Source organism: Megascapheus bottae, chromosome 17 (genome assembly GCF_031878675.1).
Source record: "Megascapheus bottae isolate mThoBot1 chromosome 17, mThoBot2.hap1, whole genome shotgun sequence".
Taxonomy (NCBI): domain Eukaryota; kingdom Metazoa; phylum Chordata; class Mammalia; order Rodentia; family Geomyidae; genus Megascapheus; species Megascapheus bottae.
Genome location: NC_143525.1, coordinates 4,814,997 through 5,333,791, shown reverse-complemented (window position 1 = coordinate 5,333,791; position 518,795 = coordinate 4,814,997). Strand labels below are relative to the sequence as shown.

Here is a 518,795-nt window from a genome sequence, read left to right as displayed (position 1 = left end):
GTCATTCTGAAAGCTCCTACTGAGTTTTTCCAGCAACGGGACCATGAGCAGAATCATTGTGAAGAATTAAAAATTCTTAAATAAAACTTATAGTGAAAAACCTAACTTTCAGTAACATTGTCTATGCAGAAGGTGAGTGAGTGGCATTAAGACTGGATTACACTAAAACTTACCTCTCTCAGGGTTACACTTAATGGAACTAGCTGGGGAGTAAATATTAAACGAGCTTGTATAGAAAATGGGGCCAGAGGCTGGTAACAGGTTGAAGCTCACCTGGGCAGAAAAGTGTGCAAGACTCCATTTCCCAAAATAAACAGCAAAAAGGCTGGAAGCGCAAGTGTAGAGCACCAGCCAAGCAAGCAGAGGCACTGAGTTCAAACCCTGGTACAGAAAGATGGAAAGAAATTTTCATCTGCAGAGTATAAAATACTAGTTTCAGTATAAGTTCTAAGGATTTGGGCCCTAGGGTTGTTTGTTTGTTTGTTTTTAAATCAAGATCCAAACAAATCATTATTTTTCTGTGAGAAACTCAAGCATTACTGGAATACAATATGGTTGTGTAGTCTCTAGTTTATTATGAAAAGATTGTTACAATACTTACATAATGAACCAAAATCTTCACACACCACCTCCAAAGGCATTCCCTTCATGGAATCTAGAAAACTGACTATTCGCAAGGCAGGGTAACACCCATCTGTGTATCTTATATTTACATATTTTGAAACAGTGTGATGAAACTCTTAAAGCAGCATAGCAGCCTACTAAGTCACCTGACCAGACCCCCCATGGCTAAAAAAGGATTCTCATAACAATAAAAAAGCTAGGACTATGATCCAGGTCAGTGGTTCTATTATATTCTCAGCACAAGTGGGAGTCACTGCAAGGCTACAGTTGCAGGGACTTGCTCTCAGTAAAAGGTCTAGAGTACCTGGATTTCTTTACAGTTCTTCAAAGAAGGTCTCAGATGACTGTTGAGACTTCAATAGAAAAGGAAGTTGAATGTTCACATAGCACGGAGAAGGCAAGAGGTTACATCCTTCTTTCCCTCATCATGACTAAATTCTGGTTTTAGGTGTTTGTATTAACAGGTAGGTATTGTACTTTCAACTGCCTAATTCTCCCCCCCCCCCCCAACTTTATGCTGGCTGCTGATGGCCCACTAAGGAATTACTTCTCTCTTAATGCTTTAAGTCCCACACTGTGTACTGTGCTTCATGAAACAGACTATCAGAGGAAAACTCACCAAACTCCTCTTCTGCCATGAGAACATGTAGCTCTGGTCAGCCAGATATTGCTACAGTAAGAGATGGGCAGCCAATCAGTAGACAGAATCTTACAGAACAGATGGCCAGGTATAGTGATTGTCCCTCGCCCCAAGGGAACCCTGGTACATCTTAACCTATAATTATATTCAGGCTGGCAGAGACAGCACCTAATCACAGTATTATAGGAAACAATGGTCCTTAGAGGTCATAATCAGTCGAGGGTGAACATTGGTTTTCCTTTGAAAACATGAGTGGCAATGTATACAACTTTTCCTTCACCAAGTTGAACTATTTCCCTTGGGTTACTAGAAATTCCCCCTTCCCTACAACAAAATGAACTTTTTGCTTGTTAAAATTAAGTCAAAAGTCTACTTTTTTCTTGACAGCTCAGCCAATTCTTCCCTGATGTGCTGTACAGAAACCTCATCCCTTTTCAGCTCTGCTTGCTTCAGTGCTTCCTGGTAGATCTCTTTTGCTTGTGTGTATCGTTCTAAAATAGCCCAAAGAAAAGGGAGAAGAGGAAAACTTGTTTTCAAAGTGATTCTAAAGAGAAAGCACTAATGTGGACATGGATTAACTCACTGTGTGCTAATAAGCGAGTGATGCTGTCTAGTTGCATCTCTACTTGACCAGCTAAGAGAAGCTAGGCATTAGCTTATGGATAAAACTCAAAACTACCAAGTGCTGTGGAGTTCTTAACCGCCCTTTTCAAATATACTTTGAGGGGATTATCATTACAACTTCATACAGTTCAACTGGCTAACACAGAAATACACAAGTATCATGAGTTAGGCAACAACTTGCCAACTAATACATGCTGGTTTTGTCCTTACTCAGCCTTTTAATGTAGAAATGTCCTCGCCCCATCTAAATACCATTTCACAAATGTATAAACCCAGTGGCATGTTTTCCCCAAAAGCAAGCCACTCAAGTTTTCACTGCTACATACCTCTGTGCGTCAGAATCGCAGCTAGATTGCTGAGCACCATGTGCAGCTCAGGATGATTTATTTCTCTTGCCAGGTCTGATGCTCTCTGCATATAAAGGTAGGCTTCCTCAAAGTGGCCCTGTGCATCCAATGTAGTAGCAAGGTCACTCATCAGCACAATCGTCTAGAAAGAAGAGAAAGCCCTTCCTTAAAAAAATAAACACAGGCTGGGAGTTTGGCCTGGTGATGGAGTGTTTGCCTAGCATGCACAAAGACCAGGGTTCGATTCCTTGGTACCACATACATAGAAAAAAGCTTGAAGTGGTGCTGAAGTGGTAGAGCTCTAGCCTTGAGCAAGTCCAAGGACAGTGTACAGGTCCTGAGCTCAAGCCCAGGACTGGCAAAAAAAAAAAAAACAAAAACACTATCAGGGGCTGGGAATGTGGCCTGGTGGTAGAGTGCTCGCCTAGCATGCACAAAGACCTGAGTTCGAGTCCTTGGTATCACATACACAGGAAAGGCTAGAGGTGGCTCAAGTGGTTGAGTACTACCTTTAAGAAAGCTCAAGGACAGTGCCCAAGCCCTGAGTTCAAGCCCCAGGACTAGCAAAAATAACTCAAATGTTAATTTGGAGTTTATTAAACTGTGAAAATACAAAGATCCCAACTTCATCATCCCATTAAAGGTCACAATATTATTTCAAGACTATGACAACTGTACTCATTCCATTTTCTAATTTCTAGATTTAATCAACCAAATTATCAAATTCCAAGTACCAAGTAAGAAAAATAACAGCAAAAAGAAGCTACAGTATAGTTCTAGTGAAGGCTCAACCATTTTGAGAAGTCAGACTTAGGGTATTATATTGTTCCATCCAATGATCATGAGTCTCATAAAAAGCAGAATCTTTCTGGGTGCTGATGGCTCACACCTATAATCTTACCTACTCAGGAAGCTAAGGTCTGAACATTGTGGTTGAAAGGCAGCTCATGCAGGAAACCTATTAGACTCATCTCTAATTAACCACCAAAAAAAAAAAAAAAAAAAAGTGCTAGAGTGAAAAAAAGCAGTACTGAGCACAAAAGTTCCACAATAGCATTCAAGCTGTTAACTTCAAGCCTTAGAACAAGCCTGAAGACTGCCAACAAAACATTGTACAAGTCTCAGATTCCTTCCTTAGACAATTCATATCTCAGATTCTCTTATCAAGCAGTCACAAAACCACGCCATACCTCTATTTTGAGGAGAAATAAGATATTTCAATTCATTGTGTTTAATAGCATTCTAACACAAAGCTTTGCATATTCTACTTAAATTCTGTAACAATCAGTTACAGAATCTAAAAGTTTTTATTCTAAATGAAGTCTCCTCGGTTCCCCGAGAAAGGACAAGGGAGGTAAAGAAACTCTGTTTCTTGTAAATTTAATGGCGTGAGGATGTCTGCAGACTCGATTCTGAAATACCAGGCTATAGAATCTGAAGCCACAGAAGCACAATTGGTTAGTTAGAATTCCGAAAAGATCTATTAGCTGTACAAAAGGGGACTTATGAAAAAGGTTCTAGGCAGACCCAGTGACTTAGTTTCTTGTAGTGGTAAGAAATGGAATGAGTGAGGAATGCAAGGACTAAGAACATCCCTGATTCTGCTTCTCTGTGAGGGTCAGACTTCGTTTTCTTTTGGGCAATACTAGGGTTTGAAAGGGCCTCACACTTGCTCGACAGGCACTTCAGTCATATTCCCCAACTCTTTTTTTTTTTTAAAACTTATTTTTCAGATAAGGTCTCTGTTTTTTTGTTTGTTTTTAGAGCCTGTCTGTCTTCAGCATGACTAGAAGACTGCATGCTACCATACCAAGCTTGGCTGATACTTGGTCTCACTAACTTACTTGGTTGGGGGTGGAGGGGGGGGATCTAGTTCACTCCTAATCTCTACCTACCAAGTATATGATTTACAGAAATGAGCTTCAATGCCCAACACATTATTTTTGGAAGACTATGTATTTTCCTCCATTACCTGTGGGTGTCTTTCTCCTTGTATTTCTTGAGAGATTTGCAGGGCTCTTTCATACATTCTCTGTGCCTGTGATGGTTTTTTGGAGAACAGCAGGTAGCGTGCACAGGAGTCTAAGCACATGCCCAGGAGGAGGCGTGTGTTGGCTTTTTCTTCCACTAATAGTAAAGTAAGCATTTTAGGCATGTAACAAGTACATAACAGAAAGTGAGACAGTTAACCAACCTACCCCATCATTTGGTTATCAGGACCCACTGAACGCATAAGGCCACTTTGATGTACGCTTAGCTTTACACTGAAAGGAGGCCGTTAGGTGGATTAGCATCCAATAAGGTAACATGCCAGACTGGCTGCAATCATGGAACTTCCCCTACATTTTAAGTAGATTAATAAAGAATCATAATGAGTACATAGGTATATTTCAATTTGAAACATAATTTTTGGAAGAAACAGATGAAGATAAACCCTAAAGTAAAATGTCTGGGGGCCAGGGCTAGGAGTATAGCCTCATGGTAGAGTGCTCGGTTAGCATGCATAAAACCCTGGGTTCGATTTCTTGATACCACATACACAGAAAAAGCCAAAAAGCTAGGCTCACACTTGTAATCCCAGCTGCTCAGGAAAGCTGAGATCTGAGAATGGCAGTTCAAAGCCAGTCGAGGCACTAAAGTCTGACATGGAAAAGGCTCTTAGTAGATCCTCAATGAATGATTTAAAAGAATGAACAGAGGGAGCTGGGAGTTTGACCTAGTGGTAAAGGGCTTGCCTAGCATACACAAAGACCTGGGTTGGATTCCTGGCACCACATATGTAGAAAAAGCCAGAAGAGGTGCTGTGGCTCAAGTGGTAGAGCTCTAGCCTTGAGAAAGCTCAAGGACAGTGCCTAGGCCTTGAGTTCAAGTCCCAGGACTGGCAAAAAAAAATTAAAAATGAATAAATTTAAAACTATCATGAATCAAAGCCTAGATAACATCGACCCTTTGGTAAGGGATATTGACAAATCTTGTCCTGATTTACTGTTGTAAAACATGCGGAGAGGCTAGAAGAAGCTGGTTGTGGTGAGACATATAAAAAGATGTCTCCATCAACTCACTTTCCCCACTCTATGGCTTATGTATACAGTGCTGTGAATGGATGTAGTCAGGGTTGGCTAGAGGGATTTGTGTGGGGGGGTCATGGGGCACTGTCCCTGAGCTCTTCAGCTCAAGGCTACTGCCCTACCCCTTGAGACAAGCCCCACTTCACATTTTCTAGAGGTTAATTGGAGATAAGAGTCTCAGGTCCTTTTGTGGCCAGGCTGGCTTTGAGTCTTGATCCTCAGATCTCAGCCTCCTGAGTAGCTAGGGTTACAGGCAGGAGCCACCTTACCTAGCAAGGGATGTGTTTTTGTTTGCTTTATTTACATGGATTCCGAGGTGGCCCTTTGAATTTGTGTTAAGCTTGTTTGCTTGGCTGGTTCTTTTATCACTTAAGCCACACCTCCAACTCTATTTTGTGTTTGTTTGTGCTCGCGAATGCGTGCGTAAGTGCATACACACATGTATGCACTGGTCCTAAGGCTTGAACTCAGGGCCTGGGCACTGTCCCTGAGCTGCTTTTGGTCAAGGCTGGCACTCTTACCACATGAGCCACAGCTCCATTTCAGCTTTTTTTTTTTTTTCCTGGTTGTAGGGCTTGAACTCTGTGCCTGAGTGCTGTCCCTAAGCATTTCACCTCAAGTTTAGCACTACCACTTTGAGCTCAGCGCCACTTCTAATTTTCTGGTGGTTAACTGGAGATAAGAGTCTCACAGACTTTCGTGTGCAGGCAGGCTTTAAACTGTAATCCTCAGAGCTCAGCTTCCTGAATAGCTAGGATTACAGGGTGAACCACTGGCACCCTGGTTCAGCTTTTCTTGATAGTCTAGTGGAAATAAAACTTTCCTACCCAGGCTGGATTTGAACTACAATCCTCAAATTTAAGCCTCTTGTGTAGCTAGCTCACAGATGTAAGCCACTTGCCCTGGCCTTTCCACACTCTTTTATGGTGATCCAACAGCACTGGTTATGAGCAGTTGAGCAACTGTTTAGAATATCCTCTCTAGCCAAGTCTGATTCACCTAGATGGGCCCAAGCTTGACTGAGAAATGAGAACAGTAAGCAAACATTAACTCTCTCCTAGTAAATTGTGACTTTTTCCTTTTTCTTTTGGCCAGTCCTAGGGCTTGAACTCAGGGCCTGAGCACTGTTCCCGGGCTTTCCTCAAGGCTGGAGCTCTGCCACTTGAGCCATAGCATCACTTCCAGCCTTTTCTATGTATGTGGTATCAAGGAACTGAACCCAGGTCTTAGTGCATGCTAGGCAAGCACTCTACCACTAGGCCAAACTCCTGGCCCCAGCCTTCTCCTTTCAAGAACTTGTAACTACTTTTTTGTTGTTGTTGATCACAGGGCTTGAACTTTGGGCCTGGGTGCTGTCCCTGAATTCTTCAGCTCAAGGTTAGCTCTACCACTTGATCACAGCACCACTTTCAGTTTTGTGGAGTCTCGTGGACTTTTGTGCCTGGGCTGGCTTTGCTCCTTGATCCTCAGATCTCAGCCTCCTGAGTAGCTAGGATTACATGCTTGAGCCACCAGAGCCCGGCTCTAGTTAAGTATTTTCTTGACTAGGGGAATGGCTCAAGATGTAGAGAATCTGTTTGGCAAGCACTAAAATTCAAGCCCCAGCATGGCCAATTTTTTTTAATAATTCTTTAAAAAACAACAACAACAAAAAATCTTCCTAGGTAAATTAAAAGGCCAAATATAAAATGAGAAATATTTAGACTATCTTTCTACAATTAGAAAACAAGAAGATTTAATTAAATGACACATAAAGTACAACTATCAAGGCTTTTGCTAATTTTTTTTTCTTTTTTTTTTCCCTTTTTGCCAGTCTGAGGGCTTGAACTCAGGGCCTGAGCACTGTTCCTGGGCTTTCCTCAAGGCTAGAGCACTACCACCCGAGTCACAGCACCACTTCCAGCTTTTTCTATGTATGTGGTACCAAGGAATTGAACCAGGGTCTTCGTGCATGCTAGGCAAGCACTCTTACTCACTAGGCCACACTCCAGGCCCTCCTCCCTTTTTAAAATGCTGGTACTGGGGCTAGAACTCAGGATCTCCTGCTCCCTCTACTTTTCACTCAAGGCTGGCAATCTATCACTTCAGCCATACCTCCATTTCTGGCTTTTTTTGCTGGTTAGTAAGAGGTAGGAGTTCTAGGATTTGTCTTGCTGATTTCAAACTTTGATCCTCAAATCTCCTGAGTAGCTAGAATGATAGGCATGAGCCCATCCCCTAATTTTTTAACTGTTAAGTACTCAAATGAAAAGACAACCTACAAAAAAACATAGAATCCACAAAAATACGAGCTACTCAAACACATAAAGAAAACTTTTATATGCCACTAATAAAAAGATATCCCTAAACAATGAATAAAGGACACTGAAGACAGGTGCCTAGCATGAGGGTCCAGGGTTCCATCTCCAGCACCACCAAATGTACAATAGACTATTTCAGAACAAGAAATCTCAAAAGCCAATACATATGTGAAGGAGATATTTCATTGGAAATAAAACATACTGAGCTACAATGACATTTTTTTTTCACTTTCACCAGACTATCAAAATATTTTATATCTAGCTGGGCACCCATGACTCATACATGTAATCCTAGTTACCTGGGAGGCTGAGATGGAAGAGGGAGGTTGAGATGGGAGAGGATTATGATTTGAGGCCAGCTGACCAAGAAAGTTCTTGAGCCCCTCCCTTTTCAACACAGAGGTATGACAGCGGATAGGGATACACCTGGTACCTGAGCTGTGAAAGGAAGCCTGAAATAGGTGGACCGTGACACATGCCCCTGCTTTCAGGGGCAGGAAGTGAGAAACATTTCAGAAATAACCAGTTCAGAAAAAGGTTGGGAGTGTGGCTCTGCAATGGACTGTGCACCTAGCAAGCATAAGGCCCTCAGTTCAAATCCCAGTATCTCCATAAGAAAAAAAAAGTCCAACAAAAAGAGCAACAAGGGCCAGGAGTTTGGCCTAGTGGTAGAGTGCTTGCCTAGCATGCACGAAGACCCAGGTTCCATTCCTCAGCACCGCATACATAGAAAAGGCTCAAAGTAGTGCTGTGGCTCAACTGGTAGAGCACTAGCCCTGAGAAAGCCCAAGGACAGTGCTCAGGCCACCAGTTCAAACCCTGGAACTATTCCCCAGTCCCCGCTCCCTCCCACCCCCAGAAAAAAAACAAAACAAAAAAAACAGCAACAGGAATGCTGAAATACTCCAAGTGAAGATGTATACTGGTAAAACTGCTTTGGTAATCTACAGTACAAGCACCCTAGCAATTCTGCTCAGGAAGATCCCCTGAGGAATACCTTGCATGTGTTCACAGAATTGGGCTCTAAGAATATTCAATGAAGGGCCGGGAGTTTGGCCTAGTGGTTAAAGTGCTTGCCTAGCATGCATGAAGACCCGGGTTCAATTCCTCGGTACCACATACATAGAAAAAAAGCCGGAAGTGGTGCTGAGGCTCAAGTGTAGAGCTCTAGCCTTGAGAAAGTCCAAGGACAGTGCTCAAGCCCTGAGCTCAAGCCCAGGACTGGCAAAAAAAAAAAAAAAAAAAGAATATTCAATGAAGAACCACTATCATTATAAATTATAAAACCACCACTTTCAGTGTCCATCAACAAAACTATGGTTTCACACCATGGGTAGCTACATGCAGGTACAGTATCTGAACCAGTCAGAGCCACTTCTAATCCTTGTGAGAACAATAAAAAGACAACACCTATACTCCTCACCCCTACCAACCAGTAGAATGATTACAGATGCAACTGGGCATATATGCATGCACTTCAGCAAGCTTTCATGTTAAGGAGACTGCTTCAGAATCAACATGGTTGAATCTCAGTAACATAATGCTAAGTGGAAATACAACGCAACTTAAAACTTATTTAAAAAAAAGAAAAGACAAGGTATAGATCAAGGTCCATCTCTGAGTACCACCTCCTAAGAGTGGCAAATGTAGCAGTTAAACCATCTAGTAAATTTCATTTTTATATTAACATTACATAAAATTCTTACATAGTAGGTGGGCATGGTGGCTCACACCAATAATCCTAGCTACTCAGGAGGCTGAGATCTGAGGTTCACAGTTCAAAGCCAGCCTGGGCACTGAAGTCTGTGAGATTTTCAATTCCTATTAACCACCAGAAAACCAGAAGTGGTGCTGTTTCAAGGAGTAGAGTTATAGAGCTCTCTTCAGCTCAATAGCTCAGGGAAAGCATCCAAGCCCAGAGTTCAAACCCCACAACCAAAAAAAAAAAAAAAAATTCTTACATAGTGTTGTGTCACAGTGTCAGGGTTTAATTCTGATAATAATCCAATAAGGAAGTTTCTATTATTAATGTACTGATATGGAAATTGAGAACAGAGGAGTTAAAACAACTTATCCATAATGACAGTAACAATGGTACGTAGTGGCAGCTCCTGGATTCAAACCTGGGTTCCAGACTTCAAGCACTCATGTTATTTTAATTATTACAATACAAAAATGAACAAAATGAGCCAGGCATGGTGACTCACGCCTGTAACCCTAGCTACTCAGAGGGCTGTGATTTGAGGATCAAGGTTCAAAACCAGCCTAGCCACAAAAGGACCTAAGACTCTTATCTCCAATTAACCTCTAGAAAATGAGAAGTGGGGCTTGGCACAAGGGTAGGGCAGTAGCCTTGAGCTGAAGAGCTCTGGGACAGGGCTCAGGCCAGAGTTCAAGCCCCATGACCCCCACATATACACACAAAAAAATGTTCCAGAGGAAGAGGAGAAAAGAATGCAAAAATCTTTTACTAATTTAAAGAAATCCACAAACTAAAAACTGGAAAAGGAATGTAATCTCATATACTCAAAACATATTGTATATTATGGTCTTTTGGGTGTTTCTGGTCAAATTGCAGGGCTTGAATTCAGGGTCTGGGTGCTGTCCCTGAGCCTCCTTATGCTCAAGGCTAGCATCCCACCACAGTGACACTTCCAGTTTTCTGGTGGTTAATTGAAGATAACAGTTTCATGGACTTTCCTGCCTGGGCTGGCTTCAAATCATGATCTTCAGATCTCAGCCTCCTGAGAAGCTAGGATTATAGTCATGAGTCACTGCACCCAGCTCAAATATATTATGCCTAAAAATACAATGCCATAGCCTCCCATAATTGCTCATATCTATCATCTTATCACTTGGGAAGGCCAAGTTTGCCTGGACTACACAAGGCAACAGTCTCAAATTTTAAAAATTAGAATAGGGCCCGGGAGTTTGGCTTAGTAGTAGAGTGCTTGCCTTGCATGCACAAAGACCCAGGTTCGATTCCTCAGTACCACATACATAGAAAAAGCTGGAAGTGTTGCTGTGGCTAAAGTGGTAGAGCTTTAGCCTTGAGAAAGCCCAAGGACAGTGCTCAGGCCCTGAGCTCAAGCCCCAGGACTGGCAAAAAAGTAAAAATAAAAATTAGAAAAATATACAAGTTTTTCCTATGAAAATAACATCTCATGAAATACAGGAATTCCTCTTGTAACAATACAATACTGTTATGACAAGAGAAACTATGAATCTCGTATCAGAAATAAACCTCTACAAACTATCAACAGTAAATATTACCAAGCAACCTTCAAGCAAGCCTCATCTGCTCTAGATAACAGCAATGAATTAATAGTTTGGTGCCTAATAAATTAGACATAGGACTTTTGCTTTCTGTGCTGCTTCTCAAATCTTCAAACAAGACCTGACATAAAACAGCCACTCAAATATTTATTCAAGATTAATAATAAATAAATGTAAGTGAATTTTTATCTAATCCTAACACTAAGTCTCATGAAGTCAACATCCTTCCAATCTCAGCCTTTCAAGTAGCTAGGAATACAGGCATGAGTTAGCAACTGGCTCTGTTCTCATAACTCTTAACACTCTACAACAACTCTTACTTCCACAATCCCTTTCTGTTAAACAACAACAAAAAAAAATCACCGGGCAAGGTGGCTCCTACCTGTAATCCTAGATACTCATGAGGCTGAGATCTGAGGATCGTGGTTTAAAGCCAGCCCAGGAACTAAAGAACGTGAGACTCTTATCTCCAATTAATCACTAGAAAAAGGGAAATTAAGCTGTGGTTCAAGGGGTAAGGCAGTAGTAGCCTTGAGCTGAAGAACTCAGGGACAGCACCCAGGCCCAGAGTTCAAGCCCCATGACCCGCAAAAAAAAGAAAAAAAAAAATCACTTTCGTAGTTACAAATAAAGGGAGGGGAACCCACAGGCTGATAGCCTTAAATGAAGGACAAATAATAAGCTTCTCTCACTGACTATCACCAAAAAAACAAACAAACAAACAAGCAAGAGTAACACAAGATATTGTCATATAACAAAGCTGAAGAAGCTTATAAAAAGTAATCAACAAGGCCAGAGTTTGGCCTAGTGGTAGAGTGCTTGCCTAGCATACACGAAGACCTGGGTTTGATTCCTCAGCACCACATACGTAGAAAAAAGCCGAAAGTGGTGCTGAAGCTCAAGTGGTAGAGCTCTAGCCTTGGGAAAAGTCCAAGGACAGTGCTCAGGTCCTGAGTTCAAGCCCAGGACTGGCAAAAAAGTAGTCAACAAAAACTAATAGTTAACACTTTCTGAGAAGATACTATGTTATCAAACATTATTCTAAGTGCTTTAAGTAAATTAATTCAATCCCTCTAAATATAGAATAAGATTATTCTTAGTCCCACAAGAGATCAAAAGCAATTAGATATTAACTCATTTGACTCAAGTCATGAAGTAGCAAAAATCAGAAAATGTAAATAAAAAGTCCTTTCAAGTGCAATCTGGCAACATCCATCAATGGTTCAATGTGCTTTTTGTTTTGGTTTTAGGTTTTGCCAGGGTCTCATCATACGCAGCTCAGGCTGGTCTCAAACTTATGATCCTCTGTCTCAGTCTTCTGAGTACTTCTGAATACTAGGATTAGGAGCTAAAATGTGCTACATTTTTTGTTTGGGGGGGATGGGTTGGCTGTGGGGCATGATCTCAGGGACAGCTGGAGTGCTGTCCTTGAGCCTTTATGCTATAGGCTAGTGCTCTACCACTTAAGTCACAGTGCCTCTTCTGGTTTTTGAGTGGTTAATTGGAGGTAAAGAGTTTCATAGGGACTTTTTCTGCCTCTGCCATCACTGAGCTGTGATCCTCTGCCTCTCGAGGTTATAGGAGCCACTGGTGCCCAGCTAACAATGTGCTAATTTTTTTTTTTTTTTTGCCAGTCCTGGGTTTGAGCACAGGGCCTGAGCACTGTCCTTGGACTTTTCTCAAGGCTAGAGCTCTACCACTTGAGCCTCAGCACCACTTCTGGCTTTTTTCTATGTATGTGGTACCAAGGAATAGAACCTGGGTCTTCGTTTATGCTAGGCAAGCACTCTACCACTAGGCCAAACTCCCGGTCCACAATGTGCTAATTTTAATAAAAGAAATTCAGTGCCAAGAACATACTTTGAACCACCCCAGATTTCAAGGCTACCTTGATGTCCACTAACAGAAGCCTGAACTTCAATGCAAATTTACTCTTCTGGATTGAGCCATATTATTCACCTCTACTCCTTCCCAAATACACTTACAATGAAAGCTAAAGGATAAAAAAAGATATAACTCTATTAAGATAATAAAACATAAAATACAATCAAGGGAGGTAAGAGATGGTAAAAAATAAAATAAAATAAAATTGTGAAGCCAAGCACCAGTGCCTTATGCCTGTAATCCTAGCTACTGAGAGGATGAGACCTAAGGATCTCTGTTCAAAGCCAGACCAGCCAAGAAAGTCTGTGACTCTTATCTCCACTAAACTACCAAAAAAACCTAGAAGTGGAGCTGTGGATCACGTGATAGAGCACTAGCCCTGAGCAGTAAAAGCTCAGGGATAGCACCAAAGCCCTGGGTTCAAGCCCTACAACCTACCTGCCCCCCGCCAAAAAAATTGTGGGAGATTCAAAGCAAAGGAAAAAGCATGAAGTGACTAAACACATAAAAGGGAGATGAATGAATGCTGGTAGCCAGATATACTCATGAGAAGCAACAAGTGCCCTAGAACACCAGGAAAGCTTAGAAAAAAAAAGGCCAGACACAAAAGCTCACACCTGAAATTTCAGCTACTAGTGAGGCAGAGACAGGGAAGATTGAGGCTCAAGACCAGCCTGATCAAAAAAATTTGTGACACTCCATCTCAAGCAGTAAAAAGCTGAGCATAGTGGATGGGTTTGTTATCTTATTTGATAAGGTAAATAGGATCATAGACCAAGCCAGATACAGCAAAAACACAGAATCCTATTTTTAAAATAAGAAAAGCAGAATAGACTAAGGGGCTCTCTAACAGGTTCAAGGCCTGAGCTCAAACCCTAGCACTCAAAAAAATAAAGTTCTATGGTGAAATGAAGAGCCTGTCACATAAACACCATGCAAACAAAAAAGTGAGTTAATTTCAGTGAAAAGATTTCATATAGAATTAGAAAATGTAACTATACAGGTTTGTTGGAACAGTAGTTAACATTATTTATATATTCATAATGCAGACAAACAAAAACTAAGCTCAATGTTCATACTTTCCTAAGTCAATAGTTTCCAAAAACACTGAACCAATAAATAGCAATTTTACTATTTTCTTTAAATATTAAAATTAGATAAATGGGTTGCCAGGCATCGGTGGCTCACACCCATAATCCTAGCTACTCAGGAGGCTGAGATCTGAGGATCACAGTCCAAAGATATCCTGGACAGGCAAGTCTGTAAGACTCTTTTTTTTTTTTTTAAATTGTAATTAGTAAAAGGGTTACATGATATTTGCCAGATAGAAGGTGCATTAATTCACGTACATTGATACCCTTTCACATGTCTTGGTACCCATTTTGTAAGACTCTTATCTCTAATCAATCAGCAAAAAGCCAGAAGGGAAGCTGTTGGCTCAAGAGAATGCTAGTTATAAATAACTTTTAAAAAAAAGGTCAGGAACACAGGAACAGCATCCAGGCCAAGTTCAAGCCCTAGGACTAGCACAAAAATAAATGGATGGATGGATGGATGGTGTGGCAAAGAAAGTTATCCTAAGTCTTATAATGCAATTGTGTATGTGTATGTATATGTGTGTGTTTGTCAGTGGTCAGGTTTGAATTCAACACCTAAGCACTGTCCCCAAACTTCTTTGCTCAAAGCTAGCACTCTACGACTTGAGCTCTACTTTCAACTTTTTGGGTAGTTAACTGCAGATAAGAGTCTCAAAATCTTTCCTGTCTGGGCTAGCTTCTAACCATGACCTTCAGATCCCAACCTCCTGATTAGCTAGGAACTACAGGCTAAGCCACCAGTGCCCAGCACCATTTCATGCTTGGGGGCTGGAGGGGCAGTCCTGGAGCTTAACTCAGGGCCTGAGCACTGTCTTTGGGTTTTCTCAAGGCTAGAGCTCTACCACTTAAACTATAGCACCACTTCTGGCTTTTTCTATCTATGTGGTACCAAGGAATCAAACCCAGGTCTTCATGCATGCTAAGCAAACAATCTACTACTAGGTCAAACTCCTGGCCCCACAATTTCATTTTTTTATATACTATGTATTTAACGGCAGAAATTAAAAAGAAAAATTAGCTCCTAGTGAAAAACTGCCAGAGACTGATGGCAATTTTTTCTAATTTATTCTTTGAAATGTAAATAGCATACAGAAAAGGGAAGCCTAAAAAGATACACGTAAAAAAGTAACAGCAGCTCTTTCTTACTAGTAAGATTATGGGCAATCTTAATACCTTTTAAAAACTATGTTGCTGCTGGTGGCTCAGATTATGGGTTATCTTAATACCTTTTAAAAACTTACTGTTGCTGCTGGGTGCTGGTGGCTCACGTCGTAATCCTAGCTACTCAGGAGGCTGAGATCTAAGGATCCTGGTTCAAAGCCAGCCCAGGCAGAAAAAAATCCCGAGACTCTTATCTCTAACTGACCACTCAAAAAACCGAACTGAAGCCAGAGTGAGACTCTTATCTCCAATTAACCACTCAAAAACTCGAACTGGAGCCAGATGGGGTGGTTCACGCCTATAATCCTAGTTACTCAGGAGGATGAGATCTGAGGATCCCAGTTCAAAGCCAGCTGGGGGCACTAAAGTCCAATTAACCACTAGAAAACTGGAAGTAGTGCTGTGGCTCCAGGGGTAGGGTGGTAGCCTGAGCTCAGGGACAGTGCCCAGACCCAGAGTTCAAGCTTCACGACCGACTACAAAAAAAGAAAAACTAGTATCAATGCTTGAAAGGACAGAGAGGATGTGAGTGCTTCACATTTCACATGCCCAGGAGCTAGACCTTTCCACAGATTTCCCCCTTGACGTCCACATTGCACTGATTTCCACATGCCTTTACTTTTTTGTCTTTACTGAGGCTTTTCTTCATTCTTTTAGAAATTACTGAGCTCATTTAGTTTTTTTTTTCTGCCAGTCATGGGACTTGAACTCAGGGCCTGAGCACTCTCCTTGGGTTTTCTCAAGGCTAAAGCTCTACCACTTGAGCCACAGCACCATTTCCAGCTTTTTTCGATGTATATGGCACCAAGGAATGGAACCTGGGTCTTTATGCATGCTATACAAGCACTTTACCATTAGACCAAACTCCCAGTCTCAGCTCATTCCTTTTACTCAGTAATTACTAAAGTTTAACATAAGCCTACCATGGGTATAGGTATTAAGGACTTAGTAATGAGCAAAACAGATGACATCTTGACCGTTTTTTGATAAGGGAAAGTCACAAAATCAAGAGGTCCATTTTGGATAAAGATGTTAGAGAGGAATCATTCCCTTAAGTCTACTTAAATGTAGGTTCGGCTGAAGGTGTAAATCTAATAATTAAAGGTAAGGGACAATGTGTCAACTCCCAGGGCAAGAGAACAGAGAAACAAGAGTACCGAAGCTAGCCCAAGGCTAGCTTGGACTTGGTATCAGGGAAGGAAGAGACCAGGCTTTTTAGAGAACACAAAAGCCAAGGGGAAATAGGAGATGGTGATTTAAAGCTACTAATAATGATTCAGAAATAACTACGAGGTTTTGTGTCTTTGATAAAAGGTGGGCTCAGCTGGGCGCTAGTGGTTCACACCTATGATCCTAAACTATTCAGGAGTCTGAAGTGTAAGGCATTGAGGTTTGAAGCCAGCAGGATCTCAGCCTCTTGAGTAGCCAGTATTACACCTTTCTTAAAGTATAATGATACAGACCTTGGCACAGAAAACATAATGTCCCTAAGAGTCAGGTTTCCTACCTGGCATAACGTCTTCTGATAATTCCTTTTCTCTTTCAATTTTTTCCTCCAGAGTTGAAATGCAGAATTCATATCCAGCAAGAGCAAACTCTTGTCTGTGAAGCGAGTATCAATAATCAGCTGTCTTACCCTTATTTTCTTGGCACAGGCTTAAACATTAAGAGAAGAAATGCTGCCACATGTCTTTCTGAGATGCCATTTCTCACAAGTTGGAGTTTTGGGGATTTTTTTGGAAAAGAAGTTGAACTCAGGCCTTTGAGCACTCTGCCACTTGAGGCACATCCTTAGTGCTTGCTTTAACTATTATTTTCCTACCTTAGTTCCTAAGCAGGATTAAAGATGTGTGAGATCACACCCAGCTGTTCTTTCAAAGGTCTAATCTTTTTCCCATGCTATTCATAACCTTCAATCCTCCCATCTCAACCTCCAATAGAACTAGGATCACAGACATATACCACCATACCCAGTCCTCAGAAACTTTTGTTTTTAGGTCATCAAAGATAAATTAAGATATAAAAAGCTAGAAACACTGTCAAAAGTTCTGTAACTTACATAGTCAGCAGTCCCTCATCATCTCTCACTAACAAGTTTCAAGTGAATGCTTAGGCTCAGGAACCCCTGTACTGCAGCTTTCAAGTTCTAACAGGAACCTCGAGGAAGCTTTGATAGCTCAATACTTCTCCCAAACTGTAGGTCTTTAATGTTTCTTTCACAGGAATGACTAATAGTTTTAAGCCTGAAAAGGCATTTACTTATTAAGTGAAGAAGCTACTGATTAGGGCAGCAGTGAACAGTGTCAGGGTCTCTGACCTCAAGGAGCACCTTTGGTATAATGATGCCCAGCCTGATGTCACCCCAAACCTCTGGAACCAACCTCTGTAGTCATTAAAAATCAAAGCAGGGCTGGGAGTGTGGCCTAATGGTAGAGTGTTTGCCTAGCATGCACAAAGCCCTGGGTTCGAATCCTCAATACCACATACATAGAAAAAGCTCATATGGTACAGTGCTAGCCTTGAGCCAAAGAAGCTCAGGGACAGTGCCCAGGCCCAGGCGCAGGATGGTAGCCTTGAGCTGAAGAGCTCAGGGACAGCACCCAGGCCGAGTTCAAGCCCCATGACTCCCTCCCCTCAAAAAAGTAAAGGCCTGATAATTGCAGAAATGGTATACAACTGTTTGAATATTAACAATCCAGTTTTTTTTGAAGATCCAGATGACTCAAACTCAGAATCAGGGTGTTCTGCCCACACTACTTCCTGCCCACTGCCATACCTAGATCAGACTAGACGTACCTATTCTGAGCAGCATAGATACTGGCCAGCTTCAGGGAGATTTCAATGATTGCATTGTCTTCCTGTTGCGAAAAAGCAGCAAAAAAAAAAAAAAAAAAAAGATATTTTGTCATGATATAATTCGATCAACTTCTGATTTGGCCTCATAGCCATAATCCTTACTTATTTACAAGAATCAAAAATTGTGATTTTTTGACTTAGAAAAATATTGAGCATTTTTATATGAGTTTAGGAGGAAAAAAAACGAAAATTCCAAAAGTTGGCTTTTTTTTTTTTTCTCTCACATGCTGGAGGCTGCAGGGAGTTTCAGAAATAAAACTATTTTGCAAACTTTCTGTAAGAAGACAATACTGTATTAACCTGGGAGTCTTAGCTGCCAAACTGTTTTTGTAAAAATGTTTAACCTAGCTTGGCACAGTGACTCACCCCTGTAATCCTAGCTACTCAGGAGGCTGAGATCTGAGGAGCAAAGTTCAAAGCCAGCCTGGGCACTAAAGACTGTGAAGCTCTTCAATTAACCACTAGAAAACTGGAAGTGGCACTGTGGCTGTAGGGGAAGGGCAATAACCTTGGGCTGAAGAGCTCAGGGACAGCACCCAGGCCCAGAGTCCAAGCCCCATCACCGACTCCTAACCCCCCCTCAAAAAAAAAAGCTTAACCTGCTCAACTACCTGTAAGTGGTTACAACCACGTGCATGTGGTTTCATCCTTATGGGTGTTGACTATAGGCATGGTAAGATGATATCATATGGTGACTACCACCTGAGTTTTTTTATTTATCTTTAAAAGCTCAGCCCCAGTGAAGGTTGGGAATTTTCTCCATCAGCCAAAAGGTGGAGAGTAGTTACTGTGCTGTTATTAAACTGACTCCTAGCTCCGTTCACTGAGTGCTGGTGCCTGTATGTGTGGGGGGTTCAGCTGTCCACAAATGGCTGGGATATTACAAGTGTGCGGCTATGTCCTTACCTGCTTCATGCCCCCTCCAAGCAGGTAATTCATAGTTGCTTTAAAAAGTTGTTCTGCCTAAAAGCATAACAAAAGATTTTTTATTTGGGCCCAACTATCTATGAAATCCTAGACTTTACATACTTTTAAAACTGAGTCTCACTATCTAATTCAGAGTGGTCACAAACTCACTTCCCCCTGCCTCTACCTCCCTACTCCTGGATTAAATGAACATGGCTACCATGCCCAGCTTGAGTCTGAATTCTAAGTACCACTCTATCAGTCTTCAAGAATATACTGGGAATTGGGCCGGGAGTTTGGCGTAGTGGTAGAGTGCTTGCCTAGCATGCACGAAGACCAGGGTTCAATTCCTCGGTACTACATACATAGAAGAAAGTCAGAGGTGGTGCTGAGGCTCAAGTGGTAGAGCTCTAGCCTTGAGAAAGTCCAAGGACAGTGCTCAGGCCCCGAGCTCAAGCCCAGGACTGGCAAAAAAAAAAAAAAAAATACACACAACACACACACACTGGGAAAACTACCCTTGTGAAGAATGAACAAAAATATCCTGTGTACCTCACTCTACGGTGAGTAGAAGGTGTAGATACTAATTTCTCATCTAAACTGCTGTGGCTGAAACTACAAATTGACCCCTAATATTCACGCAATCTTTTTTTTTAAAGAAACCCTCATTTTTAGTTAATATGCCTTCCTTACAGCTGTGTGGTCACATGATCAAGCTCTCATTGAGAGCTGGCTGTGTCTCATTACAATCATTCTAATCTCCAATTCCTGAGTAACCAGGATTGCAAATGAGAGCCATTATAACAGGACTTATGCCATATTTCGTGTAGTATAGTACTCTTGTTCTCTTTCCTCCAAGCTGGAGGTGCATCACCTTTTATATATGCACATGAGGACTTAGCTCAGAGGAACCTGGACTTTTGAACCAGGCAGAAATGCCTACCTGACATATATTCAAGAGCTTAGCCTAGGGGTCAGAGTTTGGCCTAGTGGTTAAAGTGCTTGCCTAGCATACATGAAGACCCGGGTTTGATTCCTCGGTATCACATATATAGAAAAAAAGCCAGAAGTGGTGCTGAGGCTCAAGTGGTAGAACTCTAGCGTAGAGAAAGTCCAAGGACAGTGCTCAGGCCCTGAGCTCAAGCCCAGGACTGGCAAAAAAAAAAAAAAAAAAAGAGAGAGAGCTTAGTCTACCTACAAGCTAATGCATTAAAGAGAAACATTTCTATCTTGTTTGAGGACTCTTGAGATATTACTTACATTCTCAAGCTGACCTCGAATAAATGCTAGGTTGGCCATCTGAAAACAAAGCATAAATTGTTGTTTAGTCTGAAATACAAACTTATAAACCTTTACAGTAACATTCCTTTTGCTTTCACCCTCTATAGAAATAGTTCAAAGCAGAGAAAATATGCTACCAGTTAACCTCCATGCAAAGATAAGAACAGTAAATACTTTGTTGCATATAGTCTATTGGTAACAAGCCAAAAGGTCTATAAATCACTAGAGAAACAAATATAATACTTCTTTTGGCTCTAGACTGAAATGTAAGCTACTCTAGGGGGGAGCATGTTAAAAAAATGAAAACAAGGGAAGAATTGTTCTACTTCCTAATCTATATTTCTTACCTTCCCTAGTATTCACCCTTTATCAGCAGCTTAGATGGCTTAAAAGAATTACCAAACCTTGCCGTGCTGGGTGCAGGCGACTCATGCCAGTAATCCTAGCTACTCAGGAGGCTGAGATGTGAGGGTTCAAAAGCCAGCTCTAAAGTCGGAGAACCTTATCTCCAATTAACCACCAGAAAACCAATAGTAGAACTGTGACTCAAGTGGTAGAGAGGTAGCCTTGAGCTGAAGAGCTCAGAGACAGCGCCCAGGCCCAGAGTTCAAGCCCCACAACCAAAAACAAAACAAAGATTTACCAAATCATAAGTGTAAGTGATGGCCTTCTTGTTATCACTCTGATAGGCCAGGCGGAGTGCATCATGCAAAAGTAGCTCAGCCTCTTCTGGTTCATCTTTCATGATGCTTAACTAAAAAACAAAGACGAAGAAATAACGCTAAATGAAACATATGGAAAGCACATTACATGTTACCAGATACAGATATCACTGTATCAGTACAGAGAGAAGCTTTTCACGGGCTGGAGGCAAGATGGTTCAAGTGGTAGCACCTGACCAGCAAGGACAAAACTCCATACCACAAAGGAAGGAGGGAAGGGAGAAAGTAAAGAGGAGGGGAGGAAATACTTCTTACTTTATCAACCATCTATTGAATCTCTACTATGCCCCAAGCATTATGTGAGTCTAGCCTCACTGGGAGCTAGGTGTGGCCATATAACACTTTTGACCCACCAATGCAGGAAAGAGGACTATAAGCAATCTTTGAATCTTATAAGAGAGCTGTTTACCCTCCATTCTCTTCCTGCAAGCTGAAGATGACTATGTAGGACAAATAAGCTTGATTACAACTCATGAGAAGAACTTTAAAGAAAACAATAAAAGGAGTGATATCAGCAGTTAGGAAGCTTCCCAATTAGTGAGAGTTAAACTGAGGCTGGAAGGATAGGAAAGAGTCAAAGGAAGAACTTCCAAAAGGGCACTTTCAGAAGAAATGTAAGGAAAAGATATGTGAAGAGGTGATGGTGAACCAGAGGGTCACTGACAAATGAGTGGGTAAGGTTGGGTAGTTGTGCAGACCAAGGCAATAAAGGAGTTTGGATTTATCATAAATGCAATGGGAAATCATTCAATTTTCAGGCAAGGAAGAGATACAATTTTTGTTGTTTTTAGACTCTGTGTCACTATGCAATCCTAAACTGGTCTCCAACTCATCATCCTCTTGCCTCACCCTCTAGAGTGCTAGGATTACCAGAATGTACCACCACACTCAATCTGATTTATATTTTCTAAAACATCACCCGGGGTTGCTAAGTGGAGAATGGACAGTAGGAGGGGGGCAAAAAAGACAGTACACACTACTGCAGCAGATGAGAAATATTTTGGATGTAGTGGCAACAAGGTGCTAGTTCTGTGTATTTTGATCAGTAGTAAGGTACAAGTTAAAAAAATAACTATGAGGTTTTTAGGCTGAGATAGTAAAGAGAAGAAAGTAAAGGTGGAAGTTGGGTGGTGGAATCCTAGCTACTAAGGAGGCTGAGATCTGAGGACCCATGGGTCAAAGCCAACTGGAGTAGGAAGGTCGTCTGTGAGAACCTTACCTCCAATTAACCACCCCCCAAAAGCCTGCAGTGGAAGTGTGGCTCAAGTGGTACAGTGTTATCTTATTTTTTTTTTAAAGTTAATTCCCCTTTATTTATTTAGCCAGTCCCGGGCTTGAGCTCAAGGCTAGAGCTTTTCCACTTGAGCCTCAGCACCACTTCGGGCTTTTTTCTATGTATGTGGTACCAAGGAATCGAACCTGGGTCTTCGTGCATGCTAGGCAAGCACTTTAACCAATAGGCCAAACTCCCGGCCCTACAGTGTTATCTTTGACCAAAAAAGCTAAAGGACAGTACCTAGACCCCCAGCTTCAGACTCCAGTACTGGTGCATGCCCACACCCACGCCCGCCCCCAAAGTGAATATAGCGAATATAGAGTTTGGGATCTGTTAAGCCTGAGTGGCAGAGGGCCTTACAGCGACACAGAGCAGACCTTGAATACAAATCTAGACACTGCGGACATTAAGTCTAAGGAATTTAACCTAATGGAACAGATGAGCTACACTGGAAAGAAAACTTGTATTAAGGACGTGAAGAAAAAACGAACTTAGAAGAGAACCAAAACTAAATTGCATTTCAGGACGCCATAAGTTAAGCGTACAAAAATACCACTTCAGCTAGGTTTCTTTCTTTTCTTTTTTTTTTTTTTTAAGGCAAAACAGTCTTAATAATGCGTTTGGGGAAGAGATGCCAGGTGCTGTCCCGATCGGTTTTGCTGCGGGTCTTTGCAGACCAGCCTGAATGTAGCCCCTAATTCTAGGTAATTTTTTCCCTCGTAGGCTCCATCCTGGGTGCGGCAAGCGGGAGAAGGAACGAGCGCCTCAGCGAAGCAAGGCCGCCCCGACCAGACGCACGCCCGCGAGCCACCTCACCTTGGCTCGCTTCAGCAGCTGAATGATCTCGGCCTCCGCCTCGTCCGCCGCGTCCTCGGCGGCAGCCCCGCCCGCGCCCGGCGGCCGCTCCTCCTCTTCCGCAGCGGGCCTTGAGAACCAGGCGAGCGCTGCGGGAAGGGGCTCTGAGGTCACCGGGCCCGGCCCGCGCCCCTGCCCCCGCCCGCCTGGCCCCGCCCGGCCCCGCCCGGCCCGCGCCCCTCACCTGCTACCAGCGGCAGCAGGCCCGGGCCCCGGCGGTGCAGCGCGACTCTGGGCGGCAGCACCTTCGCTTCGGGTCTTGGCCCTCCAGCCAGCTCCGGGAGCAGTCGTGAGGAGCAGCCCCAGCACCACCTCCTCCTCCCCGCGGCCCGCAGGAGGCCTCGGCCCAAGCCGCGGCAGAAGAACCTGTACATGCTCTCTCCGCGTCCTCTGCGCACTGCAGGCCGGGTCAGTCGGATGCCCCGCCCCCAGCACGAAGCGCTCTCCGGATTGGCCTTGGGGTGACGTCGAGGTGCGTCACCGTCGCGGGTCTCTCATGCGCGGTGACGCAAGCCAACGTCATTCCGTCTCGCTCCGCCCTGGCGGTCGGCGGGAATTTTCCACAGGTCGTTCCAGCGTTGCCTTCGCGCTTGCCGAAGAGCGCGCACCCCGCGGCGGCATGGCCGTCGTGCTGCCGGAAGTGGTGGAAGAGCTCCTAAGCGAGATGGTCGCGGCGGTGCGGGAGAGCGCGCGAAGTATGGGGCCGCAGGGCGTGGCGGGAGGGCGTGGGCCTCGGCGCCCCAGGCCTAGGGTTTGCGGTCCCCTCCACCTTCCCTGCATCCCATGTAATTCTGTCTCTAAAACCCACAGTTGTAAAACAGTGATCGCAGTCAGTAATTAGCGAATTAGTAATTACTGACATTTGGCTGATGGCTTGGAGTTGTGGCCTGTGCCAGGTCTTGAGTTCAAAGTCCACTACCTTGAAAGGCAGGGAATCAGTTTGGTCAGAGGAAAGTTGTATGTTACCCAGAACTTGTGTCCATTCCTCCTTCATGGAGCAAACCGGAAGGAGGAAAGTGGATTTTATTTTACTCACTATTTTGAGTTAAGATTGTTACCCATTTTTTAAAAGCCCTGATGGTAACTTTGCAATTAATTCTCTCGTGCACTTTGCTCAGGAAATGAATTTTTTTTTCTTGTCGGTCGTGGGACTTGAACCCTGGGCTTGAGCGCTGTGTCCCTGAGCTCTTCAACTCAAGGCTACTACCCTACTCCTTGAGCCTCAGTGCCACTAACGGTTTTCTGGTGATTAATCGGTGATAAATCTCAGACTTCAGTGCCAGAGCTGGCCTTGAACCGCGATCCTCAGATCCCAGCCTCCTAAGGAGCTAGGACCACAGACGTGAGCCACCATGCCCGGCTAGGAAATAAACATTTTTATGGTCACAAAGTCCAAATGCATATGCAAAAATTGCTGGAATGTGCAAGTGCCTTTTATTCCATTGGCCAGCAGAGTGCGCTCTGTACCTATGTCACTAAGTTCACTAAGAAAGTGATCTTAAAGTTGAGTATCAAACTTCTCATCAAATGTGCCAATTAAAGACTATCACTGGTAGCTCACGCCTGTAATCCTAACTACTCCAGAGGCTAAAATCTGAGGATCGTAGATCAACCAGCCTTGGCAGAAAAGTCAGTGAGATTCTTATCTTCGGTTAAGCACCAAAAAAGCCAGGAGTGGAGCTATGTATGGCTCAAATGGTAGAGCACAAGACTTAAGCAAAAAAGCTCAGGGACAGCACCCTGGCCATGAATTTGTTTTTATGCACTCTGTGCAACTTTGAATTTGTTTGGGTTTCTCCCCCCACCCACCTTTTTTTAAGTGTGTGTGTGTGTCTGTCTGTCTGTCTGTCCCAGACTGGGACTTGAATTCAGTACCAAGTGCTTCTTTTGCTCATTGGCTAGCATTCTACCAACTGAGCCACACCTCCAGCCCCTTGAGTTCTTTTCTTTCCCTCTCTTCCCCTTCTCTTTTCTTTTCTCAGAGCTGAGGATGAAATTCAGGGCATTGCTTTTCTACTGAGCTAAATCCTCAACTCCCTTGAGTTTGTTTTGAAAAGACAGAAGAGTGAGCCTTTGTTCTCTCCTTTCAGTCTAAAGTGTTTAGTAAGGTAATTTTAGGTGAACTAGACATTCAAATCATGTTCTGATTTCAGAAAGGGTGGAGAAAGGCCAAAACGTTGTTAGCCCAAACAGTGTTTCTTGAACTCTTAAGACTGATGGTCAAATTTGGCAATGGTATGAGCATCACAACAAGCCTTGCCAGACCTCTGGGGTCTGTGCCAGAGTGGATTAATCCATACACTGACGAACTTGAATTGGGCCTAAAAGGTGCCCTTGACACCCATGCTTCAGACACTGGAACCACTGCCATTGATTCATGTTTTTAGTAGAACCAATTTGACAATTTTGATTTTGTTTTTCTTCAGTGATGAGGGTGGAATTCAGGCTCTTGCATGTTTATGCTATGCAGATACTCTTACCACTGAGCAATATTCCTGGCCTAGCAGAACTTTTCTGCTTTCTCAAAAATCTTGGTTCTAGGTAGTCAGACACATTTCCTAATTCCAATTCTTCAGTGGTAATTTTTAAATCAGGCTCCCAAGTTTATACTTGTAAGATGAAATATAGTCATAGCTGAGCCATGCAGGAAGCTGGAATTACTTTTCCTGTGTAACTTTTTGGTCTTCCTGGAGTTATAATCATCTTAGCTTTGATTTCTTGCTTAATTTTCTGTGTAATCCTGCCTGTCCTGAGTTTCCACACAAAATGTTCTGGTGAATGAGGTGTTTTACAGTTTTAGTTTCCTAGAGAAATCTCTCCTAGAGCCTTTGACTTACCTAGTATGAATTAGCTAATCTTAGCTGTATCCTGAGATCTCCATTCACTAATCTTGAGAATTCTATTTACCTTGTTGGACCTTATGTCTAGTATATTCGAGCATTTTTTCTTTGTTTTATATCTTATTTTATGGAACATATACTCTAGTTTCTTCCTTAAAAAGGAGGCATGAGATACAGTCTTTGAGGCTTTGCATGTCTGAAAAAGTTAGTTTGGTTTTTTTACCCTCATACTTAATTGATAGGTTGTTTAGGTATTAAATTATATGTTGGAAATAATACTTCTCCAGACATCTGGAAGCTAATTTCATTAGCGTCTAGTGTTGCTGATTTTTGTGTATGATTTTTATTATCTCTGGATGTTGGAATTATATTTCTCCCATGGTATCAATGGAGGGTTACTCACAGGACTCTGTGGATACCACTGACATTCAAATCTTTTATATAAAATGGCATATTACCTATATACTTATACATATCCTCCTGTGTACTCATATGCCTGATACAATGTAAACTCTATATAGATATATTGAATGTTTAGGGGACTAATGACTAAAAAGTCTACATGTTAAGTACAAGGATAGGTTGGTTTCCATGGAGGGAGGTATTAGAAAAAGGGTCTATTTAGTCCAAAGTGACCCCCAGCTCACTGATTACAGGCCTGTGCCCAACCTCCTCAACTGTTTTTGATCAAAGGCTGATGGAATCCGTGGATGGGGAATCCATGGATATGGAAGGCCAACTGCATCTTTCTCTTATGACCAGTGTTCTGAATCTTCTGCAAAGGTTTATTTTTGTTTTTTCACTTTCCCATGTGGGTACTCAGTGGATCTTTTCAAGCTATCAGTTCATATTCAATTCTGTAAACTTTCTTGATTGCTTACTGGATGAATTCCCTCCCTCTGTTTTTTTTATTCTTGCTATTTGAATGTTCTTTATTGTCTCTCTGAGTGACTTATCTCTCTTGTATTTCATCTTGTTCATTTTCTCTATTTCCTTCAGCTGTATCTGTTAGATTTTCCGTGTAGTTTTGCTTCTTCTTCTGTCCTGTTTTTAACTTGTAACTTTGTCCTCTGAAGATCCCTTATTATCTTTTGTGCCTATTTTGTATTAGCTTGTTTTCTTTTTCCTCTCACAGTATTAATGATAGGTGTCTGAAATTTTCTTCTCTCTGCAATTTTTTCCTTTAATTAGCTCTCATTTGTTTTGTTGTGTCTTCTTTGTTTGGTAATTTTTAGTTGTCTGGTCATGTGTTAGAATAGGAGACTGGGTGTGGAGGAGCTTATGTATAGTCAGTGTCATTGTAATTGTTTTGGACAGGCACTTTGTTGGGGAAAACATTCTGACTCGAAGTGAAGACTGATTCCAGCCCCCTGCCTGAGCAGGGAAGCCTGATTGCAGACTGTGTAGCTCAGTGGTTGGTAGAATGATTGTGTAACACGTGTGAAGTCTTGGGTTCAAACTCCAGTATCTCATAATGAAGAAAAAGTAGTTGAAGGCCTGATTGCTTAGGATCGTTCTATGCTGGGGAAAACAGCAGGAACTGTCCCTGTTAGGGAGGGGTAGTTTTTGTTGTTGTTGTTTTGTTTTGTTTTGCCAGTCTTAGGACCTTACTCAGGACCTGAGCACTGTCCTTGGGCTTTCTCAAGGCTAGAGCTCTACCAGTTGAGCCTCAGCACCACTTTCGGCTTTTTTCTATGTATGTGGTGTTGAGGAATCGAACCCAGGTCTTTGTGCATGCTAGGCAAGCACTCTACCACTAGGACAAACTCCCAGCCCAAGGCTAATTCTTCTTAAAGTTCCTTTCAAAGAATCTTTCTCATTTCAGTGTCCGTACTTGATCCTCACCTGCATAGCTAGCTGTTGTCACCAGTTTCTGAAGGTTTCTTTTGAGGAAAGCATGTAGAAAAGAAATAGTACATGCTGGATTATAACCAGGTTGATGGTTTGTTTTCTTAAGATTCTGTTTTTATAGTGGGTCGTGATGATTCAGGCCTGTAATCCTACCTACTCAGGAGGCTCAGATCTAAGGATCTGTGGTTCAAAGCCAGCCTGGGCACTAAAGGCCAGGAGACTCTTTATCTCCAGTTAACCACTAGAAAACTGAAAGTGGCACCATGGCTCAAGGGGTAGAGCGGTAGCCTTAAGCTGAAGAGCTCAGGGACAGCACCCAGGTCCAGTGTCCAAGCCCCATGACAAAAAAAAAAAAAAAAAAAAAAAAATCTGTTTTCTAAGATCTTCAAAGTTATTTTCTACTCTCCTTCCAACTTCCAGCATACCTTAGCTGTTATTTCTCCCTATCTTTCTCAACCCTGGGGGGTTATTTTATTTTTTTTTTTTTTGCCAGTCCTGGGCTTGAGGTCAGGGCCTGAGCACTGTCCTTGGACTTTCTCAAGGCTAGAGCTCTACCACTTGAGCCTCAGCACCACTTCCAGCTTTTTTCTATGTATGTGGTACCAAGGAATCGAACCCGGGTCTTCATGCTTGCTAGGCAAGCACTTTAACCACTAGGCCAAACTCCCGGCCCTGGGGGGTTATTTTTTAACCCTTTTATTATTGTTTTAGTGGAATTTGGAGAAATAATACAATTAGAAATGTAGGTGGAGAGGCCGGGAGTTTGGCCTAGTGGTAGAGTGCTTGCCTAGCATGCACGAAGACCCGGGTTTGATTCCTCGGTACCACAGACTTAGAAAAAGCCGGAAGTGGTGCTAAGGCTCAAGTGGTAGAGCTCTAGCCTTGAGAAAGTCCAAGGACAGTGCCCTGAGCTCAAGCCCAGGACAGGCCAAAAAAAAATGTAGGTAGAACTCGCCATTTTACATAGACTTTTTGGTTACAGTCTTTTTAAGATTTTTATGTTTCTGGTCGCTAATTTAACATGACTAAAGAGCTTCCATTTCTGTATTACAGTTCCTGATGAGCATCTCTTATCGTAAGTACATGTTTTATCATCTTTATAATTGTTTAACCATTTGTGTACTTTAAGAGCCAAACTCTTACCATATCAATTGTTGACATTTTAAACTAGCAACAATATTTTTCATGTGATCGTTAAAAAATGTCTCCAAGTGAATAGTCAACATTATATTGGACAGTACAAGGCATTCTTTTTTTCTTTTCTTTTTTTTTTAACCAGTCATGGGACTTAACTCTGGGCATTGTCCCTGAGCTCTTCAGCTCAAGACTACTGCCCTAAACCTTGAGCCACAGCTCTACTTCCAGGTTTCTGGTGGTTAATTAGAGATGAGTCTTATGGACTTTTTAGTGCCCAGGCTGGCTTTGAACCATGATCCTCAGATCTCAGCCTCCTGTGTAGCTAAGATTACAGGTGTGAACCACCTTGTCCAGCTACAAGGTATTCTTGTATTGACCTATTTGTCACCAGAGACACTGTAACTGTTATACTAACGTATATAAAAAAAAAAACTAAAACCATTAGTATATATAACATAGAGAAAAAAAACTAGAAGCATATGTATCTTTACAGACAGTTGTTATTTACAGAAAATGTATCTACCTAAGAGAGAGAAAAAAATTGCCAGTTGTCTTAGTAATTCAATTTTTGGAGGGTTTTGTTATTTGGTTATTTGCTTTTTGTTTTTTGTCAGTTGTGGGACTTGAACTCTGGGCCTGGGCATTGTCCCTGAGCTCTTCAGCTCATGGCCACTGCCCTTGAGCCACTTCCTGGTTATTTATTTGGTTTTTGAGACAAGCTCTCTCTGTGTAGCCTGGGCTGGTCTTGACCACATGATCCTCCTGCCTCAGCCTCCCAGCAAAAAATCTAGAAATACAGAAATCAAATACTTCCTTTATATTGCAAAATCTAAAAATATAATTTACTCTCAATACCAACAAAAAAAGGATAAATAGGTGGAGGGTATAGCTCAGTGCCACAATGCTCTCTAGCGTGCATGGGTCCTTGGGTCAACTGCCAGCATTAAGAAAAAAAAAATAGTCAAGGATGGTAATTGTTCAGATCAAGCTACTGAGATGACTAAGGTCAGACCCTCTAATCTGAAGTTTTTGAATTTCCCAGGCTGAAGTTTATCTTTGGCTCATCAGCCATCCAGGCTTTGGACCTAGTTGATCGGCAGTCTGTTACTTCAATCTCATCGCCCAGTGGACGGTGTATTTACCAGGTAGATGTTTAGAGGTGGGGATGATCTTAACAAAAAAACCTCGTAAGACACATACCTCTTTATGAATCTCTGGAAGCTAGTGACCTTCTTGAAGTATTTCCTGGAGTACTTGATGCTTGATTTGTCTAGTAATATTGTAAGAATTTAGTTTCATTCAGAAGTTGCATATAGCAATAAAAGTTATGTCGCACATCAACTGGATACCCAGCTAGTTATCTTTCTGTAAGTCAACCTTTATTCCCACAGGTCAACCCTCATAGACTTACTTTTCACTTTTCGTTTTGTTGCTGAGCTGCTTTTGAGAAACTTGGTCCACTTCGGAAGGGAGAGAGGTCATCAGGAGAGGCTAAGTACTGCTGCAAGAACAGTGACCTCCAAATTCGAAAGATGTACAAAAATAGAGTTTTACCACCACTTGTCGATGAAAAGCTGTTTGCAGCTCTGTTCCAAAACACATTTGTTCAGGACCCCAGATTTGGTGAAGTAATATGAGGAGCGTTGTTAAAAAGTCATAGCAGAGAGAAAAGAACATGATATGCTACAATTTTAAAAGTTTCTGCTTGGGTATTTACATTGCATTTGCTAATGCAAATCATATGGCCAGTGTATATTTAGTAAGACAGTTATGAATAGCCTTTTCTCCAGAGAGTGGTGGCAAACAGAAGAATAAATAATACAGCTTGAAACTCGAAAGTCTCCTAAGAGTCTTGGAACAGTCATAAAATAAAAACTAAGCCAGGCACCAGTGGCTCACACTTATAATCTTATCTACTCAGGACACCCAAGATTTGAGAGCCAGCTCTTGCAGACAGATCTTCCAGACTCTTATTTCTGACTAGCTTGAAAAAAGCTGGAAGTGGAGTTGTGGCTCACGTGGTAGAATACCAGCCTTGAGGGAAAAGACTCAAGATCCCGAGTTCAAGCCCCAGTGCTAACACACACACACACACACACACACACACACACACACACACACACACACACACACTCACACACACAGTACCTATGAATGGATGATTGCAGAGGTGGGCTGCCTTTCTTGAAATGTAACTGAAGTCATAGCAGACTTCCTTCATAGCGGTTTCTACAAGTCTAGTCATTGTCTTGAGTTATCTTCTTTCCTACATATTTCTTTTCTAAAATCTCATTTCTTTGTGGGGGAGAAACATTCCAGGCTATGAGTGGAAGAACTAGGAATAATTCCTGTAAAAGAAGATCATTTCCATTGATGGGGAAAGGAATTGAATTAAATTATCCCTAAGGTCAATTTCCAGTTTTGAACATTTCTAATGTAGATTTTTGCCTGATAAGTTGGGTTCATTCATTGTTCACTACTAGATAAAGAAGAAAAAAACTTAAAATACTCTAATGTATTTATTGCCTCAAGCCGTTGAAATGTTGACTTTTAATCTTAGTCCACCTTTGAAGGAATTAGACAAGAGAACCTCTGGAATTTACCCTGATTTCTAAGTCACCAAGCATTTATTCACCATAGTCCTGGTAGCACTCAGATGAATTGACTCCTAACAAGAAGGAACCCCTGAGTCATTTCTCAGATTAGTGCAGAATCATAGAGACTTATTACTCCTTACATTGAAATCTGGGGGAAAAAAAAAACATGGGATATGGGATATCACTAAAGGAAGAACTCTAAAATATTACCCATTGGTAATTGCTTGAGCATCCAAGGATCATTCATGTCACTTTGACTGCTGGTGGAAATAGTCTGCTGTAATGCTGTCTCTCCAGTGAAAGTCTCCCAGGCACATTAGATCTCTGTGGATAATGAGTGGTGTTTGTGACAAGTTATATAACATACCAAGGTCTTACAATAAGAAACACATAAGATGTGACTTTTCAATATTCAATTTAAAACTGATCTAAAAGTCCTTGGTGGGTACAGTAATCATCTTACCCATCACTGGCCATTCCTGGTCATCTAGTAACCCTCAATGAATTTTGCCAACTTGGTCAAAAAAAGTCACCACAATGGCTGTGTCCTGTGACCCATAAAACAAAATCATAACACCTGTGTCTTCTATCATTCTTCTACAGTTAATTTTACCAATTGCCTTATTCTATAGGAGAAGTGAGTACATCTTGACCTGACATTACAATTTTTCTTTTAAAAACTTGACTTTTCCATTTACATTGCCATGTTAAAGCCTAAGTTAATTTGAAGGCCCTGTGGCATATTTGTAAGTGACAGTTCATTGTAAAACTAGCCCTTAGGTTATTTCTGCTTCCCTTGGATACTAATAATAATCTTGTATTTCTAGTTTGGAAATTAGGATTGAAGCTCTGTGTTAGCCAGCTATCAGTATAACATACCCAAAATGAATCAACTTGAAAGGAGAAAAGGTTTGTTTTAGCTCACTGAGAGGTTTTCATTAAAGCTTTTGGGTACTTGATAGTAGAGTCTTCAAATCTTACTTTTTCTCTCTTTTTTAAGAAGCCCTTTGTGACTGCCATCAACACCCCCACACACTTATCTGTGTTCTCCCTTCCATCCTGCTAGATAAGTAGGCAGATCAGGGCTTGCCTTTTCCTGAGTCCTCCCTCCTGAGCGGCTGAGTCATCCCTTCCACAAGGTTCTTTCCTGTATTTACTCTTCTCACTCTGAAATGTTTTCCAAAAGCCCTTCCCTACTTTTTCTATCCCAAGACCTAGCTATCAACTCTTCACCTATTCCCATGCTTTCTTGAGGTAGGTGATGGAAGTGTTAGAAGTGATACACATGCTATGCAATTTGGTTAACAAATCTAACCAAAGGTTAAGAAATCCCACAATCAGAATGTAGATGAGAGCAACTTTCCCTTTCATCTCTTTAGATGGCTCTGAAGTCAGCCCTATGAATCACTAGGCATAGGAACAAAATGTTTTGTGATAATGGTTTAACTAGCCTGAACTTCTTCCTAAAGGGCAGAGAGCAAGATGGAAGCATGCATGCTGGGGGGAAGAAGTCAGTTTCCATCTTTGCATAAAATACTTCAGTTCTTTCTAATGCAGTCTGCAGTGCTGAGTCACTAGAAGTGGGAGGCAGGCGGGGACGGGGTGGGCTATGGGGTCTGATCCTGTCAGTTTTTTTCTTTCTAGGTACTTGGAAGTTCTGGTAAAACATACACATGTTTGGCTTCTTGTCATTACTGTTCCTGTCCTGCATTTGCCTTCTCAGTGCTACGGAAAAGTGACAGCCTACTGGTAAGGAAGGGAAAGGCTGTTGCAACTGTAGACAAATCTGGGGAGAAACTGTCAGCCCTTGTTTTGTGGTTTAAGAGTTTCACAAAATGGGAATTGTACAGTGTGTTGAAATAGCGGTTTAATGTCCTCATCTTCAGTCATCTCTTCTATGTCTAGCATCCTGAAATGTAGTGTCATATTTAGAGCTACATCAGTCTCCTGCTTCTTCATTTAAAAGGCCACTGATGATATTTTCGGGAGAACTCCAGGGTAATCCTGGACATAGGCAGTGGAAGTTCAGATGGCCCAACAGAAATAGGAATTAAACTGGATGTTGACAACTGAATATTCCCAGCTCCAGATATGGCTTGTGTGTTCCTTCTACCTGACAGGCAGGCTAGCACCTACTGTGAAGCACGAGTGTCTTTTCTAGGCACTGTAAGCTTTTACTGATTTCATCAGTCTAGAGCATAGAGCTGGAACAGGATATATTCATACACTAATTCCAAAGTGCAGGTCTGTTTCTAATAAGTTTGTATTTTGTATTCCAGTGCAAGCATCTTTTGGCAGTTTATCTTAGTCAGGTTATGAGGACCTGCCAGCAGGTCAGTGTCTCTGACAAGCAACTGACTGATATATTGATGGAGACGAAATAAGAAGCAAGAAAAGTACAGACGGAACATCACCTTTGAAAACAAAAGCCCGTCAAGAACTGCATTTAACATGTCATGGATCACAAGAAAGAGAAGTGAAATTGGTCATTCAGAGACTTCTTGTTAGTGTCCCTTTTCTCTGACAGGCTGCAGGAGGGCTTTGGGTTGGAAGTGTGGGATATGAAGGACATGGGTGTAGTTGCAGTCTTCTCATGGAAAAGTCTATCTGTAAGGAATCGACTATTACATATTCAAAAAAACCTGCTATGTTAACAACTTGGATTTTTCTTTTTCTTTTCTGTGTGTATACTGGTTCTGAGACTTGAACTCAGGCCTCCATGCTCTTGCTCATCTTTTTCACACAAAGCTTGTGCTCTGCAACTTAAATCACACCTTCACTTCTGGCTTTCTGATGGTTAATCTGAGAGAGTTTCATAGAGGGGTTTGGCCTAGTGGTAGAGTGCTTGCCTAGCATGCACCCACGTTGGAGTCCTTAGTACCACATACATAGAAAAGCCAGAAGTAGTGCTGTGGCTCAAGTGGTAAAGTACTAGCCTTGAGGAAAAAGCCCAAGGACAGTGCTCATGCCCTGAGTTCAAGTCCCAGGACTAGCAAATAGTTTTGTAGACTTTTCTTTTGGGTTGACTTGAAACCATGACCCTCAGATCTTGGCCTCCCGAGTAGCTAGGATTACATGAGTCATATGACACCTGGCTTACGACATAGATATTTGACTAAATTACTAGTAATTCAGTTTCACAAACTTTTTTTCTTGAACTGACCTCAAAATAGGCCCTGCCTCCTGAATAGCTAGGATAACAGGAATGAGCCACCAGAACAAAGGTTTTTAAGCAACCGTCAGGATAAATACAGTTGTATAACAGGAAGTAGCTTAAGCTTTTTTTTAAGCTTCATTTTTATTTCATTGAAATATACAGAGTTATATGTTTGCTAAGTAAAATTGTAACACTTTAGGTCCCAACAAGTTGGCTTAACTTGAGCTTTGAAAGTCCTAAGTTCTAGAAGAGAGAATCCAATAGAGGAAGGACCCCATTTCTCCAGTTTCTTTGTCTAGTGTTTGCTAATAATTCTACTTAAACATTTAGGAGAATATCATTCCCTAAATAAATACAGCAGTTTTTGGACTGAAGAACTAATTTTTAGTTTTCTTGGTTACCATTCGGGGAACAAGTATACATTAGTACAGTCAACTTTCATTTTTCAACTTTACCTTTAAGTTAAAAATATTTTAATTGTATTCACAGTATTTCACAGTAAAACCATTGAGTCATTTTTCTGTCATGAATGAAGCAGATTTGTAAGATTTAAAATAGTCTTAGAATCCATTCAAGTCGTCGGCATCATCCACAGATTAAGAGCAGCCAAACAGAACCATAAATACATCTGTCAACTCTTGGCACTCATAGATGTGCAGATCAGCTAGATATGTTGTAACTCCAGGCAAGGGCACAAGAGGCAGCTCAGATGCTTGTGGCTTTCACAGTGAGAATCAGCCAGCTATGTCCTGTCCTGTTCTTTGTAAGTTTGTACTTTGTCCTCCAAGAGACCAGAGCCTATGTCATAAACCCAGATGGAGAGCAGGTTGTGGCCCAGCCTGTCCACTCCCACTCTTGGTATCTATCTGGCAAAGAACATACCTGGATATTATTTTGTGAAAAGTATAGCGGAAGTCTCGGTTCCGATAGGAATAGACAATGGGATTGACAGCCGAGTTGGCATGTGACAAGAGAATGGCCATATTCATTGCCCATTTGGGCTTATTCTTAGCCAGAGTTGGTTGAAAAAGAGTAACACAGTTGATAGCATGTACTGGCAGCCAGCACAGAGCGAAAATCCCCACAATCATGGCCAGTGACTTGGCTGCATGGATCTCCCGCTGAAGTGTGGTCCTCGAGTGGTCCATCAGCTCTGTGCGCTGAAGCTGCCTGCAGGCCACCATGAAGATCTTGATGTAGATCACCATCATTATGAGTAGTGGGGGCAGAACACACCCAAAGAAATTGAAATACACCATGTAGCTCATGGGGACCACATTTTCAAAGAGACACTTCACAAGGCAACAGCTTTCATTCATGGTTACATGCCAGGGTTCTGTGCAGTTGTTGGTGGCACTGTCTTTGCTGTTCCACCCCAGGAATGGTGTCAGTCCAATGCCAAAGGCAAGGACCCAGAGAACAGCAATGACCCCTCTTGCTCGAGTCCCAGTGACCAAACTTTTATACCTGTTCAAAAGAACATCAGTTAGTAAAGCCTCTGCAAACAAACCCCAAGAACCCACCTCTGCTTTTGTTCCATAGTCCCTTAGTCCTAACAATCTTGAAGGTTCAACCTCCAGGTTATTCCTTACCTGGGGAAGACAAGTTAACAGGACAGATTTTAATTTTTGCCATAGTAACGCATTTCTGTGATAAAAGAGTTAATTGTAAGCATGGTAGACACCTTGAAGGAGTACTTTTTTGTTGTTTTTGGTAGTACTTGGGTTAGATTTCAGGTCTGGGCTTTCAACAGAAATGCTCTACCATGCTTGCCCCCGAAGGACCACCTTTTAATGACCTCCCTACAGATCTCTGAGTCTAGGTCTACTGTTCTAAAGTGGCAGAGACACATGAGGAAACAGAACACAGATCTCTTTAAAATGTTAGGTACCTACATGCTAGCAGGGGCACTGTTGTGATATGGAAAAACAAAAGCACAGTAAAGAAGGTTGGACTGGCAAGGATGGTAGCTTTAAAGACAGTGATTGAGGGCAGCTTCACGGGTGGCCACTGAACAACAGCAAATGAGCACAGATGGCACCACCCATGGCTGTTCTCCCACAAGTAACAGAAGTTTGCTTCAGACTATGAATAGGTTCATTTCCCAGCAAACTGCTGGGAAGCAAGTTCTGACAGCTCTGAACTGCCAGTAAAAGATGAAAATTAGGAAGTAAACAGCAATAGCTGGTTCATAATATGTAAAATCACTTTTCAGTATATTAACTGAATGTAATCTCAGGACAGAAAAGTTTAAAAAAAATAGCTTGATTCACAGTACCTTAAGACCAGGTTATGAAAAGTGTCTAATTTCCTTTGCTTTCAAGACAAAGCTCCTCCTTAGCATGGCCCAATCCACCCTGCTGCGTGTCACAGACCCAACATCAGCCCAAACATCTGTTCCTCTTTATTTTCTATTCACATCTTAAGAGGAGGCCATTCCAAACACAGGTTTATCAGAGACCATGTTCCATATGTTTTCCCTCAACTAGAATGGCAACAACATCCTAAGGACATGAGACCATATTCCTTTGTATTTGAATATATTCCTCCTTATCAGACAGCTTTTACTTCTTTTCAGTACTGGAGACTGAACTCAGGACCTCACATGCTAACAGTCTAGCACCTAACACATACCTTTTCAACTTTAAAGCAATATTCTGCTTCTTAGGAATGCTTGATGCTCTGGCCTGAACAGACTGGAGAGCCAGTATACCCTACTAAAGAAGTAGGAAAAAAAATTACTGGCTGGCTCCATAATGATTTAAATTTAATTTTATTAATGATTTTTTTTTGCCAGTCCTGGGGTTTAAACTCAGGGCCTAGGCACTGTCCCTGAGCTTCTTTTGCTCAAGGCTAGCACTCTACCACTCGAGCCATAGAGCCACTTCCTGCCTTTTCTGTTTTATGTGGTACTGAAGAATTGAACCCAGGGCTTCATGCATGTTAGGCAAGCACTCTACCACTAAGCCACCCAGCCCACGATTTTAATTTTTATCTAGTAATTCAGTGACCTCTAGTCTTTTCCCGAAGAGGGTTCATCTCAACAACAGAGCCTTACTGCAGATATCCTTCTGTGCTCAGTTGCTTAATGATTTTTTTTTTCTTGGCCAATGGATCCATTTCCAAACCTTTCTGCTTCCCTCCTTAATAGGGAATGTAAAGTCATTTATAAAATGGTATTCCTTGCTATTGCCTCACAAGAGATGTAAATAACATTATTAGTCCCTGAAGGATAACAGAAACGTCCTGAAGGCCAAGCATTTAGAACCGCAGGGTGCAGGTCCACAAGTAATACCTCCACAGCTCAGCTCTGTGTGGGACCCAAGTATAGTAAGCTGAGTACAGCTGACTGTGAGATCCCTTTGACAGATGGAATCTGTGTGGGATAAACTTTCATTCTATTGCTAGTGATTAGTCTAGGATAAAGAGATGGCTCTGACTGATGAAACCTAAAAGGAAGTTTGGTCTGAGAGTGGACTTCCAGGAAAGATTTTACTTCCTGATAAGAGGAGACAAGACCCAAGGAGAGGTCTGACCCAATGCCCATTCTTTTCTACTTTGGATACTTTTGTGGGAGGCTGCAATACCCAGAGCTACTGCGGCCATCTTGTCACCATGAGTGGCAGGCATGAAGGGAAAATCAAGGGCCAAGCAGTACTAAGGAAAGGCCAGGTCCTTGAACAAGATCAGCCCTAGAACCTGCATGGTTCATACAGGTTTAACCTCCATGTTAAATGTCTTAATTGCTTATATCACTTAGATATTTGTTATGTGCTGCCCAAAATACACACATGAAAGGAGAATTTTTCTTTTCTAATACAACTACTCACATTGCACAAATGAAGCATTAATGACACAAAGTCTTTGAACCCAATAAGCCAATGGAAGCCAAAGTTATGTCAGGAATCCCGAGCCCCGTGTTCCTTCCATGACACCATGCCTCTTAATTTACCTTTTAAAAAAAAAACAGTAGTGGGGCCGGGAGTGTGGCCTAGTGGTAGAGTGTTTGCCTAGCATGCACCAAGACCCAGGTTCGATTCCTCGGTACCACATACATAGAAAAAAGCCAGAAATGGTGCAGTGGCTCAAGTAGTAGAGCTCTAGCCTTGAGAAAGTCCAGGGACAGTGCTCAGGCCCTGAGTTCAAAGCCCAGGACTGGCAAAAAAAAAAAAATAGTAAACACAGTACAGAAAAAGTTTGTGTCGTGAGGCTTCCCATCAGAGTTCAGAACAAAAGAGATCTACCACATCAGAATTTCTCAAAACTGCTTGATCCTGCATATGTGAATAACTAGTTTTAGGCCAAATTGTCTTGAATAAAGAAAGAAAAACAGCTGATTTCATCAGGAGAGCAGCTGCTCACAGCTTGCTCTGAACCTCCATCACCTCTTCTCTTCCCTGCTCATTACTTCATTTAAAATGTTCTTCTTTCATAACTGTGTTGGGTTAGGCATTAGAAGCCTAATCCCTGACCTCTGGGAATATACACTAATGGGAGAGACAGGAAATAAACAAATATGCAAATAAGTCATTAGGAATTGGGAAGGGATATGAGACGGATTTAGAGACAAATGAGACTGACAGAATTTGAGGGAAGGCCTCTTAAATGGCAAGCTAATGGATGAGAAGGAATGAAAATGTGAAGAAGAATGAAGAGAAAAACAGTCCAAGAAAAACAACACAAGCTAAGGCTTCCCATTAGGGAAGACTCTTACTTCCCTTCAAGAAAACAAACAAGGGGCCAGGAGTTTTGCCTAGTGGTAGAGTGCTTGCCTAGCTTGTACAAAGACCCTAGTTCAATTCCTCGGTATCACATACATAAAAAAGAACAGAAGTGGTGTTGTGGCTCAAGCGGTAGAGCTCTATCTAGCCTTGAGAAAGCCCAAGGACAGTGCTCAGGCCCTGAGTTCAAGCCCTGGGAAAAGAAAAGGAAAAAAAAGAAACCAAAGGAAATGCAAATAAACTAAAGTGAGGTAGGGGCCAGCTCCTTAGGCTATGGGAAGCCACTGGAGGCTTGTACACAAAGGCATTGCACTGGTTATATTAAACTGCAGAATGCTGACCTAGCCACTGCATTTTAGGGGAACAAGAGAAGCAGAGAGTAAGGAAGTTTTCAGTTAGCTGACTAAAGAGAAAATACTGACTTGGCTCGGCACCAGTGGCTCACACCTGTAATCCTAGCTATTCAGAAGGCTGAGATCTAAGGATCATGGTTCAGAGCCAGCCCAGGTAGGAAGAATATGATAGCAATAGGGAAGGCAGAAAAAGACCAGCAGAGTATGGCAGCCATGAGGGGACAGCATATTTGAACAATGGGGGACCTCAAAAGTTCTCCCACTGGAACTGGAGATGGTAGACCATTACCTTGTAGGTTCAATACTCAGTGTGGGGGGGGAAGAGCGTGGGGGCGGGGGCTGTCTTTGCAGAAGGTGAGAGTGTGATGTTGGGAAGATATTCTGGAAAGAGGTATAAAGGGAACCAAGAGCCAGCTGCAACTCAGTCCCTGGGGTCTGAAAAGTAGGTAAGAGCATCAGTATCCTTGGAAGAGGCCAGATGGGGAGGGGCACTGAGAGAAGAGGGCACAATGCTTGGGAAGAAGAGGTGGGAACTTGAATCCATTTAGCCAGGAAGCAGAGCACTGTGACACTGAAAATGGTTTCCTGAGGACTGAAATACTTAATCCAGAATTGATATATACAATCTATCCACATCTCTACCCTCATATAAAATGTTCTAATGGCAATTAAAACTCTAAAGAAACCATTTCTCCATCTAAATCCTCCCTAATTTCCTAAAGCCTTCTTGTTTCTCCCTAACTGGCAGATAGTTTTCCATGCTATCAGCTTTTTTTTGTTCCAGTCCTGGGGCTTGAACTCAGGGCCTGAACACTGTCCTTGGACTTTCTCAAAGCTACAGCTCTACCACTTGAGCCACAGCATCACTTCTGGACTTATTCTATGTATGTGGTACCTAGGAATCGAATCTGGGTCTTTGTGCATGCTAGATAAGCATTCTATTACCACTAGGCCAAACTATGGGCCACTATCAGATTTTGAACCATACAACTAACCAGATGCCTAGTTTTGGGGGCCTACAGATTCCTCCTCCAAATGAACAATAGTACAGTACAATACTACCAGCACAGAAGCCCCCTGTGCTGTTGTGTACTGTACACACTCACTGTGCCATGCCCCACGGGGTGGAGCTGCTAGCCCCTTCCTGACATGTGGAGGTGAAACACCAAGGCTCAAAGAGGAGAAACAATCTGCCTACTGCCACTAAGCTACAGTAACAAATCTAATCTAGTAGGATTCCAAGTGTGTCTATGATAGTCATTTTCCTGCCTACCGACCTTCAGTGCTGATCTCACAAATCCTACCTCTCTTTGCTTCCCCTGGCCAGGGGTCAACTGTTTTATATTCTTTTCCCAGACACATCTGCCTTTACTAGAGCTATTTCCCAAGTCCAGGGAGCCCCATTCTGCCGGGAACTAGAACTTAAAGGAATGAGTCCCTTAGCCTCTTGGCAGGCTGTCCTTAGACAGGGAAAAGAAGACATGCATTCTTTTTCTATTTTGCTGGAGGATTTGGCCAGACTGAGGCAGTACCTCAATAGGGAATAGGTTTGGGATCCTTTGGGCTCTGGAGCTCCGGTTCCATGGTGGCAGGACAGATGGCCTTCATAAGACACACACCTAGACCCAGGATCAGGTAGGAGACAGGGATGCTGAAGAAAGCAGGCAGGTGTTCCTGCACTCTTCAGGGCCCTAGAAGAACTCACCCCTGGAATCTCTGGTATTGAAGGCTCTAGACACCCCTGCTGTCCTCTGTCCTCTCTGAACACCTGCCTCCCTCTCCAGTCCCCAGCCCCTGCTGCAGGTCCCACTCCTTGCTCTGTGTGCCACTAGTTCTCAGAACATCCTCAAACCTCCATGTGCGTGTCTATCTCCCCAAAATGTTTCTGAAAAGCACATGCCACATCTTTCCCTGAGCCAGTTACTCCTCTGCTAAGGAGTGCACTGTGCACAACAGCAAGGTCAGGAAGGAGGCCAGCTGCCCCAAGTGCAGGACAGTAAATGACCAGTGAGAGAGAAGTGAATTCAGAAAACAAAGTTGGACTCATCCCAAACACAGCAGGAACAAGTCTAGCCTTTGTGGCCCACACTAAAGAGATGACCTGGGAAAGCTGACACTCTGGGAAATGTCTGTGCCCAGTGCTGTGTATAGAATTGTGCTGGGATCCATCCATTCTCCGTATAAGCAGCTCATTAACTAAGGAGATTGATAGAAAAACAGTCACATGGAAGGAATCAACAGAAGGGAACAGTGGGAACACTGGTTACATAATGAAGGGGGGCAGGGGACCACGAGGGCTGAATGGCAATTATTGGCCTACTTCTGGGGCAGGGGCCCCGCTTTGACTCTGCATCCCACAGCTCAAACCAGGCCTTCCCCTCAGGCCGAATTCAATCCCTCACTCAGCTCAGAGCCCCCAAGGGCAGCAACTCTGAGCAATGACACTGAGCCTGGCCATTCCAGCCAGGGGCTTCACAGAGCCTGAGTTCCCTGACAGAAGCAGTGACTCTAGAGCGACTCTAGAGCCCACCTCCAGGCTGCAGAGCATGTGCACAAAAGCATTTTATAGAGCAGGGAATGAGGTGTATAACAGATGCCTAGTTATGTGTGAGGCCCTGGGTTCAGTGGGGAGCAGGGATACTAACTAAATGCTTCTCAAAGCTATTTGTTTCTAGACTTTTTTAATAGTTAGTCTTGCTCACAAGTTTCATTCCTTTGTAAATACAGACCTTTCTGCTATAAACCAATACCAACATCCTGAGAAAATCTCATGTTCTCTAGAACTGCACATAAAGAACAGGGCTTATATGGAAAGTGGAGATCATGCAAAACAGTCAATTTTATACTAGAATCATCACAGAATCACACAACCACCTGGGCAGGCAGTCTAGTAGGTCTAGAGACTGACATAGTGCCCATTAAAAATCTTCCAAAAAGTCAACAGAATCCTAGCAAAACTCCTTTCCTCCTGGACTAATTCTTCTCCCACTCTTCCACCTCCATTGACTAGGAAAACCCATATGGACAAAGCAAACACTCTTCCCTGACTGAGCTACCATACATGAGCTAATCATAGGGCAGAACTGTGCCTGAAAACAGTTATTGTCCGGAAATATACCAACTGTACTCTGGTACCTATCCATGACTGGCCCTCCCATGTGTCCTCCACATACTTTTGCATTTTCTATTTCCTCTCACCTTGCTCACTTGTCTCCAAGACACCCACCACCAAGGCTGGCAAGCCTGAGTTCCTAGAGAGCCAGAATTCAACCCTCTTAACCTTAGATATCATATATGCATGTTTAACATCTTCCAGGCAGTTTTGCTAAACAGCAAGACATGGGATATGTGACCAAGCTTAGGCTTTAGCTTACAGACTACCTGTCAAAGAGGATATTTTCATCCTGAAAGTTGCCTCTCACTTTTTCGTATTTCTCATAGAACCAAACTAAGAATTTTTTCAGAAAGTATTCATAGCCTGTAGGTATAGCTCAGTAGAAAGACAACCGTTGCAACACTGAGAAATAATTTTTAAAGTGTTCATAAGCAAAAGAAATTTTAAAAATTGAATAGCATTGTCTATTGAAGGAAAATCTACAATTTGAAAAATTCTCACACTGAGTTTGGACTCAAAGCCTCAAGTTTACTAGGCAGGTGCTCTATCACTTGAATGTATGACTACACCCAGATCTTGTGCTACATATTTTGAAACTCTGTAAATATCTTTTTCTTTCCATCTAGTCCAATCTTTTAAATTTTTTGTCTTTTGTTGTTAGTTTTTGTTTTGTCTTTGATTTTTTTAACCCTGGTAGTATGAAGTACACTCTATCCCATAATCCATTACCTATATTATACAATCTAACCCAACAAGGTTTCATGAAATAACTGTTATCTTACTACAAATGGTATACTCAGATTTCAATTTTTAAAAATCAGTTGCAACCAGCTAACTTAATGGTATGACTTCATAATATATCATAACTCACATTTTTAACCACAGACTCATCTTATGGATAAACCAAAGCAAAAGAAAAGCCCTAAAGTGATTACCAGAATCATACCTGGAACAGTGCTAGACTTGACTCAGAACAAAGCGTTTTTTTCATATATTTTTATTGTAATTAATAGAAGGGTTACATTAGATTCACCAGATAGAAGGTGCATTATTTCACAAACATTGGTACCCTTTCTCACGGCTTGGTCCCCATTTCCCTCCCCCCACCCCCGTCCATCATCTTGTTTTCCCCCTTCCCTATCCTATTTTTGTTTTGTTTTGCCAGTTTTGGGGCTTGAACTCAGGGCCTGGGCACTGTACTTGGACACTTTTTTTTTTACTCAAGGCTAACACTTTGCCACTTGAGCCACACCATTACTTCTGGCTTTTTTTCTGTATATGTACCAAGGAATTAAATCCAGGGTTTCATGCATTCTAGGCAAGCACTCTATCACTAGGCTATGCTACAAGACTGAACAAAGGTTCCTCCCTGCCTTTTTTTTTTTTCAGGGTCTCAGATCTACAATACAAGATAACCTTGAGTTCTGGATCCTCCTATTACAGCTTAAAGAATACTGGAATCACAGGGCCTGGAGTTTGGTGCTTGCCTAGCATGCATGAAGACCCAAGTTTGATTCCTTGGTACTACATACATAAAAAAAAGCCAGAAGTGGTGCTGAGGCTCAAGTGGTAGAACTCTAGTCTTGAGAAAGTCCAAGGACAGGGTTCACGCCCTGAGCTGAAGCCCAGAACTGGCAAAAACCAAAAAAACCAAAAACAAACAAAACCACACAAAAAAACCCAAGAATACTGGGATCACAGAAGTATGCCACCAGCCAGGGAAAACAAAGGTTTGTTTGTTTTTAATTAATGTATTGTTATTATAGAGGTGATGTACAGGGGGATTACAATTACATGAGTCAGGTAATGAGTACATTTCCTTTTGTGCAGTGTCTTCTGTCCCCTCATTCTCGCTCAGTCCTTTCCTCCCGTCTCTACCCATGAGTTGTATAGTTTACTTTCATCAGTGTCCAGTGTACACCACTGCTACATTTTTTTACCCTTCTGTCCACAAGTTCTGTGTCCTCCCCACAACCCTTCTGAAGATATACACATGAATATGCCATATACAAGGAAAAGTCAGAATCATCAAAAAGTAAAAATTAATTTTAAAAAAAGAGGTCTTTTTTTGGGGGGGTGTATCATGGGGCTAGAACTCTGGGCCTAGGCGCTGTCCCTGAGCTGCTGCTCTTCAGCTCAAGGCTACCACCCTACCCTTAGAGCCACAGCTCCACTTCCCATTTTCTAGTGATTAATTGGAGATAAGAGTCTCAAGGTCTTTTGTGCCCAAGCTGGCTTTGAACTTTGGTCCTCAGATCTCAGCCTCCTGAGTAGCTGGGATTACAGGCATGAGCCACTGTGCCCAGCCCCCCCCCCAAAAGAGGTGTTTTGTTTCCATATCTTAGAGTTCATTTTGATATATATATATATTTTTTTTGACAGTCCTGGGCTTGAACTTAGGGCCTGAGCCCTGTCCTTGGGATTTTTCAAGGCTAGAGCTCTACCATTTGAGCCTCAGCACCACTTCCAGCTTTTTTCTATGTATGTGGTACCGAGGAATCGAACCCGGGTCTTCATGCATGCTAGGCAAGCACGCTACCACTAGGCCAAACTCCCAGCCCCATATATATATATATTTATATTTATATAAATATGAAAAGGCACTTAGGCATTGTGTTTCTTGTGTTCTCTCCTAAGAGTATCCTCTTTGGGTCTCACTATGTGTGACTATCTAGACTCCTATCTAATTTATTATATCCCAGTGCATTTTAGATACGATAAATTTCCACACATCATAGAGAAGATGCACCTTTTGTCTCTCTTAAGCTTAACTTGGTTTGTTCTAGTTGCATCCATTTCACTATAGATGACATTTTTTTATTTTTTTTGAATAGCTGTGTAAAATTCCACTGTCTATGGGTACCACATTTTTTTGATCCATTCATCCATTGTGGGCCATCTGTCTTGTTTCCATATCTTGGCTATGGTGAATAGTGTGGCAATGAACATGGATGTGCCAGTGTCCTTACTGTATCCTGGCTCATGCTCAGAGTAGATGCACAAGAGTGGTATGGCTGGGTTGTAGGGAAGGTTACATTTAGGTTTTTTTGAGGAACCTTTGGACTGCTGTCCAGAGTGGTTGTACTAATTTATATTTCCACCAACAGTGCAGTCGGGTTCTATTTTTTCCCACATCCCTGCTAACATTTGTTAGAATTCACAATGTTGGCCAATCTAACTGGGGTCAGATGGAATCTCAGGATTGTTTTGATTTGTATTTCTTTTATGATCAGGGATAAAGAGTATTTCCTCACTGTTTCTTTGCCATTCTTACCTTTTCTTCTGAAAAGTCCCTTCTTCGCTCCCTTGCCTATTTAGTGATTGGTTTATTAGGTTTGAGAGCGGTTAGTTTCTTGAATTCGCTCCCTTGCCTATTTAGTGATTGGTTTATTAGGTTTGAGAGCGGTTAGTTTCTTGAACTCCATATATATATATATATATATATATATGTTGAATTTTCAGTCTTTGTCTGATATATTGCTGGTAAAGATTTTTTCCCAGTCTATTGGCTATCTTTCTAGTTTTGTAACAATATCTCTAGCTATGCAGAAAGAAGTTTCTCCCTATAAGTCTAATGTTGCTCCTAGTCTCTCTTGCAGTAGTTTCAGTGTTTTAGATCTGATGTTGAGATCTTTGATCTACTTTGAATTGATATAGGTGGATCGTGACAAACGGAATCACTTTTAATTTTCTGCATATGAGATGCCAATTTTCCCAACATCAACTATTAAAGAGGCTATTTTTCCCCAGTATTTTTTACTCCCTTGGGACTCTATAAATATATTATTCATCATGGAACTTTTACCCATGAGTTTTGTTACCTATTGATGATTCTGCTTGAATCAGTTATGACTGTGATAGTTTCCCAAATGGTATTTTCTTACCTCAGGATTCCTTCTCATTAACTATATGGCACTCTATTATCAGTAAGAGTTCTTTAAAAAAAAACTCACAAACAACAAAAATAAACCTCTTATCTCTCTTTATTGCTAAGGCCTGGGAGAAATGACTCCAGCAGCAATGAACAAATCTATCCAAATCTTTGTTTCTAGTCTCAAGTCTTCAAGTAAAAGGAACCAGAGCCCTTTGGTAACTAATGCCAAATCTGAGTCTGGCATCTTTTTCTGTACTGGCAAAAAAGGAAGTACTTAAGAATGAATGGGAGCACTCAGAGGAGAAGTGAGCCTGAAGAGGCTCTCATGGGTCAAATGTTGGCATCAAAACGCATCACAGGAATGATGAGTCTGACTGGCTGAATGGACATAAGTCCATATGCCCCAAAACAGGAGAAAGCAAAGGATAAGGCATAACTTACTTATGGAAAACTACAAACTGATTTATATGGAATGACATAAAAATGATCCTCTTACAGATGCCATGATAATGACTGACTGACACATGAATCAACAACAGCAGGGAACACACACACACTTTTACAGTGAATAATCCAGGTACAGGCCACCTCCCATGTGATTAACTTCAATATGACAACAGTGTAACAAATTGGACCTTATGTGATGAGCTGACAAGGCTACCACACCATTCATGTTCAACTTTAACACAACCATTAGGAAACAACTCAATTCAAATGAGGAACATTCTGGAAAACAAACCACCTAGACTCCTCAGAAATGTTCATGTCCTAAAAGAAAACAACCAAGAAATTGTTTTGGATTTAAGAAACTAAAAGGAACGTATTAACTATAAGCAGGACCATTCTCTGAAATCTGGAAGGAAGGAGGGAAGGAAGGAAAGAAAGAAGAAAGAAAAGAAGGGAGGAGGGAGTACAAAAAATATAACTGGGATATCTGACTATGGATTATACATTTGTTAAAATTCTTGTGTGTTCCGCGTGCGTGTGCGTGTGTGTGTGTGTATGTGTGTGTGTGAAAGAGGGGGAAAAGGGTATAAAAATAGTAAATTTAGCCGGGCATGGTAGCTCATGTCTGTAATCCTAGCTACTCAGGAGGCTGAGATCTAGGGATCAAGGTTCAAAGCCAGCCCAGGCACAAAAGACCCTGAGACTCTTATCTCCAATTAACCTCTAGAAAACAGGAAGATGCTGGGGCTTGGCTCAAGGGTAGGCCAGTAGCCTTGAGCTGAAAAGCTCAGGGATAGAGCCCAGGCCGAGTTCAAGCCCCATGACCCACCAAAAAAAAAAAAAGTATATTTAAGCAAGAAAAACTTTGGGAAAAAAACTGTAGTGCATTGTGTCCAGATTTTTTTCTAATTATTCCTTAAATCACACAACTAGTGTAACAAAACACCTACATTGTACTGGGTAGGTATTATAAATCATCCAGAGATAATTTAAGATATAGAGGAGGATGTGTCAATATCATGCCATTTTGTGTAAGAATCAAGATTAGCTTTTTGGAGTCTTGAGAGGCTTCTAGAACTAATCTCTGACAACTTTTTATGGGAATTCATTGAATTAGATTTGTAATTTAAAACTACATTTCTTGAGAATAATTGTGTAGCAACAGATTGCATTTGATAAGTCACATGGATACAAATATATGTGTATGCTGTCTGTGAGTGGTAAGATACATATACACACAGACACCAGGCACATTTAGGCTGTATTCATTTGGAAAATTCTTAAATGTCTCTCTGAAGTTTAAAGACTTATGTAACTGCAACCCTTCTGTATATCCACCTTTTCAATAACATTTTTTAAAAGTGGGCTATGAATGATTTCTTTTTTTTCTTTTTTCTTTCTTTCTTTTTTTCTTCCTTTCTTTTTTTTTTTTTTTTTTTTTTTGCCAGTCCTGGGGCTTGAATTCAGGGCCTGAGCACTGTCCCTGGGCTTTCCTCAAGGTTTGTGCTCTACCACTTGGGCTACAACACTACTTCTGACTTTTTTTCTATGTATGTGGTACCGAGGAATGGAACCCTGGTCTTTGTGTCATGCTAGGCAAGCACTCTACCACTAGGCCAAACTCCCAGCCCTATGAATGAGTTCTAAAAATGGCAAATTCAGATACAGTGGATAACATGAAGAGCTAGTCCCTATCTAAATCTCTCTGTGGGGACTGGGGTGGAACTGAAGTGGTAGAACACTTGCCTAGCTAGTTAAGGTTCTAAATTCAAATCCCAGTACTACCTACAAAAGAAATCTCCAATGGCACCGACAGCTCACACCTATAATCCTAGCTATTCAAGAGTCTGAGATCCAGAGGATCAAGGTTCAAAGCCAGCTCAGAAGAAACATTTGTGAGAGTCCATCTCTAACCAGTAAAGAGCTGACAGGAGGCATAGCTAGAGTAGCAGCTATGAGCAACAAGCTGAGCAATAGTGCAAGGATCTGATTTCAAACCATCAAAAAAGAAAGAAAAAAGAAATCTCCAGGTTTATGGCAGTGGAGTCAGGCCATTTCCTCCTGCTCCTCCATGTACTGCTTCTTGACTTCTCAGAAAATTCTACATGCAATTTTTACCTGTGAGCAGCAAGCTCATCAATCCACATCTGTGCTCACATGCATGCTCATATGGACATGTTTTCACATACATGCACATCCACACTATCGACTTCTGAACATGTCACAGGCAGTGTCTGGACCAAGTACTGAGGCTACTGGGAGACAACATAGCAAACCTTCCCAGGCTGCATATAAGGAAGAAAGTAGCTGCAAGCACTCAAAGAGCTGCAAAGGCGCCCTGAGAAGCCTGCTGAAACAGAGGCAAGAGACACACAGGGATCTTGGTGGACGCAAACTGCCGAATGGGAAGGGTGGAAGACAGGGAGAGGTCTAGAACCTTCTCCCAAGGCACCTAGAGCACCCGGTAACAAGGAAGCAGGATCAGGTTTTCATTTTAGAATGGTGGCAGCTCAGGGAACAGAAGACTAAAAAGAGTCCAGACAGGAGCCTGGTATCCTGGAGCAGGGCAGAGGTGGAGACAGGAGGGAGGGTGTCCAGGAACAGCTGAAAGGACCTGGTTCTGTAATGTCTTTCAACAAAGCAGGGTAATTCAGCAGTGGTGTTAATATCCACAATGGAAATGGAGACAACACACACAGAAAGCTACCATGGGAGCAACCAGGGAGCAAACCCAAGGAGGTGAAGCAAAACCCAAGAAAAGGGAAGGGGAAGGGCCTGGGGAGGGAGAGGCTGCCCCAGGGGAGGAGAAGGAGAGGAGAATGCTGGACTGGCTCAAGAGCAGGAGCTGGGCCCAGATAGCAACCTCTCCAACAGCCACCACACATTCCTCCCGACCTGCAGCACAATTGAGGCTACACTTTCCCAAAGCCCCGTCTTCAGAATGGTCCCACTCATCTACCTAGACACCTGCGAGTCACCCTGGTCTCTCAGTCCCTTCAAGTCACCAAATCCTCTTGAACGTGTCCCTATGATCCTACCTTGTAGACAAAGCACACCGCTTAACATGCATTTCAGTCAGACCCGCTCACCAGTCCTTCAAGCTTACTGGCCCCTGGGATTGGTCTACAGTGGCAGATCTTATACCCATACATTTGTTCTCCCTCGTGCTGACCACCACCTCTCCAGGCCTGGCTCACCAATGGTGCACTCAAAAATCATCTCTGATTTTCAGGCACTTCCCCGCTTTGGTCTCCTGGTTGATTACATGGATTGCCTGGGGCCTGTCTATTCCCGACACTGCCAAACCTCTTAGCTGGCATCAAACATTACATTCCAGATACCTTTAGACTCTACCCAGGTTCAGAGCCTCTGCCCTGGCCATACATCATTCTTGCCTTCACAATAAACAACTTCCTTATGAAATCTTTTCCCCTCTAATTGTCTAGCTGTCTATCAGTGTGAAAATTCAAACCTGACCACATTAAACCCTTAGAATTCTACACTGATCTACACTGAAATGACGGCAAAAGCATATGACAATAAACCCATAAGCATCTTAAAAACAGAAGTGATATTTTTTTCTATAGAGTCATAGGTTTTTATGTCTATATAGTTATGTTTATATTTCCATTACCATGTCCATAGCTTTGGGTATGCAGTTATTGAGTCCTCGCTCTTGTACTCTTTGGATTTAATAGCCACATATTAAGGATACCATGCGCCTTTTGTTCCTTAGGTCTTGACTTGTCTCACTCAACAAGAAGTGATATTTTGGTGAGGTTCTAGTAAGAGAATGCAGGTAGGACCATCAACATGGGGGCGACAAACTAGATAGATGGCTAGACAAGAGCGGCTCTGGTCTAGCACAGATAATGAGCCCCAAAAGGGACTTAGAAGAAGAGGCAAGGGAAAGCAGCCTGTGGGTCAGCTCTGAACCCCTAAAGAGCTACAGAAATTATTCATTTATTCCTCCATTCCCTCTTTATCTTCCCAAAATTGGAGCCTGAGACCTAATCGAGGATGGGAATGGTGTTGGCACTATACTCTGTGCCATGTAAAGGAATCTGAAACATGTAAATCCAAGCAATCTTTTAAAAAGTTGGTTCATAAAGTTTAATCTTAAAGGTAAAATTTCAATGGTTATATTTTTTTAGTTGAAGAACTAAGTGTGGGGGGGGGGAGAAGAGGCCAAGGATCTCTCTCCAGAAAATAATTTAGAAACCGAAATATTAAAATCTATAAAAAGAACATTTAAGAGACAAAGACAGGTTGACTCAGGCAGGAGCACACCTGTTGGGAGGCCATGAGTTCAAACCCCAATACCAGAAAGAAACAAACAAAGTGTGATACCTAAGAAGGCAGAAAGTTTCTCCCCAACTTATCTAAGGATGTGTATATACAGAAACAGACACAAAAATCCTAGAAAGGGAAAAGAAAACCAGGAATGCAAGAAAGGGTAGGATCAGTTCCAGAGCAAGATAGGGAAAGTTATCACTTTGATCACTATGTCAGCACCAAGCAGCAAGGGGCTGCTGACATTCAAAAACCAAGGACCATTCGGTGATTGGATGACCCTAATGATGTGGGAAGATGTGTTTCTTCATGCAAATTCATTATCTAAACATAAAGCAAACTAATTAGTAGCATAGTTTTCAGCAAAACACAGCATCTAAAAATACAACGCACGTCATCTGGACATGAGAAGTGAGTCCTGGTGAAGCTTAGGTATACTGATGAACTGTGTTTCTACTTCACCACACCATGCATTCTCTTCTGGGGTGGGTAAGACAGGCACAACATTTCATGTGCCATGTACTGATTTCCAATTTCCACATATAGCTCGGGGTATTTTATAACAGTTCTAGAATAAATGTAGATATAAGTGGTATAAACCTTGACAACATAAAAAAATGATATATATGTGTGTACCATACATTAATGTACAAGAAGCCATAATGCCGGGCGCGGTGGTTCACGCCTGTATCTTAGCTACTCAGGAGGCTGAGATCTGAGGATCAAGATTCAAAGCCAGCCCAGGCACAAAAGGACCTGATTTTTTGGCCAGTCCTGGGCTTGAGCTCAGGGACTGAGCTCTGTCCTTGGGATTTCTCAAGGCTAGAGCTCTACCACTTGAGCCTCAGCACCACTTCCGGCTTTTTCCTATGTGTGCGGTACCGAAGAATCAAACCGGGTCTTTGTGCATGCTAGGTAGGCACTCTACCACTAGGCCAAACTCCCAGCCCCAGGACCTGAAATTCTTATCTCCAATTAACCAGTAGAAAAATGGAGAAAAATGGGAAGTGGGGTTTGCTCAAGGATAGGGTGGTAGCCTAGAGTTGAAGAGCTCAGGGACAGTGCCCAGGCTGAGTTCAAGTCCCATGACCCACTAAAAACAAAAAAGCCATAAAAAATAGTGGTTCCTTCTGATAGATGAATTGGGATCCAGAGATCAGAGATGGGTAAGTTTCCAGTTTATCCAGCTTCTTTCTACCACTATGGTACCTTCCTTATCTTAAAACATCTCCGTGGGCCAAGCTATTGTTATAAGCAGTAGAACAATAAACAGAAAGCAAAGATATAGGAGGATCGGTGGTGGTATACCTCTCCTTTTCCTTGATGGTTAACACACTTTCCCCAGTTGATAGAATTAGAAACACAAGCTGAAACAGCCAGGAAGTGGAGACAAAAGAAAAAAAAAACGGAATGGGGCAGAGGAGAAGACTGTATGAGACAGGACCCTCATGTCAACCAATCACTTAAACAGGTAGATAAAACATTCAGGTGTCAGCTAAGGAGTGGGAGAAATAGCAATAGGGATGGTCTTGGTGGGGAGGGAAGGCTCGGGGCAGAAGGGCTAGTGATACTCAAGGAAAGGAGGATCTTGTGCTTTATATTTTTCTGCAACTTCTGAATGTTTACTTCTGTGCCCACTGGCTAAATTCTAATACACATCAAAAAGAGCACGCGCACACACACACACACTCCTGACTCACTCACAGTCTCACCAGCATCTTGAGGAAACTTCCAGGCCTTCCTTGACCTGCCCGTTCCACTCCCACCACTCCTCCCCAGCCTTCACCCTTTGTACTCATGGAAATACCCAAGAGGTCCTCTTTCCTTCCGTTCATCCACCCACACAACTCAAGCACTCTCTAGTAAAAGCACCTCACTCCCTTGGCCAGCTGAGTTAAAGACTGTTCTTGATTGTCTGTGAATCTGTCCACTACTGTATAGAAGAAGTTACACTTGCTATTTGCCATTCACAGAGCCTGCTGCCAGTCTCCCACTGTTAACCTGAGACTAGGACAGTATCATGTTAACACTCCAGGGAAGAATTACCACACCCACAGCCCAAATCCTGAAGCATCAGGAAAGGCTGGGCTTTGGTCTTCCCCACGGGAGGAAAGAAGTGCAGGGAAACCTCCCCAACACTCCTTGCAGCTGCCACTCAAATTGCATGCGCCCAGGCATTGCTTCCTCCTCCCTTTCAGCCATCCTCATTACTCTTCAGCTATTGTCCTTTCTGCCCCACATGATATTTTCACCTACATAATTATTACAGTCTGCCTGTGCCCTCACTCATTAGTCAGGAGCACTCCTGAAGGGGTAGCTCTTTCAGGACCACAGTGTCTGCAGTCTTTCCTGGCAGAAGTTCTCACGCTGGATCAGAGTTCATGGGTAAACAGGCCAGTCAAGCACTGGTTTCAGTCTCCTATCTGTGGAGTTTCTCAAACAGACTGGCCAAGATGAGGCACATAAGATTCCTGCTCACAGGAAAAGTTTTGAAACAATGGCTGCTGTTCACAATATTGAAAACTCCAACATTCAAGACAGCTGAGGCAGGCTTCCCTACGTCTGTCTGAACATGGTCTACCTGAGCTGAAGTCACAGACTAACAGTGCAGAAGACAGATACTATGTCCTGAAGGGAGGGGCTCACAAAGCTGGAAATGGTCACCAAGAAAGGAGTACAGGAGTGCAGGCTACAAACACATCACCCACATAATCAAAGGCATCCCCTGTGCTTTTCAGAACTGGCTGGCTGGAGATGGTCATCTAAGACACAAAGTCTGGTACCATTTCAATTGCAAGGCTGTTTCTGGCTGAGGATAGACAGGGAATGCATCAGAACTACCAGCATGAGGACACAGTAGTGGAGAGGGTGAGCACTCAAGCTGCAGTGGACAGGCTCCCCCTGAAGAATGGGAGGAGGTGGGTCCCTCTTGCCATCAGGAGTTCTGCCCTGGGACTGAGGCCTAGAGCTGCCCCAGCCTGTAACTGCTCTGCATGACTGTAGAATCAGCTGACAGGAACAGCCTTGCCACCTATTCTCAGCTGGGCTAGCTATCCAAGGACTAGCCATCTTGGGACACCTCTGAGCACCATACTACCCTATCCACTCCCACACGTGGGAAGGATTGTCTTAGAAGATGGTTTCCCTTCATTTCTTCATTGAAACTTCTAGGAAATGGTGGCATGAGTCTGTAATGCTTACTACTGGGGGGACTGAGGCTGGATTGCTTGAAGCCAGAAGACCAGTATGGTTAACAAACATAAGAAACAGGGGCCGGGAGTTTGGCCTAGTGGTTAAAGTGCTTGCCTAGCATGCACGAAGACCTGGGTTCGATTCCTTGGTACCACATACATACAAAAAAGCCGAAGTGGTGCTGAGGCTCAAGTGGTAGAGCTCTAGCCTTGAGAAAGTCCAAGGACAGTGCTCAGGCCCTGAGCTCAAGCCCAGGACTGGCAAAAAAAAAAACATATAAGAAACAACACTAGAAACAACCAGATGTCAGTGGCTCACACCTGTAATCCGAGGTACTTAGGAGGCTGAGATTTGATCTAGCTAAGCAGAGAAATTCTCCAGACTCTTATCTCCAAGTAACCAGCACAAGGCTGGAAGTAGGAATGTGGCTCAAGTAGCTATGAGCTAAAAAACTGAGCAGGAGGGCCAAGGCCCCTGAGTTCAAGCCCCAGTACTAGATGGAAATATACATATATATATATATATATATATATATATTTCTCCACATCTCTATCTCCACCTCTCTGTATCTCCTCTCCCTCTCTCTCTCTCCCTCCCTCTCTCTCTCTCTCTCTCTCTTTCTCTCTCCCCCCCCACCCGTATCCAACTTTTCTTCCTATATCATCTCACTACACACGCTCTTGCTACCCAGTAATTCTTGTGTGTATACATGTGAGCCCCAGCTGGTGCCAGGCATTGTGCTGAGCACTGGAGGGTTCTGTAATGTGAGACAAAGCCTCACCTCACACTGCTCACAATGTGGAGCTCATAACCAGGAATATTCACAGGTTCCAGGATGTGTCTTGCAGGGGGGAACATTCAACACACTATAAATGGGATTGATGTGAAAGAGAAAGATAACACTGATATAAGAGAAAGAAGAAAGATGAAGGAGTAAATTATTAAGAAGGGTAGAGGGAGAAGGACACAGGGTATTTTCTTTCTGCCTTATTTTGAAATGACACTAAAGGTAATTATGGAAATTATAGCTCACTTTTTTAAGCTTTGGGGGGAAATGCTCATAATCCCCTGCCAAGTTCTACCCTTAGTGGAAGTTATACTTTCACCAAGGAACAAAGTCTTGCTAAAAAGACTGTAGCTCCTACCTCCCAGACCCAAGACAGAGGAGTAGCCTCAGTGTGGCAGAGGACAGGGGTCTGACAGGACCAGGGTCCAGGGATGCATAAACATGCCCTCTATGTTCTCTTGGTCCAACAGCCAAACACTCCCTGCAATGCTCTCCCTCAGCTCCTCTAGAAAAACCGACTTCATTCAACCCTACTAGAAACTCACCCAAGATGAAAGGGGAAACTGAGTCCTCAGAGCAGGGAAGAGAAGGTCGCCAGACAATGAGTCACAGTCACCCTACTGTGGGTGCGACATGAAGAGGAACAGGATTAGACTAGGGAAGAGGAATCAGAACTGGCCTGAGGATGAAATGAGAGGCAGGGGCAGCTGTGGGCAGAGATACATGTTTACCCCCACAGCCCAGGAGTATATCCCAGCTCCTCCATGTGTATCTCTGGAAACCCACTGCTAAGTTTCGCTGAACTCAACCAGAAGGAAGTGTCTGCAGACTGAATCAAATAAAGTAGACCTTCTCTACAGCTACTCTTTACTCTGAAGGAGTGGTTGGTTGGAAGGCCTCTGGTTGAAGCAGGCAGTCCTAGCCTCAAGTAAGGCCAAAGGTGTGACCTCCATACCTAGCTTCCTCTGGGGTTCCTTTTCTCCTATCTCATCTTCTACATCAGTAAACTATGGCAGGTGAGGTGGGGGGGCTTCATATGTTCTGAGGCCCTGGAATCAATGAACTGGTACAAGTTCAGGGATTTGCTTTGCTCTAGTAAGAGATATATAACCAAGTCTTCTGCCCTCATTCCTGGGTCTCACCTCCTTGCTTGGCTTCCTTTCTACAGGAGATATTTCCTCCTATACACAGCAGTCCTGATCTGACTCCCATCTGAAGCTCCATGACCCCAAGAAGGACTTCAGAACTAAGTCAGAACTCTGGGGATTCAACATCTAGCCTGTGTTAATCTAGTGAAGGCGTCTCAGTCTACCCCCACCCCAACTCTAGAAGGGCTCCCTAACTTTGGTATAAGTAGAAGATCCTGTTAAATATCTACCCACCCCATACACATCCTACCCCAGACATTCTAATTCAGTAGGGCCCAATAACCATTGTTTTCCTGAAACTGGGTCTTCCTCTGTGGTTCTCAAACTTCTGGTCTCAAATTTCTGGGCTCAAGAGATGCTCCCGCCTCTACCTCCCAAGTAGCTACCAGACACACAAATCCCAGCCCCCAGCTCAATGTAATATTTTCAACCTGCTCCCAGCTCCACACAGTTGAGGGCAGAAGGCTCATTTTAGGCAACTGCCAGGTGGGTTCATGGATATGTGAGAACACAGCCCCCTAGGGGAGGAGCCAGTGTGGACAGGTCACATGACTGCACCTTCCAGGGCAGGAGTGAGGCAGCTGCTTTGAGTAAGCACCTCTTTGGCTCTCTCCTGTGAGCGCTACATGCAGCCCAGAGGGTAGAGATGAGGAAAGCTTCCTGGAGAACCCATTCAGTATTCTTTCTTCTTATATCTCTCATCCTCTTGCCTTTCCCAAATGCAAAGGAGAAGTGAGGGACCTGGGATCTACATCTGTCTCTCTTTAAGATGCTCAAACACATTTTTCCCAAATACAAATCAGGGCAAGACATGATAGATTTAAACTTTTATGGAAATTCCTGCTCCAACTATGTGGCACAGGAGATTTTCTCTAGAAGTCTGAGTGTCTTTGGGGCTCTGCCAGGGGCAAGCCAGAGGGCTTCCCTTAAAGGAGCAATTCCCGCTGAGGGGGAGAGGGAGGGCATGTGACTGCCCTTTTGCATTCAAAAAGTCCAAAAGGCCATCAAGTACCCACTATAAGAACCTTTTAAAAGGCAGGGAAAGGACCTGTAAGAGAGAAGAGGATGCTGTGCAGCTCAAAGCTTGGGAAATCCCTGGGCTCTGTCACACCTAATGGGCTGCTTGAAGCCTTCTGGTCAGCTGCCAAAGGCAGCAGGTTGTGGAACAGCCCTGACATGCACATAAGCTCTCAGCCTTGTCAAGCAGGAGGTTCTGGTTCCTGTGGAGACCCAGAATACAATCTACAGACTCCAAGCTAACATCTGCCTGCTCAGTTTCTGGGAGTATTCTTCTGCTCAGTTCCCACCAAGCCCTTTTCCTTACAATCACCACCTAAGCTCACTTCAGGCAGAAACCTTCAGAATAGCAGAACACTTTCTCACTGTTTCTCCAACACCAGTGCCACACACAGCAATGTAAGACAGCCAGAAGCACCGGAGAACAGAGCCAGCTCTGAGTTCAAGTCCCAGTTCTGCTACTCATTCCAAGATGAGCTACCCTGAGCAAGATTCTCACTTCTCTGAGCCACCAGACTCTACTTCACAGGATGCAGGCAACCGTACCTATTCTCTAGACTTACTGCAAATAGTAAGACTTGTACGTAAATATAATAATATAAATGGCCTGGCTCGTCCCCTCTCTTCTCTTCCTATTCTAGTTTCCCTGTTCAGTTTCTCATTCCCAAATAGAAAGATCCAAAACTCACCTCAGAAATGCCAAAGGGGCTTAAGTTTGTAAGACTCTTAACTTTACATCCCTCAGCTACAACTCTGGATCCACTTCCCTGGCTAACTAGCTCCATTCTCTGAATCCTACATGGGAGTTCTCCGTGTGGAAAAAGGAAGTTCTCCACAATTTTCTATGATCCTGATGGGCTTCTTGGTCTGCTCTGACAGGGTAGTGAAATGTGGAGGTTACCCAATGGCAAGGAGGACCTACAGATAGATGCTCCATTTAGTTTGGTGAACCAGTGGGCGCTGCAACTCGTTTAAAAAAGTAGGAGTTATTTGTGTCATAAACAGGCAGGGACAAGTGTCAGTAACGTTCCCCAAAGTGATCTGCCAGGCCACCTCACTTCACAGCACGCAGCTAATTAAGCGGTGTCTGAATACTCTGCGCCAGTTCTCAGTGTCTAACGTTGCCTGGCCCTGAGCAGAAACTTCCCCAAACTCTCAGAGGTCCCCATTTCCCGCTTTGGGGCAATAGCTCTTCTCTGCCACTTAAAGTTACGCCTGAGGACTCGGGGGTGGGGGGGAGCCTTCGCTGCGTCCTCAAACCTCCTGCGCCCTCCTGGAACTCTCAGGCTCTTCTGGGAACTCTAAGGGTGTCTGGCGAGGCGCTAGGGGGACACAGTGTCTACGGGAGTTTTCCTCTGGTGCACCCTGAGAATCTCGAAACATGGGGTGCACGTGTCTGTGGAGATTTAACGGGCATCTTCCCCCCAGGACGCCCCTAACCTGGCCCATTTGAGGTTCCCCCAAGGCAGTATCCTGGGCTTGGAGAGGGGGACCCTGTACTCCACCGAGGCCCTTACAGACGCCACGCGCCTCACCTGAGCGGGACGCAGATGGCCAGATACCTGTCGACGGCCACGGCCAGGAGGCTGAAGATGGAGCTCTGCGTGAGCACGAGCACGAAGCAGGCGAGGAAGAGGCAGCTGTGGAAGTCCGTGCAGAAGCCCAGGCTGATGGTGACGGCAAAGGGGATGGCGAACAGCCCCACCGCCACGTCGGCCGCCGCCAGAGACACCAGAAAGTAGTTGGTGGGAGTTTGCAGAGCACTCGACGTGCCCACCGCCGCACACACCAGCACGTTGCCCGCCACCGACAGCGAGGCGATGACCAGCTCCATCGCCACATACAGCGCGTCCTCCGTCTCCAGCGGCATGGCCAGGCTTGGGGCGTCGTCTATCAGGGGCGCGCCGTGCGCAGGACAGCCGCGTGAGCCCCACCGGGCATGGCCGGAGCGCTCGGGACGGCGCCTCCACCCGCCGCGTCTGAGCCGGAGGGGCTCGTGCGCTCGGGACACACGGCCCCAGGGGGCGGGGCCGCAAGTAGGCGTCTACGCCCATTGGCCGGTACGCCCGCCCCTCTAGGACTTCCCAGGCGTAGCCCCGCCTCCTCGTTGGGTCGGCTACTTGCCGCCGACTGCTGGCGGGCAACGACCTAAAATCCTCAACTTTCTCTCACGCCTGAAGTTGGCGGCGGGGACGCGAGCGGTCGCGCTGTCTCCCAGCCGGGCGGGTGGAAGTTGGGGCGAGTTCTAGCCCCCCAAAGCCTGTCAGTCCTGAGGAGAAGGAGAAGACAGCCTCCCTCATCCCCACACGCCAGCCAGTCCACGGCCTGCAGAGCGCTGACGGCCCCGAGCCCGTGGGGAGCCCCGCAGCCCCCGGGGCCCGGCGACGCCACTGCCGCAGACCGAGCTCCCTGCGTCCCGGATCGGATGGCGAGCGAGGGCGGGAAGGAGCGGCGCCCGCAGGCCACGCTGGCGTGGCGGCCTGGGGCCGCTAGTTCCCACGTGAATGACCGAGTCCGGACCCGCTGGAGCCCTCCGCCGCCGCACCTCTCCCCAGAACGCCTTCTCCGCGCCCTTCACGCTCGCCCCTCGTCTAGGGCCCCGCCTAGGAACCCTGGAACTCTCCTTTCACCCATCTCTCCCTCCGGGGCTTCCGGCCCTGCCCCCTGTAGGGCTCCCAAGGACAGCCCGGAGCCCTCAAACCCACGGTGCAAAGCCAGGCACCGCCCCAACCCGCCCTGCACCTGCGCGGGGGCTCACCCCCACCTCCCACAGCTCCCGCCAACCCCTACCTGGTCCCGCCTCTTTCCTAGCCTCCCTCCCAGGGTCTCGCTGCTCCATCGGGTTCTGCCACCCTCACTGGGACCATCCCAGATGACACCTGGCCGTGCCATTTGCCGGCCGGAAGCCTCTGGCAGGGCTGATTGAGGAGGGCTGGCGGCAAGAGGAAGAGATGTTTGGAAACAATGCTGAACACCAAACCCACGTACTAAGTGAACGCTGAAGTTTTAGGCGATGGTGAAAATATTCCAAATGTAATGTTTGCACAGTTCTGTGACTATACAAATAAAAATGTATTTTGTTTTTGTTTTTTGGTGGGTCATGGGGCTTGAACTTGGCCTAGGGGCTGTCCCTGAGCTACCACCCTACCCTTGAGCCAAGCCCCACTTCCCGTTTTTCTAGAGGTTCATTGGAGATGAACCTCTCAGGTCCTTTTGTGCCACAGCTGACTTTGAATCTTGATCCTCAGATCTCAGCCTCCTGAGTAGCGAGGATTACAGGTGTGAGCCACTATGCCTGGCAATGTACATTTTTTTTAAATGAAGGATGGATGGTTTGGTACAGAAATTTTATCTGTGTGGTCGTCAAAGTAACAACTCCTGGTCCCCCAACCAGGCGTGAAAGCTCATAACAAGGACAGCAAAATCTTAAGAACACTCAGCAGTGGTTTTAGCTGCCTGGTGTTTTATTTTAGAGACTTTTTCTATATCTCCACGGAACATATTAACAAAGCCATGTTAAAAATGTTTTGGGGGACACCTGCTCAGCTATGTTTATCTCTGCACTATTCACAATAGCCAGGTGATGGAAACAATCCAGATGCCCTACTGTAGATGAATGGATACAGAAAATGTGGTACATACATATATATATATATATATATATATATACACACACACACACACACACACACACACACACACAATGGAATTCTACATAGCCAACAGACAAGATAAAATAATGGTATTTGCAGGGAAGTGGATGAATCTAGAGCCAATCATGTTAAGTGAGACAAGTCAAGACCAAAGGAACAAAAGGCACATCGTATCCTTAATATGTGGCTATTAGATCCAAATAGTACAAGAGCAAGGACTCAATATTTGCATACCCAATGCTATGGATATTGTATTGGAAATATAAACACAACCACATAGACATAAAAACCTATGACTCTATAGACATAATGATTTACTACATAGATTAATATGCATCTATGATATACAAACCCTTAGCCTAATTTTGATCATGTTCTAAAAACTAAGTGCCAGTGATTGTATATAGAGATTCCCTTCCTGAATACTTGTTTGTTAAACATGTCATTTGAAATATGATATAAAAATGTTAATAAATTCTTTAATAAAAAATGTTTGGGGGGGAGTTTGGCTTAGTGGTAGAGTGCTTGCCTAGCATACATGAAGACTCGGGTTAGATTTCTCAGTACCACATACATAGAAAAAGCCAGAAGTGCTGCTGTGACTCAAGTGATAGAGTGCTAGCCTTGAGCAAGCCCAAGGACAGTACTCATACCCTGAATTCAAGCCCCAGGACTGCAAAAAAAAATATTTGGAGGATGTCGGTCAAGTGGTATCTCCTGAGCTCAAATCCTAATAACATACCCCCCAAAATAATACAAATATGGTAGCAGTGGTCTCCTAGCTATGTTCCCATAGAATTTGACCTAGACCTCTGCTACCTAACAAGTAACAAACTAGGACCTCAGAGGTGTCAAGAAACTTGTCCACAAGGGCTTTCTTGGAGAGAAAGGAGGAGAAAATAGACTTCCTGAGGTAGTAGCTTTTGCAGGCGAATGGGCAATATTTTGTGGGGGCAGGTAGAGAGTGGAGCTAGGGAGGGCAGAAAGGGGAGGGGCTTGCCAAGAAGAAGAGAGAAAACAGGTTTGCAGGAAATGCCAGAGTCTTTGGCCACCAGGGTAAAAGGTTAGGTGGTTGTGCAGGAGGTGCTGGGTGCCAACCCCAGGAAGTCTCTAAGCAAGGCATTATCTGTGAGAAACAAATGGAGGGTTGGCAGAAGGCCAGCTGGTTACTGTGAGTGGTTCTCGCACACTATAGCCTTTGGGCCTTAGGCTCAGGTCCAACATTTTCTGTGTCCAGAATCTCCATTTCCCTTTTCCAGAGCCCAGCCTTCTTCAGGAAGCCTTCTGTGAATTAACTAAGTAGGGGTCTCCTGGTGCAGCATTCTGCCCTCTCCCTCTCTGATTTAGTCTCTTGAGTACCATGAGACTCAACAGAAGGGTTCCCCTCCTCTCTGCTCCCTCCACTCCAGCCCCCAGTGCCCCTGACTTACCCACCTACCCTTCCCTCTCAAAGAGTCTATATGAAACTGAGTGTTCCCGACTCCACTGAGTTCCCAAATATCAGAACAAAAAGGACCCATGGGATCCATTGGGGCAGCAGTCATGAAAACAGGAAACACAAAGGGGAGGAGGGGTCTGGAGGGAGTCTTAAAATTTTAGACTTGAAAGCAACGGGGTGCTATACACCCAGCCCAAGGCTTTATAGCAGAGGATCAAGACTGGATTCCCAGCTCTGATGTTGGCCTTGAGCAAGTAAATATTTCTAAGTCAGTTTCTTATTCATAAGATTAATAACAGTCCCTACCTCACAGAGGGAAGGAGGAGGCAGGATGGACCCTTTGTTATCTGCTCATCTACAGGACCCAGGCTTCTTAAAATCTATTACAATTATGGGAACATTTAGGGAAGTTGGGGCTAGAGTCCTAGAGACTCACATAGTTCTTAAAAACAGGAGTATATTTTTAAACCAACAGACCTTCTCTAGGATTCTTCCAGATTACTAACACCCATCCTTCTATTTTCCCAAACCATTTGGCTGGAAGAGCAGAATCCCAGTGGCCTCCAGATGATCCCTGGGGGCGATTAATTTCTGAAGTCCAGCACTCAGAACTGGAATTAAAGACCCATGCACGCTTGGTTTTTCTGCTTTGCTGAACTTCCCTAAATGTCCCCATCATTGCAGTAGTTTTTAAGGTGCCTAGGTCCTATAGGTGAGCAGATGGCAGATGAATCTTCCTGCCTCTTCCTTCCCCCCATGGGGTAGGTACTGTAATTCCATCTTCCTCTGACTTGCTATCGTATAGTCACAGAAAGGCTGTAATACTCCAGCACCAATGGCTCATGCTTGTAATCCTAGCTATTCAGAAGGCTGAGATCTGAGGAACTTAGTTTAAAGCCAGCCCAAGCAGGAAAATATGTGGGACTTATCTCCAACTGACCACCAAAGAGCTGCAAGTAGAGTTGTGGCTCAAGTGGTAGAGTGCCAGTCTTTAGGGGGAAAAAAAAAACCCTCAGAGACAGTGGCCAGACTGATGGCCTAGTACCATCACAATAAATGCACTTGGGCTGGCCTCCCTCTCACGGGCAAATTCATGAATCTAAACCAATTATGAGCACAGAGAAATGAGTTCATCAAGCCTGCTTTAGACCCAACAAGGCTTATCACAGAGAGCATAGGAAAGGGCCCACTTTCCAAACTACGCTGTTATTAGAATAAACATGGAGGTCTACAAGCCTAAGAGGAATGGAGGACAAAGCACATGGGTGTGTGGGGGGGGGGGAGGGGAGACAGAGAATATTACTGGTTTGTAGAGTGAATGTTCCAGATCCCACTGGCTTGCATACGAAGATGGGGCACTCGAATAAGGCCTGAATTTCACTGCTACTCTCTCCTGACCTCACATTACCACCAAGCCTCTTAAACACTTCTAGAAAAACCCACTCTTAATTTCCTATGTCCCTCTGGCACCTAGGGCTTTGTTATTGGTTCACATGTGGGAATGATCCTGTTTTTTCCTTAGGCCATGAACTTGTTCAGAGGTGATCTTTCCAAGATTCCAAATGCAGTTCTCTGCCCAGGGAGGGATGCAGCAGGAGACCCCTGCAGCAAGATAGACTCTTGCACTATCTGCACACACCCTCCACAGGCTCCCAAACCGGAATTTAAGTTCTTGAACTGAAAGAATTTTTAAGTTTTGTGTCTTCTGTACCATCGTTCCTTTAATCAAGACTTATAAAATAGTGAACATCATCACATTGGAAAATGGATGCCAGACAATACATCTCAATCTCCCTAAATGTAAAGTTAGAATGAAGATTACAATAAGGACCAAATTATATGAAAAAATATAGGCATATATTAAAAATTTTCAACCTATTCATTCATGAAGCAGTGTTACACATAATCCACTCTATCATCAGATACTCAGTGGGTATGTAACTTGGTTATAATCTAAGTTGCCTTGAAATTCTGGGCTTGGAATGTAGCTCAGTGGTAGAGTATTTGTCTAACATGTGCAAGATTCTGGTTCAATCTCAGCAATACATGCACACATGCACACACACAACAAAATTTTTTGTAAAGTTCTTTATGATTCCCCACTCAACTGAACAGCAAGTATCATTTAGATTTGAGTTGAGTGTCAGGGTATCAAATATTTTACCAGATGGTACAAGGAAGCCCCAGGATTCCAACTCTGCAGCAGTCCTAGCTAGTCAGTTCAAAGCAGAGAAAGAAACAGGTTGCAGGAGGTGTGTTTCCAGAAAAAGTAGAAAGAAGCTACTTCCTGCCATGTTTGATATTGTAGAGAGATACTTTATGCACACTTGGAGTTAAGTTGTAAGTTATAAAAGGTGCTAAAAAACTAAGCAAAGAAAATATGCAATAACTAAGAAAAAAAGTCAAACAGGAAAAAATGCAAAACAGTTACTTGAATCTCAGTGGAAATACATGATACAGTCATAATACAATGGAAAAACATCTTTATAAACTGCTACCCATTAAGCTGGAGGGTGTTTAGCAATATGTGGGCCTGTTTCGTTATTTTTTTAAAGAATTTATTAACATTGATTTTTACATCATATTTCAAATGACCTGTTTAACAAACAAGTATCAAGAAAAGAATCTCTATATATAATCACAGGCACTTAGTTTTTAGAACATAATCAAATTACCTTTGTGTGGTTGCTACTGACAATTCATAGGCAAATACCAAAGCTGCTGACTGTTCTTAACAATGAAGAATTGTCCTGCCAACTTGCTAATATTGTTCATAGTGAGAAACTCTTATGTAAACACTGAATATTGATTTACTTAAACATTGTGATAAAACTTGCTTGAGGACATGTGAAAAACTTTGCGTGCCTTTGGGAGGGTGAGGAAAACCCACTGTGGCCGCCTGGGGTGACCACATAAGATAGAGCTAGTACAATGCTGACAAGAACTTAAAAAGAGAAGCAAGAAGATGCTATAACCATAAGAGGCTCTGCAACGCTCTGAAATATTCTAGGAAATAAGAGAAAACCATATGCATGCACATTTGACCAGGAAAGCTCTGAAGATGCTATAATATCTCCCTCTGGCTAGCTTTGAGGCTCTGTATAAGGAGGAAGTAAAGGCAAAGGCAAAGTTGTAAGTGTTCTGCTCAAGTACTGAAAATGTGTCCCAACCTGCACATTAAGCCCTTTTTCAAAAGCTAAGAGACTTAAAGACTCTAAGCATTTAAGGCAATCTGTCTAATCATTAGTTGACCACTAAACTACTGAGCAGAGACTTGAGGTGCTGCCACATGGCGAAGAATATAGACATTATAGAATTAGTCTAGAATATTTAGTAAACAAATGCCAGCAATAGCAACGGCAATGAACAAAGAAATGGGGAAAAAAAGAGGCTGACATCCAACCTCTTGAGACCAGGTGGCAATAGACGGCATATGTAAATTTTTGAGAGGAAAATACTGTTCATGAAGACTGTTATTCTACATCCAGGAAAGCTGTCCTTTTAAAATGAAAACAGCTGGGAGCTAATGGCTAATGTCTGTAACTGTAGATACCTAGGAGACTAAGATCTAAGGACTGCAGTTCAAAGCCAACCTGGACAGGAAAATCAATGATATTCTTATCTCTAATTAAACATCAAAAAGCCAGAAGTCAAGGGATGGCTCAAGTGGTAGAGTACCAGTCTTGAACAAAAAAGCTAAAGGATAGCACCTAGGCCTTGAGTTTAAGGCCTAGTACCAGCACAAAATAAATAAAATGAAAGAATAAAGATGGTAAACGAAAAAATGCATTGCCAGTTGATGGCTAACGCCTGTAACCCTACCTACTCAGGAGAGTGAGATCTTAGGATTGGGGTTTGAAGCCAGCTTGAGCAGGAAAGTCTGTGAGATTCTTATCTCTAATAAACTACTCAGAAAAGGCTAGAAATAACATTGTGACTAAAGTGATAGAGCACTAGCCTTGAGCAAAAGAAACCCAGGGATAGTGCTCAAACCCTGAGTTCAAGCCTCAGGATGAGGTGGGGGGGGGGAGGGAGAGGGTATCATTGTCAACAGACTAACAGTAAATAACTTAAGTAATTTAAGTAATTATATAAATAAATAAATACAACTAAAAGAACACTACACCAGAAAAGTAACTACAAAGCCAAATATAAAAATCAATATAAAGCCAGGCACAATTGGCTCACACTTGTAATCTTAACTAATCAAGAGACTGATATACAGAGGATCATAATTTAAAGCTAGCCAGGGCAGAAATGTCCATAAGACTTCAACTCCAAAATAACCAGCCAATAAAACAAGCAAGCAAGAGAATGAAACACTGAGTTCAACAACTAACACCAAAGGAGGGGATAGGAGGAGATATTGGCAGAATTGATTATGTTTAAAATAAGAGACAAGATATATGCTCTTTCCAAATACATAATTTATATTGAAAGACACAAATAGATTGAAAGACAGAAGATGAAAAAAGACATACCATGTAAAGCGTAAGCAAACCAGAGGTTAAAAGACTATCTTAATATGAAACAAAGTAGGTGTTAAAAGAAAAATTGCTAGAAATGTAATACTATTATGAAAGGGCACTGAAGTGTTCATTAGACATCTTGGGTGTTTTGTTTTGTTTTTTTTTTGCCAGCTCTGGGCCTTGAACTCAGAGCCTGAGCACTATCCTTGGGCTTTCTCAAGGCTAGAGCTCTACCACTTAAACCACAGCACCATTTCTGGCTTTTTCTATGTATATGTGGCACTGAGGAATCAAACACAGGTCTTCATGCATGCTAGGCAAGCACTCTACCACTAGGCCAAATTCTCGGCCCAGATATCATGTTTTTACCTAATGCCAACGTTCAAGTTTTGTGTGTGTGTGTGTGTGTGTGTGTGTGTGTGTGTGTGTGTGTGTGTGTGTGTGTGTGTGAGTGTGTGTGTGTTTTGCACGTGCTAGGAAGGTGCTCTACTACAGAACCAAGCTTTCGGCCCTGTTGACATTTGTTATTGTTAAGATATGGTCTCAGTGTACACGTAACATGACTGTTTTGAACTTCTTGCCGTAACTATTCTACCACACCCATCCTTTCCCCAGGCCATGGAGTCTAGAGGACTTTTCTGCCCCAGGCTGACCTGCAACTATGATCCTCCAAATCTCAGCCTCCAGCAAATTTAGAATGTCAGACATGCCACCATGCCCAAGCTGTGTGTTATGAAGGATTTTGTGAATTTTTCTGCCTAGGCTGGCCTCAAACTACAATCTTCCCTTTCTTAGCTTCCCAAGTAGCTAGAATTGTAGATGTGAGCCACTGCACCTGGCTTCAAATGAATGTCCTTTAAGGATACCAAGTGGTACCTCACCCAGATAGGGGTTGAATGGAAGGGGGTCTTCAGCCCTCTAATTAGAGGTGACTTTGTGTGCATTCTTGGCAGAGGCCAGTGGTTGAAGCACTTCCTACCCTTCCCTTTCCTGTCTGTGTAGCCCTGAGATTGTGCAGAACTCTGTCCTTTCTGCTGTGAGTTCGTCCCAGCATGCACTTCCAACCCAGCGGCCTTCCCAACAAATCAACAGAGGAAATGAAGTGATGTATATGGGTGCATCTGAGGTCACTATCCAGGCTGCAAACAGTGACACCTGGGAGCTTCCTGCATCCCCTCGTCTCTTCTCTAGATCACTTACTGATTTCCAGCAAATGCTTAAGCTGCATGATCATTGTTACCACGTCCCTGTCTCTAGAGACTGCTATGGCTCCTATATCTGAAGTGATGCACTTGATTCTATTGCTCCTTCCGGAGACCTCAGATGGAAAACATCATTTTGTTTTTCTCACCAATGAAGTTTGCAAACATTCAGCTGAGGAAGCTGAAGGAGCCATAAGATTTTAGAATCCATTAATCAACTCTACCACATTTTTCAGTTACTTATTCTTATTTTCAACCCTTACCTCATTGCTCCCATGAGAAACGTGGGACATTACTTCACATAAACTGTTCCATACTGTCACGGCCCAAAAGGACTCTGTGCCAGCCCAGAGTGTGGGCTCCTTGGCTGTAATCTCCCCTGGTTAGCTGTTAATGTGACAGCAGCCAGCAGTGCCTGTTTATGGATTGGCTTAAATATGCCCACTTCAGAGGATGAGTCACAATTGGTCTAAACTCTAAACCAAACAGATAATCCCTTTCCCCTTTGCCAGTGCTTTATCTAAAAGATGGGCCTTGATCTAAAGATGTAAGGAGAATTACACTACAAGGTTTAGTGCCCCCTCTTCCCTTTCTGGACATTACTATTTGAAAACATGACACCCAGAGCTATATTGCAACCATGAGGTGATAGATAGCAGATGCATACATTGAAGGGAAGAAGAAAGTCAGAATCCTCTTCCCATCCCCCCCCCCCCCTGCCCTTCTCCCTCCACCAGTCGTGGGGCTTGGGCTTGAACTCTGGGCCTGGATGTTGTGCCTGAGTTCTTCAGCTCAAGGCTACCCTTTGAGCCACAGTGCCACTTCCGGTCTTCTGGTGGCTAATTGGAAATGAGTCTCATGGACTATAGTGCCTGGGCTGGCTTTGAACCAGATCCTCAGATCTCAGCCTCCTGAGTAGCTAAGACTACAGGTATGAGCCACCCCACCCAGCTCAGTGTCCTCTTTGAACAGCTCAACCGACCTCAAGCCTATCTGGGCTTGTTATATAGCAACCCTACAAACATTCCAGTGGATGCCACTGTCAGCCATGCTTTCGGAAGCTTGCAGCAAAGCATCCTATAGGATTCAGATTACTATGCTGGAACCCAGAAGACAATAGCCTAGCAACTGGTGCTTTGACCTTAGAACCACCCTCAGTATCCGGGTTGCTCTGACTGGTCTCTGCCTCCCTCAGCTCAGGAATGGGATTTGTTCTGAGTTCCCTTTCCCCTCTCAATAGATACTCCAAGACAGGAGCACAATTGTTTTTTGTTTTTGTTGTTATTTGTTTTGTTTTTCTATACTGTCCCTAAGGTTTTGTGCTTTTAACACTCTACCACTTAATCTTCAGCTCCATTTCTAGCTTTCTCCTGGCTAACTGGAGATAAGAATCTCCATGGATCTTCTTGCCCCACCTGGCTTTGAATTATAATCCTCAAAACTCAGCCTCCTTAGTAGCTAGGATTACAAGCGTGAGCTATGAGTATCTGCCTCTCCATTGCCTTCTGTCTGTACTCACATGACAGAGAGACTGTAATCCCAGCTACTCAGGAGGCTGAGATCTGAGGATCAAGTTGAAAGCCAGCCTGGGCACAAAAGGACCTGAGACTCTTATCTCCAATTAACCTCTAGAAAATGGGAAGTGGGGCATGATTCTAGGTAGGGCTGTAGGCTTGAGCTGAAGAGCTCAGGGACAGTGCCCAGGCTCAGATTCAAGCCCCATGACCCACAAAGGAAAGAAAGAGAGAGAGAGAGAGAGAGAGAGAGAGAGAGAGAGAGAGAGAGAGAGAGAGAGAAAGCGAGAAAGAAAAAAGAGAGAGAAAGAAAGAGAATGAAATCCTCCCCTCTCCTGCAAATCTCAACCAATCGTTGGGTGTGTTGGCACATATCTGTAATCCCAGTTACAACAAGCAGGAAATATAAATAGGGGCATCTCAACTCAGGTTGGCTAGAGGAAAAATTGAGACCCTTTGTCAAAAATAGTCAGAGGGCTGGAAGTTTGATCTAGTGGTAGATGCTTGCCTAGCATGCATGAATACCTGGGTTTGATTCCTTGGCACTAACATGCATAGAAAAAAGCTGGAAGTGGTCCTGTGTGCTAAAAGTGGTAAAGTGCAATCCTTGAGGAAAGCTCAGGGACAGTGCTCATGCCCTGAGTTCAAGCCCCAGGACTGGCAAAAAAAAAAATAATCATCAGAGCAAAGTGGGTAAAGCAATTACCTACCAACGATGAAATATGCTGGGGTAGGAGTGGCTGTAATCCTAGCTACTCAAAAGATTGAAATCTGGGAGTCACAGTTCAAAACCAGCTTGTGTAAGATAGTCCATGAAACTCTTACCTCTAATTAACCATTAAAGAGCCAGAAGTGGAGCTGTGGCTCAAGTGGTAGAACACCTACCTTGAGTAGAAAAAGCTAAGGAACAATACCTGGCTCCAAGTTCAATGCCCGGTATAGAAAGAAAGAAAGAAAGAAAGAAAGAAAGAAAGAAAAGAAAGAAAGAAAGAAAGAAAGAAGAAAGAAAGAAAGAAAGAAAGAAAGAGAGAGAGAAAGAGAGAGAGAAAGAGAGAGAGAAAGAGACGAGAGAGAAAGAGAGAGAGAGAAGAGAGAGAGAAAGAGAGAGAGAAAGAGAGAGAGAAAGAGAGAGAGAAAGAGAGAGAGAAAGAGAGAGAAAGAGAGAAAGAGAGAAGAGAGAAAGAGAGAAGAGAGAGAGAAGAGAGAAAAGAGAGAGAGAAGAAAGGAGAAGAGAAAGGAAAGGAAAGGAAAAGGAAAGGAAAGGAAAAAAAAATACACACAATGCTCTAAGTTTAAACTCTAGTACTTTCAGAGCCTCAAACTCTTGCTCACAGCTGGCCCTCTACCACTTGAGCCATGCCTTCAGTGCAGGCTATTTTTGCTGGCTAACTGGACAAAGAGTTCACAGATTTGTCTGCCTGAGCTGCCTGTGAGCTTCAATTCCAGATCTCAACCTCATAGGCATGAGCAACCAGCACCCAATCCCTCATTTTTGTTTTTGAAACAAGGTTGAGCTTTCTTTGCCCAGGCTGGCAAATCCTCCTCCTTTACCCTCCAAGAAGCTGGGAGTACAGGCTCCTACCATCACACTAAGCTCTCCATAACACTTTATGTTAATAAATATTATGCCCACATCCCCAGAAATGCCCATATGCCCACATCCCCCACTTAACTTTCATTGACAGCAATACCAGAGTACCTATTCCACTTCATTTTGCCAACACAGAATACCATCCGTTTTTCCACTTCTTCGTCTGATATATAGAAGGATATATATTTTTTTAACTTTCTAGTTACACTTGTCTTCACTTTTATTAATAGTTTGCATTCTGCACTTAAGAATTGTCTGTGGATCTGTTCTGTGACTGAATTGTTTATCTTATCCCATCTCTTGGATGCTCTTTGTATATTTGCTATTATGCACTCAATAGTGTATCTCGCCAGATATGTATTACAAATATTTTTCCTATCCAGCTTTTTCCTCCAACATGCTTTTCTCTTTGCATTTTATGCTGCCTTTTGCTATCGATTAGTTTTTCATTCTGATGTGACTAGGTGGTATCCATCTATCCTGTCCACTTATGGATTCTGTGCTTATGCTCTTAGTTGGAGAACAAAACTTGACTTTACCCTGTCTGTCTCAAAGCAGAAGCAAAGGACCCACACCTCCTGAATCACCATCACTCGCTTTGCCTAAATGTTGGGGACACCTCCCCAGTCTCCTGTGCATCTGGCAAGGTATGGCTCTCTGCTGTAATTCACAAATTGCCTTTTTACTTTCTCTCTCCATTTTCAGATACTATACTTTGCAAAGTGTTACATCTTTACCGTCTGCATTGATATCAAGTGGAGTACAGGATCCATTATCCCTACTGTAAATTTTCTCAACTTCCTTCTCCCAGGTGAACTTGAACATTGTCAAGTTCCTAACAAGTAAGGCCAGGCGCCTGTGCTGAACACACAGGTGAATATTACTGTTAGTCTAGCAGACACTATTTTCTCTAAATGGAAAAACCTGGACATCATAATGATAGTTTTGTGATTGGCACTTGAGACTGAGGTCAGGAAAATAACATAATGCCCAGTAGCTGTTGTTTGTGAGCATTTCAGGGTGTTGTTGAGCCCCAAGTCAAGCTAAGTGGCCTGGGTGCTGTCCCCACTCCTCATCCAAATCACCAACCCAACGCCATTGTTGGAATCAAATGTCTCCACCTTAGAAATGAACATGCTAGGTTCTTCCTGAGGATGGAATGCACATTGGGGGATTCTGGCTCCCTAGTCACCACCTGCCCTGATTCCTCTTCTGCCTAGCAAAAGTCCCAACACAAAGCCAAGAGACACATTCTAGGCCAATGCTGTGGCCTGGTGCCAGCTAAGTGACCACAGGCCATGTGATAGCCCCAGTTTCACATTTTGTTTTTAACTATTTCTTTCTTTTTGTAGAATGAGGGATCATGACAGGGCCCCATATGTAACTGAGCTACAAATCCATGTTCTAATTTTGGCCGCCTTATTTTTGTTGTTGTTGTTTTGTTTGTTTTTGTGGTCATGGGGCTTGAAGGCAGCCTGGGCGCTGTCCCTGAGCTATTCAGCTCAAGGCTACCACCTTACCCTAAACTCAAGCCCCACTTCCCATTTTTTTAGAGGTTAATTGGAGATTAGAGTGTCAGGTCCTTTTGGGCCCGGGCTGGTTTTGAACCATGATCCTCAGATCTCAGCCTCCTGAGTAGCTAGGATTATAGGCGTGAGCCACCACACCCGGCTGCCTTGTTTTTGGGGGGTGGTACTAGGATTTGAACTTACAGCCTTGTGCTTGCAAAGCAGGTACTCTACCACTGAGCCATGTATCCAGCCTTGCCTTGTTGATCACTAGCTAATTTTTTTTTTTTTTTTTGCCAGTCCTGGTCTTGAGCTCAGGGCGTGAACCCTGTCCTTGGACTTTCTCAAGGCTAGAGCTCTACCACTTGAGCCTTAGCACCATTTCCGGCTTTTTTCTATGTATGTGGTACCAAGGAATCGAACCCGGGTCTTCGTGCATGCTAGGCAAGCACTCTACCACTGGGCCAAACTCCCGGCGATCACTGACTAACTTTAAGATAGGTTTTTACTTTCTGCTCGGACTCACATCCAGACTGTAACTCACAGATGAGTGGTAGGTACCACCAAGCCTAGCTTCTCTCTATTGAGATGTGGACTCTTGCAAACTTTGCCTGAGCTGTCTGAAACTACAATCCTCCCAATCTCAGCCTTCCATGTAGGTAGGATGATAGGCATGTGTCACCACAGCCAGCTGTGATTTGACAGGGCCTCATTTATGGACACGTGGGCTGCTTCTCCCTTTTGGCAGCTATGAATAATGCTGCTGCTATGGCCATGGTGGGCATCAAGTTGCCCTTTTCTTTCCCTTCTTTTTTGCTGTCCCTTCCCCATGTCCCTGCTCCCTTCTCCTTCGCTTTCATTTGTATCAGTCCTGGGCACTGCCCCTGAGTTTCTTTTCCTCAAGGCTAAAGCTCTACCATTTGAGTCACAGCTCTGCTACCAGCTTTTTTTTTTTTTTTTAAGTAGCTTATTGGAGAATCTCCCAGAGCTGGGTACCAATGGCTCACACCTGGTACCCTACATACTCAGGAGGCTGAAATCTGAGGATCACAGATCACAGTTCAAAGCCAGCTGGGGCAAGAAAGTCTGTGAGTTTTTTTTTTTTTTTTGCCAGTCCTGGGGCTTGAACTCGGGGGCTGAGCGCTGTCCTTGGGCTTTTTCCTCAAGGCTATTTCTTGACACTTGAGCCACAGCACCACTTCTAGCTTTTCTATGTATGTGGGATAGAACCTGGTCTAGGCAAGCACTAGGCCAAACGCCTGGCCCAAGTCTGTGAGACTCTTATCTTCACTAAACTACCAAAAAAATGCTGTTAGTAGAGTTGTGGTTCAAGTGGTGGAGCACTAGCCTTGAGCAAAACAAGTTCAGGGACAGCACCCAGACCCAATCCTCCATATACACACACAAGTTTCCCAAACCTTCCTTCCCCGGCTTGGCTTTGAACCTCCATCTTCATATCTCAGTCTCCTGAGTAGCTAGAATACCAGGTATGAATCACTAGCATCTAACTTCTCCCTCACCCCCCCCTTTTTTTGTAGGTCATGGGGCTTGAACTCTGGGCGTGGGCGCTGTCCCTAAGCAATTTAGTTCAAGGCTATCGCCCTATCCCTTGAGCCATTGCTCCATTTCCCCTTTTCTAGTGATTAATTGTAGTGCCTGGGCAGGCTTTGAACCTTGATCCTTAGATCTCAGCCTCCTGAGTAGCTAGGATTACAGGGATGAATCACCGCACCGGGCTTCCCTTTCCTTTTTGAAAGAGGGTCTCATTATGTTGCCCAGGCTGGCCCTGAACTTCCAGACTGAAGTGACCCTCCTGCTTCAGCCTTGCAGGTATGTACCTCCTACCTCCTTATTCACCATCCAGGTCAGTCCCCTACAAACTGGATAGGACAGCACATTGTTTCTTGATCACATTATTGGGATCTATTCATGGTTCCTAAGCTTGCCCTAGAAGGCCCCAGTCATCCAATTACTTGAGGAAGTGCTCCTGGCTTTCCTGGTGTAGGTGGATCTACTTTATAGTTTATATCACTGCCATATGCCCAAATGTCCACCTTTTCCTGAGCCTGAGCTGCACCAGGAATCCCTCACTTGCTGCGGTGGCATGCTAACTGCCCTTCTGCTGCGGTGCCCACTTTTTAGCAGTGTTCTCACCCCAGATCAACCTCCTCTCACATGCTCCAGTCACCATGATGTCATAGGAAGAGAACCCTTGCTTCCATTTCCCAATCTCTTCCTCCATAACGGGCTGCCACCATGCCTGGAGGGTCTTCTACCCACCCCTAGCCTCCCCTTAGCTTTGGTATGGCTCCCTCCACAATCACTCCATCCGTTGAGAAAATAAAATAAAGTACCTTATCTAGTGTCACTTCCCTTTCCAGCAGAATTTCTCCAGAGCCTCCACTTCCCTCCCTCGAGTTCTCACTTCCACCCTGTGCCCACTTGCCAGCCTCTGTTCCCATCCTACAAAGTAACCAGCACTGCCAAGTGTGACAAAGCAAAGGCTATGCCTGCTCCTTGTTTTACTCAACCCCTGTGCAGTGCTTGTCACACTTTGTCACTTGCTCTGTCTCATCCTCACTTCCCCATGTCCCCCACTGCCTTTCAGACCTCCCCATGGTTCTCAGCTTCTTCCTGGAGGTAACCAGGACTCCATGGTCCTGTGGTCTTCCTTTTCCTCCTAGACTCCAGACTCCTCTATTTCTCTTATCTCATTCTCTATTGTGGCCTGAAGGTCTTCTGTCTCCTCCATGCTCATGTTGAGAGACAGCCCCCCAAAAAAGCAGGGTGGGGGGGAGCAATGGGGACTAATGCCTATCTCTCAAGGCTGTTACTCTATAGTGAAGGATTTAGCACCTACCCTCAATCTTTGTCCCTCACTGCTCTGCACACATTCCTTGCCCTCTCACTTCTCAGGAGGAGGCATAGGCTCTGCCCCAAAGCCAATCAAATCTAGTGCCATGCTCTTAGGCCTCCTGAACCTCTTTTCTTTAAAAATTACCCAGTCTCGTGTACTCTGTTATAGACACAGAAGATTGACTGAGACATCATCTCACATCTGTCACGCCTGACCCGATCTTCAGCCTCTTTCTCCACTTCACTAGCATCCTCAAACACCCCATGTGCAAGCCCACCCCCCATAGCTACTCCATCTTCCTTGTTTCACCCCCACTACATCTGCTCATTGTTCACATTGCAATGACCTCCTAACCAACCTCTGTTATTTACATTTACACATTTGTCCATTGATAATCAATTCTCTCCATGGTTTACTGAGTTATTATTATTATTTTGTGTGTGTGGGGGGGGTCATGGGGCTTGAACTCTGGCCTAGGCACTGTCCCTGAGCTCTTCAGCTCATGGGTACTGCCCTACTCTTTGAGCCACAACCTCACTTCTAGTGATTAATTGGAGATAAGAGTCTCAGGTTCTTTAGTGCCTGGGCTGGCTTTGAACCTTGATCCTCAGATCTCAGCCTCCTGAGTAGCTAGGATTACAGGCATGAGCCACCACGCCCAGTTCCAGAGTTATTATTTAAATCCTCGAAGCATTTCTGTTAAGGCCTGAGATGTTCCAGGCATTGTCTCTCCCAGCTCATTTCCGTGATGTCTTGTGTATTCCGTTGCCTCCTCATTTCCTGCCCACAGGGCCTTTAGATATGATATTACAGCCCATCTAGCCCTACCCACATTGCCACACAGCTTCTTTTCATACCTTTCAGATATTATTATGAGTTCAAATTGTATCACTGGCTCAAAGAGGCTTTCTACGGGCCCTTCCTAAGATGTTGCCTGCTCTTGCCAGCACTGTTCTTCATTCTTCTCTGAGTTTTCCACTAGTCTTTCCTGACATCATGTGTATTCATCAATTTATGTCTGCTTCCTCAACCAGCCTGAGCTCTCCTGACTTTGTCTTATTCATAGTTATAGCCCTGAGACCTGGGATGACACCTGAGAATACCTGCAGATGAATTGTGGGGCTACTCAGAAATGCTGGTAGTTAATAAAACACACACTAGAGCTCAAGTATGATAGTGACACCAGCTACTTGGGAAGCTGAAACAAGGGGATAATTTGAGGCCAGGAGTTTAAGGCCAGTCTGGGAAAGCAAAACAAAAACACATGAATAATAAATACTCTGGACACTACTGGCTTATGCCTGTAATCGTAGCTACTGAGCAGGATAAGTAAGATCTGAGAATCATAGTTCAAAGCCAGCCTAGACAAGAAAGTCCATGAGAGAGACCAGGAGTGTGACCTAGTGGTAGAGTGCTTGCCTAATATGCATGAAGACCTGGGTTTGATTCCTTGGTACCACATACACAGAAAAAGCCAGAAGTGATGCTCTGGCTCAAGTGGTAGAACACTAACCTTGAGAAAGCTCAAGGATAGTGCCCAGGACCTGAGTTCAAGTCCCAGAATTGGCAAAAAGAAAAAAGCAAATCCATGAGACCCTTGTGGACCATTGGTGTAATGATAGCCTTGGGAGAAAAAAAAAAGGCTATAGGACAGCACCAAGGCACTGAGTTCAAGCGTTAGGATTAGCATAAAAATTAATTAAAAAACCAAAATCACTGGGGTATTGTTGAGAGTCAAATTCAACAAGCTGTTTTAGATGATAACACTGAATTAGGAATCAGGGGGAAAAATTCTACTACCCCAGGCCTTAGCCTCTAATCTGTCCAAAGACAGTTTACAAGTAGTAACTTAGATTATTTAAATATAAAGTGCAAACTAGAACACAGTCAGATCCTAGTGTTGAGTGCACAGTGAACAGTAATATTAATACTGAGTTCACCCATGTCTCTCTCTCTTTTTTTTTTTTTTTGCCAGTCCTGGGCTTGAGCTCAGGGTCTGAGCACTGTCCTTGGGCTTTCTTAAGCTAGAGCTCTACCATTTGAGCCTCAGCACCACTTCCAGCTTTTTTCTAGGTGTGTGGTACTGAGGAATCGAACCCCAGTCTTCGTGCATGCTAGGCAAGCACTTTAACCACTAGGCCAAACACCTGGCTACCCATGTCTTCTTTTGCTTCAGGTTTGATGATGATATGGAACCCAGAGCCTCAGGCATACAAAGCATATGCTCTTCCACTGACCCTCCCCCATTTCTCCCCAACAAATGTGACTCATCTCTATTTGGAAGGAAGAATTCTCATGCAATATATAATGGAACAACAGAGAACATTTAAAATTGATGAAGTGAATGTACAATTACGTTTTATAAACTGTATTTTTTTGTCTTTTCTTTTTTTTTGGTAGTGGGGCTCAAACCCAGGACATTGCACTTGCTAGGCAAGCACTTTGCCACTGAGCTACATCCCAGCCCAACAATTATGTTTTATAAATACGGAAGTAAATATCAAAAGAACTTTTTAGTGTGTGTGTTGTTATTGGAGCTTGAACTCAGGGTCTAGAAGCTGTCCCTTGGCTTTTACACTCAAGGCTAGCATTCTACCACTGGAGCAATGGCTGCAATTCCAGCGTTTTGTTAGTTAAGTGGAGATTTCTACCAGGGCTGGCTTCAAATGACAATCCTTAGAGCTCAGCCTCCTAAGTAGCTAGGATTATCATACAAACCACTAGCACCAGCAAAACGTTTGAAAGGCTGGAAAATAGTTAACAAGATACAGAGGAAGGACTAGCAAATTGCTACCTTTCCATATAAACCTTGAATACTGTTAGACTTTTAAAAGATAAGCTCATAAATCTATGGGAAAAAAGAAAATAGAATTACTATATACTTATATATCCAAATCTGGACAACAGGATAAATCCCAAATGCAACGATTGAAAACAGAATAAAAGCTCTAGAAGAAGACATTGTCCCATAGTTCTTTTATATCCTTTGAATATGTTTTCCAGTTTTAGTTTCACATTCAAAGCAATAAAAACAAAGAAAATAACTTGTATGGTTAAAACAAACCATCACAGGCAAAACCAGACAAAAACCCAGCTGGGGATAGGCTACTATTTGCATCACAAATTCTTGACTTTAAGGAGTACTGAGCTTCAAAATAAGATTTCTAAACACTGAGTGAGAGAAAAGGTAAAGACTTTGCAAAGGCAATCCACACTTTGTTATCTGATATATTGAATTTATTTGTATTTGGTTATTTGATATTTGATAGGGAAGGGGGGAAAACCAAGACGGGGGTGGGGTGGGGGGGAGGGTAATGGGTACCAAGACATGTGAAAGGGTATCAATGTATGTGAATTAATACACCTTCTAACTGGCAAATATCATGTAACCCTTTTATTAATTACAATACAAAATATAAAAAAAAGAAAAGGGAACATAAATGGCATGATAAACTATTCTCAACCTCATATGTAACAAGGTACAAATGTTAAGAGAATTCAGCCACTGCATCTCCCCTCTAAGACTGGCACAAAGCAGAGGGTTTGCCAACTAGCTCAGTGACCACACTGTGGGGAAAGGTGCCCTCCTCAAGCAACACTGAATAGTAAACAAATGACCAGGTCTCATGAGGCAGGCTGGCAACTTCCTTTAAAGTATTAATGCATATGCCTGGAGTGTTGGGGTGTAGCTCATGGCATAATCTTGTGTTCCAGGCTTCTTTGGGGCAGCTCATTGTACATCTTTGCCCTTTTTCAGTCTTAAAACTGTCCTGATTTGGATTATAGATTGCCTCAGCACTTTGTCTGTTGCTATCATGGAATATAGGAGACTGTAGTTTATAAAGACAAGACATTCCTTCTCACAGTTTGGAGGCTTAGAAGGTCAATGTCAAGGTGCTTGCACCCTGGTCAAGACTTAAAGGGGAATGTACTATAGGTCAGGCAAGTTTGAGAGCATGAAGAGAGAGAGAGAGAGAGAGGGGGAGGGGGAGGGGGAGGGGGAGGGGGAGGGGGAGAGGGAGAGGGAGAGGGAGAGGGAGAGGGAGAGGGAGAGGGAGAGGGAGAGGGAGAGGGAGAGGGAGAGGGAGAGGGAGGGAGGAACAGAGAGAGACAGAGAGAGACGAGACAGAGAGAGAGGCACTGATGAGAGCCAGTAAAGTCACTTAACAAATTGGCCTTTTTTTGTTGTTGTTGTTGGGCCTGGGTGCTGTCCCTGAACTCTTCATCTCAAGGTTATTGCCCTACTACTTGAGCCACAGTGTCACTTCCGGTTTCCTAGTGGTTAATTGGAGATGAGTCTCACAGACTTCAGTGCCTCGGCTGGCTTTGAAGCGTGATCCTCAGATCTCAGTCTTCTGAGTAGTTAGGATTACAGGCTACCTTGCCTGGCTGGCCTTTGTTTTTGCTAGTACTTTGGACTGAACTCAGGGACACAGGCTTACTATGTGGGTACTATTCCACTTGAACCACCCGTTTACACCTGCTTTTTGCTGGTTATTTTTGAGGTGGAATCCTGCTTTATTCCCACAGCCTGGGTTGTGATCCTCTTATTTGTATCTCCCTATGTTACTGAGAATGACATAGGCCACTTCCCGCAGCCACTAAGACAGACTCTCACAGGCTTCTAGGTCCTAATTGGCGTTGAACACCAATGTTTTCTTGAGAGATCTCCCAGGCAGCTAGGACTATAGCCTTAAACCACCTAACCTGGATTGTACTGGTTATTCTGAGATAGGGTCTTGTTTTCCATCTCACTAATAGCTAGGATTATAGGTGTGAGCCACTGGCGCCTGGCTAAAAAGTCTGGCCTATTACTATGTCATGATGGCAATTAAATTTCAATATGAGTTCTGGAGGAGACACTTAAACCATAGCACACATTATATGGCCACCCTAATCACAGAGGACTAGATAAATAATTGATGTATGCTTACAATAGAATGCCATGCAACAGAAAAAAAAATGAGAATGCTCTCGCTTTAATAGGGGAATATCACCAAGACATGTTGCTAAGTGAAGACAAAAAAAAAATGCCAAAGAGATAAAAGCAAAAAACAAAACACAAGGCAAACATGTATGGTGTGCTAGCAACTCAGCTAGGAGAAGCAGCAGAATGTGTTTGTTTGCATATGACTTGACACTGTCAGCAAGCCACAAAACAGGATGGCAGGGGTTATCAGTCTGTGTATGTGTTTGGGGTGGAGGAACAAGGGCGATTGAGTGGACGGGGAGCTTTCTCACTATATTTTCTCACATTATTTACTTACTTTTTTGTGAGTGGCAGTGCTAGGCTTGCACTCAAGAACTAGTATTCTCCTATGGCTTTTTCTGCTCAAGGCTGGTGTGGTGCTCTACCATTTGAGCCATGTCACTACTTTCTGGCCTTTCACTGGTTAAGATCCCAGCCTTCTGGGGCACTGTCCCTGAGCCTCTTGATGCTTAAGGCTCGCACTCTGCCATAGTGCCACAGTGCCACTTGTGCCTTTTTCTGATTAGTTTATTGGAGCTAAGAATCTCACAAACTTTTTTGTCCCGGCTGGTTTCAAACCATGATTCCTCTGATCTTAGCCTTCTGACTGGTTAGGATTTCAGGTGTGAACTACTGGTACTTGGCTTAATCCATTATTTTTAAAATTTTTTTGAACCAAGAGAGAGAAAAAATGTTATTCCTGAGTAATGAAGTCAGGGCTTGGCTCTTGCTAAGCAAGTGCTTACCACATGTCCCCAGTCCTACAAATAAAAATGTGAACTTATTCCAAGAGTTAAACTTTAGCATAAAAAAGCAGGGAGGAAGTGGCGTTGAGGCTCAAGGAGGAGCTTTGAACTGAAGAGCTCAGGGACAACGCTCAGGCTGTGTTTAAGTCCCACAACTGGTGGGGGGGGGGGAAGAGGACTACCACAGAGACACAGAGATAAGACCTCTGGCTTGCCATTACAATATTGCTTCTTTCTGGTACTAAAACCCTTGCTAACATTTGCCAGCCTCCTTTGTTATAGGACAGATGAAATGTATGTAAAAGTGCTATTTGACTCTTCTAGGAAGAATTGACATGGACTAGGTACCTGTTCATGCTTCCTCTCTTCTGCTACCTAGACTACAATTGTGATGACTGGAACTCTGGTAACTATATGACATCATAAGGACAAAATGCCACTCCTTCAAGATTGTCATTTTCAAATCCAGTCGTCAGACTTGAATTCTGGGCTGGACTTTGTCCCTGAGCTCTTCAGCTCAAGGCTACTGCCCTACCTCTTGAACCACAGCAACACTTCCAGTTTTCTGGTGGTTAATTGGAGGTAAGAGTCTCATGGAGTTTAGTGCCCCGGCTGACTTTGAACCATGATCCTCAGATCTCAGCCTCCTGAGTAGCTAGGATTACAAGCGAAGCTACCACACCCAGCTTCCCTGAGGATTTTGTAAAGATTTAAACGTTTTCACCTATGGGCTTCTTTTGGGTGGAAAATAGGTTTTTAAAGTATTATTTACTATACTTGATGTTAGTTTGAAGTCTGAGAAGCATAGGCACTTTTTCAGATTTCCATTTCTTGCCTCTTAACTAGTCCAAATACACAAATGTGCTCATAAACTACCTTATGAATTTTGATTATCTAGTTTGATGTGGTTGCACTGTTTATTTTCTTGATTATTTTTAGTTATTTCTGGATTGAACATATATTTTAGTAACAGTAGCTACTTTACTTTAAATGACGTTTGCATAGTTACATCCAGTTTCTGCTTTTGTGTCCTGAAATTCTCATTTAGTGTTCTAGAAATTTATTTTGCCAGTACCTGGTTTGAACTCATGGCCTTGAATTCATTCAGGTGGGTAGTGGCTCTCTCACTTGAAACATGCCTCCAGCTCAAGAATCTGCCAGTATCAGAGACATAGTAACTGCTTTTCATCGGCAGAGACCCATGGGCCTTGCTGCTACAAAAGAAGCAGCCTAGAGGCCTCCTTATATACGTGTAGAACTGGATCTGCTTGAGATTTGCCAAATGCCTGGCTCTACTTCTCTGCTCTTGGCTAAGAAAACAGAAAGCTTTTGCTCATGTGGCCTGGAAAACAGCTTTCTGTTGTCTCTAGAAGCAGGCTCAGAAGAAAACTCTCCATGGCCCCAGGACATAAAGTGCAAGCTTGTCTGTCTGTATGACTCACCTAGGAGGGTTGAAGAGACCAGCACATGTCCCAGAAGCAAAGGCTAGTTCCCAGCTTGCCAAACATAAAACAAGGCCCAAAGCAGTATCCTAGAAAGGACTCCAAGAAGTCCCAGCTAGCCTTGCACTGCCCCAGCTCAGCAGCCAGAAGCAATTCCACAGCATGCTCCCATCATCTGCCTAGGGCTGAGCATCTCCAGTCTCACTGCACCTGGTGGGGGCCTGTGTGCACCCCAAAACCACGCAACAAATACTTGTACAGGACCTGACATGTTACCTTTTATTCAGAGGATTAAAAAAATTGTGTATTTAAAAATCCCTGACATTGTGCAGGGAATAAGATCTTAACATTTTAAAATATTTTTAAGACTTCAAAAGGAAAGACTTCCAAAAAGAAGTTGTATAACACACAGCCTGAAATTGTGTTTGAAGATTCATGGGGGTGTCTCAAGGATGATTTGGTTGAGGGAAGTTTAAAATCCTAGCTTAAAGAAGTTCAAGCTTATACTAGCTGGAAATATCCTGGGTGCTGTTATCCATCTGATCTTGTCTGGACAAACCTACACAACTTCAAGAGCAAATACTTCTATAAAAGGTGGCCAGAGAGAGTGGAAGTTTAGCCTAGTGATAGAGTGCTTGCCTATGCATGCATGAAGACTTAGACTCGATTCCTTGATACCACATACATAGAAAAAAAAGCCAGAAATGTTGCTGTGGCTCAAATGGTAGAACTCTAGCCTTGAGAAAGCCCAAGGACAGTGCCCAGGCCCTGAGTTCAAGGCCCAGGACTGGCAAAAAAAAAAAAGAAAAAGGAAGTGAATCATTTCCATCTTGTCCATCTACCTACTTTAAAGCCTAGTTCAGGAGTCCATTTCCCTGGCTAACCTCTGATGATAAGTAGTGATGGCAGGATACAGCAATGGACAGAAGAGGACAGAAATCCATCCAAAGTGACCTTGTACTTGGCTAGCTATACCTCCAGCAATGGTCCTGAAGGAGAAGTGATACCTCAAGGGAGTGATTCAGTTAGGATGAGGAATAGACTCCCTTAAGGTAGTCATATCTAGCCCAAAGGTGAGTAGCACCAATCATCTGGAGGACTCAGAGGCAGAGCCAACTTTACTCCCTGCCCTGGAACTTGGTGAGAACCCCTTGAAGGTTTTAGAAGGAAAATTGGGGTAAAACAATCCAAAGCAATCATATGGTCTTGAAAGGCAGCTTGACATTTAGAACAAGATCCCTCCAATGAGATTCTGTGTGGGAAGATGGCAGGGAACCATTTTCTATTACTATATTTAAATAACTGAGGCTAAGTTCATTAGAAAAGGAAGCTTTGTCTGGCTCACAGGTCTAAAGATTAGAAACCCAAACAGTAGAGTGGTGGCTATGGTAAGGATCCCTCTGATTGGGTCACATCATGTTAATGACATCCTGGCAGGAACACAAGAGACAGAGACCAAGGCCACACAGGAAGCCAGGATAAAGAACGAGATCAGACTGTTTTATATTAACTCTCTAGAGAACTACCTCAGGTTGCTATGATCTACATTAGTCTTTTCTGAAGGAAGGGTCTCCTTGGGCTGGCTGATCTCCTAGTAGACCCTTGGAGGCCCCATTATCTCTTAATATCACCAGGCTGAGGACCAAGCCTCCAACATATCCCATCCAGCAGGATTCATTACATTTTCCTAAGAAGGAGGTGCTGGGGGAGCTGCACTGCAAAATGTGAATGGTTTTGTTCATAGCTGCTATCAATCTATGCTGAGCAGAGCAGAAAAGAAAGTTTTCTACTGCAATTCTTCTGTTTATGATTCCTATATAACTAGAATGATAGGTGTGTGTCTCCAAGACGAACTTTTTCTGTTGAGATGGGGGGTTTCCCCAATTTTTTACCCAGGCTGGCTTTCAACCAAAAGCCTCCCCATCTCTGCCTCCTGAATAGCTAGGATTATAAGCATGAGACACCAGTACTTGGTTTATTTATCATATGGGGTCTCATGCTTTTCTGAGGGCTGGCTTCAGACCGCCATCCTTCTATTTCTACCTCCCATATAGCTGGGATTACACGTATGCACCTTATTTAGTAGTTTTTTGAATAATTTGCATCAAATAGCATTACTGGGAGGAGAAACCATGCTCTTCGATCTGTGCCCCCTTTAATACAGGGGGACAGTGTCCCATGGTGCGGCTTGAGTGTAGGCTGTGGTGTCGGATTTTTAGGTTGAAAACTTTGTTTTAGGCCATATGCTAGGAATCAGTTTTCTTTTTTTTCATATATTTTTATTGTAATTAATAGAAGGGTTACATTATATTCACCAGATAGAAGGTGCATTACTTCACATACAATGATACCCTTTCTCATGTCTTGGTCCCCATTTCCCTCCTCCCACCACCCCTGAGGAATCAGTTTTCTAAACTCACTCTGACTCTTACTGGCCATAGTTGCCTACACCTGTAATCCTAACTACTCAGGAGGCCGAGATGTGAGGATCAAGATTCAAAGCCGGCCCAAGCAGAAAAGTCTGTGAGAGTCTTAGCCCCAATTAACTGGAAAAAAAAAAGCCAGAAGTGGAGCTGTGGCTCCAGTAGAAAAATACTAGCTAGCCTTGAGTAAAAAAGCTCAGAGACATCTGGATGCAAGTGGCTCATGCCTATAATACTATCCTCTCACAAGGCTGAGATCTGAGGATCATGGTTCAAAGCCTGCCCAGGCACAAAAGTTTGTGATACTTTTTTTTTTTTCTTGCCAGTCCTGGGCTTGAGCTCAGGGCCTGAGCACTGTCCTTGGACTTTCTCAAGGCTAGAGCTCTACCACTTGTGCCTCAGCAGCATTTCTGGCTTTTTTCTATGTATGTGGTACCAAGGAATTGAACCCGGGTCTTCATGCATGCTAGGCAAGCACTTTAACCACTAGGCCAAACTCCCAGCCCAAGTTTGTGATACTCTTAATCTCCAATTAACCACCAGAAAACTGGAAGTGGTGTTGTGGCTCAAGAGTAGCATGCCAGCCTTGAGCTGAAGAGCTCAGGGACAGTGCCAGGCCCTCTGTTTAAACAACCTCCTAGCCCAAGCCAACTTTGTTTTGCTTCCTCCACACTAACTTTAGGCAAACTATAGGCAAATGATTTTTTAGTTTCCTACCTATAAAATGGTCCATAACTACCTTGTTCACTGGTATCATAAGCTCTTTGGGTTGAGGACCTGCTCAATCTCATGGCACTGGATTTCTTTGTTTGGCAGCACAAGGCTCCAGTATTCACACAGGTTGGCTTGCCTAGAAGGCTCACTTCCAACCAAGCCAGGTCACCAATGACTTTGGATGGAGACAGCTTTAGTCTTTAAGGAGTGTGGTCTATTTTAATTAATTTTTTTTTTTTGCCAGTCCTGGGGCTTGAGCTCAGGGCCTAAGTGCTATCCTTTGATTTTTTTCTCAAGGCCAGAGCTCTAGGGGTGTGGTTTATTTTTCAAGCAGGGAGTTTATGTTCATGCTCATTCCAGGTGCTTGGTCAGGGGCAGGTACCTAGCCCAAGGCACTTGGAAACCATTGGCTGGTCACTGACTTGTGTAAGATTCTGACATGGAAAAACTGCTCACACAAGCATGGTGAAGGAAAAGTGTTCACCTCATGGTGGCTGGGAAACAAAGAGAGAAACTGGACGGGCAGATGCCCAATGTTGTAACATCCTCGCACCAGATCCCACCTCCTAAAGGTTCCACTACCTCCTAACAGTGCTGCAGATTGGTAACCAAGCTTTCAACACACAGGCCTTTGAGGGACAAAGGATCTCTTTGGAACCCAAAAGGCCTGAACTTGAGGGAGGTTATCTCTAAGGAGTTAAGATTGGAAGTCTGAAAGGAAGTTGAACTCCCTTGCAACAGTCACCCTGAAGGCATGGCCGTGAATTTCCACAAGTTCTCCAGGATAAATGGAAACTTTAACTTTGCTTGCAGTTCGGGGACATGATGTACCCCAAACACACACACACACACACACACACACACACAGCTTTAAACAAAATTACACTTAAGTGTCATGAGTGCCCTCAGATTGAGCACCCCACAGGAACTGAAACAGAAAACCAATCATCCTACCTCATACTTACTCTGGGGTACATGGTCATGGGCTGAAAAGGCAGGTGGTCATTGATGCATTGGCTATTTGATAGTTCTGAGATTAACTCAAGGCTTTGCACTTGGCTACCACTTGCATTGCGTCCCCAGCTCTTTTTTGCTTTATTTTTTTTAGGTAGAGTCTTATGGTTTCATCCAGGACTGGTCTTTGAATTGAGATCTTCCTATGTATCCTTCCTGTGTAGCTTGGACTCCAGTAGATATGCCTCATTATGGCCAACTTGTTTGTAGATATGGAGGAGGGGGCGCTCAAGCTTTTTGACTAGACTGGCCTCAAATGTCGATTTTTTGTCTTTGCCTCTATAGCAGCTGGTATTAACAGATTATTTTCTCCCTCTGTACACAAATGGTTAAATTAGTGGGAAGTACAATCATGAGTTCTTCCCCAGGACTTTCTTAGTCAGGAGCTGTACAACTTGCTGGACTCTGGCCACTGTACCAAGCCATGTCTTCCTCCTATCTTGAGAAGTTCTGATGCTGCTGTGTTCCTTCTCAGTTTGCCTCTTTTAGGACAAGGTTCCTTCTTCACCCAGACATGTTTTCTAGTTTCAGACTGTTCAAACTGTGGCCCAGCCTTTGAGGTCACATGTAGCAAGGACAAAAAGCTGTGGTGAACTTTTCCCATGTCTTGCTTTCTATTTTGCTTCACTTTTCTGATATGAGAATAATGATACACTTTAAGGAAAATTATAAATAGCATCCCAGAGGGACACATGGGAGAGGCCACTGGTTCTTTGGCCAACCTTGTAAAATGTTCCAGCTAAGTCATGCGATGAAGGATTTTTCACAATCTAGAAAAACCCCATTGAAGTTTTGGCCCATGAGTTAAGTTAGAATGAATGACTCTGGAAGGCTCTGAAAGTCTGCTAGGATGTATTGTTGCTTCCCTAGAGATAGCAGCAAAGAAAAAAGGAAAAATGAGCAGGGCTCTGAGGAAGGTTGGGTTGCCAGTTTCTCCACAGCTTTTCCAAGCTGGAAAATACAGGAAACAATTGTTCACAAGACCCACCAACAAATCAAGAATGGATTCCAAGTAGGAAAGCATGCAACCACTGGAAATTTCTACCAATACATCAAACATTCTTTGTATAGCAACTGTTGCTCATTAGTTATGTTTAGGTACCGTAAGCAAAGAAGTATGCAACTTTATCCTGGAGGAGTTGAGGAAAGTACAGCTAAATACAGCGCATCTGAAGAACCACAGCCCTTCTCACTCAGCAAAGGAAGCGCCATCTGAGGCCCAAGAGGCACAGAGTGGATGATTCTGAAGGGATGAGGCAACTGACCATGATGTAACAGCAGATGCCATGGCCTGCACCCTGTGCAGCAGGCCTCACTGGAAACCTCTCATCTGATACCTTGCTCAAGACCACCATTTCTTGGGCTGTTTTCCCTCAACCAATGATTGGGTTTCATTGTCCCCTGAAGTTCATGTGTTGGAAACTTTGTCACCAGAGTCTTATGCTAGTGACATTGGGAGGTAGTGCCTCTGAGAGGTAACCAGATCATGAAAGTGGAGACCCCATGGTGGCATTGGTGGTCTAAAAGAGAGATCTGAGCTGGTACAGCTGCTCTGTCATGACAGAATGCCCTCCTCCAGTCTATAAAGCAGCCTTAGGCCCCCTCACCAGATGCCTACACCATGCTCTTAGATTTCCAGATTCCAGATAGTGAGCTAAATAAATCTCTATTCTTCACAAATTACCAAGTCTAGTATTTTGTGATTGCAGCAGGTATTTATGGAAACAATTGTCATATGAGGAATCTGGCTTCAGAAGCACTAAGGAGGACACCCTGGGTTGTGTTACTTGGCAGTCACTTCCAACCCAGGTTACCCTACCTTTAAAGTGCACATGCTAAGACAGTCCAGCTCTGAAGTGCCCACAGTTGAGGCTTCCTCCATGCAGGACCAGACCCACAGGACAGGAACACCTCTGATGGGCCCCAAACAATGGCAAACAGAGGTGGTTCACAAATGCAAAGACACTGGCCTTCCACAAATATCTGTATACCTGTGTGTGAGCTAGCAGTTTTGCATACATGTGAGCATATCTGAAGTACCTAACATGGCGCAGGTGATCATATCTCGAGTGGACAAGACCTGGTGTTTCCTGGACATAGCTTTTGCTTTGTCACTTCACAGTCCAAACTGAGGGATCAGAAGAGAATGTGCTGGTCTGGAAGCAGTCCAGGCTTCAGGAGAAAATGATCAGGATGGTGGAGCTTCTCTGGCAGGAGGGAGAAGTGAGGATTCTAGGGCAAGTGGCCTGATGCTACACTTCCAGGTGATGCCTGGAGAGCTACTCATCATCTGCTCAGTCTGCACACTGTGTTGGTGTTAGAATTTTTGTTAATCTTGTCTCCTCAATCTTGCATAACTCTCTCGTTTAATACCTCTATGTTCAGCTTCCAGGGGCTCAGTGGGCGCTTGGTCACATGCCTGACACTGCCTTCACATATCATGGCAGCATCCAGGCAGGGCCCTGAGTATGGTCTGTGTTCACAGCAAGGCCATTGGGGGTGCAAAGTGGCAGAGGATCCATCAGGCCCTGTCCCTTGTGTAAGCTCTGTCTGTCAAATGAAAGAGAAACTGCAGTGGGGAAAGGATGCATGAAAGCAGATACAAGCACTTCAAAAATACATATCCCCGGGGAAAATAAATCAAGAGACAAGAGACAAAATATATTTATTAGAAATATTACACAGTGATACATCTTACATGTCCATGTGAATAGTTAAATACATCTACATTAGTATGTCATGTCCTGACAGTGGTAGGACCTAGTGTGCTCTATAGAAATGAGGCCACAGATGCATCAACTGCATTCATCTAATGTGGGTAAAGTCAGTGAGCTACACAGAGTGTTCTACATTCAGCAAAACTCCTACCCAGATCACTGGACTCAGACACCCGGGCAACCTGGGCAAACAAAGGTATTGACGTTTCTTACAAAAAGGCTATCACTGATTAGGCATCTCAAAAATGGCACTCCGGTTATGGAATGATAAGAACTAACTGCTGGACTGGCAGGTGGGTCTGCCTTTGAAGATTCCAGCCTTCTCTCCACCGGCCAGTGACATCCCAGGGAAAGAGGGAGGGGCAGAGATTGAGAGGGCTGGCTGGCACTTGTGGGCATCAGAAAGAGAACATGGCAGGCTGGGAGTTTGACCTAGTGGTAGAGTGCTTGCCTTGCATGCACGAAAACCTGGGTTCAATTCCTCGGTACCACATTCATAGAAAAAAAGCTGGAAGTGGTGCTGAGGCTCAAGTGGTAGAGCTCTAGCCTTGTGAAAGTCCAAGGACAGAGCTCAGGTCCTGAGCTTAAGCCCAGGACTGGCAAAGAGACAGAGAGGGAAAGGGAGAGAGAAAGAGAGAGAGAGAGAGAGAGAGAGAGAGGGGGGGGAGGGGGAGGGAGGGAGGGAGGGAGGTGGGGGAGGGAGGGAGGGAGGGAGGGAGGGGGGAGGAAGGGAGGGAGGGAGACACACACACACACACACACACACACACACACACACACACACACACACACACACGGAAAATATCATCATTCCTGGATAATTAGTTTATTATTTTGGAACACTTTTGTGTGTACTGATACTGAGGCTTGAACTCAGGGCTTCACATGCCTGCTTGGCTTTTATGTTCATAGCTGGGGCTGTACCACTTGAGCCATACCTCCATTTCCAGATTTTTGCTGGTTAATTGGAGATAATAGTCTCATAGACTTGTCCTCCTGGGCTGGTTTCAAACTTCAGTCTTCAAATCTCAGCTTCAAGTATGATCTTTCAGTGCCTCGGTTTTGTTTTTGTTTTATTGAGATATAGGGTGTTACTATATTGTCTTAGCTGTGTCCTAACATTTTTGGACTCAATCAGTCCTCGCCTCTCAACCTCTGGAGTAGCTGGGACTATTAGACATTCACAACCATGGCTGGTGGGACATATTTTCTTGTCTTTTGCCCCTGATCATTTTGGGTAATTTCTACAAAAGCTATAAGCAAGCGGGGCACGTGGCTCACACCTGCAATCCTAGCTACTCAGGAGGCTGAGATCTGAGGATCAAGGTTCAAAGCCAGCCCAGGCACAAAAGGACCTAAGACTCTTATCTCCAATTAACCTCTAGAAAACGGGAAGTGGAGCTTTCTTCAAGGGCTGGGTAGTAGCCAAGAGCTAGAGCTCAGTGACAATACCTAGGCCCAGGGGGTAGGGCAGTAGCCTTGAGCTGAAGAGCTCAGGGGCAGCGCCCAGGCTGAGTTCAAGCCCCATGACACTGCCCCCCCCCCAAAAAAGCTATAAAACAACTGAATGAAAAACGGAAAGACAATATGGTTTGGGATGTAAAAAGGGCCTGGGGCCTAGGGGTCAGGTAAGATAGGGTCAGTGGGAGACTGCAGATCTCTTTTTGCATCTTAGCATCCTAAGAGGAGAATGGATGTGTGGGCAGTCATCACAATATGGGATCCCATCAGAGAGAGGCTGGTATGGGCCCAGAGGGGAGGAGGGGAAATTCCAACATGTCTGGGGTAGAAAACACAAAGCTCTTTCTACATCCCATACACACCATCACTGAAAATACAATGGTAATCAACTAAACACTTCATGAATCCCACCCAACTGCTACCCTCTGGGGTAATCCCAGTTGAGACGCAGCCCCACCCTTCAACTTGCATAGGATTCCCCCACTGTAATGTGAAGCTGAAGCCGGGAGACAAGGAAGGTACATCCATGGTGATTCAACCAGACAGGTGCAGGAGATAACACAGGTAACATATTCACCAGGAACCAGCACCTTCGTTCCAGCTGAGTCCCAGCTTCCAGCTTGCATTGGCAAACAGATCAGTTACATAGTCAGTGCTGGCTCCAGAGCAGCTTCACAGAGCTGCTTTGGAATCCTTCCCTGTTGCATGATGTGTGAGTATGCCTGGGTTGGGTGTGTGTGTGGGGGGGGGGTGCCTAGAAAAGATACTCTCTCCCCATGCCTGTGCAACAGTCTTGGAGAACTTTGAAAATACATAAACCTCATGACTATTCCTATTCCAGATATTCTGATTCACCTGATCTGTGAAAGCCAGGCATGTGTGGTTTCTAGAAGCTTGAAACATAGACAGGGCTAGGAGCTTGAGAATCAAGACCATCTGGCCGATGGGACTTTGCCACATATGCAAAGCACTGGCCTGGAGGTGAGGACAGAGCCCCAGAGGCTCCCAGGATAAGGAGTGGATCTGTAGCCTCTGGGACATAGTTCAGCATGAGTAGATTCACTCTAAGTAGATTACTCTAAGTAATGACAGCAGTTGTAAGTCCCAGGGACTTGCTGTAGGATGACCGTTTTTCACAGGGCAACACAGAGCTGCTTGGCACTGAAAACAGCAAGTGACAGGCATTTACAAGCTTCCCTCTTTTGCTATGGAGGATGCACTGGTTAACCCTAAAAGAATAAAATGCTGCTGGTCTAGTGCTGGACTGAACACTTGGCCCTCGGCTACTTAGGAGAACCGGTAGTACTTTAGGGAAACTGTATTTCTATTGTTTGGTTATAGATGGTGCCATCAACACCTGCCCCCAGGCAAATGTAAAAGGTCTAATAAAGTACTGTGTCCACTGGAGTTGAGATATTTCTTAAATTTGCTATCTGCCCAGAATTTCCATAATCACATCTTCAGCCTGCTCAATTATACAAAGTTGTTAAGCAACAGACAGAAGCTGTTTCCCATACAAGTGACCTGTCAAGTTCTGGGATGGACAAATGTGTATGAGTATGAAAGGGAGTGAGGAGAAATTGGAGGACAAAAGGTGCTGCTGACACATGGCCAGTGCACACTTCCTGCTGGGGAACACTCCACCTCACAGAGACCCTTCAGCAAGGCACCCAGGGGCTCCTTTGTACATTAGTAAATCTAATAAGGGACAGTTAGGTCTAAAAAGTGCAATCAAATCCTAGGTGGTAAAACGGTTACCTAGAATGTGAGTGCATTTCTCCAAATAGTAGGGTCAACATATTCCAATTTGCTCTGAAGCAAAGTTGTTCTGTTTTTGTGTTTTTTGGGGTTTGGTTTGCTAAAGACAACACTTTTATAAAGGCAAAACCAGGAGGAGGTTTTTGTTTTAAGAAGACTGATTTGGAAGTGCTATTGGTGAGAAATCTCTTCAGAGTGCAATCATCACCAAATGATCTGGTGGGGTCACCCTGACTTCTTACAAAAAGGAGTTGGGGTTGCTATCTTGGTCTGGAAGGAGGGAGTGCAATCCTCTTTAGATGCCTCTGATAGGAGAGCACAGATCCCCAACTTTTGCTCCAGATGTGTTTGCACTTGAGGCAGGGACATGGTGGAGCCCAGCCCTGGTGCAGCACTCAGTTGAGTGCTGATCCACTTAGCTTGAGCCTTCCTTGGAAATCCAGATGTCCGGGAAGTGGACTGGCAACCAGGTGCTTCCAGGTTCAAATTGCAGGTGATGGTGGCAGCAGCTGTCAAGCCCTAAGGCTTATGTCTCAAAGTACTTGTAGATCTGGGCCACATATTGCATCACGCTCTGCCAGTCAGGCCGGTCGGTGTACAGCATCTCACTGAGCTCCTGTGGGGCAAGCGGATCCACAGGTCACAAAAAAGCTTCACAGACCCTATCCCACTAAGAGACTCAGATCCAAATGGATCAGGACCTTTTCTTCTGGAGACCCTCCATTTACACAAAGATACAGGCAAACCCAGGTGGCACTAAATGTGCCAAGTTAAAATGAAATGACTTCTCATCCTAGTTATTTAGGGGATAAGTTCTTTAAAAAAGGTATGCGTGGGGCCGGGAGTTTGGCCTAGTGGTTGAGTGCTTGCCTAGCATGCACAAAGACCCGGGTTCGATTCCTCGGTACCACATACATAGAAAAAAAGCCAGAAATGGTGCTGAGGCTCAAGTGGTAGAGTTCTAGCCTTGAGAAAGTCCAAGGACAGTGCTTAGGCCCTGAGCTCAAGCCCTGGACTGGCAAAAAAAAAAGGTATGCATGATCTTCTGTGGCTTTTTTCTTCAAACATGATGGGAAAATTGTTTTGCGGCAGGCTTGGTGGCTCAATCCTGTAATCCTAGCTATTAGAGGAGGGTGAAGATCAGGGGGATCATGGTTTGAGGCCAAATGCACAAAACTTCATGAAACTTTTTTTTTTGGTGGGTCATGGAGCTTGAACTCGGCCTGGGTCCTGTCCCTAAGCTCTCCAGCTCAAGGCTACTGCCCTACCCTAGAGCCAAGCCCCACTTCCCATTTTCTAGAGGTTAGTTGGAGATAAGAGTCAGGTTCTTTTGTGCCCCCACTGGCTTTGAACCTTGATCCTCAGATTTCAGCCTCCAGATTAGCTCTCAGCCTCCAGAGCAGCTTGGATTACAGGTGTGAGCCACCTCGCTCCTTAATGAGTGACTGAACACTAGCACAGGCCTATGATTCCCAGCTTTGGATGAAGCACACTAGCTTAGTGTCAGAGATATCCCACAGAACACTCGTAATCAAGTATTTTGGAAATTTGTGCCACTTAACATGAATTTGGATTCTTTTGTGGTCACAAGAGAACAGCAGGAAAGAGCCCTGATATAAAGCCAGAAGAAGAGACACAGTGGAAAAATAAAGCAGAACCTGAGCACATCTGTTATTGGAAGGCAGCAGAATAGATGAGTCTATGGGGATCTATTTGCGCTCTGCTTCAAGGTCAGCTGGGCCTACTGTACCTACTTTGCTCCCTGTAATGCTAAGTGCTCAGTATGGGTGGTGGGGAAGGAACAAGTGGAACGTCCTACCACAGATATGTCTGGGAAACAAACTGGTCATGGTCATGCCGATATGAGAAAGAAGTGATTAAGAAGTCAAATGTCAGTGGTTCACACCTGTAATTCTAGCTGTTCAGGAGGCTGAGACCTGAGAATCAAGGTTTGAAGCCATCCCAGGCAGGAAAGTTCATGAGACTCTTATCTACAATTAACCACCAAAAACTGGAAATGACGCTCTGAGCAGTCTTGAGCTGAAGAGCTCAGGGACAGTGCCCATGCCCAGAGTTCAAGTGCCACCACGAAAGAAAGAAAGAAAGAAGAAAGAAAGAAAGAAAGAAAGAAAGAAAGAAAGAAAGAAAGAAAGAAAGAAAAGAAAGAAAAGAAAGAAGGAAGGAAGGAAGGAAGGAAGGAAGGAAGGAAGGAAGGAAAGAAAAAGTGAGCGAAAGCAAGCAAGCAAATGAAGTAATAAAGACAGAACAAGCTGCTTTAGAGGTAGATGGAATACAAGAGAGGAAGGGAAGTCTAGGAATGAATGAACACAAGAGATAACAGACTCTCCTCTAATGGGGAAAGGCAAGTCTTAATCCCAGAGATGGCTGTGATTATAAGTACGAAGAACCATGACAGAAAACAATATTCACAATTTTATTCACAGTCTCACATTAGCAATAATTGAAATTAAAGGGGGGTGAAAACAAACACCAGTGGCTGCCAGGAGGTACTAGTTCATTTCTGTAATCGTTTGTAATTGTAGCTACTCAGCAGGAGGCTGAGATCTGAGCATCATGATTGGAAGCCATACCTGAGCAGGGAAGTCCATGAGACCCCCCCCCACACTTTTTTTTTTGGTGGGTCATGAGGCTTGAACTCTGGGCCTGGGTGCTGTCCCTGAGCTCTTCAGCTCAAGGCTAGCACTCCACCACTTTGAGCCACAGCACCACTTCTGGTTTTCTAGTAATTAATTGGAGATAAGTCTCAGATTTTCTAGCTTGGTCTGGCTCAGAACTATAATCCTCAGCCTCGTGAGTAGCTAGGATTATAGCTGTGAGCCACCAGTGCCTGGCTCCCAGAAGACACTTATTTTCAATTCATCATCAAAAAAGCCAAAAATGCAGCTGTGGCTCAAGTGGAAGACAGCTATCCTCGAGTTCAAAAAAAAAAAAAAAAATCAAGACAGTGCTTAGGCCCTGAATTCAAGCTCAAAGACAGGCACAAATTCCCCAACATTTCAAGGGACACTGTTAATTTTATATTTGAAAAATTTTGGAAAAATGTTTTGTATATTTCAGAAGAGAGAGAATACTACATAAGTAAAGTCTCAGGATATGATACATTTGTTTGAATTGGTGAATTGGTGGTTAAATGCCCCTCCACCCCCCAAAACAGATTTGTGAGATTTCACTGATGAATTCTTCAAAATACTTAAGAACCAATAATGAGTCTTCACAATCTTTTTCATAAAATGGAAAAGGGACCACTTTCCAATTCGATGTATGAGGCTAGCATTCCCTTTCTAAAACCAAAGGCACTATAAGAATACTATAGATCAGTTTCCAAGATGAATCGAGAAACATAACAAATATTAACAATATGAGGGGGGAGGAAAATGGGGACAAAAACATGAAGGGGTATCAATGTAAGAGAAGTAATGTACCCACTACCTGATGAATGTAACTGTAGCCCCTCTATACATTACCCCGACAATAAAATAAAATTAAAAAAAACAACAACAACAATGTGAACAAATTAAAATGGAAGCAAACTGCAGAATCTCTCTAGATATTTACCACTGCTTCTACCCTTTTTTCTTTGGAGACAGAAGAATTTTCATATCCAGGTTGTCCTCAATGTTGCTCTATGGCCTAAGTCTCCTGAGTGCTGAGTCCTAGGGCTCCTTCCTGTACCACCTACCTTGATAGAGTGCCATGTATGGGGCTTTGGCATCATCCATCTGGCAAGGAGAAATAAGTTTCTATGACCCGCATGAAGCTGATTCTGATCTTCAGGGCCAATTCTGGGTAACTGTTGATAGTATCTCAGTACCCTTTGCAACTTGTCTGCACATTCCCATGCAAAGAACCCGCACTCCCATTCCTACCTCTAATCCTATGGTTTAGGATGTATGTGCAGGATAAATTCAAAAGTGTGAGATATTTGAAAGCAGAAAAAAAATAGAAGAAAAAAAAACTCCAGCAAGCATGAAAATGAATTTTATTTGGAAAACACTGGCTAAGTATTTCCTCAATACTTTAGTTTGAACTTTCTTAGAAACATACTCCATAACAGATCCCTTGACTAGTATTATACTACTAAACAGCAGTCTGCAACTTAGAAGTGTTCTAAGAGCTTCTAGTTATAAAAAGCTAATGCACTTGCACCCCATGTTTATAGTGGCACGATTCACAATAGGTAAGGTGTGGAAGCAACCCCAGAGTCCAATAATAAATGAAGGGTAAGGGAATGGGAATGTATACACAGCATCATACTGTTCAATTTTAAAAAGGAGGCTAATTCTAACATATCCTAAACACAAGTGAACCTTGAAGATATTATGATGTGTTAAACAAGCCAGTCACAGGACAAATATGGAATGACAAAGAGCATTTATATGAGGCACCCCAAAATAGGTATATGTAAAGACAGAAAGGGGAATGGTGTCAGGGGCCGAGGGTGAGGAGAGAAGTTAATCTTTAACAAGGAAGGAGTTTCGGTTTTGCAAAATGAAGGAAGTCAAGGAGGAGATGATAGTTGCACAATAATGTGAATGTGTTTAATATCGCTTAAAATGGTTAGGATGGTAAATCTTAACTAAGAAACAAGGAAATAACTGCTGTATTTATTGACTCATGAATAAATAATTCATAAATGTTAATTTAAAAAAGGCCACTGGAAAAAAAAAAAGGCTGAACTTCTTGCTCATGGTCTGGCAGAGGTAAGGGTGAGAAATGCCATATAATTGGACAAATTACTATATAATTAGGCATCCATACTGTGTGGTGAAAGTGGACACAGCTGTCGTGGATGTAAGCCTATCCAGTGGTGTGAGCCTGGGTTCTGGAGATGACCTGCCTGGCTCCAATTTTCACCTTGGCTATCTATCATCAACTGTGTTATCTTTTGTTCACTACAGGTGCCTGTGTCCCTTGCATGCTCCACCTACCCTACAGGCCTGTGAGGGTCCAGAGGACCAAAACATGAGAAGAGCTCAGAATGCAGTGTGGTACATGGTAAAGAGAGGACACATGTTGTTTTGTGTAATGACTGTGGTACCAAAGTACACATTACAAATTACATACCACCAAGTGGTCTCAGTCATGCCCAAGGAACAGTTTGCTACCCCCAAATTCTGAATCATGACAAAAGGTCATCATGGAGCTCCATGGGGCTTCAAGAGCTTGGCAGTGGAGATGGTCTGGGTGCTCAATGAGCCAAATCCTATGGACTGAATGACCAGGGCAGTAGTGTCTCCTTTCCAAGTCACAGCCAGGCCAGCTCTGGAGGACACTTGTTTTTGCTGTTCTGTAACCACTTCTACCCAAGTCTTTCCATAAGGAGCTGCTCACCTTATGGTGTGTGGACCCTGCACTCTTGTTACACAGTGCCTGGAGGAAGAATGCTCTCTAAAATTTAAGACTTTTAGAAAGTTTGTCTGACTCTTTTTCCAAAATCTCTCTCCTTTTAATACTACTATGTTTGTTTTCCTTACAATTTTTAATTATTTTTCTCCTCTCCCCTTTTTTTCTCTTTCTTGAAAGGGCTTTGTTATGTTGCCTTGACTGGAATGAAACTCAAAATCCTCCAGCCTGCCTGGGTGAGGTGGCTCCCGCAGGTAATCTTAATTACTCAGTAGGATGAGACCTGAGGATCGAGGTTCAAAGCCAGCTGAGGCACAAAAGAACCTGAGACTCTTATCTCCAATTAACCTCTAGAAAACAGGAAGTGGGGCTTGGCTCAAGGGTAGGATGGTAGCCTTGAGCTGAAGAGCTCAGGCACACTGCCCAGGGGTAGAGAGGTAGCCTTGACCTGAAGAGCTCAGGGACAGCGCCCAGTCCTATGACCCACCCAAAAAAAAAAAAAAAATCCTCCAGTCTGTCTCCAGAGCAGGGATTACACATGTGCACTACACCACATCAAATCTATCTCTTCAGTACAGTTAAAGGTAGTCACTGTGAAGTTTCTTATTATTTATCATCTCCAGTTCTGGCAAATAATTCTTGTTGGTATCTGCTGGCTAGCTGAAGTCAATGCTTTTCTTAAGTGGTATGTAAACTAGGCTTGTAAGCATAGCTCCATCAGCTATAAGCTGCAGGAATCTCTCACATACATAGAAGATAAGTGTTCATGTAGCATAGCTATAAAATGGACTCTAAATAATAACAATTAAAAATTAAATTGTGAAAAGTGTTATACAGAGGGGCTACGATTACACAAGTCATACAAAGAATACCCTTTCTTTTTTCTTAAAGATACTACCACCCTTTGAAAAAAATCCAAGGTACATTTTCATCTCTCTAAATATAGGTATAGTTTTTTTTTGTTTTTTAAAGCTCTGCTTTCATTATGAAGAATAGCATACTATGAGCTTTGGTTTTATGCAGTGGTCTCAGTACTAATGCTTTGTGTAGAAGGTTAGATCCTAGCTTCTTGTTTCTGTGTAGGCTTTTAAATAAAGCCTGAAGCCATTGGAGCCTTTTGGGCATCTACTGATTATGTGCCCCAATCTACCCTACCCACTTCCACCTTGGGGTGGCTATGGTCAGCTAATGCCTGCAGATTTAGTTTTCACTAATTCAAATTTCTAGCATCTGCTTATTTTCTATTCTTTCTTGAACTCTCAGCCTTGTCAGACTTTCTTTTATTGCTCTAAGAAAAAACCAGCCCTGTCGGACACGATGACTCACTCCTGTAATCCTAGCTGCTCTGGAGGTTAAGATCCGAGGATCATGGTTCAAAGCCAGCCTGAGCAATACAAAGTGGTGAGACTCTTATCTCCAATCAGATCAATCATGAGAAAATGGGAAGTGGGGCTGTGGCTTAAGGGTAGGGTGGTAGCCTTGAGTTGAAGAGCTGAGGGACAGCACCCAGGTCAGATTTCAAGCCCAATGACCCAAATAAATAAATAAATAGCATCTCATGGAGGTTTCCAAATGATTTGAACAAGAGTTTTAATGATAATTCAGCCTATTGTACTTCAAACCAGAATTTACTCATATGGAAATTTTAATTTAAAAACTCGCAACCATATGTGATCAAACCAACTGGATAACTTCACAGTAGAAATCATAAGTAACAGATCTTCTACAAATGGATTTCAGAGTTGTACTACACATTATTTAGTAGATAATCAAGTCCTTCCTATGCAAGTAGAATAAAGTAATACCAACTCAGGTACTTACCAGGCTGGGCTTGATGCCTACACTTCCAGCTGCTTCAAATGCCAGCAAGAGATTCCTCTTCTAGGTTAAAAAGACAAAAGAGGTGACTCATCAACTGGTAGTTTTCGCTAGGAGAGGATGTTAACTCACATTCCCTATAGATTATCCATAAATTACAGACTACTATAAAAACCAATGGAAGTAAATCAAATATATAAACAATGATCTCAGTTTCAGGAAAAAAATTAACTGGTTGCTATTGCCACTGAAAATAATGTTGATGCTTGACTATGAAAGGTAAATTTTTGTTACTTGGGTTATTTTTGCCTTTTCATGATGTATGATATCTACCCCATAACAAAGCTGGCAGTGTATAAAATGTATCATTCATATATGCACACAGAAAAATATAATCAAATGAGAAACTTTTTTCTTCCAATCCTGTTCTCTAAGAATCAATTTTTAATTCCTTATTTCTTCTGGTGATTACGTTACTGCCTGTGCAGTATGCTTACGCCACCATTTATTTAAAAAACAGAGGTTTGATCCACCTGACTTCCTCCAATGTAAAGAAGGACGCAGGTTCCACATACCCCTCTTTTCCCTTTGTTATGGACGTCTTACTCTAGGTCCTTTGCTAGGATGAATATAAACTTCAATGACATCCCTAGGCTTCTTGCCCAGTGGATCACTGACAGGGTTTATTGACTCTATTTTGCACAAGTAGGAGTATTTACTCTGCCTCATTAAGTTTCTCCTCTGACTTGTTAAAACTTAAAACACTGCTTCTCTTTCTGGGGGCACAATTAAGTCTTCTGTCTCTTTTTCCAGGATAATTTTGAAGCTGAAAACAACAAGCAGTCTTTACTCAGAAAGGAAAGCCAACACTATCTCCTTGTCGTGCCAAGAGCATGATCCTGTGCCATTCAGAAAATGGTTCCAAAAAGACTTTCCTTTTTGTTACTCTACCCATCACTCAAAATCATACTTTACACTGCTCCATTTGGAAGCAAACTTTCTTCAAGCTTGTCCCCACCCCCTACAGTTTTTGCTTGATTACAGTTTTTCTTAGTGTAAAACACTTTACAGTTCCTTACTATCTGGCTTCCTGCTCATCCTGACAATTGTCCAAAGTTCCTAATATTTCCTTGTAGCCCACATGGTCTCCATGTTCTAACACTGAGAGCCTGCCTCATTTGATCAGTTTCCTTGTACAGCATCTCAGGTTCTCCTTTTAAAAATTTGGGCTGGGGGGCTAGGAGTTTGGCCTACTAGTAGAGTGCTTGCCTAGCATGCACAAAGACCCGGGTTCGATTCCTCAGTACCACATACATAGAAAAAAGCCAGAAATGGTGATGAGGCTCAAGTGGTAGAGCTCTAGCCTTGAGAAAGCCCAAGGACAGTGCCCAGGCCCTGAGTTCAAGGTACAGGACTGGCAAAAAAAAAAGATTTAAAAATCCTCCATTATCACTTCACGACAATCTCTAAATCAAATTTTAGATTACACCCTTCTCACTAGAGTACATTCATAATTTCCTAAGATGGGAGAGGGAGGGAAAGAAATATTCTCAGTTCAATTTTATATTTGAAATATTTTCAATTTAATATATGAAAATTTTTCTTTTCTATAGCACACTTAGTTACAGTTTGGCCAGTCAGTTGCAGTAGGCTGAAAAACTCATAGAATGCTGACATCATCATTCCCCAGAGGTCAGCTCTTTAGTTTATAGCTTCTTCTTGAGGCTCATCTTGGCTATTCTCTAATATTTCTTTGGATAGACTCAAGCATCTTTCAGTCCTGCCTGCATGTCTCTACAATTTACTTCAAGGCCATTAGGATTTATTAAAATTTAAATAATTGTATTAAGCATAATTGAAATACAAATGTTCCTGCACATGCTTGTGTTGCCTGTTCTTCTGTATAATTTTGCAATTTAGTCAACACTTGAACTTTATATATAACTGAATACAAGGCCAACTTAGACCTTGCCTCTTAAAAACAAAAGAAACTGGGCCAGGAGCATGGCCTAGTGGTAGAGTGTTTGCCCGGCATGCATGAAGCCCTAGGTTTGATTTCTCAACACCACATAAACAGAAAAAGCTGGAAGGTGCTGTGGCTCAAGTAGTAGAGCACTAGCCTTGGGCTGAAGAGCTCAGGGGCAGCACCCACGCCCAGAGTTCAAGCCCCAAGACCGACAAAAAAAAGAAAAAAGGGCCAGGAGTTTGGCCTGGTGGTTCGGTGCTTGCCTAGACACATACATAGAAAAAAGCAGGAAGTGGTGCTGAGGCTTAAGAGGTAGAGCTCTAGCCTTGAGAAAGTCCAAGGACAGTGCTCAGGCCCTGAGCTCAAGCCCAGGACAAAAAAAAAAAAAGTACAAGCATAGATACAAGTCTGGGTTCAATCCCCAGAAGACAAAAGGTTTTTATACACGATTTTTATGCTCTTTTTCCATTTTCCCCATGGCTTTTACTCTGCCCTTGCCTTAATCATTTGGCCTGAGACTAACGAGTTTTCCCTGATGCTGAAGTCAATTGGCTGATTTGAAAACCCAGTCAGAGAGAAATAAACAAGAACAACAACAAAATCACATGGAGATTCATGCTTTCTTCCAGCCTGTGGTGGAGGGCTTGGGAAGCTATTGATTCATGGTGATCCTGCTCAAGCCTCTGACCTTTTTTTTTTTTATTAAAGAATTTATTAAAACTGATTTTTACATCATATTTCAAATGACATGTTTAACAAACAAGTGTTCAAGAAGGGAATCTCTATATACAATCACTGGCACTTAGTTTTTAGAACATAACCAAAATTAGGCTAAGGGTTTGTATATCATAGATGCATATTAATTTATGAAACAAAACATTATGTCTATAGAGTCATAGGTTTTTATGTCTATGTAGTTATGTTTATATTTCCAATACCATGTTCATAGCATTGGGTATGCAAATATTGAGTCCTCGCTCTTGTACTGTTTGGATCTAATAGCCATATATTAAGGATACCATGGGCCTTTTGTTCCTTTGGTCTTGACTTGTCTCACTCAGTATGATTCTCTCTAGATTCATCCACTTCCTTGCAAATGCCATTATTTTATCTTGTCTGTTGGCTATGTAGAATTCCATTGTGTGTGTGTGTGTGTGTGTGTGTGTGTGTGTGTGTGTGTGTGTGTGTGTGTGTGTGTGTATATATATATATACCACATTTTCTGTATCCATTCATCTGCAGTAGGGCATCTGGATTGTTTCCATCGGCCTCTGACCTTTTTCCTTGATATAAAAGAAATTGGTGGGATGAATGGAAACCTCATGCCTGCCTCCACAGCTCTACTCTGTACTGCTGAGTGGGGAGCTGGGAATCTGTACCCTTTCCTTCCATCGAGCAGTCTCCTAACATGATGCAAATGAGGCCTCTGACCTAATTTTAAAGTCCCTTTAGTTAGGAATGAAGGAGGGGGGGGTCTGTCAGCCAGTTTTGAGGTTACTAGTCCTTAGGATGTCAAGATACAGACATTTTTATGGCTACTGAGCTGGAATGCCAACTTGCTTACTAAATGTGATACCAATTTTCAGTTCCAGAAATAGTATATTTAAGTACTTATTGTTCTTGTGCCCTTACCTGTACAGAATATTGTGATTTCTGAAAGTCTCTGCTAACTTGACTACATTGTTTAATTTGTACTGCAGGGTTACTAGTAAGATCTAAGGAAAAGGTTGAGGTCTTTCTCCCCTTTCTCTCTCTTCCCCTTTCTCTTTCACCCCCCTCCACCCTCTACATCATGCCAGTTCTGAGTTGGAGCTAAGGACCCTGAACTATTGCTTGGTTTCCCTTCCCCACTCAAAAGCTGCTCTAACACTTAAGCCATACCTCCATGTTGGATTTTTTGCTGGTTAACTGGAAATAAAGAGTCTCTGGGATTTGTCAGCTGAAGTTGGCTTTGAACCATGATCATTCATAGTCTTCTAAGTAGCTAGGATTATAGAAAGGAGCCACTGGTGCCTGGCTTTATAAGAAGGCATTTCTAAGCCAATAATCTTGTGTTGAGCTTTCCTGAGATCCTCTAGTGTGTTTCTAAGCAAAGAAAAACATAGGGCAAATAGTCTACATTGAAAATGATCACAGAAAAACATGGAACCAAGAGAGCTGATTTTGTTCATATTTATTTTTTTTTGGTCACTCCTGGGCTTGAGCTCAGGGCCTGAACATTGTCCTTGGACTTTATCAAGAATAGAGCTCTACCACTTGAGCCCCAGCACCACTTACGGCTTTTTTCTATGTATGTGGTACTGAGGAATCGAACCTGGGTCTTCGTGTACGCTAGGCAAGCACTCTACCACTAGGCCAAACTCCCGGCCCGTTTGTTAACATTTTATTGGCATTAGGACACAGTGACAAAAGTGTCAATACCTTAATGGTGGGAGGTGCTGGCATTGACAGGAAGAGCCCAGGGAATGTGCTTCAGAGGTCCCAGAGACCCCACTTGCCTCCTTCGTGAGCTCCATTTCAACTGTAGCTCTGCCCACACAGGTGAGAATAAGGCATAGGCTACCCCACATTTAAATAAGACTGGTCCAGGCCAGCCTAAATAAAAGTAGACCCTAATTAGAAAAATAACAAAAAGGCTAGGACATGGCTCAAGTGGTAGAGTACATGCCTGGTTAAAACCCTAGTACCACCAAAACCAACAACATTCAACTAGATGTGTAGGAAATAGGTTCCTAGTTCTGTAAGGAAAATAGGGCAGCACTGTGACACTGTTCTGCTGTGTATGTATTTCCATATCTGCAAACCAGAGACCGGTGGGTAGCTGGGGCAGATCCAGAGCAAGACAAAGAAATTCTGGTCATTAGGAAGCAATGCTCAGATTTCAAGTATGAAAGCAAACATTTGCAGGCCCATTAGTTTCCAACAGACCTGTGCTAATTTGTGAGCTGTTCACTTGCAATCACATCACTCTGAAGACACATGTGTCAGTGTGTGTGTGTGTGTGTGTGTGTGTGTGTGTGTGTGTGTGTGTATACAAGCATTAGGAGAATCTTATTATTTTGAAAAAAACAATTTTTGGGGAGGGTCATGGGGCTTGAACTCATCCTGGGCTCTGTCCCTGAGCTCTGCAGCTCAAGGCTACCACCCTACCCCAGGGCCTGGATGGTGTTCCTGAGCTCTTCAGCTTCAGGCTACCACCCTACCCTTCAGCCAAGCCCCACTTCCTGTTTTCTAGAGGTTAATTGGAGATAAGAGTCTCAGGTCCTTTTGTGCTCGGGCTGGCTTTGAACTTTGATCCTCAGATCTCAGCCTCCTGAGTAGCTAGGATTACAGGTGTGAGCCACGCCAGGCTTATTTTAAATTTTTTTCTACCTACTATTTGTTGAATTATTTCTGTAATATAACACCAGAAAAAGAGAGTGAAACATCAAGACAGTGAAGAGAGTACAGGTGCCCTGGCTAAGGTCAGATTCTGGCCTTCCCTGTGTCCAATGTGTGTGGCTTTTAGCTTATGATAGCAGAGGTCCCAGCTCTACTCTGTGTGTCCCTCCTAGTTTCTTCTGTTGGGTCAGCATCCTCTATCCATACCACAAACAGGAGCTCTCAAAGTTTGACCTCAGTCCCATGCTTCTGCGATGGTTAGATATGCTGTAAGTATGTCCTGAAGGGTTCAAGTTCTGGGAGCTTAATCCCAGTAGTGGTGTTGAGATGAAACCTTTGACACATGAGGGCCAGTGGGAGTTAATTGGATTATTTTCGGTAATAACCTCAGAAGTGATTAATATAGTTCTCGTGGGAACTGATTAGTTATGACAAGAGCAAACTGCTACAAAAGAGCACATCTGGCTTCCTGTTTCACTCTGTGCCCTCTTCTGCCTGTGCTCCCACTAGTGTGATGTTATCTACCACTGTGAAGCCATCTACAACACTCTCATCAGAGATCCACACAGACTTATCTTAATCTTGGACTTGCAAGCTTTTATTCTCTACACAGTCTCAGGTATTTTGTAAAAGCAATAAAGCTGATAATGAATTTCACTTAAGATCTATGATTTGGTAGTATGGAATCTCACAGTTCTAAATACTATCTATATGTACCCTGTCTAATTCAGAAGTCCAGTTCAGCAGCCACTTATGATAATTGGCTATTGAAGTTGAAATTAATTAACCTCATTAGCCACAGTTCATGAACTTAACAGTCCCTGCGAATGAACTAGGTTGGCCTGGTATTTATGAGCCTCCTGAGTGCTAGGATTATAGGTGTCCACCACACCTGTCTTAACATTTTCATTTCTTTTTCTTCTTTTTTTTTTTTGCCAATCCTAGGCCTTGAACTCAGGGCCTGAGCACTGTCCTTGGGCTTTCGCAAAGCTAGTGCTCTACCACTTAAGCCACAGCACCACTTCTGGCTTTCTCTGTGTATGTGGTACTGAGGAATCCAACTTGGGTCTTCGTGCATGCTAAGCAAGCACACTACCACTAACCCAAACTCCCGGCCCTCATTTCTTTAATGTACTATATAGTGTACGATGATCTCTAAATATATGATATAATATACAAGTTTCCTTACTTAAGCAAGGACTTTTGGTGGCACTTGGTGGTTCTTTAAGATAAACTTCAGTTTGTCTCCCTTTATTCTCTTCTCTTTCCCTGCAATTACCTTGGATCCCACGAACAACAAGACTGATGAATAAACATCTTGTGACAAGAGATAAAGCTTCCTACTCAACCACAATGACTTTCAGATTTAGTCCACTCAAGTGATGGCAGTGAAAAGACTTCTCTAGAACTCCTCAGTAAAGGTCAATGGAGGCCACACTATGCCTGAGACTGCTTAATGATTACTTATAACTCTTGTCCCCTACCTGAATTTTTCCTCTAAACCTAAAGGTCATATCTGTATTATGAAGATGGGCTAAGGTGCTGACTGCCTCTTTCCACAGTATGCCCATGCCATGTATGTAACAGAGCCATTTCTGCACCCACCACTGCTCCTTTTCTTATTTGGTGTACTGGAATAAATGGCCAGACATGACATGTGAACCCATGGAATTGAGCTTCTGGCCAAGCACTCTGGATACAATAGGAACTTCTAGAAGCTGTAGTCAGCCTCTGTGTTGTTTCTCTAGATAACAGATGTGCACTCAGAAGGAGGCTAAGAAGTATGTGCTGAGGTTGAGACTACACTGTGCAGTCCTACACTTACTTGTTCTCTGTGCCAGACATGGAAATGCTAATGTCTACTGCAACTCTATTGATGCTGACCCCACAGGGATGTACCAGTTGTCAGGAGTTCCTTTGATTTCCAGGAGAAGAAGCAGGGTGGTGACTTACTTTCTCCTGACTGTTGAGTTCCTGGTATGGGATGTGGGCAGGCAGATAGGTGTGGAGCAGAGCACAGAAGGCCAGCCCATCGCTCCAGCTGCTGCTGAAATTGGTGATGTCAATATTCTGTGGAAGGAGAAAAAAATAATGTTAATTCACAGATTGTGCAATATCACAGAATATGGTGAGACGGTTCAGATGGGTAAATCTTTGATCTTGGTAAATCAACATAAGACTAAAGAACCTGTTTCCTGAAGTACATTTAGGTACCAAAAATGGCCTGCTGCAGTTTAAATTCCCTCATAGGATAGTATGAAGAGACAAGACTTCAGCCAGTAGGAAATTCCTGTTCTCCCCCTGGAGAGTCATTAAAGACTGTGATACATTTTCAAATTAACACATCAGATTAACTTTGTATATGCCAGCATTTCCCACACTTATTTTTCCAAGGCACAAGAATTGACATCATCATCATCATCATCATCATCATCATCATCATCATCATCTCTATAACCTAATCAACGAGGTGACAGATGCAACAAGAAAGTAAAGCCATGTCTAGGCCTTGGCTTACTCCTGCTGCTACCCTCCCTCTCTCCAGTGGAGAGGCTCTCAAGGGAAGAGAGTGTTCTTTACACTCAATGGCCTCCCAGTTAGCTCAGCAAACAAGCAAGGATCACGAGGTTTTATTTAGTGGTGAAATGTGACTCCTTCACTGCTGCTACCCAGTGACAAGAAGGCTAAAATCCCCCTTTAAAGAGCTCTGGGGTAGCTCCTTAGCTGTGGTTCTCCTATCTAACTTACTGACCTTAATAGGTTTTCTTCCCTGGGCTTAAAAAGCCTGCAAATCCTAAGGACTGGTAACACTTACATACAAGCGTTCAAATCTTCTGAATGAACTATAAAGGGGGCCTGCAAAGACCTGCAGAAGTGGGGACCAACTGAAGCCTGCATGAGTTTTAAGTCTGTGTCCTGGCAAAGTTTAAGGTCTACATGAGGCGTTGGGTATATGCATAAAGGCTCCTTCATGCAATCAACTTTGCAAAGTGGAAGAGGGGTGACAGTGGATGGTTCTTTCTAATGGAGTGGCCCTGGCATCCCTCCCTCTGCCCAAATGGCCAAAGCAACATTATAACTTGTCCATTCTAACTACAAGGGTGAGGTGGTTTAAATGTTTTTGTCAGAGGCAATCTGCCACTTAAAAGGACAGGGAGGGGAAAGATAAAAAAGTTGGAATGAGGAGAGAAATTTTAATTTTTTTTGCAGGGGGGCGTGTCATGGGGCTTGAACTCTGGGCCTGAGCACTGTCCCTGAGCTCTTCAGCTCAAGGCTACTGCCCTACCCGTAAGCCACAGCCCCATTTTCTGTTTTCTAGAGATTAATTGGAGATAAGAGCCTCCCGTTCTTTAGTGCCCAGGCTGGCTCTGAACTTCAATCCTCAGATATCAGGCGTGAGCCACTGAGCCCAGTGAGGAGAGAAACTTTTCAAAACATGTGCAAAGAAGTTTTGGAGAATAAAACGTAAGTGGAAATACATAATAAAATACAGTATAATGTTTCCTGTAGAGTTTCCTTAGGGTTTTTAGAAGAAAATGCCTTATTTCATCTGGATTCCCTCCCTCTCTTCCTTCCTTCACTCCTTCCTTTCTCTCTCTCCTATCCTCCCTCCCTCTTTTCTTCCTCCCCCTTTCTTCTTTCTTTCTCTTTATAGTACTAGGTTTAAACTTAGGACCTCACATTTGCTAGGCAGGTGCTTCACCATTTGAGCCATGTCACCAACCTTTTTAATTTAAGTTAATTTTCAGAGACAGTCTTTTGCTTATTGTCTGAGACTGGTCTTGGACTCTGATCCTGCTACCTATGCCTCCTGAGTAGCTGGGATTATAGATATGCTCCCCAACTGTTGGTTTGTTCTTTACATAGGATCCTACCAACCTTTTGCTATGGCTGGCCGTGAATCATGATCTTCCTTATCTCTACTCCCCAAGTAGCTGTGATTATAGAAGTGAGCCATAGGGTCCAGCTCATTTGGGTGTTTTATTTAGATTTCCAGTTAGTTTCAGCTAGTTAAGTTGGTCAAATGCCTCATTTGATACGTAAAGAAATGGAGGTCAAAAAAGGAGGTGTGATATAAGTGGTTCATCTCAACAGTATAAACATGAGAAACCCAAGAGAATCCCACTTTCCTATCAAACTGGAGCTCTGGATGAGTCTGGTGGTTCCTAGAGGCTCTGAATAAAGCACAGGCTGTTGATATGTCCCTGAATCTGTTTCATAGTTACATTTACCCAGAGAAGGATATCTGGCTGAAAGCAACGGATTACTAGGATCGTTTTAATGACTCAAGTACAGTTAACTTGCAACAACTGCTGAGCACCAGCGTTACCTAAAAGTCTTAGCATGCCACTGTTACAAGGGGCCCAATTATGTTTCCAGGATCACTGGTTCAGCAGCTATGCAGTGAGGGCTCGACACTACCCAGCAAACACTTAGATTTTCTAGTGCATTAAAAAAAGGCAGAGGACAGAAGTAGGAGGGAAAGGCATGGCCTATACACAGTGAACCCATACACTGTGAACATCAAACCCTGGGAAGGGGTTGAGGAATCCCAAATCAGCCTTGAGGGATGTGGAATATTAGAGCTCTTACAAAATGGAGCTTCCTTCTTTCTTCCTTCCATTTCCTTTCCTCCCTGCTTTTGGTAGGCACTGTTAGAGCTACTCAGGCCCTTCATAAGTAACATATTTAAGACTTGTTAAGCCCCTTTCTTCCCAAAACACAAGCACATTTTATATACACCAGTTACATGAGATCCTATCTCTTTTTTTTTTTGCCAGTCCTGGGGCTTTCCTTAAGACTTGTGCTCTACCACTTGAGCACCACTTCTGGCTTTTCTATGTATGTGGTACTGAGGAATTGAACCCAGGTCTTCGTGCATGCTAGGCAAGCACTCTACTACTAGGACAGACTCGCAGCTCGAGATCCTATCTTTAAACCCATCTCTCAAGTGTCTTGGAGGAGGGAAAGCAGATTTTCTCCCAGAAATCACCAGTTTTTATGGTTTATGATGGCCCTTAGTAGTCATCTACGTAAATGGAAACAAGTACATAGTACACTTGGGTGATTTTCTCCAGGCAATATTCATGTCTACCATCTCATTTTACATAGGCTATGGAATGATCAAGATAAATATCTCTTGAGGCCAGGCATCTGCGGTTCCTACCTATAACCCCAGCTACTCAAGAGGTTGAGATCTAAAGATTATAGTTTGAAGCCAGCCCAGTGTGAGAGACTCTTATCTCCAATTAACCACATACACATACACACATAAAACCTGGAAAGGAACTGTGGCTCAAATGGAAGAGCACCTGCCTTGAGTTAAAAAAAAAAAAAAGCTCAGGGACAGTGTCCTGGCCCTGAGTTCAAGCCCCAAGACACACACACAAACAAAATAAAATAAAGTCCCCTTATTGAGACTTTTATTCTAAGTTCCACTTTCTCTGAACTCAGTGGGATGAGGCCAAGAAGAAAGAGATAGACAAGTAAAGAAGAGAAGAGGGGAAGAATGTCAAAAATTGAATGCATATCCTACAAAATTAAGAAAAATGAGGGAAGGAGTGGGTAGGGGAGGGATAGGTGAGAATGTTGATAGGGATAATATTGATAAAAATATATTGTTAAATGACATCTCCTTTGTACAACTACTTGAATAAAAATAAAGTAGTATCTTTACAAAAAACACTTGCTAAATATAGTAAGTAATATTATAATCTATTTTATCTTCAAAGGAGCTACAGTGAAAGGACATATCGTTGGTGCCAAAGTCAGTGTGGGAGGCAGCACAATTCTGAAGTACATGTGCTGTTTGTTATGTCCTCCTCAGGGGAGGACAGAGAAGAGAAAGTAGGAAGCATGGCACCTAAGCATAAGCTCAGTGCAACTTGTTCTAAGGACAAGCACAAACAATGGGAGACAGCAGATTCTAGAGAGGGTCAGGGTAGAGCTTGGTTCCTTAATTTTATGAGTTAAAGAAACTAGACTCATGTTCCCTGGGGCACAGGCTCTGGGGTAGACAGCATTGCTCGCCCTGTATGGTCAATGTTATTGGGCCAGGGAACTTCTCTATCTAAAACTGGCCTGATTAAGCCTCTGCCTTCCTTTCTTCTCAAATTTACTTCATAGCTAAAGCTTTTAAAACCTGGCTAAATCTGTCCCTTCCTCCAAACATAAGAACGTTCTGTGCTACCATTTAAGAGACTATGAAACAAAAAGGACCAGGTAGATTGGAACAAACCAAGCAGGAGTCACTCAGGCTAAATGTCCATCATCCAACAAAAAGGAGGCGGGGATGGGATGGGGGGGAGAGACGGGGGAGGGGAATCCCCCACAGGACGGTTTTCCCTGAAAATAAGAGATTCCGGTCTTCCTAAATCCCTGCTCTCATCCTTACCAAAAAAAAAAAAAAAAAAAAAAAAAAAAAAGAGTAACCTCTTAAGTGCAGGATATAAACCAGTGAATTTAATTTACATTGTTCTGTTCCTTGTTTCTACTCTATAAACCCACTTCTCTCACTTTTTGCCAGTCCTGGGCCTTGAACTCAGGACCTGAGCACTGTCCTTGGGCTTTCTCAAAGCTAGAGATCTACCACTTGAGCCACAGTAGCACTTCTGGCTTTTTTTTCTATGTATATGGTACCGAGGAATTGAATCAGGTCTTCATGCATATTAGGCAAGGACTCTACCACTAGGCCAAACTCCCAGCCCTGCATCTCTCTCTTTTGAGTCAGGAATTTTTAAAAATATATATAAACCGGGGCCAGGAGTTTGGCCTAGTGGTAGAGTGCTTGCCTAGCATGCACAAAGACCTGGGTTCGATTCCTCGGTACCACATACATTGAAAAAAGCCGGAAGTGGTGCTGAGGCTCAACTGGTAGAGTGCTAAGCCTTGAGAAAGTCCAAGGACAGTGCTCAGGCCCTGAGCCCAAGCCCAGGACTGGCAAAAAAATAAATAAATAAAATAAAAAAAATATATATATAAACCATATTCTCCATGTTGAAAGACTGTTATTTGGATCTTGGCAGAGATGAGGGAAGTTAATTATGATTTGTAATTATTCATTTCAAGAGCATTACACTGTCAAATAAAAACCTTACTGTTTGAAATTGCTGGGTGGAACAACTTCAATTCTTGCTCCCTGAGTGCCATTTCAAATGGCCACTTAATTCCATTTAAGCACCCACAGTGTCAATAATTACAAACTCTAGAGCTGGCTGTAAAAACTCTGTGTATGTTCTCAAGAAAGCGAACGACTGTTGACCTGCAAAGCACAATGCAAACCTCTGTGATTGCTTTTGCTGAAATTACAAAAGTGTCTTCATCACCAATTGCTAGGGACTATTTCCATGAGCTATGAAACGTATATTTGTGAATGAGGAGCTAGCTGATGTGGTATGCCACAATCAGATCATGCTCATGTTTATTTGCTTTACATGGATGCAAGATGAATCACAGAATAGATGAGTTAACTTGTGCCTCGTCAGATGTTTCCCTCTCTCTTCACTTTGTATGAGCATGTGGCTCACATTGCTCATTCCCTTTGGGGAGCTGTGTGTGACATACTGCATCTCATCAGGTCCCAGAGATGCAAAGAAGTTAAGAACAGGTGTAGGCAGATCCCACTCAGCAGAAGGGAGAAAGAGATAAAGAACTGAGCTTCATGGGGTTAGGTTTTTTTTTTTAAATAAGTTTTATCAAATTTATTGTTTTTAAATTCCTGTTAGATTAAAAATGCACATAATATGTACATTAAATTGTACATATTAATAGGATTCATAATATATACATTAAATTATACATATTAATAGAATAACTATAATTTCTTCTGAAATATTTATCATATCATCAAAAGGCAATCATTATAGAATTTTATTCCATGATAAAAGCAATCTTGTCTAATTCATTTCATGCCACTTTGGAATTTTTTTTCTTGTACTCAAAGCTCTACCACTTGAATCACAGCACCACTTCCAATTTTTGAGTGGTTAATTGGAGATAAGAATCTGATGGGGACTTTTCTCCTTGGACTGGTTTTGAACCACAATTTTCAGTTCTCAGCACCCTGAGTAGCTAGGATTATAGGTGTGAGTCACCAGTGCCCAACTTTTTGGAAGAAAATTAAAGTATTTTAAATAAGAAACTTGAAAATTTACAGTTTCCAAGTTAATGTACCTTTAAGTATCCTGAAATAATTCATTAAAAGCTTACATATTTTTAATCCAAAGTTGTGGCAACATAATTGTGAAACATTTCAAATGTTCCTCTGTAACTCTAGGAAGTGGTTTTGTTGTTTGTTTTTTCTGATGAGCTCCTATGTCATTAGGATACTAGGTGGGTTTTTTGACTAAAGGATGTCTCAGAGATAATATTCCAAGTATGTCCAAGGCAGGTTGCATTTCTAGGGCAGATTGGAAGAAATACAGCAATTTGTCTTTCACAATATTGCAAGAATCATTTGAGAAAAATGAATACACTGAATAGTACATGAGGTACTAAGACCCTGTTTAGTGAATATCCAAAACCAGCCTCTTGTAATGATTGAGAATGTGGTCACTGTCTAGAAGGAGGAATGTAGAGGCATGACTCAATGCAGTGGGGACAGAAGCAAAGCAAACCAACAACCTGGAGCATTTACTTCCAAAGAGTTATCTCATTTGACTTTGGTTGCCTGGAAACACCAACATTTGGTGGAAACAATCACAAGAGGAAGCTTCAGAGCATGCACTGAAATGCATTCTGGCCTCAACTTCACCAAGGATACAGCTGGATTTGGATGCTGACTTACCTCATTCCCACCACTCTATTTTTGCCTCCTCATTGAGGAGCCATCTAGACTTTCTATGAATGGACAGACTATATACTTAGTGCCAAAGCTCAAAAACAGTTAAAAAGAAAAGAGTAGAGATTCTGGGGAAAAGGAAGGAGAAAGTATGTTCATTTCTGTAAGAACTGGCTGTCTTAGGCTGTGACCTAAATATCCTCATTCCCTGGGGTCTCTCTGGGGCTTTTTTTCCTGTCTTTATTGTCACAGCTGTGGAATCAGATCAAGTTGTTGTGTTTGTTTTGGAAATGTAACAACTTATCACTAAGGTTCAGTACATAGAGTAAGAGTCTTGGGAGGAGCAAACTTTGAGGATTTAAGAGTGAATACAGAGTGCGTATGTACAACTAACTGCGATCGTGTGAACACAGAACAAATGCAGCCTGGAATCTCCTTCCTACATGCGTATTTAGTGTTCATTCCTTATCTCAGACAGATATTACATAGCCACACAATTCTACTTTCTTTCCTCTAGTCTCAGGCTATCTAGCAAACCTCATATGAACCCAAACTACAGATGGATGACACAGCAAATGACTGACAGAAGATACTCCTACAATCAGTAATGAAGAGTTAGGTGCTGGTAAATCATGCCTGTAATCCCAGCTACTCAGTAGACTGAAATATAAGAATCACAGTTTGAAGCCAGCTTGGGCAAAAAAAAGAAGAAGAAGAAGAAGAAGAAGAAGAAGAAGAAGAAGAAGAAGAAGAAGAAGAAGAGGAAGAGGAAGAGGAAGAGGAAGAGGAAGAGGAAGAGGAAGAGGAAGAGGAAGAGGAAGAGGAAGAGGAAGAGGAAGAAGAAGAAGAAGAAGAAGAAGAAGAAGAAGAAGAAGAAGAAGAAGGTGGTGAGACTTATCTCCAATCAACCAGCAAGAAGCTGGAAATGGAGGTGTGGCTCAAAGGAGCATAAGCCTTGAGGAGCATTAGCCTTGAGTAAAAAAAACTCAGGGCAGTGCCCAAGCCCCAGGACTGGCACCAAAAAAGAAAAAAAATAAAAAAGGAATAAAGGAAAGAACTCAAGTAAAAATTGGTAGACGATGAACCAACAATGGCCCAAGAAGGAAATCAATCTGAAACATAAGATGAGATATTAAATATTAGCCAGTACTGCTAAAGAAAAGGTGGGGTTAGAGGCAGAGCATAAATTGGAGCCAAACTGAAATAAAATTAAGAGTCATTAACTTGGCCAACAGCTCTGTGCAGATGGGGAAGCCCTGTGTCTTGTCTCTTACTGTCCCAGATGTCCCTAGCAGGAGGCGGCTACTGCACCAGCTGGTTCCAATCTGGAGTTGGCACCTGGAGATCTCTCTGGCAAACTACTCCCTCCCACCTTTCCCTTACCTTAGAATCTTAATCTTTTTTTTTTTTTAATGGTCATAGGGCTTGAATTTGGCCTGGGTGCTGTCCCTTAGCTTTTCAGCTCAAGGCTACCACCCTATCCTGGAGCCAAGCCCCACTTTCCGTTTTATACAGGTTAATTGGAGATGAGTCTCAGGTCCTTTTGTGCCTGGGCTAGCTTTGAATCTTGATCCTCAGATCTCAGCCTCCTGAGTAGCTAGGATTAAAGTCATGAGCCACCGAGCCTGCCAAGAACCTTAATTTTTTAAATTGATAGTTAAGCTCTACCTTGACTGCTCCCCATCATGACTGGACGCTATACCTATACTGAATGATCTTTACAAAACCTGAGCTCAGATATGTAAATTTCTATGAGAGATCACACAAATCATGAACAAACAAGACAACACACTACCCTCAAAAACTAACAACATGGGAAGACCTAAGTGAGAGTGAAGAAGAGAGGCTAAGAGCTAAGCAGAAGAATCATTAAAGTAATGGTGACAGAAATGGCCAATAAAATAAAAGAACAGATCTGTAAACAACTAAGAGAACTGAAAGGGAAGGCAGAAAAAAAAAAACAAGGAAAAAAGAAAAAAAAATGCAGGACATGTAAGAAAATATCCACAAAGAGCTCAGAAGCTTGAAGAGCTCCATCTCCCAACTATAAAACACAGTTGGAAGCACAGGTAATGGAAGGAAAGAATTGGTAGCAGGTATCAAGAGATGAAGATACAGCAGAGGAATTAGAACAAAATTTCAAAGACATGAAAAAAAAAAACCCAATCAAAGCACAGCAAAGGGACATTTAAGAACTAGCAGATTCAGCTAAAAGAGAGCTAATATTCACAATCAACGGTGAAACTAAAAGCTTTCATATCAAACAAAAACCAAAGGAATTCATGAACACTAAACCAACACTAGAAAGGATCCTAAAGGACAAATACAATCTGAAGGAAACAATCAAAGTGAAGGATCCATAACAATGAACAAAACCCAGGAGAAGACTAGTTTAGTACGCACAAGAAGTAGTAGCAAGAAGCACAATAAAGGGGGCTGGGAGTTTGGCCTAGGGGTAGAGTGCTTGCTTCGCATGCACAAAGACTGGGGTTCAATTCCTCGGTACCACATACATAGAAAAAAAAAGCCAGAAGTGGTGCTGAGGCTCAAGTGGCAGAGCTCTAACCTTGAGAAAGCCCAAGAACAGTGCTCAGGCCCTGAGCTCAAGCCCAGGACTGGCCAAAAAAAAAAAAAAAGCACAATACAGGAAAAACAACAACAACAAAAAACAAACACAATACCTAGAAACACGTCATTTTCTCTGTAGTAATATTAAATATCAATGGGTTTAATTCCCCCCAAAGATATAGAGCGGCAGATTGGATAAAAAAAGAAGAAAAAATCCAAGCAGGGTGCCAGTAGCTCTCACATGTAATCCTAGCTACTTAGAAGGCTGAGATCTGAGGACCATAGGTTGAAGCCAGCCTGGGCAAGAAAGTCCATGGGACTCTTACCTTCAACAAACTACTCAGAAAAATCTGGTTCAGGTGGTAGAGCACTAGACTTGAGCAAAAGAAACTCAGGTACAGTGCCCAAGTCCTGAGTTCAAGCCCCAGGACCAGTAAACACACACATACACACACACACACCGCCCAATCATTTGTTTTCTCCAAAAAACTCATCTCACAGTCAAAGATAAACATAAATTCCAAGAGAAGAAATGGAAAAGGATCTTTCATGCAAATGCATCCTGCAATAGGGCAGGAGTAGCCATACTGGAATATGATAAAATAAACTGATAAAATAGACTTCTCATTAAAATCAGTATGAAGAGACACAGAAGGTCATTACATATTAATAAAGGGAATAATCCATGAAGAGGAAATCACAGTGGTTGATATTTATACATTGAACAATGGTGCATCTAAATACACTAAACAAACTCTTCAGCTTTTAGAGCATAATTAAACATGATAGACCCAACACAATATTAGTGCGGGACTTTAACACTCCTCTCTCAAGAGATGTCAACCAAACAAAAGAACAACAAATAAGCCTCTGGATTAAATGACACCATAACCCCAAAGGGTTAATAAACATCTATAGAGTATTTTACCCAACAACTGCACAATTCCCATTCTTCTCAGCAGCCTTTTGAACATTCCCCCCAAATTGACCATATTCTAGGACACACATCAAGCCTAAGCAAATACAAAAGGATCAAGATAACTTCTTGTATCCTATCTGATCACAATGGAATCAAACTAGTTCTCAACAAAAAATTATGCTGCAGATGGCAGTAAAACATAGACTGAATAATATACTGTTGAACAAACACATATGTCACTGAAAGAATAAAGAAGGAAATCAGAAATTTCTTACAATGCAATGAAAATGAAAAAATATCATAGAGGAACTTCTGGGATACTCCAAAAGCAGTATTGAGAGAAAAGTTCATAGCTCTATGTGCACATATAAAGAAAACTGAAACAATGCAAATAAATAACCTCAAGATGCAAATAAAGCTTCTAGAAACACAAGGACAAACCAAACCCAAAAATACTAGACAGAGTTAGTAAAGATTAAGGGCAGAAATCAATGAAATGGAAACTTAAAAAAAAAGATACATAAAACCAATGAAAAAAAAAAAGCTGGTTCTTTGGAAAAAAAATTACTAAAGCTAACAGACCACTAGCTAAACTGACCAAGAAGAGAGTCAGGTCAATAAAATCAGAGATGCCAAGGTACAACAAATATCTAAGAAATCCAAATGATTATGAAGAAACATTTTCAAAACCTATACTCAAATAAGATGGAAAATTTAGCAGAAATGGACAAATTCCTAGAAACTATGAGCTGCCTAAGTTGAACCAAGAAGATATAAACCACTTAAACAGACCCAAAACAAGCAGTGAGATGGAAGAAATAATAACAAGTCTCCCCAAAAGGGAAGTCCAGGTCCAGATGGATGCACAGCTAAATACATACAACCTTTAAAGATGATCAGCCTTTCCACAAAATAAAACAGAAGGCGTTGGGAGTTTGGCCTAGTGGTAGAGTGCTTGCCTAGCATGCACGAAAACCCAGGTTCCATTCCTTGATACCACATACATAGAAAAAGCTGGAAATGGTTCTGTGGCTGAAGTGGTAGAGCACTAGCCCAAGGACAGTGCTCAGGCCCTGAATTCAAGCCCCAGGACTGGCAAAAAGAAAAGAAAAGAAAGAAGAAAAGGAGAAAGAGACAAGAAAAGAAAGGGAGAAAAAAGAAACAGAAGGATCACTACAAACTCATTCTACGAAGCCAGGATTACACCTATCTCAAAACCAGGTAGGGATTCATGATAAAAGAAAAGTATAGACCAATTTCTGATGAACACAGATGCAAAACTCATTGCTAAACTACCTGCTAACAGAATCCAACAATTAATCAAAACTACTATACCTTATGATTGAGTTGGTTTTATCCTAGAGCTGTAAGGTTGGTTTAATATATATAAATCAATAAATATAATAGAGTATATTAACAGAACCAAAGATGAGAATCACATGATTATCTCAACAAATGCAGGGAAAAAAGCCTTCAAAAAATCCAACATCTTAATGGCATTCACAGGGAAGTGGATGAATCTAGAGCGAATCATGTTGAGTGAGACAAGTCAAGACCTAAGGAACAAAAGGCACATGGTATCCTTAATATGTGGCTATTAAATCCAAAGAGTACAAGTGCGAGGACTCAATATCTGCATACCCAATGCTATGGACATGGTAATGGAAATATAAACATAACTATATATACATAAAAACCTATGACTCTATAGACATAATGTTTTATTTAATAAATTAATATGTTTCTATGACATACAAATCATTAGCCTAATTTTGATTAAGTTCTAAAAACTAAGTGCCATTGATTGTAAATAGAGATTCCCTTCTTGAAACACTTGTTTGTTAAACTTTACATCATTTAAAATATGATGTAAAAATCAACGTTAATAAATTCTTTAATAAAAAAATAGACATAAAAAATCCAACATCTATTTATGATAAAAGCTCTAGAGAACCTAGGAATAGATGGAATACACCATAGTAAATGGTATAAAAAGTAGAACCATTTTATGTAAAATCATGAAAAAGGCAAGGATTTCAATTTTCTCCACCCCTTTTCAATATGATACTGGAATTCCTAACCAGAGTAATATGGCAAGAAAAAGACAAAAGGGATTCACTTAGGGAAAGAAGTCAAACTATCCCTATTTGTGGATGTTACTATCTTATATCTGAAGGACCCAAGAGAACTCCCATCTCCAAGCCCCTAGAGATGATCAATGATTTCGGCAAAGTTGCAGGGCACATAATCTACCCACAAAAATCAGTAGCTTTTCTGTTTACCAACAATGTATAGACACAAAGGGAAATAGGAAAAACAATCCCATTTGCAATACCTTCAAAAAAAATTAAAGAAAATACTTTCATACTACCAAAGATGATCTTCAAATTCAATGCAATACCCATCAAAATACCAATGGTATTTTTCATCAAGGTAGAGGAAATATTCCAAAAATTCACACAAAACAACAAAAAACCTTGAGTAGCCAAAGTAATGCTAAGCCAAAAAATACTTACGGTATTATAATTGTAGACTTCAAACTTTATGACAGATCTATAAGTAACAAAAACAGCTGGGTACTGACACAAAAATAGACCAAAGACCAAACAAGAAGACCAAGTACCTGACATTTAATAAGGTAGCCAAAAATATAAGTTGGAAAAAAGACAGGAGATAAAGACAGACTTTTCAGAAGAAGGTAATAATGGCAACTAAAGACATGATGAGGAAATGCTCAACATCCATGGCCATAAAGGAAATACAAATCAGAACAACTCTGAGATTCCATCTCACCCTAGTTAGATTGGTCAACATCCAGAATTCAAACAACCACAAATGCTAACAGGGATGTTAAAGTAGTTACACAACTACTCTGATGATGTATGGAAGTTCCTCAAAACACTCAACACAGAAATTCCTTATGACCCAAAGTGGCTCTCTGGCCTCAAGTAGTAGAGTGCTAGTCTATAGTGAAAATGCTCAGGGATAGTGCCCTGGTCCAGAGTTCAAGCCTCATGACAAAAAAAAAAGGAAAAAAAAAAAGAAAAGAAAAGAAATTCCTTATGACCCAGCCATGCCACTATTATCACTATTATTTACCCAGAACATTACAAGTCAGAATATAGTAGAGACAATTGTACATTTATGTTTGTTGCTACACTACTCACAATAGCCAAGTTAAAGAACCCAAGAAACTGGCACAAGAACAGGCCTGAAGACCAATGGAATAGAACTGAGGACCCAGATATTAAACCACAGACCTATGGCCACCTAATCTTTGACAAGGGAGCCAAAAAAATAGAATGGAAGAAAGACAGCCTCTTCAACAAGTTGTGCTGGCAGAACTGGTTAAGCACCTGCAGAAAACTAAAGTTGGATCCTTCTTTGTCACCTTGCACTAGAATTAACTCCAAATGGATCAAAGACCTGGAGGTAAAAGCTGACACACTGAAAACTTTACAGGAAGGAATAGGAGATACACTAGGCCTCCTTGGCACAGGTCGAAACTTTCTTAATAAGGACCAAGAATCACAACAAATCAGAGAAAGGCTGGATAAGTGGGACTGCATTAAACTGCGGAGCTTTTGTATGGCAAAGGACATAGCTAGTAAATTAATTAGGAAGCCTACAGAGTAGGAGAAGATCTTCACCAACCAAACAATGGACAAAGGCCTCATATCTAAAATATATCAACAACTCAAAAAATTGAATCACTCCAAAACTAATCTCCAAAGTAACAACCATCCCATTAAAAAATGGGCCAAAGACTTAAAGAGAGTCTTCTCTGAAGAAGAAACAAAAATGGCCTATAGACACATAAAGAAATGCTCAACATCTCTGGTCATAAAAGAAATGCAAATCAAAACAACGCTAAGATTCCACCTCACTCCAGTTAGAATGGCCAGGATCAGGAAAACTAATAATAACAGATGCTGGAGGGGATGTGGCCAGGAGGGATCAATACTACACTGTTGGTGGGAGTGCAAACTTGTTCAACCACTATGGAAAGCAGTGTGGCAGTGCCTCAAAAGGCTAAACATAGAGCTCCCCTATGACCCAGCAATTCCACTACTTGGCATTTACCCAACCATCCAGAAACAAGGGCATACTAAATCCACTAGCACAACAATGTTCATTGCAGCACTATTCACCATAGCAAAGATATGGAACCAACCTAGATGTCCCTCAGTTGATGAGTGGATCAACAAGTTGTGGTATTTGTACACAATGGAATTCTATGCTGCTGTCAGAAAGAATGGCATTGCCCCATTTGATAGGAAATGGAAAGACAGAAAAAATCATATTAAGTGAAGTAAGCCAGACTCAAAGGAACTTAGGCTCAATGGTTTCCCTCATTTGTCATAATCAGTAGAAACCTTGGGCTCTACTAGCAGAGATCTGCAATAGAGCAAAATCTTGATACATAAGGCCATATAGTAGGACGCTAAATGAAAGGATCTCTAGGATATAGAAACATAAGCCATATAATGAATGATTGTTGCCTTAATGTACTATGTTGTCTCTCATCTCCTTTGCTGCCCCTGGGGTATCTCATATTGTTACAGTATCTCACTTTGTTATCTGATATATTGAATTTATTTGTATTTGGTTATTTGAAATTTGATAGGGAAGGGGGGAAAACCAAGATGGATGGGGGGGGTGGGGGGGAGGGTAATGGGTACCAAGACATGTGAAAGGGTATCAATGTATGTGAGTTAATGCACCTTCTATCTGGCAAATATCATGTAACCCTTTTATTAATTACAATAAAAAATTAAAAAAAAAATAAATAAAGAACCCAAGAAATAGAAACATATTCCCTACAACTGATAAATGGATCAAAAAAAAGTGTTACATATAACACAATGGAATTTTACTCATCCATTAGAAAGAATATTATGTAATTTCCAGGAACTAGAAGGACCTAGAATAAATCATGTTAAATGAAATAAGCCAAATTGAGAGAGACAAATGGCACCTATTTTCTCTCATTTGTGAAAGATCTAAAATACAACTGGACATGACAACTTATACTATACACCAGGCATTCACACAAATAGTCAGACTAAAAGAGGTGATTCTAAGGTAAGGAACCCAAAAATGCGTAACTCCTCTGAACATTTAAAATGCTATTAATAAAACCAATTCCAAGAAACAGAAACATACGGTTTGTTTGTTTGTTTGTTTTTTCCACAGCACCACTTCCAGCTTTTTTCTGTGCATGTGGTACCGAGGAATTGACTCTGGGCCTTCATGCATGCTAGGCAAGCACTCTACCATTAGGCCAAACTCCAATTAACCACATGAAAATCAAAAGTGGCCCTGTGGCTCAGGGGTAGAGCACTAGACTTGAGCTGAAGAGCTCAGGGACAGAGTCCAGGTCCAGAATTTAAGCCCCATAATCAACAACAAAAAAAGAAAAGAATAGAAAAAAATAAACTATGAAACTGAGAGTAGGGATGGGAGCGGAGAATTGGGGGAAAGCATGGAAAGGGACGAAAATGCTCAAGAAGCATTGTACTCAAAACCTGGCTCATGAAACTGTAGCCCCTCAACTCCATAAAAATAACATTTGGGGGGGGGGATGGTGCAGGAGTTTGTCCTAGTGGTAGAGTGTTTACCTAGCATGCACGAAGACCTGGGTTTGATTCCTTGTTACCACATACATAGAAAAAGCTGGGAGTGGTGCTGTGGCTCAAGTGGTAGAGCAGTAGTCCTTTTTTTTTTTTTGCCAGTCCTGGGCTTGAGCTCAGGGCCTGAGCACTGTCCTTGGATTTTTTTTCAAGGCTAGACCTCTACCACTTGAGCCTCAGCACCACTTCTGGCTTATTCTAAGTATGTGGTACCAAGGGATCGAACCCTGGTCTTCGTGCATGCTAGGCAAGCACTCTATCACTAGGCCAAACTCCCGGCCCAGAGCACTAGTCTTGAGAAAGCCCAAGGACAGTGCTTAGGCCTTGAGTTCAAGCCCCAAGTCTGAGAAAAAAAACAAACCAAACCAAAACATTTTTTTAAAATGTTAGAAGTATGATTCCATAACAGAGTGCCTACCTAACAAGCATGAAGCTTTAAGTTCAAATCCTAGTACTAGCAAAATTAAAATTACAAAAGATAAAAAGGGGGAAATCCCTAAGGTATTTCCTCTCAGGTTCTTTGACCTTACTATAGTCTAGTTTCACTACAAGCTTTGGGCCTTACTGCTCCACAAAGCCTAAAGCCTGGTCCTTGTGGCTGGATCCAAATACCTGTTCACATTTTAATTAATTTCATTACTCTTCCTTTCAAATTGCCAGTCTTCTGTTTGAACCCAGAACCTTATGCTCACTAGGTCCTTTATTTACTAATTGAGCCTTGCCCCTTTTATGCCTTCAGTCTCCTTGGCTTACTTTTTCTAAAGAAAAGTTTACAGGGCCGGGAGTTTGGCCTAGTGGTAGAGTGCTTGCCTACCATGCACAGAGACCCAAGTTCGATTCCTCGGTACTATATATATAGAAAAAAAAAAGCTGGAAGTGGTGCTGAGGCTCAAGTGGTAGAGCTCTAGACTTGAGAAAGCCCAAGGACAGTGCTCAGGCCCTGAGCTCAAAGCCAGGACTGGCAAAAAAACAAAATAAAACAAAACAAAAAAAACAAAGAAAAGTTCGCAGTTATTAACAGTTCTGTTTGTTCCATTCATCTCAGAATACCCTAAATGCCTTCCAAGCTCAGTCATCTGTTAGTACCTCTAAACGCTTCTCTTAGTTAACCATTTATTTATCTGTATCCACTAGTTTCTCTTAAGAGTAAACAAACCTTCTTTATAAAATCTTCTTCACTGATTCAGCTCTCAAGACTTGGAGTGAGCTTATCGTCACTGTGACAACATACCCAAGAAAAGCAAAAGTGGAAAGTTTATTCTGGTTCATGGCTTCAAAGTTTCTGTCCATGGTTGACTTCATTGCTATTAGGACTGCAGTGAAAGAGTGTGGCAGAAGAAAGCTGCTCACCTCATGGAAACTAGGAAATAAAAAAGAAAGGCTTGGGGACAAGGTGTACTCTTCAAAGGCATGCTCTATGTCCATCTTCCTGCTATTAATTCATTTAGCTCTGAGCCCATTGGTGAGGTTGGCACTCTCATGATCCAATCATCACTAACGAGCACCACTGGCTGATGACCAAGCTGTTACCACATGAGCCTTCAAGGACATTATATATTCAAACTATAAGTGAGTAGAACCAACCCATAGCTCATCTAATTACAGCCAGCAAACTTATTAAGTCCCTCTATGGAGTAGATGCTGAGAGGTAGACAAATGTAATAAAGCCTGTATGGTTCATAATAAAGCTTTTATGGTTCACCAAATTCAGCATAGCAGGGAGGGCTAGCCACTTGAGTCTGGGATGTGTGAGCCTTGATGGATCTGTTCTCAAAGAATAAACAAATTACTGGTAGGATTCTCCACATAGTTCTGGGAACCCAGGAGACAAAAGGCTGACTTATTCTTTCTTTCTTTTATTGCTCTAAGAAAAAAATGACCCTGCTGGATGGTGGCTCACATCTGTAATCCTAGCTACTCAGGAGGCTGAGATCTGAGGATCAAGGTTCAAAGCCAGCCCAGACACAAAAGGACCTGAGATTCTTATCTCCAATTAGCCTCTAGAAAACAAGAAGTGGGGCTTGGCTCAAGGGTAGGGCAGTAGCCTTGAGCGGAAGAGTTCAGAGACAGCTCCCAGGCCAAGTTCAAGGCCCATGACACACAAAACAAAACAACCAACCCAAATGCTGAGCGGCTCTTCCTTTCTCTACCATGAAAGTAGCAATGTGACTACAGCTGCAGGAAAATGACTCAATTTTTCTGGCCTTTATTTTCCTCATCTCTCAAATGAAGTGACTGGATTATATCAGTGGTTTTGTAATGATTAGTTGTGGAACCTTTTCCTCCAGCTAACATTTCTGTAGAAGCTTTCTTAAAAACAATTTGACAACCACAAGATTCAATTTTTTTTGGCTTTTTTTTTTGCATTGGCCAGTAAAATACATACTAATTAATTAAAATTAGGCAAAATGTAAAATTAATTTCTTAGTCCTACTAGTAACCTTTTGAGTGGCCTATGTTATCAAATTGGATATGGCAGACCTAGAACATTTCCATGACCACAAGTCTTAGGAACATCACTGCCCTGTACTTATACAAATCTGCATGTGTGTATGCAAACAAGTATGTTTCTCCTGTTTTTATGCAAAAATGATGTAGAGATAGGCCCTTTCTGGATCTGGAAGTCAGAAATCCACAAGTAAATCCTGACTCTTACTTATCAGTAGATAAGTCTGAGCAACTATTTAAGCTCTTTATGTTTTATTTTCCACATATTTCAAATAGATACGAAACACAGATCTCATAGGATTAAAGCCAGGATCCAATATACCAATATCACATAAAGCACACAGAATGTCTAGCATATGGCAAGTATTTAGTATTTAACATCACCACTGCCTACTTCATTCTTCCCTAATAGCACACACAGATCCACAATAAGAATGGATGTACCACGCATTGGTGGTTCACACCTGTGATCCTAGCTACTCAAGAGGCTGAAATCTGAGGATGGTGGTTCAAAACCAGCTCAAGTACAAAAGTCTATGAGACTCTTACCTCCACCATTAACCATTCAAAAATAGGAAGTGGTACTGTGTGGTTAAGCACTAGCCTTGAGCTGAAGAGGTCAGTGACAATGACCAGGCCCAGAGTTCAATCCCCAGTATCAACCGAAAAAAGAAAAATAAGAATGGATATGACCACTGCTTACATCACTTCCTGTATTTGTTATCAACACTGCTGTAACCATTACATGACTGTGTATATCTTGGCACATATGTGAAGTTAATTTTGAAAAAATGGCCCTGCGAGAGGTTCTTCCTCCTTCTACCCTGCCACCAGTACAACATATGAGGGCCCATATCTTGTGCCACACAGTATGTATCCTTCTGTTGTTGGCTGGCTTTGTCACTTAATGTATGTCCTAAGGCTCATCTATGTGGCAGTATGTGTCATCCACGTATTCTTGCAGCTGTCTACTTTCTCCTATCCACACCCTCCCACCGCATCCTGGTTCAGAGTCACCATCTTCCTTAGGATGAGCTCACAGCGAGGCAGCCCCTCCAGGAAGATAACTCGGGCTGAGGTGTACTTCCATGGTCACTTGAAATATATAAAAAGACTATGTCATGAACTTAGTTAAATCAATTCAGCCCACCTTTGTGCAAAGGCACAAGCCGTAAGATAATCCACCACCTCAGAGAATAGTGTGGCTTTGTTTGTATCAGGATGCTTTAGTACTTCCGACTGAGTATTTCTTTTAGTAAGTAAAAAAAAAAAAAGAAATTAAGGAAGCAGTCCTTCTATATTTTTGGATGTGCTTACTAAGAAAATAATGCACAATAATTAAAAGAATTTATTCTGGGGATTCTATTCCAAGAGCAATTTTAATTTATCCAAAGCAAATAACTCTGAATCTAATTTTAACTTCATCCTCTCAGAAGGACTGAATCCAGCCACTGAAATCATAAGCATCTGTGGCTAGACTATTTTTTTCCAAATGAATACTTCATGAGTAAGAAAATGGAAAAAATGCCCAGTGCAGATTCGTTACAGGGCATAATTCTCCAATCAGACTTGCAGACTTGGGCGACTGTAGATATCAAGGCCACCTCTTCTTCCTCCTCCTCCTCCTCCCCCACCCTTCTCGTCCTTCTTTTTTTTGCCAGTTTTGGGGCTTCAATTTAGGGCCCTGGCACTGTTCTTGAGCTTTCTCAAAGTTAACACTCTATCACTCACCACAGCACTATTTTCAGCTTTTTTTCTTTCTTTCTTTCTATGTATGTGGTACCAAGGAATAGAACCCAAGGCTTTGTGCATGCTAGGTAAACATCCTTCCACCAGGTCATGCTCCCAACCCTCTTTTTCTTTTTCTTCCTTTTTTTTTTTTAATGGACAGCAATGGATGGATTTTTGTGTTTGATACTGCAATACCAGATGTTAGTATGCTTAACCTATTTGCCCTCAATCAAGGACAAATGTATCACCGGAGGAAAAAGGACAATGGTACTTTAAATCAACCTCAGTCCTGAGAAGGAGGTAACATTCTTACATTTGATTTTGATGATCCAGGCTTATTTTACTCTTCCCCAAATTGGGAAGTATTCCTATATTCACAGAAACAATGCACATATTGACAACTTCAACTCATTCATGCTGGGCACAGTGGCTCATGCCTGTAATCCTAGCTACTTAGGAGGCTGAGATCTGAAGATCACAGTTCAAAGCCAGCATTGGCACAAAAGTCCATGAGACTCTTATCTCCAATTAATCACTAGAAAACCAGAAGTGGCGCTGTGGCTTCAGGTGTACAGCAGTAGCCTTGAGCAGAAAAGCTCAGGGACAGTGTCCAGGCTCAGAGTTCAAGCCTGGGCACAATTGACCAAAAAAAAAAAAATTACATTCATCTGTTACATGTGATATTGATATAAGTATATACTGAGTATGTTCAAATAAAAGACATATTTTTTCTCCTCAAATATTATCATTCAAAATCTTCTTTTCTTGATGGGTGACAGCGACTTTGGTCTGCAATCCTAGCTACTCAGGTGGCTAAGATTTGAGGATCATGATTTTAAGCCATTCCAGGCAGGAAAGTTCATAATACTCTTATCTTCAATTAACTACCAAAAAGCCACAAGTAGGGCCACAGCTCAAGTAGTAAAGCACTAACCATAAGCAAAACAAACAAACAAACAAACAAAAAACCAACAACCCCCCACCCCCCCACAAAAAAACCCCCTAAGGCATAGTATCACAACCCAAGTCAAAGTACTGGTGCATGTGGACGTGCATACTCTCTCTCTCTCCTCTCCCTCTCTCTCACCCTCCCCCATTTTTTGAAATATATAGTGACACCATCCACCATGAGGTCCCCACCAGAGTCAATCTGTTACTGGTATATCTTGAACCCCCAGGACTTTGAGTTAAGACATCTCTTTTTCTTTTTCTTAAATTAATTAATTAATTATTTTGCTAGTCCTGGGGCTTGAACTCAGGACCTGAGCACTGTTCTTGGGCTTTCTCAAGACTAGAGCTCTGCCACTGGAGCCGTAGCACCACTTCCAACTTTTTTCTATGTATCTGGTACTGAAGACTAGAACTCAGATCTTTTTTTTTTTTTGGTTGGTCGTGGGGCTTGAACTCTGGTCCTGTGTGCTGTTCCTGAGCTCTTCAGCTCAAGGCTACCGCCCTCCCCTTGAGCCACAGTACCATTTCCTAGAACCTGGGTCTTTGTGCATGCTAGGCAAGCACTCTACCACTAGGCCAAGCTCCCAGCCCAAATTTCTTTTTCTTTATAAAATACCCAGCCTCTGCTATTTCATTTATAGTAACAGGAAATGAATTAACATCTGTTGGTGTGAGCCATTCATAGAACACTTTTTCCATTTTCCCTAGAAAGCATCCCTGGCAAAAGCAAGTAGGCCTTGGCTCTGATCCAAATGAGGCCAGCTGAATATTTTTCATTAATGCAACTGGCTCTGTAGCTCTAAACTAAACAAAAAGCAAAACCTGTTTGATTGGAAAAGTTTTTTACACTTAGATCTGACAAGCAACAACTTTAGGGTTAAACCTCACAATGGTTCCTCAGCTTCTCAGTCAAGATTGCCTGTGTCTTTCCATCTTCTCAACCTATACCCCTTAGCATTTGACTGGAAACGAGGAGAAAGAAAACCAATAGGTATATGAAAGAGTAAAAATAAGGCAGCAGGAATAGAAAGAGTATATATTGAGGGCAGAAGAAGACATGAAGAGTCTAAATTTTCTCACTAGAGAAATTTTCAGATTACTCACAAAACTAAAATGAAAAGAAACATACCTAAAACAACCACATGAACAAGAGCTACATAAAATGAGCAATATTGGTATAATAAACTATAAACTCTGAGCTTACTAGTAGTAACTGAAGGATAAAATCTACTAAGAAGATATTCACACTTTAAGTGTGGCTGAAAATATCTAAAGTTCAGGTCAAAGATTTTGAAAATGAAAATCACAATCAGAGTAAGAGACCTCAAGATACCTCATCAGAATCAACAGATCAATGTGCTACACAGGACAGGGTCATTTCCACTCCTGAGGGAGACTCAGAGCCAGGGAGGAGCCTCTGGGACACACATAGCTTTCAAATCTGTAATGTTCAATTCAGGAAAATTTAAGGTTTTCCTTTTTAGAGGACACCGAGGTTGAATTTTTCTTTTAATCCAATACTGGAATTGGGACTTAGAAACTAACGCTTACTATCTCTTGAGATGCCAACCTTTATTTTCTGAATAGGGTCCCATTCCCCCCTCCCTCCAGGCCTGGTCTAAACCACAATTCTATTTATGTTTCCTGACTTAGGGGGGATGACAGGTGAGCACTATTACACTACCTATTGGTTGAGATGGATTCTCAAGAATTTTTTGTTTGGGCTAGCCTCAAACTACAATCCTCCTGATTTCTGTCTCCCAAGTAGCTAGTTATCTGAAACTTTCAAATGAGAAGTTTCCAAATTGCCACACAACAAAATAAAATGGAATGTCTGTATTCAGGGGAGAGGGGACTTGGTCAGATCAGTTTGTCAAAAGGCACGCACTTAGAATATTAAACATCGTCTTTTATTGGAATTAATTCTGAATCCCTTTGTATAACCGATTGATGCTAATAATAAATATGAGAAAAAAGAACAAATTTTTGTCACCAAAACAATTAGAGGACCAGTAAAAAATAGCTACTGCACTTCTGACTATAATACATAAAATTTTAGTGCTTGCTCATATTATAACAAAAAATTTTACTGTAAAATAAAATTTTCATCATGTCTAAACCAAGCAATAACAACCAAACATCCCTTTATTACTAATACAGTATAAAATATTAACCATAATCAAGTTAAGGTTTCCCCCAGGCATATCATGTCATGACTACAATGAAATTTTGCTTTCAGAAAAATGAGTATTTCTTCACTAGAAAAATTTGTTTATGTTGTTAATTATATAAATGGAAGGCTGAGATCTGAGGATCAAGGTTTAAAGCCAGCCTGGTCACAAAAGGACCAGAGTCTTATCTCCAATTAACTTCTAGAAAACCAGAAGTGGGGTTTGGCTCAAGGGTAGGGTAGTAGCCTTGAGCTGAAAAGCTCAGGGACAGCACCCAGGCCAGAGTTTAAGTCACATGACCCAAAAAATAAAATAAATAAATAAGTTAAAGAGAAGAAATCAACACTAAAGACTCAGGAAATGGCAAAATATAATTTGATCCAATTCTTATCTTATTTCTGGATTAAAGGGAAAAAAACAGTAAACTCAAAACAGAAGCAAGCTTTCTTTAGTTGATTATTTATCAGAAAGCAATACAAAACTCATATTTAAAGGTAAGATAAGTTATTGTTAATGATAAACAAGTGAAGAATATCTACCACTAGGTTGTTCTAGACTTCCATGAATTCAGTAAAAAAAAAAAATAGTGTAAGAGGTATAATATGGGCATGGTGGTATCTGGGAAGCTAAGGTGGGAGAATCTCAAGTTCAAGGCCAGCCTGGGCAACAGAGTGATTTTGAGGTCAAACCTGGCTACCTAATAAGACCCTTACCAAATAAGGCAGAAAAAGGACACAGGAGCAGGTGGCTCACACCTATAATCCTAGCTAACCAGGAGGCTAAGATCTGAAGATCACAGTTCAAAGCCAGCCTGGGCAGGAAAGTCTGTGAGACTCATCTCCAATAAACTACTCAGAAAAAGCCAGTAATGGTGCTGCCAGAAGTGTTAGAGCACTAAACCTGAGCAAAAGAAGCTCAGGGACAGCACCCAGGCCCAGAGTTCAAGCCCCAGGACTGGGGAAAAAGAAAAAGAAAAAGGCAGGGTGGGCTTCATATGGAAAGACAAAACAAAACAAAGGGGTCATTATTTATAATAGTTTACTTACAAAATTAATAACTAACCAAGCAAAAATCATCAAGGTACATCATCTTAGTAATATAAATAATGATGACTAACAGTTACACAGGACTTGCTGTGGGCCACCCGTACACTGAATACTTAATGGTCACTTTCTCAGTTTTCTGCATAGTCACAAAGCTGTGGCAGAGATTCAATCTGACCGATCTTTATAAGAGAGCAGAGTCAGATACACACCAAATTTTCATTCATACCTGGTTCTACCAAGTAGTTCCAGGAATATTATTAAGAAATGATACTAAACAAATAGCCATCATTTAGGAAAAAGGAAAAGATAAAACTCTACTTATGTTTACTTGACAACAGGTACTCCACCTCTATTAGTATCAAAAAGAAAAGAAACTTTATTATCTAGCATTGGTGACTCATACCTATAATCCTGACTACTTAGCAAGATGAAATCTAGAGGATTGCTGTTAGAGGTCAGCCTGTGCAGAAAAGTTCCCTACACTCCATTTCCAAAATAACCAACAAAGAACAGGGCTAGAGGAGTGGCTCAAGCCATTGTATTTGCTTAGAAAGCACAAGGCCCTGAGTTCAAATCTTAATTCTGGAAGGAAAAAAAGAGAAGTCATTCTCTTGTCTGAGGTTGAAAAAGATCAAATGAGTACATCTATCCAGGACTGATGAATGAACCATTGCATATAACCGTATACATGATGTATGGATGTGCTAAGGCCACAGCTTTAGCAGAGAACAATTTGGTTAAGTATCAAAATGCAAAGTCAATATATTCTTTCACAAAGCAAATTCTCTTCTGAAAACAAGCACTTAGGGTGAGTTCACAAATACTTTACCAAGCATAAAGAAGAAATGGTAAGTGATCATCATCACGGCAATTTTTTAAAAAAATTGAAGTAAAGGGCTGGGAGTTTGGCCAAGTGGTGAAGTGCTTGCCTAGCATGCACAAAGACCTGGGGTTGATTCCTCAGTACCACATACAAAAGAAAAAATTCAGAAGTGGTGCTGTGGCCCATGGGGTAGAGCTCTAGCCTTGTGAAAGTCCAAGGACAGTGCTCAGGCCCTGAGTTCAAGGCACAGGACCGACAAAAAAAAAATGAGGTAAAACACATGACCCACAAGAAAGAAAAAAGAAAAAAAAAAGTGGTTTCTGTCCCTTGGTTATCTCATATTGTTACACTATCTCACTTTGTTACCTGATATATCAGATATACTTGCATTTGGTTATCTGAAATTGGATAGGGAATGGGGGAAAACGAGATGAGGGGTGGGAGTGGGGAGGGAAACGGGGACCAAGACATGTGAAAGGGTATCAATGTATGGGAATTAATGCACCATCTATCTGGCAAATATCATGTAACCTTCTATTAATTACAATAAAAAATATATGGAAAAAATAAAACAAAACAAAAAGCAAAACAGTAAAAAAAAATTCATGTAACACAAAATTATCGTTTTAAACAAGTTTAAAGTGCATAACTCACGTGGCTTTTAGTATATTTATAATGTTGTGCAGCCATCACCACTAGGTAGCCCCATGACATTTTCATCATCCCAACAGGAGACACCTTTATTCATCTCAAACATTCACTCCTTTCTTTTCACCTTTGCTCTCAGGTTCTAGCAACTACTAGACTGTTAACTGTTTCTATGGACTTTCTTTCTTTTTTCCTTTTTTTTTTTTTTTTGCCAGTCCAAGGGCTTAAACTCAGGGCCTGAGCGTTGTCCTTAGGGTTTCTCAAGGCTAGAGCTCTACCACTTGAGCCACAGATCCTTTCAGGCTTTTTTCTATGTATGTGGTACTGAGGAATTGAGCCTGGGCCTTCATGCATGCTAGGCAAGCATTTTACCACTTAGGCCCTCTACAGATTTTCTTATTCTAGCTCTTCCATTATAAAGGGAATCATACAAAATGTGTCCTTTCTGTATGCCTTCTTTCACTCAATATAATGTCTTCAAGACAAGGCATATTCACATTATAGCACATGGCAGAAGTTCATTCCTGTGGTGGCGACACTGGAAGCTCAGATTTCAAGGATTCCGAACTCAGCAAACAGACTCACACTACTCAGTTATTGCTTCTACAAGTTTATGACAGTGAAGAGATACAAGGCAAAATCAGCCAATGGAGAAGGACCTGGGGTGATATTCAAAGGAAAGCCGACATAAACCTTCATAAGTCCTCTCCAGAGGAATCACGGGACAAGTTTATCCCCTAGCAATGGGCTGTGATGTGTGTATAATGTTACCAGTCAGGAAGTTCACTAGCAAGGACCAGTCACATGGGCTTCCCAGACCCAGCATAGTCAATAGACCAGCACATGCCACAGAAAGGCAGCAAGTGTTCAACATAAACTAGAGTTTGCATGCAGTTAAGGCACAGTGAACCACTCTTATCAATTGTGGGGGAGTAGGGGACCCTCCTGAAATCTAGTTATCTAGAATACCAGCATAGGGCCTACTCCACCAGCAGCTGTTCTAAAACTGCTATGATCACTTGTTTCTACACTGTGCCAAAATTGTAGCTTGTCAACAGCTTCCAGGTATGAAACAGTACTACTTAATAATTGTTTTATTTCAACCTTCCTGACTCAAAGCATCCATGTGAACATGCATGGTAAGACTGAGAGCTCGTATTCCAAAAAAGCCAACTAGAAGGAGGGTGAACAGGTCACCAGTTATCCTAGACACAACTTAGGAACTAAAAAGTCATTTTTATTTTACAGCAAATTCCACCATTGCCTCAGGGTGTTCAGCAAAGCCTACACCATCTAAAATGTCTTCACAAATCATTATGGCACAAGCCATGGCAGAGGCAGACAGGGTGGGTGAGAAGTAGCTTTTATTATTTAGAAGCTGATAATGACATTCAATTTCCATTGGGAATCTATCTTTATATAATGAAGTCAGGAAGAGTCTCTCTGAAGACAATAAATAAATCAAATGATTTTACAGTCTTTGAATTGTAGCCCTCAAGAGATCTGCTTGAAAAAAAAAGAAGAAGAAGAAGAAGGAATCAACACACAGAGCCCCAAATGGCCTGATATTTTCTTGGCTGCTTGCTCCTGGATAAGCATAATTCACTGCTTGTCTATGGGAACTCAGACATGGAAAAACAGAAGACGCTGGCACTGTGGGTATTCTGTTCAGATATAAAATAAGGTTCAATTTAGACAACATGATGGCTGAGTTTTTGTTTGATTTTTTTTTCTCCAAAAGAGAAGATAGAGATCTTAGTAAGATAAAGTCTGATTTAAAAATGTTGATTTGTCTCTTAGTGACAGCACAGGTATCTCTTGCTATCTGAATTCTTAACAATAGAAAATAAGAAACAGGATATATTCAGATCAATTTTCAAGGAAATTCCAGAATATCTGAACCTTTGTTTCTTGCTAAGTGAAATGTAAGAACCAAGTAGAATTTGACATACAGGTGACCCTTCAATATCTTTATCTAAGGAAAGCATAAACAAACTTATTTCACATACAGCCAGATTGTAAACCTTGGCTCTGTAGCTCATCTAGGCAAAAAGTCTCAGTTGTACTAGACTCCACAATTGAAGCAAAATATCTATAAACAGTATGTACATGGTGGCTGAGGCTATACTCTAATGAAACTGCCTTTCTAGAAACATATGGTAGAAACCAGGTGTGGTGGCTCACACCTGTAATCCTAGCTACTCAGGAGGCTGAGACTTGAGGATCACGGTTCAAAGCTAGCCTGGACACTAAAGTCCCTGAGACTCTTATCTCCAATTAACCACTAGAAAAGCAGAAGTGGCTCTGTGGTACAAGGGGTAGGGTGATAACCTTGAGCTGAAGAGCCCAGGGACAGTGCCCAGGCCCAGAGTTCAAGTTCCACAACCAACAAAAAGAAAGAAGAAAGAAAGAGAGAGAAAGAGAGGGGGGGGGAGAAAAGAAAGAAAGAAAGAAAGAAAGAAAGAAAGAAAGAAAGAAAGAAAGAAAGAAAGAAAAGAAAAGAAAAGAAAAGGAAAAGAAAAGAGAAAAGAAAGAGAGTAGGTTAGGGCTGGTCCCATATGCATTAAGAGTTCATTCTGGTATAAGGTAAGAGCATTTATGATATAAATCTTCATGTAACAAAATGAGAAAATTGTGAGTTATATATATGAGTTTATACAAATTAGGATAAGGATTTTTAATGTCTTTAAAAAGTGTCATTTGTAAACCATGTGCTTATGGCTCATGCCTGTAACCCAAGCTACTCAGGAGGCTGAGATCTGAGGAACACGGTTCAAAGCCAGCCCAGACATGAAAATCCATGAGACTCTTATTTCCAATTAACCACCAGAAAACTGAAAGTGGCACTGTGGCTCAAGTGGTAGAGTGCTAGCCTTGAGCTGAAGAGCTCAGGGACAGTACCCAGGCCCAGAGTTCAAGCCTCATGACCAACCAAAAACAACCACAAAAAAAAAGTCATTTGTCAATAACATTTAGTGGTAAAACATTTACAATGTTTATCAATCTTGTACGCTTACATTTTAATTATAAGAGATGTGATTTAAAAAAGAAACATTAGCTTGTTAACTGTCACTTGGCATTGAAGTAAGATAACAGAACTATGGACAGAACCCAACCTGACAGGATCTTATCCTACCACTTGAATTGTAATTCCAGAAGAGCTGGCATCCCTTAAGGATTGTTTTTCTACTTTGAATTCTTTCTCAGAAAAAAACCTGGTTTAATTATTGACTGTAATGGATCTTTATGGTCTTTTCCCTCAGACTTTCCACTCTCAAATTATATGTCACAATCTAACACTCAATATGAAGAATATACTTGAGTTACGAGTAACAATAAAATTGATTCTTGAGAATCTCATCTCCCCAAAGAAAAACTAGATTACCAGTACCTTGTCTCTCTTTGTCTTTATTGCTCATTTCTATTAAAAAAACAATTATATTATTAAGGCGTTGTACAGAGGACTAAGTGAGGTAATGAGTACATTTCTTCTTCTTGGACAAAATCATACCTTCCTTTACTTTTTCCATTATTTTTCAAATTCAAATGCTCACACATTTTTGAAAGTTGATTCAATAAAATACAACTTAAGTTGTAAGTTGCTCTCCTATTTACCTTCATCCACCCTCTTTTTACCCCCTCATAATCTTTTTTTGAGCTTTTGAACAGTTTTATTTTTCTGTTTTCATTTTAATTAGAGCATTTAATATATTATGATTTGTGTGTGTGTGTGTGTGTGTGTGTGTGTGTGTGTATGTATGTAAGAGCAGTCAAACAATATAAAACATGTTCTTTTCCTACTTGTGTTATAGACTATTCCTAATGCCTCTGAAGCCCTGATGGTCTTCAGTTTAACCACCACCTCTGTCTTGTCCAGCACTTGAAGTCAGTCAATATTCTTATACCCATTTGCAAAGAACAGGGCATCTAGGTCTCTCAAGATCCACAATTTCATTTATGCTTATCTTTGGTGAACTTCAGCAGAAAGAAAGTGAAGGAATGGGGTTGAGGTTTGCTCAGTAAGCTCAGATTATAGGGAAAGTTATTTTGTTTTTGAAAAGGGAGAAAAAGGGGTCTCAGGTAGCCAAAGTGAGTGCAGAGGAAGCCTGATTTATTCAGAATATGGCTTCCTTGTTTTGAGCTTTCTTGCTTGATACATCCAGAATGAATCACTAATCCCAGGAAAGACTTCTTGAGTAAATCCAATCTTGATTCATGGAAGGTGGTCTCTGTGATTGGTAGATGCTCACATTGGATTCTCCATAGCCACCTTTGGGAACAATGACTATAGGCCCCATACCTCTTCTTGGACTGCATTCCAAGGCCCATTTCTTTCTATTTCCACCCTTTTGGAAGGGAATTTCTTTAAAAATGTTCCTCTGACTCCATTTCTTTTATGTAAAGGCATTCACAAAAGTGTTGTGAGGACTAAATGAAAAAAATGTATGTAAAGCATTCTTCCTGTCATATGTTTATTGAATAAATGAGTGATTTACTGGATACTGTCTGTGTAGGTACTCTGCAAATGCTTTATGAACCTTATCATGCAAATCCTGTAAGATAGATTTAAAAGGACTCAGATATGCTATTTGCAAGGGCAGAAAGTAAGAAAATGGCTCAGCTTGTATTTGCACACTGCTTTGTATGGTGCCCGAGTTTCTGTTTTGGCTTATTGTTCTAAACGCTGAGAAATCTGGTGCATAGCCATGGTGCTAGCACCCATTCTGCCTTACCAAGTTCTGGGATGTATAATGTGCTGTCAATCTGTGGGAAGCTCTCTTGGATGCTCTGATGTGCTCATACCTATATAACACTAAGGGAGACCTGACTTTCTCCACGGACCTTGGCCAAATTGCTACTAGTAAACCCCATCATGTAAAGTAACTTCATCCAGATAATTCACATACAATCTGGAATTTTCCTTCCAGAGGCTTTCATGGCACCTGTGGCCTCAGGAAGTCATCACTGGAGGAAGGGAGGTACAAGTTGAGAAACTTGGGAAGAATTGGTCAGTATAAGACCAGAATAAGGCCAACCATGGAAAGGAAACAAATAGAATATACTTAAGTCATATTCTACTTCCAGCTTTTAGTTAATTGGTGATGAGAGTCTCATGGACTATTTCCTTTTGCCTGGGCTTGCTTCAAACTATGATCCTCAAATCTCGGTCTCCTCAGTAGCTGTCAGTGGGTGACAGGTGGAAGTTGAATTTTTTTCCATAGATTTTTTTATTGTAATTAATAGAAGGGTTACATGATATTTGCCAGATAGATGGTGCATTAATTCCCATACATTGATACCCTTTCACATGTCTTGGTCCCCATTTCCCTCTCCACCCCCACCCCTCATCTTGTTTTCCCCCGTTCCCTATCCAATTTCAGATAACCAAATGCAAGTATATCTGATATATCAGGTAACAAAGTGAGATAGTGTAACAATATGAGATAACCAAGGGACAGCAAAAGTGATGAGAGATAACATAGTACCTTAAGAACAACAATCATTCATTATATGGCTTATGTTTACATCATATTTTAAATGACAAGTTTAACAAACAAGTGTTCAAGGAGGGAATCTCTAATTACAATCTCTGGGACTTAGTATTTAGAACTTTTTACCCCCTCATAATCTTTTGTAACTGCATTTATTATTTACTGTTTTAAATAAACAGCTTTATTGAAATACAAGACAGAGTCCATGAAGTCTGTCCCTCTAAAACGTGCTTCTCAGTAGTTTTTAGGCCATTCACAAAATTGTGCAACTATCACCACTAACTACAACCAGGACACGTTCTTCAGGAAGCAGAAGCCTGGCCCCCATTTTAACATCCACTCATTCTCCCTTCCTCCACCCTCTGCAACCACTAATTCACTTCTTTCTCTACAGATCTGCCTAATCTGGATATGTCATACCAATGGAATCATACAGTAAGTGACCTTTTATGTCTGGCTTCTTTACTTTAAAGAGACAGCAGTTTAGGAATTGGGGGGTGAGGAGGCCTTGTTCATGATTTTAAAGAAACACCGTAACTTATTTGAGGTAGTACTATATTAAGTTTAAGGAACTACAGCAAAAAGTAGTTGTGGGCTGTGCTTCCAAAAAGATACTGAAAACTCTGGGAAGGCAGGATTTCTGCTTCATTCCCTTGGAAACAAATAAGAATGCTATAGGAGGTAAGCCTAGGAGTTCACAACTTAGAAGTAAGCACTTTCCAGATGGTACAAGACAAAGGCCAGGTTACTATTTCTATTTTGGAATTGAACTCCTGCCCAGAAGCCTTAAACCCCTTTTCTACCAGAAGTTGTAAACCATAATGTAAACATTCAACTCTACAATCTCAACTTTATCCACTTCATACCACCTGCCTTCATTCTACCTCTTCAACAGCTTCTAGCTTTTTTATGCTCAAATTCTCTTCATGGCTCATCAGCTTTGGGTTCCTTTCACCCCACTTCCATGGGGCTGGCTCTTCTTCTCACTCTAGTTACTTCCTCAGATGGGTCTTCCTAATCCAGAGTTCATCCCGGCTGGGGGCTAATCCCAGCGACCTGGGTGTGATCAGCACACACTCTACCGCTGAGTTACACTCCCAGCTTCTGGTTGCTCTTCCCACATCCTTAACAAGACTCTCTATTGAGGTACTCAATCTCAGTGCTTATGAACAGAATGCTAGTCCTTCAAACTTTCAGTTTTAGTCAAAATTAACAGATAAAATGGGAACCACATTCATGTGTGAAGTTATGCTTTGGGAAGAACTCATCTTGTTGACTATGAAGTTTTACTGCTAAATCACCTTGTTTAAATAGTTTTATTAACAATATGAAAGAGAATGTTAGAGGATATATACCAAGGTCTCCAAAGGCACTTAAAAACACAAGTAGGCAAAGGTTTTACATGATTTAAACTTGTGGAGCACTGGTTACTCATCATATATCTCAGTGATTCTACTCAGAATTTCCTGGTAGTAAGTCACTCTTAGAGCTATTCAACCATTTTCTCAATTTTTTTTTTTTTTTTGGTGGGTCATGGGGCCTGGGCGCTGTCCCTGAGCTCTTCAGCTCAAGGCTACCACCCTACCCTTGAGCTAAGTCCCACTTCCCATTTTCTAGAGGTTAATTGGAGATAAGAGTCTCAGGTCCAAGCCCAGGCTGCCTTTGAACCTTGATCCTCAGATTTCAGCCTCCTGAGTAGCTAGGATTACAGGTGTGAGCCACCGTGCCTGGCTTCAATCTCTTTGTTTTAAAGATGCAGCATAATAGGGCCAGGAGTGTAGCCTAGTGGTAGAGTGCTTGCCTAGCATGCACAAAGCCCTAGGTTCAATTCCTGGGTACCACATACTCAGAAAAAGCCAGAAGTGGCGCTCTGACCCAAAGTGGCAGAGCAGTAGCCGTGAGCAAAAGTGTCCAAGGACAGTGCCCAGGCCCTGAGCTCAAGCTCCAGGACTGCCAAAAAAAAAAAAAAAAAAATGCAGCATACTGTGATAACAAAGCTTGTAAGACAGGTTTGCTCTAGGAAATCATTTATGTGATAATACACAGAATGTAAGACGATGAATGGCAAATGAACTAGGGAGTTTTGAGATAAATAGCTCATTATCACACAGCTACATTTATATGTAACATATGCCAGGTTTAGATTTTTCTTGTTTATTGGAAAGTTTTAGGATCCTGAGGCTTGGCTGTAGCATTCTGGAAACACCAATGCCTCTGGTAAACCTAGGTCCAGCTATGAGCCCCATCCTTACAGGTTATCTGTGAGCTGACTGGTACAGGCTAGCATTCTATATCAGTGCTAAGGTACTGCCAATATCTATGGAATGTCATGGCATCTCTCTTTGCTTATGGGATGTGCAACTGCAGGGTTAGTGCTGCACATCCCACTGTTCTGTGGCCTTCAGACCCTAGCAAAGGGGTCAGCTTGCTTTGCCTTCTGCTTTTCCTTAGCTAAAACAACTTGATCTGGAATACTCTTTAAGGAGTGTGTAAAATTCACTCTAAATCTATGTTTTCAACATTCTAAATCTAAGTACAAGACACAACTGCTCTAAAAACCTAGAATCTGAGACTAGTTATAACTCAGTGGTACAGTATTTGCCTTGTAAGGCCATGGGTTTCATTTGTAGCATATTAAAAAAAAAAAGCCAGGTGCAGTAACTCACGCCTGTAATCCTAGCTACTCAGGAGGCTGAGATCTGAGGATCGAGGTTCAAAGTCAGCCCTGGCGCAACAGAACCTGATATTCTTATCTCCAATTAACCTCTAGAAAATGGGAAGTGGGACTTAGCTCAAGGGTAGAGTGGTAGCCTAGAGCTGAAGAGCTCAGGGACAAGGCCCAGGCTCGGGGACAGAACAGTAGCCCTGAGCTAGAGAGCTCAGGAACAGTGCCCAGGCCCAGATCAAGCCCCATGACCCAGCAAAAAAAAAAAAAATGGGGAACCAATCTAAGCAACAATTTAAAACAACAATTTTAAAAAGCTATAGAGTCCATTACTTAGCACATTTAAAAGTTTTAAAGGGGGAAAAACCAAGATGGGGAGGTGGGGGGCAGGGTAATGGGGACCAAGACATGTGAAAGGGTATCAATGTATGTGAATTAATGCACCTTCTATCTGGCAAATATCATATAACCCTTTTATTAATTACAGTAAAAAATATTAAAAAAAGTTTTAGAGACCCCTGGTTCATGTATTTAATAATAAAAAACAAAAGTAGTATTGTAACCAAATATTCAAAGAGCTTTCATTAAAGTTATTGCATTACTTTTGTTCTGTAGTATAGTCAAATATCACAAAGTAACAAATTTAGAACTGTTTATCATCTCAAGGTCAAAGATCCTGGGTACCATTTAGGGTATGTTCTGGCTTGAACATGGGTTAGAAGCAGAGTCCTTGAATTCCTATGTCAGTGGCCTTTAGAAGTGGGGTCTTGGAGAGGCATTTAGGGTTAAATAAAGCCATGATGGTGGGGCCCCTAAGAAGCCAGTATTGGACGAATAAGAAAAGGTAGAGGGACCCAAGCCAGTACATTCACTCTGCTTACCCTGTGACACACTCTGTCAAGCTATGATGTAGCAGAAGGCCCTCACCAGATGTAGCACCATCCTCTGGGGCTTTCCAGCTCCAGCATAGTAAACTAAATTAACTTCTATTTATTAGTCACTTAACCATTAGTCTGTTACAGCAACAGAAAATGGACTGAAACAGCTTCTGATAAGGCTTACACCAGGGTATCAAATGAGTGCCTTCCTCGCCTAGAGGCTCTTGGTAAGAACTGCTTCTTTCTTCATTGAGGTTATTGACACATTCCTGTGGTCATAAAATCAAGGTTCCCATTGGCTTGCTACCTACTGGCCATTGGTCTAGCCTTAGCTCTTGGAAATAGCTTTTGGGTCCATGTGGTTTCCTCCATCTTCAATCCTCCCCATCACCGCAGGTTCTGACTTCCAGTCTTTAACCTTTTCTTCTGCCACCACCAGAGAAAAAAATGCTATTTAAATCCCTCATATGATTTTCAGGCCCTATCAGGTCACCTTTCTACCATCGAGTCAGTTAATTAATAACCTAAATTGCACGAATAAAATACCCTTTATGATAAAATACAACATCATAATGGGATTAACACATGGGTATAGAAATCATGGGAGTATTTTAGCATGCCCACCCAGCATGGTTCTCAATACAGATTACACATCAGTGCCATGCAGAGAACTTTAAGAGCTTTTTTTTAAAAAAAAAATTCTAATGTCAGTAGTAACCTATTTATACAACTACTTAATAATAACAGTGAAAAAAATTAAATACCAATGTTTACGATTTTATCACTAGAACTAAAGATTTAAGATTTCATGGGGAAGATCCTGGCATCAACATTAAACAAAAGCAAAAACCCTACTGCTATGATCTTGAATATTTCTGTATCTTCTTTCTCCCTAGATTGTTTTGATGAAACTTAAATCATCATTGTGATGATTTGAGGAAGTGAGCCTTTTGAAAGTAGTTGGGTCCTCTGATAGGATTGGTTTCCTTATAAAAGAGGCCCCAAACTGCCTTACGCCTTATACCATGCAATGACACAGGCAAAGGCATTACCTATGAACTAGGAAATGGGCCTTCCCCAGCCACCAACCTGCCTTTATCTTGGACTTTCCAGCGCCCAGACCTGTGAGCAATATTTTTCAGCAGTTTGCAAAGCACTCAGACTGTGATGTTTTGTTGTAATAGTCCACAAGAGCTAAGACAGGTTTCAGAGATTCTAATGTGTGAGCAGCACAGACAAGCCTAAGAGCTTCAATCTGTACCTCAAGTAGCAAGAATCTATATGCTACAACAGGGCTGGGGAATATCTGTCCCATAGGCTATATAAGGCCTATGAAATAATTCCATACTTTATGTGACAGACAGTGCTTCTTTCAAGCTTCTCATTGGTTGTTCATGGCCCTATGCTTATACTGGTAACAGCTCTCAAAAGCACTTGGTACTAAAAGGCTCCCCATTCCAGCTATAAAAGAAATAGAACCCAATGGAAACATAGATGACCTGAAGAAGAGAAGACCATCATTGGACTATTATCAACTCAGTTTTTTGCGTTTTAATTTAGGTTTTTTTTTTTTTTTTGCCAGTCCTGGTGCTTGAACTAAGGGCCTAAGCGTTGTCCGTGGGCTTCCTCAAGGCTAGAGCTCTACCATTTCCAGCTTTTTCTATTTATGAAGTACTGAAGAATCAAACTTAGGTTTTCATGCATGCTAAGAAAGCACTCTACCACTAAGCCAAACTTCCAGTCCCCACTGGACTATTATGTATAATAAGTAAACATCTAAATCTAAGAGAGGAGCCACAGAATTCTATGTTACCCAATCATCTCAGTATTCCTACTCAGTCAGATTTCTATATACAGTGAATGGATGTAACTGGAGGACATCATATTGAGTACAATAAGGCAAGCTCAAAAATCAAAATACTGTATATTTTCACTCATATATAGAAACTAGATCTAAAGGATTGTATGCATGGATAAAGACAGAATATGAAACTAAATAAGAGACTACTTAGGAAGAGATATTGCTACCAATATAGCAGCTTGAATAATATCCATTTTAGTAGCTTATATGGTTATTTTGTTGTTGTTGTTTTGTTTTGTTGCCAGTCCTGGGGCTTGAACTCAGGGGCCAAGCTCTGTCCTTGGACACTTTTTGCTCAAGGCTAGTGTCTGCCACTTGAGTCACAGCACCACTTCTGGCTTTTTCTGAGTATGTGGTATCAGGGCTTCATGCCTGCTAGACAAGTACTCTATCACTAAGCTACACTCCTGGCTCTAGTAACTTATAGTTCTGTAGGTCAGAAGTCCTTGTGATCCAGGCAGGTTCTCTGTCCTGTGTCATGGTGTCAATCAGCTAGTTGGGCTCTCAGTTGGAAGATCTAGGAAAGAATTGCTCTCAAGGTCCGTCAGGGTGTAAAGAGATTTCATCCTTTTTAAATTACCCTATTACCTGAATCACAAGCGTCCACCACAGTCCAGGACATGGTATGGTTCTGCTAACAGTCAAAGTTCCACATATACAATGTGGAACAGTTGTAGTTCTTTTAGGTGATAGAAGACTTGAGTAAATTAGTGTGAATTTTATGACTTGAGAAAATTAGTGTGAATTTTATGCATTCATCAGAAGGTTTTTCAGGTCAAGGTCCTTCTGCAAAAGGAAGGAAAAAGACAAAGCCAACTGATTTTCTCAGCCCAGCTGAGGGTCAGTCTGAGGGCTCCAGAACAATGGGCTTTGTAACATCAGCAGCTGTTGACTTCACAAGTACAGAGCACACTAGGTAGCATTTTGTGGGTATTGGTAAGACCTTAGCTCTTAAGACATTTTAATGCTACAAAGTCCCTATTTTGTGCTGGTGGTCAGTCAAGGACTCTCCTCAGCTCCTTCTCACAGTGAAACCTCCAGCTTTGAACCTAAACTGTGTCTAAAACTTCAATATCAGCCAGGTGCAGTGGCTTCCACCTATAATCCTAGCCACTTAGGAGGATGAGATCCGAGGACTGAGGTTTAAAGCCAGCCTGGGCACTAAAGACTGTGAGACTCTTACTGCCAATTAATCATTAGAAAACAGAAAGTAGGGCTGTGTCTCAAGGGGTAGGGTGATAGTCTTGAGCTGAAGAGCTCTGGGACAGTGCCCAGTCCCAGAGTTCAAGCCTCATCACTGACAAAAATTTAAAAAAAACCAAAAAACACCTTTTCAATCTCTGCTTCTTCCATGAGCCAGAGAAAGCTCACAGTGTTTAAGCAGCTTCTGTAACCTAACCTAGACCTCTTTTGATATAAAAAGAGAGAAATACTATGCAAAAATGGGGATTCTGTCATGGACCATTCCCATGTTTTCATCATGGCCCCTGCTTAGGAGATCACTGGGAGAGGAACTCACAACCAATCTAGCAGCTCAGTTGAGTGTGACGCTCCTTCTGCCCATCCTTTGACGCAGACTGCTTCAGCCCTACTCCTGACCACCTGAGTGGCTACTAGAATTTGTACTGACTTTCTATACTGGCTCTTCACATTCTTTTAAAATTGTACAGCCTCTTTACTCCCTTTCACCATTTTTGTGACCTATATAAAATTGTGTAAAGTGTGATATATGATCTCTGTATAGATACTAGTAGTTAAGACTGAAATTGAATAAAGAGTTATAATCGCCATGCTCATGAGAGATCAGTATTTCTTTGAGAAGTAAAGCTGTCAAGACAAAACAGACATAACCAGGGACTCTGGCATTTAGGGAAGAAACCAGTGTGACTTGTCTACCTTAATGCCATAACTTTCTCTACAGAATAAACAAAAAAGTAAGTTATTTTAAGTCAATATGTGCAAGGCTAGTGGTCTCCAAAAATATATTAGACATCTGGCTGTGCACAGTGGCTCATGTTTGTAATCCTAACTACTCAGGAGGCTGAGATCTGAGGATCTTGGCTCAATGCCACCCTGGGCACTAAAGTCCATGAGACTCTTATCTCCAATTAACCACTATAAAACCAGAAGTGGTGGTGTGGTTCAATAGGTAGGGTGGTAGCCTTGAGCTGAAGAACTCAGGGAGAGTACATAGGCCCAGAGTTCAAGCCCCACAACTGACCAAAAAAACAAAAAACAAAAAAAAAGTATTAGACATCTGAACTTATTTTGGTTTCCTAATTCTGAGAGAACAAGATTGTGAGATGCCTTATACAAACTAGAATAGACAAACAGCAATTGTGAAAAGTAAAGCAAACAGATGATCTCTAAAGCTACAAACATCTACAACAAATTAAAAATACACTTCAGGCAAAATAAGTTGTGAGTTTCATTAAATGTAAGAATAAATCCAAGACATCCCTAAAAACAAAAAAAATCTGCTTCCAAAGGGAATATCCTCACCACTATGACTCGAAATATCTTACCTGTCTCCTCCCTGTTACCTAATTATAACAATGTCACTTCACAAATTAAAGGGGCTTTCTGAAATTTTAAACTCTTGGACCCATTTCATCTTTTTTTTCTTCTTCAGTATTGGGATTTAAACTCAAGACTTTTTGCTCAGGGAGCTAAGAATTTGGCCTAGTGGTAGAGTGCTTGCCTGGCATGCATGAAGACCCAGGTCGCTTTCTTGGTACCACACACAGAGAAAAAGCTAGAGCATAGCTCTAGCCTTGAGAAAGCCAAAGGACAGTGCTCAGGCCTTGAGTTCAAGCCCCAGGGCTGGTAAAAAGAAAATTTTTTTGTTTTTGCTCAAGGCTCTGCTACTTAAGCCACAGCTCCACTTCTGGCATTTTGTTGGCTAATAGTCTCAAAGCTTTCCTGCTAGGACTGGTTTCTAACTCAATCATCAGAGTACAGACTTAGAAGTAACTAGGATTATAAATTTGGACATTAGGCTACTTTTTAGTTAGTATCTTGCTTTTTTTTTTATCTATCATGGACCCATTTCTACAGGGGACAAATAACAGCATCCAAACATCAGTGATTACCTCACAGCTCAGCCATAGTCAAGGCTTTGTTGCTCACAGACTGTTCTTGAAACTATTTTCTTCAATTTTCCACAACCACTTCTGTTTCTTTGATGCTAAAACCTCCTATAATCAGCTTTTTCTCTTAACATTTTTGCTTTACATGTCCTTACTATGGTGGACAAGCTGAGAAATGACACTATTGTGGGAACTTCTGTTTGGGTGACAGTTTGATCCTTAATATGGGGTTGTTGTAGGGTATGCAGGGTCACTAAAAGGAAAAAGAAAATTCCAGAAACACATATGTCCTCAAGGGAGCTTCTGTTATTGGTTATGAACATTACAAGCTATTTTTTTCTCTTTTTTGACATAAGATGAGAAGATAATGCTGAAGTTACCAAATATAAGAGACTTAAATTCTTAGACTGATTTAGATATTAGATGGTTACTATGACAAAGAATCCTAGTCTGCCTTCCAGCTGTCTTAGTTGGATCTTTGCTAAGCCCTAATTTCTTTTTTTTTAATTTTTCCTTTTGCAAACTTCAAAAATTTAAATTGTTGTTATAAAGGTGATGTACAGAGGAGCCCTAGCTTCTTGATACCTTTTATCTTTCTCTGACCCTGTTACCTTCAAGAGTTTGAGTTTAGGAAGGATGTGCTATTGTGCCATAGCATGATGAGGTATATGTATGGGAAGGCTAAATATGAGTAGAGTTGGCAATTAGGAGTTGGCAACTTAAAATAGGGCAACTGTATAACATGAATTGTAGAATGAGAAAGTTTCTAGAAGAAGAAATAAGGCAATATCTTCATGACCTGGGATAAACAATGATTCTTAAACAGGATATGGTATTTAGGGAAGAGTGAGGTGCTGTGGTTAGAAGGTCATATGAAAGGTTTGGGGGAATTGGCAATACTCTGTTTCTAGATGAGATTTGCAACTGTGTAGATTTTCATTTAATAGTAACTCATAAAACTTTAATTTAGGGTCGGAAGTGTGGCCTAATGGTAGAATGCTTGCCTAGCACGCATGAAGCCCTGGGTTTGATTCCTCAGTACCACATAAACAGAAAAAGCCGGAAGTGGTACTGTGGCTCAAGTGGTAGAGCACTAGCCTTGAGCAAAAGAAGCTTAGGAACAGTGCCCAGGCCCTGAGCTGAAGCTTAGACTGGCAAAGGAAGGAAGGAAGGAAGGAAGGAAGGAAGGAAGGAAGGAAGGAAGGAAGGAAGGAAGGAAGGAAGGAAGGAAGGAAGGAAGAAAGGAAGGAAGGAAGGAGCAAAGAACACTTTATAGTTCATGTACTTCAATCTTTGTGTATGACATTTCACAATAAAAACATTTAAACTACCCTAGCAAACCAAAACTCGTACAAAAAACAAACAGCTCCTTAAGGCATGGAAAGAAACTCTGGGGAAGCCAAGCTCTTGGGGCTTTTATCTGAGTAAGGAAAAGGTGCCCTTCTTGGTAGGATGTCTTAGTACAGGCTGTGCCTGTGGGTGGAATTGGGCATAGTGCTTGTGTAGCTTCCATTCAGTAGGCAATGTGGCTCTGCACTTAGGAATAAGGGTTATGGGATAGGCTGCAGACTGATTTTCAGTTCGACTTGTCTCTCACCTGGGGGTCTTTAAGCAGTGCAAAATATACCCTCCTTACAACCTTGCCTAGGAAAGTAGAAAGATGACCACATGTTCATACATGGAACATGTTCTGATACAGAACTATGGCTGCCCAGCTGGCTCAGTTAGCCCTTACCGCATAACCTTCTGTCTTCTTCTGACACCATTTCAGTAGGGCATTGCGCTTGGAGCCACCATATTCCCGGGCCAAGGCTGCCAGAGGGTCTCTTCTTTCCACACTGGTTAGAAAAAAAAATAATGTATATAGATAAAGAAAAATTACTGGCTCAAATATGGAGGAAATGAATAGCTACATTAGGAAAAGCAAGTCTATACCATGAAAGTTTAAAGAAACAACCAAATAAACTACATTAATAATACATGTTAAGGGCTAGATGTGTGGCTCAAAAAACATTTGCCTGGAAGGTTTAAAGCACTGACTTCAAACTTCAGTATGGCCAAAAGTAATACAATACGTTTTATTGTTTCACAGTATGAAAGAATACATAAGTTCTCCTGCTTTGTTTTTTGTTTTTTGGGTTTTTTTGATTGATTGGTTGTGAGACTTGAACTCTGGGCTTGGGCACTGTCCCTGAGCTCTTCAGCTCAAAGCTACTGTCCTACCCTTTGAGCCACAGCCCCACTTCCAGTTTTCTAGTGGTTGATCAGAGATAAGAGTCTCACGGTCTTTAGTGCCCACATGGCTTTGAACCGTGATCCTCAGATCTCAGACTCCTGGATAGCTAGGATTACAGGTGTTAGCCACCGGGCCCAGTTTTTAAAATGAGTTTTAAAAAGAGGAATACTACAAGTCTAGATCTGAGCAATATGAACCAAGGAGAGAGAAGTTACAAGAGATGGTTCAAACATGAATTCATTTTTTTGTATGCAATCTAGTAACTGCTTTTCCATATACCAAGAGGATCTGTAAAGTCAAGTCTATGAGGTTCTTTGGTCAGAGTTACTGGTGATTAAAAAGCCCTGTTGGCCACACCTATAGTTATATCATCCCCCCAGAACTGGCTTTCTATACTGGACAAATTAGAGAGAACTGAAATAAAAGCTTGGAAGTCTTTTCTTTAAAAAAATTAAATATGATTGCTCCTCCAAGAAAAATTTAAAATATAGGTTGAGAACTTCTAATGTAAGAAATGTACATCCTGCCATGGATTAATCTTAGTTCTATAAATACAAAGTAGAACTAAGAAATTAATTTCACCAACTGACTATTCCTGATAAAAAAGTATAATAAAAATAGCATATAAATATAAACAAGCCTTCTTTTTTGTTTTGGTGGGTCATGGGGCTTGAACTTGGCCTTGGCGCTGTCCCTGAGCTCTTCAGCTCAAGGCTACCACCTACCTGTGAGCCAAGCCCCACTTCCATTTTCTACAGGTTAATTGGAGATAAGAGTCTCAGATCCTTTTGTGTTCAGGCTGGCTTTGAACCTTGATCCTCAGATCTGATTAGCTAGGATTATAGGCATGAGTCACCATATGGCTACATATAGCCTTCTTGTTTCTTTTCTTTCTTTCTTTCTATCTTTTTTTTTTGTGGGTCATGGGGCTTGAACTAGCCTAGGTATTGTTCCTGAGCTCTTCAGCTCAAGGCTACTGTCTTATCCCTTGAGCCAAGCCCCACTTCCTATAGCCTTCTTAAATTCATTTCTAGATTAATTCAAGACTTACAAATTCTGGTCCTAATATGTTTTTGTTATTTAAATCTCCGATAAATAAACAGGATAATATATTTTATCTGGGGTTTTAATTTTTTTTTTTGGCCAATCCTGAGTCTTGAATTCAGGGCCTGAGCACTGTCCTTGTGCTTTCTCAAGGCTAGAGCTCTACCACTTGAGACACAGTACCACTTCCGGCTTTTTTTTCTATGTATGTGGTACCAAGATATCAAACCCAGGTCTTTGTGCATGCTAGGCAAGCATTCTACCACTAGGCCAAATTCCTGGCCCCTAAAATAAATTTTTGAAACATGAAATCATCTAGTTGAGTCTAAGTATGATACACCCCAAGATAGGAGCTGAACTTATTCAGACTTTCATAAATCCTTTTATAACATACATGGATTACAAACATATGGATTATTATTAAAGTATTTATTATAAAGCTTTTTCCACTGAAGTAGTTAGTTTTACATACTTATCTATCTACTCATTTGTAAGTGCTCACTGAGTAAAAAGTCATACATATACATAGCACAAGGCAGGGAAAAATACCAAGAGGTAAGACAGAAATCATTTTTGTAATCATTAAATGACAGTCTGGATGGGGATAAGGAAGTATATTGGGCAAGTTATCTACACTACAAATCAGCACAGGACTGGGAATAGGATGTCAATGGTGCCGAGAAGACTAGCATTTAAGGAAGGTTTGACCTTGAAGGAGAATTGGAATGAACTAAAGAAAGGCTGATCAAGTAAGAATTTAATGAAGAGTGACAAGCTGGGCCATTCTGGAAGGGAGGGAGGGATGACCAGTTGTGGCACAGGCATAAGGCCAAAATGGAGAAGGTGGGTGACAGTCTTGAGAGACTTCTGACTTCAGCACTTCAGAAGATGAACAACATGGAGAAGCAGGAAAGTAGGGAAGCAGCTGGAGGTTGTTGGCTGGTGGAGGGCACTGACAGTGAGAAGGTGGCAGAGGTGTGGGAGAAGGACCACCCACTTGGGTCTCTTGCCCTCTCCCTCTGCTGTATCCTTCATACTCTTGCGAAAGTACATTTAAATGCTCATCTTGAAAATGCCTCTCTAATCTTCCTCCTATGCCACTGTGTTCTCATTAATCTTCCTTAAAGAGCAGGTCTGATCTTAATTGCTATTCGAAAACAAAAACACAATCTCACAGGCTTAGTGGTTCCCCACTGCTTTGCCAAAATAAGTATGAACTTCTTTCTTGGCAATGAAGACTCTTTGCAATAGAGCTCGAATCTACTGTCCTAGTCATGCACACAATCAGTACTGGCTGAGGGCTACTGTCTACACAGCTGAGGCCTACTATCTACACAGCAGGGTCCCTACCCTATTAGACCCAGGGTCTAGTTCCATAGCTTTCTCACAGCGCCAGCTTTATATACTCTGGCAGAAATGCCAATTCTCTCCAGTTCCCAGAAACCAATTAACATCCCTGAAGCACTATGCATACTTTTTCTTTTTTTTTTTTTTTGAACAGTCTTTCAGCTCATCCTGCCCAACACCATAGCTGTATGTCCCCCATCTAGACCCATTTAAGGCAGGTAGTGCATCTTAACCATTTCACTTAGGAGATCTTTGTAGGAGTGAGAGATGAAAGAAGAGCACGAGGTTTGGTATTTCAGTGATACCTGAGTTTGCTTGGTGGTCTCAAGCCCCCAGTGGAAGTGCTCAGCAGTCTGGTGCTCCCAAAGCCTAGGGAGGGGGGTCTGCTCAGTGACTCCAGAGAGGGACTCTTCCGAAGGTAAGGATCTGGTTTCAAGTCCTCAGCCCTTCCCTTTAAAAGATCTGTGTGGGTCACAACAAAGTCACTGATTCCTAAAGAGAAATTTAATCATCATACTGCATCCTCAAAAACAATATACAAATCCCATTTCATTCTGGAGTGCAAACACATACAAATCTTTTTTTCCTAAAGTCATAAAAATTGCAAATAGAGACAGAGTGTTTTCTAGAAAGAATTTTTCAGGCAGAACCACCTATAAGACCTGGTGCCAAATCAGCCCTTTTTCCAAAAATGATCATGGATTTCAAAACAAAATTATCGGAGCTTTAATCTCAGTACAGTCCCTTCTAAGAGCCTCAGGTAAGCTACTCAGTTTGGAGTCCCACAACACTCACATTGTCCCAAAGTCTTATGTTGTGCTTTAATATATGAACATCAGAGAGGGCAAGCCAGCAGGAAAATGCCTAAAGATTGCCAGGTCACAGGTAGCAGCAGGCAAAAAAAAGGTGGGAACTATTTTTTCTTTTGGTCAATTATAGGGCTTGAACTTAGGACTTTGGTTGCAAAGAAGCTCAGGGACAGTGCCCACATTCTGAGTTTAAGTCATAAGACTGATGCGTGTATGTACACATGTACATACATGTGTGTGGGAACTGTCCTTGAGCTTTTTTGCTCAAGACTAGGCTATATCATTTAAGCCACAGCTCCACTTCTGGCTTTTTGGTGGTTACAGATAAGACTCATGATTTGCTTGCCCTGGGCTAGCTTTGAACCTGGATCCTCAGATCTCAGCCTCTTGAGTAGCTAGGATTATAGGCATGAACCCCAGATGCCTGATCTTAAGACCAGAAAACAGAAAAAAAAAAAAAAAAAACCATTCCAGACTGATAGAGGAAACTGGAGAATTAGGTAAGAAACACAAAGCTACATGAATGACAGTGATCAGGCTGAGACCGCTTGGTCACCCTTACCCATAAACAAAAACAATACTTCTCCAGCTATTAGCCTCCAATTATGGGCAATGAAGTTGGGAGTGAGGCCCATTAGCTCTAAATGGCAGAGAAAAATAGTGTTTACATCACAAAAGAGAACAACAACAGCAGTGCATTAATCCTAGTCCTGCAGCTTCTGATGACCTCAATGTTGATAAGCAGTTGCTGAAAATGGCTGGAAACAATTTTTATTGTGTAATCCTTTCTTTATTCTAGCAAATAGAATCATCTTCAGAGACAGGTGCCTGATGGGGGAAGGAAGGTAAGGCTGTCAATGAGCTATTTGCTGCATAACAATGGTTGTGGTCTCAATTTCAGTACTTAGCTCATCAATCAAAACATAATTTCTTCATACAACTAAGAAACTGCAGCTACTGTAACAGAGAAGACACAAATACTCCCATGCAAAGCCCACCCACTAAGGATAATTCACTAAGGTAATTCTCTATTCTACAATACATAATGAGCATGTGCTATTATGTTATATAGTTATGTATAGAACTTAAAATGAGGTCAGATTTCAAGTTTCTGTTTTGGCCTTTTCCCTTCATTTCTAAGAATGGAACACAAATTTAAAAGTCTATGACTTAAGTTTTGGCTAAAGAAAATTCTGGAGATTTTTAAGAATTATTCTCTTAGGGAAGGAACACAAAGGAAAAATGCCTATGTACCTCTGATCATATAAGATAATATTTATCAAGCTGGGTGCTAGTGGCTCACACCTGTAATCCTAGCTATTCAGGAGGCTGAGATTGAGGCTCATGGTTCAAAGCCAGCCCAGGCAAGAAAGTCCAAGAGATTCTAATCTCCAATTAACCACCAGAAAACCAGACTTGACACTGTGGCTCAAAGTTGTGGAGTGCTAACCTTGGGCAAAAGAGCTCAGAGACAGTGCCTATGCCCTGAGTTCAAGACCTACAACTGAAAATAAATAATATTTATCTAAATGAACTCAATGAAATGAAAAAAAAAAGGATTCCAAATCTACTCTGCATATGTTCTATATATGGAACAGAAAGACTGGATGGCCACACAACAAGATGTACTGAGTATGTTAAGCCTTCTATTGAGACATATTGCTCAGCAAAAGATTCCTTCCCCAATACTACCAACCATTAACAGTGTACTTGGTCAAATATGAACTCTAGTGGGAAAGTATAAGATTCATGTTTTTAAAAAAAATTATTGTTTTCATAACAGCCATTCCACAGATCATGGATCAAGGAGTAATTTTAAGTCAAGCTGTATTTTTTTTTTTTTTGCCAGTCTTAGGCTTGGGCTCAGGGCCTGAGCACTGTCCCTGGATTTTCTCAAGGCTAGGGCTCTACCACTTGAGCCACAGCACCACTTCTGGCTTTTTGCTACGTATGTGGTACCGAGGAATCGAACCCGGGTCTTCGTGCACGCTAAGGAAGCACTCTACCAACTAGGCCAAACTCCCAGCCCCAAACTGTATTCTTAAACAATACATTTTGTAAGGCTATAGCTGCTATAGACAGAGATTCCTCTGAAGGATCCAAACAAAAGTTGAAATCTTAGAAGGGATTCACCCTTCTTGACACCACTGAGAATATACATTGCCAGGCCTGATAGCTGAAGACTGTAATCCTAGCTATTAGGAGGAGAGAGTAGGGACAATGTTGTGAGACCAGTCTAGGCATAAACATTTATAAGACATCATCTCAGCCAACAGCTAATCCCTGCCTCAGGGGAAGCCCAGTGGCTGGGCAGAGTCATTCTCGGTGACTTTGGGAAGTACAAGTAGAAAGATCATAGCCCCAAGTTGGCCTGAGACCCTCCCTTAAAAATAGCCAACAGAAAAGGGGGCTGGAAGCATGGCTCAAACAGTAATGCAAAGGTCCTGAGTTTAATCATCAGGAATTCAAACAAAAAAAACTAAAAATATTTATGCCTGTAATCCTTGCTACTTAAGACAAATACATTGGAGAAGTGGAGATTGGGAAACTCACAATGTATGGTCAGCTTGGTCAAAAAGCTAACGAGACCCCTTTCTCAGTCAACAAGTTAAGTATGTTGATATGTGCTTGTAATCTCAGCTACTAAGATCCACAGCTAGGAGGCCACAAAAGAAGGAAAAAACAGGGGCTGGGAGCATGGCCCCCACACTCACCTAGCATGCGTGAAGCCCTGGGTTCGATTCCTCAGTACCATATACTCAGAAAAGGCCAGGAGTGGTGCTGTGGCTCAAGTGGCAGAGCACTACCCTTGAGCAAAAGGTGTCCAAGGACAGTGCCAAGGCCCTGAGTTTAAGCCCCAGAACTGGAAATAAATAAATAAATAAATAAAAATAAAAAGCCAACCAAGTTTGGCATCTCTCTTGTTCCACCCACACTGAGAATACAGCTAGTGAGAGACATTTCCTTTCATCTACAATGTGTACACTGAGGGGCCAAAAGCAGATGGAATAAATGTCACATGTTCATTTTCAAAGTTAAGTTTTGGTCAGAGCAAAGAAGAAAAGCCCCAGGGCCACACAAACTCACACACAAAAATTAAAATTAAAAAAAAAAATAAGTGAAAAGTACTGTGTGCTTAAGGGAAAGGAAAAAAGAAAGTTAGAGGGTGAATAATTTTGTAATACATTACAAGTACATTTGTAAAAGAAAATATTTAGATAATAAATACCAGGTAATTTACCTGAGAGGGGAAGGTCTGGAAGGTCTAAGCGCTGAGTCATCCCTTTGGTGGCAGACCGGATGCTGCTGAACGTAGAGTGTCTCTATGTAAACCAAAGGCACATGGTGAGCTTGTGATGTCAAGAATAGCACAATGCAGTCGTATATGTACAATGGGTCTAAGCACAACAGAATCACTATGGAGAGCCTTGAGAATAACTTATTTGAATAGATAACAGATGCAAGTGGCACAAGCCTTACTAGAATGCAAAGGGAAAACTAGAAAGATAGTCTTCCTTTCACTCTCATCACCCATTTCTTTCCTCCAGAAGCAATGTCTATTATTGGCTTCATGATTATTTTCTGTGGAATATTTTACACATATTTAAGCATGTGTGTATTTTAAAAAAACCAATACTGTTTTTGTTTTGTTTTTAGTGACCCACAGGTACATGAAAAGATGTTCAATATCACTAATCAGGGAAATACAAATAAAAAACATTGAGAGGGCCAGGAGTGTGGCCTAGTGGTAGAGTGCTCGCCTTTCATGCACGAAGCCCTGTGTTTGATTCATCGGTACCACATACACAGAAAAAATCAGAAGTAACACTGTGGTTCAAGTGGCAGAGCAATAGCCTTGAGCAAAAAGTGTCCAAGGTCAGTGCCTAGGCCCTGAGTTCAAGCCCCAGGACTGGCAAAAAAAAAAAAGAAAAAGAAAAAAAAAGAGATCACTTTATTCTCATTAGAAAGGTCCTTATAGCCAAGCACTGGTGGCTCATGCCTGTAATCCTGAGAATCATGATTCAAAGCTAACCCAGGCAGAAAAGTTCTTGGACTTACCTCTAATTAATCACCAAAACAAACAGGAAGTCAGCCAGGCACCAGTGACTCATGCCTGTCCTAGCTACTCAGGAAGCTGAGATCTGAGGATCTCGGTTCAAAGCCAGTGCAGGGCATAAATGTCTCTGTGAGACTCTTTTCTCCAATAAACAACTTTAAAAAAAAAACAAAACTCTAAATGGCTCTGTGGTAGAGTGCTAGCCTTGAGCACAAAAAGGCTCAGGGACAGCACTCAGGCCCTGAGCTCAAGTACCTGCAAAAGAAAAAGTCAAAAATGGCCGGGAGTTTGGCCCAGTGGTAGAGTGCTTGCCTGGCATGCACGAAGACCCGGTTCAATTCCTTGGTACCACCTACATAGAGAAAAGCTGGAAGTGTGCTGAGACTCAAGTGGTAGAGCTCTATCCTTGAGAAAGTCCAAGGACAGTGCTCAGGCCCTGAGCTCAAGCCTTGGACTGGCTAAAAAAAAAAAAAAAGAAAAGCCAAAAATAGAGCTGTGGCTCAGAGTGGTAGAGCAGTAGCTTTGAGCAAAAACAGCTCAGAGACAGTGCCTAGGTCCTGAGTTCAAGCCCCCATACTGGCACATTGGCACTCGCATGCAAGCAAACTCAAACACACACACACACACACACACACACACACACGCACGCACACACACGCACACACACACACACACACACACACACACACACACACACACACACACACACACACGCACACACCCTTATATGAAATCCCAGAAGATAACTATCTTTGGTGAAGATATGGAGAAATAGAACTTGGACATATTGGTAGGAATGTAAAAGGATGCTAAAAATCTAAAAATAGAAGGAACACTGATTATGGTGGTACATACTTAGAATCTCAGTTGCTCAGGAAAGGAAGGAAGATCTTGATTTTTGACTAGACCTAGCAATAAGAAATAAATAAAAAGGGCAAAGATATAGTTTCAGTGGCAAAGCTTTTACCTAGCATGCCTGGGGCCCTGGGTTCAATCCTCAGTACTATGAAAAGTGATTAAAAAAAAAAACCTACAGAACAGTTCCTCTGAAAATAGAATAATTTCTTAAAAATTTTTTTAAAACTAGAACTTCTACAGGACCTAGCAATCCTATTTCTGGGTATTTACTGAAATTAATCAAATCAGGATTTGAAAGAGCTATTTGCCCACTAGTGTTTACTGCAGCATTATTCACAATAGGCAAGAGATGGAAAGAAATGGTAGAAATTCACCAAGTTTTAGAGAGCTGCTATTTAACATCAAGCTTATAGGTAATAAATAATATTGTGTTGTACATGAAAGGACTGTTAAGATAGCAAATTTCCCAGTATGCAAAGGCCTCAGGTATTCAACCTTAGCACCACATACACAAAAAAGTGCAAATTATATGTTCATTTTTTAATCACCATAAAACTCTATTTTTATTAAAACACAAATGTTTTAACATTGCACTATTTGAAATCATTTAGCTTGGTTTACTTATATATCTCAAAGCTACATTAAGTCTGTAGCTTCCCAGTTCTCTTTGCTAAACTGTAACTACCAGCTTGACAATTCAAGAGGCCACCTGACCAACCAAGCAAACACACAGCCCTGCAGCCAGACTGCCATCAACCAGCTAGATGAATGTGGGTTATGTGACTCTCTATGCCTTACCATTTTTAGCCATGCACAGCAATGGTCCCAACAATATCTACTACCCCCAAATGTTGTTGGGAAGATTTAATGAGTAAAAACCCACTTAGAGCAACTGAAGTAGAGGCTAGGTGCTAGTCCCCAAGTCTTTTGTTTGTTTGGTTGGTTTTTGTTTTTGTTTTTGCTCAAGGCTAACATTCTGCCACTTGAATCATAGCTCCACTTACAGCTTTTTGGGTGCTTAACTGGAGATAAGATTTTCCTGCTTGGGCTGCGCAGATGTCAGCCTCCCCAGTAGCTGAAATTACAGGTGTGAGTCACTGGTACCTACCCAGTCCCCCTTTTTTGCATTATTTATTTCATTTTTTTGTACACCAGAAGTGGGGTTGAAAGTAAAGGCATTGTGCTCTTGCTTTTTTTTTTTTTTTTTGCCAGTCTTGGGGCTTGAACTCAGTGTTCACTGTCCTTTGGCTTTCCTCAAGGTTGGTGCTCTATGTATGTAGTACTGAGGAATCAAACCTGGGTTTTCATGCATGCTAGGCAAGCACTCTATCACTAGGCCAAACTCCCGGCCCTTACTTTGCTTTTTCATTCAAGGGTGGCCATTTCTGACTTTTGGCTGGTTAATCAAAGATAAAGAGTGTCACAGATTTTTCTGCACTGGTTGGCTTCAAACTGATCCTCAGATCTCAGCTTCCTGAGTAGTTAGGATTATAAGGTTCTAAACACACAGCCTACTCCAATGTTGAATTTATTCCAGTGTTGGATTTAAATAAATAGTTAAATAATGTGTAATCCAATTTATAACCCCTCTTGCACACACATACATTTATGGGCCTTTCTAATACCTGCATTGGAGAGACTGCTGCTGCTGGAGCCGTCCTCACAGGTATGCCGCTCAGGGGACTTCTGGGGGTCTTGTGGACAGATACATTCTGCCCAGCCCCACCTACTAAGAAAAGAGATTGTTGGAACATGTTCTAGTTCAAAATTGCAAAAAAAAAATGTTTTGATTTGCTGTTAACATTTTTTGTGACTTAAATATCCCTTGATATCTAATTACATTTACTTTATTATTTTTCTCTCTTTTGGACTACATTTGAAGACATTAAATCAGAATGAGGGTTGGACTTAGAATGTAAGAGACCTGAGGAAAAAGAAATGTCTAGGTAATGAGGTTTCTCGGGGAGGGGTGGGAAAAAGAACAAGATTGACCTTTCATAAACCATTTTTTTGCCAGTCCTGGGCTTGAGGTCAGGGCATGAGCATTGTCCTTGGGATTTCTCAAGGCTAGAACTCTACCACTTAAACCTCAGCACCACTTCCAGCTTTTTTCAATGTATGTGGTACCGAGGAATCGAACCCAGGTCTTTGAGCATGCTAGGCAGGCACTCTACCACTAGGCCAAACTCCCAGCCCTTCATAAACCATTTCTGTTGATTTGTTGACTCACAAGGCTTTCCTGTCTCTCCACATGTATAGTCTAATCTTAATTTCAAATTTAGCCATCAACTGTTTGAGGAGAGACAACAAAGTAAATTTAAGAACTAGCTATTGCTCCAGTCCTCTACTAGAATATACACTTGAGGTAGTCAGAGGAAGGAATATATTGCTATTATAAAGAGTTGCACATTGTGTTTCTCTTATTTACTATAATTGTGTGGGCATGTTAAAGAAAGAATATGTATTTTTCTCAGAAATTTCTGCTAAGCATAACTAAATGGAAATTGTGAATTAGCTAGATAATTCCAGAAAAAAACTAGCAGCACACAGTGTAATTCACAGTAAATGTGGCCAGGATCCCATAAGAAGGCCAAATTTACCGATGTACTGCCTTAAAGCCTCTGGCTGACCCAGCTAATTTTCAGGGGACAGGGAGAAGCCAAACAATAGGAAACTGAATGGCCCAGCTTACACATGTCAGAAAAGGAAAGTGGAAAGGCAGGAACTTAGGTTGGGAAGAAGTAGGGAAGATACTGGAGTCTGTATCTGTCTCTCTATGAGCCACATAATCCACTGTGACCTTGTTGGAGCCTCAGCAAGGCTTTGCACACAGTATCTAGACAAAGCTCTGCTACTGAACCAACTTGGGGCCAGTGTGGAGCAGAGACAGGTTTGATATGCCAGGCCTGTGTGTGAATGTGGAGCTTTGCTTATGTAAAACAATAATTTAAATACCTGGGCGTCCTAAGTCAAATGACTTGATTAGTGACTTTACAGTGGTTGCAGACTCTGATGGAGCAGGAGATGTTCTGTTGACATAGACACCATGCCACCGGCCAGCAGCATCAACCTCTGATGAATCTGATTCTTCATTCACAGGTCTGTACATAAAGAGCATATCAAATTGAAAAAATGAAGGATGTCCCCAGAGGGGGATACATGACGCAGATGGAAGTAGAACTGATGTAGACAGAATACACAAAACTGGAAAAATTCTAAATTTAAAATTCTGTTTTCTGTGTCAGTTGCATCTTTAGGAAATAAAATAGGAACAGCTCTCCATTGTTGAGAAATTTTCTTAGGAAATGGTCAAAAATAGTGTAAGTAGAATGATTTGATCTTAGTGCTAAAGAAAGAAGTATGTGAGTCTACTCTGCAAATGTAAAAGAAACATAAAAGTGTCATTTATCATAAATATTTAGCTTACTGTCAAAGAACACAAGGCATTAGTGTGTCCAAATACATTCCAAACCCCAAGAAGCAGACTCTGAGGTTCTAACAGTGAAATTTCAGGACAGTCCTACAGCTAAGGTTTCAGATGTGATTAGGGTTCCACCAATCAAAAAGACTGAATGGGACCTGAGTTGAGGAAAAGAAGTAGGACATGAGGCATTCTTATTGACTGTAGCATACAGACCATAGCAGGGACAAAGTGCCTCTGGTTCTGGAAAGCTGCACTCTAGCTTTCTAAGTGGGCCTATACCCTCCTGTTATGGTAGAGGCAGCAAGTCTTCCAGTGGTCCAATTTGGTGTTGTGACTTCAGAAAGCTATTCCTGAAAGCTCAGCTGCGAGTCTGTTTTTTCAGCCCTCCCAACAATTCTTCAGGCCATTGGATCCCTTTTTATTGAAACAAATTAAAATGCACTCCAGTACATACAACAGAAGCTGGCCCTCTGAGAGTAAGAATAACAATTCTGCATGAGACACAACTTTTAGTCACACCCGATTTTTCTGGTATGTTCTTTGTGTGGTTTTTATTCCAGCACAGACTCATAGGAAGATGGTCTGATTTAATCCGCTCATGCGTGGCTTCCTTATGTAGGGCATTTTGGCATGTCATTTAATCTCCTTGTGAATGAGCCAAAACAAGAGCTCCCAGCTTTCCAGTTGCTAAATCACTGCTCTTTTTATTATATCCTATTTCTACAGCTGGTTTGCCAGATGACTAATTTATGAGAATAGCTCAAACAGAATATTTCTGGCAGTATACTGTAATAAGGTCAATGGAAGTTTAAGGTATTTGTTTCCTGATCTTTTAAAAATTAATCATAATCTTCAGCAATTGAATGTACTTGTCCTTAATTTTCTTAGCTTCTTCTGAAGTTCTATAATCAACACAAACAGAATAAACTTCTGCAAAACAAAATAGAAAGCACTTAAGTATCTTTGCCCTACACTTTTGACTCCACAGCCATCTTTTGGGTAGGAAAGAATGAGCACACTGAAAATCTCATTGGAATAAACTATAATGAATTCAGAAATTGTAGAGGACTGTTTTTATTTATTTATTTATTTTACATTTTGTCAGTCCTGGGCCTTGAACTCAGGGCCTGAACATTGTCCTTGGGCTTTCTCAAGTCTAATGTCTACCACTTGAGCCACAATACCACTCCCAGCTTTTTTCGATGTATGTAGTACCGAGGAATTGAACCCAGGTCTTCCTGCATGCTAGGCAAGCACTCTACCACTAGGCCAAACAAATTTTTAAAGGTTTACTAAAAAGAGCTGATTTTTGCATTTCCCTCTTTGGTTACATATTGTGAATTAGATGGCACAATTTGTGGTCTCTGCTACCTGGAGGCTGAGGTAGGAGGAACACTAGAGCCCAGGAGTTCAAGACCAGCAGGGCAACATGGAGACACTGTCTCAAAAACAAAACAAACAAAAACCAGATGATAACTGTATACAGGAAAAGGAAGAAACCAGATTAGGTCTGAGCAGAAAGAAATTCCTCTCAATTCTGTCCCAGTTATTCTCAGGAAGGTCTTCAACAAACTTCAAATTTTCTTACCAGTCCATTTAAATGATTTGGAACCAAAGGGTTTCCAAGGAAGATCACTTAAAAAATAGTTTAAATTTCATTACTTATTAATGTATTAAAATGCATGACCTTAAATGCTACAATCATTCCTTTTAGTTATCTAAGTTTCTCTGTGATTTGAAGAATCAAATACAAATAATAAGACTCATTAGACTTTGGAAGAAAATAGCAAGGCAACAAGAAACATTTTCTAGAACTCCTATCTCCAGCTATTCATAAATAATATTTAATTGATCAAGCATTCTGCTTGGCTAAAAGAGTAAATGACAGCAGAAAGAAACTAAGAAATTATTCAAGAAGAGAAATAATCAGTAAATACCCACCATCTATCTGGGGCATGGCTCAGCTGGTACAATGCCTACCTAGTAAGTGCAAAGTCTCTATTCCAATGGTAAAACTACAAAATAAATATATAACATATACAATCCATCCACCCACCACATATAACTGTGTGTGAGGGTATATGTGTATACGTAAAATCACAAAACCAAGGATAAATTGAAAAAAAATTACAAACCAGCTAAGAATCCTTTTGATACAGGTTGAACATCTTAATCAGAAAAGATCCAAAACTTGAAACTTTTGAGTATAGATATGATGCTGCAAGTGAAAAACTCCACCCTTGACTTGTGTGACAAGTAGTGAGTACAAGACATTTGCACTAAAAATATTCTATTAAATTATCTTCAGGCAATGTATATAAAGTATAAAGGCCTGGGTCCCATCCCCTGTGTATCTAATAAGTATATGCAAATAATAAATAAAATCTGTTCCTAGCATTTCAGGTAAGAAACACTTATTTCACATTTCAGTTTGTCAACATTAAAGCTCAAAATTCCTTATCCTAGACTGTCTTAGGATTGTTGCAGTTCCAGCACTAAATTTACTACTATATTTCTTCTGTTCCCAGAAAGAATAGGAACCATACCCTATAAAGAGCATTATGAAATAGCTAACTATGCAGCCACATATATCATTTTTTACCTAATCATATAAAATGATGTATTTTTTATTGTAGGGGTTACAATTACATTTGCCAGGTAGTAGGTGTTTACTTCTCATACATTGATACTCCTTCTCATGTTTCTGTTCCCATTTCCCTCCTCATACCTCCTCCCAATCATCTTGTTCTTCCCCCTTCCCTTTCCTACTTCAAATAAACAAATAAATTATATACAATATACTAGGTAACAAAGTCAGATATAGTAACAATATTAGATTAACCAAAGGGCAAAAAAAGAGAAGAGAAAAAACATAGTACATTAACAACAACCATCACACAAGATAAAACTCTTGTTTCCATATCCTAGAGATTCTTTCATTTAGTCTCATTTTATATGACCTTATGTACCTAGGTTTTGAGCTATTGTAATCCTTTGCTAAGAGAGCCCTAGACATGTAGTAATTGTTACAAATGAGCGAAACCATTGAGCCAATGTTCTTCTGGGTCTGACAGCCAGATATATCTTAGTACAATCATTAAATAAAGGAAAAATGGCAAGGTACCACTATTGGTTAAACATCATTCAAGTCTCCCTACAGTCTCTAAGGCTCATGATGGTAAGCTCTAAAGTCAACATAAAAATATAAATCATAAGCCAGATGTGGTGGCTCACACCTGTAGTCCTAGCTACTTAGGAGGCTGAGATCTGAGGATCAGGGCTCAAAGCCAGCCTGCACAAAGAGTCTGTGACTCTTATTTCCAATAACCACCAGAAAACCAGAAGTCTTTCTGTGGCTCAAGGGGTAGGGTGGTAGCTTTGAGCTAACAATAAAGAGCTCAAGGACAACACCTAGGCCCAGAGTTCAAGTCCCACAATCGACAAAAAAAAAAAAAGCACAAATCATTTGTATATTCATACATGCCTTCCAAATCCCTTAAGTCACACACAGTGTGACTTACGGTGGGAGGATGGGTTGTATGTATTATATAATTATTTTGTAATTTTAGTATTGGAAGAGAGATTTTACACTTTCTAGGTAGGCATTGTACCAGCTGAGCCATGCCCCAGATATATGGTGGGTATTGACTGATTTTGTAAATATGAATAAATATAAATATGCCATCTCTCAGTGAGTCTAATGTATCCATTTCCCTCGTAATTAATGGTTTAGATGAACTGGCTTAGGAGTCATGAAAATGTTTAGGAGTGCTATGTTTAAAATAGTAATGAAATATGTTTTCTACCTACACACACACATAAAACTGTAATAACTAGTAATTTCAGCAAAATAAATGTATATGCTTATACCTTACTCTGGAAAGACAAAAACACCTAGTTTACTTTTCTACAAAAATTCTATCTTATTATCCCTTAATCCAGAGGAAAATTTTGATTAGTTCCATGGTTTATAAATGTCAACTACAGAATGCCAATCTACCTCCAGTTGGCTATACTCTAGCCAATTTTCTATAATGCACAAATATACTGTGAGATGTACATAAAAGCTCTCAATTTTATCCTGAACTTTTATTTTAAATATACTTAGAAAAAATCACTATCAATTTTTATCTCGGTGCTGTTATTTTTATGCAAGAATATGCTTGTAGGAGGTAGCAACTCATAACCTGAGACCATCAGACAGGAGGCCAGGTGCCCTGGTATATGAACACCAGTAGGAGGCAGCACTTTCCACTGACCACAGTGAGACATGGGTCACCCACTCGCTGAATGCAGGACTATCTAGCCTGTATGAGGTCATAATTCTAATATATATGTTTGTGATTACCTCTTTTTCTTTAAGGTTTTCATCTAATCCCTCTAATTTATGGCTTTTCTTTGTCTAGTTGTACAGAAGGACTTTCAAATGATGCTGATTTCCTACTGCATTCACGTAGGATACCATTTCATTCTGTCATCTACTTTGATCCAATTGTAGGTACACCTTATAGATGATTTTTGCATATGTTATGCCAGCACTAGGCACAATGAACTCTGAGCCTCACACTTTCACTCAAAGCTGGCTTTTCCACTTGAACTATAACTCTACTTTTGCCTTTTTTGCTAGGTAACTGGAGACAAGAGTCTCACTGATGGTTTGCTTGGGCAAGACTCAAACCTTGATCTTCAGATCTGAGCCTCCCTGGTACCTGGATTTGTGGATGATTATTCAGATATTAACTCCACTTAGGAAACATCATAGCATAGCACTGCTTCCTTCATAACTGGCAGACTACATTGCTTACAACCATGGGATTCTTGAACAACTGAATAAAGTCTAGCTTTAGAGACTCTCTCAGCCCAGCATTGAAACTTGCTTGGCTCCTTTACCATCTGGCTCAATGCTTTTGCTCACATAGTTTATCATTTTCTCAAAATACTTATTGCTTTGTGCAAAACACATATCTTGGCTACTCAGGAGGCTGAGATCTGAGGATCACAGTATGAAGCCAGCCCAGGCTGAAAAGTCTCTCTGGGGCTGTTATCCCCAATTAACCATTCAAAAACAGGAAGTGGAGCTTAGCTCAAAGTGGTAGAGCACTAACCTTGAGTAAAAGAGCTCATGGACAATACCTAAGCCCTGAGTTCAAGCCCCACAACAGATTAAAGAGAAAAAAATCCTTCATCTCTATGATGAAGAATTCTATGCCAGCTATCAAACAGTATAATTTTTTTTTTTTTGGTGGTTCATGGAGCTTGAACTCAGCCTGGGTGCTGTCCTTGAGCTCTTTAGCTCAAGGCTATCACCCTACCCCTGGGCCTGGACATTGTCCCAAGACTCTACAGCTTAAGGCTACCACCCTATCCTTGAGCCTAGCCCCACTTCCCATTTTCTAGAGGTTAATTGGAGATAAGAGTCTCAGGTCCTTTTGTGCCCCGTCTGGCTTTGAATCTTGATCCTCAGATCTCACCCTCCTGAGTAGCTAGGATTACAGGCATGAGCCACTGTGCTTGGCTCCAAATAGTATATTCTTAATTTCACTTTGTAACTTTATCACCAGTACTTATTAAGAAAAACACAATCAAATAAGATGGTAATTTGAACACAAACACCGTAACTTCTAAATCTCAGCAAAAAGAGTAGAATTTTTTTTAAAAGTTAGAAGAAACTGAAAAAAATCTAGCATCTTGGTGGAAACCAGGAAAAGTATTATCTACATGGTTTAGTATTTTACAAAATTCTTTTTTGTTTGTGCCAGTACTGGAGCTTGAATTCAGTTTCCCACTCTTGCTTTTTTTTCCCCCCCATATACTGCTGGTATTCTACCACTTCTGCCATGCCTTTAGCTCTGACATTTCTACCACACAGAGTAAATGAGGTAGTTGGAGTGAAAAGAAAATACTAGCTTTTCCCCAGTTTCCTTCCAAAGAAAATAAAGATATGAGAAAAGCCTGAAAATAACCCCTATTTTACAAGGCCAAGTTTGGAGAGGAACATAAATCCCTGAAAGCACACAGCACTATCCTTACAAAGGATCAGGCACACAAACACTATCCCTGGCACAAAGGGCTGAAGCAACAAGGGACTAAGGTCAGGAAGAACCATGCAATAATGTAGATGACAGGCTACACAAGCAGACCCAATAAGATGACTCTCTGACTCTCATATTCCTATTTCTCTAAACAGAAGAGACTGCAAACAGAGCAATTTCACCTACTAAGCACCTATTCCCTCTGTACTTTGAGCTGCAGTTTCCCTGAAAGAACCTTCCTACTACTTTAAGATAGTAGATTTGAAGTAATAGTTATCAAATATCAGAACCTACAGCTGCCAATCTTGGACAAAGGCTAGGAGGATCTGATTCTTGCTTATCTATTTAAACAAAAATGTGCCTTGACATAGTCAAAAGACTTGATCTATGAACATAAGAAAAACTGTTCAAGAGGACACACATTTTAAATTTGTGACAGGAAACAGACAATTGGTAGCATGTACTGTGAACTTCAGTGAAATATGAAAAAAAACAGATGAAAGATGACAATTTAAAATGAAAGGCTGAGTTTTTAAAATAATATAACCAAGGTAATAATCCCATTAAAACACTTTAGCTGAAAAGAGAAAGAAATAGGGGTATATTTGGGAAGGGCTCTCTGAACATGGATAAATTGAACAATGAAAAGGTGAGGCTTACATTTAATAAGCAAAGAATGGTTTGGGCAGGAAGTGGTACTAAATGACTGGCTAGCCACCTGGACGAGAAAGAACCACCTGTCACACCATATTCAATAAACAAAGATGACTCAAATACCCATGTGTGTGTGTGTGTGTGTGTGTGTGTGTGTGTGTGTATGCTCAAATGTGTGTGAAATAAATAACAGATCATTTGAACCAAAGTAAAAAAAAATCCCATAAACAGTAAAGAAAAAGCAAATAGAGTATAATGTACATATAATATTACAAGTCTGTAATATGTAGCTTAAGGGTGGAGTACAAGGATAGAGTGGTAGAATACCCAAGGTGCTGAATTCAATAAACAATGAAAAAAGGAGGAAAAAAAGGAAGGGAGGTGAAATTCTGAAAGTAGATTCAGGGAAAAAATTAGAACAAAGTAACTTTAAAGTCTCTGCAGAAACACAGCCAGTGATTAATAACCCAACAACAAACTCTTCTAAATAGTATTTATTTAGGTCTTCATAAACACTTGTAAAAACATTTGACAGTACCCAGATTAAAAACATCAAATGAATGCAAACATAGATGTGCACTGTAAGTTGAGCTTGTATTTTATTGTTTTATTTGAAAATATCTAGTAACTGAATTGTAAGTCACTCTAAAGTTCTGAGTACATGGTAAATATCTCCCAGGATACAAATTTCAAATCTATGAAGACGATTTCAGTAAGTGTGTAAATTATACTTAAAGAGAAGACATCAATCTTCTTCTTCTTCTTCTTCTTCTTCTTCTTCTTCTTCTTCTTCTTCTTCTTCTTCACTTCAAATTTTTCTAGTAAATGTGTGCTCTTCAATTTGATACCACAAAATATCTTCCTGAGTTTGAACAACATTATTGGTCCTAATTTTCCTTTTATTAGACAGTTGACTTTTGCATTGTCATTTTCATGGTACAGTCAACAATCCTTCATTCACAACTCTCACACAGAAATGCAGCAGGTTTCCAAATGGAAGTTGCTGAATCAGCTAGATTTTCACAAGTGCCTGTACTTCCAAAAGCTTAAAACCATACATTGAATTCTAGACTGCTGTGATTTGCACACTTCTATATGAAAAGTTTCTAAACTTCCAGAGTAGTTTTACTCATGAGGCTTTTGTTGTAAGTTATCCTTCATCAGTTTTCAGTTAGGTTTCCATTAGCATTGTCACTGTACATTGTCCCTATCTGGCTAACTACATTCTTTATCATCAACTGAAGTGTTTAATACAACCTTAAGAAAATCTGGAAATCAAACCACAGTTCAGTGGTTTCTTGTTTCAGATGAGGTAATAAAAGCAAAACCCAGTTTGAAAAAGGCTGAATGAGGCCTCAACCTAAGAGGGTAGAACGTCTAATTTCTTTGGAAAAGGCATCATGCAAATGAGTTCTTATTCCACGAGTAGTGTGAATTCCAAGATTACTGGATAAGATTACTGGATATTCGGGAGGCAACATCAAAACAAACATCAGAAAGAATTCATGCATGGGCTGCATCTACTAATGTTCACTCGCCAATATATTAGGCCAATGATCACTTTCAACACTCTTGTTGCACATAAATTTCTTTCAGAAGACTTATATTTTTTTTTCCGAACTTCATTACATTCTCTCCCCAAAAAGAAAAACAAAAGAATGCTGAGTCTTCTGAAGAGGAAAAAAATTATATATATATATATATATATATATATATATATATATATACACACACAAGATAGATAGTTATCTTTGATTGTGTTTGAGTCCAAAATGTAGAAAAAGAAAAGGAACAACTGTCAATGACTGCATGAAACAAAAAAGGCCAAGGAGACAATGGGTTCTTTACAAGGGCTAATTCCTCCACTACACATTCCCCCTTTCACATAGAAATGGCTGTAGTTTCCCATCATGGCAAAGGCTGGGCTGTCTTTCATCCACCAAATGCTCTGCTAGCTGACAGAGATCATGGAGCTGTGAAGATAGAAATGGGGGGAGGGAAGGCTGGTAAAGGAGATATATGAGGCAATGGGATCTTCATTTCAAATTAGGTAGTCAACGGTTCACGGGAAGAAGCTAATGTCCAGAATATGGCAACTTGTGTTCATTTCTATGATTGTGAAGCCAGAAGTTTTTTCTTTTTTTGTGGGTCATGGGGATTGAACTGGGCCTGGGCACTGTCCCTGAGCTCTTCAGCTCAAGGCTACCTACTGCCCTATCCTTAAGCCAAGTCCCACTTCCTGTTTTCTAGAGGTTAATTGGAGATAAGAGTCTCAGGTCCTTTTGTGCCCAGGCTGGCTTTGAACCTTGATCCTCAGATCTCAGCCTCCTGAGTAGCTTCTAGATTATAGGCGTGTGCTACTATGCCCTGTGAAGTCAGAAGTTTTTAGAAAAGAGAAAATGCCAGATATTCGGCTACTTCTACCAGCATTTCTCCAATAAAGAATTGTGTGGAATAAAGGTTGGTTGGACCCCTGACCGTATATTGTTTCCTTCAGTTGTTAAAGCCAAAAAAACAAAGATTCTTCTTATTTGTCAGCACTGAGATTTGAACTCAGGGCCTTTACTTGCTAAGCATATCCCAAACTTTTTTGCTTTACTTATTTTTCAGATTGGGTCTTGCACTTTTTGCCCAAGCTGGTCTAGAACCCAATTCTCCTGATCTCTATCTCCTGAGTAGCTGCGACTATAGGCATGAGCTACCATTCTGGGCCTTAAAAAAAGATCTATTTTACCATTATAGCCCCCAAATCCTAAAGGCTAATGGAAGAATATATCCACATTTTCCAAAAACACATCTGTAAAGATGGGGTCAGATAGCAAGGAGACACACATAGCCCTTAGAATTAACAGAGTAGGGCTAGGAGAGTAACATGTTCAAGGCCCTAGATTAGATCCCCAGCACCAAAAGTATTATAATGTCATAACCATATATTTAAATTGAAAAACTAAATAGCCTTGTTATTGAACAGATTATACCTGCTGAAATAAATAGGAAAAAAACCCACTTCTCCATGTCGGACCAAATGAAATGTCAGTGGCCCTGACAGTCATAGGTGCTAAGGTAAAGTCAGGGGTAGGGGTAGAGACACTTAATAATCCCCAAAGGAACCAGTCAAGGAGGAAAAAAAACCACATAGGATCCCTAAGGGAACCAGTTCCTTCCCTAGGCCCAGGGTTTCAGAACTGAAAGAATATCACAGTAACTGAAGAATCATATGTCTAATTTGCACACTTTTCCTTCAGCAGCAGCTACAAGACACTTGCTGAGCAGCTGTGAGATGTTAGAGCTCTAAATATGACGCAGAGGGTGGCACACACATGACAGACCATAGCGCATAATGTAAATGTGCACATGTGAGTTAAAAGCCAGTTCCAGCAGAGTCTGTGCAGGATAGGCCACCATGCTGCTCACCATGGCAGAGACAATATGGGAATGAGCCAGTTAGTGGGGAGGGTGAGTAAAGGCTGAACAAATGTGAATAAGAGACATTCTATCTTGGAAGCAAACACACAGGTCATTCCCTGCAACTGTTCACAAGCCTGTGTCATATGCTGCTGGGCAACATCTTCATTTTCAAACCAATAGGGTTGTTCTCTGAACCTGCTAGGCTCCTAGGACTCAACTTTGTAGGAAAAAGATGAGGCTTTTCATTGGGGATTTTTGGGGAGTCTGTGTGTGTGTGTATGTGTGTGTGTGTGTGTTTCAATGCCAAGGCTTTAACTCAAGGCCTGATATTCTTGTTCAGCTTTCTTGCTAATTGTGTTCTACTACTCTAGTCCAGCTCTTTACTGATTAATCGGAAGTAAGAATTTCTTGGACTTTCTGGCTTGGGTTAGAACCATGATCCTCCAGGTACTCAGCCTTCTGAGTAGCTAGGATTGCAGATGTGAGCCACTAGCACCTGTAATTTGTTTTGTTTGTTTATTTGCTTGTTGAGATGATAGGGATTGGACCCAGGGCATGTGGCACATACTATGTAAGCAGTCTATCACTGAGATAGCTACATCTGCAGGCCTAGAACTGATGTTTTATTTATTTATTTATTTTTTTTGCCAGTCCTGGGCTTGAGCTCAAGGCCTGAGCACTGTCCTTGGGTTTTCTCAAGGTTAGAGCTCTACCACTTGAGCCTCAGCACCACTCCCAGCTTTTATCTGTGTATGTGGTACCGAGGAATCGAACCCGGGTCTTCATGCATGCTAGGCAAGCACTTTAACCACTAGGCCAAACTCCCGGCCCTAGAACTGATGTTTTAATTTCAAGGAAAGCATTCATTTCCACACCTTTCAAATGTTCAAAATGTTCAAAATGGGAAGAAGTCAGAGTGAGAAATTATTCAAGATACTTTCCCCCATTTAATTTACATATCCAGTAAAATATCACTTTCAGCTTGTTGAAATTTCCAGGAAAGAAATATCAAAATTCAAGAGCCATGCCTAAGATTTGGAGATACTGTGTCCGGCCCTGAGGCTGCCATAATTGCCCTAGAAAGATGGCAGTAGTGGTCACACAGGTTTCTGCCTATCACACAAGAAAAACAGACCTGGCTAACTACTCTCATAATGGCACAGCTTGGAACATTACCTACTCAGAGCTCCTCACTTAACCTAGGATGGAACCAGACTTGCTGGTTGGTGGCAAGAATGAATCCATAGTATTAATTCCTCACACATCTTAATATCAGCTATTCTGACACTAAAATAAATGTATCATCCAAGAGTGCTGGTTCAAGCCTGTAATCACTGTTACTACTTACAGGGTTGAGGTGAGAAGATCTGAGATCTGAGGACTGTGGTTCAAAGCCTGCCTGGGCAGACTCCTATCTGCAATTAACTACAAAAAGCTGGAAGTAGATCTATAATTCAAGTGTGAGGATGCTAGCCTTGAGGGAAAAAAAAGCTCAGGAGATCTAGGCATTGGAAGCTCACACCTGTAATCCTAGCTACTCAAGAGGCTGAGATCTGAGGATCACAGTTTGAAGCCAGCGTAGGCAAGAAAGTTGATGAGATGCTTTAATTCCAATAAACTACTCAGAAAAAGCTGTAAGTGGCACTATGGCTCAAGTGGTAGAGCACTAGCCTTGAGCACAAAGAGGCTCAGAGAAAGTGCCCAGACCCTTAGTTCAAACCCCAGGACTGGCAAAAAAAAAAAAAAAGCAGCACAAGGAAGGAAGGCACCCAAGCCCTGGGTTCCAGCCCCAGGTCCAGCATACACACAAAAAAAGTCAATTAATTAATCAACTATTTAAAAATGTTATGGCACTGAAGATCATTAATAAGTTAAATAACATGTAACATGGGGCTTTGGTTTAGAGACTGAGTTCTTGGTAAGAGGTACTGCTTATTATTTATATCCAGGCTCTCCATTTTCCAGCCAATAGCTTGACTGGGTAACAAGTCATATATGCACTTATGTAAAAATGAGAACATGAATCAGTTATGGTCAAGGTGCTTTTCAGATGCTCTTACCTTCTCTCGGTTGTGTTTGGAGGGCCTCATCAGAGAATATTCTGCAAGTTCTTTGGTTGAGGCTGAACCAAGAATGATCTTTGAGCTCTTATGAGATGACTGTCAAAGTCAAATAGTGTCAGTCATGAACTCATTTAGCCAAGATGGAAGTACTAGGTTGCTGCAGAAGTCTGAGGGGTGGACTGGTTTCCATTCTTGCTCATGTAGTAGGTTCAGGAGAGAGCTGGGCCATCAGTGAGCAAAATCAGACACGAAACATCACTAGCAGCGGTCTGATATCCCGTCAAGGACAATGACAGGCAAGAAACATTTTTATGCCTAATGTGTTCTGTTTTGACTGGTACCAACAGTGAAGTTTTGAAAGGTTTCCTAAGAAGGGACTAAACTGCTAGGAGGTAGGTTTGTAAATTGCTGAAATATAATTGAGACAATTTATGTTACGGAGGAAGAAAAGTGACTTTAAATTTGAAGGTGTTGAATATAGCATATGGAGCCCTAAACTGTCATGATACACAGAGAGATTTCCTACCAAATTAGAGCTCAAACCAGTATGTTAAAGTCTATATGACAAATGCAAAAATCTCATAACAACCTACTATGGATAGTGTAAAACTCAGAGTTTGTCTTGTACCACTTAACTGTAAAGGTTAAGACTTGGTTAAAGGCATATGATGTGGAAGCAACACAAATAAGCAAACAAGCAGACATGAAAACAAATTAGAAGGAGCATGTTGCTACCTCAGCAGGGAACAACATGAAATCTTCTTTTCCTAGTGTCCTGCTTTTGTTTAAAATTCACTCACATCCTTTGGTGACCACAGGGCAGAAGTGTGTGCCTGAAATAATGACTGTTTTGTTGTTGTTGTTTGTTTGCTTGCTTGCTTTTTGCCAGTCCTGGAGCTTGAACTCAGGGCCTGAGCACTGTTCTTGGGCTTCCTCAAGGCTAGCACTCTACCACTTAGCACCACTTCCGGCTTTTTCTGTGTATGTTCAATTCCTACCAAGGAATCAAACCCAGGGCTTTGTGCATGCTAGGCAAGCACTCTACCACTAGGCCATGCTCCTGGCTCCAATGACTGGTTTTTCAAGAATAAATTGTAGGGGTGGCAACATTAGTCCTTTCTCTGAGGCCATTTAATGCAAGCATCATGAACAAGGGAAAAGGGATTAACTGGAGAAAGTTTGATAGAACAATCAAAATGGAATTCTGAGAGATCTGTCTTTCTTAACAGCCTGAAACTCAGGACCCCAAGGCTCAGAAGCAAATGAGTGAGCAACTCTACTGATTATGGAAAACAGAAAGATTACGGCAAAGTGTACAGAACAACACTCAGATTCTGCTGAATCTGATTTTAAAAGACTTCATTTCATATTTCAAAGGCATCTTGAAACTCGAAATAATTTGACCATCTAAGAATCTCAAAGTGAAGAAAGCTGAGTAGTGACCAGGGCCAAGGAGAGTAAGGGGGAAATAACAGAACTACATGAAGTCTAAAATACTTACAATCTTGTCTATTGAACTCGTGTAAATGATAAGTAATTAACTTTAAGCTCTTCGGGACACTGTTCCCGAAGACTAGCCTGTGGGCTAGTAATTTATGTGGTCTTCCCACCCCATTGCAAGAACAGAAAGGCAAGTCAAGCATGGAGGATGCTTCTGTTTTCTACATTCATCCTTTTGAATAAAGTGGGTTATGTCAAGGCCTTTTAAAAATAGCCGGTGGAGGTTGCCAGTCAGGAGCATGTCTACTTTGGCCTTTATCTGGTGGCAGTTCCCCTTGCAAGATTCCAGTTTTACCCACTCCAGGAGACCTATACAAGTGAGTACTTATGGCACCTGTACTAATAAAATATTAAGATCTAATGGCTATCCTAGACAGTACAGCCATTCTTTTTTTTGGCTGAAACTTTTCAACACCTGAAGCAAAAGTGTGGCAGTGACTGAACTTTGGATGGAACATTCTAACAGTATAGTGATATTGGGCAGTAGTAAACTGAACCTGGAAAAGAAATAACAAACCTGGCACAAAGCAACATAAATAAAAGCATCCCATTTCTCCACAACACAGCCCCATGCACAGAGATGAAGTGAGAAGCTAAGCACAGTCCACCAGGTGAATGTCGCACTCACAGAGGTGTGGCTCTTCCTGGGACTCACCTGTTGTGTCCCTGAATATCCCCTAGCTCCTTCTGCAGCCTGGCATTCTTCTCCTCCTCCTCCAACAGCCTCCTTTTCACCGTGCGAAGCTCCTGCTGGGCCTCACACTTTATGTCATTGGCCACCACTACTGCTGTCTGCAGGTCTGCCTGGAAGCGCCTCCACTCCTCTGTCTCCTCCTGCAAATATGAGTGGACAGATGCCTCAGACACAGGGCAGGTGTGTGTGCATCTAGGCAGGGGCTGGCATCTAGGCAGGGGTCCTCCAATCCCCACATCAGCCACTGAGATAAAAACAGCCAGCAATGAGGCCTTGCTTTAATGTTGTCTCAGACAAGAAAGGCACAGGTAGAAACTGCAGTTCTATGTCACGGAGTTCTCCATCTTAAATGAGAGTTGTTTTCATTTTACTGTCTGCCAACCAGAAAGAATGTGTGGTTCAGAGCCAGGCTACAGAAATGTTCTGTGAGCCAGGTGAGGTGGCTCACGCCTGTAATCCTAGCTACTCAGGAGGCTGAGATCTGAGGTTCAAAGCCAGCTCAGGCAATACAAAGCCAAGTGACTTTTATCTCCAGTTAATCACTAGAAAATGGGAAGTAGGGATGTGGCTCAAGGGTAGGGTAGAAGCCTTGAGTTAAAGAGCTCAGGGACAGCACCCAGGACCAGGAGTAGAGTGGTAGTCTTGAGCTGAAGAACTCAGGGTCAGGGCCCAGGCCAGAGTTCAAGCCCCATGACCACCCCCCCCCCAAAAAAAAGGAAAGAAAGAAATGTTCTGTGAGAAAGTGGCTGGACAGAGTAGCAGGGTGTTTTCCTAGTGTCTCTGAATTATGACAGGAGTAATGTTCAGGGACAGGACAGAGGAGGCTCCCTGCCATGGCTGCAAACCACACTCACCTTTATCTGCTTCGTCAGGGTCTTGAGCTGCCGTTCTAGGTCTGACTTCTGCTCCTCCAGCTTGATCACATTGCCTAGAAGTAAAGGATTCACATAGGATTTAGAAAGCTGCAAGGTTCCTGGAAGATGGGAAGCTGTGTAGAAATGGAAGCCCTGGCAGGCTTATAAACCTGTCCTGAACTTCTATGCTAAATTCAGTTCTGAGTACCTGCAAAGGAGGAACTAGAAGGAAGATACCCCTAAACAGAGAATGGGAAGATGTGGGAAGTAAAATGGTGCTTACTTAGGTTCTAAGGTCAAGAGACAAGTTGTACCACCATGCAGCATTATGGAAGAAATCACACCAGTCACAGTTGCCCTGGGTTCCTGACTATTTACACACAAGCATCCTGAGTGGCCTTTACTGCTAGGAGGGGCAAGGCTCTTAAAACTGTAAAGTCAGTCTCTAGGATCACAGTTCTTACTCATAAGTGAACCTCAGAGTCTTCTGGCACATTACAAAGGCATAGAGTATTGTGGCAGCTCCAGATTCACAGGGTCAGAATCTCTAAGGACAGCCAGGATATGACCCTGTGATTATTCTAACAGCTTCACAGGTAGCCTAACTATCTCTCTCTCTATTTAAGAACAACTTGCCTCAGACCCTTGTCCTTCCTTCTCCCAGCTTCCAGTTCTCTCTATATGACTAACAGAGTCACTTAAATTTAAAACTCCTCACATAAAACTCCTGGATGGGCCACGCATGGTGGCTCATGCCTGTAATCCTAGCTACTCAGGAGGCTGAGATCTGAGGATAATGGTTTAAAACCAGCCAGGGCATGAAAGTATGTGAGACTCTTATCTCCAAGTGTAACCAACAGAAAACCAGAAGTGATGCTGTGGCTCAAGAGGTAAGGTGGTAGCCTTGAGATGAAGAGCTCAGGGTCATTGCCCAGGCCCAGAGTTCAAACTCCACGACTGACAAAAAAAAAAAAAATCCTGGATAGTTTCTCTGATAGAGAACAGTAGTTATCTATTTTGGATATGAGTCAGAATCACCAGAGAAGATTTAAAAGAATCCCTCTGCTTAAGTCCCACTCCAGCACTGGTGAATCAGCATGTGGGGCAATGGAACTGCATTTGTAGTGAATGCTATAGACCCTTCCATCATTTTTGATTGTTCTGTTGCTCTCAAGGAAATCACAGAAAGCAACGACTAGTCTAAGACTGAAGTTAAGTATCCTTGGTTCTTAAGATAAGACCTTAATATTACTAAGAGAATTCTAAAGCCTCTCAAAAGATTGTGCTATTTTAAGTCTTGAATATGTTATGAATATAACCACTACAGGTGGGCCTGAAATTTGTTCTGGACCTTAATTATACACTGGGGTGTTGGGCTTTTGGGTGTATATACGTGCATGCACGTGTGTGTGTGTGTGTGTGTGTGTGTGTGTGTGTGCATGTGTGTGAGCGCATGTGTCTGTGTCTGTGTCTGGGCTGACTTCTAAGGATTTAGGGACAATTCAGCCATACTCTCAACAGTAATACACCACAAAAACAAAACAAGACAGGACTTGTCTCTCTTAACCTGATTCTTTTCAAAAGTGGGGCTATGTTTGGTGTTTCACCGGAGGAAGATCTGAATCAGATCCTCAGGCACAAATACTGAGTCTGAGTGGTTCTGGACATAACTCTACTGCATGTCATCATGTCTAATGAAGAATAACCACGATACTACACGAGTCATCCAGACACAACACACTGCCACTTCTCACTATTCAGAAGTTACTTAAAACCATCAAGCTCACTCAGCTAGCTCTCTACCACTTCTGCCTTTTGGTTGTTAATTGGAGATAAGAGTCTCATGAACTTTCCTGCCTAGATTGGCTTTGAATTATGATCCTCAGACCTCAGCCTCCTAAGTACCTAGGATTACAGGACTGATCACCAGTACCTGGCTTGATCAGATATTTTAAATATATATATTCATATAGCAAATCCTAGGGCTTGAACTCAGGTCCTGAGCACTGTCCTTGGGCTTTCTCAAGGCTAACATCTACCTCTTGAGCTACAGCCCCACTTCTGGCTTTTTCTATGTATGTGGTACCAAGGAATCAAACCTGGGTCTTGGTGCATGCTAGGCAAGCACTTTTACCACTAGGCCAAACTCCTGGCCCTATTTTAAATATTTTTTAATCCCTGTAGTATCCTGGTCTGAAGAACTTTTCTATGTCTTAAGTGTTTCCTCTCCCATGCCTTATGGGTGTGCAATGCCAAGGGATAAAACAGTTTCCCTACCTTGGACAAAGTCAGTGCGAATTTCTTCAGTTTGGGGGATTGCTACACTGCTCTTCCTACACTTGTCTTTGTTTTGATCTTTATCTCTTGAATCTACAAATGCCCTTCCCCACCATTACCACATATGACAGACATTGCGTTAGCATTTTCCAGAGAAGCTGTGTGCTCAGATTGGCAAATTTCATCTTCCTCTATCTGGATGCGCTGAATTGCTGAAGCTATGCCCAACTGCATCACAGTTCAGGCCTAAACCAAGCTTACTGAACACATGCATTTCTCCAATGGCACATCACAGTTTTCCTGGGTTTAGGAACAACAGACAGCACTCAACACTATGCTTAGGGCCATTTCAAATAGTAAAATCACCAAAAACAAAGAAAAAATGCCAAAAACATGGCACCAAATGGGCCACAAAAGAACATATATGTACTGTATCAGAACTGAGACAAGCCCACACACCTCTCTTGGTCTGGTCCTGTGTGAGAACATAAGTGATGGATGACTAACTTTTCAGTCTCTTTGTGTCTGTCCGAAAATAACCAGGAAGGCACTGTGAGTACTGATTTTAGGGTAATCAATAAATCTTAGTGAGTGGATAAATCATTAACGTAAGACTTTTTAGCAATGAGGATCAATTATACAAGTCGGAGAACTGAGTTCCTGCACTCTCTTGCAGTCCCTCCTTCCTTTTTTTCTTTAATTCCTCTACTCTGGCATAGTACTTGAGCCACACCCTCATTCTGGCTTTTTCACAGTTAATTGGTGATAAAAATCTCACAGACTTTCCTACTCAGGATTTGAACCTCAATTTTCAGATCTAAGTCTTCTGAGTATCAAGAATTAGGGGGCCGGAAGCCGGACACGGTGGCTCATATCTGTAATCCTAGTTACTCAGGAGGCTGAGATCTGAGGATCAAGGTTCAAAGCCAGCCCGGGCACAAAAGGACCTGAGACTCTTATCTCCAATTAACCTCTAGAAAATAGGGAATGGGGCTTGGCTCAAGGGTAGGGTGGTAGCTTTGAGCTGAAGAGCTCAGGGACAGTGCCCAGGCCCGGGGGTAGGGCAGTAGCCTTGAACTGAAGGCTCAGGGACAGGGCCCAGGCCCAGATCAAGCTCCATGACCCACCAAAAATAAAAAAAAGAAGTAGGGATATGAGCCACTAGCACTTAACAAGTTTATTCCTTCTTGGGAGTGCTCAAAAGAATGACATCATATACCCCAGCCAACACATATCCTTACAAACTCTTCCATGTTACCCATTGCTACGTGTTTCTTTAGCATTCAACTAACACCTGGTGCACACTTCACATGACTTCACTTACTTTCTAGCTCACTAATGAGCTGATTGTTGTGTAACTTCACAGCCCGGTGCTGTTCCACCTGATCTTCCAATTCAAATATGGTTTCTTTCATGTCTTTGATTTCTGCATCACTCTCTGATGCTTTCTCTTGCAGTTTCAGGCTGGTTCTGCTCAACTGTTCTGCTTGATGATCACAGATCTCCTTCAGGTAAGAATAATCCTTTTCCATCTAGGACGAAAGGAGCATTGTCAGGTCAGTTTAACAAAAAGGTTTCTTCACAAATGACAGAGCAGCAGAGTCTCACTCACAAAGTAGGAATTTTCAGAGTATGTACAATGAATGGAATGGCTTCTGTCCTCCCCCTTTACTTAAATACCCTTCTTTCCAACACCACTGAGCCGAACACTGTTTCTTAGGAAGCTCTAGGATCACACTGACAGGAGAGTGACCTCATGTGGCAGCCCATATCTCCTAGCCATTGTGGAGCAGCACCCTCTGCTGGTAATATGCAAACACAGCCTCTGAAGAAGCCAAGCTGACCTGCAAATCCCATCTCCTCAAACATGCTGCTTGTGGCTAGTGTTTCTTTGGAGAAATAAAACACAAGTGTGTCAGAAGGCATAATATATGGAAATACGTATGCACTCAATACAAAGAAGTAACGCAGCACAGTTATTTTCATGTTTCACTTTAATTACACACTTGAAAACAACACATTCACTCCAAATAACAGGGAAACCATGTACCCAGATTTAACTGTAATTGTGGGGCCTGGGCGCTGTCTTTGAGCCTCTATGTGCTCAAGGCTAGTGTCTACTATTTGAACCACAGCACTACTTCCATTTTCTGAGAGTTTAATTGGGTAAGTTTCAGGGGGACTTTTTCTGCCCATGTTGGCTTCAAACCCTGATCCTCAGATCTTGGCTTCCTGAATAGCTAGGATTACAGGCATGAGCCACTGGCACCCAGCCTGTTAAATCCTTTTAATTCAACAAGACTTATTAACACTTCAATCTACCATCCTTCTGGGAGAGACAAACATCCTAAAATAGGTGTGTGGTATGATAACATAGTATTATTTGGAATATTTTAAATTTCATACAGATGACACACTGTATTATGGCTTCCCAGACTATTATAATAAACTGTAGAACATAATATACAATACATGGGGCCAGGAGTGTGACCAAGTGGTAGAGTGCTTGCCTAGCCTGCAGGAAGTCCTGGGTTCCATTCCTCAGTACCACATACACAGAAAAGGCCAAAAGTGGAACTGTGACTCAAGTGATAGAGCGCTAGACTTGAGCCCCAGTGATGGTGATGGGATGGGATGGGCCTGGAGGCCCCCTCTCTCACAGCCCAGCATGTTTGTTCCCTAGGCAACATTAGGCCCATTCAGTATAATTAGCTACCAACCCCCTTAGCCTGGGACAACCCCCTAGGGCTGAGCTATCACCATGCAGGCCAGCAAGGTTCCTTCTACACCTTACCAGTCCTATAGGTCATATAAGGCCATATAAGATAGCAGGGCCCTCCCAATCCCCAACAAAAGCCAGTGCTTCTTCCCACATGCTCAACTATGTGGAAAGTGATCTGCCGGTCCCTTTCCTGGCATTAGACTTCTTTTGTCCCCTGTACTTGATGTCTGTGTGGTTTTTTTGGCAAAGTCTCCATATTATCTAACACCCAGGACTGGCAAAAAAATAATAATACACAATATGTTTTTGTCCTTTATTATACAATGTTTATTATGCCCACGTAATTTGTTAACTGTGGTGGTATATATCCAGTAGATAACACTGAATGAAGTTGTTTATATAATTGCTGCATATTACTATTCTAGTATGAATATATTATGAAAAATAGTGCAATTAAGCACCATGGCCCTTTTGTTCTTGTCCTTTAACATTACTAAATACTCAGTACTTAATGTATCTAAGAAAATAAAAGCTTAATATATAATAGATTTCTTGCTAGATTTTTTTTTGTGGTAGTGGTACTATACCATACAGTTGGGTTTTTGTTTTGTCCAACTGCATTTCAGGTGCAAACCTTCTGGATGTAAACTCTATGGGAAAAGGGGCCTTGACTGCTTTATTCACTGTACCTACATCATCAGACACAGAGGAAGCACTTAGTGAGAACTGATGAAGTTTTTTTCACCCAGGAGGTTAGGGTGGGTGAATGGATGGATGGGAGGGAGAGGGAAAGGGAAAGAGGAAAATGAGGGAAGATGGGAACCAATATGAGACAGCCGCAGTACTGCCTGTGTTAAGGGTTAGCATTGCTGTATGAAACTAGTATTTCAACTTCAGAAGTGTGTGTCTCTGTGATCATAAAAGTTTGAAAGCTGCTAAATTGGCAAAAACGGCTCTGGCTGCAAATTCTAGAGCCAAAGTGACAGGGTTTAAATCTTGATTCCACCAAATCAAGCCTTCTATTCTTTTAATATCCTTACCTCAGTTTCTAGGTCTGAACAATGAGGGCAATTCAATAAAACAATGATAAGCCGGGCGTGGTGGCTCTCTCCTGTAATCCTAGCTACTCGAGGCTGAGATCTGAGGATCAAGGTTCAAAGCCAGTCCAGGCACAAAAGGACCTGAGACTCAATTCACCTCTAGAAAACAGGAAGTGGGACTTGGCTCAAGGGATAGGGTGATAGCCTTGAGGTGAAGAGCTCAGGGACAGCGCCCAGGCCGAGCTCAAGCCGCATGACCCACAAAAAAAAAAAAAAGAAAGAAAGAAAGAAAGAAAAGAAAAATAGCTGAGACCAAACCCCTACACTTTCATTGTCATTAATAGAGTTCTAGACTGCTTTTTTGTATCGTGAGCATCTCTACTGGCAGCCAAGGTAAACTTTTGAATTTAGCTTTTCTGATGTGTACATTAAACACTGACACTCAGAACATGGTTTTTAACATCTCTCCTGAAAAGATAAATCACTGTATGCATTCCACTGTAGGCATCTTTGAAAATCAAATGGAGCCAGTGAAACTGCATTACAGACAGATCCAAACCAATATTCCAGGACCCCAGAGCATCCCAGAGAGGGCAATGAGAACCTACCTGACTGAGGCAATTACCAAAAGCAGTGGCCACAGCAGTGTTTTGTGATCTGCCAATCAAACCCTGCTAGAATCTGAGCAAGTGTCACCACTTTTTGCCAGCTTATCAGACACTGACTGAAGTTGGGTGGAAATGCTGCCACTGGTTAGAGTCTACAAGAAACACTTGGCAATGGAAACGTGTAGAAAATTTGCTGAGAAGTATTCCGGGGATCCTCACTGTGGGAGAGTCAAGGAAGCAAGAGAGGCAAAACTATGAGGTTGTCACACAAAGAACAGAGCTAATGCCACATCCCCACTTAGGATGTGCTTCGGTATCCTGCTGATAAAAGGAAGGCCTGGGCTTTCATTATCCTGATGAATTAGCCAGGGGATGTCATGATTCCTTAGCAAGAGTGAATCACTTTAGTTGGGTGTATTCAGTGGCCATTACAGAACAGTGTGCTTCAGAGCACTTTGATGCCTATGAGTACAGACAGACAGACAGACAGACAGACACACACACACACACACACACACACACACACACACCTTTTCTTGGTCATAATGATTTTCACACAGGATTGTTGACTACAGTGAATATTCTCTGTGAGGTGCATCTATTCAGCTTTCTTTAGCTGAGTACAATAAACCTTTTTTCTTCTTTCATTCAAATAGTCATATATCAATACCACAGAGACTTAGGAAAACATACAATTAGACCATTATAATAAATTCCAGTATCATTAAAGATATATAGAAAATAACAAGGGAAGTGAATAGGTAGGTGATTTTGCCAATAGGGAGAAAACTGGTTTGTAAAATAAACTCCCTCTACTTGCTTCTTATATAAGGATGCTTATCCCTTTTTTTGTGTTTTGCTTTGTGTTGTTGGGTATGGCCCCAGGCTTTGCACAGGCTAGGAAAGTGCTTTATATCATTGAGCTGTTTTGTCACCTTGCTTGGATTTTTAGTGGACTTGGTGATTATATTGTCCATTCAATAAAATCATCTTGAGGACCCAAATAAATAACCTACAATGGCAGAGAATGGTTAAAGACCACCTTAGGGCATTTAAAGCAAGCCCTAGCTAACATGATACAGTCCACCAGACCACTGAAATACTGGCTGCTTGACAGACCTTCTGGTTCCCACAGAGAGGCCAAAGTTGCATCTATGATGGGATTTTAGGAGAGAGGTACAGCACAGATGGACTTGGTGGCCAAAGGGACAACAATAATGGTCCCTGATCTGACCCTAGTTTCTGCTCAACCTGGAGCAGTTCCAGGGTAGTAACTACTTTGAGGGAGGCCAGTGTGGGGATTGAGGGAGTGCCTAGGAAGAAAGGATTTGAAAACTATCAAGCAACTGTGCTTATCCTCACTGAATTGGATCTGCTTTAATCATTTAAAAGGAAGATAAAACATTATGAAGCGCCTATAACCAAGATTCAATAAAAGCAACAGTAGAAGAATGTTCTTCCATCCAATACTTAGCCCCTAGCTAATGTTCTTACAGGGAAAAAAATATTCTCTTGGAGAAGGTTGACTCTTCCTTAAGATTAAGGAACAACAGTGCCTACCACATGTAAAAACTAAACTATATATACATATATATATTTGAGTGTGTGTGTGTGTGTGTGTGTGTGTGTGTAGCCCTTGGTGGCACTGTGCCTCACATCTCATGTGAGCACTAGCTAAATTCTTACATCCCACTTAGTATTTGGTAATTCAGGAAATAAAACTTAGAATATATGAATAACAGCCTGATTTTGTACCAATTATAATAGTTTAATTTTAAGTACATAAGTAGTTTGTACTCTAATACAATGCAAATGTTTTCCTTTTGCTCCAAACAGACCACAAAATTCTAGATTTCGGCAAAGCTATAGGGTACCGGTGGCTCACATCTGTAATCTTGGCTACTCAAGAGACTGAGATCTGAGGATCAAAGTTCAAAGCCAGCCTGGGCACAAAAGGACCTGAGACTTTATCTCCAATTAACCTCCCGAAAACGGGAAGTGGGTCTTGGCTCAAGGGTATAGAGTGGTAGCCTCAAGCTGAAGAGCTCAGGGACAATGCCCAGGCCCAGGGGTAGGGCAGTAGCCTTGAGCTGGAGAGTTCCGGGACAGGGCCCAAGCCAAGTTCAAGCGCCAGGACCCACAAAAAAAAAAAGGAAGTAATTGAGAAACAGTCTAAAAAGATACACAACAAAGTGCTGTTGATTCTTTCTCCAGGTGATGAGTTTAAAGGAAATCATTTTTCTTGTCTATATATTCCTGCATTCTTGAATTCTTTTGTAGTGAATACATAATTTTATGATCAGTGAACAACAAAAACTTGACAGTATTAGCATTTGAACCAAGGCTTCAGGCTTACTAGGCAGGTGCTCTACCACTTAAGCCATCTCCAGGCTCAAAGTACTTTAAGAGGCCAAATATATATATATATTGCCAGTCCCAGAGCTTGAACTCAGGATCTAAGCACTGTCCTTGGGCTTTCTCAAGGCCTAGTGTTCTACCATTTGAGCCACAGCACCACTGCACCACTTCCGGCTTTTTCTATGTATGTGGTATCAGGGAATTGAGTCTAGGTCTTCATGCATGCTAGGCAAGAACTTTCTCTCTCTCTCTCTCTCTCTCTCTATCTATCTACATATATATATATATATATATATATTTTTTTTTTTTTTTTTTGCCAGTGCTGGGCTTGAGTTCAGGGCCTGAGCACTGTCCTTGGACTTTCTCAATGCTACAGCTCTACCACTTGAGCCTCAGCACCACTTCTGGCTTTTTTCTATGTATGTGGTACCGAGGAATCGAACTCGGGCCTTCATGCATTCTAAGCAAACACTCTACCACTAGGCCAAACTCCCAGCCCTAGGCAAGAACTCTTAACACTAAGCCAAATTCCTGGTGCCAAGGGGCCAAATATTGACACCTATATTTAATATAATGCCAATCAAAGTGCCAAAGAGCTAGATGAGGAACTGAGGGGAGATTTTGTAAAGGTTCACATGGGAAATTCAACACTTTGCAACATGGCATTGAGTATTATTTAAGGGGGAAAAAAAAGAGCAGTCTTATTCTACAAATATACTTAATACAAAGTTTCATTTGTCAATCTACAAGTAAGTGCTGATAAGTAAGCTCTAATGAAATTGATTCTATTATCTTCAATAAAATACCCTTGAATTTAGAACGCAGATAAGTTCCTAACATAAGCTCCTACAAAGACCATCAACCAAATGCACGGTACAATTGGCTAAACCTAAAACAGAAGGAGCAATAAAGAGAAGTTTTCTCCTGGGAAGCTCATTATATAAACTATGTATTGAAATACTGACAACCCCCCAATAAGGTGGAAAAAGGTTTTAACCTCTCTCTGCAACAGACTTCCAAACCACAAACTCAGAACTTGGAGAGCACAGAATAGGAAGCCATCTTCTGAACTTTCTCAGTACCACTCTGTGAGGTGGACAAAATATCATATAATTACTACCAATCTTGCATCAAATAATTAACTTCCAGACCAATCAAAGGATAATAAAAATGAAGGAAGTGATTATTTATTTGGGCTCCAAGCTAAAAAAAATTAAAGGAAATGATTAACAGATTGGATGACATAATTTAATAGTAAGAGTTGGCAAGGGCTCAGGGGAACAAGTACTCTCATGAACTGCTGGTTGAGAAGGACTTGGCATAATCTTTCTAGAGGGTAAGCTGGCTGGATACGTTAAAGTCTTTAAAATGTTTATACGCCTTGACTCACTAACTCAACGTCTAGGAATTTTTCCTAAAGAAATAATCAGAGAAATATTTTTAAAAATACAAGGAAGAACAAACATCCAGTAATGCACAAATGTTCAACAACAGGGAACTAATGAATATAAAATCTGGCTTTAAAACAATGTTTAAAATAGTATCTGATGGGCTAGGAATTTGGCCTAGTGGCAGAGTGCTTGCCTAGCATGCATGGAAGACCTGGGTTCAATTCCTTAGTACCACATACGTAGAAAAAAAGGCAGAAGTGGTGCTGTAGCTCAAGCAGTAGAGCTCTAGCCTTGAGAAAGCCCAAGAAGAGTGCTCAGACCCTGAATTCAAGGCCCAGGACTGGCAAAAAAAGAAAAAAAAATGCTAACAAGGATGCACAGATCCCTTTAAAGACATCTCTCTTCTTACCTTGGCTAGCAGACTTGAGATGTGTTTAATTTCACCATTTGCCTTTAGCAATTCTTGTCTGAGCTCAGTACAAGACAGTTCCAGTTGATCTTTTTCAGCTCTTGCTGCTTTCAACATTTCCTGAACTTCACAGTTCTCTATAGTCTGGCCTACAGAACTACTGGCTTCTGTAGCCTTTCGCTTATCACTCTCCAAATGAGCCTTCAAGGACCCATTTTCCATCTTCAAGCCTTCCAAGGTAACTCTACATTCTTCCAAAGTTTTGGCCATCACAGTATTGTTACACCTTTCTCGTTCCAGAAACCCATTTAGTTTGTCATTTTCTTCCTTCAGGTGCTTAATCCTATCTAAGGCTCCTTGGTTTTCTTCTTCAACCTTTCGTAAGCTACAGGTAAGCTGCTGTTGAATGTTGAGCAGCTTCTCTCTTTCAAAGCGGCTATTCTCAAGAATATCTGTGCACTTTTGCTCTAGTTCAAGGATTTTTCCTCCCTGGGTGCTGGGCTCTTCATTCTTTACTCGCTCCTGCAAAAGATTGATGAGTTTCTCATTTTCTTGACTTAGCTGCTCTGCTCTCTCTCGATGCTGGTGGAAGGATGTCTCTAAAATTGTCTTCTCATCCACTAGCTTCTCATTCTCAGCTGTCAGTTCTTGAACCATTTGCTGCTGGTCTGATAATTCTTGCAGAGTGGCCTGCAACTCTTCTGCAGTACTGTGCTGATTCTCTTCCATCTTTTGTATCTTCTCTGTAAGAGAAGCCAGAGACAGCTCACTTGCCTTGTTCGGGGAACTTCTAGTGGGGGAATACTTGGAGCTCTTAAAAGGGTTGCTTGTGGAAGACAGGGGCCGCGATGGAGTATCTGCAGTAATGTGCTCAAAATCAGAGGCATCTGGTGACAAAGAAGCTTTGGTAACATCACTGCTTGAAGAACCTGATGTCCGTAATGCATTCCCATGTGTGTTTCTTTTGTACTCATCAGTTTCACTTGACAGCTCATTTCCAGTTGGGCTTCCAAAGCTTGATTCTTGAGTAATGGATGTAGGGCAGCTGCTGTCACCAATATGACTTGCTGCCCCTTCCGAATTCGGTGACTGCTCAAGGAAAGTCAGTTTCTCCTTCAAGGCCCGGTTTTCTTCCTCTAGGTCAGCAAGCTCTTTTTGAAAGGTCTTGTTCTTCTTCTCAAGAGCTTTTACCAAAGGCTCTATGTCACCTGGTGGAGCGATCATTCCACATGCACTTGGGTCTGAAGCATCAGCCCCCTCAGTGCTCACAGCCCTTCTCTCTTTACATTTCTTTAGTTCACTTCGAAGTCTGTTAATTTCACTGTCTTTTGCTTTGGCTTCTGCCAGCAGTTCCCGAACCTGGGACTCAAGCACAGCCTTCTCTCCACCTTCATGGTCTTGCTTGGGTTTTGCAGAAGTGGTTCTCAGGTGCTTGGTAGGAGTAGGTGTGCAGGAGGAAGTTGGACTGGACCCTGATTTCTTAGGGTTGGAGGAACCACGTGGCACAGATCTCTCTCTTGAGATAGCTACTGAGAGGTCCCGTGGAGCTGGAATGCCTGTCCGTTTGGTTGTTGGAACAGCCCCTGAAGACAGAAACAGAAAAAAAAAAAAAAAGCAAATACTTACATAATGAAAACCAAATGACTTCAAAACACATGGCATAATGTTTCCTCCTCCTCTAGATAATCACTCACTTCCCATGGGTTTTTAGACCTCTTCCCACAGCCCTACAGTAAATGAAAAGCTGATTCCTAGTCTAAGCTACCAGGAACAAACCCTAGCTACAGCTGCTGGTTCGAGGCAGAGGCTCACACCTCACTTAAGATCAATGGACACTGGCTGGAGGTATGACTCAAAGTGGTAGAATGCTTCACTTGGGCCCTGAGTTTATATGTCAGTATCACAATCAATCAATAAATAAAATGAAAGGGCAGCCACCTCACCCTCATAAAGAGAAGGTAAGACAGAAGAGCAAAAAAAAAGAAAACCAAATCAAATCAATTTGGAGGATGGCCTCTTCCCAATACATATGCTTTCTATATGTCATCCTGAATTAGGCTTTCTATAACTTACAATTTAATACATCTGTACTGATAATGTCAGCAACTAAGCAACAGCTTTTTGACAAAATATGCTTATCATGCATTTCTCAATAATAACTTCTAGAAAATATTGTTGAGAAGTGGGGCTGTGCCTCAAGGGGTAGGGCAGTAGACTTGAGCTAAAGAGCCCAGGGACAGTGCCCAGGCCAGAGTTCAAGCCCCATGACCCACAAAAGAAAGAAAGAAAGAAAGAAAGAAAGAAAGAAAATATTGTTAACATGTTTCTTTTTGTTGTTTTTGGGTTTATTTGTGGGGTTTTTTTTTTTGTCAGTCCTGGGGCTTGAACTCAGGGCCTCGGCACTATCCTTGGACACTTTTTGCTCAAGGCTAGCACTGTGCCACTTGAGCCACAGCATGTCACTTCTGGCTTTTTCTGTGTATGAAGTTCCAAGGAATCAAACCCAAAGCTTTGTGCATGCTATGCAAGCACTCTACCACTAGGACACGTTCCCAGCCCTGTTAACATGTTTTGACTAGGAATATAAGTTTGAGAAATCAAAAGAGGGTAATAACCTATCGACTCAGAGTGGAGGTGGAAGTAGGAGGATTAAAGTCTGAGGCTAGCTCTACCAAAAATATATATATCACATATGTAAGAATTGAGGCCATAACATGCTTGCCTAGCAGGCATGAGGCCCTGAGTTCAAATCCCAATACCAACAACCATCACAAAATGAAATCAGAAGAACTTTCAATGCCCTGGATTTGATCCCAGGTATCACAACAATAAGAAATCAAAAGACAAGAATCATACTAAAGAGAAATAGATCAGAACCAATGATTTTTTTTTTTTCTCCTAGTCCTGGGCTTGAGCTCAGGGCCTGAGCTCTGTCCTTGGGCTTTCTCAAGGCTAGAGCTCTACCACTTGGGCCTCAGCACCACTTCCGGCTTTTTTCTATGTATGTGGTACTGAGGAATCAAACCTGGGTCTTTGTGCATATTAAGCAATTACTCTACCACTAGACTAACCTCCTGGCCCATATATCACTTTTAACACTGGTGGAAATGATGTGTTCATTTATATTTTGAAAACCAAGAATGAGTACAGATAACTATGCATTAGCTGTAAAGGTTAAAGGGATTTACACAGCTAGGAAATAATATAGAATTTAGAATATTTATAACAGGAAATATAAGGTGTAAGCGGGGGGCGGAGGGGGAATCCCAAACATAAGTCTCCTTTATACTTCAACACTGAAGCCCACTCCAGAGATTTTAGGAAAATGAAAACTCTGATCCTATTTTGCAAACACAAAGACCTCTGGAGAGTCAAGGGTGTTTGATTGCTGTAATGTACGTGGGTGGGGGGGAAATCTCTGATAACAAAGGATCCCGAAGTAGTTACCTAGTTGTAGCTCTCTATAGTATAGAAAAGGAGTGTGGGAGCATCCTTAGATTGAAGCAGCCTGTTGCTAATGACAGGAATCAGTAGAAAAGCAGGCAATCAGGGAACTGTGACCTATACAACTTGCAGGTGGTAGGATAAGCTTATAAACCAAAATTTGTCTGACAACAAAATAGGGACAAGGGAGCAGGAGGTTACAAAAGAAGAGGAAGCCAGGCACTTCCTCTTCTGTATGTCTGAAATCCTAGCTACTAAGGAAGCTGATCTGAAGCTAGCTAGAGCAGAAAAGTCCATGAGATTCTTATTTCCAATAAACTACTTGGAAAAAGCCCACGAGTAGCACTGTGACTCAAATAGTAGAGCACTAGCTTTGAACTGGCCTAGTGGTAGAGTGCTTGCCTAGCGTGCACCAAGACCCAGGATGATTCCTCGGTATCACATACATAGAAAAAAGCCAGAAATGATGCTGTGGCTCAAGTGGTAGAGCTCTAGCCTTGAGAAAAATCCAAGAACAGTGCTCAGGCCCTGAGTTCAAGGTCCAGGACTGGCAAAAAAAAATAGCAGCAGAAAAATAAATAAATGGCAAAAAAAAAACCCAACAAAATAAAAACAGTCTCATGGACCTTCCTGTCCAAACTGCCATCGAACCATGATCCTCAGAACTCAGCCTCCTGAATAGCTAAAATTGCAGGCAGAAGCCACTGGCACCTGGTAGGGCTGTAAATCTTTGGCATCAAGGGTACACAGGAAATATAAAGGAGACCCACAAATCAGAAAGCTTTCTTCAAGGATTCAAATCATCACTATTTAACCCAACGTCAATCTCTGCAACAAGAAAGATGGCACAAGTTGGACTAAAGATCAGTCTTCCTGTGTCATTTGTATGCCATGCACTCTCTTTCTCTCCCATATTTCATTTTTTTTTTTTTTGGTCGCTCATGGGGCTTGGACTTTGGGCCTGGGATCTGTCCCTGAGCAGTTCAGCTCAAGGCTACCGCCCTACCCCTTAAGCCTCAGTGCCACTTCCGATTTTCTAGTGGTTAATTATACAGAAGAGTCTCATGGTCTTTAGTGCCCAGGCTGGCTTTGAACCTCGGTCTTCAAATCTCATCCTCCTGAGTAGCTAGGATTAACAGGTGTGCGCCACCGAGCTCAGCAGCCATATTTCTTTTCTAATAAACTTTCCTATCATACTATCTTGTTTACTCATATCTTGCTTGAATTCATCTCTTGCCAAAGCCAAGGACTAAAGTCAATTTAGATGCCCTAAATTTCTATTAACATTGTTTAAGGTACTAGCCAGGAAGCTAAAGATTAAGTATCATTTTCTGACTTAGATTCACCAGAACATAACACTAAGACAGATTCAGAACCTAGCCTGGCTTAACTGCACCAAACCCATGTAAAAGTCTGTTGGGAGCCACGAGCAGCTACTAATCCAAATATCTGACTCTGAGCTATGAGGAGATGCAAAGGCACCCCCTGGTACGAATCTGCTACTGAGTCCTTTGGAAATATTGACATAATAAGGGCTAAACTGTCATTATTAACATGTAGAAATTGTGATTATTAAGCTTACTTTTTCAAATTAAGCTCTTGTGACAATGAATACTGGTGACAATAATGGATGTTTACAACATGTAGGCATCTAGGGGCTTCATTTGCATCATACTAAATTACTCAATGAAGAAAGGATGTAATTATTCTTACAAAATGAAAATGAAGACCACTAAACAATAAAACATTTTCTTAATGAAAATCTTTAGAATGAAATCATCTTGGCAAAGGCTATGATAAAACCAACAAGTTTCATCATAACTATGGTCTAACAGGAAAACTTGTGGGTCTATCACTGAACTAAGAATTCTTTTCCTTCCTTCTTCCTTTCCATGTACTTCTTCTCTCCCTGTCTCCAGTAATTTATTAGTTTGGAATGGGAGAATTCAAATAGAAAAGCATATCAACTACATAAGCATATTCTCTCTCTCTCTCTCTCTCTCTCCCTCTCCCTCTCCCCTTCTCCTACCTACCAACTCTTAAAAATTAGAAAGGAACATATAATTGAAAAAGAAACAGAGTATTGAGAATATTTGAGCATTAATACAGTTGGTAGTAATTTTACTGTTAGTTATTTTTATGGTTATACTTACACAGTAAAGTTAAAAACAGGAAGTACCAAAAGACATAAAATATACTACTAATAAAGGAAGTATAAATCAAAACCACAATGAGATCTTACTTCACACCTGTCAGAGGAGCAATCATAAAAACAATAAAAGGTAAGTGCTGGCAGGATGTGTTATTTTTGATGGGAATATAAATTGTAATTGAGAAAAGTAAGGAGGTTCCTCAAAAAATAAAAAAAATATATAATTACCCTATGAATCCAGTAATCCCACTTAGGGCATGCATACAAAGGAAATGATGCCAGTCTAGGAGGGGAAATCCATGAGATTCTTTTTTTTTCTTTTTTGCCAATCCTGAGGCTTGAACTCAGGTCCTGAGCACCATCCTTGGGCTTTCTCAAGGCTAGAGCTCTACCATTTGAGTCATAGTACCACTTTTGGCTTTTTCTATGTATGTGGTACCAAGGAATGGAACCTGAGTCTTCGTGCATGCCAGACAAGCACTCTACCACTAGGCCAAATTCCAGGAGACTCTTATCTCCAATAAACTACCTCCCAGGCAAGCACTCCACCACTAGGCCAAATTCCAGGAGACTCTTATCTCCAACAAACTAACTCCCAAAAACTAGAAGTGGAGTTCTGATTCAAGTGATAGAGCTCTAACCTTGAGCAAATAAGATCAGGGACCCAAGCTCTGAGTTCAAGCCCCAGGACTAGCAGGGAAAAAAAAAAAAGAATTAAATTACTAAGAGTAGACTTTAAGGGTTCTTACCAAACATAAAAAAGTGAGTTAACAGGGCCGGGAGTTTGGCCTAGTGGTAGCATGCTTGCCTAGCATGCACGAAGATCTGGGTTCAATTCCTCGGTACCACATACATAGAAAAAAAAAAAGTGAGTTAACAGCTGGGCTCATACCTGTAATCCTAGCTACTCAGGAGGCTGAGATCTGAGGATCAGGGTTCAAAGCCAGCCCAGGCACTAAAGAACAAGAGACTCAGGCTGGGAGTTTGGCTAGTAAGAGTACTTGCCTAGCATGCACGAAGACCCAGATTTGATTCCTCAATACCACATACATAGAAAAAAGCTGGAAGTGGTGCTGAGGTCCAAGTGGTAGAGCTCTAGCCTTGAGAAAGCCCAAGGACAGAGCTCAGGCCCTGAGCTCAAGCCCAGGATTGGCAAAAAAGAAGGAAGGAAGGAAGGAAGGAAGGAAGGAAGGAAGGAAGGAAGGAAGGAAGGAAGGAAGGAAGGAAGGAAGGCGAGCCTCTTACCTCCAATTAACCACTAGAAAATGGGAAGTGGGGCTGCGGTTCCTGGGGTAAGGGAGTAGCCTTCACCTGAAGCTCAGGGACAGCACCCAGGTCCAGAGTTCAAGCCCCATGACAGACAAAAAAAAGGGGGGGGAGTGGGGGGAAGTGAGGTAACGTATGTGTGTATGTGTGTGTGTGTGTGTGTGTGTGTGTGTGTGTGTTAAAAAGCTCAATGTAGCATTCCAAAAGGAAAACACATTCAAACATGATAAATATACAGAATTTTAATTGAACAACTCAATAAATAAATGTGTGGGTATAGTGAGTTTATACCTGTAGCTGTAGCTGTTAGGATTCTAGTAACAAGGATGATTGCAATCTCAGGCAAATTGGGAAAAAAGTACCCAAGACCCTGTTTCAACTAACAAAAAGCTGTATGTATATGTGCCTGTCATTCCAGCTATGCAGAAACATAAGCAGCAAGATTGTGATCCAGTTTGGCTCAGGCATAAAAATGTAAGACTCTATTTGAAAAGATAACTAAAGCCAAAGGGCTGGCTGGGATGTGTTTACAGCTGAATTGATAGAGTACCTGCCTAGCAGAAGAGGCCTCAGAGTTGAAAATCCTAAGTATACCACAAAAAAAAAAAAGACATCTGAAAAATTAATCACAGCTCTCAGGATGCTGAGGTGGGAGGATCAAGAGCTTAAAGCCAGACTAGGAGTTTGGTCTAGTTGTAGAGTGATTGCCTAGCATGCACAAAAACCCAGGTTCGATTCGGTATGACATACATAGAAAAAAGCCGGAAGTGGTACTGTAATTCAAGTGGTACAGCTCTGTCCTTGAGAAAGCCCAAAGACAGTACTCAGGCCCTGAGTTCAAGCGCCAGGACTGGCCAAAAAAAAAAAAAAAAAAGAGTTTGAGGCCAGCCTGAGCTATATAGTAAGGCAATGTCTCAACAAAAACAACAAAAAATTAAATTCCAAACTAGAAGGAAAAACCCTATCATAGCAATATGTAGAGAGTTAAGAATATGGAAAAAGTACATATTCTTTAAAGAATAAAATGTGTATTTAAGCTAGGCACTGGTAGCACACAACTGTAATCCTAGTTACTCAGAAGGCTGAGATTTGAAAATCACAGTTTGAAACTAAACAGGGCAGAAAAGTCCAGGAGACTCTTAGCTCCAAAAGGGAAAACCAGCAAGGTGAGGGGTGGGGGGGGAGGAAGAATCCCAGAAATAAAACTATTGCTAAAGTTGTGAAGTTGTAGAGCCCAAGCCTTGAGCAAAGATGCTTTAAAAAAATAAAATAAAATAACACCTAGGGTCAGAGTTCAAACTCCAGTTCCTGCACATACAAAAAAAGTACATTTAAAATAGCAATTGCAGGGTTGGGGATATAGCTCAAATTATAGAGCATATGCCTAGTATGTGCAAGATCCCAGGTTTGATCTCCAGTACTGTAAAAGAGAAACAGACAAAAGAGAGATGAGGATAAAGGAAGGGAATCAATGATATACTAGGTGACTAATTCCTATTTCAAATGGTGATTCTCATGAGATGGAAATAAAATGTTAGTTTTTTTTTTTTAAACCCTCACCTGTATCAAAGAATACACCACTGGAGCTGTCCTTGATATCTCTCTCTAAACTGACCAGATGAGGGAAATGATGGCATTTTGAATAAGCTAATAATTTTTCTTTGGACTAGCCAAAGATAATTGCACGGAATAACTGATCTATGTGAAAGACAGGAGGGAAATGTAAATGAAAGTTCATTATCTTCATACCCACAAAGTTGCTGCTTTGCTTTCTCAACAGAAAAGGAATACACTCATTTAGTTTTGACAAACTGTGCCTACTTAGACTTCATTTAACTATAACTCTTTCTTTTCTCAGAGTTCCAATAATTTCTGTATTGCCAAGTCTAATTTCCCCTTTGTCTTCAACCTCAGCTCTTCAATGGCCCCTAAAGTTTCTGGACTTCATTCTTTTTTTTTTTTCTTTGCCAAAAATAGTGCCCATCATTTGGGTCCTGCCGTTCTAGAAACCTTCAAACCACACTGAAACCTCTTTCCTTTTGCAAAGAACCAGTTGACCAGTAAACCTCATTAGCATTTTTGGAAATGTTCCTGTATTGTTCATTATTCTTTTGTTTTGGCCTAAATCTATTCTAAGTCCTCGGGATGTTTCATATACATTTGTGAACCCACTTTCTTCCAAGTCTCCTTGAATGCAGCCTCCCTACACCTGGAAAACACTTTAGTAAGATCACTTTAACACCTTAGCCATACTTCTTCATAATCTGCGTTCCCCCACACACACACCAGGCCATATCAACCTCAGACTTTTTGTTGTTGTTTGGGTTTTTTGGTTTTGTTGATTGTGGTACTTAAACTTGGCCTAGGCTCTGGCCCTGAGCTCTTCAGCTCAAGGCTATTGCCCTACCCTTGAGCCACAGCACTACTTTCGGTCTGAAAATAACAGTCTCATAGGAGAGGTCCGTGGCTACTCAGGAGGCTGAGATCTGAGGATCAAGGTTCAAAGCCAGCTCGGGCACAAAAGGACCTGAGACTTATCTCTAATTAACCTTTAGAAAATGGGAAATGGGGCTTGGCTCTAGGGTAGGGTGGTAGCCTTAAGCTGAATATCTCAGTGACAGCTCCCAGGCCTAGTTCAAGCTCCATGACCCAAAAGAGAGGGGGGAGGGACTAACTTTTTAGCACCCTGGCTGGCTTTGAACTGTGATCCTCAGATCTCAGCCTCCCACATAGTCAACCTCAGACTTCTGATACCTTCCAAGAAGGTGTAGTGTGTAATCTTGTCTTAGTCAATGTATCCAACTTTGTTCATCTTTATTTCCCTTGGCTCTCAACACACCCTGTTCACTACAGTCAGTATCCTGAACATTCCCAACAGCCTGTGACCTGCAAAATTCCTTTTCCACTGCATGTTTCACAATGGCATTTAAACATGCTTTTCTCCAGGTTTTTTTGTGTTTTGTTTTGTTTTTTTAAGAAAGTGTGGAGTAGGGGGGGAGGGAAATGGGTACCAAGACATGTGAAAGGGTATCAATGTATGTGAATTAATGCACCTTCTATCTGGCAAATATCATGTAACCCTTTTACTAATTATAATAAAAAATTTAAAAAAAAAAAGAAAGTCTGGAGTTCATCTGCCAATGAAGTTGTGCTGGGGGGGAGAGGGAGGCTGATGGGCCCAATTTAGGTCCCTACTGGGGATGATATCAGTCCCTGGTCTATTTACATCAGACTGATGATGGCTTAAGTAGTCAGCATACTCCTTGTCTCAGTCTGAATCTGAGTTATTTCTTCCCCATTTAAGCAAACCTTGGAGAGGAATGTCCTCTCCACATCAAATCACAATGTTGTGTGAAAATTAAAGACAGATGCAGTTGATTGCCCAGTAAGAAAATTAGGAAAAATATATCTCTTCCAAGAAGAACTGAATTAAAATTGGAACCATACCAAAGAAAAGGCAAAACCTCTCTTACAACTAAAAAGGAAGCATAGTCTCAGCTGCATGAAGAAGAGGAAAAGGAAAGAGAACAGAAAGTAAAGCTAGTCCAGGAATAAGAACTGCCAGCCTTGAAGAGCTGTTCTACCTGGTAATAGCAAGGGAAACAAAGGACAAGACAGGAGGCTATGGACTGTACCATAAATCCAATATACTGACATATCAAGAACATTTCTAGATTCCAATTTTTTTTTTTTTTTGCCAGTCCCGGGGGCTTGAACTCAAGGCCTGAGCACAGTCCTTGGGCTTTTTCCTCAAGGCTAGCGCTCTACCACTTGAGACACAGGACCACTTCTGGCTTTTCTATGTAGATAGTACCAAGGAATCAAACTCAGGTCTTCATGCATGCTAGCTAGGCAAACACTTTACCACTAGGCAAACTCACAGCCCCCAGTACCAAATCTCTAAGGTGTGGTACATAAAGATGAAGGTGCCTGCTACTTATCTCCAAAGACTCACAACACTACAAAAAAAGAATGTGCCAATCATAAGTGAGTCACTGAAAGATAAATAAACAAACAAACAAACAAAACAATAAAAACAATAGGACATGAAAGAGTCTAAAGGCAGGCGGCTGGTTCAGTACTGAGACCAATGTATACAGCCAGGAGGACAGGCAAGTTTTTTATTTTGTGTGTGGTTTTTTTTTGTTTGTTTTTGGTTTTTTTTCATTTGTTTGTTTGTTTTGTGGGTCATGGGGCTTGAACTGGGCTTGGGTGCTGTCCCTGAGCTCTTTAGCTCAAGGCTACTGCCCTACCTGTCTCAGGTCTTAGGTCCTCTTATTTCCAATTAACCTCTAGAAAACAGGAAGTGGGGCTAGGCTCAAGAGCAGAGCATGCGGTAGCCTTGCTGGGTAGATCTCAGGAACAACACCCAGGCCCAGAGGTAAGGCAGTAGCCTTGAGCTGAAGAACTCGGGGACAGCACCTAGGCTGAGTTTAAGCCCCATAACCGCCCCCCCCAAAAAAGTCTCAGGTCATTTTGTAAATGGGGCTGACTTTGAACCTTGATCCTCAGATCTCAGCCTCCTTGAGTAGCTAGGATTACAGGCATGAGCCACTGTGCTGGGCTCAGGCAAGTTTTTGATGCTTACTACTTGGAAATCTTACAGAAAATCTGCTCTGTCTCCATGTTGTTGAAATCGCCAAGCTTAACATGTACTATATAATGAGGGAAGGATTCTTCAAAAATGTCCAGAAATGAGTTCACACTGGAAAGCTTTCTTAGAGTTTAAGGATAAGAATTTAGATCAGAGAAAGAAAGAGAATTTAAAAGATCAGAGACTTAAAAGTAGAACAACATGTCTCCTTAAGAAGGAAAACAAGTAAAATTCTAGAAAACACTCTAAACTAGAAGAGGTATTGATTATAAAAAACTAAATTATGGGAACAATAACTATCAAAGATGTGGCATTTGGGCACAAATTCATGGACACTGCAACAGAACAACAGGAAATGTATGTACTAGAGGAAGAGCCAAAACAAGATCCTACTTCAAAAATAACCATTGTGGGCCAGGAGTTTGGCCTAGTGATAGAGTGCTTGCCTAGCATGCACAAAGACCTGGGACAGCGCTCAGACCCTGAACTGGGACTGGCCAAAAAAAAAATTGTGAAAAGAGACTGAAGGGCCAGGTGCCAATGGCTCATGGCTATAATTCTAGCTACTCAGAAGGCTGAAATCTGAGAATCCCAGTTTGGAGCCAGACTGAACAAATTCCTGAGACTCTTATCTACTGTTAACTAGCAAAAATCCAAAGCCAGAGGCATGACTCAAGTGATAGAGTGCTAGCCCATCAAGAGCACAGGCCCTAAGTTCAAAACCTGTACCATCTCAAAATAAGAAGAGCACTGAAGACATGGATCAAATGATGGGATCCTGATTCACAAAGCAAAAAACCCCCTACTTCAATCCCCAGTACTTCCAAAAGGAAAAAGAGAAAAATCTGACCATAGTTGAAGAACACAAGTTTCAGGAACTCAAATCAATCAAAATGAATGAGGTAAAAATTCATGCAGGGGCCGGGCGTTTGGCCTAGTGGTAGAGTGCTTGCCTAGCATGCATGAAGACCCAGGTTCAATTCCTCAGTACCACATACATAGAAAAAAGCCAGAAGTGGTGCTGTGGCTCAAGTGGTAGAGCTCTAGCCTTGAGAAAGTCCAAGAACAGTGCTCAGGCCCTGAGCTCAAGCCCAGGACTGGCAAAAAAAAAAAATTATGTGGAGATTCATGTTTATCAAGTTTCAGAAGACCAAAATGCCTAACAGTTTGGTGAAGTACAAACTGAAAATAAGATTAGCTATAATCATTCATTAGCAACATTCAATTCTAGGAGGCAACAAATCAAATGCCTTCAAAGTTTAGAGGAAAAAATGATTTTCAACATATATCCAATCAGTCACAGAAGTTTAAAAAAATTATAAAGTGTACACAGCTGAAAAAATTCAACTGTATCTCTTCTGAATTGTCTGAGGGTATGATAGAAAACAAAGAAGTAAATCAATGAAGAAGACAAGAGACCTAGGAAATAGCACAGAAAGAAGTGTGGAAAATATGCCTAAACTAGAGGACAAAAATGCCACAAAAGGGAAGTTTCTTCGGCAGAATATCTGGGTAAAAGGTATGAAAAAATAGGATATGATAAAAATAGCAAAAAAAAATCAAGAAACTTCATAAATTCAAGGAACTGCATAGGGCAGCTAATCAAACTGTAATACATGATTTCACTCTGCAGATAAGAATGCATATATATATATATAGTCACAATGAAATCGGTACTACAGAAATTGGCCTGTGTATAGATCATGTATGACTCTTTTCTAGAACAACTGAATATTATCATCCTTGAAGGTAAAAAATTACAAAGCAGGAAAAAAACTGAGAGGTTGAAAACAAGGTGGAGAAACTGGCAGACAGTAACAATAATACCCACCTTTACCTCACAAATAAAGAGCTAAAGACACTCATCTAGTTATCAAAACCAGAAATATAAGCTGGGCACTGTGGCTCATGTCTATAATCCTAGCTCCTCAGGAGACTGAGATCAGAGGACTGTGACTCAAAGCCAGCCTGGGCAGGAAAGACTGTGAGACTCTTATCTCCAACTAACCACAAGAATATCAGAAGTGGCACTAGGGCTCAGTGGCAGAACGCTAGCCTTGAGCAAAAGAGCTCAGGACAGCACCCAGGCCCAAGTTCAAGTCCCATTACTACCACCACCACCAACAAACAAGAAATATAGACGACACATATTATTAACAAAAACACTAACCAGTGATAGTATGATAGTGGGTGAAGGTGTACGGTTAACGGTTAAATTCTTTTGAATCACAACAGGGGTTAACAAAATGTATATATCTAAAAACTTAAGATGGGTACCCGGTGGTTCACACCTATAATCCTAGCTACTTAGGAAGATGTGATCTGAGGATCAAGGTTGAAGTTAGCCCAGATAGGAAAAGAGTATGAAACTCTTATCTCCAATTAACCAGCAAAAATTCAGTAGTTGAGATGTGTCTTCAAGTAATAGAGTACCAACCTTGCATGAAAAGGCTAAAGGAGAGGATGTGGCACTAAGTTTAAGATTCAATGCTGAAACAAAAAATAAATAATTACAGTATAAGAGGAGGAGACAAGCCACTGACTAGAGAAAATATTTACAAATGATATATCTAACAAAAAAGGGGGGGCAGGGAGTTTGGCCTACTGGAAGAATGCTTGCCTGGCATGCACAAAGACAGAGGTTTGATTCCTTGGTATCACATACATAGAAAAGCTGGAAGTGGTGCTGTGGCTGAATTGCTGAAATGCGCTGAACTGTTTAGGGACATTTCCTAGGCCCACAGTTCAGGCCCCATGACTGACACCCCCCTCCCAAAAAATAGTAATATAGCTATATTTGAGAAGAGGAATGAAAAATGAAAAAGAAGACTGGCATTTGGCACATGCCTATAGTCCCAAAGGCATAAGGATCATGATTTTGAAGTTAACCTAGTCTACGCAGCGAATTCTAGGCTAGCGCAGTGAATTCTAGGCTAGCGTCTAGGGTCCTGTCTCGAGAGCCAGCACCCTTGCTCCCCTCCCTAAATTAAAAGAATGAACAAATGAACAAACAAAAAAGAAAAAAAAAAACCTAGCCAGGCACGGTAGCTCACACCTGTAACCCTAGCTATTCAGGAGGCCAAGATCTGAGGATCTCAGTGCCAACCCAGGTACTAAAGACTGTGAGACTCTTATCTACAATTAACCACTAGAAAAGTGGAAATGGTGCTGGGGTAGGGCAGTAGCCTTGAGCTGCAGAGCTCAGGGACAGCCCCCACACCCAGAGTCCAAGCCCCACTACACACACACACACACACACACACACACACACACACACACACACACACTAGAGGAAGGAGGGAGCAGCAGTAAAGGACACTATCCCTGAGCTTTTGTGTTCAAGGCTAATAATACTCTATCACTTTGAGACATAGCACCATTTCTGACTTTTTAGTAGTTTGAGACTTTCCTACCTGAGTTGTCTTTGAACCTCTATCCTCAGATTTCAGCCTCCTGAGGAGCTAGGATTACAGGCATGAGCCACTAACACCCAGCTGCTCCTGTTTCATTTTTTGTGACCCTGTGCATACACTACTGTGATAGTGAAAATTAAGAAAAATCACTGTGAATGTCTATGGATTCAGGGTAGAAGCAGGTAGTCAGCAGTCCGTTTTTTCAGCAGCACTGATCCTTTGGACTTAGAACAAATGCGATAAAGTTTGAGGCAATTGAGAAAGCAGGTGCTCAGCCATAAGGAACTAAGTTGTTATCATACCATGGAGCCCCACCTTGACAAGGAAGAAAGGAATTTTTCTACAACCTGACAGTGAAACAGTCTTCTAGCAGTCCCAACGCAGTGCTTTCTATATAAACTCTCTTGGTGAATCAAACACAGTAAAATTCTCTCTCTCTCTCTCTCTCTCTCTCTCTCTCTCTCTCTCTCTCTCTCTCTCTCTCTCTCTCTCTCTCTCCTCTCCCTCTCCCTCTCCCTCTCCCTCTCCCTCTCTCTCTCTCTCTCTCTCTCTCTCTCTCTCTCTCTCTCTCTCTCTCTCTCTTTCTCATCCTACAGTCATCCAAAGAGCCAAATTACTTGCTCACTTTACTTCCTTTTGTTAAAAAAAAAGCCATAATGCCAATGTTTAGAGACTGTTTTTGTTTTTGTTTTTGTTTTTTTTGCCAGTCCTGGGCTTGAGCTCAGGGCCTGAGCACTGTCCTTGGACTTTTAGAGACCATTTTTGTAAAAGGATAAATATTTGTATCTCTCTCTTTTTTTTTGAAGAATGCAAAATTTATTTTACTCAGTCTACAGGCTCAGCAATTTGACTTAGAATTTAAAATGCTATAATTCTACATCCTGCCCTTCCCATGTATCCATGCTGTGCCACAGTCCCTAAGAACAGCAGTGTACTATGAACAGCACTGCAGAACAAGGGAGATAATAAAGCTATGAACAAAAGACCCCTAATTCTCAGAAAGGGGCTCCAGGCTGAGGCAGACACAGTGCCGGCTCTGTGCTGGGTCACAGGCAAGCCACCAGAAGACACAAAGCCACAGTGGTTGTAAGAGAGAATGGTCTAGTGGGATTGCTTCCCACAAGCAGCCCACACAACCGGCTGCAGTTAGTCATCCCTAGAAGCCAGAATGCAAAACAGCTCTCCAAGGGCAGTGGCCAATGTGTAAAAGTTTGAAAAGTGCAAATCAGGCAAGGACAACAAGTTTCCATTGAAACCATAGTGGCCAGAGATCCCCTCAGAATTCACTTTGCCCCATATTAGCCTCCTTATGGATCTTGTGGGCCAAGTGAAATCCTCATTGCCTAACTCCAGCTCTTGGCACCCCAAACAGAAATCTCCCAGTGCTGGAGGAAGATAAAGCCTCTGTCTCCAAGCAGCAAGCACTAAGAATGAGAAATTGCTTAGGGTAGTGGTGCTATTGTGAATAAAAAGGTCTTCCTTTCCTAGTGCTATGTTGCTTCCTGAAACATAGGAAAAGTTCAACTTCAGGAATTATATCTTGACAATTTTACCCTTGTTTCAGCTGTAGCTTGACCTACTAAGAAACTCCTGAGTTCAGCATTAAAAACATTAATTCTGAGAATTACCAGGCCTGAGCCTACTATATTCTACTTATTTTGATTAACATTGCTTTTCAAAGTTTTTTTTCTGTTTTTGTTTGTTTGTTTTGCTGTTGTTTTTGTCGGGCGTGGGGTTGAACTCTGGGCCTGGTTGCCCTGAGCTCTTTAGCTGAAGGCTAGCACGATACCACTTGAGCTGTAGCTCCACTTCCGGTTTTCCGATGGTTAATTGGAGATAAGAATCTCAAGGACTTTGTGCCCAGACTGAATCATGATCTTCAGATCTCAGCCTCCTGAGTAGCTAGGATTGTAGGCATGAGCTGCCAACATCTGCCTGTGGTTTTTTTATTTGTTTGTTTTTGTTTTGTTTTGTTAACTACCCACAGGTTAAAACATACAAAGAAGTTTAAGAAATCATATAAATTCCCTACATTGGAATTCACCATGTAGGAAAAGAACTCTGTATTTGTGCTTTCCATCTGGGTAGTTCTTCGGTGGTGGTTTTGTTTGGAGAGGTAGTAGGGTTCAAAACTAGGGTCTTTTGTTGTTGTTGTTGTTGTTGTTGGGACAATCTATAGAGGGGTTACAGTTACATTCATCAGATAGTAGGTGCATTACTTCTCACACTTTGATACCGCCTCAAAACTAGGGTCTTGTGTAGGCTAAGCAAGTACTCTACCTACCAGAGAGCTGAATTTCAAACCATTTCACATAGCTTCATTTAAGGTTCACAAAAATCAATTGGCAAGACAATATTTTTTTTTTTGAGGCAAGTTTTGTTAGGCTGCCCAGGCTGGCCTTAAATTCATTGGTTCAAATGATTCTCCTGCTTTAGCCTCCCAATCAATGTAACTATAGACATGCCCAGCTTTTGGCAAATACTATCATCTTTTCACAGAAAAGGAAACTGAAGGTCTAAAAGGCTTATGATATTCCCAAGGATCACACAGCTTAAGTCAGGCTTCTGATATCTAAGGAAGTACAAAATTATTATTTCAGAATTGGAAGAAACAAATCACGTAACCTAACTTTTCACACAAAGTATTAGTGGTATCTAACTTCTGCTGCCATTTACTAAACTCAGATTCAGTTAGCATAGGAAATTTTCAGCAAAGGAACCTAACTTTAGGACCCTTCCAATGTTAAGCAGCTCACATAGTTGGACAATCCTTCTTCTATACGAAGCTAGACTCTGGTCTTCCTTAACATGGCACACACTGGTTCCAGTTCTGAGACAATCTGGAACCACAAAGAACAAATTGATTGCCTCTTCCACATGACATCTGAGTATCTGAAGGCAGCTTTGTTTCTTGCTGTTCTTCTACTCTTCACTCAAAGCATTCCTAATTCTCTCTGCCAAGCCTCACAGGACCTGGGCTCCATTCACTGGGTGAACTGTCTAGAGATTTTCTGATTTACCAAGCTCCCTGGGAAACACTGAGTAGTGACCCAGAATCTCAAAATGTTTCAGATATAGTCTCAGTGAATTAGATATTTCATTTACAACCAAAAAAAATAGTGTTTGAACAATAAAAAGACAAGTTTGTGGTTGTTGCAACTCACTATCTAGCATCAGGCCAACTTAAGGTTTGTCTTAACTGAAAGTGTTTTCAGAACCACCTCTTGATCCTGTCTTCCTTTCCTTGACACTTTCATCAACACTGTGCTCCTGAACAAAGCCTCAACAAATCAAGCGAGGAAAGGTTAACCATTTTCTGGATATTTCCATGAAATTTCCTGCTATCTTGCTCCATCTTGTGCTGAATATGCTCTGCTACATAAACTACACTTAAGTCTCTGCAAGTCTCTGTGAACATGGCAGAAACAAGGTGCACTGGTGCCTCCTTTACTGTGAAACACAGTTCCAAGACTGATAGTGGATGCTTGAAACCATAAATACTGAACACTATCTTTGCTGTTTTTTCCATGTACCTACCTTCCTTTTCTCTTTCTTTTCTTTTTTGTGTGGGTCATGGGGTTTGAACTCTGGGCTTAGGCAGTGTCTCTGAGCTCTTCAGCTCAAGGCTACCATCCTACCCCTTGAGCCACAGCCCCACTTCCCCTTTTTTTAGTGATGAGCTGAAGATAAGAATCTCATGGTCTTTAGTGCCAGTGCAGGCTTTGAACCAAGATCCTCAGATCTCAGCCTCTGAGTAGTTAGGATTGCAGGCACGAGCCACCTCGACTGACAAAAGCATTTTTTTTTTGTCTGTCATGGGGCTTGAACTCTGGGCCTGGACACTGTCCCTGAGCTCCTCACCTCAAGGCTATCACCCTATCCCTTGAGGCACAGTGCCACTTCCTACCTTCCTAAGATAGTTTAATTTAAAAATTACACATAATGATTAGTATGTAAAAATAAAATGAACAATTATGACAGTATACTGTAATAACATTTGTGAATGTAATCTTTCTTTCAAAAATCTTACTGAACTCACCATTCTTATGAAGATAGAGGATGATACCACACCTACAGGTCAAGATAAAGGTGATATACTATGAGGTTGTTATGTGACGGTTACTTGAACCTGTGTTAAAGCACTTTGATATCGCTATAGTCAATGCCAACTAAGTGACTAGAAATAGGGTAGCTTACACAAAATGAATAATTCACATTCCAAGTGGGACAGGGTAGCTAAAAGGATATTTCGTGGTGATAAATGTATAACTTACAAACTGTTGATTTCTGAGATTTTCCAGTTAATCATATGTGGACCATGGGTGAGTAGGAAACCACAGATAAAAGGAGACTGGTGTATGGTAAGCCAGTCAAAAACATACCAACTGAAAAGGCTTTAGACCCCAACAGCAATGTTGACCAACAAGAAGAAAAAGTGTATGAACAGCTCAGTATATACTCAAGTATCTGCCTGCTAAAGGAGTCCAGAAAGGGACAGGGCACCAAATTGTAAGACTACTGTAATTGTCACCCAGCCAGCATGTCTAGGTGCAATGGCATCTGGACTAGGCTCTACATAGGCTCTTCCAACAAAAGTGGAAGAGATCTGTACCTTCATTCAGTTACAATTGCCTGAGAAAGTCTCCCTATAACTTTACAGCTTCACACAATCATTTTGTTTTCTCATGACTTTGTAAGTCAGGAATTTGAGGCAAGCTTGGCCAGGTTGTTCTTGCTTAAATGCTCTCAAGTGGTTGTGACCTGATGTTCATTGGGCACTGATCTCTCCAGCACAATCATCTCACAGCCACTGGACTTGTTATAAAATGGCTCATGACTCCAGGGACAACTGCTCCTGCAAGCAAGGTGGAGCCCCCATGCCTTTCATTGCCTATTTCAGCAGGCACTCTGAGTCACTCTGCCCCACTTGACCAGTGGAGGCTGTTATGGGTCTGCCCAGCACATACACATCCTGAAACGGAAATGGTGAGGTCACACTGAGAAGAGCAAGAGGGCTGGGAGAAAAAATCACAGCCATTTCTAGAAAATGTGATCTGTCATACCTCATGAGGCTGGCAGGGCAGAATTTTTATCTCATACCTTAGGAGGCTGGCAGGGCAGATTTTTTTTTTTTTTTTTTTTTTTTTGCCAGTCTTGGGCTTGAGCTCAGGATCTAAGCACTGTCCTTGAACTTTCTCAAGGCTAGAGCTCTACCACTTGAGCCTCAGCACCATTTCCGGCTTTTTTTTTTTCTATGTATGTGGTACTGAGGAATCGAACCCAGGTCTTCATGCATGCTTGGCAAGCACTTTACCACTAGGCCAAACTCTCGGACCCAGAGGGGCAGATTTTTTTTATCTCACAATGGCATTCATTGAATGCCTCTATTTCTTAAAGTGATGTCTAAAGTCCAGGCATGGAAACCAATGTGTAAGAACTGGCCAACTACAATGAGTAACACTAACTAGTAAAGACAGCCGTTAAGTAGTCCCTGACCTACTAGTCAGAGGAATCATATGTCTGCACTCTGTAGGGCTAGCTAGTTCAGTCACTCCAGCTCAAAGGAGGCAAAAACATGATTAAGAAAAAATGATTAGGGGCCGGGAGTTTGGCCTAGTGGTAGAGTGCTTGCCTAGCATGCACGAAGACCTGGGTTCAATTCCTTGGTACCACATACTTAGAAAAAGCCAGAAATGGTGCTGAGGCTCAAGTGGTACAGCTCTAGCCTTGAGAAAAAATCCAAGGACAGCAGTCCTCAGGCCCTGAGCTCAAGCCCAGGACTGGCAAAAAAAAAAAAAAAAAAAAAAAGAAAACATGATTAACACTTTGTTGCTTCACCATCTTCTACAAAATCAAGCTCTAAGACTGATGGAAATGTGTCGTATTTTTATCATTAAAAGAATAAAATGATCTTTACACTTGACTTACTTTATTTCAAATTTTAAAGCAAAAACAAATTCCTTCTTGTATAAAATCCACTGCAGCAAATACCTCACAAATATTAATACAAATATTAATCCACTCAAAACCTTATGCAAGGCTGGGAGTGTGGCCTAGTGGTAGAGTGTTTGCCTAGCATGCATGAAGCCCTGGGTTCGATTCCTCAGTACCACATGCACAGAAAAAGCTAGAAGTAGTGCTGTGGCTCAAGCCTTGAGAAAAGCCTAAAGACAGTGCTCAGGCCCTGAGTTCGAGCCCCAGGACTAGCAGAAAAAAAAAAAAAAACAAAAAAACCCTATGCAGCTAGCACAACCACATGCCTGTGGGAAGATTGAGACAAAGATCACTTTAGTCAAGGAGCTCAAGACCAGCCTGGGCTACACTGAGAACTACCTCCTTCCAATGTAAAAAATAAAAACAACCAAACAATCAAAACAAAACCTATATAGTAATTCCTGTTCTTACCTATTTTGCCAAAGAGGAAACTGAAGCACAGTTGGGTCAGACAACTTGCTAAGTTTATTCAGCTTGGGATTCAAATGAAAGAAATGTGGACTATAAAATTCATATTGATGTCTTGTTTTTGTTGTGCTTGAACTCAGGACTGCATGCTCAAATGCCATTTACTCAGAGCTAGTGCTCTATGTCTTGAGCACCACATCTCTATTTGTTTGTTGTTGTTGCTGCTGGTGGTTAGTTTTGGTGATAATTCTCCTAGACTTTGTGACCTGAATTGGCTCCCAACTTCAGTCCTCCAAATCTCAGCTTCCTAAGTAGCTGGGATTGCCAGTGTGAGCCATTAGTGAGCTCATTAGGTCATTTTTTTTTCCCCACCACTACATACATACACTACATACATAGTGCTAGGCAAGCATTCTACCACTAGGCCAAACTCCTGGCCCTCATTAGGTCATTTTTGAGAAAAATATTCTTCCTGTGGGTATGTACAATCTAACTGTTTGTTGTATTACTATATAGTATTTCAAAACCTCAATTCAACAAATGCATTAAATTTGGCTTAAATTTCTTTGTCTAACTAACTCTGTCAAATGACCTCCATATAAAACTCTAAATTTAAAAGTCTGAGGTTATTCCAATTTGGCTTCTCTAGCTATTACTTTGTTATCAAAAATGGCAGTTGCAGTTCAAAAAGACATTTTTTGGTAAGGCTTGAATATAAAGACCTTGCTTTTTCTAATGAAGAATTCTGGGGGAAATTAGGCTCAAGACTATGCTATTTAGGGAGGGCTGGTATTTTGTAATATTAAGCCTGCTTCATTATATGGTTTATTGTTTGAGGTCTTAGGAATCAGAAGGAATTAAATACTTTTCACTTACTTTATATTCTCTAATTTTCTAAATGTATTCTTACATCTCTTATGCATTTATGACTTTTTTTCATTTTCCATTATTATCTTTACTGCTAATACAGGAAGAGCATCCCTAGTTCAAAAATCTGAAATGATTTGGACTAAATGGATTTGGACTAATTTGGTCAACTGGCAAAGTCTTGTTGTGTGTTCTCAGATTTGAAATTTGAAACAATTCTGGCCCAACATTTCAGAAAAAAAAGGGGGGCTACTAAACCTGACTTTTTAAAAAACTATTATTCTTTTAATATTTAACATAAATAACCATTTAAAAATTATAATCATTTAAAACCCAATTTAAAAAACCTATCCTTAGGCTAAATTTGTTTTTTTCTTTTTCAAACTCTAAGCAATAAACTTTATATACCAAAGCATCGTTAAATAATAGTGTTAATACTTAAGGTTTTATATTTTCCTTAAGAATAATTTTGTGTATTCATATTTTGAGAGAAAATAGCCCACTTGGCCCAGATTTTCAAATGTGTTTTCAAATAGATTCCTATGGATTTAACTTGTTATCTCATCTATCAATAAACCCGTATTTGTTTTTAATATGTTTTTCTCTTTTTATTTTACTCTGAGGTAATTTTCAATTTTGCCTTTTCAAAGAACAGCATTTACTCTTATTTACTGTTTATTTATCTTCACCTTATACTTTCTATTTTTTCTGAAAAATTATTATTAATATATTAGTTATATAACAAGGTTTCCATTCTCTAAGTTAGGTTATGAGCACAATGCATCTTGATCAATGTCACTTCTATCAGTTTTCCTCTCCTGTCTCAAGTTCATTTTTTATATAATGTACATTGAATAAAATGACTCCATCTGCTCATTCTTCTTCTCTCCATTCTTGGGCCTCTCTCATTACCACCCAACATGTTCCTTCTTTCTTGCATTCATTATGTTAAATAATTCATTAGTTGTTCACAAGTTAATACCACTGGACTCCTCCCCTAAGTATATTATCCTTTAGTCAGTTTTTGTGTATAGGCATATTCTACATATTATCATAATGTATGTTTGTATGCTTTCTATTTCATTCGTTTCAGCTTTATTAACAATTTTTTGTTTCTTCTAATTTCATCAATTGAATACTATATTAACATTTCTTTCCTTATACTAATAAAAGCATTTGAAATTACACTTTTTCTGTTCAGCAAATTTTGCTATACAACGTGTTTTTTTTACTGCTAAATAATTCGTATCTTTCTTTGAGTGCTTAATATGAGAGTGTTTTCATTATAAAGCAGGTTTATTCTGTCTTTTTAAACCACTAATTCCACTGGATTATAATGACATATTAGCAGATATAAAGCCATAACTTTTATAGTTTATTTTGTGTTTTCTGTGGTATAATCCACCTCTCTAGACCTAACGAAGAATATATATTCTTTACTTCATACATTTATTGAAAATAGTGTTTAAAATCTGTATTTGTACTTGTTTTGTTTGTTTCAAAGGTTGAAAACTGGCAGCCTGCAAGCTGCAGATATGTTTTATTTGGCTGGCAAAATGTTTTAAAATGTATGAATCTCAATGCCTTCGGGCAAGGAGTGCATTATCCAGTTCAGCATGGGGCTTCCACATCCCTGCGGCCTTCTGCTCCCCCACTCACATATTCATGCTACCCACTGGCATCCGAGTTTGCAATCTAGCTGACCTAACCTGTCAAGTTAAAAAAGACATGTAATTAAGAGCTCCTGGTATAATACATTAAAAAATAATAAATTCTCTTTAGTCCCAGTTCTTGTTCCATGTATCTTGCTGCACAAAGGTTAATGGCAGATATTTTAAGGGGTTTTATCCATAAATAGTATCTACTAGCCCCACTGGCCTGTTTGATGCTTTTGCTCATGCTCCTGGCTTTGGTGTTATATTGCTGATTGTAATTCATGATAAGTGAATTTAGGTTAGGAATATTTATTGTGGCACTGTTTATTTGGCTTTAGCACTACCATTTCATTTTGTTTACTGCGGGTTAACTCATACTTTTTTTTTCCTCTTCTCACTCTTGTTAATTTGTTATTGCTCCTCTTTATTTCAGGCCTGTCTAGCCACTGCTATCACCTTAACCCTTGTTTTTGGGTTTGCGGGTGTGTGTGTGTGTGTGTGTGTGTGTGTGTGTGTGTGTGTGTGTGTGTGTGTGTGTGTGTGTGTTGGTGAGGGGCGGGGAATACAAGCTGAGTTGAGAATCCTTTATCCTAAATGTTTAGAATCAGAAGGGTTAATTTTCTGGATTGGGGGATATCTGCATGGATTGTATAAATTAAATATCTTTAGTTTAAAAGAATAACAAAGTTTCAGATTTTTTATTTTCACATTAGGATGTTCAACCTACAGTATGTTTTTTCTAGTTTGTAGTTACTGTTATTCCTTACAGTATTAAACAAGCCTTCACTGAAGCTAAATAATTAAGCCTCTAGCTCACTCAACCACAAAAATAGGATTTTAAAAGAAAATTTACATCTAAATGCCTTGGACATTCTGATTCCAAGTTTTTACTGAGATAGCCTAAGATTTTTAGTTCTAGGCAATTTCCTAGATTTCCCTGATAGCTGGATCTGTCTCAAAAGCATTCACTTTACAAAACAAGCTTTCAGCCACTTTTGCATCCTCTGTTTATGTAGACAGTGTATAAAGTTTATGTATTTAGTGTTTCACTACAGGACTCACTACACACCACTGCTTCCTACATTTATCCTCCCAGTCATGAATCTTTTTTTTTTCCTTTTTTTATTTTTTATTGTTGGGATAATGTATAGAGTGGTTATAGTTACAGGTAGTAGGTGCATTACTTCTCACACAATGATACCCCCTCTGGTGTTTTTGTCCCTATTTCCCTCCCCTCACCCCTACCAATGCTCTTGTCCCCCCCCCACCTTCCCTTTCCTATTTCAAATAAACGAAGAAATATATATATACAACATACCAGGTAACAAAGTCAGATACAGTAACAATATGAGATTAACCGTAAGGGAAAAAAAAGAAGAGAAATAACAGTACACTAAGAACAATCACACAAGATTAAAGCCCTTGTTTCCATATCCTAGAGTTCCTTTCATTTAGTCCCATCCTATATGACCTTATGTACCTAGGTTTTAAGCTATTGTGAATCTTGAACTCAGGGTCTAGGGGCTGTCCCTGAGCTTTTCTGCTCCAGGCTACCATTCTACCACTTTGAGCCACTTAGGAAAGGAAGAGATGTTTGTTAGGGCATACAAGGAAGCCACAGTAGTCAAGAAAGAAAATTGTCAGAGAACCTAACAAAGAAATGAAAACTGTAAGCCAGGCACTGTGGCTCACACCTGTAATTCTAGCTACTCAGGAGGCTGAGATCTAAGGATCTCGGTTCACAGCCAGCCCAGGCACTGAAAAGTCTGTGATACTCCTATCTCTGATTAACCACCAGAAAACTGGAAGTGGCACTGTAGCTCAAGGGTAGGGCAGTAGCCTTGAGCTGAAGAGCTCAAGGACAGTGCCCAGGCCGAGTTCAAATCCCATAACTTGAACTGACAAAAAAAGCAAAGAAAAGACAACAGTAATGTGCCATGATACTGGGATGTACTTTGTATGATTATGTAAATAATACTCATGTTCTAGACAAAGAAGAAACTTGAGTTCTTAACAACTGTGGTTTCCTTGCATACCCTAACAAACATCTCTTCATTCTGCAAGACACAGTTCACAGATCCTCCTTTCCCAATGCCCTGAGGTAGAAAGGACTGTTCCTAAGCTTCATATCACTTTGCTTAGGGCACTGCAATGGAGGTCCCATCTGCACTATGCCGTAATCAGGTTTACAGATTTTCCTCCCTGCTATAGACTGAATGATGACTCCTGGAGAATGTCCATTCCTAATCTCTTGTTTATCTTGGTTGGAAAGGGGGTTTTGCAGTTGTGGTTAATTTTTCCATGGAGAAATTATACTAGATTATTTGATGGGCTCAATCAAAGGGTTTTATCATTGCAAAGAAAAAGAATTCAAAGACAGAAAAATCAAATATGACACAAGAACTGTAGGTTATAGTGATGTACACTGGAGATAGCAGAAGATGCCAGACGCCAAGGAATACACATGGCCTGTTGAAGCCAGAAAAGGCAAGAATGGGGATTTTTTTCCTTATGCCTCAAGGAATATTGTCCTGCCCTGATTTTAAACTTCTATTGAACTGAAAGAGAATAAAGTTTGTATTTGAAGGAATTAAATGTAGTAATTTATTGCAGTAGTAACAGGAAACTGTTTAATATAATAAATAATGGCAGGCAAGGAAAGAGACATGGGATCAGGAAGAAGCACTACATTAACATTTGGTGAGAAATAAAATGTCCACATCAAGAAATAGGACTAAAAAGAGGTAGGAGCTGGGAGCCAGTGACTCATGCCTATAATCCTAGCTACTCAGGAGGCTGAAATCTGAGAATCACAGTTTAAAGCCAGCTGGGCAGGAAAGTCTATGAGACCCTTATCTACAACTAACCAGTAAAAAGCTGAACATTCTCAGGGCTGTGGCTCAAGTGATAGAGCTCTAGCCTCAAGGATAGTCCAGACTCTGAGTTCATGCCCCAGGATAAGCAAAAGAAAAAAGAAAGGAGGGGGAGTAGAAAACTGGGGGAGAGGGCACAGGAAGGAGGCAGGGAAAGAAAAAGAAGTAGGTTGACATTTATTGTGACTTTAATGTTTACTGAGACTCTATTAACTTACTTCCATAAGGAAATACTATTACTTCTTTTCTTTTCTTTGTTGCCAATCCTGTCACTTGAACTCAGGGCCTGGACACTGATCTTGAACTTCCTAAAGGCTAGCAGTCTACTATGAACCACAGTACCACTTCCGGCTTTTTCTATGTATATGGTACAGAGGAATTGAACACAGGGCTTCATGCATGTAAGGCAAGCACTCTACCATTAGGCTACACTCCCAGCCCCCTATTATTTCTTATAGGAGGAAGAAAATGACAACCACCTAAAATTCTGGTGCCAGAACCCATGCTGTTAACACATAGAAAGCAAAAATTTTTATACACTGAAGGATTTGCAGGAATTTCCCATGTACATGAGCTAAGGGGACTAAAAGTAGTTTAAAACTATCTGAATTTATTAAATCAGTGCTCCTGATTCAATATCCCATGTTAAACATGGTTCTGTTTCCTGAATAGTAGAATTCAAATGTTGTAGTGTAAGGCATAGAGAGTTCAAAGCCTCAGGCTGATACACTGGGGCCTCTCATTCATGTGTATACAACCCATTCCACACCCTCGGCTTTTCAGAGCTGGACATATGTGAGACAAATCCGAGCATCTGTAAAGCATGCACTCACTGGTATTACTGCTGGTGGGAAAGGAAGTGGGTGACAGAATACAGGTAGCAGCACTGAATTCCCTAGGAACAAAACAGTACTAGTACGAAAATACTCAACTGTGTATAAAGAGTCTTTTACCAAGTCTCTCCTCCATATTTTCAGTAAGACTTGAAAGAAAGGAAAATTTATCCACAGGAAAACAGGTTTCTACATGTGCTATAGTTGGAATGTTGACTGTCCCTTAGAGACCCCATGTGTTAAAGGCATTGTCCCCAGTTTGGGAAAGACTTTTAAGAGGAAGAGTCTAGTGAGAGGCTTTGAAAGAGGACTTTGAAATCCTGGTGTTTCTCTGCACATCCTAGCCATGATCACTAACAACGATGAATACTATGGAAAGTCCATTTGATGGATGGAAGACCAATAAAGATCATTTACTCAGAGACCTACCTCAAAAAAACATAGAGTGGGCCGGGAGTTTGGCCTAGTGGTAGATTGCTTGCCTAGCATGCATGAAGACCTGGGTTCGATTCCTCGGTACCACATACATAGAAAAAAAAAAAGCCGGAAATGGTGCTAAGGCTCAAGTGGTAGAGCTCTAGCCTTGAGAAAGTCCAAGGACAGTGCTCAGGCCCTGAGCTCAAGCCCAGGACTGGCAAAAAAAAAAAAAAAAAACATAGAGTTTGTTTGATTTTTGCTTTGTTTTGTTTTTGTCAGTCCTGAGGCTTGAACTCAGGGCTTGAGCACCGTCCTTGGGCTTTCTCAAGGCTAGAACTCTACCACTTGAGCCACAGCACCACTTCTAGCTTTTAGAATATAGAATTTGAAAAAACTGTTTTTAAGAGATTCAGAAGAAAACTAAAAAGATCAAAACCAAGTTTAATAGGAAGGCCAAATGATAAAAAAGATGCACAAGGAGAAGAAAAAATAATGGAAGAACAACCTGAAGTAAAGAAAATATCCAAAGACTTAAACACAGTTGTCAGTTACCAGGCAAAAACTAACAGGGTGGTATTTACACCAATACATATCATCCAATGATTGAATTCCAAGCACTGTGCAAATTTAGAGCAAATATTCTCTGAGTGGAGGAAGTAAGGGCTCCAGTGGTACCAAACCAGGAGCCTAGAAATGACTAAATCCTGCCTGGGGGCCTCCTCTGTCCATAGGCTATAAACTAAAGGTGTTAAGTCCATAGGGAATATGTCACAGCAGAGACAAAAGAGCTCTTTTCTGACAACTGGCCAGGGCTCTCCTGCCACAGCTGAACCAAGGAACACAGGGGCCGTTCAGGCTTTTAAGAGGCCTCTAACCTTCACCATCACCTCTACAGGGCAAGTTATGACCTGGTACCCTCACCCCAGCACAGGCACAGAGGAGGTTGGACAAGGGCCCAACTAGATCAGGTCCAGGAAACCAAGTCCTGGTGGGGTCAAAAAGCAAAGAGTGGAAGAGAATAAGTGAGTCAAGCCCATGCCCTGACCTCCTAAGGCAGCAAGGTCTACCATGGGGCCAACTCCCCAAGAGTGAACTTTGAAGGAAGAAAATACTGGGTGAATATTTGTCTTCAGGATATCAAAATGCTGGATTCGTGAAGGAAATTAAGGTACAGATCTTCTGGAAAAAGCAGATTTTCCCTCAAACATCCTTAACCCCTGCTGACAGGAGATGTAGTAAACTGTAGTGGAGCATTCTAGCTTCAATATGGAGCATGGGGAAGGACTGGCCTGGCCTGAGCTCCCATGGGATTGATATGGCTACTGTGGCAATGCTATCCACTTTCAGCCCAACCAGCTTTCTTCACTCCCTCAAAAGTATTATTCCCAAAGGCACCCCATAAACACAAATCCGGACACAAAATCTATTTGCCCAGGAAGCAACCAGGGCAGTCAGTTATTACTTCATTATCTACTTATGCTAAGTTAATTTAACTTTGTTTTCTTTAATTAAAATGAAATTCCTGCATTAGTGTTCTTTACTTTTCAAACTGTAAGGGAAGTCAAGCCGAGTCTCACATACAGTAATTATGAGCACTGACCTATACCCCCAGCCTTAATTTTTAAAATCAAAGGAATAAAAATTCAACAGCCTAAGGAAGCAAAAAAAGTACACCACTGTCTGTGAAAGGCAAAGCAAAGAATAAAGAGAATGGTACAAAATGACATACGGAGACTTCAAATGCAATCGAATATTCTCATGCAAAAAAAACGTAAGAGGCAACCAGGTGCCAGTGACTCATGCCTGAATTCCTAGTTACTCAGGAGGCTGAGAATTGAGGATCATGGTTCAAAGCCAGCTCAGGCAGAAAAGTTCCGAGGAGACTCTTATCGCCAATAAACCACTCAAAACCGGAAGTGGCACTGTGGCTCAAGTGGTAGAGAGCACAAAGAGACTCAGAGGCAGCACCCAGGTCTTGAGTTCAAGGCCCACAACCTACAAAAAATAAAATAAAATAAGGGAGCTCACACTTGTAATCCTACCTACTCAGGAGGCTGAGTCCTGAGGATTGTGGTTCAAAGCCAGCCCTGCCAGGAAATTCCATGAAACTCTTATCTCCAGTTAACTAGCAAATAGCAAGAAGTAGATCTGTGACTCAAGTGATAGAGTGTGAGCCTTGAGTAAAAAATGCTCAGGGATAATGGCCCAGCCTTGAGTTCAAGCCCCAGCATGCTCACTCACACACCAAAACAACAACAACAACACACACACACACACACACAGCCCTCTGTAAGACAAATGAACTTTGCCAACATGTGTCCTCAGGACAATCCTCTTACAAAGCTATAATCAGCCTGTATATAGTTTTGTGCTCAGTTTTGTTTATTTACCTTTATAACAAACAGTGTCCCACATTTGGGTACAATCCTGATAATTAGAATTTAAAATGGCAGTGTGTATATAATCCAATAAAGCAAATCAGCATAATTACTTCATTATTCCTTTAAACCATAATTAATTCACTATTCCCTTACATTTAGATGTCCAAGTACTAGGAGAGGACTGAGCAGAGTTTGTGGCTCTATTAGATAAGGATTATATATTGAATATGTTCCATAGTCATTTATGAGTCTAGATTAATTTCTCTAAATTTAGCTTCTAAACACTATTCCCGTTACATACACAGTGAGCATGTAAGTTTTATAAATAAAAAGTCACCATGGCTTGCTCAGAGATAATACAACTATCTCAATATAACTATCTCAATATTACACAAATATTTTTAAATCTAGTAAGAAATTTCTCTGGGAAGAATGGCCAGAGTTGACCATTTCACCTAAATATGAAATAAACCAGAAACCTTTAAGTCAACCAACAGTCTGCATTCTTTTCATGCCAGGGCAAAGGCTAGACTAGTATTTCAGTTATTGTTTCCCTTTGTTTCCCAGACTCATGGAGCCTTATTTGGAAGTTTCCTTTTCTGGCCTGCAATTCCTACTCAGTAGAAATTCAAATTCTTCCACACATATAACAGAGCCATATCTTCTAAATGTTGGGCAGGGTATTCATAAACATAAATGTAGCTCAGGTTGTCAAATTACCAATATGAAAACTCACCAAGATCAAGAAAGGAGAGGTAATAAGCCCAGAATGACTCTGAATCCAGGATTTTGTCTAATAGTTCAAACTGTCACCTACGGAAAACAAGTTTTGTTTATTCAAGGTAACCCATTTATTATTGAACCTGACTAGAAGTCTCCCTGTATCCATTCTCTTCAAACCAGTCCACATTCCATTTCATTTTTTGGTCAGCTCTGGCTCTTATACTTTTGGGAGATAAGCAGACCAAAAATCCTCCAAGGTTGTTGCTACATCACACCAATGAGCCTGCAGCACTCACTATGGTCAGGGAAAGACCTATCTGAGGGCTGATATCAGAGCTGAGACTTGAAATGATGTAGTTTACCTTCCAATCTGGGACACTTTCAAGAATAAATAGAAGAAGCCAACCCATAAGAGGCATTCAGTGGGACTCATAGTAGTCTGCTGGAGAGGTCTGCTATAAAGTGTTGTGAGGAAATATGCAAGAGCTCTGAGGCCAAGAGAAGGGCATGTGATATGGTTCGTAGGATAGAGGGGATGCTCAAGCACGTATGGGGGTACTGGGGCAGGGGAACATGCAACCTAATACTGTCTAATGAAAGCCATTCCACTATCTGAGATAATGTCAGTAAGGGGACAGGAAAAGATCTCCAAGGAAGCCTAAAGGTCTGTTTTTATGGTTTGTTTGGTTTTTTTTCATTTTTCAAAAATTTCAATGTCAGAGGCAGAACCCAGGGCCTGGTATATGCTAGACAAATACCATGAGTTACACATACCCCAGCTCTACATTCTTTTACTAATAGAGGCATCAACTGGTTCACACAGTTTGGGATAATTTAAGCTAGGGTTTCCCAGGCACCAGGAGTGGAGCAAAGGCAGTAGATGAAACTCTGACAAGTATAGAACCCCAAACATCGAGAGGCCACAGAGCAATACAGTCAAGGACAGTAACAAAATGAGCATCAGAAAACAGGAAACAGAAAAGGGATGCTTGCAATACTTCAAGGACTCTTTTCTATCCATAATGACTAGCATAAGGCTCTGAATAAACGTATTTTTCATTTTTGATGGTATTGGGATTTGAACTTATGGCCTCTTGCTTACTATGTGGTCCACCATTTAAATCACATCCCCAGTCCCAAGAAATTATTTTTTTCAAGCTTTTTATTACATTCTGGGTTTTTTTTCCAGTCCTAGGGCTTGAACTCGGGGCCTGAGCACTGTCCTTGGGCTTTCTCAAGGCTAGAGCTCTACCACTTGAGCCTCAACACCACTTCTGGCTTTTTCAGTGTATGTGGTACCAAAGAATTGAATCCAGGGCTTCGTGCATGCTAGGCAAGCACTCTACCACTAGGCCATGCTCCCAGCCCAAGAAATCATTTTAATATACTTCAGATTATGATTTATCATTGCTCCAATTACCATTACTGCTTAATTTTCATTCTCCTTATTCTCTTAGAATCATTGATTCGAAATTCCAGCAAAACATCAGAAAAGATTGGGGAGTCAGGGAAGCTGTAAGAGACACACACACATAGAAAAACTAAAGCAAACAACTCTTTTTCTCTTTCTCTTTCTCTCTCCCTCCCTCCTTTCCTCCCTCCCTCCCTCCCTCTCTCTCTCTCTCTCTCTCTCTCTCCCCCCCCCGCCTCTCTCTCTCTCTCTCTCTCTCTCACACACACATACACACACACTTTGTTTACCCGTAAAAAAACTGTTTTACCACATTTGTGGTTAGGTTCATAATCATATCATTCTATGCAGCTTTGGCATGCTGCAATGATTTCAGATTGAAGGGAGAAAAGAGATCAGGATATAACTACAATAGAATTTTTATAATAGTTTCATGACCACTATGAATAGGGTCTTTGTTTATCTGTTTATAGATCAGAAGGTTAGACTGCTGATAATTTGACCTTCCAATATATTTTTTTTAATTTGGCTGCTGATGTTAGAGAGAAAAGCAGAACCCATTAGAGAAAGGAGATGAATTCTTTGGCAGATAAAACAAAAGGGATTTTCAAGGATTTTGGAAGCTACTGGCACCAGTTCTGTCTCGGGTATAGTTTCAGGTCAAAATTTATGACTTTATTTATCAGGTTTATACTAAGCCCAAACTGTGACACACATTCACAACAGGGTTTATTTTGGGACAAGTAGGTGGATATGGGAAGGATCAAGGGAGGAATTTTTTTTCCCTGAAGTAACAGGGTTAAAAGAGAAAATGAGCAGAGGAAGGATATTGGTAAAAGAATATCTATGAATAGATGAATCATAGAGACCAAGGATCCTCTGACTAGGATGAAAGGAGACAGCCAGTGGGTAGCAAGTCACAATGCCAATCACATTAATTTTGAAATATGAAGCCTACTCTGAATCCTGAGACTTCAAAATTTTTCTGAAACTAACAATGGCTGCCAGCAGATTATTAGTATTCTACTTTTTACTGGAGTCTGAGAGTCAGGGACTTTGCAGATGACAACGCCAAGTATTCAATGTCCATGTGAAATGCATGCCAAAGATGAGAGACCTTTGCTAAAGAGCTTTGTTAGCTGAACAAGAATTTGGTAGACAGGACAGAGGAGGGTGTAGGAGTCTGTAGGCTAATTAGAAAGGCAGTCCCGGGGGAAGGGGGGGACTTGATCAAGCAATGGCAATATGGTCATAGATACACCGAGTTCTTGAAGGTCTGCTTCACACTGTTTGATACTACATGAGCTGCTCTAATATGAAAAAAAAAAAAATTGGGGCGGGGGGTGGGTCATGGGCTTGAACTCTGGGCCTGGGCGCTGTCCCTGAGCCTTCAGTTCAAGGCTACAGCCCTACCCCTGGAACCACAGCCCCACTTCTTGTTTTCTAGTGATTAATTGGAAATAGGAATCTCTCAGACTTTTCAGTACCCAGACTGGTTTTGAGCCTTGATCCTCAGATCTGAGCCTCCTGAGTTGCTAGGATTACAGGGGTGAACTACCATGCCCAGCTCTGAAAATGTTTCAAAAAGTAAAAGAATTCAACAAGCAAAAAAAATATTCAGGCAGGTAACACACTCAGTAGGTGAAACCCAGGCCAGGCATCAATAGCTCATGCCTATAATCCAAGTTACTTGTGAGCTGAAATTAGAAAGCCAATCCAGGCAAAAAGTTTTCAAGACCCCATCTAAAGAAAAAAGGTTGGGTATAGTAGTGCACACTTGTCATCTCAACTACTTAAATAGAAGGATCATGGTCCTGTCCAACTCAGACAAAAAGCTAGAACTGTCTCAAAAACCAAAGCCAAAAAACTGGAAGTGTGGATCAAGAAATAGAGAGTCTAAAAGTGAGAAGCACTGAGTTAAAACCTCAATATTGTAAAAAATAAAAAATTAAAAAATTAAAAAGGTGAAATTCAAATACTTCTCTGAGTTAGAATATTTAGTTTAGAATATAAAATCACAGAATATGAAAGTTAACAAGTAACTCTGACAGCCAGACATGTACATCTCAATTTTTATTTTTTATATTAGAAGGTAACAAAACACATGAAAACAAAAATTCCAAGAGGAGGATCTACAAAAAGCTGATGTAAGCATTTTCAAATTTACCAAAATAACTTTTTTAAAAAGTAAAAACACAGCACTTTACCACTCAGCTATACTCTCAAGCCCTTATTTCTAATTTTAAAAGTATAAGTCCCTGATGTCAAGCCCCAGTATCACAGAATAAAAGCATACTACATGAAGGATAATGTCCCACAAACAGAGGCCCTCTAGCTCATCTGTCTAAGCCTTACGATTCTGAGGACAATTTGTAGCTGATCACAGGGGCCTCACTTATTTTTTATTTCTCCCCTAGGTTTCATGTATTTTTTTGTATTTTTATTGTAATTAATAAAAGGGTTACATGATATTTGCCATATAGAAGGTGCATTAATTCACATACATTGATACCCTTTCACATGTCTTGGTACCCTTTACCCTCTCCCCACCGCCCCCCCATCTTGGTTTTCCCCCCTCCCCTATCAAATTTCAAATAACCAAATACAAATAAATTCAATATATCAGATAACAAAGTGAGGTACTGTAACAATAGGTTTCATGTATTTTGCTTCTACAATGAATGTGATATTTTATTTTCCTCCTGGTGCTGAAGACTGAATGTTAAGCAGGAACTGTCCCACTGACCTACACTAAATGTAATAAACTTTTATTTTTTTGCCAGTCCTGGAGCTTGAACTCAGGGCCTGAATACTATGCTTGGGCTTTCCTCAAGGCTAGCCATCTACCAGTTGAGCAATAGCACCATTTCTGGCTTTTTCTATATATGTGGTACTGAGGAATTGAACCTGGGTCTTCGTGCATGCTAGGTGAGCACTCTAGCACTAGGCCAAACTCCCAGCCCTGTAATAAACTTTTAGTAAGTCATTAATTCTTATTACTAATGTAAGAAATGCTGATATACAACATACATATACATATATGCCTATTCATCCACATATGACTGAGGGGATAAAAGATGATATTTTTTCTTTAATTTACTAATTCTGTAAATCTTTTTTGTTGTTGTTCTGGGCTTGAACTCAGGGCCTGAGCACTGTCCTTGGGCTTTCCTCAAGGCTAGGAGCTCTACCACTGGAGCCACTGAACCATTTCCGGCTTTTTTATGTATGTGGTACCAAGGAATCGAACACAGGTCTTTGTTCATGCTAGGAAAGCACTTTACCTCTAGGCCAAAATCCCGGCCCCATTTTTTTTGTTGTTTTGTTTTGTTTTTCATTGCTTGTGGGGCTTGAACTCTGAGCCTGGGCACTGTCCTTGAGCTCCTCAGCTCAAGGCTACTGCCTTGCCACTTGAGCCACAGCACCACTTCTGGTTTTATAGTGATTAACTGGAGATGAGTATCTTGGACTTCCATGCCCGGGCTGGCTTTGAACCGTGCTCTTCAGATCTCTGCCTCCTGAGTAGCTATGATTGTAGGTGAGAGCCACCAGTGCAAAGTTCTGTAAATCTTATTTACTATTACTACATTTTTACAATGAACCAGTTCATGTTTTTAAACCAACAGCAAAATATTTTTCAAAACATATGGTTCAATTAAATTTGGTTTTTACTGGCTACTTTAGCCAGTACTTTATAAGTGCTTTAAAAAAAATTAGTTATCTCCAAGACATGAGAAAGGGTATCAATGTATGTGAAGTAATGCATCTTCTATCTGGTGAATATAATGTAACCCTTCTATTAAATACAATAAAAATATATGAAAAAAATAGTTATCTTTGACAGGCTTTGGTATTAGAAGCACTATTAATATTATTTCTACTTTTGTTTTTGCTTTTCTAATATGTTGTTCTTTCTTCTATTGCTCTGCCAGTTAGTGGGCTGCATTCTGTAACTGCTACCTTTTCTTCTTGGATTATGCTTTATCAACGTGCAAGGTTCCCTCTCATCTGAGTTACTTCCTGTTTTGTGTCTCTGTTGTTTCTGTAGAGTGACCTTACAGGTTACACAAAGCCAGGAAAGATACGATCAAATCACATTGGGTTTACTACCAAGAAAGATAACTGCCTTAGCCAGGCATTAGTGGCTCACACCTGTAATCCTAGCTATTCAGAAGGCTGAGATCTAAGGAACTGCCAACTGGGGCAGGAAAGTCTGTGAGATTCTTATCTCCCATTAAATCACAGAAAAGGCTGGAAGTGGTACTAGTGCCTGCCTAGATGCACTACAACCGCAGTTTGATTCCTCGGTACCACATACATAGAAAAAGAAAAAGCCAGAAACGGTACTGTGGCTCAAGTGATAGAGTCTTGAGAAAGACCAAGGACAGAGCTTAGGCCCTGAGTTCAAGCCCTGAGACTAGCAAAAATAAAAAAAGAAAAAAAAAAAAAAGATGGGGCTGGGAGTTTGGCCTAGTGGTTAAAGTGCTTGCCTAGCATGCATGAAGACCCAGGTTCAATTCCTCGGTACCACATGTAGAAAAAAGCTATGGCTCAAGTGGTAGAGCTCTAGCCTTGAGAAAGTCCAAGGACAGTGCTCAGGCCCTGAGCTCAAGCCCAGGACTGGCAAAAAAAAAAAAAAAAAAAAAAAGCTGGAAGTGGTGCTGTGGCTCCATTCACAGAGCCCTGGCCTTGAACAAACGTTGCTCAGGGACAGCATCTAGGTCCATAGTTCAAGATTGAGGTTTTGGAAAAAAGAAGGAAGAGGAGAAAAAGGAAGAGGAGGAGGAGGAGGAGCAAAGAAAAAATTAAGTTGCCGGGTGGCTTACAACTATAATCCCAGCTACTCAGGAGGCTGAGATCTGAGGATCAAGGTTCAAAGCCAGCCCAGGCACAAAAGGACCAGAGACTCTTATCTCCAATTAATCTCTAGAAAAGGGAAGTGGGGTTTGGCTCAAGGGTAGAGTGGTAGCCAGGGCTGAAGAGTTCAGGGACACCGCTCAGGCCCAGGGGTAGGGCAGTAACCTTGAGCTGAAAAGCTCAGGGACAGCACCCAAGCCAAGTTCATGCTCCAAGACTCACAAAAAAAAAAAAAAAAAAGATAACTGTCTTAAGATACATAAAGAAAAACAGCGGCAGTTTTAGCAAATCAATAGTTTTATCAAATCAAACTTCTTTGGAGCTAGATGGAGAGTACTTATACATTTTAAATGCAAATTTTAATCAAATGTTTTGGCTATTTAAGTGTAGGAGGGGGATTCCTCCATTTTAGAGGGATTCCTCATGCTCCTTGAATCTAAATTACACATGTATTATGACCATCTTTTTATTCAAGCTTTGCAGGACCATGGTTTGAACTCAAAAGCCTCACAGTTGCTAGGCATCACTTGAGTGATACCCCTAGTCCTTTTTGCTTTAGTTTTTGGATAGACTCTCCACTCCCCTGTATCCCAGTGCTCTCAGTCTGAGAGTGTCCCTATCTCTACCTCTCCAGTAGCTCAGATGTTCTAATGTATACTTTTAATTCAAGTTTTGAAGTTCATGCTACCTAAAGATTACAAGGACTGTGAACATAGAAATCTATCAAAAAATGGATTAGGGCAATATACAGATATCCTTAGATAAAGATTACAATTTTTTTTATCGTTCACAGATGTTCCCTCTTTATGCACAAACGAAAGTAAAAGTGGCTTGCATTGATTGCCAAAGCCTGATATAAGAATTCACTCATGTTACCAGGCACAGTGGCTCATGCCTGTAATCCTAGCTACTCAGGAGGCTGATATCTGAGGATCACAGTTTGACACCAGCCTAGGCAATAAAGTCCATGAAACTCTTCTCTCCAGTTATCTACCAGAAAACTAGAAGTGGCGCCATAGCTCAAGTGGCAGAGCACTAGTAAAAGAGCAAAAGAGCTCAGGAACAGTTCAAAGGCCCCAACATCAAGTCCCACAAGTAGAAAAAAAAAGGGGGGGGGGTTGGAGACGCTAGAAGAATGGCTCAGTGATAAAGTACAAGGACCTGAATTCAAACCCAAGCAGTGTCAAAACACACACACACACACACACAGCCAGGCCCAGTGGCTCACACCTGTATCATAGCTACTAATGAGGCTGAGATCAGAGAATCAAGGTTCAAAGTCAGCCAGGGCACAAAAGGACCCGAGACTCTTACCTCCAATTAACCTCTAGAAAATGGAAAGTGGGACTTGGCTCAGGGACAATGACCAGGTTCAAGCCCATGACCAACAAAAAAAAAAAAAAAGAAAGAACAACAACAAACAAACAAACAAAACTTTTTAAAATGAGCAAAGGGTAATGTATATATCACCCAATCTGAAAGAAATAGTTTTATTGTCAATGTAAAACTTGGCTTTTGTATTTTCATTATTCATAAGCTTTGTAGGTTAGAATGATGATGTTTATCATTGTGAAAGTTAAAATGTGTTTGTGACTTTAGCTAAGTATAGCTGTCACAGTACTGTGAAATATATGTAGTTAATCTCAACAAAGAAATCTTTGAAAAAATAAAACACAAAACAATAGTATTAATAATAATAATTACAACAAACAAGTAATATTTTTTTTCCTAGGTCATAGGGCTTGAACTCGGCCTGGGTGCTGTCCCTGAGCTCTTCAGCTCAAGGCTACTGCCCTACCCTTGAGCCAAGCCCCACTTCCCATTTTCTAGAGGTTAATTGGAGATAAGAGTCTCCTGTTCTTTAGGTTCTTTACTGCCCAGGCTGGCTTTGAACCTTGATCCTCAGATCTCAGTCTTCTGAGTAACTAGGATTACAGGCGTGAGCCATAGGGTCTGGCTCAAACAAGTAAATATTTTAACAAGCTTTGTTAGGAGAGGATTGGTTCTAGCAAGAGTGTTGGTTTAACAAGGCTTTCAGAGAATTGATATTGTTGAAATAGATAATAGTTAGAAAAAATGAAAACAGAACAATAATACTCTTGAAATTGTAATTGGAAGGGAGAAAAAGTGACTGGAATATATTGTATATATGAATGGAAATATAATGAAAATTTAAAAAAAGTTACATCATCTTATGGTTCCATATATAATATGCAATTGAGTATCAATTTGTGATTTTAACTGAAACTTGTGCATCTACAGATATATGTCAAGAGGAAAATTTTGGAGAATCATCATTAAGTAATAGAATAATCCTTACATTCATAAGACTTAAGAAACTAGACTTCTCAGTTAGACTTTAACAGGAACCAACATATTAAAATCAACAAATACAATTTTAAATGCTTAAAGTTCACTAGCAAAGCTTGCACATTGAGCGGATTATTAATTAAAGACCACCTTTAAAAAGTGATTATTACATCATACTGGATTTATAAGCAAAATGTTTATGTTGATGTTAGAAACTTAAGGAACTAGTTTTTTATTAGTCCCTTTATTGGCTAGTCTGTTAAATCTGCTGAAAGAATTTTTTTTTTTTTTGCCAGTCCTGGGCTTGAGCTCAGGCTCTACCACTTGAGCCTCACCACCACTTCCAGCTTTTTTGTATGTATGTGGTACCAAGGAATCGAACCCGGGTCTTCACTCATGCTAGGCAAGCACTTTAACCACTAGGCCAAACTCCTGGCCCTGAAAGAATTTTTTTTAAGGAGTGTTAAACTCATTCACCATTTACAATACAGTAATAGGTTATGTGACTACTTATATCTCTCTGATCATTGATCTTTGATGTAGATAACACTCATTCAAAAAAGGTGTATTTTCCAAAGTTTGTCTTTCTCAGACACCCTGAAATGTTTCTATGGAAAAAAACAGACTTCTGGAAAAATTCATACTTTAATCTCCTCTCAGTGAATATTGCAAAAAATGCTGATGAATTCTTTTATTTATTTATTGCCAGTCCCAGGGCTTGAACTCAAGAGCATGAGCACTGTCTTTGGGTTTTCTCAAGGCTAGAGCTCAACTACTTGAGCCACAGCACCATTTCCAGCTTTTTTCTACGTATGTGGTACGAAGGAATGTAACCTGGGTTTCCAAACATACTTAGGCAAGCACTCTACCACTAGGCCAAATTCCCAGACCCCCAAAAATATTGATAGATTATTGAAACTGAAAACTCTAAAGGCCTAACCCATCAGCCAATCCTTTCCTCTAATTTAATCTCATGTTATAAATAAAATGAAATACAAGGTTAAGAAAATTTTTGAAATGGACAATACCATTGAAAAATTAATTCAATAAAAAATAGAACAAAGTATTGCAATATATAGAGGTTTACTGGAACTATGGCTCATGGGATGCAGTGCTTGCCTAGCAAATCAAACCCTAGTACCAAGAAGTGGGGGGGGAATATATGTATATACATATATATAGGCTCATAAATGACATATCTTTGGCAATACAGGAACATATAGAAAGCGATAAGTGTACAAAGGAACCAAGCCAAGTAAAAACATTAAGTCAGAAGTTCCAAAGCAGCTGTAAGTTTACTGGGTACTTTTCTCTGAATGGTCTAACCCTTAGTATAGTTTAAACTATGAATCATAGCAGTCCTACAAAATAGGTTATACTGCTATTACCTGTTCCGGATGAAGAACTTGGGCCTTCAAGAACTTAAATGACTTGCTCAAAGCCTCAAAGATAGGAAGTGGCCAAACCCATCTGAAGAGGCAGCCTCACTAAGCAAAGAAACAGGGCAGAGACACTTCCCAGGCCTTTAGTGTCCCTCTGGGGCTGTTTGACTGAGTTTGGCCTGTGGAATGTGGGTGGTAGAATGGTATGTGCTACTTCCAGACCTGACCCCTAAAACCTGATCCTCCACATGCCCCATCTCCTGACCACAAGCAGCAGATCCATAGCAACCTGGGAGCCACATACTGAGCCATCTACCATCTGACTCTCTTAACATCTCCAAAAGCTTCCCCGATACTCCCCAACTCACAGTAGAGTGTAACATGTGAAAGAAATAAACCTTCGCTATTTTAGGTGATTATTTTAGAGATTCAACAGTAACTATGGTTAGCCTAAACTATAGTCAATTCAAAATATAGAAGCTTTCATTTCACATTTTTTTTTTCTTTTGGGGGGATGCCAGTCCTGGAGTTTCACAGGGCTCTGCCCCTGAGCCTCTTTCTGCTTAAGGCTAGCACTCTACCACTTGAACCAAGAAGCCATTCCTGCTTTTCCAAGCAGTTTATTGGAGATAAGAGTCTCACAGGGACTTTTCTGCTCCAGCTAGCTTCAAACCCTGATTCTCAGATCTAAACCTCCTGAGTAGCCAGGATTACAGGCGTAAGCCACCAGCATCCACCTACATTTCTGAAACATATACATGCAAATGTAAAACAAATAGCAAATTTATAACAAAATTTGCCATCTCAGCTAAAACTGAGCCAGAGGTAGAAAGCCTTCTGGAAAGCGCGCTTTTCTAAGGCCTCCCCTAGCATCCTGCATATTTGCATCAATATAAAAAGGCAAAACTAAAACGGCAGTCCTCCTTCTGGGTCAGTACAACTCCAGTTGGACCCTTAACCCAGATGCTTTTAAACTACTCAGACTGAACAACTATACCCACCAGCCCTCTTAGACAAGGTGGGCATTAACAACCTAGCTGGACTGTTCACTAGGACCTGCTCTCTTTAGCAGCCTTGACACATGGACCTTTTCATGTCTTTTACTTCATCTATTTATCTTACTATCCTTCAGTACCTCAATAAAACACACTGACCCAACCCAGAAGTTCACAGACACCACCAGCGAGGAACCTTGCTGCCACTGCAGCAAACTTCACTATAAAAGCAACAGCTAAGAACCACTTGCCTCCAGAATACAACGCTGAGGGAGGAGGAGGTTCCACCTGAAAGTTGATTCAGACCAACCCTCTAAAGCCTACAGAGAGGATCTCAGAGAGGGATTTTACTTTACCCTTTAAATAGACCCTTCCTGCCCAAATATCTGAAGTACTACAACAGCCAGAGACAGAGTGCCACTGGGATCCAGAAAGAACCTGTCAGCCAACTGTAAGAAGTATAGTTCAGACAACCTTTGACTGTTAGGGCCACCAAGATCCCAAAACTCCACTAGGCTTTTGGGCTTGACATTACATTCTTCCCAGGCAGCCTCCAGAGCATGACTTCCCACACCAGGAGGATTAAAAACTGGCATTTTCTGCCCAGTCTTTGGCTCTTTTAATGGATAGTGGCCCTAATGAGCTGGCCAGGCTACACCAGATCTACATTAGTGTGTGAGGCTCCCCAGCTAAACCCACTGCCACCCTCTTCTCTTCCAACATATGGGATCTGCATCGGGGCTTTTCTTGCCCATTCCGCTTTCCCTTTCACCTTTCTTGGGGTTCACTCCCTAACAAACCTCATGAAATCCTAATTTGAAGCATCTGCTCTCAAACAGAACTAACACAACACAAAAACCATGTGACATCCACACTTGTGTGCTGCTCTCCTCATGCAGCCTCCCTGCTGCCCCATTCAACTTATCTTTGGTCCCCTTGCTTGAAGCAAGGGGAACTGTTCAGATTCTGGCCTAATGTATCAACCAGTGGGGGGAGGGGGAGGTGGTGGTAGTGTTATCCATCCTGTCTCAGCTCCCAATGCAACAAAATTCTACCTTCCATAATCTCCTTGGTAAATCCTGGAATTTTATCACAGCAGTAAGATGAACTAGTTGAAATTATACTCCTTTCAGCCAACAGCCCAGAATTAAAAATCCTTACCAAGATTTCCAATCAACTATCTTTACACACAACAAATCAGACTGAGTTCACATCCTGAAATTATATGTGCTCTTTGAAAACCATAATAAAAGGCTGGGGATGGAACTCAGAGATATAGCACATGGCTTAGCATACGGGGGGTCCCTGGGCTCCATTCCCAGTACTGCAAAACACAAACAACAAGCAAACCACCCCTCCAAAACAACTCACAAAAGAAACATAATAAAGTAAGTCATTGGAATAAATGTACCTTTTTATTTCCTAGTCCTTAGAGTGCTTTAAAATGGTAGGCCTCTTGGAGATTGGAATGTAAACACCCAGATAACTCTTTTTTTTTTTTTGCTTTTGGCCAGTCCTGGGGTTTGAACTTAGGGCCTGAACACTGTCCTTGAGCTCTACCACTTGAGCCACAGCACCACTTCTGGCTTTTTCTATGTATGTAATAACCTGAGTCTTTATGAATGCTAGGCAAGCACTCTACCACTAGGCCAAACTCCCAGCCTCCAGATAATTCTTAAAAACACTAACAGTGAGTTGTCTAACAATTTTTAAAATTTTTTTCAAGTCTTGGGGCTTGAACTCAGGGCCTGAACACTGTCTTTGGGCTCTCTCAAGGCTAGAGCTCTACCCCTTGAGCTGTCACAGTACCACTTCCAGCTTTTTCTTGTATGTTGTACAGAGGAATCAAACCTTGCTAGGCAAGCACTCTACCACTAGGTCAAACTCCCGGCCCCTTTTCTGACAATTTTAAGACAAAGGAAATAGTAGGTAGGAATTGTCACAATTCTTGGACACTAACAAGTGGTGTATTTTAAAATATTACATATCCTTTATCAACAGACCTTATTATTAACCAGTATATTATTCTTTTCTTACTGCGTACAAAGAAGTTTGCTTAGTAACCCCATCTCTGAATTTTTTCTTCACATTGGTCTTGTGTAGCTTTCAAATTTTCCATCCTAATTTTGTAGACTTCCGAAGTACCCCAAGTGCCAAGGAGGCACTAAGCCCACCCAGATCCAAGGTTAAAGGCAAGACAAGCAACTCAAGGGCTGGGACATAAGTGAAAAGCTGTGAGCTATGGCTACCACAAACCAAGGTTACAATTATAGCACTGCTCCCAATGCAAGGGATGTCACTGAGACAAATCACTGCACTTCCAGGGGTCTCAATTTCCTTCTTCGAATTAAAACTGAAAAATTACTCCTTTGGGGGAGAGAGGGAAAAAAAAAAAAAAAAAACTTCACCAGTTCTGACTACTCACCTGCCGGAATCAGGTCAACCATCTCTTTGCTATCAGCCAAGATGCCATTTGTGAAGCTAAATCAAGCGCTATTCACTTCCCATGACACCACAGAAATGTTCTGTCTTGTTTTCAAACACACCCCATGGTGTGGCACCTAAATCAGCGCCAAGTCTAGGGAGATGGACCCCCAGATGAAAACTAGCGCCCAGCTGTCTCTCTATACCAAGCTCACATCGTTTCTGAGTAAAAAAAAAAAAAAAATCAGATACTCAGGCAAGTTCCGGGCATCCCAGAAAAAGCACGGCTTATTTGGGGTAACAAACAGTCACCATCAAGCGCTCTTGGTCTGAGTATGAGTAACTAATCAGCTGACGGGTCGCCACCTTCCGTAGGACTCCAGAAACTCTGTGCTGTGCAAATGATGCTCCACGGAACACGGGACAATAAGCCTGAAAGCCACCGCCGAGCGAGCCCCCACTTTCCCTCACAGATGCCAGCGAGTCTTCGAGAACTGCCTTGGCTGCACAGGCGACCCCGTCCCACTGCAGAGAAGAGGGGCGGGGTGAGGAATGGGGCCACAGCTAAGCCTGCACTCGAGACCCCAACCAGAAACCTCTCAGCAACCCGCCCGCCCCGCCTGTCCGCCCCTTCCCGGCCCACGGCGTCCGGGCGGACCGGGGGGCTTCCAGGTGCGTGTCTGCAACGAGTGGCATTTCCTGGTCGCGCAGCGAGCACAGGTAATTTCACAACCCCATCAGCGCATTCCAGAAGCGAGAATCACATCTCGGGAACTTCGCCTCTCCACTCGCCACACTCGGCGGCGGCGCAGCGGGAAACGCGGCGGCTGAGGGCCGGGGAGGCGGGTGGGGGAAGGGCGCCCGGCCGAGGAGGGGGCGCGGCGCTACCCCTACCAACAACACAAACCTGAGTCGGGATCCTCTGGCCGCCCAGAGTGGTTGCCCATGCTCAGCCGCTTCGGCCAGCAGCCGACTTTGGCGATCCTCCGACCGGGTGTCCACTGTGCCGCAGCGCGCGCGCGCCGGCTCGGACGGGTGAGGCAGCTGCGTCCGCGGGTCCGGCTCCAGTCAAAGAAAGAGCCAGGCGCCTTCCAGCTCCCGGCGGCGGCCGGCAGAGCCGCTCCTCGCGCCCGCGGGAGGGACACGCCCCCCTCATCTGCATAATCCCCGCCCCTCCAAGCCACTCAGCCCTCCTGACTGGACCCGCCCCCTTCATGTGCATCCCGCCCGACTGACCCTGACCAACTCCACGCTATCCTCCAGGCGCGGCCCGCCCACCTTATCGGCATATCGATCTTAAGTGTCCCACCCACCTCATCTGCATGTCCGACTTAAGTGTCCAAGGGCCGCACATGACTGTGGGAGGGCTGCACCAGCTGACCGACTTCAAGCCTCCACCCGCCCACACTGCAGCTGGACAAGGTAGGCTGGAAAAACCCCACTGCGGGAAGACTGTAGCCAAGGGCCACCGGAAAGACAGGGTCTTGCGCTGTTATGGCAAATTAGATCTATCAGGACAAAAACCTAGGGCTGGTACTAGGCCGCCGCTTAATAAATATTGTGGGGGACAAACAACTCTTCAAGAGAAGAAAAACAATGCTGACAAAGCCTCGCTTACGACCCAAGATGAATACTGTGCACGCCAATCATAAGCGTGAGATCCTATTGCTGCTGTCAGAAATCACTAATTTACGAAGATCAACTTGAGCAATTTTCTTTTTACAGTGAAAACACTCAGCACTAAATTTTGCAGCGATAATACTTAGGACTAGTAAAATAATTAGTAGGATGGTGGTCTCTGCCTCTTGAATTATTTAACTCTGGTTTTTTTTTTTTTTAGTCTGTACTTCCTGATGATCAACATCTTAGAGCACATGGATTACTCTCTGTCTTAAAGTTGTTTTCAGTTGGGTTTTGTAGGTGCTACATCCTATTAGTTTGTGGTCTACCTCCTTGGTGGCCTCTTCTCAATTGCTTTTGTGGGGACTCCAAATCTCTTAGAACTCTAAACTCTGGAATAAAAAACTCAGCCAACCATCTCTCTATGTTCACATTTTCGTATTTTTCAACCTGTGGTTTTTAACATCCATTTATGAGGAGAGTGGGAGGGTAAAGAAGACAGAGGGGTGATAAGGTAAGATGTTACATATATGTGCATATGTACACATATATACACATCCACAAGTATATGCATATATAAATACATCAAAACAGCATAATAAAACCCACCAAATGCTTGGAAAAGGAGGGGAGGAAAAAGTGGGATCATGGAGGAGATGAGTTTGTTTGAGGAAAACTGTGTGCTTGTATGGCAACAAAATCTCATATTATGAATATGTCAACTCAAAAATTAAAATTAAAAAAGCCACGTGCCAGTGGCTCACACCTGTAATCCTAGTTACTCAGGAGGCTGAGAGCTGAGGATTGTGATTCAAAGCCAGCAAGCACAAAAAGGCTATAAAACTTATCTCCAAATAACCAGCCAGAAAACTGGAAGCTGCACTGTGGCTCAAATGGTAGAGCACAAGCCTTGAGCTGAAAAAAGCTCAGGGGCAGTGCCTCGGCCCAGAGTTCAAGCCCCATGACCAACCAAAATAAATAAATAAATAAAACAAAATGGCCAGCCATTGTTGGCTTACACCTATAATTCTAACTACTCAAGAGGCTGATATCTGAGGATCATGATTTGAAGCCAGGCTGGTCAGAAAAGTCTTATCTCCAATTAACTACCAAAAAGCCACAAGTGAAGCTATGGATCCAGACTTTCTTATCCAAGTGTCCTTTTTTGGCCATAGGGAAACACTGTGGTTTGAAAGTCAAGAGTTATGCACTTACTAGGCAGATGTTCTACCCTTGAGCTACACTCCCAGCTGTTTTTTGTTGTTGTTGTTGGTTTTATATTTATTTATTATTTATTTTTGGTTGGTTGTACTTGAACTCCGCCTGGGCACTGTTCCTGAGCTCTTCAGCTCAGGACTAGCACTCTACCATTTTGAGCCACAGTGCCATTTCTGGTTTTCTGGTGGTTAATTGGAGATAAGAGGCTCATGGACTTTTGTGCTGGGGCTGGCTTTGAACTGAGATCTCGGCCTCCTGAGTAGCTAGGGTTACAGGCATGAGCCACCAGTGCCCAGTACTTCTTTTTTTGTTTGTTTGTTTTGTTTGGATTGTTTTTATTAATAAAGTCTCACATATATGTTCAAGTCAGCTTGGACAACAACCAGTTTATACTTCCCATAAACCTGGAATGACAGATGCATGCAACATACCAAGCTATAGGGTGACACAGGGAACTCGCAAACATTTTGCCCAGTCTAGCTTCAAACTGTTATCCTCCTGATCTCTGCCTAAATAATTAGGATTACAGATGAAGGTTATCATGCCTTCTAGATACCTCCTTTTGACAACTGCACTTGGAGGTCCCATCAGTAGTTCCATTTTAACTAGAACGAAACTCAATTTCTAGGGCCAGGAGCATAGCCTAGTAGTAGAGTGCACGCCTAGCATGCATGAAGCCCTAAATTCGATTCCTTGGTACCACATACTCAGAAAAAGCTCTGTGGCCCAAGTGGCAGATCACTAGCCTTGAGCAAAAGTGTCCAAGGACAGTGCCAAGGCCCTGAGTTCAAACCCCAGGACTGGCAAAAAAAAAAAAGAAGAAGCTCAATTTCTTTCTCCTCTATCTTCTCTTTGTCCATAAATGGAAACTGCATTCCTTCTATGACTCAGGCCAACAACTTTAACTTGCCTCACATGCCACATCAAGCCCATGAGTGTTACCTGTCAGTATAGATGGCATAATTCATAAATGCTGCCACATCTGAGGACTTCTTACTTCCTGCACTGTCATCTCCTGCCAGAATAACAACAGTCTCCCAACAAGCCTCTCTTCTCCAGCCCCTCCCCATCTATTCCGTTCTCCACATAATAGTGAGTGATGCTTCTAAAACGTAGTTCAAATAATGCCACACCTTCTGGCACCTCCCCTTAACAATACTCTATCTTTTTGTCTCATGCAGGAAAAGTCAAAGTTGATATTCTCCAAGTCCCTGAAAAATCCTTCCCTCTTGCTTTCCTGATCTCAGAGGGCTCCATGCCATTCCTCAAATGAACCAGACATTCTCCCACATGTAGGCCGTGGCACCTGCTGTTCCTGCTCCCTACAATACAACACTCTTCCTCCTGTAGCTGTGTTATGGCTCACTCTCATTTCCCAGGTAGGTCTCTGCTCAAATGCCATCCTATTATGAGATGTTTTGTTCATCACATCACCTTAGAAAAGCAGACCTTCAACACAGACACGCATATGTTTTGCTGAGTTCTGTGACACACTGCTATTAAGTACAGCAGTCCCTCTCAGAACCTGGATTAGATCCCTGAAACTGATGATGCACTGAACCCTATATATATACTATAGTTTTTCCTTCACACCCATACTTAAAATAAAATTTAATTTTAAATTAGGCACAGTAAAAGACCAATAATAACTTACTACAGATTTTACCAACTATGTAGCACATAATTTTTTGTTAAGAACTACATATTTGAATTACTAAATATCACTATTCCGATACATTGGTCCATTAAATGGAATAAAAGTTACTTGAGAGCCTGGAGTTTGGCGTAGTGGTAAGAGTGCTTGCCTAGCATGCATAAACACCTGGGCTCGATTCCTTGGTACCACATATATAGAAAAAGGCTGGAAACAGTGCTGTGGCTCCAGTGGTAGAATGCTAGCCTTGAGAAGGCCCAAGGACAGTGTTCAGACCCTGAGTTCAAGGCCCAGGATTGGCGCAAAAAAAAAAAAAGTTACTTGAAGGCTAGGTACTAGTGGGCTCATGCCTGTGATCCTAGCTACTCAGAAGTCTGAGACCTGGAGGATCTCTGATTGAAACCCAGACTGAGTGGAAGACTGTAAGATTCCATCTTCAGCAAAAAAGACTAACAGTGTGGCTCAAGTAGTAGAATGCCAACTTTGAGTAGAAGGCTAAATTAAACCACAAGGCCTCAAGTTTAAGCCACAATATTAGCATACACAAAAAAGTTACCTGAAGGGCCAGGAGTTTGACCTAGTGGTAGAGCATATACGAAGCCCTGGGTTTAATTCAATTCCTCCATACCACATACACAGAAAAAGCTAGAAGTGGTGCTGTGACTCAGGTGCTAGCCTTAAGGGCCGGGAATTTGGCCTAGTGGTTAAGAGTGCTTGCCCAGCATGCACGAAGACCCAGGTTTGATTCCTCGGTACCACATACATAGAAAAAAGCTGGAAGTGGTGCTGTGACTCAAGTGATAGAGTTCTAGCCTTGAGAAAGTCTAAGGACAGTGCTCAGGTCCTGAGTTCAGTCCCGACGACTGGCAAAAAAAAAAAAAAAGAATGCTAGTGCTAGCCTCAAGCAAAAAGTGTCTAAGGACAGTGGCCAGGATCTGAGTTCAAGCCCCAGGACTGACAAAAAAAAAAAAAAAAAAAAACTTAATTAAAAGCAAACACTATACAATGACTCGATTAAATGTACCTGAAAGTAATTGACTCCTCTGTTTCCAGAACTATAATTTGTGAACTATCATTCTGAGCTTGTACACATTGTAACAGTGGCAGAACTTCAGTAGACAGGCACTTTATATACTTATCCATAGAGGATGGATTGGTAAATAATTAATTTGATAAAATATCAAGTGTAGCTGGGCGCTGGTGGCTCAAATGATTTGAAGCCAGCTAGGGCAGAAAAGTCCCCATGAGACTCTTAACCCCAATTAACTACTCAAAACCTGGAAGTGCCCCTGTGGCTCAAAATGTTAGAGTGCTAGCCTTGAGCAAAAGAGCTCAGGGATAGTGCCCAAGCCCTAAGTTAAAACTCCACTACACACAAAAACAAATGGGGCAGGAGTTTGGCCTAGTGATAGAGTGCTTGCCTAGCATGCACAAAGACCAGCGTTAGATTCCTTGGTTCCACATACACAGAAAAAAGCTGGTAGTGCTGCTGTGGCTCAAGTGGTAGGCTTCTAACCTTAAGAAAACCCAAGCGCTAGAGCCCTGCAAGCCCAGGACTGGCAAAAAAAAAAAAAAAAAAAAAAAATGTGCTGTGTCTCCTTATGCACATATGACAAACCACCAACCCAACCTGCATTCTCTCATGAGAATGTGGTTCAGATTTGCCTCTCCTGGCTTGCTTACTTGCTTGCTTGCTTTATTTATTTACTTAATTCATTCATTTGCAGTACTAAGGTTTGAACTCAAGACTGTCTTTCAGTCATGCCTCCAGCGTTATGTCATCTCTTTAATGCAGGCCTTTTCTTTTACAAGAGCAACTTCCATTAGTTTCCCCTGCTCAGTTGTGCCCACTTTTATTTCCAGTTACTCCTCTCAGCTTTTTTTTTTAAATGCAAATCTGACTCAGGTTTAAAAGCTCCCTGTGGCTGGGCAAGGTGGCTCATGCCTATGATCCTAACTACACACAGGAGGCTTAGATCTGAGGATCAAGGTTCAAAGCTAGCCCGGGCACAAAAGAACCTGAGACTCTTATCTCCAATTAACCTTTAGGAAAACAAAACAAAACAAAACAAAAACAAACAAAAAACCAAGAAGTGGGACTTGGCTCAAGGGTAGGGCTGTAGCCTTGAGCAGAAGAGCTCAGGGTCAGAGCCCAGGCCAAGTTTAAGCCTTATGACCATCCTCCCCCTCCCCCCCAAAAAAAGCTCCTGTGGTTTCCATCTACTTTTCAGAAGAAATCCTCACCTCTTAAGCTTAGTACATAAGGTCTTTGCATCACCTTGCACTTCAGTTCTACCCTTTCTGTTTCAGCTTCATCTGTTGTCAGTGCAGCACACCTTCCACTTTATATCCCAGCAATTAGACTTTCTCAGAATGCAGCCGATTTAATGCCATAGACCTCTGTGGTCTTAACTCTGCTGTACTCTCTTCTATATCTTGGCTGCTCAGCAAATGCCTATTCATTGGCTGTGACCTGAATTGCCCCTGCCACCCAGAAGGCTGCTGATGCTCTGACCTCCAATGTGAGATACTGGGAAATAGAGCTTTTAGGAGGCAATTAAAGTTAAATGAAGTCATCAGGGTGAGACCCTAATCTAGTAGGATTAGTAGCTTTAAAAGGACACCCCCATCATATAGGAATGCAATAAGAATGAGAACTTGTTTAAGCACAGCCTTCACAAGAACCCAACTGTGCTAGCATGGTGATATGACTTCCAGCCTCTAGCAATTGTGAGAAATACATTTATGTTGTTTAAGCTGCTCAAAGTGTGGCATTTTCTAATAGCTACCCATGTGCACTAATAGATCATCTTTTAAATTCTTGCTCTGGCATCCCTTTGATAGAATTCAGTATTATCTCCCTCCCAGCACTTATGCCTGCTTATTTTTCACATAACTATACTACCGCAGCCATTCTTACAAGAAACAATGTTTATTTGCCCTACAATATGAGTAAAAGAGTTTTTCTTTATTCTTTTTGGCTAGTCTTGGGGCTTGAACTCAGGGCCTCATGTTCTCACTCAACTTTCACCACTCAAGGCTAACACTCTACACTTGAGCCACAGCTCCATTTCTGGGTTTTTGCTAGTTAACTGGAAACAAGTCTTGTAGACTTCAGGATGGTTTCAAACCATGATCCTCAGATATGAGCCTCCTAAGTAGCTAGGATTATAAGTATGATACACTGGTATCCAGCTTAAAACATTGTTTCACGCCCAGGCACAGTGGCTCAGGCCTGTAATTCTAGCTACTCAGGAGGCTGAGATCTGAGGATCAAGGTTCAAAGCCAGTCCTGGCACAAAAGGACCTGAGACTCTTTTCTCCAATTAACCTCTAGAAAAAAGGAAGTGGGGCTTGGCTCAAGGGTAAGGGTAGTAGCCTTGAGCTAAAGAGCTCAGGGACAAAGCCCAGGCCAAGTATAAACCCCATGACTCACAAAAAAGAAAAGAAAAAAAAAACATTGTTTCAAACAAAAAGAAATCTACTTAGAGTATTTAAGTCCAAAGAATTATTTGTTATCTACAGAAATTCTGTTACTGTAATAAGACTATTATAAAAACTTCAATTCTACCCAAAGGAAACTACATTTTTAACAAAAAAAATTGATCATGAATGTGTTTATCCCAAAATTTACCTGAAAGAAAATAAGCATCAAAAAAAATCTAAGAAAATTAGACAAAAAAAGAGTAAAGAAAAGATGTAGTTGTTTTTTTTTCAAATTTCAAATGTGCCATAAAATTATTTAAAAATATTTCAGGACCTCTCCCATGCTGGGCAAATACTCTACCACAGAGCTACATTCCCAGCCCAAAGAAAAGTTTAAAAGGTAGTGTACCAGGGGCCGGGAGTTTGGCCTAGTGGTAGAGTGCTTACCTAGCATGCAGGAAGACCCGGGTTCGATTCCTCGGAACCACATACATAGAAAAAAGCTGGAAGTGGTGCTGAGGCTCAAGTGGTAGAGCTCTAGCCTTGATAAAGTCCAAGGACAGTGCTCAGGCCCTGAGCTCAAGCCCAGGACTGGCAAAAAAAAAAAAAAAAAAGGTAGCGTAGTGATGGCTCATGCTCGAATCCCAGCTACTCAGGAGGTTGAGTTCTGAGGACTCAAGTTTGAAGCAAGCTAAGACAAATCCAAGATCCTTATTTCTACTTAATCAGCAAAAAGTGGAGGTGTGGCTCAAGTACCAGAGAACCAACTTTGAGTGAAAAAGGTAAACTAGAGCATGAGTTCAAGCCCAAGTACACTGGCAAGAAAAAAAAAAAAAAAGGCAGCACAGTGACTGGTCAGGCTGTGTACATGGAACAGTAATGCTCATCTCAGCCACAGTTGGAAATGGAGCTCTTATGCTCCAGACCAGTGTTAAATGGCCTCACAGTGGTTCCACTGTGACAGTGATGCTGATGTCAAAGGTGCTTGTGATGCTTGTAAAACAAGCAAGGGGACAGGGAGGTGACTCAGTGACAAAGCATGTATGGGACCCTGGGTTTGATCCTCAGCACAACAAAGCCAAGAAGGGTTGGGCACTGGTGACTCATGCTTCAATCTTAGCTCCTCCAGAGCTAAGATCTGAAGATTGTGATTCAAACCAGACCAGGCAGGAAAGAAGTCCCTGAGACTCTTATCTTGAATTAATCACAGAAAAAGCAGGAAGTGGTTGCTTAGCTCAAGTGGTAGAGTGCTTGACTGGGAGCAAAAGGACCTTAGGGACAGCACTCAGGCCCACAGTTCAAGGCCCAGGACCAACATGAACAAACAAAACTAAGAAGAAAACAGAACAAAGCAGCATTGTAATATTAAATTACTCTATATAATGTGTGATTTCATATATAAAGTTGCAATTAAGTTATAAATTAGATATTATAATTATACATTTCTGTTTTATCCATTTTTCAATGTTAAAGGACAATAAAAAAGAATATTTGAATGTATTTGGGATCCCTTTATATTTAGGCATATATAACTTTATATGTGTGTATGTGTATATTCCTGTTTTTTAAAATCTATATTAGGGGCTGAGGTATAGTTTAACAGTAAAATATAAGCTTAGCATCTACAAGAGCCTAAATTCAATCCCTAGCACCACATACACATATATATTCTATAATACTGCCAGGTTAAAGTAAAATAAATAAATGTATATAAGTATATAGCAAATGATTGCCAGGCACCAGTGTCTTACGCCTATAATCCTAGGTACTCAGGAGGCTGAGATCTGAGGATCACAGTTCAACACCAGTCCAGGTGCTAAAGTACGTGAGACTCATCTCCAATTAACCACCAGAGAACTGGAAGTGGCACTGATGGCAGAGCACTAGCCTTGAGCTGAAGAGCTCAGGGACAGTGCCCAGGCCCAGACTTCAACCTAAATGACTGGAAAAAAGAAAAGAAAAAAAATTATTAAGAAAGGAAAACAAGATGATTGGGAAGGGGTGTGTGGAGGGAAATGAGAACAAAAATCATGAGAAGGGGTATCAATGTGTGAGAAGTAATGCACCTACTACCTGGTGAATGTAACTGTAAACCCTCTATACATTACCCAGAATATATTTTAAAATGAAATTACATAAGGAATTCATTTTCTCTTTCTTTTGGTGCTTCTGGGGCTGAAACTCAGGATCTCACACTCTCTCAGGGCTTGCTTCCTTAACAGCTGGCACTCTACCACTTGGGTCATCCTCTAGTCCAGCATCTTGATGGTTAATTGGATATGGAGTCCTGAGGACTTTGCTCCCCAGGCTAGCTTCAAACTGGGATCCTCTGGTTCTCAGCATTTCTAAGTAGGTAGGATTATAGGTGTGAGCCACCAGTGCTTTACTAACTTCTATAGCAATTATCCTTTCTTTCTTTTCTTTTCTTTTTGGTGGGTCATAGGGCTTGAACTTGGCCTGGGCACTGTCTCTGAGTTCTTCAGCTCAACACTACAGTCCTACCTCTGGGCCTACGCATTGTCCCTGAGCTCTTCAGCTCAAGGCTACCACCCTGCCCTTGAGCCAAGCCCCACTTCCCACTTTCAGGATTAGTTGAAGATAAGAGTCTCAGGCTGGCTTTGAACCTTGATCCTCAGATCTCAACCTCCTGACTAGGATTACAGGCATGAGCCACAGAGCCCGTCTGTAGCAATTATCTTTAATGCCTCAACAATAAATATTTTGTTTTATAACTAATACATGCACAAAAAGCTCATATATTAAACCCAGAAATTTCATGCAAAATAATTATATATTTTAAAGATATCTGGCTGGCAAGATAATTCTTAACATTTATTGAGGAATAGTGACTCTAAGCATCATTTTAAGTAATACATATATATATATGTAAGTATGTATATTAGTTTATTTAATCCTTACCAAAAAAATCCAGTAAGATAAAAATTATTTTTTAACTCAGATTAAAGATTAAAACATGACCACAAATAACTTGCCTAAGGTGACTCCATTATAAAGTGGAAGAACCAGGATTTGAATCTGTATCTTAGATTCCCCACTTCTACCCCCACAGGGCTTGATGATTCACTCGGAAGACTCACAGAAGAAAGCAGAGTTGTGCTCACAGATAAGGATACAAAGAAAAAGGAAAAGCCTGTAGATCGAAGTCTAGAGGAAACCAGGCACTCACTTTCAAGGATCTTCTCCCAGAGAAGTCATTTGAATTATTTCCTCTAGGAGAAGCCTATGAAATGTTGCCTATCAGGAAATCTCATTGAAACCCTGGGTTTTAACTAGAAGTTGGTTACACCCCTCCTCCTCCCCCGCCCCCCACATACACCCACTCCTGCCCTAGCCCATTTCATAATCTAGTCTTCAGGGGAGAAAGAAGATGTTTAGCATAAACCACAGGATTTGCACACAAGTTTTGCCTTAGGGAACTACTCTGTATGGAGTAGCAAAGGCCCATTTGTTAAAGACTTAGTCCCTAGCTTGCCACTTTAAGAAGGAGAGGCATAGCACAAGGTCACTGGTAACACACCCTAGAAGAGGCTTCCTTTTTTCCTTTCCAATTCCAGCCAAGAAGTGAATGGTTTTGAAGTTTACTCCTATGGAGATGAGCTTCCTTGCCACAGGCCCAAAAGCCAACCTGCATAAATCAAACCCTTCAGAACTATAAGCCAAAATAAATCTTTTTTTCTTTTAAAATATAGTCTAGAATCTTTAAGTAGTTGTAAAAGGAGGAGCTGACATCCAAAAAAATGTAGTTTATGAATACAATGCATCTTGATTAACGCCGCTACGCCGCTCTTTCATCATTCTCCTGCATCGCTGCCAAACTCATCTTTTTAAATTGATTACATCAAACATTTTGATACAATAGTAGAAAGCTAACATGCACTCTTTTCAGTTAAAATGGTGGAAAATCCAAGTTTCCTGCGTGACTCTAGGTAAGCCAGACTTGTAAACAGTCTAAAGACAGGCATCCTATGTCTGCCATGTCCATGCTTTTCTGGACAGAACTGTGTATCTCCCATTTGTCATTTTCTTCCTCCTCCTCCTCCTCCTCCTCCTCCTCCTCCTCCTCCTCCTCCTCCTCCTCCTTCTCCTCCTCCTCCTCCTCCTTCTTCTTCTTCTTCTTCTACCCCATTTGTGTTCTTAACAACTGCTGTTGCTGGAAGTGACACTGTGGCTCAGCCTTGAGCTGAGGAGCTCAGAGACAGCACCTAGGCCCAGAGTTCAAGCTCCATGATTGACCAAAAAAAAAAAAAATCCCAAAATAACAACAACAACAAAACTGCTATTGCATCCTTTTTGTTTATGATAGCAAAAGTCTGGTGGTGGGAAGGAAACCTTCCATTATCAAAACAAATGAACTAAATTACAATTCAGCTATAGAATGGCTTCCTAGGCTGTACATAGTCTCTAAAACAGTGAGTCAGATATATTGCTATAAAGTAAAAGAGTATTTATACATACTACTATAAAGTAGATCAGTATTTACATATACTGCTGTAAAGTAGAACAGTATTATACTAAGAATAGAATCCTTAACAACCATATATTAGGGGGAAAAAAACCTATACCCTCAGAAACCCAGATAATCTGGAAAGAGTTTAGAAATTATACCTCAAGGCACTGAATGAGAGTAGTTTTATAGCTCAGTGCTGGTGACTCACACCTATAATCCTAGCTATTCAAGAGGCTAAGATCTGAGGATTGTAGTTCAAAGTATAGGAAGGAAAGCCCATGAGACCCTTATCTCCAATTAACCACCAAAAAGCTGGGAGTGGAGCTATTGCTCAAGTGGTAGATTGCTAGATTTGAGTAAAAAAGCCAAGAAGGCTGGGAGTTTGAACTAGTGGTAGACTACCTGCCTAGCAAGCGTGAAGACCAGGGTTCGGTTTGATTCCTCAGTACCACATACACAGAAAAAGCCAGAAATGGTGCTGTGGCTCCAGTGGTAGAACTCTAGTCTTGAGAAAGTCCAAAGATATTGCTCAGGCTCTGAGCGCCATGGGACTGGCAAAAGTAAATAAATAAATAAATTTTTAAAAAAATTAAAAAGCTAAGGTCCAGGATTTAGACTGAGTTCAAGCATCAGTACCAGTGTACACACACACACACACACACACACACACAAACGGTGGGTTGTTGGGTTTTTTTTTGGGGGGGGGGGAGATCATGGGACTTGAACTTGGCCTGGGCCCTGTCCCTGAGCTCTTCAGCTCAAGGCTACTGCCCTAACCTTGAGCTAAACCCCACTTCCCGTTTTCTTGTTTTGTTTTGCCAGTCCTGGGGCTTGAACTCAGAGCCTGAGCACTGTTCTGCCACTTGAGCCACAGTACCACTTCCAGTTTTTTTCTTTGTATGTGGTACTGAGGAATTGAACCGGGGTCTTCCTGCATACTAGGCAAGCACTCTACCACTAGGCCAAACTCCCGGTCCCCACTTCCCATTTCCTAAAGGTTAATTGGAGATAAGAGTCTTAGGTCCTTTTGTGCCCAAGCTGGCTTTGCACTTTGATTCTCAAATCGCAGCCTCCTGAGTAGCTAGGATTACAGATGTGAGCCACTGTGCCTGGCCAAAGAGTTGTTTTCTACAGTAGGTAGGTTAACAATATCCTTATTGTAAAGTCCTTACATATTTTAAGGTTTTCTCTAGTGCAAAAAAGTTTTTACTTAAAAACACAGAAATTCTTAAAGTAAGTTCAAGTATAATCACTTATATTACCAGAGATTCTTCATTTTCTCGGAAGAATATTAATTAACTCTAATATACATATAATTATTTAATATTATATTCAGTTCTTCCTCATAATACTATTAAGGATTAAGTTTAAAGAAGTGACTAGAAGAAAGCTTCTGTCTTTATTCATCAAAATATCACTGTCAATATACTATCAAACTTTATTTTTAAGTTTTTAGGGAACCATTAGTAATGATCCTCTATGTGCTTGGTAACTCAGTTTTAACCATTATCAACTCATGCTAATTTTGTTTCATCTACTACCATCTACTTCTTCCTGTTAATCACTTTGAAGCAAATCTCAGACATCTTGATTCATTAGTAAATATTTCAGGAAGCATTTTCAAAAATACTTTGATGAATTTTTTACTGGGGTTTGAGCATGAGATCTCACACTTAACCCAGCTTGTTTGCTTGTCTGGTGCTCTATCACTTGAGCCACATCTCCAGTTCTGGCTTTTTCCTGGTTAATTTGGAAATAAGAGTTTCTAGGATCTGTCTGCCTGAGCTGACTTCCCCTCCATGATCCTTTGATCTCAGCCTCTTGAGTAGCTAGGATTAAAGGTGTGAACTACCGCTGCTCAGAAAGTTGCTTGTTTTTTTATTAAATTATGACCATACTACTATTTACCTATTTGAATGATAAAAATTCACAGTAAGGATAGTATCAAATGCACCCAAAACTCTCATGCATTCATGTTGTAAGCACAGACTGTACAACCACTCTGTAATTTTAGCAGTTTCTTAAAAACTACATATATCCTTATATGGTGTAGAAATTTCATGCCATGGTATTTTCCCAAATGTAGGCATTGAAAAATCACTTCTACAAAAAACACATCTGCACATAGTTGTTCACAGCTGTATTTGGACATTATCCTAAACTATGGATCAGACAATGGAATATTAGTCAGTGCTAAAAAAGACAATGAACTGTCAAGACATGAAAGAACATGATGTACCTAAAATGCTTATTACTTAGTGAAAGAAATCAGTCTTCAAGGTTGTGCACTGTATCATTCTAGCTATGAGACATTCTGGAAAAGGCAGAGCTACTGAGACAGGAAAATCCATGGTTGCCAGGTGTTTGGGAGGGAGGGATGAAAAAGTGTGGCACATGAAGGTTGTGAGACTATTCTATACAATAATAATGTCATGGATACATGCCATTATACAATTGTACATTATACAAAACCCACAGAATGTGTAACACCAAATATGAACCCTAATGTGAACTATAGACTTCAGATAGGTTCACTAGAAATGTACCAGAAATGTACCGCGCTGATTCAATATGTGAATGTCTGGGTGACGAGATCTATAGGAACTTTCTATCTTTTCACTCATTTATCTTAAAGATCATCTTTCAATTTTTCCCTCCCCCACCCCATTAAAAATTTTTATCGTTATGATTTGCTGGTTGCTGGTGGCTCATGTATATAATCTTAGCTACTCAAGAAGCTAAGTACCTTACAGTCTGAATTCTTACCTGTGAATTTTGTACACCCATGTTTCCCTAGAATGGAAAAGTTTAGAGGTACAAAAGGGGATCACATAAGGGGGTCATGTTACCAGTCCACAGTGGTATTTTTTCTGGTTCTAGTTATTCACTACTACAAATTGACCTTTGTCCTCACTACAGTGTTTTATTGATTTCTGAGCCTCACAAGAATGCGGCATCTTTTTCAAAGGAAGGACTCTCAATGAATTCAGTGCATACTCTTTAGGCTTTCTTTCCCAGACCTCTTGAGAAGCTCAGCTGCAACAATCCAGACACCCATCCCCTGCACAACTTAATCAGGGACCTCCCATGCCACTCCCTCTCTTCCTCCTTCCCTCCCCGCCCCCCTATATGCTGGTACTGGGGTCTGGATGTTGTCCCTTAGTTTTTTCTACTCAAGCATACTACCACTCAACTACAACTCCAGCTCTTCGGTGCTTAATTTGAGATGAAAATATCATGGACTTTCCTGCCAGGGCTGTATTCAAACTGGGATTCTCAGATCTCAAATAGGTATAAGCTACCAGCATCTGTCTGCTTCTGCTCTCTAAGCTGCACAACATATCATATTGTGCTTATCCACCAGTCTGTTCATGGACACAGGAATTCTTCAAACTTTTAGTTGCTACTGCACACATACATAGTTTTTCTTTTCTTTTCTTTTCTTTTTTTTGTCAGTCATGGGGCTTGAACTCTGAACTATGGACCTGGGCTTGAGCGTTGTCCCTGAGATCTTCAGCTCAAGGCTACCACGCTACCCCTGGAGCCACAGCTCTACTTCTCATTTTTCTAGTGAATAACTGGAGATAAGAGTCTCATGTTCGTTAATACCCGAGCTGGCTTTGAACTAAGAACCTCAGATTTCAGCCTCCTGAGTAGCTAGGATTATAGGCATGAGCCACTGCGCCCAGCCATAGTTTTTTTTTTTTTTTTTTTTTTTTTTTAGAATCTCTGCTTCCTGTTCTTTCGGGTATATACCAGACATTCTGTTTTAATTTTTAGGACAGTTCTTTGTTCTGCATTCTTTAAGCTATCAAGCATAAATCATTTAAATAAAAACAATGTCATTTTCTTAGCAAAAACTAAAAATACTATTTGTGTACCCTGCTCAATATGACAGAAAACAAGGTATTTCCATGACTTAAAATAACTTAAATTCCTTTATTCAGTAAGTAATGGTCAATACCTATTTTGTACATGACACTATTCAAATTTTCCATATTCTGAAGGAGGAAAAAAGCTCAACTTTCTTATGAAGCTAAAGGCCAACTTACTGAACAAGGACTGAGTTCCCACAACAAAGCAAGCCAAGACAAACTTGAACATGAAGAGAAAAAGTAAAGGGAAAGGTAACAAAGCCATGTAACTGAATCAGACTCTTGAGTTCCTTGGGCAAATAGCATGAAGATTGGTCTAGAAAACACTCCAAACTATGAAAAAGAGGCAGGAAAATCCAAGAGGTTCTATGAGAGTGATAAGTAGATTAGTGGTTGCCTGGAGCTCCTCACAGAAATGGGCTAGAAAAGGGAAGGAGAGAACTGAGACAAATGTTTTTAAATCCGTTTGTGAAGATAGCTGTAATGCATTTACTTTATTAAATATCACTAGATCTATACATTTTAAGTGGATAAATGTTATGGTATGTAAATTATTCGTTAATAAAGCTGGTGTGTGTGTGTGTGTGTGTGTGTGTGTGTGTGTGTGTGTGTGTTAAGATCAAGGGAGAAATTACAAGAGCTTTCCAGGCTGTATTCTTTACACACGCGCGCACACACACACACACACACACACACACACAAAGCCCCATTCTTACTTTGAATCTATTAATATAACTGAAGCTCTGGGTGCTTTGCCTGCTGGGAATGAAGGCTGAAAGTACATAGGCTTTGAGGAAGAAAAGATAAGGGGGAGGGAGGCATCCCCTAACCTGAGAAATGCTTGGTTACTGAATCGGGTTCAATTCAAAGCAACCAAGGGTTATTAGGCAGGACAGGGTAGCATGTGGAGAGCATCCTAACAAATGGGAATATGGTACTGCTGAAGATTTTAAAGGGAAAATACAAATCCTGTGGTGAGTTGTTCCAGAAAGGCCTTTTGAAGAAGGTGCTGCTCAGGAACATGGTGAACAGTGCGGGCATTCATATCCTGAATGAACAAGGCAAATCAGGCCTTGTCACCTCACAAAAGGCTGAGTGTCTACAAAAGTCACAACAAGGGCAAAAGATAAGGCATAAAATCCTGTGACTCAGGGCAAGTAGTTGCCCTTGGTGCCTTACCTGGTGAAGAGCCTTGAAGGCTCCGATGAAAACTGTGGTTCAGGAAAATACTCTGGTGGTTCTCAACTTTTCTCTTCGGCACCTTCCACTTAACATTTCTCACAGAGCCAATAACCAAAATAGCCGGGGTACCCCCATGTTATCAGACACACTGACAGATACCCTTGGCACCATGAAAATGTTTGACCAGTGAAATGTCTTCATCTCAATGATACAGGGGCACTGCTGTTCCCAGTGTTGGGTTGACAGTGTATTGAGAGTCAGGCAGATGTGTCCTCAAGCCTATTTATGCTTGTATTTTATCTGCATAAGTTAATTGTTATATAAGCCAATGAACTGAAAGAAGTGAAAGAGGGAGAGCAGGTAGGAAGGAGAAAGGCAGGAAGGGAACAAGGATGACAGAGGAAAAGGAAGGGAAGGAGGGAGGGATATTTTTCAAAAGTCACACTTAAATGGACTGAACTACTCAAAATGCCAGAAGTACTATATAAGATTAGGTAAGGATCCTATTGGATGAAGATTAGATAAGGGATCTTCTTAAATATCAATATTCTTGCTCATATTTTACAGGACTAAACAACTAAAGCTAGATATCACAGATCATGGAACATTCATTACTGGTGTGGAAAGATGTGATGCAACCTTAATCAGTGAATAGATGCACAGCCAAATATCTTAGATGCAGAAATTAAAAAAATCCTTTTTCTTTTAAAGGTTCTCTGATTTAACAAACATTTTCAACTAATTGGCCCCCAAAGTTCCCAATTACACATGGTAAGAAAGTAAGTCAAATGTCCACAAGACCGAGAAGGCTAAGCAGCTGGTCCCAAAGGCACACATAACACTTTGCCAGGGAGGCTAGAAAATCCTCAACATGTTGGTTCTGACTCCAAACCAGTAGCCAATTTCTGACTAGAAGTGGAAGGAGAGTCCAGTGTGATGTTCTTGGGGTATTCAGGTAAACAGGAACATCTGGGTAATAACTGAACATGAGACAAGTGGCCTTGATAAAATCAGGAGCATGGGCTAGTGGTAGAGCACTTGTCTAGCATGCTTGAAAGCTCTGGGTTCCATCCCTCTCTACCACAAACAGAAAAAGCCAGAAGTGGTGCTGTGGCTCAAGTAGTAGAGTGCTTGCTGTGAGAAAGCACAAGACAGTGCCTAGGACTGGTAAAAAAAAAAAAAAAAAAGAAAAGAGTTGGCAGAAACCTCTTAACTAATGGTCTGGGAAGCACATTCTTGAGAAGGAGGTAGGTGGTTTAAAATGGTAAAGGAGGAGCTGGGTATTGCAGTGCACACCTTTAATCCCATCTATTTGGGAGGCTGAAATGGTAAGGGCTACAAGTTTGAAGCCAGCTATGTTTCAGTGAGCTATGTAGCAAAACTGAAATCTTAAAAAAAAAGTAAATGGCTCCCCAATGTTCTCTTAGCACTGATTATAATTCTATGTTTTCTCGGGCATATGACTATGGTCAAACCTTAGTGATACAGGAAACAGATTCAGGAAAACCATCAGTGAGGTTCACTTTCCTGGCCCAGGGAAATTCCATGCTTTGTGTATATTGTAATGAACTGCTGTGAATAATCACCACCAACTTAAGAAATAGGTATGCAGTGACAGAAACCAGAGGGTTTTTTGTTTTTCTAGAACACAATCCTGTTATCAAGCCCAGGCTTGTCTTGACCCTCAATTATCCTCCCTGAGTACTGGAGCTACAGAGGTTTACCATCTTGCTTGGCTTTCCAAAACTCATTTAAGAGAAAAGTACAAGTGCAGACAGATGTGTCCCTATTTCCCATTCTTTATATGGGAAGTATGGGGGAGACATGTTTAGTTCCTCCACATTGAGTGGCTCTAGAAAGATTCCAAATTGCACAATATCAGTGCCAACTTGCCAAAGGGATGGGACTAAATTGTCTACTATAAATTATGGCATTTATTAAAAATATGAACAAAAAATTAAAAATGTTTACCTGCTAAAAGATGAAGACCTAAATAATGAACCTGGTGGGAACAGATTTTTAAAAGGACTGACTTGTGAGGAGACCTAGTGATAACTAGGAACCAATGTTGACAGACCAGGAATGCCATCAAGAAGAGCTGAGGATGGCAGTTCATAGCCAGTCCAAACAAATCAGAAAGACTCTTATCTCCAATTAACCAGAAAAAAGGTAGAAGAAGCGGTGTGGCTCAAGTGGTAAAGCTTTGAGTAAAAAAGCCAAGCACAAGTGTGAGGCCTAGAGTTTAAGCTTTAGTACAAGAGGCCTGACTCAGCTCCAAGGGTCTTCCCATAGCTTTCATTCTGTAATCTACAGAGCCCAGTGGTTGGTAGTAGATTAATCTGCTCCAGGACACACCACCAGGAGGTGCTGAGACATGGGCAAAGTGGTGACCACTTTTGCTGTAGTCTCCACATAGTATCCACTGACTAAATCATTTCTGTTCCTCTGGCATCAACCCCCACACACATAGTTCCTAATATAAAACTGAGTGTGTGTGTGTGGTGGGGGGGAGAAAAATATGGGAAGGGGCAACAATGTTCAAGAAGTAATGTACCTACTACCTGATGAATGTAACTCTAACCCCTCTATACATCACTCAGACAATAAACATTTTTTTAAAAGGGTATAAATGATTAAATATATGCTAATTTAATTTATTATACATCTCGGCTTTGATGTTCCAAAAATTATTCTCACCATATAAAACCAATATTACTTATTTGTCTTTGGAAACTGCTTGGAGAAACAGCCCATCCAAACAGTTAAGAAAAATCTCAGCATTGAAAAAAAAATCTCTCCATTGTAGAGGGGAGAGGAAGAGGGATCAATAATATATACTTCTAGCCATCTGTACTGTAATTTGCCTAAGAAAAGTACTTTCCACTGTATCAAAGTAATTTTTGAAATGGAAATCAATATGCAAACAAAGATGATTCAACAGCAAGTTCAGTGACCCAAGCACACTGAGGAGGACAGAACCCAACACAGACTCCACTGTGTGTCAGCAGCCAGGAAAAGCAGCATAAGAGATCTGATCATGTTTTCCATTCAGAGACATGGACATTTCAGAAGGTCATGGCCAAGTTCAAGGGCTGGAACTTTAATATTCCATGAGTTCAATGGAAAGACCTCCCAGTTTCCCTTCCATCCAGTGTGATGATTATGCAGAACCAGAAAAGCAGAACTTTCTTCCAGAATAGAAAAACCTGTTTTAAGATAGGGCCCTAGGTCAGCACTCTACCACTAGGCCAAATTCCTGGCCATAAGATAGGGCCCTGTTTCTTTCCCTTTTCTCTTCCTCCATAATAAAGCCAGGGGTACTGGCACCAAGCCAGGTTGTTCTGAACAAGTGCCAGCTGAAAGAAGGAGCTCAACATTTAGGAACATTCATATTGAAAAACTAGTAAGTGAATCCAAACATTTAGAAAAAAAGAAGCAAGTCCTCTTCAAATACTTCAGTCCCATTTGTATTTTAGTACCGAAAACTGAACCAAGGCTTCACCCATTCAAAGCAAACACTCTACCACTTGAGCCACACACCCCGCCCTAGGAACCATGTTCTAATAGGAAGGACATTTACAGTAGAACATGTCCCATTGTCCTCTATCTTATTTGCACTTCCTACCCACCTCTAGTCTGGACCATGCATGCCACCATGCCCAGCTATCTATGAGAAGGGGGTCTTAAGAACTCTGCATAGGCTAACATGGAACCATGTCAACCAATCTCGGACTCCCAGGTAACTAGGATTTTTTTTAATAGGTGTGAGTCACTGACACCAGGCTTAACTTATTTTTGACCAATTCACTATCATTTTCAATAAATGGTGCGATAGTAATTAGATAGCCACAGTAAAAAAAGAATTGAACCTCAAGTCTCACACCCTATGCAAAAACTAACAGAATAGATTGGTCACTTAAATGTAAATGTAAAATTAGAATCCCTGTGTGTGTGTGTGTGTGTGTGTGTGTGTGTGTGTTTGTCTGCGTATATCGCTCCTAGGGCTTGCACGCAGGGCCTAGGTGCTGTTTTTGAGCTGTTCTCAAACCTAATGTTCTACCACTTGAGCTACAATTCTATTTCTGTTTTTTTGCTGGTTAATTGGAGTCTCATTGGCTGCCCTGGCTAGCTTTGAACTACACTTTCCAGATCTCAGCCTCCTTAGTAGCTAATATTACAAGCATGAGCCACTGCACCCAGCCAAAATTATACTTCTAACCAGGTGCTCTAATGGCTCATGCCTGTGAATCCTAGCTTCTCCAGAGGCTAAAAGTGAAGGACTGAAGTTTGAAGCTAGCCTAGACAAAAAAGTTGGATCCAATCTCAAAAATAATTGAAAAAAGCAGAGAATGATGCTGAATGAAAACAAAAGCCAGTTCCAAAGGTTTACATACTGTATGACCCCATTTATCTATCTAACGTTTTCCTAAGAACACAGTTACAAAAGTGGAAAACAAATTAGTGACACTTGATTGTTAAAGGGGTTGGGTAAAGGAAGTAGATGTTATTTTTTTTTTAAGTAAAATGAGGTGATAAGGAAAAAACATGAGGTGATGATGGAAATGTTCTATAACCTCAAGGCTGGGTGTGGCCATACTTGTAATCCTAGCAATTTGGGAGGCAGAGATCAAGAAGATGCCTGTTGGGGCATAAAGTTCAGTAACTCCATTTCAACAGACAAGCTGGGTGTGGTGGTTCAGGCCTGCCATCCCAGCTATGTGAGCAACTATGGTAAGATCACAAACTGAGGCAAGCCCTAGATAAAAGTGCAAGCACTATCTGAAACAACAACAACAACAAAAACCTATTATGTGAGCCAAGCTCCATTTCTGGCTTTTTAGTTGACTATGTGGAAATAAGAGATTCATAGACTTTCCTCCCTGGACTCCCTTTGATCTCATCCTTCTGAGTGGCGTGAGCCACCACACCTGGCCTAGTAGTAGTGATTTTTTTATGTTTCAGTCATGCCTAAGGACTGGTAAATTTCATTTCAAGATATTAAAGGATGTTTTTACAAAATAATCATCATGGAAAAGAACCATAATGAAACACCACAAGGTGGAGAGCTCCCAGAGGAGCCCCTTAGATCATGTTGGATCCAGGGCTGCTTTCTCTTGCCTGCACTTCCGGAAAAGCTGTGTGAGAACTAATCAGGACCAGCTAGCATCAACCACAGCACAAGCTTTAGGCCAGTGAATAGCGAGGGCCAGCACAGAAGAGTGTGTGTGTGTGGTGGTGGTGATGGTGGTGTGTGTGTATATATATATGTATATATAAGGGGAGGAAGGCTGGGGGTGGAGAAGATAAGGTCACTTCCAGGCAGCCACCAGGGCAACAACAGCAACGACAAAGCTAAATGAAAGAAAAGAATGGAAAAGAAATGCCCAAACTGCACCCCACATTCTGTTGTCCTCACTCTCACCCTGGCTAATGAGGAATATTTTTTTTTCTGTTCCTTCAACTGGGCATAAAAGATTTGACCTGCTACCACATGCTCCAGCAGAACTCCTTTCAATTTCCAATTCTAGACACACACATACACACACACACACACACACACACACACACACACACACACACACACACAGCTTCCCTCTGTGGAGAGACATGATCATAGAGAAATCACGAGCTCTGCATGGGAAGCTGGGAAGATTTGGCAGTTCATAAAAGGGGGCCCCTCTGAGGACTCAAGTATGTATGTACTTAGGATGTAAAGTCACTGGAAAAAATCAGAAACTTAAGGAAATCTTTTGTGTGTATTTTCTTCGAAATCCAGGACAATTTTTTAGCCATAAGAATAGAGCAAGAAGTAATCATTTGAAATCAGAGAAATTAGACAAAAGATTAAAAAAACAAGCCAAATGCAGGTGGCTCATGGTCATAATCCTAGCTACTCAGGAGGCTCTAAGGATTGAGGTTCAATGCCAGCACAGGCAGGGAAGTTGTGAGACTCTTTTTGTTTTTTTTTTTGCCAGTCCTGGGCTTGAGCTCAGGGCCTGAGCACTGTCCTTGGACTTTCTCAAGGCTAGAGCTCTACCACTTGAGCCTCAGCACCACTTCTGGCTTTTTTCTATGTATGTGGTACCGAGGAATCCAACCCGGGTCTTCATGCATGCTAGGCAAGCACTTTAACCACTAGGCGAAACTCCCAGCCCCGTTGTGAAACTCTTATATCCGATTAACCACCAAAAAGCCTAAAGTAGAGCTGTGACTCACGTGATAGTGATAGAGCTCTAGCATTGAGTAAACAAAGCTCAGGGACTCTGTCTAGACCCAGAGTACAAGCTCCAGTACCAGCATACACACACACACACACACACACACACACACACACACACACACACACACACACACACACGAGAAGGAAGGAAGGAAGGAAGGAAGGAAGGAAGGAAGGAAGGAAGGAAGGAAGGAAGGAAGGAAGGGAGGGAGGGAAGGAATGGAAGGAATGATAGAGTTTTTGTAAAGAAGCATATGGCTCAAATGATAGGACGTGTGGGTCTAGGGAGTACTAGGTCCTGGGTTCAAGCCTCAGTAATGCAAAAACAAAACAAATAAGAAGCACACAAAGCAAAACACACCAGATTACATACTTTAAAAAAATCAGAAACCTTAAAATAACCATAAAAATGATTAAATAAAGATTTTTAGATCTGGGCATGGAATATATGCATGTATCTGAACTTCTTGAAGAGGACTCCAGGGTAAAAGAGAAGCATCAACCAAAGTAACAACAGAATCTAGTCATTCTGGGCAATTTATAAAATCTACTGCTCAACCCTAACAACAGCCAAAGTAGATTAGGAAGTGGACAAATGTATCTCAAGCCAACTTTCTGCATGCTACTTAGAGGCAAAACAGCAAAATCACCCACAGTAAGGAAAGAACTAGTAAGGATATCATTAATTTTATTACAATACTGGTCACACATATAGAACAGTAGAGACCAGAAATAAAAGGAACAGGAACTGAGGACTGGAGGACACAAGACTAAATGTCTGCTTGGAGGGCAGGTAAGAGTGAACTGAAAATTATTAATGGTTATTTAAGCGTGATATACAAATTAAACATCTAAAATTTGTCTAATAAAAATAATATAGTCGGGGCTGGGACTATGGTCTAGTGTTAGAGTGCTTTCCTAGCATGCATGAAGCCCTGGGTTTAATTCCTTGGAACCACATAAACAGGAAAGCCCAGAAGTGGCACTGTAGCTCAAGTGGTAGAGTGCTAGCCTTGAAAAAGCTCAAGTGCCCAGCCCTGAGTTCAAGCCCCAGGACTGGCAAAAAAAAAAAAAAATACAGTAAAGCAAGGCATAGTGCTTGTTATCCCAGCTGCTCAGAAGGCTAAGGCAGAAGGATCACTTGAAACTAAACTTTTAAGGCCAGAGTGAGCAACACAGAGATTCTGCCTCGAATGATACCGAACTTAGCTTGGCCTTTTACTTGTGTAATGATGATATTTAAAGATCTCATCCACAATAGTTGTAGACAAATAAAATAGAGTTATTGAAGAATTGACCCCCCTCCCCCGATTTGTTTTCCTAGGTGTATAAGTGTAGACTTATGCACCATAAATATAGACTGCCTGACTCCAGCAGGGCAATATATCTAGGTCCAGCTGTAAACATCCTATCAAGGGCCCAACAGAGAAGCCCCCATCTCCCTTGACCTAGTAGCTTTTACATTAACCCTGCCTCATTGCTCAGACTCCATAAAACCGAGCTCCTGTCCCAGCTCAGACACACAGTCTCCAAGCCCATGGGAAGGCTGTGTCCCTTGCTGCTGCTCTAGCTCAATAAACAGTCCTTGCCTGTGGAAGATCAAGTCCAGCTTGTTTCCTTCCTTTCCCTTCCATTTCCCTAACCGTTAAAAGTGAGAGAGAAAGAAGAGAGAGAGAGAGAGGGAGGGAGGGAGACAGACAGACAGAGAAGAAAGAGAAAGAAAGAAAGAAAGAAAGAAAGAAAGAAAGAAAGAAAGAAAGAAAGAAAATGTAGAGAGAGGACTTGCAGAAATCAAGAGACAGTCTCCTGGAATGAAATTGGACAAAGATGTCAGTGATGTTGGGGGGGGGGGATACAGGGAGAACTCCCACTTCTCTGCATCACAGACTCTCAGAAAGATTTAGAGAGATGCCATTTCAAATAATACTCCATCTTGTGCCTACCTGGAAACTCCGAGAAAAACCCATGGCCTCATTCCAAAGACCTACTAACCTATGCACTATTGGGAAACACGGAGCCAGGAAACCACCCATGTGTCACAGAGCTAAGAACACAGGACCTGAACACTGAAACCAAGTTTCCTAATGAGCTCACACCTGGGTTTACCCAGGATATAGCCAGAAATTTAAACCCATTCCTGTTCCTAAACTGATGAACTAGATTAAATGTGATCCACCTTAAGGAGGAAGGAGATTGTACCCTGAGTTGGCACATGAATGGATCTTGAAGACATCATGCTAATGAAATAGGCCAATCACAGAAAGATGTGTACTTCAAGATTTCAGCTACACATAGAGTGTAAAGGCAAGCTCATAGAGCTGGAGGTAGAGAAGGGTAGATGCCAGATAGGAGGGCACTGTTTCAATCCTGCAATGTGAACAGTTCTAAGGAGCTGCGGGACAGTCTTGGGTCCACAGAACACACTACTATTTTGTGCACTAAGAATTAAGAATTGGGGGCTGGGAATTTGGCCTAGTGGTAGAGTGCTTGCCTAACATGCACAAAGACCTGGGTTCGGTCCTTGGTACCACATACATAGAAAAGCCAGAAATAGCACTGTGGCTTAAGTGGTAAGGCTCTAGCCTTGAGAAAGCCCAAGGACAGTGCTCAAGCCCAGGACTGGCAAAAAAAAAATTAGACATCAAATGTTCTTACGACAATTTGAAAATGAACTAAGTGAAGAAAATGAGACTACTAAATTTGAAGTGCTATTTTTAATCATAAAACATATTCATCAACAAATGGTCCTTCTAAAATTATAAAAATGATGATTAAACAGTCAGCTCCTTCCTGGTGCTCTGCCGCTGTGCTGCAAGTGACCCCAGATTCCTCATCTGCTCATGACCCTCAGCACCTCCTCAGGGTCATTAAGACTCTGGATAGATAGATTCTGCCTTTCCCAAAGCTGAGCTCTCTAAACATCCCTTATTCATGAACCCACTACTGCATTCCCATGCTCCCTTGTTCCTCTTTTCACATTTCCAGGGCCTAAAGGGTCCCAGATGGCCCCACCACCTCTGACTCGAACTCCCCTTTCCTTCTGCAAAAACCTCCATCTCAAGAGGCTTCTATGTAGAACCTGGTTCCTCCTCTGGCTCCCTTATTGTCCTCTACTGATGCCATCTGACCTCTCATTTCCCCCATTATCCTTAGTGCATGTAGCATCAGGGGGATTGAACCCTGAACCACCCCGACCCCCACGTCTCTCTGTCACTCTCAACTCCAGCATCATTTCTTTTCATATTTCCTCATCTCCTGATTTTGTCTTAGCCTCTCTTCCCTATTCTACAAACCCTGGTCCCAAGATTCATCCACAGTTGGCTTCATTTCATTCTACTGCAGTCTCCTGATGAATTAAATGGAATGACAATGATACTGTCATCTATCATAATTTTATCATATTATCTGGCAATATTGTTCTCAGGTTCTGAGAACAATACTGGCACATGGTGGGCAAAGAACTGTTGGTAGGTGGTAGGTAGGAGGAAGGCCACCACCTTCAGCAAACAGAGCAGCAAGAGAAAGAAATGGAGGCAGAGCCTGGGGCTGAATCTGAGACTACAACCTCAGTCTTTGTTTCCTCACACAGAAGTGGGGAATGAGGATAGTTACCTGCTGGGTTGGAGAAGACAGAGCTGGTCATTCTTTTTCCCTATCAGAGACAGCCAGTATTGCAGATTGGAACCTAAGGTGTGACCTGGGCACAAGGCAAACAACTGGAGAATGGGTAAAGACATGGATCATGGGGCCAATATCTCCTTGGAGGAAGGGATTGGAATTGCCACTTGTTTATCCTCACTGATCCACTGTGGTATGAAGATTCGGAGAGCATCACTGCAGTGTGGCACTCAACCCGGATTTCTACCATTGATAATTATTATTATGCATGCCATGTATATTATGCAGTATTTGCATATACAAACACAGAATATGTAAATGTGCCCTGTGATTATGCTATGCATTATTTACATATTATTTGTTATCATTATTAACTTTTAGAAGGCATTGGCAACAGCTGAAAGCAGCGGTATTCCTTTTGATCCTGTGCATGCTCAGCTATAGAATCAAAGGAACGAGTCCTTCTGTGACTCCCTTGTGTTCACTGTGTGGCTACAGGAGCTTCCTCTGGCTGCCATTCCTGGAAGAGAGCCATCCACACATCTTATCCCCACTGAGGCCCATCAGCCTTCATCTCAGCAGCATCACTGCCACCATGAGCAGAAAACCTCACCCTATACCCACTTTAAGGCCACCAGGAGAATCCGATAATACCACCTCAGGGTAAACACCCAGAAGAAGTGAAGGGGGAGCTTCCAAGATACTCATCACATACCCAAGAGGTGGAAGCATCTGACTTTGGACAGCTAAAAATATGGTAAATACATCAGCATACTGTTTAGCCTTGAAAAGGAAGAAAATCCTGACAATATGATGATCTTTGGCAGCATGATGCCTGTTATAGAAAGACAAACCCTGTGATTCCACTCCGAGGAAGCACTTAAGAGAGGTCACATTTGGTCAAATTCATTGAGGAGGGAAGTGGGGTGAGGGTCGCCAGGAGCTGCAGTAGGGCAATAGGGCACTGGTAGTTACTGGGCACAGAGTTTCCATTCTGCAAGACTGAGAGAGCTCTGAAGAGGGGGGGAGTAGTGATGGTGCACAGCTAGTTGAATGTACTTCATAGTGCTGAACTGTACACAGAATGGCTAAGAGGCCAAAGTTTATGGTGTGTGTATGTTATCTGACGGCAATTTAAAAAGAAAATCCTATCAGGACAGTCAGAGCTGGCTGGCTGCACTGTTCAAAATATATGGGGAACCTGACTAGTGATCCCCAGCTCTGTAGTTACAACCCAGCCCAGGTCACAGTCATTTCCTTCCTAGAATAGGATAATGGCCTCCAATCTGGTTTCACTTTATCTGTCAACTCCCAATAGCCAAAGAATTGCTGTTACAATGCAATTGGACCAGGGTGTCAGTGGCTCACGCCTGTAATCCTAGTTATTCAGGAGGCTGGGATGGGAGAACCACTGTTTAAAGTCTGGCTGGGTAATAAAGTCTATGAGACTCTCATATCCAATTAATCACCAAAAAAACCAGAAGCGGAGCTGTGGCTTAGTGGTAGAGTGCTAGCCTTGAGTAAAAGAAAAGCACAGGAACAGTGTCTAGGGCTTGAATTCAGTTACACATGCATGCACATGTACACACACACACACACACACACACATACACACATATACACACACACATACACACTCACACGCGTGTGTGAGCCAATCAGGTCATCTAATTTTCCTGAGCCAATCCCTTAAGAATTTACCCACATTACTTTACTGTCCTACCGCTGCTCATCTTACAGCAGCCTTAGGCAAAGCCTTCCTTCTGTCCCTTGCACCTGTTGGATCTTGGCAGGGCAGGGCTTTTACTTTTGCATCTTCTCAGCCAGAATCGCCTTTCTCAGTCTTCCACCTAGCTAACTTTCCTTGTACCTCTTTCAAGTCATGTTTGGATGATTTTGTGAAGGCAATGATTTTTATCCTGGTTACTGCTGTATCCCTTTGGCCTAGAATAGCACCAAATACATAGTAAGAAATGAAAAATAATTGTTGAGTCGGATGCCAGTGGCTTATACCTATAATACTAGTAACTCAGGGGGCTGATATCTGAGGATCAAGGTACAAAGCCAGATGGGGCAGGAAAGTCCATGACACTTGTTTCCAATTAACTACCCCCCTCAAAAAAGTCCAAAGTGAAGCTGTAGCTCAAGTGGTAAAGTGCTAGCCTTGAGTAGCGAAGCTCAGGAACAGTACCCAGGTCCTGAGTTAAAGCCCCAGCACTCACCCAAGTAAAAACTCTTGAATTAATGAATTAAAAAAAAAAGAAAAAGATGTATCAGCAGGTGGCAGAACGAAAGGGCAAGTCAATGTTTTTGACAAGATTGCCACCTGGTGGCTAAATTTTCTCACTGAGCCTCATAGATTTGGCAGGCATCTCATTAACCCTGAGATAGCAGTTCCCTGGGCAGGCAGAGAATTATTGCCCAAGCTGGATAAAATAGCATGTTCTTCTTAAGATTCTTCTGAAAATGAAAACTTGATCACAAACTAGCCCAGAAGGTAGCCAGGCTCCAAAGGGTGACTTCTGCTGCCACAAGGTTTGTTCTTGTTAGAAGATTCTGGTAGAGTCCTGAGAGATAAGGTGAGGCCTGTATACTAAAAACTGCAACAAGTGTAGCAACTAACAACAACAAAAAAATTTTATTCCTGGTAGTTCAAGCAGTTCCAACCCACCTTCCCTAGGTGTTAGATGAGTGCTCTGCATATTAAGTATGAGGTGACAACATGATAATTATTACCAAAAGGTGGAATGTTTTGTGGGGCTTGAGGAATTGATAGGTTAATTCCCAGGAAAGAACAGAATACAGGCTGATTATAAATGAAAATATTTAGGGTTTAAAATTGCAGCACTCTATTATAATTTCCTGATGAAATCTTTTACAAAATCAGTACAGTGAAAGAAATTAGAAGCTGGGTGCTGGTGGCTCATGCCTGTAAATGCTACTCAGGAGGCTCGATCTGAGGATTGAGGTTTAAAGGCAGCCCGGGTATGAAAGTCTGTCTGTGAGACTCTTATCACCAGTTAACCACTAGAAAATCGGAAGTGGTGCTGTGGCTCAAGTGGTAGAGTGCTAGCCTTGAGCTGAAGAGCTCAGGGATAGTGTACAGGCCCAGAGTTTAAGGCCAACAGAAAAAAAGGAGAAAGAAATTAAATATTGGAGAGAGTAGGTATGCCAACTACTCTGATCTGAATACACATCTCATTCCTGAATTGTATCATACTCTATCCCATAAATACGTACATTGTCTATTAAGAGAAACACTTGAAAGAAAATACAGAGAACATAAGCAAAAAGTCCAAAAAATAAGATCTGAGTGCCATCTAATGTTTCTGCTCCCTATGTGTCTCTAAATAATATGTTCCTTTCCTTTCAGAGAAAATGAACTACACATGTCCAGCACTTCCTCAATTTCCTTTGATTCTTTTTCCTCACCACTGAAATTATGGAGAATTGCTGTAAGTTTTGCAAGCATCTAAAAGGTGGTAATATGCCTAACATGCAAAATAATTCCCAACTCTGTCCTGACTGTATTGAGACTTTAAATTGTGCCCTGACTAGTTTTCATTCATGTTGCTATAGTTCCAATTGGATCTGGAGCTGTATATAGGTTTGGTCCACAAGGTGGTGCTATTGGAAGGTGGTAGATTTTTTTTTTTTTTTGCCAGTCCTGGGGCTTGTAGTCAGGGCCTGAGCACTGTCCTTGGGCTTTCTCAAGGCTAGAACTCTACCACTTGAGCCACACTGGCTTCTGGCTTTTTCTTTCTATGTATGTGGTAACAAGGAATTGAACTCAGGTCTTTGTGCATGCAAAGCAAGCACTCTACCACTAGGCCAAACTCCTGGCCTCAGAAGGTGGTAGAACTTAAAAGAGCTAGAGCCTAGTAGGGTCTTTAATCTTCTGGAAGAATCCCAGACCCCTTCTCTCCTTCTTGCTTCTTGGCTATAGAGTGAGCAGTTATGCTCCACCCTGTACACCCATTGTGATATGCTTCCCTGCCACAGACCCTCTGAGATTAGACAGGAACTTTCAAAACATTGAGCCTGTGTTCCTTATAGAGCTGGGGATGTGTCTTAGTGATAGAGCTCTTACCTAACATGTATAAAGTTCTGGGTTCAATTCTCAGTATAATACACACACACACACACACACACACACACACAAACACACACCTTTTTTTAAGTTCATTATCTCAGGTATTTTGATTTAGTGAGAAAAAACTGATTCACATACATGTAAACAAAAGTGCATGAAAAAATGAAATATTCATATGATACTTCCCACTATCTGTATTCCTTTTTATGTGAGCTACATCTTTTTCTACTATATAATTTGTGCGTGTGTGTGTGTGTGTGTGTGTGTGTGTGTGTGTGTTAGTCCCAGAGCTAACTCAGTGCCTGGGCACTGTACCTGAGCTTTTTTGAGCCACTTTTGGCTCCTGAGTAGCTAGGATTACAGACGTGAGCTACTAACACCCAATTCCCACTGTATTCATTTTCTTATAGATTTATATAAATTCTTCTAAGTAAGCCCTTTGATATATATATATAGATATCTATATATATCTATATATATATCAAACATCTCTTTTTACAAAGCATTTTGTATATTTATGTGATTATATTTTTCATGTATTCCTCTATAATTTTGTGTTTGTTCCTACTTAGAAACACTCAAGGCTGAGACTACAAATTAACTCTCTTGATGTTTCTTCTCTTTGTACTTCCATGGCTTCATTTTTAAATATTTAAATCTTTTGTCCATTTGGAATTTATTTTGATGAGAGTAATGCAATTAGGCTACAGATTTATTGTTTTCCCCTCAAGCTGGACACACTTTGCCCTTTCCTCTTCCCTTACCCCTTCCCCATTCCTCTATCCTCCCCTCGCCTCTTCTAGTCCCTTCCTATGTGCATATTCTAGCACTGAACAACATTCCTAAACCCTAAGTCACTGCTTTTTGTGTTGTTGTTTGTTCATTTTTTTGTTTTTTGGTTTTTTTTTGCCAGTCCTGGGCTTGAGCTCATGGCCTGAGCACTGTCCTTGGACTTTCTCAAGGCTAGAGCTCTACCACTTGAGCCTCAGCACCACTTCCGGCCTTTTCTCTATGTATGTGGTACCGTGGAATCGAACCCAGGTCTTCATGCATGCAAGGCAAGCACTTTAACCACTAGGCAAAACTCCCGCCGCCCCCCCCCCCCTTTTTTAAGGAATTCTCCATCTTTATATTTACCCTATAAATCTATCAGTTCATCTTGGATTTTCTTTGTTGTTCCACTGGTGCTTATGGCTATTCCTTTGATTGCTATTCTTCAGAATTTTTCTGGTTACTGTAGGCTATTTACTCTTCTAGATCATGACTGGATTTTCAATAGCAATACCACTGATAGCTAGGCAGGATAATTGCTGGGGACTGTTTGGTGTCTTGTAAGATGTTTAGCCATATCTTTCCACTAGAGGTCAGTGTTACCTCCCAGTTGTGATAACCAAAAATATTTTCAGAACAGGCCAAAAGCTCATGGTTGCGGGGGGTGGAAAATCAAATTGAGCCTCTCCCAGTGAAAACCACTGTTTTATTCTTGCTTTCCCAGAATGAAAATGAATCGATAGAAATTAGAACTGATTAGAAGTTCTTACTACATTTAGTACACAATCTTTTGCTATTGTACTTAACCTTCCTACCCAGAAACATATAATCTTCCACTTGTTTATGTCTTCATGGAAGCACATATATTTGTACTTTGAAAGGATTTTAAGTTTATTTCTCATTCTTTTTTTTTAAATCATTTTCCTTCTTTCACAACTGGGATCGTTTCTTACATTACCATTTTTTCTAACTAGTCTCTGATAAAAAGTTATGTATGTATGTATGTATGTATGTATGTATGTTTGTATGTATGTATTTGTTGGAATGAGGTTTCCATGTTTGGCTCAGCCAAATCCTCTTGCCTCAGCCTCTGAGGAGCTGGGACTATAGGTACTCATCAGGGCACCTGGAAAGACATATACTTCTTTGGTAAAAGGGTCTATTCATTATAGCTTGCCAAGAGTTTGTTATTAAGTAGGAAAGATTGCTTATTGTGACAAATATATCTTTCATGTCTATCAAGATGATCATTTGGTTTTTCTTGAGCATGTTAAAATTGCATGATGGGTAATATTCTAATTCCTGATATTCTTTCACTACTGGATGACAAAAATCCACTTGGTTATGCTGAATACTACCTTTTTACATCTATTATCTCATTCTTTATGCTAAAATTTTGATCTCATATCTTTGTATTAACATTCGAGAGTGAGATTGCTCTATGAATTTTAGTGATGCCCTGTTAACTTTTGGAATCAGCGTTAGGTTGACTTGTCATAAATTCATCTGTTGTGCTTTCCAAACTAAATGTGTAGGTACATGAGTATATGCTTAGTGTGAAATGTTTTATTTTTATTTTGGGGGAGTGGGGTCATGGGACTTGAACTCTGGGCCTAAGCACTGTCCCTGAGCTCTTCAGCTCAAGGGTACAACCCTATCCCTGAACCACAGCCCACTTCTTGTTTTCTAGAGATTAATTGGAGAAAAGAGTCACACGGTCTTTAATGCTTGGGCTGGCTTTGAACCTCGATCCTCAGATCTCAGCCACCTGAGTAGCTAGGATTACGGGTGTGAAGTGTTTTATTTTTATTTTTTGTTATAACTAAGGTTGGAACTCAGAGCCTCATGCTTGTTAGGCAGTTGTTCTACTAATTAAGCTATGCCTCCAGCCCCTACATCAGTCTTGAAACAGTAAAACTGTTATATAGAAACACCAGATGCTTCCCTTTACATCCTTTACATCATTTTCACAGGTTTTGATTTTTGAAAAATGTAAGAATTAAAAGACCCCTCTGGGAATGTGGTCTGGAACACAATGTTTTATGGGGAGAGGACACCATCATTATGTCTACTACTCCTAGACCCTTATCCTTCGCTAGGAATGGCATCTTCAGTTACTTCCCATCCTAGATAATCCAGAAATACATTTGGAGCTGCACTATGGCAAGGCCATGGACAGCACAGCTTTTTATCCATCTGCATAGAAACACTGATGTAGCCGGGAGTTTGGCCTAGTGGTAGAGTGCTTGCCTAGCATGCACAAAGCCCGGGGTTGGATACCTCAGTACCACATTCATAGAAAAAGCCAGAAATGGTGCTGTGGCTCAAGTGGTAGAGCACTAGCCTTGAGAAAAGCCCAAGGACCATGCTTAGGCCCTGAGTTCAAGCTCCAGTACTGGCAAAAAAAAAAAAAAAGAAAAAAGAAAAAGGAAAAGGAAAAGAAAAAAAGGATTGGTAATCAACACATTCCAGACACATAACCTGGCCTAGATCCCAGAAGGGTGCTACACACACATGATGACAAGAGGATTATTCAGGGACCATAATACCCATTGACCTCCTGCTTCTCATTTGTCTCCAGCACAGTTCAAGTGCTCGGTAAGGATAGGATGGGGGAAGGCAAGTATAACTACACATGCCCTTTCTCAGGGTCAAGAGGAGTAGCTTTCTGGGACCTTCAATACCCTGAAGCTCCCCCCTTACCTGTACTGCTCTTCACGCGGCTCTCTGTGAGCTCAGAGATGGTTCCAGCTGTCACAGTCTTCTTCAGTCGCACTGTCCCTGATGAGGTGGTACTACCAGGTTTGTCCAGCATGTCCTCACTACTGGCCCTCTTGAGCTAGAGAGAGGTTAGAAGGAAAGGAATAGGATGTAAGGAATACCATAGACCAACATGTACTTGAGCAGAACTAGAGGCCCAGGGATGTGGCTCCCCTGAATGTGGCATCCTGAGCTCTCTGTGTGAAGTAAGAAAATGCAAAGCTTATTACTTCAGTTATTCACATGCCAAGGAGATGATCTTCCATAACTGCTTCCAAGAGTAAGACTTACCTCATCATTCTACAAATATAGTGGCCTCCCCTGAAACTTAGTTCTAATAAGAACAAATGAGAATGATGAAGAAAAGATGATAATATCCACTAATATTCCCCATGCTCTCTCTGTGTGTGTGTATGTGTGTATGTGTATGTGAATTAGTATTTGACCTCAAGACCTTGTGCTTGTTAGACAGTCACTTTGTCACTGAACTATGCCTTCAGCCACTTTTTGTGCTAATTATTTTGGAGGATAGATTCTCCCCTGAGACTAAGTTCTACACCAGTGTTGTTTCATTCCTACTATAGATCTTGACAACCTCAGAATCCATATTTTTCCTACCTAAGTCAAGATCTTCCACCTTTTCACTGAAAGGAGTCAGTATAGCCACATTCAAATTGCCAATATGATTTTTTTTTTGCCAGTCCTGAGCCTTGAATGCAGGGCCTAAGCACTGTCCTTGGGCTTTCTCAAGGCTAGCACTCTACCACTTGAGCTACAGTACCACTTCTAGCTTTTTTTCTATGTATGTGGTACCAAGGAATCGAACCTGGGTCTTTGTGCCTGCTAGGCAAGCACTCTACCACTAAGCCAAATTCTCAGCCCCCCCCTTTTTTTTTTGGTCAGTCGTGGGGCTTGAACTCTGGGCCTGGGCACTGTCCCTGAGCTCTTCAACTTAAGGCTACCGCCCTACCCTGGGAGCCACAGTGCCACTTCTGCTTTTCTAGTAGTTAATTAGAGATAAGAGTTTCATGGGCTTTATAGAGCCCAAGCTGGTTTTGAACCACAATACTCAGATCTCAGCCTCCTGATGAGTAACTAGGCGTGATACTCCTGAATTTTGAACCATTATTTTATTTTATTTTGCCAGTCCTGGGTTTGATCTCAGGCCGTGAGCATTGTCTTTGGGCATTCTCAAGGCTAGAGCACTACCACTTGAATCACAGCACCACTTTTGGCTTTTTTTCTATGTATGTGGTGCTGAAGAATCAAACCAAGTCATTGTGCATTCTAGGCAAGCACTCTACCATTAGGCCAAACTCCCAGCCCTTGAGCCATTATTAAGTAAAATAATGCAAGCCTGGAGCCCAAGCACTGAGATTCTAGGATGGTTGATGTGATAATCAGCAGGCCAACAAAGCTATGATTTACAGTCCTAGGTGGGATGGCAGATTTAATCATGCTATAGCACAACACTATGCAATTTATAGCCTGTGGATTATTTCTGAAATTTTCCATTTAACATTTGTGCACTGTGGCTAAACTGAAACTAAGGAAAGTGCAACTGAAAGTGCTATGGTAACAAATGGTACCAAAAAATCTGCTTTCATAGTTAGGGAAAAAAGTTATTAGCACAAAATGCAGGGGAAGGCAATGCACAAAAATTCAGGGACAACAAAATACAGCCTAGTCATATGTATCAGGAGGAAGGCAAGAAAGAAATACTCTGAGTGTCTACCATGTACTCAATACAAGGCACGCTGTATGCTATCTCATACAGAAAATGTATTCAAAGGTAAGAAAGAAACTTCCTTGGAGGCTGAAGAGACACTGCTGTGGGATGATAGGAAGAAAGTAGAACACCGCCACTTCCTATCAAAAAAAGCAGTAAGACAACATTTGCTCAAAGGTATCGGTGTCTGAGAAAGATTCCTAAATGAATTCATACTTATAGTTTAGATAGATTCATTTAGTGCTAACTAGCAAAACTGCAAATAAATTCTCTCAACTACTGCTAAGCCCTCTTTAAAGAATACTAGTAAGAGACAGGTACTGGTGGCTCATGCTTGTAATTTTAGCCACTTGGGGGACTCAGATTAGAAAGATTGCATGTCAAAGCCAATGCAAAAAAAAAAAAGCTTGCAAGACCCTTTCTCAACAGGGCTCAATGGTATGTTCCTGTTAACCAGGTTACAATGGGAAGCCTAAAATAGTTAGATCCTGGTTCTGGCACACACCTAGGCAGAAAAGGAGAATCGACTCTCCAAAATAACTAGCACAAAAAGTGGCTGAAGGCATAGTTCAGTGATAGAGTGACTGCTTAACAAGCACAAGGTCTTGAGGTCAAATACCAGTACACACACACACACACACACACACACACACACACACACACACACACACACAGAGCATGGGGAATATTAGTGGATATTACCATCTTTCCTTCATCATCCTCATTTATTATTACCACCATTGTCATCACTACTGCCATCATTGTCATAGTTACAATTGTAGCTGCAATCAATTGTCTGGTTGAACTCAGCCACAGAATACCAGTTTTGCTGTCTGAAAGTCTAACAAATCTTTCTTCCAAAGATGATTCTCTAGGCTACAAGTGATGAAAGTGACTTTATATTTACAAACAAAAAATAATTGAGCTGGGTGCAGTAGCTCACACCTGTAATCTTAGCTACTCAGGAGGCTGAGATCTGAGGATTGTGGTTCAAAGCCAATCTGGGCACGAAAGTCAATGAGGCTCTTATCTCCAATTAACCACTAGAAAACCAGAACTGGTGCTGTGGCACAAGGGGTAGGGCAGTAGCCTTGAGCTGAAAAGCTCAGGGACAGCACCCAGGCCCAGAGTTCAAGCCCAATGAGCAAAAAATAAATAAATAAAATTAAAAAATAATTGAAACTAGATCATGAAATACAGGGATCCCACCTTATCTGTGGTTTATCACATGCAGTTCTGACCAAGTATAGTTTTTTTAAAAAAAAGCAAATAAGTAAATCAAAAGAAATTTCAAGCTAGGTGCTGGTGGCTTATATCTGTAATTCTTGATACTTAAGAGGCTGAGATCTGAGGATCAATGTTTGAAGCTAACCTTGGCAGACAAATACAGGAGACTTTTCTTTTCAATTATCCGGGAAAAAAAAAAAAACCCAAACCCAAAACTGGTGCTGGAGAAATAGCTCAAGTGAGAGAGTACCAGCCATAAGCAGGAAAAACTGAGCAACAGCACAAGATCCTGAAATGCAAGTCCCAGTACACACACACACACACACACACACACACACACACACACACACACACAAGCACACATGCATGCACATACACAAATTAACATAAAGTCTGAATTTCCATGAGCACATTACACAGCTCAGTTGATGTGGAACATTGCTCCTCCAAAGTTATTGCCAGTTGTATTTAAGTTATTGTATAGTCTGTTGAGTGTTTCCTTGCTCTTGGGTTTTTTTTTTTGAAAATATGCCTTCTCAAAATCAAATGGTTCCCAAACACCAAGGGAGAAGTTAATGAGCATCATTTAAGTGATACCTTCACCTCCTCCGTAGCTAACAAAGCAGTGCTTTCCTTTCTCTTTTTGTTTTAGTATTGGTGCTGGGAATGGAACCCAGGGCTTCCCATGCTAAGCAAATGATATTCTAGCACTGAGATACGTTCAACAGCCAGCAGAGTTTTTAAGGTGAGCCCTTGATTTCCTCTGCAACATCCACAAGGAAGAAAAAGACTACCACACAGAAGCTTACCCAAGATGTAGACCATAAAGGCTACCAACTGGTCGTAGCTGTCCTTGGAAACTGGTTTTTGGATGCAACACCAAACAGGGAAAGCCACTAGTCTCAATTACTAATTCCTGTTCTTTCTCTGTTAATGGCTGCATTTTTGGCATTGTTTTCTGGTCACCCCATGCAGCCTCAGCACCAAGAGAGATTTCTGGCTTGGTACAGAGGATCCCAGGGAGAGCTTCAATGTTGTTTGATAAACTTCCTAAGTGTTTTCATTAGCAGTTTCACTGATATTTAAGCTGCAGAGCACCTGCATTTGAATGCTCACAAAAGGAAAAAGGTTAAATACCTCAAAGATTAAAGGAACTAAGAAGTTCCTCTCAATTTCACAAAGATGAGAGAAAACCAGAAGCTCCAACATCATTAGCCACTAAAGAATCTAGGTGTCCAGAGGTCAATAGCACGCTAGTGACACAGTCATCCCCAACACACGAGCAGCCATCAGCAGTGTTTGATGAAACTCACAATGTTACCTGAATCCCCTACCCCTGACCCACCACCAACTCTGCAGTGCCTAATTTCATGGGTCTGGGGAAGGGCATGAGAATTTGCACATCTTTTTTAAATCTATTTATTGCCAGTCCTGGGGCTTGAACTCAGGGCCTGAGTACTGTCCTTGGGCTTTCTCAAGGCTAGAAGTATACCACTTGAGTTGTAGCATCACTTCCAACTTTTTTCTGTATATATGGTACCAAGGAATTGAACCCAGGTCTTCATGCATGCTAGGCAAACATTGCATTCTACCACTGGGCCAAACTTCTGGCTGCAAATTTGCACTTCTAACAAGTTCCAAAACAACATACTCTGTTTGGTCTACCATACTTGATGTTTTTGCCAGTCCTGGGGCTTGAACTCAGGGCCTGGGCACTGTCCCTAAGCCTCTTTGTGCTCAAGACTAGCACTCTATCACTGAGCCACAGAGCCATTGCTGGCTTTTTCTAAGCTGTTTATTGGAGATAAGAATCTTTTTTGTTGTTGTTGTTCCAATTTTTTTTGCAGTTTTCTTTTTTTTTCATATATATATATGTATATATATATATATTTTTTTTTTCCCCAGTCCTGGGCTTGAGCTCAGGGCCTGAGCACTGTCCTTGGACTTTCTCAAGGCTAGACCTCTACCACTTGAACCTCAGCACCACTTCTGGCTTTTTTCTATGTATGTGGTATCGAGGAATCGAATCTGGGTCTTCATGCATGCTAGGCAAGCACTTTAACCACTAGGCCAAACTCCCGGCCCCGTTTTTTCATATATTTTTATTGTAATTAATAGAAGGATTACATGATATTTGCCAGATAGAAGGTGCATTAATTCACATACATTGATACCCTTTCACATGTCTTGGTCCCCATTTCCCTCCCCCCCCATCCCCACCCCTCATCTTGTTTTTCCTCCTTCCCTATCCAATTTCAAATAATCAAATACAAATATATCTGATACATCAGATAACAAAGTGAGATACTCTAACAATATGAGATAACCAAGGGACAGCAAAAGAGATGAGAGATAACATAGTACCTTAAGGACAACAATCATTTATTATATGGCTTTTGTTTCTATATCCTAGAGGTCCTTTCACTTAGTGTCATACTATATGGCCTTATGTATCAAGGTTTTGCTCTATTGCAAATCTCTGCTAGGAGAGCCCAAGGTTTCTACTTCTGCTCAGGCTGGTTTCCAATGGTGATCCTCAGATCTCAGCCATCTGTGTAGTTAGGATTACAGATATGAGCACCAGCTCTCAGCTGGTCTATCATACTTCGAGAACCATGTTTAGAGATGTACTGTCCATGGGAATATAATTTGAACAACATGTGTGCTTTTAAATTGCCTAGTGGCCACACTTAAAAATAAATCTAAATGCCAGCAGTGAATAGCTCATGTCTGTAATCCTAGCTACTTGTGAGCAGATCAAGGCCAGCCCAGGCATACAGAAGACCCTGTATCAACTCACAACTAGATAGGATGGTACACAGCTATGTGGAAGACTGAGATTTAAAAAAGCACGATTCGGGGCTGAGAGTGAGGCCTAGTAGTAGAGTCCTGTCTTGCATGCACAAAGCTCTGGGTACCACATATACAGAAAAAGCCAGAAATGGTGCTATGGCTCAAGTAGTAAGTTCTAGCCTTGAGCAAGAAAAGCTCAGGAACAGTATCCAGGCCCTGAATTCAAGCGGCAGGACTGCCTCCCCTCACTCCCCCACACACACCAAGGAAGGAAGGAAGGAAGGAAGGAAGGAAGGAAGGAAGGAAGGAAGGAAGGAAGGAAGGAAGGAAGGAAGGAAGGAAGGAAGGAAGGAAGGAAGGAAGGAAGGGAAGAGGAAAGAAAGGAAAGAAAAAAGAAAGGAGTAAGTATGATTCTAGGCAATCCTGAACAGAAAAATCTACGAGACTCCATCTCAATGGAAGAAACAGGGCATGGTGGTATGCAGCCATCTTTCCAACTATGTAAGGAAGTGAAAAATAGGAGAATGGAGGTCCAAACATGGTAGGTAGGAGGCAGAAAGTTAGATCCTATTTCAAAATGCTTAGTGGGGGGGTGGTGAAAGAGATAGAAGCATGATTGATCTGTAGAGCATCTGCCTAGCAAATATGAGGCCCAGTACCTCCAAAAAGAATATGAAGTTCAAACCCAAGTAACACTAAAACAAAAGTAAAATGAAATAAAAATTAATTTTTTCTTGAAGCAAATTTATCCAAAATATTATCAATATATAATCAATTATAATATAAAGATTTGTCACTTGACAATATATGGCTAGAGAAATTCATCTTTAGGTAATTTTGTTGCTGTATGAACATTACAGAGGTACTTCCACAGATAAAGCCTATTTATATATATATATATCATAGTCTCTGATATATATCACACATATATACATATATAGATACATGGTATATACATCTGTGCATCTGTATATGTATGATATATACATATACACACATAGTATGTAAAATCTATGTATGTGTGTGTACATATGTATACACTATAGTCCTTCTTCATATATCTATATATCTCTATATATACACTTATACCCTCTCTCACTATAAAATATATATGTTTATTTCTCCCAGGACTCTGATGAACAGAATAACCCAACACAAGACAAAACCAAGCACAAGAGAAAAGGATGCAATAAGGAAATACAGTTAACACCAGATAAGCAGCTGCCATCACACACCCTGTTTCATTGCATGCCTTTTTTTTTTTTTTTTTTCTGGTGGTGGTATTAGGGATTCAACTCAGGGACTCATGTTTATTAGGCAGTTGCTCTTCCACTTTAATCATACCTCCAATTCTTTTTTGCTTCAGTGTGTTTATTTATTTATTGCCAGTCCTGGGGCTTCAACTCAGGGCCTGAGCACCGTCCTTGAGCTTTCTCAAGGCTAGAGCTCTACCACTTGAGCCACAGCACAACTTCCAGCTTTTTCTATGTATGTGGTACCAAGGAATAGAACCTGGGTCTTCATGTGTGCTAGGCAAGCACTCTACCACTAGGTCAAACTCTTGGCCCCTGTGGGTTTTTACTTTTAAATTTAACTTTTTATTATCTTTAAGTAGTTGTATAAATGGGTTTCATATCAACATATCAGTTTAGAAGTGTAATGTTCTTGGGGTTGAAGGCATTGCTCACTTGGTAGAGTACTAACCAATGAGCAAAAGTGAAAGGTACCAAGATTGAGTTCCAGTCTCGGACCCAAAAAAAACAAAAAAAGAAGTATAATGTCCTTTGGTTTGTTTTTAGATAGTCTTGTTCTTTTGCCTGGGCTAGCCTTGAACTATTTCTTCTTCCTAAGTGGCTGGCATTATGGGTATAACATGACACCACACCTTTTTTTTTGTCCTTATAAACAGAACAAAAATCATAACTAAAAACATAATACATAATAAACCAATGGTACATTTACTGTCACTACCAAATTTTATCTACATGCTATTATTTTGTGCGTGTGTGTGTGTGTGTGTGTGTGTGTGTGTGTGTTTGCCAGTACTGGGGCTTGAACTTAGGGCGTGGGCACTGTCTCTCAAGCCTGGTACTCTACTACCTGAGTCATAGCTTCACTTCCAGCTTTTTGGAGATAAGAGCCTCACAGGGTCATTGGTGCTAACAGGCTATATATATACATATATATATATTTATAATTTTTTGTCAGTCCTGGGGAATCGAACCCTGGTCTTTGTGCGTGCTAGGTAAGCACTCTACCGCTAGGCTAAACTCCCGGCCCACAGGCTATTCTTTTTTACAATTACTACCATAGTCATACAAGCATGTCACCATAAACACAAGGATGGGTCCTTGTGCTATGATGTTATGGTAACTAGGACATCACTAGGCTATAGAAATTATTCAACAACATTAAAATCTTATGTCTCTGCTTCATCATGTGGCATATGACTGTTTATTAATGAGATGGTCTGTATTTTTTGTACTAACTCTTCAAATCTGGTGTGTGTGTGTTGGTTTGAACTCAGGACCTTAAACTCTTGCTTGGCTTTTTTCATTCAAGTATGACACTCTACCACTTGAGCCACACCTCTAGTCCTGGCTTTTTGTTCACTAATTGGAGATAAGAGTCTTTTGGATTTGTCTGCGCAGGATTGGCTTCAAACCTTGATCCTCAGATCTCAACCTCCTGAGTAACTAGAATTACAGGCATGAGCCGCTGGCACCCAGTGTCCTGGACCTTCCAAATAGTCAGAATGGGATGGCCTGCACAACCAGAGTGCTTCTGGCACCCAAATATGGTGAGGAAGAGGTTCATCAGCATCCCTAGTCCCATTTAAGACCCTGTATCTTCTACCTGATTCTTTCACTGACATACAGTGAAACTAGGTATTGAAGTGGGTATTGAATTCTACTTTTGGTGGACTTGACTCAGTTTTCCTGTTTTTGACCAGTTAAAAGTTAATAGAGGGGCCAGGAGTTTGGCCTAGTAGTAGAGTGCTTGCCTAGCATATACAAAGACCCGGGTTCGACTCCTTGGTACCACATATATAGAAAAAAGCCGGACGTGGTGCTGTGGCTGAAGTGGTAGAACTCTAGCCTTGAGAAAGTCCAAGCACAGGGTTCAGGCCCTGAGTTCAGTCTCCAGGACTGGCAAAAAAAATCCCAAAACTTTATACATTCAATTAATCTAAAGTATATAAAGTGAGATGTTGACTGACTGGTACAGTCCAGGTGGTAATATATCATTGTTCTTCACATAATTCAACTTCCCTCTCTACTTAAAATTTCTCACAGTAAACTATCAGGGACAGGAACTCTACTTGCCTTTTCTAACAACCACCATTTCCCCTTTTTCTCTTCTGGACTTTTAGTCATCTTCCTCTACTACAACCACAGTAGAAAGGTAGTCAGCACAGAGGAACAGGACAAGAGCAACAAAAGGGACTGACATGATTCAGTTCCTTCTGCTACTCTTTCTGCTCAGCCCTGTCATTCTTTCTAAAAATTCAAGCTGAGAGCCCAAGAATCAGAAAGAGCAGAAATCTGCAAACAGAAGTATTTGCAATGAATTACCAAAACACCAACTTGTCCTCAGGAAACAGTTTTGTACTTCAGAACTTTCTCTTTTTGCTTTCTATCTTTCTTTTCTTCCCATTTCTCATCCTTTCTTTTCTTCTGTCGTCTTTTCTTCTTTCTTCCTTTCTCTCATTTCTCTCCTCTCTTCCTCCCTCCCTCCCTCCCTCCCTCCCTTTCTCTTTTTTCCTTTTCTCTTTTCTTCCTTTACTCTTCTGGGATTTAAACTCAAAGCCTGACACTTGTAGGCCCTCTAACACTAAACCATGACTCTAGACCTGTCTCTCACTGGCTATTTTTTTTAAAGAAAAGATCTTATTTTTTCCTAAGTGCATGCATGGATTATGACCCAATCATTTTAGGTTATCCTTGCTGGGACGATAGAAATACACCACTGCATCCAGCTTTCTTCTGCTGAGATGGAATCCTGTGGATTTTTCTACCCAGCCTGGCCTAGAACCATCATCCTCCAAACCTGAGCATCCCAGAAAGCTTAGAGTAACAGTTGTGGACAATTGTGCTCAGGGTTAAGAAGGGTCTTGTAAGGGCCAGGAGTTTGGCCTAGTGGTAGAGTGCTTGCCTAGCATGAAGACCCGGGGTTCGATTCCTCGGTACTCTACATACATAGCAAAAAGTCAGAAGTGGTGCTGAGGCTCAAGTGGTAGAGTGCTAGCCTTGAGAAAGTCCAAGGACAGCGCTCAAGCCCTGAGCCTAAGCCCAGGACTGGCAAAAAAAAAAAAAAAAAAAAAAAAAAAGAAGGGTCTTGTAAACCTTTCTGCCTGGGCTCACCTCAAACTTCAACTCTCCCATTCTCAGCCTCCCAAGTACCTAGGATTACAGGAATGAGCACTGAGCTTTTTCTCAAACACTACTTTGAAAATATTTCAGAGAGCAAAGTGGTGCACACCTATAATCCCAGCACTCAGGAGGCTGAAGAAGTGCAAGTGACCCATATTCTTGAGGCAGAAGGGATGTCATTTCACTGATGCATCATGGGACATAAGCAAAAGAGGCCTCAAGGTTGATGCTGGAGGCTCTGGTTTGAACAACTGAAAAAACAGAGGTGTCGTTTACTCTAAAGGAAAGATTCGAGAAGAGGAGGTTTGAGGTGACCAAGACGGATGGGAAGTTATCAAGATCCAGTTTTGGATGTGTTACCCTGGAGGTGGTGTTCAGACATCCACAAAATGCTGTCACATAGGCATTCTGGATGAGAAGGAAATTTGGATGTCATCCACAAACAGACACTGTCACCTAGGAAAATGGCTCTCAATAAGGATAGTTCTTGTAGTGGTAGAAATAGGAGGGTACATTTTTGGATGGCTCCATGACTAGACTTGCTACTGATATTTACTAGGACAGAAAGGGAAAGCAAAGTGTCCTACAATGGACATGACATGACGTGTTTGCAAAGTACTGCCCATCATTCAACTAATGTCCACAGGTTCTTCAAACATCCACATGGGTGGAACACCCTTTTATTATCATCTGGGCCTAAGGTGGAGACATCTTTCATTTTCATCAGAAGACAGGGTACTCATTGCCCAGCTCTATACTAACACTGAACATTGTAAGAATCTAATCATCACCAAAAAAAAAAAAAAAAAAAGTGGGGAAGGAAGGCTGCTCTCAGTCAGCTCAGAACTTCATAGGATCCATTCACAAATCCACAACAATCACATCCCTCCCTCGTTGGCATCCTTCATGATATCTGAGTCATCAAAGCAACAAGTGTGAATGTGGCTGTACTAACACTGTCAGGAGCACCTTGAGTCCTTTCGTGATCAAGCTCAAGCACTGCAGATTATGCTTTAACACTTCCCTTTTGTGCTAGTCAGAATACCATATTAATTTTTCAGATGACTGCTTGCAGGTAGGTGAAATTGCCTAGGAAACTCATCTCAGGACAGTAAAGAAAGTGTGACAAAGAGAATGAATGGAGCTGAAAGAGAGATGAATGGACTCATCCAACCTTAATGATGAGGGGAAGAAAGAGGAAGAGAGAGCATGAGAGAAGAACGTTTTCTAATAGCCAAGTAGCCAAGTGCTAGCAGGCCCAGCAAGACCAGGATAGAGAACGATGCCTGAACTGTTACTGCTGAGATGATTATAGATGACTTTGGCCCAATCTAGGGCAGTGCCAGAGCACTGTCTAGAGCAGCCATATAATCCAGAGCAGAGGACCTTAACTACTGTGCTAAGCATTTTTGACCTCTTTCTCAATCGCAGTCCACCCCCACTACCACAGCATATTGGTTCTCAGGGAGCCTGTGCTCTTTCTACCCCCAGGAGCCACTGGTTTGCCCATAGCCCTCTTTAATCCCGCCGACTCAGTCCATTAGCATTGTCACAGCCCACCCTCCAAGTCTTTACCTTGCTCAGCCGGGACTCAAAAGCCAATGAAGTTGAAGATTTAGAACTCTTCATGCCAGAAGAGGTTGTGGGGAGAGGCCGGGCACGGTCAGGGCCATGGCTACCGGCTTTGACAACTGGATTCCAGGGCTTGGCTGCACTTCGCATATTTGTCTTTCTGAAAAGAACAAAAAGGAAAATGTGTGTTTCCAAAACATGAACCTGTAAGTGAAGTCTTAAAGTGTTACCCTCCCCCATCTAGTAAACCCCATTCTCCATACTAGCAGCTGCTACCACAAAGTAAGCCTAGGATCTGGCCAGAAATATCCCACTCCTGAGAGAATATCGTTATACTAGGCCAATTCTCGTAACTCTAAAACAGACTGAACCAAATTATAGAAACGGATTTGTAGTATTATTGACCTTGTGACATTAATTTTCAGCAAATTAAAAGCATATTCTCTGTCATGGGTAGCTAACATGGTATTACACCATAAATGCTCATAGATACAAAGACACGCAACAGGACAGCTTGAGCCAAGGTATAGATGTCCACAGCCTTGCAATTTTAGGGCTGGTGAAAGAACAATTGCATTTTTTTTTTTTTTGCCAGTCCTGGGCTTGAGCTCAGGGCCTGAGCACTGTCCTTGGACTTTCTCAAGGCTAGAGTTCTACCACTTGAGCCTCAGTAAAAAGCTTTTTTCTATGTATGTGGTACCGAGGAATGGAACCAGGGTTTTTGTGCATGCTAGGCAAGCACTCTACGATAAGCCAAATTCCTGGCCTCACAATTGCATTTTTTTTTTTTTGCCAGTCCTGGGCTTGGGCTCAGGCCCTGAGCACTGTCCTTGGATTTTTCTTAAGGCTAGAGCTCTACCACTTGAGCCTCAGCACCACTTCAGGCTTTTTTCTATGTATGTGATACCAAGGAATCGAACCCGGGTCTTTCTGCATGGTAGGCAAGCACTTTACCACTAGGCCAAACTCCGGGCCCCCACAATTGCATTTTTAATGAACAGATATAAATGAATTATTTGAAAATTAGATTTCACAGATGCACACAATGACTTCTTTTGGATAAAATGGGTATCGTTTTAAAAATTAATAAAGCATGTTTTAATCGGTTACACCTGACATAAGATGGTAGAGTTATTACCGTAGCTGAAATAATTTATGGAAGAAAAATGATCAGGATATAGTTCTGTATTCTGATTCTCTCTGCCAGGAAGGGGAGCCTAGGCCTTGCCATTCTTCCATAGCACTGTCATTCCTGAAGGAGGGGCAAGCCATTCTCTGTTTCGCTCTCTGAGCCTGTTGTCTCTTAGCAACATCAACAGGACCAGATTAAAAGCTCTCATGTATCCAGCCCTGATCCTGCCTCTGTCTGTCCTTATGGGTTCTGATAGCCAAGTGTGTGACACAAAGCACCCAAAACACAGAACACTAAAACTACACTGTTAAATAAAAAAAAAAGAAAAAAAAACCCACAGGCTGGGCTGAGGGTGTGGCTCAAGTGGTAGAGAGTTCAAATCTCAGTACTGCCAAAAAGAAAAAAGAAAACAAACATAAAAACCCACCCACGGCTAACAAGTAGTTCCAGAGGCCATTCTGACAGGGCATAAACAGTCCACAAAGAAGGGGTGGCTAAGCATCCTGAGTATTCTCTCCCTCACCCTATCCCAGTATGGCCACCCAGAAAAAAACACAGGCAGCTCACTCAGCCAGCCACCACCTATTGCTGCTGCCTTCTTCCTGGGCTGGAAGGAAACCATTTCAACTGGCAATCTCTTCTCTCTCCTAAGCCAACCAGTTCTTTTTCCTGTTTATAGAAAATGAACACTGGGAGCACTCATCAAGTGCCTACCCGGTGCTTTGCTGAATGTGGTAGTGATGACAATATTCTTTGTAATTTGGGGCTAGAGGGATTGCTCAGTGGTAGAATATTTGCCAGCATGCACCAGGTCCTGGATTCTATCCCTAGCACTATAATAAATAACTAATAATAACTAATAAGGCTAGCTAACTAAATAGATAAATAAATCTGAATTCTTTATTGGGAAAACACTTGACTTGTTTTCCAAATCTTTTCTAGGAAAATAATATATGCTTTCAGTTATTTAATGCACTCAGAACTTCTTCATATCTTGCTTGGTTCCAAGTATCATGATTTTTATTTAAAATTCTGTATTTAAGAAAACAGGTAGCTGGGCACTGGTGGCTCACACTTACAATCCTAGATACTTTAAGAGGCTGAGATCTGAGGATCATAGTTCAAAGCCAGCCCAGGCATGAAAGTCTGTGAGATTCTTATCTCCAATTAACCACCAGAAAATCACAAGTGGTGCTTTGTGCTTTGACTCAAGTGGCAGAGTGCTGGCCTTGAGCTGAAGAGCTCAGAGATAACAGTTTAAGCCCCATGACCTAAAAAGTAAAAGAAAAGAAAAGCAAGCGACTTACTTCTCTTGTACTTTACTGATGTTTAGCACTGATTATTTTTCTTTCTCAACCCACCATTTTCTATTGCTGGTTTCCACAGCAACAGTGAAAGAAAGTCTAGGTGCAGACCTGTGCCGTCACTAATTTCATTAGGACTCCCTCCCAATATAAAATGAACTAACAGAGCTCCAGTGCTTCTGGACTACAGAGACAATCAGGAACATGTCAGTCCGCTTTATGGAGATGATTTCAGTAACATATCCTCCACTTAACCAACATCCCCTGTTATGCTATCCCCTGTTATGTTAGAAATGATGATTGCAGGCCTTGTTCTATGAAACATAAGGTAATCCTGCAATGTTTTTACAATAACAAAAAAAGGATGGACATTTTCCTTAACAACCATCTTCACTGACAATTTAAGAGTTTAAAAAAAAAAGAAAGGAAGGAAAAAGGGAGGAAAGGAAGGAAGGAAGGAAGGAAGGAAGGAAGAAAGGAAGGAAGAAAGGAAGGAAGGAAGGGAGGGAAGAAGGGAGGGAGGGAGGGAGGGAGGGAGGCAGGCAGGCAGGCAGGCAGGCAGGCAGGCAGGCAGGCAGGCTTCATTAACTTTTCACCCCAACAGCTCTGAGCCATCATCTTCTTGATCTCTGTCCCTTGACCATCTGGGAGTATAGAAGTGCACCACCATACCCAGCCCTTGTAGGACATTATTAAGCATTTCCCTGTCCTCCCTGATTCACAGTGTTCTCTTAATACCCTTGGGGTCTTCTGGAAACTTGATGCCTGCAATTCTAGCTACTCAGGAGGCTGAGAAAGCCAGCCTGGATAGAAAAGTTTGTGAGACACTTATCACCACTTAATTGTGTGGCTCAAGTAGTACAGCATCAGTTTTGAGCAAGAAAAAAGACAAACAGGAGTGTATGGTCCTCAGTTCAAGTGCCAGTATTGGCACCAAAACCAAAACAAAACAAAATTACATCTGTTTAAATTGTGTCAAACGGAGGACTGCTCTGCATTATTAACATACAGCAACTGATCAATTCAATACAAGGGGTAGGAGGCCAGTAAACCACCAGATCTCTGAGGAAAGTGTTGTTCTATGCACAGGGTATTTGTTTTCATTTAGAATTTTGAAAGAGGGAAAGAAGATCTAGAAAGGAACAGGAAAGGCAGATACTCTGCAGTCATTACAGTTGGTCTTAGCAAATCTGAGGTATAAAGGGATAAACACAGGTGGGAATGTTTGCTGAGTAATGAAGTAGTAATATAAAATGGGAGAGCTCTGACTATACCTTAAGGATCATGTTGATTCTACGGTTAAATTTAAGAACTCAAGGCGCTGGCGGCTCATGCCTGTAATCCTAATTATTCAGGAATTCTGAAGATTGTAGTACAAAGCTGGTCTGGGCAGGGAAAGTCCATGAGACTCTTATCTCCAATTAACTACCAGAAACCCAGAAGTGGTGCTGTGACTCAAAGTGGTAGAATACTAGCCTGGAACCAAAAAACTCAGAGAAGTGTCCAGGCCCGAGGTTAAGCCCCAGAACAGAAAAAAACAAAAAGGAACTCATTCCCATGACAAGATGCAAGGTATAGAAGAGAGTAAAGAAAGGGTCTTCTTAGGGACTTTAAAATTCTCAAATATTTTGTTTTCTCACCAGGCCTCTTTCCTGCTCAGAACAGTATAAGTCTTTTTTTTAATTTTTTTTTTAATTGTAATTAGTAAAAGGGTTACATGATATTTGCCAGATAGAAGGTGCATTAATTCACATACATTGATACCCTTTCACATGTCTTGGTACCCGTTTCCCTCCCCCCCCACACTCCCCACCTAACAGTATAAGTCTTACACTAAAATTGCAACTCATGGTTTGCACAGCATACAGTAGAAAAAAAAAAAGACTGGGAGCGGAGGAGGAAGAAATGCAAAAAGAAGGGAAGATATTTTAGGATAAGGTGCTTGGGCCTAGGAAAGCCAGATCCCATTTTAGGAGTCTCTTGTTCCCCATAAACATGTTGTGTTTCAGAATTACCACCTTCACAGCCAGTGTTAGGAGGTTATCTTGGAGCTTTGGTTTTATTTCCCTTTTAAGGCAAGTAAATTGTAAAGTAATTTGGAACATTCTGGACATTCAGAAAATAATGACAAATCTCTAAGAGTGGGAGAGGGCATTCAGGTCTCAGCTGCAAGTACAATAAGCACTAGGAAGCGGAAAGCTGAAGCATTCAAGTTTGAGAACTAAGAAAATAAGAATGTGCACATAGCTGAATTACCATGGGACTCGGCAGGAAATGGAATATAAGTGAGCAACATGTTGAAAATAGCTGGCTGGAGTTTGTTAGAACAGGGTTGAGTCTGTTCCTGATCTCTTCTACAGTAGTTGTTCCAAGCTTAGTGATGAATCTGTCCCCAGAAGGCACATGGCAAAGTGAGGGGCATTTGCAGGGGTCACACCAAGGGTACTACTGGGCAGAGCCAGAGTCTAGCGGTTACTAGGCATCCGATAACCTAAAGGGAGCCCCATGATCAAGCAGCATGTGGCATAATATGCCAAGGTCGAGAAACTCAACCTTGTAGCAAGACAAAAGGAGTCCTGGGGTGCTGGGTCTTAGGAACATGATACACCTGGTGTTCCCATCTACTGTGGAACTATTAACAAAACATGTCTGGTTATACAGTAAAGGGAATCCCAGATTTGAGCAGATGGCCACAGAAAATGCTTCAAAGATGATTATTTCCTATGACCTTGAGATGAAAAATCATTCCATTCCTTCCTGAGAAATAATAAAGAGTAAAGACTTCCCTGTAGCATCAGAAAGAAAAGTGTAAACTCAAACTCACTATTCCCATCTGTGGATATTTCTAGAAGAAAAGGAGAACTAAAAAAGTGATCAAATAAAAATGAAATAAGCAATATTTGTATATCACAAATTATACTTCCCCAAACTTGAAAACAAGCATGAGCAGTAGAAGAGGAACTAGCCAAAATGATGACTTGCATATGGACAGAGAAATAAGAAATGGGGTAAGAAGCAGAGGCAGATAGTAAATAGGAAATGCAGAGAAGAGAGAGAAACTATAATCTGGCAGCTATATTGAGACCAAGGGCTCAGAATCACTAGTCTGTGAAGTCCTTCTTTCTCCAAAGCTAAACCAAGAAGCCAGCAGGCCACCGAGCTGGATGACCACTAATGGGCAGTTATCTTCTTACCTAGCATTTGGCTTCACATCAGAGAACTGAAAATTAGAGAAGGAGTAAGAGAACAGAAGGTGGAAATAAAATCTTCCCAAAGGGGTCCCCCATTTTTAGATGAGTTTTAAGGGACCTATTGCAGAGTAATAATGTAGAAATAACAATAGTACAGTAGGGAATTGGAGGCTTCCACCTTCCACTAAGCTAATGTCTAGGGATGTCCACTAAGCTAGGGATGTGCACATCCCTAGACATGTTTATACTTGGTCTGTTGAGCTTGCCAGCTGGGAAACGGAGATGAGCTGAGAGAAACAGCTGGGAAAGGTGTGGGTAGGGTTTGGAGAAGAAATAGGGAAGTGGCAGAACCCCAGAGCTAGGATCTGTAGCACTCCTAGGTCTGCAAGGGACGAAGGAGGAAGCAGCTGGGAGCTAAACCAGGATTCAGAAGCCATAGCCTTCAGCGGAAAACATAACCAAGGGTGGAAATGGGGAGCACAGTGGGGAAAGAAATGCCTTAATAGAGCCAATTTTCTCTCTTACCAGTGTGCCAGCCTGTGCTAGGGTGGGGTTTGGGGGAGGAGGGCAAGGGTAGCACAACTGCAGTGTCTCAGACCTGGTGTTGGAGGCAAACAGAAGTCCAGGACACTTACCAGCTCCCTCAGTGTGGCTCACTTCAACATCATCCTGCAAAGTGGACTCAAGTCTCTCCCCCTAGAAATGATTCCCACAGTCTGGTAGGTCTCCTGAGAGCTAGTTGGTTTGTCTACTTATTTATCTATCCAACTGGCCTGTAAACTCTCCTGGGGGAGGGGAAAGAGGGGACTCCAGATACCTGTCTGCTTACCACCAGCTTTTGCAAAGGTCCCAGAATAGACCCTCAATAACTAATCTTTCCCCAAACTTCCCCATATCGATCACAAGCACAGCCTTTCTCTCTCGTTTCCTGACTTAAACCTCACAGTCATCTTGAACTCTGTCCTCATGTTCCCACTTCTCAAATTCACAGCTGCCCACACAGACAGATCAGACCCTTGGAACTAGATTTTCCAGCAGGAACCCTGCCTTTGTCTCCAGTACTCCTCCTGGAGTTTATCCCTCCCCAGATTCCTGCTAGACTTCTAATGATACAGCTGAGATAACTTACTCTCTACCCAAAACCCTTCAGTTCTTTTTTTTTTCTTATTTTAAACTAATATTAACAACACCAACTATGGTCAGCCAAAGTGCTCAGCACTTCTTTATATCATCTCATGCTCCTAACTGTCCTGCTAGGCAATGGTTGTATCTATGTCTTACAGATGGACAATAATGAATGCCCAGGAGTTTGCAAATAGCGCCCTCTCAGGCTGCACATCAAATCCTGGGGCCACTGAACCTTCTCCACTGTCTTAGTCCTACAAAGTCTTAGTGCTACAAAGAAATAAATTGTGCTGGGATGTAGTTCAGTGGCAGAGTGCTTACTTAATATGCACAAAGCCCTGGGTTCCATTCTCAGCCCTTCAGAAAACTCCCTGTCACTGGACAATTATAAACAATAGAAATTCATTCCTTATAATTCTAGAGGCTGAGAAGGCTGACACTAAGTCATCAGTAGATTCAGTGTCTGATAAGAACTCCCTCTCTGCTTCATGATGGCACCTCCTTGATGTACCTCACATGGTGGGAGGGACAAGAGAGTAACCAGAGCCTCATTAAAAAACAAAAGGGTAGGCTGGGAATTTGGCCTAGTGGTAGAGTGCTTGCCTAGCATTCATGAATACCTGGGTTCGATTCCTCGGTACCACATACATAGAAAAAAGCCGGAAGTGGTGCTGTGGCTCAAGTGGTAGAGCTCTAGCCTTGAGAAAGTCCAAGGACAGTGCTCAAGCCCTGAGCTCAAGCCCAGGACTGGCAAAAAAAAAAAAAAAAAAAAGGTAAAGGTGATGTACAGAGGGGTTATAGTTACATAAACCAGGTACATTTTCTTTTGATCAGTATCACCCCTTCCCTCATTCTTCTCCAGTTTCTCCCTTCTCAACTTCTTTCCCCTTAAATAGAGTGTCTTGTGGATTTCACTGATGAATTGGTTCATCTTTGGTCCCACTGTTTCTGTGCTTCCTCTTCTTCTCCCCAAATCAGATAAACTTATATACAAGACAAAAGGTACAGAAATTTTTTAAAAGGGGATAGAAGATAATAAACTAAAGAAAAGGATGAAAGGGAAAAAAAGAACCACAAATAGTACAAAAAAACCCCATTTACTTCCATTTCTTGGCGTTCATTTCAAAAAGCATTATTTTACATAATTGTATGCATCCACAGTGTCATTTCTAAGAGTACTAATACCAATCACAAGGGAGGGTAGAGCCCTCGTAACTTATTGCTCAAAGGCCTCTCCTCTTACTATCAACTTGTAGGCTCCATCAGATAACAAGTACTTACCAGAGCTAGCTGGAACCATGATCACCACTTGCAGTATAGCCAAGCTGGGCTCTTCTCTATACTTTCACTGAGCCTCACAGTTCTCATCTTGGGACATTTATTCACCTATTCAACACCCTTACTACAGGAATGTTCTATCCCCTCTTTCCAGAATCCTTCTGATCAAGACTTTATTACAAGGACTTTTTGATCCTACTCCTAAACTTCCAGGAAAATCTCTAGCTCTTTTCTTTTTTTTATTACTATTTTTATTGTAATTAATAGAAAGGTTTCATTATATTCACCAGACAGAAGGTGCGTTACTTAACAATCATTGCTACCCCTTTTCATGTTTTGTCCCCATTTCCCTCCCCCACCCCCTCTAGCTCTTTTATTTTCTGCAACATCTAAGTCCAGGACCACTACCTGCCCTTTCTGAGCCTCTACTACCTCACCTGAATGCTGCAGTATCCCCTCCCTGGCCTCTTGCCTCAGTTTTTGTTCCTTCTTGTCCACCATAGTTAATACTCACTTGGAAGCCAAAATCGTAACTCATAACCAACCCACTTAAAAATGGTAACAATAGACATGAAGATCAATGGAACAGAATACGGAGTCAGGAAACAAAGTCATATATACTACAACCAACTGATCTTTGTCAAAGGTATGAAGGACACTGAATAAGGAAAGGATAATTAAAAAGCAACAACACAGAAGGCCAAATCAAGAAAATGATCCCATTCTCAATAGCCCCCAAAAGAATAAAATACTTAGGAATTAACATAATCAAAGATGTAAAGGAATTATTTAATGAAAACTACAAAAGCCTAACAAAAGAAATTAAAGAGGACACTAGAAAATGGAAAGACATCCCATGCTCATGGTTAGAGAGAACCAACATAGTGACAATGGCCATACTGCCAAAATTGATATACAAATTCAATGCAATCCCCATCAAAATCTCAAAGACATTCTTTACTGAAATAGAAGATATAATCCAAAGGTTCATATGGAACAAGAAAAGACCTAGAAGAGCCAAAACAATTCTAGGCAAAAAGAGCAATGCAGGTGGTATTACAATACCGGACTTCAAACTCTACTATAGAGCCATAATAACAAAACAGCATGGTATTGGCACAAAAACAGACCAAAAGATCAATGGAACAGAATAGAAGATCCAGAGATAGAACCACATACCTATAGGCAACTTGTATTTGACAAAGGAGCCAAAGATATACAGTGGAACAAACATAGTCTATTCAATTATTGGTGCTGGCAAAACTGGGCAGCCACATGCAGAAAACTAAAAATTGACCCTAGCATTTCACCATGCACAAGCAGTAACTCAAAGTGGATCGAAGACCTCAATGTCAGACCAGAAACCGTGAAACTGCTACATGATAGAGTAGAAGAGACACTGGAACTCATAGGCACAGGTAAAAGATTCCTGAACAGAATCCCAGGGTCACAACAGATTGGAAAGAGACTCGATAAATGGGACTACCTAAAAATAAAAAGTTTCTGCACAGATAGAAACATAGCCATAAAAGTAGAGACAGCCAACCAACTGGGAAAAGATATTTACCAATAATACATCTGATAAATGCTTAATATCCAGTATCTACAGGGAAATCAAGAAACTAATCCCCCCCCAAACCCAACAAACTGCTACATGATAGAGTAGAAGAGACACTGGAACTCATAGGCACAGGCAAACGATTCCTGAACAGAATCCCAGAGTCACACTGGGATTGGAGAGAGACTCGATAAATAGGACTCCCTAAAAATAAAAAGTTTCTGCACAGATAGAAACATAGCCACAAAAGTAGAGACAGCCAACCAACTGGGAAAAGATATTTACCAATAATACATCTGATAAATGCTTGATATCCAGTTATCTACAGGGAAATCAAGAAACTAATCCCCCCCAAACCCAACAAACCATTGGCAAGGGAACTAAAGAGAAACTTATCAAAAGAAGAGATTAAAATGGCAGAAAAGCATATGAGAAAATGTTCATCATCCATGATCATAAAGGAAATGCAAATAAAAGCAACCTTAAGATACCACCTTACCCCAGCAAGAATGGCCAAGATTTTGAACTCAGACAATGACAGATGCTGGCGGGGTTGTGGAGAAAAAGGAACTCTACTACACTGCTGGTGGGATTGTAAACTAGTTCAACCACCACTCTGGAAAGCAGTGTGGAGGTTTCTTAAAGAACTGACAATTGACCTTTCCTACGATCCCGCCATACCACTTCTGGGCACCTACCCTGGAACATCATAACCCAAGATATGATAAGGACACCTGCTCAGCTATGTTTATCTTTGCACTATTCACAATAGCCAGGTGATGGAAACAATCCAGATGCCCTACTGCAGATGAATGGATACAGAAAATGTGGTACATACATATATATATATATATATACACACACACACACACACACACACACACAATGGAATTCTACATAGCCAACAGACAAGATAAAATAATGACATTTGCTGGGAAGTGGATGAATCTAGAGAGAATCATACTGAGTGAGACAAGTCAAGACCAAAGGAACAAAAGGCACATGGTATCCTTAATATGTGGCTATTAGATCCAAACAGTGCAAAAGCAAGGACTCAATATTTGCATACCCAATGATACGGACATAGTATGGGAAATATAAACACTACTACATAGACATAAAAACTTATGACCCTATAGATATAATGTTTATTACATTGATTAATATGTATCATGATATACAAACCCTTAGCCTAATCTTGATTATGTTCTAAAAATTAAGAGCCTGTGATAGTATATAGAGATTCTCTTCTTGAATAATTGTTTGTAAAACACATCATTTGAAATATGATGTAAAAATCAATGTTAATAAATTACTTAATAAAAAAAGTCAAAAAAAAAAACAACAGCAGTGACAGAAAACAGTATCTACCCACAATCATGAAATTGAACTCCACAGCTTTACACCCTACAGCAAAATCAACTCAGAAGAGAATAACTAAATGAAAGAGCCGAATATGGGGCCAGGATTGTAGTCCAGTGGTAAAGTGCTCATCTAGCATACATGAAGCCCTGGGTTCGATTCTTCAGAACCACATCTCAAAAAAGCCAGTTGATCTGTGGCTTAGGTGGCAGGGCACTAGCCTTGAGCAAAAAAGTGTCCAAGGACAGTGCCCAGGCCCTGAGTTCAAGCCCCAGAACTGGCAAAAAGAAAAAAAGCGGAATCTGTCAAATTCATAGGAAGAAAGCTTATGATTGGTCTTGGCAATGATTATACAGATATAATATCAAAACCACAGGCAACAAAATAAAAATTAACAGTGGCACCATATCAAACTAAAAAGATTCTCACAGCAAAGGAAATAACACTCCACACTCCAGAGAATGAGAGAACATAGTTGCACACTGCATAACTGAAAAAGGGTTAATTTCATAAAATGCTATAAGGAACTTCCATAACTCAATAGCAAATAGATAAATAAATAAATAGTCTTGCTTAAAAAATAGGCAATGGGGGCCGGGAGTTTGGCCTAGTGGTAGAGTGCTTGCCTAGCATGCACGAAGACCCAGGTTTGATTCCTGGGTACCACATACGTAGAAAAAAGCCGGAAGTGGTGCTGAGGCTCAAGTGGTAGAGCTCTAGCCTTAAGAAAGTCCAAGGACAGTGCTCAGGCCCTGAGCTCAAGCCCAGTACTGGCAAAAAAAAAAAAGAAGAAAAAAATAGGCAATGGATTCTGATATTTCTCCAAAGATTACATTCAAGCTATCAACAGACATATGAAAAAGTAGTCATCATCACTTAATCATCAGGGATATGTTAATACCTGTATCCCTAGCTACTCAGCAAGTTGAGACCTGAGAATCAAAGTTTAAAGTCAGCCCAGGGGAAGGAAAGTCCGTGAGACTTTTTATCTCCCACTAGCCACCAAAAAGCCAAAAGTGGAGGTGGCACAGCACTTAGCTTTGAACACGCGCATGCGCACATGTACACACACACACACACACACACACACACACACACACACACACACACACACACTTAGGTCACATCCTATGTGGAACATTCCAATGGTCTTCCATTGCATTTGGAATAAAAGCCAACCGGGGTGTCATGATCCCCAAGGTTCCAGGTCATGCTCACCTTCCTGCCATGGCTCTAACCACATTTCCCCACTCACTACACTTCAGTCACACAAGGTATCTTGCACATGCTCAGGCAATTCCCAACGAAGAGCTCCCTCTGCCCAAATGTTCTCCTAGATCCTTACATGCTGGGTTCCTCTCTTCTTAGACCATCTTGTCCCAGGAATACTTCTTTTAAGAGGCTTTTCCATCCCACTCTCTAGAATAGCACTCCTACCTTCTATAGACTCCATTTTATTTTTTCAGAACCTTTATGATCACACCATTGATTATTCATAGTTGATTATCTGCCTTTCACCACCACCAGGGAGGGTGGTGCTGGATCTAACATGTACCTGCATTGAAGGCTTGGCCTCCAGCCCATGGTGCTAACTGGGACATGGTGGGACCTTTAAGCTAGTAGAAGGAAGTTAGGTCACTGGGGGAAAATCTTTCAAGGGAACACTGGGATCCCAGTACCTCCCTTTATCTCTTTGCTGCCTAATCACTGTGAGATAAGCACACTCTTCTGTCATGCTTCTCTGCCATGGTGTACTATGCTACCACAAGTCCCCAAAACAAAGCTAAGGGACTACGGACTAAAATCTCTAAAACCAAAATGGGCCAAAATGAGCTTCTCCCTCTAATTATAGTAATAGAAGGATGCCTAATATATTTAATAATAGCAGGGCTTCACCTCCCTTGTTCACCATAGCATTCCTGGAACACAGTAGGTACTCAGCAAATATCAGTTGCTGAATACTAGATCCTGAATTTCATAGAGGATACATGTATGGGTATCTCCCATCTATTTTCCCCACTACCAGGGAGCACCTTAAAGGTTCACAGGCTCTAGCACTGGAATACTAGATGCTAAGTGGATGCTGAATTAACTAGAAAGTTATGACAGTCATTAGGTTTTCTGAGCAATTGGGAAAAAGTCCCCATTTTGCTTTGAGGCTGAGAAGCCAACAATAAAAACGCAGAACTTCTAAGCTGGGTGCGGTGGCTCATGCCTATAATACTAGCTACTCAGGAGGCTGAGATTTGAGGATCAAGGTTCAAAGCCAACCCGGGCACAAAAGAACCTGAGATTCTTATCTCCAATTAACCTCTAGAAAACAGGAAGTGGGGCTTAGCTCAAGGGTAGGGTGCTAGCCTTGAGCTGAAGAGCTCAGGTACAGTGCCCAGGCCAAGTTCAAGCCTTATGATGCACAAAAAAAAATGCAGAGCTTCTAGCACTACTGCCTTGAAAATAATATTCATGTTGGTATATAATCACTTACATTTATAAGACATAATTTCAGTAACGCTTGAAAAATAATTGCTAAAATTATTCAGTATCAAATTCCTAAAGTCATTTAATTTCTTGGATTTATTTCTGAATGATAGCCTTTTAAATGCTTAGTATACAACCCAATTCCAGTTATAGTAAATGATACTTTACATTTTTATTAAGATTTAATCATATGTCATAATGTGAACACAATAAATGAATTTATTTTAGTACAGGCTTTGTATCATGGGAGCTGGTATAACCACAAATTTAGAGAACCAGTTAAATAATCGAGTCTGAGTATTTATCTTTTACCCAACCTTTTTAGTTTCTCTGTGCCTGAGACCCCTGTGTCAAGTGGCACGGGACAAAGCCCTATGATGTAACAACACAGCTTCCAAGGCAACTGGCAAGTGTGAATGCATTTTATTCTGTTTCCTCTTAGGAACAATATAGGGCACACAGCCCCACCCACACACTCAGCAAAACCATTGACCCTTCTGTACTCTTGAATTACTAAGACCTAAGAGCGTCTACTATTTAGCAAGGATGCAATAACGGACCCTCAGAGACAAGGTCCCTTGCCAAGAAAGGGCCTTGACAATCCAAGGAAGCTAGATAGGACAACCTCTCAGTCACAACTCCATTTCTGTTATTGTTGCTGTTGGAGACAGGGTCTGATGACGCTGAAGCCCAGATCTCAGACTCAAGATCCACCTGCCTCCTCAAGATCCTATAATCCTGGGGTTACAGATGCCAAATTCATCTCACTTCTAATTCAGACATAAGAGCTGGTGTCAACTCTTCTGCTATCCTGGAGGAGACAGGCCTTCCAATCAGTAAGCTCCAAGAATTACATGATGGGACATCCTCAAATGGCTCATTTAATCAAGAATATTTAATTTCTCTCTCTCTCTCTCTCTCTCTCTCTCTCTCTCTCTCTCTCTCTCTCTCTCTCTCTCTCTCTCTCTCTCTCTCTCTCTCTCTCTCTCTTTTTTTAGCCAGTCCTGTGGCTTGAGCCCAGGGCTTGAGCACTGTCCTTGGGCTTTCTCAAGGCTAGCACTCTACCACTTGAGCCACAGCACCACTTCTGGCTTTTTCTATGTATGTGGGGTGCTAGGCAAGCACTCTTACCACTAGGCCAAACTCCCAGCCCTTAATTTCTCTTTTTACTGAAAGGTATGAACTTATCTATACTAGCACCTCACCATTCATCCTCATTTACATTAAATGATTCCTGGCAGTGTATGGGGATATTATAAGGAGCCAGAGAATTTAATAAAGTAAAATTTTAGGATGGTAAAATCCAGACCTCTAATATAAGAAGAAAAAAAAACACAAGACTGGATTTTGGCTCCTCTTGCTTCCTGCTTCAGAACGGCAGTCTTCTTTAATGTGGTACCTTTGGAGTCTATGGTTTCTGACATATTCACAAAGGACTCCATGAAGCAGAGATGAGTTTTGACATGAGTTTTCACAAAGGAAGTCCTAAGTCATGTAAACTCGAAGAGTGCAGAGTAGGTGTAACTTGATCCTACCTACCCAATAGTGCTATGACCCAAGTGTGGGGGAAGGCTGGTAGGGAAGAGCTTCCTAAACTGAATTTAGCCTAGGAGAAGAGAAGGGCAGGCAGGAATAAAGCTACCAAGACAGTCCTGAAAGCCATTCCTCAAGAAACTGAAGAAGTCAGTCTCCAGTGCTCCTACCAGTCACTCTAACTACACAGGAGGCTCAAGCTCAAAACTAGCCTGGGCAGGAAATCCCACAAACCTCCTCTCTAACTACCAAAAAAAGCAAGAAGTGGAACTGGGGCTCAAGTGGTAGAGCACCAACCTCCAGCAAAAAAGCTGAGGGGCAGTTCCCAGGCTCTGAGATCAAGCCTCAGGACCTACATGAAACACAAACAAACCAAAATGCTGAGAGACAGACTTATGCCTCTTGAACTCAAGCCACAGTACTGGCACACATGTATTTCTCTCTGTCTCTCTGTCTGTCTCTGTCTCTGTCTCTCTGTCTCTATCTCTCTCTGTCTCTCTCTCTGTCTCTCTGTCTCTGTCTCTCTGTCTCTGTCTCTCTCTCTCTCACACACACACACACACATACACATACAATAAAAATATGTCTCCTACCATATTCACACACACACACACACACACACACACACACACACACACACACACACACACTAATGAATATGTCTCCTACCATATTCCCTGTGCCTTCTGGGACTTACTAAAGACATACATAGCTGTCTGGTACCTCAAAGCTACAAAGCACCATGATGATATAACAATGCCCAGAGTGGTGTAGTTTGCAGCCTGCCAGGGGAGGGCTCCTATCTTTGTCACTAGAAACTGTGTCTGCAAGATTGAAGGCAGTAGAGGCCTTGATGCAGGAAATGTCCTGGATGTGAACAAAAGGCCTCAAAACTACACAGAAGCTGAGCCTGTTAATTAATGTCATCTCCTGGGGACCACCAGAGGGAAACAGAAGGCTGAATTTAGTTGGACCCTCTAGATGCAGGGGATCCAGGAACAACATGTAAACTCTTCCTGGGGCTCTTGCTAGGACATACTCACCATGTGCACAGAGAGTCATGGGGCCACCCCTGTTGAACAGAGCCAATCTGTCTCCTCACACAGACTCGGGGAGTCTGCCATTGCTCATAGCACTATAAATTCTGGGTTTCTTTGTTGTTGCTGGATTAAGTTAATCACTGAATACAGCTGATTTCTTTTTTGTCCTCACATTCCTGAAATTTTCTTTTCTAAACCATGGGCTTTAGCTATCTTCCTGTAGTGCCAGCTGGCTAATGAAAGCAACTGCTGTGTTTTGCAAGGTTAATTTATTCAGTGCTTTGCAATATGCCCAATCTCTCAGCAATAAACACTTCTAATATTGTGTTTTAAATATATACAAAAGCTATGAAGGTGAGGGATAATTTTAGAGGCTGGGATAACCTTGTGGTATGTTCCTGGCATGGTCCTTAGGAATAATGCCACAAGATCATCAAGATCTGCTACAAAATCTGTGCCCAGGAAGGAGCCAGAAACAGTTATATAACAGCAATATGGCTGCCCCCTAAGGATGAGCTCATTATAATACAGCCATGTCTGATGGTGAAGAAAGACAGTTTCCTCCTGGCCTTCAAAAGAACAGGGTATGAGCCAAGTTATAAAGCCACCCACTATTCTTTGATTCAGGGTAACCGATGCATACTGGCTCTTGCATGCGGCCTGCTCCCCTCTGTACATTCCTGCCAGCCTCCTTGCACACAGCCCTCAGGCACAGCAAATGCCCAGTGGCTGCTAGGTTATAGTGGGGGCTGTCATCAGACTCTAAGCACTCGAATCCCAGAACAACAGGCTTCCTCCACTGAGTCCTGCTTCCTACCTAATTCCTACTTTCCTAAACTCTGCTCATGGCCCCCTTCTCAGGACAACAGTCCAGATCTGACAACCAGAGTGAATATCCACAGCATTCTGTACCCTGGCATACCAATTTCCTATGCCAAAGAAAGTTCTGTTTACTCATTTACCTGGGTGAACTCTGTTTCAGTCCTCTTTGGCTCTGCAACTCTGGGCCAGTATTCGATACACAATGAATTTTAAAGATGGATGGATCATAGGCTCAAATGTGAAACCTAAGACTAGAAAATAGCTAGCACAGAACAGAAGAAAATCTTGGGTTAGGCAAAGATTTCTTTGATCCAGCACCAAAACCATGATCCATAAAATAAAAAATATTTAAACCACATAGATTTAAGTTCATCAAAATGTAAACCACTCTTCAAAAGACATTTTCAAGAAAACAAAAACATAACCACACATTAGAAGGGAAGTTTCTACAGAGCATAAAACTGTGAAAGGATTCAACTCTGAATTTAAAGAGTTTACAAGAATAACAAAATACACATCTCAATAAAACGTAGTCAAAGATTTAAAGGAATGCTTCACCAAAGATGCTATCCAAATATAAAATGAACACATGAAAAGATGCTCAATGTCGTTAGTCAATAAGAAAACGCAAAGCAGCTGGGCATAGTGGTGTTTGCTGTGACTTAGCTACTTTGGAGGCTAAGGCAGGAGTTCAGGTTTTAAGGCCAGCCTAAGCAACATTTTCTTTTTTAATTTCAATTCTTCCATGTACAGACATAGACATCAGGATGGAGTAAGCTAACTCTTCCCTAAGAGATGCCAAACTGAGAATACCAGTTGGCCATTTGTGTCATAGAAGGATTGGAATCTCTTAGAAAAGAAAAAAAGGTTTAAATATAAATGGAACAATTCTCCTTGGAAGAACAGCTTCCCTTGCTGGAATATAAGCAAACAATCTTCAGACACTGCTTCAGGGTCACACATGATACTGTTAAAAACCTAGGTAACATCAGCTATACTGTCATCTTTATCTTCCCTGGTTCTTTAAAGCTCGAAACTGCTGCTTTGTGTTCAGGCAACATATGCAAAGAAAAGTTTGTCCTCAGAAGTTTATAATATGTGGTGTTTTACAACCCAGTGCTTTGGCTTTTTCTAAAAATGGACATCTGGCAGTCAAATCTCTATCATGCTAACACCACCAAAAGGAAGAGCTTTATTCCATTGGGTACTGCTTTATCAATCAGATATGAGGGTAATGAGATGAGAGGAATGACAGCTCCTCTATTTTTTTTTTTTGCTTTAAAAAATTGTTATTAAGCCAGGTGCCAGTGGTTCACGCCTGTAATCCTAGCTACTCAGGAGGCTGAGATCTGAGGATCCTGGTTCAAAGCCAGCCCGGGCATGAAAGTCCATGAGATTCTTATCTCCAATTAACTACAAGAAAAAACAGAAGTGGTACTATGGCTCAAGGTGTAGAGTGCTAGTCTTGAGTTAAAGAGCTCAGAGACAGCATGCAGGCCCAGAGTTCAAGCCACATGACTGACAAAAAAAAGGTGATATACATTTGCATAAGTCAGGTAAGGAATACATTTCTTTTTGGACAATGTGACACCATTCCCTTGATCTCTCCCAATTTTTCCCTCCATCCCCACCAATAAGTTGTATAGTTCATTTTCAACATAGTATCAAGTAAGTACCACTGTTGGATTTGTTCACTCTTTGTCCTTCCATTTCTGTGCCTCCCATTACACTCCCAAAGATATATTAACAAACAGAACAAAAAGGAAAGAAAACAGAAACCATTAAAAAAAAGAAAAAACGCCTCTTGCTTTCACTTCCTGGAATTTATTTTGATAAATATTATTTTGTATGATCAGATGCAGTATACTGGCATCTTTCTGTTTTTTCTCCTAAGGGTATCCTACTTTGTTCTCACTGTGTGTTAGTGCCTAGAGACCTGTATAATTTATTAGGCCCCAATCTTTTAGATCTAGCCTCTGCATACGAGAAAAAAAAATGCTCTGAGCTTGGCTTACCTCACTTAACATGATTTGCAATTGACATAAAGTAATATTCTTTTCTTTTTCTTTTTTGCCAGTCGTGGGGCTTAAATTCAGGGTCTGAGCACTGTCCTTGGGCTTTCTCAAGGATAGAGCGCTACCACTTGAGCCACAGCATCATTTCTAGCTTTTTTTCTATGTATGTAGTATCGAGGAATTGAACCCGGGTCTTTGTGCATACTAGGCAATCACTTTACCACTAGGCCAAACTCCATGCCCCCCCCCTTTTTTTTGTCAGTGGTGGGGCTTGGACTCTGGGCCTAGGTGCTGTCTCTGAACTCTTTAGCTCAAGGTTACCTCCCCTTGAGTCACAGTAGCACTTTTGATTTTCTGGTGGTTAACTGGAGATGAGAATCTCATGGACTGAGCCGGGGGTTTGGCAATGCATAAAGGGAACCAAGAAAACTGTATGTGAAGATTAACCAAACTCAGTAGATAGATTTTTTTCATGATGAGAATTCAAGCATCGCTAAAAGAGTATTTAGTCCAAGCAAAAAGCACAAGATCCAAGTTGGACATGGTGGCTCAGGCCTGTAATCCTAGCTACCCAGGAGGCTGAGATCTGAAGATCAAAGTTCAAAGCCAGCCTGGGCACCAAAGAGCATGAGACTCTTATCTCCAATTAATCACTAGAAAAAAGGGAAGTGGGGTTGTGGCTCAATGGGTAGGGTGGTAGCTTTGAGCTGAAGAGCTCAGGGACAGCGCCCAGGCCCAGAGTTCAAGCCCCATGACCCACCAAAAAAACAAAAACAAACAAACAAAACAAGCACAAGCTCCTATCTGAAAAAAATCTAAAGCAAAAAAGACCCAGGGTCCCTCACGTGGTAGAGTACCCACTTAACAAGTGTAAAGCCCTGAGTTCAAAACCCCAATATAAGCTGGGCATCAGTGGCCCATGCTACACAGAAGGCTGAGACCTGAGGAACAAAATGCAAAGCTAGTCTGGGCAGAAAATCTTTAAGGCTCTGTCACCAATTAACCATCAAAAGCTGAAAGTGGGGCTGTGGCTCGTGGTAAGAGTCAATTTTGAGTGAAAAAAATTCAAGGCCTTGAGTTCAAGCCCTAGTACCAGCACACAAAAAAGAGTGTGTGTGTGGGGGGGTGATGGGTGCCAGGATTTGGGCAATGGAGTATATCCTGTTTGGCAGCTGTGGGTGAACATTATGGGACACAGTGCAAAATAGCTCTGCAAAATAGGATGTCAGTGGCTGTGGGAATTCAGATTAGCCTTTGTTCTACAGGCAACAGTGACTCGGTCAGTGACAGTGGTCAGTGGCAGCTCAGTCAGCAGCCAGCAACACCCCTCTTCTGCCTGATGCTCAACCACCTTCTAATTTACTCCCATCCTTCCACTTACCCCTCTCCCTCTGCCTGCCTAATCTTCCCAAAGCAACCAGAGTGGTCCTTCCTAAGACAGGTCAGATCCTGTCTCACCTCTGCTCAAAACTTACCCCAAGTTCCTTAGAATAAAACCCAAGTCCCCAGCTGTGGTTCACATGCATGCCCTGCACCCGACCTCTGGGGCTCTATGTCCCCATCCTTCCTAGTGCTTTGCTGCACTGGGAGAGGAAGTCAGCCCCGAGAGGAAGGGTAGGAATTCACTCATTTTCCACAAACAGTTAAAGACTGCTTCAGTCTTGTTCGCTCACTAGATACTTTAAGGCCACCTCCTGTATCTCAGGCACTGTGATGGGCACCAGGGTATAAGGTGGGCAAAACAAAATACGTGGGATTCATGGTCTACTATTGGGAACTACTAAATAGCTATGAAAATACAAGATTTCAACTGTGAAAATTTTAAGCACTTCTCAAGAAGGGACATGATCAATCACCAAGGAAAAAACTCTTCAGGTAATGTTCCTAGGACAACAGGTGCTATCCACAGGTAGTGGGGCCATCAAAACAAGGAAAGAAACGACTGTGGTAGTGTGACACTTTCTAAGCTGCTGGAGTTGGGCTGGGAAACCTCAGGGGGGCCCCTGCTGAGCATCGCTTACCTGCCCTAGTCTTATCAGGTAGGCCAGCCCAGCCCTCCTCAGGGATGTCCAGATTGCTCAACATCCCAAGCCCCTTCCCCAACGATGTTGTACATGGATTCTTTGTCCACCTCTATCTGGGGCCCCCATGGAGCAGGTGAAGCCAGGCAAATGTCACTGATGCTCAAGCCAAATCAAAGAGGAGAGGAGACTTGCCCCAGTCCCCCAGAGGCAGTAGGAACTGATGCAGAGGTCCTTTTGCTTGCAGGCTCAAGCTCCGCGGAGACCCATTTACACCTCAAGACCATCTCCTAGAACTCATTTTTTACTTCCTCCTTTAACCCTTCTTCAACTCATCTGCTAACTTTCCCACAGGTGAGTCTGGGCGGCTACTTAACCCTCTTGGGGATCTTATCATAATTAAAAGGAGACTCGTTACTATAGCAACCAGATGTGGCTCCCACACAGCCTGTCTCAGAGGGACACTCCGACTCCCCAATTGTGAGTCATTGCTAGCTTACCGCACTCATTCTTGCAATTGTACAAAATAAATAAATGTCTTATAGCCTCTCCTCCTTTCTTTCGTCTCTTCCTGAATTTATTGCCCATAGGATCATTTTCTGCTTCCTAAGTATCTAAACCTGACACGGGTCTTGCTTTTATCTGAACAGCATCCCCTTGTGATCAAAGCCGCGTCATATTCACTGTGGCGGAGAGCCTACTCTTCACTGCAGATCGATTGTAGTGTTGTTAAATTTGGCATCATTTCATTTCCATTGTTTTTTTTTATTTGCAGTAAGTCGTAGTGTTTCCTTTTAAAGATCAGTACATAATGTACATTGGTTTTAGGGAGTCTCATAAGTATTTACATTGGATATGACAACAGCTTGAGAAGAAGAACTAAATTCTGAGGAATGGCAGTCCCAGTGAAAGAAATAAAGAAATGGCAGTAGGGTTCCAAGTGGGCAAACAGGGCAGAATGGAGTGGAAGAATTAGTATGAAGTGAGAAGTAATTGAATATTGGCCAAGGCAAGGAACAAAGATGCAACTCTTCCACGAGTGCTTTCCAGAACAGCCTCAGCTTCACTGTCCCTCTTGACCCCCATTAAAATGACCTCTTCCCTGCCACTTTCTGTCCACAGCCTCCTCAATGTGACTTCATAGACATTGCCCTAATCAGTGACCTGACTCAGTGGAGCTAATGTCCCTTTCTCCATTAGTGTGTAGATCTCCATGCTGGCACATTCTCTTGTTCACTCATGTGTGTCTCCCAGAGCCTTGCTCAGATGAAGCACTGTCTTCTGAGTATATAACTGGATGCCACGATTTAAAAGTGTCCTCCAAAGGTTTATGTGCTAGAAACTTGGTTCCCAGTGTGGTGGTGGCTGAGGTAGTGGGAGCTTCAAGGGCAAGAAACCTAGTGGGAAATGGCTAGATGGTTGGGAGGTCCCACCCTAGCAAGAGAATAATGTCATTCTCAGGGAATCAAGTCTTGCAAGAACAAATTGTAAAAAGAACAAGATGGACCCCTGAATCTCTTGGAATTCCTTTCCCCCACTAGCTTTCTCTCCCTCACATGTGCTCCTACCACAGGGTTATCTACCATGTTGTGTTATAACCCGAAGGTCCTCACCAGGGTCTAAAGATATAGGACATTCAGTCTCCAAAACTATCAGCTAAATAAGATTCTTATTAAAAAAATTAAAAAGTGCTTTTAATCAGGCATGTTACAATGACAGAATGCAGATTGAGATCCTGTATGAAGGGTTATCTTAAACCTCAGATGATATCTTTTAAAAACAGACGTAAGGCTGGCAGTGATGGCTCACATCTATAATCCTAGTTACTCAGGAAGCTGAGATCTGAGGATCTTGGTTCAAAGCCAACCTAGGCAGGAAAGCCTGTGAGATTTCTATATCCATTTAAGTACCAAAAGAGCTGGAAATGGAACTGTAACAAGGAGTAGAGCTCAGGGACAGCACCCAGGTCCTGAGTTCAAGCTCCTGGACTGGCACACACACACACACACACCACCACCACCACCACCACCACCAACAACAACAACAAAACAGAGCAGAGCGCAGTAGCTCACACCTGTAATCCTAGCTACTCAGGAGGCTGAGATCTGAGGATTGTGGTTCAAAGCCAGCTGAGGCACTAAAGACCCCAAGATTCTTATCTCCAATTAACCCATAGAAAACCAGAAGTGGTTCTGTGGCTCAAGGAGTAGGGTGGTATTCTTGAGCTGAAAAACTCAAGGACAGTGCCCAGGCCCATGACCAACGCCCCCAAAAAACCCAAAATCAAAAACCATCCAAAACAAAACAAAACAGATAAGGAACATAGGAAGAAAACGCTGGGGGAAACTCAGACTCTGGGGGTGTCTGAATTCTGCAGGTAGGGTTACCACACAAAAGTCAAATCCACAGCACTACAGCAACTTTTCCTCTAGCCCTTTGGGCTGAGTTTCCTCAAGTTCCTTGCTTCTTTCTTCCTTTCCCTTCCCTTCCCTTCCCTTTTCTTCTCCCTTCCCTTCCCTTCCCTTCCTTCCTTCCTTCCTTCCTTCCTTCCTTCCTTCCTTCCTTCCTTCCTTCCTTCCTTCCTTCCTTCCTTCCTTCCTTCATCTCTGGTACTGGGGCTTGAACTCAGGGCCTCGGCACTATCCCTGAGCTGTTTTGCTCAAAGTTAGTGCTCTACCACTTGAGCCACAGGTTATTGGAGGTAAGACTTGGACTTTCCTACCTGGGCTGGCTTTAAACTGTGACCCTCAGAGGTCAGGCTCCTGAGTTGCTAGGATTAGAGATGTGAGCCTTTGCTCCTTTTGTTAAAACCCAATTAAAACTTTTACTAATCCTAAACCACTGCCTCCAAAATACTCACTCTTTCTAAAATTTGCCATCTACTTTCTCAACTCTGAGATTCTACATCTGGGTTCCTGTTCCCAAGAATCTTTTTGCCTGTGAGTCTGGAAAAATGCTTGTTTATTTATTTATCGTACACAAATATACAGATGCAGACATAAAAAGCCCATCACAGATGTATATCTAACAAAAGGAAAAAGCAACCTTGCCATGGTTCTGACTTCCTTTTCAGAAGGAACCCAATTGATAACACAATAAGATACATGGTTTAAGTTTCTTAAAGTAAAATTTAAAAATTTAAACATAAACATCATCCTGTATATTCTTAAAAATACATGCACTATTTTCTTTTCTTTTTCTTTTCCCATTTCTGGGGCTTGAACTCAGTGCCTGAGCACTGTCCTTGGGCTTTCTCAACGCTAGATGTCTACCACTTGAGTCACTGTAGCATTTTTGGCTTTTTCTATGTATGTGGTACCGAGGAATTGAACCCCATTCTTTGTGTATGCTAGGCAAACACTCAACTACTGGCCAAATTCCCAGCCCACATGCAGTATTTTCTAAAGCATACCATTTTGATAGATTCCATAAATTTGTCATGCAAAAATCTTCACTAATTTTTGTTCCTATCACTGTGATTGCTCATGCTCGCCCCCACATGTCCTCTTCATACTGGGTGTTATTTCTGTTACCAACTTTGTGCCAATCTATTGCATGGAAAATAAAACTTCATTACCACTTAAATTTGCAGTTCCACAATTATTACTGAGATTAAGCTTTATATATTTATTGTACATCTATGTTTGTTCTGGGAATTGTCCATGTATAATCTTTTCTGATTTTGTGGCTTTTCTATCTGACTTATGGAAGTCTTCATTTATTATGGAGAGCTATCTTTTTTTTTTTTTTGCAGTCCTGGCACTTGAACTCAGGGCCTGAGCACTGTCCTTGAGCAGCTTTTTTTTTTTTTTTTTTTTTTTTTGCCAGTCCTGGGCTTGAGCTCAGGGCCTGAGCGCTGTCCTTGGACTTTCTCAAGGCTAGCACTCTACCACTTGAGCCTCAGCACCATTTCCGGCTTTTGTCTATGTATGTGGTACCAAGGAATCGAACCCGGGTCTTCGTGCATGCTAGGCAAGCACTTTAACCACTAGGCCAAACTCCCGGCCCCCCTTGAGCAGCTTTCTAAAGGCTAGCGCTCTATCACTTGAGCCACAGCACCACTTTTGGCTTTTTTCAGTGTATGCAGTACCAAGGAATTGAACCCAGAGTTTCGTGCACTCTATCACTAAGCCACACTCCCAGCCTATGTTTAGCAATCTTTGTGGTATGTATGTTTCTCTGTATCTGCCACTTGCCTATCTTTACAGTGTACCAAGATTTAGTGTGCACAAAGTCAAATATGTCATCCATTCCCTTTATGGCTAAGACAATCTTCCCTGGCTCCCAAGATTACATGAGAGCTTGGGTGTCATATAGCACCTACCTACCAAGCACAAGGCCCTGAGTTCAAACCTTAGTACTGCTAAATAAATAAATAAATGATTTTAAGTCCTGAAAGAAAAGAATAACATATTTGACTTAGTACATATTACATTATACACATATACATATCATATGATTTAATGCATATGTATGTATACAAAACACATATATTTGTACTCCAAATAGTCTCTACATCTACACATAGCAGTTAATTTCTGTGTGTGTGTGTGTGTGTGTGTGTGTGTGTGTGTGTGTGTGTGTATGGGGGTGTACATATATTTTAATTTAGTTTTTATTTCCTCACCTGAAAACACCATAAAATACACCCCCACTACTGTCCCCATTTTACAGATAGTAGGACTAAGGAACAGAGAAGTTAATTAAGGCTGAGTAATCTGCCTCCTATGCTCAGTCTTTACTGATGCCTTATCCTGACTCAATATTCCTCCACACAATTCATCTTTCTGATATATTACAAAATCAACAAAAACTACCAGCCCTCAAAAATGTGATGGTGGCACAGAATGCACTGTTTTTACATATAAAACAGGCAATCCAGAAAAGTTACATCATATAGCACAGCTGAAGAGCTCAGGGACAGTGCCCAGGCCCAGAGTTCAAGCTCCATGACAGACCAAACCAAAAAAAAATTATAGCTGAATATTGGGTGTTACAATGGCTGCTTATAAGTGACACTGGAAAATAGCAATTTTTTTTTGCCAGTCCTGGGCTTGAGCTCAGGGCTTGAGCACTGTCCTTGGACTTTCTCAAGGCTAGCACTCTATCACTTGAGCCTCAGCACCACTTCTGGCTTTTGCTATGTATGTGGGGTACCGAAGAATCGAACCCGGGTCTTCGTGCATGCTAGGCAAGCACTCTACCACTAGGCCAAACTCCCAGCCCCATGCATTATTTTTTAAAAGTTAGTCTAACACTACTTTCTACATCCATTGAAGAAAATTCTAGAGATAAAGAAATCCCTTAAAAGAAAAAAATTTAAATATTTAAACTAAGAAACATCAGAATAGGGGCATGCATGGGCCGGGAGTTTGGCCTAGTGGTAGACTGCTTGCCTAGCATGCACCAAGTCCTGGGTTCAATTCCTCGGTACCATATACATAGAAAAAAAAAACACAGAAGTGGTGCTGAGGCTCAAGTGGTAGAGCTCTAGCCTTGAGAAAGTCCAAGGACAGTGCTCAGGCCCTGCGCTAAAAGCCCAGGACTGGCAAAAACAAACAAACAAACAAACAGAATAGGGGCAGGCAGATTTGACTGAGGAAAAATGTCCAATGGGCTGAATGCCCATTTGGCTACCTCAGGAGGCTCAGATCTAAGGATGCCAGCTCCAAGCCTGCCTTGGCAGGAAAGTCTATGAGATTCTTAACTCCAGTTAATCAGAAAAAAAAAAAATGAAGCTGTGGCTCCAATGGTAGAGCTCTAGCCTTGAGCAAAAATTTCAGGAAGATTTGCCCAGGTCCTGAGTTCAAGCTCCAGAACTAGTGTACACACACACACACACACACACGCACCAAATGGCTACATAATTTTTAGAAGTCATTTTGTTATTTATTTTTATAGTATGAGAGATTGAACACAGGGACTTACACATACTAGGTAAGCACTATACCACTGGGTCACATTCTCATCCCTAAAATCTCATTTTTAAAAGGTCCAACAGGGGGGCCGGGAGTTTGGCCTAGTGGTAGAGTGTTTGCCTAGCATGCACAAAGACCTGGGTTCGACTCCTAGGTACCATATACATAGAAAAACCCAGAAGTGGTTCGGTGGCTCAAGTGGTAGAGCACTAGCCTTGAGGAAAACCCAAGGATAGTGCTCAGACCCTGAGTTCAAGCCCCAGGACTGGCAAAAATAAAAAGGTCAACAGGAGACTGGGAAAAATAACTGCCAAAAATATGAGCATATACTAGCCATCACATCACTAGGACAAAAATACCTGAGATAAACAACTGAAGGAAAGAACTGCTTATCTCCGCTCATGGTTTTAAAGAAGGGAGAGGAGAAGGAAAGTGCTTTTAAAGAACAGATACTTAAAGGTATTATTAAAAATAATTATGAAGCTAGGATAACATTTTTAAAAATTTTATGATGTTAGAATATTCAGTTGTATGGGAAGAAAGAAATATAGAGACCCTGTGGTTTTCAGATAGAGATTGGGCACTGGTTTCTGTGATTTGTAATTCAGCTAACAACTTCATAAGAAAGCACCCGAGGGCTGGGAGTTTGGCCTAGTGGTAGAGTGCTTGCCTAGCATGCATGAAGACCTGGGTTCAATTCCTTGGTCCCACATACATAGGAAAAGCCAGAAGTGGTGCTGAGGCTCAAGGGGTAGAGTTCTAGCCTTGAGAAAGTCCAAGGACAGTGTTGAGGCCCTGAGCTCAAGCCTAGGACTGGCAAAAAAAAAAAAAAAAAAAAAAAAGAAAGCACCTGAGCTCTGTACCACTCTCCTCCTATCTGTTCTCCTGTCTCCCCTTCTATGGGCCAATTCACATAAATTCTCCATGTTTCCATGGTTTCCTCATTTGTAAGTAAAGGCCATAAAGGTAGCCACCTTTGTGGATCTAGTGTAAGAATCTGGTGAAATAATATAATTAGCTTCACTGCTGAGCCTGTCCATGATGAGCCTTCAAAAATGTTGTTTTTATCATTTAAAAAAAGTTTAACCAGGGCCGGGAGTTTGGCCTAGTGGTAGAGTGCTTGCCTAGTATGCACGAAGACCCGGTTTCGATTCCTTGGTATCACATACATAGAAAAAAAAGCTGGAAGTGGTGCTGTGGCTCAAGTGGTAGAGCTCTAGCCTTGAGAAATGTCCAAGGACAGTGCTCAGGCCCTGAGTTCAAGCCCCACAACTGGCAAAAAAAAAAAAAAAAAAACAGTTTAACCAGGGCTGGGAGTTTGGCCTAGTGATAAAGTGCTTGCCTAGCATGCATGAAGACCCAGGTTCGATTCCTTGCTACCACATACATAGAAAAAAAACTGGAAATGGTGCTGAGGCTCAAGTGGTAGAGCTGTAGCCTTGAGAAAGTCCAAGGACAGTGCTCAGGCCCTGAGCTCAAGGCCAGGACTGGCAAAACAAAACAAAACAAAACAAAAAAACAAAAAAAAAACCAGTTTAACCTATTTCAAAAACAAAATTGAAATGTGTTCTAAAAAAAGACATAGTGGTTTAATTTCAAATTCCAGGGTTTCAAATGGAAGTCTAACATGCTTTATTTCATATACTCCTCCCCATGTTCGAAGGCTTCTCTGTTTGAACAGCACTAGATGTATTAACTCACTTAGAAAGATGGAAGGAAATGAAACACAGCTACACTGGAAAAGAACTGTGTGAGAATATGGAGTCTGGAATGGAGTTGTGAAGGAACAAAAGAGCCATGTTCATGAGAAATCCGGTAGGAGCAGCAAAGATATGTCTCTACCTTATTCTGAGAAAAATGTTAGAGGTGGAGTAGGGAGAATTATGCTTTTCAAGTGAAATTTAAATATAAACTTCCTGCTTTACTGAGTTAGATTACTCCAATAAGAAATTAAAAGTCTATGGGAAAAGGATATCAAAACCCAAAACTTCATTTCTAGTACACAGACTAGAAATCTAGAGTAGCTAGGAAGATATGTCAAAGTATCTTGAAGCATTTAAGGAATGGAAGATTCTGTCTAAACAGCCACACACAACATAACACTTCCTAGAAATGTCACTATCCTTGTCATACCACTGCTTTGAAATACAGCCATCTAAGGCTTCTCAGGCGTCTAATTTCACATCCTAGCAAGATGTATAGCTCAGATATTGAGTACTAGGTTAGTGTCAGCTCCTCTATCAGATAACAGGATACTTAACACTCTACATGTTCACTCCGTCAACACTCTCAGCACATTCAGTGGGCTGAGAGCCAGTCTAGTGGGTGGTTTTTCCCCCAGACCTTTAGACTTCTCATACTTGGCAAAAAAGAATGCACAGAGCAAACCTATTCACTTTACTTATGAAAACATATCTCCATACTAGTAGTAACTAGTACCCAGAGAGAAAGTTTCTTTTCCAAATAACTGTATACATTAACTTGAAATCAGCATGAATCATCTTGAATTTGCAAGATTAAAATTTCAAAAAAAAGCAATAAAATACATTTTTTTGGCCAGTCCTGGGCTTGAGCTCAGGGCCTGAGCACTGTCCTTGAACTTTCTCAAGGCTACAGCTCTACCACTTGAACCTCAGCACCAGTTTCAGCTTTTTTCTATGTATGTGGTACTGAGGAATTGAACCCGTGTCTTTGTGCATGCTAGGCAAGCACTCTACCACTAGGCCAAACTCCCGGCCCCAATAAAATAAATTTTTAAAAGATGTCAATAATAAGTTTCAGACCCATTGTTAGCCCCTAAAATATACACACAGCATTAACTCAGCCAGTCCATGCACTGTAAGAAAACACAATGATGCTGCCTTCTCTAGGAGACCTACGGAGTACATCAGACATTGTTCTTAAAGCAGAAGGACCTCATCCCCCAAGCAGAGCTGTCTTCTGTGACTTTCATGACAGCCTTAAACAACAACCAACTGTGTACTTACTGTAAAGCCCTCGGCTTCTCGTGCTTCTCCAGAGCTGCAGACTTCAATCAGTAAATCAGCTGCACTATTCTGGGCTGGGTGCTGGCCTAGGAGGAAAACCACATTCAGAGAGCGCTTGAGCAAGGCTACACTCAGGAAGCAGGCGGGCTCTGCTCTCCACGCCTCTGCCTCTTCACCCACCCTCTCTTACACACACACACACACACACACACACACACACACTCAAAAACACACACATCAAAATTATATTTCTTTCTGATTGAGTCCTAAACCTTAATTTAAACTCTCCAAGGATTTAATGATGTAAACTGGCCAGCTTCTTGCTGATTGCTCCCTAAGATATTAAACAGAAAACAAGAAAAAAATTGCTAGTCTGCCCTTCAAATGTGGGTTTACCCTGAAATCTCAAGGCACCCCCACCCCTGCTCCACTTGCCAAAAGTCCTGTGAATGCCTCAAGTTACAGCCAGGAAACATGTCTAAGCAGGAGGATCTTGTGAGCCAACTAAAGGAATTTCACAGCTGACTCTCTGGAGCCTTTGGTAATTTGTTGCAATTTCTTTTTGTCATCCTAAATAAATATGTTCATACCTAACCTGATATTGAATTCAGAGAATACTCAAATGATATAGGTGCCTGGCATTTATATTTCTAACTGCTACAGATGGCTTAAGTGAGCCCCAATGACCATGGATCTATTGTGACAGGAAGCAACGGTGCTGCACAGAAAACACATGGAAGAAATTTTGTGGAGGTAAATTAGCAATAGTGTTATAACCACACACCCTGTCTATTCTAGTCAGCCAGCCTAGGGTGGCTTGCTCATTGTCATAAGCTGCATTTTCAATGCTATTTAACTGGGTAATGGATGCAGGTGAGTCTCCAGGGAAGGTATCTTTTCTGTGACAAGTGGTTTTGGAGCCTAAATGACATAGAAGGCCCATTTCCACTGTAATCCTACCATCCCCCATCCTCAGAGCCTGCCATTTTGGTGGATCCACCATATAAGTATCTGTGGTCAAGAGGCTGAGAGTGGCCTCCCCACACCTGAGATATTATTGCAAAGGTGGCTACATGACACACCCATTTCTGCCTTTGCCTCTAATAGCCATATTTCTTGATCTCAAAGAAGTCGAGATGCAATGGAGCTAATCTCATTATGGAACATCTGTTTGCCTCTAATCACCAGCGCACTTAGGGAACAAACTTACTCAAGTGTCACCCCAGTGCGTGGCATGAGAGCTGAGACTTTGTAAGTGACAGAAAGCTGAGTCAATCTTGCTTAAGGAAAATATAGAATTTATTGGCCTGAGTAACTAAAACACCTAGGAATGAATTTAACCTGGTTGTAAGCCAGCTAGACCTGGAGGTTCAAATGCTATCAAGAATCCTTTTATGGTATGAGTGTTTAAGCTTGAGTTTCATGCTAGCTAGGCAGGTACTCTACATTAAGCCACACATTCAGCCAGGAATTAATTTTATTTGTTTTGCTGGTACCAGAGTTTGAACTTGAACTTGCTCAGTTTATTTTCTCAGCTGGTGATCCACCACTCAAGCCATGCCTTCAGCCTGCTTGACCCCTGTTAGTGTTGGAGAGGGAGTCTAGTGGACTTTTCTGTCCAAGCTGGCTTTGAACTAAAACTCTCCAGATCTCAATGACTGGAGCAGCTAGGATTACAGGCATGAATCACTGGCATTCAGCAAAGAATCAGTTTACTTTTTTAATCACCCTGATTATCTTGCTAGGCATTTGTAGCAAGCATCAGTGGATTACAGACATCATACTTGTAATCCTAGCTACTCAGCAGGTTGAGATCTGAGGATTGCTGTTCAAAGCCAGATCAGACCAGAAAGTCTGTGACACTCTTATCTCCAATTAACTATCAAAAACCCAGAAATGACTCTGTGCCTTAAGTGGTAGAATGCTAATCTTGTGCACAAAATACTCAGAGACAGTGCCCTTGCTCTGACTTCAAGCCCAAGTACCAGCACTGAAAAAAAAAAAAAATCACCCCCATCTCTCTAAATAAGTATCATTCAAATGCAAGTACTACTCTTAGGATTAGAGACATTCAAGGTCCCAGAAGAGAGATTCTTCCAAGAAAAGAAACCCAGGGTGACACATCTTCTAGCCCAGTGACAGGGAAGAGGCGCTCAGACATTTGGCAGTCCACTCACTTTGGGAAGAACAGCCCCACAAGGAAAAATAAAAATGCTGGACAGACAAAAAGTATAAGCTACTCACCCAACAATGCTTCAGATTATCGAATGTCTCCTGTGATTATCTTTTGCTTCCCTAATCAGACTCTAAACCTATCAATCAACAGAAGGATGGACACACAGAAAATACTAACAGTGGATATCAGTCTGATGGTAGATCATTTGTTTACACACACACACACACACACACACACACACACACACACACTCACACACACTCACACACGGGCATAATCCTAGTTACTCAAGAGCCTGGAATGTGAGAATCTCCGGTCAAAGCCAGCCCAAGCAGACAAAGGAGTTATTGCCAATTAACCAGCAAATCAGGAAGTGGAGGTGTGGCTAAAGTGGTAAAGAGTCAGCCACAAATGAAAAGGTCCAGTGAGAGCTCAAGAATCTGAGTTCAAGCCTTAGTACCAGCAACAATTTAAATAATAAATAAAAATAAGTAATAAAAAACCCTTTATTGTCTAAATTTTCTGAAAATAAATGTGCATTAAGTTGTATCATAAAACAACTAAATACCTACTGAGATTTTATTCATGAAAACAATATAAAGTATCTATGAATAAATATAAGAACATTATAATCATTCTCCCAAATCTACTATGCTTTATCAAATGACAAAAAAGATTAGCTAAATGAGTTTTTTTATCATATTCTCCCAGCCAAATGTCACTCTCTACAAATAATTTAATAAATGTGCTACAATTCTAACAAAAATCCTAGTAGAACTTGAAGTATGAACAAAATTCTTTATAGAATTATTCTGAAATTTATCTAGTAAGTAGAATAATTTATTCTTTTCTATAGAAGATAATTTCTTAAAACAACCAATGGGGACTAGTACTATCAGATAGTGAAACCGAACATAAAAGTATCATCATAACAATATAGGTCAGGAATGGAAAAAGGAGCAATGGGTCACAATTCATGGGTTTAGATTATGACAAAGATACAAGTTATCAGTTTAAGGTTAAAGAATGGATTCTTGGTCCAGGAGTGTGGGCTGGTGGTAAGGTGCTTGCCTAGCATGCATAAAGCCCTGGGTTCGACTCTCTAGTATCACATACACAGAAAAAACTGGAAATGGTGCTGTGGCTCAACTAATAGAGTATTAGCTTTGAGAAAGCTAAAGGACAGTACCCAGGCCCTGATTTCAAGCCCCAGGACTAACAAAAAAAAAAAAAAAGAATGAATTCTTAACTCCAGGTGATGGAAACAAAAGGCATTTTCATTATGGTTGTTTTTGTTTTATTTGTTCATTGTCTGTCTTTAGGAGGGTAAGGGAGACATAGAAATAAAGGGATAAAAGATGAACAAATGCAGCAGCATATTCACTAGACACTATGTTGAAAATGAACTATATAACTTGTAGGTGGGTATGGGAGGGAAAAACTGAGTAGAGGAAGAGGCAACACTGTCCAAAAAGAAATGTACTCACTACCTGACTTATGTAACTATAACCCCTTTGTCTATCATCTTTATACTAACAATAAAATAAATGGATTATTTTTAAATAACATTAATAAACTGATGAATCATATATCAAAAACAGACTCCTTTGTGTTATATGGTCAAGTAAATTTTGATAGAGTGAAATTTTAAGTGGAGAAAATAGGGCCTTGTGCTCACTTGGGTTTTTACTTAAAGTTGCTTCTGTACCACTTGACCTATACCTCCATTTATGGCTTTTTGTTGGTTAAATGGAAGTAAGAGTCTCATGGACTTTTCCGCCTGGGCTGGCTTTGAATTATGATCATCAGATCTTAGGCTCAATAATAGCCAGGATTGTAAGTGTGAGCTACTAGCACCTAGCCAGGATTATTTTTATAGGCTACAGTTCTACACATATTATTACTGAAACAAAGGTCATACATGTAGGTTTACCTAATCTTATCATTGACATTCACGTTTTATTTATAGTGTACTTTTCTGAATTTTTGTCAAATGATTACATCTGTTTTTTCTTTACTTGTAAACTCAGGGAGGGTTTTCCTACATCAGTCCAGTATAATATTTCCTATGTTTTCTTCTAAACACTATCACACTACCTATTTTCTACACTTAAAATATACTTGCTGAATGAGCAAGTTGGTGAGCTTTTCTTGATTATAACAATAAATGAAATAACTAAGTCTTATTGATTATATTAGGATAGATCCATATAGTCCAACCTTAGGCAACCATAAGAAATGATATTTTATCAGCATCATCTGTGACATAGGTGTTAATAGTTTTCTATCACTGTAAGAATACCAGGGAAAAGCAACTTGAAGAGAAAGGGTTTATGTTGGTTCACAATTTCAGAAGTTTCAGTCCACTTGCTCTCATTGTGTCTGGGTCTGTGGTGAGAGAGAATATCATGGTGTGAAGCCCCTTGTGGAGGTGGCTGCTTACCTCATGACAACCAAGAAAAAAAAAGTGGAAGAGGAAGGGCTGGACAAAACCTACACTTCAATGCCAAAAGCATGCCCCCAAATGACCTAAATCCTCCACATAGGTCTCATTCTCTAGAGCTCTCACCATCTTCCACTAGCTCACTTAGTTACAAATCCACAGTGAATTAATCCTTCCATGAGTCTCAGGATCCAAGGATATCCCAAAAGCCCTCTATCTTCAGACAGCTGTAGTGTAGACCAAGTCTCCAATATATCCACTTTGGGGAGACTCTTTAAATCCAAATCACAAAAATATGGGTGCAAAACTATCTAAAAATGCACTAGCAAACAAAATAAAACAATAAACAGATATTGAAGGATCTATGCCATGACCAAAGATTTCTCCCAGGAATGCAAAGATGGCCTTACAAAGGACAAAAACCCACGATCATGTCTATAGATACAGAAGAAGCATTTTCGAGATAAAGAAAACAAAAATGAAAAAAAAATTTCAACAATTAAGAAGTAAAGGAAACTTTCTCAATCGATACAGGATAACTATGAAACATACAATCAGCATCATATTTAAATGATAATATTATTTAATCTGAATATTTAATCTGAATGCTTTCTCCTAAGACCATAAACAAGATAAGGACATTTATCCTTCCTTGCTTCTAATCATCATTATCTTGAAGGCTTTAACCATTACATTAGGAAAGAAAGAAAAGACATCCAGATTGGTAAGAAAGTAAAGCTTCTGTTACTAACACATATAAAACCTTGTCCATAGAAGTAGTAAGTAAGGGCCAGGAGTTTGGCCTAGTGGTTAAAGTGCTTGCCTAGCATGTACGAAGACCCGGGTTCGATTCCTCGGTACCACATACATAGAAAAAAGCCAGAAATGGTGCTGAGGCTCAAGTGGTAGAGCTCTAGCCTTGAGAAAAGTCCAAGGACAGGGCTCAGGCCCTGAGCTCAAGCCCAGGACTGGCAAAAAAAAAAAAGAAGCAGAGAAAAAAAAAAAGAAGTAGTAAGTAATCCACAATGATAACAAATCTCTTTTTAAATTTTATTTTTTCTTTTTGAAGTGACGTACAGAGGGGTTTATAGTTACATAAGTCAGGCAATGAGCATATTTATTTTTGAACAGTGTCACTTCTTCCCTCATTTTCTCCCAGTTTTTCCCTCCTGACCCCTCTCACACAAGTTGTATAGTTCATTTTCAACATAATGTCTAGAATCACTGCACTGCTGAATTTGTTCACCCTTTCACCATTTCTGTGCTCCCCTTACCCTCTCCCAAACAGATAAACTTACATGCAAGACAAAAGGTACAGAAATCAAAAACAAAGACAAAGGAGAAAAAAAGCAAAACAACAACAACAAAAAAAAACCCTTTTGTTTCTATTTCTTGGAGTTCACTTCTTTCTTTCTTTCTTCCTTTTTTTTTGGGGGGGTGGGTCATGGGGTTTGAACTCTGGGCCTTGGCGTTGTCCCTGAGCTCTTCAGCCCTACCCCTTGAGCCACAGCCCTACTTCCCATTTTCTAGTGATTAATTGGAGATAAGAGTCTCATGGAGGGCCCGGGAGTTTGGCCTAGCGGTTAAAGTGCTTGCCTAGCATGCACAAGGACCCGGGTTCGATTCCTCGGTATCCCACATACACAACCAAGCCGGAAGTGCCAGAGACGAGACACAACCAAGCCGGAAGTGCCAGAGACGAGACTGCAACAAGCGACAGAGAGCGAAAGCAAGCGAGCGGGGCCGGAGCGAGCGGGGCCAGAAAGAGAAGGGGGCCAAAAAAAAAAAAAAAAAAAAAGAGTCTCATGGACTTTTGTGCCCAGACTGGCTTTAAACCACAATCCTCAGATCTCAGCCTCCTAAGTAGCTAAGTAGCCACAGCACCCAACTAGAGTTCATTTCAATGAACATATTTTTTTGCCACTCCTGGGGCTTGAACTCAGGGCCTGAACACTGTCTTTGGGCTTTTTCTCAAGACTAGTGCTCTACCACCTGAGCCACAGTACCACTTTCAGCTTTTTCTATGTATGTGGTACCGAGGAATTGAACCTCGGTCTTTGTGCATGCTAGGCAAGAGCACTCTACCACTAGACCAAACTCCTAGCCCATCAATGAACATTCTGTATGATCATATGCACATAGCCCCTGAGCCTTTGTGATCCTCTCCTAAGAATATCCTCCTTTGTTCTCACTGTGTGAATGTTTAAAGTCCTTTTTAATTTATCATGTACAAGTATAATGCTTTTGTCTTTTAGCATCTAGTGTGTTCATTTGTAGATTTATAGACACATTCTAACCATAGCAAATGAGGGAAACCATGCAACCTATGTTTCTTTCAGTCTGGCTTATTTCACTTAATATAATCTTTCCAAGTCCTCACATTTCCTTAAAAATGGTGCAATAAGCCGGGTCTAGTGGCTCAGCCTATAATCCTACCTACTCAGGAGGCTGAGATCTGAGGATCACAGTTCAAAGCCAGTCCAGCATTAAAGTCCACGAGACTCCTATCTCCATTTTCCACCAGAAAGCTGGAAGTGGCACTTTGGCTCAAGTGGTAGAGCACTAGCCTTGAGCCGAAGAGCTCAAGGGCAGCGCCCAGGCTCAGAGTTCAAGCCCCATGACAGACCAAAAAAAAAAAAAAAAAGCACAAAATTATTGTGCAACAATTATACATCCTCACAGCATCAGATGTTCATTGTAATTTTATAACTTATAATACTGAAGAAAGTATTAAGTTTAAGTGGACTGAGAAAGGCTTTCTTATTCCTTTTGAACTCCTTGCCTTGCACCTGCTAGGCATGTGCTCTGGTATCTCAGACACAGTTTCAGCCCACAGAAGGCTCTCTCAGTGTTAGAAATAATTAAAGCCTTTGTGAGGTTTCCTTTATAAGGACTCTGAAATGCTGAAATGTCTTCTCAGACATTTTATACATTTCATGCTCTAAGAACAGAGTAGGGTGATTGACTGTCAAAGCATGCTGAGTCGTCTAGAAAATGGACAATGTTAATGTGGCAAAGCCCCAGGACTGTGCACTGCAGCTGAAGGAAAGCTCTGCTGGGTCTAGATTTGCAACTCCCTCAGTGGGAAATCTGGTGCTCTCCACAGAACCAGAATTCCCTAAATCCAAGCCAAAACCAAAGCCCAAAAATGCTCTGTTTTGTTCTTGGAAAATAAATTTATCAACCCTAAAAATAACTAAGACAAAGCCAAAAGATGAAAGTAACTTGGAATGAGTCTCAAACAGATGTTGGGCTAAGTTTTTGCAGAATGAAGACTGTCAGAGTAAGAATCTTGGAGACTTCTGCATGATAACAAGAGGGGTAGCTACCAGAGCACAGTGACAGGATGACAGGGCCTCCTGTCTTGGGGACATAGTAGGGAATTTTCCTGGGTTTCTGAGTTTTAGCTAGACAGTAAGAGATACAATACTTATTACTGAAAATAGGTATATTTACAAAGTTTCTATTTGATGGGTTAGCAAGTCATAATGAATAGAGCAAACAAAATTAGAAAAATGAACAAAAACCTGGAGTATAGACATATATTTATTTTAGACAATTTTGTGTTACCCTAATAAAAAATGTCTGAGGTTATCAACCTATGAAGAAGAAAGGCTCATTTTGGCTCACAGTTTCAGAGGTTCTAATCCATGGTCTTGTTGGCCCTACTGCTTTCAGGTCTGTGTCTAGGCACAATATATTGTGCGACAAAACTGCTCAACTCATGGCCAGGAGACAGAAGAGTGGAAGAAGAGGCTGGTGTCCCACTATCTTCTTCAAAGATATTCTCATAACCATGACCAGAAGGTTTCCCACTAATCCCAACTCATAATAGCATCACTCTGGGATACAAGCCTTTAACCTGGGGGACATCTGTGATTCAAACTATAGCAATATTGCTGGGTTTTTTTTTTAATGTAGTACTTATAAAGTCTGGCTACAAACAGTTGCTTCTACTAAGGGGAGCTTTGACTTCTATATGAACCAACCTTCTCTCTAGATTAATTTTGTTCTAAAGCATAAAATTTCACTGTAAGAAATTACATAGAGAGAACTAATTACAGAGAAAATATAGCATACCCGGCAAGGGATGGTTAGTGAACCAGCTTTCTTAAGAGCCATGAGACAAGGTACATCATGCCCTTTCTATGAAACCAGAAATGCAAGGCTTTTCTGTAAATGCCTGACAAGAATAAAAACCCGTCAGCTTAGAAGCCACAATGTGCTGATGAGTTTTCCTTATCCAAAGCATAACTGCAGAGCTGACTGAATCCATACAGGGAGGTCATGTGGGGATGAAGCATGTTGAGCACCAGGAATAGACCTTCCTCTTGTCCTTGTACCCCAGCACAGACCACCCTCTGCTTCCAGCACCACACACCTGCCACCCACACTATGCTTCCCTCCAACGTTGCATAGATTAGCACTTGTTTAATTAGCCAGGAATAGGAAAGCAGCTACCCTTTTTTATTTTGAAACAGATGTTAAACTAATTTCGGGAATGAATAAGAACAAGAGCCCAAGTCAATCTAAAGAATGACTCAGTCTCAGACCCCGGCAAGTTCCATCTCACTTGCCAAATGTGCCCATCCACTCAAATCTCTTGCCATCGAGATCCAGGATGTGATCTGTCCTCCTCTAACCTCCAGCTGCTTCTTTCAGAAACCCCACTACCATCCTCCCTTTGAGCCTCTGTAAGCTGCTATGAAAGCCAAACACCTGCCCTTCCTGATTCTGTTGTTGTTGTTGTTGTTGTTGTTGTTGTTGTTGTCAGTCATGGGGCTTGAACTCTGGGATTGGGCACTGCCCCTGAGCTCTTCAGCTCAAGGCTACCGCTCTACACCTTGAGCCACAGCCCCACTTCCGGTTTTCTAGTGGTTAAGTGGAGATAAGAGTCTCACAGACTTTTTTGCCCAGGCTGACTTTGAACCATGATCCTTAGATCTCAGCCTCCTGAGTAGCTAGGATTCCAGGTGTAAGCCAAGGTGCTTGGCTCCCTTCATGATTCTTGAGCTTCTTCCCTCCCCCACTGGCCTCGAAGGCTGTTTTGACTAGCCTGAACCTCAAGATCACCTCCTTTACCAACCTGACACTGGTCCATCAGCAGCCAAGCAGGGTCCGCCACTTTCACTCAAAAGGAAATGAAAGTTCGACCTTCTCTGTGGCCATCTTGCCCTCAGTAACTATAAGCAGTTGGTTTATACATCTCTCACCAGGTTTTTAAAAAATTGTTATTAATAGAATGGTTACAGTTATATTCGCCAGATAGAAGGTGCATTGCTCCACATTCATTGATACCCCTTCTCATGTTTTTCAGGTTTTTATTATATCTGCCAAAACAGATGTGTTCTAAAATTTCATTTATTCTCTTTAACTCAGAGGGAAGAGTTATGATCACAGAGCAATCACTACTCTCCATTTCAGCCTTATTGTTAATAAAGGTGAAATTCTAGTCTCTATCTTTCTGACTTCTAATGATTATATCTTATGTGTTGTTTATATCTTTTGGTTGTTGGGTTAGGGAAGAGGTGAAAGGGAATGGGGAATGACAGCAACAATTGTATTCAGTTTGCTTCCCATCCACAACAACTGTGGGTTTGTTGGAGCTTTTGTTGTTATTTGTGTTTTCCTTTGTGCTGGTGCTGGGGCTAGAACTCCAGACCTCAAATTCACACTTGGCTTTTTTCTACTTATAACTGCCACTCTGCCACTTGAGCCACAACTCCACTTCTGACTTTTTGCTCTTTAGAGAAAGAATGTGCCTGATTTTCAGATGGCAGTCTCCTGACCTAAAGCACAGATGCCTAGCTCAGCAACTGTTTGAAACTTTGTTTCTTCTGTCTCTATGTTCAGGAAGGGTTTTCTCTAAGTTAAAAAAAAAAAAGATAAAGAGAGAACATTAAAAGCAGGAATTAATAAAACAGCATTTTTTAATGGTCTTGAAAATTAAACTAAAACTAAAAGCTGGTGTTTCAAAAGAACAAGAGAGTACCTCTGGGTAATTTATCCATGAAATAAAAAAAAAAGATCTCCAAATTAGAAACAAAAGAGACCATAATTACATGTATGGATTTGTAAACTAGACAAAACAGATAATTTTCTAGGAAAACATAGATTACCAAAATTAACTTAAGAAACAAACAGTCAAAAAAAGGCAAAGAATATGAAAAGGCAGCTCATCAAAGGAAAAACAGAAAGATGTTTCACTGCCTCACTTACCTAGCCATTAATAAATATGAACTAAAGCAACAATATATTTTAAAACCCCTCATATGGACTCTTTACTGTGTGTGTGTGTGTGTGTGTGTGTGTGTGTGTGTGTGTGTGTGGTGTGGTGTGTGTGTGTGTCATGGGGCTTGAACTCTGGGCCTGGGTGCTGTCCCTGAGCTCTTCAGCTCAAGGCTACCACCCTACCCCTGTAGCCACAGCATCACTTTCCGTTAATTGGAAATAAGAGTCTCTTAGACTTTAATGCCTGGGCTGGCACTGAACCCATATCCTCAGATCTCAGCCTCCTGAGTAGCTAGGATTGCAGGCATGAGTCATCACGCCTGGCTTCAACTCTTATTTTTTAAATAACAATGTTAGCAAAGATGTAAGCATGCTCCAAAATGTGTCTGCCAGCCATCTTTCTCTCCTGAACCAGGACCTTAAACTGCGCATGCTCACAAATATGTTTATATGTCTATCCCTAAAGTACTTTCCTAAATGAATATGTTCAGTCTTTCAAAATTCCCATGCTTTAAGGGCACTGCTTTGGAAACAAGTTCTCCTTATCTGCTGCAGGTGGCAAATGTGTTTTTTTTTTTTGTATTTTTGTTCAAGGCTAGCATTCTGCCACTTGAGCCACAGAACCACTTCTGGCTTTTTCTGTGTATGTGGTACTGAGGAATTGAACCTAGGGCTTCGTGCATGCTAGGCAAGCACTCTACCACTAGGCTATACTCCTGGTCAATAAATCTTTCTCTACTTCGTGTGAGTGTGTGTGTGTGTGTGTGTGTGTGTGTGTGTGTGTGTGTGTGTGCGCGCGCGCGCGCGCGCGCCAGCACGCGCGCGTGCTGGTCCTGGAGCCAGAATTCAGGGCCTAGGCACTGCCTCTGAGAGAGTGTTTTTGTTTTTTTTCCCTCAAGGCTAGAGGTCTACTATTTGAGTCACGCCTCTACTTCCAGCTTTTGTTTTCTTTTTTGGTAGTTAGTTGAAGATAAGAGTTTCGTGGACTTTCCTGCTTAGGCTGGCTTTGAACCATGATCCTCAGATCTTAGTCATCTGAGTAGCTAGGATTACAGGTATGAGCCATTGGTGCCGGGCTATACTTTTATTTTTTTTCCCCCAGTCCTGGGGGCTTGAACTCAGGGCCTGGGCACTGTCCTTGAACACTTTTTTTTTTTTTTTTGGCCAGTCCTGAGAGCTCAGGGCCTGAGCACTGTCCTTGGAATTCCTAAGGCTAGAGCTCTACCACTTGAGCCTCAGTACCATTTCCAGTTTTTTTTTTTTTCTCTGTGTATGTGGTACCAATGAATTGAACCTGGGTCTTCGTGCATTCTAGGCAAGCATTCTACCACTAGGCCGAACTCCCAGCCAAGGAGCCACTTGAGCCACAGAGCCACTTCTGACTTTTTCTGAGTATGTGGTACCAAAGAATTGAACCAAGGGCTTTGTGCATGCTAGGAGAGCACTCTCCCACTAGGCTATACTCCCGGCCCCTACTTTTTTTGTGTGGGCATCATGGGGCTTGAACTTGGCCCGAGTGTTGCCCCTGAGCTCTTCAGCTCAAGGCTGCCACCCTACTCCTGGGCCTAGGCTTTGTTCCTTAGCTCTTCTGCACAAGGCTATAAACCTAAACCTACCCTTGAGCCAAGCCCCACTTCGCATTTTCTAGAGGTTAATTGGAGATAAGAGTCTCAGGTTCTTTTATGCCCAGGCTGGCTTTGAACCTTGATCCTCAGATCTCAGCCTCCTGAGTAGCTAGGATTACAAGCGTGAGCCACCTTGCCCAGCTCAGCCCCTACTTTTATTTCTTGACTATGCTTCATTTTAGCTTTTACTGCACCAGGAGATTCCATTGTGTTTTGTTATAGTCTAACGGAAAATAGCGAAAATTTGAAATTTATTAGACTATTGAACCATTTCCTTTTAAGGTCAGAGTATCTTTTAGCTTTTCTGAAATTTTTAAAACAGTAACAGAAAACTACATCATGTTATTTTCTATATCATTTTCAAAACTACAGTAAGTTGTTGGATAACATTTCTGTCAATGACTAATATGACAGTGGTCTTGTAAGATTGTTAACACCAGCAGACAGATGCATACGCGCAGAAACAAATAAATATTCTGTGGATACAAGATTCCATTCCCTAAAAGTCCAGATGGCTGACAGCCATAAAACCCCAGAGGGCCCTCATTCTGCACCAACAATTACGACAGCAGCCATGTATTTGTATGAAGCCCACTTCCTATATCAAGGTTGTGTAAGTACCTGGAGCATAGTGATCTTTATATGATTTTCTACTGGTGATGCTAAATAAAAAAGGGCAAAGAGGATCAAATGTATAGATGGCTGTTTCCATCTTCTCAAAAGCACAGAAATATGACTTTCCACACCAGGGCATGGGTCAAAACATTTGCAGAAGGATCAGAAGGGCAGTTCCTCAGTTCCATGACCAATGAACCGTAGTTTTTTTTAGATAGTCAAATTCCCAACCCTGGCAATTTCAATGCAATCAGTCCTAATCCCATTTCATATCTCAAAGTACATGTTGCCAAAAAAAATTTTACCTTGCTATTTGTCTATTCTTCCAGGCATTTTGTTATGTAAAAGATTAGGAAGGATCCTAACCTTAGACCTCATCTCTAAGGACTGAGGGACATCAGGAACACCACATCCACCAATAACAATTAAACATGTAATGATATCATGGCCTCTTAAACTATCTAGGCCCACTATGATGTTTGTACAGCAACAAAATTAGCAGCCAGGTACCAGTGGTTCATACCTATAATGCTAGATACTTAGGTATCTTAGCCTAAGAAAGCTAAGATTTGGGAGAATCAAGGTTCCAGGTTAGCTCAGGTGAAAAAATTCAAAAGACAACTTGAGGCAGACCAGATCTGACCATAAGACTCAAAAAAGTCACCAAATGGTTCATCAAGTCCTATCAAAAGGGACTATAAAATCTAATGAAGGGGGTCACGGCTTGGCTTAGTGGAAGCACCCTTGCCTGCCAAGCACAAGGCCCTGGGTTTGGGCCCCGGAAAAAAAAAAAAAACCTCCTGCTTTGGGGCTGGGAGTTTGGCCTAGTGGTTAAAGTGCTTGCCTAGCATGCATGAAGACCCGGGTTCGATTCCTCGGTACCACATACATAGAAAAAAGCCGGAAGTGGTGCTGAGGCTCAAGTGGTAGAGCTCTAGCCTTGAGAAAGTCCAAGGACAGTGCTCAGGCCCTGAGCTCAAGCCCAGGACTGGCAAAAAAAAAAAATCTAATGAAGATGCTGATAAAATTCCTGGGGCCAGATGAGCTGGCATCAAGTCCAGGTAACTAGGAGGTTCATCCAGCAAGCAGAGCAGACCCAGTTTGTACATATAAAGGACACAGACAATGACTCTACAATTACTTCTTGATCCCATGATATATAGGACCTAATTTGGGGGCCATTCAGTCTCTATTATGAACAAGCACATGGTTTTCCTGGCAACCCTAGCATATACAAATGCACATATGTTACATAAATTCTACCTGCCAATCATAGTACACATTCAACAAAGGGCTATCTGTGACTAATCCTGACCTGAATAAAACCCCAGTCAAACAAAATATCTAGGCTTTGGGACATGGATCTTGAGCTGGTTGCTTCCTTACAGTGTATCTTATTTTCCCCTTAAATTTTAAGAAACATATATTTTCATTATGCTTTGAGGTTTGTTCTCTTAGGACACAAGGCTGAGGTTAATTACTTTTGTTGACTTTCCAGAAATACCATGTTAACAAGAGTATGCCCAGCTCAAGTAAACCATATCTAGGTGGTGCACATCTGTTATCCTTGCCATGATGAGAAACCTAAAAAGGTAAGTCTCAGCCTAGGCATATGCCTAAGTTGGAAGTGAAATCCTGTCTCAAAACTAACCAGCACAGCCAGGCATTAGTGGCTCAGGCCTGTAATCCTAGTTACTCAGGAGGCTCAGATCTAAAATTGCATACACACACACACACACACACACATTTCCGAGAGGGTATTCCTGTAGTTAAGCAACATATGACTATTGAATCTCCTCTTTGGTAATGCAATCATGATTTTCCTCAGGGGAAAACACTGTCTCTCCTTACAAACTGATGTATTTCATTACTGAAAGGAAAAGACAACAGTAAAGAGGCATCACTCAAAGTTGTATTCCTCTGAGACAAAAACCAGGTACAGGACACACAGTAATTAAATGTTATTTGAAGGAGCTCCAAAGTTAATAGTAAATGTTTTGATTAGAAATGAAACGAGACATTAGCAAAACCCACTGTCAAAGACCACTCAAATGAGGAACTATCAACAGCCTGCTAAGTGGGAGAGGCACTGCTAATGGCATGTGCAGGACACCAATCATTTCAGTTTACTATTGAGTAAGGGCTCTGTACAGAGATGATTGAATATCTTTCACATTAGAGGTTTTTATATGAGGGCCATAGTACAAAGGTATAAAGTGGCTCACAGCTGTAATTCTAACTACTCAGGAGGCTGAGATCTGAGGATCATGGTTGGATGCCAGCCTGGGTAAGGAAGTCTGTGAGATTCTCCAGTTAACCACCAAAAAGCTGTGAGCTGTGGCTCACAGGGTAGAGTGTTGTTAGCCTTGAGTAGGAAAAGCTCAGGGACAGCACTCAGGTCTTGATTTCAAGCCCCAATACTGATACACACAGAAAGGAAGGAAGGACGGAAGGAAGGAAGGAAGGAAGGAAGGAAGGAAGGAAGGAAGGAAGGAAGGAAGGAAGGAAGGAAAGAAGGAAGGAAGGAAGGAAGGAAGGTCATTCTAAAACCTTTCTGTGCCAGTATTAGGTCTCAAACTCCGGACCCCGAGACACACCTCCATTTCCAGTATTTGTTAGTTAATTGGAGATGAAAGTCTCTTGGATTTGTTTGCCCAGGCTGGCCTCAAACCTTAACTCTCATATTTAAATCTCCTGAGTATCTAGAGTTATAAGTGCGAGCCACCAGCATCCAATCAAGAATTTACTTTTTGAAAAAGAGAAGTTATTAGAAAACATAATTTTTTAAACATTGTGTTTAAACTAGTAGTGATAGATAACATGTACACACACACACACACACACACACACACACACACTCACACTTAGTGCTTAACAGTGCAGTCTTTAGGGTTCTCTTCCTTCATCCAAATGAAAACTATAGATAAACCTACTCTTCTTATGTTCTCTGCCTAAACCCATTTAGAGTAAACTTTAAAAAAAAAAAAAAAAGGGCCGGGAGTGTGGCCTAGTGGTGGAGTGCTTGCCTAGCATGCACGAAGACCCAGGTTCGATTCCTCAGTACCACATACAGAAAAAAAAGCTGGAAGTGGTACTGAGGCTCAAGTGGTAGAACTCTAGCCTGGAGAAAGTTCAAGGACAGTGCTCAGGCCCTGAGCTCAAGCCGAGGACTGGCAAAAAAAAAAAAAAAAAAAAAAAAACCAACTGACAGTGCCATTATCATTATAGTCTCAAAGCTAGATTCAGCCTGGACTTACCCTTTCATTTTAAACTCTTACTAAAGTGCCAAAGTACAATTTCTTCAAGTAAAAACAGCCCCTAGATTCTGAATTAAGGCTTCCCTTGTCTCCTTAAGATGACTTAAAGCTCAGTGCTTTTAACACATCTTTCATTTACTTAGCACTTAGGAAAGTTTTGTACATTTTTTCTCATTACATCTTTTTAAAATACATTTCAACACATATAAAACATAAAATTGCATATGTAAAAGGATACCATGTAATGCCTGATAAATGACACATTGTCATGCTTAAAATCATGACATTTTGATTGGAATTGCTTAGGGTACTATCACACTCCTCCAGATGAAAATATAATAGAGAGATTGGGCAACTATCTTAAAAGCTTCAAAGCATTCAGCCAGGCCCTATTATCACATGCCTTTAATCCTACTCAGGATGCTGAAATGTGAGGATGAAGATTCAAAATCACCCAAGGCAGGAAAGTTTGTGAGATTCATATCTCCAATTAACCCCCCAAAAGCTGGATGTGGATAGAGTACACGAAAGTTAAAGGACAGCATCCAGGTCCTGAGTTCAAGCCCCAGTAGCAGCAAACACACATGCATACAAACTCCCAAAGAAATACAGTAGGAGAATCAGTTTAAAAAGGAAAACCTTAGCAGGGTGCAGTGGCTCATGCCTGTAATCCTAGCTAATTAGGAGGCTGAGATCTGAGGATCAAGGTTCAAAGCCAGCCAAGACAAAAAAGGACCTGAGACTCTAATCGCCAATTAACCTCTAGAAAATGGGGAGTGGGGATTGACTCAAGGGTAGGGTGGTAGCCTTGAGCTGAAGAGCTCAGGGACAATACCCAGGTAGGGCGGTAGCACTGAGCTGAAGAGTTCAGAGACAGTGCCCAGGCTTGAGGCCCATGAGCCACAGAAAGAGAGAGAGAAAGAAAGAAAAAAGAAAGAAAGAAAGAAAGAAAGAAAGAAAGAAAGAAAGAAAGAAAGAAAGAAAGAAAGAAAGAAAGAAGGGAAGGAAGGAAGAAAGAGAAAGAAAAAGAAAGAAAGAAAGAAAGAAAAGGAGAAAGGAAGAAAGGGAAAAAGAAAGAAAAGAGAGAGAGAGAGAGAGAGAGAGAGAGAGAGAGAGAGAGAGAGAGAAGAAACCTTGTGGGCAGGGACAGGAGGGAAATCTGGGGGAAAGTAGAAAAAGAGGTGACACTGTCCAAAAAAGAAATGTAAACCCCTCTATATAACACTTCGATAATAAAATTGTATATTAAAAAAGAAAAAGCATAAAGCTTGAAAACTTTCAGACCATCCACCAAAAGCTTTGAAAGTCACCTTCAATAAGCATCCAAACCCATCATGCCATCTTACCACTACCTGGTAAGACCAGCCTGAGATCTTTTTTTTTTTTTACTTGCTAATGATCATTTATTGAACAATTTATCATTTTCTATTAATAAAAAAGAACAATATTCTTAACCTCTAGATTCAGTACACAGTAAAACTCACTTTCTCAAACTACAGTTCTACAGCAAGAGAAACCCTTTGTTACTGAGTTAGGATAGGGAAAACTATAACAAATTTCTTTTTTTTTTTTTTTTTTTTTTTGCCAGTCCTGGGCTTGAGCTCAGGGCCTGAGCACTGTCCTTGGACTTTCTCAAGGCTAGAGCTCTACCATTTGAGCCTCAGCACCACTTCTGTGTTTTTTTTTTCTATGTATATGGTACCGAGGAATTGAATCCGGGTCTTCATGCATATTAGGCAAGCACTTTAACCACTAGGCCAAACTCCCGGCCCTATAACAAATTTCTTAAAGCACATGAGACCATTTCACAGTTCTAGAACAGCCTGAGATCTTGTAATAACTTTTTCAATGTGCTGAAGCCAATAAAATACTTTCTGTTCAACAAGAGAAACAAGTTCTGGAACATTTAATAATGTGCACACAGCCCATGAACATTTCTATGCAAGTTTACCATCCTCTACTCAGAACATTACAAAAATTATCAAATTAGACCAGGGTGTTGGCTCAGTGCAGAGCATGTGCTAGTATATGCACAGCTATGTATTTGATTCCTCAACAATGAGAGAAAAAGGAGAGAGAAGCAGGGAGGGAGGGAAGGAAAGAAAAAGAATGAGGCAGAGAAAGAGAAAAACCATATATGCAGAGAGAAAGAGAGTGGAAATAAGACAAAACAGATGCTTTAATTATGTGACGATGAGCTTAACACAAGCTTATTTAACACAATTCAAGTCAGAATCTTTATTCAGTTCCCAAAACAGTGCTAACTAAACCACTGTAAATACAAAACTGGAAAAGACACTGTCCCGACTCCCATGAATTCTGGGTGATAGGAAAGGCATGGGGCATGCAATTTATGATGAAATGCCACCTCAAAACTTTGAAGATCTAAGTATTAGATCCCAGGTATGCAGGAGGTGTAGATAGGAGGGTCTTAGTTTCAGGCCATCCTTGGCAAAAACACAAAAGTCTATCTGAAAAATAAACCAAAGCATAAAGTGTTGGGCGCAGGATTCAGTTGGTAAAACACTTGTCTTGGAAGCTCGGGCTTTAGGTTCAACTTTCTGTGTGTGTGTGTGTGTGTGTGTGTGTGTGTGTGTGTGTGTGTGTGTGTGTGTGCTACCATTCTCTCTTAAACAATCTGCTTCTCAATACTATTTGATTCTTTAAAAAGCAGGAAGGCTCCCAGGAAATAGCTGATTCAGTTTTGAAGTATGAAATGAATTCCATGAATCTGTATGAAGTAAACTCCACAAATCTGTAACTTCTTGAAATGTTAAAAAAAAAAATGAGGATTAGAAACCAGGTGCTGGTGATTCACACCTATATTCCTACCATCTCAGGAAGCTGAGGTCTGAAGGTCGAAGTTTGAAGCCAGCCTGGGCAAAGAAGTCCCAGTGAGACTTTCACTCAAAAACGGGAAGTGGTATTGTGGCTCAAGTGGTAGAGTTAGAGCACAGGAAGTTCAGGGACAGGGTCCAGGCCCTGAGTTCAAACCTCACAACTAACCAAAAGAAAAAGAAAGAAAGAAATCAAGATTAGAGAAGTCAAGTCAAATTGACCTAGGTTTGAACCTGAAGGAGCTCAGTATGGCCTATTTGGGATACTCCCGTCTGAAATCTCATGAATAGTCTTCACTGTCTGTATTTCTGTCAGCATCCTGTTCTGAGCTCCCACAGAATCACTCATTAAACTCTGCTTATAACCTTGGAGGGCATTTCTAGTCCACAATTCCAAATGCTTCCAATCTCTCCTGAAAACCAGCTCCAAAGGCTTCAGAAACAAATTGTCAAATGTCACAGCAACAACCCTATTCCCTCTATTTCCTGTGTTAACCAAGCTGTGACAAAATATTTGGAAAAAAATAATAAGGAAGGGTTTATTTTGGCTCAGAGTTTTCAGAAGTTTCATTCCATGAGAGCCTTATTCCATGTTTTTGAGTGTGTGAGGCAGACTATTACGGTGGAAAGATGTAATAGGGCAGAGATATTCAACTCATGGTAACAGGAAGCAGACGGGGTAATAAAAAGTGGCCCGGGACAAGATATATCTTTCAAAAACATACCCTGAGAAGCCTATTTCCTTCAACTAATTCTTGCCTTCAACTACCTCCAAGAGTCTTCAAATTTTGAAATCATCAAGAAAGAATGGATACCCAGGTGCTGGTGGCTCATGCCTGTAATCCTAGCTACTCAAGAAGCTGAGATCTAAGGATCACAGTTCAAAGTCAGCTCAGGCAGGAAAGGCTGTATCTCCAATTAACCACCAAAAAACCGGAAGTGGTGCTGTGGCCCAAACAGGTAGAGCACTAGCCTTGACAAAAAGTGCTCAGGGATAGCTCCCAGGCCCTGAATTCAAGTCCCACTACTAATGAGGGGTGGGGGGAGGACAAACAATATATGCTGTATCCACATATTACAGTATTATTTTTCCATGCAAAAAAAGTAACATACTGCCCCATGTTACGAGGGTTAACCTTGAAAATATTCAGCTAAGTGAAAGAAGCCAGTCACAAACAACTACATGCATGATTCCATATAAATGAAACATCTAGCATAAGGACATCCATAAGGGACAGAAAGTATAGTTTAGTAGTGGCTTAGGGGTGGGCAGCAGAAAGATAGGAGAATGTTAGTTTGCCAGCATCAAAAACAGGCATCAAAAACAGGATAGCTGAAATAATAGAAAGTACTTCTAAGCCAGGTGCTAGTGGCTCACACCTGTAATCTCAGAAGGCTGAGATCTGAGGATTGAGGTTCAAAGCCAGCCGAGGCAGGAAAGTCTATGAGACTCTCACCTCTAATTAATAACCAAAAAGTGAGAAGTGGAGACGTGGTTCAAGTGGAACAGCACTAGCTTGGAGTGAAAAGGCTTGATCTCAGAGCCCGAGATCAAGCTTCAGGACTAGCACAAAAAAAGCAACAAAGAAAGAGAGGTCAAAGAAGTGGATTATTTGCTCACAGTTCTAGAAGCTAGACATCAACCTGCATCCAACTTTTGTCTTATTCTCCAGAGATGATTCCAGAGCTTTCCTCTTTTATTTGTATAATCATTTGTGCTAAAGTATGTCCAAATATTTTGAAATTCCTAGAATAAGATCTATTCCTGGGGGAGGGAAACAGGTACCAAGACATGTGAAAGGGTATCAATGTATGTGAATTAATGCACCTTCTATCTGGCAAATATCATGTAACCCTTTTACTAATTACAATAAAAAAAAAGAAGCGAAAAAAAAAGATCTATTCCTTTTATTTTTGGTGTTTTTATCTATACTAAGAATGAATTTGGTCTATAGTTTACTTTTATAGGCTTCTACTGTTCTAATCAGGTGAGAGGCTTTGGTGTTTTCTTATGTTCTGACACATTTTAACAACATGGGAGTTGCCATCATCTGCCTTTGCTTGTTGAAGCATTCATGGTTCAGCGTCACTCTCCTTCTTCCCGCTTTTCTGCTGTTTACCACTCCTCTTACAACCTGCCCCAAGTTCTTTTACCTAACACCATAAACCCTCACCTCCACTATTCAGCTACATTGAGCTCAACACTCACAGATTGTACATAAAAGCCCCTTGCCTTTTTGTAAGTTAACTCTTCACTCTGTTGTTTCCTTTGCTGCACTGAAGCTTTCAAATTTGTCAATCATTGCTAGTAATTTTGAATTATTAGGGCTCTAGTCAGAAAATCATTGCTATGTCTTCACCTTAAAGTGTTTCCTACAGTTTCCTCTGGGAGTTTCAAAGTTTCAGGACCTACCTTAAAGTTTTTATTCATTTTGAGTTTATAAGGAGGAAGAGAAGAGGGTCTTTGAACTCAGGGCCTCTCACTCTAACTTGGCTTTTTCTGCTCAAAGGTGGCATTGTATCACATGGGCCATACCTCCACTTCCAGCTTTTTGGTGGTTATTAGAGATTGGAGTCTCATGTACTTTCCTCCCCAGGCTGGCTTAAATGACAATACTTAGATCTCAGCCTCATAAGTAGCTAGGATTACAGATGTGAAGCACTGGTGTCTAGCTTAAGTTGATATTTTACAGTATGAGATATAAGGATTTGGTTTCAGCTTTCTACATGTGGAAATCTAGTCTCTCCAGCATAGCTGGTCAAAGAAACTGTCCTTCCCCTAACATATCCAGAACATAAAAAGAACTAAAAAATTTGAAAGCTAGAGGTATAGCTCAAGTGATAGAGCCTTTGTCTAGCATGAGTCCTTGAGTTCAAACCAAATACACTCAGTTGAACATCAAAAGAACTAGCAATCTAATTTATAAATGGTAAATTAAGCTAGGTATGGATGGCTCATGAGGCTGAGATTAGAGGATCATAGTTTGAAACCAGCCCAGGTAGAAAAGTCTTCGAGACTCTCATCTGCAATTAACTACCAGAAAACCAGAAGTAGAGCTGTGGCTTCTGAGCAAAAAGGCTCAAGGACTACACCTAGGTCTTGAGTTCAAGCCCTAAAACCAACAATAAACAAACAAACAAATAAATAGAATAAATGGCAAATGACCTGAATATCCTTTTCAAAAAAGGAAGTGTAAATGGTCACTAAATATGTAGGAAATAATGTTCAACATATGAAGCCATCAGGAAAATGCAAATCGAAACTACATTGAGAAGAAAAATTGGGAGAGAACAAGGGAAAAGGTGACATTCACCAAAAAGAAATATATACATTACCTGACTTAAGTAACTGTAACCTCTCTGTACAACATTTGTATAATAATTAAAAAATAAAAAGTTAAAAAAATGACATTGAGAGTCTATCTCTCCCCAGTCAGAATGGTTATCATTGGAAAAACATAAACAACTAATGTTGGCAAGGATCTGGGGGAGAAATGACCCTTATACACTAATATTGAGAATATAAATATATTGAGAATATAAATTAGTTTAAGCATTTTGGGAATCAGTATAGAGGTTCCTCAAACAAAATTTAAATAAGATTACCATATGATCTAGCCATACCACTCCTAAGTATATACCTTAAGGAATTAAAGTGAGCATATTAGAGAGAATATTCATACCCATGTTTTATAGCAGTACTATTCACAATAGCCATTGTATGTAATCAGCCTAGGTGCTCATCAATGGACAACTGGACAAAGAAAAGGTGGTATTTAAACACTATGGGGTATTATTCAGCCATAAAAAAGGAATAAAAGCATGACTTGCAGGAAAACATCTAGAATTGTAGACTGAGAAGTTTAGTGACACAAGTCAGACTCAGATGTGGAATCTAGATAGGAAAAAGAGACACACAAGCAGAAGAGGGACTGCTGTAGAAGAAGCAGGTTGAAGAAGAAAGTGGGAATAAGAGGGTAATGAGAGGAATATGTTCAAGTAAGTCGATGCATAAAATTGCTTCAGCATGAAAACTGTTACTTTGTATAATTAATGTACATTAATTTTTTAAAGAAAGATGATTTGACAATCCAAACCCACACTTAAGTTCTATGACCTCAGAAAGTCTTTCCACTGAAAACATGTAATTATGCCATCTGCTACAGGTAGAATGCAGACAACATGAATAGTTAATGCCAGGTTGGTGCTTTACCTTTCTATTCTCAATACAGAACAAAGATCAGCTTCATATTAAGCAGTGGGCAGAATGAAGAAGGGATTGCTTCCTACATCTTCTTAGCTGTTCTTTCAATGAGTACCAAATCAACAGGTGCCAAATCTAAGCATGTCATCCTCCCGGAAGGCTTTGAGCATAGAACTAAGTGTGACATGCTACTTAGTCCTCACAGAATTTCCAATCTGGTGGGACATCAAACTCAGACAGACATAACATAAGCAACAAAAACTGCCCAATGTAATCACAGAAGGAAAGTAAGTGATAATATCTCATGACCACAACTGTAGCCAGAGTTGAGGAGGGGAGGTTGGTGGGGGTAGGGGAGAGGGTGGATCACAATGGTTCTGTAGGAAAGACATAATGGAGCTGTGCACTATTCACTGGGTGATGTGATGTTCATTTGAAGTGACTAGAGATCAATTAAGGGTAAATCATCTTAGATGTTTGAGTGGTTCCACCACACTCTGTCACTGGTAGGCCCCTTCAATCTGTTTAGCATGGACTGTACATACTTTAGCATGTTTCTAGGTCAGGAAATGGTTGGGCACTGGTGGTTCACATCTGTAATCCTACTCAGGTGGCTGAGATATGAAGATTGAGATTTGAAGCTTGCCCAGGCAGAAAAGTCTGTGAGACTCTTATCTCCAATTAACCACCAAAAAGCCAGAGTGGAAGGGTGGTTTAAGTAACAGAACCAGCCTTGAGTAGAAAGGCCAAGAAAGAATACAAGGCACTAAGTTGGGGGAAGGAGGGTGAAAAGATAGTGGAGAGAGAGAGAGAGAGGGAGGGAGGGAGGGAGGGAGAGAAAGAGAGAGGGAGGGAGGGAGAGAAAGAGAGGGAGGGAGGGAGAGAAAGAGAGAGAGAGAGAGAGAGAGAGAGAGAGAGAGAGAGAGAGAGAGAGAGAGAGAGAGAGAGAGAGAGTGAGAGGATATTTTCCTATGGGAAAGTAAAAAAAAATAGTCTGTGCCTGTCTTGAGAGCTTGACCTTAGGCAATGTCTTTAAGCTTCTTTTAATCAAGGCTAGCATTCTATCACTTGAGCCATAGTGAGTGCCTGGCACAGGCATGGTGGCTCACACCTTTAATCCTAGCTACTCAGGAGGCTGAGATCTGAGGATCAAGGTTCAAAGTCAATCCAGGGCACAAAAGGACCTGAGACTCTTATCTCCAATTAACCTCTAGAAAATGTAAAGTGGGGCCTGGCTCAAGAGTAGGGCGAGGGCCGGGAATTTGGCCTAGTGGTAGAGTGCTTGCCTACCATGCAAGAAGACCCAGATTTGATTCCTGAGTACCACATACATAGAAAAAAGCTGGAAGTGGTGGTGAGGCTCAAGTGGTAGAGCTCTAGCCTTGAGAAATCCCAAGGACAGTGCTCAGGCCCTGAGTTCAAGGCCAGGACTGGCAAAAAAAGAAAAAGAGTAGGGCAGTAGCCTTGAGCTGAAGAGCTGAGGGATGATGCCCAGGCCAAGTTCGAGCCCTAAAATCCATAAATAAGATCCACTAACAATAAATAAATAAGTGCAGTCATGTGTTGGAAACAGTAAGCAATTCAGAAGAGTATACATACACTCTATGATTCTATTGGTACAGAGTGGCTAAACTAATCTATTGTGTTGAGATCAAAGTAGTAGCTACCCTTAGTAATGAGCAGCAAAAGCAAGATTCAGGACCATAGGAGAAATTGGTTATGTGTGTTCAGTTTATCAAAATTAATTGATAGGTCTATGATGTAGCTCAGTGACTAAGTGCTTGTCTAGTAAGTACAAAATCCTGGGTTTGATCCGTACTACCAAAAGAGTAAGGACAAATACTGTTAAAAACTTTCATTGATGGGGCTGGGAATGTGGCTTAGTGGTAAGGTGCTTGTCTAGCATGCATGAAGCCCTGGGTTTGATTCCTTAGTACCACATAAACAAAAGGCCAGAAGTAGCACTGTGGCTCAAGTGATAGAGTGCTAATCTTGAGCAAAAGAAACTCAGGGACAGTGTTCAGGCCTTGAGTTCAAACCCTAAGACTGGCAAAAAAAAAAAAAAAGTAATTGATAATGTATGTGCCTTTGTGCAAATACACATCAATGAGCAGTTGCCTCCCCCACAAAAAAGGGGGTACCTAGTTATAATCTCAACAGGAATAAAATCTGTAATGATAAAACAGAAAAAGATTTTAAATTAGTCCAACAAAGACTAGGGAAGTGGAGGGCTGGGAATTTGGCCTAGTGGTAGAGTGCTTGCCTAGCATGCACAAAGCCCCAGGTTGGATTCCTGGATACCACATATATAGAAAAAGCTGGAAGTAGCGCTGTGGCTCAAGTGGTAGAGCCTTAGCCTTGAGCAAGCCCAAGGACAGTGCTCAGGACTTTAGTTAAAGTCCTAGAACTGGAAAAAAAAAAAAACAGGGAAGGGGTACAAACTGGCAAGCAAGAAATAAGCCTAATGCTGGGTACTGGTGGCATATACCTGTAATCCTAGATGCTCAAGAGGCACATGTGGATCTGAGGATTAAGGTATGAAGCCAACTAAGATAGAAAAGTCTGTGAGAGCCAGGCACAGTGGCTCATGCCTGCAATCCTAGCTACTCAGAAGGCTGAGATCTGAGTATCTCCGTTCAAAGCCAGCCTGGGAAACTAAAGACTATGAGACTCTTATCTCCATTAATCCCTAGAAAATGGGAAGTGGGCTGTGGCTTAGGGGTAGGGAGGTAGCCTTGAGCTGAAGAGCTCAGGGACAGTGCGCAGGCCCAGAGTTCAAGTCCCATGGCCCCTCCCACAAAAAAAGAAAAGAAAAATCTGTGATAGACTATATCACCAATTAATTAGCAAAATACCCATCTGGAGGTCTGGCTCAAATGCTAGAATGCCAGCCATGAACAAGAAAGCACAGCCGGCTCCAGTTCTTGTACAAAAAAAGAAAAAAAATAATGTAGGAAGATAATGCTTGATAGGATTAGCCAATAAATCCCAAAGTTTATTCCTTAAAAACGTAGTAAGTTAAAAAGCAACCATTCAACACATCTGACAATAAAAGAGAAAAATATATCATTTAAACAGAATTAACAAGGGAGATAGCATCTCACAAATACATAAATCTATTGTCTTACAGTAGATTACTATATGTATATACACTTATGCTAACATGTATTTAAGTATCAGTAATGTTATTGATTTTTCTAGGGGAAAAATAACCTGAGAAATACTGATAATGATCCTAGAAATACTTAATGGTTAGAGAAAAATGTAAAAGTAGTTTAATACTAATATCAACTTCCTAAAAACACTAACAGCAGTCCAGGCAGTCAGCAGTGAAAGTCTGCCAAACTTCAAGGAACAGAAAATTCTTCTACTCCAGAACACAGAAAATGATGGGAAAATTCCCAACTTTAGTTACAACAGTATCATGTGAATTACAAACACACATGGGGAAAGAGGAAAACTATATAACCAATCTCATTTATTAAATGTATATACCAATGTCACCCTTAAACCAAGGTATCAAACCCTACTTAAAATCTATCAAACAACCCAGAATGAATTTTTAAATGTGCCAAGATTTTAGAAAGAAAATTTAGCAATGTCGCCACTTATATTTGCAATCTTAAGGAAGCCAACATGGTCATATCAATGCATTCTGTACAAAAGCACCTGGAAAAAAAAAAGCAATCAGCACCCATCTCTGACTGTTAAAATCTTAGTAATTAGGTATAAATAGAAACTCAACTAACATTTACCGGTAAAGAGCCTTTTTGAGCAACAGTCCCAGAAAACCAAACCTAAGAAGAAGACATCCTATTGGGCCTTAAAAGTCAATACTGTAGTGTGGCCAAAGGAAGGCAAGAAAAAGTATAAATCTTAAGAGATACAGAGTTTCTTAATAGAATTATTTACCTGAAACAGTCAAACAGATCAACTGAAAATGAAAATTCATAGAGTTTAGTTGGAGGCTCCGCTTCCGTTTAAACCTGCTTGTTTTGGGGATTAATCTTGCAAAGTATGTATTTTCTAGACTGAGGCATTAGGATTGACAAGCTTGAGCCCCACCACACCCTGCTTCTCATCTTAATCATGGCAATAACACTGTGTTTTGAAATTGGATAACCAAATCTTGGGACACCAAAAATCGTTCTGAGGCGTTGAGCTGTGGCGCTGCTCAAAAACACTTTATCTCTAGCCTGCAGCTACTGCAGTTACCGAGGGATAAGCGTGTCAAGCCAGTCCCACGTCATGCATCCGACAGAGGGCAAGGAAGAGCCCTCTAAGGGAATATTTTCTCTTCTAAAGCGTATGCTGCTGCTTATTATATAAACTTTGCGTGCTGGCAAATGGAACTTCCGTAAAATAAAAATAAGATACATAGTCAGAGTCAAACAATAATAATTTTTTTAAAGGGCACATAAAAGTAGTTTTGTTTTGTTTTTGTCTCTGAGGCTTCTGGGCAAGGAAACTGTTCCTGTCACACTCCAGGCGAGCTCCGCATCACCTGGACGCCCCAGCTCATCCCTCCCTGCCCGCCGTGCCGGGGGCGGGGGGCGGGGGCCGGGGGCCGCTCTCGTCAGGCACCCTGAGCCCCTGAGACGCGCAGCCCGGGTCACTCCGGGTTAGAAGGGGGTCCGGAGCTGCGTGATCTTGAGGACGGCCAAGGGATCCTCCGTTCCTCACATCACACAGCAACCCGCACCACGACCAGCCGGGATGCGGGAGCCTCTCTAAGCCCCAGGGGTCCCGGCCGGGCGCACCTGTCCCACCACAGCGAGGACTGCGGGTGCATCCCGGAGCCACAGTCCTAGGAGTCACCTGGTCCTCTGTCCCGGGTTCCTGCGCCAACCCTTCTCCCTGGGCCCGGAGGGGAAGGGAGGGCTGCCACCTGCCTTTGCCACCTGCAACGCTAGTCCCTCTACTTCCAGACTGGGCAACACAGGGCAGGACGCCCCTCTCTGGCTGGGGACAGGAAGGGAACTGGGGTCACCGCAACCATCTCCGCAGCGCGTCTTTCCATAGAGGAGTCCTGCGTCCCCGCGCCCGGACTCCGGGACCCCTTTGCCCACCCGGGAATGATAAGACAGCTGAGGCTCAGCAGAGCATTGGGCTCGCGGCTCCACCTCACCTGTCCGGCTCGGCTTCCACTGGATTCTCCACACGCTGCTGCAGCCCGCAGCCCGCAGCCTGCAGCCCACTGCTGCCTGGCCGGTGCTCTCCGGTGCCAGTAGAAAGGTTCGGGGATCCCTCAGCGCCTATCCACCAGCAACCTCCAGAGGGCGCGCATGAACCGAAGCGAAGATCGCTGGGAGATGTAGTCAGGGATTCCCGCATCTTCTCCCTTCAGCATCCTTCAGCTTCCTCCAGGAGGCGCCCACGAACCAGAGGGAGGGTTACTGGGAGTTGTAGTCCAAGGACCTTTTTTTTTTTTTTTTCCTGCCTCCTTCATCCTTTGACTCTTCCAGACCTCACTCTCTGGGGCTGGGGTGTCTCACTGGGAGGCCTGACACCCCTCTCGGACCTCCAGCCTAATGATCCTAAAGCATGATACTCGAACCAGCAGCTTCTGCGACCTTGATGCAAGTAAGTATTCTCCATCTCACAGGATTTATGTGACTTTGGTTTTGTTCGCATTTGCAGTGGTATGAATGGAATACAGAGCCTCCCACCTGCTAGGCGGCCACTTTACCACTGAGTTACATACATCGCTATTTAGACTTTTCCTCCTCCCTGAAAGGAACTCGTGATTCCTCGTGTGATACATACACACACATCGATGTGTTCCTATCTACAGTGCAGGAGACTGAGACATTTCTGTCTAGCCTACACTTCCCCTCTCACCCTAACCTTTCTTCAACAGTGTCCTGCCACCATCTCCGGGATCTAGCTGAGGCATCTGGAACTCCACAAGGTCAAGACTAAGCTCAGGAGCTTCACTCCCCTCAAACTGATTCTCCTCCAGTGAACCTTATGTCCAGAGGCCGATGCGTGGACACTGTATTTATAATGACAAGGAAGTCAAAACATCACTAAAACCTGAAGGGGTAGGATGGAAGGGATTTCATGGAGTGAAGATCAAACAACCTGCTTTCTTTTCTTTTTTTATGTGCCAGTACTGGGGCTTGATCCCACGACCTTGCACTCTTATTTGACTTTTCCCCTTCAAAGCTGGCACTGTACTTCTGGGGCCATAACTTCACTTCCAGCTTTTTGGTGGTTCATTGGCAATAAGAGTCTCATGGACTTTTCTACTGGGGCTGGCTTTGAACTGGGATCCTCAGATCTCAGCCTCCTGAGTAGCTAGGATTTCAGGTGTGAGCAACCAATGGGTCAGGCAAACAACCCATTTTTGCCAGGTGTGGTAGAAGAAGAAGAAGAGAGGCCTGGTGGCTAGAAGTAAGAGTGCTGTTGAGGGTATTGTTTGGTTTGTTTACTATGGAAAATCAACACATTTAAATATTTATGAAAAGAATTCAGTTGATAGGGAGCAGCTGACTTTACAGGAGAGATAGTTAATAATGTTGAGTAGTATGTGTGAAGAGGGAGGTAGAGCTGTAGAAATACTAGAAGGGTGAGACTAGCCAGTGGTTCTCATGAACAATAATATCTGGAGATACTTTTTTGGCTGTTATAACTGTCACTCATGCCACTGGCATCTAGTGTATGGGCACTAGGGATCCTGATAAAAATGCCCTACAATGCACAAGTCAGGCCCCACAATAATGAATAAAAGGAGAGGGTAAAGGTTTAGTGTGGTAGAGAGACAACAACAAAGTCTTCTCTGGCAAGAAAGAGAGAAAAGTTACTTGTGAGAACTGCAAGAGAGGCAGGAGATCCTAAACCATGGGAACCAAGCTGTGTAAGAAGAAAAGGAAGGAGAGAACTGAGGGATTGGAAGTCGTGGGCTCAGCAGTTGGACTGTGTTGATGGCAGTGAGGCTTATTTTCCTTCCTGAAGTACTTGAAAAACTAAAGCAGAGAAGAGTGTTTAGTAGGAAATAAGGATAGTCAATGTTGAGCAGACCAGGAATTTAAAATGGAGGTATTTATTGAAAAGTGAACATTGACATCCACCCCCACACAAATCTATCTCTTGAAACCAATCTTGGCATTTGGGAGGTAATGAGGAACTAGGTAGATACACAATGTATGAAATTAGTGTCCTTATGAAAAATACCCCAAGATGTCCTTAGTGCAGTCTACCTTTGTGAGGAGGCATTAATAAGGAGCCATCAGGAAATGAGCCCTCCCCAGAGACCAAGTCTGCCTTGATCTTAAACTTCCCAGCCTCTAGGACTCTAAGTAAAATATTTCATTGCGGAAGTGGCACTGTGGCTCAAGTGGTAGAGTACTAGCCTTAATGAAGAGCTCAGGAATACACCCAAGCCCACAGTTCAAGCCCCACGACCCACAAAATAAATAAATAAATATTTCATTGCTACAGCCTTCCAATTTACCATATTTTTGTTATAGTATCCAGGCAGCCACTTGGACAGATCATAATCCAAACTGGACTCTGGCCTGGCAAAATATGATGCCCTATCTGGAAAATAACTAAAACAACAAAGGGCAAGAGTGTAGCTAAAGTGGCAAGCACCTGCCTAGCAAGCATGAGGCCCTGAATCTAAATTCCAGTACACGTTTAAAGAAGAGGAGGAGGAGGAGGAGGAGGAGGAGGAGGAGGAGGAGGAGGAGGAGAAAGAGGACCAAGACATGACTCAACATCAAGACCAGAAAATGTGTCTCTCTCACAGTGTAGGGGTTGGGAAGATAACCATATTTCACTGAGAAACTAGAAGCGCCTAAGAATAACCCACCACCACACCACATGCCACAACCACCCACTTCTCACATCCCTGTCCAAACAGAGCCTCTTCTCACCACAGTGGATGCTCCAGGTCCTGATCAAAGCCAGGCCTCCTCCAGAGCCCGGGACCCCTCCTCTGCTGGCTTCTTAAAGATGGCTCTCCACCAGCTCTTGTCCCTCTCCTGCATGGCATCATCCTCAGTCCTCCCCTCCCTGGGCCAATTCAAATAGCAAGTAAGCTCCAAACTTAGGGATATTTCTCCAGTGAATGCTTAAACAAATTCCTCTCACAACTACAACATTAGAGAAATTTTCATTCCCTGTCATAATACAGTAAAGAGGAAACCTTTGTACTCCAAAATCACCTGATAAAATTAATTATCAATTTGTCTTGCTTCCTCCCCCCCCACACCACTTTTTTTCTCCTAGTATCAGGGTTTGATCTCAGGGAATCACACTCACTCACAGCTTTCTTACATAGGCTGGAGGTCTACCACCTGAACCACACTTCCAGCACAGCTTTTAGCTGGTTATTTTGGGGATGGTATCTTGAGAACTTTTCTGCCTGGGTTGGCTTCAAACTTTGAAGTTCTCAGCTTCCTGAGTAGCTTATAGTTACAGGCGTGAGCCACCAGCACCCAACCAACACCAATTTCTATTGTTAAAAACTATTGGTGAGGGGCTGGGAGTTTGGCCTAGTGGTAGAGTGCTTGCCTAGCATGCACAAAGACCCAGGTTCAATTCCTTAGTACCACATACATAGAAAAAAGCCGGGAGTGGTGCTGAGGCTCAAGTGGTAGAGCTCTAGCCTTGAGAAAGTCCAAGGACAGTGCTCAGGCCCTGAGCTCAAGCCCAGGACTCGCAAAAAAAAAAAAAAAAAAAAAAAAAAAAAAAAAAAAACTATTGGCGAATTCAGAATACAAGGAAATTTTCTAGCTACCAGAAAGCTTAAACAAAACACTCCTTGGTGAAATATTACAAGCACTCCCAAAGTCAACCCAAGACTGTCTGCATTCTTCAAAGTTAATTGAAGATGTCAAGAAGAAATGAACCACAATGAAAACAATGCCAAGGCTGGTGGCAAGGACTCTGCAGTACTTTCCCAAGCAGGTGGCTGGCAGATCCCACAGGATGCTGCTGTGAGACTTGCACAGGAGGTGAAGAACAGAGATGTACCCAGGTGATGAAGAATATTATTTAGCTCTGTGTGTTGTGGAGGGACCCAGATGGATGTTACCTCTCCAGAAGCCGCAGCACTTTTGGAGCTCTGTCCAAGGGTCCTTCCATCTGGAATGCCTGATGCAAAGGTGAGACAAGAGTCTCATGTAATCATGGATTATAGTCTTATAGTAATCATGGATGGATGTGTCCAGTGGCAGGGGTGGGGCCCTAGATAGGTGGCTCATGCTCAACAGCAGATGTTATTACTCCTTGTCCTGTGGCAGTGTATTTACATCTTCCTGTTTTCTGAGCTTGGTCATGTGAATCAACTTTCTCTTACTATAACAAAAACCGGAGATAATCAACCATTGAAGAAAAAATACTTGGCTATTTTTACTCACAATTTCAGAGGTTTCAGTCTACAGTCCATTAGCTCTGTTGCTTGAGCCTTTTCTTGAACTCTTTCTTATTATTCTGCTCCCATATAATTGAAATAAATTGTGTGTGTGTGTGCGCTGGTACTAGGGCTTGGGCTCAGGTCTTCACTTTTTTTTTTTTGTGCCAGTTCTGGGGCTTGAACTCAGGGCCTGAGCACTGTCCTTGTATTTACTCAAGGCTAGAGCTCTACCACTTGAGCCACAGCCACAGCACCACTTCTGGCTTTTTCTATGTATGTGGTACCAAGGAATCGAACCCAGGTCTTCATGCATGCTAGGCAAGCACTCTACCACTAGGCCAAACTCCTGGCCCCAGGTCTTCATATTCTTTAGATCTTCAGTCTAAAGCTCTCCCAACGGAGCTATCTCAGCTGTGGGTCTTCATATTCGTGCTTAGAGTTTTTGCTCAAGGCTAGTGCTCTACCACCAGGAGATGAGTCACTCAGATTTGTCTGTCCAGGCTGGCTTTGAACCTCAGTCTTCAGGTCTCAGCCTCCTTAGCAGTTAGGATTAAGCATGAGCCACTGATTCTCAGCTCAGATAAATTCTGTTTATGATAAAGACAGCCAGAGTTTATTTCAATTGCTTGCAACCAAAAACCTTGATGGGTTCCTGGGGCTTCCTTACTCAATAGCAATTTAAAGGCTTTCTCAGGACCAGGAGCATTGCCTAGTGGTAGAGTACTCACTCAGCATGCACAAAGCTGGGTTTGATTCCTCAGTACCACATACACAGAAAATGCTGGAGTGGTGCTCTAGCCTTGAGAAAGCTCAAAGACAGTTCCTAGGCCCTAAGTTCAAGCCCCAGGACTGGCAAAAAAAAAAAAAAAACCCCACCACCACCAACAACAACAAAAAAACTCGAGCCTTTCTCAAACTAGGAATGGCAAACATTGTATAGTTCTCTGTAATCCATTCATTCACTTGTTCAACCAGCTCTCCTCAAGAAAGAAAATGAGACAACAAAAATTCTAAAGATAGCTGGGCACTGGTGGCTTAAGCCTGTAAATCCTAGCTACTTAGGAGGCTAGGATTTGAGGATCACTGTTCAAAGCCAGCTGGGACACTAAATTTGAGGCTCTTATCTCCAATTAAACTGTAGAAAAGGGCAAGTGGTGCCATGGCTCAAGTGGTAGAGCAACAGCTTTGAGCTGAAGAGCTCAGGAACAGTACTCAGGCTCTATGGTTGAGCTCCATGACCGAACAACAACAACAAAAAAAACATTCTAAAGGTTTACTGTGATTCTAGTTTAGTTTGGGGGAAAATACGTACTTTGAAGGGTACTATACAACCTGGGGCCCTATTGAAAGTACACACACATACACATACACACACTCCTTTCAATGGCCAAAGGAGCAGAGTCTAGGAAAAAAGACAGGATGGAGAGGATGGTTAACATGTTCAGGGATATAGCCCAATATCATTGGCTCACACTTGTAATCCTAGCTGCTCAAGACGTCTGAGGATTACAAGTGTGTGCCAGGGGCAGCACCCAGGCCAGACCTGCGACTGACAAGAAGAAGAAGAAGAAGAAGAGCAGGAGGAGGAGGAGGAGGAGGGGGGGGAGGAGAAAGAAGAAGAAGAAGAGGAAGAAGAAGAGGAAGAAGAAGAAGAGGAAGAGGAAGAAAGAAGAGAAGAAAGGGCTAGTCACATGGCTCAAGTGGCAGAGTGCTGGCTTAGAAAATATGAGGTGCTGAGTCCAAAATCAAGTACAACACAAAACAGAAAAATGGGGCTGGAGACATAAAATAGTGGTAGAATATGTGCTTTTCATGAACCCGGCCTTGGTTTTGATCCTCAGCATCCCTCTCTCTCTCTCTCTCTCTCTCTCTCTCTCTCTCTCTCTCTCTCTCTCTCTCTCTCTCTCTCTCACACACACACACACACACACACACACACACACACACACGCATGTGCACAGAAACAAAATACTTTTTTTTTTTTTTTGCCAGTACTAGGCTTGAGCTCAGGGCATGAGCACTGTCCTTGGACTTTCTCAAAGCTAGAGCTCTACCACTTGAGCCTCGGCACCATTTCCGGCTTTTTTTTTTTCTATGTATGTACCGAGGAATCAAACCCGGGTCTTCGTGCATGCAAGGCAAGCACTCTACCACTAGGCCAAACTCCTGGCCCACAAAATACTTTTTTAAATAAATAAAACTGATACAGATACTTGCCTAGGTGTTAAGAAATGCGCGGTGGCTAAGGTCTGTAATCCTAGCTACTCAGGAGGCTGAGATTGCAGTTCAAAGCCAGACCGGGCACTAAAGACCTAGAGACTTATCTCCATTTAACCACTAGAAAACCAGAAATGGGGCTGTGGCTCAAGGGATAGGTTGGTTGCTCTTCAGCTCAGGAACAACACCTAGTCCCAGGGATAGAGCGGTAGCCTTGAGCTGAAGAACTCAGGGACAATGCCTAGGCCCAGAGTTCAAGCCCCATGATTGCCAAAAATAAAAAAGTGAGCAAATGTCATCATTATTTTCTATGTACATTGTGCAAATTGAACTCCCTATCTTTAGAGTAGGGATGTGAGAGAGAAAAGTAGGGGAGAAGGATAGTAAGGATGACATTGAGCAAGATGTATTATGATCTGACTTATGGAAATGTAACCTCTTTGTACAACTACTTTACAATAAAAAATTAAAGAAATGCATGTGCAATTTAGTTTGTCATTGTGTTCAATATACACTATGTAAAAAATAAACTATATAATTTGGGGAGAGGGTTGCGAGTGGAGAATGAAGGAAAGGGAAAAAGGGAGTGACAAGAAACATTGTATTCGTAACCTGACTTACAAAATTGTAACTCCTTTCAATTGTACAACTCTTTAAAATAACAATACAAAATTATATATATATATAAAAAGTAATTTACACTCATTGCTATCACTAACAATAAAGGAGCAGCAGCTTGGATCAGATTTATTTTGTGCATTTTGCTACCACCTAGAGGACATATCTAGAACTGGCATAGTGTGTGTCCCCATACTGGAGACTGCTGCTTATTACAACAAAAGCAGATTTTTAAAATTGTTATTCTAAAGATGGTACATATAGGGGTTAGTTACACAAGCCAGGTAATAAGAACAATTCTTTTTGGAAAATTTCACTCCTTCCCTCACAGTCCCAAGTTAAAGCTTTTGACCAAAGTATGAACCTCCCTTATATGGAAATGATCTCAAAACCTCAGAATGGAAATTCAAAGATAAGATTGCTCAAATTTTATTAAAAGACCATGAATTTCTGTATATATTATTCACCTCACTGTGAAATTTTGGTCCACACAGACCCACACAGTGTGTGACCCACAGAACATCAATTAGACCACATGTCCTTTGGTGTCCATTGCAACCTCGGAGGTCCAGTGACAGTGGGCTGGCTCTGCAGTGGACAGGCTTCCTGTGACACAGGCTGTAATGATTACCAAGATGAAAGAAGGGAGAGAGGGGGGTAGGAGAGGGAAATAAGGAAGGAAGGAAATGAAAGAAGGAAGGAATGAAAGGGAAGAAAAAATGGGGAAATGGGAAGGGGAAGAAAAAAGAAAGGAAGAAAGGAAGGAGCTCAAGTCCCAGTGCTGGCACAAAAAAATTAAAAATGGTTTGCTGGAGGGACGGGCATTTGGGCTAGTGGTAGAGTGCTTGCCTAGCATGCACAAAGACCCAGGTCTGATTCCTCAGTGCCACATACATAGAAAAGCCAGAAGTGGTGCTGTGGCTTACGTGGTAGAATACTAGCCTTAAGGGAAAAGCCCAAGGACAATGCCCAGGCCCTGAGTTCAAGCCCCAGGATAGGCAAAAAAAAAAAAAAAGGGTTTTCTGGGCACTGATGGCTCATGTCTAGAATCCACAGCTAAGATATGAAAATCAGTTGAAATCATCCTAAGCAGACAAATCTAAAAGACCTTCTCATCCATTAAACTGCAAAAAGTTGGAAGTGGCAATATAGCTCAAATGGCAAACAACAAGTCATAAGGAGTCCAGCAAATCTGGGCTAACAGTGCAAGTCCCAGAATTAGAACACAAAGAAAAGTCAAGAAAAGAGGAAGAAAGGAAGAAAAATAAAAAGGAAATTTACAGTGATAATACAACTAAGAAGAGGATATAAACTTAGTAAACTTTAAAGTTTGGCAGTTGAGAACAAACCAGAAATTCTGGCATTGATTAACATAACTCTGTATGGAATGAGGTTCCCCAATCACAACTTGACCCTCAGAAAAGTCAGAGAAGCTGGGCGCGGTGGCTCATGCCTGTAATCCTAGCCACTCATGAGGCTGAAATCTTGGTTCAAAGCCAGCCTGAGCACTAAAGACCAAGAGACTCTTATCTCCAATTAATCCCATAGAAAATGGGAGGCAGAGCTGTGGCTCCAGGGGTAGGGCAGTAGTTGCGCTGAAGAGCTCAGGGACAGTGCCCAGGCCCAGAATCCAAGACCCATGACTACGAGAGAGAGAGAGAGAGAGAGAGAGAGAGAGAGAGGGAGAGGGAGAGGGAGAGGGAGAGGGAGAGGGAGAGGGAGAGGGAGAGGGAGAGGGAGAGGGAGGGAGAGGGAGAGGGAGAGGGAGAGGGAGAGGGAGAGGGAGAGGGAGAGGGAGAGGGAGAGGGAGAGGGAGAGGGAGAGGGAGGAAGCTGCCCAAGGGAATATGTGGACAGATATAATGGTCACTACAGGTGTTCATAAATGTACTTTCCTTTCTCTAATCTCACAGTCGAATGACATTTCCTCTGCTTTGTTTAAACTTCTTTGAAGTTACCTGTTAAGTTGAGCATAGCTTTGTCAGTTGCTTTAGGAAGTGGAATGTGAGAAGTCCTGAAATCTAGTGTACACTTGGATGTATCCATTTCCCATTGATGGAATAACATCAAAGCATGTGTGGCAATGAAGTTACTGTCCATTTGTGTTCTTTTGGATACCATAATAAGCAGAGTCCCCATGTGAGGATCTTTGTGGGGAATAAAAAATGAGAGGGCCGGGAGTTTTGCCTAGTGGTTAAAGTGCTTGCCTAGCATGCACAAAGACCCGGGTTCGATTCCTTGGTACCACATATATAAAAAAAGCCGGAAGTGGTGCTGAGGCTCAAGTGGTAGAGCTCTAGCCTTGAGAAAGTCCAAGGACAGTGCTCAGGCCCTGAGCTCAAGCCCAGGACTGGCACACACACACACAAAAAGAATGAGAATTAACACTTGTCTTAAGTCATTAAAATATTAAAGTTGTTAGTATAACATAACCTAGCCTATAATGACTGATACAGTAGGTCTGGAGAAGTAAGAGCTCTATTTCTCTCTCTCCCTCTCTCTCTCTGTCTCTCTCTGTCTCTCTCTCTCTCTGTCTCTCTCTTTCTTCTTCTTCTTCTTCTTCCCCTCTCTCTCTCTCTCTCTCTCTCTCTCTCTCTCTCTCTCTCTCTCTCTCTCTCTCTCTCTCTCTCTCTCTGTCCTGGGGCTTGAGCTCAGGACCTGGGCAATGTGACACTTTTTGCTCAAGTCTAGCACTGCCACTTGAGCCACAGCATTACTTCTGGCTTTTTCCTGTGTATGTGGTGCTGAGGAATCGAACCCAGGGCCTCATGCATGCTAGGCGAGTCCTCTACCAGTAGGCTATGCTCCCTGCTCCCTTCTTTCTTGTTCTTCCTCTCTTCTGTGCCAATATTGAACTCAAGGCTTAGATGCTGTCTGTCTTTTAGCTCTTTTGTGCAAGGATGGCATTCTACCATTTGAACCACAGCTCCAGTTTCAGCTTTTTGGTCATTAATTGGAGATAAGTGTCATAAACGTTCCTGCCTGGGCTGGCTTCAAGCTGAGAGCTTCATATCTCAGCCTCCTCAGCAACTGCAATTACAAGCATGAGCCACAGGTGCCATCCAGATTTCCTTCAAAAGGTGGATCTTAAACTGGGTCCTGACGAAAAGGTAAAAATTGGACAGAGAACCTGAAAGAGTACCCTATGATTATCACTATTTATTAGTGTAAGTGGTGGCTCACTTACACCTCTTCCCTTTCCTCAGGTTCTCTGAACACAGTATCATCTGCACCTATCTGTCTGTTCCACTACTGTACTTTTAATAAAGGTAACAACAAGGCTTAGTCTTCTATGTCCTGGGCCCTAGAACAGCATCTAGACCTTCCATGTAAATAAATAACAACAGCAATAAAACAATCACAATAACAGCATGATCAGTTCCCATCTGTTAACTGGCTTCTGAACTGGAAAGCTGTTTCAGGCAGTTTAACAATTTTCAAATGCAACAATTTTTCGAAAGAAACACCTAGTAAGTAGGTGATCTTACCATTCTACTGACGCTCTTCCTTAAGGAGCAGTCATACATTATTCTAGGGCAAAAGTTAATTAACCATCAGATTCACATCAAACCAGATATTTATATGCTGTGGCATTAAAAGGTGAGTGAAGGGTCTGAAAGGTTTGGAGGCATAGAACTGTGTTACAGTCTTCGGCTCTGCCTTTTATTTGCTGCAAGATCTTAAATGATTTGTTTAACTCTCTGAAGACTCAGTTTCTTGTGTGCAAAATGAAGCAAATAATAATATCTACTATAACGGATTTTGAGAATTAAATGCACTATTATATTTAATGAAATAGAAAGACCTTGGGACAATATTTGGCACACTGTATGTATTAGACAAGGACAGGGTTATCTATTCTTTTAGTAGATACTAAGCCTGAGAGTAATGGAATGTTGCTGAGTTGCTATTCACTTAAAATGATCATGGGGGAAAATAAAATGATCATACGAGGAATTGGAGGGAAAAGAGGATAAAGATTACAAAGCTTCAGGCTTACTAGTCTCCTTTCAAGGAAGAAAAAGCTGGGAGTGTTGCCTAGTGTTAGAGTGCTTGCCTAGCATGCACAAAGACCTAGGTCTTCAATTCCTTGGTACCACATACACAGAAAAAGCCTGAAGTGATGCTGTGGCTCAAGTGGTAAAGCTCTAGCCTTGAGAAAGCCCAAGGACAGTGCTTAGGCCCTGAGCTCAAGTTCAAGACTGACAAAAAAAAGCAGAGTAACTTTAAGTTAAACTTCAGAGGAAGTAGGAAATGTGGCTGGCACCTATGGCTCATGCTTACAATTGTAGTTGCTAAGGAGACTGAGATCTGAAGATCCGCCAGTCCTGGGGCTTGAACTCAGGGTCTGGGCACTGTCCTTGGACACATTTTACTTAAGGCTAGTGCTCTGCCACTAGAGCCACAGCAGCTCTTCTGGCTTTTTCTGTGCATGTGGTACCAAGGAATTAAACCTGGGGTTTCATGTATGCTAGACAAACACTCTATCACTAGGCCACACTCCTGGCCCTTTTCTTTTTGCCAGCTTCAGGTTCACTAGCAGAGGCTTGAACTCAAGGACTCTCACTTGGCTTTTTTGTTCAAGAGCCACAGCTCTACTATTAGTCTTTTACTAGTTAATTGGAGTTAAGAATCTCTCCTATTTGTCTGCCAAGTCTGGCTTTGAACCTGTGATCCATAGATCTGTTTACTGAGTAGTTAACATTACAGACTGAGCCACCCAACTTTGTGGCTTACAAAATGATTAACTTTTTTTTGTCCGTATGGGGCTTGAACTCAAGGCCTGGGTGCTGTCCCTGAGCTCTTTTGCTCAAGGCTAAAGCTCTATCACTTTGAGCAACAGCTCTATTTCCAGTTCTCTAGTGGTTAACTGGAGTTAACAGTCTCATGGACTTTCCTGTCTGGGCTGGCTTTGAACCACTATCGTCAGATCTGTATGCTGAGTAGCTAGAATTGCAGACATGAGCCACCAACACAGGGCTCAATGTTTAACTCTCTTCTCTTTAGACATACCTAGACTGATTAAATCAGAGCCTATCTAAAAACCATTTTTCATATGCAAAATCGGAGCTGTTGTGTAGACTGTGTGTGTGTGTGTGTGTGTGTGTGTATGTCTGTTATGAGGCTTGAACTCTAGACCTGGGCTCTGTCCCTGAGCTCTTCAGCTCAAGGCTACTGCCCTACCCCTGGGCCTCGGCATTGTCCCTGAGCTGTTCAGCTGAAAGCTACTGCCCTACCCCTGGGCCACAGCCCCACTTCGTTTTCTAATGGTTAACTGGAGATACGAGTCTCTGGGTCTTTAGTGCCTGGGCTAACTTTGAACTGCGATCCTCAGATCTCAGTCTCCTGAGTAGCTAGGATTACAGGCATGCGCCTCCTCACCTGGCTAATTTTTTTTAAAGTATGTCTGAAACTGAAGTTTTTGGGCAAATCCTAATCCCATTAGGCTTGGCTATCTGTTCCTATCTGCCAGTTAAAGAGAAATACTGCAGAACAAGAGAAAATTATCACACTTGGCTGTGTCACCAACAGAGGGATGCAGTGACTCTCAATGAAGTACCATAGACGGGGAAACAGGGAATATTGAAGGGTCTACCTAAATCTGTCTTATCCTTTGAAATGGTAAACATCTGGAAATTCTTCCAATAAGGGTAGAGACAAAAAAAATGAGTCTGACAATAGGAAGTCCTAAAGGTTACTTGGGTTGGCCCTCATCCATGGTACCAACCCAAAACTACTGTCCAAAGATGAGGAGTCATTAGATTGATATGACTGAGTATTCCCTCTGCTCAAAAAATACAGATAGGGCTGGGTGCTGGTGACTCATGCCTATAATCCTAGCTACTCTGAAAGGTGAGATCTGATGATCATGGTTTGAAACTAGACCAGGCAGGAAAGTCCCTGAGACTCTTATCTCCAATTAACCACCAGAAACTCAGAAGTGAGGCTGTGGTTCAAAGTAGTAGAGAGCTAGCCTTGCACAGAAAGGCTCAGGGACAATGCCTAGGCCCTGAGTTCAAGCCTCTTTACGAACAATATCAGCAGCAGCAACAACAGCATAACTGAATAAATATATAAACATAGATAGGAATTGCTACTCTTATTTCCTGCTTGGAAAACAGGAAATGTTTCTTCTCTATTGTTCTACTTCTGTGTTAAATTAGAATTTTCATTCTGTAATACTTGCTTTTTGTGAGACACCCTGAAATGCTTTTTGTGTGTATGTAGATCTCAAGGGCCTGTGATTTTGTTGTGGCAACTGGGAAATGGAAGGAAGCTCTCATCCATCTTCTAATGACACCCCAGACTGTCTTCCAGGGACTATAATGGAAATGTTTTAAGTAGGGAAGGAAGTGTATATAATTAGGTGTTCCTCGTCAAAGCTGTAATCCAGTTGATCAGTATACATAGATGGACAGGTGCTTCTGATTATGGTAAGAGAAAGACATTGTTCTTAGAGATTTAGTGACTGCTTTTGTCACTTTTTTCTCATTGATTCTGTCCTTTCTGGAGTCCCTATGTGAATACAGCAGCTGGGATTCAGAAAAAGAAAAAAGTGTAAAGTGGAAGACATGGGTAAGAAGGGATTTAGACCAGCAACCAGTGCCTTCCTTCATGTCAAACAAATGCTCAAAGCAATAGACCATATTATAACTCTGGTGGCCATTACTGTTGTTATTATTTCACTTGAGGCCTCAGTTTTCAATCTATAGAGAGTAGGAATTGCTAATATCTCTTCTAGGTTTGACAGCCACTGATTTTAGAGTTCTCTGGAGAAATACGTTTAAGACATCTTAAGATCATGCTAATATAATTAGCTCTGAAGCTTCAGTGATGTCTGGGAGGTTTCACAGGACTCAGATGTCCCTCTCATGTATGCAAAACAGCAACTATCATGGCAGATTATTCCAGCATTCCATTTACTCAGTTTCTTCATGGCCCTCACTCCCAGTAGTACATTAGAGACACAGCCAACCAAGACTTTGGGCTCTAAAGGTTCTTTCTGGAAACCACATAACTCTTCCACTCTTTCAAGCACTCCTTTGGTTTCATTCTTTTTTGTATGTGTGTGGGTCATGGGGCTTGAACTCTGGGCCTGGGCGCTGTCACTGAGCTCTTCAGTTCAAGGCTATCACCCTACCCCTGAGCCTGGGCATTTCCCTGAGCTCTTCAGCAGAAGGTTACCACCTTACCCCTTAAGCCACAGCCCCACTTCCCGTTTTCTAGTGGCTAATTGGAGATCAGAGTTTCAGGTTCTTTAGTACTTGGGCTGGCTTTGAACCTTGATCCTCAGATCTCAGCCTCCTGAGTAGCAGGATTACAGGCATGGGCCACTGTGTCTGGCTCCATGGTTTCATTCTTGACCACCTTAAACTCTCTAGTTCGGAATGGGGATGTTTGCCCACTGTTTCCACCCCCTCTCCTCTTTTGGTCTCTGGCATGAGTTCCAGCTCAGCTTCATACAGCATGGCAGCATCTCACCTCCTCCCCATATTATATAGATCTGGGCTTCCATATTGACAGTGCCACAGCATACTGAGGAGCAAACCTGAATACTGTTCAGTGGAAGCTGGGAGTTAGTGGATAAACACTTTTCTGTTCATACAGGAACCCAGGAACCAGTCCTATGGACCCAGCAGGCCTTTATGTGTAGTGGTGACAAAATCAAGTCTTGACTGGATCTCTCTCCTTCCTTGAGATATTTCTCTAATCGCTCCTCTGGCCCCCTGGGACTGTGCCCACTGACACAGCTGTTCTACTATGAGTCCTATTTCATTCTTTATTTTCTGGGAGATCCAGGAACCTAAATACTGGATTATCTAAAGAGAATTGAGATTCTAATATTTCAATTATTAGTCATCTATTTCTGCTGCTATAACAAATACAAAGACTAGGTAGTTTATAAGCAAGAAGTTTATGCCTCAAAGTTCCAGAGGCAGTGAGGTCCAAGTTGGAGATGCTTGGCAGATTGTTTTTGGTGGAGGGCCTGTTTTCTGAGTTGTAGATGGCAGTTTGTGTCCTTAAAATCAAAGTGGTAATGTAAGAGGCAATTTAAAAGATGTTTTTGCTAGGTTCTATGAACTAACCAAAAGTTCTCCAACTTTGTAACTCTGCCCTTTGATCTGAGCTATTCTCTGTTGCCTTCCCTTTTCAGGAAAAAAAAAAGATTTAGATAACCATCTTGTGTGGAAGGAAAACTGTGCCTCAAACAAGGAATACCTTCTTCTTATCATCTTAAAACAAACAACCAAAAATTCTGACGATCACCTTGTTCCTGTACTAGTAATAAAAGGATAACTTCTCCAGATTCCCTCCAATAACAAAGACTGAGCTAATAGTCAACCAGGCCATACTTTGGACTTGGGACTGTTTGAACTACGCACACCTTAATCATCTTATGCCCCCCAATTCTATTTAACAGAAAGTCAATGTCTACACCTCTGAAGATATACTATCTTTTCATTGCTACTTTCTCTGCCCTTCATGATATCACTTAATTTGGCATATGGAGCAAACAGCCAGACCTAATTTGGAACGAATGGACTTGGGATTAGGGTCTAAAAGCCTGATTTTAACCTGAGGCTTTTTTTCTATATATTGATCCCACCAACGTGGAATTCATGACTTTTGGAAATGCATAAACATTCAGAACATAAAAACCAGAATGGCAATAGGTAATTGCTGATAGCAAGTACAGGAACAAGCAGGCGTTTGATTAAAGCTGCTTTCAAAGAGAGCATGGACTCCTTATTTAGGGCCATAAACTAAAAGCAGGAGAAAAACTTGGCCTCTCTGCCCCCACTTTGAATCTTTTTTTGTTCTAAGCCATTTTCTCTGTAATCACTTTGCAATCATTGGGTTCCAGAAAGGACAATAATATCTTCATAACAAGGGACCAAAACTATCCCTGAGGAACAGTAGAGCTTTCTCAGGACAAAGGCTGAAATAATGGCCAATTAGATCACACTTTGGCAGACTATAAATAATCATGTATCTCTCTCTTCACCTGTCCTGTTATTTATCTACTTAAACGATATAGCTCACATCTGTACCCCCAAAGATGGCTGAAAATGGACTGAAGTAGTATCTTTCTATGGTTACCTATGCCACATAAGCCCCCTTCCTTGTCCTTCACTATGCATCTTTATTTGGTGTACTGGACTGGTCTGATCTGAAATGTGGAATTCCTAGAATTTGGACTTACAGTCTAAAACTCTGGTTTCAGAATAAAAATTAATCAAGCTTTCAGTTATAAGCAATGAAAATAGTATTTGGAAAGCTGGGTGTGGTGGCTCATGCCTGTAATCCTAGCTACTCATGAGGCAGAGATCTGAGGATTAAGGTTCAAAGCCAGGCCTGGGCACAAAAGTACCTGAGACTCTTATCTCCAATTAACCTCTAGAAAATGGGAAGTGGGGCTGAGGCTCAAGGGTAGGGTGGTAGCCTTGAGCTGAAGAGCTCTGAGACAGCACCCAGGCTGAGTTCAAGCCCCATGACCCACCCAAACATACACACACACACACACACACACACACACACACACACACACACACACACATTGGGGATAGGTGGTAGCTGTAGCACTTATATTGTATGGACATGCTTTGGTCTCCCTAAATTTACATTAAAATTCTGACCCCTTAATGTGATGGTATTGGGAGGCAGGGTCTCATGAATGGGACTATACAGGAGTCCCCCTGGACACAGCAAGAAAATCCCATCTGTGAACAAGAAATGGACCCTCACCAGACACTCCTAGTACCTAGACACACCTAGCTCCTGACTTCCTAGACTAAATTTTGAGAAATCAATTTCTACTGTTGTTTCATGTGCTCTTGAGTATAAAATGAAGGGATATGGAGTCCTGGTGTAAGTACAACCATCAATCTACTCTGTGGTTATTTCCTCAGGAATGGGAATAATATGGTGGACATTTCAATCAATATGAAAATATGAATGCAATATCTTTCCATTCTTCGTTTCATTCAAAGTCTTTGAAATCTGACCTTTGGCAGTTCAGCCTGCTCCAATCACAGGCAAGGGACATTACAAGTGCTAACGACAAGAGATAAAGCATCACAGGCATTTTCAATAGAAAAAGGTGGTCAAGTTAGTGTACCAAGACAGAAAATTAGTATTTTACAGTTACAGTATAACTTAATTTGATTAACCATATTTTGAGTATTGAATAGTGACAAGTGACTGGTGGTACCATATTAGAATATGAAGAATCTTGAATATCTGGACATTCTGAAGAATAACACAGGGCACTAATGACATATTAGTTGGAATCAGTGAGCAAGAAAATGATTGAATATTTTAGACACGTTGACAAGACACACACAGGCCAGAGGTGGTTTATGCTCTACAAAGATTCAAGACTCTGCTACACTGAAGTTTCAAAATCTGTTGGATGTTTATACATAGAAGGATTTAACCTTACTCAGTGAAATGGCTATTACAACCTCATGCGAGTATAACAATTTTAGTGAATTTTGTGACAAATGATCAATGTAAACACGGGGGACTTCTGACCTAGTTAATGTCAGAGTATAAATACTTTTTAATGTACTGTTCTTTGTACTTGATTAACTTGTAATTTCTGTTGTTGTTCATCATGGGGCTTACAGGGTCTGGACCCTATCCCTGACATTTGTTTTTGCTTAAGGCTAGCACTCTACTACTTTGAGCCAGGGCTCCACTTTGATTTTTTTTTCCAGTCCTGGGCTTGAGTTCAGGGCCTGAGCACTGTCCTTGGACTTTCTCAAGGCTAGAGCTCTACCACTTAGCCTCAGCACCACTTCTGGCTTTTTTTTTTTCTGTATATGTGGTACAGAGGAATCAAACCCGGGTGTTTGTGAATGCTAGGCATAGCACTCTACCACTGTACCAAACTCCTGGACCCGCTTCCAATTTTTAGGTGGTTATTAGAAATAAAGTCCCACAAACTTTCCTTCCCTAGGCTGGCTTCCAACTGCGATTGTTCTGCAACTTCTGTAATTTTATTATTTATACTTTTCATATACCACTTTGTTCCTTTTAGTGCCTTGTATCACAGACATTCCACTTTGACTTTACCTAAATAAAACCCTTTTAACCATCCTTTAGCTGGGTGCTAGGGATGTGGCTCAAGTGTCAGCACCCTAGCCTTGAGCAAAAAATGTCCAGGGACAACACCCAGACCAAGATTAAACTCTAGGACCAAAATAAAATCAAATTAAATTAAAAAGTGAGATCTCTAGTGACATTTTTATTTTGTCTGTAAATGTTTTGCATCATCTTTGAAATACATTTCTTATTTGTATAACACTTCAGATTGGTAGTTGCTTTTTATAGTACATTGAGGATTTAGTTTCAGTCTCTGGATCCTAATAGAATGGTTGAAAAAAAATCAGCACTTTAAATTGTCATTCATTTGGAGATCAGTTGCCCTGATTACTAGCAGAGTGTGTGTGTGTGTGTGTGTGTGTGTGTGTGTGTGTGTGTGTGCCCACATGCTCGCAGCCTACAATTAGGGCTTTGCACTCTTTGCTTGGCTCTTTTACTCAAGACTAGTGCTCTAGCACTTGAGCCAACCTCCACTTCTGGCTTTTTGCTGGTTAACTGGAGATAAGGTTCTCAGGTTGGCTTAAAACCAAGATCTTCAGATATCAGCCTCCTGAGTAGCTGGGATTACAGGCATGAGCCACCAGCACCCAGCTAAAGGATATTTAAAGGGTTTTCTGTAGAAGTGGAATGTCTGAGATACAAGGCATTACAAAGAACAAACTAAGTGGTATATTAACTATAATTAACTTAATTACATTAAGTATATTACAACTGTGAGCCACCAGCCCAGCTAGACTTTTTTTTTTTTTTTTTTTTGGCCAGTCCTGGGCTTGAGCTCAGGGCCTGAGTATTGTCCTTGGACTTTCTCAAGGCTAGAGCTCTACCACTTGAGCCTCAGCACCACTTCTGGCTTTTTTCTATGTATGTGGTACCAAGGAATTGAATCCGAGTGCATGCCAGGCACTCTACCACTAGGCCAACCTCCCAGACATAGATTTTCTTAATTTACAATTGGGGAATTAAAAAAAAAATTTTTTGTCAGTCATGGAGCTTGAACTCAAGGCCTGAAGAGCTGTGTCCCTGAGTTTTTGGCTTCAAGGCTAGCACTCACTTGAAGCCAAAGCATCACTTTCGGGAATTAAGATTTCTTTGACCCATCCAAATGACTTGAAGCTAGGTTGCAACCCCTTCAAAGCTGATTTGTGGTCTGACCACAAATGGAGTTGCAAGGTATTCCCTTCAGAGTGCAGATTGCTTTCCAAAGGTATTTTTGAGAAGTTCATGATGGAGCTATGACACATCCACAGACATAATCAAGTCTTTCTGGCACCTGCCCAACATTCCTGGGCATGGAAGAAACTTGACCTTGAAATTCAAGCTTCACCTCTAGTCAACTTGTAACCTTGAGTAGGTGAGTTTTGCTGTACCTACCCTTACCAAAGACTTCTAATCTGGAGGTTTAGCACAGTATCTACACATAGTTAGGTTCCAGTAAGTTTTAACTTTAATGACTTTTCATGTACTTGCAAACATGCCTGAAACTACACAGGCAACCTGCTCTAATAACACTGTGACCTCCAGGTTCTGTCTAGCTATAGTCTTAATACTGACCACACTGGGGTAAATTGCCTCTTCTAGATCTTAGTTCCTCAGTCCACAGAATGACACACTTCATTAAAAAAAAAAAAAGTAAACAAGAATACCTTCCTGGCTTCTTCCCTAAGCAGAAGCAGCAGCTACAAATCACCAACCTTTACCACTCCGAGTGGTAAAAGACACTAAAGATGTGGAGGCTGGCTTACTTGAAGGGGTGAGGGTGGGGTGGCCCGAAGATTCTTGGAGAAATGGCATTGGGAGTAAGACTTGCAGAGTAACTCACTGACCCGGCTTTTACCGGGCTCTCTCTTTAATATCTGCGCATTTGCGTGGAGTGCATGTGGCAAATAAACCCATTTCTCCCCTTTCATTCCCGAGGTCTTGAGGAGTCCCCAGGAAAACCAGGCGCTAGGCCGTGCAAGTCGGCCACTGCCTCCCAGCAAAACTCTTAAGAACCAGGGGGCGTGGCGGCGATGGCTCGGCTCCTGACAGCACACTCCGCCAGGTGCCTCACCCGGCCGCCTCCCGCCCTCGTCCCGTCGCATCAACTCCGCTCGGGAGGGGTCGTGCTTCAGAACGGTTCGTTGTCTCCAGCGATCCGTCCAGGCCTGACGCGGATGTGTGTATGTGTTGGGGGGGGAAAAAAATGCCTGAGAGGAATGCCGGCGGGCCGCACAAACAGCAGGTGAGCGCGCGCGCTCGCGGGCCGCAGGCGCCCCTCACGTGGGGGGCGGGGTGACGTGAGGTCACGTGGGGTGACGTGGGCGGCGCGAGTGCTCGTCTCGACACCTACGGGAGGCCGCAAGCGGGAGGAGGCGGGGCCGGCGGCCGGGCCTCCCGTGAAGCCTCGCGCGGAGAAGGACCGGAACTCCGGACGGGCGGCTTGTTGATAATATGGCGGCAGGAGCTGCCTGGGCATCCCGAGGAGGCGGTGGAGCCCACGCCCGGAAGAAGGGTCTCTTTTCCGGCTAGTGCCTGGCTCCTACGGACCCGGAAGTCCGGGCCAGTTGCTGAATGAGGGGAGCCGGACCTTCTCCGAGACAGTCCCCCCACGCCCTCCGCCCCGACCGGGGCCCCGCCATGTCCTTCTTCCGGCGGAAAGGTAGCTGAGGGGGCGCTGCGGGGGTCCAGGCCCGGGCTCTCGGTGGGCGGTAGGGCTGGAGCGGTTGCAGGGGGCTTCTTCGAGGGCTTTGGCACGACCGGCGATGCATCTTAACCTCGGCGCCGAGCGCCTTCCCCCACTCCCCAAGCCCCAGCTCTGCACGGTACCCGGTCCGGAGGAAGAGGATGGCCACCTCGGTGTAGGTCGGGGGAGGGAATTGTAGCGCCGGTGCAAAACTATTCACTGCAGCACAGAGAACTTGAAGCTTGTTTGCTTAGGAAAGGCTTTTCTGTGCGTGTGTGTGTGAAGATCAAGGCAATTTCTTTTGAGCCTTCGAGTAGAAATCTCCGACTTTTCGAATTATTGAGGAATTTACGCCTTAAAAAACAACATGGGAGATACGAGTTTAATTGTAATTTTCCAGTTTCCTCTTTTAGGGGGAGTGGAGATGGGAAGGGGCCCAACTGTTATTCTGAAAATTACTTACTGCTAAAGTTCCCTCTTGAGGCAGACTACTTTTGATGATTTAGCAAGTCTACTAATTACTGGAGCCTTGACTTTATAAAGCAGTTCCCTTGTATTTCTGCTTTTCACTTGTTAGTGGTTTATCCGGTTTTTAAGTGGAGACAGCATAATTTTTGTCTTGGGGAACATTGTTGCATTTCATTAGAGAGTTAAAAAAAATGCTTGTTCGTCTGGTGCTTGTTGCTTCGGAGAAACTTCAGGACAGAAAAGAGTTTTGGGAAAAGCATCCAACTAAATCAAGGGTCTTGGGTTCACATGACAGTTTTTTTTACTGTGTAACTTAGAGCAAGCTATTCAACCCACTTTCCTCTCTTACCTCAACTGAGAATCAGGTTATTCCCGAGAGACATCTGACAAAAGAATTTACTATGTGCAGGGTTTTAGTAACATGCTAGGGCTGAATGAATTGAACTCAAGCTTTATTGGCTATTACCTTCATAGTGTGGAGTTACTATACCTGCTTTAACAGCGATTAAGAGGGTAGGGTTTTTGTTTTAAGGAAAAAATAGTATTGTAAGTAAAAGGCTAATTCCTATTGCACAACACAGTTTGAGTCTCTACAAGTATTTTTTTGTGTCTACAAAATCTGCTAGGCATTGTTCTAGGGCCAAATAATTCAATAGTAAGGCCAAGCCCTACACCTATGGAGTTGATTATGAGCTATTGTATACAGACAACAAATAAGCAAACATTCTATGTGAATAAGGTCTATGAAACTACTTACAAATTAAAGTAATGAAAGAGTAACAAGAGGAAAAACATTTCCTTATAACTTTAAAAGGTAAAATTAAAGTACAAGGTAGCTAGAGCAGGGAAGAGCACTCTAGGAACAGAGAATGAAGAGTGACCTGGGCAGGCAGCACATGATAGATCCCTTTGTAGATAATATTTAGGTTTTATTTCAAATACAGAGATAATCGTATTTTGAATTTGTGATCTTATATTTTTCAAAAAGCCATTCTACATGTTTTGTGGAGATTGATGTGTTACAAATACATTACTGAGACAGTCTTATTTTAAATACCATTGTTTTTTCCCCCTATCTTGACAAAAAGGTTTGTTTTGCCTTGTTTTGCCTGGGGTTTGATCAGGGCCTTTTTCAAGATTAGCACTCTACCACTTGAGCCACAGCACCACTTCCAGCTTTTTCTGTGTATGGGGTACCGAGGAATTGAACTAGGGCTTTGTGAATGGTAGACGATGGTAGGCGAGCTCTCTACTCCCTTCCCCCACCTTAGTACTTTTTAGTACAGTATTTCCTTTCTCTTTGCTTCTGTGTATTACATTTTGATTTTCTTCCTCTACTAAATCTTTTGAAAGATACTATTTTTTCTACTGCAATTTTATGTCATACCGGACATCAAAGGAAATGTTGCACCTGGTGCTAGTGGTTCATGCCTATAATCCTTAACTACATAGGAGGCTAAGATCTGAGGATCAAGGTTCAAATCCATCCTGGACAGGAAAATCTAGGCTACTCTTTTTTTTTTTTTTTGCCAGTCCTGGGCTTGAGTTCAGGGCCTGAGCAATGTCCTTGGACTTTCTCAAGGCTAGAGCTCTACCACTTGAGCCTCAGCACCACTTCCAGCTTTTTTCTATGTATGTGGTACCAAGGAATCGAACCCGGGTCCTCATGCATGCTAGGCAAGCACTTTAACCACTAGACCAAACTCCCAGCCTATAGGCTACTCTTATCTATAAGAAAACAAAGTGGAGTTATAGTGCAAAGTGGTAGAACATGTCTTGAGGGGAAAAACTCAGAGCAGTGGCCAGGCCCTGAGTTCAAGACCCACAACTGATTTTTAAAAAGATGGGGGGTGGGTGGGGTTTGGCCTGGTGGTAGAGTGCTTGCCTAGCATGCATGAAGACCCAGGTTTGATTCCTTGGTACCACATACATGGAAAAAAGCTAGAAGTGGTGCTGAGGCTTAAGTGGTAGAGCTCTAGCCCCAGTCTGGCCAAAAAAAAAAGGAAGAAGGCCTGGAGTTTGGTCTAGTGGTAAGTGCTTGCCTAGCATGCATGAAGACCTGGGTTTGGTTCCTCGGTACCACATACAAAGAAAAAGCAGGAAGTAGTGCTGTGACTCAAGTGGTAGAGCTCTAGCTTTGAAAAAGCCCAAGGACAGTACTCAGGCCCTGATTTCAAGCCTCAAGACTAGCAAAAAAAAGAAGAAGAAAGAAAAAAAAAAGGGAAGAAAGACAAAAAGGAAAAGGAAATTGGGAAGCCATGCTTCCCCCTTCACCCCCACACACTCCAAGGCTAGCACTATACCACTGGAACTACATTTCCACTCCTGGCTTTTTATTTATTTATTCATTTATTTATTACTAGTCTAGGGGCTTGAACTCAGGCCGTGGGCACTGCCTTTGAGCTTTCTTTTTTTTTTTTTTTTTTTTTGCCAGTCCTGGGCTTGATCTCACGGCCTGAGCACTGTCCTTGAACTTTCTCAAGGCTAGAGCTCTACCACTTGAGCCTCAGCACCACTTCCAGCTTTTTTCTATGTATGTGGTACCAAGGAATCGAACCCGGGTCTTTGTGCATGCTAGGCAAGCACTTTAACCACTAGGCCAAACTCCTGGCCCTTTGAGCTTTCTTAAGGCTAGTACTCTATCACTTGAACCATAGCACCACTTCTGACTTTTTCTGTGTATGTGGTACTGAGGCTTGGTTGCATGCTAGGCAAACGCTCTACCACTAGGCCATGCTCCTGGCCCCCACTTCTGGTCTTTTAAGTGGATGATACTGCCAGATGAATACTCATTTAACTTTATTAGAAATCTTTTCTCTTTGTAATCTTTCTCATGATTCTTCCCACTTTTAGAAAAATCTAGGAATCCATCTTGGCTTGAGCCTGCAATGTTGCCCCTGAGGTTTTTTTGTTTCCTCTAGGCTAGTGCCGTCACTTAAGATTTTAGGTAGTTAGCTGAGATAAGGGTCACAAAGACTTCTTGCCCAGGCTGGCTTAGAATGGGTGATCCTCAGTTCTCAGGCACTGTAGGTATGAGGTATTGGTGCCTGGCCCAGCACAGGCTTTTTTTTTTGGGGGGGGGGGTCAATTATGGGACTTGAACTCTGGGCCTGGATGCTGTTCCTGATATCTTCAGCTCAAGGCTACCATCTTAACCCTTGAGCCACAGCCCCACTTCTAGTTTTCTAGTTAATTGGAGATAAGAGTCTCTGGGTCTTAAGTGTCCGGATTGGCTTCGAATTGCAGTCCTCAGATCTCAGCCTCCTGAGTAGCTAGGATTATAGCCGTGAGCCACTGTGCCCAGCCCCAGCACAGACTTTTTAAGTTCTGTCTTCAATTACATTGATTGCTTCTGTCACACATCACTTTGTCTTTTTAGTCTCTTTTAGAGGGCTTAATCCATTTTTTGCTCCAGTGGAATGGACTTGTGATGCAGAAATCAGGGTGAAAGGAACACATGGTGAAGGAAGCTGATACCTTAGTGAGGTCAGGAAGAAGAGCCAATGTGTCTTTAAATAACAACTTCTATGTTTATGACATCCACATATATATTTCCTGAGCTTGGCTCTTCACTCCTAAATCTGGACTGGTATATCCACCTCTTGATGTACTTTTTATCTCTTTACTTGACCAGTTTACTTAAAATACAGCATGTAAAATTTTTCTTCAGATTTAGTTCTAAACCTATTTGTCGGGTTTTGGGACTTGTAATTTATTTTTTGCCAGCCCTGGGGCTTGAACTCAGGGCCTGGGCACTGTCCCTGGACACATTTTGCTCAAGGTTAACACCCTGCCACTTGAGCCACAGCACCACTTCTAGCCTTTTCTGAGTATGTAGTATCAAGGAATCGAACCCAGGGCTTTGTGCATGGTAGGTGAGCACTCTACCGGTGGTAGAGTGTTAATTTTTTTTTTTTAACTCAGGCTAATATTTTAGTACATTTGTTAACAAATTTTTCTCTTCTGCTTTACATCTTATCCATCAGCAGATCTGTTAAATGTATCTCAGAATATTTCTAAATCCTGAAAGCTCCTAGTCTGGATAGTCATCTCTGTTTAGATTGAGTAGTTATGGAAATCCTTTGAGATGCCATTGAAATTTCAGCTTACATGTCAAAGGGATTTGGTTTTGTAAAGATGAAGATGCTTCTTTACATTTGTTTTCCTTCTTCCCTTTTTTACTCCTATATTTTCAAAATGAATGAACACTAGACCCAAAGATACAGGAACTTGGTATATAATTTTAAAAAAAAAAGCTTTTATGTATTTTACTTATTCTTCTTTTGATGGTAGTACTGAGGCTTGAACTCAGGACCTCCTTAGCTTTTTTTCCCCATTCAAGGTTGCCACTTGACCACCCTTCCATTTCAGGCCTTGATGGCTAATATAAGGTATATTTAAGGGCTGGGAGTTTGGCCTAGTGGTAGAGTGCTTACCTAACATGACACACACACATACACACACACACATACAGAGGAATATTTAGCGTAAGATTTATTAAGCACATCTCAATTTTCTTCAATTTTCTTTCATCTCTCAATATTGAAAACAATACAGAAGAGGGACTTAATTCCAAATACTCTTCCAACTCACTGTAAAGGGAGTGAATTCTTGGGAGTAGGTTTGAAATTGGGTCAGATAGTTGCTATCCTTGCATATATCCAGTGAATATCATCAGGATGAGCCTTGGGCATTTAGGAATCCTGTGGTTAGCTGCTTGCTACAGAGATAGTTCGCATTCAACTGGATTGATAGCAGCTAAAGTGGACTTTGGCAAAAGCATCTTGGTGCCAGAATGAACAGTTGTGCCTGTCAAATAGCATTTCAAGACTAGTAAGTCAGCAAAAATTGAAAATATGAAGCATGGTCGGGCATGGTGACTCATGCCAGTAATCCTAGCTACTTAGGAGGCTGACATATGAGGATCAAGGTTCAAAGCCAGCCCGGGCACAAAAGGACCTGAACTCCTATCTCCAGTTAACTTCTAGAAATTGGGAAGTATGGCTTGGCTCATGGGTAGGGCAGTAGCCTTGAGCTATAGAGCTCAGGGACAGTGCCCAGGCCCAGGGGTAGGGTGGTAGCCTTGAGCTGAAGAGCTCAGGGACAGTACTCAGGCCAAATTTAAGCCCCGTGACCTACCCCCGCCCCCCCCCCACCAATGTGGAATGTAAATTAGTATGGCCACTTTCATTTAAAATCAGTTTGTTACTTTAGCAATTCTATTTCTAGGAATTTATTGTAGAGAAATTCTTGCAGATTTGGATAAGAAGACATAAGCATCAGTATTTGAAAGTAAAAGTTAGGAAATAGATTAATAGATAAATTGATAAGTAAAAATATATTTTAAAGGAATTAATTCGTACAGTGAATATTGCTAGAATTATACAAATGAACTAGCTGCTTCAACATAAATGTCAAAATATTAAATGAAGGGCCAGGAGTTTGGCCTAGTGGTAGATTGCTTGCCTAACATGCATGAAGACCCAGGTTTGATTCTTCAGTACTACATACATAGGAAAAGCTGGAAGTGGTGCTGTGGATCAAGTGGAAGAGCTCTAGTCTTGAGAAAGCCCAAGGACAGTGCTCAGGCCCTGAGTTTAAGCCAGGAGTGGCAAAACAAACAAAAGCAAACAAGCTTGAAGAACTACTGTAGAGGGTTAATGTGGCTTAGTGGTAGAGTGCTTGCATGACAGCCTGGGTTCTATTCCTCAGAACCATATGAACAGGAAAAAAGCAGAAGTGGTATTGTTGCTGAAGTGGTAGATGCTAGCCTTGAACAACAAGGAACTCGAGGACAATGCCCAGGTCCTGAGTTCCAGGACTAGGAAAAAAAATGTAAATGTATGCAGATATATGTATGTATTTGTATGTAGGTAAACATACACACTGGGTAGGGTAGCTCACACTTATATTTCTACTTAGGAACTGAGATTGGGAAGATTGTATTTTAAGGTTAGCGCAAGCAAAAAGTTGGCAAGACTCTAACTCAGCCAATAAAAAACTGAGCATGGTGACACTAACCTGTCATACCAGCTATGTGAGAAGCATAAATAGGAAGATTTTGGTCCAGGCCCACCCAAGCAAAAAGTGGGCTGTCTGTAGCAAGTACAAGACAATTCCAATACTGCCCCAAACATAAAATGTAAGTATATTATGTACTCATGTTTGAAAAATTTGTGTATACATTTATGTATGTCTATATGTATAGATGTAATAAACATATATAGGTGTATGCACACATACGCATATATGTTGGGCTGGTGTCTTGGTTCAACTTCTAGAGCACATGCCTAGAAAAACTATTCAAACCCTTAAGTTCAAACCCCTGTACTTCAAAAAAGGAAAAGATAGTGAATGTCAACCAGGAAATAAATGTATGTGTGTAGTGAACCAAAAAAAATGATCTATTTTCTTAAGAACATTCCAGTGGGCCAATAGAGGTCAGCAAGAGGATAAGCTGAGAAGGAACAGCTAGGAAATGAGAATGGAATGTCATGGAACCCAAGATAAGCTAGTGTTTCAAATGAGAGATACAGTTGTTTGGTAGATGCTGCTGAGAGAGCTACAGAAACTGCTACATTTTCTTAGTTATCTTTGATCAGTATTGAGGTGATATTATATTTTTTTCATGTTAGTGTTTGTTTTCTTGGAAAGATTTTTTTTGCAGGGGGGTGCTAGTACTAGGACTTATGATTTTTGTTTTTGTTTTTTTTTTTTTGCCAGTCTGGGGCTTGAGCTCTGGTCCCAAGCATTGTCCTTGGGCTTTCTCAAGGCTAGTGCTCTACCACTTGAACCACAGCACCACTTCTAGCAATTTTCTATGTATGTGGTGCCGAGGAATTGAACCTGGGTCTTCGTGCATGCTAGGCAGGCACTCTACCACTAGGGCAAACCCTCAGCCCCGCTAGTACTAGGACTTTAACTTAGGGCTTTTACTTTGGCTTGCTTGCTCACTTATGGCTGGCACCAAACCAGTTGTGCCACATCTCAAGTCTATTTTTGATTTTTGTTTTTAAGATCTCTTTCCTGATTAGTTGAAGATAGAGCCTTTCAGAGTTTTGTTCCCCAGCTGATTTTGGATTACAGGTGTAAGCTACTGGTGTCTAGCAAAAGTAGGCTTCGTTTCTTTCTTCTCCTTTTTCCTTCTCTGTTTCTTTCTCCCTTCTTTCCTTCCTCCCTCCTTTCTTTCTCTCCCTTCCCCCATTTCTTTTTTCTTTTCTTTTTTTTTGGTCAGTCATAGGACTTGAACTCTGAACCTGAGTGTTGTCCCTTAGCGATTCAGCTCAAGTCCACCTTCCTACTGTTTGAGCCACAGGACCACTTCTGGTTTTCTGGTGGTTAATTGGACATAAGAGTTTCATGGACTTTAGTGCTTGAGCTGGCATTGACCCTCAATCCTCAGATCTCAGCCTTCTGAGTAGCTAGGATTACAGGCATGAGCCACCACACCTGGCTCGCTCCTTCCTTCCTTCCTCTCCCTCCTGGTCTCTCTTTCTCTCCTTTCTTTCTTTTTTCTTTCTTTTGTGTCGCTGCCTGCCGCAATGACACGTCACTTCGGAGGCGGACTGGGAATGATCACAGACTCAAATAGCTGTAAGCAGAGGGTTTTTTTTTATTTCTCTCTCCTCTCTTCTATCTCTGTCTTTTTCTCCTTCTTTCTCTTTCTCCCCCCAGAAATCCTCCACCATTTATATCATCCAACAGCCAATCACAATAAAGGTCATCTGCGCACGCAGCAAACATACATGGAAAAATCTAGCGATCACGCTCTATCCATGAGCACAGAAGAAACAAATCAGCCAATGCAAAGAAACTTCCTGGTCAGAAAGTACTGAATCATCCTCTTTGGCGAGCTGTCAGGCGCCATCTTATAATTTTACTTCCTCAGGAGGCTGAAAGCAATGTCTCCAACCTCTCCCCCTTTTTTGTTTTAGAAAAGAAAAGAAAGAAAAAAAAAAAACCTAGAATATGTGGGGCTACCATCATATCAGATCGACTGTGCCTGTCTTAGTTGTCTCCAAGCTCATTAGTCTTCTTACCCGTCATGGGATCAGCAAGTACTCTTTACTTGGCTCTTGTCTTAGGTTGATAGGCTAACAGCTGGGACTTACCCATCTCTGACTACTAGCCATCCATTTAAGCAAGCCAGACCTGAGGGGAGGCACCTGTTTCCATGGCAGCAAACGCCTGTCGTATTAGTATTCGCTGTCTGTGTTGACTTTGTAATTATTTTACATAAACAATATAGACATATTACAATTATAACACATAAAAACAAACCCAAGTCAATCAATCCTGCCCACCTTTGACCAAATCCCAAAACAGTCTCAAATAAAGCAAAGCATTCGCTGTAGGAACCGCAGTGGCAAGGGCAATACTCGCTGCAGTAACGGCAGCCACCACGGCCAGGGAAATACCAAAGTCTCTTTTACTTCTTTTACTGATAAGCAGGAAAGCATTTTCCTCCGCCTGTACAAGCACTGGTATATACTGGGGGACACTGACTACAACAGCCAGAGAAAACAGGGAAGCATTCCAACATTAACTAAGAAAACAACATTCATGAGAACTTGAAAGACTAATAGAATTATTAGAACAATTAGAGACTAAAAACAAAAATGGGGAAATAAGGTCCATACAAGTATATTGCCTGCAAAGTAACCGTACATCAAATGGATTGGGAACCAATGCTTGAGTTGGATTTTGATAAAAGACGATTGAGCCACAAAATTAGCTCTTGAGGATCCTTGACATCCAGTCCAGGCAGGTGGCCAAGATTGTTCAGGTTCCCAGCAATGTGGTCCTCTGCAATTTGATAGGGTCGTGTATCATTTGCTGCGTGGATTCATCTGGGGAACTGTACTCGTGCTAAGTAGAAGAGTCTTCATCTTGACCGACATGCTTCGGAGGAGCCTCCACTGTCTGACGTATCAGTCTCTCCAGCACCCAAATGGGACTGTCAGCATTCTGTGGAAAAACACAAACACTTCCTCGCCCCCACATAAGAACAGGGTCTGGTTCTTTCCAGTTTCCAGAGAGACTATCTTTCCACAATACTAAAGGTTTATGACTTCTAGAAGAATTAAAATGTCTACCTCCTGCAGAATGTCCTGCAGCATCAAGAGTTAAAAAATTTAAAGTAAAAAGAGCTATAGAAGTCTATCCTTGGGAGTCTTCCAAATCAAATATTGTCCTCCACTCAGCACTGCCTTACATAATCTTTTCCAATCATCGGGAACCAAATTTAAATTAGCCAATGAGTAACATACTAATAGTGAAAGGCGCTTGGGGTCCATAAGCCATAACGGATTCCTTTAGCTATTTAATGGATTTAAAATCTCTTGGTTGATGAAATCTCGCCTGATTTTGATCTTCAAACACTGGAAAACCCCATCCATCCTCCATTTCTAACACTACTATTCTTTTTCTTTTTTTTTTTTTTTGCCAGTCCTGGGCTTGAGCTCAGGGCCTGAGCACTGTCCTTGGACTTTCTCAAGGCTAGAGCTCTACCACTTGAGCCTCAGCACCACTTCCAGCTTTTTTCTATGTATGTGGTACCGAGGAATCGAACCCAGGTATTCGTGCATGCTAGGCAAGCACTACCACTAGGCCAAACTCCCGGCCCCTAACACTTCTATTCGTTTAGCTAACTTGCGGATAGATCGGGTGAGGCTAGCTGTTATAAGTTGCCACATAGGAAATGTTCCTCGGGGGAGGTCTCCCTGTTTTAACGCTTTTTCCAAATCTAATTTATGTAAATCTCATTGTGGTACATTAAGAAGTCCTTCATTTAAAAATCAGGGACTTACTTTCACTGTCGTATCCACATAAGCCTTAGCTGTGGCTTCTTTTACTACAGTACCATTAGCTGTAAGTAAATCTTTTACTCTAACCATCTGGTTCCTCTGAACCCATTATTCACATTTAACAACTACACAAACCTTTTCTTTGGCTACAACATCTGGTTCTTGGAATCTCCTGAACCCATTATTCCCTTGCCCTTACCGCTCTGGCCAGAGACTTCCATGAGGTTCCTCAGTACTTTCTCACCATGCCGTAGTGAAATGAAAAAACATTCCCCGTACAGGCTACCACTTGTTGCTGCCTGCCGCAACAACGCATCACTTCGAAGGCGGACTGGGAATGATCACAGACTCAAATAGCTGTAAGCAGAGGTTGTTTTTTTATTTTTCTCTCCTCTCCTCTCTCTGTCTTTTTCTCCTTCTTTCTCTCTCTCCCCCCAAAAATCCTCCACCATTTATATCATATAGCAGCCAATCACAATAAAGGTCATCTGCGCATGCAGCAAACATACATGGAAAAATCTAGGGATCATGCTCTATCCATGAGCACGGAAGAAACAAATCAACCAATGCAAAGAAACTTCCTCATCCTCTTTGGCGAGCTGCCAGGCACCATCTTATAATCTTACTTCCTCAGGAGGCTGAAAGCAATGTCTCCAACATTTCTCTATGTTTTGGTACTCAGGCCTGAACTCAGGGCCTAACAGTCTTGCTTTACCCCTTGAGTCACACAACCTTTTGCTGCTTAGATTTGTTCACTTTGTACTTCAGTCCTCAGATCTCGCCCACTGAGTAAGATGACAAGTGTGAACCACTGGTGCCTGGCTGAAAGTGGAATTTTTTGTTTTTTGGTTGGTCATTGGGCTTGGACTCTGGGCCTGGGTGCTGTCCTGACCTCTTCAGCTCAAGGCTACCACCCTACCCTTTGAGCTATATCACCATTTCCAGTTTTCTAGTTGTAAGTTGGAGATTAGTCTCTCTGGGTCTTTAGTGCCTGGGCTGGCTTTGAACCGTGATCTCAGATCTCAGCCTCCTGAGTAGCTAGGATTACAGGCGTGAGCCACCTCACCTAGCTTGAGAGTAGATTTCTTGAAGGCAGAATCACTACCCTTTCTGATACAATAAAGAGTCTAGGCCTGGCTAGACACCCAAGGAATTGTTGATAGCTTGACTTGAGTAGCATAGTTTGAAAGCTAGTTATTTCCTAATATCTTCCAGTTTTGCATATCCAGAATTCATGTAGACAGATGGTCACATTTTTGTGATTTCTTATTTTGAGAAAGAAAAGCTTTACATGGTAGATTTTTTAAAAGTTTAATGTTCGGGGAAAAGAAAACTTAAGAAAAGTCATGTCCTCTTTCAGATTCTGTGATAAAGTTTTCCTCTGGCTTTAGCTGCCATTCACATTCCTTTCTTGGCTGACATCTTGTTAGCTTATCTGCCATAGAATTTTCACTGTTTTGTGTACTAGAGGGAAGATTATATGATCATTATAGAAACCAGCTAGTAACTGGTTCCTCCCAAAGTTTTTGACTAAATGTTATTCAAAGGTTTCCTTAATCCTAGCTACTCAGGAGGCTGAGATCTCACAAAAGGCTGTGAGATTCTTATCTACAATTAACTGCCAGAAAATGGAAGTGACACTGTGGCTCAAGTGGTAGAGCTCTAGCCTTAAGCTGAAGAGCTTAGGGATAGGGCCCAGGCCCAGAGTTCAAGCCTCACGACTGACCAAAAAGAAGAGAGAGAAATCTTGACAGCTGCCCTGCCTTCACCCCTCAAAGTCATATGGCCCATTGTTTCCGAGCTTTGAACATTCATCTGTTCAAATCAAGCTTCTCTGGTTTTTTTTTCGTGCTACTCCTGGGGCTTGAACTCTGGGCTTGGGCACTGTCCTTGGGCTTTCTCAAGGCTAGAGTGCTACCCCTTTGAGCCACAGCACCACTTCTAGCTTTTTTTCCCTATGTATGTGGTACCAAGGAATCAAACCCAGGACTTCGTGCATGCTAGGTGAGCATTCTACCACTAGGCCAGGTGCCTGGCCCAGCTTCTATGTGTTTTGACACTATGTAGGATGGGTATCTGACTGCAGGAGTTGGTCATGATGTCCTTTTGTGTTCTAGTGAAAGGCAAAGAACAAGAGAAGACCACAGAGGTCATCCCCACTAAAGGTGAGTTCAGTTGAATTATAGTATGTTTAAAAGCAATGTGCTTTGTATTCAGGAGCTCTTGTAAACCTCTAACTTCTTTTGGCTTTAATCATTTCTGCCTTAGTTTATAATTATTTGTGATTGTGACATTTCCCTCTTTAACCTGTACACGCTTTAACAGCTAACACAATATATGCTTTCACTGAGCATTTGTTGGCTATCTCATGATTACAGTGAACTAAAACCCTCATTTCATACATTTGTTTTCTATGTGATTAGTTGATTTGATTCCATAAAACAAAAGAGCAATTTGACAACAGGAAAAGCACTTGCACCTATATTAGCCTTGATTTTCTTTTTATTCAGAAATGTAGATAATTACAATTTTCAGTTTTTATTGCCCTAAATTTGGAATTTATTTGTAAAACTTTGTTGGCATTAATATATTGTCTTTATAAGTTTTTGTATGCTTTCTTTAGATTGTAAGATCTACTATATTTTTGATTCATTTTACTATGTCTAGTATACTGGGAGTAAAATGGAAAATAGTTTCCATAGTTACTTTATATAATTGGGGGGGCGGGGTCGGTCATGGGGCTTGAACTCTAGGTCTGGGCGCTGTCCCTAAGCTCTTGAGCCCAAAGCTACTTCCCTACCCCTTGAACCACCGCACTACTTCTAGTTTTCTAGTGTTTAATGGAGATAAGAGTCTCATGGACTTTAGTGCCTGGGCTGGCACTCAGCCTCCTTAGGTAGCTAGGATTACAGGCATGAGCCACTGTGCCCCGCTATTACTTTATATAAATTTTATGAATATAACTTACAGAGAATCTGTAGACTGCTACTTAGATTTTTCTTTCCAGTGTTTATTTGCCAACATTTAGTGTTTTTATAGTCTCTTTGCCACAAAGAGATTAATTAATTTTTAAGATTAGAGAAAGGAAGCTATTTAGAGTAGTTGTACAAAGGAGATTCAATTAAACAAGTCAGATTATAGGTGCAGTGCATCTTGATCAGTGCTACCCCTCCAGAATATGCAGTTTATAACTTCATTGTATGCTTTTTAAAAAAGTTTTATCATTATTATAAAGTTGATCTACACAGGGGTTACTGTTACACAGCCAGGTAAAGAATACCTTTTTTTTTCTTTCTTTTTTTTTTTTTGTTGGTCATGGGGCTTGAACTCTGGGCCTGGGAACTGCCCCTGAGCTCTTTAGCTCAAGGTTACCTCCCTACCCTTGGGACTGGGCATTGGGCCCAAGCTCTTCAGCTCAAGATTACTGCCCTACCCCTGCGCCACAGCCCCATTTCCCTTTTTCTAGTGATTTATTGAAAATGAGTCTTACACATTCTTTTGTGCCCTGTCTGGCTTTGAACTGTGATCCTCAGATCTCAGCCTCCTGAGTAGCAAGGATTACAGGTGTGAGCCACGGTGCCTGTCTACTTTTCTTTGCAAATAATGTCACCTCTCTACAATTTATCCCTCCTGTCCCAAGCTACAATTTGAAAAGTTTGTTTTCAACGTAGTGTCTAGTGAGTACCACTGATGCCTTTGTTTACCTTTTGTCCCTCTATTTCTGTATCCCTCTTTACCCTCCCAAAGACAGATAAACGGACAAACAAGATAAAAAGAATGGGAAACAAAGAAGAGAAACCTTGTTTCCATATCCTGGTTGTCTGCATATTTTTGATAAGTTAAACCTCACTAGATTCCATATTAGTTTACACTGCCTTTTTTTCCTCCCAGTCCTGGGCCTTGAACTCAAGGCCTAGGCACTCTCCTTGGGTTTTCAAAGCTAGAGCTCTACCACTTGAGCCACAGCACCACTTCTGGCTTTTTCTATAAGCCAAATGTGACTAGTAGTGATAAAGGTTGAAAGCAGTTAGAAATTAGAAGCCTGTGTAGACTGCATTTGATTGTAGTAAAGGAAGAAACTGAACTGGATTTTTTAGCAGTTTAAACACTGGTCCTCTATTTTAAATTTTGCTACCAGCTGTCTGATCATAGTAACTTATGTAACTTTCTTCAGATTCTTCATTTTTACAGTGAGTGTATGAGTATTGACCTCATTCTCCTTGCTTGCATGCTTGTTTCCTTCCTTCCTTCCTTCTTTCCTTTCTTCCTTTCTTCCAGTCCTGGAACTTGAACTCCTGTGCCTAGGCATTGTCCTTGAGCTTTCTCAAGGCTAGCTATCTACCACTTGAGCCACAGTACCACGTCTGGATTTTTCTGTGTATGTGGTGTTAAGGAATAGAACCCAGGGCTTTGTGAATATTAGCCAAGCACTCTACTACTAGGCTATACCCCCAGCCCTCATTCTGTTTTCTTTTTTTTTTTTTTCCTTTTTGCCAGTCCTGGGGCTTGAACTCAGAGCTTGAGAACTGTCCTTCGGCTTTTTTTCCCCTCAAGGCTACAGCTCTGCCACTTGAGCCAGAGCACCACTTCCAACTTTTTTTCTATATATGTGGTACCAAGGAATTGAACCCAGGTCTCTTGATGATAGTTCATTAAGATATAAGCAGTGTGGACTTAACCTTAAGTACCATTTATAACACACTTTTTCTGTTCTAGTCATTAGTAAGATCACATGGTTATAACAGTACAAAAGACTTGGGTCTACCCTGTATTGAATTTACAGATTGAAAATGGAGCGGAACATTTATCAAATGATTTGGCAGATGGCTTGTGCTAGATTGGTAGTGGTAGGACTTAAGAGATCTGGGCATAGTAGAAAAAGTAGGAAGTAAATAGAACTTGGTTATTGATTATATATCAAGTGTGAAGGAGAGAGAAATTGAAGGTTGGTTGTTAACCTCTTTCTTGCCACGCTGCAAAATTATATGTTCAGTCTTGGAATACAGTTGAATGGGAAGTGCTTTTGAGTCACTTATTATATGTTTACATACGTACACACTCACTAATTTTAAGATTGTAGACTTAACTAACCAAAGGTAAAAAATTGTAGCTGATGTAGGTTGAAATACTACCTGATGCAATGACTCTTTACTAGTTCATAGATGTAAGGAAACTATTTAGTGCCTTTTTTTTTTTTTTTTACATTTTTACTTCGATTTCAAAACAAGGTAAATAGCAGTCCTACAGGATTGTTAGGAGATATATATTTTTAAAAAAAAAAGAAAAGAAAAAAAATGCCTGGCACCAGTGGATCATATTTGTATTCGTACTTACTCATAGGCTGAGATCTAAGGATAATAGTTTGAAGCCAGCCTTGAGCAGGAAAGTCCATGAGACTTATCTCCAGTTATAAAGTCCGAAGTGGAGATGTAAAGATTACTAGTCTTGAGCAAAAAACTTAGGGACAGTGCCTAGGCCCTGAGTTTAAGCCCAGGACTGGTGCAAAAAGTTAAAATTAAAGGTAAATAGAAACATTGCAATAATGTCTAACAAAAGCTAGTATGTAGCAAGTACCCAGTTGATAGCAGTTGTTATCTAGTATAAACATAAGAGGCCTCCAGTTGACCAAGGAAAGTATCATAAGGAGTTTAGGTGAATTTGAGATCAGCAAAGGAGGAATTAAATTGGGTGCCAGTGGCTAACAACTCCTAGCTACTCAGGAGATTGAGATTTGTGAATGCAGTTTGAAGCCAGCCAAAGCAGGAAAATCGATGCTTGCCTCTAATTAATCACAGAAGTGAGTGGCTCAGGTGGTAGAGTGCTAGCCTTAAGTGAAAAGTAGCTCAGGGACAGTGCCCAAGCCTAGTTTCAGCTTCAAGATTGGAAGGGCGGGGGTGTGGGGGAGCGTGGAAGAATTAGATTGGCTTTAAAAAAAAAAAAAAAACAGTAGATTCTTTTTCTTCTGCCAGCTTAGCTTTTTTTTTTTTTCTCTTTAGTTTCTGAATATATTTTGGGCAGAAGGGCCTGCAGATAAGTAAACGGAAGTTTCTGCAGAAAGGGAAATGAGGTTATACAGAGTCATGAAGACCAGAAAAGAGAAAGTTGAGCCAAAGAAGACAAGGAGCCACTGTAGGCCTTTGAAATAGAGTACTTATGCGGTGTGCTATTTATTAGAAGTTATAAAGGCCTGAGATCCTTTAGGTTCTTTGTAACAGAAATACCTGTGCTAAGGATATGGTGTTAAACATGTAAGCTGGGTGCTGGTGGCTCATGCCTATCTATAATTTTGGATACTCAGGAGACAGATCTGGGGATGCCAGTTCAAAGCCACTGGGCAAACAAGTTGAAGATTCTCTATCTCTAATTAACCAGCAAAAAGCCAGAAGTGGCGGCATGGCTTAAATGATAAAGCACCAGCCTTAAGCTTAAACACAAATTACTAAGCGAGAGATCCCAAGTTCAAGCTCGAGTGCTTGTACTAAATAAATAAATAAATAAATAGAGTAAAATAATCGGGTAAGTATATGTTTAAGCTCCTGAAGGAAAAAATCAAGAGATGATGACAGGTAAACCAATTCAGCGGAAAAGAATTGGACCATGGTTTGAGGCTTTGGAAACTTGAGGGCTGAACATAGGTTAATTAGAAGAATTAGTTTAGTTTGGTATGTTTGGCTTAAGATGGCAAAATCAAAGTAGGAATGTCCAGTAATAAATAGACACATAAGATCAGAGTTCAGGTCAAAGAGTTAGTCTGAGACAGTTACCTCTTTCAAGTTTTTTGTTCGTATGTGTGTGTGTGCCAGTGGCGGTCCTAAGATTTGAACACAGGGCTGGGTAACTGTCTACTTGAGCCACAGCTCCACTTTTGGCTTTTTGAGGTTAATTGGAGATAAGAGTCACATGGACTTTCCTGCCTGGGCTGATTTTGAACCTCTATCTTCATATCTTAGTCCCCAGAATAGCTAGGAGTACAGATGTGAGCCACTGGCATGCAGCTCAAGTTCTATATGTGATACAGTATTTTGAAAGTTATAAATACTTACTTTGGAATGTTTGCTTTCCAGTGCCCTACCTGATTGAATTATTTTTTTTTTTAGTGTATTGCTTAAGTAAAATGTTAGAAAATCTAATCAAAGTTTTCTTAACAGCTTTTAGGAGAGCTTTATGTTATCAACTTGTATCAATTTTTTAATGATTTTTTTTTGAAAAATTATAGCTTCAATATCTGTACATTCCCCACAAAAAAGCACTAAAAATCATGCCTTGCTGGAGGCTGCAGGACCAAGTCATGTTGCAATCAATGCCATTTCTGCCAACATGGACTCCTTTTCAAGTAGCAGGACAGCAACACTTAAGAAGCAGCCAAGTCATATGGAGGCTGCTCATTTTGGGGACCTAGGTAAGTGACTGTCATATGCTAGAGGGGTGTGTCTGGGTATATATGCATACATTTGTGTAATATGTGCATGCCATTTAGAGAAGACCTTAGATATAAGATATGCTAAAACACATACGAAGAGTATATGTAAGTATACATAAGGTACTTCATACAGTATTGTTCATGATAGCAAAAATCAGGAAGAACACAAAATATTTGTGGGTAAAGAAATAGTCAAATTGTAGTTTCCTCATTCTGGTATACAATGTAGCTATGTTAAAGACTTATGAAAAACTGTAATGTCAAAGATACGTTAAAGTGATAAAAGCAGTACACATAATGTATATGTATAGTCACATCCTTGTTAAATATAGGAGATTTTTTTTTTTGTCGGTTGTGGGACTTGAACTCAGAGTAGGTGCTGTCTCTGAGCTCTTCAGCTCAAGGCTACTGCCCTACTGCTTAGAACCAGAGTGCCACTTCCTATTTTCTAGATGTTAATTGGAGATTAGAGTCTCACAGTCTGTAGTGCCGGGCTGGCTTTGAACTGTGATCCTCAGATGTCAACCTCCTGAGTAGCTAGGATTACAGGCTTGAGCCACTGCTCTTAGCAGGAGATTCTTTTTTTCTAAATGTTCCTCAAATTTCTGCATTTGCATAATGGTAGTGTAAATGGAGCAAAATTCATAATTGAATTGACTTGCAATAAGACTATTCCTCCTCCCACCCTCCCCCCCAAGAAATAAAAAGATTATCCCCTTGGAAATGGAGGTATGGCTCAAGTATTAGAGTGCTAACCTTGAGCAGAACACATAAGCAAGTGTGCAAGCCCCTGAGTTCAAGCCCTACTACTGAAACAAAAAATAAAAGACTACCCCATCTTGACAGCTCTGCTTAACTGCTTTATATTCAAAGACAGGATGTTGGAGCCAGGAATTTGGCTTAGGGGTAGAGTGCTTGCCTAGAATTCACGAATACCCTGGTTCCATTCCTCAGTACCACATACACAGAAAAAGCTGAAAGTGGTCCACTCAAATGGTGCTAGCCTTGAAAAAGCCCAAGGATATACTCAGGCCCTGAGTTCAAGCCTCGGGACTGGCCAAAAAAAGGCCAGATGTCAGGTTTTTTTGTGGGACACACAGTAGTATACTGCAGATAGAATGTTTATTGGTTACAAAGTAAAACTACATTTTCCCAATAGGAATGTGTAATAGTATAGCCACTCTGGAAAATGGTTTGTCAGTTTCTTGTGAAGTAAAATAATTATCATATGACCTACTAATTATACCCTTTGGCATTTATCTCAGAAAACTGAAAATTTCTGTTCACAAAAACCTGTAGATTAGAGCTGGGTGCAGTTCAAGCCCCATGACCCACAAAAAAAAAACCCAAAACCTGTAGATGAACATTCATGGCAGCTTAATAGTGAAAAAGTGTCTTTCAGCAAGTTTTTTTTTTAACTGAAATAGTATTTGCGAATAAAAAAGAACAAATCTCAGGAGAATTACGCTTAGAGATGAACTATTCTCGAAAGGTCACAAAACAAATGATTCCATTGGGCATAGCATTTCCATTTGATACTTGTACTAGGACTTGAATTCAGTGTGTGGACGCGCACCAATGCCAATACTAGTTCTAGATTCTATTTTTACTTTATATGTTTTGTCAGTCATGGGGCTTGAACCCAGGGCCTGTATTCTGTCCTAAAGCTCTTTTGCTCAAAGCTAGTGCTTTACTACTTTAAATCACAGCTCCACTTCGTTTTCTGATAGATAATCTGAGATAAGGATCTCACCAGGACTTTTATTCCTGAGCTGGCTTTGAACCATAATCCTCTGATCCCAGCCTCTTTGTAGCACCACCAGTGCCCAGCATTCAGTCATCTTTTTTTTTTTTTTTTTTTTGAAGATTTTGCATAGTTAGGAGTGTAGTGGTGCATGCCTATAACCTCACAGGAAGATCACAGTCAATGCCAACCCAAATAGAAGTTAGAAGACAATCTGATGGGGTAACAAATGACTATGGAGTCAGCTACTTGAAAGGAAGACAAAGGTGGATGAAGATGGAGGCCAGCCTGGGCAATATTAAAACACAGTTTGAAAAATAAGACTATACGCAAGTGCCTCAAGAGATGAGGGTCTGAAGTAAATCCCCCGTGCCACTAAAATAAAAATCAATCAATCTGTGGTCAGATTTGTTACTGAAAGAGATGTGAGGATTGAGTAACAAAGTACTTTTCAATAATTGAAAGTAAATTTTAGACAGTTTGTTTTCTTTGTCATATTTACAAACTAGAACCATAGTACTTTTAATTCTTTACTCATTTTAATTTCTAGAAGCAAAGTTTATTCAAGACCTACAGTACTACAGTAACTAAAAGTGATTGGCTAATGTTAGATCTGAAATCATTTGTTACCAAGCTGCTGATTCTTTTGCTTCTATCTTTTAGGCAGATCTTGTCTGGACTACCAGACTCAAGAGACCAAATCAAGTCTTTCAAAAACTCTTGAACAAGTCTTGCATGACAGTGTTGTCCTCCCATATTTCGTTCAGTTCATGGAACTTCGGAGAATGGAGCATTTGGTTAAATTTTGGCTAGAGGCTGAAAGTTTTCACACTACAACTTGGTCCCGAATAAGAGCACACAGTCTGAACACAGTGAAGCAGAGTTCACTGGCTGAGCCTGTCTCTCCATCTAAAAAGCACCAAACTACAGCATCTTTTATAACTGAGTCTCTTGACAAAAGATTGGAGGATTCTAACTCTACCCAATTGCTTATGACTCAGTCCGAAGGAATTGATCTGAATAATAGAACTAACAACACTCAGAATCATTTACTGCTTTCCCAGGAATGTGACAGTGCTCATTCTCTCCTTGAAATGGCCAGAGAAGGAGCTCATCAAGTTTCACTGGATACCCAAGAATCCTCTTCCAAACTTACAGTAGCCAGTAGGAATATTACCTCTTCTCCATTGAAAGAATTGTCAGGAAAACTAATGAAAAGTAAGTGACTTTCTCTTTTTTTTTTCATTCATATCTAAAATGAGGAATAGTAAAAGGATTAGAATACTATCTTTTCTCCTTTAATAGCTTGCAAATTGGGGGAAAATCAGCCTAGTATATGTAAAAGGAACAGGAGAGATGTCTGAGAGACTTCATCCTCTAGGAGGTATGTTAGAACTGACAAAGGTAGTAGAATCAGAGTTACGCTTTTCCTTTCATAGATTTGGAAATCAAACCATCATCATCCAGATAGTTATTTCCTCTCTGTGTCAGTTGTATTGCTATTTTACCACACTTTGAAGACTAAACTTTTTGTTTTTCTTGGTATGAGTTCAGGGTCTCACAGTTACCAAACATTCTACTAGTTGAGCCATTTTATTTGCTCTTTCTTCTTTTTATAGGTCTCAGATGGAGACTCAAACTCTTTATCTTATGTTTTGGCTAGTTGGCTACCACTATACCAAGTGATGCCTCATTTGCTTTTTTTACTTTTTTTTTTTTTTTTGTGGGTCATGGAGCTTGAACTCTAGGCCTGGGTGCTGTCCCTGAGCTCTTCAGCTCCAGACTACCACCCTACTCCTAAGCTACAGCCTCACTTCCTTTTTTCTAGTGATTAATTGGAGATGAGTCTCACACTTTCTTTAATGCCTGGGCTGGCTTTGAACTTCGATTCTCAGCCTGGTATGAGCCACCAGGCCCGGCTACATTGGTTATTTTTTGAGCTAGGGCCTAGTGCTGTGTCATTCATGACTGTCTCTCTACCACTTAAGCTATGCTTTTTTTTTCCCCCCAGTCCTAGAGCTTGAACTCAGGGCCTGGGCACTGTCTTTGGACACTTTTTGCTCAAGGCTAGAGCTCTGCCTCTTGAGCTATAGCACCACTTACAGCTTTTTCTATGTATGTGGTAGTACCAAGGAATCGAATCTGAGTCTTTGTGCATGCTAGGCAAGCACTCTTATCACTAAGCCAGCCCCTTTACTTTTTTTTACTTTTTTTTTTTTTTGTCCATCATGGGGCTTGAACTGTGGGCCTAGGTGCTCTCCACTGAGCTCTTCAACTCAAGGTTAGTGCTCTACCACTTGAGCCACAGTGCCACTTTTGGTTTTTTGGTGGTTAATTGGAGATAAGAATCTCACAGACTTTCCTGCCTGGGCTGGCTTTGAACCTTAATCCTCAGATCTCAGCCTCCTTAGTACCTAGGATCACAGGCATGAGCCACCAGTGTCCAGCTATTTTAATTTTTGTACATAGTAAATTTAACCTTTTAATAATGTATACTTGTTTGCTGGTTTTTGAGACAGGGTCTCACTGTGTAGCCCAGGCTGGCCCTAAACTCTTGAATCTCCTGCCTTTTCAAGTAAAGATTATAGGCATCTGTCATCATTCCTATTTTACTTGAATTTATTTTAACACAAATATAGATCTGTAACTATATATAGAGAGATTCCTGTAACTGTCACCACAGTCAGGATGAAGAAACAGTCTGTCACCTTTATAGCAATTTCTTCTCTATTTGTTAGCCAAACTATTTTCTTAATCTATTTTCATTCAATAGTTTATCCTTTTTTGGGATATCATGTAAGTGGATTTATGGTTTTCTCCTATTTAGTAAGAGAGCTTTGAAGTCAATCCATGTTGACTATATCAGTAGTTCATTAATTTTTTTTGCTAAGTAGTATTCATTGTCTGATATACTGTGTTATTGACTATTGGACTATTAGATTATTTCTGGTTGTTGGCTCTTACATGTAGAACAACTATAAGCATTTCTGTGCTGGGTTTGATGTGAATATAGTTTTACTTGGAGGGTAAATATTTAGTAGTAGGTTTCCTGCTAATGTCTGTAAGACAATATAGATTGTATAATTTTTCTTTCACAGCTCCAGTATGTTCAACCTAGTTATTCCATTTCTTGTGATTAGTTAGTGCTGTTAGTGTTGCTAATTTGAGGTTTAGCCATCTGATAGAGATATAGTGGCATCTCATTGTGATTTGCTTTGTCTACTGTCAAATGATGTTTCCATGTTTTGTTTTGTTTTGTTTTAAATACATTCATTTGTTATTTGTGTATGTTCTTTCATGAATTATTCAACTCTATCCTCATAGTATATTGAACTGTGTATGTCTGTGTGTGTGTGTGTCTGTGTGTGTGTGTGTCTGTGCGCACGCTCACAACAGTTCTAGGTCTTGAATTCAGGGCCTGGGCACTGTCCTCGGGCTTTCTCAAGGCTAGTACTCTACCACTTGAGCCATAGCACTACTTCTGACTTTTTCTGTGTAATGTACCGAGCCCAGGGATTCATGCATGTTAGGCAAGCATTGTACTACTGGGCCACATTCCCAGCCCCGTCTGTTTTATTAATGTTGGGACTTTCAGTACTGGCACTGGGGCTTGAGCTCTGGGCCTCTTGCTCTCTCACTTAGTTTTTCACTCAAGGCTAATGCTCTACCGCTTGAGCCATACCTCTGCTTTTGCTTTTTCAGTGGTTTATTGGAATATAGAGTCTCACAGACTTTTCTGCCTAGTATGGCTTCAAACTGTAATTCTCAGATCTCAGCCTTCTCAGTAGCTAGGATTCCAGGCATGAGCCATTAGTGCACAGCAATTAATGTTGAGTTTTAAAAGAATTCTGAGGGGCTGGGAGTTTGGCCTAGTGGTAGAGTGCTTGCCTAGCGTGCACGAAGACCAGATTCCATTCCTTGGTACCACATACATACGAAAAAGCCAGAAATGGTGCTGAGGCTGAGGCTCAAGTGGTAGAGCTCTAGCCTTGAGAAAGTCCAAGGACACTCAGGCCCTGAGCTCAAGCCCAGGACTGGCAAAAAAAAAAAAAAAAAAAAAAAAAATCTGATTATATTTTAAATGAATTAAAATTGTATGTTTGTGATGGTTGGATCAAGGATTTTGTTTTGTATTGTTTTTTACTTTTACAAATCAATATCTAATTTTCCAACATCATTTATTGGAAGATACACTTAACCCACTGAATTACCTTTCTACTTTGGTCATGGAAGTATTAGTTACCACCAAGTTAGTTTCGTTCAAAGTTTCTAGAATTTTTTTCCATATAAATTATAGCATAACCTTGTGAACATCTATAGGAAAACCAGAAACCAAAATTCCTACTGCAGTTTTTGATGCTTTTGTGAATTCTATTGCTTAACACTTTCTTTTAAATTTTTATTCCTGTTATTGTAGTTTGACCTTTTTTTTTTTTTTTGTGCGTGGTGGGACTGGGACTCAGCGTTGTCCCTGAGCTCTTCAGCTCAAAGCTACCACCCTTCCCCTTGAGCCTCAGCCCTACTTCCCATTTTCTAGAGATTAATTGGAGATAAGAGTCTCATGTTCTTTACTGCCCAGGCTGGCTTTGAACAGTGGTCCTCAGAGCTCAGCCTACAGAGTAGCTAGGATTACAGTCATGAGCTCCACCACACCTGCTGTAGTCTGACTTTTTTAGCCTCACTTATTACTTCTAGTAAGTTTTCATAGAATTCTTGAATTTTTTTTTTCTTACATGCAGGTAGAGAGGCTTGAGTTCAGGGCCTCTTGATGTCACTCAGCTTTCCTGCTCACAGCTGGGACTCTAGCACTTAAGCCACACCTCCAATCAAGGTTCTGGTGGCTCACTCCTATAATTCTAGCTACTCAGAAGGCTGGGATCTGAGGATGAAGATCCAAAGCTAGCCTGGGCAAGCTCAAGTGGTAAAGTACTAGTCAGGAACAAAAGGTCCAAAGCAAGAAAAATTACTACTTGGCAAATACTGAGGTAGTATGAAAATAGAATATCCATAGTTATCTAAAAAAGCTTTCAAATTCTGGTTTTCTTGGCTATATTTCTTAATATATACTTCAATCAAAACAGTATGACAAGCTGAGCACTGATAGCTCACACATCTGTAATCCTAGTTACTTAGAAAAGAAGCTAAAATCTGAGAATCATGGCTTTAGGCCAGCTGAGGCAGGAAAGTGCATGAGACTCTTATCTCCAATAAACTTCTCAGAAAAAGCCAAAGTATCACTTTGGCTGAAGTGATACAACACTTGATTCAGGCAAAAGAAGCTCAGGGATGGGGCCAGGAGTTTGACCTAGTGGTAGAGTGCTTGCCTAGCATGCACGAAGACCAAGGTTGGATTTCTCAGTACTACATACATAGAAAAAGGTGGAAATGGTAGAACACTGACCTTGAGAAAGCCCAAGGACAGTGCTCAGGCCCTGAGCTCAAGCTCAGGGATGACACCTAAGCCCTGAGTTCAAGCCTCAGAATACACACACACACACACACACACACACACACACACACACACACACACTCTCTCTCTCTCTCTCTCTCTCTCTCTCTCTCTCTCTCTCTCTCTCTCTCTCTCTGTCTATCTCTCTCTCTTTTTCTCTCTCTCTCTCACACACACACACACACACACACACAGCATGGCACAAGATAGAATACTAAAATCCAGTAGTTTACAGTAGTTTGTTATCAATGCCAACCGATTTGAGGATGATAATGCCTTCTCACCAACTTCTTTAACTTTGAAAAAGTTATTTTTTACAGAAATTTTTATATTAAACACCTGTTTACTATTTTAATTGACTATATAACTTATTTCTAATGTCTTAATTAGTATAGATAAGGCTTTTTGACAGTATTGGGCTTTGAGCTCGATGCTGTAACTAGAGCTTGAACTCCTGGCCTCATACTTTGCTCCAGGCTTGACTTCTTTTATGGACAGTAAAGGCTATTGCTCCACCACTTGAACCTTATTTTCACTTTTAGATTTTTGCTTAAAAAAGATATCTGTTGGATTTGTCTCCCTGGGCTGGAGTCCAACCACAGTCCTCAGATCTCAGCCCCCTGAGTAGCTGGGATTATAAGCTTAGAAGCATATTTTTTGTTTTGTTTTGTTGTGCCAGTCAGGGCCTGCTGAACTGAGTTTTTTATTTTTACTCAAAGCTAGTGCTCTGCTATTTGAACCAAGTTCTGCTTCCAACTTTTTAGTGGTTAGAGATGAGAATTTTATGGACTTTCCTACCTGGTGGGTAAGCTTCCCATCATGATCTTCGGATCTCAGCCTCTGAGGAGCTATGTTTACTGGCATGAACTAACAGTGCCAGGCTCAGAAACACCTCTTTGATGGAAGCTTATTCTGCAAAGTCCTATTGTTTGTGAATATAGTTCATTGCTATGATCCAAGTTACTGTTTCATTTAGAAGTTTTTCCCTTCTTTGCAGGTATAGAACAAGATGCAGTGAATACTTTTACCAAATACATATCTCCAGATGCTGCTAAACCAATTCCAATTACAGAAGCAATGAGAAATGACATTATAGGTAAGCAGTACTTGAAGCTGTGGCAAAAACAAAACAAAACAAAAAACCAAAACCTGTGTTTAGTTATTAAGATTTATTTTTAATGAATGTGGAATGTAACACTTCCCTTCCTAGTGTGTTTGTGTGTGTGTGTGTGTGTGTGTGTGTGTGCGTGTGTTTTGATTTTTGATTTTTTTTTTTTTTTTTTTTTGCCAGTTCTGGGGCTTGAACTCATCCTGAACACAGTCTTTGGGTTTTCACAAGGCTAGAGCTCTACCACTTGAGCCATAGCACCATTTCCGGCTTTTTCTATGTATGTGGTACCGAATAATTGAACCCTGGTCTTCATGCATGCTAGATAAGCATTCTAACACTAGGCCAAACTCCCAGTTCCCTAGTCTGTTTTCATAGTAGTACTTTTTTACATCTAATTTTTAGCTCACTGAAAAAGTTTTTCTTTTATTTGTGGACTCAGACTCCTGAACTTTGACAAATAATAGCAACTATATGAATAATAAACATTTATAAAACATTCACTATGTCTTAGACAATATTTTATAAATTCATTTAATATTTTAAAAAGCTGGTATAATAGTTTATAAATGAAAAAAGAAATGAAGGCAGACGTAAGTGTTTTGTCTAAGGCAACATCTCAGACATAGCAGTGTTTCCATACTATAGATTTCCATACTTGTGCACTCACACTCTTGCTCCCAAAACAAATAACAACAAAAAACCTCACTGGGATAAAAACATCGAAGTGTTGGCAGAGTAGTAAGGAAAATATATATATAAAGGAGTTTTTCCTAATGATAGAGTGCTTGCCTACCATGCACGTAGACCCAGATTTGATTTTTCGGTACCACATACATAGAAAGCTGAAAGTGATGCTGTGGCTCAAGTGGTAGAGCTCTAGCCTTGAGGAAAGCCCAAGGCCCTGAGTTCAAGTCCCAGGACTGACAAAAACAAACAAAAAATACCACTTCAGAAAATTGTTTTTTATCATACATACATATATGTACATGTTGATAGTACTCAGTCAACAAATATATTTCACTGTACATCACAGCTAATAGCATCTTTGCATGGGGCCAAATATAGATTCTTATGAGTATATGACAAATTATTCAAATTAATGTTATCCTTCTTTCAAAAAAATGTGAAAGCTTTCACTGTGTTTTATCAGGTACACCTTAGAGAAATATATATTCACAGATGAAAGTAGTTAATGTATTCATTCAATGAATATTTGTTACAGTAGACTCTTAGTATCCCTAGGTATATGGTTCCAAGGAGACCACAATTGAGGAAAAATAATGCATGTTCAGGATGGATAGAGTTTAGCTTCTGTAGTGCAGATGCTTGGTTCTTTTTTTTGTTTGTTTTGTTTTCCATAACACTAGTAAAGACACACAGTCTTTTTTAACAAATCTTAAGATTTTTACTTAATCACTTAAACACATTGGCTTTTACTTTGCTTTTAGGAATGTATGTTTTCACAAAATTGAGGGTAGGGAGCCATGTGCCAGTAGCTCATGCATGTAATCCTCCTTACTCAAGAGGCTGAGATCTGAGGATCATGGTTCAAAACCACCCAAGGCAGAAAAGTTTATAAGACTCTTATCTCCAGTTAATCAACAAAAAGCCAGAAGTGGAGCTGTAAAAGTAATGAAAGTTCCATCCTTGAGCAAAAAAACTAAAGAACAACAGCTAGGCTCTGAGTTCAAGCCATAGTACCAGTGTATACATACAAAAAGAAAGAAAGAAAAGGTTGATGGCAGGGAAACAACAGATCACACAATGGTTTAACTACAGCTTAGGAGTTGGAGTGTATCAATACTTGGACCATGCTTGGTGTGGAGTAAATCCATGAATGAGGAAGATTTATTGTATAAGCCCGAGTATAAGTTTTATATTTTTATTCATTAAAATTTTAGTATTTCTACCTGGGTGATAGTTGACTCATGCCTGTACTCGTAGCTACTCAGAGGCTGAGATCTGAAGTTCAGGGTTTGAAGCCAGCCCAGACTGGAAAATCCTGTTAACCACTCATGTCCTGTTAACCACAAAAAAGCTGAAAGTGAAGCTATGGCTTAAGCAGTAGAGTGCAAGCATTGTCTAAAAACTAAGGAACAATTCTCAGGCCCTGAGTTCAGATTCCCGTATCAGCATGTACAAGTGTGCACACATGCATGCACACACAATTTAATATTTGTGATTTTTAAAATAAAGCACATATTCTGCTATCAGCAGATTCTTCCAGTTCTGATTGTGGGTACTTTGTACTTATTATGAAGTTAGCCTACCACACTTCCTATGAAGCATTTGTTGTCTGTTTTCTTGTTCATTGACTGCTACTCCCATTTCCCTTTTTTCTTCTGTGCAGACACCAATTAAATGTAGTGGCTGTTAATATTCAGTTAGAAACGCCTGTTTGGCATCTCCATCAGTGTTCAGTGAAATAAGTCATCAGTCATCAGTGAAATAGGTATTTAGACCCTCCAGGCTAGATAATATTACTATAAGAGTGAGTGTAGGGGCCGGGAGTTTGGCCTAGTGGTTAAAGTGCTTGCCTAGCATGCACGAATACCTGGGTTTGATTCCTCGGTACCACATACATAGCAAAAAAGCTGGAAGTGGTGCTGAGGCTCAAGCGGAAGAGCTCTAGCCTTGAGAAAGTCCAAGGACAGTGCTCAGGCCCTGAGCTCAAGCCCAGGACTGGCAAAAAAAAAAAAAAAAAGAGTGAGTATAAAGCCAGGCAAGGTGGCTCATGCCTGTAATCCTAGCTACTCTAGACTGAGATCTGAGGATCAAGGTTCAAAGCTAGCCTGGATACAAAAGAAGACTCTTATCTCCAGTTAACCTCTAGAGAACTGGAAGTGAGGCTTGGCTCACTTCCTTGAGCTGAAAATTCAGCTCAAGGCCCAGGGGTAGGGTGGTAGAATTGAGCTGAAGAGCTTAGGGACAGCACTCAGGCCAAGTTCATGCCTCATGACCCACAAAAAAAAAAAAAAAAAAAAGTGTGAGTATATTGAAGTAAAAGGACAGGCTGGGAATGTGGGAGTAGATTACTTGCCTAGCATGCACAAGGGCCCTAGAACATGCCTATTATTTAGAAGTCTATAATGAGAAAGAATTAGCAAAAGAAACTTAGAAGTAACAGCTACCAAGTAACCCTTTTTATATCAACTAGATATGCAGCGTAGTTTTTCTGGAAGCCAGACTAGAAGAAAATAACAAGTTTCGAGCTGCCATGTGCCAGTGATACATATGTAATTCTAGCTGCTCTAGAGGCTGACATCTGAGGCTAGTGATTCGAAACCAGCCTAGGCAGGAAAGTTCTTACCATCATTAAGCAGCAAAAACTTGGAAGTGGAGCTCAACTATTAGAGCACTACCCTTGAGTAAAAAAGCTAAGAGTGGGGGGAGGGATACGGGTACCAAGACATGTGAAAGGGTATCAATGTATGTGAATTAATGCACCTTCTATCTGGCAAATATCATGTAACCCTTTTACTAATTACAATAAAAAAAAATATTAAAAAAAAAAAGCTAAGAGTTACAAGCCCTCAGTTGAAGCCACAGTACCAACACCCCCAAAAAATTATTTTAGTGAAGAAGTAACCAAAGATGCTACATGATGCTTTTAAGTAAGATGAAAAGTAAGCATTGAATGGCTTTGGAAGCCCGGTGCACACTGGTCACTTAATAATAGTGGGTTGTTGCTGATAAGAGCTTAGATATGTCTGAATAGAACATTGGAGGAATGGAGATACCAAGTGTTGATATTCTTGGATATATGGTAGTGGAACTAGAGCTTTGAACTTGGGGCTTGTACTTGCTAGGCAAACACTCCACAAGCATTGACTATTCTAATGAGACATATTACTCTGACGATGAGTTGTAAGGGTATATGTAAAGTCAAGGGGAAATGTCTTTGATTTTGTTTTTAAAGTGAGAGTTATTTCAAAGCTTATTAAAGCATCTAGTCTATGCACATTCAGTTTAACACCCCTCCAGGAACTTCTGTATGTTCAGCTCCCTATATCTGCAGTTCCTCCAACTTATCCTTGTAGGTTTGTCCAATGAAGGCTTCATCATGTAGGTATAATTGAATCATTGGCCATTGGTAAATAGCTCAACCTTAAGCACCTTTTTCTCCCTAGAGACTGAATGTAAGACACTTCCTAATGTACCTTTAGCACCTTTTTCTCCCTAGAGATTGAAGGTAAGATACTCTTTAATGTACCTTGTATATTGGCCAGCCCCATACCAATGATGCTCTCTAGGGACCACAGTTACCCATCATCACATTCGCATTACATAAGACAATCTTCACTCCAAAGACTTGAAAAATTATAAGAACTATATGCTAGGAAACTAGGTGAAGACCACAATATGCACAATATCACAGATGGGTATTCTCTAGGAGAACATGAGAGTGAATGGATCTGAATGCTTTAGTATCTGATCCTAGGGCTTTGTACATTCAGAGTAAAGCTGGCTATCATAGTTGTATGTGGTATTCCTCCCCTCCCCACCCCTTCCACCAAGTCCTGGGGCTTGATCTCAGGACCTGGGCATTGAGCTTTTTGCTCAAGTCTAGCACTCCACTACTTGCATTACAGCGCCACCTCCAGATTTTTGTTTATGTGGTACTAAGGATTTGAACCAGGGCTTCATGCATGCTAGGCAAGCATTCTACTACCAGGCCGCATTTCCAGCCCTGGTTGTGTGTTTTTTTTCCAGCCAGCTGACTTAATAGCTGACATAATTTGGGTACTTTCCTTTTATTGTATCTGTGTTTAAAATTTTGCCAATAACATTTTATAAGCTTTTTTAACCTATAAATATTTTCATAAATTCATAATTCTTTTGATTAAAAGCCTAGAAATAAAGCTTATTTGAGAAACTGCCAAATTGCCTTCCACAAGAAATTATATCAGTTTATATGTATTATTAACCAATTTCTCATGTGTATTAAGACAATTTTCTAGTTAAGAAATATAATGCCTACTATTCTAGTCTGTATTTTACTTCACTTAATCACTAGTGTCCTGTGTATTTTTCATAATGGTTATTTTGAGTTTTTTGTGAGTGGTCTGTCATATCTTCCATTCATTTTTCTTTTTTCTTTTTTTGCCAGTCCTGGGGCTTAAAGTCAGGGCCTGAGCATTGTCTTTGGTCTTTCTCAAAACTAGGGTTTTATCCACTTAAGCCACAGCACCACTCTGGCTTTTTCTGGTACATAGAAATTGAACCCAGGTCTTAATGCATGGTAGGCAAGCACTCTGCTGCTAGGCCAAACTCCCGGCCCCTGTTCATTTTTCTTTAGGGACATTTCTATTAGTTTTGTAGTAGCTTTTGATAAATGAATAATATTAATCTTCAAATTATCATACATGCCTCAAACTTTTTATCTTCTTATTCTGTTTTTGTGATATTTTAATGTATAGACGCTAATTTTATGTTTAATCTTGTCATTTCTGCTTTCATATATGTGCTTCAAAAGACTTTTCCTACCTCAAGCTATTACGTGTATTTTCTTACAATTCTATTTAAAACCTTATCAATATCCTCTTTTTCCAGTTTGCTTCCAAATAGATATGCTTAGTAGATATTTAATTATTTATTGTTTCTTTCACAGCAAAGATTTGTGGAGAAGATGGACAGGTAGATCCCAACTGTTTCATTCTGGCACAGGCCATAGTCTTTAGTGCAATGGAGCAAGAGTAAGTTAGTTTTGAATTTTCTTATTTTGTATTCTTTCAGAATTTGGGTCATTAGGAATGGACTTTATTCAACTAAAAATGAAGTGTTTGAGAAGATTTTATGTTATTTGGATATCTACAAGATTTACAAGACTTTTAAGACTCTTGGTTAATTTCTTTTCAAATATAAATTATGTAACCTTTACTAATAAGACAATTTTCATTGCTAGTTACATATTTATTAGGTTAAATGAATTTTTTTAGTTCTGAAGTCATTTAGAGATGATTAAGACTAATGTATCACTATTAGAGTTGGTTTATTTACTTAAGTAATAATCTTTAGGTGGATATCCTAATTTATTAGCTCATGCTTTTAGTCGAATATATGGTACATAAGTAAATACACATCATTTTGTTGAAACTGTCATCAGATTTTATTAATTATTGTTGTATGCCCTTTAAAAAATATTCTCTCAACATTTGTTAATGCTGTGTATAGAATACACATAAGTACAGTATCTGCCTTGAAGGAACTAATAACCCAATAAAAGAAACATTATGTTCTTTGGTTACTTAGAGCAGAGTTTACAGAGTCATTGAGAGATGGGAGAGATTGCTTACAACTAAAGGAATCAGTAATTACACCATCAGAAGTGAGGTGGCCTTGATCTAGACCTTTATGATTTAGTAGGAACAGTCATGGAAAGACTTTTTTTTTTTTCCAAATTAAGCTTTTTCCTTGGTCATTCCCTCAAGTTTTCCCTTTTTTTTTTTTTTATTCATATGCAGGCACTTTAGTGAGTTTCTGCGAAGTCACCATTTCTGTAGATACCAAATTGAAGTGCTGACCAGTGGAACTGTTTACCTGGCTGATATTCTCTTCTGTGAGTCAGCCCTCTTTTATTTCTCTGAGGTAATTCTGCATTTCCTTTTATACTCAACTAGAGCATTCCAGTCTCTAAACTATAAATACTGGGGCCCTGTGTATAGAAAATGACAAAAGAGACATACCATTCCCAAAAAGATTTATTTTCATGAGTTGTATCTAGTATCCAGAATACTTAATGGCAGAGGTATTCATCAGATATTAGAGAACATGAAAATTCAGTATAAAATAATTCCATTTTGAAAAAGCTTGTAAAGATATATGTGATTTTAATTTTGAAAGTGTGTGTGCGCGTGTGCATGTGCACACACATGTGCATGTGCATATATGAGCACATACTGGTCCTGTAGCTTAAACTCAGAAGAGCCCACGTGCTGTTCCTGAGCTTTTTAGCTTAAGATTAGCTATTTACCATTTGAGCTAGGATTTCAGGTGTGAGCCAGCAGCACCTAGCTAGTTTTAGAATTTTTAAGAGCATAGAATTTGATATTTAATCCCAGTGCACATTATTGCAAACCAGACTTTAGAGAATAATAAAATTTTTGCTGTTTGTTGCTTTTACTTTAGCTATTTGATAGCATTGCCCAGTGAAGCATTTGCAACAATAAGTATGCTAATTTCCTTGAGGCATAGAATTTATATATTGGCATTTATTAGGCTTCAGAAAGTGAAATTCTTGTTACAAAGCAAATGACTATAAAGAAGATTCTTAGTCTCTCAAAACAGTCACCTACCTACACAAGAATACATTGACTCAGTTGACTTGCTTTTTTCAGCATGTGTTCAGGTAAATATGTCTTCATGGAGTGATGGAAACAAGTATAAATGTTGTAGTTTGATTATCTCATTACATAATTGCATATGTGGAGCATATGCATAATTGAATTTAGTGCAATTTTTTTCTCTAAAGTTTTTATCTAGCAATATGTGGTTTTCATTAATTTTTCCTCTAAAAAATATTTTACAGCCGGGCACTGGTGGCTCATGCTTGTAATCCTTGTCACTCAGGGGGCTGAGATCTGAGGATAGCAGTCCAGAGCCAGCCTGGGCATGAAAGCCTGTGAGACTCTTATCTCCACTTAACTACCAGAAAACCAAAAGTGGCACTGTGCCTGAAGGAATAGGGCAGTAGCCTTGAGCTGAAGAATTCGGGAATACCCAGGCCCAGAGATCAAACCCCAGGACCATACCAAAAAAAAAAAAAAGTTTACAGCTTGTTTTTCCCAAATTGCTGTACACTGCTGAATGGTGAAATAGAATGAAATAGATCTTGCCAGGTTCCAGTGGCTCACACCTGTAATCATAGCTACCCAGGAGGCTGAGATCTGAGGATCATCGTTCAATGTCAGCCCAGGCAGAAAAGTCCCCAAGAGACTCTTACCTCCAATTTAACCACTCAAAAACTAGAAATGGAGCTGTGACTCAAGTGGTAGAGCACTAGACCTTGAGTACAAAGACACTCATGGGACAGTGTCCAGGCTTGGAAGGAAGGAAGGAGGAAGTCTTCTTAATGAAGTAGATATTGCTTCTTGCTCATTACCTATATTTTAATAGTTAAAGTTTATAAATTACAGATGGTGAAAAGAATGTTTCTAGTCTTGTTTTATACTTTTTATGTTTTTCCTTCCCTAGTATATGGAAAAAGAAGATGCAGTGAATATCTTACAATTCTGGTTGGCAGCAGATAACTTCCAATCTCAGCTTGCTGCCAAAAAGGGCCAGTATGATGGACAGGAGGCACAGAATGATGCCATGATTTTGTATGACAAGTGAGTTTGATCAATAGATGCATTTAATAGATATTTATTAAGCATTTACTGTAGACTGAAAATAAAGATGAATAATCTCATTCTTTCCTGCCAAGGAACTCACAGAGCATAAAAGCTGATTTTCATGTAGTGTTTGTTTCAACAAACATCCTAGCAAATGTTTCTCTGGGGAAAAAGGAAGGTTAATACATTGTAAACAGAACAACAAAGGTATTCTGGGAGGGTTTTATATAATAGAGATTTAATTTGGATCCTTAGGAGTAAATTGAATTTTGTCAAGCAGAAAAAGCACAAAAGAAAACTAGGCACTGACACAAGCAAAGCAATTAAATTTGGAGGAACTTGGTACTTTCAAGAAACTTGAGTTTGAGGACAGAGAACATATATATGCTTATTCCATGTGTGTATGTCTGTGTACTATGTACATATAGGTGTATATGTATACATATAGATAGATACTTGAGTAACAAAAAGTAGAGAAAGAGTGATTAAGTCTGCTCTTAACATAATCAAGGGTCTAGATTCCATAATCTCTAGCTCCAGGAACAGTATGAAAATTGAAAAGAAATAAAGAAACTTGTGTTTGGGTAATCTAAGGGATAATAGGGGGGGAAAAATGTGTGTGTACACGTGTGTGTGTGTGTGTGTGTGTGTGTGTGTGTGTGTGTATAAAACCAAATGTGTCTGTATGTTTGAGGGCATTTTTTAATACAAATCTGCTTTGCCATATTACTAAATAATATATTACTAAATATATTAAATGTTACATATATTCACTAAATATATTACTAAATAATGTATATAATATAATAATATTAGACATGTTACTAAACAGTAGTTTTCATTAGTTTTGTTTTTGATGCTAGGGATTAATTCCATGACCTCAAACATGTTAACCATGCATTACCCCAGAGTTGTTCACAGCCAGTTTTTCATTAGTTTTCACTGAAAATGAAATTAGGAAAAAAAAGTGAATAGCATTGAAAAATTTTCTCAGGCAATTGATAAAACTGTGGCTATCTCCAAAATCCTTCTCATTGAATTTTTGTTGTTGTTTTGTAAAGAAATTTGTTGTTTGGGGTTTTGGGGATTAGCTCAGCGGAAGAGTGAGCCCTTGCCTGATAAGTGCAAGGGCCCTGAGTTTGGTCCTCAGTTGGGGGGAAGGGGAGAAGCAGCTATAAAAGAAATTTGTTATTTGTATCCACAAGCAAGCAGTAAGGAAGTAACTTGAGGATAGAGAGAACTCCATGTGATTTTAGAATTGAAAGAGAACCAAGAACTTTTAGGCAAGGAGACTGCAGGTTCACACTAAGCAGTCTGCATAAAAGTCACCTGGGGGCTGGGAATTTGTCTTAATGGTAGAGTGCTTGCCTAGCACGCATGAAGACTCGGGTTTGATTCCTCGGTACCACATACATAGAAAAAAGCTGGAAGGGGCTGGGAGTTTAGCCTAGTGGTAGAGTGCTTGCCTAGCATGCATGAAGACCTGGGTTCGATTCCTTGGTACCACATACATAGAAGAAAGGCCAGAAGTGGTGCTGAGGCTCAAGTGGTAGAGCTCTATCTAGCCTTGAGAAAGCCCAAGGACTGAGTTCAAGGCCCAGAACTGGCAAAAAAAAAAAAAAAAAAGTCACCGGGGAGCTTGGTGTTTGTTTAATTTTTGGTTTTGTTTTGTGCTGGGGTTTGAACTCAGAACCTATGTGCTATTCCTGAGCTTTTTCACTCAAGGCTGGCACTTTTATCAGTTGAGCCACAGTTCCAATCCTTGCTTTTTGCTGATTGATTAGAAATAAGGGTCTCATGAACTTTCCTGCCTGGGCTAGCTTTGAACTGCTATCCTTAGACCTTCAGCCTCCTGAATAGCTAGGATTATAAGCATGATCCTGTTAAAAGGTTGTTCAAAATAAGCTACCAGTCTTCTCTAAAAGATTCTGATTCAGCAGGTTTGAGAGATGACCCAGGGAATCTTTAGTGTGAGAAAATAGGCAAAATGGAGAGCTAGTCTTGTTTCCCCACTTCTTATTTTATAGATGAGGAAGCTGAAGCCTAAAGAGAAAGTGATTTTTTCTCAAAGTATTAGAGCATGTTTGCAGCAAGACTTAGACTGGAATGAAGTTATTAACATTCTGTCCAACGTAATACATTTATGGAAGATATTATAAGAAAAATTGTTGATAGCTGCTGAAGTGACAGGAGTTTACATGTAGAAATTTGGTCTGAAGTGCCTGGAAGTTTAAATCATTCACCAGCTTATTTGGCACAACATGGAAAATCTGATGTTTGTTACAAAAATGCTGATTTTTTTTGCAGGGGGGAGCGGTCATGGGGCTTAAACTCTGGGCCTAAGCACTGTCCCTGGGCTCTTCAACTCAAGGCTACCGCCCTACCCCCAGAGCCACAGCCCCACTTCCCATTTTCTAGTGATTAATTAGAAATAAGAGTCTCAAGGTCTTTTGTGCCCAGGGTGGCTTTGAACCTTGATCGTCCTATCTCATCCTCCTGAGTAGCTAGGATTATAGGTGTGAGCCACTGCACCAAAAATGCTGAATTTTTTTTTTTTGAGATGATATCTATGTGCTGGACAGAATTAATACTGGTACTGGTAAGGCTAGAGCTTAGAGCAATGATGGTTTTCCCACTGGATCCTATTTTTACCTTAGGGTCCATTTTTCAGTGGAAATTACTGACGTGCCATCGACACTGTCATTTTGCTAGGTTTCTTTTTTCTTTTTTTGACAGCCTGGGGCTTGAACTCATGGCCTGAGCACTGTCCTTGGGCTTTCCTCAAGTTTAGCGCTCTAGGACCTCTACTATGTGAGCCATAGCACCATTTCCAGCTTTTTTTCTATGTATTTGATACTGAGCAATCGAAACCTGATCTTCATGTATACTACCACAAACCCCTGGCCCTTGCTTAGTTTCTTATACAAGATTTGACTTTTAACTCCTTGCTTGTTTGTTCTTATATTTTATATGTGAATCATCAAGCCCTTCTGTATTTCTGGCATACATGAGAGGTAGAGCCACTAAAGTCCTTAGAAGTCTTTTTTCTGCCTTGTATTTGCCGCATTATATCCTACCACATTACACATCTTTGAATTACCATTAATTGCTCCTTTTCCTTACCTTAACAAATCATTAGCAAGTCCAGATACCGCACATTCATTTACTCCATTCTTTTTCCTTTTTATTTCTACCTTTTTAGTGCTTTGTATTATGATCTTGTATTTTCATTGTATCTTGTGAACAGGTCTTTGTTATCTTTTCAGGGAAAAAGACTATGTCTTTCTCCTAAACCTATTTTTTTTTTTTTTTTTTGCCAGTCCTGGGCTTGAGCTCAGGGCCTGAGCACTGTCCTTGGACTTTCTTAAGACTAGAGCTCTACCACTTGAACCTCAGCACCACTTCTGGCTATTTTTTTGTCTATGTATATGGTATCAAGGAATCGAACCCGGGTCTTCATGCCTGCTAAGCAAGCACTCAACCACTAGGCCAAACTCCCAGCCCCCTCCTAAACCTATTTTTGTTTACTAACTTCTGAACAGGAGCAGATGTCCATTAAGTATATGTGATTGATTGATTGATTTGCTTCTTTGTGCTGTTTTAAACAATAGCAAAGTAGGTCGATCAGGAACTGAAAATGATTGAAAGTCAGATAGGGAGGTAGTAAATTGACCTGATATCTTTGAGAAAATGGAAACATGTAGATAAAGGTTATAGCAAGACTGTCATACCCAAAGGTATTTGAATAATGTAGCTAATCATGTAGGTCTATGATGAATTTTCTAGATGAGGTACCTAAATTTGTTTTGCAATTTAGTTTTACTCTGGATATCTTTCTGCCATAGGTACTTCTCCCTCCAAGCCACACATCCTCTTGGATTTGATGATGTTGTACGATTGGAAATTGAATCCAATATCTGTAGGGAAGGTGGGCCACTCCCTAACTGCTTCACAACACCATTACGTCAGGCCTGGACAACCATGGAGAAGGTAACCAAGATCTTCAAAAATGTTAAACTATAAGAAGTTTTACATATGGAACCCAGAATAATATGAGAAAAGTTCATATTGGCACTGTATCACTTGAGTCATACTTCCACTTCCATCTTTTTGCTGGTTAATTGGAGATAAGCATGTCATGGACTTTGCTGTCTGTGCTGTCTCAAACTTCGGTCCTTAGATCTCAGCCCCTTTCGTAGCAAGGATTATAGGAATAAGCTGCCAGCTCCCCTAAATTTCAGATGACATCTAATCTATGGAAACTTATTCTGCTTTCTAAGATGTAAAGTTTGTACAATTTCCATGACATATTTGGCAAGAAAACAACATTAAATGTGTTGTAATTTTATGGTATAGTGATATGCAATCCATAGGACTTGCTAATGATTTGTTAATGAGTACAGGAAGGAAAAAGTACAAACATTGTGGTAGAATTGTAAGTAAAGTATATTTAAAATATAAGATGTATTTGATTTTCAACTTTAAGATAATGTTTTCCCTCCATTTCAGGTCTTTTTGCCTGGCTTTTTGTCCAGCAATCTTTATTATAAGTATTTAAATGACCTCATCCATTCCGTTAGAGGGGATGAATTTCCTGGAGGGAATGTTTCACTGGCTGCTCATAGCTCTATAGGACTTCCAGATGAATCTCAGTCAGGAGGTTCTGACAGCTCCACCTCTCAGGTATTAATCTGGTTTGCATCTGAACCTGCTAACTTTTTATTACAAATAAACAATTAATTTACTTAATATAAATTAATCTACTTAATACAAATCCTAATCAAAGTACTTGTGATGATTCACCATATAGTATAAAGTATGCTTTTTCATTCAGCTCATTAATCTGCTTAATATTGTTGCTTTTACACTTATTAATTTAATAAATTATATTTATGGCATCTGAAGAGCATTTTGTGTAAATTGTTTGGCTTTTTTTTTTTTTAATGGGTCATGGGAGCTTGAACTTGGCCTGGATGCTGTCCCTGGGCTCTTCAGCTCAAGGCTACCACCCTACCCTTAAGCCAAGCCCCACTTCTCATTTTCTAGAGGTTAATTGAAGATGAGTCTCAGGTACTTTTGTGCCCGAGCTGACTTTGAACCTTAATCCTCAGATCTCAGCTTCCTGAATAGCTAGGGTTATAGGGGTGAACCGCCGTGCCTGGCTGTTTGGCTTCTTAATACCATATTTTATTCAATAGTTTTTAGCTTTATTTTAAATTAGCATATCTCATTGTATATGTTTTTAACTTTTGTGGTTTGTGTGGGTGTTGCCATTTGTCACACTTTACTTGTTTCTCCACCATATCAAATGTAGTGGGGGACATTATAAAATGAACTGATAAAACTCATATAGTAAATGGTACAGCCAGAAACAGTTATCTGTTCTTTCCCATAGCTTAATAGTAGAAATAAATAATTTTCACATCACTATTTGTGAACAAATAACATTTTTAACATTTTGATTCTTGGCCTTAGATAAATTAAAACTCTTTTAAAGACACTATGTTCTTATTGCCATGAACAAGGGTTTTCTGAGTATTTTTCTCCCCTATAATTTTTATTTATAAAGTGACAAAAAGTATGCTAATCTATGCTATCAATTCAGCTACCCTAGTGCAGGGAAGGTGGTTAATGACTGAAAGAGGCTTAAGGGTTGTTTGTTGGTCCTAAAATTGGACTAATTTCCTTTCTCTATTACTTGAGCCATTTCTCTAGCCCCTTTATGCATTGATTTTTATTTATTTATTTATTTATTTTGCCAGTCCTGGGCACTGTCCCTGAGCTGCTTTTGCTCAGCCACTTGAGCCACAGTGCCATTTCTGGCTTTTTCTGATTATATAGAACTGAGGAAATGAGCCCAGGTTTTCATGCCTGCTAGGCAAGCACTCTACTACTAAGCCACATTCCCAGCCCCTTTGCATTGATTTGTGTATATGTGTGTGTGCTGTTAGTGGTTACTAGACCCTGTGCTCTTGTTTAAATTTTTCAGTCAAGGCTAATGTGCTATCATTTGAGTCATACTTCCTCTTCTGGCTTTTTGCTACTTCCTTGGTGGAGGTAAAAAGTCTCACTTTTCTCTCTGGGCCAGCTTTGAACCTTAATCCTCAATCTCAGTCTGCTGGGACAGTTGTAACCCACCAGCACCTGGCTGCATTGAATATTTTTGAGATAGGGTCTCAATATTTTCTGTAGCCTTCCTAGGCTGCAGTCTTCCTGTTTGTGTTTCACTGCAGGTGACAGGTGCAGGTGACTGCACCAGCCTTTGGTCAAGATGGAATTTTTATGCTGGTCTTGAACTGTACTCTCCTATCACTACATCCCAGTAGCTAGGATTCCAGGCTTGAGCTACTACACCCAATTTGTCCATTTTGCTTTTTGATCAAAGTTAGAATTGCTTATTTTTATTAGACATGTTTAGGTAGTAGGTCTTAGTTTTCTAGTGATGTCTGGTTTTGATACCTGAGTCATTAAATTAATTGGGTGATAGCCCTCTAGTCTAGTTTTTTGTCTTTGTTTTTGTTTGTTTTTTGTTTTTTGCTGGTCCTGGGGCTTGAACTCTGGGCCTGGGCACTATCTCAGAGCTTCTTTTCCTCAAAGTGATTGCTGTACTACTTGAGCCACAGCCACAATGCCACTTCTGGCTTTTTTTTCCTTTCTTTTTTTTTTTTTTTTTTTTTTTTGAGTAGTTTATGGGAGATAAAAGTTTCATTGGACTTTCCTGCCCAGGCTGTCTTTGAACTGCAATCCTCAGATCTCAGCCTCCTGAGTAGCTAGGAGTTATAGGCATGAGGTACTGGCACCTGGCTATCTTTTTTTAAATTATGTGCCCCTTTGGAATGTTCTCTATGTGTTTATTCGATTATTCTGTTGTATTAGTCTATCCCTTAGTTATAGGCATTAAGCTTATTATTGTCTTTTAGCTATTTAAAACAATACCGTAAGCATGATCTACATAAGTTGTTGTGCATGAATGTGAGGCTGTCTGTAATTCTATTTCCAGAGCTGGAAATTTTGGGTCATCTCATAACTGTTTGATAATAACACCAATTCTGATTTACTTTTTTTTTTTTTTTTTTTATTGTGAGAATGAGAAGGTAGGAAAAGGGAAACTTCCTATACTCAGTCACTATCGAAAGGATTGTTTAGTGGTCATATAGCTTTATAAGAATCAAAAAATAGGCTGGGAGTTGGCCTAGTGGTTAAAGTGCTTGCCTAGCATGCATGAAGACCCGGGTTCGATTCCTTGTTACCACATGTATAGAAAAAGCCGGAAGTGGTGCTGAGGCTCAAGTGGTAGAGTTCTAGCCTTGAGAAAGTCCAAGGACAGTGCTCAGGCCCTGAGCTGAAGCCCAGGACTGGCAAAAAAAAAAAAAAAAAAAGAATCAAAAAACAGCCAGGCACAGTGGCTCATGCCTGTCTACTCAAAAGTTTGAGATCTAAGGATCGAGGTTAAAGCCACTCCAAAGCAACTCCAGGCACTAAAGTCTGTTGTGAGACTTATCTCCGATTAATCACTAGAAAACGGGAAATGGGGCTGTGGCTCAAGAAGTAGGGGGGGTAGCCTTGAGCTGAAGAGCCCAGGGACAATGCCCAGGCCCAGAGTTCAAGTCCCATGTGCTCTCCTCCTGTAGGGGTAGTTGGAAGATTTACTTCAGAATCATTCTGTTGCCATTAAGCTTTTTAGTAGTGAAGGGGCTAAATAAAAATTACACACAGTTGAAAAACTGAAGAAAAAAAAACTTGTATTTCTAACTCAAGACTGAATTGTACTAATTTTACAATTTCTGTTATAGTCCAGTGTGAAAAAAGCCAGTATTAAAATTCTGAAAAATTTTGATGAAGCAATAATTGTGGATGCTGCAAGTCTGGATCCAGAATCTTTATACCAACGGACATATGCAGGGTAAGCTTATTAGCTCATGTCTCAAGTTTTATAAAGACTGATGGCTCATGCCTGAATTCCTACTTACTCAGAAGACTGAAATCTGAAGATGATGGCTCGAAGCCAGTCCCTCTGACACATCTAAGACATTCTTATCTCTGATTAAGCAACACAAAAGGCAGAACTGGGGACATGCCCCATGTGGTAGAACACCAGCAATGATTGGAAAAAGCTAAACAAGAGCTCAAGGATCTGAGTTTAAGCTCCATAACTAACACACACACGCACGCACGCACCCGAACTTCTCTGTAAAAAGTTCTATTACATTTTAAATGGTTTTTTTTTTTTTAAATTTTATTTTGTGCCAGTCTCCAGGTTTGAACTCAAGGCCTGAGCACTGCCCTTTGGTTTTCTTTTTCTTTCTTTTCTTTTTTTTGGGGGGGGGGTGGGGGTCATGGGGCTTGAATTTGTCCTCCTGGGCGCTGTCCCTGAGCTCTTCAGCTCAAGACTACCACCCTACCCTTGAGCCTCAGCCTCACTTCCTGTTTTCTAGAGGTTAATTGGAGATAAGAGTCCCAAGTCCTTTTGTGCCTGGGTTGGCTTTGAACCTTGATTCTCAGACCTCAGCTTCCAGAGTAGCTAGGATTACAGGTGTGAGCCACTGCACACTGCTTGCCCTTGGGCTTTCTCAAGGCTAGAGTTCTATCACTTGAGCCACAGCACTACTTCCAGCTTTTTTCTATGTATGTGGTACTGAGGAATCAAACCTGGGTCTTCATGCATGCTAGGCAAGCACTCTGCCACTAGGCTAAACTCCAGGCCCCATAAATTTTAAATGTTTTTAATCTATTCTATGCCCAGCATTTTCTTACGTAGTAATGTGATTAAACCAAAACTGACTTGACTTGGCTCTGCCGTGGGGGGGAGGGAGGGAGGAAGAGAGAGAGAGAGGGAAAGGGAGCGAGAGGGAGGGAGAGAGAGAGAGAGAGAAAGAAAGGGAGAGGGAGCGAGAGGGAGGGAGAGAGAGAGAAGCTGGGAACTGGGGCTTCACCTCAGCTTTGAGCTCTCACTTGGCTACACAGTAATATAGCCCAGCCCAGCTACGGCTGTACAGCAAGACTCTTTCAAAAAAGAAAGGAAAAATATGACTAGAGTACTTTTTATATAGATGTGGGAACAGAATAATGAAACCTGTTAAAATAACTTTTCAGGTACCACAGTCAGACCTGATAGCACTAATAAAGACAAAAAATTACTGAGTGCCAGTGGCTTATGCCTATAACCCTAACTACTCAGGAAACTGAGATCTGAGGATTGCTGTTCAGAGCCAGCGCAGGCAAGAAAATCTATGTCTCTTACCTCCAGTAAACTGGCAGAAAGCCAGAGGTGACTGTGCTTAAGTGATAGAGAGCTAGCCTTGAGCAAAAAAAGCTCAGTGACAGCCCCTGAGTTCAAGCCCCAGGACTGGCGGGCTTGATTTAAAAGTAAAGATTTAATCTTTACTATTTATTTGTCAAGTTTCTCAAACCTTCGGATTTTTGAATGAAAATTACATTAGAGATTATTTTGCTCTCTGTGAAGTTTTATTTTAAATAAAGTTTTATTTTAAATATGCCCCACCTAAGAGTTAACATATAACCTATAAATTGGGTTTCTAGCTTCCTGGATTTAGATAAGATACTTAAAAGCTGATGGTTATTAGCTGTTATATTCTTCTTTTCATCTTTGTATAGGAAGATGACATTTGGAAGAGTCAGTGACTTGGGGCAGTTCATCCGAGAATCTGAGCCTGAACCCGATGTAAAGAAATCAAAAGGTTGTGATAACTTTATGCTTCATATTAAGCCTTTTCTTGAAGTGTAGTCACTGGCTGCAAATGAAGGCTGCTTAGGGGTTAAACTAGTAATAACCTCTATATCTTTACCTATGCTTATCTTCACAGTAAGTGAAAGGGCTTGATGTCAATTACACATCTATGAAAGTCTCTTCCTCTGAATGAACTTGCTTTCCCTATAGACGGCACAGCAACACAAGAAAACACTGTTCAGCTGGGCGTAATCCTAGCTACTTCAGAGCTTGAAATCAGAGGGTCATGATTCAAAACCAGTCTGGGCAGGAAAGTCTGTAAGACTTATTTCCAGTTAGCTACTAAAAAACCAGAAGGGTCACTGTGATTCAAAGTAGTAGAACAAAAGAGCCTTGAACAAAAGAGCTCAGGGACAGCATCCAGTGGTAGAACCTTGAGTAAAAGAGCATAGGGACAGCACCCAAGCCCTAAATCAAGCCCGTGACTGACAAAAATAAATAAAATACTGTTCACCTTATAATAGCATGATACCAAATTTAGAATAGCCTTCAGAGTATTTAGAACCTTTATTTTGCTAAATTTTCTCATAATAACTGCAGTGTATGTGGAAAATATTAATAAATTTTAATCTTTCTATTTAATAGGATTACATTTCTGTTATGTTTATTTATTTTTTATTTTTTTGCCAGTCCTGGGCTTGAGCTCAGGGCCTGAGCACTGTCCTTGGACTTTCTCAAGGCTAGAGCTCTATCACTTGAGCCTCAGCACCACTTCCAGCTTTTTTTCTATGTATTTGGTACCAAGGAATCGAACCCGGGTCTTCGTGCATGCTAGGCAAACTTTCTACCACTAGGTCAAACTCCCAGCCCTACATTTATTTTTTTAAGGCAACATCAATTGGCTAATCAGTTCTACCCTTTATTTTGATAAATAAGCAAAAATTCCAACAATTGTTGAAATAATTTAGCACAAAGAAGGGCCTTTTACCTCGTTGGCCTTATTTATTTTAGTTCCTATTTTGTCAATAATGTGCCAGGTGCTCAGTTGAAAAGAATATAAAGCATAAAGGACATTCTGTGGGTTTTTTCTTCAGTATTGGGGTTAGACCTGGGGACTCATACATGCCAAGTGAGTGCTTCATCACTGAACCTGGGGCCCAGTAAATATTTTTCAGGTGCTTCTCTGATTTTCATTGAATATCTTGCCATGAAGAAAACAGTCTGGGGGCCAGGAGTTTGGCCTAGTGGTTAAAGTGCTTGCCTAGCATGCATGAAGACTCGGGTTCGATTCCTCGGTACCATATATAGAAAAAAGCCGGAAGTGGTGCTGAGGCTCAAGTGGTAGAGCTCTAGCCTTGAGAAAGTCCAAGGACAGTGCTCAGGCCCTGAGCTCAAGCCCAGGACTGGCAAAAAAAAGAAAATAGTCTGGTAATTATTTGGCTTGTCTTAGGTAAAAGTTGAATACCGGGAAAAGGCAAACAGTGGCCTTGGAACAAAGGAAGTTCTAGGTGTCTATGAGGCAATGACCAGAAAGGACTCTATTGAATTGCTTCTGTCAGTGATGACATTAGAGTCTTCAGTAGTATTTAAAAATTGGAGTTCTTTGTTATTTTTTAGAAAAATGTAGCTGAGTATAGTAGCTCATGCCTGTAATTCTAGCTATTCAGGAGGCTCAGATCTGAGGATCAAGATTCAGATCCAGCCCAGGCAGTAAAGACCTTGAGACTCATATCTCCAGTATAAAATGGGAAGTGGAGCTGTGGCTCAAGGGGTAGGGCAATAGCCTTGAGCTGAAAGAGCTCAGGAACAGCGTCCAGGCCCAAGGATAGGGTAGAAGCCTGGAGCTGAAGAGCTCAGAGACTGCACCCAGGCCCGGAGTTCAAGCCCCATGACCCACCAAAGAAAAAAAATAATAATAGTAGAGAGATTAGATAGATAGATAGATAGAGTCTTCTAATAATTTTGATAACTTTGAGTAAAGATACTTAAGACTTCTCAACTGTGGTTACTCGTTCGGTCTCTTCATTCTAAAAATAAATGTATTTTTATATGAGCATATGAACATAAAAGGCAGGGTAAGGAATTGGCATAGTTGTTAAAAGTTGTATTTGAAAGATGGTCATTAGGAAAGGCCTCACTAGGAGGTAGCCCTAGAAGACCTGAGCAGAATGTTAGGTTTAACCAGTTAAACATAACATTACTCTTCAGAATGATGAGCCTTCTGGATTTTCCTTATTGTACTTTATTCTCATCCCCCTCATTTTTTGTATGAAAGAAGAATGCTTGCTCATGGCTGAAAAGGCAAGAATGGGATACTAGTTGAACAGTGGTAGCTCATACACTGGTAGCCTCATAATCAGGAGGCTGACATCTGGAGGACCATAGTTCAAAGCCAGCCCCTTCCCCCCCAAAAAATCTTCAAAACTCCAACTCCACAATTAACTAGCCAAAAAGGAAGGCAGGGATAGGCTAGAGGCATGGCCCAGGTGGCAGACTGGCAAGTAGGTGTGAAACCCTTAGTTCAGTCCTAAGTAATGTCAAATGATACTATCAAGTGCTGATGGCTCATGCATATAATCCTAACTTCTCAGAAGACTAAGATTGTTACGGACTTGGACACTTAAACAGCATTGATTATTTTAAAATTTTTTTAAATCAAGCCTGGAATTATGGCTTAAGTGATAGAGTGCTACCTGTGAACAAGCAAGCTGAGCAGTCTGAAGGCCCTGAGTTCAAGCCCAGGTAACTGGTAGGACAAAAAAAAAATAGAACTGAGCTAGAAAGCGTGACATGGCCAAGAGATAAGACACGCTAGAGTAAGTGAGCAGAGGAATGAGTGGTAGAAGATGAGTAAGAGATCATAGCAAGGACTGGAACTTACTGGGGACCTATTGGGGTTCAAATAGGAAGCAGTGTGATATGCTTGATGCATTACATGGATTGCTCTGGCAGTCGTTTGGAAATAGACTATAAAGTTTAAGAGGAGAAGCATCATATTCTTGAGATCAGTAGATTAGGCTGCTAATAAATGATGATGTTTGATAATAGAGACAGTAGGATTATATCTCTACCAGAAAGTCAAGTTATTTATGTAACCAAGACGTAGCTACCTAAAGGAATGGGTAGCAATTTGAGCAGAATGTGGCAGTGTCTCCTTAGATTGTCCAGATGTCTCTTTCAGTTAAGTATATATGGGTAGCATAGAAGCATAGAAATTGAATTCACTTACTCAGAAGATTAAGATTGTTGAAGTGATTTTTGCGTTCCATGTACCATGCTAGATGCCAGAGCTATAAATGAAAGGCATAGTCCCAGGCAGTTTTCCCTCATTTAATTCCTTTTTTAGGACTCAGTCCAATTAAACATAACAGTTTAATTACTCTTCACAATACCCCCTCACTCTTCTTTTCCTTTTTCTTTTTTCTTTTTTTCTTTTCTTTCTTTCTTTCATTTTTTCTTGCCAGTTCTGGGACTTGAATTCAGGGCCTTGAACACTGTTCTTGGACTTTCTCAAGGCTAGAGCTCTACCACTTGACCCACAGCACCACTTCTGGCTTTTTCTATGTATGTGTTACTGAGGAATTAAACGCAAATCTTTGTGCATGCGAGACAAGCACTCTGCCACTAGGCCAAACTCCAGGCCCATTCCCCTCACTTTTTGTAAACTGAAAGTTTACACTTTTTTTTTTTAGACCAGTTTCTGTTGGATATAGTGTTGTTGTTTTTTTTAAGTTCTCAATAATATTGTGGATATAAACTAAAATGCTGTCTGAAAACACATACAAAAAACAAAATGCAGTTAATTTGGGGAGAGTATATCTTTTACTTTTCATTCTATCCTTTGCCTCTACTTTTTGAAAAGTAGAGAGCTAAAGTACCCTATATATATTTCACTGCTTCATCATCTGCACCTTTCATTGCCTTTGGCATCCTGTTTCATTTGAAGTAAAATCTGTCCTCTCTACTGTGACCTACCAAGTTTCCCCTTCTGACCTCTATAACCAACCTCTCACAAACAAAGCTCTGCTTAGACTGTCTCTTGTATGTTGCAGTTATTTCTTTTTCAAGCCTTCCAACATAAAAGTGATAGCTTTCATGCAGTGACTGACCCTTCTCAGTCTTGTCTCTTCAGAGAGGTAGCCACCGACACATTTCTTTGTTTTCTTACTCATATATATGCACACTTGTTTATAGTCTGCTTCTCTTTTATGGTTAGAATATTACCTCTGTGAGAACAGGGATTGTTTATCATATTTGGCAGTATATTTCTTGATTCTAAAATTATGTCTACCACTTGGTAGCCACTTACTAAATGTGTATTGCTTGAATTAATTAATCCTGAAAATGTTCAGGAAGATTAGCTGAGTAGTTTTTAAAAGTCCAGTTTTTAAAAAGTTGGTTGGAGGGGCCAGGAGTTTTGTAGTGGTAAAGTGCTTGCCTAGCATGCACAAATATCTGGATTTAATTCCCGGCAACACATACATAGAAAAAGCCAGAAGTGGTGCTGTGGGTGAAGTGGTAGAGCTCTAGCCTTGAGAAAGCCCAAGGACAGTGCTCAGGTCCTGAGCTCAAGCCAGGACTGGCAAAGCAAAACAAAAAAAAAACTTGGTTGGTTTAGTACTCTTGTTGGGGGTGTTCACATAAGCCATATATATAAAGGAGCTTGAATGTCCACATCTTATAGGCATTAAACATAAACACTAGGATTTTTTATCCATATGCTTTCATTCATTTTTCTTTTGAAATCTGCTTTTCTATTTTCTCCCTTCTCAGACCCAAAATGGTAGATATTGGCATTTTTAAGCTTATCTGGTTCTTAGATGATATATTTGTATGTGCCATCTCCCTATTCTACAAATGAAGAAACACAAATAGGAAAGTTGTAAATTGTTAGGGATGGCATAGCAGATTGATAGCAAGTTAGCAAGTATGGGGCTTTGATTCACAATGCTGTTTTCATAATTGCAATTCTACTGCTTTCCTCTGCCTTCCTTGCTAAGGACAGCTGAATAGAGTGCTTATCATTTGCCAGCCTATGATTTTAACTTGCGTTTTAAAACTTTAGTAATCAACACAGGAAAAGTTTTGAGAAGGGTATATGTGTCAGAGGTTTCTAAGAAGATGAGAACTTTGATTTCAGGAGAGACAAGGTAAAATAAAATAAATCAGATTCATTTAGAAGAAAATCCTAACAAGAATTATAAAAGGATGTAGGCCTGGCCAGGAGTGTGGCCTAGTGGTAGAGTGCTTGCCTAGCTTGCACGAAAACTCAGGTTTCAATTCCTCGATACCACATACATAGAAAAAGCCAAAAGTGGTGCTGTGGCTCAAGTGTAGAGCTCTAGTCTTGAGAAAAACACAAGGACAGTGCTCAGGCCCTGAGCTCAAGCCCAGGATGGCCAAAAAAAAAAAAAAAAAAGATATGGAACTTTGTCCCACTGTATTGGAAGCTCTCCCAGGGCCTACATGGAGATGAATTATACCCTAGTTGAGCCTAGTGGAGAGAGTATTTTTACAATCTGTGTTAAGGAACTTGACTCCTGGGATTTCTAAGCTGATTATTGACCAGATACATTCTTCTGGAAGCAAAATGAATTACAGATAGGAGAAACTGGTATCAGGGAAATCATCAGGCAGTAGCATTAATAGTAATGAAAAGAGTATTTGGCGTTGAGTAGTGGTAGCAAGGGATTAAGGACATTGACAAGGCTGAAGTCATGAAACTGCATCTCAAGGTAGAATTCAGTGATAGATTTCATGTATACATGAGTAAATGAGAAAAATACGTTGGAAAAATATATATATATATTATTGTAATTAATAAAAGGGTTGCATGATATTTGCCATATAGAAGATCCATTAATTCACATACATTGATACCCTTTCACATATCTTGGTACCCTTTACCCTCCCCCCCACCGCCCCGCCCCCGTCTTGGTTTTCCCCCCTTCCCTATCAAATTTCAAATAACCAAATACAAATAAATTCAATATCTCAGATAACAGAGTGAGGTACTGTAACAATATGAGATACCCAAGGGACAGCAAAGGAGATGAGAGATAACATAGTACATTAAGGACAACAATCATTCGTTATATGGCTTTTGTTTCAATATCCTGGAGATCCTTTCAATTAGCTTCATACTATATGGCCTTATGTATCAAGGTTTTGCTCTATTGCAGATCTCTGCTAGTAGAGCCCAAGGTTTCTACTGATTATGACAAATGAGGGAAACATTGAGCCTAAGTTCCTTTGAGTCTGGCTTACTTCACTTAATATGATTTTTTCTAAGTCTTTCCATTTCCTAACAAATGTGTCGATGTCGTTTTTTTTCTGACAGCAGCATAGAATTCCATTGTGTACAAATACCACAACTTGTTGATCCACTCATCAACTGAGGGACATCTAGGTTGGTTCCATATCTTTGCTGCAATGAACATTGTTGTGCTAGTGGATTTAGTATGTCCTTGATTCTGGATGGTTGGGTAAATGCCAAGTAGTGGAATTGCTGGGTCATAGAGGAGTTCTATGTTTAGCCTTTTGAGGCACTGCCATACTGCTTTCCATAGTGGTGGGTTGAATGAGTTTGCACTCCCACCAACAGTGTAGTATTGATCCCTCCTGGCCACATCCCCTGCAGCATCTGTTATTATTCGTTTTCCTGATCCTGGCCATTCTAGCTGGAGTGAGGTGGAATCTTAGAGTTGTTTTGATTTGCATTTCTTTTATGACCAGAGATGTTGAGCATTTCTTCATGTGTCTATAGGCCATTTTTGTTTCTTCTTCAGAGAAGACTCTCTTTAAGTCTTTGGCCCATTTTTTAATGGGATGGTTATTACTTTGGAGGTTAGTTTTGGAGTGATTCAATTTTTTGAGTTGTTGATATATTTTAGATATGAGGCCTTTGTCCATTGTATGGTTAGTGAAGATCTTCTCCCACTCTGTAGGCTTCCTAATTAATTTACTAGCTATGTCCTTTGCCATACAAAAGCTCTGCAGTTTAATGCAGTCCCACTTATCCAGCCTTTCTCTGATTTGTTGTGATTTTTGGGAGAGTTTGTGTTTTCTTTTTGAAAAAGTAGGTAAGAGGCAGATGAATTTAGAGGAGGCAAACGAGGTCAGTTTTAAACATGTGACTTCAGATAATTAAGTATTAACATGACACCAACCAAGGAATTTCTGAATTATTTGCATATTAGAGGAAGTTAAAACTACAAGGGGCCAGGAGTGTGGCCTAGTGGTAGAGTACTTGCCTAGCGTGCATGAAGCCCTGGGTTTGATTCCTCGGTACCACATACACAGAGAAGGCCAGAAGTGGTGCTGTGGCTCAAGTAGTAGAGCACTAGCCTAGTAAGCTTAAGGACAGGACCCAGGCCCTAAGTTCAAACTTGCTTTCCCCCTCCCCCAGCCTGTCTCCCCCCCCCCAAAAAAAATAAAATAGGAAGGATAAGATAATTAAAAGAGAATGTGTTGAAAAAGAAAAGAAGACTGGTAATGTAGTCTGGAAAAGCTCTGTGTTAGAGGTATGCAGTACACAGAGAATTCATAGTCAGCAGCACTGACAGAAGAGGAGAGATGTCAGCAAATAGAAGACTGCTAGCAGTGTGACTATAGATGCAGATAAGCTTGCAGAGAACAATGTAGCAGTTGAAGAGTCAGCTGAGATTTTTAGCCAGAAACATTTAATATTGTGGCCTTTATTAGCTCTGTTTGTCAGAGCAAGCCAATATTCAAACCTTGCTTATAGTACTAAATACTAAAAGTATTTATGTTATATTTTTTCATGAATATTGTGCATAGTACTATCTCAATTAATGAATTAATCAGGATCATGACTTAAGAAACAATCTGCCAACATTAACAAAGCTAGGAAATGAGCCTGTTCTATCTAGCTAGCTAGCTAGCTAGATATTTATCTGTTCATTTATTATTGTGTGCTATCCCAGGCCTTAAACACAGGGTATTGTGCTCTGGCTTGATTTTTTTTTTTTTTCCATTCAAGGCTGGCCAGTTCTTATTTAATGACTCCTTAATTCAATGCTTCCAATGTGATCACACCAGAAAAAGAAATGGCTAATGGTAATAGCTTTTAAATAAGAGCATTTTAATATAAAATTATGCTTGAAATCAGTGTTCAATTTTGGCTTTGTTACTAGGCTCCATGTTCTCACAAGCTATGAAGAAGTGGGTACAAGGAAATACTGATGAGGTAAATTCTACTTTTAATATGAAGTATAAGTATACCCCTTACCCTTTATTCATTTTGAGTTCCCATATTTAAGCACCATGACACATCAGTGTTCTCTTAACTCAGGTTATAACGAAAAAGGATGGGCCCTTCTTGGCAACTGACAGTTGCCTTGTGACAGTAAAGGTGTTTGCAGTCCAGAGACTGTGACCACTGAAGAATGTCCCTACATTTGAATTTCCATCAACCAGCAAGCATCTATCATTAGTGCAGAAGCAGAAACTAAAATGTTTCTTTTCCAACTGTCAGTTTTATTTTTAGAAGTGGGATTTTGCTTTTTGAATATGTTCTTTGAAAGATGATTGTAGAAAAGGACAAGTTATATTTGACCATGTAACAAAGTAGTCATAATGTTGCTACATAGTAGCTGACTCTGCAGCAGAGTGGATGACATGCTAATAATTATAGCTAGGGGTGACCAAATCCTTTCAGGCCTGGAAAGGTACTTTTTCACCCAAATGATATGCATATACACTTGTATTTAGAGCACTAATTACATGTATCTTGATGCTTCTAATGAATAACCATTATGAACATCTTGGATTACTTCTTTTAGGCCCAAGAAGAGCTAGCTTGGAAGATTGCTAAAATGATAGTCAGTGATGTTATGCAACAGGCACACTGTGATCAACCATTAGAGAAATCTACAAAGGTAAGAAAGACTATATTCTGACTTTGCTTGTGTAAAATTGAAAAAAATTTTACCTTCAGGTATTTGGGGGGGGGGGGAACACAAGGTACTCTGTACTTGCCTTTGAAGAGTTAACAGCTGTAGGGATTGCCTTCTCTTTAAAGTAATTAGAAGCATTTTCTAAATCAATGTAAGAACCCAAATAGAATCCAGTAGATTTGCTGAATTGAGGAGTCAGAAAGTAAACTTAGCTGGGCTTAGGTAGCTCATGACTATCTAATATTACCTGGGACACTGAAATCTGAGGATAGTGGTTCAGAGTTACCCCAGACAGAAAAATTTGTGAGACTCTTATCTCCACATAAGCAGCAAAAAGCTGGAAATAGAGATGTGGCTCAAGTGATAGAATGCCAGCCTTGAATGGAAAAGGCCAAGCCAGAACACAGGCCTTGACTTCAAGCCCCAGTACCACCACACACACTTACACACTCAAAAAGAAAAAGAAAATAAAGCTTGCAATATCTAATGTAACTGAAATCTACAGGAAGGTTATCAGAAAAAGAAATTGCTACTCAGATATTTGTAGAGGTCCCCTCAAGTCCTTGGCTAAGTATTAATCTGCATATGTGTTGGGTCAGAATGTCCAGGAAACCAACTGTTGTATTTCCCATGTACTATTTGTCTTTCTGTACCTGACTTATTTCACTTAGCCATTTTGGCCTTCTCTTCTGTCCATCTTGAATTTGCAGAAGACAGAATTTCTCTCCTGAAGTAAAACTCAGTTACTCTGGCATAGAATGAAAATAATACTATGCAGTTTTAGATATTATTCAAAACTAATAAACCTTTCCTATAAAAAAGAAAGTCCAGGGGGAAAAAAAACAGAATTTAGTGTGAATGATACCTTGAACCTAGGGTTATAGTTCATATTCCCTTTAGCTAGAGTAATACAGAAAACATTAGACACTTACAGCTTACTATTACTATAGTAAAGCACCCAAGTCAAGTTCAAAAGCAAGTTTTGAGAATAAGACAGATCCCAATGACAAAAAGACAACTTTCAAAATGATCAGTTATTACATTTAGGTAATAACTTTATACCAAAAACAGTCTTTAAAATAACAAAATTCGCTGGGTACTAGTGGCTCTCGACTATGATACACATTATAAACTTTAGGAGTGAACACTAAAAACTGATAAAGCTAGTAAGTAGATCACTAATGAGATATTAAAAACTAGTGCCTGAAATAATACTGAATCTTGTTAAGGCATGTGAGATAGAGCTCAAAGGGATCTGGATTTGAGGCTAAACTAGGTGAACAGTTATCAGAACCCTATTTGAACTAACAGCTGGGTATGATGGCATTCACCTATAATCCTTCAGCTACTTGGAAGGCATAGATAAGAAGATAACAGTCAGACTCTGGCCCCTGACAAAAATACAAGACCCTATCCAAAAAAATAACTACAATTTAAAAATAGAGTAGAACTGAAGGCATGGCTCTAATGGTAGAGCCCCGTGAGTGTGAGTACAAAGCCTAGTTCAAAATCCAGTATTGCCGGCCGGGCGTGGTGGGTCACACCTGTAATCCTGGCTGTTCAGGAGTCAGAGATCTGAGGATCAAGGTTTAAAGCCAACCTGGGCACTGAAGATTGTGAGGCTTATCTCCAATTAACTACTAGAAAACAGGAAGTGGAGCTGAGGCTCAGGTAGCCTAGAGCTGAAAAGCTCAGGGACAATGCCCAGGCCCAGGGGTAGGGCGGTAGTTTTGAGCTGTAGAGCTCAAAGACTGCGCCCATGCTCATAGTTCAAGCCCCGTGACCAAAAAAAATCTAGTACTGCCAAAACAACAGAAATGGAATCCAAAAATATAAAGGAAAAGAAGAGAATGAACCAGGGGCCGGGAGTTTGGCCTAACGGTAGAGTGCTTGCGTAGCATTCATGAAGACCCAGGTTCGATTCCTCAGTCCTACATACTTAGAAAAAAGCCAGAAGTGGTAGAGCTCTGACTTTGAGAAAGCCCAAGGACAGTGCTCATGCCCTGAGCTGAAGCCCAGGACTGGCAAAAAAAAAAGAGAAGAGAATAAACCAATGCAACAAACAAGATGATAGATTAAGTCTGCTTGTATAAATAATTCCATTAAATTAAAGGGTTTATTAAAAATTGAGAATCTCGCCAGGTTCTGGTGGCTAATGCCTGTAATCCTAGCAACTCAGGAAGTTGAGATCTGAGGATCACAATTAAAAATCAGCCTAGGCAGAAAAGTCTGTGAGACTCTTATATCCAGTAACTACCCAGAAAAATCGAGGAGTAGCTCAAATGGTATAGCATTAGCCTTGAGGACAAAGAGACTCAGGGACATTGCCCAGGCCCTGAGTTCAAGCTCCAAGATGGGCAAAAGGAAAAAATTTGAGATTGTCGCCAGGCACTGGTAGCTCACACCTTTAATTTTACTTGCGAGGCTGAGATTGAAGGTTTGTAGTCCTAATCCAGTTTAGGCAGGAAAATCAATGAGACTTACCTCCAATTAACCACTAAAAAAGCCAGCACAAGTGATAAAGTCCTAACCTTGAGCACAGAAGTTCAGAGATAGCACCCAGGAACTGAGTTCAAGCCCCATGACTGACCCCTCCCCCCCAAAAAAAATCCATTTTGAACATGCATGGAAAGCTCATTCAAAAGTAAATAGAAAACTTGAATAATACTGATTGATTGGATGTGTGTATGTGCACACATGTGCACCAATAGCAGGGCTTGAACTTTGGGCCTGGGCACTGTCCCTGAGCTTTTTTGCTCAAGAATAGCACTCTATTACTTAAGTCACAGCTCCACTTCCAGCTTTTTTGGTGATTAATTGGAGGTAAGGGTCCCACAAACTTTCCTGCCTATTTTGGCTTTGAACTGCAATTCTCAGATCTCAGCTTCCTGAGTGGCAAGGATTATAGGTGTGAACCACTGGCATCTGAATAACACTTCATTTATTAAAGAAATTGAATTTCTAGTTAAAAACTATTTTATAGAGCTTTATTGTGCAGGTGTAGTTTTAAAAAAAAGTAGCGTGGGGGTGGGGAGAAGGGAAATGGGGACCAAGACATGAGAAAGGGTATCAATGTATGTGAAATAATGCACCTTCTATCTGGTGAATATAATGTAACCCTTCTATTAATTACAATAAAAAATATATGAAAAAAAAGTAGTAGCATTTCTGGATAAAGCTACAAAAATATAAGGAGAGGGCAGTATTTTGTAACACATCCTGTGAGGCCAACATTGAAAACCAAAGACCTTATAATCAGAGAAACTATAGTTTTTCTTGTGAACATACATGGAAAACCTTTAACAAAATAGGAGAAAATTGATCCAACAATACAAATAATTTAGGCATTGGGGACTCATGCATGTAATCCTAGCTACTTGCAAAGCTTAAAATGGGAGAATTTGGTTTGGGGCCAACCAAGGCACAGAAGTTCACAAGGCCCCTTATCAATCCATAACATGGTAAAATGGTACATGCATATAATTCTAAGCTACAGCCAAGATTGTGAAAGTCATAGTTTCCTACTAGTCCAGGCAGAAAATTTCACAAGATTCCATCTTAACAGAGGGAAATTGGATACAGTGGCGCATGCCTATCATCTTAGTAACAACAGGAAGCTTAAAAAGTAAGTTGTGCTTTGCAAGTACCTTGTTCAGGCTCCAGTACCACCAGGGGGGACCATTAAAAAAAAAAAAAAGCAAAGAATAGCACTTAATGAAAACTGGGAGTTGGCTCGTGTGATAGAGTACACCCATGTGGTCCTGTGTCCCAATCATAAAAAGTCAGCCTTAACTACATACTTTTTTTTGGGGGGGGGGGATTGGGGAGAGGCAGTCCTGGGATTGGAACTCAGGGTCTGGTCACTAGTACTCTACCCCTTGAGCCATAGCACTACTTCTAGCTTTTTCTGAATCATTTCTTGGAGATAGGAGTCTGATGGAAGGCTTGGGAGCATAGCCTAGTGGTAGAGTATTTGCCTAGCTTGTATCAAGCCCTGGGTTTGATTCTTTGGTACACAGAAAAAGCCAGAAGTGGTGCTGTGGCTCACGTCCTAGCCTTGAAAAAGCCCAAGGACAGTACCTAGGCCCTGAGTTCCAGCCCCCAGACTGCCAAAAAGAAAAGACTCTCATGGAGTTTTCTGCCTAGTCTGACTTCTAACTATGATCTTTTGATCTCAATCTCCTGAGTGGCTAAGATTACAGGTATAAGTAACCAGTACCTGGTTAAAAAAACAAAACAACAAAAAAAAACCTTGCTAAGACTTGTATCCAGACCATGTAATACCCGCTTGAATTCTTAAAATTTTTTTTTACAAAATTTATTTTTTTTCCTGAATTTCAAAAGGTTGTAAGGAGTATTATAATTCAGTTTATAGACTGATTTTTTGTTTTTTGTTTTTAATTGGTCATGGATCTTAAATTTAGGGCTTGGACACTGTCCCTAAGCTTTTATGCTGAAGGCTAGCACTCTATCACAATGGAGCCACAGTTCTACTTCGAGCTTACTGGTGGTTGGTTAATTGGAGAGTCTCCTAGCCTATCCTGTGCTAGCTTTAAACTGCCATCCTCAAATCTTAAGTTTCTTAATAGTTAGGATTACGGTACTTGGCTTTTTTTTTGGGGGGGGGGGGCTTTATGGGGCTTAAACTCAGGGCCTGAACACTGTCCTTGGGCTTTCTGAAGACTAGAGCTCTACCACTTGCCACAGCACCACTTCTGGCTTTTTCTGTGTATGTGTTACCAGGGAGTCGAACTCAAGGCTTCATGCATGCTAGGCAAGCAGTCTACCACTAGGCCACACTCCAGGCCGCTGTATGATTTCCTTTTTCTTTTTTTGTTTTTTTGTAGGTGGTGGGACTTGAATTCTGAGCCTGGGCGTTGTCCCTGAGCTCTTCAGCTCAAGGCTTCCACCCTACTAACCCTTAAGCCACAGCACCACTTCTGGTTTTCTGGCTGTTTAATTGGAGATAAGATTAATTGGACTTAGCCTGGAGCCATGGCTTATGCCTGTAATCTTAGCTACTCAGGAAGCTGAGATCTAAGGATCACTGTTCAAAGCCAGCTTGGCAGTAAAGATCCTGAGACTCTTATCTTCAGTTGATCTCTAAAAAATGGAAAATGGGGCTGTGGCTCAAGGGTAGGGCAGTAGCCTTGAGCTGAAGAGCTCAGGGACAATGCCCAGGCCCAGAGTTCAAGCCCTATGCCCCCCCACACACACACACAAAAAAAGTCTCATGGACTTTCATACCTGGGCTGGCTTTGAACAGTGATCCTCAGATCTCATCCTCCAGAGTAGCTAGGATCACAAGCATGAGCCACCTCGCCCAGCAAATGTATGATTATTTTTAATGGCCAAAAGATAGTAATAAATACTATGAAAAGACTATACATGAATAGCAAATATAAACATTAAAGAAGCCCCAACATCGTTAGCCATTAAGGAAATGACTTCATACCCCAAAGAATCACTAAAATTTAAAAAAAAACTGGGGCCAGGAGTTTGGCCTAGTGGTAGAGTGCTTGCCTAGCATACACAAAGACCCAGGTTTCAATTCCTCGGTACCACATACATAGAAAAAGGCTGGAAGTGGTGCTGTAGCTCAAGTGGTAGAGCTCTAGCTTTGAGAAAAGTCCAAGGACAGTGCTCCGGCCCTGAGTTCAAACCCCATGACTGGCAAAAAGCTTGAGCTGGTGCCAGTTGGTCATGATTGTAATCTTAGCTACTCAAGAGGCTGAGATCTAAGGATCAAGGTTCAGAGCCAGCCCTGGCACAAAAAGACCTGAGACTCGTATCTCCAATTAACCTCTAGAAAACAGGAAGTGGGGCTTGGCTCAAGGTAGGATGGTCACCTTCAGAGTTCAAGCTCCATGACCCACCAAAAAAAAAACAAACAAAAAAACAAATACAAGGCCAGGTACTGTGGCTTACCCCTGTAATCCTAGCAACTCAGACAGCTGAGTTCTGAAAATCACTGAGGCCAACCCAGACAGAAAAGTCCATGACACTCTGATCTCCAATAAACTATTCAGAAAGAGCTGGAACTGCTGCTGTGGCTCAAGTGGTAGATTGCTAGCTTTAAACACAGAGGTTTAGGGACAGTTCCCAGGCCCTGAGTTCAAACCCCAGGACCTGCAAAAAAAAAAACCAAAACAAAACAAAAAAGTGGAGCCGGGAGTTTGGCGTAGTGGTAGAGGGCTTACCTAGCATGCACAAAGGCCCAGATTTCAATTCCTTAGTACCACATACATAGAAAAAGCCAGAAGTGGTACTGTGACTCAAGTGGTAGAGCTCTGGCCTTGAGAAAGACAGTGTTCAGACCCTGAGTTCAAGGCCCAGGACAGGCCAAAAAAAAAAAAAAAGGAGTTGGCAAGGACATGAAACAATTTGATCACTGATGGGATTGAAAAATAGTAATGTCACTTTGAAAAAGCAGTTTTGGGGCTTAAGGCAAAGATCAGCAGCAGGCCTCTTGTCCAACAAGGGTGAGACCCGGATTTTAAACCCTAGTACCTTTAAAAAAAAAAAAAAAAAAAAAAGAAAAGAAAAACCAGTTTGGCAGGACCAGATGCTCTATAGGAGAATTGTCATTACAGATTTTGGATTAACTGAATTTTCTGCTGATTCATACCAAACCCCTGTTTACTTGTGCAAACTTATTCTCTTTTCCTTGTAAGAGTAATTATTTTTGTCTATATTTATCTTCTGACTCAATTGAACCTAAAATAGTACAGAACAAGCTAATGGTGTATAAAAAAGTGTAAAGTTGTTATTTTTGTGATTCCTCACCCTCATATTCATTACCAAATGTTTTGACAATAATAAAATTTCCATCCAAGTGCTTGTGGCTCATGTCTGTAATCCTATTTACTCAGGAGGTTGAAAATCAAAGATTGAGGTTCAAGGCCCCCGACCAACCCAAAAAAAAAGAAAAAAAAATTTTTTATAGCAAATACTAGGTTAGTTCTGGTTGCTTTCTTCCTTCATCTATACTGATAATGGACCCTACTTTTTTTTTTTTCAGCTATGAATCAAGACCAGACTTAAGGAAATATGCTTTTGAAAAACAAGAGAACTTTCTCCTTTGGTTGGAATCCTCAACTCAGCTAATGAAAACAGAGCACTGTATTTCTGTTCACTGGTAGATCACTATTGTTTCCATGAAAGAATAGGAGACAATCCTAGATTTCCACCATAATGCAGAATAACATATAGACACAAATGATGCACATGATATTCACACAGTGAGTCACAAAAATACAAAGTGGTATTGTTGACATTGCTAGAACTTTGATAGTTTTCCAGTGGCCAGTACACTTAGGATAGAGGTACCTACTGGGACAGGGACCACATCTTGTGAGAGGTAGATAACCACAGAACAGGTATTTGATGCACATTCCTGTAGCAGGAATCCTTTCCTGGCAGCAGCATAAAATACACGGCAGAGGTGCTTTGCTTTGTTCTCCTAAAATAACTATTTCAGTTCTTCCCACTGAGAACCAGGCAGCTCCATGTGGCAGTATGGGGCCAGCAGTATGGGAAAAGGTAAGGATTTCTTATGTAGTCTGCTGCACAGAGGCACATATTTAAAAGGAAACTGATAAATCACAGTTCAGGCTTCAGTGACATCATCTCTCTCTTTAACAGCAGTATGCAGTTTTCATATTATACTTGCTTCTGCGATGCAATATCTTTACAACCAGTCTCTCCCCTGCCAAGGGAGGGACAAATTTATTTTGAGTACTAGGGCTTGTTCTTCTGGAATTCTGCACTCCAATTGCCAGGAAATGTAATGATCACTCCAGTTTTTCTTTGAACAAAATGGTTATTTCCAGATTGTACTTCGAAAAAAAAGATAAGGAGAAAGGCCCTCATTTTTGTTTGACTGCCTTCCCCTTCTTGCTATGACTGGGAAGTCTGTAGTTGGTCATTTTCCTTTCTGTCTTCAGGACAATGGTGGGACACTTTCTCTACTTCTGCCCAGTTGGCTTTGCTTTAGGATTGCACAACCATAGTCAGAGCCTTCCAGTTGGCAAGCACAGTCCACCGACCTTCTCTTATGTATTACTGCTTTTGCTCAGACTTTACAGAAATAAAAATGAATATATATAAGTATATAATTATTAATCACCTCTGTCCTTGAGAAAGTCTTGAATGAGAATTTATTCCATTGCAATATTGATTGTATACAGGCACACCATTTTATCAACAGAAGAAACAAAAAGGCTGTGTATAAGTTTTTGGTACTATGTACCACCTCTGTTATTCTTCTAAAGTTGAAGTATTCATGTACTTAAACGATATTCTATTTAATTGTGTTTGATTTTAAATATATAAATATGAATTATATTTAAGATGGTGTCAACTTTCTGCTTTCAGGGTATCTATGGTTCTTTGGTTGAAATACATTGATCTTTCCTAATAATAACACTTGCTTTACAAAAACCCAGAACATGAGCCCCACTTAGCCTTGTGTTTGGAGTGTGTAGGAATAGGACTGAGGTTTTTTTATTAGGTATATATGTTGTGATTAACTCATTTTGTTCTTCTAACAAAAATATTTCTATCCAGTTTACATTGTTTCACAGTTCAGAAACGGAAAGCAATATAAAAAGTCATAGAATAAAATGTGATTTAGAGTAACTTTTGAGCCTCTGCATGTTTTAGAAAAACAATTTCTGTAAGATTTTAGGCTCAACTAGTATTTTTGGTTAAGATAATTTCTAGTTGTGTCTTTTGTGTACATTTTATGCTTCTAAGCTAAAGATTCTAGTAATTATAAACTTTTAATAAGGGGAAGAATAGCAGACTTGAAATTTACTTATTTCTTTTTGCATCATCTGCTATGAGACATAGAAGCAGTGTGGCTTGAAATTATTAGCCACTTTTGATATTTGATCTAAAGTAGATCCTTACATTTACATTCAAATTGGAATTATATTCCCCTAACATTGTGCACTCACTGAAATCCCAGGCTATATGTAGTATGTCCACAAAATATATCCTAGCAGAGTTTTACAAGTTTGAATAACTAGTTGAACATTCTGTGTCCTTGATATCAACACAAATTATTTAAAAAGTAAAAATATTAGAAAACTAGTATTTGTAACTTGATGTGTTTTCACTTTTGTCAAGTTTGGTAAAAGTATAAAATACATGCCAACCAAATCCAATGAAGAGCAATAAAATAGGAAATTTTTTTAAACTTTTTATTCTACTTGGGTTCCAATATTCAGTTAGAGTTTTATGAAACATAAGTGGGTTTAGTGCTGAATTTTTTTTTTTACTCATTTAATAGGTATTTGGAAGGAAAAGTCATTCTGAATTGTAGAATACTACAAACTTTGTTGCTCTTGTGTTTAAATACTGAGAGCTAAGTACCTGAAACAACAGCTGGCATCTAATGACGTTATTGGAAACCTATCACTTAACCCCCACATGTACTGCCCAGGAGTGAAAGCCATATTTGTGCACAATGAATTTTTCTCTCCCTTGCCTCCAATATAACAGTACTGATGCACCCAGTCCTTTATGTTAAGGAGAGGTAACAGTCACCATCTGTGGCAATGGCTTGGATGGTAGTTTGGATGGAGCACTTAAAAGGCAGGAGCTGGCACTACATTGAATAAGCCTGAGAGCAGCTACCCCAAGGACTTGCCTGGTTTCTGCATCCAGGGTCCACCTCCTTGCCTTGTCTCTATTCAGTTCTCAGGTATGCTTAAAATGAGTTTTGATTTTTTTTTTTTCAAATCAGCCTGAAGTGCATTTTTGCTGATGTTACTGAAAGAACCTTGACTAAAGTACTACCAGACTGGCCTAATCCCTAATGTTCCTGTGTGCAACATGTGTACAAAGTACTGCTGCATTGTGGAGTAGAATTCTTTAGTGAACTTTCCTTGGTCTTCTTACATATGTGCCCAAAATGAAGCCCTAACCTAATGGAATTAAAAGATCTTCTTGTTTATAGTGAAGAATTATTTAGGCTTCAGAAAGCTTCCTCACAACTCACTTGTGCGACTATCACCATTAGAATTCAATCCTAAAACAGAACCTCTTCATGTTTTTCTATGTCCTGCTGAAGAGTATACTACATGATTCCCACTTTTAGCAATATAATAAACCTAGAAAGAGAAGCCAATTTGACTAATGAGTAACTAATAAAATATTAAAATGGGAAGAGGGGGTAACTTAAAAAAAAAATCTGTTAAAGCTGGCTGCTTCTATGTATTATGCTAGTCTTTGGCCTTTGGCTAAGGTCATAAAGAAGGGAGTAAATGTCAGTAAAACCTCTTATGGTTACAGCTTGGAAGTTCATGCTAATAGGAAGCCTCTCAGCACGGGAGTGTTAGGAATGGCTCAGAGTAGGGTGAGTGGGACTAAGGATTCTGGACTTTGGGGGGGGGGGGTGCTACACATGGCATTGAGAGGATCATTGTGAGCAAAGTCCCTAAGAGTATTCATGTTCAAAAAGAGGTTTTACCCATCGGCTTACCTGTTACACAGGGAAGTAAATATTCTTGCTCTAGTGATGTTACACAGACAAATACTCCATCAGTTTGTTGCTTTCAGATTATCTGCTATCACACATTCAGATGCTACAGAACTTATCCAGAGTCATTAAGCCTCTTGTATCCACCACTCCCTAGCACTAAAGATATTCCTGAGTAGCATTTGTGAGCAATCGGCTGGATCTGAAGGGTTCTCTAGAGTCAGCAAGACTGAGTTGACAAAGTGCTAGAAAGAGTGCTGCTAGCCAGGTATGGATGGCTCATGCCTGTAATCCTAGCTACTCCAGGGGCTGAGATCTGTAGGTTGTAGTTCAAGGCCACCCCAGGCAGGAAAGTCCTTGAGACTTTTTCTCCAACTAACCACCAGAAAACCAGAAGTGGAGCTGTGGCTCAAAATAGTAGAGTACTAGCCTTGAGTGAAAAAGCTTTGGAACAATGTGTAGGCCCTGAGTTCAAGCCCCACGACCAATTAAAAAAAAGGAAAAGAAAAAAAAGGAAGTGGGCTAAAGTTCAGTTCTAAGAGAGAGAATTTTCCAAGGAGCAAATGAGAAACGAGGATTGTGATATCTAAGACATTTCCCTCAGCTTCAAATTTCTAAGTCCTATGTCTTGAATGTACCTTCAGGCTCATTCCTAAATAACTATCCTCTACTTGTGTCATAGTAAAAATCACACATGTCATATAACTTGTCAATCTGTAGCAGCTGGGCATGGTGGCGTATGCCTGTAATTCCACTATTTCAGTGACTAAGGCAGGGGAGTTAAAAATTTGAGTCCATCCAGGACTTCCAACCAGCTGGCACTATGTAGTAAGATCTATCCAAAACTTAAAAATGTGTTGGACTGGGGCAAGAGTTAGTGGTAGAACAATGGATTCAGTCCCCAGTACCAGCAAATAAATTTGTGCTGGTATTTTTTATTTAAGATTACCTTTTGAGCACATGATTTACCCTCCCCACATCCTAGAAGTCGTCAAGCTCCCACTAAAACCACAGAATTGTAGCTTGTGTGTGTGGTGGTATCGAAGCTTATAGGGGTGGTAAGTAGCTAATGAGGCATAATCTTTGCGTGAGAACAGTCACTGTCATTCTACTTAATTACTGCAAAACTGGGAGTTTGGGCACTTGGGTATTGATGTCTGGCAATCAGGGCTAGTCTTCTCATCAGCACAGCACTTAGTGTAGTGCTCAAAGGATCAATCTCAGCTCCATGGCTCTACAGAACTTTAGAACATAACAATCCTTGGAAAGTAGAACACACAATATGTCTGTGATATAAAATTGTGAACTTGGAAAAACCTAGCTTAGTTATTAAGCTAATTCTGTGAAGTGATGGTCTTCTTGTGAGTTCTGCTTTAAACATAATTACTAGCATAATTGATCACATCCAATCCTCTGACAAGGCAAATGCTTGTTTTTTTCTTTTTATAGATGAGACTGAGGATTGAGTGGTAAATGAATTTTCCCAGGATTGCACAGCCTGGTATCAAACCCAGGCATCAAGTGCTAACTCTTACTACTATCCCAGGACACCAATAGTTGTTTCTCTTCTGTCTCTTATTTTGCCATCAGTATAACAGGTGTCGAAGACCTGAGGAAAACTTTGAGCTGTGTGGCTTTGAAATGGAGAATATTCAATTCATTGTCTTAAAGCAGTAGTTCCTAAGTGGTCATGGTGATGTTTCCCTGTTGTAATCTAAGTACTCTGGGGTTAAGATAGGAAGATTATGCATCCTACATAGCAAAACAACCCTCTCTCAAAACAAAAAGTAGTTCTTAAACTTTGGACTTATCTGAATCCTCTGGAAGACTTATTTACACACATACATAGCTAGGCCTGACCTCCAGACTTTGTGTAGGTCTCTGGTGGAACCTAACAATTTATGTTCATCACAGATTCCTACACACATTGCAGCTTTGAAAGACCACACTTGAGAATTGTTGCCTTAAAGCCTTTCCTGCAACTTGGAAAAATGAACATTTTTATTTCCACTTATTGAGAAATGCCAAGCTACAAAAAAACAAAAGGTAATTTGAAACTTTCTTTGTTATTATGTAGATGTTTATTAAGGCTGAAAACACCCAAATACCAAGTATGTTTCTATCTGGGGGAGTCCAGGCAAATCTGAGATCATGAGGGTCAGTGTTTCTGGAGTGGGTCTTAGAAGAAGCTGAGTCCAAAGCCCATAATGGTCAGTGGTTGTCAGCTTTCCAGTTTTAATACCCTTGCTAGTTTCCTGATAGATTCCTCAGGCTTTAGCTTGTTAAGATCATACTCAGGGTCCTCTGGAATCTTTTTTTTTTTTTTTTTTTTTTTTTTTTTTTGTGGTTCATGGGGCTTGTATTCCGCCTGGGCACTGTCCCTGAGCTCTTCAGTTCAAGGCCACCACCCCTACCTTTGAGCCAAGCCCCACTTCCCATTTTCTAGAGGTTAATTGGAGATAAGAGTCTCAGATCCTTTTGTGCTGGGCTGGCTTTGAGCCTTGATCCTCAAATCTCAGCCTCCTGAGTAGCTAGGATTATAGGTGTGAGCCACTGCACCCTGCTTCCTCTGGAATCTTGCACAAATCCTATCCAGTTTTCTTCCTTCCAATTTGTCAAGGTCTTTGATGCCAGCTGTTCCCTAAGGTCTTGACCTGTCTCTCCTTTCTGATGTTTCTGAGCCCCTCCCAGATAACACCTTAGTCTTCTCTTCTTTTCATCTTCCTTTCTCTGATTCTTATGGCAGTACATATTTCCTAGGGACTTGTGCTGTGCCTATCCTAGTTACTAGGGAAATACTGGTGCTCAGGGCAGATAACTGCTGCCCTTCTTTGCAGTCTAGAAAATAGATTATGACAATTCAGTGTGATAAATGCAAGGAAAGTTGTTGGAAGTGATTTAAGACAGACTTTTTTCCTCTCTTCTGACTCACAAAGTAACCATCTTAGTCTCTCTCCAGGGTCCATTCTTTCTTCCTTTTTTTTTTTTTTTTTTTGCCAGTCCTGGGCTTGAGCTCAGGGACTGAGCACTGTCCTTGGATTTTCTCAAGGCTAGAGCTCTACCACTTGAGCCTCAGCACCATTTCTGGCTTTTTTCTATGTATGTGATACCAAGGAATCGAACCCAGGTCTTTGTGCATGCTAGGCAAATACTCTACCACTAGACCAAACTTCCCGCCCCTCTTTCTTTCCTTCTGCCAGTCCTGGGGCTTGAATTTGGGGCTGAGCACTGTCCTTGGGCTTTCTTAAGGCTAGAGCTCTACCACTTGAGCCACAGCACCACTTGCAGCTTTCTCTATGTATTTGGTACCAAGGAATCAAACCCAGATTTTTGTGCATGCTAGGCAAGCACTCTGCCACTAGGCCACATTCCCTACCCCTTGTCCATTTTTATATGTATTTTTGCCTGTAGATACCGTTTTCTTACAATATTGGCATACGTAGGTATGGCCACTCCTAAACCCCTAACTAGACTGGGCTCCTGGCGTTATTGCCCATGAGCACCTGTTCCTGGCTAGTGTCCCTTCTGCTGCTACAGCCTTGCTCAACCTCATTCAAATCTTTGACACTAGGGAAAGGATGTCCCCTATTTCTACCATCTGCTCAGCTCCAGGTTGCGCTGGCTGTCTTCCTCTAAGTCTTTGGCTATTCCTATATTTCTTCATGCTTTCATCCCCATGCTAGGAAATGTCACTATTCATTGTAATACTAATTCTGGTGTGTGTGCATGTGTGTGACCTGAGTAGCTAGAATTAAGGCCTGAGCCACTCTTACCCAGCTGTGAGCTCTTTTTGCTGCCTTACTCTTTCGTCTCCTCCACAAGCAGTTTGTCATTGGGGATGTGGGGATCAATCATGGCACTTGAACTCAAGGGTTGGACACTATCCTTGAGCTCTTTTGCTCAAGGCTAGCACTCTACCACCTCAGCTCTATTTCCTGTTTTCTGAGATAATAGTCATAAACTTTATGGCCAGGCTGGCTTTGAACTGTGATCCTCATATCTCAGCCTCCTGAATAGCTAGGATTATAGTCCTAAGCCACCAGTGCACAGCCCAACTTGTCATTTCTTGCACCTGTTCTACCTCTGGCTGCTCCATGCATTTTGGCCCACACTAAAGTAAGGCAAACTGTATAGTTATGGGTTCCTACTCTTGGAATGGGTTGAAAAAAGGGAAGAAGACTTAGTCATTTTTTCAGAAAGCCATTCCCTCATTACAAGAGGTTTTACATATCAGCCTTTCAAAGATCTATTTCAAAAGCAATAAGCTTGTGGTTCTGCTGTGAAGATAACAAATGTACACCCATTTGCTTTATTGGGCGTTATGGAGAACAGTCCAACTTGGATCAAATTGTATGTGAGAGTGCCAGACATGTATTTTGAAGTGCTGTGGTTTTTTTTTTTTTTATAACTAAGATATAAACAAAGACGATAACATTTCAAGGAAGTAACTGTAAATATGAAGACATTGACATGCAAGATGCTTGTAGAGAATTTCAATAAAATTGTTACTTGGAATGTGAGAATGGGGAAAAAGCAATATTTTGTATTACTGTACTGTTATTTTAAAATAAGCATGTGTAACTAAATAAATTAGATATAAGTAGATATCTGACTATTTGATGGACATTTCTAAAGTCTAAATACTCAGATTGAGACTTTAAATTTATTTATTTTTTATTTATTTATTTATTTATTTATTTATTGCTGGGTGCTAGTGGCTTACTTCTAGGAGACTGAGAACTGAGGAACATGACTCGAAGCCAGCTTGGGCAAGAAAGTCCATGAGATTCTTTGCCCTAGTTAACCATCAAAAAACCAGAAGTGGGTCTGTGGCTCAAATTGTAGCATGCCATTTTTGAGTGCAAAAGCTATGGGAGGCCAGGAGTTTGGCTTAGCAGTAGAGTGCTTGTCTGGGATGCACAAAGACCCAGGTTCTGTTCCTCGGTGCCACATACATAGAAAAAGTTGGAAGTGGTGCTGTGGCTCAAGTGGTAGAGCTCTAGCCTTGAGAAAAGTTCAAGGACAGTGCTCAGTCCCTGAGCTCAAGCCCAGGACTGGGGGAAAAAAAAAAAAACCTGTGGGACAGCACTCATGCTCTGAGTTCAAACTTCAGTACCAACACACACAAACACACAACCTTTTTGAGACAGTGCCTCAAGCTGGCCTTGTATCCTAGGCTCAGGTGTTCTTCCAGCCTCAACCTCCGAAATAGCAAGGACCACAATTTTTAGTTTGGAAATAGGAATTTTCCATAAGTATAGGTTTACATAAATGTCTAATGAGCTCCCTCTTGTCTGTTGAATAGTCCAGATTCCTTAACTAGCATCGGAGATCCTGACAGATCTAGTCTTCAGGACCTTGAACTACATGTCTCGTTTTTAGTTCTAGATCACTGCCTTTGCTTAAACATTGTCCACAATTTAAACTGTATTCTTATCACCATGTATGGTAGTACACCCCTATAATACTAGTACTGAGGCAGGACAATGGTGAGTTTCAGGCTAGCCTAGTGGTAGAGTGCTTGCATAGCATGCATGAACACCCAGGTTCAATTCCTAGGTGCCACATACATAGAAGAGGCTGGAAGTGGTGTTGTGGCTTAAGTGACAGAGCTATAGCCTGAGAAAGCTCAAGGACAGTGCTCAGGCTCTGAGTTTAAGCCCCCTAACTGGCAAAAACAAAAACAAAAATCTTCGAGGGAATTTTTTTCCCCCAGTCCTAGTGACTGAACTCAGGGCCTGAACACTATCATTGGGCTTTTTCAAGGCTAGTGTTCTACCACTTGAGCCACAGCACCACCTGCAGCTTTTTTCTATGTATATGGTACCAAGGAGTCAAACCCAGGCCTTTGTGCATGCTAGACAAGCACTCTTACCAAATTCCCGGCCCTGGGGGATGTTTAAGGTTTCAGGTGAGGCAGCTGCTTTCCCCTAACATCAGCCCCCAGACTTTCCTGTACCATAGAGTAGAGTTTACAGCCTGCCAGGAAGAGGTTAAAACTGCATTGTCACACCCAATGAGTGGATAAAAAGATTGGTATTACCATGGGTGAATGGCATTGTAGAACAAGAACCCACACACTGTTGGTGGGAATGTAAATTGACATCAACACTTCATATTGTATATGACCCAGAGATATACATTCATCATAGTTCATGTACCACTGTTCTTAGCAGCATTATAAGTAATGGATATAAACACAGCTCTACTTAAAACAACAACAGTGGATTGATAAATTATGGACTATGCATATTGCATGATACTGAATAGCCAGGAAAATGAAGGACAACAAGACAATATAAAGATGGGTATTACATATATAAGGTTGAATAAAAGAAACTACATGCAGCTGGACATGGTGGCTCACACCTCTAATCCTAGCTACTCGGAAGGCTGAGATCTGAAAATCAAGGCTCAAAGTCAACCCAGTCACAAAAGGACCTGAGACTTATCTCCAATTAACCTCTATAAAATGGAAGTGGGGGGGCTGGGAGTTTGGCCTAGTGGTTAAAGTGCTTGCCTAGCATGCACTAAGACCCGGGTTCGATTCCTCAGTACCACATACATAGAAAAAAAAAGGCAGAAGTGGTGCTGAGGCTCAAGTGGTAGAGCTCTAGCCTTGAGAAAGTCCAAGGACAGTGCTCAGGCCCTGAGCCCAAGCCCAGGACTGGCAAAAAAAAATAAAATAAAATAAAATGGAAGTGGGGCTCAGCTCAAGGGTAGGGTGGTAACCTTGAGCTGAATAACTAAAGGACAATGTTCAGGCCCAGGGATAGGGTGGTAGCCTTGAGCTAAAAAGCTTAGCTACAGCGCGCAGACCGAGTTCAGGCCGAGTTCAAGCCGCATGACCCACAAAAAGAAACTACAAGCAAACCAAACCCAATTAAATGTATAATTTAAGACAGTGCTACTCTTTGGGGGTAATGACTGCATAGGGACATGATACATTGTATAAAATTCTGTAGTTTCAAAATATGATTTAGTAAGAGACGTGGCATTAGGTTTTTTTGTTTTTTGTTTTCAAATCTCTAATTTCTGGCCAAATGGAAGATAGCAAGATTATCCTGTTGTTGTTGGTTTTTTTTTTGTTTTTTTTGTTTTTTGCCTTAAATTTGTTGTGAAATGCTGTTTGTGGAGAAGAGAGAGAGAGAGAGAGAGAGAGAGAGAGAGAGAGAGAGAGAGAGAGAGAGAATGCCTAGCATTTTGCTTGTTATTTGGAGATTGTCTTTAGACTTTTCTGCCTGGGCTAGCCTTGAACCTACACCCTCCAGATCTCAGCCTTCTGAGTAAGTAGAATTACATGTATGAGCCACCGCCTGGCTTTTGATGTGCTGTTTTGGTTGAAGAAAATCTGGCCTCATAAGTACATGGTTGGAAAGGGATGGATAACTGTACACAGATATCATGGACTGTCTTTGTACAGAAAAAATAATTAAAAGGTGGTTATTTCTTAGTAGCTCCAAAGGAGGAGCCAAATTGTATCAGTGAATTTTTCATACTCTTATCAGAATCTACTGGTGGAGCTGGCACTTTGAGTATGACTTTTTCTTACATTTTTTTTACATCATGTATTGGCCATTTGGGTTGGGTTTTTTTTTGTTTGTTTGTTTGTTTGTTTTGTCTGTCCTGGGCTTAAGCTCAGGGCCTGAGCACTATCCTTGGACTTTCTCAAGGCTAGAGCTCTACCATTTGAACCTCAACACCACTTCCAGCTTTTTTTCTACATATGTGGTACCAAGGAATCGAACCCGGGTCATCATGCATACTAGGTAAGCACTCTACCACTAGGCCAAACTCCTGGACACTGGCTATTTGGAAACACCAGTGGGTTATGAAGATCTTCCAAATGATTATACAACATTTAAAAATCACATTTGTTAACCAGATTTCATCAGTTTTGGGAACTATCAAGCTCTCAGTGAATCATAATTTTTGCTGGAAAACTCAGATTGTGTAATGTCAGCATTGTTTCCCTCAATGTGACAAGCTTTTATTCATTTTCAAGAAAATATCTTTTAAATACCAAGTCTGAATAGCTGGTTTGTCAGTTGTCCTTTTAAGTAGATGCATTCTGTGAAAATGGTGAAGTGAGGGTACAAGTGCTCTTTCTGCACATGACGACATGCTTAAGCATGCAAGACTGCTTTATGTACACTTCCCATTTCCCTATGCTAGTAAAATCATGTACTCACTGGGCATAGTGGCTCATGCCTGTAATCCTAGCTGCTCAGGAGGCTGAGATCTGAGGATTGCAGTTCAAGCCAGCCTGGGTACTAAAGGCTGTGAGACTCTTATCTCTAATTAACCAGTAGAAAACCAGAAGTGGTGTTCTGGCTCAAGGGGTAGGAGGGTGTCCTTGAGCTGAAGAGCTAAGGGACAGTGCCCAAGCCCAGAGTCCAAGCCCCATGACCGTTTAAAAACAAAAACAAAAACCATGTACGCAAGGGCTGGCCAAGTTTTCACAAAATTGGTCATTATTGTTGCTGCACCAAGGTTTTATAGGAAGTTTTTTTTTCCTGGTGAACATTGTAATGCTGTTAGCTGCACTATCTACATTCTTGCTGAGGTGTCAGCAATTTTACCTACTCCATTTCTGCTTCCCTACTGCATAAACTCATAAAAGTTTTGGCCTTGCAGACCTCTCGAAAGGGTCTCAGGGACACTTGAACATCCCACAAAAATGAGATGACTAGCCCAAGATAAGGACATCTTAACATTAGCTTCCTGTAAAGAGCAGTGTAGGAAGGTTCGAGTAGTTCAGAACCAGGCATGGAGCCCAGGAAGGCCATTAGCTGAGCTTGCTTCACTTAAAGCAACCTTTCCCCCACTAGCATATCCCAGGTCAGGTTTCCTGAGGTCAAACTCAGATCTTTTCTGGAAAGAGCTCAGTCTTGTCTGGTAGATCAAGTAGGCCCTGAACCAATTCACAGTGATCCCAAACTGGACATTAAGTGAGGACAACAAAGGGTGATTCAGCCGAAATGAGCACAGGCAAAGGTTTTGGGAGGAGGAAGGAGGAACTAAAGAAATTTCTTCAGGCCGGGAGTTTGGCCTAGTGGTTAAAGTGCTTGCCTAGCATGCATGAAGACCCAGGTTCGATTCCTCGGTACCACATACATAGAAAAAAGCCAGAAGTGGTGCTGAGGCTCAAGTGGTAGAGCTCTAGCCTTGAGAAAGTCCAAGGACAGTGCTCAGGCCCTGAGCTCAAGCCCAGGACTGGCGGAAAAAAAAAAAAAAAAGAAATTTCTTCATAGATGAACACTTTAGAGATACGAAGGAAGGTCTTCTCTTTTTTTTTTTTTTTAGACAAATGTTTATATAGCCTTGGCCCCCAAAGTGAGTTTCTGCAACAATCTTTGGCCCCCAAAGATAGTTTTTCAAATATGTGATTTTTCTGTTGTCTGTGTTTATGAATCTCTCCTAATACTTTTTAAAATATGTCTTTTTGTTTTGTGTTCTTTGCTTTTCTGTTAATATTAGGTGTTGGGTTTTTGTTTGTTTTTGTGGGTCATGGGGCTTGAACTCTGGGCCTGGGTGCTGTCCCTGAGCTCTTAAGCTCTAGGCTATCGTCCTACCCCAGAGCCACAGTCCCACTTCCCATTTTCTATAGATTAATTGGAGATAAGAGTCTCATGGATTTTAGTGCCAGGCTGGCTTTGAATGCGATCCTCAGATCTCAACCTCCTGAGTAGCTAGGATTATAGGCAGGAGCCACTGCACGGTGCTGGCTTTGTATTTGTTGTTTATTTGTTAAAACAGGATCTACCCTAGGGGCTGGGAGTGTAGCCTAGTGGTAGAGTGCTTGCCTAGCATGCAGAAGACCCGGGTGTGATTCCTCAATACCACATATATAGAAAAAATCAGAAATGGTGCTGTGACTCAAGTGGTAGAGCTCCAGCTTTGAGAAAGCCCAAGGACAGCGCTCAGACCCCAAGCCCTAGGACTGGCAAAAAAAAAAAAAAAAAAAAAAAAAAAAAAAGGATCTACTCTATATGTAGCCCAGTATTAAATTCATGGTTCTTCAGGCTTAGCCTGCAGAGTGCTAGGATTACAGACATGTATATTCCATTATATACAACTCAACTAGTCAAGCCCAAATTGTGTTAGATTCTCTACAGCAAGTACTCTTCCTTATGTGCTGTCCTTTGTAGTCCAGTGATGCAGCTGCCTTCTCCCAGTGCTGTGGATGATCTCACAGCAGGGTACAAGTTTGTTTCTTTGTTCTCTGTTGTGTTTGAGTCCTGTGCCTCATGCAAACTAGGCATATGTTTTTCTCTCATATCTACAGAGACTTCACATATGACTTTCAGACTTATTGACAGTGGCTTTTGCTTCTTCATTTTGAGGAAGTCCCTCTAGTACCACAAGCTTCCTCCCTGAGGGGTACATCATGTTAGTTGTGACTGACTTCAGGCAGAGATTCAGGTCAGATTCCCCCCAAACCTTGGGAGATAGCTGAAGGTCCTGTGATCAAGAAAAGGATTCACTTCCTCTTGAGTTGGGTGAAGACACTAGATCAGCAGTTTGCAGTGGGTAGTGGGGGAAAAGATTGGGGAGGGGGGATTTGTTTCTCCATGTTGACAATTGCACAACTATAAATAAAGTTTCTCTAATAATATGTCAAAAGCCACTGGATTTGTACTAGGAAAGCAGTCTTGGAAATAAGATTATTCAACTGTCTTTATAACAACAAATGGGTCCTGTATCACTATATTGCATTCTTCTATCTCTATCCAATCCTTCATCTATCTCCTTCCTTTCAACGGTGTTAATTCCTAATAATCACCCAATCCAGACCATTTTCTGTTTCCAAAGAAGAAAGCTTTGGAGCTAGGAGTTTGGCCTAGTGGTAAAGTGTTTGCTTAGCATGCATGAAGACCCAGGTTGGATTCCTCAGTACCATGTACACAGAAAAAGCCAGAAGTAGTGCTGTGGTAGAGGGCTAGCCTTGCAGAAAGCCCAAGGACAGTGCTCAGTTCCTGTGTTCATGACCCAGGACTGGCCAAAAAAAAAAAGTAAGCCTTGAGAACTGTTTGGCTATTTCAGTAGGTCTTTATGACAGGAGCACAAATCTAGGTTTTGATTATATGTACATATTAATTGGTCTCATTTATTTCTTGAAGTTCAAATGAACTCACCATGGATAAATATGTTGAATTCTATAAAAACCATACAGTAGATGTCTCTATTTTTTGAATGTTAAAATGTTTTTCATTTTCTTTATTGACTTACCAATAAAATATTTTGTTTCTGAATTTTCTTTTTTTTTTCTTTTTTTCTTTTTTTTTTTTTGCCAGTCCTGGGCTTGAGCTCAGGGCTTGAGCACTGTCCTTGGACTTTCTCAAGGCTAGAGCTCTACCACTTGAGCCTCAGCACCACTTCTGGCTTTTTTGTATGTATGTGGTACCAAGGAATCAAAGCTGGGTCTTCGTGCATGTTGGCAAGCACTTTAACCACTAGGCCAAACTCCCAGCCCTTGTTTGTGAATTTTCTTATTTCAGATGTTTATTTGGGAAACAATGTTGAGACATATCCCAGTGATGTTTACAGTTATTTTGAATTAATTTATTTTGTTGGTCATAGGGCTTGAACTTGGGGCCTAAGCATTATCCCTGAGCCTTTTTGCTCAAGGCTCACCCTCTACTGCTTTGAGCCACAGCTCCACTTCTGCTTTTATGGTAGTTAATTGGAGATAAAAGTCTCACAGATTTTCCTGCTCAGTCTGGCTTTGAATCATGATTCTCAAATCTCAGCCTCCTGAATAGGTCGGAGTACAGATGTGAGCTAAGAGTACCTGGCTGTAATTCTTTATTTCAACAATACACATGTTAGAACATTATCACCACTCTTAGGAAATATGTAGTTCTTTTTTTGTCAGTTGTAGGACTTGAATTCAGAGCTTAGGTGCTGTTCTTGAGGTTTTTTTTTTTTCTTCTTCTGCCAATCCCAGGGCTTGAAATCCACCTGAGCACTGTCCTTGGGCTTTCTCAAGATTAGAGCTCTATCACTTGAGCCACAGCAACATTTCCAGGTTTTTCTATGAACCTGGGTCTTCATGCATGGTAGGCAAGCAATCTTATCGATAGGCCAAACTCTCGGCCCTTTCTGAGGGCTTTTTTGTTCAAGGCTAGTGCTCTGTCACTTTGAGCCACAGCTCCTTCCCGTTTTTCTGCACCTGTTGGCTTCAGCCTCCTGAATAGCTAAAATTATAGGCATGAGCCACCAACACTCAGTAACAATTATGAACAATAACAATTATGAAAAACTAAAAAATGAATCTTTTTTTTTTTTGTCAGTCCTGGGCCTTGATATCAGGGCCTGAGCACTGTCGTTGGGCTTTTCCTCAAGAATAGTCTCTACCACTTGAGCCACAGCACCACTTCTAGCTTTTCTGTGTATGTGGCTAAGGAATCGAACCCAGGTCTTAGTGCATGCTAGGCAAGCACTTTACCACTAGGCCAAACTCCTGGCCCATGAGTCACATTTTGAGATGAAATTACCTTTTTGGGTTTTTTTTTGCCTATTCTGATGCTTGACCTCTGGGCCTGGGCGTTGTCCCTGAGCTCTTCAGCTCAAGGCTACTGCTCTACCTCTCCAGCCACAATGCCACTTCCAGTTTTCTAGTGGTTAATTGGAGATAAGATTCTCATGGACTTTAGTGCCTGGGCTGGCTTTGAACCATGATCCTCAGATCTCAGCCTCCTGAGTAGATTGGATTACAGGCATGAGAGACCATACCTGGTAAAAAAAATTACCAATTTTTTATTCATTTTAGTTTGGGGTTTGGTGCTAAGAATTGGTCCCTAGGCCCTGCAAGTGCTAAGCACACATTCTACTATTAATTTATACATGCAACTCATTCATTTTATCTTATTTTTTATTTATTTTTTTGGTATTGAGGATTGAACCCAGCCAGAATCTTACACTTGCTAGGCAAGGGCTTTGCCATTGAGCTCCATAGCAACTCTCTCTTCTTTTTCTTTTTCTTTTTTCTAGTCCTGGGCTTGAGCTCAGGGCCTGAGCACTGTCCTTGGACTTTCTCAGGGCTAGAGCTCTACCACCTGAGCCTCAGCACCACTTCCGGCTTTTTTCTATGTATGTGGTACCGAGGAATCGAAACCTGGTCTTCATGCATGCTAGGCAAGCACTCTACACTCTCCCAGCCCTACCTTCTTGTACATTTTATAAAGTGCAAATTTTGCACTGATTCTTGCACAATATTAATGCTGTTCCTTACTCCTCAGGCCCATTTTTGCATTGTATCAGAAGATGCTTGGCTGACATTTGTTTTTTTTTTTTTTAGATCTATTTTTATGATTCACAAGGATTTTACTTCTTTTTTTCCCCCTTTTTTCCCCCTCCCCTTTGGTCAGTCGTGGGGTTTGAACTCTGTGCCTAGGTGTTATCCCTAAGTTCTTCAGCTCAAGGTTACCATCCTGCCCCTTGAGCCACAGTAACACTTTCCAAGGATTTTACTTCTATTTCTTAAAATGTTTAAGAGACATACCTAAACCTTGTTATCCCTTACCTTTATGTGCCGATTTTCCATATTTTATTGTACTTTTTTCATGAATAAATATCAAAATACTACATTCTAACTGATCACAAGAATTTCAAAGCATCAGCATTGTGACAGAGTAGAAACAATAGGACCAAAATAACAATAGCAGTGATGTGATTTGAGGATAATAATAAGCTGACAATTCTCCTAAATCTCTGAATATTCTGCCAAGCAGAATATTTCTCACACTGACTTCATAAGAGGCCCTTCACTATCATAACATCTACCACATCAGGCTCAGCAATACATGGGCTTACATTAGAATTTCTATTAGGCATTAATTTACCTCACATAACAGTTAACAGTTGGCTGTTTTCTAACCGGTACTGAATCATTCCGATAGTTTGTCATAAATATATACATATACATATATATATATATACATACACATACACATATAGGTTACATACTAAGGACAACAAAAATGAGGCAAACTAGATATCTTCATTTATTCCAGAATAAGGGCCAACTGTCAAACACTTTCTAGGGTCTCGATTCAGTCCCCTTTCTAGTGAATTGCTTCCTCCCTCTGTCCTTTCCAGGTTTAGATGAGATTTCATTCCTAACACCTTCTCAGGGTTGAGCTGATCAGAATCCTTCCTTAAGAATTTAGTTTTTGGCCGGGAGTTTGGCCTAGTGGTTAAAGTGCTTGCCTAGCATGCATGAAGACCAGGGTTCGATTCCTCGGTACCACATATATAGAAAAAAAAAAAAGCTGGAAGTGGTGCTGAGGCTCAAGTGGTAGAGCTCTAGCCTTGAGAAAGTCCAAGGACAGTGCTCAGGCCTTGAGCTCAAGCCCAGGACTGGCAAAAAAAAGAATTTAGTTTTAAGACTTGGTTATCAGTACTACTTTTCAGCCATGAAGGACACGGCAAGAGTCTGAATGAGGTAGACATGCATGAGAAACAGTCCTCTTTTTTTCTTTTTCAATTGTGGGACTTGAACTCTGGGCCTGGGTGCTGTCCCTGATCGCTTCAGCTCAAGGCTATGGCCCTACACCTTGAGCCACTGCGCCACTTCCAGTTTTCTGGTGGTTAATGGAGATAAGAGTCTCAGGGACTTTAGTGCTAGGGCTGGCTTTGAACCGTAATCCTCAGATCACAGCCTCCTGTGTAGCTAGGATTACAGGCATGAGCCACTGTACACGACTTAAGCAGTCCTCTTTGGATTTTGGTTCTATTGGTTCTCTTTGGAGGCCTTATGTGGAAACTCTGAAGCACACCTGTACCTTATCTCCATTATTTACTTTTTACTTAATCATATTTGATGTTATTTGCTGTGCACATAGTCCTAACTAAACATTCCCTTAGCAAAACTTCTCCTACCCCCACCATTACTTTTACAACATGAGCTCTAAGGTCAAAAGTCCTTATGTGTGCAAGCTGCAGGTGTTTAGCCTGCGAATACAAGGCATAAAGCATGATGTATATCCCTACTCGGGGCCCAGGGTGGCTTTTTAATACCTTTATAACATTCTATTTGGAAATCTAATTTTTTTTTTTTGCCAGTCCTGAGCTTGAGCTCAGGGCCTGAGCACTGTCCTTGGCCTTTCTCAAGGCTAGAGCTCTACCACTTGAGCCTCAGCACCACTTCCGGCTTTTTTCTATGTATGTGGTACCGAGGAATCGAACCCGGGTCTTCATGCATGCTAGGCAAGCACTTTAACCACTAGGCCAAACTCCTGGCCCATGGAAATCTAATTTTAATTATTTATATCTAAGTAGTGCTGAGGTTTGAGCTCAGGACCCCATGCTTGCTAGACAAATACTCAGTCACTTGAGCCACACCTCTCCAGCCCTTTTTGCTTAGATTATTATATTTTTTTTTGCCAGTCCTGGGGCCTGAGCACTGTCCTTGGACTTTCTTAAGGCTAGAGCTCTACCACTTGAGCCTCAGCACCACTTCTGGCTTTTTTCTATGTAGGTGGTACCGAAGAATTGATCCTGGGTCTTCGTGCATGCTAGGCAAGCACTCTACCACTAGGCCAAACTCCTAGCCCTAGGATTATTTTTTTAGGTAGGATCTGGTGTTTTTGCCAGGGGTTGGCTTGGACTGTGATCCTCCTCCCTTCATCCTGCCATATAGTTGGAACCATAGGCATATACCACCAGGCTTAGCTTATTGGAATTCTGGGGTTGACTTCTACCCATGATCCTCTCAATTTTCACCTCTGGAGTAACTGGAATTACAGGCCTGAGTCATTTTTCCTGGCTCTTAGTGATATTAATTATAGATACTGTACCTCAAAAGTGGCTCACGGCTTTAATCCTAGCTACTCAGAAGTAGCTGAGATTTGAGGCTCAAGCTTCAAAGCCAGCCGGGCATAAAAAGACTAGAGACTCTTATCTCCAGTTAATCTCTAGAAAACAGGAAGTGAGGATTGGCTCAAGGGTAGGGTGATAGCCTTGAGCTGAAGAGCTCAGGGACAATGCCCAGGTCCAGTTCAAGCCCCGTGACCCCCTCCCTCCCACACACAAAAAAGATTTGTGTGGAAGGCTCAGTCCCCAGTCATTGAGAGGTAATTAGGTTATAAGGAATGTGACTAATCAATAAATGAATCCACTGATGGGTTCAAAATTGTATGGCTCCATTGGGAAGTAGAATCTGGTTGGAGGAAGAAGGTCACTGAAGGGAGTGCCTTTGAGGGACAATCTTGTTCCTGATACCTTTCTAATGTTTCTCCACTTCCTGACTACCACAAGGTGAGCAGTTTGGCTCCCTCGATCCCCTTACCACAAGCCTAAAACCAATGGAACCAGTTGACCATAACCTCTGAATCCATAATCCAAGCTAACTTTTTCTGCCTTTAAGTTGCTTATCTTAGGTATTTTGTCACAGCAATGACAGGCTCACTAACATGGAGTTTGGAGGTCTTCAGTAGGATGTAGAGGGGTTTTAGATTGTACCTCATGACAAAAACATGGAGACACAGATGTATGCTCAATGGGCATTGGCTCAGTCAACAAAAGTTACACTTGTTCTCATCTGGAGGGCAAGATGACCAGCAGGAAGGTATGGTGTTTGTCCATGGGTGCACCACCACCCCTGGGAATGAGTACCTCAGCAAACAGACTCAGAAGCCAGCAGCTTCATGGGGTCCCTGTGATGCTGGCTGCTGCCAGACACTGTGGGATCAGCAGCCAGCTCCGCTCCAGCTGTGTTGTTCTCCTCTCCTACTGATTCCCTACTGTCCAAAATAAATTTTTTTTGCCAGTCTGGCTTGAACTCGGGCCTGAGCCTTGTCCTTGGGCTTTCTCAAGGCTAGAGCTCTACCACTTGAGCCACAGTACCACTTCTAGCTTTTTTCTGTGTATGTGGTACCAAGGAATCAAACCTGGGTCTTCGTGCATACTAGGCAAGCACTGTACCACTAGGCCAAACTCCCGGTTCCTGTCCAAATGTTTAAAATACACAGAGAGTTCAGAAGCTGTGAAAGTGTCATGGTTTCTGTTACATAAATCACCCTTGGCAGGTATAGGTCTAGAAGGATGGAAATGGTTTCTATTCACCTTAAAATGGTCAGAGGATTGGGTGGGGATGGGGTGTTATTTGTGAGGGCACTGGACTCTATTTGGGGAACTGTTGCCCAATCAAAATAGCTTTGCTATCACTTTACCTCCTTGTAACCAAGACTTAAATAGTACATGCTTTGTACATTCCAGGCAGTCTTCCTAGTAATTTATTTAGATCATTTAAATCCCCTTAACAACCCAATGAAGTAGGGACTGTGTTTAGCTTCAGTTTGCAGATAAGGAAATGGAAGCATGAGAAGTCAAGCAACTTGGGGCTGGGAGTTTGGCCTAGTGGTAGAGTGCTTGCCTAGCATGCATGAAGACCCTGGTTCGATTCCTCGGTACCACATACATAGCAAAAAGCCAGAAGTGGTGCTGTGGCTCAAGCGGTGGAGCTCTAGCCTTGAGAAAACCCAGGGACAGTGCTCAAGCCCTGAGCCCAAGCCCAGGACCGGAAAAAAAAAAAAAAGAGAGAAGTCAAGCAACTTGTTCAGGGTCCATTGTATCTAAGATGCATATTCCTAAAGAGCTACTATTTGGCATATGAAATTTCTTTTTTGGCAGCCATGAGGCTTTTTTGCTCAAGGGTAGAATTTTACCACTTTAAGCCACAGTGCTACTTCCGGTTTTCTATTGGTTAATTGGAGAAGAGAGTCTCATGGACTTTTCTGTCCAGGCTGATTTTGGACTGCCATCTTCATATCTGAGCCTCCTGAGTAGGTAGGATTGTACAGGCATGACCCACCAGTGCCCAGCTTAAAGTCTTATATTTAAATAAACTTAAACTGCAGAGGATCTTTCGATGAGATGAGGAATTCTCACTAAATCAATTTTGAAAGATACTTAACATACGCTCAACTTTTGGTCCGACTTCCATGGTGTTTTAACACAACAACAGGGACCCGATTTTGAAGTAAGGGTGGAATTATGTAAGGTTTACACTAGTGGAAGCAGAAACTCAAAGGCCCATGTTTTGGTGATAGCAGTAAGGCAGATGCTATGATTTGAATATGGTTTGTCTCAACTAAAACTCATGATTTGTGATTCATTCATGATATGCAAATAATGAGCTCTCTTAAGAGTGGGTCTGGTATAAAACTTGGTGATGTAATTCAGTAGTAGAACACCTGCTTAGCACGTGTAAGTCCCTAGATATGATCTCCAGCACTGGGCACTAGTTAAGAAAAAATAAAGGCCAGTATAGTCTTTTTAAGTTCTCCCCACATTGTTTCTCATCTTATGATGCCTGTGCTTCCTGAGGGCTGCCAACAGACGGTGGCCACCAGATGTATTCTCTCAATGTTGGAACAAAAATTATGATCCAAAATAAAATATAACTTACTGCTATGGTTTGATACCAAGAAGTACCTAGCAGTGACTGGGTTTAAACCTCAATAGTACCAAAAAAGAAAAAAAAAGGACTTAAAGTCCAGTCAGAGGTCATGGTGGGTAACCTTTTCTGTAGGGATGTAGTTTTTCTAGATTCTGTCCAGAGTGGTTTCTTTCTCCTCTTCTTTATGTAGGGGCCCATGGTGGGGAGAGAAGAAACCCAAAACTCATGTTTTCTCCTTTCTCTCTTCTTTTTCTCCCACCATTCTCTCTCATGACCAATACCTTATGCTTTATCACTGAATTATATCCCCACCTCTTGGGTTTTTAAGATAGGGTCTCTCTACGTAGCCTTGCTAGGATTTGAAGCCTCTATGTCATTCCTACTGGCTTCAAACTCAAGATTCTCCTGCTTCAACCAGCCAAGTGGTGGGATTACAGGTGTGTACACCACACCTGGCTCTATAAATCTTTTTTTTTTTCCCCCAGAGCTGAGGACTGAACTTAGGGTCTTGTACCGGTGAGGCAAGGGCTCTTCCACTGAGCTAAATCCCCAAACCCCTATAAACCTCTTTATAAAGTAACCAGCTTTAGGAATTTTCATTTATCAATAGAAAATGGACTTACTCTGTGCTACTGTCATTAGCCAGAAACAAGAGACTAAGACAGGTTTCTCTCTGAATTTTAGGCTGTCTCAAGGCTGGAAGTATTTGAAGTCCTTGCTGGCCTTCAGAGATAGGCTTGAAGGGATAAGCAATGTATAGTAAATAATCTGAAAGCAAAACCCCCCCAAAAATGCAAGTGATGTACGTGGCCTGAGTTTTCCAGGGCATTTTCCAGCATATTGTTGACAAAATGGTTTCATAAGACACTTCCTTGGAACGTTGACAAAAAAAAATTCTTTGTCACTTGAACAATCTTAATAATCAGAAAAGAAGTCAGACCGACAGCAGCCAAGGAGAAATCTTGGAAAAGGCATGCAACCTCGAGTCAGTGCGTATAAGCATTTCTTAGAAGGGGGTTCTCTCAGAGGTCAAGGGAGCCTGCAGGAGGTGCATAATCACTGCCAGATATTACCCTATGATCTCTTTTTAGAGACTCTGAAATAGATCCCGAGAAGGATCAGAGAAAGTCGGCGGATTGTCCTCAGGTGTAAAGGGACATGAGAAAAGAGTTGTTCCTTCGACGTCACTGCTCAAGCAAAGCCCTGTCGCACCTGCAGCTGGGGTTCAAGAGCGGGCGGGGGTGGCTAGAATCTGCTCCCGCCGGCAGTACCGGCGCCTGCCTCGGGGGAACTAGCTGTGAATAAATAGGTTCGAGCCCGGCCCTCCCCGAGCACTTGTCAACTTGCTTTGGCAGCGGGCCCCCGAGCGTCGCGGGGCGCGCACTCCTTTTCTGGGTGGAGGGAGCGGGCCTCGCTGCGCGCTGCGTCCTACAAGACGTGCTGACGTCGCGGAGGGCCGGCAGTCGGCACGGGAGCGGCCGGCGCGCGCCTGTGCGTTGGGTTCCGTCGCGAGACCGCCTGGCGGGCGCTCGGGAGAGAGCGGCTGTGCGGTCTTTAGGGCGGCGGCCGCCACAGCTGGAGCGCCCTGGGTGGAAAGGGCCGCGGCGGCCTGAGGAGCAGGGGATGGGGAGGACCGGGCCCCTCATCTCTCTGAGGCGCACGTACAGCTCCTGGGGCGCACAGTGACAGTGGCGGCGCCCCTGGCCCGCTTCTCCAGAGAGCCCGCGGCGGGGCGGGCCATGAGGAGCGGCCGGGACCGGGCCAGGCCTCGCTGACCCCGGCTTCGCGCGGCGGCCACTTCTCCATTTCCGCTCCGGCCTCTCGGCATGAGCGTCCACCCGGGCCCGGGGCCGCGGCTGCCCCGGTCCCGCCGCCCACGGGTGTGCTCGGACCCCTCCGGCCCGAGGTGCTGATCCCGGTTCACCCTGCCGGCCGGCCAGCCTGCCCACTGTATGCCCCGGGGGCGCGGCCATGGAGGTGGTGGGCGATTTCGAATACAGCAAGAGGGACCTCGTGGGACACGGGGCCTTCGCCGTGGTCTTCCGGGGGCGGCACCGCCAGGTGAGCGCCCCCACCCCCAACCCCGCTCCCAGCCGTCCAGGGCGAGGCCGGGACCTCCGTGGGCTGCAGCCTGACTCGGGGTGGGGTGAGGTGGGGTGAGGTGCCTTCAAACTTAGCCGGGCTTCGGGACCCGACGCTTGCCACTAAGTTGGCTTACAAGCCCCGGCCTCCCATTGTGCGCCCTGTCCGTGTCGCGGGTTTGTTTTGGTCGTTCCGAGGATTGTTTTGAGGCCGGAGCCTCTAGGCAGCGCTCCACCTATCGACGGGCGTCAGGCCACTGATGTCCCCTTCTTGTCAGTGTGCTTGGTAACCACGGGACTCCACCCAAGAATACCCGAGGACCACCCCCCCCCGAAAATCAGCACGGTCCCTAGCACCTTCTGAGGCTCCAGCCATTGGACATACCTCTGGGTCCGTCCCCCCACCCCCGTTCTTAGGTTGCCCAGGCTTGTCACCTTTGTGGTTGATAATTTGCAGCCCCAGCGGAAAATGGGCGGGTTTCCCGTTAGCTGTAGCCTTAAAATGGGAGGTATCATTTCCCCAGCACTGTTTTCCCCTGCACCGAGATGAGACCGGGACCATCTTCCTTTCGTTTAGGCCAGCTCAGACGCGAATCCAAAAAACAAACACCACCACCACCACCATCAACAACAAAAACCAACGAATGTTAAAGCTTTTTAACACAAAACAAAACCCCTCCTAGTTCATGATTGGAGGTGTTGGATCTAAATTTGAAGAGGCAGTGGAAATAATACTAAGAGCTTTGACTGTATTGTTGACAAGGGGTATGTTAAAAGTGGGCTTTCTTTGTTGCTTATCTTTCAGTTAGTATTGACAGTAACTTAAAACTTGAGAAAAAGTGAAAATCTGGTATAATCCAGTGAAGTTAACCATATGACCCTCTGTCTCTTTTGTTGCTGTATGCTATCTTTTTCACAAACGTGGATCTTCATAGTTACCTTTTTTGGGGGCTGTGTTGAAGGACATTGGCTTGTTACACTGTCATTTATGAAAACATTTTCCTTTTGCAGAAGGTTGAGGTTCTTCATTTTTACTTGCTAGGTCATCTTTGTTCCTAAGATTTTTTTTTTCCTGTTGAGTTGTGTCTGATTAACAATTTGTGGAGTAACAATGTTTTTCTTTTTCAGAAAACTGATTGGGAGGTAGCAATTAAAAGTATTAATAAAAAGAACTTGTCAAAATCACAAATACTGCTTGGAAAGGAAATTAAAATCTTAAAGGTATGTTACATTATGTAGTATTGCATAGAAAGTTTAAACTTTAAAAAATTCAAATAAAATGAGTGTGTGCTAGCATCCTTTGTAATTTTGGTAGTTGGGCCCAAGTTCATTTTTGCATGCTCAGGTTTTTGAAATACTGAGTACTTTGATTTCTGTATTTAAAAATAGATATTTCTGACTCTTGGCTTTAGGGGAATTCTATGAAAACTGATTTTAGCTTTTCATAAGTCTCTTGTCTTATAGTTACTGTGTTATTGTTTGAAAAGAACAGGCAAGTACATCTGATACCTTGTTTATTATGTTGGAGAAATAGGGGTACTTGAGGTAATTTTTTCTTGTAAGACTGAAAGTTGATTTTTCTTGGAGGTGGTCTTTCTAAATACTCACAGTGTCTATAGTATTATCCAAGTCAAAGGCTGTGAGAAAAGAAGTTCCACAATAAAATAAATTTGAAAAAGCCTTGTTTACTGAATACTTGGACAGTCACAAAATACTTGGCTCACTAAAGAGAGTGAAGAATTCACTGAACCCAGTATTTCCCAGACTACATGTAAGAATGGGACCCTCAGGCAGCACTAACCAGTTTCCCTCAGAACTGTCTTGTGGAGAAGTGTTTCTGTAAGAATTAGAGAGCACTGGGCAGGGAGTTTGGCCTAGTGGTAGAATGCTTGTCTTTGATTTCTCAGTACCACATACATAGAAAAAAACTGGAAGTGCTGCTATGGCTCAAGAGTAGAGCTCTGCCCTTGAGAGAAGTCCAAGGACAATGTTCAGGCCCTGAGTTCAAGCTCCACGGCTGGCAAAAAAAAAAAAAAAAAGAAAGAAAAAAAATTAGCAGTTTTTTTTTCCCAGGCAGATTATATTTTTAAAAAGCACTTGCCATCAGATATTTATATTGATTTTTGAAAACTAGTACAAAATCTGTGATTATACTGTCCATAGCATTTGTTACAAGACTAAAAATTATGGTATAGGGGGGTGGGAAGTAGTTCCCAAGTCAAGTTACTGATTTTGGAGTGTTTTTTTTTTTGTACCAGTACTGGTACTCAAGGCCTGAGTACTGTCTCTTAGATTTTTGGTTAAGGCTGACACTCTCCCACTTGTGCCACAGTTCTACCTGTAGCTTTTTGCCTGGACTGGCTTCAAACCATGATTCTCAGTTCTCAGTCTCCTGGGTAGCTAAGATTACAGATATTTGAACCACCAGTGATTGACTCAAGTAAAGTTTTCTTTTTTAATTGTATTGTATTGTCATGTACAGAGGAGTTACAGTTACATATGTAAGGTAGTGTATATATTTCTTCTTAAACATTGTTACCCCTCCCACATTTTTCTCCCACTTTCCCACCCCAAGTTGTTTTTGTTTTTGCCAGTTTGGGGGCTTGAACTGAGGGCCTGAGCACCGTCCTTGGACTTTCCCAAGGCTAGAGTTCTACCACTTGAACCCCAGCACCACTTTCCGGCTTTGTGCATGCTAGGCAAGCACTCTACCACTAGGCCAAACTCCCAGCCCCTCCAAGTTGTTTATGAAAACTTCATAGGTGTCTTTATACAAAGGGATTTTAATTCAGCATGTCAGTTTATGTGTGCCATGCATCGCGATCACTGTCACTTCTTTCATCTTCAATTTCTCCCAAATCCACCTATCCCCTCAAGTTACCTGGTTCAGTTTTCACATACGTACATTGAATATTATGACTGCAATTGCACACCCTTCCTCTCTCCATTTGTCTACCTCCTTTCTCTTGAGCTCCATCCCTGACAAAACTTGTTTCAGTTTCCTGGTATTCATTTTGTTAAACTGTAAATTTATTGAAGAAGTTAGAGCTTTAGAATCTTCTCTGGCTTATACCATACTGTAGTCAGTGTGTGTGTGTGTGTGTGTGTGTGTGTGTGTGTACACATATGATCCTGTATATGTTTGCATAGATGTTTGCAATTTAGATCTAATTTCTACATATGCTCGAGTAAAATTTTATCAAACATTTCTTTTTGTTCTTTCATAGATTTAGCTTTTAGGCTGTTAACAAGTGTATAATATAGTAGATACAGTGTATTTGTATTTGTGTGTACTTTCTATTTGCATACTGAAATATATTTTAATTGCTAAAATAAATATTAATATTTTTACTTTTCCCTTTCCTTACCAGGAACTTCAGCATGAAAATATTGTAGCACTCTATGATGTTCAGGTACCTTATTTTGGATTTTTTAGCAAAACTAAAAAAATTGTAAAAAAATTTCTATTTAATACAAATCATTGTCTTAACAGAAACTGAAAATTTTCAGTTCTTGTTGAAAAGATAGTTGGAGTTAAATTAAGAAATTGTTTAAAATAGCATAGAGCAGTAGGCTAAAAGAAATTAATGGGCTGCATGAGAGTAAATTTATTAACAATTGATGGTATATTGTAGGTGTTGTATTTTTAGAGTATGCAAAGGAATACTGACACCAAATCTTGCATTTCTGTAATAAATGTAGAAAAGAATACTGTAGACTACTTAAAAACTAAATAAAATGGAGTTTTTCTTCATAGAAAATATTTTTATTTGTAAATAATATTATTTACAAGTTACTATTATGCTATTAATTAGTTATAATAAATAGGAAAATTAAATGAGTAAAATTTAGCAAGAATGTTGTGTGTATTCATCATCTAGATATACATGTGATTATCAACATGTCATTCATTAGCATTGCATTTGCATTTGGAGATGAGACAACTAGGTTCTAAAGTCTTTTTTTTTTTTTTTTTGTCATGAGGCTTCAACTCAGTGCCTGGGCTCTGACCCTAAGCACTTCAGCTCAAGGCTAGTGCTCTACCATTTTAAGCCATAGCACCAATTTCAGTTTTCTGGTGGTTAATTGGAGATAAGTGTCTCACGGACTTTCATGCCAGACTGGTTTTGAACTGCGATCCTCAGACCTCAGCCTCCTGAATAGCTAGAATTATAGGTGTGAGCTACCAGTACCTGGTTTAAAGTCATCTTTTAAGGCAAAATTTTCTGTAGCTAGAATTATTTTTTATCCTTTTATTTATATAGTTGTTTATTTAGTGTTAATACTGGGACTTGAACTCAGGGCCTGTGTGTTTCCCCTGGCTTTTTTACTCAGGGCTGGCATTTTACCATTACTATTACTATGTAAGTCTTCCAAGTTGAGACTTTGGAGAAAAGATATGGAAAGACAATGTGCAAACATGATACTTTGTTGTGAAAGAGCTTGTAGTACATTAGACTGTAGGAGAAAAACACAAAACTATTCTATTCCATGAACTAATAAAGAAACTCTGTTTGTTTTGTTTTATGCCAATCCTGGGACTTGACCTCAGGGCCCCTGGGCACTGTCCCCAAGCTTTTATTTTGGTTCTGCCACTTGAACCACACACAGTTCCACTTCTGACTTTTGGTAGTTAATTGGACATGAGTCTCACAGACTTTCTTGTCCAGAATGGCTTTGAACTATAATTCTCAGATATCAGTTTCTGCAGTAGCTAAGATAGTAGGAGTGAGCCACTTACACTCAGCTTCTTTATCTTTTTAATAGGCTAGTTTTGGAGAAAACTGTTGTTGTGGATAGAGTATTAGATGAAGTAGTTGTCCTAAATTTAGGAACCATATGATGTTGAAAAATCTTTTTTGTATACTAGAATTATGTTTGACTAATGAGATCCATGGGAATTGAACATAGTGAAGGAATAAAAGATTCAGGCTTCCTTGCCACTCTTTATGGTAGTCTAGCATGCATAATACATTTTTTTTCCTTTTTGTTTAGTTTGGGCAGTTGAATTCCAATGAAGTAAATGGCCATGTTAGATGATTCTATTATATTTTTAGCCAATGTATTTTATGTGTTCATTTGCTTTATTTAACTTCATTTATGTTCAAGTTTTTGTCTATCATATACCAGGCATTGATTGCTAGAAATAAAGCAATGAATAAAACAGAAGTCATTTCCCCTCAGTGTGCTTAATTTTAGTGGGGTGAGACAAAATAGATTGTTCTAAATACACATTTTTTCCCTAAATATACTCCTTTTTTAGTCATACTTTATGTGACCATTTTCTACAAGATATTTATATCCATGTTATAAGATAGTTTTCTAAGCTTTTCTCATTACAGAAAAACACTATACCTTTGGTTTTTAGATTTGGAATTACAAAGTCATATAGTATACGTTGTTTTAGGGTTTTTGATTATACAGTGGCTGCTTTCCAAAATTTTTGAAATTTAAGTTCCAGTACACTGAAAATGTGAATACTGTAGTTGTATTTTATTACTTGTTTAAATTCATCCCTTCATTTGACAATTTCCAAGCCGTGTTGAAAAAGATACCATAAAGTCAAAACTAAACTCATCCCTCAGCTTCTAGTTGAAATGTCATTCTCAGAGGTATTTGTGTTGTTTATTTTAGTCTCTAGAGATGGCACCAAGTGCCATCCTAGTGTATAACCTATTACAGAAATTGTTAAAATATTTACTCTTACATTGAGTCTAAGGAGGTTCCATGAAGAAATGATGTTTAAATAGACTTGATAGGTAGGGAAGAAGTTTAAGCTAGGGAATGATAGCAAAAGATCAAGTCAGAGCCGGGTGAGGTGGCTCACACCTGTAATCCTCGCTACTCAGGAGGCTGAGATCTGAGGATCAAGGTTCAAAGCCATCCTAGGCACAACCCTCCCCCCACCCCACCCCCACTCTTATCTCCATTAATCACTAGAAAAGGGAAATGGGGCTATGGCTGAAGAGGTAGGGTGGTAGCCTTGAGATGAAGAGCTCAGAGACAACACCCAGGCCCAGGAGTAGGGCAGTAGCCTTGAGCTGAAGAGCTCCAGTACAGCGCCCAGGCCAAGAGTTCAAGCACCATGACCATCAAAAAAATAAATAAAATAAAGTCAGTTTTCCCCAAGAATTGAAGCCTTCAGTAAAGACTATAGATCATTGAGTTTTAAGGATCTGAGAGAAGGCCAGTGTGATTAGAATACAGAAAGAATGATGTTGAAGAAGTTAGCAGGTGCCAATTATGTATGATGTAAAGACAATACTAAAGGATATTCTAGGGACAGTGAAAAAACAGAATGAAGTCATGTGTGTTTTTCAAAGAGAAATCCTAAACATTCTAGGCTGGATACAGTGGCTTAAACCTGTATTCCTAGCTACTTGAAAGCATAGTTTGGGGAAACACACTTCAAATCTAGCCTTTATATAAAAGTTGACAAGATTCTATCTCAACTACTGGCTGGGTACAATTGTTCACCTCTGCCATCCAAAGCTAAGGAGGAAGCAAAATGAATGACTTGGTGCAGTCGTGCATACCTGCAATCAGAGACAAAGGGAAACACAAATAGGAAGGTAGGGAGCAAAAGGGGTAAAACTTATTGAACTGTATTATAAACATAAGTGAAAATATAACAATGAAATGGGATAAAGTTCAGGCCAGCCTGGGCATAAAGAAAGACTTTATCTTGAAAATAAATGAATAAAGCAATTAATAGAGTGGCTTAAGTGTAAGGTATCTTTCAACTATACTTATAGTGTAAGGCTGTACAGTTCTTCAAGGGAAATAAATCTAAGGAATTTTTTTCCTTTTTTTTTTCCCCCTGTGAGTATAGACTAGTTGGAGAATAAATGTAGAAAAACTGATTATACTTAAATTAGCAAAAATACTGAACCAGAGTCTGGGAGTTTGGCCTAGTGGTAGAGTGCTTGCCTAGCATGCACAAAAACCCAGGTTCGATTCCTCAGTACCACATGCATAGAAAAAGCCAGAAGTGGTACTGTGGCTCAAGTGGTAGAGCTCTAGCCTTGAGAAAGCCCAAGGATAGTGCTCAGGCCCTGACTGGAAGACTCAGGACTGGCAAACAAACAAAAACTGACCTAAATGTGTGGTTTAGTGATAGATCACCAACTATGAGGGGAAAAAAAGCCAAGTGAGAATGAATTCAAGCCCTAGTATCAGCACAGAACAAATCCAGAAACTCAAAATATAAAGGCTGGAGGGCCTAGAGCCAGTAACTCATTCTTGTAATCCTAGCTACTGAGGATTGCAGTTTGAAGCCAGCCTGGGCAGGTAAGTCCAAGAGACTCTTACCTCCATTTAGCTACCAAAAAAGCCAGAAGTGGAGCTGTGGTTCAAGTGGTAGAGCCTGAGCAAAAAAGCCCAGGGATAGATCCCAGGACCGGAATTCATTCCCTATTGCCAGCACAAAAGAAAGCAGGGGGCTGGAGACATTCCTGCCTAACAACTGTGAGGTCCTGAATTCATACCCCAGTACCAAAAATGGGTGCCAGGGAAAGCAGAGAAATAGGATCTGTGTTTTAGGAATTCGAGATTTTTCTTTTTATCTTTATTAATGCTTTCCTTTTGTATCACATTGTTGTTTTCTCCAGTTTTACCTGTAGTTACCTAAATTGTGCTCTGAAAAATCCCTGCTAATTTTTTAATGGGTGATCACCTTTCTAATTTTTTAAATCTATTTTTCCAAATTACAGAAGTATTAGGACTTTCATGTAAAAATAATTAAAGTAGTCTAACAATATATAAGGCAAAAAAGGAAAGCTGGACACAGTGGCTCTAAGCCTAGCCACTCAGGAGACTGAGATTGCAAGAATCATAGCTCCAGACCAGCCTAGACAAAAAGTTTGAATAGCTGAATACAATGACACACACCTTCCTAGCTATGTGGGAAGTTTAAATAGAATGATCACAGTTCAGGCTAGCTTAGGTCATAAAGAGAGAACCAACTTGAAAACTAATGCAAAACAAAAATGACTGGAATCTGGCTGGTAAAATGTTTGCTTGGCAAGTGCAAGGTCAATTTAAACCCCAGTACTGCCAAACACAGAATTTTTTTTTTGTCAGTTGTGGGGCTTGAACTCTGGGCCTGGGCACTGTCCCTGAGCTCTTCAGCTCCAGACTACCACCCTGTGCCTTGAGCCACAGCCCCACTTGCAATTTTCTAGTGGTTAATTGGAAATAAGAGTCTCATGGACTTTAGTGCCCTGGCTGGTGTTGAACTCGGACTGGGAGCTGTCCTTAAGCTCTTCGGCTATCACCCCACCCTGCATCCAAGCCTCACTTCCCGTTTTCTAGAGGTTTATTGGAGATAAGATTCTCAGGTCCTTTTGTGCCTGGGCTGGCTTTGAACCTTGATCCTCAGATCTCAGCCTCCTGAGTAACTAGGATTACAGGCATAGGCCACCATCCCTGGCTAGAATTCTTTTTTTTTTGAAGTAGTTATACTATGGTGCTGTTATGTGATTGGGCAATACTGATTTACTTGAAAAACAATAACAAAACATTTTAGATTGAGATTATTGAGTCTTATTACTTTAGGGATAGGATATTTAGTCTGGATTTGACTGCTCAAAAATTATGTAGTTCAAAAAGAGAGTTTAGATCTCAGGAGGCTGAGATCTGCCAGCCTAGCCACTAAGATCCATGAGACTCTTATCTCTAATTAATCACCAGAAAACTGGAAGTGGTACTGTGATTCAAGAGGTATTATGGTAACCTTGAGCTGAAGAGCTCAGGGATAGGCTCAGGCCCAGAGTTTTAAGTCTCTCCCTCTCTCCCTCTCCCCTCTCCCCCCTCTCCCCTCTCCCCTCTCCCCTCTCCCCTCTCTCTCCCTTCTCCCCCTCTCCCCTCTCTCCCCTCTCTCCCCTCTCTCCCCTCTCTCCCCTCTCTCCCCTCTCTCCCCTCTCTCCCCTCTCCCCCCTCTCCCCTCTCCCCTCTCCCCCCTCTCCCCTCTCCCCTCTCCCCCCTCTCCCCTCTCCCCTCTCTCTCTCCCTCTCTTTCTCTCTCTTTCTCTCTCTTTCTCTCTCTCTCTCTCTCTCTGTCATGTGCACACACCCACATACATGATATGTTTGTTTGTTTTCTTTAGTTTTATTTCTGATAGGAGAAAGCAAGCCAGCTTGCTTGAGCAAGTCAACCAGCCTCCCTGACTGCTTCCCTCTTTCACTTTCTTTAAGATAGGGTTTTCCTGTGTAGCTCATATTGGCCTAGAAATCACAATTCTGCTACCTTAACCTCCTAATTGCTGGGATTATAGAGCCGTATCACTGTTCCCAGTAAGGAAGCTTTTTTTTCCTTACAGACTCAGTCTTCTAGCTTGCTGAGTTCTAGCAATTCTCCACCTGCTTCCTTATTTGTCAGGGAAGTGCTGCTGTTAGAGAAACCAGGCATCTGTTTAAGCATCTCTATGTTGGTTGGGATCCTGCCATGATAGGAGCTGGCTTCTTCCTTTTTTTTTTTTTGGCCAGTCCTGGGGCTTGAACTCAGGGCCTATGCACAGTCCTTGGACACTTTTTGCTCAGTGCTAGCACCCTGCCACTTGAGCCACAGCACCACTTCTGATCTTTTCTGAGTATGTGGTACTGAGGAATCAAACCCAGGACTTCGTGCATGCTTAGGTGACGGGCACTCTACCACGACACTATGCTCCCGGTCCCTTCTCTCTTTTCAAAGAGTAAAGGTAGCACCTTTTATGGGAACTTTCATATAATTTTAGGATTAAAGAATTGGGTACAATGCGTTCACTTTTTTTACTTTGTTCTCTTAAGAAATAAGTTAAACAAATTATCCTAAGTCCCTCAATTTCTTGCAGATATAATTTTACCTTCAGATGTTGAACTGCTGCTCCCAGGCAATGGTGATGGTGGTGCAAAAATTCCATGGCAGCCCCTTGTGTTCCTCACTGTATATTAGACTTAGTATCCAGAGGAAAGTTTTTATTTCTGATTGAAGTGAATAGATTTGAAAAAATCAAGTAAAAACTGAATTTATGTCAAAATGAAATAAAACAGATCTAACCAATATCCAGGGTTTGTGGATTTTGTTTTGTTTTGTTTTGTTTTATGGTATTAAGAATGGGGTTAGAACCTAAGGTCTCATTCCCTTCAAAACAAGTGCTCTACTTGGAGAGCCATACTCATAGCCCGGAGTTATTACTGCTTTAAAACTTTTTTTTATTACTGTTAATGTTTGTATATCTTTTATTGTGGACCTGTCGAAATTACTCCTTGACTAGCCCTGATCCTTAAACTGATGTAGAACAGTCCCCTCTGTCCTAACCTTCTTGTTTTCCTGTAGAATGCTTGTCTTTGAATTTAGCATCAGAGTTGAAGCCTAGTACTATTTGGAAACACTGTTTTTAAATCACATTTAAGCACTGGCTTAATCTATAGAGAACTCAAGTTTAGAACTTAGCTAATATTATAAAAGTAGTCATTGTCCAGCCAAGTAATCATTCTTTAAGTTACTTATCCAAGGTAAGTAACCAAGATTTGAAAGACTTTAAAATTACTTCAATAATCCTAAAAAAATCTTGAAACAGTGGCTAGTAAAGCATAGCAGTAAAGTGCTTGCCTAGAATGCATGAAGCCCTGGGTTCAATTCCTTGGTTACCACATATACAGAAAAAGGTGGAACTGGTGCTGTGGCTCAAGTGGTAGAGCACCAGCCTTGAGAAAGCTGAAGGACAGTACCCAGGCCTTGAGTTCAAGCCCTAGGACTGGCCAAAAAAAGTAAAAATAAAATAAAATCTCGAAACATAACTTTGTATAGCATGATAAAAACATCTTACCTTTTTCCAAAAATTTCCTGGAAATGTGATTGTCTCAAATAAATAATAAAACCAGAAAAACAAAAACTACTCATCCTACATGATGTGTTCTGAAATTAGATTGTGTATGTAGTATTGCAGGTAATTTTGGTACCCAACTCTAAACTTTAAAAAGTGGAATTGCCTTTGAAGACCAAGGAATCCTCTCTTTTTTCACATGTGGTATATTTATCATGCTTTTTAATTTTAAATGTTGTTTTGCTTTTTGCCAGTCATGGGGCTTGAACTCAGGGCCTGAGCACTGTTCTTGGACTTTCTCAAGGCTAGAGCTCTACCACTTGAGCCACAGCACCACTTCTAGCTTTTTTCTATATATGTGGTACTGAGGAATGGATCCTGGGTCTTCCTGCATGCTAGACAAGCACTCTACCACTAGGCCAAACTCCTGGCCCCTTAAATATTGTTTAAGCCAGTCATAATCAGAAGACAAATTACTGTTTAATTCTTTGCTGAAACAGAATTGAACTTCTTAGTCACTACTCCTTAAGTATCACCAAAATTTGATTTGAAGCCAGGCACTTGTGGCCTGTAATCCTAGCTACAGAAATCTGAGACTTTTTTCTTCCATTAACCATCAGAAAGTCAGAAGCAGAGCTGTGACCTAAGTGGAAGAATAATAGCCTTGAGTGAAGAAGCTCAGAAACAGTGTGTAGACCTTGAGTTCAAAACCTAATAATGGACAGGCGCACACACACACACAGCCCGGTTGATTTGAGGGCTGGAGGTTTATGTGGCTCAAGTGATAGACCATCTGCCTCCTCCTAAGCATGAGGCCCTGAGTTCAAACTTCATTACTGCCAAAATCATCAAAAACAAGAGAAAACTTGATTTGGCTTTGCAGAGGAGATGCCTTATGATTTATTATTTTTAAGCTTAGTGTTTTTCTTCTTTTAGTGATAGCTGTATATTTACTTTGCAGGAATTACCCAACTCTGTCTTTCTGGTAATGGAGGTAGGTATCATACTAGCTTCTGTTTAATTTACTTCAAATTCCTTTTGATTTATGTGTGTTTTAAAATCAACAATAGATTGCTAGGATTTTTTGATTAATAAAGTCAACTTAAAGAATTTGATTTTATTATGTAAGGAATATAAAATCCAAACATTTGTCTGGGTATGGTGGCTTATGCCTGCATCCTAGCTACTCAGGAGGCTGAGATCTGAGGATCTTGGTTCTAAACCAGCCTGGGCACAAAGAGAAGTGGGGCTTGGCTCATGGGTAAGGTTGTAACCTTGAGCTGAAGAGCTCAGGGATAATGCCCAGGCCTAGAGTTCAAGCCCATGACTGACAAAAAAATAAATAAATAAAACATTTGGATTATACAGTTCTATTTTTAGATTTATATTGCATACAAGTGAGTTTTTTAAATTCATGTTTGCTGAGAAGAGGTTAAATTAATCTTAAATCACCACTCTTATTTTAATTATTTTTTCTTTTTTGTATCAGTATTGCAATGGTGGAGACCTGGCAGATTATTTGCAAGGTAACTTTATATGTGTTAAATGTTCAGTAAAGATAATACTGCAGTCTGTTTAATCTTGACAAATGCTTCGGAAATATGCTTCTGTTTCCTGTAGTTGTGTAGAAATACTCAATAAATGTTTTCCTATTTGTTTAACATGCTGTCACTTTGCTGACCAACTATTTTTTAAGTACTTATCCTTTTTACATTTCTCTGTGATGTTGGGGTGGGGGAGGTACTTTTCTCTGAAGAAATCAAATAGAATTTCTGTTCTTTAAAAGGTTGACTGGGCTGGGAATGTGGCTTAGTGCTAGAGTGATTGCCCAGCATGCATAGGAAGCCTTGGATTTGATTCTTTAGTACCACATAAACAGAAAGGGCCAGAAGTAGCTTTGAGGCTCCAATGGTAGAATGCTGGCCTTGATCAAAAGAGGCTCAGGGACAGTGCCCAGTTCCTGAGATAAAGCCCCAGGATTGGCTAAATAGAAAGAAAATAATAATAAAAGGTTGATTGATCCAGGCACTAGTACCTCATAGCTAGTTCATCAGGCTGAGATAAGAGAGTCTTTATTTGAGGCCAGACTGGGCATATCTGAGACTCTTTCTCAGCCTGTTGCTGGATGCTGTGGCACATGCTTTTCATCCAAGCTACATGGGAGGCTGGGAGAATCTCATTCCAGGCCAGTCTGGACAAAAAAAACAAGAGCCTATCTCTAAATAATGTGTAAAAGTGGCGAGGATGTGTTGGTAGAGTGCCTGACAAGCAAGTAAGCCCTGAATTCAAACCTCAGTACTGCAAAAACAAAACACTTGACTGGGTTTCAGTAAACTGTTAATCCTTTCATTTCTTTCAAAATTAGTCATAGTGAAAGACTATAATCAAGAATGTATTTTTAGTAACAATTATTATAATTATAAAATGTTAACCCCAATAATGCTATAAGGGATTAAATGTACCACTGAAATCAATTTTTGTGCCAGTCCTGGGGCTTGAGCTCAGGACCTGACCACTGTCCCTGAGCTTTTATGCTCAAAGCTAGTACTCTACAACTTGAGCCTCAGCTCCCCTTCTGGCTTTTTGTTGGTTAATTGGAGGTAACAGTTTCATGGGTTTCTTTGCCTGGGCTGGCATCAAACCATAATCCTCAGATCTCAGCCTCTTGATTAAGTAGGATTACAGACTTGAGCTAACTGCCCAGTTATATGGTACTTGAAATTCTGTATCCAGGAAGTAGATACAGAACTCCAGAACCCACCAAAGCAATTCTGTGTCCAAAATGCATGCATACAGAATTTGAAACATTCGGTTCAAATTGTATTCTTCCAAAGGCTTGCTCTCTCCCTACCTCCAGCCCCTTACATACACACACACACACAAACACACACGCACGCACACACAGAGCTAGTGCTCTGCCACTTTTGTCACAGTTCTAATACTTTTTTTGTGATCAGTTGGAATTAAGGATCTCACAGACTTGCTGGCTTTGAACCGTGATTCTCAGATATCAGCCTCTGGGTAGCTAGGATTACACCAGCACCTAGTTCAAAGTATTTTGTTTTAATAATGCTATATGAGGCCAGCATCTACTTATTCATTCCTTAAAATATCTAAGAATATCATGCAGTCAGATTGTGAATGACTCATATTCATGGGGTAATTAGTGGTAAAAGCACTGGTGATGAGACTTCAGTGCAATGGGTACCAACAATTTTATGAAAGAAAAGCTATTTCAAGCTGGAGTCATAGCTCAAGCAGTAGCATGCTTACCAGAGTTAAAATTTCTGTACTTAAAAAAAAAAAAAAGAAAGGAAAACCATCTAGCTAGACTACAATTAAAAATGAGACTTACAGCTAGGCACAGTGGCTTATGCCTATAATCCTAGCTACTGAGGAGGCTGATATCTGAGAATCTCGGTTCAAAGCCAGCCCAGGCAATAAAGTCCATGAGACTCTTATCTCTTAATTAACCACCAGAAAACCAGAAGTGGCACTGTGGCTCAAGGAGTAAGACAGTAGCCTTGAGCTGAAGAGCTCAGGAACAATGCCTAAGCCGCCAGCGAGTTCAAGCCTCTATGACTAACAGAGAGAGAGAGGGAGGGAGGGAGACAACAGACTTTGGCTTAGTGGTAGAGTGCTTGCCTCGAATGCACAAAGACCTGGGTTCAATTCCTCGGTACCAAGTACACAGAAAAAGCTAGAAGTGGCACTGTGGCCCAAGTGGTAGAGCTCTAGCCTTGAGAAAGCCCAAGGACAGTCTCTGGCCCTGAGCTCAATCCCAGGACTACTGGGGAGGGAGAGAGAAAGAGAGGGGGAGGGGAGTCAGAGAGAGACTGACTTAACCAGGTACCAGTGGCACATGCCTATAATCCTATCTACTCAAGAGGCTGAGATCTGAGGATTATGGGTCAAAAGCCAGCCTAGGCAGACAAGTATGTGATTCTTATCTGTAGTAATCATAAAAAAGCTGAAAGTGGTTATGTGGCTTAACTGATAGTATCAGCTTTGAGTGAAAAGCAAAGGGACAGTACTCGGGCCCAGAGTTCAAGCCCCAGTACTGGCACACATAAAAAATGTCATGAGTGGGCCTGGAGTGTGGCTTGGTAAAATGCTTGCCTAGCATGCATGAAGCCCTGAGTTCAATTCCTTGGTGCCATACACAGAGAAATGCCTAAAGTGGTGATGTGGCTCAAGTGGTAGAATGCTAGCCTTGAGAAAGCTTAAGGACAGTACTCAGGTCTTGAGTTCAAGGGCCAGGACTGGCAAAAAAAAAAAAAAAAGCCAATGTCATGAGTTAATAGAAGCAGTGAGTCAAATGGGTACTTTTCATTCATTTCCAAAAGAAATGATTTAAAGTTAAGGAGCACCAAAATGTCTTTTCTGTCTTTGACTCTTGCATTCTTCGACATCTAGTATTCTAGATTCAAGTATCCTTCTACTAGGATCAGACTCTGACAATTGCCAGACAAGAGCTCTCATTAGGATAGCAGGTTCCTTCATAAACAAGTATTACTCCCCAGTATAGCACTTTACCTAGTGTAGCAGATTTAAGTTAATTTTGACAACATCTTTGTCTATGATGTTGAACTTTGCATTTGGGATTTCAAGAGCAATATTGTCAGAACAGGGGACCAGATAGCACAAAACTAAAGAACTTTAATGTTAACCTTAAGTTAACCAGATAAGCGCAGTTCTAATTCCAATGTTTATGCTTCTTTTTAAAATTTATAATTATCATTATTATTTTTGCTAGTCCTAGAGAGTGAACTCAGGGCCTGAGCACTGTCCTTGGACTTTCCTCAACTCTATTGCTCTACTACTTGAACTACAGCACCACTTCTGGCTTTTCTATGTATGTGGTACCAAGGAGTCAAATCCAGGTCTTTGTGCATGCTGGGCAAGCACTCTACCACTAGACCAAACTCTGGGCCTGTTTATGCTTCTTACTGTGTGATTTTGATTTTTCTTTCAGTTGTGGGGCTTGAATGCAGGGCCTAGTTGTTGTCCCTAAGCTCTTTCACTTAAGGCTGGTCTCTGTCGTGTTGAGCTAAAATGCTGCTTCCAGTTTTCTAGTGGTTAATTGGAGATAAGAGTCTCACCGGCTTTCCTACCGAGATTGGCTTCAAATCACAATCCTTAGATCTCAGCCTCCTGAGTAGCTAGGATTACAGTGGTGAGCCACCAGCACCTGGCAGTAAAATGATTTTTAAAATCATGAAGTATCGTTTGCCTTCTCATTGAAGTGATTTTAAAACTATATAATTGACTTCTTCCAGGTTTTAATGTTATTCTCACTTTTTAAAATTATACACGAAAGTAATATATAGAACATACTTTGAAAGTTGTAAAGACAAAAATGTGTTCATAGAGACCTGCTTGCTCACTGCTGGAACTACTACTTGATCTATACCTCCAGGCTAGCTTTTTGCTAGTTAATTGGAGGTGAAATCTCACAGCCAGGCTGGCATGAATCCATAACTTTCACATAAGAATTTATCCTATTTTTAATTTGTGCTTATAAAATGATTAACTATTCAACTAACATGAAGAGGAATTTATTTTCTGGATTGTAAAGGAGATTCACATTCATTGAGCACTTCTGTGTCCCACAACTATGTTGGTAACTTGAACAGTAAAGATTGCAAGGGAAAAGAAAAAAAAAGTAATGAAAACAAAATGCAAATCAATTCTTTTTATAGCAGATTGGTTGTAAATTTTGAGATGTTTAATAATTTTTCATAGACCTCAATTATTGAAGTATAAAAAAGGAATAAAGGTGACTATCAGTTCCTTATTCCATACATGCCTTTTCTCACAACTCACTTCTCTTGATGGAATGTCAATGGTATCTGTTGTTGTGTACTTAAATATTCATGTGACTACTTCCAGCTAAAGGAACTCTCAGCGAAGATACTATCAGAGTGTTTCTTCATCAGATTGCAGCTGCCATGCGAATCCTACATAGCAAAGGAATAATCCACAGGGATCTCAAACCACAAAACATTTTATTGTCTTATGCCAATCGCCGAAAGTCAAGTGTCAGTGGTATTCGCATCAAAATAGGTAAATAGCCATGTCTTGTTTCACAGTAAAGAGAATTTGAGACTCAGTACTTTCAGGTTATTTTCATTCAGCTTTGTTTGAATGATAAATTTTATTGATGTAATAAAACTTCTGTGGAATTCAAGTCTGTGAATCCTTTTCTTTATTAGTAATTTATGCTCAGTCTTACAAGGGCCAAACTCTAAATATGGATCTCAGTAACATTCTTCCTCTCTCCAAGATAAAGATGATGTAGTTTGGATACTAGCAGCAAATTTCTAACTCTTAATTCTTTAGCTAATGAGATCTTGACATAGAAATCCAAAAGATCATATAGTTCAGTCTTTAGCAGTGTTTAGTTCTTTTGTTTATAAACTTACTAGAAGCTGTTATTAAGGACAGTTTAAATTCCATATTTATTATTGATACTTAGAGTAACATCATAAGCATTTTCACTTGTAGAGATTGCTGTTCCTTAATTAGAAAATTAGAAGTGACATGGGCAGAACACTAGCCTTGAGCAATAAGTGTCCCAGGACCATGCCCAGGTCCTGAGTTTAAGCCCCAGGACTAAGAAAAAAGAAAATCTCAAGGAAATTAGAAGTGACTTAAACATTATTACTACTAGTTTTTAGCTTATTGAAACTGAGGTAGCTACTTTTTTCACTTTAGTGGATAGACCAATTAGCTTTACAAAGTTATTTATTTTTCTACTTCTTATTTTGTGAAATAGCGGATTTTGGCTTTGCCCGTTACCTGCATAGTAACATGATGGCTGCAACATTGTGTGGATCCCCAATGTACATGGTGAGAAACACTTAATCCTAGAATTTGAAACACAACTTGATAATGCACTAGTATTTAAGTATAATGCTTATTGTGTAAATAAGATGTGCTTTTTAATATATGATTTGAATTGTTATTTAGGTTAATTATTTTTACCAAAATGCTATAATAGATTTTTTTTTTTGGTCAGTGTGGGGTTTTAACTTAGGGCCTGAACACTATGCCTGAGCTTCTTTTCCTCAAGGCTAGCACTTTACTACTTACAGCTCCACTTCCGGCTTTTTCAATTTATGTAGTATTGAGGAATCAAACACATGCATGCTAGGCAAGTACTCTATCACTAAGCCACATTCCCAGCCCCTACTAGATACTTTTTGTTAGCCTAATGGACTATATAAATGTCATTTTCCCCCTTTGACTTTATTATTTTTAAGATGAGTAGCTATTATGACAAATTATCTATTAGATTAAATTGAAAATAAAAATAGCACAAAGTGTAATATTTAGGAATACTTAAAAATACATTTGGAGACATATCTCCTGCTATAGGATATTATTAACTTTTTTGTTTTGTTTTTTTGTTTTTGTTTTTTTTGCCAGTCCTGGGCTTGAGCTCAGGGCCTGAGCACTGTCCTTTGACTTTCTCAAGGCTAGAGCTCTACCACTTGAGCCTCAGCACCACTTTTGGCTTTTTTCTATGTATGTAGGACCGAGGAATTGAACCCTGGTCTTCATGCATGCTAGACAAGCACTCTACCACTAGGCCAAACTCCTGGCCCCATGTTGTTTTTTTGTAGTGAGGTTTGAACTCTGGGATTGGCTGCTGCCTTCAGCTCTTGAGCTCAAGGGTAGTACTCTACCACTTGAGCCTCAATACCACTTCATGTTTTCTGGTGGTTAGTTGGAGATAAGTCTCAGGGACTTTTGTGCCCAGGCTGGCTTTGGACTGCTTTCCTTAGATCTCAGCTTCCTGAGTACCTAGGATTGCAGGCGTGAGCCACTGGCTCCTGGCAGTCTTACTGTATTTTGTATTCATTGTATTATGTGGAAACATTTGTTTCTTGTTTTTATTCAACATTATTTTTTAGCCTTACCAGTAAGTTTCAGTATAATATAGTTATAAATTCATTGCAATATTATTTGATTAGAGAAATATTACAGTATGTTAAGTTGTTTCTGTAGGCAATAGTATATTGTTAACCAGACAGATGGATGTACATTAATTCTGTAATTAACATTATATATATCTCTTGAATGTTTATACCCAGGCTCCAGAGGTTATTATGTCTCAACATTATGATGCAAAGGCAGATTTGTGGAGTATAGGAACAGTGATATATCAATGTCTAGTTGGAAAACCACCTTTTCAGGTAGGTTGACTTTTTCTTGTGCCCTCAGTTTTGGGAAATTCCCATTGTGCAGTTGCCTTTGAGTCAAAAAACAAGGAATCCTTTGAAAGTAGTTTTTGTCTCCTTTGTATCTTAATTTTGCTATTAGCAAAGCCTGCAATGTTGAGCCAGAATATTGCTTGTTTTTCTCCTTTAATGTATCTACCATTTGTAGACTGGATATGAAGGCTGGTGTATATTTCCCAGGTTAGGGAAAACTAGCCAGGGTCAGGTCTAGCAACTGGTGGGAGTGGGTGTAAGTGGTAACGGAAGTTCTTTCTGTGTAGGTTAGTTTATGGATCCTGGAATCATGGTTTAGGGCTAGTCTTGAGCTCACTGGAAGCTATCCCTTCAGCTCTCTATTCCTGACACTGCTGGGTCAGAGGAAGGTAATGACTGAGGCATTATCGACATTATTTTGGGTCTTTCTCTACTGTCCCCCAACATCCTATCAAGAGGTGGATTTCTGCTGAATAATAAGGCTGCTTCTTTTGAGTTCATATTGTTATAATTTCTTAATTTTTACTTTTTTGTAAGTGTAAGAGTCCTTTAATACAATCTGTAGTTCTGAGTAAATTTGTAGTATTTATCTGTTACTTTCAAGATATCCATGAAAATTGTTTTAAATACAACATTTTTAGACAATATTTCTGAATGATTATAATGATTAATAGATGCTGTAAGTTTCTAGGATAAAATACAAATGGACTTAATTTTTAAGTTTTTTTAAATTTGAGAATTGAAACAAACTGAAGTTATTTATTTGTCCAAGATGTTATAAAAAGAAATCAGTAACACAGCCACATTAATTACTTTTTTATGGTGTGATAGTTCTGGGACTTGTACTTGGGATCTAAATGCTGTCCCTAATCTTTTATTTTTGCTCTACCATTTGAGCCACAGCTTCTCTTCCAGCTTTTTGGTGATTAATTGAAGATAGTAATTTCATGGACTTTTCCTGCCTGGGCTACCTTCAAACTGCAATCCCGGACTGTTAATTACTTCTAATAGCCAAAACTAAGTAGTATGTGGTTTTAATAATCTAGTGGGGTTTTTTTGTTTTGTTTTTTGCTTTTTTTTTCCTACAAGGATATTATTGTTGCTGTGGAGAAACTAGACCCTTAACAGTATGCTTGGTTCCTTTTTCGTAGTAATAGAGTCTGAACTCAGAGCCTCAGAATTGTTAGTCAGGCACTCTCCCACTTGATCCATAACTGCAGACCTACTTAGTCCTTTTCCTTGAGTCCCTTGAAGATCTCAAAATAAAATGCACAGGATTTGAAACAATAATAGACAACCTATTGGGTAGGCTATGTAACCTCTATAGTAGTAGTTCTTCTGCTTCAAGCTCCTTTGAAAATCTGATTTCAGAAATAGTACATTATAATGTATGTACAGATTTTGTATATCAAAGGTTCCATAATTCCTAATACTTAGCTACGATTTCTTTAGCATCCCCTGGATTTGAAAGTTAGATTTTATGTTCTACAGCAAGAATATAAGTATGAATCATGATTTGGAAGTTTGTTCTGTGCATAAGATATTAAACCTTGACTTTATTTTTTAAACAGGCAAACAGTCCTCAAGACCTAAGGATGTTTTATGAAAAAAACAGGAGTTTAATGCCTAGGTATGTGTTTAGATTTTATTGGGGTTTGCCTTCTTTTTTTTTTTTTTCTTTCTATTTTTGTGCTAGTCCTGGGCTTGAACTCAGGGCCTAGCCATTGTCCTTGGGCTTTCTCAAGGCTAGGGCTCTACCATTTGAATCACACCACCACTTCTGGCTTTTTTCTATGTATGTGGTACCACCGAATCAAACCTGGGTCTTCATTCATGCTAGGCAAGCATTTTACCACTAAGCCATACTCCTGGCCCCCATGTACATTTCTTTAGAGTAGACTCCTAGAAAAGAAAATACATTAAGAGATATGCTTTTCCAGCTACTCAGGAGGCTGAGATCTGAGGATCAAGGTTCAAAGGCAGCCCGAGCACAAAAAAAGACATGAGACTCTTATCTCCAATTAACCTCTAGAAAATGGGAAGTGGGGCTTGGCTCAAGGGTAGGGTAGAGCCTTGACCTGGAGAGCTCAGGAACAGTACCCAGGCCAAGTTCAAGCCCCATGACCCACAAAAAAAAAAAAGTATGCTTTTCCAAATAGGCTATGCCAATTAATTGAGTACACAAGAATGCTGCTTTCCTCATATCTTTACCAATGCAGAATGTTATATTTAGCAGACTTGATGTTTCATAAATAGAAAAGGACCAAGTAGCTATTAAATTCCCACTAGTGAAGTAGGTTCTTTTTATTTGCCATAATATTCTGTAACAATTTTTATTCTATTATTTCTTTATTCCTGTTACTCATTTTTTACTTGCTTTGTCATTTTCATTTCAAATTTAAGAAATTATATTATTTCTACTTTAAGACTTTCTCTTTTCTAAACAAAATTGGAGATGGCTCATATGTGTGTGTGTGTGTGTGTGTGTGTGTGTGTGTGTGTGTGTATACATACACTGGTATGTGTATGCACATGCCGGTTCTGGGGCTTGAACTCAGAGACTGGGCACTGTCCCTGAACTCTTTTTGCTCAAACCGAGCACTGTACCATTTGAACCACATCTCCATTTCATTTTTTGGTAATTAATTGGAGAGTAGTCTCACAGACACTTCTCTGCCAGGATTGGTTTCAAACTGAGATCCTCAGATCTTAGCCCCTGAGTAGCTAGGAATATAGGTATAAGCCACTAGCACCCGTGGAGATGGCTTTAAAAAAAAATAATAGAACATTGTATTAGTACAAGTTGCGTTAAAAATCAAGATGTTTGTGTATATAAAGTGCTTTATTTCTGCAGCTACTTACAACAAATAACAGTAATAAACAATGTAGTAATCTTCATCACGTGGTGGTATTTATCAAAAGGTAATGGTCATGGGGCTTGAATTCTGGCCTGTACCCTGTGTCTGAGCTCTTCAGCTCGAGGCTACTGCCCTACCTTGAACCACAGCCCCACTTCCCATTTTCTAGTGATTAATTGGTTTTGTATTGCCTGGGCTGGCTTTGAGCCTTGACCCTTTGATCTCAGCCTTCTGACTAGCTGGGATTAAAGGCGTGAGCCACTGTACCCAGCTATTTTTATTTTTATTTTTATTTATTTTTGTCTGTCGTGGGGCTTGAACTTTGGGATTGGGGAGCTGCTCCTGAGATCTTCAGCTCAAGGTTAGTGCTCTACAACTTTAGCTACAGTGCCACTTCCAGCTTTCTAGTGGTTAATTGGAGATAAAAGTCTCATTGAGATCCTCAGATTTCAGTCCCCTGGGTAGCTAAGATTAGAGGCTTGAGCTCTACCACTTGAGCCTCAGTACCACTTCTGGCTTTTTTCTATGTATGTGGTACCGAGGAATCGAATCAGGGTCTTTGTGCATGTTAGGTAAGCACTCTACTACTAGGCCAAACTCCCGGTCCAACAATTATTATTATTTTTTTTTTTTTGCCAGTCCTGGGCTTGAGTTCAGGGCTTGAGCACTGTCCTTGGACTTTCTCAAGGCTAGAGCTGTACCACTTGAGCCTCAGCACCACTTCTGGCTTTTTTCTATATATGTGGTACCAAGGAATCGAACCCGGGTCTTTGTGCATGCTAGGCAAGCACTTTAACCACTAGGCCAAACTCCCAGCCCCAATTATTATTTTTTTAAAAAAGGATTTTGTACTGCTTTTGCTTTCTCACGTAGAGGTATGAGCCTTTATCATGGTCTTCCTGTTATGAACATAGTGGCTGTAAAAATACACATACATTTTATTTGCCATAATGAAGGCAAAAGGAATGTAATTAATGTGAATAAACGTACCACTTAATTGTTTTGTTTTTTAATTTTTCCTTTCTTCTAGTATACCCAGAGAAACATCACCTTACTTGGCTAATCTCCTTTTGGGTTTGCTTCAGAGAAATCAGAAGGATAGAATGGATTTTGGTAAGTGATAGTTTTAAACCTTGCATGTGTTATAATTTTTTTAAATATTTACTTATTTTTATTAAGAAGTGATACAGATAGATTTCATTTCCAAAAGTTACATTATGAGATAATGCATCTTGATCAATGTCACTCCATTGTATCACTACCCTAAAGTTACATAGTTGAATTTTTACTTCATGTACAATGAATACAATGCTTATGCTTGTTCAACTTCCACCTTCCATTTGTGTGCTTCCCTCTGATTACCCCCACCATAGAACATGTGAAAATATTTTAAAATATTTATTTCAGAGGAAAATTAGAGTTGATTTCACTTTTTTTTTTTGATGGAGGAGGTGAGTACTGGGGTTTAAATTCAGGGCCTTGTGTTTGCTGGGTAGGAGCTCTATTATTTGAACTACATACCTATTCCTTATCCACTTTTTTGGACAGTCTTGGGGCTTGAACTCAGGGCCTGAGCACTGAACCTGAGTCCCTTTGTGCTCAATGCTAAGCTAGCACTCTACCACTTGAGCTACAGTGCCACTTCTGGCCTTTTCTGAGTAATTTATTGGATATGAAAATCTCATAAACCTTTCTGCCAAAGCTAGCTTTGTATCATGATATTCAGGTCTCAACCCCCTGAATAGCTAGGATTACAGGTATGAGCCACTGGCACTCAGCTTCCCTTTGCTTTCAGTTATTTTTTTATATAGGGTCTTGCATTTATACCTAGTCTAGTGTGGATCTTCTTTTTTTCTTTCTTTTTTTTCTTATTCAAGTCCTGGGGCTTGAACTCAAGGCTTGAGTACTATCCTTGAGCTTTCTCAGGGCTAGCATTTTACCACCTGAGTCACAGCGTCATTTCTGACTTTTTCTGTGTGTGTGGAAACAAGGAATTAAATCCAGGGCTTTGTACATGTTAGGCAAACATTCTATTGCTAGGCCACACTTCCAGCCTGATCTTGATCTTCTTATTTAAGCTTTCTGTTTAGCTTGGATTTCAGGACTGTATCACCACACCCATTCTTTTTATTAGTTGAGACGGAGGTCTTGAGAAATTTTTGCCTGGGCTGGCCTTGAACTTTTATCCTCCATCTCTAGAGTAGCTAAGATTATAATACAAGCCACCACTTTCAGTCAGTCAGTTGTTTCTATTTTCTTTCACTATTTTTATAAGTATTTGTGTGGAGTGCTTATCATATACTGGATATAGGAGGCAGAGTAATAAAATTCCTATATATAGTGTATATTCTAGTGGGAAAAAGATATAATAAGGAAATTAGAAACTAATAGTATATTTTTTATAAAGTGCTAGGTACTGCCGGAAAATATAGAGAAAAAGGCAATAAGATATATAATATTAAATAGTTAGCAAAGTGACATTTGAACAAAGACTTAATCAATTTAAAATGGGGATGAACTATGTAGATTTATCCACCTGAGCCTTTCAAGTGGAATACTTAGAGATAGGAACATGCACAGAACAGAACCTTGAGGTCATAAAAATAGGGCTACGAGCCACTGTAGCATTTTGAACAGAAGAAAACTGATCTGACTCATGTTTTAAAAAGGAATGATAGGCTGGGATGTAGCTCAGTGGCAAAGCGCTCGCCTAGAGTGTACAATGTCGTGAGTTTGATCCCCAGTACCAAAAGACAAAAAAAAAGAAGGAAAGAAGTGATGTGTTGGGCTTGGACTGTGGCCTAGTTGTAGAGTGCTTGCTTAGCATGTATGAAGCCCTGGGTTCAATTTCTTGGTACCAAATACACAGAAAAAGCCAGAAGTGGTGCTGTGGCTCAAGTGGCAGGGTAATAGCCTTAAGCAAAAAGTGCTCAAGGACAGTGCCCAGGCCCTGAGATCAAGTCCCAGGACTGGCAAAAAAAAAAAAAAGAATAAAAATAAATGAGGTTGATATGGCTGCTTTTAAAGAATAGAATGTGTGTGAGAGGAAAAAGTCAGAAGTTGAAAGAATTAAGAAGCCTATTGGTCATCCACTCAAGAGAAGAACATTGTAATAAGTTCTCCTATGCTCAGTCTTTGTGAAGATAGAGGCAGCAGCATTTACTAGTGAATTGTCAGTGGTATGTGAAACAAGGCCAAGATTTAGGAGTGACTGAAGGCTTTTAGCCTGAGTAACTGAAAGGATGGAGTTATCACTTAGAGATACAGGAAAGACTGTAGATGTAGTAGACTATAGTGACCACTAGATATCTAATTACAGATGTCATAAAGCATTTGAATTTCAGAGATAAGATTTAGACTGGACATAAGTTTAGAAGTTGTAAACAGTGGATAATATTTATTAAATAGATTATGTCCTGGTAAACCATTCAAACTCCTTTATTGATTCTAATGGTTGCTTCAGAGATTACAATGTGAATTTTAGCATAATATACTTCATATAAATATTAATTGACCACTACAACATACAAAAACTATTTTTCAGGACAGGAGCTTGGCCTAGTGGTAGAATCCTTCCTAGCATGCACAAAGACCTGGGTTCGATTCCTTGGTAGCACATACATAGAAAAAGCCAGAATTGGTGTTGTGGCTCAAGTGCTAGAGCACTTACCTTGAGGAAAGCCCAAGGACATTGCTCAGGCCCTGAATTTAACCCCAGGACTGGAAAAAAAAACAAAACAATTTTTCTGAATGAGCCCTTTGTAATGTACATTTTGCAATGGTCACATTTATGTCAACTCATTGCTTTATATAAGTTATGTCTTTAAAAAAATTATTATCAGAGTGGTGTATAGAGGGGCTACAGTTACATTCCTAAGGTAGTGAGTATGTTATTTCTTGAACATTGTTACCCCTTCTCATGTTTTTCTCCTACTTCCCCTCCCTCTACCTCCTCCCAGGTTGTAGAGTACATGTCCAACATACTGTCTTGTTAATATTACTGTTACACTAGTTCATTATTTGAATCAGGGAAGAGAAGGAGGAAAACAAGTTTATCTTTTAAGGTGTTAAGGGGAAAATGAAGAAAATGCCTTTATAGAGCCGTATATTAACCTATATATTTACCATTTTGATACTCTTCATGTTTTTCAAATTTCTATTCCATGATTTGAGGGGGTTGCTCTCATATATTTCCATTCCTTTTTTCCTTTCTCCTTTTATAGTTTCATTGATTAATATATGTACTGGTTAGTGACTGTTTAAGCATTGAATTTTTGTTTTTATTACAGAAACATTTTTTAACCATCCTTTCCTTGAGCAAGTTCCAGTAAAAAAATGTAAGTAACTTTTTTTCATTTTTTACTTTGAATGTAAGCTAAACACAAACCCAGTATTTTATATTACATGATTGATTTAATACTGTGTTTCTCAAGATATATTGAACTTTGTATAGATACCTATAATTGTGTTTATGTAATAAGAATTTTTATTTCTGAGACCATGAAAACTGAACTCAGGACCTTGTACATGCCAAGTTCTACCATGTACATGTACATGTTCAAGTCTACCATTTGAGACTTGAGCATACCCCCACACATCCTTTTTGTTGATTTTCTTTATATTTTGTTTTTAAAATAGAATCTCACTAATTTTGCCTAGGCTTGCCCAGTAGGTAAGATTATAGATGTGTGCCATCATGCCTGGCTAACAATTCTGGTTTTGTCTTCCATATCCATGTTGAAAAGGTTTAAATAAGTTGCTTTCTTTTTTGTTTGGTTCTAATACTGGGGCTTGAACTCAGGTAGCTTTTCCTTCATGGCTAGTACTCCTTACTTTAGCTTTCCATTCAGGCTTTTAGTTGGTTAATTGGAAGTAGAGTGTCATAGAGATCTGTCTGCCTCGACTGGCTGTAAACTATGATTCTCAGATCAGATTCTCAGATCAAATTCTCCTGAGTAGCAAAATTTTAGGTGTGAGCCACCAGCTCCTAGCAATTGCTGCCTGTCTAATTTCATCTATGGTAGCTATAAAAAAAATAAATAAACACAAAGATGTAGTGACCAGTTGTCTATTAGGCAGGTCTTATAGTGTACTATAGTATGATATACTCTGTTTCTTTTCCAGCCTGTCCAGTCCCAGTGCCCATATATGCTGGCCCTGTCCCTGGAAGCTCCTGTGGTAGCTCTCCATCTTGTCGCTTTGCCTCTCCACCAGTAAGTTCTGACTTTATTAAAAGTAATTTCAGAGTTAGTACTGTTATACTTGTAAACAAATGAAGCTTGAAAATATGCTGTGAGTGTTCTTTTTGTGTGTGTGTGGCGGGGGAGAGGGGAGGGCTGCAGTCATGGGGCTTGAACTTGGCCTTGGCACTGTCCCTGAGCTCAACTCAAGGGTATCGCCCTATCCCTGGGCCTGGGTGCTGTCCCTGAGCTCTTCAGCTCAAGGCTACCACCCTACCCTTGAGCTAAGCCCCAATTCCCCATTTTCTAGAGGTTAAGTGGAGATAAGAGTCTCAGGTCTTTTTGTGCCTGGGCTGGCTTTGAACCTTGATCCTCAGATCTCAGCCTCCTGAGTAGCTGGGATTATAGGTGTGAGCCATGGAGCCCAGCTTGTGAGTGCTCTTTTTTATGTGTAATATTTACTAATAAACTAATACAACCAAGGTTTAGAAGAAAAGAGTATTAGAGTTGGGTCAAATTGGGCTTGTCTTGATCTTTGTGCTTATTTAACTTTGTAACTTAAGCAAGGAATATCATCTCTCCTATTACAGATAGATAAGCAATAAGTAATTACTTTTTTGCATTTTTGAAACAATAAGAAATTACTTTACCTGGATTCTCTGAATGTCATTATTATGTATGATTTTTAGTAGTGGAAGAGTCAAATTTTACCAGCTTAGACTTTTTTAAAATAGTAATTACTAGCTCTGATTATTTCCACTCAAACTTCTGTGTCTTCTGAAGTTCCCAAGCTATTTCCTTCACAGCTATATTTACTAAGTGCTTTTTCTTCCTATAAGGACTTGTTTTTTGTTTTATTTTACTTTGTTTTTTGCCAGTCCTGGAGCTTGAACTCAGGGCTTGAGCACTATCCTTGGGCTTTCTCAAGGCTAGAGCTCTACTACTTGAGCCATAGCACCAATTCTGGCTTTTTCTATGTTTATGGTACCCAGGAATCGAACAGGTCTTTGTGCATGCTAGGCAAGCACTCACTAGGCCAAACTCCCGGCACCTATTTTACTATTTTGTTTTGTTAATTAACTTAAGACCTTGTGCTCTAGTACTCTACCATTTGAGTAATGTTTCTAGTCCAGCACTGAGGGCTTTTGACTACTCTGATCACTTTTTTGCCCCTATTCTACTCTCCCAGAGTTTTACCTGGCATTGGTCTATGCTTTATTATGTTGACCCTTCCCCCAAATTATAATTGCAGCCTTTGTGACCTTGAAACCTTTTCATAGCTGAAAGTACAAGGGCTTGTGTATTTTTCATATTAGGCCAGCAGATGTGAATGTTTTGGATACTGCTGGCATAAAGACTGGAAAGCCATAAAAAGACAGTGTGATTCTCCAATTGAAGCAACTCCGAGGCTTAAGAACACAGGGACTTACCTCCCTTCCTTGCCACATTAACTGAGATTAATGTCTACATCTCTCTCAGGTTGTTTTCTCATACATGAAATGACTATGAACTATGATTTGCCTCTCCTTTATAGAGTTCTTTAAGGATAAATGAGCATAAGCTCTAATTACTCTATCTGAAACACAGTATATTATTGGACAATGGCAACTGCTAATAGTATTATTTTTCTAGGAAACCTAAATAGGCCATAGCCAAAGCATATTCAGCTAAAAGCTGAATCTTAAAACTGGCAAAAACAAAAGAAATTCTTGTACCATTCTTCAAACCCAAATCAAATAGAAAGCAAGCAATGCAGATATGTGCATTGTATTTCTGAAACTGAAAAATTGCAGGGAGAGAAAACTGTACATTTCCTGTGTCAATCTGTTTGTTTAAAAAAAATGAACCATTCTGGATTTGTACTTAATAGGAAAAATGTAGAAGACGTGGATTGACCTACAAAAACTATTATAGACTTTATCTGGAACCAGCAGACTGGTTCTGTGACTTGCTTTCTGGTAACTGGGGGTGGGTCAGTTAACTGAGCCAAAGTGTACTCATCTGAGAAAAGGACTGGTAACCTTTGCTTTCAGGAGTGTGTAGGAAGGGGCCTAGTCATAGTAGAATGCTCAATGACTTGTAACACCAATCTGGTACATGATATAAAAAGCAAAGATTATGGCAGAGAAAAGAGCAACTGGTAGAATCTTAATTGTGAGACAGCAAGAATAAAGGAGTCTGTAAAGTCTTAGAGTAACAGAGGATGAGAAAAAGGCAAAACATTAATAATAACATTAAAAAGCTGGGCAAAACCAGCCTGAGTCAAGAAAGTCCACAAGACCTTTTTTTTGTTGTTGTTAGTCCTTGGGGCTTAAACTCAGAGCCTGGGTACTGTCCTTGGACACTTTCTGCTCAAGGCTATCACTCAGCCACTTGAGCTACAAGGTCACTTCCAGCTTTTTCTGAATTTGTGATACTGAGAAATTGAACCCAGGGCTTTGTATATGCTAGGCAAGCACTCTATCACTAAGATATGCTCCTGGCCCCTCTATGAGACTCTTCAATTAATTATTAGAAAACCACAAGTGGTGCTCTGGCTCAAGTAGTAGAGTATTAGCCTTAAGCAAAAAAAGCTCATGGACAGTGCCCTATCCCTGAGTTCAAACCCCCATGACCAACCCCCCCCCCCCAAAAAAAAGAAAAAGAAGACTTGACTCTCACTGTTAGTCTGTTGAAATTTTTTGTTTTTTGTTTTCCCAGTCCTAGGGCTTGAGCTCAGGGCCTGAACACTGTCCCTGAGCTTTCATTTTTTACTAATTTTTAAATTTTTTTTCCCAGTCCTGGGGCTTGAACTCAGGACCTGAGCACTATCCTTGGGCTTTCTCAAGTCTAGAGCTCTACAACTTGAACCACAGCACCACTTCTAGCTTTTTCTGAGTATGTGGTACCAAGGAATCGAACCCAGAGCTTTGTGCATACCAGGCAAGCACTCTATCACTAGGCTATATTCCTGGCCCCCTGTCCTTTCTCAAGGCTAGTGGTCTGCCACTTGAGCCACAGCACAGGTTCTGGCTTTTCTATGCATGTGGTACCAAGGAATCGAACCCAGATCTTTATGCATGCTGTATAAGCATTCTGCCACTTGGATAAACTCCCAAGCCCTCTGTTGGAGTTTTTTTTTTTTTTTTTTTTTTTTTTGCCAGTCCTGGGCTTGAGCTCAGGGCCTGAGCACTGTCCTTGGACTTTCTCAAGGCTAGAGCTCTACCACTTGAGCCTCAGCACCACTTCCGGCTTTTTTTTCTATGTATGTGGTACCGAGGAATCGAACCCGGGTCTTCATGCATGCTAGGCAAGCACTTTAACCACTAGGCAAAACTCCCGGCCCTCTCTGTTGGAGTTTTGTTGAACAGAAAATATTGAAAGGCTAGAAGAAAGCAGAAAGTATACATAAGCCTGTAATATAACATGCTCATGTTTACTGTTTCTTTGTTTTACGAAAATCTTTGAAAGAGGGGAAAACAACAAAACTCCAAATTGCTCTTTTAGCTATAATATGGGCTATAGATTAAATGCTACTTAAATGATAATTCTTGATTATCTGTGAGTGTTGATTTCAAAACATTTATTGAGGCCGGGAATTTGGCCTAGAGGTTAAAGTACTTGCCTAGCATGCAGGAAGACCCGGGTTCAATTCCTTGGTACCACATATATAGAAAAAAGCCAGAAGTGGTGCTGAGGCTCAAGTGGTAGAGCTCTAGCCTTGAGAAAGTCCAAGGACAGTGCTCAGGTCCTGAGTTCAAGCCCAGGACTGGCAAAAAAAATATTGAATGGCTGCTTTGTATAAAGTTGTAATTTACCAGATCTCTGACATTAAAGGGCTTTTAATTTAGTTGTGTGGGCAATTGCTAGGTAAGTCAGTCACCATTAGAAATGTGTGTGTCTGTGTGTCTATATTGCCTCTAGGAAAATGGACAAGGAGCATCAAAATTATACCAAATACTTAAAAAGGCTAGTCAGAAGAAATAATTCTTTGACCTGAGGTTTGAAAAAAGAACAAGATAAATTTAGTTACAAAACGAAAAAGCAGAGGAATCTCCATACATGAAATTATAGAAGTGTGACTCACTAAAGGAACTTTTTAGATCCTTGTGGCATTTACATTTATGTGAAAAGTAAAGTCTGAAGAAGTTATATTAGTCATACCAATATGGTGAAATGTGACTGTAATCCTAGCACTAAGCAGGCTGAGGCATTGGTTATCTACCTACATCCAGGTTTTCAAGGATAGTCTGGGTAATATTGTGAAACCTTTATCACATAGCAGCCACATATCAAGTGATCAGTAGCCATAAATAGCTACCATCTTCAATAGCTTGTCTATCATTGCAGGGAGGACAAAGCCACTTCAAGAAGTTCAGTCTGCAGGTATAGATGCACTGGTAATGTGATGAAGAGAAAATAGGGCAGAGAGACAGCAATTGCAACTTTTCAAGAGTTAAATACTAAGCAAAGGAATTTAAATAGTATATATATAATGTATAATTTAAACTATATATATACTATATATAATTTAAACAATATATATACACTATAGATATATAGTGTATACATACATACAAATATATATATATATATATGTATTTTTTTTTGCCAGTCCTGGGGCTTGAACTCAGGGCCTGGGCACTGTCCTTGGACATTTTTTTTGTTCAAGGCTAATGCTCAGCCACTTGAGCCACAGCACCACTTCCGGCTTTTTCTGAGTATGTAGTACTGAAGAATCAAACCCAGGACCTCATACATGCTAGGTGGGCATCTACCACTAGGCTACTCTTCCGGCCCTAAACAGTAGTCTTTTTTTTTTTTTTTTTTTTTTTGGCCCCTTTCTCTTTCTGGCCCCGCTCGCTCCGGCCCCGCTCGCTCCGGCCCGGCTAGGCCCTCTTTCTAGCTCAGGCCCCGCTTGCTCCGGCCCCGCTCGCTCCGGCCCGCTCGCTCTGGCCCAGCTTGCTTCGGCCTGGCTAGCTCCAGCTTGCTCTTGGCCCCGCTCGCTCCGGCCCGGGTAGCTCCCGCACGCTCCTGGCCCCGCTCGCTCCGGCCACCACTCGGTTGGGCTCTGTTCACTTCAGCTCAGCTCGCTTCTTTCGCTCTCTGTCGCTGTCGCAGTCTTGTCTCTGCCACTTCCGGCTTGGTTGTGTATGTGGGATACCGAGGAATCGAACCCGGGTCTTTGTGCATGCTAGTCAAGCACTTTAACCGCTAGGCCAAACTCCCGGGCCCCTAAACAGTAGTCTTAAAGCTGAAGTTACCATTTGAATGATTTTAAATGGAAAAGTTTTGCTAGAATTTTCCAAAACAGGATACTGAGGTAAAGGTCTCTAATCAAAGATCTCTTTCCTCTAAACCTGAAACTGAAAGCTATTAAAATCATTATCATGATTTTACATCACTTTTTTTTTTTTTTTTTGGCCAGTCCTGAGCTTGGGCTCAGGGCCTGAGCACTGTTCTTGGACTTTCTCAAGGCTAGAGCTCTACCACTTGAGCCTCAGCACCACTTCCGGCTTTTTTTTTGTATGTATGTGGTACCAAGAAATCGAACCCGGGTCTTCGTGCATGCTAGGCAAGCACTTTAACCACTAGGCCAAACTCCCGGCCCTTTTTTTTTTTTTTTTTTTTTTTGCTAGTCCTGGGCTTGAGTTGAGCACTGTCCTTGGGCTTTCTCAAGGCTAGAACTCTCCTACTTGAGCCACAGTGCTACTTCCAGCCTTTTCTATGTATGTGGTACCAAGGAATCAAACCCCGTCTTCCGGCATGCTAGGCAAGCACTCTACCACTAGACCAAACCCCCAGCCCTCATGATTTTAATTTTGAGAATGAGGGCCAAAACTTAAGGCAAGGTAGAAAAGGAGATGAGGAGGGGGCTACACATCAGGGTAAAGAGCTTGAAGATCCTGAAGATTAACTTCAGACTTAAGGAGCCTGGCTGGTAACTGATAAAGTTGCTCATGCAGAAGCAGTGGAACAGTGTTTTACAGTATACAGATGCGGTATTGGTGCCCAGGCATGGAGGTATTGTCTAGGTCAGTGAACGCTTTTGTCTAGATCTCATCAGAGAGAATCTATGCAGGAGACAATAATTTCTTCCAATAAATGAATACTTGAAGGAGCAATAAAGAGCAGTCACTGGAGTAAATATACAAGGTAAGGAATAGAGGGCTGAAGATAGCTCTGGTTTTGTTCACTATTGCGGCTTGAACTCAGGGCCTGATATTCTACCTTGGCTCTTTTACCTGGGTTCGATTCCTTGGTACCACATATATAGAAAAAAGCTGGAAGTGGTGCTGAGGCTCAAGTGGTAAAGCTCTAGCCTTGAGAAAGTCCAAGGACAGTGCTCAGGCCCTGAGATCAAGCCCAGGACTGGCAAAAAAAAAAAAAAAAAAAATTCTCAGATTTGTCTGCCTGGGCTTCCTTCAAACCTTGATCATCATATCTGTCTCCTGAGTAACTAGTATTACAGACATGAGGCCCAGGTACCCAGCTCTTTTTACTTTTTTTAGAAAGGCAAGTGAGAGCATTTAGCTTAAGTGGTGGAATGCCTCCTTGTGAAGCATAAAACTCTTAAGTTCAAACAAATAATCAAAGGCAGGTGAAAAGAGAAAAATGTACCCACAAAAGATACTAAGGGTATTAATGATAAGAACTCACTTTCTCCAAAGCTTCAGGAGAGGTCGACTCATAGATGTGATAAGTGGTATGATGTAGAAGTATCTGTGCAAACATTTTTAAACTGTGTTTTCCTAAAAGAAAAATGTTCCAAAGAGATTTCTTTTTGAAATCTTAGATTGACCTTTATGCCACACTTATGAAAAAAAAATTCCTTTGTCTTTAGCTATTCTGACTTGCATTTGATTCTGAGGTCAGTTTTAATTTTCTGTTGTCAATTTTAGTCCCTTCCAGATATGCAGCATATTCAGGAAGAAAATTTATCCTCCCCACCATTGGGTCCTCCCAACTATCTACAAGTATCCAAAGATTCTGCCAGTACTAGTAGCAAGAACTCTTCTTGTGACACGGATGACTTTGTTTTGGTTCCACACAACATCTCTTCAGACCACTCATGTGAGAATTTTTTCTACTTGTACATATTATATTTCTTAATTTGCCAAATTAGCATTTTAAAGACCTTTATGTCACATGTGCATAGAGGACCTTTTCAAATGATTATTTTATTGTTTAAATTCTCAGAATTGCCTCCTTTCTGCCCAGTCATCTTCCATAAGACAATAGTTTTGAATTCTGAAGGTGCATAAAGATTTTATAAGAAATTATCACAAATTATGTTTACATTTGAACAGAAAATATAGAGGAGTAAGAAGTCTGAGTAAAATTAAGGAAATATAATAAAGGTAGAACTGGTGTCAAAAAACCTAAGAGGAGCTGGATGCCAATGTCTCATTTCTGTAATACTAGCTACTCAGGAGGCTGGGATCTGAGGATTGTGGTTGAAAGCAGCTTGAACAGAAAAGTCCATGAGACTCTTATCTCCAATAAATTACTCAGAAAAAGCCAAAAGTAGCATTATGGTTCAAATGGTAGAAAGCTAACCTTAAGCACAAAGACTTAGGGACAGTGCCCAGGTCCCGAGTTCAAGCCCTAAGACCAGAAAGGAAAAAACAAAAACCTATATCACTGGGCCTGTTGGCTCACACCTGTTATCCTAGCTACTCAGGAGGCTGAGATCTGAGGATCATAGTTCAAAGCCAGCCCTGGCACTAAAGTCCATGAAATTCTTATCTCCAATTAACCACCAGAAAACTGGAAATGGTACTGGGCTCAAGGGGTAGGGTGGTAGCCTTGAGCTGAAGAGCTCAGGGACTCTGTCCAGGCCCAGAGTTCAAGCTCCACAACCCACAAAAAATGCCCAAAAACAAACAAAAAAACTATGAGTTGCTTTGTATCAGTGGCTCATGCCTATAATCCTAGCTACTCAAGAGACTGAGATCTGAGAATCACAGTTCAAAGCCAGCCTGCACAGGAAAGTATATGGAATTCTTATCTTCAGTCAACTTGTAAAAAAGCCAGAAATAGAGCTGGGCTCAGTGGCTCATGCCTATAATCCTAGCTACTCAGGAGGCTGAGATTTGAGGATCAAGGTTCAAAGTCAGCCTGGGCACAAAAAGACCTAAGACTCATATCTCTAACTTCTAGAAAACAAGAAGTTGGGCTTGTCTCAAGGATAAGGCCTTGAGCAGAAAATCTCAGGGACAGTCTCAGGCCCAGGGGTAGGGCATTAGCCTTAAGCTAAAGAGCTCAGGGACAGCGCCCCAGCCTAGTTCAAGCCCCACAACCCACCAAAAAAAAAAAAAAAAAAAAAAAAGCCAGAAATGGAGCTGTGGCTCAAGTAGTAGAGTTCTGCTAGCCCAAATTCTGAGTTCAAACCTCAGGACCAGCACACACACACACGCTAAGAATCAAAGGATGAGTAGTCTTTTGTATCTTTTTTTTTTTTTTGCCAGTCCTGGGCTTGAGCTCAGGGCCTGAGCACTGTCCTTGGACTTTCTCAAGGTTAGAGCTCTACCACTTGAGCCTTAGCTTTTTTCTATGTATGTGGTACCAAGGAATCGAACCCGGGCCTTCATGCATGCTAGGCAAGCACTTTAACCACTAGGCCAAACTCCCAGCCCCATCTTTTGTATCTTTTAGAACACACTATACATACATGTCTACATACACACATACATCCCAGTCTGGCCCTAAACCTATAATTTTCTTGCCTCTACCTCTCTAGTGCTGGGATTACAAATATGGTCCACCTCACCCATTATAAGAGAGATCTAAAAAACAATCTATGTCTCATTTAGGAAATATAGTGAGGAACAAGTTCAGGAATAGCTCTATGAATATATAGGAAGAATTTTTGTAGGTCATGTGGATAATTCATTCTTGTAATCTTAGCTACTTGGGAGATAGACTTTGGGAAGATTGGCTTGAAGATCAGCCTAGGCAAAAGTTAAGGAAACCTATCTCAATTAAAAAAAAAAAAAAAAAAAAAGCCAGGGGCCGGGAGTTTGGCCTAGTGGTTAAAGTGCTTGCCTAGCATGCATGAAGACCCGGGTTCGATTCCTCGCTACCACATACATAGAAAAAAGCCGGAAGTGGTGCTGAGGCTCAAGTGGTAGAGCTCTAGCCTTGAGAAAACCCAAGGACAGTGCTCAGGCCCTGAGCTCAAGCCCAGGACTGGCAAAAAAAAAAAAAAAAAAAAAAAAAAGCCAGACATATGGGGCCGGGAGTTTGGCCCAGTGGTAGAGTGCTTGCATAGCATTCGTGAAGACCCAGGTTTGATTCCTCGGTACCACATACATAAAAAAAAATCCAGAAGTGGGGCTGTGGCTCAAGTGGCAGACCATTAGCCTTGAAAAACACATGGACAGTGCTCAGATCCTGAGTTCAAGCCAGACATAGATGGGCAGAGCCTGTGGCCCTAACCACATAGGAGATATAGATAAGAGATTAAAGGTGTGATTATAGACAAAAATGAAAGACTCAGATAAATAGTAAATGTAAAAAGGGCTTGAGACATGGCTTAAGTGGTGGAGTGCCTGTCTAACAAGTACCATGCCCCCACCCCCCAAAAAAAGACGATGATAACAAAAAAAAACAGTGATTTCAACATGGTGGAATTGGAATCAGAGAAGTTGGATATTTGGTCACTTTAGTAATTGAATACTATCAAGTACTGACTGCAGGACATTTTTTGCATCAGGAAATCTATAGTTTGTTAAATACTTTGGTACTTCTACTAGGTGCTGTGCTTATCCTTGTTAGGGCCAGAATCCCCAGATTGAACAATTTAAGATTTATTGACAATAAATACTAGGCGTTACCTTCAAAAATCATACAGTACAGCCACTTTCTTTCTTCATAAAAATTGATATGGAGGGCCGGGAGTTTGGCCTAGTGATAAAGTACTTGACTAGCATGCACGAAGTCCCAGGTTCAATTCCTTGGTACCACATACATAGAAAAAAAAAAAAAGCTGGAAGTGGTGCTAAGGCTCAAGTGGTAGAGCTCTAGCCTTGAGAAAGTCCAAGGACAGTGCTCAGACCCTGAGTTCAAGCCCAGGACTGGCCAAAAAAAAAATTAATCTGGGTGCCAGGGGCTCATACTTGTAATCCTAGCTACTCAGGAGGCTGAGATTTACCAGCTTGACTAGGAAAGTCTATGAGACTCCGATTAACTACAAAACAAACAACTCAAAGTACAGCTGTGGCTCAAATGATAGAGCACTAGCCTTGAGCAAAAAAAAAAAAAAACCCTCAGGCCTTGAATTTAAGCCCTAGAACAGTCACTAAAAAAAAAAAATTCAAATGTTTAAGTTATGAAACAGTTCAAAAATAATACAGCATGCTTTGTTGCTTTTATATATGTTAACATTTAAACATATTTGTTTTATTTATTTATTTATTTTTTTCCAGTCCTGGACTTGGGCTCAGGGCTTGAGCACTGTCCCTGGGTTTTCTCAAGGCTAGGGCTCCACCACTTGAGCCACAGCACCACTTCTGGCTTCTTGCTACGTATGTGGTACCGAGGAATCGAACCCGGATCTTCGTGCATGCTAGACAAGCACTCTACCACTAGGCCAAACTCCCGGCCCCTGTTTTATATATTTTTATCTATTTATTTTTTGCTCCTGGGGCTTGAACTCAGGGCCTAGGCACTGTCCTTGGACACTTTTTGCTCAAAGCTAGAGCTCTGACACTTGAGCCACAGCACCACTTCCAGCTTTTTCTGAGTATGTGGTACTAAGGAATTGAACCCAGGGCTTTGTACATGCTAGGCGAGCACTCTACTGTGAGGCTACACTACCCGCCCACCATATTTGTTTTAAATAACTTTTTTTTTTTGTCGGTCATGGGGCTTGAACTATGGGCCTGGGTACTGTCCCCTCCTTCTTCAGCTCAAGGCTAGAGCACTATGACTTTGAGCCACAGTGCCACTTCTGGTTTTCTAGTGGTTCTTTGGAGATAAGACTCATGGACTTTTGTACCCCAGCTGGCTTTGAACCTCCATCCTCAGATCTCGGCCTCCTGAGTAGCTAGGATTATAGGCATGAACCACCAGCAACTGGGTAGTGTGTGAATTCTTGACTACATTCTCTCCCCTTCATGTCTTCGTTTAACAAACTGATTTCTACCCTCTCTTATTTGTTATTTCCCTGTATTATAAGCAGCTAGCATCCAATTTAGAAAAAATTCTGAATATAGTACACTATTGTTTACTATATTACAACTTCTGAATAGACTTTCTAGTAGTCCTACTTTTCAAGATTACTTTGAAAGTTTTCTACTACTTGCTTATTATTTAAGCCTTTCAGGGTTTTGTGACATGAAATTAGTTTACTTCTGGGTTACAAATTCTCTTCTTGGGTTAAATAATGTAAAAGAACCTAATCTTTCATGAGGAAGGAATCTGATTGTAGGCTGGCCTGAAATTCATTATCAGTATTCTGCCTTAGTCTTCTGAGCACTGGGATTGAAGAGGTGTTACCAGTCTAGGCTTTCATATTTTTGTGGCAATTAGGTTTTCTGTTTTTTGGTTTTTTTTTTTTTTAATTAGCTTACATTACTTATATGGGGGGGAGATTTTATTGTTACTTTTCTGCACACTTGAAAAATATTACAGTTCATCTCACTCTATCACACTTCCTTCTTTTCACTTCCCACAACAATATCAACATTTCTTTGTTCTATTTTCATAGTTGCAAAACATTTCTTTTTTTTTTGGTACTGGGGATCAAACCCAGAATGTTGCTTTGCCACTGAACTACATCCCAGCCTTAAACATCTGTTTTGACCATATTCAATCTCCTTCATTTTCCATGTTAATCCTGCTAAATCCTGCGGAGCCTATTTCTTTTTCCCTGATCCCTATTCCCCATGTACTGATCAATTGTGTACATTAAAGTTCTTTATGCTGTTTTTATATATACTTGCAGTGTATTCACCTGCTATCTTACTTTTTATATTCTTTTTTTTTGTCTGAGTTAAAGCTTTTTCCTTTTGCTTTCAGGATAATTTAGCTGTTCAAAATAACTATGGGGACCAGGAGTGTGGTCTAGTGGTAGAGTGCTTGCCTAGAATGCATGAAGCCTTGGGTTCGATTCCTTGGTAGCACATATACAGAGAAAGCTGGAAGTAGTACTATGACTAAGATTGAGTGCTGGCCTTAAGAAAGCTCAAGGACAGTGCCCAGGTCCTACGTTCAGTCCCTAGGACTGGCAAAATGATAATGATAATAATAACTGTGGTATCAAAATAATAATATGAAAATTACTTTATTAAAAATACTTAAAATATTTTTGTGAATTTTTATGTCTTTAAGATAATCAGGGGGCCAGGAGCATGACCTAGTGATAGAGTGCTTGCCTAGCATGCATGAAGACCCAGGTTTGATTCCTTGGTACCACAAATACAGAAAAAGCCAGAACTGTACCGTGGCTCAAGGGATAGAGCACTAGTCTTGAGAAAGCCCAAGAACAGTGCTCAGGCCCTGAGTTCAAGGCCCAGGACTGGCAAAAAAAAAAAATCAGTTACAAAAATGCAAATTATCACATTTTAAAGTATCTTGGTAATTTTCCTCTGGCAGTTATGCTACCAAATTGATAAATCATGTTAGATTCTTTTGTTTCTTTTTATTTCTAGAAATATTTTTGGTTTTGTTTTTGTTTTTTTCTGATCATAGGGCTTAAAGTCGGGGCTTGAATGCTGTTCCTGAGGTTTTTGTTTTTAGCTCAGGGTTAGAGCTGAACCATTTGAGCCATAGTTATACCTTCTGGCTTTTTGGTGGTTAATTGGGCATAAAAGTCCATGGACTTTCCCACCCAGACTGATTTCAAACTGCAATCCCCTTAGAATAGTTTCCTGACTATTCCTGAGTAGCCAGGATTATGGATGTGAGCCACTAGCACCTGGCTTACTTTACTTTCTTTTCTTTTTTTTTTTTTGGCCAGTCCCGAGGCTTGAGCTCAGGACCTAAACATTACCCTTGGGCTTTCCTCAAGGCTAGTGCTCTACCACTTCAGCCACAGCACCATTTCTGACTTTTCTATGTATGTGGTACGGAGGAATCGAACCCAGGGTTTCATGCGTACTAGGTGAGCACTCTACCACTAGACCCTCTTACTTCTTACCTGATATTATTAGTTTCTTTTACCCCTAGAGCATAAGCTTTATGTGAACCGAGATCTGAGATGAGCCAAATAAATGTCCCATTTAAAGTCAGTCAAAGGAATTGTGGTACCTTTTCTGTACAGATGTGTCCCCTTTCAGTATAGATGAACACATACTTTATTTTTAAATGTCATTTGGTCAACATTTCTGTTTCACATCATATAAATGACATAGAGTAATGTAATGTGTGTAACAATGACAAAAAGAGGGGCCTTGAGTTCTGAGCTGTGCTATATTCATGTATAAAAGGCAGAGGTAGATGAAGATGGTCTGACATATACTACTATGTCATGAACCTGTGTAAAATTTAACTGTTACATGTTATGCAGGATAAGGGGGTACTTGTACATTAGACTTTCTTTATAATCAGTACTGATGTGTGATATATGTGTCCTATGCTAAAAACTGTGATTAAAAAAAAAATCTCAGAGCAGGCTGGTATGACGGTCTTAGCTACTTGAAGGAAAGAGAGCCTGAGGCATGAGAATTGCTTGAGTTTGAGATCTGTGTAGACAATATAGCTAAACCCCATCTCAACAATAAAAAACAAGGAATATATGTGCAAAAAAAAAAAGGAACAAAAATAAGACTATCAATCCAGTAAAGGAAAAAAATCACAGAGCACATGGTCACAACAGTGTCGGGGGGGAAAATATTGTCAGTATCCTGTGAAAAGGAACTTGATAAAAATAACAGCATAGGGCTGGGAGTTTGGCCTAGTGGTTAAAGTGCTTGCCTAGCATGCACAAAGACCCGGGTTCGATTCCTTGGTACAACATACATACAAAAAAGCTGGAAGTGGTGCTGAGGCTCAAGTGGTAGAGCTCTAGCCTTGAGAAAGTCCAAGGACAGTGCTCAGGCCCTGAGCTCAAGCCCAGGACTGGCAAAAAATAAAATAAAATAAAATAACAGCATAGTGTTTGCTCATGGCAATGAACGTAGCACTATACCTCAATAAGACCCTAGATTTGCTTAGCATGGTCAATGAAGGGTCTTAGCTGGGTATAACTTTCTGTGCTCTTTTATTTCTGGAAGCTAAAATTAAAATATAAGCACATGATAAGCTCATATTATATTTATTGTTTCCTATCTTGCTGGGACGAAAGCATGTGACTGCATTTTTCTCTTTCTCCTTAGACGATATGCCAATGGGAACTGCTGGTAGACGTGCTTCAAATGAGTTCTTGGTGTGTGCAGGGTATGTTTATATACGTTTTACTAAAAATTTAATATTTTATTTTTTAAAGTATATAGAACTTTTGATACAATATTGTTTTTAGATTGTCTTTTTTAGAATAAGCATGTGAAGTTTACTCTCTTAACAGCTTTTAAACTTATAGTTGAGTAATGTCAACTGTGTTCACATTGCAATCCATCTCCAGAATATTATCATCTTACAAAACCAAGATTCCCTACTTGCAATAACAACATATCCCTACTTATCCCCCACCACCTTGTTAACCACCACTGTACTTTCTGCTTTTATGAATTTGACTAAGTACCTCATATAAATGAAATCATGCAGTATTGTATGTATATGTGTGTGTCCTTAAGGTTCACTCATGTTGCGGTCTGTGATGGATGCTTTTTTTTTCCTTTTTAAGGCTGAATTACATGTCAATTTGTTTATCTGTTCATCCATTTAGATTACTTCTACCTGTTGGCTATTGCAAATAATATTGTAAGCATGATCTATTTTTAGAATTGGACACAGTGGCTTATATCTGTAATCTCAGTTAATCAGGATGATCAAGGTTTAAGGTCAACCCAGGAAAAAAGTTAGCAAGGTTCCATCTCAACAAATACAGTAGGTGTGATGAGACACACTTATAATCCAACTATGTGGGGAGTGTAGGTAGGAGAACCATGGGCTGAGCCAATCTAAAATATAGCTCAGATCATTGACTACCTGCCTAGCAAATTCAAGACCCTGAGTTCAAGCTCTCCTACTGTGCCCCTACAAGGAAATATATATATTACCTAATATAGGTAAATGTATGAGCAAATAGATAATTCTATATTGTTGCAATTTGGGGGCATGAACCCAACCTTATTTTTTATGCAACATCTTAAAGATGAAATCACACAAAAAACATTTCTAAATCTAATGTTAATATGTAATACTTAGGAAGATACAGTTTGTGGTATAATATAAAGTGGGAAGGGGATAATTAGACCTGTAGTAATTTGTGTATGTGATTAAAAACAAAGATATGCTTGAAGTTTCAGGTAATATGTTGATTTATCTCCCAGATTCAGAGTTTCTATTATTTCCTCAACTGGATTTCTGCCTTCTTTCTTTCCCTTCTGATACCCTTATAATACATACCATTAGTTGATTCGATTTTTTTCCATAAATCACTTATATCTTCATGTTGCTGCCTGTTTTTCTTTGAGGATATGGAAATTCAAATATGAAAATTATTATAGTTACAGTTTTCACTTTTTATTTGGCATCCTTTTTTGTTCTTGTGTTATCTTTGACTCCTGTTCACCTTATTTTCCCATTTTATGATAGTTTAAATGGTTTTCCTTCACCAGTGCTAGAATTTTCACTTAAAGAAATGCTTCTTACTTGGGGATTTTCCTGGCACGTGAAAAGCCCTGAGTTCAGTCCTCAGCTCTTGGGACAGGGGCGGAGGAGGAAGAAACGCTTCTTAGTAATATTCTTTCATTGCCTATGTGATAATCTTCAGAGTAAGAAGCATACATACACACACGTAAACACATATATGTGCAGCCGGGCAACCATAAAGTTAGTAAGCTTGCTGTTGATGGAAGCCAACTGTGAACCAGGCCTTGATGTTTTAGTGTATAGCATTTTGCTGACCTCCTTCCATAAACACAAACATTTTCCTTTCTGGATTTTCTACCTTTATTCCTTGTCAGTTTGCAACTATGGATGGATATGTCAGCTGTGTCCTTCTCTATTATTGTTTTTGTCTCTGGGGAATAAGCAGCTTATCTCCAGCTGATTCCTCATCACTTACCACAGCTTTGAAACTGGGATCACAGAGAATTAGGCTTCACTGTAACTATTGTGGAACTAGATTTGCCCTCTTCTATCCTTTCTGTGGTCATTACATTCATTCTAGTTATATGGCCACTGTCCTGACACCTGACCACTTAGTTGTTAACCTCTAAGGATTGACTCATGGAACCTTCCTAAAACATAGGCTACTGGTGTAAAAATTAATAATACATGCTACTATAATATATTAAATGCAGGAAGAAACAAATATATAAAAGTATTAACTGTGTGCAAGATTTAAATAATTGATGCAGTGAAATACTTCATGAAATCATTATTAACACTTTATATCTTCATGTTCTAGTTACTGCTACCTCATGACAACTTGGGAGATTTTTACACTAGGGAATGAGACTGGGGACCCCTATATAGAACTTCTCTCTGTTTATCTTGGGCTTAGAAAATTAACCATTGACTGATGGTTAAATATTGGTGTTCCCAATGGTACAATACCCATATACCCTTGATCATATAAAATATTATTTATTGAAATGAGGCAGAAAATGTGGTTTTATCCTTTGTTGTTGTTTTTGTTCTTTTTGTTTTCTTGTTTGTTCATTTATCTGTCTTCAGGAGGGTAAAGGTGGACACAGAAATTGAGGGACGCAGGGTGAACAATGCAGCAGGGTACCCACTAGATAATACATTGGAAATGAACTACGCAGCTTGTGGGGAGAGGGGCAAGAGGGAAAAAACAGAGGAGTGAGGGAAGGGGTGACATTGTCCAAAATAAAATGTATTCATGCTGGAAGTGGTGTTGTGGCTCAAGTGGTAGGGCTCTGTCCTTGAGAAAGCCCAAAAACAATGTTTAGGCCCTGAGTTCAAGCCCCGGGACTGGCAAAGAAAGAAAGAAAGAAAGACAGACAGACAGACAGAAAGACAGACAGACAGACAGACCTGACTCATGTAACTGTAACCATACTGTATATTACCTTTTTTTGTTTTGTTTTGTTTTGTTTTGTTTTTTTGCCAGTCCTGGGCTTGAGCTCAGGGCTTGAGCACTGTCCTTGGACTTTCTCAAGGCTAGTACTCTACCACTTGAGCCTCAGCACCACTTCCGGCTTTTTGCTATGTATGTGGGGTACCGAGGAATTGAACCCAGGTCCTCGTGCCTGCTAGGCAAGCACTCTACCACTAGGCCAAACTCCCGGCCCCCCTGTATATTACCTTTATAAAAAATAAAATAAAAAATGGCCTGATGTGGTTGGTGGCTCATGCCTGGAATCCTAGCTATTCAGGAGGCAGTGATCTGAGGATCACAGTTCAAAGCCAGCCTAGGCACTAAAGCCCCTGAGACTCACCAATTAACGACTAGAAAACAGGAAGTAGCACTGTGGCTCCAGGGGTAGGGCAGTAGCCTTGAGCTGAAGAGCTGAGGGACCATGCCCAGGCTCAGGGGTAGGGTGGTAGCCTTGAGCTAAAGAACTCAGGGACAGCACCTAGGCCCAGAGTCTAAGCCCCACAACTGACCCAAAAAAAAAAAAAATTTCTCATGTCAGGAGGGAAGCCAAGATAAATAAATACTTGTTGTCTTGTTTAAGCAGCTCAAGGAAATTAAGTATCTTCAATTCTCTTGGCCTTTTCTTCATGATTTTAAGGTAGCTGCTAAAGCTCTTGCAAGTATAATCATATTCTGGGCAAGAAGAAAGAAAGTGAATGGAATTCCACTATCTCTCATTAGCTAAAAGATACATATGGCTACCCATCATTACATGGGAGTCTGGAATATGTTGTAATTTAACTGGTCACATCACTACCATCAATCAAGTTTGAATTCTATTAGTGAGAAATAATTGATGGACAGATACTGGAAAATAATATCTACACATGGGATTTTTTTTCTTTCTGTTTTTTTTTTTTTGTAATACAGGGATTTGAACTCAGGGTCTCATGCTTGCTTGGCCTGTTTGATTGACTGGCACTCTATCATTTGAGGCTCACTTCCAGCCCAGCATATTGCTAGTATTGGAAATAGAATCTTACAACCTTTTCTGCTTGGACTAGCTTCTGTTATTTATTGAATAAGTAAATATGTAATTTCTTTTTATCCTTTTATTTCATTTTATTTATTTTTGTGGGGTTGGGGGCATCATGGGACTTGAACTGGCCTGAGTGATGTCCCTGAGCTCTTCAGCTCAAGGCTACTACCCTACCCTTGAGCCAAGCCCCACTTCCCATTTTCTAGAGGTTATTGGGGATAAGAGTCTCAGGTCCTTTTGTGTCTGAGCTGACTTTGAACCTTGATCCTCAGATCTCAGCCTCTTGAGTAGCTAGGATGATAGGTGTGAGCCACTGCACCAGGCTTCTTTTTATCTTTATAACCAGGAAAAATGTGGAATGTTTAGAACTATACAAAAATGAAATAAGTCACCTTTGTTAAGGTACAGTATTATCCCCAATATTATGTTTTAGGATATTGTTGAAGGGACCCCTTTCTTGACTTCCCCCAAAATCCATCCCCTCTATAGGGGACATCTTCGTGACAAAGGAGTACTTGACCCGAGGCGGGGGCTGTAAAATCCCTGATAACATCTCAGATTACAAGAGCAGTTAAAGCAGGTGGAGTTACCAGAATTCCTCCCCACCCTACCCCACCTTGGCCTGCCAGGAAAATCCCTCCCTTTCCTTTGTCGTCAGAGCAGTGCGCCAGAAGCCCATCGAGATGATTGGTCCGTTCAAACACCAAAGGTTTCAGTGATTGCCCCAGCCATCATTCAACTATGCTGAACTCCATTGGCCACCTGTGTATGGCTGGTGGCCTATAAAAGTAGCCTGTAAGATTAGGCATAGTCTATCTCTCACTCACACCTTGAGACGCCCCTGACTGGTCAGTATGATTCTCGATGCTTTTGTGTCAGACTTGTTCCTTTGATCACAGATCCTAAGAAAAGTACTAAATTAAGGGAAAAAATACACTTGAATGTAAACTGCCTATCAGTTGTGTGCTTTGAGACATGTACAGTGTGTTTCAATCTTCAGATAGTGAAAGTTTCTTGAAAATGTTTGGTGTATTCATGACTTTTGTAAACATTCCAGTCATCTTTGCTCTTGAACTTCTTTTTCTTTTGCCCAGCTTATTTTTCTAGAATTATTTTTTCTGTCATATAGTAATGAATAACAGAATGTAGGGATAAAATAGTCCTGCCTGTGGACTTTTCCTGTTGTTGTTGAGGGAGGTATGGGGGTTATTGATAGTTCTTAGTCTTGAACATACATAGGAATGCTAGTGGAGTTATTTATATACAAGTGTGATTTTATTTTTTTGGTGGTTCATGGGGCTTCAACTAGGCTTGGGTGCTATTCCCTGAGCTTTTCAGCTCAAGGCTAGCATCCTAACCTTGGGCAGAGCCCCACTTGTTTTCTAGAGGCTAATTGAAGAATCTCAGGTCCTTTTGTGCCTGGGCTGACTTTGCACCTTGATCCTCAGATCTCAGCCTCCTGTGTAGCTAGGATTACAGGTGTGAGCCACCCACCCAACTATTTTTAGGGTTTTTTTTTTGTTTTTTGTTTTTTCCAGTCCTGGGCTTGAGCTCAGGGCCTGAGCACTGTCCTTGGACTTTCTCAAGGCTAGAGCTCTACCACTTGAGCCTCAGCACCACTTCCAGCTTTTTTCTATGTATGTGGTACCGAGGAATAGACCCCGGGTCTTCATGCATGCTAGGCAAGCACTTTACCCATTAGGCCAAACTCCCGGCCCCTATTTTTAGTTTTTTAAGAAACCTCCAAACCACCATCCAGGGTAGTTTTGCTAGTTTACATTTCCATTAGCAGTGTAATAGGGTTCTTTTTTCCCCCATTCCTGCCAGCATTTGTTAGTATTCAAATTGTCAATGTTGGTCAGGCTTTCTTACTTGGGTAAAATGGAATCTCACAGTTGTTTTATTTGTATTTCCTTTATTGCCAGGAATGTTGAGAATTTTCTCATGTCTTACATATATTTCTTTCTTTTTTCAATAAACTAATAGACAGTGTCAGCCTACTGTATCACCTCACAGTGAAACAGCCCCAATTCCAGTTCCTACTCAAATAAGGAATTATCAACGCATCGAACAGAATCTCACATCTACTTCCAGCTCTGGCACAAATCCACATGGTTCTCCAAGGTAAATTAATATCTTTATTCTTTTTATTTTCTTAACATTTTTTGTTAATGATGTTATTTAAAATATACAGATATATATATAATTCTCATGAGCTTTCCTGTCTGGACTGGTTTTGAACTATATTCTGCAGCTCTCAGCCTTCTGAGTAGCCACCAGACGTGAGCTACCAGCGCATGGCTATGAAAACTGAGAGCTGGTGGCTCATGACTGTAAACCTACGTACTCAGAAGGCTGAGCTCTGAGGATTTCAGTTTGAAGACAGCCTGGGCAGGAAAGTCTGTGAGATATTTATCTTTAATTAACCTCCCCCCCACAAAAGGCCAGAAATGGAGCTGTGCTTTGAATGGTAGACTGCTATTCTTGAGGGGCGGGGGGAACTCAGGGATAGCACCAAGGCCCTGAGTTCAAATCCCAGGACTGGCCAAAAATAAAATGAAAAAGTATTACAAAAAAGGACTAGAGTAAAATAGTAGTTTAAATAATAGGGCACTGCTTAAAAAGCACAAGATCTTGAATTTAAACACCAAAACTACAAATTAATAAAGGCAGGGTGCTGGTGTCTTGGGTCTATAATCTACAGACTCTGGAGGCTGAGATTTAGGTTCATGATTTGAAGCCACCCTTGAGAGAAAAGCCTGTGAGTTAACCAACAAAATGCTAGATTGGAGATGAGGCTACAGTAATAAAACACCAGATCTTACTGGGAAAAGCAACCTCAAGATAGACTGGAGGCAGGGCTTGGTGGCTCAGCCTGTAATCCTAGCTACTCAGTAGGCTAAGATTTGAGGATTACTGTTCAAAGCCATCCCAGAACAAAAGGACCTGAGACTCTTATATTATCTCAGATTAACCTCTAGAAAACCTAGAAAATGGGAAGTGGGGCTTGGCTCTAGGGTAGGGTGGTAGCCTTGAGCTGAAGAGCTCAGGGACAACACCCAGGCCAGGGGGAAGGAGGTAGCCTTGAGCTAAAGAGCTCAGGGACAGCTCTAGGCCAAGACAAGCCCTATGACCCACAAAAAAAAAATTGAAAATTTGAAAAAAAATTTGGAAATTTTAAAACCACTACAAGATGGAGTAGGAGAAACATTAGAACTTGCAGGCATAGGTAGGAATTTTTTAAATAGTCCTAGGGGCACAGCAAATAGGAGAGACTTGACAAATGGGATTACATCAAAATAAAAAGTTCCTGCACAGCAAAGGATATAGTTACTAGAGAGAGACAGCCAACAACAGACTGGGAGAGAATCTTCACCAGCAATATATCCAAAATATACAAGGAGCTCTAAAAACTAACACCACTCCCCATCTAAAAAACCAATCAATACATGGGCAAAAGAGCTTAAGAGACTTCTCAGAAGAATCAAGAATGGTAAATAGACACATGAGGAGATGTTCAACATCCCTAGCTATAAAAGAAAGATATGCCAATCAAAACAATTTTGAGGTTAATCTTGCCCCAGTTAGACTGGCTACCATCAAGAATTCAAACAAAAACAAATGATAGGGATGTGGGGAAAAGGAACCCTATTGCACTCTTGGTGGGAATGTAAGCTAGTACAACTACTCTGAAAGGAGGTTTGGAGATTCTTCAAAAACTAAATGTAGAACTAAACTTATGACCCAACCATACCACTCTTGGGCATCTACCCAGATCATTACAATTAAGGATACAGTAAAGACACTTGCACATTCATGTTCACTGCTGCATCATTAGCATTAGCCAAGTTAAAGAAACACATGAATGTATTAATAAAATGTGTAATAAAACAATTGAATGTTACTCATCTGTTAGAATAAGATTATGTCATTTTCAGGGAAATGAATAGATGTAGAACAAACCATGCTAAGTGAGATAATCCATGGTTGGAGTGACATGGTTTTGTCTCATGTGGAAACTAGATCTAAAATATAACTCAGATAAATGACAGTCATGAACCACAGTTCCAGGCTATTGGTTAAGGATTTTCAAGTATGTACCCAAGCTGTTCTTGAAATGTGATCCTCCTGATCTTAGCCTCCCAACTACCTTCACTAATTTTATTTATTATTTTTATTTTTGGAAGTCATAGGGCTTGAACTCTGGGCCTGGGCACTGCCCCTGAGCTCTTCAGCTTAAGACTACCGCCCTATCCCTTGAACCACAGCCCCACTTCCTGTTTTCTACTGGTTAATTGTAGATAAAGAGTTTCATGGTCTTTAGTGCCCAGGATGTCTTTGAACCGTGATCCTCAGATCTCAGTCTCCTGAGTAGCTAGGATTACAGATGTGAGCCACCGCACCCGGTTTGCTAATTTTATTTTTATTAAATCGTTTTTAGTAAGTTTCCTTATGATCTATGAATACATAAGTATAATATATTTCAGTATTATTCATCCTTCATTCTTTCCTTGTTCTTCTCCTGAAACAGCCCCACAATTGCAGTGATGTTTTCTATGTGTATACATATATGTATATGTATGTATGTACATATATATGTGTATGTATATGTGTGTATGTATGTGTATATATGTATATCTTTTAGGTTTAGATTCCATTATGTGATAGACAACATATGACCATTCCTTCTGTGATTTTTCTTCAGTAATTTTGTGTGTGTGTGTGTGTGTGTGTGTGTGTGTGTGTGTGTGTGTGTGTGTGCGCAGGTCTTGGGGTTTGAACTCAGGACCTAGACACTGTCCCTGATCTCTTTTGCTCAAGGCTAGGGCTCTACAAATTGAGCCACACCTCTACTTCTGGCTTTTTGGTGATACATTGGAGATAAGAATCTCAAGGACTGTTCTGCCCCTTGGCTTTCAACTTTGATCCTCAGATCTCAGCCTCCTGAGTAGCTAGGAATACAGGTATGAGCCACTGACATCCAGCTCTTGAGTAATTTTTAAGAGTAGAAAGGAGATATAAGGCATGAGATTGAAAAAAGCTGTCATATATCAGTTTTCATGTTAAAAGACAGTGAAAATAATATGTATTCAGCTTGTTCCTTATGCATTAAGGAACTCTGGAAGAATACACTAGAAAGTAAAATAAGTGATGACTTTTTTTTTGGTCAGTTGTGGGACTTGAACTCTGGGCCTGGGTGCTGTCCTTGAGCTCTTCTGCTCAAGGATATCACCCTACCCATTGAGCCACAGCTCCACTTCCCATTTTCTAGTTGTTTAATGGAGATAAAATTCTCACAGACTTTAGTACCCAGGCTGGCTTTGAACTACGATCTTCAGATCTCAGCTTCCTAAGTAGCTTGGATTATAGGCATGAGCCACCAGCACCAGCTAGTGATAACCATTTTAAACAGGATTAAGGAAGTGCTAAATAGTAGAAGATAGAAGAGAGGGAAACATCATTACCATTTTATACTTTATTTTGTTCTAAGCCTGGGGTTTGAACTCAGGACCTAGGTGCTGCTCTGGGCTTTTTTGCTATGGGATAGTGCTCTACCACTTGAGCCACAGCTCCATTTCCAGCTTCTTGTTGGTTTATTAGAGGTAAGAGTCTCAAAGAGCTCAGGGATAGCACCCAGGCCCAGAGTTCAAGCCCCACAACTGACAAAAAAAAAGTTACACAGACATTTCCTACCCAGGCTAGTTTTGTACGAAGACCCTCAGATCTCAACCTCCTGAGTAGCTAGGATTACAGGCTTGCGCCAGCAGCACCTTGCTGGTATGACTTAAAAAAACAAAAACAAAAATTCTTCTTCATGACATTGTTAAGAAGTTTCAAGAAAATAAACAAGACAGATAAATCTAGATCCTACAAGAAAGAGAGTAATTCTCTTTTACTTTTCAGATCTGCAGTAGTACGAAGGTCTAACACCAGTCCCATGGGTTTCCTCCGACTGGGGTCCTGCTCCCCAGCACCTGCAGACACAGTACAGACAGTTGGGAGAAGACTCTCTACTGGGTCTTCCAGACCTTATTCACCTTCCCCTTTGGGTAAGGAAAGTTTAAAGCAGTTGTTTTAACCTTTTTTTCACTAAAACCAATTTGACATGTATACTCTGTATAGAAAGATTGGTTTCTGATAGCAGTCATGTGAACCCAGGAGACGCTATGTCCTTTCTTACCCACTCTATTCCACACCCAAATCCCCCTTGAGAATCTCTGTATAAACCTGGGAATATAATAGTGTTAATATGTGTCAAAAGTATCTTCACTATATCTGGATTCTAAACCTAAGAAGAAGTCTTAGGCATTAAATGCCAACTCCACTATCACTTATGTGTATGAGGATTAAAATACAGTAGCTTTGAATCACATCTACCAGAAGCCTTCCTATGGAAATGCAGCAGCAGCTTTGTTTTATATCTTCCCACCTCACCTACAGGGTTTTGTTGTTGTTGTCGTTGTTTTGGGGATTTTTGCCAGTCCTGGGCTTGGGCTCAGGGCCTGATCACTGTTCTTGGGCTTTCTCAAGGCTAGAGCTCTACCACTTGAGCCACAGCACCACTTCTGGCTTTTTTTTTTTTTTTGTATATATGTGGTACTAAGGAATCGAACCCAGGTCTTCGCGCATGCTATGTAAGCACTCTACCACTAGGCCAAACTCCCAGCCACCCATAGGGTCTTTTATGGTAACAAGGAGAACCTAAAACAAAAAGCCACTGATTATGTAGCATCTATGAAAAATGGCACTGAAGTGGTAGGAAGAACAGAATACTCCATCTATAGTCATGACTTCACAGGAGACCCTGTGATAATACATTTACAAAACTTAAATTTCTTTTAATACCTGTTGAAATGGTCTTAGCTATTTTTTTTTGTCAGTCCTGTGGCTTGAACTTAGGGGCTTGGGCACTGTCCTTGAGCTTTCTCAAGGAGCTCTACTAATTGAGCCACAGCACCACTTCTGGCTTTTTCTGTATATGTGCTATCAAGGAATCCAACCCAGAGCTTTATGTATGCTAAGGCAAGCACTCTACCACTAGGACACACTCCCAGCCCTGTCTTAGCTATTTACTTGAGAAATCTTCCAACAACATATTGCTCTTTCCTTATTCCCGTAGCAACACCTGAGGCACTAAAGGCAAAATCCAAACTTTGTAGTCAAGGAGAAGGCCACTACTTTGCCACTTTGACAATGCCCCTTCTTGTTATAGATCTATCTCTTGTTTATGTAAATTCCTTGAAACCTTCTCCATATATCAGTTTGATTTCCCAGGGAGATGGTTGCAAAGACCTTATCATGCCAGAGACTAACAGGAAAAACTTGTTAAAAGCCAAAGGGGGATAGAGAAGGCTGAAAGGAGGCCCACAGACCAAAGTGCTGGTCTGACACCTGAAAAAGAAATGCATAAAGAGGGGAATTTGGGTTAGAAGAATCTCAGATTGTAGTAGTTTTCAGAAAATTTTATCCAGACTACAGCAAGTACTAGCTTGTCAAAAGCCAATTTTTTTTTTGCCAGTCCTGAGCCTTGAACTCAGGGCCTGAGCACTGTCCTTGGGCTTTCTCAAGGCTAGAGCTCTACCACATGAGTCACAGCACCATTTCTGGCTTTTTCTATGTATGTAGTACCAAGGAATTGAACCTGGGTCTTCATGCATGCTAGGCAAGCACTCTACCACTAGGCCAAACTCCCAGCCAAAGGGACTTTTTTTTTTCTTTTCAGTCCCGGGGACTGAACTCAGGGCCTGAGCACTGTCTTGGGTTTTCCTCAAGGCTAGTGCTCTTCCGCTTGAGCTACAGCACCATTTCCAGCTTTTTCTGTGTCATATGGTACCAAGGAATCAAACCCGGGTCTTCATGCATGCCAGGCAAGCACTTCTACCATGAAGTCAAATTCCCGGCACCAAGAATTCTTGTACCTACTTCAACAATGCTGAATTAGTCATTGTCTTGGAGTGACCAGACAATACAACTTAGCTGTCAGTCATCTGTGCCCTGTAGCTCCACAGCACTAAGCACTTTGTACAAATTCTTGTATTTCAGCTTTGTGTGCAGGTACGTGTGTGTGTGTGTGTGTGTGTGTGTGTGTGTGTGTGTGTGTGTGTGTGTGCATGTGTGCCTGTACTAAGGCTTGAACTCAGGGCCTAGGCACTGTCCCTAAGCTTTTTGTCTCAAGACTAGTTCTGTAACAAGCCACAGCTCTAGTTATGGCTTGGCGAATAATGGGAGAGAAAGTTTCAAGGACTTTCTTGCCCAGGCTGGCTTCAAACCTCAGTCTTCACATTTCAGTCTCCTGAGTAGCTAGGATTACAAATGTAGCCATAGGTTCCCAGCCATTATATTGCTTTTAATTTCTTCAGTCTTATACACTTATCTATTATTTGCATTTATTTCCTTACATGGCCTTCTCCTTAATGCTGTTTCAAATCTGATGATATAGCATTATTTTAATTTCATTGTGCCCAGGGCCTTCCACATTGGTCTCAGTAAATACTAATCTAAACCACTGCTAATTAAAATTTTCAAACTATTATACAGTAAGCAATTTGTACATGTATTGCCTGTTTCCATACTTTGTTTGTAATTTCTTATTCTTTTACAATCTCTCTTCATAGTTGGTACTATTCCAGAACAGTGCAGTCAGTGTTGCTGTGGGCATCCTCAGGGCCATGAATCTAGGAGTAGAAACTCCTCAGGTAGGAAAACTTATTTGCTGTATTAATCATTTGAATTTTATTACAATTGATTTATGTTTTCCAGTCTTATTAAAACAATGGAATTAACATAAAATATTTCCTCTCCTGCTTTTGATTTAATATTTTTAATGTAATTTATTTTTGTTCTAATACAAGGGCTTGAACACTGGTCCTGGGTATTGTCCCTTAGCATTTTCACTCAAAGGTAGTACTCTACCATTTGAGCCATACCTCTAGTTCTAGCTTTTTGGTGATTAATTGGAGATAAAAGTCCCACTGACTTTTCCTGTCCAGGTTGTCTTTGAACCATGATCCTCAAATCTCAACCTCTTGAGTAGCTAGGATAATAGGCATGAGCCTTGGTACCATGTATAAAGAAAAATCTGGAAGTGGTGCTGTGGCACAAATGGTAGAGCGTTAGCCTTGAGAAAGCTCAATGACAGTGCTCAGGCCATGAGTTTAAGCCCCAGGACTGGCCAAAAAAGAAAGAAGAATAAATAGGGAAGGGAAGAGAAGGGGAAAAAAACATGATTGGGAAAGGGTGAGGGGAGGGGAAGTGGGACAAAAACATGAGAAGGAATATCAATGTTCAAGAAGTAATGTACCTACTACCTGATGAATGTAACTGTAACCCCTCTATACGTTACCCAGACAATAAAATACAATTAAATAAATAAATAAAAATTTCCTTGTTTTCTGTTTTCACCCTACACTTCTTCACATATTGCATTCATTTTCTTGATAGGTTCTCCAGTGCCACAGACTCAGTCACCACAGTCTCTCTTATTGGGTGCTAGACTGCAGAGCGCCCCTACCCTCACTGATATCTATCAGAACAAGCAGAAGCTCAGAAAGCAGCACTCTGATCCTGTATGCCCATCCCATGCTGGAGCTGGGTACAACTACTCACCTCAGCCAAGTCGGCCAGGTAGCCTTGGAACCTCTCCCACCAAGCACATGGGATCCTCTCCACGGAGTTCTGATTGGTTCTTTAAAACCCCTTTACCAACAATTATTGGCTCTCCTACTAAGGTGTGTTTCTTTTCTTTTCCTTTTTTATGTTTTTATTGGCAGCAGTTGGCTGTACAAGGAAATTACATTCTGACATGTACACATATGCACACAGTATACCTTAAGTAGACTCAGTCCCTTCTTCCTCTTTTCTGAAGATATATATTTAAAATGTGGGTGGGTTTGGGAAAGCATTCATGATTAGAAATAGCCGTCTTGGACCGGGAGTTTGGCCTACTGGTACAGTGCTTGTCTAGCATGCACGAAGACCCAGGTTCGATTCCTCAGTACCACACACATAGAAAAAGCTGCAAATGGTGCTGTGGCTCAAGTGGCAAAGTGCTAGCCTTGAGGAAAAAGCCCAAGGACAGTGATCAGGCCCTCAGTTCATGTGCCAGGACTGGCAAAGGAAGAAAGAGGTGAGGGGGAGAGAAGAGCTTTCTGAGGCTTAGAAGGTATAAATGAACTGTTGAATGTCAAGCCAGTATTTCAACCCACTTCTAATTCTAAAATTTATACAACCTTGACCAAAATCTTGTCAATTCTGAACCTTCTTGCATCATATTAATGAGTTTATATTTTTTAGACCACAGCTCCTTTCAAAATCCCTAAAACACAAGCATCTTCCAACCTGTTAGCTTTGGTTACTCGTCATGGGCCTGCTGAAGGGCAATCCAAAGATGGGAATGACCCACGTGAATGTTCCCATTGCCTGTTAGTACAAGGAAGTGAGAGGCATCGATCTGAGCAGCAGAGCAAGGCAATGTTTGGCAGGTAAAAGACTGATTACCCTCTAACCTTAGAATGGAAACTATAACAGCAAAATGAACATATTTCTGTTATAAAAGGCACCAGGCCACCTAAGTTGCTGGTTTATGCTATATGACTAATAATATGCGCTGTACGTTTAGAGTGTCTGAAAATCCCAGATGCTTCCTAATATTGTGTAACTTCTTGGCTATTCTATTTCCATCTTTTAATTAGGTTTTAGAATTGTTGGCATCTGTTTTTTAGTTCTTTTACTTCCTATTAACCTGTCTCTGCTTTGCCATTATTAACATCAATGCTCTTTTTAGGTCTGTCAGTACTGGAAAGTTATCGGATCAGCAAGTAAAAGCACCATTAGGTGGATACCTGGGCAACACAGATAGTTTAAACACAGAAAGACCAATGGATATAGGTAAGAAAAATGTAGTTTCTTTGGGGGCATATAATTTGTTGGCATATATATAGTTCCTTACCACATTTTAATAAAGCTTAATAGCTTAAAACAATACAAGTATATTTTCTTAGACTTCTGGAGGTTATCTCTGTTGTTTCATCTTCTCAGTAATTGTTAAATCAGAGGTTTGCTCAGTATCTTGAAGATCAGAAGTCTATCAGGCTCGGTGGTTTACACCTTGTAATCCTAGCTACTCAGGAAGCTGAGATCTGAGGGTCCCAGTTCAAAGCCAGCCCCGGGGGAGGGGGGAGGGGGCACTAAAGACCAGGAGACTCCTATCTCCAGTTAACCACTAGAAAAGTGGGAAGTGGGGTTATGGCTCAAGAGGTAAGGTGGTAGCCTTGAGCTGAAGGGCTCAGGGACAGCACTCAGACCAAGTCTAAACCTCACACCGCCCAAAAACAAAAAACCATTTTTTTTGTTTTTTTTTTTTGTCCTGGGCTTTAGCTCAGAGCCTAACCACTGCCTTTGGGTTTTCTCAAGGCTAGAGTTCTACCACTTGAGGAACCACACCACTTCCAGCTTTTTCTTTCTCTTTCTTTTTCTTTTTGTCAGTCATAGGACTTGAATACTGGGCGTAGTCACTGTCCCTGAGCTCTTCTGCTCAAGGATAGCACTCTACCGATTTGAGCCACAGTGGCACTTCTGGTTTTCTGGTGCTTAATTGAAATAAGTCTCACAGACTTCCATGCTGGTGCTGGCTTTTAACTACAATCCTCAAATCTCAGCTTCCTAAGTAGCTAGGATTATAGCCATTAGCCACCAGTGTGCCTAGCTACAGCATTTCTTTTTATAGCAACTAGATCCTATAAAGACCCATAGTTCCTGGGCCTTTAAATTTATAGACCACTTGTATCTAAATTAACATGTTTTTGTACCAAAAAAAAAAGAACAAAATAGAAGCTTAGACCCTAGCTCAGGCTTGTTTATTCACATTTTCAGGTAATAAACTCTAGAAGTCTCTCTGTGATTATTAAATACACTCACATTTGGGAGTTGATTCACTCTTTGAACTTAATTGTTCTTGTTTTCACTGTTTTTATAATTAACTCACCCTCTGAACACCCAGGAAGGAAATATCTGGGACAAATACCTGATTGAAATGATTTCCAATCTAAAGAAAATGCTGTCATACTTAATATTTCACTATATTCTTGGCTTGCTGCATGGTTTCTAGGGAGAAGTTCAGGTGTAATTCATTTTTTGGTACTAAGACTTGAGATCAGGGTTTTTTGTTTTTGTTTTGTTTTGTTTTTGTCTAAGCTAGGGCTTAGACTCTGGGCCTGGGCGTTGTCCCTGAGCTCTTCAGCTCAAGGCTACCACCCACCGTACCCCTGGAGCCACAGCACCACTTCCAGTTTTCTGGTGGTTAACCAGAGGTAAGAGTTTCTCAGTCTTTAGTGTCCAGACTGGCTTTGAACCTTGATCCTCAGATCTCAGCCTCCTGAATAGTTAGGGTTATAGGTGTAAGCCACCTGAGCTCAGGGTCTTTTGTTATTAGCTTTTAATTTATAGCTGGTGTCACATCTTCACTTTCAGGTTTTTGTTGATTAATTAGAGATAAGAGTATTTTGAATTTTTCTTCTCAAATCTTAGCCTCCTTAATAGTTATGTTTGTAAATGTGTTTCAGGTGTTCACCACCAAATCCCGCTCTAAGATACTTTAAATTACATTGAATTATAAACAATTAAAAGTCAAAGTGTCCCTATAGTCTCACAAATAATAACATTGTCCACTAATACAGCATTTGACAAATTCTTTCTTGTAGCTCCTACAGGAGCCTGTGGTGTTATGCTGACACTGCCAGCAGGCACAGCAGCAAGTTCCAGGGCTGTCCTCTTTACTGTTGGTTCTCCTCCACACAGTGCCACAGCCCCCACTTGCACTCATATGGTCCTGAGAGCAAGAACCACCTCAGGTGAGGAATAATTGTGTAAGTTCTAAAACTCATGGTACTGTTAAACTTCTCAGCTCATACATCAAAGCTTTATTTTAGTATATCCAGTAAATTATTTTGAAAATGAGATGCTCTTTTAGTTGCTTTTTAGAAACTTTTTTTTGTTTATACTTGTTTAATTAGACTAGTAGATTTTTTCTCAAAAATTAAAAAAGTGTTCAGACTGAATTTTAAATCAGTAGATGTCATCACATGTATTGTTTCTTGTGTCCTTTTAATCTTTCTATTCAAATTGATATTAATCACAATATCAGTAGATTAATAAACAGTATAGAAATAGATAATAGGAAGTACATCTAAAGCCTCATTTAAGGAAATTTTTAAGTCTGTTTTTTTCTTTTGGTGCTGGTACTAGGGCTTGAATTCAGACTTGGACTGTCCTTAAGCTATTTTTGCTCAGGGATAGCAATCTACTAATGGAGCTCCATGTCTGACTCGGAAAGGAGAGGGGCTTTGAACCATGATCTTCAGATATTAGCCTCCTGAGAAGCTAGGATTATAGACACCAGGTTTAAATCTTAATTAAATAATAAATAAATCACTTTAAGAATGTGTAATGTTTCACAGCTATTAAATATGTCAGTTGTTTTAGAAGTGTAAGGGCCAGTATTACTGAGGTTTAGTTCTGTGTTAATGATGCTTTTAGAAAATACATGGTAGGAACTGAGTGCTATGACTCATACCTGTAATCCTAGCTACTCAGGAGGCTGAAATCTGAGAATTGAGGTTCAAAGCCAGGCCTGGCACTACAAAGCCATGAAACTCTTATCTTCAGTTAATCACTAGAAAATGGGAAATGGAGCTGTGGCTTAAGGATAGGGTGGTAGCCTTGTGCTGAAGAGCTCAGGGGACAGTGTCCAGTCCCAGGGTTCAAGCCCCATGACCCCAAAATAAATAAAAATAAAGTAGGTTATAGATATGGCCTCAGAGTTATAAACGTAACTACATAGACATAAAAATATATGATGGGATATATACTCTATAGACATAATGTTATATAAATTGATATGTATCTATGCCATATAAACCCTCAGCTTAATTTTAATTCTAAATGTATGTGCCAGTGATTGTATATAGACAAACCCTTCTTGAATACTTGTTTGTTAAACATGACTTGAAATATGATATAAAAATCAATTTAAATAAAATCTTAAAAAATAAATAAAGTAGGTAGGCCGGGTGCTGGTGGCTCATGTCTGTAATCCTAGCTACTCAGGAGGCTGACATCTGAGGATCAAAGTTCAAAGCTAGCCGGGGCACAAAAGTCTGTGAAACTCATCTCCAGAAAACTGGAAGTGGCACTGTGGCTCAAATGGTGGAATGATAGCCTTGAGCTGAAGAGCTCAGGGACAGTGCTCAGACCCACAGTTCAAGCCCCATGACCGACAAAAAAAAAGTATATGGTAATTCTTAGGTAAAGCACTAAAGATGTCCATTTGAACTATAGAAAATCCATTCCTGTTTATAATACCACTTTGGAGTATTTATCATATAGAAATCATTCACAAGGAAACACTGCATTTTATTACAGTGATATTTGTAATACAAAAATTCAAAAGTAATGATTCTAGATAATATTAAAATCAGTGAACCACTGTATAAAATTTTATAATTATGAAGCCTATGGAACAAGGAGAAATGTCTATTAAAGAAATTTGTTTAGAACAATATATAAAACTAGATATAATGATGTCTATAACATACGTACAGACAGAATAAAAATAAACTTGCAAAAATAGCAGCATCTGTTTGCTACCAAGAGCTTACCACTGTTATCCTAGCTACTCAGGAGGCTGAGATCTGAAGATCGATCATGGTTCAAAACCAGCCCAGGCAGGAGACTCCATGAGACTCTTATCTTCACTAAACTGCAAAAATAAATAAATAAATAAGCTAGAAGTGGGGCTGTAGTTCAAGTGGTAGAACATTAACCTGGGGCAAAAAAACCCAGGAACAGTGCCCAGGCCCTAAGTTCAAGCCCCAGAATCAGTGCCAAAACAAAAAGCAACTATGCATTCAGATAGGTTAAAGGCTTAAGGATTTTTCTTTGAACTTTTATTACTTCAGGAAGTTTTGTTCAATAAATACAAGGAGTGGGTGTAGATGCCCTTCTGACCTAACTCTGGACATTGTGCTGTATGTCTTGTGTTGTAGTTGGATCCAGCAGCTCTGGAGGCTCCCTGTGCTCTGCAAGTGGCCGAGTGTGTATGGGTTCCCCACCTGGGCCAGGCTTGGGCTCTTCTCCACCAGGAGCAGAGGCAGCTCCCAGCCTGAGATATGTGCCTTATGGTGCTTCACCTCCAAGCCTGGAGGGGCTCATTACCTTTGAAGCTCCTGAACTACCAGAGGAGACACTGATGGAGGTAGCAAAAAAACTACAGTGGCATGTTAATGTAATGATATGATGGGATCGTTCTAGCAATGACAACATAACATGGAGAAGCACAAGTAGGAAGATCACAGCCTAGACCAGACCCAACAGAAAGCAAGATTTTGACCTTGAAAATAACCAAGGCAAAAAGGGGATGGAAGGGGCTGGGAGTTTGGCCTAGTGGTAGAGTGCTTGCCTAGCATGCACAAAGACCTGGGTTCGATTCCTCAGTATTATATACATAGAAAAAAGCCGGAAGTGGTGCTGTTGCTTAAGTGGTAGAGCTCTAGCCTTGAGAAAACCCAAGGACAGTGATCAGGCCCAGGACTGGCAAAAAAGGGGGGGGAGGGGAATGGGATGGAAGTATGGCTCAGGTGGAGAATGCCTGTCTGGCAGGTAAAAGGATCTGAGTTCAATACCTAGTACTACCAAATAAAATTTTAAGCCAAAACATTGCTGGCATATTTGATTATGTTACTGTCCATAGCGATCCTTATTTCAAAGGAAATGATACATGTAGATTATTCATTCTTAATTTTTATTCAAAATTTACTTACTATTTATAGGCTTATTTAATTGTTTTAGTGAATATCTCATTATATATCCCAGACTGGTCTCAAATTCATGATCCTTTTGCCTTAGCTCCTCAATATTAGGATAACAGATTCATACCACTCATGGTAGGGTTGAGGGCAATCCTGGGGTTTCACCTCAGAATCTTGTGCTTGCTAGGCAGGTATTCTACCAGTTGAACCATACCTGTAGCCCTTTTTATTATAGAAATTACTTTTTTTTTTTTTTTGGCCAGTTGTGGGGACTGAACTCAGGGATTTCACTGACATTTTTCCCCAAGTTTGCCCTGAACCACAATCCTATCCCTGCCTCCAGTTAGCTGGATTGACAGGCACAAGCCCCTATGCCTTTATTGTTGTTGTTGTTGTTGTTTTTAATAATTTCTCACTCTGTAACTCTGTCCTTCAATTGTCTCCTCTTTCCAAATACTATAATTACAGATATGTGTTACACCCAGATAATTGTAGGATTGTTTTTTTTTTTTTCAGATTGAACATAAGCCTTCACATTTGCTCAGCACTGTACCACTTACCCCATCCCACCCTTTGCCTTTATTTTATTTTTCAAATAGAATCTTGCTAACTTTTTGCACAGGTTGGACTATGATACTCCTACTTCTGCCTCCTAAGTGGCTGATTAAAGGAAGAAATCACCATGCTCACTTTGCTTTTGGGGATTTTGTTTGTTTTTTGTTTTTGTTTTTGTTGTTCTTGGGGCTTGAACTCTGGGCCTGGGCACCGACCCTGAGCCCTTCAGTTCAAGGCTACTGCCCTACCCCTGAGCCACAGCATCACTTCTGTTTTTCTAGTGGTTAATTGGAGATAAGAGTCTCACAGTCTTTAGTGCCTGGGCTGGCTTTGAACTTTGATCCTCAGATCTCAGCCTCCTGAATACAGTTAGGATTACAGGCACGAGCCTCCTAATAGTTGGGATACAAACATGAGCCAGCACACCTATCTTATTTGTAGGGTTTTAGAAACATAATTATTCTTAAAGCTTTTTTCCACAAGATAAAAGAACGCACTCGGTTTAAAATACAATGCTGTAATTTTATAAGTTTAAAATATGATGCTATGAGACCCTGTCTCAAAAAATAAAAAAAGCCAAATTAGTAATAAATCAAGCCAAATTAGTGACTAACACAGAAACAGCTGCAAGCAGACTGGATGCTGATATTTGTAGATTCCTATTTCTGTGGTTCCAACTCAATAAAGATACAGAAGCACCAAGTCCAGAACCAGAACAGTTCATTTTAGAATCACAGAGCTGGTACCACTCAGCAATCACTCAAATACTCAAATACTTAAAATACTCAGTACAGCAATATGTCTCAGTACCCTAGATGCCTGGGGTTTAAGTTAAAATGATCATTCTCTAGGCCAGATGAAGAACAATTTCTGTTTTGTATGAATAAAAATTAAATATTTTACATAGTTATAAAATATTACATGTAAAATTTTAGTAGTGATTTTATAAAAATTTCAGTAGTTTTTCAAGCATACAATCCAATCTAAAATTGGAAATAGTAAATCATGTTCTTTAGTCCCTAACAAGTGAGGTAAATTATATTCAGGCATGTGTTCCAATGCATTGGAGCATATGGTTCAATATTCTATAACAGATAAGAGAGACTTTCAGAAATTCAGCAGTTTATTCTTCCACCTCTAGAAAAAATGATTCTACTCTGTTTTTGTCAGTTGTGGAACTTGAACTCATGGCCTAGACACTGTCTGACTTTTTTTGCTCCAGGCTAATGCTTTACAACTGTGAGCCGCACACAGCTCCATTTCCATTTTTTGGGTGGTGAATTAAAGATGAGAGTATCATGGCTTCAGACTATGATCCTCAGCTGATTTTCCTCTTTTAACCCTTAAAAAAGAGACCCTCCTTTTGGCTTGGGTTGGATTTCAAAATTCCTTATAACAAAAGACAAATCTCAAAAGAGAATTAATTTTAGGGCAGGGAGTTTGGCCCAGTGGTAGAGTGCTTGCCTAGCATGCACGAAGACCCGGATTCAATTCCTTGGTAACACATATAGAAAAGCTGGATGTGGTACTGTGGCTCAAGTGGTAGAGCGCTAACCTTAAGGAAAGTCCAAGGACAGTGCTCAGGTCCTGAGTTCAAGCCCCAGGACTGGCAAAAAAAAAAAGAGAGAGAATTAATTTTAGAATGCACTTTTAAAAATGACATCCTTGAAATGCTGTTTTGATTCCTGTAACTAACTGAGTTACAAGAAATGAGAACTTTGTTATTAGGAATTACAGTTAACTAGAAGATACTTGAAGAATCTTTGAAAAGATAACAGGTTTGTAGAATTGACTGAACTATTATGTGTGGTAGCACACCTGTAATCTCCATCACTGTGGATCACAGGTTTGAGGCCATTCTTGGCTCCATTGTGAGAACCTCCATCTCAAAAGAGAAAAATGTGTCTTATTGTAATGAATGTCCTTGTAGTCTCCATGTCTGTTTGTTATGTTTTTGTCTTAGATATATTGATTTAATCTTCCCAAATTGGTTTTTGTTCTGTTTGTTTTCTGGTAAAAGCACAGAAGTTACTTATATAGGTACTCTGATATATATACAGAAACACATACAGTCTGTTTGATTCCATTTGTGTTTTTTTTAACAGCTTTCTGAAATTTAAAGTGAATTTCCTTTGATTATTCTGTCATTCATAAGTGTGGGAAAATACTATATATAAAAGTGTACACACAGGGTCAGGAATTTGGCCTAGTGGTAGAGTGCTTACCTAGCTTGCACGAAACCCAGGTATCTTCAGTACACAGAAAAAGCCGGAAGTGGTGCTAGCCTTGAGCAAAAAGTGCCTAGGAACAGTTTTGAAGCCATCAGTTCAAGCCCCAGGACTGGCAAAAAAAAAAAAAAAGACAAAAGAAAATGTACACAGAAATCCTAAATCTGAAATGCTCTAAGATATATTATTTTTGCTGCAGCGAGAACACACAGACACCTTACGCCATCTGAATGTGATGCTGATGTTCACCGAGTGTGTGTTAGACCTGACAGCTGTGCGGGGAGGGAACCCTGAGCTATGCACATCTGCTGTGTCCTTGTACCAGATTCAGGAAAGTGTAATCGTAGACCAGATCAGCCAGCTAAGCAAAGACTGGGGGTAAGTACTTCTATTGTCATTTCCAGATTTTTTTTGTTTGTTTTCTGTAATCTCTATTTAAGACATAATCAGTCTCATTGCTGTAAGTTTTATCTATCAGTAAAATCTGCAAGGATTCTCTTATTTTACTATATAAGGTTTCTATGTGAGCCAAGAGTTATATAATCTAGCAATACCTTTGTCCTGTGAATTATAACATTGAAGATACTTTATGATAAGGAGATGTATGGAAATGAATGTTTCTTTTTTATTCACATTTCACAGTTTTTCCATACCAAGCCTCCTTCCTTCAGGAATTAGGCATACATTAAAGAAATTAAGGAGGAGCTAAGTTTGAGTTCAACCAAGATTTCATAGTGAAACATTGTCTCAATAAAAGAAGAGAAAATCAAGGAGGGGCGGTGGGTTAGGGGTGACTGGTGGCACACCATTGTATTCCTAACTACTCAGGAGGGTGAGAGCTGAGGATCATGGTTCAAAGCCAGCCTAGGTAAGAAAATCTGTGAGATTTTTATCTCCAATAAACTACACAGAAAAAGCTGGAAGTTACAGCGTAGTTCAAGTGGTAGAGTACTAGCCTTAAGATAAAGAATCTCGGGCCGGGAGTTTGGCCTAGTGGTTAAAGTGCTTGCCTAGCATGCATGAACACCCGGGTTCGATTCCTTGGTACCACATACATAGAAAAAAGCCGGAAGTGGTGCTGAGGCTCAAGTGGTAGAGCTCTAGCCTTGAGAAAGTCCAAGGACAGTGCTCAGGCCCTGAGATCAAGCCCAGGACTGGCAAAAAAAAAAAAAAAAAAAAAAAAGAATCTCAGAGATAATACCTAAGCCCTGAGTTAAAGCCCTCCCCCCCCCCAGGACTGCCACAGGGGGAACAAAAAAAAAAGAAGAAGAAGAGTCAAGGCACTGAACATGATGATACATTTTCCTGTTAAGCTATTTGGAGGCTGTGCAAGGTGGCTCACACCTGTAATCCTAGCTACTCAGGAGGCTGAGATCTAAGGATCTCAGTTCAAAGCCAGCCCAGACAGTAAATATTGAAAGAATCTTATCTCCAAATAACCGTTAAAAAACTGGAAATGGCACTGAGGCACAAAGGGGTAGGGTAGTTGCCTTGAGCTGAAGAGTTCAGGGACAGTGCCCAGGCCCAGAGTCTAAGCTGACATATACACAAAAAGCTATTTGGGAGGAAGTCAGGAGATACAAGGTACAGAGGTAGCCTTTGCAAAAGGTTAATGAGACCCATCTTAACTAACTAGCCAGAAATAATAAAACACTTTTATCCAAGCTGTGTGGGAGACAGAAGTAGATAGATAAAGGCCTAAAGTTGGCTTCAGACCACTGTCATTTGGTGCTAAGTTGTGCCAAACAAAATTTCATAGCCAGATACTAGTGGCTCACATATGTTGTAATCCTAGTTACTCAGGAAGTGGAGATCTGAGGATTCCCAGTTCAAAGACAACTTGAGTGGGAAAGACTTTGAGAGTTATCTTCAATTAAGAAGGAAAAATCCAGAAGTATCACTATGGCTCAAATGATAGAATACTAGCTGTTTTTGCCAGTCCTGAGCTTGAGCTCAGGATCTGAGCACTGTCCTTGGACTTTCTCAAGGCTAGAGCTCTACCACTTGAGCCTGCGCACCACTTCCGGGTTTCTTATTTCTCTATATGTGGTACTGAGGAATTGAACCTGGATCTTTGTGCATGCTAGGCAAGCACTCTACCACTAAGCCAAACTCCCGGCCCAGAATATTAACTTTGAATGGAAAAGCCAAGGGTCAGAACCCAGGTCCTGATTTCAAGCCCCAGTACCAGCTGGGTCTTGGGAGGAAAAGAAATGCAAGAACTATCTAAAAAAATAACAAAAATAAATAAGAAAAATATCCTTTTAGAAAGGATATTTGAATGGTTGGCCAACAAGCAATTGTTCTCCTCCTGTCTTCCCATGCAGGCGGGTGGAACAGCTGGTGTTATACATGAAAGCAGCACAGCTGCTTGCAGCTTCCCTGCATCTTGCCAAAGCCCAGATCAAGTCGGGGAAACTGAGCCCGTCCACAGCTGTAAAACAAGGTACGGAGCAGGTGTCAGTACGAAGCTCCAGGGTCCCTGGGAAGTGTCCCTTTCCATCTCACCAAAAAAATGCCCCATATTCCTAATATGGAAAAAAAAAAGATGCTAGAGTTGGGGTTTTACCACCAACTTAAAGAGAAATCAGAAGGACTCTATTCTGGTTTTGTACTGGAAAATCCTCAAGCCTATGTCCTGTCCTGTCCTTCCGTTCTTGTTATTTCTGGAGGGAAGTTAAAATTTGTCTCTATCTCCATTCTTTTTCAGTTGTCAAAAATCTGAATGAGAGATACAAATTCTGCATCACCATGTGCAAGAAACTGACAGAAAAGCTAAATCGCTTCTTCTCTGATAAACAGAGATTTATTGATGAAATCAACAGTGTAACTGCAGAAAAACTCATCTATAATTGTGCTGTGGAAATGGTAACCCTTTTATAGTTCAAGATTGATTAACATTACAGTACTGATAAGAGCATCCTGGGAACACCTACTTGACATTGTCTGTCTTTGGGAAAAAGAGACATGTCCTAAACACAAGCCTTAAGTATTATAGTTACCTCCCACTAAAGGGATAATTAAACTTAGCCAGTATTTAAGTGATACTTAATGTAATATAATTCATTTAATGAACTTACTGGATTTTATAAATCTGGTTACCATATTGGTAAAATACTATTATATCTCTTGTTAAAGTGTACTAGCATTAGGCACAATCTCTTTTTTTTTTTTTTGGTGGGTCATAGGGCTTGAACTCAGCCTAGGCGCTGTCCCTGAGCTCTTCAACTCAAGGCTATGCTGCCATGATTCTGAGATCTCAGCCTCCTGAGTAGCTAGGATTACAGGCATAAGTGACCACGCCCAGCCACAATCTCATTTTTTATAGACTATGTCTAAAAGCTGTAGCTAGATCTATTTCTGCATTTTCTTCTATTGAAATGATTTTGACTTGATAAAACTGTTAGAATAAGTTGACCAATCCACAATAGTTCATGTGCTCAGGTTTCATTGATTACCTTTATTGAAGTTTAGGTACCAAATGAAAACTGCTCCTAATTTTTGCTGTAATGTCAGAAATTATTTGGGTTTTTTTCCCTACTGCAAAAAATATACAGATATATACACTACCAATGAAGTGTCTAAGTGGGGAAATATATTTATTGACTAATTTTGTTTCAACCATATTAACATAATAGAGCTCTCCCATTTGTCTCCTTACACTGTTGGCATTATTTTGAAAGCCACTAAAATAGTCAATAGTCATATAAAAATAACTTTAGAATATAAACTGAATAATATAGATTATATTGCTACAAACTATCCATAGGATAATATGGAATGTAATATGGAATGTATACTGAATTAAAGGTTCAGAAGAATTTTATGCCAGGAAAAATGTCCTTTCATAAGAAGTCATATCACAATATGACTCTTGCCCTTTTTTCTTGTAATAATAGCCCTATAACTTAAGTAGATACTTTCTTCCTGTTTAGTTTACTAGACTTATTAATTCATTCAAACATGTTCACTTTAGGTATCCACTATTTAAAATTGCTTTACCAAAATACATAAGCATTTTCTTTTCTTTTTTTTTGCCAGTCCTGGGCTTGGGCTCAGGGACTGAGCTTTGTGCTTGGATGTTTTCAAGGCTAGAACTCTATCATTTGAGCCACAGCACCACTTCTGGCATTTTTTTTTCTATGTATGTGGTACCAAGGAATAGAACCCGGGTCTTTGTGCATGCTAGGCAAGCACTCTACCACTAGGCCAAACTCCCAGCCCCTACATATGCATTTTCTTAAAGAGATGAAGAATCTTCTTGTTTTCCTTGACTGATTTCAGGTTCAATCTGCAGCCCTGGATGAAATGTTTCAGCAGACTGAAGATATTGTTTATCGCTACCATAAAGCAGCCCTTCTTTTGGAAGGCCTAACTAAGATTCTACAAGATCCCGCAGATATTGAAAATGTACATAAATGTAAGATGATTTCAGTTATATTTTCCATAGATCTAGTTATTTATGGTCAAACAAGGTCAAAATGTTAAATGGAAAACTCCAGAAATAAACAACCCATCAGTTTTAAATTTTGCACTTTTCTAAGTAGCATGATGAAATTTCAAGTGGTCTTTTTGATACCACCTGCAACATGATTCATCCCTTTGTCCAACATATCCATGCTGTATATATTAACCATCCATGAGCCACTTAGTATCAATCTCAGTTATCTACTGTCCTAATATTACAGTGTTTGTAGGTAAAGTTTGGTACTATCTGTGGTTTCAACTGGGAGAATTGGGACATACCATTTGGGGATAAGGAAGGACCAATACATTACTGATTAATTGTCCTCTGTAGATGTGTTAGTAGAAAGATCTGAGAGTTTTAGAATTATGCTGCATGAGCTGAACGTTGGCTTTCTAAATTTAAGCATGTATATCACTTAACTCAGTACATTTTCCCATAAGATAGGAATAATAATGCCCACTTTGCAGAATTCTAAGGATTAGGAATTATACATATAAAAGCATAGATGAGGGGCCGGGAGTTTGGCCTAGTGGTAGAGTGCTTGTCTAGCATGCACGAAAACCCGGGTTCGATTCCTCGGCACCACATACATAGAAAAAAAGCTGGAAGTTGTGCTGAGGCTCAAGTGGTAGAGTGCTAAGCCTTGAGAAAGTCCAAGTACAGTGCTCAGGTCCTGAGCCCAAGCCCAGGACTGGCCAAAAAAAAAAAAAAAAAAAAGCATAGATGACTTTTCTCATTAGTCTTTGAATTTATATAGTGCAGGCCGGGAGTTTGGCCTAGTGGTAGAGTGCTTGCCTAGCATGCATGAAGACCCGGGTTTGATTTCTTGGTACCATATACGTAGAAAAAGCTGGAAGTGGTGCTGTGGCTCAAGTGGTAGAGCACTAGACCTTAAGGAAGCCCATGGACAGTGCTCAGGCCCTGAGTTTCAGCACAAGGACTGGCAAAAAAAAAATTATATAGAACATTATTTGTTTAGCTAAGTATGTAGGAAGACATTATTTTGCTACTAAATGCAGCTGTTTTAAGTGATTGAAGAATTCTATTATGATCCTATATTCTTTAGAAGATTTGATAGAAGATAGCAAAGTAGTAGTATATCAGGATGAAGTGACAAGGGATGGCAGTCCTAAATTTATTTGTACTTAGAAGCAAGCTAGTTGTTGAAATCTAAATGTTCTGTTTATCTGAACTACAGCACTTTGCAGCACTAAACTAGAAATTGTTCCTTAACTAATTACATAGAAGAAACTATTTTCCATTAGTTCCCATTATTTTCCTATTAGTCCTTCTGTCCTTAGTTTTGAAAATAAAACTAGCTTTTGGGGCTAAAAGTGTTACTCAAATGGTAGACTGTCTCCTCCTTAGCAAGCAAAGTCCAGAATTCAAATATTAGTATTTCTAAAAAATGAATAAATAATAAAAAATAGAAATGGTCTTGCTTATGAATTTAATTTTTATTTTTTTCCAGATAAATCTAGTATTGAAAGAAGACTGTCAGCACTGTGCTGTAGCATTGCAACTGTGTGAGCAGCAGGCTTGTTTATAGACCACTATGGGGAACATGAGGTGACTGGAATTACAGCTTCCCATCTTAAGGAAACTATAGTTTCCTAACTGGTGACTACCAAAGAACAAGCAGTGATTTAAAAAGGAAAAAAAATCCAAAACTACATGTTTGTAGAAAATCTGCCTTATCAGAAAAGCCACTCCCCTTTCCCTTTTTCCTTTATAGAAGCAGAAGCAAGAATATTCTACTTGGCTCCCAGTTGAAATTGATAAATAAATATACCTTAGAACTAGAATCATCCGTACAGTTATTCTTATGGATAATTAAACATAAAACAGACTGAATGACACTTCATTCAATTCACAGAGCAATGTATGAAATTCTGTGTGTTTGCTGAGGTGTATACATGCTAGAGTCAACAACTCATTCAAGTGGTTTGATATTTGGAGTATGTCTAAATCTGAGCATGCATCTTAAACAGCTCATGAAGAAATAGTTTAAGAAGCAGCAAAAGGTGATTCTTGGAAGAAATTTTGAAATCTTCAATTTGATCTAATATGGACATGTTAATCTTACAGAACCTTTCATATTGCACTAATTTATTAAAGCAACTATGTATTGGATTTTGCAACTTAAAACTAACAGAGGCACAATGGACTTGTTTAAAATATTTTACTTGATTATATACATAAACGTTTTTTCAGAATTCACATGTGATCTCTATTGAACTTTCAAATGGTCATGACGTGTTCATGTGAACATTTGTGTTTTTTTAACCTGTTTATCTACACTTATAGATCTCCTCAGTTGCTTTCTGTTTGCATTTTTTTGTTGTGCATGCAGAATATGCATTGATGCCTGTGACCTTAGGTTTATTAAAGGCTGGATTTATTTGGGCAGTATTAGAAAATTTATCATGAGTCAAGAGATATTCTTGAGAATTTTAATAGGGCCAAAACAGTGGTGATTAAAACAAAAAAGATTGCTAGTGATGTGGAGCTTCTACATGAAGTTAATGAGAAACAAGGTTTATTTCCTCTTAGGAAAATGGGCAGCTCTCTATGGTCTAATATGTATTTTTTAATGTTAATCCTGACAGTTCACCAAATAGCTAGTCATGGAGAATGTAGGCAGTTAACATCCCTCCAGGAATGGTTCCTACTTGTATATTATTTGGTTTCTTTTACTTACCTGCTTAAATACTTGAATAAACCATTCACCAGTTTTAATCTTATTTTAACCCTTTCAGATAAAATAATCTACATTCTTGACAGTGGCACAGAAGCTTTTCAGCGTTACTGTCTTTAGTGTGCTGATAAAAACTGACAACATGGTTTTCTTTACTTAAACAAAGTAATGTAATTTTTACCTTATTTATCTGTATGAAATTTCAGCAGTTAATTTGAACATTTATTTATATGATGTTTGTACTTTTAGGTCTTTAATACAGTGTTTCTACCTCTCATTTGTAACTGCATGCATTATTCTTGAAACTAGGTAAAACTCACTGAATTGTTGTATAATAGCCTTTTTATTATTGCCTCTGTATAAATGTATATTAAGGTAAAATAAAACTGACAGTATTTCTAGGTTACAGTTGGGTCCATATTCAGTGGCTTGTTATGCCAGATACTCCCTTAGTAAGTAAGACTGAAAACTTGGTCATTCATATCTTTTGCCCTGACTTAGGATTTAAGGCTCTCAGTGACTATCAAACAGGCTCTCACAAGCTTAGACTGTTCAGTAATGATCTCTCCCCTCCTTGCATTAATAATATTGTATTTTGTGTAATATTTTAAGAGTTTATAGTGTGATTTCATTCTTGTTATCTCAGCTGTTCCTCCAAGCAGGTAGGTTTATTCTGCCCTCTCCTCTTTTATTTTTTTAAGTGAGACAGGTTCAAAGACAGTATGACTGATCTGAAGTCAGGAACTAGGCAAATGGTTAAAAAGCCACTTTTACAATCCCAGATTCATTCTTCTTCCTCTTGTATAACAAAGGTGTTGTGGTAGGTGGTGCGTGTACAACAATGAAGTCTCAGCAGCAGAGAACAAACTGTAAATTCATGGGTTCTGATTATACATCCATTATCAAGGCTAATGGTTTTAAGAGATTTTTGCCTTGATTATAGCAATAATAAACAAGTGCTTTATGTTTCTGTGAGTATTTATTTCATGTTCTGTATTTATTTCATATTATGGGTTAACACCTATATTCAACCTGGATTTTATTTTATTTTGTCTGTCATGAGCCTTGAACTCAGGGCCTACATGCTATCCCTGAGCTCTTTTTGCTCAAGGCTAGCACTTAGCACTCTACCATTTTGAGCCACAGTACCACTTATGGTTCTCTGGTGGTTAATTAGAGAAAAGAGTCTCACACACTTTTCTGCCCACAATCTTTTGAACCACAATCTTCAGATCTTAGCCTACTGAGTAGCTTGGATTACAAATATGAGCTACAGGTGCCTGGCTAACCTGGCAAGCTTTTGGACCATACAAATATAATGACCATCAGTGAATTTTCTAATTCTCTTCTTGCTGTAAAGACTTGCTTTAACTGTGTTCTGCACTGTACTCAGGGCATATTCTCTACATAGTTACTTTCTATAGCTCTACTCAAAGGAATAACCATGCACGAAGCCCTGGGTTTGATTCCTCGGTACTATATACACATATGAAAAAAAGCTGGAAGTGGCTCAGGTGGTAGAGTATTAGCCTTGAGAATGCTCAAGGACAGTGCCCAGGCTCTGAGTTAAAGCCCTAGGACTGACCAAAAAAAAAAGAAAAAAAATTAAAGGAATAACCAAACAAGCAGGAATCAGATGCAGGAGTTTGCTGGGGAGGCTATTGTTAGGCCTGGGATGCCTAAGTCTCCAAAGCTAGCCCAGGCACAAAAGACCCTAAGTCTCTTACCTCCAATTACCCACCAGAAAACTGGAAATGGTGCTGTGGCTCAAGGGTAGGGCAATATCCTTGAGCTGAAAAGCTCAGGGACAAAGCCCAGGCCCAGAATTCAAGCCCCATGACTGACCTATACATCAGTGCTCTCTTACCCCAGTTTCAATGTGACATGAAGAAGAGCTTTGTTACTGTGTGTCCTCTTTCATAGTTCAGCAGCATCCTAAGTGCATTTGCACTGGTGACAGGATTGTGATTTGAGGCCTAGGTAATAGAGTTCCAATGAGAAAGAATTCTCTCAAAAATAACATTTAAGGGGGCCAGGAGTTTGGCCTAGTGTAGAGTGCTTGCCTAGTATGCACGAAGACCCGGGTTCGATTCCTCAGTACTACATGCATAGAAAAAGTCGAAAGTGGTGCTGTGGCTCCAGTGGTAGAGCTCTAGTCTTGAGAAAGCCCGAGGACAGTGCTCAGGCCTTGAGTTCAAGGCCCAGGACTGGCAAAAAAAAAAAAAAACATAAAAGGGACTGGAAATGTGGCTTAGTGGTAGAGTGCTTGCCTAGCATGCATGAAGCCCTGAGTTCCTCAGTACCACATAAACAAAAAGCCAGAAGTGACACTGTGGCTTAAGTGGTAGAGTGTTAGCCTTGAACAAAAGCTCAGGGTCAGTCCCCAGGCCCTGAGTTCAAGCCCCAGGACTGGCAAAAAAAAAAAAAAGCCAGGCACAGTGACTCACGCATGTAATTCTAGCTACTCAGGAGGCTGAGATCTGAGGATCAAGGTTCAAAGCCAGCCCAGGCACAAAAGAACCTCAGAGTCTTATCTCCACTTAACCTCTAGAAAACTGGGAATTGAGAAATTGGGACCTGGCTCATGGGTAGGGCAATAGCCTTGGACTGAAGAGCTCAGGGACAATGCCTAGGCCCAGGGGTAGGGTGATAGCCTTGAGCGGAAGAGCTCTGGGACAGCATCCTGGCCAAGATCAAGCCCTGTGACCCACTAAATAAATAATTAAAAAAACATAAAAGGGCTGTGTTACTCAGAAGTAGAGCACCTGCCTAGAAAAGTTGAGGCCTTTCTTCCTTTCTCTCCCTCTTCTTTCCTCATCCTCTCCCCTCCCTTCCTCTCCCTCCCTCCCTTCCTTTCATCCTTCCTTCCTCTTTCTATCTCTGTTTCTCTTTTTATACCAATATTGAGCATTGTACTTATAGCCTCTGTACTAACATTTCTTAATGGTGAGAACATTTAAAATTAATTATTTTAGTAATTTAAATATTCTTAATATATTAATTCTAGTAGTAGTTATCCTGATGTGTACTTGGTATTTTTCCTTAAGACATTATAGACTAAAGAATATGATCTTTTTTTTTGGCCAGTCATGGGGCTTGAACTCAGGGCTTATGCACTGTCCTTGAACACTTTTTGCTCAAGAAAAGCACTCTGCCACTTGAGCCACAGCACCACTTCTGGCTTTTTCTGTGTATGTGGTACCAAGGAATTGAATCCAGGGCTTCACGCATACTAGGTAAGCATTCTACCATTAAGCTAGAATCCAGGCACTAAGTTTCTCTTTTTTTTCCTTTTTTTTTGGGGGGGGTTGGGGGTTGGTCTTGGGGCTCAAACTCTGGGCCTGGATGCTGTCCTTGAGCTCTTCAGCTCAAGGCTACCACCCTACACCTGGGTCTGGGTGCTGTCCCTGAGCTTTTCGGTTCAAGGCTACCTCCCTACCCCTTGAACCACAGTGCCACTTCCAGTTTTTTAGTGGTTAATTGGACTTTAGTGCATGGGCTGGATTTGAACTGTGGTCTTCAGATCTCAGCCTCCTGAGTAGCTAGGGTTACAGTCATGAGCCAGAACCCAGCTTGATAATTTCTTTTTTAAGAATTTTTTTTTTTTATTTTTGTGCCAGTACTAGGGCTTGAACTCAACCTGGGCATATCCCTGAGCTTTTTGGCTCAAAGAGCTCTGCCACTTGAGTCCCAGCTGCACTTCCAACTTCTTGGTGGTGAATTGGAGATAATAATCTCATGGACTATCCTACCTAGCTTGGCTTCAAATTGCAATCCTCAAATCTCAGCCTTCTGAGTAGCTAGGATTATAAGAGTGATCTACCCAGCAATGATAGCTATTTTTTTTTTTTGCCAGTCCTAGTACTCTCCAAGAAACTCAAAGACTCATAAAATTGGACTTGTTCCCACCTGTTCTTTGACCTTCTGGCACTATCTCAGTTTGGAGGCAGTCTTTATTTTATTAACATCTGTAGGAAATTCACAGAACACTGGGATGGAAATTTAAGATGGTAGTGAGACCATCATGAAGAGCCATAATAAAAAGTAGTGCAGTCAGGCATCAGCATCTCAAAACTACAATCCAAGCCACTCAGAAGGTTGAGATCTGAGAATCACCCTTTGAAGCCAGCCTGGGCAGGAAAATCTAGGAAAGACTTATCTCCAATTAACAAGCAAAAAGGCACAAGTGGAAGTATGGCTCAAATGATAGAGCATCAGCCTTGAGTAAAAGCCAAACACAAAGTCCTTATTCAAGCCCCAGTACTAGCACAGGGGAAAAAAAAATCTACCAATGTATGTGATACAAAGATCAAGAGATGGAGTTAAACGAAGTGGCTCACACTTGTAATCCTAGCTACTCAGGAGGCTGAGTTCTGAGGATCAAGGTTCAAAGCCAGCCTGGGCACTAAAGTCTGTGGGTAGGGCAGTAGCCTTGAGCCGAAGAACTCAGGGACAAGGAGTGGGTGATAGCCTTGAGCTGAAGAGCTCAGGGACAGCATCCAGGCTCAGAATTCAAGCCCCATGACTGACCAAAAAAAAAAAAAAAAAAAAAAAAGAGTTGAGTCCTCACCTACTATGTAGAATCCATACAAAAGCTTCACTCCACAGTGCCACTTCCATTTTCCTGGTGACTGACACCTATAATCATAGCTACTTCGGAGGCTGAGCGCTGAGGATCAAGGATCAACTGAGATTTTTTTTTTTTTTTGCCTGTCTTGGGCTTGATATCTCAGGGCCTGAGCTTAGACTTTCTCAAGGCTAGAGCTCTACCACTTGTGCCTCAGCACCATTTCTGGCTTTTTTTTTTTCTATGTATGTGGTGCCAAGGAATCGAACCCGGGTCTTCATGCATGCTAGGCAAGCACTCTACCACTAGGCCAAACTCTCAGCCCTGAGGATCAAGGATCAAAGCCAGCTGAGGGAGGAAAGTCCATGAGATTCTTTATCTCCAATTAACCAGAAAACTGGAAGTGACAGTGTAGCTCAGAGTGGTAGAGTGCTACCCTTGAGTACAAAAGCTCAAGGATCACACCCAGGCCCCGAGTTTAAGCCCCACAACCAACCCCCGCTTCTTCCCCCCATCTTCTTACCTTACAGTATGCCCAGCGCTGCAATAAGTGATTGCAGAGAATTTTAAGTAGAAAGAATGGAGACTACTTCTCCATCTTCTGGTCACTCTGTGAACTACAATGCTCAACTAGTGCAGATGCCAGACAGAATTGGGCTCGGAGTAAGGGATGTGGTAACTCTGGTTTTAACTGAAGAAAAATACAGCCAATCAAACAAGCTGCTTCAGTATAGGAGGGGAAAAACTGAATGGATTTCTTTCTTTCTTTCTTTCTTTCTTTCTTTCTTTCTTTCTTTCTTTTTCTTGCCAATCATGAGCTTGGGCTCAGGGCCTTACAGTTTCCTTGGGTTTTCTCAAGGCTACAGCTCTACCTCTTGAGCCACAGCACCACTTCTGGCTTTTTCCTATGTATGTGGTACTGAGGAATCGAACCCAGGTCTTTGTGCCTGCTAGGCAAACACTCTACCACTTGGCCAAACTCCCAGCCCACAACTTTCTTTCAAAAGTAATAAGTACTAACCTTCAAGCATTTTGTTAGCTACACAAGACAGACAATAGGAGAGAGAACAGATCTCAGATCTTCAGAGACTTTGCAAGGAATAGGTTTTGTTGCTCAGGCCAAGCAGGTTCTTTAAATTTGGACAGATATAAGTTATGTAGCATAAAATAGGTTACTATTATGATAGATGAGCCTAGAGAACTTTTCTTTTTATTTTTATTTATTTATGTTTTTGCCAGTCCTGGGCTTGGGCTCAGGGCCTGAGCACTGTCCCTGGATTTTCTCAAGGCTAGGGCTTTACCACTTGAGCCACAGCACCACTTCTGGCTTTTTTCTATGTATGTGGTACCGAGGAATCGAACCCGGGTCTTCGTGCATGCTAGGCAAGCACTCTACCACTAGGCCAAACTCCCGGCCCTAGAGAACTTTTCTATACAGAAAATTTTTCCCTCATGACTTTGCATGTCTTAGAGAAACACTGATCGCTTTTTGAAACTGTACATTAATTTTACCTTTTATGGAATTTCATATGCAGCATATAATCTTGTTATTTTCAAAGTTTTTGAGTGCTATCCATAAATAGGATTCCATTTTGTGGTTATATCAGAATTTGAATTCATGTGACATAAAATTCATATTATATGACTATCACATTTTTCCCCAGACACTATGAATATTCAGGTACAAAGCTTTTTCTTTTCTTTTCTTTTTTTTGCCAATACTGGGCACTATTTCTGAGCTTCTTTTGCTCAATGCTAATGCCCTACCAGTTGAGCTATAGTTCCACTTCCACTTTTTGGTAAGTAATGACAATAAGAGTCTCACAGACTTTCCTACATAGGCTGGCTTTGAATTGTGATCCTCAGATCTCAGCTCCTGAGTAGGTAGGATTATAGTTGTGGGCCCAGTGCCTGGGTACAAAGCTTTTCATTGAACCTTTGTTTTCATTTCTCTTGGATAAGTACCTGGATCTTAAGGCAAGTGTCTGATTAATTTTATAAAAGACCACCACATTACTTTTCAAAATGCTGTACCATTTTAAATCCCTGCTGGCTTTATATGGCCCCAGTGTCACAGGGAGGCACAAGTAGGAAGATGGTAGCCCAGTTTGGCCTTGGGTATAAAACTGTTGAATATAATCAACATAAAAAAGGGCTAGAGGCATAGCTCAGCAAGCAGAAAGCTCTGAGTCCAATCCTCAGTACTGTAAAAAAAAAAAATAATAATAATGCAGGGCCGGGAGTTTGGCTTAGTGGTAGAGTGCTAGCCTAGCAT

General features: G+C 41.1%; 6 protein-coding genes across 13 annotated transcripts; 3 read left to right on the top strand and 3 right to left on the bottom strand.

The window, feature by feature from the left end:
* Positions 1–758: 758 nt before the first annotated feature.
* Positions 759–23,331, bottom strand: Ttc19 (tetratricopeptide repeat domain 19). Its single transcript, XM_090349504.1, has 10 exons — positions 23,102–23,331; positions 22,879–23,006; positions 20,708–20,818; positions 20,044–20,082; positions 18,784–18,840; positions 17,818–17,879; positions 16,529–16,623; positions 4,208–4,362; positions 2,215–2,377; positions 759–1,755 (listed from the first exon to the last, which is right to left on the bottom strand). Exons 1-10 carry the CDS (start codon positions 23,289–23,291, stop codon positions 1,634–1,636), a joined length of 1,122 nt encoding a protein of 373 aa, XP_090205630.1. The 5' UTR covers positions 23,292–23,331; the 3' UTR covers positions 759–1,633.
* Zswim7 (zinc finger SWIM-type containing 7) lies at positions 23,235–48,067 on the top strand. 5 transcript variants are annotated; one of them, XM_090349503.1, is made up of 6 exons: positions 23,235–23,325; positions 23,484–23,612; positions 28,662–28,683; positions 29,788–29,890; positions 32,987–33,091; positions 33,622–34,599. In XM_090349503.1, the coding sequence occupies exons 2-6, from the start codon at positions 23,537–23,539 to the stop codon at positions 33,724–33,726; spliced, it is 411 nt and encodes a 136-aa protein (XP_090205629.1). In that variant the 5' UTR covers positions 23,235–23,325; positions 23,484–23,536; the 3' UTR covers positions 33,727–34,599. The 5 variants fall into 5 exon arrangements, 3 of the variants coding, with proteins under 3 accessions (XP_090205629.1, XP_090205628.1, XP_090205627.1); XR_016538270.1 differs by lacking the exons at positions 23,235–23,325; positions 33,622–34,599 and adding exons at positions 44,078–44,418; positions 46,741–48,067 and having other exon boundaries at positions 23,402–23,612; XR_016538269.1 differs by lacking the exons at positions 23,235–23,325; positions 33,622–34,599 and adding exons at positions 44,078–44,418; positions 46,683–48,067 and having other exon boundaries at positions 23,402–23,612.
* On the bottom strand, positions 34,625–59,499 carry Adora2b (adenosine A2b receptor). Its single transcript, XM_090349500.1, has 2 exons — positions 58,982–59,499; positions 34,625–35,966 (listed from the first exon to the last, which is right to left on the bottom strand). The coding sequence occupies exons 1-2, from the start codon at positions 59,314–59,316 to the stop codon at positions 35,303–35,305; spliced, it is 999 nt and encodes a 332-aa protein (XP_090205626.1). The 5' UTR covers positions 59,317–59,499; the 3' UTR covers positions 34,625–35,302.
* A 32,771-nt stretch (positions 59,500–92,270) lies between these two features.
* Specc1 (sperm antigen with calponin homology and coiled-coil domains 1) lies at positions 92,271–336,248 on the bottom strand. Of its 4 annotated transcripts, none has more exons than XM_090349468.1 (16): positions 336,217–336,248; positions 307,701–307,786; positions 277,940–278,096; positions 266,186–266,321; positions 186,939–188,521; positions 179,735–179,942; positions 176,134–176,207; positions 175,241–175,419; positions 160,460–160,605; positions 159,130–159,233; positions 155,831–155,912; positions 152,086–152,242; positions 148,889–148,991; positions 107,405–107,521; positions 100,108–100,167; positions 92,271–93,538 (listed from the first exon to the last, which is right to left on the bottom strand). In XM_090349468.1, the coding sequence occupies exons 3-16, from the start codon at positions 278,084–278,086 to the stop codon at positions 93,449–93,451; spliced, it is 3,186 nt and encodes a 1,061-aa protein (XP_090205594.1). In that variant the 5' UTR covers positions 278,087–278,096; positions 307,701–307,786; positions 336,217–336,248; the 3' UTR covers positions 92,271–93,448. The 4 variants fall into 4 exon arrangements, with proteins under 4 accessions (XP_090205594.1, XP_090205595.1, XP_090205596.1 ...); XM_090349469.1 differs by having other exon boundaries at positions 159,130–159,230; XM_090349470.1 differs by lacking the exons at positions 266,186–266,321; positions 277,940–278,096; positions 307,701–307,786; positions 336,217–336,248 and adding an exon at positions 232,245–232,333.
* A 20,539-nt stretch (positions 336,249–356,787) lies between these two features.
* Akap10 (A-kinase anchoring protein 10) lies at positions 356,788–418,340 on the top strand. Its single transcript, XM_090349467.1, has 15 exons — positions 356,788–357,033; positions 369,449–369,496; positions 374,548–374,730; positions 377,159–377,713; positions 382,942–383,040; positions 388,667–388,751; positions 389,520–389,643; positions 391,249–391,385; positions 395,234–395,378; positions 395,898–396,071; positions 399,182–399,291; positions 401,004–401,086; positions 409,233–409,285; positions 409,881–409,976; positions 417,016–418,340. The coding sequence occupies exons 1-15, from the start codon at positions 356,946–356,948 to the stop codon at positions 417,019–417,021; spliced, it is 1,986 nt and encodes a 661-aa protein (XP_090205593.1). The 5' UTR covers positions 356,788–356,945; the 3' UTR covers positions 417,022–418,340.
* A 22,051-nt stretch (positions 418,341–440,391) lies between these two features.
* Positions 440,392–511,060, top strand: Ulk2 (unc-51 like autophagy activating kinase 2). The gene is made up of 27 exons (XM_090349465.1): positions 440,392–440,947; positions 442,096–442,188; positions 444,339–444,380; positions 452,733–452,765; positions 453,261–453,297; positions 457,664–457,837; positions 458,550–458,623; positions 459,871–459,972; positions 461,562–461,620; positions 463,879–463,961; positions 467,138–467,185; positions 467,973–468,061; positions 474,910–475,081; positions 482,329–482,389; positions 488,188–488,325; positions 492,106–492,251; positions 494,817–494,897; positions 495,643–495,929; positions 496,495–496,682; positions 496,985–497,088; positions 498,900–499,049; positions 501,243–501,451; positions 504,987–505,165; positions 507,115–507,233; positions 507,498–507,655; positions 509,072–509,207; positions 510,727–511,060. Exons 1-27 carry the CDS (start codon positions 440,858–440,860, stop codon positions 510,783–510,785), a joined length of 3,111 nt encoding a protein of 1,036 aa, XP_090205591.1. The 5' UTR covers positions 440,392–440,857; the 3' UTR covers positions 510,786–511,060.
* The last annotated feature ends 7,735 nt before the right edge of the window (positions 511,061–518,795 follow it).

What these genes read in the sequence shown, in the direction of transcription:
- Akap10 (XM_090349467.1), top strand. Translation starts at nt 356,946, where the DNA reads ATGAGGGGAGCCGGACCTTCTCCGAGACAGTCCCCCCACGCCCTCCGC. An exon ending in GCCATGATTTTGTATGACAA is followed by an intron (nt 391,386 to 395,233) that starts GTGAGTTTGATC and finishes TTTCTGCCATAG; the next exon opens with GTACTTCTCCCTCCAAGCCA. An exon ending in CGATGTAAAGAAATCAAAAG is followed by an intron (nt 401,087 to 409,232) that starts GTTGTGATAACT and finishes CTTTGTTACTAG; the next exon opens with GCTCCATGTTCTCACAAGCT.
- Zswim7 (XM_090349501.1), top strand. Translation starts at nt 23,414, where the DNA reads ATGCGCGGTGACGCAAGCCAACGTCATTCCGTCTCGCTCCGCCCTGGC. An exon ending in GGTGCGGGAGAGCGCGCGAA is followed by an intron (nt 23,613 to 28,661) that starts GTATGGGGCCGC and finishes TCTGTATTACAG; the next exon opens with TTCCTGATGAGCATCTCTTA. An exon ending in GGAAAAGTGACAGCCTACTG is followed by an intron (nt 33,092 to 33,621) that starts GTAAGGAAGGGA and finishes TTTGTATTCCAG; the next exon opens with TGCAAGCATCTTTTGGCAGT.
- Ulk2 (XM_090349465.1), top strand. Translation starts at nt 440,858, where the DNA reads ATGGAGGTGGTGGGCGATTTCGAATACAGCAAGAGGGACCTCGTGGGA. An exon ending in GAAGGATAGAATGGATTTTG is followed by an intron (nt 463,962 to 467,137) that starts GTAAGTGATAGT and finishes TTTTTATTACAG; the next exon opens with AAACATTTTTTAACCATCCT. An exon ending in CAGAGGAGACACTGATGGAG is followed by an intron (nt 501,452 to 504,986) that starts GTAGCAAAAAAA and finishes TTTTTGCTGCAG; the next exon opens with CGAGAACACACAGACACCTT.
- Specc1 (XM_090349468.1), bottom strand. Translation starts at nt 278,086, where the DNA reads ATGCGAAGTGCAGCCAAGCCCTGGAATCCAGTTGTCAAAGCCGGTAGC. An exon ending in TTGAGTCCCGGCTGAGCAAG is followed by an intron (nt 266,322 to 277,939) that starts GTAAAGACTTGG and finishes ACCTCTCTCTAG; the next exon opens with CTCAAGAGGGCCAGTAGTGA. An exon ending in CCCTGACGAAGCAGATAAAG is followed by an intron (nt 175,420 to 176,133) that starts GTGAGTGTGGTT and finishes TCATATTTGCAG; the next exon opens with GAGGAGACAGAGGAGTGGAG.
- Adora2b (XM_090349500.1), bottom strand. Translation starts at nt 59,316, where the DNA reads ATGCCGCTGGAGACGGAGGACGCGCTGTATGTGGCGATGGAGCTGGTC. An exon ending in GCCATCTGCGTCCCGCTCAG is followed by an intron (nt 35,967 to 58,981) that starts GTGAGGCGCGTG and finishes TCTTTTGAACAG; the next exon opens with GTATAAAAGTTTGGTCACTG.
- Ttc19 (XM_090349504.1), bottom strand. Translation starts at nt 23,291, where the DNA reads ATGTACAGGTTCTTCTGCCGCGGCTTGGGCCGAGGCCTCCTGCGGGCC. An exon ending in CCTGCTGCCGCTGGTAGCAG is followed by an intron (nt 23,007 to 23,101) that starts GTGAGGGGCGCG and finishes CCCTTCCCGCAG; the next exon opens with CGCTCGCCTGGTTCTCAAGG. An exon ending in ATCAGAAGACGTTATGCCAG is followed by an intron (nt 4,363 to 16,528) that starts GTAGGAAACCTG and finishes CTTTACTATTAG; the next exon opens with TGGAAGAAAAAGCCAACACA.